Here is a 474,115-nt window from a genome sequence, read left to right as displayed (position 1 = left end):
TTTACGGCGTTCAACAATAAGTCCAAGAAAGGGATATTTTATCTAATTTATTTATTGAAAATACAAGAATCGTGCATTTACTGGAATACTACGCCGTAACAGCAATGAGCCGTGACGGCATTTTCGCTGATCACTGTGTTCTGCAATATAACTATACGCAGGAAGAATGCATCGACAATCGAGTTGAATTATTTAATTATTTGAGCGTTTATAAATGAATTACGCGGCGTTTAAACCAAATGCGGAATTAAAGTTCCTACGGGCCATGACAGATGGCGATAGCGGCGCCAAGTCCGCAAGTTAGTCCCAAATATCCGCCGATAAGGCATACCTTAGGCGTCTACCTAGCTGTCCACTCAGACAGCTTCTCCTGCGCTAAGTATTGGAACGCAGCCTTAGTGTCACTTGCTTTCAACATAGTTTGCAAGCTCACAACACAATTCAATTCTCTCTGCTTTTGGCGCCGTCGTGCATCTTGTGGTTTTGTCGGTTTTAAAGATTTCTCACGACTCGATCGTTTCTTTAGTGAAAATATGCATGTTTGCGCTAAAATTCAAGAAGCGTTGTGCAGTAAGATAGATTTCACTAAAATTTAAGCTTTAACTAGAGTTGTTACGCTACGCGAACAATGGCGAACGAGAGTAGGTATTTTATTTTATTCAGTAGGTATTATACGCGGAATGAGTTCCTGAGAACCAGTTAAGCAGAAAATGGCATTAGGGCTAATGCCGTTAAAATTGTCCGTCCGTGTGACAGGGGTATAACACGCCTTGGTGCACAGGCGTGGTTCATATTACGTAATTGCTATTAAAATGTCTGCACAATGTCTGCCATGGGAACGACCGCTCCGCAGGATGCTTGAGCTAAGGCAAGGGTTAAGAAGTCACTAAAGCGACATCCGAAAACTCAATTGGTCGAAACTTTTGAACTACATGTTGAACTCCATCATCATCTCTGTTCGTCTGTGTTCATCATCTCTCATCTGTTTGTACTTTCTGTATGTAAACGTACTGGGGTAGCCAGTTCGACTTCGTCGAAACTCGTATCCCAGTTTTTTTCTTTACCACATCGCCATCACCATCACCAAAGCGACATCCTACGAGTGTATAGTTCCGAACGTTCCGAATGTGCAGGCTCAGAAAAATGAAGCTAAGGGAAACCTCAACTGAAATGTGCAAAAAGAAAAAAAAAAACAAACGCGAGAAGGTCCATAAGACAGAAAAATAATCGTGATTTGGTCGACGTCCAAGTTGTTCAAGCCACGTGTAGCGCAAACAACTAAGGGATGAGGGAGACTAAAGGAGACACAGCGAGCGGATGCTGGCCGGTGTGGCGTGATGTTTTCGAGGGCTCTAAATTGCGCTTTCCCATTTCCTTTCGCTCCCGTTCCTTTCCGTTTGTTCGTGAGCCTTTCGAACAAGTCGAGATTATCTGCGCGCTGTTCTCGGGAAGACCAAATGTGACCGTAATTCCGAGCTACCTGCAAAAACACATCGTTCCTATAGACGCGATTAATCTTTGTTGGGATCGAAGCCAAAGTATTGCGCCTGACATCTGACTCCCTAGGGGTGCCATTGGAAACCGCACCTTCTAAAACCAATCGCTGGCAAGGCGAAACTGTTCCTTTCTTCTTTTTCAATTCTAGAGAAACATACTTCGATAAAGGTGTCCGCTTTCTGAATTCGTTTTCTTTATTCAATCACGACGAATACCCTTAGCAAGAGGGAGTCTCCATATTACTGCTGGCCCGGGGCGCATACTAACCCCATGTCCCCCACTCCTTCCTGCTGTCCTCTTTCCGTCTATCATAGTCTGTACACCGCTCACAGCCACAGTTGCTTCGCGGCGCTAATACGGAGTAAAGAAAAAAACAAAAAACACGGACTCCACATTACTGTCACATTGCAGACAAACAGCAATTTGGCTCGCATTGGGAGCGTTGTAGAAAGCCTTTATCATATCTAGTTAATGTAGGTCCACATCTGGTCCAGATCCGCACATACTTAACTCGATTGCACGAAGACATACACGAATATATTGGTCGCGCAGTTACGCAAGTGAAATGTGATTTCTCGTGCGAAACTATGCGAAGTTTGAATGCACTACAGCCGTTTTTCAATTTGCGTTTCAAAATTGAATCCTTCATCTTGAATTTCGAGTAGAGCGGGAAATCAATGCGAACATGTGCAATCTAAATTTTGTTCTCCTATAGCCAAGATGTGTTCGCGCTTCTAGGGATATCGAGCGCTTGTGTGTGTCAAATGGCACGGCGTGTCTCCGAGCGGTTTGGGAATTTGCATGCAGCTCGAGCACGGAACGAAAATTAATTTCGTATAAGAAATTGTGGCACTGAGGAAATATTGAGGTTGTTATTGTTGTACCTAAAGAAGGGAAATGGTTCCAGAAAGAGCAAAACAAGGGGAGAGAAAATTCGGGCACAAGATCCTCCCCCCTCAACAGCTCTGTTCGTTAAACGTGAATGGAATACGTAGTCGAACATTTTAGCGGGATAAATTAGTGCGGGGTTGCTAACGAATGCGAATGTTTAATGCGTGCACTTGCGTCGTATGCATGTGTCGCTTTGTGTTCTTGCATGTAGATTCAATGAGAGCCTGCTGGTGTAATGAAATCTCGTCCTACATAGGGAGTTGTCCGAGGTAGGGAGGTGTCCGACTTCGGAGGTTTTACTATTTAGGCCTAAGTGAAGTATTTTGCTTGTATTTATATTTAAATACATCAAAAATGTATTTATGCCCGTCCCTGGGCTTCGTGAGGGAAAGTCACCTCATAAGAGTGTTTTAACGACGAAGGGGGAAATTTCGGTACCAACTGAACAATTGTTTGCATGTGAAAATGTGAACACTGCACTGCCCTGTACAGCGCTTCGCTGTGTGTTATGAGTGTTTTTTTTTTCTTTATTGAAATATTTGATTTTTCTTTTTAGAGTCGTTGTTGCCGGCAGATTAGCCCCTTTTTCTTCGTCAACAACACATCACGTCACTGAAGAGTAGCATGAATCCGACGGCGACAGTGAGAAACACAATGTAGTAATTGTTGAAGACACTCGAATCGCATCAAGAGTTATTCTGCACATAAAAATAGCGTTGATCCGGGTAACGTCATTTGCAAGTATTCAAAGAATAATAATAATAATGTATAGTACATTTACGGGTAAGTACTCAAAGAAGCTAGGTGCCCATACAATAACTTCACGCAAAGGACAATGGACAGTTTCCGAACGAACACATACTTGATTGACAACCGCTGGCTTCTCCGTTCTCGCGTATCGTTTATCCGAGCCTCTCGCTGTCCAAAAATTCTCTCTGGAGACGTCCTGTGCGGAATGGTCGAGGTCGACTCTTACCGCGCAATGAAACGGGCATGTTCATGAATGGCCCTCCCTCAATACGCTATTTTGTTTATGCAAAAGGACAGATAAAGATTTGTAGTACTTCAATAGTTTTTCTGCACACTTACAAATCGCAGATACACTTCCACGTTTTTCTTTCTTTTCCAGTCCAACTCAAGTATGCCCGAGTAAATTTTCTTCTGAAGGTACTCTTTTTCCTTCCAAACATGAGTGACGGCTTGGAAAAAAAAAAAGATCGCAACATTAGTAGGGAGTTACCCTACGAAAACTATACGATAAGGGAAGAAGCTGTCAAATCAAATATTAGCAGTGTGATGTCCGTCACCTGAAATGAATAAGGCGGATGGCTTATCATATTTTGGAATCTGTTTCCATGCCACGTTTTCTGAACTACAAAAACTCGCTAATATGGCGCTTTCCGTCACTATCGTTACACGATACACGATAGAGGTTGTGATCACGATAATCATAAAACAATATTTAAGGACACACGTTTTTATGTTTGCATAAATATCGCAAGCTTCGAACACTGTACTAGTGCTGATTGTATCGACGATACCAAAGAGGTACTCAAAGGGAACTGTGCTCTCGTATCCATCTTTTGCCACGAAAAATACCGTCTAGCGGGGGAGAAGAGAGAGGAGCAGGGACTCGGGCAAGGAAAATGCAGAGAGAGAAAAATATGAGAGAGAGAATAGGAGGGGGTGAAAGAGAAGCCCATGACGAGAGAAAGCGCCCATTCAACAGCTCTCGACAGAAACACATTGTTTGTTTAGTTTGGACCGTCCGCGTTGCAACGTAGACGGAGAGCAAGACTTTGATCCTTTCGAAATTCATTCGACTGAATTTGCCAAAACTTCTCCATGAGAAAGCCCTCTGCAGACAGAGGAGGATTGGCTACTCCCTGGCCTGGGGTTGTCGTGAAGTCCTGCTTCACCGCAGAATCGCTTTGATATTGATCTTACCTTCTTTGTCAAGAGAACAGAGAAAAAAAGAGAAAAAACGCATACCCTGCGATGGACTGATTGAGCATAGCTCAAATGTCGCTCTGGTTTCTCTGATGTTCATATTTCATCATCGTCTTGACGCAGTATGACACCCGTTCTTGTTGCGCCATTCAACCGCGAACGAATCCATCCATCAATGAAACCGCTTCTGTGGTAAACCGGTAAAACATTGCCAGTACTGCCTCTCAACCCGCAGCCGGCACAAGCAACAAATACGGGCCAGGTGGCAACGTAACGTCCATCGAGGCGCAGCGCAATTCGAAGCTTCGAAGCATCACGTTTCCAAAGCCCACACCATAAGCGGCGTGACTCCCTGCATTTACGCTGCCATTTCCCGCGGGCCCATTCAAACAAACTTCTAAAGCATAACCCACCCAGATAGAGCATGTAAAACTCCTAGTTCAAAGGCGGCAACGCACAATTTAACGCAATACCTAGCATCTAAAAGGTACCGTCGAACCGGTGTCGAAAATATTCGAAACACACCCTTCATTTTTCCTGTAACACATTTTTCTCAATCCCACGAAACGCGATGGTGTTGAACAAGAAAACGGCGCATCAGAACATCTTTGTCGTCGATTAGACGTGAGATATTTGGCTGGTGCTGCCCACTTGATGCGTCGCGCTCCCTTCAAACCCCTTAGCACGCTTCCGCTCGATTTACAAGTTTAATCACGAAGCGCATAGCTGCTCTACTCTGGCGTCAGTGAGCAATCAAACAGACGATGCGCTATTTACCTTAACGGCTGGCAGAACAAAGAAGAGCCCTTCTCGAAACTTTGTAATTAGAAGGTTTCGTTCTCTCTCACTTTTGCTGCTTGTGTATCTTCTCCCTCACCCCTCCATCTCAGACAACCCTGAAGCTTCTCTGGTTGGAAGGAAGGTGGAAGGAAATGTGAGACGGAGTGTGGCTGTATATGCACATGGCGTGTCAGCGGAATCGACTCAGTCTTCTGGAACCGGAAACGCAGCGTGAGCAGGAACTCTACACTTCGCGTGTTGCAACACTTTGCTCTACTTTGTGCAAGAAGATTCAATATGCACAAGACTAAAGTAGGAAAGGGAATGTTTGGGGCTAGTCTCGCCATTGCAGAAAAAAAAAAAAAAAGAGAGATGATTCGCTAAAATCCACCTTTTTGATGCCACGACGGTAGACTTCAGAGCGGGGACGAAACATGTTCGATACAAGCTATATGGGTCATGAAGAACACAGTTTTCTGGTGGAAATAAGTTTCCTTTTCATTTTATTTTTTATTTCTTCTTCTCTCTACGTAGGTGTACTGGGGTAGCCAGTCCGATTTAGTCGTGACTGTCCTCCCCATCACTGCGCGGATTTGAAGGGGGACCAGGACATATCTCATGTGTTCTGCGGCTTCTGTCCTGAGGCAACTCCCTTCCTATATCTCATATGAGCTTGCTGAGCTCAAGATCGCGGGTTCGAACCCGGCCGAGGACGGCAGCAATGTGGGGGAGGTAAACATTGCTTCCGGCACCGTCTGTCGGAGATTTCCGGCGCACGTCAAAAGAACCCCAGGTGGTCGAAATTATCCGCAGTCCTACTCTGCGGCACGTGCACCATGTCGCCACAATATAGCAAGCGAGCTGGTGGTGACGATCCATGACTTGATAACCCGAGACAAGGTAGAGGACGTATTGTGTTGTCTGTTATCCTCTTCTACGTTGCCTCGGGTTATCAAGTCATGGATCTTTCCAACGAATACGTCTTCGCACAAAACAATGGCGGGTTATTGGTGCTTCTATGGCATGAATAAGAATATGAAAGAACCAGCATGGTTAAAGGAGGTGACTGATTGATTTCTTGATTGTATAAACAATATGAAGATGTGGTTAAAGGAGGTGCGAAACCCTCTCCATATGTTTTTCGTTGTTGGCCACATTGGGTCGCACCAGAAAAAAAGAAAAAAAAAGAAACGTTCTTGCACAAAAACTATACGGTCCTTAACTCGGTACCCTTTATTGTAACTTTTAGCAATGTGTAACCTTTATATAGACGTAGATTTCAACATATCGTAGAGGTTACACGTCCGGTACCTCTATTTAGAGGTTAAACACGACTTGGAACTTTATCAGGGTATTTCTACGGAAAGTTTACATAGTTACATTTTTGCTGGACATGGACAGTCTAGAAACACGCAGTACAGTCCATCTCTTCAACACGGTTCAGCGGTTCAACACAGTGTTCAACAGTTCAACAGTGTGTACGTGTGTGTTACGTCCGTTATTTGCTTAGTCCTTTGCCATCCTTGTGTTTTAGTTCTTCGTGTGCTTGTGATTAACCATAGCCGCGTCACTGATGTGTCATTGTGACATATCAGAGAGGAATAGGAATGTTTTCGGGTACTGGAGAGGGAGTTGCAACAACGTGAGAACTGTAACAGGTATGCCTCCTAGAAACTGAATGTCGTTCACCACAGCTGAAGTGTTGGCACTGTGACGTCCTCGTGCTCTTGCCTCAGCTGTAGTGCCAGGATTGCCAATTAAATAATACATATGTTCCAGTTGCAATTATTTCTTCTTTCATTTGTTGTGCATGTGAATCTGTACATGTAGTGATCACTCTCTTTTCGCCACTGGATGCCTTTAGATGAATTACGTATGTTATAGCTATATGTTGCGAATGACAGTATGCGTTCTGCACACATTTGTTCTGTAGCGTCTGTGAAGAGGCGGGCGTCTTAGAGACTGCGAAACTGTAACTTTTACGTCGGTGTGGCGGTTAGGAGAGAGTAACCTCTATTTATAGGTAATCTGTAACGTTTATAGAGGGCATTGCCTATAGGTTACAGGGTAACTTCTGAAATAGAGGGTAAAAATTTTGAAATTTTTACCCTTGTGGGAAAACTACCACCCCTGCCCAACTGGGCACAGGGCTCCCACTCTCGGGGCCTTCCGCATCCGTTTGCAGGTAGTACGAAACAACCATTCAAATAGCAGAGAAACAACAATTTATTACCATACTTGCATACTCTGCGATGCCAACGATCCGTGACCAGATCGAGGATCCCCCGGGAAGTGTCACAATCCAAACACGCCCGCCTTTTTAAGGGTATCGATGACAGTCTTCAACGCCCCCTACTACTACACGTGTACGATATCAACGGACGATAAGCGGCTGCACCGGCCGCGAGATAAGCCACTATCTCCAAACCCCACACTCCCCCGACCAAAAAACTCGACGTGCCGTCACGGCACTGAAAAACAAGAGATCCCAAGGCGCGATCACACACGAACCAGCTCAGTTCTCATATTTTCAGAGAAGGTCGTCCATGTCATCGTCGGGAATGTCGATTAGGACGTCATTTCCTCTTGGCGGCTCTGCAGGTTGCTGCTCTGCAGGTTGCTGCTCCATGTCCCGTAACAGTTCCGGTCTGTGTCTTTGGATGATCGCAAGGGCAGCTACCACATCGGCATTTCGAACCCTCGAAGCCCGGGCGGCCTCTGTCCTGGCGCGGTGGAGGAACGTGGAGGTAGGGGCCTCCTGCGACGAGAACTTGCTGGATTCCGAGTTTGCTGGGTAGACTAAAATGGAAAAGGAAAGGTAATATAGGAAAGTGACCAGAAGGAATCTCCTGGCGAAGAGGCGTTGTTGGACCCTCTAATCACTATGAAGTCGCGGTCGTGTGAATGACAGCGAACTGAATGCCAGGACGAGTCAGGGGCACTAGGTCCTAGTGACCGACGTTTCGGCGGCCACCTACACGGCCTGTAAGGTCGCATACTGTAGGCAGTACTGTATCGGTCGTGAGTCCGTCTGCATGTCGGCGCTCAACCGAAATTAATCCCCGTCGAACACGTGCAACGCGGTTCTAACGCCTGATCCGGCGTAGGCGGGGATGGTATTCGAGTTCAGCTAAGAGGTCGCCTTGTATAGCACGAACCTCCTACGGCATCCTTCCCGGCTGGTGAAGTGACGGGCTCGAAAATTGGGCGAACGCGTGAGTGGCACTGACGGATAGCCGATGCGACCTTCCGCGCTTCAGTCGCAGAGGAAACAACCCTACTGAACGGCCGAAGTGAAGCCCGAACGAATTCTACATGGCTCTCGTCGCAAAGCTGAGTACGCTTATGCAGCTCCTTTCGGAAACGGCGTTCGTAATCCGGCAGGAGAAATTCGTTCATGAACCGTGCTGGGAGTCATGGAATGACGTGTAACTCGGCTGCAGCCGATGCCCGCGAACGGCCTCTCTGAGCGTGCCGCCAGCGCAGCTGACGCGGCGTCAGGTAGCAGTAGCGCGTGCACTGCGGACGTTAACCTGTGCGGAGTCGTGGATGAGACGCCATCGATACGTCGGACTGCCGCGCGAGCCCTGCGGGTACTACTGCGACCAAGTCAGGCGTCCTACTAGAGGAGGGCCGGGGAACTGCGAGTGCCTCAGTCTTGCTCCAGAGTCGCAGCCACGTAGCAGCTTACAACTGACCGGGAGCGACGAGCTGGTCACGGAGAACAAACATAAAACAATTAGCAACGCCGAAAACAACTTGCCGGCCCAAACCGCCAACATACGTGGCACATGACATACGGGAACCCTCCACCGAACGGACTCGGGCCCCACGTTGGGCGCCATTGTGGGAAAACTACCGCCCCTGCCCAACTGGGCACAGGGCTCCCACTCTCGGGGCCTTCCGCATCCGTTCGCCTCGCCGGAGGTGGTACGAAACAACCATTCAAATAGCAGAGAAACAACAATTTATTACCATACTTGCATACTCTGCGATGCCAACGATCCGTGACCAGCTCGAGGATCCCCCGGGAAGTGTCACAATCCAAACACGCCCGCCTTTTTAAGGGTACCGATGACAGTCTTCAACGCCCCCTACTACTACACGTGTACGATATCAACGGACGATAAGCGGCTGCACCGGCCGCGAGATAAGCCACTGTCTCCAAACCCCACACCCTTTACTAGAAGGTACCACATTTAGAGTGTGTAGCTGCCCTGCAGCGCGCGCGCGATCTTTGATCTGCGCACCCATGAGGAACCCCTCAGCTCCTTCAAAGAGCCCGTAAGTGAATGAGTGAAGTGAACGTCACGAGGTCATGGGACAAATGCGAGCGCCGATAGGGTGACACCCTTACGGCATCTCACTACGTAGCTCCTATGTCACGCTGCGCTCCTTCCGTCACGCGAGCAGATGGAGCTGTGGTGTCTCTACGCCGCCCCGCACGTTTTTTTTCTTCTTGTTCTTACCGACTTTTTATGTAAATGGAATTCCGCAGTGATAAACAGCGTTCGGAGCAAATATTTTGCATGGCCGATCGTGGTTGACTGCTTAACAGTTCAAGCAGAGTTCTGCGCTAAAACAACCACAACAAAACAACAACTTAACAACAAAAACAACACAAAAAGGAAAGGGAGTCGATCATCCGTTGCGTCGTTCATGATTTATGAGCGAAAGAACCTGCAATTTATGCTCTCCCACTGCCTCTCGTTCTCAAGAAGTTCGACTATGCTGAGGAGCTCTCTCATTGGCCTCCGCAAGCGATCTGTCCAATCATCGCGGGGGATCGTTTAAGGGGACCAATCCGAGGCCTCTCCGCATTGTCCGGCTTTCGAGAAGGAAAGGGAGAGGGAAAGCGTACATTGCATTTTTATAGGAAGGGAGCTGCCTCAGGACAGAAGCCGCCGATATTTCGAACAGAGACTGTTCTTCTTCTGTGCCCAGAAGAAGAACAGTCTCTGTTCGAAATATCGTCGGCTTCTGTCCTGAGGCAACTCCCTTCCTACGTCCAGAAGAAGAACAGTCTCTGTTCGAAATATCGGCGGCTTCTGTCCTGAGGCAACTCACTTCCTACATTCTACCGGTTCGCTGGATTTCTACCCATCTACATCGCATTTTTATGATTTTTTGCATTTTTTTATTTTCATAAACTGTGAACGACGTAACGGATGACTCCCGTTCCTTTTGCGTTGTTGTCAAGGTAACGGCATCTTTCATTCTGCGAGGAGAATTTTTGCATTTTAGTGCCCATTTAGAGGAGAATGATTCTGTCCTCCCACTACCCTTCTCCGAACCATACTTAGTGTTTCCGTTTGTTCGCAAGCTAGTTTCAAAACCCGAAGGCGACACACAGCTCTAGTAAGCCATCTCCGTCTCGCACTCATTTCGGCCTACCTTTCTGGATCTACCTCCTGTCTGCTGTAGCAGATCTTTCGCAGTGCGAACAAAAAATCGGAAGAACAAGATCTGTACTGTTTCCGCTTCTTGTTGCTGCTATACCAAGATTATTCTCCAACATCAATGTAATTCTGCCATGTCAGCCACTCACGGAACTATCGAACGTTCACTTTGAAGTAGGCGTGTCTCCTACTTCAGCGTTGTTTTCTGAAGAGAAAAGGGAAGCGAAAGGAACCGTTCTCTTGCACAAAGATCTCTAATACACCAACTGTGTTAGCTGAAAGGAAGAAGAAAACAAAAAAGACGTAGGCGTTGCAGTCATCGGATTACTTACCTCTTCTTCCCTCGAAATGGGAGTATGTGGGGCGTATTTGCCGGCCAGTCGGTCGGTCGGTCTGCCTCACCGGTCTGCGGGATTTTTCTCAAGCAAAGACAAACCCTGCAAGAGGCAACTCTCTTCTTGTTGGCACGTCCTCATCGATCCAAACGTCGAACAAGTTCTATCAGGGAGATCGCTTGTTTCCCCTGTCTCCTTTCTTAGCATGGACGCCATCCATCTCCGGCCATTCTCTGCCAGTCGTATAGGACGCTGACTTCTCTCGCGTAAATTATTTTTATAGGGAGCTACCGGCCTCCGACAAGTCTCTGGGCAGAGGTTCTCTCTTCGTGACAGCAAAATGCTGTCAGGGCGTATGTCAGAGTGTATCGAAACCACGTCATTTCTGCTTTCGAGTGACACTGCGTAGTGCAGAGGTGTATGACATGCACATCGTCAGCCTGAAAATCTAGAGCGAAGTGTTTCAGGTGTCCTACAAAAGAACCCTAGGTTGAACGCTGCGATGTCATTCCGTATTGGGCATTGCTCTCATACCACTTCCAGATGTTTCCTATAGGTGAAGACCACGCAGTCCACCTTGTTTTTCGCATTGTGTGGTCTTCTTTGAGAGAATAACCGCGACCTCTGGGAGAAATTTATATTGTATGGTGCAGGCAGAAAATTTTTATGCCTAGCATGCCCTTGTGGAAGGAACTTTTACCCCTGCACATCCTATTGGATGAAGATATTTTCTTTGTCTTTTGCCTAACATAAGGATCTTTTAAGTTTTAACGCACCACCGATGCCCATCGCCCAATGACAAATTCCGCGTCTGTCTAAACCGTGGAATAACAGTGACAATTAAATTATCTGAACTTTTCGTAAATCTGTACTTTTTCCAAAAGCTGTGATAAGCACGAATACGTAACGTCGTAAACTCTATAGATCGTGCTATTATATGCAACATCAGTTGCAAAATCGGATAGTTCAAAACAGAGACGTCGCTAGTATTCTCAAGGTCGTCTATTTTATTGCGGAGAATTGTGCATACTGAGGAACATTGTGAAAGAAGAAGCAAAATATGTACTATGTTCCCAACCGCAGATGACTTTCCTGCAGAGCGGAGCAAGATAACTTTTCCACCTTAGATGCCCAACCAAGTATGAACGGACACAAATACTAGCCTGAAGGTTTGTTCGGTTCCTGCACCTGGGGCGCGCTTCAAGACACTCCCGTTTGACAGAGGAGCATTGAATTATGCGAATTAGTATACTTCGTGATGGTCACTACCTGTGCTATTTTGTGGAGGTACGTACAAATGCGTAGCAGGAATATAAGAATATCCCTGTTACGCGGGTACCTTCAACTGTAGTTGCATAATCTTTTTGACTAGCTGGCAGCACTTAACAGACGAAAACAGTGCAATGCCTACTAATGTTTTTTGTTGTTGTAATATTATTGTTTCTGTGTAGGGCAGAGCGTTCTGCTGGATGGTAAATTGCTGACATATTTTAAAGTGCAACACGCAATTCACGGACAAAGTCACCACAAGAGTGCAGGGTCTATGTTGTCTGGCTCTATGTTTTTGTACGTGTATATATTGGCTGTACTCAACAAATATGTCTTTATATATTGTTTACCAAGCTCTGTTTGCGTGGTAGTTTTTGCGCGTCTTTCAACAACCATCCTGCTGCTGCAAACACGGATTCGAGATTGTGGCCGCCTTCTTGTCAGATTACAGGCTCAAATCGAATCGCCGGCTTCATTGTCTGACCCCACCTGACATTGAGTTTGAAGTGGATTCAATGACACCTTTGATTTCAACAGCAGATAGTATTGGAGTTCCAACCTCGAAAACGAGGACGGTTTCGTACTTTCGCACAACAACCACTACTGTCACTGAGGTGCATGTTACGGTTTTGCTTGAGTAAGTGTATTTAGTGCAGATTATATTTATGTAAATTTCCAAATATCGGTTATTTCGAGTGCACTACTGTTCGTAACAACTCTGCCGCATTGAACTCAACTTGACGCATCTCCAATATGTGCATCAAAAAATACATCCAGCCTCCGGTTACGTTGACGCGCTTGAGGAATCACGAGCATGTGTCATATGCAGATAGAAGTAGAGGAAGGGAATCTTCCTTTCTGGCATAAAAGAAATGGAATGATGCCATAGCTCAAAGGGGCCTAAAACCCAAAGGGTATAATGCTGGGTCGGGGAGAAAGCAGACCAAGAGCCGCATTGAAGAGAAGAAAAACATAGAAATAAGAGCGTATCACAAAGCCGTCTCCTCCACAGTGCTGAGGAGAAGCCCCGCTCTTTGAAGTGCGGATCCCTGAAATATGCCCGGGACGCCAAAAACGTCTTTTCTCAACTGTCGCCTTTCACCCCCTGCATGTCCCGAGACAACACTTCCTACACGGGTGGGGGAAGGGTGGGGGGGTGGGGAGGTTCAGAGGAGAAAAGAAATCTTCCCCCTTCATAAAAAAATTAAAGTGGTGCAAAAGTGAAGCGCAGTGAACTTTTTCAGGTCCAAGATTTAAGAAAAACGACACATGTGAATATGTGAAGACGTCGAAATCTCTAGCACGGTTTGTAAGTTTTGTCTTGGAAAATCAGTAAGCGAGAAGCTAGTCTTTGCTCGAAAACTCGTGTCTTCATAGGAAAATCAATGGAACTTCCCAGAATCAGAGAAAACACTCCCCAATGGTACCACTGTTCCAGCAGTTGCACTGGGAACTCATTCGCAAGTATTTAGAATGGGACTACGCCGACCAATGGACCATTTCCGACAACGCGTTGCACATGCCCAGCCCTTGCGGCCGCCATCTTTGAGTGGAAAACATCACTGTGGACCCACCTGCGGGCGACTGTCATGTTCATTGGGGGGATATAATCGGTTTCAAGGTTACGCGGACGTTTGAGGTCTACATTTGACAACCCTTTGTACTGGTAATGAGTACAATGCGCTTTCACTCTTTCCGCATTCTTCTTCCAATCTTCGCTCGCTACTTTCCCACGCAACGTGCCAGTCCGAAAAGCGTCACCATGTTTGTTGGGGGGAAAGACACCACGTTCGACATTCCGCCGCCAGGGGCGACGCGAATATGGAAATGGTCCATTGGGCATCAGCAGTCATGTTTTCCACAGTTAAACTATTTCTCGGGAGTACTTCCTTTCAGCACGCAACACTGCCATTCGACCCCTTCACGCGTAAGGTTGTGGTATGTTACCCGCATATTGCAACCTTTCGGGGTTGAAACGTGTTACGACATGTCTCGTGGAGCGATATATTTCATACGGCAAACAGCAAGCGTGTCGAACGTGCTACCAGGCTTGGGGTGAAAACTTTTCGGACATGCAAAGTGCAGAGTTTGTAAACACATCCTTGTTATCCTTGTTTTTCTTTCATTTCCAATTCCAATTCCTTGTTATCGCTTCCACGATTGCTATCCGTCTGCCAGTTTACTGCCCAGGCAAATTAACAATAGTTGTTCGCCGCGTTGATTCTTCGGCGACGTCACGTGATGAAAAGAAAGAGGAAAACGAAAGCTTCAAAATATCCAGAAAATCATAATAGTCAGTCGGAAAGAGATATGACCGCCTGGTGCATAAGATAATAATTGGTGTCTCTTAACTGTTCGGAGTGTCACGCGGTCGAGGACACGCAACATATTCTTATGTCGTGCGTGTGGTACCCTGTCACTGGGAGTCACCTTCGGTCCTCGCTTATGGCACTGCATAGCCGTCTTTTATCGTATTTTGACGGTTTGGGGCGCTTGGCCCATACCTCATAAGCGGCGTGTCGTTGATGCCTTGATATTCTGTCTTCAAGATATTAGGGCGGACACTGGATTTTCATTATTTGAGCACTTGGGTTCTCTTTTCTTTGAGTGCCTTCTTGTCAGTTTTTTGGCAGTCACAAACATCTTTTTACACGCAAATTTCTTATTCCTTTTGACTGATTACCTTTCATTTGCGTGCAGCACGCACCTATACATTTTGTGGAATAACCGACGTCCATGTTAATGGAGCCTACACCTCCACTTCAAATTCCAGATCTCAGTATAGTCCTGTCTGTTACACTCTACCTCCTTCATGCTTGACACGACATTTACCGCAATACACCTTTCCCTGTTTACAAACAAATGACGTCAGATGGTACAACAACGCCGCCAACTTGGTAGACTGAAACTACTATAGCAAAAAATCAATAACTTACAAGAAGGGTACGTTTAAATATAGTTTTTCATTATTGTATAGTTTTTATGGAAGTCCTTACATATTATTAGTTGTATTGCCTTGTTTGCTCCACTCTACGGGTAGCCCTACGTTTTCTAGCAAGACGGCATCAGCCTGGCTCATATTTACTCTTTTCTCTTTTCTTTCTATTAAACATATACCCCTCCCCCTATCTTTTCGGTAGCTCTTTCTCAAGATGGCCACCGGACTCTTCCATGTTCAAGAGCCTGAGGAATACGCGTTTCAATAAAGCTAGCGCGAGCTAAGTCATACTTGGCATTGGACGGACGATACGGTTAACGTCAGCCGAACACATGTGGATCAGGAAGTGCGTGAATAACTATAGAATTGCAGAAAAAAATAACGAAATATAATGGGCGACACTTCCTTCTGCTCGCCTCACAATTGTTTCGTGTGAGAATAATATCCTTTATTCACTCTTGTAACTTTCTCTATTCCACCCGCAGTTGTAGGTATGTTGTTGAATTTTAAATACTTTCTTTGGTATGATCAAATCAAAGTCGGTGCATTGTTTTGCGCTATAATCCTACCTCAGGGTCTGGGAACGTTGACATTTTTTTCCGGAACATTTTTTTCGTGGACATTTTTTCCGGGGACGTTTTTTCCAGGGATGTTTTTTCCGGGGACATTTTTTCCTACACCCGCGGTGACGTTCTTCGGTAGAGGTCTATTGCTTTGGGCCGTGTGCAGGCCGACCGTCGAGTTCGTCGTGACCTGTCCGTTCCTATAAATGACTGTACTCACACTTCGACGCTACCATAGCTGTTCTTCCATCGCGATATTGATGAGAGATGATATTCAAAACGTCTAGGCATCTTTTTTATCGTTCTACGACTGACAAGGAGTGGTGCCCCAATGACACTTTATTCGGGACCCACTGGCAATGACATTTTTCCGACGTCAAGTCGTGTCGTTGTAGCACAGCATGATGGCATTAGCATGACAATAGCTTGACACGAATAAAATATACGGAGCTTCGAAGCAATAACAAAAAAAAAAAAAGAAGAAAAGGAAAGAGTGAGACGAAAGGTTCCTCTATCGTAGCCCGTATTCGGTTTTGATGGCTCGTATTTATTAACTTCGCTGGCGTCCTGTCATGCGGAGTGACAGTCGTCCCACCGCAACAACGTTCGTTTTGCATTTCGGATATGGCTCTACGCGCCAATGCTTGCCGGTAGCGCTGCGCCTGTGGCCAGAGTGGCAGAGCGGCCTGCGGAAGAACGCGCCGTGCCGGCATCCTATGCTCGTTAATTACTCAGTGCAGGTGGAACATTGCGTTGTCTACATATATAAAGCTCTGGTTAGAGCTCTGGCGCCCCCGCACGTGTAATATCTCACTTGCTATGTGTTCTGTCACGTATGTGTGCGCGTGTGTACGTCTCATCTCCTTCATCTCCATCCCACTGTATCTTAAACAAAAAACAAGATACAAAAACAAAAGTGGAACACTTTGTTTTGAGATGATGAATGTGGAGTTATCTCATATCTTAACCCTCATTCCCTGTGATAGGAAATCAAAGCAAGGTCTTGTTGAAACAATTATTCTTCTTCTCTTCATATTTATTTTATTTTCTTGCTATTCAGGCAGCCCCCGTCCGATTTCCACAACTCTTATGCGCATGCCTGAAGGACTAGAGCACAGGAGCGGAAACGTATCTGCATTATATTTGGTAGGGGTACCATTATGGCGTTGTTTTCCGAATTTGTAGCGACACTAGCATTGCGCTACTTTTGAGTGGAGTAGCGGTACTCCGTTATTTAGTTCAGTAGCGGGTAGAACAGTGGTCGAAACGCGGCTTCCCAGACCACGTTGTGGCGCGCAGAACTAAAGCGTCTGGGATCGCAGTAACCGCCGCTTCCGTGTTGTGCGTCTGGGGGAGCAGCGCCTCAACTGACAACAAAGACATTTTGGTTGCTTTGAACAAGGGATTCGAACGCTTCGCATTCTAACATCGCACAACGATGCTCGATCGCTTCGAAATTTACCATCATTGCATCTCCCTCAGAGCTTTATACATGGTGCTTTGTTTATTCGTTACAGAATTTTTATTAAAAACTAGAAGTGCAAAATAGACGCCATTTCAGCAGGTGGGTTATACGGCAAGGGAGACATCCTGTACAGGATGTTTCTCTATTAATAATTAATAACTGGCCTAATATTGTTCCAATATTGGGCCGGCATTGCCAATGTTGGTCCAATATTGGGCCAAGATGTTGTGCTGCTTGGGGTAGGACAACGTATGCAACTACTGGACGACTTATTAGCTAAAATTCATTAATTTCATTTCATTTCATTTCATTTATTTCTGTGTGTGTCACACACAAAACAAGGGGGTACGCCAAAAAGCAGCAGAAGCCGCTTGACTTATTAATTAGATCTTCTTCTGGGAAATGCGGTATAGCAGAATTGGAGACAATTCACATCCATCGTCCTTAAACACCCTGAGAAGCGAACGTACTTCGAGATATAAATTGCCAAATTTCGCTATGCAACTGAGCCGAACCAGAACTACGCAGTACTCGGCCGCAGAAAGAGCGACAGGCAATCCGGGTGAGGGGGCACGTACTTTGGAGCGATGGAGCTGATTGGAGTAGGCGCTAATCTGGGACCGACTCTCCGATCCAGATAAGGTGAAGGGCGCGTCGTTGCTGCGCTCGAAAAGCGCGTAGTTTCGGCTCATTTGCATATCGAAATTTGACATTTGATATCTCAAAGTACGTTCGCTTCACAGGGTGTTTCATAAGGAAGGAGGACTTGAACAATGACTGCCTCCAATTCTGCCACCTCGCATTTCCCCGTGAACATCTAATTAATAAGTTAATTAATGAATTTTAGCTAATTAGTCGTCTAGTAGGTCTAGTAGTTGCAAACGCTGTCCTGCAGGATGTTCGCCTAGTCGTATAACTGACCTGCTAAAACGGCATCTATTTCGCTCTGCTAGTTTTTTTTATATAAAAATTCTGTAACGAATAAAAAGAACACCCTGTATATAGATAACGCAATGCACACTTTTGCAGGCCGCTACCACTAGTTTACGGGAAATGTAGACGCGTTACATTACGTATTTAGAGCTCTTCAGAAACTGCTTTGCTGCGCACCTAATTATCTAGACCACAATACACATATCATACACATGGTATCTGATGTTATTATACTATAAAATATTACCGAAGGAGAAAAGGACAAGAGATGTGACTACAGGTAATGCTGTCCGGAGGCAATTGCAGATTTGGTGCACTCCGGCCCTTTTGCTCTCTTACTATACAGCATTACAAAGAATGGAGTATATATACGGCAGAATCTGTCAGCCGTTTGTTAGCTTTTATGCACCGGACTATCGGAGCGTCTTCAAAGCTATTTCTCTGTCTGCAGTGGACGTGCGACACGTGCGAGAAGGATTGAATTAGTGTCACGAAATGAGCCTATTTCGTGACTCTAGACTCAACTGTGTCGGGTGCGCAACGCAGGCTAATTCAAAACAGAAGAGTTTTCTTTCTTTCCTTTCTGTAGGGTATTCATGTGCTGTTCAAAGTCGACACGCAGAGAAATGCATGGCTGAAAGACAAAGGGAGCCTATAGCTATACGAAGTGCCGACAGGAAAGCTTTTTGTTCAACGGATACAAGAACCCACACCAAAACTGCCCGTTGACTATTTCGTCTAGCGGGTTTCCCTCTAAACTATGCCCCTTAGTAGATGGTCGAACGCTGCTAATTAGTCAATTCGAGTTTCTTCGGTTAAGAGGCGGAGTTTCACACGCTACATGGTGCATTACTAAATTCTAGCATTACGAATCACATGGCTGTATGTGCTGTTGCCGTTACCGTATGCATTACACAAATGATTAGAATCCCTGATTATGAAAGAAGCTCAAAGGAGCATGGAAGATGTCGAAAAAAAATCAGGTGAAGTAGAAATTAGGGTTACTAGTCCTGGGACAAGCATATTTGCGCAAAACGTATGAATGCAGCGCGCGATCCTGCTGCGCAAGAGAGCTTTCAGTCTCGCAGGTCAGAAAAACTCCGGTTGTCACGCGACGACGTCACGTCAGCCGCCCAATAGTGAGGTGCGCGCCCTTTTTGTTTTCTTCCTCTTTGCGGTTGATTTGGCGCCGCTCGTTCCGCGTCTGAAACAAAACAGAGCAGTCGACTGCTCGCTTTGCTCTAGCGTCGTTCTCGGCAGACGATTCTCGGCAACCGAGCAGGGCTTTCGGCTTATCTGACGTCACAACACACTACATGTAAGCCACTCCAAACCACTCTTGTAAATTTCTCAGGAAATACGCGCTTCTCAAAGGTAATATTTTGCTTGACAGTTCCTGAAGGTACACTCTTAAATTCTGAACACCCTTCTCGGTGGAAATTGGATGTAATTTGGGTGTAAATCGTTTTGCACACCACTGTTAGACCCTTCTGGGCAAAACGAAGTTTGTATGGGGGGGTGTTATATGGGTGTAACAGTTACAGAGGCCGATTTTGAGGGTGTATCTGTGACTACTAGTGTAAAAAGGGTGTAACTGAGAGCAAAGGGTTGTCGTAGAATGTCGTAGTCGTCAAAATGTCGTCTAAAAAATGTCGTACAATATGAATGCCGTGTACGCTGAGTCTTAACTTTCCCTCATACCAATACCAGTAAGAAACACAGACGTTATCTTGATGGTTAGTTGATAATCCAAGCCATTCCAATCATCCTTTCCTCATTTCCTTTTTTATTCTTCAATGAACATATCCCCCCCCCCCATTCCAATCTTCAGTGTTTTTTTTTGTGTGTGTGTGCTTTTTTTTTTTGTATGTAACCAAATTAAACTTAGACATCTCACCCTTCCTTCTGACTCGACCTTTTGACTGGAAGGCGAGAAGCGCTATCGAATTTGCAGACGATCGCAAGACAAGCAATGTATATAGTGTCTGTTTTCTCTTGGAAAGGAAATGCCTTTCTAAGTGAATTTTTGGTTTGCCATCCCAATTATGTGATGTTTAAAATTGAACACTAAATTTAAGCGCGTATATATTTATCCGTATATCAGGCCATATATTGGTCCAATATGGCTCTAGTTCAGAACTGCTATATTGGGAGAATATTTGTCCACAATGCATCACAATTTTATGTTATGCATTTACTTTGGCTGATATGCATGTACACTCACTATGGAAACACAGCTGCACACGTTACGCGATTGTTTAAGGGTGTTGATTTACACCGAAAATGGAATCATTTATGCTATCACTCAGTTATACTCTAGATGGTGTGGAATTAGCACCTCTCCTGGAGGGTTTACGTCCTTCTTAAGGTGTTGATTTACATCAAAAGAGTAATCAGTTGGGGTGTCATCCAATTACGCTGAAGAAGGTGTATAAAATAAAATAGTGTATAGTAGTATGTTCATATCACGCAGTATAAAAAGATATGTTCGAGGAGCCTTTCACGCATAAGTGAAGTATGGACAGAACAGGACACAAGGATTCTACACAACATTACTATTCCCGAACGTCAAAGACACGGAGATTCGCAGTGTACCCCTACGCATATCCCAACCCCCGACGTCCGAATTGGGTTCTAAGGCGATAACGCTTACCAGGGTTTCGGAATTAGGTGGCCGATGCCATTCCAATTCCATTCCGAGGAATGGAGATATGTTCTAATTCCGTTCTTTTCAATTGCTCGGAATGCAAAGCTATGGGCCATTCCCATTCCTGGAATGGCTTGGCAGCGCGCATTCCATTCCTCCAATTCAGGAAGACTAAACAAGTTAATATGAATGAAACAAGTAAGAAGTCTGATATTTGCCAGCCGAGCAGTGCAGGGGTGGGTTACGTCATCTGGAACAAAAATGCACAGAGGCAACGTGTATGGGTTCCTAACATCATAATGATACTGATGCATCTGAAATTGTGCTAAGTAAACTTTCTTGAATATTTATTACAAAATATTGAGCTGATCACGGTCACGAGTGTCACATGTTCCTTTTCAAAAACATTAGTTGCTGGAACGAAGTATCTGACAAGCGATTTGGCTGCACTCTCATAATCAGGGATGGTGTGGAAAATACCTGTTCCACGTCTGCTGATGTTACCCTGACAGCAAACACTGCTTTGACGATTCTGGACAAGAGTGGTGCGTGATCTTAGGTTCAAGGGGATAAGGACACAGAGTTGAACCCAAAACTTTCACAGGGTCGCCCAGGCCATTCCATTCCGGTGAAAAAGCGGAATGATTCCATTTCCACTCCAGTAATAGTTTCGTTACTGCCATTCCATTCCCATTCCATTCCGGGCTCTATAAAGTAGGAATGATTCCGGAATCATTCCAACTCCGGAGTGGCAACTCCTGAACCATGACGCTTACCTAGTCTCAATGTTGCATCATGCTTCCCGGCAGATCCATCTGACACTCTTGTGATGGTACACTGCACGTCTGCCCCTTACAGTTAGGGCTTGCCGCCTGTCTATTCGTCGCCGGTGTGCTCCCAGTGCCCAAGTGTTCAGATCTGTAGCTGCCTCATACAACAGTCACATGCAGTCCATCGACCCCTCGGTTGCCTTCTTCATTGCGTGTCACTGCAGTCGCCGCGAGCAATCGCTTCTGCACCGCCTCCGTCTCAACGTTGCCGGAACTCCGTTGCTGCTATACAAAATGGGCCAATCAGCTCCCTCTTATGTTCCAGCTGTGGCGAGGTGGCCGATATTCCTCATTATCTTCTGTGCTGCAAGAAGCACCTTCCCCAACGGTAAGCCCTCCGTCGTCGTCTAATGCAGCTTGGGTGCAGCACGATGTCCATCGCAACCCTCCTTGGGTCCCGTCCCTCGGCCTACGCAGTGGGCCGTCACCATAACCCTGCTCCTCTTCCTGCAAGATTCGGGCTTTCGCTTTTCTCGCGCCATGTCGTTCCTGTGCTGCACTGACTGTTTATCTTTTTCTTTTTCTTTTGATTTTTTTTAAAATAGCAAGCCGGCATTAGCCTGGCTGACATTTCCTCTTTCTTTCTATTAAACGTATACCCCCTACATGCATCTGTGGGATTACATGCTGCACGTGCCTCCGACACAAGGTGCTGCTAGCAATGTTTGCCTCACCCACGTTGCTACGGCCCTCCGCCGAGATCGAACCTGCGATCTTGAGCTCGGCAAGCCTGCACGGTACCGACTGAGCGATCGAGGACTTTTTGCCTTTAATACTTATGGGACAACAATGTATAAAAACCAACCGAGCGACTGATGCCGGCTATGTATGGTTCAAAGGAAACCCTGAATTTTCTGTGGTTTGCTCACAAACCACAATGAGGGCAAAGAAAAGAAAATGAACGTAAAAATTCTACACTGTGTAATACACTGCCTTCGGCAGTTGGTTGAAAGCTGGCTCTTACCACATTCCCCAGTCGTATTCCCGTGCAGCTTTTTCCAATTTTCTCTCCGCTCTCTTCATTTCTATGCTAATATTATTCTCCTTAAAGACGGGAGAGGGAACCGGTACACGATGACGGCGATCCGGAGCGAGGTTTCGTAAAGCGGTCCAATAAATTTTGTATCCCAACCCAGAAGTGATTGTCCGGGTACGATCTTGCATAAATTTGTGCTCGAAGGATTTGACTTTCATTCTGGTCTTCTTTCTTTTCGTCGCCAATCTCTAATGAGATCCTCTAAGAGAGAGACAGAGAAGGGTTTGCCTTAATCTTCATTCGCCTACGGGCCTATGTTTGCTTCATTTCCCATTTTCTGCTTGGCGCCCTCCGAGTCCTACCCGCTTCCCCCTAAAGTGGAAGGGAGCGCCGCAAAGCCCCCGGTACCGTTCATCCATTACTTAGGATGGAAGCCCCGACACGGCCGCGTCATTGAAACGGCTCCTATAAGGGAAACTTTAATGTGGGGCGCATGCAGCGGAAAATTACCGCTCCTCGCAATATGCATCAAACTTCTTTCAATTGAAAGTAAAGAGAGATATCTCAAAGGTGATGACACGAGGCATCAGGGACGCCGTGAAGGATGAAGGTGACGGCAACCTGTCGCTGAAAATCACTGCGTCTCAACAAACTTCTGACGAATAATAACGCCTAATAAGGAATAGTAACCTCTGATGGCTTTTGTTCTAAAATTATCTCCTACGTAGTGAATATCAAGTGAGCATGAGCGAGGTGAAGTCTGCAAACATAGCGACTAGATCACTTGCATAACTGCGAAATAACGTACTTTCTTTATACATGCATGCTTAGCGGTATTTTTTTCTCATTGCAAACCCAATCCAATAGGTGTTAGTGTCTTTCCACAATTGCATATAATAGGATTGTATAAGGAACGGTTGTGTACTCTAAGAATGTTTAAATAAGTTTCTACAAACACCCCAATGTTGAGCGATACATTATCATCGCTATACGTTTGAGATTAGCGACATGTAGTGCCAATTTCACAGCAAGCTATAGCAGAGAGCAAGAGCATATGTCGGTGGTTAACTGGTAGATCATAGATCTCCACCTTTTTTACAGCAATAGCTGTATCAGGAAGGTCTTGCGGCGTTGATGATGATGATTGTGGCGAGCGTAGCAAACACGAAATGACGCCACTGCGTCATAAAGTCACAACATCACGTGGTATGGTGGATGCCACCAATCACATCACACACATACACAACAACACACCACATCCAGCACAGCCATTGGCCGGCGCGGTAGACAATCTCAGCGCAGGGAGAGGAAAATAAATCTGTGCTGTGCGCTTGTCGATATGAGTAAGTTTTAGTATACCGTACGATATCGCCTTTGTGTACGTAAGGGATAGCGTTAGTGGTTCTGCGCGCACGCAGAACAGAGCTTTGCGCAATGCACAGAACCACCACGCTATCCCTTAGGCAACGTACCCACATGCGGCAAAAGCGCGCGTATGCGGAGCGGAAAATTCTTGTCGCGGTGCGGGAGAAGCCACCTCCGCGTCCCGCGTTTCCTCGATGGCGCAGTGCGCGATTTTTAGCGGCATGCCGAGCATCTTCGTCCAATCAGGTGGTCAACGGAGATTGCTTCATGCTTTTGTCTTCTTCCGGCCATCCATGCACGCAGTCTACAGCACGTGGACAGCGTCGTCAGCGTCGATATCTTGTGAGCCGCAGGCGGTAACGGCTGCTGGGCGACAAACACTCTTTCTTGCCGCCCAGCGGCAGCTCGCAGGCGGTTTCCGCACATTCCGGTTTCCGTTTTATGTACCGCATGTGGGTACGGGCCTTACGTTCGCAGAGGCGACAGCGTACGACATACTAAAACTCACTATTATCGACTCCGTGCGGTGCCACGCGCGCTGTGAGGACGCCAAACGGTGTGGTCATCACCGACATTTACATATCGCCTTGAACCTCGCAAGCGAGCGTCACAAAGTTTATGCTACAGAAATTTCACGCAGTATGTCGCGAGAACGTGCCTATTGTAATCACAGGATATCTTAACGTTGACATCAGTGGACGAAAGAACGACAGGTTTCGCAGCTTTCTCGCTTCCCAATCGGGCCTGTGTGTCTTGTGACCTAGTCCTCGGCAAGAACATTCCCACGGAGTTTCAGTGCCTGGCATTCCCGGCACACTTTACTGACGATAAAGATGTTCTGTGGCTCTTTGAATAAAGCAAGTATGAAAACAGTTGTCTATGTGTTTGTGGTGAACATAATCGTGAAAATATTTCGCTGGGATGCGCGAAGGTGATGGTGATGCTATCCAATGCGCGAAGGTGATGGTGATGCTATCCTACCACCATAATCATATTCATCGTCATCGGTGGTCGAGCCACCTAAGACCACGATCAGACGACTTTATCATGCTGGTAGCACCACGTAACCATACAACCGAACACACCACAACAGACCACACCACAACATATTTAGCGTGTGTTGTGTTGTGTTGAGTTTACGCCTAGTTTTCTTCAAGTTAAAGCTAATGTCTACCGTGCCAGGTTCAAATCAGCTAGCATGCTACATTCTTCCTGCTTCCGGAAGAATGTAGCACGTAGCAAACCCCCGCTGTATACGCAATAAGGGGATCAGTCGATTTATCCTTTTTTACGTGTTATTTTCTGCAACAGCAACTCACTACCCGGGGAAGTATGCATCGTAATTTCTTGATCTCCTACAAGAGAGTAAGAAACGGGAAATGTTTGGTGTGTCAATGGGACAGAGTATTATATCGCACGTATTTTCTACAGAGCGCTTGTAGCTGAAACCTGAATGACTTCAGTGGTTGGCTGCTGCAATACGTATGTAAACTACCACTTACACAGAAACACATAGAAAGGTAGAACATCCGGTGAACCGGTGAAGAAACGTTAAAGGTGCCATAAGGCAGCAGACAGATCACATAACATTCACATCGCCATCAGCTGGCAGCATAGTTTAGCAGCTTGTAGCTTGTAAACTCAGCACAAGAAGTTATACATGTGGCAGGGAAAATAAAATTAAATAATTTTTAGTTTGCTGGTAAAATTGTGATAAAACGGCTCGGGGCGACGTCTGGTGGGAAATAATCCCCAATTTGTCAAGCAACAGTGATCTATGTCCCCGACTCGCTTGCTGCTCCTGACGGTAGCTGACACGTAGCCGACTTCTTTGGTTTTAGACTTTTAGACACAGTGTTATGCGCGTACAATGTAGTTTTACGCCATACTTGACTAGGAATGCGCAGATGGTAGCGACTTTGACAGTGTTGCCCGTAATTTTCCATTTTGATTTTCTAAAAAACTATTAGCGCAATTGTGACGATAATTGTGATGTAAGAGCACGGAGGGGTCATGCTATCGGATAGATAAATTTTATTAGATTGCAGTTCTACTGCTTTGCGTACTGCAAAGCAGTAGAACTGCACTCGCATAAAATTTAATGAAAGAGCAAGGCTCAGGACGAGAGCCATGCTTCCGAAACGGAAACTGTTCTTCTTCTAGGCACCGTCTCGTCAATGGCATAGTGTTTAAAGGGTTAGAGAGTATACGTGTTAAAGGGCTCTCGGGTATTATAGGTCAAAAGCATGTGTGATGGATGACGAGAAAAATACAACTGGACTTTTAGATCAACGTCAGTCGTAGAAGCTAAGTTGGATTTTTGTCATCCACGCATGCTGTTGACCTGTAATACAAATGAATTAATTAACACGTCATCCCTAATTCCCTTTAAATACAATGCTAATGATGAAGGCGGTACTCAGAAGACCAATCTCTGCGCGAAATATCGGATACTCTCCTCGTGAGGCTGTTTCCATAACATTACGGACGCGTGGGTGTTTTTCGCACTCGTACAAATATTTATTATTATATTAATATTATGGGGGTCGTCTAAGAAGTTATTTTCGAATGTGTTTATTGAGCTGCAACAATGAGCCAGATCCTCGCTCCTCGTTGCTGCTAGAGGAGCAATGAAGACACAGGTGACCTAGCACCACGATTGTTGAGTCATTTGTCTTGTGCAAAGTGTTTTTTTTTTTCTATGCCGAAACCCTGCGTGCGCGGTGTTATATTAAAAAACAAAAAAAAAACGGGGGGATTTTGTTTCTTTTCTGGTGAGTCGCACATCCTGTGTCGATGCTAGTAGCACATGCATGTAATGTGGATGCGTACATGCATGCTGCAAATTTTTTATGCGCATGAGCCAAGAAACACTACCTCATCAAGTGTTTACATGAAGTTTTGTTGTGTCGACGTTTTGGACGATGTGCTTGGACATTATTGCACACTTAGATTCAATTGTCCCGAATATGGCCAAGTGATCGAATAAAAATAATGAAAAGCAATAATAACGTGAAGCAGAGTGATTATTTGGAATGCTTTGCACAATATTCGTCTGCAGCTTCAGTGAACCGTTTCTCTCGTGATATGCGCGCGACGTATTCGTGGGGAACATGATGGAAAGTAACTTTCGGAGGCTGGACCAGACAAACAGACGGACACGAACAAGCCCTTAAGATGACTAAGGTCACGATGTGCTGTATGTATTTTGTGTGTGCATGAGAAAACATATAGGCGAGAATGTAAAGAGAGTGAGCACGGTGTCCCGTTCGTTGAATGAGACCCCTTTTGCAAGTCGTCGGCAAGCCGTGCCAGCGAAGCGTAGCGGTTAGCGCAATCGAAAGGTCCGTGGTTCGATTTCCGCCGCTCTCTGGTGTTTTCAACGACTGATATTTCACTCTTCATTATTCGTGGTAGTACGAGACTTATAAATCAGACACAATGTAGCACATTTCGGACTTGACTCCCCTTGTTCACTGACACTCTGAAATCAGACAGAACAAAATATGCAGAGGGGAATGGACATATCTCCCGAAAAGACGGTCTTCCTACCCTTCACACGGAAAAAGATGAACAACTTCCAATTGCAGCTCTCGACACAGCCAGTCCAGCGGGTTTCACATCATCGCTTTCTGGGAGTTATAATCGACGCACAATTAACATGGGCCGCCCATACCAAGTATCTGAAGGGCAGAGCCGACGCTCGGATTAACATACTACGGCATCTCACGGGGCCCCGGTGGGGAATGTCAACGTCGTCACTACTCACTGTGCACAGAGCCCTCATCCAGCAAATGGCAGCGTATCACCTTCCAGTTCTGAACAACATTTGCGCTACGTCGGAGAATATACTGCAAGGCGTCTTAGCAAGGAGTTTGAAGGTCTGCCTTGGGGTACCAAGTGCCACCTCTAACACACTGACCATAGCAGAGGCCAAAGAACCTCCATTCCAGGCACTAAGGGTGCGTGAAACGGTTCGGCATTACCTTCGCCTGTGCACTCAGCATGATCACCATCCCCTGGTGCGGAAGCTGCTTCGCCGAAACTCTTCTTTCTTAAAAGCACTCTCTCCATATAGACGTACATTGCCAACAGCACGGCCGCAACAAGCGGACCCACACCCTCCATGGACGCTACAGACACCTCCTATCTGTACCACCGTGCCTGGGATCAACCAGGGAAAGTCAAGCTTCCCGCCTTTCGCCATGAGACAGTACTGCCTCGAATTGATGGAAAGGCACAAAGGCCGTGTAGCCATCTTCACCGACGGGTCCACGACTCTATCCGGGTCTGCCTCCGCATTTGTAATACCAGAGCACAAGAGGGAAGGCATAGCACGACTGTCTCACAGGACCTCATCGACGGCAGCGGAGCTGGTAGCCGTACAGCTAGCCATGAGTTACCTTGCCACGCTCGAGCTGCCTGCGCAATGGATAGTGTACTGCGACTCTAAAGCCGGCCTTCAAGCTATCTCATCGTTCTTGGAAAAAGGCCGTACGGCTTCAACAGTACGAGACCTCCTGTTAGGGTATCGCAAGTGCACAGACATCGGTCACGACGTCATTCTTCAGTGGATACCTGGCCATATTGGCATAAGTGGTAACGAGAAGGCGGACGAAATGGCGAACATCGCACACCTGTCATCGACAGAATATCTTGTCACGTTTTCAAAGCAGGACATCAAATCTTTCTTAAAATCTATGACTGATGACATCCGCAGGACAAAATGGCACCAAACCGACAGTGGTCCGTCACTGCTGCGCACGCTGGACCCGGAGCTGAATTTTACGATACCTTCAAAAACGCCCAGACAGATAGAAACTCTCCTGCATCGTCTACGCCTGAATGTGCCCTATGGTCGCCAGTTTCTTCATAAAGTGGGCAAGGTGGACTCGCCCAACTGTCTACTGTGCGGGACAGTGGAAAACACTGAACATATCATCATGCATTGTCCAAAACATGCTGCACAAAGAGGCATCTTGAGGCTGACCCTTGGCCATCTCGACAGCAGGGACTTCAGCATAGAGAAAGTCTTAGGCGTATGGGACGCTAACCACAGGGACGCGGCCTTCAATGCTCTTGTCAATTTCATTGTGAAATGTGGACTAGAAACTCTATACTAGACGGAGCGTGGACATTACGGCGGATGTGAACGGCGCGCTCTGTCCTGCGTTGTCGCGGTCGAGACGCTCACCCCGGTGAGCTTTTGCGGTGCGCTCGCACATTCTGTGGTGCAATCGTACCGTTTCCTTTCTTTTTTCTTTTCTGCTTTGGGGTGTACCGTCTTTCTTTTTTTGGGGGTAGCAGAATTCGCTTGCGCGAATTCAACCTCCCCTTGTTATTTTACCAACCACCACCACCAAAATATGCTCCTGTAAAGCGTACTTCACCACGTATATGGCCTATATGAGGGGAAGCCAACATTGCGTAACTGCCGCTGTGACGGTCATGTCGCGAAGCACCAGGTTACTTTGGAGAAAACCTCTATTTGAAACACGTGAACAAACAGTTGTATTGATGCCTATTATTTTCCAAATATTATGTCATCAAGCCTCGGGAACATCCGATATATACATCGCATTATGTCTTTCACAAATTTCGCACTACAATAGGGTATTTTCTAGAGTAGCATGGGAGACTGCAAAGCTGTTTGCGAAGTATACACAAAGACGACAAGACAATGTATGTAGGTATGTAAGACGACGAAACACGTTAGAATGAAAGTACTGGTATTGGGCAAAGAGTCCGCTGTAAATGTCGACGGCAACGAAAACGCTCTCAAAGGGCGACTTTTCCCACTTCAAAAGTAGATGTCATAAAAATGGAACACGGAAAGGAGGAAAGCAAACGCAGCAGAGTTAATGGCGTTTGTAGGAAAAGTTTACTTAATGTCATTATTGATTGTGGGTGTCGGCTGAGATGATTTATGCAGTGTTCGATACTCCTATTGAAGTTCCAGACCGTAGGGTTTTGGTCATGTTTATTTAAATATCTTTACTTTTCATCATCGAAAACTATTGTTTCGAGACAAAGTGCATACGAAGAGAGGGACGAGTGGTTTTTTCTTTACTCAGTTTACTGACGAACTTGACTATTGTTGATAAATATATCAACATTCGTTAAGCCAAATGGTTAAAGTAGCAGATGATTGTACACTAAGGCTTGAATATGGCAATGCTAAGTGCTCGCGGCATGTGCGGTTCTTTACTTCAGGTTCACAAGTTCTAACCGCTCGAGAAAGCCTACCCTTAAGCATGTATATAGGAGACCGTGTGTGCACATTACACCTTCTCCTTAACTACTACGAGCCTCTTCGAGGTCCCGTTTGCAACTATCTACGGTACGTAAGCTAAGTGTTGTAACTACTTGTGTAACTACTACACGCACTAAACACTGCCCGATCAGTATCAAATCAATCAAAATCTGTCAGGAAAAAGTCGGTTTACCAACGAGCGCGTGCACACGTACGTTCACAATGTCATCAGGGAGTTCCAGGAAATCATAAACGCCCTCCTATTCCGACTCCGTATCGCTGTCAGTCAATCTGATATCAGCAAGGTGATGTCAGCCACTCCAAAGGAATGAGGCCATTGGTTTATCATGTTTTCGAAAACGTTATCTGAAAACTTCTACGTTGTCCTAAAAAATCCCTAATGTGTGCGGTGATTCTTGCCGTCATATTTGCTGCCGATAGGAAATCAGGTCAATACGCTAAATCTGTCGTGTTTCTCCACGGTCGCTTGCTATGCAGCACATAGGTGGATGTGTAGATCTAGTCCTTCATAGTGTCATATAGGTCGAGCTCTGTCTTCTACTTCGAGTGCGGTACAACCACCGATCCTACTTACATCACACCCTCATCTTTTCCCCATGGTCGTCCCATCCCCACGTACAGTCGTGACGATGCCCACAGCTGTGAGGCAAATCAAAGGAAGCTGCCTCCGACATCACCACCAACACCACAACCTCCACTACCACCACCGCCACCCTCTAGGTCATACTTGCGTCTGTGTGTTTTTCTCTCTGAGGACTGAGAAAGTTGAAGTTCCCTTTCATTATAACTGTCTTCCCATCATAGGTAGAAGCTTAGAGGCTCGGGACCCCGGAAAGCATTCACGAATGGATGATCCGTGTAACACAGACGGTGCGTCTTTATATGACAGAATGAAAAGGAGGGACGCCCCCTGAAAGTGGCAAGATATCCAGTAGAATACAGGGCCGCTTGCAAGAGGTAACCGTGGATGAAAGAAATGTGCGAGTATCTGCCAACGTAAAACATTGGTACGCAGCCTTGTACAGATTGCCAAGTTTTTCAGGTGACGGACGGCTATGACCAGAGGTGGGCAAATGCCCTCACGATCTTTGCCCTCACCTCAATTTTCGTCACAGATATTTTTCCTCACCTCACCTCACCTCATTTTTGGGGGGACTTCGTTCCTCACCTCACCTCAACCTCATTTTAAAATTATTTTCCTCACCTCACCTCACCTCAATTTGTTTCTGAAAAATGTTCCTCAACTCACCCCACCTCAACATTTTCCAGAACACTTTTACCTCACCTCATTTTTTTCTGAAAAATTTTCCTCACCTCACCTCACCTCAACCTTCTTTCTGAAATATCTTCCTTACCTCATCTCACCTCAACCTTCTTCCTAAAATATATTCATCTACTTGTTATAATTTTTGCATCGTCGAGCTCACCTTAGCCAGTTTCTGTAAAACGTTTTCACTTCACAATTGCTCTTTCAATTAGGAGTGCCGTTGCTCCTAGCCACAGTTGCTTCGCGGCGCTAACACGGAATCAAAAAAGTATTAGGAGCGGGTAGGTGTATACGTTGCAGTTCGCTTTTTACTGCTTCGTTGGTTGACTCCTGACAACAAGTTACAAGTACCCACAGCTGAGATTCATTGCCTTGCTTGGTTCGTCCTTCTTGCAACAAGTATCCACTACATGTGCGATCAGTAAAAATTGGACGTAGGGTACATGGGTAGAGAAGTTGCACAAACCGAGCAATTTTGAGTTGTTTTTCATACTGGCAAGGCAGGAATGGCTTTTATCGAGTATCTCTCGAGCGAGAATGATAATGGAGCTGCAGAAGTCGTTTTCGGGATGGTATTCGAATTACTTGTACATTTTGCATTTTTGTCTGTTATGACTTTATATTATCGATGTATATTGTTTAAATAGCAGACGTATTCATTTGTAGCCGGAATTCGCGGACCTTTTCTTCATGACCCTTGTTTTGAAGCAATCAGGTAGACGTGCTGTACGGATTACTACTGACTTATGTGTTGACTTACTAACTAAATTACTTTATGTCGACACAGACCTCTTGTGCCTTTCCACCTAACTTCACTGCCTTACTAGAAGCTCACTATTTCAACTTGTGGCAATACGGAATATATGCCATTATTTGCGCTTATTGCACTTAAAGCGCGTGTTGTTGCCTCCATTTCTTACGTCAGTCTCTGATAAGGTCATTGGTTGTCATGTACTATCGTTCCAAATAATACGTGAACGACATCTGCTTACAGACTGACTAGTTTGGCTTTGTTGAAATCTAAACACTCGAAGCACACGGAACTATACTGACTTGTTCATGTGTCTCCCATATGTATGTGACTCAACTGACTTGTTTGATTGTGTTGAAATCTGAGCTAAATACATAAAGCACACATAAGCTATATTCCCTTGTACGTGCATCTGACCTGAAACGTCTATCATGTATCTGACTCAACTGAAAGTCTGAAACTAACGCGCTTACAGCGAACACATTTTAGTGTAGAGAGCCGATGCTCACAGTAACATTTCTGCTACATTGGTACTAGAAAAAGCTGGCTCTCGGTGCCCTTTTAAGAGATCGCGCTATTGAAAATAGCCGCTCCACATCTCTTCAACCTCCCTCTCAAAAATTTTTCGTCACCTCACCTCACCTGACCTCAATCTCAATTGCGGAAAATTTTCCTCACTCACCTCATCTCAAAGTCATTGTCAAAAAAATTTCCTCACATCACCTCACCTCAATGTGCGTGAGGTGAGGGTGATGTGAGGGTGAGGGCACCCTCACCCTCATTTGCCCTCGTGAGGATGCCCACCTCTGGCTATGACTGGCCATAATGCATTGTGGGTTAAGATCGTGAAAGCCAAAGGGGGGATGAGCTGACAACAGACGACTTCAGCGTAGACTAATGCGAACTTCCTTGGTTTTCTCTCTGTCAGCGTGTAAACATGACATCACCCAAATGTGTTGACGCCGTTCTCCATGAATGTTATACACGGTAGTTATACCTGTAAACGTATACCCATGCCTGCGCACCGTACCCGCCAACTACTCAATGCAGGTGGAAAATTCCTGTGTCCGCGTGGAACTCTAATTGGTACGTTTAATCGTTATAAAGTTCAAACCGATTCCACATCGCAATCTCAAGTTACAACCAAAAACTGCGAATCCCTATGAGAAAACAATCAAGATGGAAGCCATGTTGGGTAAACTTTTGTAGATAGCTACCCTGTATACCGGGTGTTTCAGTTAAATCCCCGGGCTAAATAATTCGCGAAGGGGTGCACCAATCGACGAACTTTCTTTTTTACAAGTATCTGTCTGAAACCACCTACAAGTTGCGCACCGTGTGAATGAGGGGGAGGCGCTCATTATTCAAAAATTCAAATGAGTTTCGTAAAAAAAAACATCACTTCTAAAGCAGGGCTCTGTCGGCATTCAAATGGGTACTACCCCTTTTGGGACCTTCAGTGGACACCTTTTAGAGAAAAATCTGCCACCGAAGCGGGTCATTTTGTTGCAGTAATTAATTGGTTTCGGTTTACATGTTTTTGTCGCGGCTGGCCGCAGTGAAGCGCAAAAGGACGCTCTTCCAGTCCATTATCCACCAATGAATTATGTCCTTACACCAATGAATTACGTCCTTTTGCGCTTCACCGCGACCAGCCGGGACAAAATATGTAAACCGAAAACAATTAATTACAGCAACAAATGACCCGCTTCGGTTGCAGATATTTCTCTAAAAGGTGTCCACTGAAGGTCCAAAAGGGGTAGTACCCATTTTAATGCCGACAGCATTCTAGAAGTGATGTTGTTTTTTTTACGAAACTCATTTGAATTTTTATTTAAATAATGGGCGCCTCCCACTCACTCACACGGTGCGCAGCTTGTAGGAGGTATCGGACAGATACTTGTAAAAAAGAAAGTTCGTCGATTGGTGCACCCGTTCGCGAATTAGTTAGCCCGGGATTTAACTGAAACACCCGATATAGCCCTGTGCGAATGGTAATTTGGAAACCGAAGCGAATATAAAGCGATTAGTTATGTAACCGAACCGAATACGAAGCAGATAGTTGTACAACCAAACCGAATACACATACAGCGTACATACGAATATCAACATATGTACAACATGCATATGCGATATACTGCGATCAGAATATGAAGTACAGCTCGATTTTTTTTAATGTCCTCTTGTGCCGTTTTCGGCTTTACGTGTGCCTCTTTCCAATATATTCGGCTTGTAAGAAACATCGATTCGATTCGAAATTTGCATATATATAATTGCATATTGCAGTGATCACGACCTAGTTATTTGTCATTTTTTGGGTTTGTGCTCTTCGCCCACGGCAGGTGTTACTAAACGCTATCGTGATTTTTGCCGAGCAAGTGATACCGACATTCTCGACGCCCTTGAGTCGTCGTTTGATAAGTTCTCTCAGCTTAACGAGATAGATAAGATTCCGGCCGACACCCTCTGGTCTTTTTTCTGTCGTGTTGTTGCTGATTGTATCGAAAAGTTTGTGCCCATGCGTGCTGTCAAACGGAAAAGCCACAATCCCTGGATCACGCGGGGAATACTGCATCTCAAACGCAAAATCAATAGTATAGACAGATTTCACCCACGTCTTTGAGGCCTACTTCCTTCATTACGGCGCAAGCTACGTTGCCTGGTACACGGGTGTCGTACCGTTTTTATGACGTAACGATGCATAACTTCCTCAGCGTGAATCCAAGACGATTTTGGCTTCACCTAACTAAAAAAGACACAAAGATTACATCAATCAATCGTGATGGGGCAACTATTATAGATGATGCGAACATCGCACGTGAATAATAGCTCTTTTTCCTCAGTGTTTACTGTTGATAACTCCGTTCTTCCGCCACTCGCATGTAACCAGTGCCACATTGCTGATCTAGAGATCACAAGAGAAGGCATAGTCGATTCCCTTCTGAAACTCGACACTAAAAAATCATAAGGTCCAGACGGCATACCTAATGCCTTCCTGCACAGGTATGCGTAGTGGTGTTCCAAGTTTTTGTACATAATATATTCTCACAGCTTGCAATCTGGAACTGTCCCGAACGACTGGAAACTTGCAAAGGTTGTGCCCATATTCAAGTCAGGAGACCAAACCTGCTTGAGTAACTACAGACCTGTCTCACTGCTAAGTTCATGCAGCAAAGTCCTGGAACACTTTGTTTTTAAGCATATTGTGACTTCCTTGGAAAATGCTTCATTTTTGACTAATGTTCAACATGGTTTCCGGAGGGGATACTCCACGGTGACGCAACTGGCTCATACCTTTCATGAATTCGCCTCAGCAATAGACAATGATGGCCAAGTTGACGTTGTGTTCTTGGACTTTAAAAAAGCATGCGATAGAGTGTCTCATCGCAAAGTGCTGTTTAAACTGAGATATATATTGGATAACGGTTGTCTAGTCAGGTGGCTTGATCCTTCTTACCTCACTAACCGCAAACAGTTTGTAAGTATTGGCCATGAGGTATCCTCGTATTTGCCTGTTCTTTCTGGAGTGCCACAGGGTTCTGTGCTGGGGCCAATACTCTTTCTAATCTTCATCAATGATTTATGCGTAGAATATCCAGGTGTACAGTGTAGATGTTTTACCGATGACTGTGTTTTATTCACAAGAGTGTCTGATAGTGCTGGTCAGAACTGTATCCAAGCTGCTCTCGATTCTGTTTCTAAATGGTGCGACTCGTGGCAGATGAATTTAAACGTTGGAAAATGTGTACAAATGTACGAAACAGTCACTAATTTTGTCTTCCTATGTTAGATAGCATTCCACTCACACAAAGATTACCAAACATAAATATCTGGGCGTCATGCTCTCGTCAAACCTTAGTTGGACAGCGCATATTGATCATATTGTTGCCAAAGCGTCACGCAAGATCTGGTTCCTGAAAAGAAATATGTGTCATTGTACTTCTGCGACTACACTGACAGCATACAAAACTTATACGTCCACTTCTAGAATATGCCGACATTTTGTGGGACCCATTTACGCAAGTCCTAATTGACTGTCTGGAATCTGTCCAGAAAAAATCCTTGCGTTTTGTATATAATTCGTACGGGAGAGATACCTCGGTCACATCGTTGTATGAAGCATCAGACATGTTACCTTTAGCCTGCCGCAGACAAGTAAGGCGTCTTCATTTTTTTCATAGTATTGTACATGGTAAAAGCGGTCTTAAATTCGACGACTATCTTAAATTCAACGAGGGTCGTACCACCAGGCAGAAACAAGCTAACCTTATCAGTGAGTTTCGTGATTGTTCTGTTTTTCCTCGCACTACTCGGGAATGGAACAAGCTACCACCACACCTGACGTGCATTCCTGGCTCCGCCGCTTTTTCTAAGGCAGTTATTGGCCAACTAAGCATGTTGAATTAGGCAATCACTTGTTTTCTTGTGCTATTTTCGTTATGTTAGGCTCTGTCTGAGCCAAATTGATGCTGTGTCCCTGTGTTGCTCATTGTGCTCTCTCCGCCTTGGCCCTCAACTGATGGCCGGCAGTATTATCCAAATAAATAAAGAAATAAATATTCAATTCGGAATTCGAATCGGATACATAATTATCCGCGTTGGTATTCGAAAAATTTGAATATTCGCGCAGCCCGAATTTTATGCTGAGCACTGGCTAAGCCTCCTTCGTACATCCAGAATGCCATATCGCATTGCCCAAAGAAAACTTGATCCCGCGTTGTTTTCATTTCGCTCTTCAAGCAGCTTGCATCACCAGCGTTTAACATTTTATAATGAAACATTTTGTAGGGAGCTTTGTCATCTCCTCGAATGTTGCTTTTGCCAATCTGTACTCGTTGTTGTCAAGCTGATAGCAGCCAGGGAAGGAATATGAACGCGTGCGATTGCATGCCCTATCTTTTATTCCGTTGCCTTTCGCTGCCAGCCAGGCATAAATAACGCTGTTCGACAATGATTCATGATTTCCCCGGTGACAGGAACAGGGGAGTACTGCATCCAAGCTCACATCTCAGATCCTGAGCAACGATTCAAGCTGAAACGAATGCTGCTTCTGTTACAGTGGTGCACAATTGTTTCCTCTGTGGTGTTATGTCTTTTGTTTTCTCTCGCAGTATCGTTGCCTCCATCCGCCTTAGAAATATGCTTTCCTGAAACAGAAAGAGAATGGAGAGATTGTTTTGTTACAGTCATGTTAGCAGAGTACATGAGTGATGTTACCAAGCAACTCAAACCCCCGCTTTCAACTGCCTGCCCCGCTATCTAATTTCATATCGCTCGTCTGACCTACTACGACATATAATTATAGATTATGTTCAGGACATCGCGTCAGGCTAAAACCAAATAGAGCCCTGAATTTTTGTTCGAGATATTTATGCCTTCACGCGCGAGACAATTTGAAGGAAGTTTAGGGTCACACTACGCAACTTTCATCACCGATAAATCTTTTCTTACTCGCGTGTTGTAATGCCTGATGATCACTCGAATAAATAAGGAATTCGTTATCGATACAGGAACACACCAAAAGCTGTGACAAAAATGTATAAGGACAACAGCACGAAGTGACGATGAGGGAGGAAACCCGCAGGAGGAAAGAAGACCTGGCTTAACCTGAGCTCGAAATAAATTGGCGAATTAGCCACATGTAAAATGCTGCAAAAACAGTGCGGTAGCATTGCAGCAGGATTTACTGTGCGGGGAGGTTCCCCTCAGGATTTTCTGTGAGTGAAAGATCACTAGTAGCGCGGAGCGGAGATAGACTGCGCCACGTATACCACGCTGGAGCAGACTGTGCGCGGCGCAGCAAGACGCGGAGCGTCGGCTCGTGGTCCACCCTGCGTACTTACAGGCGGGCTCATTTCCAGCGTGGTACCATACCAGTGGAATATGAGTTCAAAAATGGCTGGTAGAGGATAAGCAGAGCTGATTATGTGTGCTGCGCTTTACTACCAAAGGTGGTCGTGGAACGACCAAGAAAACAGAAGAGAGAACATGCCAAGGCGCAGCGTACAAGAAACATGCAAGAGAGACTCCAGGGGAACGAGAGTGACGTCTTGTTTCGTTGAGTGCCTGTCGAGAAAGGCAAGTGAGAAGGACGTGCCCATCCTGTTGCTGCACAACGAAAGCGAAGAACAGGCAATTCCGTGCTGTATGCGGCAGCGGATCTCCAGTTTCAATGGCAATTCGTGGGCGATCCATTTGGAACACAGTGTTCAGTATGTGACCGTTTGTGCTTCGCTAAGGATGTTAAGAAGGTGCGAGTTGAGTGAGTGTCTTTGATCAGTGAAGCATTTAAGTTTTTTTTTTTTTTTTGTATCATCGAGTTAATTTCTTTGGAGCAGTTCTATCGGAGCAGTTCAGCGAGTTAGCAGCAATGCTATCGCGTTATGCCTCGTTGCATCAGACAGAATGTATTTTTTTAAAACATGCAGAACGTTGAAAGGCTAAGCTCGCTAAAGCTAGCCCTACCCAAACTTAATTCACTTTTATAACATCGTTGCCCCGCATTCTGTGTATTTCTGCGTGATTTCGGAACCGCGCTCTTTCCGTGACTCCATTGCGGTTTCCGCATTCTGCTATGAGAAGAACAAGGGGCAGATCGATGAATGATGACACTCTGATTACTTCTAATCGGCCCTTGCAGACGAAATGACGCGGCCTACGTCGTTTGCATTTTCTATTTCGCGAGACGTTGTGTCAAGATTTATAATATAATATGTCGAATGAAATGACAGCGATGGTGTTGCGACCTGTGCAGCCGGTTCGCCTCCCATAACGAAGGCAAAATCAGTTTTCCAAGATGCTTCTATTTTTCCTGTGGACACCAAAGAATAAAAATGTGTTCGTTGCGTTGGGGGATTGTATTGGAAGGATGCGATGGCGTATTCCTAGACTCAATAATGACGGCAGCAAGTGCTGCAATCAACAAAACAACCTCAGAAAATACGTTCCATATTTGTGGTAGTGGCATACTGGTCAAGCAATCACGGCGACCATGTGCAGGAATTGAGCTTAATAATAATTGGGAATCGATTTACACGCAACGTTAATAAGCCCATATTTTGACCTTTTTCTTTTTTTATCAGCATTAAACATATCACCCCCCCCCCCCGATATCTAAGTGGCGACAGGCTGCACCTACTGCAGCCTGTATATTGATATTGTATATTGATATTGATTGATTGATTGTATATTGAGGATTGATGATTGATCCTGTATATTGATATATACAGGGTGTCCGGTGAGAAAGTGTCATTAAATTTCTAAAAACAGGTTTAAAGTAGCAGAGAAGTCATTTTTAACACCCAGTTTTCTTCCTACAAAACTGTTAAGTTTGCAAGGAAAATACCATGCCAATGATGAGGACGGTGCCCAGAAGAAGAACAGTCTCTGTTCGAAATATCGGCGGCTTCTGTCCTGAGGCAACTCCCTTCCTACATTCTACTGGTTCGCTGGATTTCTACCCATCTATGTTAAGTTTGCCAGTACGATGCACCACGCGAAGTAATTTACACCACAGAGTCATAATTATCGCAGAAACTGAATTTAAAGTACGCCGCAAAAAGCGACCGTGCGCAACGGTGGTGAAGAGCAGTACCAGTCTGTGATCTGCCTGGAACCTCGCGCTGACGCTATAAGAAGAACGCTCGCTGATTGGCCTAGAGAAATGTTGTCTGCTACTCCGCTGTCGTCTGCTACTCGGCTGTTCGGGGTTCTGATAAAGCCCTTCTCCTTCGATCCCCAATTCACCGGGAAAACTGGCAAAACAGGTTTACGGCGGCAAAGGGACAATGCGCTGACCCCCACTGACCGGCAAACCAGAACGAGTCTCCTTATGCCGTCATCGGTGACGTGCCATCATACCTTCATCCTCGTTATAGCTGGAGTGGCGACTTAAGGGTGAAGGCGCGGAGCTATGTTTATGTGAGTTTTTTTCTGGGAAACAAATTGCACACATCAAAACCTTTCGCGCTATTCGGTATAATGACACACACACTTTCATCAGATGTGTTAATCTGCATTTCTTTTCGATGGCCCTCTGTACTCCTTTAACTTAAGAAAATTATTATACTACTTGGAATACACACACACAGACTTTTGCCACACATTCATGCCGTTTGCATTCGTGTCACACATTAATTAAGCTAATTTTGCTAATTGAACTCGAAAACTAGTCAAGCAAAGGTAACGTTTTTCTTGATGAATTCAGAAAACAATGGCCATAGCACACTATTCCAAGCGAAATCACTGTTTTTTTTCAGAAGATTTGTACAAAAATTTGACAGCCGCAAAACCGTTCCCGTGCGAGGTGCGCTTGCTGATATTTACATTTGCGGAACTTTTCGTTCCATCCAAATACCCTCCTTATCGGAACTGCCCTTACCTTGGGTTGCATTTTCTGTTTTCTTTCAAGCTTTGTCCAGGACGCAAGAGGCGACAGTGTGCTCTTTCACTCTCTCACATTGTGGGTGAAGGAAAGACTGGTCACCGAAGATGCGCAATGAACAAAATAAAGAAAAAAAAATAGTGTTCCTTCACGAATTTTTTGCGGACGATCTACCGAACGGATCTTTGTTCTGAAAACGGCTACGATATCAGGTCACCGAAAGGAACCGATGTTCTCATTGGGACAACTTCGTAGCTTTTATAATTAAAAAGTTAATTAACGATTTTTAGGTAATTAGCCATTTCACTGTTGAGCAACATATGGCCAAGAACGTTCGCCGGTCCAGCGATGATAGAAGTGAAAACAGCATGTCCCTAGCCCTTATAGTTTTTTTAGAAAAAATCTGTCTCGAAAAAAAAAAAAACCTGTATAGGGCAACATAGCCGAAAGACATGAGGCGTAAGTTGCGCTATGAGCCGCAGTTCTTCCGGTAATGATGCCTTAGCACGAGGCCAAATATTACCTTGTTGAATACGCAATAACTTTTACTGAAATGTGATGTTGCTGGATGTTTTTAGTGCAATAACTGGCTTGAAATCGCGAGCGAGAGACAGTCCAGCAGAAGCCTATTACCGTGTCCTATTCTACGTGTTGTTTTCATTGATATCGCTGTTTTATAACTTTCTTTTCGACTGCCGTAATGCAGAAGACTCCAAGTATTTTCCCGCTTGCCACACTTGCTTCGGTTTCGTTGACAGTAGAGTGCTGCGGGTGCGGTGTCCTCGAGATCTGGATGCATATTTCTACCTCATTTACCCATCTTGTTTCAATATACCGAGCCAATCGATCGTATCCAACACCGCGAGCTGAATCTTGCAAAAGAAAAACGAGAAGGAGACGACGCCCTTCGAAGCGACGTTCCAAAATAATTTTATCGAATCGCGGCGGACTCTGTCACGAGCGAGCGCACCACTAACAAACCAGGTGTCAAAAAATGCTCGGAATTTCCGGTTTCCTCGAGCTTGGAGGCACGCCACGAGGACCTTCTAAATTGGGAGCTGTGCCACTGATGCAATTTGTAAAGCTGTCACCAGCAAATGTTGTCAAAGTTCAGAAGACGGCCGGATGCTCCATTCCAAGGACTATGGTTCGGGGAGTCCTTGAAATACAGGGGGTGCTCGCAAAGGCACGATACATTTGGAAGCAAACTTGGGACACCGGAAACGATAATATTAAAGGAAACCCGAAACTGCAGCGGAAGAAGGGGAAAAAGCGAATGAAATGAACAAAGCTAGATCTTTCCATTACCAATAAGCGAAAGAAAAATAGAAAACGAAAGTGAAGCTCATATTGGAAACAAGGAAATTAATAGGGTAGGATTCCGTTACTTCGATTTTCCAGTGCCCCTGGAAGGCGCTGCTTCGAAGTATAGAAAAAAAAATGCTGAAAGAAAAACTTTGGTGTGTTTCGCGTGGGCGCGAATAAGATTGGAGTCAATAAAGAGAAAAGCGCACAGGTTTTCTCTCGTAACGGACAACGGCGTGCTGGCCTGGAGATCATTACACACGCCTGTACAAGCTGCTAAATTCTTAAATTATAATGTCTGTCTTTCTGCGAAAGCTTCCTAACATGTCTGAACTGTCCAAATAAAAATATTACTACTAAAGTGATCGAACGAACAACTGGCCGCCAGGTGGTGTCACTTTAATAACACGACAAGTGCTTCCCATCTGCTGAGCTGCGACTTACACTAGTTGCGAGCTCCTTCCCCCGTTATTTTTTCTTTCTCCTTTTCCCCTCTGTGTGTTCGCATTCTTTTTCTTAATTTGTTTTTTATCCGGCTCTGTGTAGGTGTACTGGGGTAGGCCTGCCCGACTTTGTCGCGACTTACGTCCCAATTTTTTTCTTCTCTATCATCCTCATCATCATCGCTGTTATAGATTGCCATTTTATTTGCACTTAGAGCAGCGTGGAGAGCACCTCGAACATATACAGGGTGTTTTACCTAGCGTGTTATTAATTCCTGTAAAAAAAAAAAAAAAAGTAAAAACGTCTGGTTCAAAAAGGTGCGGTATTTATCTTCTGGGAACTTCTGCCACAGGGACTTGCATCGGTTTTAATTCGCTTTTCTTCTTCTTTTTTTTTTCACGGGAAGTTTAGTTTTCAGAACTGAACTCGAAATTTTGCCAAGTGAAAGCAACGTTTTTTTTTCTCTTTTTTTTTTATGCCAGAAATAGACAGCCCATGTAGGAACACAAGAGACACATTTTCCAGGTCGTGTACCCACAAGTACGGCTATGGGAACACATGTTGCTTGCCAGCAAATAATTTAACGGTCCTCCCCTTCTGCTCCACCCTTGTCCTCTCCCCCGAGCAACGTGCCGCCAGAGCCGTTTATGTTTCGGCTCTGCGTGCCGCCAGGCTAGGCAGCCAGACAGCTTGTCTACCCAACGTTATCATCCCCCAACCCACCATGTAGGAAAAACACCCCAACTCATTCTGGCTAACCTTTTCAGTGACTTTCATCTTTCATCGTTAATTTCTTAGGCAAATTGAGGCTTTGTATGTATTTGTCCCTTCTATGTTGTTCCAGCCTCAGAACATCAGTTCTTTCATGTTCAACACGTTCCCCGTTCCACTGGCAACAGCTGAAAAAAAAATCGAAAATCGTCGTTCTGAGACGCGCAAAGTGCCGGTATTGTACTTTTTGTGCTAATATCGCAGCGTTTGTAACACAGATATGTACTCCACCTGGCATATTTTTTTCGAGCCCTTCCATGACCCTTTAAAGATAAACTCAACAATAGTCCTGTCCCCTTAACACGACGACCCAACTTAAGTTTTTATTTATTTTTTGTCTGTAGTTTGTTTATTGATTTTTTTTTCTTTTTCTTTTTTTGTTTATACTACACCGTGATAATGGAAGGCCGAAGCCATAATAATTTGCCGAGGTTGTCTAGGCTCCTCAAAGACGTGAACTGCGTATCATGTCATTTCGGGCAATATCCGGAGTAAAACTGAAATGCTGTATAGGAAACATGCATCAAGTGTAACACGTCAGACACCAGCGTCTAGGAACAACCAGGGTACACTCCTGCGCAGCCGAGTCCCTGCGCAGTCCATGTAGCCCTATGTGCTGGGAGCATAGGCAGCGCCTTGCGAAACCTTTGTTGCAGTTGCATTTTTCCTGAAAGCATTCTAGGTTAGTTAAGAATGGCGTAGCCCTGGGCTGTTTAAAGGCTGCGTGTAGTAGCTCCTGTCCACTCTTGATTAGGGGCAGGCTCAACAATCAAATCAACAGACTTCTTTCTGCGGGTTTCCCTATGATGGCTTTGGACACCATTATGAGAATGATGCTCAAAGAGAGGATTTGGGGAGTGCATAGGCGGGGTAATGTGGAAACTGAGACCACACGCCCTCAAAAGATGGCTGTTATACCGTACGTACACGGGGCCTCCCATAGGGTGAAAAAAACTAGCAGCTAAGCATGTAATCAAAGTTGGCGCCCCTGATATGGAGAGTGAACTGCTCTCGAGAGAGGGCGGGATGTTCTATGCACCATGTTCATAGATTTCGGCCCTGTGCCACAGGTGTAGTTTACAGTTATCGCGCGGTAGTTCCTACATCGGCCATGGTCGATGTATCTCATCGTCATCATTTATTGTTGTTGTTGTATAAACAATAGACCCAGAGAGCACCAAAGGTCCTTAGAGGCTAGCTTGCCGGTCACTCTCAAAGAACATGTTTCGCTGTGTGGCTGCTACCCTCTCTTGGAAAATTGTCAGCTGTTGTATAAATCAAATGATACGATCAGGAAGGAAGTTGTTGAAGCATCTGTTATCACAAGAACAGATAACTGCATCAGCAACGTGTCCATTGCCTTGACTGGAAAGGGCATGTGTGTACTAGTTCATTCCTGTTTGAATGTACAAGATGCGCGGTCTGTAAGAGTGGGCGTTGCTTTGGAATTAAACGTCAGTTGGAAGTGAGTGCGTCCTCAGTGTCGTGTTGTCCTGTCTTCGTTGCACTCGTTATCATGTCCTGTGGAACCCCGTGAGTCAACACGACTTGCAGGGTGGCCCCATCTTGTGTGCGAACAGATACAGATCTCTGCCGTAGAAAGTCAGCAAGCCAACAAAAGTTTAGTGCGTACCCTGGCCTGCATCAACACATGCAACACCTGGGCATGACTGACGGTGAGTCAAGCGGTAACCGCATACGACGAATTCTCGGCGGAAAAACGGCCACCGTCACCGTTTTTCCGGCGAGCTGGCGGGAGCAATGGGAACTTCACCGATTTCTCGACGACAGCGACGGCCAGAAAAATTCGTCGAAGAGCGGAAGCGGCCGCTCGACGGCAGCCAATAGGACCGCTCCACGCGCTGTCGTTCCACGAGCGGATGTGCCGGACCAGTGGCGGGCATTTCGAATGCCCGTATGGGTAACTTGGGAAGTGGGAAGCATGCTGTCGCTCGCCCGCTGCTGACTGAGGGCGCCTTCGTAGCGCTCGCTTCGCGAGTATGCTTTGACCGGACGAATTTCTTTTGTGTGCCACTATAACTTTTCTATATGTAGGAAAATATTCATCAATTAATTTGCAGTGAAAATTTAACACGGAGTAACGAAACGCCCGCCAGGGCGCCACCATCCGCCGCAGTGGAAATCTGTGCATGCGGTTCATCCCGCCGTTTTTCCGTCGAGGTGTCGCGCCGGTGGATTAGTTGGCCGTTTTTCCGTCGAGAAATCGTCGTATGCGGTTACCGCTTTACGCACTCTTCACGTCGAAAAGTATCGCCATTACGATTTTCTTCTGAACCTTCGCATGCTCGACAGTGATGACAAGGTGAGTTACGAAATCCATTGAGCTTCAGAGCCAACGAAAGCCAGACATCTCGTTTGGGATTATGTCGTTCCAACCACCATTCGAATTGATGGAGCACCATGCGTTCCAGAACTTTGCCGAGGTCAGAGTTGTGCCTAACTCGTTACAAGTAACTCGTTACTTGGTAACGGTTACTTTTTTTGGTAACGAAGTAACGATTCAGTTACTTTTTAAAAAATGGTAATAGTAACGGAATCAGTTACAAAAATTGGTAACTGGCTACTGACGTTACTCGTTCCTTTTCTTGAGCGCGAGGGAGCACATTTCGGCACTCCGTGTGGCGCAATGCGTGCAGATTTGACCTGCGTGACGTGTGACTCAAAGTATTATTGCAGTCCCTCACTGGATGTGTTGTTGTCCTTTCTCTTATTTCCGTAATCTCCGACCATCACTCCTTCCCAAGAATGGCCACCAATTGTGCTATGGCTAGAAAAAACGCATTTCGACTTCTAGCCTTTTCTGGTCTTTGCTAAGCTTCAGAGCGCTCTAAATTATGACGCAGCCCCTCGTCTGTTTTTGGGAACCGTTGGTGATCGGTGGCCGAAAACCAGTGTTTTTTCTTGTGTTTTCGTAATCTCCGATCCCCCCCACACACACACTTCGGAAATAAGGGAGAAGGTCTAGGCAAACTGATATAGATTCATGGTAACGGGCCGAGAGACACGGAACACGAAAGACGGACGACAAATTTCGAGTATCAGCGTCTTCTGAAGTGCAATTCCTCATTACTAAAGAGTTGAAGGCAAGTGACGGCATGTTTGTTGGCTCCTTTAACTATGCTGCGGTAACGTAAAAGTAACTCGTTACCTGTGAGTAACGAGAACTCGTTACTTTTGTAAGTTGGTAACGAGTAACGTATTTAGTTACTTTTTTCTGAAGTAACGGGTAACGGTATTTAGTTCCTTTTTTTCGGTAACGGGCACAAGTCTGGCCGAGGTAGCTTGTCAGGCTGACATGGAGAGAAGATGCAAGGTCCGAGGGGGTGCTTCCCAGGCATCGACGTTCCCATGATTTCCAGCTTTTGGGTTGGGGTGTTCCATATGGGGGAGGGGGGGCGACACCCATATCTGCTGTTATGGGGGCTGTTTTTACATTTCTGGCAGGTGTTTTCGGTGTGTTGAAAGATTTCAGGGGCGTATTAGGGGGTATGGGATGCTGGAAAATCGCTGTTCCCAGAATGGGGACGCTGGTTGGGATGCTGGGATTGGTATGGGATGCTGATTGGTTGAACGTAAGGGTACCGGCGTCACTGATCCACAGGATTGATCCTCACCTCACATATCGAATACCATCAAAGACGGCCAGACCGCTGCAATCCTTACTCCACCGATTTCGGCTGAACGTTCCCCACGGCCACGCGTTTCCACACCGTATCAGGATAGCTCCATCACCAGACTCCGTCCAATGCGGAGTGCCAGACGACACTGAACACATACGGCTCACCACCCCAAAGGGGTGGTGAGCCGTATGTTTTCAGGAGGAGCATGGTTTGAATACAGACGGTGGTTGGTCAATCGAAACCCCTTTGGGGTGGTGACTCCTTCAGACAGCGGGCCACACTCCAAACTCTGGTGGCACTGTGAAAAGGCGAGCGGGTCGAGCAAAACGACTCGATCGACGCCATGGCTGTCGATCGAGAGCCTTCTGCTCAACTGTGGCCGCACTCCGGGCAGCTACGATGTCTTCTAGCAACCCCTGCCGTCTTGCCTTCCGTTCAGCCCTTCTCCTAGATGCTAGAAGATGTTAAACACGAGGACTTGTACCCATCTGACCAGGCGTGATCTATCCATTAAATGCTCGTTACGGTATAACGACAAGTTGAAGACCGGGGACCTGGTTTGGTACTGCATGTACAGCAGGCGACCAGAAGGAGTGTTGTCGCTTACCGTAGTCACCGGAATGGAATCGTAGGGAGGGCGTATTCGCCCCTATGGATTGCGATTATTTTAATTGCTCTGGTTCAAAAAAAGTTATACAAACTGAGGCGTTTGGTGTTCGATGCTGCACATGTTAGGAATTAGGAGTATCGGGACAATTTATCTGTGATATATCATAGTTTTCTATCGGAATGACCTCTCCTTCGATTTCTTTGCGAAGTCACACGAGATATCAACTTCGGTTTGACACAGTGGAGATCACAATCTGTGTGTGGGTATACGAAAAGAGGAAGCTGTAATAACACTAGGCCATTCGGCAACGTCACTCGAGTTGACAGAGAACAATTTGAATTGAATCTCTATAAATCTGTCACCCGAAACAGTGCACAAAGAAGTCACATCGTTGAAGGAAATGAACTTGTTCATGTTCTCCGGTGTATGGCTACTTCTGGTCTGTGGACCACAATAATTATTGCACCGGGCCTCGTCCAATCAGCTATCTATCATACTTCTGTGGCGTACAAAAAAATGAAACGTCAAGAAATAAAAAGTTCCAGAGTCCTGCAAGAATGTGGGAAAATATTCCTTAAGACCACAATATCTGTCGCATACAAACGAGCACGAAATTAGGAAGTTACGCAGGTTGAAAACTCGAAAGGGAGTCCATTTCAGCTCAAGAAAGTCATTTGACAGAAGACAAGGTTGCAACAGGACATTCCCGCAGAGAATACAGACCCTTTGGAGGAAATTGACAAAACATATTCGAAGCACGTTCTTTGGCCTTTGTGAGTTCCCTTCAGTCCTCATTAGCTATGATGACTCGCTTCGAGGAAATCGTGATTGCCTCGCTACGTTATATACGTAGGAGGAAGACACAAGGATTTTCCGGCACGATTGGCCCGTGGTCAGGAACCTTGTGATGTTTTTGAAACGCGTTTCCGGATATCCCCGTTTAATACTCATAAGGCTGCTGCTGTCGCCAAGCATCAAGTTACAGTATGACCGTAATGAATGATTCCTCATTGTGTATTCCCTTGATGATTCCATAATACGAACCGCAGCCCTATAATTAGGAATGGTTCACATATTAACCTTGAACTTGATTGAACTGAGCAAAAAAATTTTCTGGGCCAAGAATGTTGAGTTGAATTGGCAAGTCAAATTTCAGGCAGGTCTCATTTTAACTTCGCGATAACATTTCTTTGCGGATGAGGAAGCACACGAAAAGACGACACGAACGAACAAATCGTGTCGTCTTTTCGTGTGCTTCGTCATCATCAAGGAAATGTTACCGCCAACTGCAAAATCATGGTACCGTGATGTTACACGTAAGGTTTGCCTGCCCAGTGTGGTGACATGCTGCACTTGCCGCAGTGTAGGACTGCGGATAATTTGGACCGCCTGGGGTTCTTTTGGCGTGCGCCAACTGCAAGTTGGTCGTTTGGTAAAAACAGAAAAATATGGAGATGTTGACCCAACACTACATTGGGCCGGCTATACTCCAGTACGCTTATGATAGCGAGGTCTGTCTACCAAGGAGTCTAAAAGGATGTTTGTTCCACAAAAGTCCTAAGGAAGGATATCACAGGGTGTGAAACATGTCGATGTGCTGATGATTTGTCACCGAGTACCTTCTTGAGGTCAAGAGGGCCGTTGTCGGGACGACCAAGGCATCTCGGAGAACTTCCCGACTTGCAGCGTATCGCTCACAGCTAAGCAGTATGTGTTCAGTGTCGTCTGACACTCCGCATTGGACGCAGTCTGGTGATGGAGCTATCCCGATACGATGTAGAAACGGGCGTCCGTCGGGAATCAGCTCATATCGGTGGAGTAACGATTCCAATGGTATGGGCGTCGTTTATGGTATTCGATCTATCCTGTGAAGCAGTGACATCGGTGCCCTCACGTTCAACCAACCACGTTTTATCAGTCGGGTTTGCAGAAGACCAAGAACACGTTTCCAGTCGGAGCCGGAGAACTAGACTTTCTGTGTGGACGCGCGCTGGTGAGCGTTCAGTGCGTTCAGCGTACAGACGATCAGCTACTTCGTTGCCGCGCCCACGTGACCTGGTATCCACTGTAGCCGGATGTCGTGGCCTTCGTCTATAGGGCTTCGGTGTGCGCGGCGCTGATGTCTTGGAGCACAAGTGAAAGGCTGCTGGTTTCCTTCGCTGTACAAAGTGCGGTTAAGCCACTTTTAGAGTCACTCAGGACAACCCAGGAGTCCATGGCTGGCACAGTAGCGACATACTTAAGGGCGTGTAGAATTCTATATAATTCTGCTGCGGTGGCCGATGTCGGATGGGACAAAGGAACGGAGTGTTGAATGCCACAGCTTGTAATGTAGAAAGCGAAGGTTGACCCATTTGGGGTTGTTGACGCGCAGTAAATATCTGTTTGACTTCTAGGGAAAGTTATCGCACGACTTGAGGAGCAGCAGTTTTGTTATTAGTTAGGCCTGGTATGTCGACGCACACAATTGGTTGTCTCTAGTACTACTTCTCTGGTCGGTATTGCTCCGGCACTTGCATTCAACTCCACTGTTCGATGTTCATTTGTCATTTGCATGTGCGGTAGAACAGTGGTTCTCTTTACAGTGAATAATCTGCGTCGTGAAGGAAGGGGTAGCGGCCTCTTTCAGACTTTGATGAAATTCCGACCACCAGTCATAGCGAAGGACGATTTGCAATATAAAATCTGAACCCGCAACAAACGAAATCAACTTCAAACAAGCATTGCATTAAAAGCGACACTGATTCGTTCTAAGACATTTCTGCCGCCTAAGTGTTTCTTGCATGCTCGTTGCTTTATGAATTTCGCGCAAGCTCAATGATGGCGATTAGATTTAATGATTTCACATTAAAGGACCATCCATTTACGCTAATGCTACGCTGGGTTGTATCTTTACCGTGTGAACAGTGAAGAACAATCGTCGCGTAGATGCACACAGCACGTAAGACAGCAGCGCACTGAAACAAACACGTGTACTCCGATTCCCAGTCGTAATTCAGCTAATCGGAATCGGATTCTAATTATGATTCGACACACTTCATTACCTTCTCATGAGCAACTACATAACAGTTGTAACGCACAATATCATTTCGTTCGGGTCGGAATATCCCAGCCTTGACCGTAAGATGGCAGAAGGGAGGACCTCTTGCGGGTTTACGTAGTATCTGCGGGCGTCTTCGCATTTTGCTGCCTTTTTTTCTCCCCACCCCCTTCCCCTTCTTTCTTGGGGAGCCGTTATTAACTGGTTCTCTTTTATCGTCGCTTGTTTATCTTTGGATGTTCTTTATCAGACGTTACTTGGTGGGCACTTACAGCCGATCCCTCACCGTGATGAAAGAGGTGTCGGACGCGGACAATTAGGTACTTCTTTTTGTCTCTCGTTGTCCCTTCCGCCCTTCGACCGTTCTTGTCTTTGGGATAATGACGGCTGTCCGCACACATGACTAAGTGTCGGAGCATTAGGACCCCCCGCCGGTAATATTCGCCATTCTCGGGAAGATGCCGTCGCTGCTGGTATGAGTTTTTCTTTCGTAAAAAAAAAAAAAAACGTTCTACGTTTGTGTGTTTGCACGCTGTCTGTGGAGAACGAAGACAGGTAAGTGATATGAAGTGGACGACGGACACTGAACAGAGCTGGTCATAGCAAGTGCCGCGCCTTTTACACCTTTTAGGAGTCTCTACTGGCGATTTTGTTTGTGCGTTTCTCTTCAGTGCCGACAAGAATTTCTGGTTCGCAAAATAGACTACCCGTAGACTAGTATGGTTATTGAGAGAGCTTGGAAACAATTTTCTTAAACTGTTTTTTTTTCTTTTAAATCCGCATCAACACCGCGAAGCAACTACGGCTATGAGCTGTGTACAAACGTGGACAGATGCTGAGGGGACGACAGGAATGAGTGAGATACAGAGTCTACTGCACGTCCGTGGCTGACTTCAGAAGGAACTGTGCCGACATGTGTGTCGAAATTTTACCGGAAAGCCCCGTGAAACACAACACAACCGCTGCTCAACAGCTGCTCTTGAACACACTTGGTGGATGTTAAAGCGACAGTTGCGTGCAGAAACTTGCCTTGGGAAATATCTCCGTTCGATTGCCCGTAGCTTCAAATGCAAGCCTGCGAACTATTTCTCGAAAAAAAAAAATCGGTATTGTATTGAACAAATGAAATTTCAGTTGTTCATACAGTATTTCGAATGCAAAAGTCTGCTGGCGACAACGGCCATCAGTGACGTTAGGGAGAGTCCCCGCTGATTGGCTGTTGGAAATATCGCGTCTGGAGACCGGACAGATGCCGACGGCTATTATTTGTTACCCGCCTAAGCGTGGCCGACTACAGCAAGCAGCTCCATCATCATCACCACCACCACCACCACCGGCTAGTATTGCCGTCAGCTTCTGTGATGCTTTTCGAACTTTGAATCGTGTTCTTCGGTTTTCGTAAGCAGCATCAGTTTGTCAGAATGCTGTGTGGTAATCGCTACCGTGTGCCCAACTGCAAGAGGGGCCCTGCCATTTTGTTTTATCGTCTTCGGGACGATGATAGGAGGCGAAAGGGGCAAACTACGATTGCCAGCCATCAATCGCATGGGACAAAACTGAAAACATTTGTCTCGCGTGTGTTTGACGCACTTCTCGGACGACACGTTCCTTGTAATGCATGATTAACAATGTTGTATTTTCACGCGTTAGGGATGCAACGCGGCACGGTTGTCATGGCAACGAAGCACGGCGAACCAAAATCTGTTGGTACCAATTCTTCGCGTAATAGCTTAACGTTTGGCATTTAGCATGTATTCGAAATTGAGATCGTTGAGGAGACGTTTGTGTATCTATGTCCCTTTTGCATTAACTCTCACAAGGAGACGGAGTTCTGACGCAATCGCACACGCTTTTAACGTTAGACAGGGCAGACAAGTTCTGCTATTGAGGGTACTCATGTTCTCCTGCAGTCGCGTTTCAATGCGAGACACTGAATTGAACATCAAACAAAGAAAGGATTTCTTGTCTGCCCGGGGAACGTGATTGTTGGCAATTTTCGCGGATTAAGGAGCACTGGCCGTCCATTCCAAGATAACCTAAGTACTTGTCGGTGACAGTTAGTGATCAGTACACCTTACCGACTGCATTTAATAATAGCAGGAACAATAGATTTCAGAACAAGAGGCAACAAAACCGTAAAGTTTTAGCACGAAATATTATTACGGAATATAGACCTCACCTCAATACCTACGGCCAACTCTTCGCGGTTGCCGTCACGCCTGAACCGTGGCCCCACTGAACTCTTAAAATGGATGTGGATGCGGAGCTGCCTGGCGGCTCTTAAAAAGGAGGGGGTGACGCTTCCGTCTTGCCATTGTTAGCCTCACTCATATGGTCAGCGTCACAACTGTAGCCAGCATGAGACTGTAGATGCTGAATTGATGACGGTCCAAAATTAAGTTGTAGAACAAGTCCAGTGCGCAAGTAAACTTAAAGTCATACATTAACGTGGAAAGTTGGGGTAGTTGGTATTCTGACATGGTGGTGGAAAAGCATCAGCAAGGGGGGAGACGCACGCCACGGAGACACAGGCAGAGTACAGGACCACAGCCGTCTTGTGCGTTGTTCTTCCTGTCCGTGTTTCCCCTTGCCGCTGCTTTTATACCAATACGAGTAAGTCATAATCTTTGTGCAAGTCCGGTTTCCTGTAGGAAGCAGACTATAGGTTGCGAGTTTTGGAGAATCTTTCATGTAATCTCAGAAGATTTACCTATTCGAGAGCCTGAGCCCTCAGTACTCTTACGTCACAACTTTTGTCCTAATTGCACTAATAGTTTTCTTAATTAAAAATGAAAAGTGTGCTTGTACGGGCAACTCTGTATCCAAGCGGTTACCAATTGCGCATTGCTCGCCAGGTACAGCGGAAAGCTGTATTGCAGGCGGACAACACTGGGTCTAAAACGAAAGAAGGGGTGCGTCCGAATAGTGATGCGTCGCACATGCCGTCATAGTGTGCGTCACATGTGCGCCTTCCAGCCAAAGTATTCGGACGAGCACAGCTACGCTCGCCATCTGGTGCTGATTGTCACCTGCAACATATATTTAATAAAAAAGACTCCAGACGGCGCATTGCATGAGGTGCTGCAAAATCGGCCGTAGTATAGACGACAATAGTGTAGTAGTGTAGACGACAATAATTTCTCGGAGTTCAGCGTGGACATCGAGGCAGTTATGGCGTTTTCATTTGTCTTGCTGTTTACCTACATGCGCAGCGAAAGTGAGGTAGACATTCCAGACAATGTGTGTAGAAGTCGTGCACGACAACTGACGGAAGGACGAAAAGTAAGCAGAGCGTAGTAACGTTCCCAAAAGGAGCACTCCGGAAGAGAAGAGACGGCGAGAACTCTAATTCTGACAACAGTAGCGTGATATAGTACTGGGATCGGCTTGCTGCACATTTATCCTGCCCAAGGCACCCTGCAATCGTGCATGACACCCATCATGCAACCTCGTGAGCAACGGTTGTGTTCTGACAACTCGACAATCCTGCTCGAGGAGCATTTGTGTGTAGTTTTATTAATCTATACGCAAATAAATCATAAAACCGTTAAACAAGTTCGGTCTGCTCCGTAAAACGTCGTGTTTCGTTTAACATTCCTACTTCAATACTTGTTGGGGACTGGCAGCGACGACGATTCCCGGGTTGCTTATCACTGATCACCTCATCTTATGGGTCTTCCTCCCGATTTTCCAGACCTTCCAGCCTATCTTCCTGCGTTTCTCATTCCCGTGGAGAGGTGCGAAAACTCGTGTCGCTTTAAAATTAACTAAAGAGCGAATGATCAAATGTTTAGTGCTAACACGTACCTCATATGAGAGAATAAACTCACAAGCGTAATTGTTCCGCTCTGTTTCGCCTTCGCGGTATGCCCATTTATCGTGCTATGCCGCCATTTTTGCAAACGAAAAGCCGCCAGTCGCCGAAAACTGTCGTCTGCTTAGCTGTTCGACGAACGCCTCCTCCCCCGAAACACGGCAGACGCGGGAAACGCGAAACGCACTCCGCGAAGTCTGCATCGGAGGAGATTTCCCAAAGTGCGCCTTCTGTGACGTATATGTGCGCCTGTGGAGAATTCGGATGGCGCACCATTATGGTGGCACTTCCGGTGTGCGGTATGCGGTGACGTATCTCAGACTATTCGGACGCACCTAAGTTGGCTACGTGTCGGCTACATAGCCATCAGGACCCGTAAACCACTTGGGAACATAGACCACTGTTGCTTGACGAATTGGGGATTATTTGCTACCAGACGTCGCCCCGAGTCGTTCTGCCTCAAATTTGCTAGCATATTCTCCATGTCACATTTGTAACTTGTTGCGCTGGGTTTACAAGCAACACGTCGTTAAACTTACGCCGTCAACATAAACTGCCTGACTGCTGCTTAGGTAGTGATGGTGACGGAACTGCTTGCCGTACTGGGCCACGCTCAGGCGGGCAACATCACGACTATCGCGGGGGGGAGGGATCATGCGTCCTGGGCCGACTTCACAGGGGACTGTGTCGACGTTTGTCTTAAACGACTGAGGAAAACCCAAGAAGAACACCCAGACAGCACAGCCGACATTCGAATCCGAGTCACCTCCTTATTCTTCTACCAATGAGATGATGGCCGTGAGCCACTAAGGGAGATTGGCCAGGACAAAAGGCTTAGCTTAACTTCACCGCATAACACACTTGTGACGAAGACGAAGTTGGCGCGATTGGGCTCGCCGGTAGAAAATATATATAAACAGTCAAACCTCGATTTATGAACAGCGAATGTTTCTCGAAAACGCGTTCACAAAACAATGGAATTCAGAGATCGAGGTCTTAAATGACTAGAGGAATACAGCTCGCTTCTCAGCAAACTGTTCATAAAGCGAGGGCATTCACAGATCGAACGTTCATAAAACGAAGGCTTTACAGCTACATAAGGTCTGGCCTTACATCTGATAACTACCACATAGACGTAGTTACGCCCCTCTTGTCCTGGCCAATCTCCCTTAGTGGCTCACGGCCACCTTTTGATTGATACAAGAAGTTGGCCCCGACACGTAGCCAAGAAGAAGAAGAAAACAAGGAAGCCGAGAGCGTCTTCTCTCTCTTCTTCAGTCGGATCACGGCCTGGTCGCTTTTTGTCTCATGTAAGGTCCAGCCACGTTACAACTTGGCGCCCGAACTACGGGCCTTCCATGCACGGGAGACGATCGCTGGCACCTCTGCTTTTCCGACCGCTTCCGCCTGTACGCCGTCATCACCAGCGCAGTTCCACCATGGCGGAACATTCCACAGCAGAACGTTCCATGGCGGACTTCGCTGAGATGGATGACGACAGCAAGGTTTAGGCGTTCTGTTCTGCGATAGCTGAGACGGATGCCGTGAAGAAGCAAGTTCACGACTTGCAATCACAGCTCTCCGCTGTTCAGGATTCGCTAGAACATCCGCAGACCACGGACCCGAGCATCAAGTACGATACCTCATGACCTCAGGTTACACATGAGCTGGTATGCAGTCTCTTTGCACTTGTCATTGCTCGTCTGAATCACTTAGAGATCAGGGGGCTTAATCGCTTCATCGTCGTTACGGTCGTTACAAGCTAACGAGTGGCGGGAAATTCAAAAAGGTGGGCACGTGACACATTGCGCGTGACGTGTACCACGGCCTTCACGTATCGCGCGAAGAGCTACGTGCACATGTTTTATCACGTGCCCACTTTTTTAAATTTCCCGCCCGCATTTTTGAATTTCCCGCCACTCGTTAGCTTGTAACGACCGTAACGACGATGAAGCGATTAAGCCCCCTGGTCACGTCAGTCATCGAGCTTATCATCGCATTCTTCAGAGACTTTAGATGTTGAAACCGACACGAAACTCAAAAAGAGGAAAAGGGGGAAGCCGAAGCCATTGGAACAGGCCACGTCTCGTGAACATCTTGCAGGTGTTACATCAGCAACGAGGAATGTGTCATCCGTAGCCACCAATGCAGTGCCTCAGTTAATGCGGAGAGTTGGGCGAGTTGGTACATACTCAAAGCGATACAGCGCAACAACGAGGACAAGAAGTTCGCTTCTTGTCCTCGTAGTTGCGTGTATCGCTTTCAGTGCCTCAGCTTGGCAACGATGTCCTTGGCTGGATCCACCAAACCGACTTCTGGTTTTGGACTCACTCGTTTCGTTCACTCAGATGTCGCCATTCCTCTAATTGTGTCGAAACTGCCACAAAAGGACTTCGCCTGAGTTCGGCACCACGTGAATGCCTCACAAATTTCATTGTGGGAGTACGTGAAGGCAGACTTTCGAAAGCAATACGGCCTTAATGACAAGTTTCAAGCAAAACAGCTGATGTTAGCCGCGGTTCAGAAGGTTGAAGAAAGCTGCGCTGACTTTGCCTTTCGGAAGCTTGACCATGTGGACGATTGTGAGTGACCGACATCCGAAAAGGACAAGTGCGAAGTACTCATCGAGTCCTTACTTCCAAGTGTCAGGAAACACTTCCTTGACAAGGAATTTACTTCGCTGGACAAATTGTTGGACTCATTCCTAAGGTACGACAGATTGCTTGCGTCGCACAAGTCAAAGAAAGAAGACAATCCAAAGGACAAGGAGGAATCTGTCTTCTACCTGTCACCTTCTTCCGTTCCTCGCAGTCCCGCGCAACGGATTCAAAACCATTCGACTGCGTTCACCGGCCCGAGTCAAAAGCAGAAAGTGCCTACCACGCCCGTGCAGTTGCCACAGCCCAACACACGTCAGACCCGACGAACATCTCACTCTCCTAGGACAAGTCGCAACTCACTGAATCATCGAGATGTCCAACGTGTGTGCTTCAACTGCAACGACACATGCCACTTCGCTTCCCGTTGTCCACTTCCTCTGTCCCAAGAATTTTTGGAGTGGCAGAAAAGATTTCTGGCGTCTTCACAGTCCCAGATTTCGGGAAACTGATCATTGATGCCTCCGATACCTGCACAGAAACATCAGAAGTAAACCGCGTAAAATGCACCCCTGCAGGTACTTGAAAGGTCATCGATATCAAATTGAATGGATGTTCACAACTAGCGCTTCTGGACTATGGTGTATCGAGGTCTCTCATGAATGATGGCGTCGCCGCACTGTTAGGACGTTGCATCGCGCCGTCGTCCGTGAGACTGCACGGAGCCAACGGTCAACCTCTTGTTATACACGGCCAAGCCAGCGTGGAAGTCTCAGTCGATGGACAAACGTCCCAACATTCGTTCATCTTGTTCCTCACCTAGAAGCGGACAAGGTTCTCGTGGGAAACGACTTCCTTGAGACATCACAAGCTGCCATTGACTGGGCGGGAATAGCTTCAAAGTAACAGCCACGAAACCCACTGAACGGGTCCAGCTTTCGACGCAAGTGGTCGTACCTCCCCGCTCTCGCAAGGCAGTCAAGGTGAAAATCTCGCAACACGAACGTGCCGTCCTGGTCACAGGCATTAAACTTTATACCGAACGATATGGACTGCACGTGGAGCCCGCGATGGTTGAGCCACATCCCTCCCTTTCGGTATTATTGATCAATCCATCGTTAGAACCTCTGATGGCACTAGCCTACGCGACCATAGCGCTCGCTGAACAAGTGTTGGATATTGAGGATGTGCTTCTGAGCGACTCTGAAGTTGATCAAGTGTTACAGAGCACAACGGACGAAGACTCGCCAACTAGTACGCCTCATTCCTCTCCTTCATCGAACAGGACTGTCATCATAGACGGTATCTCTTCAACGTTGGAGCTGATCTCACCAGCACGCAGCAAGAAACTGTGCGAGATTTTCTCGGTAAGCATCTTTCGTCTTTTGCAAGAACTTCTACTAACGTTCGACATTGTCAAGTTCAGACTCATGCAATCCCAACGCAGGACACAACGTCCATAGCGCAACGGCCAAGACGACTGTCAGCGGCTCAGAGGGATCTGGTCAAAGCCATGATTAAGGATCTGATTGACGCTGGTTTAGTTCGACCGTCACGCAGCGCCTGGGCATCTCCATTGTCAAGAAAAAGGATGACACTACACGCATGTCTGTAGACCACCGAAGACTGAATGCCTTCACACAAGATCCATCCGTGTATCAATTTCCCCTCATCGAAGGTGCTTTACAAGCCCTAACTGGCAGCGAGTACTTCTCAGTCATGAACCTCGCATCTGGATATCACCAAATTCTGACAGAAGACGTTGAGAAGACTGCCTTCGTAACGCCTTGGGGACTCTACGAATATTTGGGATGCCCTTCGGGTTGAAAGGAGCTATCAACGAGCCGTCGATATAGTTATCGATGACGCGAAGTTTAACTGCGCTCTTGTGTACATGGACGACTGCGTAGTCTACAGCAGAACCTTCGAGGAACACATGGAGCATCTCGTGACCATTTCCCAACGATTCCAAGATGCGGACTTGAAGTTCAAGCCCACGAAATGCTTCTTTTTCTATGGCCAAATTGTCTAACTGGGACATGTCGTCACTGGACATGGTGTTTCCCCAGACCCTGGGAAAGGTCGCAGCGGTTCAGCGGTTTCTGACGCCGAGAAACGTCAAAGAACTGCAATAATTTCTCGGGCTTTCTGCATACTTCCGGAAGTTCATTCCAAGCTACAGTGTCCTCTCTGCGACTCTACGTGAACTTATGAAGAAGGACGTGACTTTCATCTGGACGGTCGCTCACTCTTCAGCATTCTTGGAACTCAAAGATGCTCTCTGCAGCAAGCCGACTCTCAAACTGTTATCGGATGACCCATCCTTCGATATACAAGTCCACACCGATGCTTCCTGGCTAGGACTAGGTGGTGTGCTTCTGCAAGAGGATGAGGACAAAAACCTTCGCCCAGTGGTATTTAGTCATGCCCTTAAAGGTGCAGAAGTCAATTACGCATCGACAAAGTTGGAGGCGCTGGCTGTAAAGTGGTCTGTCGAAGAGCTACGCCCATACCTCATCGGCAAGAAATTCCATGTCGTCACGGATCATCATGCCTTGTGCTGGCTCTTGAAGCATAAACAAGGCAGACAGCGGTTACTACGATGGTCACTTTCACTCTAGGAATTCGACTATGACGTCATATATAAGACTGGGCACTTGCACTATGCACCGGATTGTTTGTCCAGGATTCCACCGGAAAACGCAGAATCAAACGTACTGCAAGTTACAGACGCCATTACGTCATTTGAAGCCTTCTCCCAAGAGCAACAGACCGACCCCGTCTGCAAAGGCATTCTCGATCTACTAAATGCACGTTGTGGTACCCGGAAGCAGGAACGAAGAGCCGTTAAGAAGTTCGTAGTACTCGATAGCGTCCTCTACAAAGCCCACAAGGGCCCCGCTCATCAACGCTTTCTCACCTGCTTCCCACGAACCAGAGTTGACTACGTGCTTCGGGAATTCCACGGGGGGAAGTATGATGCGCACGTGGGAATCAGAAGCACTTACGAAGCTATCTGCACCAAGTACCACTGCCCTAGCATATTCGCCGATGTCAAGAAATTCGTCCAGCATCGCGACCTGTGCCACAAGTTACTTAAGCTGTCAACGTTCTCTTCAAGTCTTCTACAGCCAATACCCGTCCATGCACCATATCACACGGTGGGTCTGGATATCATAGGTGCATTTCCATCTTCGCGGCGCTACAAATGCGTGATTGTCGCCATAGACTACCTCACTAAGTTCGTACAAGCCAAACCCGTGAGAAATATTGAAGCCGAAACAATCCAGCATTTTATAGAGAAGAGGCCTGTATTGAAGCGCGGCTGTGTGACAGTGCTTATCACCTACCGTAGAACTCAAATGATGTCAAAGTCGACAGAGCTATTCCTTCGACACCGCGGGATTAAGCACAGCCCGACGACGGCGTATCATCCTGCAGCTAACGGACTGTGCGAAATGACCCTGATGACAGCGGAGGGAAAAAAATGAATCGACTTCTTCCTTAACCCCTACCTTAACCGCCAGTAACTCGCCGAACTCAAGGACGCAGCCAATTATACGAGCCTGGTCCACGAGCGACTAGCCTGCGCCCGGAAACTGGCGGCGGATAACATCAAACTAGTCCAGGAAAACCAAAAACATTACTTCGACCATGGTCGCAAAGATATCGTCCTCGTTCATCTCTCATTCTCTCTCTCCTTCAGCCTGATCTAGGCCTGGTCGCTTCTTGTCTGGTGTAACGTCCAGCCAGGTTACAATGCTCCTAGCGAATTATCGTCCAGAACGACATCGTTCTATTCAGTGGTTTGTTGGAAACGGGAAATGTACACCTTTTGTGACATATTGCAGTTATGTCTGACATCTAATGTTTCACGTGTAATGGGGTAGTGTAAACTGCTCTCCAGCGGTGAATCATCCCATGTCATAGTCACGATTTTTTTGTTGTTGTTGCTGTCATGTTAATTGTCATTAGGTGGGTTGTGGTGGTGATGATGCTAGATGAGTTCATGATTAAAAGCGCTAAAATCTGAACAAGGACGAAACACGGACGGCACGCACAGAGCTGTCATTGAAAGACATACGCCTCGTGTTTCCCACAAGTCAAGAGCGAAAACGGTATCATTCTGTGCAGTGGTTGACCCTCCGCGCGTTACGTGTGGTAGTTTTGCTTTCAGGACTGCACCTAAGTTTCCGCCATACTACTTGCGTACCAGAGCAGACACCTACAGGAAGACATGTTTCGTGACTGTATCAACCTTAAATCAAAGTAGTGCCAAGTCACGTAACTTTCATATTTCTTTGCTGACACCCAGGCCCATTGAATGCACGCGTTCTTAATCTTACAATGGATATTCTTTTTCACTATAAGTGGACACTTTAGGCTATGCCCTGACACTTCGACCAGTTTTATAGCAGCAATTTAGCTCCACAAAACCGCGGCTTCGATCAACGTATCTCCTAACGTAAGAATTTCATGTAATTCAATCTTATTTATTTAAAGGTCCGCGAGCCCCTGCCAGTTCACCATAACCGTAAAAAACGCCGCCGCCGCCATCGTCGTCGTCATGTGCCTTTTGTTTTGACACACAAAATCATCAGTAGTAGTCAGTTTGTGATATGCAAACCATTTAGATGAATACTACAGAGTCCTGCGTGCAAAATACCCCTGACCCAGCGCCAGCAGTGATGGTCATCTTCGAGTTGCTTACAGTGATATAATATTTGGGGATCAATAGAGTGAGATGCTCGTGCTTTACCTCTCTCCACCCCTCTCTCTCTCTCACTCGCTGACGTTATACTAGCTACTTTTTATGCAAAAGCGTATAGCCGAACCTATTTGGTTTTAATCGACACACGTATTTTTACTTTATCCGTCTGATGGAAGAAGAAGCTCTCGTCACGATGCCGAATGCGTATGGCAATCTAATAGACATGCATTGTATACTATAGAATGTAGACTCGGACGAGCAGTTAACAGAGGATCACGAAATAGCACCGTAACAACAACACCGTGATTACAACGATACTTTGGGTAACTACGGAATATTCCCCACACTTCTCCCAAAACCATTTTTGTTATGCGATAATTCGGTATTTCGTAACACTAGAACGGTAACCCTAGTACCGTTCCAGGATAATGATATTCGTTTCAACTCCCTACCGCCTTATTTCTTTTCCTCCCTTCAGCGCTCTTCATCGGAGAACAGAGAGTAATTGAGCTCCATTACGCAATTAAAGACAGAATGGGATCGGTTCCGCCACCAACGCAATTTTTCAAGATTAGGAATTACTTCTTTTGGACTCGATGATCGTGTCTGAAGAAATTAATGGCCAAGTGTCAGCGATGGAAGCGACCGTTAAAAGATGGACGCTGTCGATGCCGGGCTTCATTCTGTCCAGCGTGGTGATGGGGCTTGCAATAGGAGGACTCTTCTCTGACAGAAGAGATTGAAGGTGCGCAGTTTCATAACGCGCATCGCTGGTTTTCGGGATAGGAAGGTCTTATTCCAACTCATCTGGCTGAGGTCATTTAAATTTCTCTTTCTCTCTAGCAGATGAAGAGCAGCAGAATGGAAACCTATTTACCTACTTCCACGCAGAACCGTGAAAATAATGGAGGGCGACATTGCGGATTAGATGTAAATGCGAAGGACTTCCTTTGTGGGGTGCGGCGGGGCAGTCCCGCAAAATCCTGTCAATGCATACGTACTTCCGTCTTGCCGTTGCTTTTACGTACTACATTACAAGGTCGTAAGCGGATGAAAATTACAGAGAAAGGATGTAATGTGCGTCTGTCTGTGAAACAAAGCAGCCGAGGAAGTATGAAAGTAGGTACCGGTGGCCAAAGTGAATTTTCTTTGTCTTCACCCTACTTAGGGCTGCAGCTGAACGCGACTGCAAAGCTCAACAACCGTGGAAATTCGGGCCAGTTGGTGACGCATATCTGAACTAGCAATTAGGGTAACAGGACGCGAACAGGACAAGCACAGATAGAACGGCGAGTACCCAGGCGAGCTGGTGGTGACGGAGATTCATACTGAAAATGCTGAGACTAAGGGGAGGATGACGTTCAATAATAATAATAATAATAATAAAAAGAAGTGCAAGGCGGTAAGTTTCACTCCTGAAATAAAAAAGGAAAGGAAATTAAGATAGTCCTACGGAAGAGGTCTCGTGCGACCTTGTGCCTAGGGCAGTCCATAACGATGTTCGACAGATCACCGTGGATGAAACAAGGCTCGCAGCGGGGGGATGGAGCGAGGCCAATCTTGTAACGGAAGGCAGGTGTTAGTACAACCTTGCATCTCGGTCTGTGAAACAGGGTGCCTGGTTGCGGCTGAGGTCCTTGACGGGGCCGGGTTGTGCGAAATGATGCAATTCTGGAAATGCAGCAACGCGGATTTCACGAACGAACTCTGAAAACTGTTTCTTCTTGTGTTCCTGGTTGTGGGGTGTAGGGATCTCCAGGGAAAGATTATGCCAGCTGTTGGCAATGCGGTCCGCTTCCTCGTTGCCCGAGATTCCCTAGTGTAAAGGAATCCACTGGACGCCCACAGCAAAACCGTCGCACTGACGCCGCCTTCGTAATTTTTGTTTTTCTAAGTGATCTGAAGTAGCCGGCTCTCGTAATGAGTGCCCCTTTCTCCATATTTTCCTTCTCTCTTTCAACTCAAGTCATCAACTTTGAGACCAGTGTTCGAACGCTTTTAGTTGCGTTGCCCAGCCTTGGGGCGTCGCAAAAGTGTGCATTCTAATATTTAGGTAGCTGCTGGCTCTAACGGGACGTGCATATGCAGATACGCAGTTCATTTCCTGTTTATCACAATAAAAAGAACTTGCTGAATTAGATCGCATAGCCCCGCAGGCGTTTGCGCGGTTTTTGTGCAGCCACCAACCTGGTGGAAACTATCACTTTACGTACTTGCTTTAACCTCCAACTGAATTGGAGTAGCCATGCCCCTTCACGGGCGCCACAATTCCAGTTTTATATTTTTGCTTGCATCAAACCAAACCAGACAGATTTTGTGCACAACAACGGCACGTTCCTCCCTGGCAATCATGGAAAGCTTCAACCTAGTAAATAGTGAATTTGATTCGATTCAATAGTAAATTCGATTACGCAGCTATAATACACCGCAGAGCGGAACTATTTTGCATGGTAACTCCTGGTAGACGCAGGAGGGCAAATCTTAGTGCTAGTTCGTTTTCATTGACGAACGTAAAAGCGCAGTGCTAGGACAAGGACAGACAGAGATTGAAACAGCGCTCGTCCCGTTTCAACATCTGTCTGTCCTTGTCCTTGCTTTTACGTTCATCCCGGTGGACAGCTTGACAGATGACGCAGGGTTTCGACCCGTTAAAGGTACTGTAAAGCAGTTAAGCATGATATGCCGGTGATGTGTCTAGAGACTTTGTTGTTTCTAAATACCATATGCATAACCACACGACCGACAACGCGCTATAAATATTTTTAATTTGCCATGAAAGATGTGGCATAGTGGAGCGGTGCGACGCCTGGTGTCAAACAACACCCTGTACAGCGGGCAACACTGAAAATTGGTATTACACAATATGACATCGGAACTTCGTTATTTTAGTAACCATATTATTAGTTTTCCTGTTTACCTATGCATTCTGAAACCTCATGTTAACAGTTTAACCTGTTAACCCCTGTTTTGGCGAAGTAACCCAGTGCTGGCCGCTCTTCGATGAGGGCTCTCCCTACTTCTCTGCTGCGCCTGCGCGCTCCTTTTGTTCGCGGCCTCTTTTGAACGAACAAACTCTCTCTGTGAACCTCTGCGAACAAACAAGTCCCGACGCTGTCTGGCTTCTTGAACGTCTGACACATTTTTTTTTTAACGGCTCAGCAATTCATTTCAATTCGCTTATCCGTTTATCCTCAGATGTGGATCGTTGTAGCCCGCCATAATCGTTGTGTGGATTGCAGAGGCGGATTTTATGGTGGATTGTGGCGGATTGTTATGTCGGGCCCAGTGTTATACGCATGCAATGTGGTTGCCGCCGTACGTGTCAGAAGTACGGATTCATTTCGAATACCTAGTACAGTGTTGCCCGTAATCTTTCATTGTAATTTTCTAATTAATTGTACCGTCGATTGGAATGAAACCTGCACAGTTTTTGTCCTGGTGGCTTGGACTATCGAATAGCCACACTAAATGACATTTGATCGGTGCTGCTTTACAGTACCTTTAAATGTCACGTCATTGCTCCTTTAAAGAGAAACCTGAATAAATTCTACACAGACATGCTTCTGAAATAGCAGAATTGGGTCTCACGTCATGTAATCTACCACATGTCCCTCATTAAAGTATCACGATTATGTGTGGCCGCACGTTATTTTAGCCGCACGATATTTCTATTCCGTGTCTATTCCGTGTTCAGCCGCACGGTATTTCTGCGTAGTTGCCCGCACGAGCGTAATACAAAAATGTTGATTGTGCGTGTTTAGTATAGGCACTGCTATAATATAAGACACGACGTTGCAAGTTAAAAATCATAGCTGTACTAACACTAGGCTTGTGATAAACCATTAGGTGACCAGGTGGTGATTCTTTCAGCAGCAACTCACAACCGCCACTACGCCGACTCCGGTGTTTAATTAAAGGAGCTTAGTTAATTACGTTGCCGCGAGTAGGCCGCGATATCTTTACTGACAGATCTTTGCGACGCGCCCTGTAGTGCTTGGGAAACAGAAACCCAAACGCAGAATTGCGTGCAGCACGCTCCTATGATGCCAAGAATGAAACAAGATACAGAGAGAAGTTCATCGAAGTCACGATAGAAGCCACACTTATATTAACTTCAAAATACACACAAAAGATACTAGAGGGGTCACCTTACAACCGCACTGGTTGTACTGCGTTGGACTATTGAATGAAACGAAAAACACGGCTCCCGAAGGCACATTTAGCCCAGACGTCAGTCTTCACTTTCTGGTATTCTCAAGGGCATAGTGAGTTATTTGAAGCAGGCTTCATATGTGTGTACGTTTTACATACCGCACATTATCGTAATGCATTGTAGCATACCAGGGATACTGAAGATTATTATAAAAATAATAAGTCAGTTTTTGAGTATAGTCATCGCGATCCAGAGCTCCATGTAAAAAATAATCAACATAAATTACGAGACCATCAGCCTCAAGGTATATAGTCACATGTGACAGATGCCAAGTTACGCGTTCCTTGCAAAACATTAACGCTAAAAGGTGTGGAGCATGCTGGTCCAAAATGGACATGATGGAACGCAAAGAACACACGGACGGACACGGAAAGCGTTCAAGAACAATGTTCGTGTCCGTCAATGTCTTCTACGCGTTCCATCATGTCCATGGCGAAATGTTGTTTTATATCATGTCTGCCAAATATATTTAAAATAGCAGGATGACGTACTTACAAGTAATCGTTTTTATATTTTCCCTCTTTGACTATGCGTAGCTTGGAGTTGCCGTGAGCAAAACTCTGCGGCTTCTTAATTTAAGAAGTAATCATACACCACCTAGAAGAGTGCTCCACTAAGCCAGTTTCGTTGTATCTTGGTGCAGGTTCGATGTTCAAAGAGGAAGAGAAGTGAGGTCTGCCTGCTCAGACTATAGGCTGCAAGTTGAAAGTAGGCAAGTGCAAGTAGTGCAAGTAGTTGAAAGTGCAAGTATAGGCTGAAAGGGGGAAGAAATAAGGGGGGAGTAAAAGAGAAAGGATGGAGAGAGAAATGAAAGAGAGAGAGTAAGAAATTAAAAAGAAACAAAAAATTAAAAAAGTAGAGAGAAAGAAATTAGTAAGAGGGGAGGGGTCGTTGTATGTCCATTGCATCCAAATGACATAATAACTCTTTCCACTTAGTGATAGCTTGAACAAAAGAAGAAAATGTGGATAGCTGTATCTTTTCTTCTTTCTACACTTTCACGGTCGAATCGGCAGGAGAGAAATCGAAGAGGAATGACATGTAAAAAAAAAAAAAAAATGTTACGCAGAGAGGTTGACTTCGAAGAATTGACCTGCTACTCTGCATTCATTCGTTGTGAAACAGAAGAAGGATAAGAATGAAGAGGTGTGAGGTAACCAATGCGTGGGACTTATTCTGTCAATAAATGATCACAATAATCCTAGTAAATATTGCAAGACCCTAACAGGAGGTTTTCAGAGAGGTCAGCCAAACAATATAACAAGACTACAGGAGAGGACAGGCGATGAATAGTTATTGGTACCAATAAATTATCCACGGCGAGACATTTTTTGGCAAAATACCATATGCAGGAGGCAGCGTCACGGGAAGCCATTTTTATTGCAAAATAAAAATATCATAGTAGTCATTGTAACTAGTCACAGTAGTCAGAGCAACTGACCTATACATAGTCTTGGGAAATTCCTAACACAACCGGGACAAAATAAGACTGTCTCTCACTCCATTGACTGAAACGCGTTGCAACCTACCCGTGATATATTATCCTTCACCAACAATATTATCTAAAATCCAGAAAGATAGAAGGGATTTCAATTTTTTCCCGAAGTTATGAGTCGCGTCATGGCAAGAAGACGTGCTGCACTGGCAATAATTCGTTTATAAAAGACTTCTGCATATTGAATGAAACTTTGGCTGTTTTATTTTTCAGTGCAATTCTTTCGTGGGGTTAGGATGGCACCTTGCAAATTAAGTTTACATACAACAGAATGATAATCTGGTGGTCGTGCATGGTTAGTCAGTTACGATGCAAATACAGTGGAAGTCCGCCTAAAGGTATAGGAATCGTTGCTGCTTGCAAAGTCATGTTAGCCTGGTCTCTTGTCTTCAGTGTGTCAAGCGAGTTCACCTGAGAACCGCGTGTATAACGCTATGCAATAATACGATGCCTCCTGCACCGAAACCGAAATTTACCGTGCAATGTTTCCCGTTGGGCCGCACTGGTGACGCGAAGTTGCGAGTGTGAGTGAGTTGTGACAAGTGACTGGTGAGGGAAGTACGCTCCTAACCGACTCAGTGGCCCCGTGGAAGTGGAACTAAGGAGCAGATCACCTCCACTCACAGCGCGCCCGAGCTGCCATCGCGGCGTGGGGGTGCGGGCACGTGGTACCCTTTCATATTTCACAAGCCTTCTTTTGAAAGCGAATCTACGAGCTTCTACGTGTAATGTGGACCCCCCCCCCAAGAAAAAAAAAAGGGGGGCACCCAGTTTAAGCTACAGAATACGTTCGAGATGAGATGGTATCCCGCTACATGATTCCGAATCGACAGTGATGGAAAAACCCGGAGGGCCGGAGCTTCTCAACACGTGTTCTTACTCCACGACTGCGTCGATAAAATACCGCCTCCTCTAGTATGGCTTCGCTAAATCAAGTAGCGTAGAGGGTCGGAATTGTGGAGCAATGTTTATCAATAGGTTACCAGGCCCAGTCTGAGCAAGAATCATGGATGTGCTTTCTTTTAATGCGTTCGCATTAGAAGGCTCATGTCGAAGGAAAGACGGCGGTGTCGGTGTGCGGACGTCATGAGAAACGAGAAGGAAAGACGAGAAAAGACGAGGAAAAAGAGACTAGCACAGGAGCAGCTTGAACGAAAACAAGGAAGGCAGCGGGAAACGGCACGCGGGTTATGCGAGTTATCAAGGGCTTCTGCTACGAAGAGAAGGGAGGAAAGAAAAGAAGGAATCAAAAAGAAGCGAAAGAGAAAGGAGGAAAGAAAAGAAGGAACAAAAAAAGGAGCAAAAGAGAAAGGAGGAAGCACAAGAACGAACCAAAGGCTTATGCTAACGCATTTCCAAAGAATCCACCAATGGATCTTCCTAAAGTTTTTTCTTATTCTTTTTTTGAACGATCCGAGGGTCGCGCATTGTGACACCCTGCGGAGACAATCCTTCCAACAATTCCGCAACGTTACATAGGAACTTTTCGAGGTTGCACCCTTCTAAGAGTAATTTCACTTAACGGTAACCTCAGAAGCAGTTTCACGAAGCAGTATTACAGCTTCGGTCTGCCTATGTTCTGCATCAGTCTTGTAACTTTAGGTCATATCCAGTGTAACATTTGCGCTATTAAACACCAAACAATCAAATATGTCCACGATGTCAAGAATTCTTCGTGTGGCACATTTCACGCATGTTAAAGTCTGGAAGCCCATGTAGGCTAAATGCTGTAGCACTCAATACATCCTATTGTGAGTCAGACAATACACACGCAACAGCGCATGCGTTATGTGTTTGTGACCAATACGGTCTGCACTAGTTTCCCGTGCTCTGCTCCGTTTACCATACTGCTATCGAACAATGCTCAGAGAAAATGATCATCCACCGTCTGCTTTTCCTCGTAAATGATCCCCTTAAACATGAGAAACAATGCAACCAAGCAAAGCAGATAAGAACACTGAGTATAAAGCGTCGACGTAATGAGCTCGAGGAACAGCACAATCTCTTCCCAGATATTTCATGTCAAATGAGAATATAAATCCCAAAGTGTACGTACTATTTCGGAGGCCCAGAAATATTTTTCGTTGTCCAGACAGCTCGGAGGCCAGGAAGGACTATACGGTCGATATTCGGAAGTCGTTGACATTCTGTCGAGCTCTTTACTCTGGAGTGTCGCCGCTTGCACAAGTAACATAAAGGCAAGCGTCCAGAACACATATAGCAACGAGGGTTGGGGAATATCAAAAGGCGGGTCGCATATCCGGGCTCCGAAAACACTTTCCCAGATGGACCCCCATAAGCCATGCTGCGTCGTCTCGCGTAGTATTTCTCTTCAAGGGTAGAGCTCTAAAGCGTCGCTATTAGTTACGTTTCTTATCTATGATATCGTTAATTGGTGTTTTATGCAGCTGTATAAAAGGCGGGATATGTTTATTGAAAAAAGAAAGAGGACAAGGGGGAAAGTAAGTTCCAATAGGGATGGAACAATAAACATTCCTAACCAGACTTTTGTGTGAAGCGCTATTCTGTGACAAGGTTGTGAAATGACACGTAAATATAAAATATATTTGGGATATGCAATATAATGACACATGTTCGGAAAACGTAGTACTTTGGAACTAAAGTAGATCTATCAGTGTGAGCAAACATTCCGCCATCGAGGTCTTTCTTTTCTTACTTGTATTTTCTGTTTTTCCCGTAACGCTGGCAGCCGTATTCCTGAACCGCGCAAGGCAAACGAAGAAGGGCACTTCTGTTCACGGGTTAAAACACAGTAGCGAGCTATGTATTTTGCACATGTGTCCAGCCATAACACTGTGGCGTCGCAGCACACTCAAAAATTATGTGGCACTTCCCGTTTGCATTCCACAAAATGCTTCCGTGTTTATACTCGAACCTGACTGTCTGAAGTAAATTTTGTTACGCAGTCAATTTTATGTCGCACTCAAATCTTAGTCGTTGAAAATCCTTAATTTTCGTTGTACTAAACATCGAGTTTCTGCCGAACTGTTCTGGAGCAGTGAACGAGACGAAACATTTTTGTACCTTCGTGATGATAACAGATGTGCAACGGAGTGAATATATGTATTAGTTACGGCCAGCAGTTGTGGATAGCTTCTACGTAATATGTGGTGGGAAGTGCATGTATGAGTGTCTGTCGTCAAGTCTTAGCGCGCCTAGACTTTTAATAAATCTTCCTACAACAGCAGTGTAAAACTTGACCCGCATGGAACATTTGCGACTCGGTTGCGTCGGCGCAGTTTAAGTTTCGCGCAGATTTTCGCCGAAGATCCAGTATTTGTCGAGGGAGTAACTGAAGCGACCGCATCACGCGATGGCACCCTGACGCCACTCACCATCCGCTCAGAGAAGAGGAGACGTGGGCCAATAGGAAGAGTTATGATGAAAGAAGGAAGTCACTGAAAAGGTTAGCCAGCTGTTGGACTCGAACCCACATCTTCTGGATTGCAGTGCTCTACCAATTGAGCTAAGCTAACACACCTCCCCTTGAGGCTTCTCTGTTGTCCTTTTTTCTGTGTTCCAGCCTCAGAACATCAATTTCCATCAGGAAGAGTATAGTTGCGGATGTGGTGCTTCCTCCATGTAAGTTAGTGCAGTTTGTGATTTTGCCGTAGCATCGGTACGCTCACTCAGTGCTTTGTTCTTCAACCGGCAAAATTCACATGAACGGCAGCTACACACATATACATATGCATGGGATGATGATATGATGGGCCACTCGCCACCGCTAAGGCGGTTCGCTGCCAACTATTGCTTTTGCGGAAGGGTGCAAAAGTCTGCGCGAAAAAGTGTCAATTTAGGTGTCCTGTAAAAATGTGCACTCAGTACCTTAGCTTCCAGGATAATGTAGGAACCGTATTATCCTGCTTGTGTCGAGCAATAATTTTGTTTCGACTCTGAATTTATTTGCGTAAGTATAAAACTTTCTATGCATCTGAACTGTTTTGGAAATTAACATACCCCAATCGTGACCAAGCAAGCGCTGCCTTCGCCTTCTACTATGGTGGTGCAGTCGGAAGGGTGGCAGGGGAAGATGACGTACTTAATATCATCTCATTGTTCGTCCCTTCACCGTAATCTATCTGACTTACTCCATCGCATGCTATCGCTTCTGGAAAGCTGCAAAAAGCAGCCAAATCTGTTATGAGATGCACTGAATGGGGAGAACCCCTTTCCCACATCCCTGCTTTTGTTCCAGCTCTCGTCTGTATTGACCAGAGGGGACCGTTTGTGCTTCCTTGTGTGTGTCTGTGTCTGTCTTTGGGTCATTGCCGCCGTGCTGTTGTGGAGGATATCAACCAAGAGCCGGATCCAGCCCTGCTGCTGCGAGTCCCACTCGTAATCATGTCGGCAGCGTCGTTGAAATGGCTTATGAATCCTACTGCTTTTTTTTTTCTTTTATGTCGTTGCCTATATGAATGGAGCTCCTTGATTTTGCTCTGTGCGCTTTTATTGACTGTGGAACGGATGTGTCGGAATGTCCGTAGTTCATGGTGGTCACCGCGAACGTTACGTAAGATTGTTTAGGTATTTTGGTAGTATACGCATGCCTCCAAATAAGTACTGTCCAAAGGCGTTCGAGTCGCTGACGTACGGAACTAAAGTGCAGTTCGCTTACTCATTTTGCGGCTATGTCTGTAGTAGTGAACTATTGTGTTACAGAATTAATAGTCCTTGAGGGTCAGTGACCTTCAAGGTGCTCCGTATATAGCTTCTTGAATGAGTTTCCGACGTTAGAGGTAGCGGCGGGGATACACTGTTCCTTCGAGTTGGGGTTTTGGTCTGCCAGTAGTCCGTACAGCTTACTGATGCCTACGCCTTGCATCGCAGTTTGCTGGGCAGCACATTACCCCGTGCCCCTCCGATCCTCTTTCTCCATATTGTGTCTACACATGTGATGATGATACAATGAACATTGTGTCTACGTAGTAAACCTTTTGTAGTTTTAGACTGACATTTTATATATAATATTTCTCTGCTTTTAATAAACATCGTGCCTTAGTTTCAACTGAGCTGAGTTGAGTTGATAAGAAAACAAAAAAATTGAGAAATAGGGAGTCATTACGAGAGCCGGCTACTCCAGATTACTTAGGAAAACACAAATGGCTATCTACAATAAAACAAATGAGTGACAAAGACTCTCACACACACTGTCCACACACGTTGTCCACACACACTGTCTGTCACACTGTTTCCACACACTGTCTGTCTGCGCAAAATCGCACAAACGCCTGCATGGCGTGAAACTGACTGTCGGGTGTCCAAGGGCCCAGAACCTTAACAACATCAAATGGTCTGCCATCCATCCAGCCGAGCTAAGGAAGCTCGTAGAGATTCTCGGTACTGCTGATACCGTGAACAGGATAATGTGATATGTTCAGTGTCCTCAACAGCACGTTGAGGCGGAGCCGGTGGTAAAGTGACGCAAACGGCCTAGGGAACGATGTCGGGAAAGTAGAGGCAAGCTCCTGGTCAACACTCAACTAGTCTCATCTTAGTCACAGTGTTATGACACTTGTCGTCGAGGCGCCATGAAAACTCCAATCATCGTCTTATCATCATCTCCACAGTGTGGGCACTCGGCTTGGGGGTGCGGCCGATCTTGAGGACGTGCGCCAATGCATAGTCACTGATGAGGTGCGAAGCAAAAGGAAAAGTCTCGGTCATGGAGCAGCCATCCATTGCACAGATGTAGATCCACCTCTTCTACTCTTGTCAGGCTGTAGCCCGCGCACATGTCTTCCGGTTTAATATAAGCAACAGAAGTTGCTTGGGGGAACCTTGCCTTTGCGCTGGGTTGTCGTGCCTGTCTTGCCATCAGTACATCAGCTTCTTGTGTTGCCTGCAATTACCATGGGAGCGTGATCGGGATGTCGGCTTCTCACACAGTCTTGAAGAAACTCTGGGTTCAAACATAAACACCAGCATCATGGCTTTCCGTTGTCTGCCATTTCTGCGAACATTCGCAAGTAAATGATGGCAAACTTCCTAACGAAGTTGGCTCCAACGGCGATGATTATAAGGGACAACTGACAGGGAGGCATTTCCAAATGAAACGAGACATACTACATTCCTGCTTCGGCATTAAAAAAACATTTAGTCGAATTGGAGGGCACTGGTGAATCAATACAATGAAGAACGTAGGCGACCAGACGAAAGACGCGCTGATTTTAGATATACCCTTTGGTGAATAGCGCAGGACACGAGCAGCCGTAGTCTACAAAAGGTACGAGAAAAGATGAGTTTGAGAAAGTCCACAAAAGAAAAGCAACAAGACTGCATGTGCGTATATGCGTTGAAGTAATCATACTAACGATTTCTTAGAGAACCTGTGATAATTTTGTAAATGACAAAGTACATTTCACTTTTGTGGCCGCTTGTCATGAAAACGTTCAACAGGAGCGGCAGACACCGCAGCTGATGCGCGGGGGTGGCCCCAGAATCTTGCAAAAGGTATACGGTCGGTGATCAATTACTTGCTGCATTTCGATTCTCAGTGCCCCACGATCGTGCTGGCAACGAACACACCCCACATGCATGTGTTGCAAGGCGTACCGCTCGCTACATGTGGAGCAAGGGTGCGACGTTGCAAGACCAGTATGCGGTTTCAGTATGGGAGGATTCATCTCCGACAATAGTCAGCAAAGAGACACGGACGGCAGCTCGGACAAATGCAGATGTTCCGTCTTCCTCTATCGTTAGTGTCTGCGTGTCATCCTCCCCGCCACTCGTGTTTCTTTGCAGCCTACCATAGGCAAGTAGGCCAGCTCTCTGCGCAGCTCCCCAGTTTCCCATGGGGTGACCTCATTGGTTCCTCTCCCGAGTAAGGGTGTACCATTTCAAGGTTGAGGCGCACGTAGTTTCTTCTGTGGACCCATGCCGGTCTACTAATTCCCCCTTATTGCTGCCATGTGAGTGGACAGACACTTCATCGCGTGGGTCCTCCAAACTTTACCGCCTCCTCTACGCAGAGACGAACTGACGCAGCGTAGTGTCGAATATGAAAAAGTATCAACTACCCCGATTCATTACACTAGATCGGTGAAAGATGGCTACAAACGGACGTGGCAGCCGGCGGGAATGCTAGCAATCAGCTGCTTTGGACTAATACTTCGATTATATTGTCGATGTAATCATAATCATCTCACAATTCATTCCGATAACATTGGAGCAGAGGTCAGCCTCGATGGCGAATAACAGTTCCACGTCGTCATCATCATTACGTGTGTGTCTGCCAGGTCTTGCAATTCATAATGGTCAGTGGTCGCTGTGGAGTTTCGTGCAGTGCAGGAAATATACGTGTATTTTCCTGGAGTTGACGGGCGCACTGTGTTATGTACGGCCGATTCGTTCTATACACCGCTGTTCTCTCGGGTGCGCAGTGTATTATGCAGACGAGTCCGAAGAATTCGCGGTAATTCTCTTGGTCACGCTTCCCTGCCTCGCACTGTGCGTAAAACACAACTCACTCGAAGCCAACGTTGCAAATCAGTGGAAACAGCGCCTTCTTCTAAGATTGGGAAAACACGACTCGGGCGTATACCGAGGGAGAGCCCCATTTATATTTGGAAATGAGGCAGGAATTTCACAGGGCCTGGAATTTTCGCTGGATGCCCGTTGCGGGGAGCCTAGCGCGGGGAAGAGCAAAAACAAAATAATGGTCGCTCGCAGAATGGGGGAAGGGATATCATTTAACGGGGGCCGCTTTATTTCTGATTACGGGGATTCCTCCACAGGCATTTCATTAAGCGAAAGTGGGCGGCCAGAAATGGAGCAGGTGTCTGTACTAAAGGCAGCTCCCTCTCCATTTACAAAGCGAGTCTCTCTCGTGCTATTCTCTGGTTTTGCTCCGATATCATTGCTCCAACTTGGTGAGAAACACCCCTCGCGGGATTCTTAGCAGGAAATGACGCTGGGAAGATGATTTCCGCAGAAAACCTTTCTCTTGTCCACTTGTATATTTCGCTTCGCGAAAATTAGGCGGAAGTTCGACGCGGTAGTAAAGAAATCTGTAACGAATTCGGGGAGAATCTTCTGAGTTGCCTTTTGCAGTCGAGAGCGTTTTCAATACTGCCGTGCACGATACCTTTTAGCACTACAAATACGCAACGTGTTGCATTTGTGTGCAAAGCGGTTAAGTATAGAAAGTGCTTGATGCGCTGTGATGAAACGCTCGTACATGAGAGTACTTTATGCTATATATATATATGTCGAAATTAAAAGTAACACTTCGTTGTCTCTCGCACGTACTTCAAATGCTGATCATGAGAAAATTATGGGCAGGATAGCCGCGACAAACCAAAGAATAATTTTATCCGATATTTCTGCGTATGTTATCTTTTGATCACGTGGTCTACCTCCTGTGAGGTACCATATATGTACAGTGGCCCACTGCGAAGTGCAGCGACAAGGCAAAGTTGGTCGCAACATCATGTTTTCAACTTTTGCTGCAGGCGCCCGCTGTGGTCCAAAATGCGGCCGTTCAACACGCCTTTGTGATGGCAGATGCGAGAGGCTGGACATGCCCAGTGACTTATAGGCTGTCAGCTATGAATACGGTAGGTGCGTGGGTATTCTGTGTCTGGGATGGGTATTGTGACGGTCGCAGTTCTGCGACCACTGCTGCTGGCATGCAGCATTCCAGTTCGACCCCCTTCCCCCAACCAAGAGGAACTAGAAGACGAAGCCGCGTTCACACGGGGACAGCGGGACGTCTATATAACGTGAATGTATAACACACTCAGAGAAAAATCTATACCTTTAGAGGTATAGATCGCCTGCTCAATAACTTAGCCCTTCTTAGGTATTATTTTATACCCTGCTTACAGGTATAAAAAAATAGTCCTCAACAAAGGGCTATATGTCATACCTTTAGGGGTACAGCTCTATACCCCTGTGCGAGTCTGCACGAGTACCATCATGGTATTAAATCATAGGCATAGACATTTTTAGAGTAGGGAACTAGAACTATCACCTTTGGAGGGAAGACAAGTTTTTGACATACACACACGTACTACAAACACACGCAAACGCATATGGTTGTTAAGTAGAAAGCAAAGCTCGTGCACATTACTCCCCATGTAAAAAAAAACACACGCAAAGATGGAGTTAAAAACTAAAGAAAATTTCAAGGAGCAAGATCGCTCTGCGCAGTCATCAAGTCACGATATATCACGATGACAGAGCAACAAATACTGATGTACCGATGGCGACTTGACAACGTGTGGAGCAGTTTTCTTCTGGTACGCAACTCTAAGGGTGAGGACATCTAGATTCAACATTCCGGCAATGTAGACATCATACAGCCATAAACTAACCATGTGGATTCAGATAGTACTGTACTAATGTCTGTGTTTCTTAATCAAACATCCATTTAACTCAGCTGGTACCGTCACCAAAAACAAAATACTAATGATGTGATACAGCACGTTGCGGAAGTAAAGGTATAAAAATGCCGTAAAGGTATAAAGAAACAGAAGGTATAGCAGCTTCATCTATACCGTGAAATGCATAGCCTCGTGATCTATTCCTGGTACAGGATATAAACGCGTGTTGGTGAGGTATAAATATGGTACGTTAGCATTCCTTTATACCTCTTTCATACCCTTGAGAAGCCTTGGAGGTATAAATAGGAGATTTGTTCCTCTTCTATACCATCCAAAGGTATATATCTGAAGCAGAAGGTATAAAAGGGGTATAAGAACACATTATTATACCTTATTTATACCTTTTTTTCTAACAGTGCAGAGACACTGAAAACGAGAGGGACGAGTTAGTTTAAATAAACGCTGCTCATCAGCAAGATTCCCCATTGAAAATGCCGTCTGTTCCTCTCCATGAGCGACGTCCCAGGTCGGGCTCCTCCGTGGACTTCGATTGCCCTAGAAGCAACCCTTTTCTTGCATTTCCGCTCATACTAGGAAATCCTAGGTTTGTTTGAGCTTGAATCGCTGGAACCCTTAGACTAAGTCTCAAGACCCTTAGTCTCAACTCTAGCGGCAGTTCATTAGAAACTGGAAAACTTTTTTTTTTCTCTCACACTGCAGAGAGAGAAACATCTTGTGCACCTGGTCAACAACCTCAACATGCGCCATGATTCTGCGGTGAAATTCGTGAATCATCATACTGTAAAACCCTTTTATTTTGCGAGCCCATAATGTTGGCGAATTTCGCGAATCGAGAAAATTCGCACGCGAAAATTTCAAAACACAGAAGGAGGACCTCGAGGAGCTGGAGGAGCCCGTAAAATTTAGTGGTCGCGAATACATCCCTGTTACTCGATCCGCGAAAATTTGGGGCCCCGAAATTGAAGGGCTTTACAGTAATTTCCTTTGTGGGTGATAGGATGACTGACGGACAGCACGCAGGGACGGACAATGTTGGGACCGGGTTACCCAGAAGATTCATCAGGCTACTAATTTGGGAAGGCATCAGCAAGTGATAAGCTGACCATTTTTGTCTCTCTTAAATTTTCTGCTCGAAAGGATAGGGACGTGGCATACTTCCCAGAAGTTAAACATGGGGATGCCATGAAAGAACGCAGTTGACGAAGAGTCAGCGAGTGCCGCTGGCGGGACCCGAACTCACACCTCTCTGATTGCCGGTCAGGTTTGCTACCAATTACACCAAGCCGACATCACGCTACGTATGATGCAAAAATTGTTCCAGTTTTCTCATGAGATGTACTTAATTTCTATAATTATGTTATATTCTATTTCTTTTTTCTATTTTCCTTCATTTACTATTGTTGTTCTATAATTTTGACTAGCCACTTAATCTAATCACTAAAAGTTAATTACCGCAGCGTTCGAATCGCTTAAAGTGCCTCTATCGATAAATGTTTGCGTTATTTCGTATTATAAATCACGTATTATAAAGCTTCGAACGCCCGATTCGAAATCAGAAGACCCAGGTTTCATTCTTGGCGTCAGCATCTTTTCCTTGAGTTGCTTAATTGGTTCATTTCTGGACGTTCGATGCTTTCGTGTGTGTGTCGTCCATATTTGTTGGCCTGCCTCGGCTAATTCTCGTCGCTTACGTATGAATTGGTTTTGCGAGATTTCTTCGTCATCGGCGAGAGACTGTTTCTCGTTTTTGAGTCCAGTCGAGTGGGCTACCGACACGATCCTGTTTGATAATATAATTTATTTGATGAGTCGAGCGACGAATGCTAAATTTCTTGGCGCCGGGAATGCATGGCGGAGACGCATAAGCTCGATACATATACCTTGTAAGAATGCTGCTCCGGAAATTTCTGTCCAGGTGCAGGTTGCACAGCAAACTCCCTTAGTGTGCCCTCTTCGTTCTCAATCTTTAACAGTGTGTGTATCATCGCAAAATAAAAGGTATCAAGAAAGATATAGTTCCGGTTTACACATCAAATGTTTGTTACGATGCTTCTATATTACATTATGCCCTCGCAGTAATGGTGTCGTTTATCTTCATAATTTTTATCTCACAATTTATGAAGATCTGAGCAATTCCTGTTACTCACTGGCAAATGGGGTTTGTTATCCAACTCGTCATTATACTTGAAAGCATACTCATTCCATCACGAAATTGAGTCTCCAGTTGACTAACGATGGATCGTAAAGCGCCGGAGAGCGCCTTGTGTTCACCAGCTACCAGAATGCTTCACCAGATGGCGACGGGACCCTTCCTCTTGCCGAAAGCCGCAATGCTCACGGGAGCGTGGAACCCCGAAAATGATGGAGAACACTTGCTGCAAAATTAAAATCCCAGCGGGGCTGTTGCCTGGTGCCTCTGTATCCTGCTCTTTCGACTGAATCACGTGTTTCAATTCATCATCCCATTTTGTTCCTTGCTGCGCGCTGTCTCTCTGACGCATAACGTTTTGCGTTGACATCCAAGATGGATTTGTGCGCCACACGCGTTGACTATACTCTGGGTAATGAAGAAGACCATCTTCAGTGACGTTTATGCATTGGCGAACCTTCGTCGCTTCTTTGGGCGTGGCTTTGGCGTGCGCTATGATACTGAATACTGCATAGAAGATACTTGGAAGTCTGTTATATAACATTCTGAATACTGGGAGTTACGTTTCTCCTCGGGGTGGGCCTGGCGATGATGAGATATTCGGAGGCCCAAATCCCGGATTGTACCGACACCTTGCTTGAAGAACGGACTCGCAGGCGAAGTCAACAGACAAACAACTATTTACATTTATTTACAACATATGATGGCACGTCTTCAACCGACAATCAACCGCAATGATCAAGAAGCGTCGCCTTTTAACGGAAAGGCCACACCTCCTTCACCAATCAGAGAAATCGAAACTGACGTCAAGGTTTGCACGTGAACATAGGGGGGGGGGATATGTTTATTAGACGAAAAGGGAAAAAAAACGGGGAAAGGTCAGCCAAACGGGACGTCGGCTTGCTATTCCAGAAATAAGAAATAATAATAAATAAATAAAAAGAAAAGAGAATAATTAAAGAAAGAAAGAAAGAAATAAGAAGGAATAAGAAATAAATAAATAAAGAAAGAAAATAAAGAAATAAGAAATAAAGAAGTAAGAAAAAGAAATAAATAAAGAAAGAAAATTAAGAAATAAGAAATAAAGAAGTAAGAAAAAGAAATAAATAAAGAAAGAAAATTAAGAAATAAGAAATAAAGAAAAGGAAAAAGAAGTAAGAAAAAGAAATAAATAAATAAAGAAAGAAAATTACGAAATAAGAAATAAAGAAAAAGAAGTAGGAAAAAACGAAAAACTACCAGATGATGAAAGAAGGATGAGGTAGATTAAAGACAAAGATGACAAAAAAGATGACTAACAAACGGTGAAGGAATGATGAGATGAATCACAGAAGATGACTTTAAAAAGAAAGCATGAGGTTAATGCGTTGAAGGTGAGAGTGGGGCACAGAAGAAGAATGAGATTTCACGACTGAGTTCACAGGCTGTTCATCAGACCTGAGTCTCTCAAGAAAGTCAGCACTGCTTTGGTCACAGACTGCTGTGTGTGATCTCGTACTGGGCCGAGCAGAGTGGCCAGAGAAAAGTCCGTGCACCGCAGCTCGAGTAGGCGTCGTCTCAGCGTGGCTCGAGAGGTGTCGAATCTGTGACAGTCGAGGAGAAGGTGTGGCACATCAGCTTCAACAGCGCAAGTGGGGCATTTGGGCGACTGGAGAAGACCCATTTTACAGAGGAGTAGAGGTGTCCTGGCGACATTAAGGCGTAGTCGGTGTAGAATGGACGCTTCTTGACGCGAGCAGTGGTGTGTGGCAACGAAATCCATCGACGGGTCGATAGATCGGAGATGGTCGTTCAGTCGGACAGCGTCCTCTTGAAACTGCCGAGTGCCGTTATAACGGAGTCGCTGTGTCTGTAACCGACACGATGAGGCTGAAAGTGGTAGGAGACAGTTACTGGAGGTGCCGTCCCCATGTGCCCGACGTGCTAAGGCGTCTGCGCGGGTGTTTCCGTGCAGGCCGGTGTGACTGGGTACCCATTGGAAACACAGGCTATGACCAAAGGATAGAAGTCGGTTGTATATTGCGACTATCATGGTATCTAGGCCGCCGATTGTTCTGGAACAATAATTTGCTAGAACTTCTAGCGCCACCTTACTGTCCGTGAACACAACCCAAGCGCCAGGTGGTGATACCGCTATGTGGTTCAACGCTGTTAGTATTGCGAAGAGCTCGGACTCTGTAGATGACGTTTCGTAGGGGAGCTTGTGCGCCACTTCAAGGTTTTCATTTGGCATATAAAAGGCTGCAGTAGATCCGCCTTGAGACACTGATCCGTCAGTGTACACAGGGAGTCGTTGAGAGTACGCTAAGTTAAGGTGCTCCAGTGTAAGTTGGTGAGCAACAACGGGAGGTACAGCGTTTTTCTTCAGAAGACCAGGAATGTGATCACATACAGGAGGCCTGCGAAGAGTCCACATCGGCGGGGCATAGGAAAGCACTGATGGCGTGGTGGGGAGGTGCACTTTCAGGCGGTCAACAGCAATACCAATGCTGGAGTCCGGACAGTCAATATCAATGAGCCGAAGATGATGGTAAGGATGCTGTGTGAGGTACCGTGCATATATCCGGAGAGTTTCCACGTCTCGTAGGACGCCTGCTGGAGTTTCGCGTGCCTCTGCCAGGACAGAATAGGTCTCTGTCGTTCTGGGAACTCCCAAACAGACACGGAGGCTTCGGGCCTGAATATTGAGAAGCTCACGCTCTCCGGATATGCTGAGGCCGTGTAGAACAGGCAGGCTGTACCGCAATGTGCCCAGAATCAACGCTGTGTGCACGTGACGGAGGTCAGCGCATGAAGGGCCCCACGACGATCCAGCAATGCAACGTAAAGCATTTACAAAACCGCTGGTCTTGGTGGCTATTGTTTTCACATGCCGGGACCACGTCATGCCTCTGTCTGTGTGAACATAGGCTGATATGGAAAACTTTCACTTTCAAACTTAGCTTTCTCCGAAGTGGGTAACAAAGGCATACTGGTCCGACTGACCCGCTTTCCACGACTCCCAGCCGGACGTTCCGATGGTTTGAAGGAGGCGCTGGCTCCGGACGACCTAGAAAGTACCGTAATCCTCATTGAGGGGTCCAAAAGCCGATGCTGTTCTTCTAACGTGTCCTTCACGTAGGCAGCCAACAGACACCCATTGAAAGTTAATTAACAGCAAAATTATGTGTTTGCTCGGCTACATGCCTAACACTGGGTATTTAGATTATCACACATTGGCTAAATTGCTATTGAATACGAGACCATGCTTAGTAAGAAAGGCAAGAAGGTATGAGAGACCGAGGTCAGCAGTTCCGAAGGAGCTCAGCTGTATTTTGTTCTTCGTTTCAGCGCAACTTTATTACAGAGACAAATCGGAATTCTCTACTTCATTATGAAATATAGTCATTGTAGGATTGGATAATGTCTACTTATTTAACATTTCTAAGAGCTTATGTCCTCAAGACGCGGATCCAGGACAATTGCTCACCGGATAATTGCTCACCGGACAGTTGCTCACCGGACAATTGCTCACCAAAAAACTGCTGAGGCCGGTCAATTGCTCACCACAGAACCGCTGAAGCCGGATAATTGCTCACCGCTCTTTCATCGCACTTATATGCAATCTTATTTCGCGTTTTTATGTGATGTGATTTTATTTCTTGTTTATGGCGCTCATATACTTGACTTTCTTATGTTAGCTGAACTTGGGTTGCCTCGAAATAAAGTGATCGAAATCCCCATTGCAACATAAACTACTGTAAACAAATGTTATCTGACTATACATTGCCCAGTCGGCTGTACGCCGAAATAAATCTTTTAAAATAAAACATTAAAAAATCCACGCTTAAAATTCCACCCTACGAAATCCATTTTCTGAAATAAACCGTTTAAAAATACACGTCCTCAAAATAAACGCTGTTAAAATAAATCATGGTTAGGCTTAGGAAGGTAATGCTCCGTATCATAGTAGTGATAGCCGTATGGGCGACACGATGTTCTTTTCGGCGAAACATGCTATTATGATGTTTCTTACTCATGTTTGTATTGCTATCAATTACATAACCACTTAGGATTTCGAAATATTCAGCTTAAAAGTGATGACGACGACGCGCGTATGAATACAGGACACGCACACTTGATCATACCTGGGTAGTAATAGCATTACTGTAATGAAATTACAGTAATGAAGTACTTTTTCTAGGAATTTGTAATGTAACCCATTACTTTTGACATTAGGTAATTTGTAATGTAATTTAATTACATTTGGGCTGGAATTTTAATGACATTACTCATTACTTTTTACAAAAGAATCGAGTGTGTGTTCTGTGTTGGCACTTGGCAGAAAGAGAGTTGGGGGACTGGCAAGTGAAAAGAATTCCAACGGCACTATGAACGGTGACGCACTCAATCGGCACGTGGAGGCAGGGCACGCCTTAGGCAGGGCACTCACAAACAAACGTTGTTAGGTCAACGGTTTGTAGCCCTCAAGAATCATTGTTTGTGGGCCCCATCCTCCTGACAATCTTCCTATTGTCGTGATACATTGTGTTTCCTTCGTCTCTACATTGTGGAACGATACGTCATACGTGGCACACTAGCATGACATAGAAGAGACAAATAGAAGAGTACAAGCTAACTGTTGATACATTGTAAGCATACATTTTTTTCCTTGAATTTCGGGGAAGGCAAGTTTCGTCAACTTGTGTGTCCCTTGTGCCTTCCACAAAGTCGAGAGCATGTATGCCAATAATGGTAAAGTAATTACTTTGTAATGTCATTACTTTTTCGTAGTAATTGTAATGTAATTTTAATATGTTTCAATTGCAGTAATGAGTAATTTAATTGAATTAAACTCTAACTGGAGTAATGTAATTTAATTACATTTTAGAAGTAATTTACCCAGGTATGCCATTGATCCTTGAGCCAGCTGAGCGCTGTGGACAGACTGCGCGGCGACGGTCATTCGCACTGGCAAAAGAAAGGCCAAGAAAGCGCGCATGCACACGAAAAAGAGAAATGCAAAGTCAGAAAACATACAAAAGAATGGCCAAACTCTCCTGAGAAGTCGGCTGTATATTAGACTATATTACACCGTTGTCGCGCGTTACTTGCACTGCTAAAACAGAACTTCACTGAATAATACGCTCCCGGGCATCCGTCATTCCGAATGATATCAGCCCCTCGCCCCCCTATTAAGCTGACAAAACTTGTCGCGGATCACATACAGACAGACAACCTACTTCCGGTGTACCGAAATCCTCGTTCACAGTTATAGCCCTGGCTAGCCCCCAGCGCGAGGAGGGTACTATTTTCCGCGGCGGACGTAGAACCGTCAGCTGTCCACCAATCAGGGACGATGGATGTTAAAAGATTTATTTCGAAGCGTTTATTCTTCAAAGTTTATTTTTCTGAGTTTATTTCGACAGCGTGGATTTTCTCATGATTTATATTGAAGAGTTTATTTTGCAAATTTGATATTTAAGAGATTTATTTTCAAACGTTTTATTTTTACATGATTTATTTCGGCGTCATCCCGTCGCGCGCGGGAAACTGTCAACAGCGAACTTAGACTAACCTGGACATAGCAATGCAAACAATGAACTTGGACTAACCTAATACGTGCTGTTCAGTCGTGTCCGCCCTGCTAAGCCAATCGGGCGCTAAAATGTGGCTCCCGTTCGCTAAACCGACTTCGACATAGACAATAGTGACATAGACATAGAAAATTCGTGAATTTGAGTGGTTAAATGGAGATGTTCTTAAATCTTCCCCGGCTTGTGTCTTGAAAGATCCTGGTGACGCAGGCATGGGCGTACCGAGAAGGGAGCAAGGTCACTTGTGAAAATTTTGCACCCTTTATTCATAGGTCATGATTTTTTTCCTAATAATATGAACCTGTGAACACCCGCACAGTCCGCAGCGTCCGCCCCAGGGAAGGAGGTGATGCACGCTTTGCCCCCTGGAAGCACTTTGCTGTCCACCCCTTGGAAAAAAATCCTATAGGAACGCCCCATGGACGCAGGTCCTGACAAAGACGCTTCAGGCGTACCTGCAAGTGGACGACCTCTCGCCTTGGCCTCTTCACTGGTGGATTTCCTAGATCTATTTGAAGCAACTTAGACAGCTAAAAAAGAAGTACAACTAACACAAAAAAGTCAAGCGCCATAAACGCCAAATAAAATCACAAAATAAGTGTGGTGAGAGAGGCGGTGAGTAATTGTCCGGCTTCAACGGTTCTGTGGTGAGCAATTGTCCGGCCTCAGCAGTTTTTTGGTGAGCAATTGTCCGGTGAGCAGTTGTCCGGTGAGCAATTGTCCAATGAGCAATTGTCCGCGCCCCACAAGACGCACCTGTGACGCTTGAGGGCGCATTTCATCGATGACTCCAGTATCCAGAATAGTCTGCGAACAGCAGATTAAGTAACAAGTGGCAGGGCAAAATATGCCGCAGCCTTCATCCATAATTAAAGCAACAGACAATCTTTTTCATAAGCTTCATGCACTGCATTACTTATCGAAAACGGTTTAATGAAAAAAAAAAACATTTCAAATAGTCCTAATTTTCAGTTTCCAGAACTGGGTGAATAATAAAAATTAATCTGACGTTTCCTCGGCGCAGAGACACACCACCAATTAGTGCACAATGGTCAATACTTAACTACGCCTTATATGAAAGCCAAATGGTTTTCTTTCTTCTGTTTGATAACGCGGTGACCCATTTCGTAAGCTCATTACGACTTTGCACCTTTGTAAGGCTTCGTGTACGAATTCCTTTCCACAAACCGACACTCATCTGCCATATCTCTGTAGGCTAATTGTGTGGCTCATTCCTTATCCAACACCTTCTCCAACACCTCCTCCAACATGGCGCCCTCTGCTGTTGTGTATTACAACTTTGCTACAGTACCCTCCCACTGGCTACCCTACGGGGTCCCGTTCGCCGGCCTACGCAGTGGCCCGTCACCACTCCCCCCCCCCCCCACCCGCTTTTTCCAAGCTCCGTGAACACTCTGTGACTGTGATTTATCTGTTTCTCTCTTTTTTGGGGGGGGGGGGAGGGGGGATAGCAAGCCAACCTCTCTATGGCCGACCTCTCCCTTTCATTTAAGGAACTTTCGTACCCCCCCCCCCCCCCCATCATTCCTATTCACGATTTATTCCTCGTCACAGTATCTGAACTGTGTAGATGCTGAACAAAAATCTTCGGTACTCACGAGTGCGGAGTTCGTTTTGTTTGAAGACGGTATACGGAGTCAACGGAATATGTGAGGCTACACACCGGGAGCGTCTTCTGCATCAGCCTGTCTTCTGACGTTCCCATGTGTGCCTGCTTTTATGGTGTATTTGCCACAGTCTATACAAGAAACGTCCGCACGATCTTTCGTTCCTTTGTAATATTACGTTGGTTCGAAAAGTCATTAATTAAAAGCAGTGTTCTACGTTCATGCTGTCACCGAGACCGAGGCTCAATTACTTCTGCCAGACGCCAATTCTCACCGCGCTCTCGACGCAAGGAGTAATTTTTCAGCGCACTGAAAGGAATTCGAAACTTCGACAAGGATCTATTGAATGACAATGGGACAAAGAGACGCTAATTTCGAAAGGCTCACCGAATAACATGCAAAGCGTATTCTAATAAATTGAAAGCAGTTCATTTATCATTTTGTACATAACAGCCCCCTTTGAGTATTCACGCGCACTGTTCTTGGATAGCTTTGCCACCATTCTTTACATTGCATAGTGATGGCACATACACTCGAGACCTTCCGCTAACATAAAGACGCTCTTCAGACGACGAGGACAAGTAAAAAGAATGAAAGTAAGAAGAGCTGAAAGAGACCATATCGTATGCCTTCTTTGGGCAACGGACAGTATTAAATGTGCGTGGACGGCTAACTTCTGCATTCAAGCGCGCAGGGGCACCACAGTGTGCCTTGAGTTCGTCACGCTCATCTATGCACAACTAGAGCCCTTAGCAACATCGATGCGCATATTTTGCTGTGGCAAGTTCACTTCTTTTTTCGTCTCTTGTTTCATGCTCCCCGTGGATGTACCTTCAAACTTTTGACGCGTAACATTCAAGAGTTACACAAAGATGCAGCTTTTGTTACGACGTAGCTAATTACGCCATTTACTGACAGGTACTCCTGACGCATATACAGGCGTGTTCTCGCTCAGCTTAGGTATTGATAATTAAATTACCTAAGCAAAGCTTCCAGAATGCGAGAATGAAGGGGGGAATATGTTTGCTAAGAAAAAAGAAAGGAAAGGTCAGCCAGACGGAGGTCGGCTTGTTATTCAAAAAAAAAAAGAAAAATGGGGGACGAAGAAAAAGAAGAAAAGAAAAGGAGAAGAAAAAAGGAGAATGACCTTGCTGGTGAGCTTACGATTGTATAATAGGGAACACAGAAAGGGGGAGACGTGCTTGCGTAGTTGCTTTCCGGGTGGATTCAGAGTTACGTGAGACAGGGCAAGTGGTAGTGGTGATGGTGGTAGATTAGCTTACCGTTATTCGCCTCACTCGTGTGCGTAGCGTCACCACTGTAGCCGAGAAAATATAAGAAAAGACATTCGTTTATGAGAATGAAATAAACGTGGACTATTAGCATCCGAGAGCCTGTAAACATTCCGTGGTGACACTGCAGGGAGGATGTACTCCGTTTGCAATTGTGACGTATCCCGGTATACGGGGCTAACGGGGCTGACGGTACACGACCAAAACAAATCGATGGACTCAGCACAAGGTAAGGGAAAACTCCGAACAGCAACAGTGCAAATAAATGAGTTTAGGAGAACTCGTCACAAGCCCGGTCGTCACAGGCCAACTGGTCATAGGGGAACTCGTCAAGGAGGCCAACTCGTCACAGGGCATCTCGTACGAGGAACTGCCGTCACGCCGGAATAATCGTCACAGTGAACCTGCCACCTGCTCACCGCACCGTACTCCCCAACGTGTGAAATACGTAAAAGGATCTTTTGACCTAACCTTGGTCAGTCTCGACGGGTGCATATTCTACACGAACTGACCCACTCCCCAACGTGTGAAATACGTAAAAGGCTCTTGACCTAACCTTCGTCAGTCTTGACGGGTGCATATTCTACACGAACTGACCCACTCCCCAACGTGTGAAATACGTAAAAGGCTCTCCTGATCTAACCTTAGTCAGTCTCTCAACTTTTGTCCGCGCCCCAGCAGTGGAGCCCCACGCTGAGTTTTCGTCACTTCCATGCTCTCCGTGCCCTTAGCAAAGACGTGCAATTTGTACGGTCAGCGGTCTTCGGAATCCGGGTTCACGGAAGTGCGGGTCGGGCACTGGACTAATCCCTTTCGTAAAACACGGTGAAACGCATTCCCTTTGGAACGGGGTCAACCTTGCAACCAGTGTTCCGGTGACGAACCCCCCCCCCCCCTTGACAAGTGCTCCGGTGACAAAAGGACCTCGTACCAGCGGGCCGGTGTAACCAATTACCCTGTGACGAGTCTTCCGGTGACGAGTGGACCGGTTCCCACGGCAGTGGCAGTCTTCCGGCGCAGAGCTTTGCGAACTGTCTCACAGGAGGATTCCGAAGATGCCGTCTTTTGTTGGGCGTCCGCTTATATAGCAGGTGGTGTCTTTGTCCCGTGGTCCACTTTCGCGTCTGGCCTTGAGACTTCCAGGAAAGAGACCTTCACTGTCCCTTTCAACTGCTGGGAAAGTTCCCCAAAATAGTTTTCCGACGATTCCGGCGATCAGCACGACAAAATGGCCGTCACACAATGGGTGCTGCCAATGAAATTTGCCCGAGAAGCTGGAGACTTCCGTTGCCTCGAGCTTAGCGCGGATGAGCCGCAAAATATTTGTCACTGATGGCCAAGCCGAAGGATAAATAGTTAAACACAGGAATAAAAGGAAAGAAAGTCACCTCTATGAATAAATGTACTGAATGATTAACAAAGTGTTTTATTGTAACATCTGGTAGATCGAACCATCGTAACTACGGACGGAATGAGCGAGCAAGCGTGTCAACAACACCACACTTTTTGTCTTATTTTATGTTCCGCGGACGAATGTCCCCTCCATAACTTGCGAGGTAAGTAGTTCTCTGAATTTATATTGTTATCACAGACTGGCACCAGTCGAGGCATAAGAGGTCAGCACTTTACGCGCAATATCCAGCGCATAACAAACTAAGTAACACAGAACACACAACAGCCATTGTCACAGCAAAGGGAACGGAAGCACTGCCTCCCATAGGTCTAACAGACCTGCACTGCAACGGACTCAAATCTCTTGCCTTTCCGGTTGAGTCCAACGCCACCAAGCACAGCTGGTAATCTACAGACGATCCTAACCCATCTATGCTGTATTCTCGATGACGGTAAGAAATGTTCTGCTCTACGGCTATGTGATTTGATGGCACTTCACTGACCACAGCCTTGAAGCCCGAGACGTCTTCTTTCGTGGCGACGTACCATGCGAAGCGTATACGATGTGACGCCGGAGAGTCGACGACCCGGAACCTGAGGTCTGTCGGCACGACGTCTTCAAAGACAGGGCTTTCCTTGGAACGACACTGAAGGTTGTCCGGGTTGACGTCGAGGAAGTGCTCGTTCTCGAGATTGGCAGGAGCATGGCAGATGACACCCTGCCATTCGGTAGCGTTGACACGATACGTCAACCATTGGCGGAGATATTTCATGCTGCAGTCGCAGGTGATAGGGTTTCCTGGAGAAGAAAAGCAAATAATCTTGCGAAAATATAACAATATTGAAACTGTTAACATGTTCAGTGTATCGTCGGTCGCCCTTGTAATATGGGCACTTGATTAAAAAAGTAATTAGTAAAAATTAGTAGAAATAAAAGAAAGAAATTTGGCCCGACGAAATCATCCGTTTTGGCAAAATGTCGGCACGCAGTTTACGATTCTGAAGCTAATACCGCCTTTACTATTTCTAAGTATGTTAGACAATTACGCAGGGCGTTTTTTTTTTTTTTTTTATGGGAGCAGCATAGACGACCGTTTTTGCGATTGCGTTATACGGCTAGGCGGACATTCTCTCGAAAAGAGTATGTAATTACTAGACGACTCATTACCTAGAATTTATCAGCTCTTTAAATGGGGACTTTCGAGAAAAAGCCAGACAACAGAATAGGCAATAATCCTCTTGTAAATGCATTCTTTCTTTCTTTTTCTTTATCCTCAAACGAGCATGTTCGTTTACATGTCCATCGCCGAATTTTGCTGCGCAAATGAGCCGAAACCGAAACCGTGCTCCTCAGGAGCGCATGACCTTCGCCGTTGAAGGCTCACCTGGTGATGGTGGTGGGACTGCTTGCCCTATAGTCGACCTCGCTTAGACGGGCAACGTCACCACTATCACAGGGAGGACCGTGCTTTCTGGGCCGACTTCACAGGGAACTGTACCGACATTTGTCTTAAAGCGTCTGAGGAAAACCCAGGGAAAACACCCGGACAACACAGCCGGCGCCCGGACTCGAATCCGGGTCATCTCCCAGTCTGTGGAATAGCATCACTATTACCACTAGCGGATGACCTGGCCTGCAGATCAGCAACTACTCCAATCATCCCCATCGCTCCATAGCATGTGGCCCTCTCATTACGTGGAATGAGCGCTGTCCTCCATGCGTTCCTGATCCTCGCGATTTCGGCTCAGTTGCAACGTGAAATTCGGCGATGGATTCCAATGGATTCCACGTAGTGCTCGTTTCAGGATTTAAAAAAAGAAGGAAGAAACAGAAACGCATATAACGAGGATGGTCTTCCACTCTGCTATCTCACTTTTCCGCGAAAGCCCTTAATTAAGGAGCTAATTAGTGAGTTATGGGTAATTAGTCGTCTAGTAGTTATATATCCTCTTCGAGAGAATGTCCGCCTGTTCGTACAACCCACCTGCAAAGGCGGTATGAGAGCAGTGCTCCCATAAGTTTTTTTTTTTTTTTTCAAGGTCTGGTGCAGTTAAAAAGAAACAACCTGAATAATGTTACAAAGTTGCAGCGCCCTCCAAAGGCACTGGTCGACTTGAACGCGAAGCGCAGAAATGTTATGGCGAATTCTGCAAATAGAACTGCTATCTTGTGCCATGGCACGCGGCAGCAGTGGCGCGTCGTCCACGGGCCGCCACAGTATAGCATCTCCTTTTCCGTGTACCCGTTCTGTTACCTGCATCCTCAAGCTCAAGGAAATACTACCATCAACTCTGTTACACTAGCTCACTTGTACTTCATTACTTTGTTCATCGAATTCCACAGGGCGTTTTCGTGCAGTGCCGGTGTGGGTTCAGCGTAGAAACGAGTGTGGTAACATGCATACTCAAGCCAGTGTAAGCTCTTCTGCTCTACAACGACCAGTGGAACTCAACATAAAATGTTGCGTACTGGCAATTTTGTTTTTATCAACAGGTTGACGCGATACGTTCCATTTGTTGTGCTGTCACTGACCCTAACCCCGAACGCCAACCAAGACTCACCTTCGTAATATATCTTCAGCCCGTTCTTTATTCTGTCCATGAACGCTTCCTCGAAGTTCTCGAAATTGTTGTACCTCAGGTCTACATGCACCAGGTTTTCCGACTCCAGGAATCCTTTTAAGTCGGCCACAGTTATTTTGTTGTGACTCACATCGACCCACTCTAGAGTGTCCGGCATAACGAGAGCATCATTCGACAGATGCCGCAGGTCATTATCTGACATGTCCAGGTGCTTCAGACTTGACAAGTTCTTGAGTACACCGGAATACATCTCGTTTATTAAATTATGACTCAAGTCCAAATGCTCCACTTTGCCCATTCCATCGTCAAATGACGTAGTTAGGACGGATAAGAAGTTGTGACTGAGATCTATGAATCTCAGCTTGTAGGGAATGTAGGGGGATTTTGGGAACGTCTTGTCTGTTACGAACGCCACTTGGTTATACGAGGCGTTGATGACTTCTAACGAAAGCAAGTCGTCGAGCAGTCCGTGCGTCTTGTTTTCTAGTTTATTAAGCGTATTGTGAGAAAGATCTAATGTGCGCAGGGAAACTAAGCCTTTGAAAGCTTCTGGAGGAATAGAAGAAATGTTGTTGTAGCTCATATTCAGTCTGAGCAATTGCAGCATTCCTTCAAAAGCGTTCGCGCTGATATTATTAATTTGATTGTGCTGGAGTTGCAGTTCGAACACCACCGGAAGCCTTCCAAAAGCCTTCTTCGGCAGCGTCGTGATATTGTTGTGCGGAAAGTTCAGGTATTGCAGCGACGTCATATCTTGCAAAGCTTCCCATGGAATCTCTGAAATGCTGTTGTTCCCCAGAGAGAGAGTTTGTAGGGTAAGAAGGTTTGCGAATGACCCTTTTTGAAGTCTGGTGAGGTTGTTGTGATCGAGGTAAAGTCGCAGCATGGAGTTCATCGAAGCAAATGTATTCGGACCGAAATGCTGAAGTTCATTGTGTTCCAGGTGGAGCTCATTGAGGGCGATTGGCAAACTGAACATTTTTCTAATACGATTATTGTTGGCCCTTATCGATCGTACACTCACCAGAGCCGACAGGCCACCGTAACTCACTTCACTGATGTTATTGTGACTGATATCCAGATCTAGTAAAGTGTGCACTGTGCCAAACATATTGTATCCCACCTTTCGAATTGCGTTATGACTGAGATTGATGTGTCTAATTCCACCTAGTTTTTCGAACACACTCCCTGTAACCTCCGTTATGTTGTTGTAGCTGAGGTCAAGCGTGTGTAGCTCATACAACTTCTTTTTTGTGAACGCTTTCCGGTTAATCTCCGCAATACTGTTGAAGCTGATATTGAGGACCTTGATTCCTGTAACGTTTGCTATGGGCACCATGTTGAGGTCGCTGACATTGTTATGGTTTAGAAGCAGTGCAGTCACGTCGGATAGGTAAAATGCCTCATTTGGCATTCCAGATATGCTGTTGTAAGATAAATCGAACACCGTCACGTTGGAGAGTTCCTGGAACGCCATTTCTCCGATGTAGCTTATGTTGTTATGGCTGAGATCGATGTGGACTTGGTACATCTTCAGGAAACCAGCGCTTGCTATCCTGGTAATCTTGTTGTAGCTCAAATCGAGTTTCTCCAGCCATTGAAACTCTTTAAATTGTTCGTAACCGATGTCTTCTAGTTGGTTGTAAGCCAAGTCGAGCGTTCGCAGGTGCTTTGCTGACACGAATGCCTTTTTGTCGACCGTCTTGATCTTGTTTCCCCTGAAGTAGATGTCACGCAAGTATCGAACTCCTTTTACCATGTTTATGTCGACCGCAGTGAGCTCATTGTTAGACATGTTCATTACTCTCAAAATGGCGTTAGTGACGAACATTGCCCTCGGAAAAGACGCAATTCTGTTGTTTGAAATGTTTAGGAACCACATGTTGGTCAGTTGATTGAAGTCCGTTCTCTGAAATGTGGTGAAGTTATTGTAGGAAATATCCAGATATTTCGTTCGTCGTACGGTACGGAAAGTATTCCTTTCGAACTTTTCAAGGTTGTTATGATGAAGGTGAAGTGTGTCGAGCCTGTTCAGACCCGTGAAAGCAGCGGCGTGAATTTTGAAAATGCGGTTATGATCTAAGCGCAGTTCCAGGAGAATATTTAAAGCTCGGAAAGCGTTTGCGGGTACGACCTCGATTCTGTTATGTGCGAGATTTAATGACGTCATATTTCCGAACCTGTTGATCAATTCAACCGGTACTTCAGTCAGATGATTATCCTCGAAGCTAAGCGCTTTTAAAGATTCGACGAAGTTGTCCATGACGTTGGGTGAGATGGTACTGAGACTACCGTGGTTGACAGTAAGGTTGATGACCTTAATGTTTTGAAACACATCACCAAAGAGGTTCCTCATGGATGCGCGGGTGATGGTGAGGTTCGCGATGACATGTTCGACGTTATTTAGACCTCTAGACATCATAGCGAGGTTGACGCCATCACAGAGAACATGCTGCCCGCTGTCCTCGCTCCTTGTGCACTTGCAAGGGTATAACTGTGTTTGGCTTTTCGGGCAAGTCACTGCCGCCCCTGCGATGGATGTTGCCAGTCCAAGAAGGACGATAAGCGTCAGCCCCATGTCCGCTGCTACGTCGGAGGACCTGTGTGATGAGAGGAGAAAATACGCAATATCAGGAACAGCACTACTTAAACGATAGTCTTTGTCATTATTTGAGTTACATTATACTACAGAATTGTACATTTTACTGCGGAGTAATCGAGTGGAATGTTTCCAGAATGCCTGTGGTCGCGTTACAGCTTATGAGAAAAAGCCCTTACTTGTATGCATTGGTAAAAGATAAACAAAAACAAACTACTTGGTGTTCAGCTTAAGCAGCTTTCGTATTATCAACTAGATGGCACTGGTCTCGTAAAAGGGCGTGGAAATCATTGTCAAACAACTGACCTTCGATCTATGCTACGCGGTCACCGTTAATTGCTTCGATGAGCTAACACTACCATTTCAAATAAACATTATGTTCTGCTGATTCGTTTTTCCAGTTCGCGCTCTTTAGCTCTCGAAGTCTAGCTCTCGTAGTCTCCTCTTTGAACATCGTACCACCAGCAACCCCCCCCCCCCCCCCCCACCGAGTGATGGCTATCCCGAGCAGTCAGCATTTGACGTCTCTACAACAGACACCAGTGAATACCCCCCCCGCCCCATTTACTTTACTTACCAGCATATATCAGTATGATTCTGTTGTCATTTGTTTTTGTTAAAGGAAAATTCATTAATACTATAACATCAACTGGCTCGTTTTGATTTTGTTTGTTAGTGTTTCCTGAGTGAGAGGGGGGTCACGTTGGGTAGACGAGCGGTCTGCCTGCCTGTTTCCTGAGGTCATGCATAATTTTATTAGTAGTATCTTTCCGTTTCTCTCTCCCTCTCTATCCGCGCACTTCGGTATTTCAATCTTTTACAATCCGAAGAAAAGGTTATGTCGCACGGAAATTCAGTGCAGTCCAAAAGTACTAAAATCGTGTCAGAGGGACGTCACCTCACGGCACAACTGCCGTAAAAAAAAAAAAAAAAAGAACTGTTTCGTTTTCTGCAAAGGTGGCATCAGTGAAAATTGCAAGTGCTGCGAGAGCTACACGGAGAAAAGTGGCCCTCGTCATTAGCGGTCGTGTATTTTCTCTGCGTGTTTGCTCAAGGCTGACTGGATTCCTACCGACCTCGCTCGCCCTGAGCGTGGAGGCAGAAAACTTGATCGCTATCGTGAGGGAAGGATAAGTGGACAGCTACGCAACCAGTTCCACAATTGGCGTTGCCACGTTCAATATGTTAGCTCGACCCTTTCAGGCGTATCAGATGCCTGGTAACGTTCGGGCGAATCCTCTGCCGCCCAGGGATTCATGATGTCTTCATGCTTGCATTTCGCATTTAAGCTGCGGAAAGTAATCGAGCTGATGCCTAACGGAACAAATGTATTATTGAGGGACACAACTCTGAAGGGCGGCTGCACAACGGGAGGGGTTCTGCAACACGACACGTGTTTTGCAATGAAGCGCGCGACCAGAGATAAACAATCCAGCGCATGGAGTATTAGGTGCGCTGATGAAAGGTTACGGAGCTATTTTGTGTGTGTGTGTGGGGGGGGGGGGGGGGGAGGCGCTGTTACTTGGAGAAGTCCCTACACTTATTAGGGAGTTTTAGTTTACCGCTACCGGAAGCCCAGTAGACGACGTACCGCGTCTACCGCACCTAATATACACAGATAAGATTCTGAATCACGCACGCTGTCTTTGGTTCCGGAACTTACAGTAACATAACGGTGACGTTGCCAACGGTCAGGGCCAGCTATAGGGGGGGGGGGGGGGTAAGGCGACCGCCTTAGGCCCCGCGCACGAAGCCCTCAACTTTTTTTTTTTAATATCAAGTATGCACTTCATCGTGTGAAACAGGCTCCGCGATATGTCTTTTGCCTCAGGCCCCGCACACCCCTAGCACCGGCCCTGCCAACGGTATCACCTAATCACTTGAACTGCCGTCTCCATCACCATCATCCTTCATTCTCTACAATTAGCCCTGGGGCAGCGCCCCAGGGCTAATATAATAATAAACCAGCGGCATGGCCGGCCGGGTTATGACGTACCCCCCTTCGTTGGTGGAGGTCTTGCTGAAGACTGGGAGGTGGTGGGTTCGAATCCTACCACCGGCTGTGCTGTCTGAGGTGTCCCTGGGCTTTCCGAAGACTTTCCAGACGACTGTCAGCACAGTTCGCCCTGAAGTCACCCCAGGACGCGTGCTAACCCCCTGTCCCCCACTCCTTCCTGCTGTCCTCTCTCCATCTGTCCACATCAGTACGCCGCTCATAGCCACAGTTGCTTCGCGGCGCTAACACGGAATCAAAAATAATAATAATTTGGAGTAGATTTGCACGTAAGGAGAATAATTGATTGAGTAGTAAAAGAAAAATTGAGATAAGCTCTATCGTTTCCGCTACTTGCCGCGACTTCGTAATACCAATCGCGGACAACGATACCTGTCGTTCTGAAGCGCCAGACTTCCTTCACAAGAGACGTCAATGGCGCAACCCCAGGCGACTCCTCATGTAATTGCTGTCCGACGTGTGGGATCAACAGACCTTCATATAAACCGTCTGCCGGCTTCTCAAACAGCAGCGTCGGCTTAGGCGCAACGCAAATGAGATTTCGTGTAGCCTACACCGTCGCCTTCCTTATTAAGCTCAGCACACGCAGGGAAAGAAGTGCGTTACCTTCGGTGTCTGTATCAGCCGGGTTGGAAGCCGAGAGCTGTTATCGGGTTTTCCATTTTTATCTTTATTTTCTTCTCTGTTTCTTGCACTGCAGGCATGTACCAGATTCATATCCCGTTAACGAACTGAAGAAAGTTTAGAGTATATATGTATCGTGCTCTTTTCTCGAGTTATGGAGTAGCGTGTTCGTCCGAGTTTTATCCATCATTTCATCATCGCTTGGGATGTGGGCTATCGACCGAGATATCATTGAGCATGATGGCCAAGGCAGCACCAGCAACCTGCGCTGTGTGCACTGACGAACTACCTCAAGGACATACGTGCCAAAATAATCTAATAAATCTAATAAATCATTCAGTGCTTTCACACGCCAAGCGTCCTGGAACAGCGGGTCGCACCAGTGCGACCTACGTTTCCATTTTTTCTTTCTATTGCTATTTCTATCATTGAGCATGACGGTGTACTCAGACATACGGGTGTACAGAAATGTATTTAAAGTAAAATTCTAAGTACTGAAAGGAGAACGTATTTAAGATAGAGTACAAATACTTGGAAAACAAAGTAAAAAGAGTAGAGTAGTATAGACTCTAAAAAGTACTTAAGATACGTTAAGATATTTAAGTATTGGTTCGTTATCGTCGCATATAAGAGTTGCATTCCACAGTATTCGTCCGTGAATCTTCCTCTCTTTCCTTGAAAAATAATCTGCTTGGCCAGTTGTTCTCCTTTTCCACAATGTATCGAAAACAAGAAGAAACACACAATGGAAGCATGGGTGTCACTGTGGTGAGCAATGGTATATGTACCTTGCTGTGAAACTGTGTGCTCTTTCATTCATTCTTATTGGAAATAGCACGAGTAGAAACGAAGATGGGTTGGCCACAAGCTGGGAGGCCAACAACGGCAAGCTGCAACACCAGCGGACCGCCACAGGTTCGACATTGTAGAGGTGAGAGTGAATTTAATTTCTCCGGATGCAAGAACACACAAGATTTACTATAAAACAGTGATTCAACTGGTGATGTCCTTAAGAATGGCAATGCGTGTTCGCTTCAGTACTATTTTCACCCAGATTTTTGTGAGGTCACTGAGATACACAGTAAGTAATTGATGAACTGACGCTCGTGGCTGTAATACAAGAAATACCTGATTACATAACTTCTTCAACTAAAGTATCCCCCTCCCACCTGATTACATAACTTCTTCAACTAAAGTATCCCCCTCCCCACTTCATCGTCAGAATATAGGGCAATTGTTGTTGTTGTTCAACTAAAGTAAAGAAAAGCAACCCACAATATTGGATACGTAAACCGTATGCGCTTAATTACTGTGTAACTGTCCTGTCAATATGGTATATATGACCCACGATCCCGTAAACATAGAACTTTCCCAAAGCAATGTTGCGATATGGTGTCGAATGTTATCCAACAATAAATATGTGGAAATATGCGACAACTGGACTTCATGTGGTCAAGAAGGAAAAAAAAGACGGATTTCTCCCCAAAGCAATCAGTGAGAATTTCCTGACATAGTTGCGCACCATGATCAACAACAAAACAAAAACAATCAGGTGAGATAGAGCTGTGACAAAAGCAAAATCAGTCATCACTTATTATTATATTAGGGCTCGGAATTCTGAGCCGTGTTTAAAGTCCCTGGATTTCGGAATTTCTAGTTGTGGTTCCGGGGGATTACTGGACGGGATCGGAATTTCTGTGCGACTGTCCCGACAAGGTCGTGTACGACTGTATCTATCCACATGCTCACCCACGTTATTGCACACAGCAATACAGTGCGCGTTTTCTACCTGCGTTGATGCGTTTTGCTCTCCTCTCTTTTTCTTCCTCGTTAGTAGACGTTATATTCCTGACATACCTTTCCTCCCTTTCTTTTTTTTGTTTTGTTTTTTTCAATAAACATATCCCCCTGTGCTCTTGTCTGGGGTAGTCGCGTCTAGTTTTCTGGAAGGGCTGCCTCTGTTTTTCCTTCTAACTTCCAAATCAACATATTGATGAAGATAAAAAGAACAAAAAACTGGAAGAAGATATGGGATGTTAATATTTTCTGTAGAGATCGGAAGAATCCTTGTGGAAGAGTCCTTGGCGGACGAATCGGATCGGAATCTTTTGTGATTTCGGAAGAGTTTTAATGCTACTTGATGGCTGACCTCGACTATGGTCAGTTGGGTCGGTAGCTAACGTATTTGGTATGTGTCGTAGATGACGATTTCGGGTTGCAACGATTATTTTTGCGCATAAAGGTCTCCTGAAAACAAAGGACTTGGCATGAAAATGTCCCGGGATCACGGGATCGGAAGCGTAGACAATATACGGATTTTTCAATTATCAGAGGTAGAACCTGCGATATTGGTATTCGCTGATAATTTTCAACCTCGTTTTGTTGTTCGGCATCGGTGGATCAGTTTGTACTTGGTAGCGTGTCCGCCTACTCCCCTACTCCGCGTGTCATCCCCATATCATCGTCATCATGTATCTCTCTCTCTCTCTCTCTCTCTCTCTCTCTCTACTGAACCCAACGCTGTGGGTTCGAACCATGCCAAGTACGCAAGCAACTTGGTGGCAGGGTATACAAGTTGCTTAGACACGCCGTGTTCTGCAAGGGACGTTAAATACGGCGCGCCTAGAGTCACTAAGTAAGCTTCACTTCAGAGTATCGACACTGAGGTCCAAGGGAGAGCAGGAGTGCCATCTTGTTTCCGCACCACACCGGTACCATCCCCAGTTGAGGGTCAAAGGCACCTGACATAATGCTCGCTGTTGGATAGAAAAAGGTCTATGATTGTTGTGCGATAATCCATGTATTGTCCACCAGAGCGTCCCGAGGATGTCATGGTGAGCTCGCGCTGCATTGCCCCGTAAAATGCGCCTGAAGTGCGCGTGCGTGTGGCTACCGTGGCACGGAAACAAGATGGCGCATGCTCGCTCTTGGAACTCAGTGTCGATACTCTGAAGCGAAGCTCATTTAGTGACTCTAGGCGCGCCGTATTCTGGGTTTTCAGCGCACGTCATCGAAGCCTCAGGTGGGCAAAACTAATCCACAAACCGATTACTGTGGCGCCGCTCATGATCACAGCGTCTCGCGACGTAAACTCACGAACTATGACCATGATTGCAAACAACTCTGGAAAAAGAGGCTATTATGGTGTTTGGTTCACGTTGCTTACGAAGTCCTAACAGCATTCCTCACATTTGCGAGTAGCTCGCCAAATACAAACATGTCACGCATAGTCGAAGGGGAAATAATTAAGCAATGAAGGAATTTTTCATTCCGTCCGTGCGGTCGACGTAGACACTACCGATATGTCCTTCCTGTCTTTGCAAGGAGAAAAAAGAAGCAATAGACTGTTCTTAGACAACTATATTTGCGGCTTCTTGCACATCTTTAACGGGATCCAATTAAGGAGCATCGGGAAATATTCGCGAATATGTCGGTTCATGCGCCACGTAACACGGATTAGCACCGCTTTCGATCTATAGTATGCTAACAACAACAATAATAACACACAGACGACACTAATATATTTGTTGATGCCAAGACAAAGGTCTATTTCGTGAGGCGAACCTGGTTCTTGGTAAACTATCACTATGGTTATCGTTGAATAAACTGGTACGTAACTTTACAAGATCTAACTATGTTGTATTTCATCCCACTCAGAAATCCTTAAACTTACATAACTTAAACGTCTACTTTTCGTCGCATGTGCTCACCCCGGCCACGTCCGTAATATTTTTAGGTGTCAAGCTAAATGAACATCTTAGTTGGCACAAACACGTTACAGCTATTCGGAAGAAAATGCTACTAGGCTTACACGCTCTGTCTAGAATTAGAACACTACTTCGTCTTCATATTCTTAAAATTTACTATTCATTAATCCACTCGCATCTAAATTACGCACTTAAAGCCTATGGACTTACTTATCGAAGTGTCCTCCAACCGCTTTTACTAATACAAAAAACGTGCACTACGCATAATATTGAAGATACAACCAAGGGAGTCGATTACATTTGCATTTAGTCTCTTCTCCGTTCACCGCTTAATATACACATCAAACTTTCCTCACATAGTTCATTTTGTATGTTTTTCTTCTTCATATCACCTTCGCAGACATGACATTTACATTAGGCTGCCCGCACCACGCACAAATCTTGAAATGCATGAGCTAAGCTATGTTGGACCAAAGATCTGGAACTCTTTGCCTATAGATCTAAGAAAAATAAATAGAATGTTTTCATTTAAACAGAACTTACGGTTAATGCTTCTGGCAGAGCTATAACATCTTTGGATTTTTTTGTCTTGTTCATATCGTTATTGTTTATGATTATCGTTATACATGGTGTTCATTAAGCGCAGCAGTTTTATGTTGCAATGTGTATGGGTGCTGTAATTATTATTTCTCCTTTTTGTCTCTTTTTCCAGCTATGTGATGTGGTAGCCTCTTTGTTTTGTTTTTTTCAGACTCACAAGAAGTGTTTCATTTGTGTTTTTGTATTGTGTATAGTCGGGACTGCCTAACAGGCCTTGCCTAGCAGTTCCATATTTAAGAGCGTTAGTGTATTGTGTTAATAAAAAGTTTGAATTTGACGATGACAGTGCCGTAAGCTGTTTCACCACTGGCGATCAGACCCTACCCTACTACATGTGAGACATTGCATGAATGATATGAGGATGACGTGGAATGAGTTAAGTACGAGTGGTTCCGGAACGGTGTCCACAACAAAAAAAAGAAAAAAAATAAGCTAAAATGAGGAAATCTATAATATGCTAGTAGTTCTAGTACACTGCCTGAAATAGTGGCACCGTATTCGCACACACACACACCCTTCTCCCCAGACTCAAGATGGACCACTGATGTGACATGAGCTGGCAACGGAACACTGCCTCCAACCTCCTGCGCGAATATACAATTCCCACGGATCACCTTCGAGGCAGTTCTGCCAAAAAGTATTCCCACACGACAGCGATGAGTTTTACAATACGTCACTCGCATTAATCCTGGTTACCCGAACATCAGCTATGAACACACAGGTAATCTGTGAACAAGAAATATATGAACAGGTGATGAACAAGGCGGTTTGCCGCTAAATTTGTGGCTCACTACCCCAGGACACACTGGTCAGTACTATATGATATGAAATAAAGTGGTGATGGGTGAGTAATAATCACTGTCCTTCGCACGACAAAGTTGCGTCCGCAGCGTAACATCCATAGCACTAACCTGCAGTCACCGCATGAGTGCCTCATGACCAGGTAATATCATTGCACAAGGCATAACAGTCACAATTGAGTTGAGTCTAGCTAAACCGTGTAAAAGGAGGACCAGTGTCCCGTGGAAAGTCCAGGTGTGACAACAGAACTTGGTATGCGGCTTCGACCAATCAACAACAATCGTTCCGTTGAAATCCCGAAACGACTTTCAGGTGTTGCAATCGCACAACGGATATAGCATCATTGGCCTCGGTTCACCTTGCACCCCAAAGAGGAAAACTAAATTACATCTTACCTTCCTGGGCGAGCTTGCTGTGCCGTACTGGGCTCATTGCGGTGCACTTCGAAAAAGTTTGGCTATTATTGAAAAGAAAGCGAGTTTTTGGTTCGTTGGGAACCCTCCACCTCCTCGTTGAGGATTGTCTTGGAAAGTACGTGTTTCGAATGCGCCCACGGTGGCGGCGTCCCCCTCAGCAGCCACGCCTACCGTCGTCTTTCCCCCGCATGCAGGGCGGCCGAAGCCCCCGGTCACGTCCGCGAAATAACCGCTGCTTCCACACTTCGTTCCGCGTGGCCAGTGTTTGCCTACGTCAGTTATGTGACGGCTAATGAGGATGCTTCTTATGCGGCATTCGTACAAAGGGTAGCCCGCGAATGTGCAGACTCGCATTTTAATCCCTACAAAGCGACGCTACTCTTTGCCAGAGTGAACGGTGGACGACTGTCAGCTGTAAGAAGTAGCCGGTGTAGCCAAATGTTACGCGATAAATTCTGTATACCAGAACGTTGAGTAAGCTTTCGTGGCTACAGAAAATCCTCGTGGAATCCTGCATAAAATAACAGTATATGCTGTGGCTACAATTGACTGCTTAGATTACATTGATTTAGCATCAAACTTTCTCTACCGTAGCGAGGGAGAAGTATATGTTTATTTTCTTTAAAGGTACCGGTACCGGTAATTTTGTAAAAGGTCTCTTACAGAAACGCTGTGCTGACAGTGCAAACACTGCTTAATACCGCGGCCATTCGAAGGTTTGAGTACTGAGGTTAAGTTTGTTTACGGAGATTTATTAAACGTCATGAACATACAGACCTTGTTGCCGTCACTGATCTCGTTGCTCAGTGCTCGTTGTCGTTCTTCGTTCATGTGGTGTGACCCGCGTGACATCGCCCTTGTATTTTGCGCAGAATACTTTTACGCAAGATTCATGCACACAAAAAATAACACACCCTGCGGTTCCAACTGGACAGTTCAGTTGCGGAGCACGTTTTACATGTCTTAGTGTGTGTACATGTCGCACGCAACCACAATCACCGAATTTACGAGTAAGTATACATATTCCAGCAAGCATGCATTGACCGCAGCTGTGCGCCACTCAAATGCGCCGAGAGAGATATGTTAGCGTTCGCACACCATTTGTGCGCGATTCACGTACATGGAGGTTCGACGAAGAAAGTTACTGTTGTCTCCACGATGTCGAAGAACGGTGCAATATAGTCGAAGGTACGAAATATGAAAGCCATATCACGCTCCCTCAACATTATCTCGTAGAGTATTTCGAAAGGGTATTGAAGGACCATGGCCATGCGAAAGGAGCGACCAAAAACTTTTTGTAAAGGTCACTTCTCGTCAATCTTCCCATGAAGGTCACCAATCGTTGTCCACATTTCGAAGTACAATTAAAGTTTTCGCCCTGAAGCCCATAGTCACGTGCTGTAACAATTTCGCTGCTCTATTTCCTCTTAGCGAAATGTTCTCCTCGATTCCTTTTTGCTAACAACAACAACGATTAACTTCTGACCGATGAAGTGGGGAGGTTTTCCTTCTTTCTAAGAAGGTAAGATATGTTCTCTATTCCTGTTGTCACGGCAAAACGTCGTATAGCATCCGGTGCCAACGTACCAAGAACGGCACCTGCGGACGAAAATTCCGAAAGAAAAATTATTCACTTGACAAGTCCATACATCACCCGGTATGCACGAAATTAAAGAAAAGGGAGCGCTTTACAGGCAGTGCGAAAATGTGACGAAGTGGACTAGAAGTTGCTAAACAACTTTCGCAGTCACCGTTTGTTATATAGCTCGGGGTAAATGACACGACGCTGCTCAAGAGGTGTGTGTCTCTTTTGCACATTATGCGCAAATTGCGTCGCCCAGCTTGTGTCAGCGTTTCGTCACGGCTGCGATAATCGGTCTTGCCTATGACTGGAAATCAGGGAACGAGGAATAAATAGATCACAGACAGTATCTCATGATAATGTCGGAATGTGGGGACGTGAGAGCTCTGCTTCTGAAGAACTGCATCCACCGTTTCGAAGCGTCCTTGGTGAAGCCTCTTATAGGAAAATACACAAAGTACAAAACAAAAAAATAATACGTTCGTATTATTGTAGAAATAGTAAAAATAATACATATGGTAATGATGGTATGGCAATAATGGTAAAATAATGCACAGAGTACAAAACATAAAACTAATACCTTGGTATTATTTTTCTGTTTTGTACTCTGTGTATTTTCACGGTCTCTCAAGTACTGGAGCAGACAGACCGGACCCCGTCGGCACTAACATATCCTCTTTTCCTTAATCTTCTTTTCAATCTAATCTAACCTACGTCATTTTTCAAGTATTTTGTTTGTTTGTTTTTGTACAAAAACTTTGTTTTGTACGTTTGTACTACTGGAGTACTTTTGCGCCCGAAGACCCACAAAACGTTACGAAGTCCGCAGGATCATTGCCCTAAATATACACGCCAAGGTCTGCGTCACCTTTGGGACTTCCTGTCATCAACAGGCCTCTCCACCCTGCTTTGATTACCGGACCCCTTATCATATCCATCATCATCTCTCATCACGTACAAGTGGCACTGGGGCAGCGCCCAGCCTGCTGGCCGGCATCAGCCCCATCTCATCATCGTATCTCTATTTTTGTGTGTGTGTGTGTGTGTGCCCTAAATATGTCATACCTTGCCGTATGATTATCTTTTCGTCCAAGTAGTGATTGTCGCACACATTACTAACCTCAGTTACTGTACTCTTTGGTACCCCTGTCTCCCACTCTGTCCTGCTGACCTCTCTCCATCTGTCCACCTCTGTATGCCGCTCATAGCCACAGTTGCTTCGCGGCGCTAACACGGAATAATAAAAAAACTACTCTTTGGAAGGGGCGATTCTCATTTCCGGGCTTCTAAGGTCGAGTAAACTTGCACTGAAGGACAGTCTGTTTGAAAGATTCTCATGCTTAAAATGTGACCAGAAGAAACTAAGCGATATCGGATGAATGATTTCGCGAATGGTTTGGTTCACCTGATCATTTCAGTATCACATACTGACCAATGCGCCCTGAGGTATAGTGGACGACAAATTAAGCGGCACATTTCTTGGATTGAATTGGAAAAAGAAACGTATGGAGAGGTTAGTCCCGACCCAGTCAGAACTGGCTACTCCAAAACGTGTTTGTGGGTGAAAAAAAAAGAGCTAGAAAAAAGAGAACAAACAAACAAACGAACGAACAAAAACAGGAAAGGGGTAGAGTGGGTGTAGCAGGATAAAGCATAAAGGAAAACGAGGGAAAGGAAAGGGGGAGACGGTAGGCACCGAGAAACACTCACTGCACAATGTCAGATACGGTGCGAACACAGTGTCACAGGTGTTGGCGCATTTCTTATTAATCGTCACTTCATCGATTTGTTGTTAGTGCCATAGCAGTAAATATTTATGCTTCTTATTCATTAATAATACGTGTGCTCCACTTGAGAACCGAAGCATTATTATTACTCGTATTTACTGGCATTAAAATACAAAATATGGGTACGACTTTCTACGCCTGGTCCAGAACAGTAATTCAATTGTTTAAACTAATCAGCGTTACCTCACCAAGTATTCAGAATACAATGGGCAGAGGTTAGTCTTAATAGCTGACACGTGCAGCACCCTCAATGCCTGCACTCATTCTATCTGTTCTTGACGTCTACCAGCCTGCTGGACTTCCGCTGATCTCAGAACTTTTGGCATGAACGCGGAGATGTGTCTTCACAGCATTCGACCCGGGGGAGGGGGGGTATATGTTTATTAACAAAGAAAAAGAGAGGAAAGGTTAGCCAGGCACAGAGCCGACTTGCTATTCCAAAAATAAAAAAAAAACGGGAAAACGAAAGAAAGAAGAAAAGAGGCACTAGAACAACGTCACATGCAGTTCGCGAGTCCTGAGACTCGGTGAAAACCGAGGAGAGTGGGCCGGATGAACTACTATTCCCATCAGTTACGACGCACCCGCGTGTGTCACGTGTGTGTGTGTGTTTGTATGCCTCATCTTATTTCATTATCATCCCACTCATATATTATCCCACATGCACTGAGGTATGGTACCGAAATTGTTGCGGTGAAACACCTCATCTCATCGTCATCCACGTAGTTGTTGATAGCTGGCAACAGTCTCATGTCACCATCACCCATGTGAAATATGGGCATTAACGTGTATACATTATATGTATATTGCATAAGTAACGCATGTTATTGTTTACATACCGATGATCTACCCATAGGCCCAAATTGAGAACAAACGTTTCATCGGGAAAGGAACATATGTGCACTTCCATGAAAATAATAATATTAGCTCATGGTAAAGGGCTCAAGGGGTCATCGACTTAAACAGTCTGTGCTAGTAACACTCGTAAAGAAGATAGTCCTGCCTAATATGGCACGCACCAGGGACGTGTAACAAGAGTGTACGTGGAATGTACTGCGTCGGTTTATGAACAGTTCCGGAATAATCACAAGCCCTCTCCTCCGGCGACATAGGAAATGCGACTTTTTCATTGTTATATAAGTGTTAAGAGCGGTCAGCCAATACTCGGCTTGCTACTCTTCATACACACACACACGCATGTTTGTGAATTATTACAGGAATATATGCGTCTCTTGATCCGGCGCCCACAAAAGAGTACGTTCCTGCACTCTACGACATTTTTCTCAGTTCGCTGAATGTTTGTGCGAGGATTTATATGATCGCGTTGCGTGATGGCAAGCCGCGTAAATGTTATTAAAATCATTTAGAGAACAGTGCTTAAAATGACTGCTTACAAAGAGCGACATTCAAAACTTTGCACTATAGATTCCGTTTCGTGAAAATGAACAATGCTAGTCTCCCGGTTATTCTAGACGCGGTTTACATTTAAGGGCGGGGTTAGAAAAGGCTGTGGCATCGTTTGTCAAACTTTTTCTTCCCTGAAAAACAGGTCGGTAGTTAGCATTTTTCCTCTCGTGACACCCTATTATTAATGATGTGGACGTGTATCGAATGGCGATAACAGAGTAACTGGCAAGGGAGACTATAAACGATCATTCTCATGCCCTGCCTGTGTGAAAGCTAATTTGCGTGGACGACCTTGTTTCTTTTTCACGCTTCAGTATTGTGTATGTGTCTGCCGCGAACTGAGGTTCAGAATGTAAGACAGTATACGCCATCTTTGTATGCGTCGTTTGCGATGGAAAAATGTCTCGTTAAATGCTTTCTGTTCACGAAGAAGGCCTTGAATATTACGTTCGTCAGGTTCTAGGTAGTCTCACCTGCTGTATAGGTACTAGTCACTACTAATCGCTTTATGTTCAATATACGCGCCGTTTATAAACATACCCATGTAGCGTCTTCTACACGAGGTTATAAGAAAGTGAAAACTATGTACCGTACTCCCAAGAAAATTTGCGAGGCCAATCGTTCGGGATATCCGAAGGAGAGTGGTCGGTAATCGTTCTCGCTTTGCACTAACGCGGCGCGACTCTACTGCGTTTGACGTTTCGACGCCTGACAGAATGTATCAACGCTAAAACAGAAATAGTAACATGTCTGAATTCTAAGGCTGACCTGTCTCTGCTCATACAAGGCAAGCAAGCAAGCCTGAACGGTCTTCTGAGTTGTTCAAATGTGATTGACGTCGTATTACAAACATGCATTTTATTCACTGTGCATCATTATGACCTATCAATTCACGAGCCCCGTTTTATGTATGCAGTGATATTAGTTGAAGGACAGACAGTCACGGAACTGGCGACATTAGCGCCCAGTATGCTCAACTGTACTATGCCACTTGTACACAATGCTCACCCCCTTGTCGCTCTTTCTCCTGTCAGCACGTACGAGCTGGGTATTCAGAGTCAGAGAAAGCGACGGCGTAAAAGCTATTTCACATTATTCTATTACGACCACGAAGTTAAACGGTGAAGGCAGTGCGCGAATTTCTGTGCTCAGCAGTCATAGCTCGGTCTTTCGGATACTTCCCAAGTACTTACGGAATTTTTCACTTGACGCACTTGTAGTCTTGTGGCATCCTCGCACGCGAACACTCGAAGACCTGCAGTTCCTCTCGACACATATAGCACTGGCTTGCAAACCAAGGCGAGACACACTATCACGAGAACGCTGAGCAGACCACAACACTCGCACCCCTTACGAAGTATTAGAAACAAACATATCCACGCTGCTTTCTTCCGCGATGACGAGCCTCTATGTCACGAACGCAAAAGACGGACAATTTTTTTCTGTGAAATACACCAGTGCTATTGAAACTTCACGTAATGTTGTATTACACATCACCGCGGGATGCCGTCGTAGACGGAAGTGACGGTCTGACCTAAATCCAACGTTTCTTTGAGAGAGTGCATGTGGGTCACGAGTTGCTCCTCCGTTTCGTACTGCACGGACGATGGTATACTACCTGTTCCTCCCTCTCTCAAACTAGATGAGAGCGAGGCGAAAAGAGAGAGTGCATGGAGCTCACTGAATGGAGCTTTACCATACTTTAGTGGTTTCACTCGACGAGGGTTGACAGTCCGGCGCGTGCCCACGCATTCAACTCGCACTGTTATGGCTGGGACTCCCACAGCGTGCTACATGCAATGGGCTCTTAAAAAGAAGGCTGCTATTCACGAAAATATGCACCCTTCCTCGTCGCATCTGTGAATCTTTCCCTAGTACGCACCGGAACTGGTGTATTTCCCGCAAATTATTTGAATTTGCTCGACTTATCTTCGGTCAAACTTGCAACATTCGGGATCTCTTTTGTTGCCTACCAGCGCCAATACTATTTCCATAAGGGTATTTGTTGTTCTCGTGCTAGTTAGCTGAGATATGAACGAGTGCCAGACGTACTGAAAAAGCAGACGTACTGTTTTCTCCGCTTCGAGAACCCCAAATTAGCATTATCAAAACTGGAAGCAAAGAGGTATTTTCGAAGGAAAGTGCAACCTATTTGCGTGTACTTCAATTAACAAAATAGGAAATACAATACACAATAGTTACAATAGAATAATAATACGATAACAATAGTTACGGGTAATGACTCGTGAGGCTTTGCTTTGGACTGCTTCTATATATTTTTTTAATTAAATATTTTCATGGCGGGGTTCCAAGTTATGAATGCATGTTCCAAGTGAGGGCGGACTAAAGTCGTATAAGAGAGAGTCCTTGTTTCAAGGATGCAGTCTACGCCTTTGTTGTGTCGATTGCGTTTTCTCGATAACCCATTTCCTGCATCGATCATTAGTATTTTTCTACTTGTGGTTCATTTGTTTCTTCCGCACCTGACAGAGCGTGTTGTTGCCCGCTGGAGGGGCGACAAGGTGTTCCACATAGAACACACATAGAATATGAGAGAACTGATGTTGACTGAGAATGGAACAACATAGAAAGGACAAATACATACAAGGCCTGGGACATAGAATGTCCCAGGGTAGTACAATGTTCGATTATATTTAATATCAAACTTTAGTTTCAAAAGTGATTATATTTAAAAGTTATGGGAAGAGCAAAGAACTTGTTGTTTATTCTGAGGGCAGATTTTGAAGACAACACACTAAGCTCCTGAAGAATGGAAGGGTAACAAACACCTAAACTTGCTTTTGTAAGTTGGTCAACAATGATGCAGAATCCCTTCCCAAGGTCAAAACGCTAACGAAGTTGGTGGGTGTGAAAGAGAAATAAACGGCCGCGGATATAGACCCTGAAGCGGGAATGCTTCTGAGTCAACCCCCCCCCCCCCCTTTTCAAGGCTCTCTTGTCGTATGAGCGTCACATGAGAGCGATAAGTTAAAATTATACGGGTACATAGGAATCATTGTACTTTAAGCTATATGAAATGTTCGTGGGCGAAACATTCTGTCTACGTTAATTAAGCTTAGCTGATACCGGGCGTCGAATCACATGAGACATGTAAGTACGCGAGTAAGCAATGTAATGCGGGTATGTATGCCTTGCCTTCTTCCCAGTCATCATCTTGTAATAAAGTTCTACTTGTAGTTGTTACCTTCTTTGACGATTGCCGCGGGTTGTTCTGTGCCATGGGATTTCGTGGTGTTTTACGCAACAACAGCAATAGATGATGACGATGAGATGGGGTGTTTCACCGCGGTGGTGCGGTACCCTACCCCATTGCACATGGAACATTATATGAAGATGATGAAGGAAGGATGAAAATACGAGAAGGAAAGCGTCGGGAGCAATCCAGTGGACGACAGATATAGTCCATGAACAGGTGAAGAACCCCCTCTCTTGTGCGTCTAGCCCCGCGTTGGTCACACTTCACCGCACAGAAATGATGTTGTCCTTCGTACCACCTTTGGTGAATCCCTCGAAAAATAAAAAGAAACCGCAGTGGAAAAATAATAGGGGTCTCTTTAAATCAATATGTTAATACTTTGGGGAATATGCGATGTATTTAGCAGAAGTAGACACAAGCATGATCAATCTCGTGACAGTAAATAGATGGAAAAGCTTGAGGTCAGGGATTGCGGATATTTCGAACACAATCACTGTTCTCGCACAACAACAGTCTTTTAAAAATTGTTCTGTTGCACAAGATGACGTTAATGTTAACGACATCAACTTTGTTGGTGCAGGTTGTAGTGCCGTTGACTAATGCTGCATTTTGTTTATTGGATAAATTTATATAGTATCCCGTCTCTAGATACATTGAACAACGATAAGCGTGAACGACGAGGATAGGTAGCGCAAAAATAACGAAGTGTTTCGTTACTTTTATTTGGTAGCGGTAGCTGTAACGCTTTACATTCATATTCACTTGGTGCCGTATGCCTAACAATGTGTGCGTCTCCTGTCATGCGTGTGTGTGTGTGTGTGTGTGTGTGTGTGTGTGTGTGTGTGTGTGTGTGTGTGTGTGTGTGTGTGTGTGTGTGTGTGCTCCATCCCTGAGTTGTCATCATCATCACATAATGTTGCTGTTGTTTCATTTTCGAATTTGTAGCGCGTGCTAGTATTGCGCTACTTTTGAGTAGCGGGTACAATGTTGTGTAGCAGATGCTTATGACCTACTGGTGCGTCGCAACGTACCGTTCGTTAGGAGGCTATCACGATTTAAACGAGAGTTTCTGCAGTGCTCGTCGCACTATTGCCACGAATCATCTTCGAGAAATTTCCAGAGCAGGCACGAAACGGTACATCTCATCCCGGCGTGCGCTGAAGAGGAAGCAAGAAGATTCCAGACACATCGCCTGCTCTCTGGCAAACGCAAGTGCAGTTTCTAGACTTTTCGGCGCGACGCTTAAATGCTTGTGCGCTCCAGGCTGGAGCATTCATTCTTTGGACTCAGTTGTGTTCAGAGAGCTATCACTCTTGTGTTTTTGCTAACAAGTAGTTTAATAAACCGTTTGCTGTTTATTCGATGACTCGCCGGCCTATTTCGCTTCGTGACATTTCTGGTGGAGGTACGGGGCATCCCTTGTTCCACGGCCTGGAAGACCAACTGCGACAAAGCAGAAGACAGTTTGGCCTGCCTGCAGAATTCGGTCCATTAGAACCCCCTAAACGCAAGAAGAAGATGGCTGCGGAGACCAGCACCCAAGTGGCGCAACCTGTTGCCACGCCCATAGCCCCTGGACGGCCGCCGAAGACATTCAGCGGAGAGTATTACGACGACGTGGACGATTGGGTCGACCACTACGAGCGGATCGCCAAGTTCAACAACTGGAGTGACGACCAGAAGCTCGTCAACGTCTACTTCTCCCTGGAAGGCACCGCGAAGACATGGTTCGAGAACCGGGAGACTTCGCTCACGTCCTGGGTCGTCTTCAAAAGGAAACTCCGCGAGGCGTTCGCTTTGCAACAACGGGCTGAACGCGCTGAACATCTGCTCCAGAGACGGATCCAGCTGCCAAACGAAAGCGTTACTGGCTTCGTCGAAGATGTGCATCCGAGGAGAAGAAGGTTCAGCGACTCATGAGGGGCGTAAAAGAAGAAATTTTTCTCGCCCTGTCCCGGAATCGCCCCGCCACGACAGATGCTTTTCTGGACGAAGCCGTCCGCATTGAGAAGACCCTGCTCTACCGTCGACCAACGACACCAGGGCTACGATCGAGGCTTTCTCCACGACCGCTGGCCTCGACGTCGGATCGCTCAGACAGCTGATTCGAGAGGTGGTACGCGAAGAAGTAGAAGTGAGGTGTCCAGAGAAGGCCCCAGACCCTTTATCTTCGATCGGCGCGATCATCAAGGACGAGGTTCAGCAGGCAATCCAGACGTCGTCAACCGCCAACTCCAACGCCAAAGTACGGAGACCAACCTACGCCGCCGCTCTCAGACAGGCGCCACATACTCGTCCGCCGTACTATGGAAACCGTTGGACGCCTCCTCGGTCTGCCCAACCTACTCCGAGCGCCCCGCCACACTCTCAGCCGTTTCGCAAAAGGGACGTTTGGCGGACTCCCGACTTCAGGCCGCTCTGCTACCACTGCGGAGAGACCAACCATGTCTATCGTCGATGTCCCTACCGACGCCTTGGCCGTCCCGGTTTTTCACCCGACGCCCCCCGCACCCAGCGCGGTAGTCGCCCAGCCGCAATTGAAGACTATCTACGGCAGCAGAATGCTTCTGCTGGCTCACGACGCGACCTGTCCCCGAGCACCGCAGCAGGTCGCCAGGAACAGCACGTTCACAGTACACCGGCAAGACGACCTGTGTGGCGCAGCCCTAACCGGGAAAACTGAAGACTGAAGCTCCGGGAGGTGAAGCTGCGGACCGACGACAAGTTACAATTCCTCCAACTCGACGAACAGCAACGCACGACGCTCGAAAAATTACCAATAACCTGAAAATATTCATCGACGGCCATGAGATGATTGCGTTAATCGATACCGGAGCCGACGACTCCGTTATAAGTGGTATACGCTGGCTAAGAAGCTTCGCAAGGTACAAACGAAGTGGGATGAGCCTGACATCAGGACTGCTGGTGGACACGTCGTAACACCGACTGGCCGATGCACTGCAGTCATACAAGTGCGTGACATCCAGTACGTCGTCAGCTTCGCCGTTCTGCCGAAATGCCCACGGGATGTAATACTCGGAATGGACTTTCTAGTCGAAAATGAAGCAGTCATCGACTTCACCAATGGAGTTATCTCTTTCAAAACGCCGGAAACTGCGGAAGACAAGTGGTGGGCACGAATAACTCCGGAGAAGCGCGCAAACACGGACGTAACCGCCGTGACGAGTCAGCACGTCAACCTGCCTCCCTTGTCGTCAGTCCTTGTGACCGCTACGTGCGACAGAGAACCAACTGGCTGTTTGTTGGCTGAAGGCAACACGCAACTTCTCCTCGAACGAGGAATTGGGATAGCACGAGGAATTGTGCCCGTAAGAAACGGAACAGTCGAACTCCTGGTCACAAATTTTCGCCCGAAGGCACAACACCTCGCAAACGGAACGAAGATAGCCGTCATCGTAGACCAATACACCACCACGGATGTTTGCCTGATGGACGCTTCTCGCATCGCGGTCACAGCGGAACACGAGGCCGGACATTTCCGTGTCTTCCCATTTCGCCTATTCCCATTTTGCCTAATGCTTCTTAGCAGATTATCTCGCCATCCCTTAGCAGGTTCGCCGACCTCGAACTGCAGGGGGTCCCATTTGGCCTAATGTATGCTGCAGACAGTCCCACTTCGCCTACTAATCCGTGTTACGTAAGAAAGAAGGCGGTCCTCTGGCATGCTGCCAAAAGTCAATTTCGGATATTCATATAACTTTACATGCAACCTTGTTGGCTTCACTGAAGCATGAGGTCTGTATTTATAATTCATATTACACTAGGGTTTCTTCCCTCATCTGTTGGTTCACAAATATAGACTGTGCAAGAGTGAAAACATAGTTTTTATTTACATTTTTTTTAAATTAAAAGGGCAGCTTTGTTTTCTGCACTTCAAAATTCTTCCAAATTTGCAGCTGTATTCAATATGCATTAGATGTCCCACGGCATCGAGGTACGACATCATGTCCCGTTCGCCATTCTGAATTATCGACTGCTCAATGGCATTCTTAAGTACCATCACAACTTTTTATTAATTCCAACGCCCTACGCCGGCTTTTTCAACTGACCCTAAGTGATTTGGGAGAAATTCACAGCACACCCTGGAGGACACTAGAATTTGTACGACACCGACCAGAAAAGGAATTCCTGTCGGAAAATATTTCCGTGTATAACTCCCACCGTTAGATAATGCGCAGGCCCTCTTCAGAGCACCTTTTTACCGAATAACGCGCGCGTTATACACCGGAAAATACGGTAGTTAGGTTGAACGTGGGTTAAGGCGTCTCGCTCGGTAGTGTCGTGCTAACTGGGAGGCGGTGGGTTCGAATCCTACAACCGGTTGTGCTGTCTGAGGTTTTCCCTGGGTTTTCCGAAGACTTTCGAGACGAATACCGGCACAGTTCCCCCTGAAGTCTGCCCAAGACGCATATTAACCCCCTATCCCCCCGCTCCTTCCTGCTGTCCTCTCTCCATCTGTCCTCATCTGTACGTCGCTCATAGCCACCTCTCATCTCCACATAGCCACATCTCGCTCATAGCCACCTCGCCGTCGCTCATAGCTTCGCGGCGCTAACACGAGAGTAAAAAAAAAAAAGTTAAATTAAACACGACTATAGTGACACCAGTTTCCATATTTAACATCGCTCAGGTGACACTGAACATGGCTCGAAGCCTTGTTTCATTCGTCATGCTGTCCATCAGGAGTCACTATGTAAAATGTTTGTAAAATGTTTTTGTTATATTTGTACATTATATTTACACCTTATATTTGCAAATGTAAAGGGTCTTTGCTTCGGACGACGTAAGGTAGTTGTCCGACGAGCACATTCATTTCTTGCACACGTGATCATCGGGTCGGAGCGTGTAAGTAACGCCCACTTGCCGACAGTCCCGTTTTGCCTAATGAGATTGCACGGCAGTCCCATTTCGCCTAACGGCTGTTACCCCTCCCGCCTCTTTAATCCGATAATCCGGGTTAGGCAAAATGGGAATAGGCGAAATGGGCCGGCGAGTCGTCGAATAAACAGCAAACGGTTTATTAAACTACTTGTTAGAAAAAACACAAGAGTGATCGCTCTCTGAACACAACTGAGTCCAAAGAATGAATGCTCCACCCTGGAGCGCACAAGCATTTAAGCGTCGCGCCGAGAAGTCTAGAAACTGCACGTGCGTTTGCCATAGAGCAGGCGATGTGTCTGGCATACTGGAATCTTCTTGCTTCTCCTTCAGCACGCGCCGAGATGAGATATACCGTTTCCTGCCTGCCCTGGAAGTTTCTCGAAGATGATTCGTGGAAATATACTGAGTTGGACCAAGATGCCTCAAATGTTTGATTGGGTCAGTGACAGAGCCTGCCCCATACTTTTGTAATATTCCAATATGCTTGATTGCCATGCCTGTGGTTATGGACAGGGATGGTAACTCCACTGAAGATATGTGCCAATACTTGGCGGTCCCTCCGCCTGTTTTTCTTTGCTCCTTCCATTGTGTGCGGTTCTATCTTCTTGTCTGGGATGCATATCTTATCCTGCGCTGTACGTGGTGGTGATGTGATGGTGAAGTTGGCCTCACTTGTGTTAGATAACGTCACGATTGCAGCCGAGATGAGATGAAGTAAGGGTTTATGCTAAGGATTTATTCACATGACGTAAGTCAGAGGCGGAGAGTTTTCATTTTCCCAGGGGGGGCAAGGGCGCACCGCGAAATAAGTACTCTGGCGGGGGTGGGGTGGGGGGATATGTTTATTAAGAAAAAAAAAGAAAGGTAAGGCAGATGGATGTCGGCGTGTTATTAAAAAAAAGTGAAAGGGGGAAGACAAAAAAGGAAAAGAAAAAAGAAAGCAAAAGAAAACAAAAAGAAGGAAATAAAAGAAAAATGAAGAACACAAAACTAATCACACACCCTGGCGAGATCTTATGATGTATGCAGAACTGGTATAGAAATAAGAGGAAGGAAGAACAGAAAAAAAAAAAAGAAAAACAGAGAGAACGTAAACAGTGAACATGTGCACAACTGAAGGGTTACGCCTTTGAAAACTGAGTGCAAAAGAAACAAAATGCATTGAATCCTCGGTGTTTGACCCGAAATGCGCGCAATATTATCGATATGGTCAATGATGGACCAGCAGGAGCTGAACCAGCTCCCAACGGATATGCGTTCCGAAGATTCTACCGTTGCACCTCACTGGCAGCTGCAGGTACCTTTTCGACTGCTTTCGTTTCATTGATCTGATTGCTTTGGGCGAAATTCAGGCAATGTGTTGTGTCATCCTCTGTGTTTCTTCGCCTCACCTTCTACTGTGATAATGAGTATGGTGGGCGGATACATATTTTACAAATTGCAAGATGCATTTTTGGGGTTGGTGCCTCTTCGCTCTTTTGACCCGGGCGCTTCGAGCCCCAAAGGTTGGTGTCAGTCTCTTAGCGGGACTTCCCGGGGGAGGCGGCGCCCCCCTAGTTCATGTTCCGGGGGGGCAAGGGCCCCCGCGCCCCCCCGCAGTCGGCGCCTATGACGTACGTCATCCGTCGGAGCGCGCCACTTCCGCTAGCAGATTTGTGCCGCCATAATGTACGTCTTCAGGTTTTGACTGAACAGGCCTTCACCCACATCGCGTTCACCGTACATTTGGTGTTTCAAAGCTATTGTACTGTGTGAATATTATGTGTATCATAATCCTGGTAATTTCCATATTTTCAACGTTAATAGCCCTCTAAATAGCGTAAAGGCAGAGAACGAAATCCGGAACCAAACTTCGAAGGACCTACGTCGTGGCGACGATTTCGCTTTTCGAAGCTAGTGCCCTCTGGAGGAATGACGTCAGTGAATAAACTCTATAGTATGGCATGTTATCCATCTGACAGCGTGACTCTAATTTTCTAACGCGTGCCGTGTGTAACGCTTCCCCCTGAGACCCCATGCCAGTAAGCGATGGTCATGTATAGTGTGCTGCCCCTCAAGAGGACCTTTACTCCAAAAAGGCCGCTATGGTGGGGATAGGTGCTTCACCTCCCACTTCTGGCATCATTGTGAAAGTTATCACATATAAAACAGGTTTTCACGTTCTTTTGGAACTAAAATTTTACCATGCACATGGGATTTGTAATAAATCTAAAGACAGGCAGTGTGAGAGCCTCAGTATAAGCAACGTGTCTTTGGTCTTATGTGTGGTACAGTACATAGAGGACGACTGCTGTAAAGTAGGAACATACTTTATTTTTTATGCATGGTGAACTTTGTTATCAGACATAGACACAGCAAAGTGCACTTGGATGTGTACAGACTCGTAGTAGGCATACTGATTCACCGCTGAGAGAGAGAGCGCGTAGTAACTCTGTCCTCATTCCTCAACAACTGCGATTGCGTGCCAATTTAGGAGGGCGACACGAGTTTGCATACATTGTCAGCAGGGGTACCACAGGGGAGCGTACTCAGTCCTTTACTTTTCAATGCTGTCATGGCTGCCCTGCCTCGTCTCTTGCCCAAAGGGGTATTTGTTAGTCTCTACGCAGATTACATCTGTATATGGTCATCGGGAAAGCAATGGCCTGCTTTACAGCGTCGCCTTCAGACTTCACTTGATCGCGTAGTGCACTTCCTGCTGGAGAGAGGCATGGACTTGTCTTCAGAAAAGACTGTAATGCTGCCTTTTACGCGTCGCCATCTTAAAAGATTTCAGCTACAAATTGGTCATCATCAGGTACGTCGTGTACCACATCACCGCTTTCTCGGCGTTACTCTCGACCGGAGTTTGTCATGGGTAGCGGAGGTGCGCTGTCTAAAAGCAAGAGCTGAGAGTCGTCCCCTCGAGCGCCTGGCGATGCCATATGGCATCGCTATACCGTCCATAGAAAAGGTCACTGGTTTCGGTTTCGAATTTGGCGTAAATGATCAAACCAACTGTCATCGGCATCACTAAAGACACGTTTTAGAAGGGAGCGCGCAATTTTCGTTTGTCGTCTGGCGTGGACGCCACAGCTTCTCTCAATAAAATACCGTCATGCCACCGAAAAGAAAAGCTGCACGTCGTCCCACGTAAGTTCACTTATTGTAGACTTCTTGAAATGCGGCGTGATAGTTATCTGAAAAACGGATGCAAGTGATGTTGGGGAACATCACTGCAAGGCTCTGGATTTGTTTGTGGTTTTTTTATGTACGTCTATTACGCTGCGAACATCATTGATGCCGTTTGGCATCTCTAGACTTTCACAGGGTCATTACCATTCATCAGTTGATTCTAGTCGATTTTCTCGTAGCTGAGAGCCCTGCGCATTTCCATTTCAATAGAAGACTTCTAGAAGTATGTTTTCTTTCGCTTTTGCATCAGGATCAAGGATGCCACCTGTTATTTTGCAGAGCACTGTCACTGAATGACGCGCTTGACCTCTTGCAAAACAACAACGAAGACGTTCAAGCTATCTATATCGAGCCTCCTGATGCAAATGTGAATTCAGATGAGGACTCGGCTGAAGAAGACGAAGGAGGCCTGTTGGACAACCTCAGTGGGCGACAGCTGCGGGCTGGTGCAGAAGTTGTGCTGTCAGACCGCTCGCGTATCGGAGGTACCGCTGATGACGAGATCTCTGCGGACAAGGCCACAGGCCATTCCCCTGCAACCGGTGGAGGGCGCAAGTCACGCCGCAAGGCGCAGCGACAGACTACATGGTCAAACAAAGACCTGCCGTCCAGTGGAACTATTTTTCCAGCACCAGATTATTCAGCGCTACGGGGCAAAAGCGCGCTAGATGTTTTCGAAACGTTTTTTGACGACCAGATAGTTTCCTTCCTAGCCCAACAAACACGACAGTACGCGCTGTTCAAAAATGAATCAGACCCTCAAATCACCGAGGATGAAATCAAAGTGTTTATTGCCATCCTCATCCTGAGTGGCTATAACACTGTGCCGGGAAAACGTCGCTACTGGGAGTCCAGAGAGGATGTGCGAAATGAGATGGTGTACGGTGCTATCCGACGTGACAGATTTCTTCAGATTATGAAGTACATCCACTGTGCTGACAACACAGACCTAGACAGCAGGGATAAGATGGCAAAATTGCGGCCTCTCATGGAGCTGCTGCAAAAGAAATTTGCAGAACATCTTAGGCCTGAACAGTGCATGGACTACGACGAGTGCATGATCGCCTACTACGGACGACATGGATGTAAGCAATTCATAAGGGGGAAACCAATACGGTTTGGCTACAAAGTTTGGTGTTTGAACACTCCAGACGGCTATTTGGTAGATTTCGATGTCTATCAAGGAAAGAATCCACATGCAAAGCCTGAGTATGAGGAGCAGTTTGGTAAAGCTGCTTCTCCACTGGTGCAGATGCTTGACAGGCTCCCTAAAGATATACAAGATCTGCCACTGAGATTGTATTTTGATAATTTGTTTACTGGCGTAAACCTTATGATTTGCTTGAAGTCGCGGGGCTATGGAGCAACTGGGACCGTTCGTGAAAATCGTGTGCCAAAAGGTTGCCCACTAACTTGCTGCGGAGAAATGAAAAAGAAGACACGCGGAACATATGAGTTTGTGCAAAGCGAGGAAGACGGTGTGCTAATTACACGGTGGGTGGATAACTCTGTGGTTACTGGGATGTCGACATGCCACGGAGTACAGCCTGTGGAAAAAGCGTCACGCTATTCTCAGTCCGAAAAGAAAAGAATATCTGTCCCACGACCAGCTCTCTTCGCGGAGTACAATAAGTTCATGGGAGGGACGGATCGCATGGATGAAAATGTTTCGTTGTACCGAATTGCAGTCCGTGGAAAGAAGTGGTGGTGGCCCATCTTCACGTGGCTCGTAGACGTCGTCGTCCATAACGCCTGGCTTGTCCTTCGAAAGTCCGGGACTGACATCAGGCAATTAGAGTTTCGCCGACAAATAGTCTTGACGTACCTGACACGGTACAAGACCGCACCGAAGGGACCGGGCCGCACACGGATTTCGAAAGAAAGTTCCTCGGGAAGCAGGGTGTCAGACAGCATCCGCTACGATAGGCTCGACCATCTTGTGCTTTCGACTCCAGAAAAAAGGAGGCTGCGTTGTGCGGAAGAAAATTGCACCAGTCAAGTTCGCACGAAATGCGCTAAGTGTAACGTAGGTCTCTGCATTGACTGCTTTGTGCCGTTCCACACAGCACCCCGATGACATGGTTCTCAATAAGTGTGTCCTGATACTCAATAAAGCATAATTTTGTTTTTATTTGAGATGTACTGGGCGAACAAGCACTTCATTCTTGAGTAATCTGCTTGGATTTGGAGCTACATAGATCTTGCTCACATGGCGGCCTGGCGATGCCATATGGCATCGCGATATATCTCATTTGTGGAAACAGTAACCTTGAAAATCATTTTTCGTGGGTGTCCAGGGGCTCATGGCAACAAGGCGTGTTGACATCAAACACAAATAAGAAAGAAAAAAATAATTCAGGCTTTCGAGGGTTAATGTTCTTCGTTACTTATGCGGTTCCCGGTGGGGCACATCTCCTCGGGCAATGCTCAGCGTTCACCGATCTCTTATAAGTCAGATGGTTGCGCATCACATCCCCTTGCTACACAACCTCCCTGTTACCACAGAGAAGGTGTTAGAGTCTATCCTAGCAAAGGGCGTCAAGCTCTGTCTTGGCCTTCCTCGAGCAACGTCAAACGCTTTAGCCATGGCAGAAGCACGGGAACCACCTGTATCAGCTCTCAGGATGCAAGAAACGTTCCGCCACTACGTGCGGTTGGCAACGCGTCACCATCGCCATCCTCAGCTTCGAGCCATTATGAGTCGTCATCACTCTTCTTTTACCCAAGCTATCCAGACACAACGTGGTCTTATTCCGAAGCACAAGCCACATGCATTACCAGATATCCCAACATGGGTCCTGCAGCCTCCTGACGTAAGAACTAGTGTGCCTGGACTCCCGGGAAAGAAGGATATACCAACGCATGTTCTTCGTCAGTTCAGTCTTGAGCTACTAAACAGCTCCGCAGGCAGGATGCAGATTTTCACGGATGCCTCTACGACATCATCCGGCTCCTCGTGTGCATTTGTTATCCCGGAGGCGAATATTGAGAGAGCGGTGCGGCTGTCTCACGTCACCTCTGCAACGGCCGCTGAACTTTATGGAGTCCTCTTGGCAATAAGTTTCATCAACTCACAATCTTCAGCTGCTCGCTGGACCATCTATAGCGACTCAAAATGTGCGTTACAGACCCTAGCTACCATGTTTACTACGGGATCTCTGGCGACACCAGCACAAGATGTCTTACACGCACACCATGCAGCAGTTTTAAAAGGTCATGACATCCAAATGCAGTGGATCCCTAGCCACTGTGGCATTGCAGGTAACGAGGCTGTGGACGCTGCTGCACGCCGGGCTCTTCAACTAAGGCGCGCCCAGGTGTTGCCCATTTATTTCACCAAGGGTGACGCGGGGCGAATGCTGAACGAGTTAAAACAAAGAATGTGCAATACCTCCTGGTTAACAGGATCGGCTCGGGATTCGCTTCTGTATAAGGTCGACCCAGGGTTACGCTTTCGAGTACCACCTTCCTTTACGCGACAAACGACAACTGTACTACATAGGCTACGGCTCAATGTACCGTACAGCGCACGTCTCCTCTTCAAAATCGGAAAGCGAGACTCTCCGAACTGTAGTGAGTGTGGCGTTGTAGAGGATGTAGAACACATCCTTCTCAGGTGTCAGAAGTACGTCGATGCTCGAAGGGCATTAGAGACAAGCCTCTCTCGTTTGGACTCCCGAGCCTTCGACATCACGAAACTATTAGGTCCTCCTTCGTCCGACAAGGCGCTAAGGGCAGTTGAAGACTTTTTGCATGCAACCGGGCTTATGGACATCCTATGACACGGTGAATGTGTGATGTGTCCTGTGTGTGCCCCCGGTGATTCCGCCACTTTACTCTAACTTGGGCGCAGCTCTTGAACTTTTGACCTGCATGTTGAACTCAATTATCATCTCTGTTCGTCTCTGGACATCATCCTTTTGCGTTTTCATCATCTCATCATCAGATTGAACTTTCTGTATTAAGTGTACTGGGGTAGCCAGTTTGACTTCGTCGAAACTTACATCCCCATTTTTTTCTTTGTTCACATCACATCACATCACAGGAGGGAAGAGAATACGTCTAGGAGCTGGAGCTTTTCATCACGTTAAGCTGTCGTAAAAACATTTTCGACGTTAAACAGATCTGTCTTGCATGCAACGACAACAGTAAGTTTATTTTTCGTACATTTTATGCACGCGCTTTGCATGCAACTTTGTTTTGCGTGGACGATGATCGTATATCTATGATTGTTTGCAGGTTGTCTCCTCAGTGTAATTGTACAAACAATCTACACGTGCTAATGCCACCGAGAGACGTCCCATAGAATTTCGTTCACCAGTTTTCATAATTTTCGTGAACATGAGTGCAAAAATTTCTTCTATGCGCTGTTTTATACCTTACATCGCTATACGCACACTGCACTGCGTTTTCATCACCCATGCAACTAATTTCACTAACGAAGCTTGTTTGGTGCGCTGTTGATTGCCTCGATTGACCTGATGTCCAAACAAAGTCGCTCAGACATTCATTGCCTTGTTCCCGTTTTTTTGCCTGTACCTTGCAATATCCGGCTGCAGCAGAACGGACTAATCTTGTCGCTCCTTCCTGTAGTGCTTTTCTTCGAGGTGGTCTTCTGTGGTTCATGAATCCGTCTAATGAAGACCTTATTGCAATAACAACTAATGTTTACTGGTCCATGGCCAGTGGCTAAAGCAGAAGGCATGTTTCTTGCATCCTAATTGGGCTCATTGAGGTGGAAAAAAGAGGAGAAAAATTAAAGAGGGAAGAACACGCTTTCACTGAATGTGTGTTTTAGTATTAGCTACTGACGACAAAATAAATAACAGGGAACGAAGCGCTCAGAAAAAAAAAAGGGGGGGGGGTTTAATAAAGACTAGCTTTCGTGCTGAGCCCGTACTTGATCAGGTGGAGAGTTACAAGCATACATTGACATATACTATACTTGACAAGTGGGGAAAATGAATGAGACGTTTCTACGTAGGTGGGGACAAACCCCCAAAATTGATGGACATTGTATGCCATTTGAAAAAGTTCCAGGGAGCAGCGCGCGCCCTGGCTAGGGCGTGCCGGGAAATACGAACGTGGAAATTAGAGTCTAGTGGAAATCATAAGGGAAGAGGCTGGAAGAAAAAGCTGGGAGAGGGAGAGCGATGGGGTAGAGCAAGCAGCAAGGGAGCTGTATGGAAGCGAGATCTCCTCCCAGCGACTACACCGTCGAGGTCTGGGGGGCGCCATGATCGAGATTGTGGATGGTCGCAGCGTTTCCACGTGTGAAGGCCAGGCGCATTTGGCGCACTGGTATCCAGTCCAATCCAAGTCGTGCTTCTTTCCGCTGGGCTCCGTGTACCATGCCGTGTGCGAAGCCGGTTTGTTTTGTCTGCTCTCATCGTATGTGCTTGGATTGCGTCTTATTCCGTAAGGAACGAGTATCATACTGTTTAAACTTTGTGCAGCGACATTCGCGAACGGCGCACGGAACCCGTAGTTTACTTCACTTGCCCATCGCTCGAGCTTGCCTATCATGGAGTTTATCCACCACCTAGCCTGCATCTACACCCTTCTATCTAGAACCCGCAAGAGACACAGTTCGTAACACGCTAGGCCTACCATAACTATCATGGTGGCTCGCTTGTTGAGATGCCCCTCTTCGCTGGCTTGGTTGCTAGTTATTATAATAGTTCTATAGTGTAAAACGACAGTGACGGTGCATACACCAAAAGTGCGACGACTACGCCGATTGGAGACGATAGGAAAAGCGTGTCATATACACATGTTTTCCCCGACAACTCCGACAAGTAATATATACTTGAGTTGAACCAGACTTTCCCATTATCTCCGTGTGCAAAAGCGCCCGCGACCGTTGTCAACGTAAGTATTGTTTTATAAGCTCGATTAAGTTTTTAAAAATATTTTTTTCACTGATGCGTTCCCAGTTTTCCGTAGCAACAGCCCACGGCATCATCATCCCATTTATGTGTGTGTGTGGTAGGCACACTTTCTCTCCTGCAGAGTATCACACGTAGAACGCGGTACAAAACTTAAGGTTACATTAGAATTTAAATCTTAAATTTTACGCACATGAAGCATTTGGCATTGTAACGGAGATGCACACATGAGAGGGCACTATAAAAGAAACAATTATTGTAGTGTTCGTGAAGTATAATCGTAATGAGACAGACGTCGTTTCCTTTTGAGGAAACTGATACGCTTGTATCACAAAGAAACGATCCTGTTCCCCTGTTTTCTGCTAAGATGGTCATCTTTCAAGCGGAGACTGGGATGTACCCGGCTTCGAACACCGCCCAGGCACACGCCTGGGTGTCTTTCCTGGACTTTCCTCGGACACTGTAAGACAAATGTCGGCACCAGGAATTCCCCCCCCCCCCTCTGCATTTTTGCAACCCCCCCCCTCCCTGAAATTTCTCCGGGGACCCCACCCAGCTCGGCCACCAACACGTTCTGGCAGTGAGACCGATGCAGCGAATTACATCCTGTACTGTCGAACTTATGCTAAAGGACTACAGTCATGCAGGTGATCGTACCATGTATTTCTCCATAATCATTTGAAAGTGACTGTTCATGCATATCTTGCACGCATATACAAGCAAAAATGCGTGCGGGCACGCAAACTGAATGTCGATCACCAAGAACCATTTGCGCCCAACTCAATCAAGCAAGGTATTCTGTTTTTTTCGTCTAAGGTTTTCACCTTTGGTTGCTAAGTGTTCATTCAGCTTCGTGAGACAAAGTGCTAGTCTTGTTTCTTTGTCGGTCGTGCGATTATGCATCTTAATGTTGAAATGCCGTTCATAATGAATGTATATTCTAATGTACTGTGTTCTAACGTAATCACATGTACAAATGAAACGGGAAAGCTGTGCAGATATGTCACCATTGTGCCACGATTCTTTCCGTGTCTAAGAAAAATTCCGTAACTGGAAATTTCACCAAGCATACCCCCCCCCCCCCAGCGGTGAATTTCTGGAGAAATCACTGGTCGGTACAGTTCCCTATGAAGTCTGCCCAGGGCGCGCAATCCGCCCCCCCCCTCCCCACAATCATCATGTCGTCATATCGGCAGTGAGACAGCAATAAAACGCCAACAACCAGGGGAAAAAAAACGAAAGAAAAAAAGAAACAGTGATGTGTGGTTAACCCATCTGTATTCTAGCTTTTTGTTGGCAGTGTTATGATTAATTGGTGTCATGGCAAACGGTCTAAAATGTGGTCTGCGGTGGGATGAATGGAATTAAAACTAAGCTATACAATGTGTCGAAACCATTGTTCCTCGCATAATAGCGATGCGAGGCAATGTCCAAGGAACCCTTTTTTCCAAAGCTAGCATGAGCAACGAAAACGTGTTCTACGAGTCTTCGTCTTGCAACTGTAACTTAGCTACTTTTTAAAACAAGTTTTCCGATGACTGGATAGAAGGCCCAGCCACACAATGAGAGAAAAGTTACAGAACACAACGCATTCTAGAAAGCTAGGAAGTGATTTCTCTTAACTAGGTGGAACTGCGCGCCATCTCACTCGGAGTTCACCAATCTCAGGAATGTTTGAAGAATTCCTGGTGGAAGCGCCATCTATCGATGCTCGGAGGAAGACCTACGCTTGATATTTCTGTCGCAGCTCACAAGCCGGCGACTCTTGTGATGCTAAAAGTTCTGGCGCCGCAGCATGACGTAACTTTTTCTTTTTTTATATTCCGTGTTAGCGCCGCGAAGCAACTGTGGCTATGAGTGACGTACAGATGTGGACAGATGGAGAGAGGACAGCAAGAAGGAGTGGGGGACAGGGGGAAAATGACGTAACGTTTACGCAGGTAAGGCTCGTAATTACACGTATTCCAAAAGCCTAATGCGCATTAGAAAGGAGGAAGTACCAGACATTCCGCGTGCATTCGGATGTTAGCGACTCAAAAGTATTTAACGAGGCACGAAATTCTGGGACCCTTCTTTCATACCTGTTTCGTGTTTTTGGTTGCAGAGAAAATATATGAATGAAATGAAAATAAAGGCCGTCTGAATACCAAAATGAATGTCGCCCGGTGGTTTTATCTAGGCAAAGCAATATTCTGGGTTGTGCCAATCTTTTCATCCCTTAAGGCTTCGAGAATACGCGAAGAATAGATATCAGTCTGTATTTGCTATGGGAATTAACCTACTTTATACGTATTTATGAAACTTCGTGATGGAGTGCGTGAAAAATCGGAAGATGATCCCTCTAATAGTAGGGGGGGGGGGTAGTAGAAGAAGCAACGGACGCAACCAGGTGGCCGATCCTGGGATAAACCAATCAAGAAGCGTTGGTGCCCAATTCAGAAAACGCGCAAAATGCGATTAGTGTGCAATTCCATGAGTGCCTTAATCGGTGACGTACTGCAGCAGACAGTTAAATCACCAAATCAATAACGTCATCACGAACGTTGTCTCATTCAACGCCCAAGTAAGAGAAAGTTGACCATGTATTTTCGGGAAACAACCTGGGTCATGTACTAACTGGTCCGTGTACTGTTATCACACTGCAATCGCAGCACTTCAAAATCACCCATTATAGAGTACCGTGGTTTGTCAGCCAATTCACAGTCAAATCTATGTTGATTGAAACGGGAGGGGATGGCGATATGGTGATTCAATGGAAACACCAACGACATGAGACAATTGAGGGAGGTGTGTTAGCTTAGCTCATTTGGAAGAGCCCTGGACCGGTAATCCAGAAGATGTGCGTTGGAGTCTTAGAGCTGGGTAACCTTTTCAGTGACTTTCATCTTTCATCACCAACGACATGTTTGTCACTCAGTCCAACCGGAAAGAGAGTTATAACAAGATAAGGTGTGACGCTATGGTGCGTCCTCTCACCGAGTCTCTGTCAGCATCGAAGCGGAAATACTCGAAACTAGATAGTTGAAGCTCACGTTTCCGATTTGTTACAAGCTTCGCATTGAAGGCAACGAAGGGCAACCGTTATTAACGTGCCAAGATGTGCAAATGTGGGCGTTAGCGTATTTTGTTCGCGCTTGTTTCTTGTCTGACGTCAACAGCTGCTGAACCGTCATCTTTCCTGGGAAGTATCCTCCCTTCACATGTTCATGTTAATTTCCATGGTTGCGTTTTTCTCGTTTTCCCTAGCAGCGGTTTCCACGGTAATGTCTTTACAGCGGAACGCTTCATAGTTCTTGGAGAAACAATATCAGTACTACCTATACACGATTAGAAGAAAAGGAATATAAGAGGCGTAAAAACATAAATCCGGGGAGATAGCTAATGTAACGCATTTGTACCTCATCATCACCGTCTATAACCCGTTTAAACCATGCGTAAGGCATATAACACCTAGGCTGTATCTCCGACGGTAGCTGTGTGTATATGAAGGGACGTCTGTATTATGTTTGTTTTCAGCGTTTTCTATAGCATGTATGCGCCTATTGTACGTATGGGCTATGCGTTGCGCCTGTGCAATCTATTGCTCCGCATTAATTTGTGGTAGAGACTGTATTATCTTAGTTAAACAGTAGTATAATTGAAAAACATATTTCTGAATACAGTAATCAATCAACGGGGAAGTGATTTGTGGCAGCGTATTACCTTGTTTGTGTAATAACAAAAATTTATACATCATCACTTGTGACGTCACCTCTCACGGGTGAAGGCATCTCCACAATTTGTGCAGCTGGTGTGTATCGAATCAGTATTTGCTGGAGAGCAGCGTCTGTTCTCCAGCAAATGCTCTACGTGGCGAGTAATCTGCTCTTGCACCTTCCCCCCCCCCCCCCCCGGTTGATATCCATGCGTTGTGAATATGGGTTTGTGTATGTGTGTATGTGTCCAAATATTTTCTTATATTTATAATCTAATATCTAATATTTTCTTTCATCCCTGGCGTGGTGATTGCTATTATTTTTTATTCGATAGCATTATTGGGCTACCCCCTCACAAATTGCTGTGGTCCGCGCCGAAAACTCACTTCGGACGTCAGATGGCGCCACGGCAACCGTGGGCGCAGAGCCGTTTATTAGTAGAGTTTGGCCACTGGGAGAAGCCTGTCTCAAAGTGCGCCATTTGACGTCACACGATGGGCGCTGTCAAGGCCAGTGGCACCATTTTGGATCAGAGCTATCGCCTTGAAACCTGCCGCTTTGGTCTTTTGCCGCCCAGAGATGGGGGCTCGCCGTGACGTCAGACCCGTCATCGCTCCGCCTACCTGGCCGTAATGAAAGGCGAGCCACGGCCACACGTGGAGATTTCAAGGTTGTGCCTCCGCTCCAAAATGGCGGAGTGAAAGGGGCGGGGAGATTAAGAAGTAGCTCTGCTTCAAAATGGCGACACTGGCATTCGCGCCACTCGTCGCACGGCGTCAATGACGCGCTTTAAAGCAGGCTCCTCCCAATGGCTCAAACTCTCCTAATAAACGGCTCTGCGTGGGCGCAGAACCGTTTATGGCAGGGTATTCGATGCAACTCTTCCCCTTCTCCCGTATGCAGTTCTGGGTGCGGATGGTCGCTTGAGACCACGCTGGGGTCTGCCTACTGGCACCCCATATAGTTTCAGATCATGCGAGTGCGCGACTGTGAGACGAGGATAGCACCAGGCGTATTTGCTCCCGCGTGTGGTCAACTTGGGGATACGTGGGTCCCTCAGTCCTCTTGTCTTTGACATCCTGCAAGTTTATAAGAAGGCAGCCGTTGCAGGGCACACTGTTGCTTTGCAGCGGATCCCCGGACATGTCGGCATCAGCGGTAATGAAGAAGCAGACCGAGCCGCCTTAAGCGTCCATCAGCACGCAGCTTTTTCCCCGATAATGATGTCGTCGGGCGATCGAAGACACCACCTTTCGACACTCACGGGCTCCCAAGATGCAGGCTCAGTGGCAACGCGACATAGGTCACTCTCTTCTCTCGGATGTAGACTCCACGCTTTCTCTCGTACTTCCTCCGCGACTACCGCGCCCCTTTAATGCACTCTTCCACCGCATGAGGCTCAACGTTACCTTTACATCTGCCTTTCAACACCGTCTCGGCTCCACCTCGTCTTTCCTGTGCCCCACTTGTGGAGTGCACGGCGACCTCTGCCACGTCATCCTGGCTTGTGGGCAATATCACCACGAGCATGCACTGATGGAAGTTGCTATGCAACATATTGACAAGTGGCCGTTCAACCTCACGAAGATCCCCGGACCGCGGTCGAGCCTGCCCACAAGATGCAATGCCTTCGTTTTCTTGCGGAGTACTTGTGCTCAACTGGTCTCGTAACAGCTTTCTGAAAGTGCTTCCTCCACAATCATCTCTTCATCCGTTCCCAATGCGCGATAGGGCAGTGCACCGCCTCAGCGGCGGTGAATCGCCCACCTCATCCTCATCCAATGTATGTGTGTGTGCCTGCGCTAGGTGAGGTTATCACGAGGCAGCTGCGGGCATTGGAATGCTACGTTATATTACATCTTTCAAGCGAGACTGCCAAGGCGGGAGAGCGACGTTTTGCTTCGTCGTGGCGTGGGTCTGCCGACATAAACAAGCAGTCGTTCTCGGTTCTCGGACTTCCGAAGTTGGCAGCCGTTGTCTACGCGTTGCAGTAAATACAGTTAGGCCTGTCGTCATCCCCACAGGTTTGATGCGAATGTTTCAGACCGTTAAGATCAATGAATTACACGAAAAAAAAAAAAAAAAAAGAAACGTCTGATTTATGCATCATTCGCTCGAGGTGCCTGCCACCGGCAACGGCACGACAATAGTCTTTGAGTTGGATTGTGAATTTGATGCGCTGAAAGATGATGAAAGATGAAAGTCACTGAAAAGGTTAGCCAGCTGTAGGACACGAATTGGAATGATTCCTACGGGGAAGAGGTGGTACCTCAGAGCACAAGCTCGCCGAGAATTATTTGGGGCTCTGGCTTTCTTTCTTTTTAATGAATGGCCTGCTTCCTGGAGATGTGGATTACAGTTTTGAAGCCAGTGCAAGGAAGCTTCCCAGGCCGCAGGATCGTGGTGAATATTGTTCTTCACTGTACACCGGCAATACACACTATTCCCACTGTGGTCATGTCAGCATTTCTTCATTTGTAATAAGATGTTTGGTGTTGGCTAGTGGATATGCGAATCTTGCAGCACTGTATCTGGAGTTTTGTTTACCGAATTGTGTTTGTGTTTCGGGCACAAGTCCTGCCCATGTCACGCGCACTTCCAATGTGTCACACAAGACATTCTGCCATATCTGGAGTATCTTTCCACAAGTGAGTGTCATTATTCACTAACATTCCCTAACACCTTTATTGGAGACATAGAAATAATCAAATCATTATTTCTATTCATAGGCGACGGGAATTGTTGAGGTGCCATAGGTCTTACTTCTGTCAATATTGCAGGTTTCCCCACCATGACCCCATACTTTTGATACAGTGGCTTGAAAGCGTATGTGAGCAGTCTTTTCACCATTCGCAGACTCAAAGGATATGTTCCAAACACTTCGAGCCCTCATGCTTTTACTTTAGCCACAACAAGAAATGTCTGAAGCCAGGTGCTATCCCCACTATTTTCTCCTGGAAAAAGGACAGCAGCACGGTAGTATATAAATTCCATTTTGTGATGCAAAGAGTTCAATACACACTTTCAGGCTATTGGCAGCGTTTGCAACTGGTCGGGGGTCCATGATGTTTATCCTACACTTGTCCATGAAATATGCAGGAATGACACTTGAACATGATGTGGTACATTACAATTTATTTCACATGCAAAAAGTGGTATGGCCTTTGATAACAAGACAGATGAAAACAATCTTGGAGCAAGAATGAGGTCGTGTACACACACGATGCCTGTCAAGAAAATAATTACTTACATTTGTTTTCTTACTTACTTACATGATTACATCTTGTCACGTCTGGCAGGAGTAGGCAGTAATAATCAAGATTTGTATTATAGTACAAGTAAGTAACAGTTCCAGAAAAGTGCTAATGTCAGAGATATGCAATAGCTATGACTGAGGTGTAACTAACTTGTAAGCTCAAAATCAATACCTCAATTTCGAGCATTATACAGTGAATGCTCTTTCAGCCAAACGTCACATTAGCTGAAACTTACGGTCAACTCAAACGTGCACAGGGATATTCACTCTGTTGTAAAGTGCAGTCCACTAGTCCAATTACTGCTTAGCTTAAACAAGAAGTGCTGGCGATACCTCCTTCGGAAGGTGATGAAGCGCTTTCACCTGTCTGCGAGGCACGGTGCCACATTCATGTCATTCCAGAGCATATGGCTGCAGTGTCCACAGCCTGTGAAATTAGGATTTAAAAAATTGTGAAAAAGAGCAAGAAACAGATTTGAAAACACAGTCTGTACATGCATATACGTGCAGTGAAATTCCTTCAAGTCAAGACGAATTGAACAGACGTCTGTTTTGGTTAATCACATTGTCATGAACAATATAGCATAACTCTACCATAAAGTCCACTACATAGATCAAGAACGTCTGATGGACCACTACAGCTCTGAGCCCGAACATATCTCACTGGTGAAAGTGATCAGGAAGCGGTTCCTGCTGTTGAAGCTGCACGAACTGTCCCGCAAGATAATAGAGATATCCCAGAAGGCCTACGTCATGAGCAAGCTGACAAAACAAGTGCTCTTCATGAACGAGTGAGGCGGAGGTCACTACAAGACCAATAAACGAGTTCAACCAGTCATGTTCGTTACACGTGCAAATTCTCCTCTACTATGTAGGCGCCAAGCGCCCTACGTTTACTCAGAACTTATGCTACAACTATGACAGTACCTATCATCTTTAAGGCCTCCCATTTTCCTGTGTCTGTGTGTCTGCTTAGTGAAGAACGCCGAGCTCAGTGGAGGCCACATATCAACCCAAATCACCGTTCATGCGTCTTTCAATATGACAGAGTAGCTTACAATATTTAAACTTCTTGCACAGACCAAGTCATGACACGCACGGCAACACGCACTGAAAATTTGAGTATTGGCGTTTCATCTCCGTAAGAAACTACGCAGCGTACGTGTTTATAGGCATTACTTGTCATGCTAGCACAACCTGCGGTTGAAACGAGGCCTGACATAAAATGCTAGCATGACGTTGCAGCGTAGAATATTTGGAGAGGCACATTCAAGAGGCAGAAAAACGAATACGTACAGGCGTCGCCACTCTTAAAGGGACCGAAAAGTGAAAAATAACCCCCATATTTTTGTCCACTGTCGTGCACAACATCATTGTTTGATAACACACAGAAAGCATTACTTCCCAATTCGGCATATTTTTTACGTATAAATATTTTGAACATTGCCGGAACATGGACGGTGCTGCCAACAAATGGCGAAAAGAGAAACTTGGGTTTCGGCGGTTTCCGGTCCAGGGCTCCCAGGGATTGGTCAATCCTTACCACGTGAGAGCTTATTTTATAGAGAACAAAGTTGACGCACAGGATCTTACAGCTAAACGACATTTTAAAAATGACGCTCACTTCCATAGTTTATACGTTAATAAAGCATTCAGCTACTTCGCCGCTACCGGCTACGATCCACCGCGCCATCTGCAAGGCCGTCTGTGTTATCGCATTTATTGTTTACGTCGTGGGTGGTCATGTTGGTCTCGCGAAATAGTAAGTGGAAGTGGTTCGTGGCTGCTGTGTCACGTATTTAGGATACCTACATCTGCCTGGTGTAGTTTTGGTGTTCGGAGATGCTAAAATCATGTTCGTTCATCTTCGTTTTCTGCCACAAGAGGAGTGAGCGCGAGAACGAATGTGGTTCGAAACACTCGGCTATTAGACACAGCAGTCGTGTCGTGTGTGCGGAGCTTATTTTGCTGCCGATGACTACGAAGAAGATGCCGTAGTCGGCGAATTGCGAAGGCGTCCGAAGCAAACTGCCGTTCAGTAACCAGTGATTTTGCTTCACCGAAGTGACGAGTTCAACACAACTCTTAGGTATGTACAGACGTCACACATGTATAAATTATAATATAACGATGTCGTATACCATTTAACTTTTGTTATCCTACTTGTCCCGTACTCAATATTGTCAACATCAACAAATTTAATTTCAGGGGCCTTCCAGTGTTGAAGTGGCGCCAGACTACTACGTATTGCGTGATCCAGGCACTCAAGTTGACATGACAGAAATAGCTGAAAGCAGGTATGCAAAGTCCAGATATGGAAGCAGTAGATTTGTTAGGTGTTGCAGACTTTGTGACATTTATGGAGTCTTTGGACAGGTGCAGAACATCACCGTCACAGTCATCGACGTCAACAGTAGGAGAAGAAACCGATGAGAACTGCTAGCTTGTTTGAATGGTAGAAGAATACTTCCTGTGTGAAGAGGTGTAGTTATATGACTAAGGAACGCAAATTAATTTTCTAGAGATGCATCCTCTACACTTGAATGACCATTGAAACAGTGAAAGTTCATTGTCTTTTAAGCCCCACTACTGGAATTGTTCAGTGTGTGTCACTGCTGTAGTGAGCCATGCAAGGTTACCACATCATATTGGTCCTAAATTTGTAGGATCTACTGTGTAGTCACTGTTGGATCTGCAGCATTATTGTCCCTGTAATCTTTTCACCAACAGAGAATACAAAACTGCACAAATGGTAAAATATAACTAGCTTTTTGAATTCGAAAGGGAAAGACGACACTGTTTATACTTCTCTTGTTTATTTTGTTGCAGGTTTTACAACTCTATCAAGTATGTCAAAACATCAGAGGGCAGGAAGTCCTACTCTGTTTCCTAAATCCCTGGACAATAAAAAAGAGAGATATAGTTTGAGTTGTGACAAAATGTTGCTTCTACTCTTATATTATATTTCAATTAAATGTTATGATGCATTTGTAGTGTACACTGAAGCCAGTTTCAATTTGCATGGCTGTCAAAAGTACTTTACAAAAGTACATCTCAATTACAGTAACAGAGAACTTATGCTATAAATTATTTAGCCATTTTGGAGTACTATGCACACCAATGGTGTATGATTAACTTTGAACCGAGATCAAGGGTTAATAATACTTGAAGTCAGCCCTCAAGTCCTTCTTTACAAATGTTAGTTGGTGACGTGATAATGAATCAGTTACTCCGTTTACCAAAACAGAGCTAATTAAGTGTTAAATCCCAATCGTGGTTTAAATATTAATTGACATTTGGAAACGTAGTCACTAAGAAGTATACTAAAAGGTTATGAACACAGTTCAGCTGAATGACACTAATGAAAATTATCTTTCTTACTCCTCACATATACAATTGAGACTTGAGTATCACCTACAAATACATCTATGCCCACAGGTTACTTAACCCTCCAGGAACAAACTAGTAATTATAATATGCTGTGACAGCAAAAAAAAAAGCAATGAGAAAAGTCAGCGCACTGATGGGAAAGCATCCCTAATAGCATGCATGACGCAGATCGAGATCCAGTGGAGTACTTTCTATTGTATTTTCTCGGAGCACCACATATCCATCTTGTGAGTGGCCGACAGGTGGTATAACGGAATTTCCTGCAGAAATAAGGGTTTTCCGTCCAGTTTGCCGTTCAAGTAGCGCGTAAAGACCACACGGCGCTGCCTTGTATGTTGCCATGCTCTTCGGTTTCTGGGATGTATGTAAATGACACTTGCAGTACTTCGGTGTCAAGGCACAGTATTTCGAAATATACGGTAGTTCTGATGCAATTGTCTGTCTGCTTTTCACACGCATTCTCTACCTCTCGGCAGCAAAAACCGTAGTATCCGTCGGTTTGCATTTCACACATGAACACCTGCACGACGAAAAAACAGCGCTTGTTGCGGCTTACACAAGTGCTTCTCCCTGATACATGGGAATTTCACAAAGCAGTCCATGTTCACGGCACGGTGAGCTACTGCTGAGGACGAATGTGACTCCGATTAATCTCTGGACGAGGAATCTTCTGCTGCGAAGAACACACTTTCCAGCACGTTAACGCACGAACCGCAGTTCTGTGTGAGCGGCAGTTCTCGAATGCAGAATTCCAGCGCACTTACGTTCAAGAGGCTCGACATTCTCGACGTAGAAATTGGTCACAAATGCCCACTGCCATTTTCGTTTTCGTCGGATTAGTGCCCGGAAGTGCGCGTATTACATGCGTCCTCGACAGATGGCGCGGGGTCATGCAATTGTTGACAGACTGCCCGGTTTCCTACTAGGTCCCTGGACATGCAATTATGGAAAATTCGATTACAGAAAAACTAAAGAGATTTCAGCGGAGTTCTTTCATATTTGAACTTTTGAAGGTTCAAGCTTTTCGCTGAACATAAAGTTTCGATAGGTTTATATTCACTTTTCGGTCCCTTTAAAAGCACATTGCCCCAATACTGAACAGGTGCTGTACAGATGCGAGCGAGTGTTCTGCAGAAGCTATAGAATTTACTGTCGCTTTTCTCCTTATCGTGTCGTTAACTTCATAAAGAACTATGAATATTTTGCGTGCTCCCTCTCGCTACGGCTTTCCGCATCGATTTTCCTTGCATTTGGGAGGCCCTCTCTCTGGATTTGCTAGAAGGCCCCCTTTCCCATTGTACTAGTTAATTCTGAAATAACGGACAACAACGTCCTGTCTGATAGAGGCTTCAACGGTTTACCCGCATACCCTTTAAGACAACACATCACCTCATGCACGCTCTAAAACCCGAGGCGCTGGACGCTAACCCTTCCCAAGAGTAAGGCAGCGTTCACACGGTGCAACTTTTTCCAGCAACTATGAGCAACTTTGGAGTTGCTGTCAGCCGGCAACCTCCAGCAACTCGAGTTGCTCAGAGTTGCTGCGAATCGCACGCCGACCGAAAACTTGAGAAGTTGCCCGTGCACCGGCCAATCAGCGAGGGGAGCATTGACACGTGACTCCCGATGGCGTTGTGGATTTCGTTCATGGATTCATGGGTTCAAATCCTGCAGGTGCAGCTGAGAAATAACTTTTTCTTGTTTTACGAACTTCACGGAAACATATCAGTTGCCATTTCTGGAAGGTAATAATGATCTACTGGGGCAATAAAACTGACTGAAATTTGATAAACATCAGCTAAAGAAAAGGTTCCACCAGTTCGATTCGAACCCACATTCTCCGGTCACCATAAGGTTGCTTGTGGGCGGAGCTACCGAGTTGCTGCATGTGAACGCGGACTCGAAATTGCTCGAAAGACGTTGGTTTGAGTTGCTTCGAGTTGCTGGGGAAAGTTGCCCCGTGTGAACGCCGGCTAAGGCAGCGAAATAAACCCGAGACAAGGAGTACAGTCCTGCACCAGCTACAGTCAGCACCATTTCGCTTTTGTCCACGTTAAGGCATATACTGGGCTTTGAAAGTATTTGCAAGATCCTTTGTTACTCTCAGAGGTATTTAGGACACGTAACTTAAATACTTCATTCAAGTTACTGTACAAGTCTGTCTGTACGGTATAGACCGTCGTATTCGTGTCGTTGCTGGTCCTCCTGGATAGTAGTCCATGCTCCATCGGAAAGGTTCTTGGGTGCTGGCCTGGAAATCAACTTATGCCTACCATGCGCGCCCTTGCGCAATTCCTCGTTGCGACGGAACTCTTTCACACTATGTGACGTTTTGTATCTCTCTCTCTCTCTCCTCCTACGCTGCGCATGAACTCCCCTGCACTATTGCCTCTGGCGCCATGTGCCAGTGGTCCAATTGTGTCCTTTTTTGCTTCCATTTTGTGCCTGAGTTTGTGGTGATGCTCACATCTGTTCCATTTGTTTGGTAGATTTGTGGCCTTTCTTCTTTTAATGCGTCAGCATTAGAAGCGGCGTTTCGAGGAAAAGTGTCGGTGTCGATCCGTTCCGTGGTCAAAACGTGTAGAGGAACATACGCCGCGTGAGAGAGGAGGGGGGCAGTGGAGAGTTGTGAGTAACCGTGTGTTCACACGAGCGTGTTTTCTGACGAAGCAGCGACTGAAGGAGCGAGAGGGGTAAATGATAAGACGCTGAGGCTACGCCCTTTTGGAATGCCTACACAGATAGTGTTCCAATGTGCTGTCAGCTCAGATGTTGGGGAAGCCGGGGATAACGTTCGCGCTGGGGTTGAACGTTGCAGCATTAATGTTATGTGCACGGCGCTTGGTACACAATGGACGAAAGAAAGCGAAAATTGGTGGCACTTGCTTTTCTCATTGCCGATAGTGAATGCTGCCACGAAAAGAAGCGGCTAAAGAAGCTATGGACAAATGAATGGGTGCTGAGGAAAGAGTACGGTCTGCAAAATAGCCTTCTACGGGAGCTACGACACGAGGACCCATTTGTCTACCGCAAGATTTTGAGAATCGATGCGGCCACTTTTAAATACGCTCTGCTCCGCATAGCAAAGCGGAGAAGGAGAGTATAGAGGCCAATATGCGGGACAGTATACTAGCCAGTGATCGTCTTTCCGTAACCCGTCTGCAACAGGTTCATTCGAATTATGTGCGCTTAAACATGCCTCTAAATGCATAAAACGTTCGTAAATAAGAGTGAGCGGGAAAGAGTGTAGGAGAGAGTACTGTGAAAGCTGTGCGTCGTGTTTTTTTTACCGTGACTCCGCAGCAGTCTGACGGTGTTGAGTATGGTGCAAAGCAGAGACGGCTGTGGTAAAGGTCGCACCTTTCGAACACAGTAGAAACAGCTTCACCGCATAGCAGGTTCTGCGCCAATCATTGCCGTGAATGATAGAGCTCTCACTTCTGATTGGAGGATAGAGTGGGGCGTACACCTTTTTGTGTCAATTGTGTGTGTGTGTAGTGGTTCTTCTGCCGCACGTTCCGCTAAAGCAAGAAGCCCTTGTCCTCTTCCTGCATAAGGGAGGTCTCGCTCAACGGCCCATCTAATACTTTGCTCTCCCCGACGAACTCATGCACCCTCAACGCATCTCCACCGTTCATCCTCTATCCTCCATCCGTCTTGCATTTTTTTCGGCTAGCTTGACTAGCTTTGGTAGCTTCCAATTCCTGCGTTTCATTGGCCCCATTGTTTTAGGCGTTGGACAGGCCATGTTTTTGTGTCTACTACTCATTCCCAGTAAAACGTTCATCGCGTATACTGGTGGCATAGCGAGGCAGAGTTCACACCCACTCAAACAACCCTTATGATCTTTCCCGATATTTTTTTTTTTTTTTTGTGGGGGGGCACGTTCCCGTCCCATACATACATATAAAATTATGGAACAAAACGAAATTCACGAATTGGCACTTTTTGCATATTGCGTTATATAGGCTATATAGGCTATAGGCTATAGGCTATAGGTTATATAGGCGTTATAGGCGAAATTCACGAATTGGCACTTTTTGCATATTGCGTTATATAGGCTATATAGGCTATAGGCTATAGGTTATATAGGCGTTATAGGCAGCTTTACGACACTCCTGCGGCGCCTACGACTCAACGTCGCCTTCACCCCTGCGTTCCGTGCTAAGCTGGGTTACAGTAACACGGCGCTGTGCCTAGCTTGCCGCACCCCAGCTACGATCCCCCATATCATCGAGGACTGTGAGCGGTACACGTGTGAACGCCGGGTACTTCGACGCCAACTTGAACTCCTCGACCATAGACCATTCAGCTTGTCCAAAGTACTTGGCCCATGGAGCTCCCCTGAACATCAGTGCCGGGCTCTTCGCTCCCTTTTCGTTTTCATGCAGGCCACTGGACTCCTTGAAGAGCTCTAAACAGAACTCCGACCTGTCGTTGCTTCATTCTCACCATAATTCATCCTCTCATATTAACCACTGTGAAATGGGGTAGTGCCCTGTGGCTACCACGGGGAAACATCCCATGTCATCATCACTTCTTCATTTATTGTTGTTGTTGTTGTTATATAGGAAGTTCCCCTAGTGAATAGTTATGAAATATGTCATGACAAAGCGAGACGCTATCACGTAAGTGTTGCATTTTCAGCACTAGAGCTTTATCCAGGGGCAAAGCACGTTACTCTAAAGCGCTGTGGCAGTTCCCAACCTGTGTGGCCGCGATGAATGTGAAACACGTAAGAATAGTGAAACCGCGGAAAACTGGCTCCCTTTATTACAACTGATCGTTCTCGTTGATGCTTGTCAGAACACAATGTATGTACACAGTAGCCCCGGCGAATGCACTGCATGACGTGATGATGACCCCCGGGTGCTACCATGTAGGCTTGTGTAATCACAGCCCTAAAATATTACACAATTACATGGTTAATTTATGATGCCAGACAACTATGAATATGCGTGACCCCAGTGTGGCCGGCTTGGAGATTAAATTTTGCCCCCCTTTGTCTTACCCGGCGTGCGGCATACTGCTCACACATTCCTCGTTTTTCAACGAAACTGCTAGCGTCCTGAGCCGATACCTTTTGGTTTGGAACGCGAATGCTGCCAACTCGTTACTATTAATTAACAGCAACTGATACAACGACTGCGCCGTGAATATGGGGACCCAAAAAGTGTTTTGATGTACACATCTACCGTGGCTTCGACATCGGTTGTCTCTTTTCCATTTCAAGAGCGATCTTTTCCCACATGGCAGGTTTCCTCGGTACATTTCGGTTTTGCTCATCGGCAAGCTTCCACAAGATCGGGTGTTGCTCTACCTGGTGTATTAGATCAAAAATAATAGAGCTTGGAACATTGGCAACAGAGGGCGGCTTTTCTTTTTCGCTCCGTCCTCCTCCTGCGCATCAGTCGTCAGATTCTGTGCCGCGCGAACAAACTATCCGTGTGGTTCTTTCTGACGAACGGAGCTGCTGAGCGCAGTGATGTTGCACAAGGCTCTTTGATATCTCGCCAAACATACAATAAAAACGTGCGCGCTTCATAGATTCTGCTGCGCGATAAGCTCCGCCCGCGACCGCATGGTTGGATGGTTGCGTGATTATGCTGATACCTCCTTCTCCTCCTTCAGTCGCTGCGCAGTCAGAAAAGGCGCTCGTGTGAATACACGGTTGGTCACGGGGAAACACCCCAAGCAGCACAATGTACTGAAAGTCGAGTGCAATAGGGGTGGACGGTATGTGTCTTATCAATGTTCTTTAGTTTCACGAGTCTGTTCAAGGCCTTCCACCTACCCGTCCACCCCTATTGCACAATACTTTCAGTACAATGTGCTACTTGGGAGCTATCTTAGCGGTGCGCCAGATACGCGGGCGAGTCTCAACTTGCGGGTGCGCAAGGCGCGTATGGGCTGAATTCAAGTACATAATGGAGTGTGAGCCGAGTACAAGTGCAGGGCCAAGTAGGCGCCAAAAGAAAACGGATTCTTAGCGAAGGCGACGAGCTGCCGAAACCGAGGAGCAACGTCAGGCAGCGGATACCGCTGCTCTTCCCCGAAAGCAAGCGAACGAGACGAAGGAAGAGCGAAAGCAGCGTTTCAAAATACGCCGCCGGCGTGGAAGAAAGCTTGCGCCGCTGCTGTGGCTGTGTAGATAGTAACAGTTAGTGATAGTTAGGGGTGGATAGTGGTGGTGGTTGGGTCGGCTGAATGCTAACACATTTCCGCCACATTAATTACATTAATCGTCCTTCATTTTTCCCCACCCTCGCTTTCCATAATTGATTTTTATGTAGCCCTAATAACCCGTCCTGGAATATAGCCAGTCCTGAGTGTTTTGGGGACTAAACTCTCCACATTTTACTTTTTCCACTCCATCAGTCAAAATCAATAACGTTTTTCTCGGTAATCATATCACGCCTGTGTGTTTGTGTAGGCGTCGTCTGTTTCAGTGACTGCACGGTTAGCCCTCACAGGTTTAACGTAGCTCCAGTTTCTCTATTACTTCCACACAGGGATGGGCAGTATTTAAATACATTGTAATTAAAATACTATTTAAAACATAAATACATGTATTTATATTTTGTATTTAAATACAGACTTGAAAAATGTATTTATAATTATATTTAAATACCAATTTTCGGGTATTTATTCTTGTAAATACTTTATAAATACTCTTAAATACAGAATATACTGACTCATATCTTAAAGTTGCCCTGCATTTGACCTTTCGGGAAGAAGGGCGAGTCTGGGGCGCAATTATGCCGGGTTTGCGCTAGCATGCGCATGCGACAAACCATTTTAGATGGCGAGTTTTTCACTGTTGCGGACAACGGTCGTGACTACCCTATTGCATTGTTCTACGAAGCATCTTCGTCAAATTTAATACAAGCATTTGTTCATCGGCACCTGTGGAGATGCTGTTCTCCTTTGCGAATCTGATTGTACGGCCGAACAGAAGATGCCTAAAAGAAGCAGTCTTCGAGAAATTTCTAATATTAAAATCGCCATGATAATCTAACAAATAAATGTTATTCTTCATCGCTGATTTGTCCTTATGATCATAATTATTTCTATGATTCCAGATGACATCTTCCTCACAGTATTTATGGTAGTAGTTACGGTATTTAAATACAGTATTTATATATATATATATATTTATATATATTTATATACAGGGTGTTTCAAAAAACGTGTCATTCGGACTTTATAAAAAAACGGGGCGACGGAAAAATACGGGGTAAACGGCATTTGTGTGGCAACTGAATTTGCCACCTTGAAAAAATATTTTCATTTGATTTTAATTAAAATTAATTGAATTTCTTTAATTGAACTCCAAAATTTCCCAAGTCAACCTAACGTTTTTTTTACAGAATTTGAGAGCCCGTAGCGAACTTAGTCAGATCCGCCAAGAAATCCGCTCGATATTGCAAATGGAACTGCCCAAAAAAAGTCCCGAAGTTGAGGCTTCAGAGTTTCGGGTATTCAACAGCGCACCAAATCAGTCGGAAAAATGCGCGGAGGGCAGGACAGGCTCCTGCCCCCGTGAAGCTAGAACAGTTTATCGCCGGACTGGCGTGCAGCACAAGACGCGCAGATAACAAGGCAGGTGACATTCCACCATACGTTGATAAGCGGCAAACAAAAATGATTCCGCCTCTTTTTTCCCTCCCTGTGTTTTTTCGACCTTCTATCTTTCATAGGGCAGGAGCATGTCCTGCCCTCCGCGCATTTTTCCGACTGATTTGGTGCGCTGTTGAATACCCGAAACTCTGAAGCCTCAACTTCGGGACTTTTTTTGGGCAGTTCCATTTGCAATATCGAGCGGATTTCTTGGTGGATCTGACTAAGTTCGCTACGGGCTCTCTAATTCTGTAAAAAAAACATTAGGTTGACTTGGGAAATTTTGGAGTTCAATTAAAGAAATTTAATTTATTTTAATTAAAACCAGAAGAAAATATTTTTTCAAGGTGGCAAATTCAGTTGCCACACAAATGCCGTTTACCCCGTATTTTTCCGTCGCCCCGTTTTTTTATAAACTCCGAATGACACCTTTTTTGAAACACCCTGTATATATTTATATTTTGTATTTAAATACTCATGTTGAAAACTATTTATGAAGAGTATTTAAATACCCCTGTCAACAAAGTATTTTGTATTTATATTTAAATACTCAAAAAATGTATTTATGCCCATCCCTGCTTCCACACGAGTACACAACATATCGCATGCCTCAAAGCACGAATACGCGGAAGAGCGAGAAGCATGTCTAGGAGAATATGTAAGGCGAGTGCATATGGGTGTACATACCTTTCCATCATGTAGAGCTTTGTAAGCGACTATCTCGTAGCGGAGCAAAGACTGGTAACTAAACAAGTGTGCCTGCGATGCCGCTGACGCTCATCGCCTCTTTCATCAACCACCTTTCATTCAACGCTCTTTCCAGGTGCGTCATGCGTTGCCAAAGCGTATCTCTGACTGCACATGACGGGACGAAGAAGAGATCACGCGGTGTAGTCTGAGTAATTTCGCTTAGTTCGGTTTGCCTGCCTACTGGCGCCGACAACCGACAACGCAGGGAAAGGACAAAATACACGAGTTTTCACTCATTCTCGTATGCAATGGAACAGTCTAAAAGCCTGGAACAGCCTCGGAGCTGAACGCTATTTATCCAAACAGGTACGTAATTCGCGATTTTACGACCTCGGATAGTCGCGCTGACAATACCTTTCGCCGAATCTCCTTTTCCTTCTGCCTAGACAAGAAGGGGAGCTTACAAAACCAAGGAAAGTACGGTTACGGAAACGGAAATGCATACCACATTCCTCCATGACCCGCAACGGCAGTGGAAATGAAAATAATCGATTCGGATAGTACTATTATGTAACGACAGGAGTGATTCTTTTTGTTTGTTTTACTGAGATTCAATTCTCTGCAATACATACTTTCGATACCACGCGGCAGAATGGGAAACACAATGTGGGATCTGACTGAAGCACCCCTCACTCGCTCGTCTTATTCCGTTATGGATACAAATACATGCAAAGGAGATCCAACGGATACGCTCCAACACACAGCATTATGAAACACGCCGATTTTTTCCTTTTACCTTGGCACGACTGTGTTGCTTTGTCAGACAGTACTGTGCTGTCCGTCTGCGGGTGCAACACCGGAAGGTGGTCTGTGGTGTCTCCGTGGTCCTGCGTGCTCCATCGTCGGGTTCTTCACCTGTTCATGGACTTCCTGTCGTCCACGCGATTGCTCCAGACGCTTTAATTCTTTCTCGTATTTTCATCCTTCCTTCATCATCTTCATATAATGTTCCACGTGCAATGGGGTATAGGGTACAGCACCACCGCCGTGAAACATCCCATCTCATTGTCATCATCTATTATTGTTGTTGTTGTCTCCGTGGTATGGTCTTGTGTCTGACTCCTGAAAGTGAAGCCCTACAATGACGTGCGACCCTGTTTTTCCTCCGAAGCCTTGCGGTCGGGCTGTGACAACGCTAAGCAGAAAGCACAAACACACATTTCAGAAACACCTAATATATGCCGAAAGTGATTAATCGTGCAGCGAGGTCAGGACAAAGCCAATGTGGAAGCCCTTGGGCATCCCCATCTGCACTGGTTTTTAGATGAGTCAGAGCACAATCATTTCAGTTTATTTTGCGTATTCGAATTCATCTATTATTATCATGTATACGTAGCTACCAGCTCCCGTGGCATAGTGGTTAGCATGATCGGTTTCCACGCCGAGACTGGGAGGTGACACGGGTTCGAATCCTGTCACCGCGGCTGTGCTGTCTGAGGTTTTCCCTGGGTTTTTCGAAGACTTTCCAGACGAATGTCGGCTCAGTTCCCCATGAAGTCGGCCCAGGACGCACACTAACTCCTCCTGGCTAACTCCTTCCTGCTGTCCTCTCTTCATCTGTCCACGTCTGTACGCCGCTCATAGCCACAGTTTGTTCGCGGCGCTAACACGGAATTTAAAAAAATATATACGTAAGCCCGCCTTTATGATTTTTTTCTATGAAATTCAGCTCTGTCACTCCTACACCATATTGTAGGGAATTAACGGAGCTTGTGCTACGCTAGTTGGAACCAACATAGGGAACGACTTCCCACTGTACACTATTCACGTACACTGTGGTACAGGACACGAGGCAACACGTTGCCAACTGTCATGAAGCACTGATTTTAGAAAGATAGAGAATGCGAGGATGATTCAACTGAAAACCGCATCGAGTAAACGTGTGAATACGTATGTATGTGAATAAATGATATCGCACACATAGCAAAGCGGCATGATAGCGTGTTACGGTGCTCTCTGAAGTACGGCGGGGCTGAAGCACCAGTAGTAGACCACCACCCTGCCCTGACCAAAGATGTCGATATAATTAAAGGTGGTCGCTCGTTTTGAAGTGTGCTCGAAGACGTTCTATCGTCCAGACGACGTAACATTCTCCCATTAGATTTCTCGCCTGTGAAATCGCTTCATATTTACCATCAGATGGCAAGCGGTACGGTTCGTCATACATGTTTCAGAGGCAAGTGTACAACTGGTCTAACAAGTACAAGAATGCACGTAGTACGGCGGACGCCTCCCGTCCAATCGTCCAGGCGAATTACTCCGGAGGCAGGTGTTGCTGCTGAGGAGATCATTGGTGCGAACATGCGTGTCACTGTGACAGAAATTGCCTGAATGAGCATTGCGCTCAGTGTACAATATCATCCACGAGACGCTCAAGTATCAGAAGGTATCCGCAAGCTGGCTTTCCCACCAGCTGACATCCGATCTGCGAGAACGGCTAGTTGACGCTTATCAGGAATTACTGCAGCGTTACGAAACCGAAGTAGAGGGCTTTTTGAATGGTACCGTCACTGGAGATTAGTCCTGGGTCCACCATTATCAGACAGAGACAAAGAGATCAGGCAAAGAATGGCGGCGCACCACGTCACCGAAACCGGAAAAATCTCTGACACGACTATGTCGGCCCGAAAAGTGATGCTCGCTTTGTTCTGGGATTGTCAGGGCTCTATTCCTGAGTACTACACAGAGAGAAGCTGCACAATGGCCAACGAGACCTATTGTGAGCTGCTAGGTGTTCACCTGAAACCTGAAATTCGCCAGAAGTGCCAAGGGTTGCTAACCAGTGTTGTTTAGCCTTGTTTAGCTTCAGCGGAATAGGCAACATACCGTTGTGACGCAGACAAAAGTAGTGAGCAGTAGCGTAGACAAAAAAAAAAAAAAAAAAAAAAAGAAGAAGAAGGGATGGATCGCCCTCTTTTCCTTCTCCCAAATGCACTACCAATTGTACGGTTTCGGGAGGGGTTTCGACCCCCCCCCCCCGGCTACACCACTGGTAGTGAGTTTTAGTATAACGTACGCTGTCGTCTTTGCGTACGTAAGCGATAGCGCGGTGACGAAGCTCTGTTTTTGTTTTGCACGTGTGCAGAACCACCAACGATATCTCTTAAGCACGCAAAGGCGATAGCGTACGATGCACTAAAACTCTCTACCGTGTCGGGAAACTGACCTGCTGTCCAACGGAAACCGCGCAACGTCAACCCGTATAATTTCTTAACATCTCGGAAAAGGATTGTTCTATCCATGTGCTGTAAATCACCCTGGAGTAAAGTGTCAATCGTTAAGTAGGGCCTGCATCTCCATATTTCTTCCTACCATCGCCATCATCATAAGCATCATCATCAGCACCAGCGGGGTCAAGAAGACTAAGGAAAATATTTTCCTCTACGCGCCGACTATCATCCACCAACTGAGAAAAGACCTCCAATTGCGAAAGAATAGCAGTGAGAGAAAGGATTGTCAAAAGTCCTCTAATGCGAAGAAAAGTTTCTCTTTTGAACCCCACAGTAGCCGAAAAACGGGTTGTTAAAACTCTCAAAATGCACGCGTGGATGATTGTACATTTTACGCACTCTTTTCAAAGTTACGGCCTGGGCTTCTTTTCAGCGCGAAAGCAGCGAAGAAGGTCCCTGGGAATTCGGGCCTTTCGAGTCTTCAGATTGTGCACCATTCCATGCATAAAGATCCTCATTTTCGGGACGGCCCACTGCTTTTCCGAGTATTAATAGAAGTTCGTGTCGGGCACAGTCGCAAGCACTCATGCGCTCGCAAAAGAAGGCGGCTTGCAAAAGAAGACGGCGCTCTCTCAAACGCTGCGCTTAAATGTCACAATGCTGGTCACGATCTTGAGCGTTCCTTCACTTCGTGTTCAAGTCAGCGTGTACAAGCACAATAGCGGAATGTGACTTCCATAACTGAATCGAAATTATTATTTTCGCTTACATCGTATGGAATAAATTAAGAAAATGGGGAACTGTGACATATCCCGTGGCGCAGGCGCTCCTCTCGTGCGTATCACGATGCATCATTAATTTGAAACGAACGTTAAGACAGGGAATTTTTTATGGTGCTTCTTAATATGAAAACGAAAGTACTGAATGTGCATAATTCATTAATTGTTACATGGTCAATTACGTGCAACTATACGGAATAAACATGGTGCAGAGAGTATATTACTGAAAGCTTTCAAGCGCCGGTGAAGGCTGTGCTTTTTTTTTCTCTCTCTTGGGGTGTCAAGTTCCCGTGTTTACAGTCTGCATTTATAGTATTCATATTGTGCCTCCTCTTCCTTCTTGTTCAGAATATTTTATTAACATAATTATCTAATCTCTTCCTTCTTGCTCGTCTTCTTTTCTGTTTTTAATTGCGTGAATTCACATTATACTGAATCCACTCTTTTTGTAAATATTTATTTCGCTTTATTTCTTCTTTAGTGAAGCATTGGCTTCTTTCTTCGAACTATAATTTTCCCTCCGATAGGCAGGTGTTTTTCCTCTTTTTGTAGGCACAACGAACAATTGAAGAAATACACACAACCACACATAGCCTTAACTTCATTCTCATATCTCACATCTAATGTTTCGCGCGTAATGGGGTAGTGTACTGCTCTCCAGTGGTGAATCACCCCATGTCATAGTCAGGATTTATTTGTTGTTGTTGTTGTTGTTGATGGAATAGTACACTTGCTGAAATAGTATAATAGTATTATAGTTGGGGTGGAAAACCTAACCATGACCTACAAGAACGTAGTCCTGATATATTTTATATCATATATCACAAAAGGTGAAATTAACATAAATGTAGGGGAACGATCTCATTTACCCCTCTGTACTGAAATGTCCATTCGTAATTTTGCGTCTTCAAATTTGCGTTAAAAGATGCAGAGTCAGCAAGAAAATTTCCTTTATTTTCTCTGCTTTTCGTTTTCTATTTTTTTTATGCAACACCTCTGCTTATTGAGTTTTAGTGAAGTAATCTACGTTCTTTTAATTACGGGGACTTACAGGCTCAGGAAGAGTGCGTAGTTCTAGACTTTTGATGGAACCTACCTTTCGTCGGCACAGCTTTTTCAATAATTAATCGTGGGCAACTTCGCTTGGGCAGAAAACTTTTGTGCTTGTATTTCTCCTCTCCCGTCATTAAGGAGAATTGCGGTTCGATCTTTCTGTGCTTATAATTGCTCCACAATTCGATAATAGCCAAGCAGAGTGCAGGCCGTAGCAGTGGAGTAGACGACGTTCTACTAAAGAAGCATTTTACACATTCACATGCACTATTTGATGCTTACAGAGGTTTAGTTGAAACAATGGTATGGGCCAAAATATGTTCAATTTTTCTGGCATAATCTTTTGACGCGTATATTTACCACGCATCATTCTCATGGAAGACACGCATTTAAGACATGGAAGACGTGTATTACACTTGTGTAAGTAAGGTGTGTTGGCAGTCGCTGACAATGGTTGTTACGACAATGCCGTCATACAAACGAGTGTATCGTGGGATGTGTGAACGGTGGCAGACCCATCACCAGCTTCGTCAGCGACGATTCGTCACGAGGACAGAGGTGACGTGGGCTCGTGAGAAGAACAGAGCGGGGCAGTGGATGTCTGGGCTCGGAACGAGAAGTTCTGCTCGTTGGCCTTTGGGACGCTTGGTCTATGAAAGTGTCCCCCATCCCGGACCCTCTTTTCTCTACTTAAGGACAGTAAATACACCGTGAAGCTCGCTTTCAGGCAATTCTTCGTCAACGCGTTCACCGTATAGGCGTAAACGCGCGCGTTTTACGAACATGCTCCGATTTGGTCTCATATGTGAACTTCTCTAAACAACGACATTTTACCAATTTAAGGCCGGCAGCATGGTGCGCTTTTCTTGCGTGAACGCTGAGTTTTCACGCCTAGCGCGAAATTTTGTTCGTCGCAGCTCCTCGCAGCGCGTGATTCACTGCATCAGAGCAGGTTTGATATTTCACGCAGCAGTCAGTTCACGGGCGTCCATAGCAACCAATCACGGCGCAGCAAGTCACTTGTTCCGGTCCAGTATCCTACTTCCTTTTTAGCAATGGCCGCTCTCCAAAAAAAAAAGAAAGAAGAAAAGAAAGAAATAATAATACTAATGAAACGAAAAAGCTGCAGAGGGACATCTCCAAGTACAACAATTTTCGCTGGTGAGGGTCCATTTTACCAAATGCAAATCATTTACAAAGAACGCACACAAAAACAACCATTTCAGGACGGAACAGAAAGGATAGCCTGTATTGGCATCGGAGCGGAAGACCAGCCACACAGACTGGCTCCCTCTAACGTTTCACACGGACTAAACTAAGGCTACGTAGATGCCAACTCTAGAGCAATATGATCTCTAGATTAATATGTGTGCTGGACGTCACCATGCAACGAACGAAGACTCGCGGAAAGCTGCGAACGTGACAACGGCACACTGTACTTGGCCACCTAAAAGTGGCCACGGAACAGAAAGGATAGCCAACACCTCGTAAAGCACATACGCCAAACCCGTTGTGAACGCTGCAGCGGGATTTGCGCCCCATGCGGTTTGACAGGCGTATTTTTTCACGGTGCGTGGCAATGCAGAGTTTTACGCAGTATGATATTCACAGAAACACGCACCATGCACGGGCTGGTCTTTACTGTGTTCCCTTCGGAAAGATATTGATGCATCTGGGCGGAATATTTCTGCACGCACCACAAAGTTCACCGCTAGAAAACGTTCGTTTACACTCTTCGCCAAACACGATAGTTGAAAGTGCGCAACTTAAAACCTATCGCATAATAAGCACGGGCAGCGAGCGTATAGAATTAGCAGCTGACGCGAATATAAGCGCCACAGCTAAGGAAGCATGTTCCACTCGCCACACCTGGTAAATCGCAAAAACGTCACATGAAAGCAAGAGCCTGATGAACCAAATGTTTTCCCGCCAGGTCGTCAGAAACCAGGGTGATGATAAAAGTTTGACGTTTTTAAAGTCATTTACACAAACACGTTTAGAACTATAACTTGCGCAAGCTACCAAAAACGGATACAGTCAATGCAAAGCAAAATTGAAATCCCGCTTTCCTTCTATACGTTGTCGGATTTATAAGATTTATTTACAAATTTATAGGCAGACTAGCAATACTAGCTACCATCGATAAAGCATTTCTGTTGCTCATGGTGTACTACATGAATATAGTCAAGGTAGGAAATCAATCAACGAAGGTATCATCACACACCGCGCCATTACCACGAAGGAAACGCTCCGCCGCATTCTCACCGCCCGGACGCGTCCAAATTGCTTTCGACGTCGTACCTCTATTGTTTCTCTGTGTTTGTGCAAGATAGATACACGTTGTGGACGATATTTTGCTTTAGCCAGACACCAAGGAGACAAGGGATCAGGAGCAGCAGAAAGCTCACTTCCTACATGGAAGACGATCGAACGCCAACCCCATCACGCAAAAAAAAGTCAGGCTGCAAAACCACAATAAGATACCGTACAAAATGATACAAAGAGACATTGAAGTATCAAGACACAAACACGAAAAGAAAAATGTAGAACAAGAACACGATACACAAAAGGTAAGGGGGGAAAATCTTCGACGTTTCTTTCGCCTTCGTGTGCGTAATCTTGATAAATGAGCAGTGTCTTTCTCTCCGCCCTTTGGCTGCTAAGAAGTTCTCTTTCCATGTTGCCTTCTTATCTTAACGGTGAATATATATGTATATATATAACTCGAAGGGTATCTGCGAAGGGAGCATTTTTATTAGGAAAGCCGCGCGTATGTATATTATGTCTTGAGGCGGTGACTTCGCCTTCAGAGAAATTTGAAAATGATGATAGATGAGGCTTTTGCTCATGGCTGTGGACAGGTGGATGGACAGGTCCATCACTGATGTTTCAAAGGCCCAGGGAGACACTCGACATCAGCTGAAAAAAAAAAAAAAAAGGAAAAGCCGTAATAGAATAGAGCGACGTAAAATGAAGTAAGCAAGATAAAAGTGCGACGAGATAAACGAGGAATAATGGCCGCTGTCGGCGACGCTTGGAGTCTTCTCTTGAGTTTCGAAAAAGGACGTCGACGACAAAAATTTCGCTATGGTATGTGAGAGTGACGCGCAATAATGCTTTTCGGCTTATCTCGAAGTATAGGAATTGCAATGAGCAGTCTTGGTACCGCATGGCTGCTTCCTTTCGACTTACTGCACTTTGTGTAAGGTAGCTGAGAATGTGCCTTAAAGAGACGAACGGGACCGGTTGGTACATGAAAACAGCAAAGACGACGAAGGAAACATAGAGACAGACCGGGAACGTCGAGATGTGTCTTATGTGGCATCGTCACGCATGTAGTTGCTGTTGCTTTAAGAGGTTCCCCACAACCACCGGCTTGTTCTGCATGACGTAGCGCCTCTGTTATTAGGTTTTTCGTGGTTAGGATATCGTGATTCATTGCGGTCCTCGCGGATCCAGCTTCCTTTGCTGCATACACACCTGGGAGGAGAGGACAGTTACTGCTAGTGAACTTGTTGGCTGATCGTAGCAGTAGCGTAGCCAGATTCTACGAGAGGGATTCTACGAGAACTGTACATGGGGGAGGGGGGGGGGGAGAGGAGACACCACGACATTGTCGTTGTTGTTGTTTATGGTATCATCTTTCGTATAATTACATGCAGTAGAATAATAATATAATGCTTTGACTTTCATGGTGCAGGCCAGGACGGCGCGGGAGCATGTTGTTATTGACGTCTTATTATTATGCAGGAAGAAAAGAAGAAATGAAGATGAGAGTCGCAAGTATTGACGTTTATGTAGACTGCAGAAGGTATTCGGTAGTGTCCATTCAAACCAGTCAACCAAGAAAAAAAGCAGTCGACGGTTAGGCACTGGCGACGCTGTAAATGTTTCTATTCTATTCCACGTTCGACTCGACACTTTACTGTACTAATATAGATGGCATATAGGTTTGTAGACGATACTCATTTTGTACTTAAAATACTGAAGCTGAGCGGTACATAATGGTTGTGTGCGAAATGCGTTACACGTCCATAAACGATACTTCAATTAAATGGACCGTTTCCATGTACGCGTCCCTCCTGGCGGCGAAATGACGAAGTAATACCTCGTGGACTGAGCTGGCATTTTTTGAGGCTATAGCAGGATAACATTTGTTTAGAATGGTTAGCCTGCTGCTGTGGAAGCACACAACACGTGATGCGCCTCCAAAAAAACGCACGAACTTGTTAAAGTAGCACAGAAGTCATTTTTAACACCCAGTTTTCTTCTTATAAAACTGTTAAGTTTGCCAGTAAGATGCACCATGCGAAGTAATTTACAGAGTCATAATTATCGCAGAAACTGAATTTAAAATATGCCGCAAAAAGCGACCGTGCGCAACGGTGGTGAAGAGCAGTACCAGCCAGGGATCGGAACCGGTATTTTTTTCGGTCCGGTTCGGGTTCGGGTTCAGGCATATTGGTTCGGTTCGGGTTTAACTCCGCTGAACCGAAATTAACAGCTTGAACCGGTTCAGGTATATCGGTTCGGTTCGGGTTCGGCTCAGGGAGAACCCCCACACCCCCCCACACACACCTCACCCCCACACACGCACCTCACATACACAGACAAAAAAATCTGTCAGCTGTCGGGGCAATTACAGGGATTGGAACAGTTACTTTTCTCGGCCTCGGTTTAACCGGTCCACGGGCAGTAATTTTGCTACATGCAAGCAAGCTTACGCTCACCGTACACGGTTGTAAGAGAAAGGTGTGAGATAACCGTTTCAGGTGTGCAAAAAAAAAGGTCGGTCAGTAGTACAATTATTTCACCTCTGAACCAATTCCCGAACCGGTAACCGTATCAATTTTTTCGGTTCAGTTCCGGTTCGGCTCAGGACAAGCAAAAAAATTGTTCGGGTTCGGTTCGGTTCGGGTTCGTCAGAAAATAACGTTTTTTCTGGTTTTCGGTTCGGGTTCAGTTCCGGTTCCGATCCCTGGTACCAGCCTGTGATCTGCCTGGAACCTCGCGCTGACGCTATAAGGAGAACGCTCGCTGATTGGCCTAGAAAAATGTTGTCTGCTACTCCGCTGTCGTCTGCTACTCGGCTGTTCGGGGTTCTGATAAAGCCTTTCTCCTTGCTCGGTAATGCTTCGGGCGCTCCTTGTATCCCCAATTCTCCGGGAAAGCTGGCAAAACAGGTTTACGGCGGCAAAGGAACAATGCGCTGACCCCCACTGATCGGCAAACCAGAACGAGTCTCCTTATGCCGTCATCGGTGACGTTCCATCATACCTCCTCATCCTCGTTATAGCTGGAGTGGCGAGTTACGGGTGAAGGCGCGGAGCTATGTTTATGTGAGTTTTTTTCTGGGAAACAAATTGCACACATCAAAACCTTTCGCGCTATTCGGTATAATGACACACACACTTTCATCAGATGTCTTAATCTGAATTTTTTTTTTTTTGATGGCCCTCTGTAATCCTTTAAGGCATATTCATAACGTGCCATTTTTCATGCCAACGATCATGGCGACCACAGGGGTGGCATCCAGTGTATTGCTCCGTAGACGAAAGCGTGCTGGGCGAACGCAATGCATCCTGGACAGGTCCTGGTCGCACGTCACATCAAACGTCAAGGCACACGTGACATCAAAGATGGTGGCGCCCGTGATCGGCGGCCAAACCGTTTGTAAACAATGCGGTTGTTGTTCCTGCGCGACGTCTTGGATGTTTTCCGATCACGGTAATTATTTTTATCCGATAATCTCGCAGTAAAACGCGTAGTTTTGCACATAAGGCCTCGTACTGTTGACGACCTTCCAAAGATGTGATTACGACCGCGCGTTAAAACTCACTGAGCCGATTCGATGTACTTAAACTAAGGAGTAATGGGCTACCATGTTGCGGAAGAAGCACCGCATAGTTTGCGCTGGCAAAATACGTTCATCACTTGGCATTATGACTATGGAAATATGTAGGTAAGCGGGAAAACGACATGTAAACAAAGAAACAAAGTCATATGACCTCAAAATGACGTTTTATATGACGTACGATCACGACAAGATGGCAGTTTTGCCAAAAGCGCCCGCTTGAGGGTAGTTACAACAATGGCGGGTTTGTGTCACCCCTGTGATGGCGACGTTCGTACAGTTTGACGCAACAGCTTACAGGCATGGCGAGGAGCTTCAAAGTACGTGCGCTAATACCGGCAGACAGAAAGAGGTTGGCTACGGAGAGCGTGACACGTAAGTTGTTCGTCGGCATCCACATGGAATCATGTCTCTTCATGCGCCCAACGGTGCGACTCCAAAGCTCCCGGTTCTTTCGGTGATGTTTTTCCGTTGGGAAGCGGAAGAATCGTACACCGACATTATGCCTTGAATGTCGGCAGTCGACGACGAAACACATTACAAGGAATCGTGAGAAAAGGCTTCACCAAGTCGCATCACAGCCTACAGCATATTTTCATGCCAACAAACATGGCGGCCGCCGGCAGAAGTGGCTGGGTATGCGCATGCGTGTACCCAGAAATGGTCCAATTCACATTTACACATTTAAAAAAAAGAACTAAGTACGTTACTAAAAGCAACCAAAACGAGTTATCGCTATCCGTAGGTAACGCGTTACTTTTGCGTCACAATTATATTTAACGGAGCCAAGTCAGTTCGGAGGGCATCAGTGGTGACGTTGCCCACCTCTGCAAGGCCGACAACGGCGAGCCCTTTCACCAGCGCCACCACCACCACCACGGAGCCAAGTTGTAAAATCGACATGCGCTTTGTTTTGATAGTCAAAACAAAGCGCATGTAGATTTTACAACTTGCTGTACTTGCTCCAGACGAGGGCCGTCGGGTCTCGCAGCCAGTCGCTGTTCCAGAGTGCTGACTCCCTTATTCAACCGAAAAATAGTCTCCAAAGCTAACTGACAGGCTGTGTCTTCGCCTCGTTGTAGGGTTGGAATACAGAATTGAACTCTGATCACGTTCCGTGGCACGTGGAGACGAACGTGGGGCCCGAGCAGGACAGATAGACGCCAGCGGATCGGGCAATGACCGATGACCCCACATGCACGGATGCGACCAACACGGCTTTAAGTGGTTCCCGTTCCAGCGCCATGGTGAAACGTAGTCGTAGTTATGAGTAAGGTCTATTCACCGCTCAATCAATTGGCGGGCGCTGCAGATTACCTTTTAGTATTTATAGTAGTTACTTAGTCTTGACTCTTTGACGTCGTCGTCATCTCGCGCCCCATCCGGTTCGTCTACTTTCACGTGGCATGTCCCTGACGCCAGTTCCCGCAGCGGGAACGACATTTGCAACGAGGCGAAGACACAGCCTGTCAGTTAGCTTTGGAGACTATTTCTCGGTTGAATAAGGGAGTCAGCACTCTGGAACAGCGAATGGCTGCGAGACATGACGGCCTCGTCTGGAGCAAGAAAAGCCATCTGTGCACTCCCTCCGTGCACATGACGGAAGCTCTGATGGTATACCGGTGCAACACACGAGGTCATCTGTGGATTCATGACACCCATCGTACAGCGCATGAATAGGCTCGGTCCGGTCGCCAAAGCTCACAGCAGCATCCGGACCTTCCTTCAGAAAATGCCGTACCTCCGTCGATGTTGCTGACTCAATCGCAAAGTGAAAACACGAAAGCTGGCACCGATGATATCGTCGTTCGCAGATCTTTCCTCAACTGCGGTAGAAGCTGTAACGGCATTCTCGAAAGACGTTCTTACTAGGATCCAACAAACGGAATACTGGATGAAAGTGTTCGGCGGCATTATATTATCACCTTGCCAAGCACGCGGAAACAGCGTAGCTGATGTTCTCGAGAGGTCAGCGTCAAGGCGAGTTCTGTGTGGACTAGTAGCTCGAGCGCTTGTATGAATGTGGGTCTGCAGGAAGCGAACAGAAGAAATGCGACGTCATTCTCGCTTCCGTATCTAGCCAGACCAAACATCGCTATGCCGATCGAAGGTTTACATGACTCGACGAGTTGCTGAACTCGATTCTCCTGTACTACAGGACAAGTACGGTCTCAGATACGTCGAAGCACTATGTACAGACTTCATTCACGGCTTCTGTCTGTCTAATTCAGATACGTATACGGCCAGCTCCCCACAGTGACAGGACATATGTCTAAACCCGACACAGTGTCCAAACCTGACATTACCCCTTCAAAGAAGAACCCTATTCTCGGCGGAAGCATCGCTCCTTTTTACCCATCTTGAAAGCGTCCTCTCCAAGCAAACAACTCAACGTCCTCAATATATGCTTGGACAGCAAAAAGATTGAAACTTATTGTGAACAGTATCGGAACTGTATGCAATACATTTGAGGGCAATTGTCGACATCCCAACAGATCATCGCAAAAAGCTTCTGTATATCTTTTTTTTTTTTTCGTACCAATCTTTATCGGTTTCAAATACATTTCTTTTGTTGGCTTAGCAATGTCACAGTTCAGCCAAAGTCTCCTCTATGCTATGGCAGCACACTATAGTTCGACTGAGCAACACAATAATTCAATAGCAGTCATTACTTTAAACGTCTGCTCTATAACGGCACCTGTACACAAGGAACAGAAGGTAACGCAATATGAGCACGATAAATGAAGGGAAGGGAAAAAGCGATTTACTGCTGCCTTTTCCAATCAATCTGTCGAGATATTGAACCAAGCAACAGCACCGGCGAAACGGCGCAGCTCAATAGATGGACAGAAACAAACAGGCAAAGTGAGGACTCTCGGGGCCTCATTGTTCGCTATTTTCACCGACGGCCATGCAATAAAGGCTGGTTGCGTGAGCGGTGAGCTTGGCACAATATGGGACAACGTGACCGCGTTCCACTATTGAGGAGTAGTGAAGTGGCATCGGATCGGATAACGTTCTTCTGCTGAGCGAAAGAAGCTTTCAGGCATATAGTATGCACGTGTCCGGTGCAGGCCTAGTGTAATTCTTTATCAGCATCTGAGACAACAACGACGACGAATACGTACGTGTAGGAGCGATGAGCGAGGAGACGAGACAAAGGCCTTTTTGTGCTACTGGATATCCTTTACCTGAAGGGACATAAGACACATGTACAAAGGCGACGTTTCAGCATATGCTACGTTTCTTTGATGTCATGATGCGTTGATATATTTTCTCCTGTATACCTGGCGCGCGAACTATCATTGCTTTGTATGCGTAATGTATGTGTGGGAGTGTGTATGCCTCATCTTTTTGATCGCCATCCCACTCATATATTAACCCACATGCACTGAGGTATGGTACCGCAATTGTTGCGGTGAATCACCTCATCCCATCATCATTTATGTAGTAGTAGTAGTTCTTGTTGCATGGAACAATTTGTTTCTGCTTTAGAATATATTTAGTAACCTGTTCGAAAAATTGTCCTAATGTCCTCAGGTTTGGTGTTTTATACATGTATAACACTAGTTATAGCAAAACACACATGCGCACCATACATACTGCTACTCTCAATTAACAGAAGTTTAATGATAAAACATGAAGAAGAACGTCGTTAAACGCGAGCAAAACAAAGTTAAAAAAAATTAAGGATATAGGGAGTGGTAGGCTAAAACGATAAGGAAGATGGGCTCACTAATTTTGTGATTCATCTAATCAGTCAACAATACAAAACAACGTAAAATAGATTAGGCACGTCTGCCTCCTTATAGGAAAGGTTGTCCAGGCAAACTCTCACTTGCTGCCTTCCTTCGTCTCAAATAATCTCTATCTGTAGATGGCAAATCTAGCGAATACCTCCTTATGCACTTATCTAATCCATGTCCAGCGATCAGAAATGTTTCATAAAAAAAGTTAGCCCTTACTTCCGCGTGCTACAACCGTGGTGAGCATTCACAACTCGAAAACAGCGCTGGAAAGTGTCGTGACACGGCTCTGTTTCTTACGACAGGACATGTCCTCTGATCCTGGCACCTAGGCACCTGTCTGTTTGGCCTGCATAAACTCGGCCACAGGTTAGAGGAACGGCATACACCACACTTCGTCAGCACACTACATACGGTATTTTTCGTGCTGGTTCTCGCACAGTTTCGTAGCAGAGCTGATCGCCTGAGCACATGTACACGACTTCTCTATTGCGGACCTAAGTGCGCCCGGAGCAATTTCTCTTACACACTTTGTATGTGCGGAACCATAAGGGGTACACGTTTCCTGGTCCTAGTGTTAAAAGAACTAGCAGGTATGTTGCTCCGTCTTGGTCGATTTCAGATCCAAGTACTCTAGGGAACCTTGGTCTAGTTGTTCGCATGCGAACGTACTCTTCTTGCCTGTGACCTGAATACCTGCACGATGTAGTCTTCGCTTAGCTAGCTAGGGCCTGATTGATTCCTGAAATGGTTGTTAGACCACGAGACTGTCATCGACTTAGCGGAAGTAGCATACCTACCATGGCATACCACAAGAGCCTAGAAATAATTCACGAGGAACCGGCGACACACAGGATCCTATGGGAGTTCCATCTCTCTTTCGTTTTATTTCTTTTTTTGAGTCACAAGTGGCCACCCTCAATAATCACCGTCGATGCTAGGTAGGTAGCCAACAGTTCCATGAAAGTAAATAACACCTGCATCGTCAATGAGGGACCTGCGTCTTCAATGAGAGAGGGAAGTCTTGTGGAAATGGGCAGAACATGTATTTAACGTCGATTGAGAAGAAATTTGTCTTGTTGAAGAAGTCCTGCATTTGATCTTTACGCAGGTATTTAATCTCTGGGAGGGAATTGTTCATGGCGAAATAATCCTTGCAGTGGTCAGCCTTTATTTGACGCTGCAGATCAACACGAGATTCTACCAGGTATCACGCTCCGACCAGTACTTAAAATGGCCCATCCTCTCTGCGGGTCTTCGCTGTATAAAACACTTGCAAGTGCTGCTTTGGAGACATCCTTATACTTCTTGCTGGTTCCTCCAAGTTGTCATCCTTACACGTGCTAAGAACGTTTTCGGGTGCCGCCTCTGTTGATAAGAGTGTTATTTGACCGTAAGTTCCAGCTCACGGCCTGCTAGCTTTCCTCATTGTATAGATTGGACGGAATAATAACAAATTTTCCTTTCTTGTCAGATGTTTCCAACTTCGTCTGCGTCGCTTCGCAGAATTTCACAACTAATTTTATCCCGAAGGAGATCCAGCGTGATCCAGGGAAATTTCTTGCTGCCTGCGCTTTTTAATCAATGCTTGTATCGTGGAATCTAGGGAGTGCAGCTTTGGATACCCTTCTGACGATTCCTAGAGTCTCGGGGTGACTATTAGTAGGCTGGATGCTAGCCTTGGGCCCTTCCGCCACAGGAGGCTATTCACCATAGTGGGTATCTTCATATGACCAACATTGACAACCCGCAGAAGAGCAGAAGGCGTAATTCGACTCTTGCCATTTTGTTACATGTAATGTCTCCTAGCTTGTTTGTCCGACACGCTTCCAACAGGTGCTTCGTCATAACATCGTTCTGTCGGAACCTCGCCTATAGGCGTTCCTGAGGTTCACAGTGCGGCATCACAGCATGAGCGCAGATAGTCCCGATAACGCCTGGTGGAGCGCCAGCACCCACCGCAGAAAATCTTTCTGCCTTCGACAGACGGTCCTGCCTTCGACTGCCTGCCGTCGACGGTCCTGCCTTCGAGAGCATGCTGTTACGCCACCGAGGTCACTTGGAACTCTATGGAACGATAGAACTTGAGAGGGGGAGGTCAGGTCATCCGGACCCCCCCCCCTAGATCTGCCCCTGGATGTACCTTTCTTTTGGTACCACGAACCCAAAGATGAGCCTAAGCTCGTCCAGGAAATCCAAAGCATAGGCCGTCGTCCAAGACTTGCAAGCCGTTGACATAATATGTTTATACACAAGGCAACCTTTTGTATCACGGTTGCTCACGACAAGAGTAAAGAAACCCCATTTGCACTGAAAAATGCCGAAAAAGAATGAAATGAAATACGAACAATGAAAAAACGGCTAGGAAGCAAGCGAGCTGGTGTGTTTGTGTGTGTGCTTCGTGTTTATGTCTGTCCTTTCGTGTTCCCTAGTCTCGGGGTTTTACATTATGCATGAAATACGCGATTGAACGCAAAACAAATTACCTTTGCAATGACAAATGCGCGTTGCAGATGACCATACCTTGGACTTAATTTTTGTTGTCCGAACCATGCTGGAATTCTTGGAACGGTAGGGTCAGGGTGTCCACAACTGGAAATAAACTGAAAGGCTCTATTGAAGACATAGAGTAGGCTTAAGAAGCGACGCACAAGCTAACGTTTAATGCAGGACTGAGCAGAGTTTCGCAAGCTGTACAGAGTGTCGCAAAGTGTGCGCTAAATGCGCAAACTGCAGCATCGTTATTAGCGTGTTAGTGCTGCAATTGCCTGGAACAGCCCATTATAATGCCACGCCTCGCCAAGTTTCTCCTAGAATATTCCTTGAATTAGTTAAACTTTGCACTAAAGAGAGCGTAAAGAACAAGTTATATCGAAGGGAACGGAACTTTAATTAAGGGCCTTTCTCTTCCCGGTCTTTTCATCATCATCCCGGACCGGCCTTGGTGCTTTCATTTCAACGAGCCCCTTACGACGCGACCTGTTCGCGCACACGAGAAATACTAACTTTGTCATATCCTTTGGACCGATAGAGATATATTAACATTGTGTGTACAATTCCAGCCTGTTCGGCTTTGGGCTCGTGCTTTGTTCCGGGTAATGTTCGTCGAATAGTAGGTTACTGACTGCAAGAAGCGCGAGAAATAATTCTTGCTACTTGCTTTTGTGTGGAGTGTTTCTATTCTTACAAACCCTAAAATATTCTCTTTCAAACGACGGGATGTTGCACGCTGACATTTCAACTCACGTTAAACAACCTTCGGACGGGCCAAATTATGATCCACAGACTCTGACGTCGATCGTCACCATGAGAGGGGAGCGCGGCTACGGTTGACAGTACCCGCACAAGTAAGATCCGCGACCGCACCCGCGCTTGTTGAAATAAGTGTATCCGCATCCGCATCTCCGCGTTTTGTGTGGGTGTGTTTTTAGCATACGCGCACATTCGCGGTCAGAAAATTTGTAGGAAAAAATCTACGCAACGAATATGTGTTACAAACGTCTTTGCTTTTCTGAATGCAAACACTCTCAGGGACATTATGTCATCAGCAGTTGTCCCACAATACCAGTTAAAGGAACAGCAGCGGCAATGGATGGCACACTCCGACGCCCTTTTGGATGCACTGCGTCCTCTCAGTTATGGCTCCCCTAGGGGACGTCGGCAGAGGAATACTTACGAGGGTGCGCTGAAAGCCTATTGGTCTCAAGAAAAAACGCGGCCTAGGGTCATAAACGTTTATTACAATTCGATATATTCACCTCGAAGTTCAACGCACTTTCCACACCGTCCATGAACTATCTTATAACCATTGAAAGAAAAAAAAACGAACAAAAAAAACGTTCGACGTCTGCTTTCCAAAATATGCTTCGGCTCCTGCTATCACCTCAGCGAATCTCTTTCCTTTCAAACCTTTTTTCAGGTTTGGAAACAAAAAAATAGCACGATGATGTAAGATCCGGCGAGTGCGGCGGATGTCCAATACATTCAAATCTCAAGTCCTTCAGCACCTGCATTGTCTTGTCTGCTTTGTGAGCCGGTGTATTGTCCTGCAAGAGGAGAACGCCTTTTCGTAGGTTCCTGCGCCGTTTCCCTTTGAAAGACTCCTTCAACCGGCAGAGCAAGCTACAGTAGGATGCTGCATTCCCTGTTTCACCCTTCTGGATATAGTTACCATAGTTATATATAGTGATAGTTCTAGTATAGCATAGTTCGGGTTATAGTCATCAAAACACCCCTCTTGTTCTTGAAAACCGTGGTCATGACCTTTTCCCGTGATCGCGATTCTTGAATTCCGTGGACTGCTGTTTTGTCTCTGACTTATAGTGAAGCAACCATGTAACCATGTTTATTATTTTTTATTTTTTATCAGGCCAACCGACAACGGCGAATCCAAATTTAGAAGTTTATTACAGAACCAATGCGTTCTCTGGATATACCTCTAAGGTCTCCGCAGTTATTTTACCCGAGATTCGCCGATCTAATAAACTGGCGTTCTGACGCACACAATCTTCTGTTGCTCATCTCATAGAGCCAACAATACAAAATGGCGTTCTGATGTTCGTCGGCATTGTGGCATGTGTGGCGAAGATCAGAACCTGTAACAACATGCTAGTCAATCAGATGGCAACATCTCCTCGAGTTTGAGGACTGGACGTTCCGGGCTGAACTTTGCGGAGTCTGTCAGCGTGCATTTCTCTTGCTTTCTTCTCCGTTCCTGTGTTGTAAGTTGCTCCTCAAAATCAAGGAGATATTGCCATCTGATTGTAAAGACCAGATGGCAATATCGCAAGTTTGAGGAGCAACACACGAGCTTGCTCGCCTCTTGTTCGTGTGTTCTATGCTAGTCGATGTTTTTGACCATGCCGGTCAAACTTTGTTGTTTGTATGGACAACAGGGTCGAGTCACCCGGGATCATATTATCTATGGGTTGCACCTGCACCCCTCGTGCCCACGTCGCCAGCTGGTGCCTCGGTTAAGGCACTCAGGACTGATTCCTCCAGCGCTATCTCTGAACGTTCGAGCGCTACTCTGCTCGATGTGGACCAGGTGCCTGGCATGGAAGAACCCTCGTCGGAAGGTGGAAGCTCTGTAACTCAGTGGACTACGGTAGTGCCTCGGCGAAGCCGCAGGCACAGTCATAGCTCTTAATCGCGACACATCTTTGCCACGATGTCACCCCTGACGACGCCCAACCCTGTTCCGCCCTACCGACTGATCTGCATTCTTCACGTTATGGTCACTGCTTCCCCCTTCACCAACCTGCCACCTGCCTCCTGTTGGGTGTTCTCTGCAGCTGTGGCTTTATTATCTGCACTGGCTTTGACTTAACCCATCTTATGCATGACTCCCCCGCCTGCTATGGCAACCAGCAGCGGACTCCGCTGCATAGCAGTCTCGTATCCGTCTGGCTGCGACGACGTGCAAGATGCCTATACGATATATGCTGAGACTAGAGCTGTCCTACGGGACGCAGGGATGGAAATCTGAAAATGGGTAGCAACTCCACCGCACTTCAAGAGAAATTTCTCGCAGACGAAACTGCCTGCGATGACGTCGGTTGTACAAACCCAGTGCTTCGTATCTTGGGTGTACCATGGGACAGAGAGGTGGACGTCATCCTGGCACCAGTCACCGCAGTTCACGAATTCGCACAGAAAAATGAGCCCACGAAGCGCACGGTGCTCAGGACGTTTTCTAGACTGTACGATCCTTTGGGTTTGCTCCTTCCCTTTACGGTCACCGTCAGGCTTTTGTTTCAAGCAATGTGGAAGGAAGCAGTTCCTTGGGAACAAACCCATGGAGACCCCGACACACCAAGCTTGGCACGAATGGGTACACGGCCTTCCCGCGCTCTCCACAATGCAAGCACAGAGATCTCCCTTCAATCCAGCCGGCACCGTCCCAGACCTTCACATCTTTGCAGACGCAAGCCCGCGGGCCTACGGAGCGGTTGCGTACGTACGCACCTACAAGGCTCCCGGGGGTGTCAGCTCCCACCTTCTCATCGCCAAAGGACGCATTGCACCATTGAAGACGGTCACTCTTCCCCGTTTAGAGCTCCTTGTCTGCCTTCTCGCCGCTAGACTGTTCAAGAGCATCTGTGACGTCATACCTGCCCTGCAGTCACGGGTCACGTTGTGGACGGACTCTCAAATTGCACTGCACTGGATAAAGAATGGGAAGATGACTCAGTCGCAGAATCCTCAGTTTGTCGAGGGGCGCTCACGAGAGGTTCGCCAGCTTACGGACCCGGCTCGATGGTGTCACTGCGACGCGAAAAGCAACCCGGCTGACTTGCTCACGAGGGGAATCACCGCGACTGAGCTGCTCCACAGCAAGCTGTTGTGAACCGGTCCACCCTGGTTGTTCGGCAACGTGGATGGTCTCGTCGCGGTCCGAAACGCATTTCCCCCTTCCTGGATCGAGGAGACCTGTTGTATCATTGCTGTTCAGCATCGGGACCCCCTCCTTCAACTCGAAGATCACAGCTCCCTTAACCGCCTGCTCCGTGTGACGGCATATGTGCACAGGTACATCAACTACACCCGGAGACCCCCGTTAAAACACAGTGGCTCACTCTCAGCGGAAGAGCTACATTCAGCAGAGCTACTCTGGGTCCGTTGGACTCAGTTGGAATCTTTCCCCACTGAAATCGATGACGGACAGACGAGACGCCCCATCTCTTCTTCATCGGCCGTTTTGCTATTGAACCCGTATATCGATGAGAATTCGATACTCCGCGTCGGTGGTCGTCTGAGGTACGCTGACGAAAGCGACAGCGTACGGCATCCCATCCTTCTGCCGTCCAGACACCGATTCACAGAGCTGCTCGTGCTCGACACGCACTGTCGTCTATACCACACAGGAGTTCAAGACACACTCTGTGAAATTCGCCGGAAGTATTAGATTGTAAGGGGTCGACAGACGGTTCGTCGCGCTCTTCATACGTGTCTACAATGCAAACGACGACGACTGGATCCGGAAACAGCACCTGTCGCTCCTCTCCCGCGGGAAAGGATCACACCCACGACTCCCTTCAACGTAGTAGGGGTGGATTTTGCTGGACCGCTCTATGCATTTGAAAATAACGAACAGCGGAAGGCGTGCATCGCCCTTTTCTCATGTGGCGTTACCCGCGCAATCCACCTCGAATTGGCGACCGGGATGTCCACTCAACACTTCCTCGGCGCATTTAGGTGTTTTGCATTCAGACGCGGTGTCCCGTCACTGATCATGTCCGACAACGCTCGTACCTTCCATCAGACGTCACGGATTCTCTCCACCGTTTCCTCAGAGGACGTGCAAGGCTTTGCCGCCAGGAATCGCATTCAATGGAGGTTTATTGTCGAGAGAGCACCCTGGTGGGGCGGATGGTGGGAGAGGATGGACAGATGCGTGAAGGACTCCCTCAGGCGTTGCTTAGGAAGGCGCCATTTGACATTCGAAGAGCTTACAACGCCCTTATGCGAGGTAGAATTCATAGTGAATTGTCGGCCGCTGACGTATGTGGATTCCGATCCCGCCGCCCTGCACCCTTTGCCTCCAGCAGACTTCCTCGTAGGGAAACGCTTGACTGCCACCCCAACACCGGGCAAAGTTGCACAGCCGTTGGACGCAGGGAGACTCGAGCACTACCTGAAAACACAGGTAGTCTTCGCCAGCAGTTCAGGAGCAGGTGGAGTAAGGAATACCTCTTCCAGCTGAGATCCGCGCACATGGCGAGACGTGACACGGAGAGTCAACTGAGGGTCGCGGATGGGATGTGGTCGTCATCAACGAAAGAGGACCACCGCTGCTGTGGAAGCTCGGCCGCGTAACTCAGACCATTCCCGGACGCGGTGGTGTTGTTCGTGCCTGTGCAGTCATGCTGGCCAACAAGACCGTTCTTCACCGTCCCGTGCAGTTGCTGCACCGCTTGGAAGGGGATATCGCACCACCAGTGGCCCGGGAGGATGTAGAGAAAAGAGGAGGAGGACAGGGCTCTTAGGCTAGGCGGTTGGACGAAGACGAGGAGCACAAGAGGAAATAAAGGTGTTTTCAGTTTTGCAGAGGTCATCAGAACTGTCGGTCACGAATTCTTGGGTCCGATTCGAAACAGTACCAATTACTTGTCGTTTTTCTAATTGCAAAATATTGGGCATGCTACGTTAGTACTAGGGTTTTTTGCTGCTTTCCAGTTACCTCAACTGGTGACTTCAAGCTTACGTAACACAATAATATAAGAGGGCATGAAGCAGGCGAACTGGTGTCGTGAGATTGTGTCCCCCAGTCTTAGGGATGTATTACACAGTATAGGAAACCTGGTTCAACAATAAATTTGTTAAACGACAAACACTCATCTGATGTGCAGTGACGATGTGCAGAATACTCTTACACAATACGCTACAGCTGCGTGTTGAAGGCATTGTGGTTGGCAATGCTAAATGTTCAGATTTACGACGTGCTCAACATTGAAGACAGAATACGTGACGTGCTCATAAATAAATTCTTGCATGAAACATAATCTTAGGCAAACAAGAAGTCCTTCGACGGAAGGAAATACAGCTATCTGTAGAACAATAAATGCAGAGTAAATCAAAATCACCTGAAGGCGCGAAGCTGCTTTGAATAATAATAGAAATAATGACGAAGAACACGAGTTGAAACAAAGTAAAACAAAACATTAGACCACCCAGTCTTTTACGATAATTTGTGCAAACAAAACGAGCAACATAGGGGACATCTTCCAAATATCACAGTCGCACATCACAACGCACTTCCTTCCAACACGTAAACATGACTGCAACTGACGTAAATATAACTGCAACGCCAAGCAACCACCAGACACGTTCCATTGGTGACGACGATAGATTAAATACACGTTGCGGTGAATCGCTAGAGGACCACGTAACTCGTCAGCAAAACTCTCAAAGCCACGGAGGTACTTGAGTTCCTTGTTGTGAACGGCCGCAGAGCAGAGGACGAATATATTCGATGAAAAAGTACAGCTCACATGTCATACTTGCCAGTTCAACTGTAGCAAACGATTCACACGCAAAAAGCTGTTCATTATAGCGTGCTATCCGAACGCCTCCAACAAAGAAAGCGTAATGCTTCAACTTCAAACCTCAGACGCGACCAGAGACCTTGTGACCTTCTATGTGCGACAGGACGGCGCCAGCTACAGCGAGCTCGCAGCATTACTTGCCATTGCGCAACACCGGTGAGGTAACGGGAAACAGAAGTGCGGTCCGTGAAGTTACAGCATCGCCGGGAGAATGTGCGCGGGAGAGGAGGAACGCGGAAGAGACATTTCGAGCGCGCGCTCCTCACAGAGTGGAGCGATTTCGTCCGGAAAAATTTGTGGCATATTAATTTCTCGGCGGGAATAACAGTTTCCAGAGAAAAAAATATGGGGGTTCGGGAAATTTCACAGTCCCTTTAAGGGGCTTTCGACACCAGTGGGCCAGCGGCACCCAGTTCAAGCCCTCGCAATTGCCACCGCTCGCTCGGAACGCCGGGTTGCGAATGGCTATTGTGCCATCCTCACCAGAGGGACCGGGACCGCCATACCACTGTCAGCGGATTCGTCGGCTCGTGCTATCGCGGTTGTCCTGGGGCGGACTACTGGCCACTTGTCGGTGCGTAGCGCAGCGTCGTCTCCATAGTAACGCGTGCTGCACGTGACCCGCTTCGTCGTCAGAAGGAAGAAGTGACCTTACTCGCAGCCTGCCACCATCGCGGGGTGTGTGGCGTTCGTAGCCATTGGGCGAGGAGGTCAGCCGACGCAAAACGCTGCGATGTTCGTCGTTGAAAATGGCGCTTGTGTACGCGTTTCTAGAGGACCAAGGAGCCGCTTCAGTGAAGTCAACGAGGATGTCTACACGTCGTTGTCGGAAGAGCAGTTTGTTTATTTCTTCCGAATGTCCAAAGCCTCGCGTATATACATACAGGATGTATGTGGAAACATTAACATGACATCGAGTGTTTCCCATCTAGGGAATGTTATACACCCGTACGTATGCGTGTTATGTAGTTTTGTTGCTGATGTTTCATCGCGTGTACTGCGTGGTATATTTGTCTGTAAATACGTAAGTACTGTGGGAGCCTATTCCCACTCTCGGAGGCAAAGCCCGTCCATTCGATCCCAGTGGAAGGCGAAACACAAATGCAAACACAAGATATACATATTACAGTCTCTTCCTTGTCCGCTTGCACGTCCACACTGACTACCGAAACCCTCCATCGTCCTCCTTTTTACCCCGAGTCCTCCACCTCTTCGTCGTCCCCCAACGTCCCAACTTCTTCCTCCACTTCGCCCCACAGTGCGTATGCCTGTTATGTTTGTAATGTACCTCTGTTATTATCCTACTGTATATGTATTATATATATATATATATATATCTGTACATAATTATTTGTGCGTTTGTCTGTATTGTATCCACTGTGAGTTATGTGTATTGTGTGCGCCAACACCATGGCCTTAGCGGCCCTTTTGGGCACTAATAAAAATTATTATTATTATTATTGAGTTCGTGTATTTGTAACCCACCATTGAGAAATTAACTTCGTCTTGCACAAACATGACATTTCTTTATTTATGAAATATTTGGACACTGCAATAAAAAAATCTAGCAATACTTGCGTTATTCATTTGTATGCCTTTTCTCCAGAAGCTTGTGCGCAAAATATTGTGACATTGGATACCGTGCCTGCGGGAATGAGCCAGCACATATTTTATTGTCCGCATACTTGGCATAGGCGATCAATGCTTCCTGCGGTCCGCCGTTGTTGTTCCACCACCAGTCTCCTTCGTTCTTCAAGGAGTTGGTGCGATATTGATGGTGCACCTGCCTCCTCCTCCGTCGACACCTGCCTCCGCTCAGCACATTTTGAGCTTGGCTGCTCGTTGTAGCCGGCAACTCTCTGGATGCCTCAGCAGCTTGTGTCGTCCGGAGCTGTTACCCGAATCACTGCTTAGTTTAGTTGTAGAACTAAAAAGGAGGAGGAGATCACTCGACAAGCTCAGCAAGCACACCGTAAGTCCACCAAATAACTTTATCCTCGTCAGTATAGCAACCTTCCACGCGGCGTATAGTGCACAGATCACCGTTGTCGTCTTCTACCAATGAGATGTCAAATAAAATACGAAATTAGTTCTCAACACATGTGTAGAATGAAAAGAAAAAGAGACAGCTCCGAGCGCCGAAGGATTCCCTTCGAGCCGGCGACGGCAGCAGACGATACCGCACTGCATTCGCATTGGCTGATTCGTGTCTTACGTGCTCATCTAGCGAATGTGCAAGAAGGTTTCTTTCCACGCGGTAACAAAATTTATATTTGTTAGAGGTAAGTTAATGTCGTCAAATTTAGGCTTTTTGCTTGACAGACTTGCGTCTGCCTCCGAGAGTAGCGGCATTGCTCCTCGCGCCGGCAGGCTCGCCCACCCAGCGGACGACGGTGGCCTTACTGACCACTTCAGGTCGTGCGTCGCAGCGCGCGCTTGCCCGACGGTGGGCGTTGCCACGTTAGACCGACGCACCGATGCAATGGCCTGTAATCCGCCCCTGGGCTCTTCGCAGGAGCCTTTCTGGACGCTCCCTTCTCCTCCCATGAATTAGACACTGCGCTTCGGATATCCCCCTCTCATACTTCTCATGGGCCTGATAGCATTACCTACAAAGCACTCCAGAATCCCCCCCCCCCCCCCAGTGTGCCCGCAGCGCACCGTTGATGACCGTTGCTTGCGAAATGGAGTAGTCCCACAGATTGGAAGCGTGCTATGGCGGTGCCTCTCTTGAAGCCTGGCAAATCCCCGTACGCTCTGGACGCTTTTCGCCCAGTCGCTCTTACCAGTTGTGTCGGGAAAGTTATGGAGCTGTACGCCCGGCTGAAGTGGTACTTCGAAACCACACAATTCTACCCTGAGGTAATGGCCGGATTCCGCCAAGGAAGATCAGCTATCGATAATGTGATAGCTCTCGTTTCCTCTGTGCAACAAGCGAAGTCGGAGGGGCTCCTGAGTGCTGCCCTCTTTCTTGACGTCGCAAAAGCCTACGACAGTGCTCTTCACAGCGTCGTAGTTGCATCGCTTCAGGAAGCCGGGCTGGGTGGTTGCACACTATCATGGCTACGCGATTTTCTTTTGGACAGATCCTTATTTGTCCGTACGCGAGAGGGCGATAGCACCACGTTCCCTGTGCCCAGTGGGGTTCCGCAGGGCAGTGCTCTAAACCTCCTATTGTTCAATGTCATCATGGCGTCAGCATGAGCCATATACGCGGATGATATTTGCATATGGACTTCTGCTGTGCGGCGGGATACCATACAACACCGCTTACAATCTGCTCTAGACGCTACTGTGTCATATCTCGCTGTTCGAGGATCAAGACTGCCGTTTGTTCCCTGGTGCAAGTACCTTGCCGTCATCATTGATCGGGGTTTAACATGGTCTCGACAGATTACTGCCCTCTGTGCCACCACAGGCCCTTATATTAACGTGCTGCGCCGCCTCTGTGGGTCCTCTTTGGGTCCTTCCTGCACTGACCTCCTCCAAGTACACAACTCTCTCATTATGGGCACTTTACGCTACTGCTTGTCTGTGTTGCACGGTATTTCCCCCTTCAAGGAACGGCAACTGCTTAATCTTCAAGCTCGTAGCATGCGCACTTGCTTGGGAGTCCCGAAGACCACGGAAATTTTCTCTGCTACCGCCGAAGCGCGGGTTCCTTCCAAACGTATCATCCGGGACACGGCAACCCTCCAAACTTACACACGCTGTCTTGTACGGCACCCATGTCACCACCTTCGTGATGTTACGCAGGATTGTCCTGCTTCTGCGTACGGCCAAGCTGTTCTGCGCCTACAAGAACAAATCCCACCATCGCATACCTTGGTCTCCCATACGAAGCCGCTGTGGACCTTAAGTCTGCCCCTGTGCACATATCCGTTCCTGATTATCACAACTTGGAGTTTATTACAGAAAATGTACCTGACTAGAACATAGCGTGTTCACCCGAACAGCGCTCACCAACATTGCTCACGCGCCCAGATCGTTCTCTTCACTGCCCATGACCATGGGTCTGGACCCTACCACTTCCCCCGACCTAGTTATAAAGTCACATGCATAAATGGACAGTCGCTTATGATAGCACAAAGTCTTTAAATTGCTGAGGTGCTCTCCGTTGATGTCGGGGACGTTCGTGGTTTCCAGTTGCTTGGGTGGAAGAACTAGGGCAGGAATCCTGACGTTGTACGTTGTCATCGTCCAGCATTTGTGCTTGCTCTTGTCGGTTAGATGCTAGGTCACGATCGGTGGGCTGGGTCCTGCTATTCCAGTTTTGTTCAGCGGACTGCGACTGTTGTTCGTCGCTGTGATCGTCCCCTTCGTGTGGAAACAGGAGAAGACTAGCAGAAGTTATGCCGTCAGGCTCGGGTGCACCTCGCTCTCCCGGCGTGTCGAGTCGAGCTTTGATATGCTCGACATGGCGTCGATGAACCTTTCCATCGCTGGTGCTAACCGCAAAAGAGCACCGGCCCGTGTGTTGTTGAATGACGGCCGACGTCCACCGACGATCACTGTCGAATGTACGGATGTATACGGCTTGTCCAACCTTGTAACGAGATTCAAGCGAGGCTAGATCACTGTGCTGTGAGGTGGCGTACTCCTCTTCTGGATGAAGGAGATCCAGTGGAGTCGTGAGACGACGGCCAAACAGGAGCTCCGCCGGTGTCTTATGTGTCGTCGCCGACACAGTCGTGTGCTGTTTAAAAAGGAAGCGGGCAAGACGGCAGTCTAGGCTGCCTGTCAGCTTCTTCAAAGCTCGTTTTGTTTCGCCAACCATCCGTTCGGCTTGACCGTTGGTGGCTGGATGAAAAGGTGCACGTGTTCGATGCTTGACTCCGTTTCGATGGTAGAACTGGGCCATCTCGGCAGATACAAGGTTCGGTGCGTTGTCGGAAACAACAACCCGAGGTACGCCAAACGTTGAGAACAATTTGCGCAACTCGCCCACGATGCTGGCGGAAGTTGTGCTTTTCATTCTTCTCACCTCCAGCCACTTCGGGAACGCATCTACTACTACTAGGTAGTAGTACCCGTCTAGTGTACCCGCGAAATCTATGTGCAGTGTGTGCCAAGGTAACTGGGCGTGCTTGAGTTGGGAATCTATCACAGCAGAAGCAGACCTCGCGTACGTTTGGCATTTGTGACACGTCTTCGCTGTCAGCTCAATGTCGCGATCCAGTCCGGGCCACCAGAAATAGCTTCTAGCCGTACTTTTCATTGCTGAGGCTCCCGGGTGGTTCGCGTGCAGTGTTAGGGTCCAGACCCATGGCAGTGAAGAGGACGATCTGGGCGCGTGAGCAATGTTGGTTGAGCGCTGTTCGGGTGAACACGCTATGTTCTAGTCAGGTACATTTTCTGTAATAAACTCCAAGTTGTGATACCGGCGCCGAGAAACCTACGCAGCCGCCTCTCCCGCCATGAGGTCCAGTTGGAACCAGGTACAAACTCTCCAAGCCTTGCTGAATGCATGCTTGAATCGGCTGCGTAGGTTTCTCATCGCCAGTATCACAACTTGGAGTTTATTACAGAAAATGTACCTGACTAGAACATAGCGTGTTCACCCGAACAGCGCAAAACCAACATTGCTGACTCGCCCAGATCGTTCTCTTCACTGCCCATGACCATGGGTCTGGACCCTAACACTGGTCTTCTGAAGAAGAGCTATGTCCCAGCTGCAGTGGCATGCCAACTAACGCTGCAACACCTCCACTACGTGCGCTCAAACCGAATGGAGGTTTTCACTGAATGCTCGGTGGCGTCCGATGGATCATCATCTGCATTTTACATTCCGGAGGAGGCATACAAGCGCGGTTTCAAGCTGCTGCCCGCGCTGTCATCAACCGAAGCAGAAGCCTTTGTTATCTTATCTGCTCTGCGGTACATCTCTTCGATGACACCAAGAGCGTCGACTATTCTTTTGGATAGTAAGTCAGCTTTAGAGTCCCTGTCGTCGTATTCGCCCAAAGTTGTCAACGACATCTACACGGAGATCCTTTGCCTGCACGCCATACTGTCGTCTCTAGGTCACAGTGAGTGGTTCCAGTGGATTCCGGGCCACGTTGGTATCTCGGGGAATGCCCTTGCCGATTCTACGGCCAGGAGTGCTCCTGCAACCGGGTCTCCCACTTCTGTCCTGCTTACGCCGTCTGACTGCAGGCTAGCCATTCACCGCTACTGCAGAAATAGCTCTCAGGCCTTTTTTTAAGACGCTGCCAGGACGAACCCTTTTCTGCGCTCGATTGACCCTACGATGACCTACACACTAGTAGGCCGCTACCCCAGGGAGGAAGAGTCATTGCTCAACGGGCTTCGACTGAATGTGGCGCGTACTCCACTGCTCCTGTTTAAGATAGGCCACCTTTCGTCACCCAAGTGCCCCACCTGTCATGTCGAAGGAGACACACCGCACTTGCTGCTCCACTGCACGCGTTACCGCCAACATGGTCTTATCCTACGGTCGCGCATCGCTCGTCTGAAGATTCCGGACTTTTCCCTAGCTACGCTGTTAGGCCCCACACAATATAGTGGTTAAACATTTCTGATGACAGTTGTGTGATTCGATTCTTCGATTCGATTCCAAAATCTGAATGCAATTGTGTGCCGCGTGTTACGATGATTAGAATTGTAGACTCCGCCTGCGCGTCATGCTTGCAAAATCCATCACTTGCATCGCGTCATTTGAGAATAGATTCCTTTCAACATATATTGATAATTGTCCAACCGTTTGAGAAAATATATACACTGTGCAATTTAATTCATAAAATAAGCTTTCGTAAAATATTAGTGATCCTCTTTTGTAAACAAAGATTGATGTAACACGCCTCTAAATTTCAATTAGCGATTCTTCTTTTACAATTCTATCCTTCGGATGTCGATGTTGTATAGAGTGTGGTCATGTAAAATCTGATTGCCAGCGCTGATTCCATGCGAGGATCCTTGTACATAGTGTGGAATAAACGTCCCCTTAGCAATCTTCAATCTATCCATACTAATAAGCTGTTTTCGTTGCATTGTGTAGAATACATTATATTGATGACGAATATTACATTTATTATTTCAGTTATACACTTGCTTATTTCGATAAATTACAGTTCTATTCCAAACTCTGAAGTTCTCGTTTGTTGTCTTGATTGATGAATCCTGAAGACATCAAATAGTTTTATTATTCTGGTTATTGGGCGCTTGAATCCAGCGTTGATTAACGCAGGCGATATGTTGTTGCCCTGTTTGTATTGCTTCAACAACTTGCACTTTGTTGCGATGAACTTGCACAGTCTCTTATTGATGTTTCCTTTCTTTGTATGAAGATTCTTGAATGGCGTACAAGAGAGTATTAGATGAAAATCGTCTGGTGGTCCACCACAATTGATATGTTTGTTGAGTTTCAATAAGTGATGATACATCAGACCTTGCACGACAATATTGAACTTCTGTTCATTCGACATCATTGCAAGAACCGGTAGAAGAAAGTAAATGTGTAAAGGCTCTAGTGGAACATATCACGTGATAGGATTTTTTATGTATTTTCCATTTCAACCGTCTAGTGTAATTTCAACAAATCCGCAATGAACCGCGCGATATAGACTGCTTGTATGTGATAATTTGATCTGATTGTTTTCTTGATTAATGCAATGCCCATTGCAATGATTACAATTACATTTGGTCTAGTGTATTTCAATTCTTCGTTAGAAAACCACAAAAACTCCACCATCAATCCCAGTGGTCCTTCCAATGTTGATGTGCAAATATTTTTATAACTATTGTAGATTCGGCATACAAGTTCTGGCACCTTGAATTCCATAATTTGCACCATATCTCCGGATACGACCATGTCTAGGTCGTATTGACATGCAGCGATCATTGAATCGTTTCGAAGCTGCTCCTTTTCGAAGCAGTTTTTATCACATCTTCCCATGACTTATGGTAACGAGTACAAAATCCGTCCATCCCTTCAATGTAGAGCAATTGTCTGTTCTGTTTTGTAGTGTGCCTCTACACTTAATTAAATCATATCGGTGCTCATTTTATTTATTAAAAATTTATTATCGTGTTTAGAATGTTATTAATATCCACCTGTCGTGAGAATTATGAAAGTCAATTTACAAAAAACGTGATGAGTAAGAAAAACGCGAGCTGTAAACGCGCTAGAACCCTCAATACCCGGCTTGAGTTGTTGGAGTCAGTTTATGACTTTCACCTTTCACTTTCACCAAGACCATTGTAGGATCCTCCAACTCCGTGCAGGCGTAACCTTGGCGAAAGTGTATGGGAGCTCAGCTTCCCTCTCTCATATCTTTTTTTTTTTGCTACTGGGTTCTGAATGAAAAGGACGTGTTCCTGTGATGTATCGCACTGCTTGTTCAGAAAGTGTGTGCCTAAATTAATTACTGCTTTGAGTTTGCTTCAGATGATCGCTCGATTGATATTAATAATAATATTCTACTAGTTGGGGAAGTTTTTTGAAGTCGTGAGCGTTGATTTTTGCTGTAGCAAACTTTGACATTAATTTGCATTTCAGATGAGTTGTTAGTTTGTGGTCTTTTGCGTGTAGAAATTACTAGTGCAGAGTTATCATAAAATGATGTAATTAAATTTGAATAAATTTGACTTTCTCTCTTTGCTTGAGATATTCACTGGATTGATATTTTGTGAGTTGAGAATAATGTATGCATAATAGTTGTGTCTGATTTGAAATACATTAAAATGCAACGTTTCTCGTTTTGATTGAGTATTGTATGCGCCGATAATATTTCTCGTTTGCTTAGATAATGTTTCTCGAAAACCAGTTTGCAGTGACATAAAAGTCTATTCTTAGATATCTTTTTTGCGTGCTATTGTTTTTTTTTTGTTGTTGTTGGTAGAATTGTTATTGTGCTCTTGAGAATCGAATAATTCCAATATCTGTTTGCGATAGTTGATCAATAAAAAATTTCGCCTCTGTACACCGGTCCTAAGAATATTTCCCTTTGGAGGAAAGAATGTGAAAAAGAGAGAGGGTTTCCCCACCCCATAGATTGACAAAGGATGTGCGGTTTCTTTGCTTTTGGGCTGTATAGAGAGAGAGAGTGATCCCCACTGGGCTCAAGTAGCAAAGATTGGCTGTACTGTGTAAAGCTTGGCTGTACTGCGTGTGTTGGATACCTCTGCCAAGGTAATGTTTATAGTGCCTGAGTAGGAAAATTGTATATTGTTCGACAAGATTAGCTCGCAATGATGATTTTATGATAGTTCAAAAGATAGATTACTTCCATTTCAATTTATTAAATTTGTAATGATTGATCGTTTGTTTCAATATTATTTTTCTGTGTTGTTTACACGTTGGCAGATGCGCCGTTTAGAGTGTTTCCCTGCTATTCAGTGTTAAGTGCGTGCATGTTTCTCGTTTTAGATTGTTTTTAATTGTTTATCCTTTGTGTACCTCTTGTTTACGTGTTGGATGGTGCATTATTTTGGCTCTCTATTAGCTGTTGATCATGTTTCTCATTATTTCCTTGCATGTGTGCTATTCACGTCACAATAAATTGCATAATTGTGTCATGTTGGAATATTCGACTTAGCTTTCCATATTCTTTATTACATGTATTGCATTCCTTCTGTTTTCTTTTTTGGATGAATTTTTCTCTCAAGTTAGCTTTCCCAAAGATAGATTATTTCCACTTCAATTTATTAAATTTGTAATGTTTCATGTTTGATAGTTCGTTTTGATATTATTTTCCTGCATGTCTCTGTTGTTTACACGTTGGCAGATGCGCCGTTTAGAGTGTTTCTCTGCTATTCAGTGTTAAGTCCGTGCATGTTTCTCGTTTTGATAGATTGTTTTTCAATTATTTATCCTTTTTGTACCTCTTGCTTACGTGTTGGATGGTGCATTGTTTTGGTTCTCTATTAGCTGTTGATCGTATTTCTCATTATTTCCTTGCATGTGTGCTATTCACGTCATAATAAATTGCATAATTGTGTCGTGTTGGAATATTCAATTTAGCTTCCCATATTCTTTATTACATGTATTGCGTTCCTTCTGTTTTCTTTTTGGATGAATTTTTCTCTCAACTTAGCTTCCCATATTCTTTATTATGTGTATTGTGTTTCTTCCATTTCATGTTTTTGGCTGGGTTTTTCACCTTCACGCAGAGTTACAACATAATTCCTGCCACTATTTGGCTTTACTATACTTACATGTAAACCATCCACCGCACAGCTGTTGTAGTGGGAAAAAATTATGAAAGAAGTCGGCCCAGGGCGAAAATCGCGAATGAAGTCGGCCCAGGTGTGATGGTATCATCGCCTGGCTGGGATGACAGTGTGCATGTCCCTATTTACATGTAAACCACTCATGCGCCGCCTGAAAAAATTGCGAACGAAGTCGGCCCAGTTGAAAAAATACAGAACGATAAGGGCACGCGCAGCTCTCCGGCTCGCTGGTAGGCACTCGGACACCCCCTCACCCACCTACTTGCATGTAAACCACTCACGCACCGCTTGAAAAAAATTGCGAACGAAGTCGGCCCAGGGTGAAAAATCGCCAAAGAAGTTGGCCCGGTGTTGTCAGTGTGCATGCCCCTACTTGCATGTAATGTGCCCACGCGCCACCTGAAAAAATATAAAAAATGCGAACGAAGTCGGCCCAGGCTGAAAAATAGCCAAAGAAGTCGGCCCAGGTCGAAAAATGCACAACCAGAAATGTACGCTCAGCTCTTCGGCCCGCTGGTAACACATGGATAGCCCCTTACCTGCGCGCCACCCACCGCGCACTGGAAAAAAATAAAAAAAGCGCTAGAGAAGTCGGCCCAGCTATTGTTCTTAAAGTTACATACATCTATCAGAACTTTGTAATTACTCCACTATGGTGCTCACGTATAATAATGTGAGACTTTTTATAATAAAACTTGTAATTTTGGTTGTAATCATATTGCTTAAAAATATCTTATTTGATTAAATGTGCTATACCATTTTAGTTCTGCTTAATTGAAAACGCGTGAGTACCACTAATAAAAAATATTGTGTATGATGTGTGATACCCCTTCAATGCTATTGCATCATACCTGTAATAAGTATAAGCTTTGTTTCGTGTATTGTATTGTGTTTCTTCTGCTTCAGGTTTTTGGCTAGGTTTTTCTCCTTCACACAGAGTCATAACATAATTCCTGACACTACTGACTTTAATAAATATATTTTCACTTGTACTTTTGTGTATGGCTATCTTTTGCATGTAAACCGCCTACTGCACACCTGTTGTAGCAGGAAAAAAATTGTGATTGAAGTCGGCACAGATTGAAAAATGACGAAAGAAGTCGGCCCAGGCTGGAAAATGTGAGCAGGTAAGCGCGCACGCAGCCCTCAGGCCACGCTCCGCCCACTGGTAAGAGCCTCCACCCCACCCAAGTGCCGCCCGTCGGTCGCGGCAAAAAATACGCGCAGGACTCAAGGCAGGGCCCAAGGGTCCAGGTTGCTGAGTGGACCCCCCGCTCCTACGACCAGACTGAATACTACTGTTGTTAGCAGTTGGGGTAGCAACTAATAGGGGTCTAGAGGTCGCAGGTTCAATCCCGGCAGAGGATGCCGGCAACTTGGTGGCAGCGTCAAGACTGTCTTCCGTATAGGACGTTAAATACGGTGTGCGTCTGCTGAGATTTCGGTGAACGTTGAAGAACCCTCAGGTGGTCAAAATCAACCCGTAGATCGACCACCATGACGTCCCTCTTGCTCATAGTTGTCTCGCGACTTAAAGCCACGAATGATCGTAATCACTAATAGGGTCTCGATGCCTACATTTGCTTACATGTCTGCATAGGCCGTGGCAGTTACAGACGGTCACTGATTTTCGCTGAACGTATGAAAACGATCCCGGCGGACAATTATCGTAAGTTTTCTCTAAATGCCGGGAACGAGAAAAATATGTATAAGACGTAATAAGAAACGATAAACGCTATCGTTGCCTTGGCGGCATGTGTGTTCACTGTGCTTGTGAGATGTTTTCTTTTACCACGAAGAAATGAAGCATAGGGCGAACATTTTCCCCCTTGATACGATCATCATAAAGCTTGACATGGAGGCAAAAATTATGCACTTCATGGAGTTCTCTATGCGGTAATGTTACGAGCTGACCAAGGGAAACGTAATGCAGAAGGTAGATGGGCCATTCCACGCCAAATGATCCAAACATGCCGCTCGAGCATCACCGATATTTTGTTACAAAATTGTGCATGTACAGGACTTCGAAAAAAGTAGTTTCGAAAGTATATATGCTCAAAATACAGGGTGTCCCAACTAAATGCGAACATATTTCTTAAAAATATAGATATCACTTTTTCTGAGGTGAAATCAATTGCAATACAGCATATGCCGAGGGGCACTCCTTATGAGGTCATTAGCAAACTCCTAAGGCAATGTCCTAATTAACTTTCAATAATTAACTCTTTAATTATAAGAGCTACGAAGTTGTCCCAATGAGAACATCTGATCCCTACGGTCACCTGATACCGAAGCCCTTTTCAGAACAAAATTCCTTTCAATAGATGGTCCGCAAAAAATTGGTGAAGGAACACCATTTTTTTCTTTATTTTGTTCATTTCGCATCTTCGGAGACGCGTCTTTCCTCCAGGCCCAATGCGAGAGGGTGAAGGAGCACAGTGCCGCCTCATGCGTCGAAGATGAGCTTTAACTTGCGGAAACAAAACAAACAGAAATGTATCGGGTGACTCTATCGGAACTGTCCTTATCTTGGGTTGCATTTTCTGTGTTCGTTTAAGCTTTTTCCAGTACGCGAGAGGCGATAGTGTGGTCTTTCACCCTGTCGCACTGGGGCTGAAGGAAATACGCGTCTCCGACGATGCGCAATGAACAAAATAAAGAAAAAAAAAGGTGTTCCTTCACCAATTTTTTTGCGGACGATCTATTGAACGGATTTTTGTCCTGAAACGGCTCCAGTATCAGGTGACCGAAGGGATCAGATGTTCTCATTGGGTCAACTTCGTAGCTCTTATAATCAAAAAGTTAATTATTGAAAGTTAATTAGGATATTGCCTTAGGAGTTTGCTAATGCTCTCCTAAGGAGTGCCCCTCAGCATATGCTATATTGCAATTGATTTCACCTAAGAAAGTGATATATATATTTTTAAAAATATGTTCGCATTTAGGTGGGACACCCTGTATGCTTTCTTCAACATTTGAAAGTGCTCGAAAGGTAATGCCGAGTGGGAAAAGTGTACCTTACATTTTGCGCGATTAATTGGTCCGTGCTTAATTCTGCAATCTTCTAAATGTGATTTTTATGCCATTGGAAGATGCGACACTTTACGTTGTACAAGTACACCTCATGCAAAACAGGTTTCCCCCTCACCCGCTAGTGGGACGCGCAAAGGACGCGCTTTTCACTATGTTTGTCATTTTTTACCGCCTTCCTTTTAGCATTCACCGCTAAAACAAACACGGTACCACGCTGTATGATGTTTCAGGCGTACACAAATAAAGTATCCTGTTTCTCTAGAAGTAGTGTAGTAGAAATGAACTGACTTGCAAGAAACTAACAGGAACGAGGAACTCGACGACACATGCCTAGAATGCGGTCCTGAAATACAGATTCCATATCCATACCCAGATTCCATATCGAACGGATTTTGGAGGGGGATTTGAACGGGGGAGTAGATTGTTAGAAGCAATGGAGACTGCTCACATGTGCCTCCTAAACAACCAACTTATATGCGATCACCAATGTCACTCGATGTCATTGATCTTTCCTGGTGCTCAGCAGACATAATTCGCTACATGTCGTGCGCTACCGATGTCGACACCCGAGGTGGTGACCACTTTCCCATTTATATTTCGCACGAAAGACCGCCTCTGTCACCCACTACTGGACTGATCCCTTTCACGAACTGGGCACTCTTTCGTGCTGGCCTCCGAACATCTGTCCACACCGGCATGTCCTCAGAGGCCCTCTCGCAAGGCATTCGTTCCGCCATGCAGGACGCGGTAGTCCTGTCTAAACGGGTCAAAGGTCACGTCGGTCATTCTCCAGCAATTAACCTCAGAGCATTACGTCGCCGAGCCAAGAGAACGGCTCGCCGAACTGGGCAACTTCCTGACATTCTGGCGTACCGCCGGATGAAAGCTAAAGTAACACGAGAACTTAAGAAAGAGGACGGCGTAAGCTTTGTCAACACCTTTCACCATTTGACCCCACCACAAAGATCTGGAGGACAATTAGAGCACTGAAGGATGAGCCCCCACAAACGAATTCTCTCTCCGCATTGGCTATCGTTAAGGGTGTAAACGAAACCACGCTCGCGACAGATTTCTCCGTCGTCCTAACGACACCAGCAGCTCCCTCAACGTCTGCAGTATACACAACAGTTTCGTCCAGAGCCTGCATACAGAAACCCATTAAGACTGGCCCCATCCACCGGAGGTTATGGACCGCGGCTTTACTCTCATTGAGCTGAAGACTGCGTTGAAACTTGTGAATGTGCGATCGTCCCCAGGACCAGATAAAATCACTTACGCCGCACTGCGAAACCTTGACAAGCCGTCACTCCAAGCTTCCACTTCATGTTTATAATACGTCTTGGCGACAGGAATCCGTACCATCTACTTGGAAGGAGGCTTTAGGTGTTCCAATCCTGAAACCAGGCAAACCCCCAAATGCCCTATCCTGCTTTCGCTCCGTGAGCCTGACAAGCTGTATGGGGTGGTGTGGGAGTGGGGGGGGGGGGGGGGGAATATGTTTATTACGAAAAAAAAAAGGCCAGCAAAAAGGAAAGGTCAGCTGTATGGGAAAACAGATGGAGAGAATGGTTTTGCATCGCCTCGACTGGTGGCTCGAAAAACAAGGTGCGTTCCCTCAGGAAATGGCTGGATTTCGCCGCCACCGAAGTTCGATGGATCCCGTTCTCGATCTGGTCTCTACAGTAGAACATCCTCGGGCTCATCGGCGGATCGTTGTATCGGTCTTCCTGGACATCAAGCGCGCCTATGATACCGTCTCGCACATCTGTGTGCTCCATTGGTTGCGGTCTTATGGAGTCTCTGGTCCACTTTTCAGCTGGCTTCACGATTTCCTTACGGACCGCACTGTCGCTGTCCGCACATCCCACGGCTAAAGCCCCAAGCACCCTGTTCATCAAGGCGTACCCCAAGACGGCATTCTCAGTCCTACACTTTTTAATGTGGTAATGGCCGGACTAAAATCGATAGTTCCACGCAAGGTACTATCGCGCAGGGAAAGCGCGCATTCTCCGTGTATGCCGATGACGCTGCCCTTTGGACAGTAGGCAACTCACGACCAGCCCTTCAGCGCCGTTTGCAACAAGCCTTAAACAGCTTTCATGTCTACCTTACGCGACTTGGAATGGACCTTTCGCCCGAAAAGTGCGTCGAGCTCCCTTTCACCCACAAGGCTATGCATAATTTCCCTCTTTGGGTTGGTGCACGGAAGCTCGAGCCTGTGCGTTCCCATCGCTGCCTTGGTGTGGTCCTGAACTCCCACCTGCGCTGGACTCGCCACATCAAGCACCTTGAAACCAAAGTGCAGCGATGGCTTCCTGCCATTCAACATCTTTCTGGCTTCGGCTGGGGCTGTGATCAACACTCCCTCTTAGCCGTTCACGCGGCCTTGGTGAGGGCGAGTGTGCTTTACAGCCTTCCAGTCTTGCATAGGGTTTCTACAACATCGTTAAATACCCTTCGGGCCCTGTTCGCCCGAAGCCTTCGTCGCTGCCTTGGCGTTCCCAAAATGGCTGAAACACGGCAAGTCCTAGCTTAAGCTGGAGAACTCCCGGTGGAGGCCCTCCGTGAGCGGGAAACGGCTTGACACTTCCTACGTTTGCATGCGCACGTTCCCCGTCACCCACTCCTCAGGAAAATTCGATACCGTCCTGAAAGTGATTTCCATCGCGTGGCGCAGAGGACGCACCACGGTCTCACCGGATTCACACCTGGGACTGTCACACCGCCGAACGCCCCCTGGTCTATGCCTGTACCACCCACCTTTGCACGTCTTCCTGACCTCCATGTCCGCCGAGCTCAGGTTCCCCCTCAAGCCCTTCGAGCTCATTTTTATGCTCTCGTAGACGCGCAGTTTTCCACCTCTACCGCCGCTTACACCGATGGCGCATCTGGAAATGGCAAGTCCGCGTCAGCGTTTGTCATCCCCGACGAAGGCGTAGTTCAAGGACGTCGCGTTTGGCATTGTACATCATCCACAGCTGCGGAACTCTACGCCATACTTTTACGCACATCGTTCCTCCCCCCCCCCCCCCCCCACTGAATTGGGAGGTCTTTACTGACTCAACATCTGCGCTGCAAGCAATTGAAAATTCTGGCATACGAGCATACTTCGAAGCCTTGTGACTCCTCTGGCTACCCGACAACGGACCGCTGACATACTACCCCCCGCCATGCTGAGCAGAGTTGACCCAGCGCTCGCTTTGCGCATGCCAGCACATATCTCTCGTCAAGACGCCGCATTAGTTCATCGAATGCGGCTCGACGAGGCCTTCACAGCACAGTGGCGCTACCGCTTGAGACAAGTTAACCCTCCCCACTGCAGTCACTGCGGTGCTGTTGAAGATCTCGAGCACATTCTTCTCCATTGCCCACACTACCAACCTTCCCGCTCCGTACTCTCCGCCTCCCTCAACGAGCTAGACTTCCGCCCCCTCTCCCTCACTAAATTGCTTGGCCCCTGGCCGCATCCAGCTCACCAACGCTCTGCCCTCAAGGCTCTCTTCGCCTTTTTGGACGCCACAGGACTTCGATCCTCATTATAACGGGGCCCATTACTTCATTCCCCGCTTCACCTCCAGTAATGGGGTAGAGTATCGCCCCCGGCGATGAAACTCCCCACCCGTCATCCTGAAATAAAGTTGTTGTTGTTTTCCATATCACTGCTCATTATGAAGTTCGACAAGCACTGATAACGCCGCGTCTCTCTTCTTGGGATCCCATACACCAAGCACCTTGACTATATCGAAGGTTCTAATGGCCAAGCTGGCGCAGGACGTGAAAACGAAAGTTGTGCAGATTTGGCAATTTTATCGAAATGGCGGTCCAGATAAAAGTAGCAGCAATGTGCGATTTGATTGTAGAACGCTTCCACTATGTCCTCCTAAGAAACTAGAAAACTGCTATTTGATATGCGCAAGAAAATGTTCTTTTCTGTTTGTTTGCTTCGAGACCTGTTTTGGCACGTAAAGAATACATTATGTCCACGATTAAAGCCTGGTATGTGTCCCGCATAAGAGGTCACAGTATATCACATTCATGCAATCAACCACCAGCGCCGGGCTTTCTTGAATTTTGTTTATTTCTTTTTCGTTCTTTTGTAGAGTTGTCAAAGTTCACTTTGCACTGCAAATGTGCGACTAGTTCACGGCAAGTTTTCGCTTTGTATACAGGAAACACCAGAACGGACGAGCCTCAACCATCTCACGTATTATTGGATGCTTGGATGCGTTTTCTTAATAAAAACGATGTTCCTTTCGCCGCAACTGTTGTTTCATTGGTTCGAAGTGGCGAAACTTCATTTTGCAAGGCACAGCAATGAAATGTTCGTGTCTGTCAGCCAGAATCCTCCATTCACGAGTTGCATCCTCCTTCGAAAACCATAAGTCATCAATATTAAGGCTTTTCCTAGCCGATACATATAGAGGTCTCTTGATGTTAGGACTTGACCCTCCACCATTCACTTCAGGGTTGCCTTCGCTGCGAGCCGTTTAACGGTTCCACCGACTCCCTCACATGGTCCTTTGCCATGAGATGTTGCATCCTTGCAGGCGTCGATACCGAAGTCGTCCTCGTGGTTGCACAAATCACAGAAGCTTGTCTTATTTTTGTAGTAGGCAGCACATCCATGCATGAACTCAAAATACAGTATTTTAAATACCGTTTTCGGTATTTTGGTACTCTACTCAATACTTTTTGCGACAAGTATTTTTAAAGTATTTAGAATACCCTTTTCAGTATTTACTACTCTGGGTGGAAGTACTTTCCTTCTTCATCAAGCCATATCCAGCACACTTTCCCGTCGTGTCCAGATTTTCAGCTCACTGGAACTTTACCTCCTTTTGCATTTCTTTCTTTTTGTGTGTGTGTGTGTGGGAGGGGGGGTGGATTCGTGCATCTGACATTTATCCTCCTGTACAATAGGCCGGCTCCACGCTTGACCTTACTCGACAATAGCCCGACCTCTTCGTAAGAAAGGTACAAGAAAATCCCGGCATTTATTTCCTTGGTCACCAAAGCAATAAACACGCGCCAGAAGTTGAAATACCCTAGCTGACATACAGGAGGGATTACGAAGTTCTGGGTCAGAGCATATCGCCAAAGTTTACTTGAGTTCACCAAAGTAGTACTTTAAAGAGGTAGGCTTAGGTACTTAGCGTATTTAGTACTCTACTCAAATTACTTTGTTTTTGTTTTTTTTTAATAGGGTGTACGTCGCGAGACAACTGAGATCATGAGTGACGCCACAGCGGTCGGTCTGTGGCTTGCTTTTGCCCACCTGAGGGTTCTTCCACGTGCGATGAAAGCTGACCACACGGCATCCCGTATATAACGTCCCTCGCGGAAGACGGCGTGTCTAAGTAACTTGTACCCTGCCACCAAATTGCTAGCGTCCTCGGCCGGGTTCGAACCCGCGATCTCGGGATCAGAAGGCAAACCCGCTACCGACTGACTCACCGAGGCCGGTACTTTCAGTTTTTAGTATTTTGTACTCTATTTTAAATACTTTTACGCGGAGTATTTAGTGTATCAGTTTAAATACTTTTGCACAGTATTTTGTACATGTCTGGCGTGAACTAATGCACATCGGAGGGGGGGGGGGGATATATGTATATATACAGTGTGCGTCACGTAATACTGACCAGAATTTTATACAAAACCTATGAGAGCAAAATAGATGTCGTTTTTGCGGTTGAGTTCTACGACTAGTCGGACATCCTCTCGAAGAAAGTCTGCAACTACAAGATGACTAATTACCTAAAAGTCATTCATTTACTTTTTAATCAGGGGATTTTGGGCAAAAGCGATGTAGCAGAACGGGAGATATTCCTCGTTTAAAGTCATTCCATGTTTAAAAAACCCCTAAACGCGCACATGTGTTGAAATATCCATCGCTGAATTTCGCTATGCAAATGGCCCGAAACAAGAACTACGCACTTTTCGAGCGCAGAAATGAAGCGACCTTCGCCTTATCTGGGTCGCAGAGCGGTCTATCTGGCTAACAGATTATCTCATACACCAATCAGCTCCATCGCTCCAAAGCGCGTGGCCCTCCCACGTGGAATGCCTGTCGCTCTTTCTTTGCCTCGCTTTTCGAAAAGTGCGTAATTCTTGTTTCGGCTCATTTGCATAGCGAAATTCAGCGATGGATATTTCAACACAAGTGCGCGTTTAAGGGTGTTTCTAACATGGAATGTCTTTCAACAAGGAATATCTTCCATCTATTAACTCGCTTTTGCGCGAAATCCCCTAATTAAGGAGTTAAGTAATGAATTTTTGGGTAATTGGTGATCTTACATACTTTCTTCGAAAGAATGTTCGCCTGGCCATATAACTCAATTGCAAAAACTGCATCTATTTTGCTCTGCTAGTTTTTATAAAAATTCTGTAACGAATAAAAAAAACACCTTGTATGTTCTCGCGCAGTCAAATAGTAGTTTTCTAGTTTCCTGAGAGGACATAGTGGAAGCAAGTGTCGCTAGCGCAAGAGGTACTGCTCAGAGAAAACTGTATACTTTTTTGTGTAGACCTGAAACACTTCATGTGACTCTGTTTTTTGTTTTTGTCTTGTTTTGTTTGTTTGTTTTTACCGGTGAGTTCTAAGGGGCAAAAATGTCAAATATAGGGAAAATCGCGTCCTTTGCGCGTCCTATTAGAGGGTGAGGGGGAAACATGTTTTGCATGAGGTGTATAGTATAGAGTGTCACATCTTCTAAAGACATAAAAGTCACAATTAGAAGGTTATGCAATTGAGCACGGACCAATTAATCGCGAAAATATAAGGTACACATTCGAGCACTTTCAAATATTGAAGGAAAAAAAAAAAAAAACACTTCGAACAGAGACCTTCGAAACAACTCTTCCCCCGAAGCCCTGTACCTGTAAAATTTTGTAAAGAAATATCGGTAATGGTCGAGCGGCATGTTTGGATCATTTAGCGTGGAATGGCTTAGTTACATTTTTTTTAGGAGCGGGTCTATCAACATTTTATCTGGTTGCGTGAGCCGGGCTTGATATCACTCGCAAGAGCCGCACATGTCACTGCGACACAAACATCTATTTCTCCCCTATTTCTTGCCTTTTCCTTCGAATAAACCTATATTGCTCCTTATGCGTTCTTTCCTTCGTACATTGTTATCGTAGGAAGCGAACCTTCAGTCCCCTTAATGTAAACGAAAATATTCGAATACCACGGCGACTATTACCATTGTCGGAAATCAGCACGGAAACGACATTGTCTGACGTATCAAAAAGTTTAGACCACCCAACCGTGCAAGTCAGTCTTGTAAGAAATGACGGATAGAATATGCATGCCAATTTCGATTCCTTTGAAGTATGGAGATACGAGTTGATAGATGCAATTCCCATGTGTGTGACATAGAGCCATTATTCATTCCGTCTTTGAAACCCCCATATGGTGTTTGTATCATTCTGTCTTGGGCGTAATATTCCTCCAAGTTGCTGGAGATGAATTATTACTCCAAAGCAGAAGCGGCATTTTCAATGCTGCTTTCTGCCTCGTGGTTTAACTTGCGCGGGAACCCTACATTCCAAGATAATGTTGTCTGGATCGAACTCATATAGCGCGTGAATGTAAAAGCATAAGCCTCTCATAATTCATAATTCGTTTCATAGGAATTTCCATTGCAGTGGAACGAGGCGTTAAATGTGCCAGCGCAAGTTTCTCGGTTAGGTTTTAGCTCGTGTACACACTCTTTCTGCATGTCGCAGCTCTGTTGAAAATTCTGCTAGCGTTTTTATTTAACATGTCATATTAGATTTCTCCAGTTAAGTGAGGACAGAATGAATAATACGAACATCGCGCATAACCAGCACAGCTCGGTCATGGCGTTTTGCAAGGGGCCTATCTCTGTGGGCGGAATATATACGTGATAGAGAAGTTGCGTCCTGAATGTCCATCTAGACATTGCATGTATATTTTCTTTGAGTCTTCAGCATTTTGGAGTACCTTACGGGTCATGAAAAAAGTAGACCTTACCTCTTTCATGTATACTCCCCATAGAATCCCCTCACCCCGAAATATTTTTCTGGTTACCTTATAAAAATATGAAATGATTTTCTAAAGGCTCTCTATAGAGTCAACATTTCATTCTCGATACAGACGTTTTTGACTTTTTAACGAACACATTATGAGTTTTGTTAGAATTCTTTCGGAATATTGGCCGCCGTAATTCTTTTGAAACTCTAATGAGCCTTTTACGTGCGAGTCTCTAATGGTATCCTTACGATTCACTATAAAGTCGTCTCATGCGGCAACCGTGCTGTCGAAAATATATCGTGCAGCAGCTCTCTGGATAAATGTTCATCGCTAAGTGAAAAGAAAGCCACAAAAAGGCGAACGTAGGGTACTTAAACTCTTTTATTTCAGCTCCCTTGACAGAAGGGAAGACAGGCTGCTCTTCACTTGTGTACTACACACTGATGGAAATTTCAAATATGTGTAGCCTGAATAAGAATATCCAAATAAAGTAATAGAGTGTACACTTTCGGCGAGTTGGTTTTACATATCAAATGTGGTGCGCTTCGTTCATAAAGCTGACATGTACATCCTACCAACATAAGCAAGAAAATTCACGGAGTAAGCATACACCTAGATAGGAGCCATGCAGGTAGTACTTCAAGCACATACTTTGATAAACATGCCAAGGTTGGATTTAAAAGAAAACGCTCATCTAGGCTTTATGTTTGTCGGGAGCTGTTCAATTCGCAACAACATTGATAAAAAGCCAGAGCAAATATATGATGTGGCGAAAACCTACTGGAACTAAATACCATGAACCACATTTGTGTATGCAGCATAAATATTAACTAAAATTTCTGGACATATTACTGGCACACCCTGTACACTGGACAAAAAGATATTCAGCTTGGATGGCATGTCACTATTGGCCAGAGGCATGGGTACTGATTCCATGGAGTATGCACCACAAAGAAAGTATAGAAATATGTTGACAGTAGATGGTCAGTGTGTTGCAGATTTTAGCACTTTTATCAGCACCAGAATGTTTAGAAATGTCCACTCATGACTATGAACATAAAGAAAATATAATACCCAACACTGCCTCATGGCGGACCGGGTCTAAGCCTTCCTTGTCAGGCACATTCTTGTGAGTATTGCTAGGTTGCCCGTAAAGGGACCTTCCCTGCAGCTCTTCGCGTGCGAAGACAGAGCGCAGCAGTGCCCTTACATATTTCGTTGCAGACGCATTGCGCATCTTTTGTAGTCTGTCTAGGGTGGTCTGGTCGACGAGGACGCCGCTCCCAATATCCACCTGCAATTGGAAGGAATACTTGGGAGATGAAAAATGAAAGATTGAAGTCACTGAAATGTCCTTGAGGCTTTATATGTATTTGTCCTTTCTATGTGTTCCAGCCTCAGAACATCAATTGTCTCAGATACTTGGGAGCATGCGTACTTCTATCACGCAAAAGGCTAGAAAGTGTAAGTCTGTCAATTAGAAAAGTCAACAAAAATGAAGCCTTCTATGATACATTGGGTGGTGCCACCACATACACAAAGGCATGAATTTATATAAATAATTGTTGCTGAACTTATGCACCCAAATGAAGGCATTCGGTTGCGCTCAGTAGGTAGCATACTCCTACGCTGATCCCAAACATGTGTACGTATAGCTCTGGGTGAGAAATGGGCCTTATGTGAGCCTTCCTATTTCTGTATGGTCATCACGATGCCTTTCTGTTTGGAGTTGTCAAAATCTGTGATAACCGTATGTATTTGGAATTGATATGATTCATTACACCTGATATGCTTTATTTTTCCGTGTTCTCGTCTGGTATTGTTGACTGGGCGCGGAAAAGGGAATACAGATAAGGTGAAGTGGGCCAATGTAAACGTGCATGGCTAATTATGCACTAATTATTATTCATACTAGTGACGTCATCTCTGACGTCATTTATTTACAATCGTAGTAGTCCGCGCAACGGATGGATGGCGCTGACCGTCTCAATCATGGCGTCATTTTGAAGGCACAGGGGCCTATGGGAGTTGCGCTACCTGTTTAAATATAGTACCTTGGTCCGTCTGCTGTCTGCACTGGTTTCGCTGTCCGTCTGCTCGCTGCCTAGCCTACTGCAACGCTAGAACGCCAGGTATTCTCTGCCAAGAAACACATTTTCGTTTAGCAGTATTGAATATGCATGCTTTTCGGCACATTACTGGACACGGTTTTTTGGACAGTTGTTTGATTTAGTCGTAGAATTTGTGACATTGAGGGTATTTTTTTGAACGACGGATTTCACGAACTTACGTCAGTGTGGTTGTCGCTGTCCTCTTTTGTGTTCGTTCTTCGTCTTTTGTCCTCGCACTGTGTGGTTTACCGCTTTTATAAGCCACCAACCCGCCCAAGTTTTAACCCTTTTTCACTTGATGTCACAAAGCTGTCACTTTATGCTCTAGCAACAGTGACATCGGAGGGAAACTCCGACGCCGTCTGTTAGTTCTTCGTCGTATGGAGTTGGTGCCAGCGAAAACTGGCGGTGGAACGCGTACTGCAGTCTGCTGCGCGAACTTCGTCGCAAAAAATTCGCTCAGTGGAGATGCGTCGTTTCCTCGTGTAGCGTTGTAGGTCATGTGGACGCGCTCAACGATAGGTAGGGCAGTGCACGCAGGACAGCATTGTGTTGGTGACGCAGGGCTTATTCAAAAGCAAAGGGTTAACAGCGACACTCGGCTGCAATTGACGCACGAGGAACGTAAAGGAACAGGGGAGTCTTCTTGGCATATTGAAGGATAACGTGGGGTCCACTGCATGGAGGAATCACCACTGTGTGGTATCATGACGCCACAGTTGAGCTGCCGTGGATAACATGTGAGATGGGGTCGTCTATCACATCTTGAAGGTATTTTGATAGAGCTTGTACGTAGTATATCACAAGAAGAACAACAAAAAGTTCTTCCTTCGAATTATAAGGGTCGTTCAAGGTTGACCGCTACTTTTATTTCTTTAAACGCAATGAAACATTCGAGAAGCACCAACCTAAGTCGCAGCCTTTCAAAGTATTCACCGTGCGCATTAGAACCTTCTGCCATTAGTGTGGAGCTCTTTGATCCCTTTGGCGTGGGAAGAAGTGGACTGCCGTCGTAGCCACTACAGGACATCTTTCTGGAAGACTTCATCTGTGTGGAACGTCCTTCCTCCAAGGTGCTAAGGGAACCAAACAAATGGTTATCGCTTGGGGCTAAATCTGGGCTGTAAGGGGCATGGGGCAAAGCTACCCAACACATGTCGGCCAGAGTTGCTACCGTCAAATTCCCCGGGTCAGGCCGGGCATTGCCATGAGGAATCACCCTTCCGGCCAACATCCCAGGCGTTTGCTTGCGAATTGTGTTTCGCACGGCACTTTTATCAATGTAGACTAGTAGTGGGCATTAACCGTGACCTCGTGCTCCAAGAAGTCCACATGAATGACACCCACCATGTCCCAGAAAATGGTTCCCATTGACGTCCCAGCAGACGGCAGCAAATTGCTTTTCTCTGGAGGTGAGGAAGCCTTATGTCGCCATTCCATATGCTGCTTCTTTTTGTCTCTGTGGTGAAGTGATGCATCCAGGTTTAATCATATGTGACGACTGATTGCAAATATTCGTCCCCGTCGAATTGAAATCGGTTCAGCAGCTGCTCAGAGACTCGCATGCGCGCTCCCTTCTGGTCACAAGTGCGATGTCCGGGTGTGGGTGTTGTCAATAGTCTCCTCACTTCCGACACTAATATTACGCTGAGCTGCAATGTTCCGAACTATTACTCACCGGTTCTCGAGGATGACTTGCTCAACGCTTGCGATGTTCACTGGCGTGACTGCAGTCGGACGAACGTGTTCATGTGGTTCATTCGTTCACGATATCCAGTCTGTCGCCAGACTGTCTGCACCATTCGTACACTCTTGCCCTTGACATAGTTTGTTCCCCATACTGTGCATATAATCTTTGCAAAATCTCAGCCGGTTTGACGTTCTCCTCCACATACAACTTTATTATACATCACTGTTACACAGCTACAGACACACTGTTCGACGCCATGATAGGTGCCGCTGCTGCACGTGCCGCTGACCCGAGAAGGAGTGCACTTCGCCCTTCGATAGTTTTATTCAATTACATTTATTCACTTATTTTTCTTGAGCAAAAGTATCGATCAACCTTGAACGACCCTTGTAGTACATCCTATACACAATAGTATTCTGTAAGCGTTTCCAGTCCTCTCCGCTTTTTGCGCAGTCCTTATTTCCTTCTTTAGTTCAGAGAAACGCTTTTGCCTTCCCTGCATACCGATCAAGAGATGTCTTGTGAGGGTTCGAATCGCTATGACTAATAGTTAGTGGAACGTCGGAACGGATACCGAAACACAAGACACAACTCGTTTTTCTCCATCACGTCTCGCAAGGAAATCCGCTTCCGCCATTCACTCTGACGTGGGTGGGTGCGATGCTGGGGACGTCAGATTCAATTCTAGGCGAATGTCAACGTTTTACGACGGCCTGGGAAATTCGACGGCGCCACGCCTGAGTTACTTCACTTGTGTACTGACAGACGTCGTAACCATTCCGTGCATTTGGTTGCTTGTTCAAGAAATGTGGGATCCGGTTGTCTAGATAGTGTTTCTGTACACCCTTTGCCGCCGATTGTTTGGCATCCCGTTTGACGAAGACGTTGTCTACAATAATTACGCCGAAGTGTTATTTTTAAGGTTGCGGCATCGGATCCAGCTGAGGATGCCAACAACTTGGTCACATAATACAATTTATTTAGATACGTCTTCCGCGAAAGACGTTAAATATCGTGGGCCGTGTGCTGTGATTTCGGCGAACGTTGGAGTAACTGGAGGTAGCTAAAATTGATGGACCATTTCCGGGTGCACCTACAGCCACGAGCAGGCACCTGCTGGCGACCGCCACATAAATTAATGGGGGAAGTCGCCATTCCACGGGGAAATCGTCATTCCTCCATAGAAACGAACCCAGTATTATATCGGCGCCGCACGACTTAGCTACATACGCACGTTGAGTCTCTTGTGGATAACTGCAAGTGCACTTTCATTCTTCCTGCATGCCTTTTCTTGCTACACTGCCACAGGACGTGCTATCTCGTATGACCATTGCCACACTCTAAGAAGAAAAGGTAGGATTTCCTACCCAAGCTGGTAGAACGACTGTACTTCTACCGTTTCGAGCCAATCTACGCGCGGCTTCTCCTCCTCGGGTATAAGCGGCGGCGTCCCTTTCCCTTGCTCCTCTCCCTCACGTTTGTTCTTAGAAAAAAAAAAAAAACGGGTAGAATTTCCTACCCATGCTGGTAGAACGACAGTTTCTACTCTGTAGTTTGTTTCCACTCTGCATGCAGTTATACCCAATGTGTTTGAGTAGAAATGTGGTTGCAATACAGCTCTACCGACATGGGTAGAAAATCCTGCCTTCTTTTCTTAGAGTGCATGACCCGGGGGAAAAGACGGTGTCACAAGTCCAGTCGGTCCCCGAGCTAATTCAAAGAAATGTATGTAAGCATTTCACTCCGAACTACTCTCCGGTTTAAGACGTTTCGTTCGAAATCATTGCATTTCCGAAGCTATCTGTATTTTGCCGCGAGAGCTTGCAGCGCGGGCATATCCGCAGGGGAGTAGAAAACGAGTATCTCATCCGGTGGCGCGATGACAGCCAACGGGGGCCACTAAGCTGCCTGGCCGATAGATTGACCAAGGGGTATGTGGAAACGCCCTCGTGACGTCACAGTTTTTTGTTTTTTGTTTTTCGAATGACGTCGCGCATACGTCTCTATGAGCGGGAATTTGAAATCCCGTGGGTTCTAGTGCACTGCCATGCTAAATTGTACCGTACAACTTCAGGCAAAGTAATACAGAAACTTGGTAAAGGAGGAAACGCACTACCCTCTCCAACGAAAATGTACGATCTGATGCGTCCACAGCTCCTTAAAGCAGCATGGAAAGACTCGAAAACAAAATACATGTCGGAGTAGAAATTAAGATTACAAGCAATGGGTAGGGGCGCGGGGTATGCTTACTTAAAAAAATGTCCTAGTGGGCGCGCAATCCTGGTGCGCACGAGAGCTTTTAATCTCGCGTGTCAATAAAAAGTACTCCACCGACCTGACTGCGAGGAGTATCTCTGCGGGATCCTCACCTCTGCGTGGATTCTCGTGCACCGATTTTCTCATGAAATTCGTACGTTCCAAACGAACTATTTTGCGTGATATTTCTTGAAGCTAGTGTGTTCATATCACGCGGTAAAAAAAAAAAAAAGAATGTTCGAAGTGCCTTCTGTGGCCCTTTAAAGGGAGAATCCGCATAAGGTCCCTTCCGAGATTTTCGAATATTCGTCACCTTTAGCCATCAACGACCATGCCTGTAAAATATCTCCTTCGAAAACTGAGTCAAACTTGATAAAAATGATTTTCTTCTATGACGCGCTCGGTGACATGGTAGTGCGAGCCACGAGCGCTTTTCTGCAAGCAACACCGAGCATGATGTAAGTCGCGAGATATCCCGCGCCGTCCGCCTTGCTTTGCTGTGTGTTTTGGCAGTTTTGACGAAGGAAATTTTCCGTAGCAATTGTGTTCGTTACGTCGCACACTGATCTTACACCCACCACGATGGCCGGTAAGACATGCTGTATAATCAGTTGTGGCAACAGGTCGTATACAACAACAGACGTAGCATATTTCCAGTTTCCGACGGCCAAACAACGTCGTTTGGAGTGGGAAACGGCGCTGCGCAAAATCAAGTGGAAGAAGACCAGCTCGAGAACGATATGTTCTCATCATTTTGAGCCAGAAATGTTTGACACGAAAAGACGGCTCATGCGGGAACTCGGAGTGGCACCTGCGGGCACCTGCGGGATGCACCGACCGCATGTGCACCTGCAACATGTTTCATATTACGCGTGCACCCGTGGCACTTATACAGGGTATCCCAGAAAACGTGTCATTGAATTATAATAAAAAAACTACGCCACCTAGAATCATGCGGTCAACAGCATTTGTTCTTATTAGTTTTTGCCACCTCCTAATGTGAATGTCATTACTCCAAGTTTAATTATGTAAATATTTGCGAACTGAACTCGGAAATTTGCCAAGTAAAGGTCACTTTTTTACCCCACCAATATGAAGAGCGTGCCGAATACACTCAAATTCATGATAATTCACAGTGATATTCACGAGCTATTCCATCGGAAAAAATAGCCGAATATCATGCTTTTCGGAGCACCGGACAATAGCGCGCGATGACGTTTTGAGCGCAATCGCTCTGAGTGCGACGAAAGGAGGTTCCGAAGCCAACCCACAGAGTGATAGTAGAAAAAGTAACAATTCCTAAAATTGGGAGAGGGAAAGCAAAATCCCAGCGAAAGTCGGACATGATAAGCCGTGCCTGTTTTATCTCTTTCTGCGATGTCGGGGAGGGCTGGGTTTCCAACCTCCTTTCGTCGGACTGACAAAGATTGCGCTGAAAAATTCATCGTGCACTATTCTGTGCGACATCCGTAGAGTATGATGTTCGGCTATTTTCTCCGATGGGATAGCTCCTGAATATCCCTGTCAATTATCATTAATTTGACTAAATTAGACACGCTCTTCACATTGGCGGGGTTACAAAGTTACCTTTACTAGGCAAATTTCCGACTTAAGCTCGCAAAAATTTACATAATTAAACTTACGTTACACGACATTCATATGAGGAGGTGGCAAAAACCCAGTAAGAACAAATGCCATTGACCGCATGACTCTAGTTGGTGTAGTTTTTTTATTATAATTCAATGACACGTTTTCTGGGACACCCTGTATAAGAATGTGCGACAACCTATTAGAAACTCATCATTAGTTACTCCGAGTTCGACAGTCTTCAGTGTATGGGTCCGAGGCTTCGGTTTCAAGCGACGCGCGCACTGGTACAGGGTCCGTCGAATACGGCGAGTCGTTGTGGTTTATGGTGGCGGTCAAGTCATTCTCCTCATTAGAATACACGTCTGAATCGGGCTGAAGTCCCGTGGAGTTCCATTCTGATGCGGAGTCGGTTTCCATGACTGCACGTTGAGCGTAACTTGCTTCCTGGCGTCTTCAATGCAATACAACACATGGGAATCACGGCAGACGAATCTCGCGACTGACGTCACGGCGTGGCGCTCCTCGATTCCGATGCCACCGCCTGCTCTCATAGCTTCAGTTTCGCTTTATCGTTTTCGCTGTTTATAAATTATACGCGCACATTTATACGAAACGGAGGCTGCTGTCAGCATCTGGGGGGTGGTCTCTGCTGAAATCAACTTTCACTTAATTTTGGGCACAACCGTTGCGGACCCTCCCTTTAAGGTATAGTCGACTCCCGTTTATCCGCACTTCGGTAGTTCGGCACCCGCGCTCTCCAGAAAAAAAAAAAAAAAAAAAAAGAAGAAGAAAGCATGGGGACATATTTCAGTCCGTGCAAGTTGCCTTCATTTAACCGGGCTTCACTTTTTTCGGATCCCGACAAGACTGTAGAGGAGATGGTGTCCCTCTACATGGGTCCTGACCGGCGATGATGGAATGTCCCAGCGGGCAGATGGTCGTGGCCTCACGCTAGGACGGCGCCGGTAGAATTGGCTGCCAGGCGCAGTGGCACGCGGCAACAGAGACACGTCTTCATCGTCACGAAGACTTCCGAAGCGCGCAGAGCGCGCAGAGCGCGCTTCGGAAGTCGGAAATCTTCGCGCTTTTCATAGTGCTTTTTTTAGCTTTTCATTCATAAATCACTTTTCATCCAGACATTCACGGTGGTCGGATCGTTCTTCATTTAGTCTGCTGGTTCGCTTCAAGACTTTCCAGGAAAAGCTGTAGAAAACACCCAACAACCCCATACAACAACTTATCCGGATAGATGAATGGATGAATAACGGGACCCTTGGCGGGGCTTTTTCTAACGAAGGTCGAGCAAGAAGTGCTCAACTGCCGTGTTTCGTGTTGGGTCAGAGGCAGCTATGTGGGATCTACATTTCGTTAAGCAGGGGCGACAACTTTCCCCCTTTCCCCATCGTACCCATGTACCACATTAACCAGTTCAGTCATTTGACGCCGTTAGGAAAGGTGATTCTGTTGCTTTCGTTTTCGCAAAATTACTCCACTTGTCAGACAGGGCGTCGGAGAATAGCAACCAACACGGGAAACAAACGTTTCGCATGCAAGAAGAAGAAAGAGAGCTCATACATAAAGAATCCGGATATCCAGATGTGAGGAACCCAGTGCTATGACTCTTGAAGATGCAGGAAGTGAACAGTCAACGACATTGACAATTTTGAGCAGAAGAATAATGTTTCTCAAGTTAACTTCATAGGCAGGAGTTTACAGGATCGAAATTGCTAAATTATTTTGATGCAAATAAGCCGAGATAAGCACAGGGTTCGCCCTGTAAACAAAAAACAAAAAAGAAGAAGCTCAAGCGCAGTTTCGAACTCTTAATTCTCCTGGGGCCCGATCTTCGACTTCGTTCGACATGTCGTCGACTTGTCGTTATCCCATAACGCGCGTTAAGTGCATTACTTCGGTCTGTGATTCGCCACGAGCTCTTGCGGGAGTCTACCACATCGTCTTTTAAATATAACGATAACGATCGCTATGTGGAATATCGGGGCCCTCATTCTCGTTTTATTGTCCCACGTAGCTCCCGGACCCTGACCAGTCTGCATTCGAGGCAATTGATGATCTGAGGCTGGAACGCAGAAGAAAGGACAACACAACACACAAGCCTCAAGCGTCTAAGAACAATGAAAGAATCGTGTTCAACAGATGCCGCCTGCGTCGCCCCGTCGTATGAATGTGTGCGTGGGTGAGAAAACATGTAAGAGTAAAAGTGGAATGAGTGAGTGAGTGGATGTGTTTGTCCCTTCTAATGACGCACCCCTGAAAATCGTTGGTGGTGTGTGTTAGCTTTCCTCAGTTTGTAGAGCCCGTAGAGCCCGGTAGAGCCCGCTTGGTAATTGTCATGGTGGCTCTAAATGACCGGTCCTTTGCCGGATGGACAATGTATAAAAACTGATGTGCTTTTTGATGTGCTTTACGTACCCTACTCGAGTCTTAAAAATCTGCTTTTCCTTGGGGGGGGGGGGGGGGATATGTTTATGCTTACTTTGCTGCCCAAGGCCAAAATAGCGAGTGAAGTCAGATAAAGCGCGTGCTCATCCACACGTGATGGTCTCCTGTGAAGCGTGCTTTCGCTGCAGTGACACCATGTATGCAGAAGAAGCAACCCAGCAATATGTCTCTTCCGCTCTCTTCCTTCCGCTTTTCCTGGTGCGTCGCAACTGCCCGAGGTTCAAGCGCTTCTGGCACTGGAGGCATTATCTTCGCATCAGCATGACGGAATTGTATAAAAAAGCCCTGGCCATGCAGTGGAATCCTCGAAGCCTGCGTAACAAGCTCCCAGATTTTAAATTACATCTCCAACAGTACAAGTTCCCTTTCATAGCTATATGCGAACACGGCATGGATTGTACACATCGTGTTAGTGGATACACAATCTATCGCTCTCATCATTCCCCTGAGAGTAGAGCAGCGCTATACGTTCGCAATGACCTCGTTGCTGCACCCATCGGCTCAGTTTGTCATCGCTCTTATGATTACGTCACATGCAGGATCCGCCTTGGCCCCATGCTGTTAACGGTCGTCAGTATCTATATCCGTCCCGCGGTACAGGTCCCGTGGAGTGACCTCGAACGCTTACTTGGTTCTCTGGAAGCCCCGGCGCTTGTGCTAGGGGACTTCAATGCACATCACTCGGCCTGGGGAAGCCGAAGGACGGACAGTAGGGGAAGGAGGTTGTTAGAGGCAATGGAGAATAATAACATGTGCCTGCTGAACAACCGCGAGCCCACTTACATGCGATCCCCAATGTCACTTGATGTATTGGACCTCTCGTGGTCCTCAACCGACATAATTCGCCACTTGTCGTGCGCTACGGACGTCGACACTAGAGGTAGCGATCATTTTCCTCTATATATTTCGCACGACAGACTGCCCCTCTCAGCCACTGCTGGACTGATTTCTTTCACAAACTGGAGACGTTTTCGTGCGGGCCTCAGAACATCTGTGCACACCGGTATGTCCCCAGAGGCTCTCTCACAAGCAATTACCCGCGGTATTCAGGACGCGGTGGTCATGTCTAAAAGGGTAACAGGCCATATCGGCCATTCCCCCGCTATTAATCACCTTAGAGCATTACGTCGCCGAGCAGAAAGAACGGCTCGTCGGACAGGGCAACTTACGGACATTGTGAAATACCGCCGGATGAAAGCTAAAGTAACACGAGAACTTAAAAACGAGGACAGGAAGCGTTGGCGTAAGTTTTGCCACCACCTTTCACCGTTCGATCCGGCCACGAAGATCTGGCGGACAATCCGATCTCTGAAGGAGGCGCCCCCTCAAAAGAATCCTCTCGCGGCCTTGGCTATCGTTCAGAGTGTAGACGAGAACACGCTTGCGACGGACTTCTGTGTGGTACTAACGACTCCGGCGGCTGCCTCGACCACGCCCCTACACCGCAGTTTTGTCCACAGTTTGACGGCTGAACTTCACCACGACTGGCCCCGTCCCCCGGAAGTTATAGACCGCGACTTCACACTAATCGAGCTAAAGGCAGCGTTGAAGCTTGTGAACGCCAGCTCGTCCCCTGGGCCCGATAAAATCACCTATGCCGCCCTACGAAACCTTGACGGGCGGTCACTCCAAGCTCTCCTTCATGTCTATAATACGTCTTGGCAACAAGGATCTTTACCACATACATGGAAGGAGGCCTTGGTTGTTCCCATCCTGAAACCAGGCAAGCCTCCAAATGCCCTATCCTCCTTTCGCCCGGTGAGCCTGACAAGCTGTGTGGGGAAACTGATGGAGAGAATGGTTTTGCATCGCCTCGACTGGTGGCTCGAAAAACGACGTGCGTTCCCTCACGAAATGGCTGGATTTCGTCGCCACCGAAGCTCAATGGATCCAGTTCTCGACCTAGTCTCTACAGTTCAACATGCTCGAGCCCATCGACGGATCGTCCGATCGGTCTTCCTCGACATCAAGCGCGCCTATGATACCGTCTCGCACATTTGTGTGCTGCATGCCTTGCGCTAGTTTGGAGTATCCGGTCGGCTCTTCATCTGGCTCCAAGACTTCCTTACGGACAGAACTGTCGCTGTCCGTACGTCCCAAGGCCAAAGCCCTCAGCATCCTGTTCCCCAAGGAGTCCCCCAAGGAAGCATTCTCAGCCCGACACTCTTTAACGTGGTGATGGCCGGCCTACAATCAGTAATTCCTCGCAAAGTGTCGTTCTCCGTGTATGCAGATGACGTCGCCCTTTGGACAGTAGGAAAATCACGCCCGGCTCTCCAGCGCCGCCTGCAGCTCGCTTTAAACAATATCCATACGTACCTGACGCACCTCGGGATGGACCTTTCACCCGAAAAGTGTGTCGAGCTCCCTTTCACGCGTAAAGCTATGGCCAATTTCCCACTTTGGCTTGGTTTAAAGAAGCTAGAACCAGTACGCTTTCACCGCTTCCTTGGCGTGGTAATCGACTCGGACTTGCGCTGGGCTCGGCACATTAAACACCTTGAAACTAAAGTGCAGCGATGGCTCCCCGCAATCCAACATCTTTCTGGCCCAGGATGGGGCTGTGATCAGCGTTCCCTGCTCGCGGTTCACGCGGCATTGGTGAGGGCAACTGTGCTTTACAGCCTTCCTATTCTGCACAGGATATCAACAACTTCATTAAATACGCTTCGGTCCCTGTTTGCTCGAAGCCTTCCTCGATGCCTCGGAGTTCCAAGAATGGCTGAAACACAAGTACTGGCTGAAGCTGGTGAGCTCCCGATTGAAGTTCTCCGTGAACGGGAAACGGCTCGGCACTACCTCCGTTTGCGTGCCCGCATTCCCCGCCACCCGCTACTCAGGAAAATTCGATACCGCCCTGGAAGCGACTTCTATCGAGTAGCGCAGAGGACACGTCAGACTCTCACTGGCTTCATAACTAAGGACACTATACCGCCGGAAGCCCCCTGGTCTCTACCGGTACCGCCCACTTTTGTACGCCTCCCAAACCTTCTGCAAAGAAGAGATCAGGTCCCCCCTCAAGTCCTCCGAGCCCATTTTCATGCTCTGGTAGACGAGAAGTTTTCTACGTTTACGGCAGCATATACTGATGGCGCATCCCGAAACAACAAGTCCGCCTCAGCCTTCGTCATTCCATCCGAAGGCGTCGTGCACGGAAGAGCCTTTCACATCCAACCTCCTCCACAGCTGCGGAACTCTATGCCATCCTTTTCTTTCTACAACACATCGCTGATTTTCCACCCCGGGAATGGGCAGTCTTTAAAGACTCCAAATCTGCACTTCAAGCAATTGAAACTTCCGGCATAGAGGCCCATCCGCACCCCTAGTCACGGACGTGTTAATGACTTACCACACTATCTACGCCGCAGGCCACAGGCTAGTTCTCCAGTGGGTTCCAGCCCATTGTGGTGTCGTGGGGAACGAGCAGGCCGACAGCGCCGCAGAAGCAGCACTCTCGTCTCGGAACCGGACCCGTATTGTTCTGCTCAGAGGAGACCGCCGTTCAATTCTGCGACGTCTAGTGACACCCCTGGCTTCCCGCCAACGGACAACCGACATTCTTCCCCCCTCTATGTTGAACAGAGTTGATCCCACGCTCGCTTTCCGCATGCCACGAAACACATCTCGTCAGGATGCTGCATTAATCCACCGCATGCGCCTCGATGTGGCCTTTACAGCTCAGTGGCGTTACCGCTTGAGACAAATTGATTCTCCCACCTGCTGCCACTGTGGTGCTCTTGAGGATCTGGAGCACATTCTTCTTCATTGCCCTCACTACGAACCTTCCCGAACCACACTCTCCGAGTCTCTTCGTCAGCTGGACTCTCGCCCTTTCTCCCTACCGAAATTGCTTGGTCCCTGGCCCAATCCAGCCCAGCAACGCTCTGCGCTCAAAGCTCTTCTGACATTTCTGGACACCATCGGACTTCGATCGTTATTGTAAAGGGGCTCGTTATTTTATTCCCACCATTCCACCAAGCACTGGGGTAGAGTATCGCCTGTTGCGATGAAACTCCCCACTCTCCAAGGCCGAAAATAAAGTTGTTGTTGTTGTTCCGCTCTCTTAGCGAGCAAGCGTATTGTCGCTGTGTTCTCGTAACGGAGCGTGATGATAGTGAATCGAGTCCTTCAGGTTTGCTCAAGTACACCTGGGGAACACAATAATACGTTACAATTTAATATGAAGTAAACTGGAGAAGAGCGCGTAAAACGGCAACGACTACATGATGAAGCCGCTTTCTAAACTACCTCATCTACTTTAGCAATTACAAGCCCATCCTATGCATCAGCAATTCAAACACCTCGGAAGCGCAAGTCACGCAGCAACAAACGAATGCCATACATCCCATTTGCGGTAAATCCTACTAAACGCAAGAGCACTTCGCTCTCCAAATAGCGCTACCACGAGCATGCAAACAACAAACAAACCGAATCCTAAATAGCGTATACATTAGGGTAGAACGCGTTTTGCATCTGAGATTTTGTCTGAGTTACCAAAAATGCCATACCTCTGCCTCTGCAATAGAAAAAAAAAAAAAAAAAAAGACACGCTTTTTTTTTCCTTTTTGCTTGTGAACGCATAATGTCTGTTGCTTGACATGGCGAAATATACGTAGATCTTTTTTAGAGGCAGCGCTAGACTGAATCGCGAGCTTTCATGTGCATGTCTCTTAGCCAACCACTTAGGAAGACGTTTAACTTTATATGCCTTGAGTTCGCTCCGATGGGAAATTAAATTGCATAGTTTGATATCGCAGTAATACTTTGACTACGACCCGAGCCAAAACTGCCGTACGGTTCATTTGTATCAAAATGTACAATGCAAGGTTACGTTCCCAGAGTTTTATTACAGCAAGAGCACGGTTAGAGGAATGTCACGAAAAAATGTATAGGCGAATATCTCCTAGTTTATGTTCTAAACTTAGACTATTGGCCCCCCATCTGATGTGTGTTTTCGGCGCATGTTCCAGAAATGTCAAGTGGACAAAAAATCCGCAGGTAGACCACTGTGGCATCGTTCATGTTCATAGTTCATGATAGACAAGCTGAGCGATGGGAGTTCAGTTAGTGATGGGAGCGATGGGATCATGGAGCTCATCCACCAGCTAGCCTGCATCGACGCCATTCTATTCATGTTCATAGGTTTCTTGCAAAGTAAAACCACGAGTTATCATTCGCATGTAATCTGTAAATAACTCCAATATATCTCAAAAACTTGCTTTGGTTCTTGCAGCAATAAATGTGGGCGCCTCAGTTTGTAATGTTTTCCAAGTGTACCGAAGTGTGTTACTTATTGCTATACGTGCAGCATTTCATAAGCATATACACCTAACATATACCCATAAAAAAAATCAGGAGTAGTCAAATGGAGTGCCCAGTTTTTGTCGCCATTCGGACGTGAAAGAAAAGAGCAATTATAAATGCTTTCACGAGTCATGTTGCTCCACTGTTTTGGAAGCGCACGTACGTTGATAAACAGATGTCTGCTTGTCGTTCCAGGTCGACGGAAAATGTTTACATGGACTCTCTTAAGTTTCGTAACTCCAAGTCATTTCTGGTTAGTTTTACCTCGCGATGCAATATCCCGAATTATTGTATTTAGTACCAATGTACCTTAACTTTAAGCTTAGTAGTTGTTTAGAAACGCCTGATTATTGTGACAACTGTATTTTTGCAGGAAATACACCTTTTAGATAGATATATAGATACCGAAAAGAAGGAAACCGCATACTACTTTCTACACTTTTTTTATACATATTTTGCATCGTTACCGTTAATTATCATGCAGCACCCAGCTATAAGTGTTATGGAGCAGCTAGCAGTCATGTTGATGGAGTCTACCATCCAAGCACTTTTTCCAAGGAAATAGGTAAAAGAGTATCAGCTTGATGCCAGTTTCAGGCCCGAAAGGAGGCCGTTTGATGTATCTAACCTCTTAACAAATATACTAAAGGTACCATAAGAAGAAGGAATTAAGCACGACATACTGGTATTGGTATCATTAGTAAGGTGAATTAATGCCAGAATAGGTATTGCTGGACGTGTTGCATCACCCCTTAGTATGGCTATTGGTGCCTTCATCAAATTTTTCAACTGCAGCTCAATCTGTAAGAAACTGCCTCCAACTCTGCACTGCTCTACTCTGTGTGTAAAATGTAATAGACAGGGATGGGCCAAATGAATCCGCAAACCCTCAAATCCTAGGCAGGGATTCGAAGTTCGGTTATTCGAATTCCAATGCCCAAAACGGCGAATCGTATCTCTCGAATCCGCGAACGACTTTTGATTCTTTCTCAGTTTTGAGGAAATAATTCAGACTCGGGACTTTATGTACTTGCTGTAGTCGATGTGAACTATTATTGAATTGCTTTTCATTATACAAAGGTATCAAATTCTGCTTCAAAACACGTTTCAGTAGAAGTGTTTCCTTTTTTTCTTTCCTATCATTTTAAGGCTTCGGTCCCACTCCTCTTGCGAAAACTGCCATGTTTGCCAAGGGATTGCGCCGCTCCTATTTGTCTGACGTTGGAAGTATTGATATCCTAGGGAAGTATTTTTTCCATACAAATGTGCTACAGCGCCCTTTTCTTTATACATCGCTCAGCTGTTCTTCTATAAAGCGAGGAACATGACTATATTCTCATTTTTTGCTCATCTTTGCCAAGATTTTACGCGAAGAAAAAAGAAAATAGCACTATGTAGTTTTTTTGCAGCGTTGTGTCCTGAGATACACAAAGTGTGCCACAGCCCCGTATTATTGATATTTGTCGTAGGTAATTTATAACACTCCTAAGAAAATCTGAAAAATAGGATTTTTCAACTTGTCATTTCGGATCGTTCTAGTGCTTGTTTGAAAGCAAAATCCGCACTGAAGAGAGACAATTATGCACAGAACAAATCCTGAAATTTTCACCGTAATCGGAGTGTATCAAGGGGAGCCCGAATGCCTAAAAGCTACCCACTCACCGCCCAGCGAAACCGAAACCGATGAGCTGTGACAAGCGAGATTTACTGCGTAAGTTGGTAACCATGGTTTGTAAGTCCCAGCCTTCCCCGAGAGATGTCGCAGGCAAATACCGAAAGAAGACGTTTTCTGCTACAGCTGTTTCTGCACTTTTCGTTGTCTTCCTGCTTCTTTTTTTCTTTTTCTGTCATGAACTTTCTGTGAATTATGCCGTTCATTTTCTTCATTCTTTTTTTTAATGTAGTGTATTGGTTTCATTGAATTGAACTCGGGAACTTGTCGTCAGTCACTGTAACCGACCGTCTGCGAACTTTTTTTTCCTTTTCAACCGTATTTATCTTCCTCGTGTTTTTTATTATTTTTTTAGACAAAATGCGAATGGCAGATACAAAAGCACGTAAACTCGCGAACTGAAATTTCGTAAGCTCAATCAACGTAGCAAACAATGCGCTTTGTGCCTTTCGCTCTCCACAAAATCTGCTGTGCACTTTCGGTTTCGGTAAAGAAAAGTTGGATTAGCTTGTCCATATTATCAGCATATTTACTGGAATTAAGATGAATTAAATATGTAACGGCAGATTACGGCAAAGGTTCACACTAAGAAGACTGCCTACCATACACATTTTCCCGCCTTATATTTTGGAGTGGTATCAGGGTGTGTTGCTCGCCAATCACAGAATCACATTATAATTGTTCTTATTCCTATCTTGTGTTTGTATCTTGTTCGTAAAAGGTCTCTATTCGATGTCCGCATCCTCTAAGTTAATCCGCGCATAGTTTGTCTAGATACAACCAACCCGATAATGTTCCTGGGTCTAGCCACTTAGATGGTTGTCATAATACATTTCAGGGAGATAACATTTCATTATTAAAGATGAATGGCGAAGTTGCAAAATTTACGTGTACCTGAGAAGGCGCTTGCTGCATTTCTATTTTACTGGTCTGTCAAATCGGTTTCTAATACGAAAAGCAAATAGGAGTGTCCTCTTTAGCATAACCGGGTTGTGCCTAGAATAAGTAATCAATTTTGTACAAGAATCAGTAGTCAGTTTTGTACATACTAGGACTCGAACTATAGGCTAAATTTTCGTTTATTTTCATCTCATTCTCACACACATTAGCAAAGCATGCTAAGAACAGTGCAAATTCCACTGGTGGTTGACACCCGGAAAACACAATCTGGTGTTTCCTTCAGGTCCCTGGTTGACCATGTGTATTGCAAAACGCGACAAGATGCGTCTTGCTGCCCCTGTGTATTGTATGTGAATGTAACGTAGAGTAGTCATACTGAGGTTGGGGATCGTAGGCAGAGCCTAGCGACGGGTGTGCGAGTAGCGAGGGTAGCCGCCCCGGGCGCCCTCGGGGGCGCCGAACGGCAGGCCCTGGCAGGTTGGTTGGACAGGATAAAGCGGGAACGAAGGAAATTTGAATTTACGATCTCGGCAGTGCAAATAAGCGTTTTCATTTCTTTGTTTACAGGGCTTCTGACGGCCGTTGGAGAAGGGGGAGGGGGGGCGCTTCAGATTTACCCTGCCCTGGCCGCAACCTTGCCTCGCTATGGCTCTGATCGTGGGGAATTCCTCTTTGTGTCGTTTGCAAGGTGATTGCCCTGCGGATCGTCTAAGAAATCTTTGGGTACTGTAACCCTAAAAGAAGGCATGCATACCCATAAGAAGAGAGAAAACAGCTCAGATTGGTTAACGTTCGTTGTGGAAGTCGTTTCCGTTGATATAGGGAAACCAATTGTGCATGGATGGTACGGGTAAAAAATGATTGGATTCCTGAGCAACAGCACACGTAAGCAAAAGCCGAGCTAAAAATATAGTACTCATTTGTAACATCATTCCTTTGTTATATTATGGAGGGTGTTTCACCTAAGGTGATAAAAACTTATAACTGGCTACGTACTCGCCGGAGGATTGTCACACTTCCGGCAATTGCCTTCTGGAAAATTTTGCCACCATTGAGGAATACTTTGGACAATTTTTAATTGCGGAAAATTTGTTTTTCAATTGAACTTTGGAAATTGCGAAGCGAACCTCACTTTTTTACAGAAATATGAAGTCCTCCAGGGGATAACCACAGGCCCGCAAAAAAAAAAAAAAAAAAGATTAGTACAAATTCGGCTTTAGCCCCGCCTGCTTGATTGTCACAAAGAAAAGCCCACGGTATTTGAGGAGAGAGTGGGAAGTGTTCCCGCCTTTTGTTTTAATTACCTTCCTTTGCGCCGCGTTGACCTTGTTGTTGGTGACAACCGTCTTATCACAAAGAAAACAACCGTCTTTATCACAAAGGCCAAAACAAATGAATGCGGGGACACTTTCTCGTCTAGGCTTAGATTTCGCGTACGTTTCTCTGCTAAAATCAAGCAGGCGGAGCTACAGCGTAATTTTTACAAATTTTTTTTCGACAATTTCTGTTGCGATACTGTGCAAAGTCTTTGTTGGGTCTGCGGTTATCCGTCAGGTCAAAAAAGTCAGGTTCGCTTGGCAATTTTCAAAGTTCAATTGAAGAAAAATAAATTTCCCGCAACTAAAAATTGTCGAAAGCCTTCTGTCTTCTGGTCTTTCGCATTGCATGATCTCGAAAAAGCTTCCGTAAAACTCCGTCGCGTCTAAAATGTCATACCAACCCCGCACTGCGTTGTTAGTCAACGACATTTCTTTGTGGGATATACTTACACTAGCACAACTACGTGGGGGCTTGAGTGTCTGCCCCCACTTCCCCTCGGAACTTTATCATGCGGGGGCAAGATCCCCTCCAAGCAGTCTATCCAGCTGACACTCAGGACGAACGTTTCGCGGGATATCCTAAGGATCGCGTGTTCAATGTGTAGACAATCTCTCGCTCGTCTAGATGCTCAAAACACACGACTGCTCTGGAGCATCTTTACTTGGCGACTGCTGCTCCTCCTTCGAAGATGTACAAGATATTGGATATACATACATAGGTACATATGTTCACACAAACAGTCCGGGTGCCTCTGCTGAGTCATAAATCGGCGTTCGATGAAACGGCGTTGGGTAAAATGTCCCAGTCGAAATGACGAAATGAAAACCCCGTCACATTTCCCTGTGCCGTTTCACTAATGTATCAATTTCGCCGTGTGACGTTTTCCCGGTCCCACTTCCTCCGTACGCTGTATTCCAAAGAGAAAAATAATAGAATTACTAAAATGCTACTGTATTGTCGTACTGTAGTGTCGACTATATTTGGTTGGCTGGTTGGTTATGTGTATCAAGCGAAAAACAACATCAAAGCAACAAAGCACAACGAACCATTGCGCATCATGTGCCGCCATGCTTTTCACCGTGTCTGAGTTTTCGATTTTTCTATTAGCGAAAAAAAAAGAAAGAAAGAGAGGAAATGGGGGAAACCTATTTTCCCCTTTTTTACTCGCGCCTTTCTACATTCACAACTGCAGATTCGCGGAAACCCACCCAGGAACGTTTCCTAAGCGTTTTTGACGAGCGGTCGTTGCTCAAAACAAATGAGAACAGCATGAAAAGTCTACTCAGCAGCGATCATATCGAAATCAGTTGAGCCCTGGGGATATCGGCTGCGTTCCAATACCTCGCGCCCGCGAAGCCGCCTGACTAGGCAGCTGAGTAGACCCCTTTGCTTGTCACTATTGCAACAGGCTTGCCTACTAAAGATGAAATTCACTGAAAAGGTTAGCCAGCTGTCGGACTCGAACCCACATCCTCTGGATGTGGGTGACCAGTGACTTTCATTTTGCATCTTTAATTTCTTAGGCAAATTGAGGCTTTGTATGTGTTTGTCCCTTCTATGTTTTTCCAACCTCAGAACATCAGTTCTTTCAAGTTCTTTCATCAGTTCTTTCAGTTCTTTCAGGCTTGCCTAGCCTAGGTGCGTGTGGCGCCATCTCGTTGCTCACACAAGAAATGCGTACGGCGCAAGCGCAGCAGGACTCCAATGCGCTAAGTTTGTAGGACATCGTGCATAAACTGTCACCTTCACAACTAAACATGTGTTGCAACTCTCTACGCAGTTTTAAAAAACATACCACTATGTGCAACTTTACATTTAAAGCCAGCAGAAACAGCGGGCACGCTGGTACCGTCAACGCGCGTCTCCATCCCGGCTGTCAGATGGTCAGGCGTATAACTAGACTGCATCGATGCGCACTAGGCGGTAGCCGACTGAATAGCGGACTTTGCGAGATTTGGAACGATACTTAACATGGCGGCACTTTCGGTTAGACCGCTAGGCAGTCGACTAACCGGGGTATTGGAACGCAGTCATCGTCTGCGCCATGGTCTGCGAACGGAGTGCGGAAGTGACGACAGCGCTCTGCGGGCGCCGCCGAGAAAGGTGCTTTCTCGGCGGCGCATCGTGGTGGACGAACACAAACACGACAGACACGGACGGCGTTCAACTAGCAACCGAGGTTTATTTGACACAAATCCTCCCTACCGCTACCCGGGGGCGTCTTTCGCGGCAAAGGTGACGTCTTCCTTTGATGAGTCCCAACCAACATGCTCTTTACCTTCTACGTAGTGCTCCACGGCGCAGCGTGTAGATCTTAAATGACCAGTGTGTAACCAGTGTAACAGTCCGTTACGCGAGACCTGGAAATAGACCACCTCACGGGAGATTGGCATCCACTGTGCTGCTGCAACCGGGTCAACGTGACACATGGCCACAGGAGGAACGACCGAGGAAAAACAACGAGAATGCGCACGCCTTGACATTTCTTCCGTTGTTATACCTCATGTCTCATTGTAAGAGAGAATCACAGGGGAACGCAACAAAGCTGTTGTTCAGAGCTTGGCTCTTGAGTGTCTCTTTGCTTGTATTTCTGACATTCTTGCAAGGTTTCCACAGAGTAACATATTGGCTTTGGATCGAAACAACTGTTGTGGACAGAACTAAAAATCGTAGCATCCTATTTTTTCCCCTAGTAAGCAACGCGTGCGTGTACAATGAACGCTTGCGGCATTTCGTACAACAGCTGTTTCGTTGCAATCTTTTCGCTACGCGACGGACAAGCAGCCCTGCTGTCAAATGACATATAGAACTGTATTCGTTATTATTATAATACTTATCACAATGAAACTGCAATTATCACAATAGGCTCGAATCGTAACAATTGCGCACTTCGCTGCGCATGACGAATCAACTTCGGTCTTCCTGTGCCACTGACAACTTATATGACAGCGAAGTCTGTTAGGGGCGGAAAGCAGGCTGTTACAAAACAATGGTCAGTGCTAGGCGTGAATACTATTGCCCAGAGAGAAAAGAATATAAGTCAATCCCCTTCCCCAGAGCACGTGCGTCTTTGTCTCGTCCCTTTTTCTTTCAAACTAGTTTCTTTGTTTTCTACATGTGGGGGAACTGAAGGAAGAACCGGAGCATGGAAGGAGGGAGCACCACGGTAAATGTTTATTATGTAGGCAAGGGGAAGGAGTTCTGTTGCATCCATTTTGCTACGAGGAATTTTTCTCGCACGGATAACTATCTTGCAATGCAAATGCAATTTCTTGAATTGAACTCTGAAGTCTGTAGACGGATCCTCCGTTTACTCGCAAGTACAACGATCGCCTCACAGCAAACTGTGGGCAATCAGCGCCGCGAAATGCGGTGGAGACGACTGAAACTACTAGTGACAACTAGTGAAATTGACGACATTTCGTGGCGAAAGATCACACCTCTCGTCATCTGACAAAGCGGTAACACGAATCGCAGTTCGCAGCAAAATAGAGAAAAAGAAAAGTTATCTAACCTATGATGGCACTTGGTCACGGCAGCTACTATGCGGAATACGGACAGGTTACATAGCGTATAATCGCCGACTTCCCTATTTTACTTCGGTTATGCCATTCCTTTGATTCTTATCATTTTGTGTGCGCACTGTGAGTTGAACCTCTAGTTTCAACAGGAGTGGTAATTTCATAATTCATTTCAAGAAATCCTGTTTCTGCAAGCTGGATTGAGATATATCTCAAATATATTATATTTTGCACAGTCTTCGTCACACGCTACGCGCGTGGCAGCTACCCCCGTGCTACTCAAAACACGAAAGCACGAAAATCAACTCGTCGTCTTGCACAACAGTTTCAAAAGACTTTTAGGGGACAAGCGTCCCTTCTACACACTCATAAACACCGGGTACAATTGCATAGAGGGGAGACCCAAGGTCAAGGGGTCCAGTCGCGAGCTGTCCCACGCGTAACTGTTTCTCCCTAAAACGGGGTCATCCACGGAAACCGCGACGGTGGCGCCCCGCCGTAGGAAATCCGTAAATAAATTGAAGATGGCTACCGTGAAATGTTCGAGATTCGTAAGGTGGATTAAGGAAAATTCTGGATTCGTGCCATCTCTAGTAATAGAGCTGATTCGTGCACGTGACGTTTCGCTCCATCCGTGTATTCAGCCACGCATTAGACCATCTCTTCCCAAAGACCGTTACAATCGACCAGCAAAAAAAGAAAAAAAGAAGTTCGCTCTCCTCTCAACATCATTTCTAACCCTAATCCGTACACTTACATCAAGAAACTAATACATTAACGAAGACTCATTTCCGCCATAGCTGTCCCAGTTTCCGCTATTCCTAATGTCCCACATCCGGGGAAAAGATTCGGACAAGTTTTCTGTGTTGCAACTGTCTCCCCTCTGTTGGCTCGATATCGACCCGGGCCCTAACCGGCGACGTCACGAAAGGGGGAAAGGAGGATGGACGGAAAGGACAGTGGGCGAGGAGTGGAGGAGAAAGAACCTGGCTTAAATCCAGAATCGGTGCGTTCATCCAGAGAGGCAGGAGGTTGGCGCCCGGTCTCGATTTGGTGGCTCTTATCGTCCGCGTGATGCAGGCGCTTTGGGTGTCGCTCGTGCTGTCTGCGGCGTCTCTTCTTGCGCCATGTGCTTCAATAGCTGTGGACGTGTCAACACTTCCTACAGGTAGGATTTTCGTCTCTGACGTGCTTGCGGGTTTGTAGAATGCTTGCGTGTGACGTTAACGCTCATAGATGGGGCTGACAACCGTATTTGCGTTTCGTGACAGATGATCTATAGCATGACGATATAGGCTTGGATGTACAAGCCCTGGGGTTAATAGGTACGGTGAATGGAAATGCAGTTCGCTTCATGATAAGCTTTACGTTGAGTCCCGAAACTTACTTTCCATTTCTTCCTTTCCGTCCGTTACGCACAACTGTCCCGTAACGAAATACTCCATAAAGAGAACGATAGCAACGTTGTGATGTGGTGAGGTGGTTAGAGGGCTTCGTTTCCACAGAAGGGAGGTGAAGAAATCAAAGTGAATCACGTCGCACTTGTTTTGTCGCCGCGGTGCAATTTCGTAGTACGCATGCGTATCACTATAAATGGTTCTTGGCCTGAACTTGCTAAGAAGCCCTTGAAACTTGTTCTGTACGCGAACCACTCGACTGAGAGACAGGCTCATCCGATGCACGATGAAGAAGTGTCAGACAGATGATCGATAGAAGACGCTAAATGCAGACGAGATTGCTAGCCGTACCCAGAGACCCGGGATGTTCCCGCGATTGCACACCACCGAGTACGTGGATGAAGCACGACTAAGACCTTTATTCGGCGGTCTTGGTCACCGAGGCGTGCGTGATTGATGGTAGGCTGCTATTTCGTTCATCCTGTACTGCTTACTCTCCTCGCATCGACGTCTCTTTATACACTCTGTCACATTTTTGCGACGTATCGGTGAATAGATCACTTACCGATCACTCTCTGAACAGGGACGCGATATTTGTAGGAAGGGCACCTTTTCCCCACGGACCTTGTTCGGACTAAAATGCACGAGGAGAAGAGAGGTTTCAGTAGACATCCATGTAAGCTGTTTCGTCTCCCGTATCCGGTGGTATTACATCTGCTCATAATGTGACATGGATGCTATACGGCTTTTAGGCGTGTAATTGTCCGTTAATTCAGTACACCCAAGTGTCTCATAGGAATTCAATATTTTCGGATTTCTGTATTACTATTCACGCGCTGAAATCGAAAAGCTTATGGCATCGCAACATCGGGGGGGCGCAAGGTAGCGAAGTTTGGGGACCACTGTTGTATGCTAAGCGGCGAAGCCTTCGTCTTCTGGCGGAGTACTTGTGCTCCACCGGTCTGGCGACGGCTCTTTGAAAGCCCCATCATCATCCCTTCATCCTCCCCCAACGCGAAATAGGGCAGTGTACCGCCTCAGCGGCGGTGAATCGCCCAGCCCATTACCATCCAATGTATGTGTGTGTGTGTGTATGTAAGCGGCGAAGTCGTTGCTGTAAAAGCATAAACGACTTGCTCTTGCGCAATCAAAATAAAAAGCTGAACTATCATTATTTGAAGTCATAAACTCGTTGGCAACCACGAGCATCATCGCATGTGTAACATTATGCGTTCAGACAGCGCACGATGTCTTCCGCATTCGAATTGCCCGCCAATGGGAGACGCCTGCGGTTCATCTCTGTTTCGTAGATATCCCCTCAACAATTATTGTCGCCTTTGTCATACCTGATGCAGTCAGTTAGATTATTTATCGTTTCAAAGAACATAACGTAGCGTGCACTCGTACGCAGTGCCACAAAAATGTCGTTTGATTACGTCTTCTCCCCGGTGAAGTGAATTTATTTACTTTGCCGACAACGTTTTTGCAAAGCTCCTTCCAGTGAGGCTCCGCTTCAGCTCCGAGCAGCACTTTAGAGGGCTGGAAAGACACTCACGACCCTCAAGAGTTGTGCCTAAGTGTACTTTCTTCTATAGATTCTCACATGGTGTCACTTGTAGTGCGTTCTTAGGCGCCATTTGCGGACGGTTTAGAAACTAGTTTATGCCTTTCGTGAAGTGTGGAATAACGCCTGATAAACGACGTGCTTCAGACCGTAACTTTCTGCTTAGACCTCGTATACGCGCAATTTACATTATCTGGTGCGAACGGATTCTCAATAGCATCTAAAGACGTTAGCCTTGCATAACAGTCACCATTTGTTTGAAGTATGTTCGCACTCTGTGCGTTTCTAACAGCCGTTTTTTTTTTTAATTATTTCTTTGATGAGAGCAGCGGATGTAGTTTCTGGGATGGTCGTTTAAGCGCGCTCGCACGAGGGCACTGTCTTCGAAGGTGCACGCTTAAACGGGTAAGGTACCGGGCTGTTTGGTGTGACATTACATTAAAATCGGTAAAACCCCAATGCGGGGTAACTAAAGGAGACGGACTCTCCGTTTTGATCCGTCTCTTTTAGTTCCCCCGCACCGGGGTTCTATCAGTTTCGAAGTTGCAGACTTGCCAAAGCGCGTGTTTTGATGTGTGGTGCTCTACTGCTTAGAACTTGAGGCATCCGTGCGGACTTGATATTCACATGTGCGTCATGCTGTCATCCTAGTGTGCACTCTGCGCTGAAGTTGGCTTCCAGAATACTTCGACATAAGGCAGAAGAAGTACGGTTTACAGGCAAACCGTGGGTTCCAGTGGTCGCTTTGTGCGTGTGTGATACCCGTTTCGTTATGCATCCTTTCACATTTTTACCACGTATCGATGAGTTCGACGTTTCAACCAAATTCAACCTTTGCAAATTTTGAGCCCGTGGTAGACATGGTTCTGTTGATAGCCGAACGAAAAAGCGAGACGAAGAAGGGAAATTGTATACAGTTTCACTTCTTTTTCGTCTCGATTTTTACGTCAACGGTGACGAGCACGTGTTTGTATATATCTGGAAGTGGGCCGGGCCGAGAACTTTTCAGCACGCGCTCGTATGGTCGCATTTGTTAAGGTATTTGTAGGTATGCAAATCGATCGTTATCCGAGCACGCGGACGAGCAAGAGATGCACTGGATTCCCTAGAATTCAACGCAACAGTGTACCCTCCTGCCACTCCTCTCACATCAATATTCCGTGACCTCATGCCAGACCCGACAACACTCTGCAGACTGCATGTGATACAGCGCACGTTAGCTTTTCACACATAGATTCTCATAACATTTGAGACGCACTGCCGATGTTTGGTGCGGCCGTCTCGAATTTTAATCGAAGTGACAGGCACAGGTCAACACGCTTATGAATCAACGATGCGACAAATGTTACAAAAGACATCGCGGTAGTTTTTCAACAGCAGCTATGAACTGTTTGTCTGCGTTCATTCGTGGATCGTCTCTCGGCCCTTCGGAAGCCCGTCAGGGAATGGTTCTCATTCGAGCCATCGCCATTAAACGGAGCGCACTTACCGAGTCTTTTGAATTATTAAGCGATATATAGCCCTCGATCTAAATATAGCGCACTAAGTCAAGGTACAGGGGATCCCACACGCGTGAGGCCAGCAAGAGCGAGCGAAAAACCGATACCGCAACCAATATTGTGTGTAGTTCGTTCTCCGAGCTTTTCAACCCGCGCATTCTGTTAACAGCTTCACTTGAATTTATCGCGAAGCATATCCAGAAGGATACGGAGATATTTAGCAGGCACAGACTATCCAAATCCAATTGCAACTAAAACCTCTAAAACAACAAGGACGAGACAACATAGGTAGCGCATGCATATCCAAATGCATAGATTAAAACAAAATAAATTTCGTCACCATTTACCGTCGTGGTAGTGCGATCAATGATAGCCGACGTCACAATGGGTGGAAGTCGCACTGCGATTGGACGAAAATGATAACAATTACGTTTTTTTTTTTTGCGCCACCTGGTGAGCTTTGTGATCACTATACGACATTCAGAGTTTTAAGAAAAGATCTTCCCGGAAACAGCACCGCAAAGGGTACATTCCGAGTTGCTCGCCGTGTGAAAGGGACCTATTTCGTGCAACTTCGGTGGTGGCGGTGGCATGTTGCCCGCCTAAACGTGGCCGACTACGGCAAGCAGTTCCATCATCACCACCACCGCTGTGGTGACACGTTGCTCGGGAGTATCGTGCGTCTTGGGCCGACTTCACAGGGAACTGTGCCCAAATTTTGGTGTAGCTGGTATCGGCTTAGCATGATCCACAGCGGGGAAAAAATTTGAACAAGGGCACAATAAGACAGAGAGAGGAGTACACCGTTGACAGCACAGCGGGTACCGTGATACGAGCCCGGTTCACCACCCAGTCTCGTGATAGAGTGGTATAATCTCAGACACAAAGCTACGGGACCTCGTTAACATCACCAGAGAGCAGTGATGGCCAGTAGTTAACTACATGTAGTTAAACTACCTGATTGTAGTTAAAAAGTAGTTATCAACTACTTGTAGAAATGTAGTGGCAACTACTAGTTAAACTACTATTTCGAGTAGTTAACTACAGTAGTTAGGTTACTGCAGGCGCCAACTCCGATTTTGCCGCATGCTTTACAGCACGATTGTTCTTCCGACTTTTACCTTGAGCTACTTGTTTTATGAGCAGGGAAGTGCAGAGCAATTTTGCCGTGCATGTTTACTAAATCTTCAGTTTTAATGCTTGTCTAGTGAAGCCGCATTTGCTGTGAAATAATTCTGCAACTTAGTTTATCGCGTAGGCACAGAAAGAATCCCGTCGCAAGCTTTGTATTTGACGATCGTAGCGGCCTGCGTAATACCTTTGGTGTGCACATAACCGCATAGGATGGCTACGTGATCGATCATCGTGGCTAAGCGAAAATATTTTACGGTCCACAGTGGAGCAGTCGGCACCCACCACAATATTTGTGCGTGGCGCATTGATCTGTGACCAAAGAGCCTGAGTGTAAATCTCGTACATGGTCCGTCGTATGTTGTACGTACCTTTATAGCGGAAGCTTCCACTCCATAGAAAATATTTCCGCAGCAAGCTCTTTCGTCAGCGCATAATATACAAGAGACAGGCAGTGGATTTTATGACAGTATATGAATTAAGCGACGTAGTCACAAGACTATATTTTAAATATCATTATCACTGCCTGTAATTCATATTTAGGTGTCCAAGAACAGTACAAGGAATTGTTGTTGATGGACAACATTAAGTAGTTATAGATGTAGTTAAAATACATTGCAGTAGTTAAAGAAGTAGGTTTAACTACTCCCCTGAAAAGTAGTTGAACTACTAGCTAAACTACTCTATCGCGAAGTAGTTAGTACACTCTAAATCTGGTCACCCATAGTAAGGGTTAAAAATTGATCATTTTTTAACCCTTACATCAGGGGTTATGGTCTAACCCTATTGTACGGGTTATGTAGGCGTGGCCTGCACATAAGGGTGACACTCAAGGCCGCAGTTTTTTCGCCTTATGGGTTACGAATCGTAACCCTTCCCGTAGGCGCTGTACCCCGCTTTATGGGTTACCAGTCCTCTGCAGCGCTCTTCCCCTCACAACAGTGTAGCCTGTTGATGAAGCCCGTTCGCTGAGTGCATCGCCGTGGGCCCCAGCTCATGTACTTCTAGAGAAGTGGCAGTGTACAGGCATGGAAATAAAATTGTGTTTGTGATAAAATAAACGCATGCACACTTGTACATGAAATCCGAGTATGGAACACATAGATTTATTATGGCTAAATGACAAATTACAAAAGTATTTCACAACTACTCAGAGTCGGGAAACATTAGTTTGCTTCGTTAAGCCAGCTGTCTGTCAATGCGGATGTGAGTACTGACAACATGACGGATCTGAATTACTGACAACAAATCTGCTCCTGGGAATCATTTACGAAATGCTGACAAGTACATGCAAGATATTGCATGAGACTTCACTCTGCGGCTTGCGTTATCCTGGTGGCGTACCGTACCTTGTACTCCCAATCATTCTAGAACAGTCGAACAGTTGTACACAGAGGCTGACTGCCGGTGAAATTCGATCCCGGTGTACTCAGGTCATCACTGTTTCTGCATCTTGAAAAGACACATGCATGAACAAGTCTTAGCTTGCGTCAGTATATGGCCACTAACTACTGTAGAAGTAGTTAGTGGCCATCACTGCCAGAGAGACTCTATTTGGGAAATAGTGAGGAAACTGTCTTATTACACAGCAAAAGTAGGCATGAGTTAGACTAGTGTTATAACTTTGCTGCGCCTTCGCAACCTACAATGAGTGTGATTCTTCTCCTGTATGCCTTCATCGCTTCTTTCACTTGTAACGAAAACAAAATGCAGAATGGAATGAAACACGACTTACTCAAGACCGTAACTGACACAACCGTAACAGAAGCGCCACATAGGCCTCTGAATGAAGGTGTCAGACTGTTGATTCAGGAATGATGATGTCCTCCACCCTTATTTCGCCAAAAGATACTCGGAAGCACGCAGCCTAGTCTGCTTCCTTGAGAGGGGCGGGCCGTGCGCACAGACACTAATGACTCTCCGTTTACTGTCACCATACTCGTTGCACAAAAGACTTCTTACTAATTCCGACTCGTTCTACCAACCAACTTTCGACATGTATTCCTTCTTCTTATCTCATCTCGTATCTAGTCATGGCGCTGCCCACACGAGTCAGGGCAACAACGACAAGCCGTCGCTACAACCACCACCGATTCAGGAATGCCCCACTTTCCTACTATTAGAGATATGAGACATTCTCATTCCAGGCGAGTGCTTTTCATTCAGGCAGGCAAATTGCGATAGCGGTGTATCATAATTTTCTGCCAGCAATTAATGCTAGCGCAGCGCCTTTGTGAGCACTATCCAATTATCATTCAGAAGATGGCCTCGCGCCTCAAATGGATTGCGTTTTGTCTTTTGTTGGACGTCGCTTGCAGCGCCACAACACGCCAAAGTCACTTGTCCCTCTCACGCTACACATGATGTGGACCAGCAGAGGCGAACAAGTGTAACAAAGAAGACGCCTTGGCGAATGCACTTAGAGATAATTAGGGCATAATTTTTGTATGTAATCTCTTGTTTGGGCTCTCTGTTGCAACTACTCGTATCTTTTAGGAGAGTGTTGCTTACCTAACTGCTCGTTGTGATCCACGACCTGTTCACGCAAGGAACATACTTTAGTTAACGCGGATAAGGCGGATGATACGATTTCGCAGTAGAACACAAGCACTCACATAAAATGTAGATACGACGATGAGCCGAAGCTCTTCAATCCTGTCACACTTCTCACTGCCTCCATTCCAGTCTGATGAGAGAGTGCAATGGAAACATCTGCATCTGATCAATAAAAAGCGCAAATACAAAATATTGATCTGCATGCGATCTGAACAAAAGTTCACTCCCCGTCTAACTGGTATTTCGAGAAACCTGCGCTAGAATGCGAAAGCAAAGCCTAACGTTGGGAGCCGCCGATATTTGGAACAGGGACTGTTTCATTCTCGAATCTGCCTTCACTCGTTCAACTTTTGAACAAACCACACGGCAACATCTTCTTAGATTGATCGATCAACTGGAGAATGACCGCCCGGGTGGGTCGTTCGTAGGCGGACCCGCCAGGCGGATCACATATGGACAAACATACTACTTTATGTGCATTTCATTCTATTACATGTATCACCCTTACGATACCCTAATCACGAAAAGTGGAGAGAACATTGTGAGGAACTTGGGCCGTTATACGTCGATCTCTTTTTTCCTTTTCTTTTTTTTTTTTTTTTGAGGGGGGGGGGGGGTTCAACAGTGTGCGATATAATCATGCCCTCGGTTCTCGGCATGAATCCGGAAAAGCCATATTTCTGCGACGATGTCTTGAAAAGCCTATAGGTGTTCCCCTGTGGACACAGCACTGAGGCGAAACGAGTCAGTTGTGGTATGACATTTTTATTTTCATTCTTTTTATTCCTTGTTAGCGCCGCGTAGCAACTGTGGCTATGAGCGGCATACAGATGACATTTTTAGTACACGCAAACAACAACAACTACATGAATGATGATGGGATGAGGTGATTCACCGCAACAATTGCGGTACCATACCTCAGTGCGTGTGGGTTAATATATGAGTGGGATGATGATGAAAAAGGTGAAGTATACACACTCGCACACACGCGCGGGTGCGTCGTAACTGATGGGGATAGTAGTTCATCCGGTCGGCCACCGGAGATGTAGTACACACAAACGGCGAAAACGAAAGCTGCGTTGAACGAGCCCTTTTCTAAGTTGGTATGCGCAATGCAGAAGCGTGGATCTTTCGCGCATAATTAGTGAGCTGAAACCATTACAGAAGGCAGAAGCTTCAACAAAGAACGTCCTTCAACAAAAGGCGAGTGAAAATTGCAACTCTTTTGGTATTTTTTCCTTGTGTATCATATACCCCATGTGTGTCATGAAGTACTGTGACTACAGTGCGGATTAGCTCTAATCCGACGAAGCCTCCAGAATAGAGAGCCTCCATGCGCATTCTCAGCATCCTTCTTCGTTCTTCGCAGTGTGCTTTATCACGTCGACATGATGGAAGCGGCCTCCATTTTCACTCACAGTGGGTAAAATGGTAATTGGAGTGGAGTTACACGTAGGGTGAGTCACACTCACAGTGGTGCTTCGCAGGTGATGTCTGGTCGTGTTTCCAGTTTCTGTCATGTTTGCCGTTCGTCACAAGGTCCCAATGGATCACTGGTACTCGCGAAGCTGCACTCACGCCCACGCGCCGCCCAGCGAGCTCTGCGTTCCCAATTAAAGAACGGTGATTGATGTAAAAGCACCAGCAGTGTGCAACACCATCCCTATTGACTTCAGGTCATAAGAAATGCTACCATTATACCATGCTTGCTACTTCCTAGTGGTAATCGTGTATCGCTACAGTGGAATCCTGGTCGCTGGGGTATTTGTGGGAATGAAGAAGCGCATAGAGCTGCGGCAGTTGCATTTCTGTCTGGAACGACGGTGACTGTCCTAAATGGGATTATCCTCTCTAAAAGGGATGGGAGAATGTGCCTGTCACATACGATAAAGCCCCCGTCATATCAGCAGTGGTGTAAGGATGTTCCCTCCAGGAGCCATGTCCCAGCTGTTGTGGCATACAACATCTCTACTTCCTGCACTCTAATCGAAGGGAAATTTACACTGACGGCTCAGTGGCATCCGATGGATCATCATCTGCATTTTACATTCCTGCGGAGGCAGACGAGCGCCGTTTCAAGCTGCTGCCCGCGCTGTCATCAACCGAAGCAGAAGCCTTTGCTATCTTATCTGCTCTGCGGTACATCTCTTCGTCGACACCAAGAGCGTGGACTATTCTTTCGGATAGTAAGTCAGCCTTGGAGGCCCTGACATCGTATTCGCCCAAAGTTATCAACGACATCTACACGGAGATTCTTTGCCTGCACGCCACACTGTCGTCTCTAGGTCGCAGTGTGTGGTTCCAGTGGATTTCGGGCCACGTTGGTATATCGGGGAATGGCCTCGCCGATTCTGCGGCCAGGTGTGCTCGTGCAGCTGGGTATGTCACTTCTGTCCTGCTTACCCCGTCTGCCTGCCGGCTAGCCATTCACCGATACTGCAGAAATAGCTCTCAGGCCTTTTTTCAAGACGCTGCCAGGACGAATCCTTTTCTGCGCTCGATTGACTCTACGATGGCCCACACACTGGTAGGCCGCTACCCCAGGGAGGAAGAGTCCTTGGTTCACAGGCTTCGATTGAATGTGGCGCGGACTCCACTGCTCCTCTTTAAGATGGACCACCTTTCGTCCCCGAACTGCTCCACCTGTCATGTTGAAGGCGACATCCCGCACTTGCTGCTCCACTGCACCTGTTACCACCAACATCGTCTTCTCCTACGGTCGCGCATCGCTCGCCTGACGGTTTCGGACTTATCCCTATAGCTACGCTGCTAGGCCCCACACAATATAGTCAGGTGACAAAGGTACTTGTTCAGTTTCTGCGGATCTGTGGCTTTCTGGGTGAACTGTGACCAGTTTCATGTTTGTTTTCCTTTTTGTTTGTTTGTTTTTCTTCTTGTTTGTCTTTCTTTTTCCTTTTTCGTTCTTTCCTGGGAATAGCAAGCCGCCGTAGCGGTGGCTAACCTTTCCCTCCTATTGTTTTATATAGGCCTAATAAATATATCCCCCCCTCCAGGACTATTATGTATGTAGTAGAACCTCAGCTGTCCGTCAGTTTACCAAATTTACTGCCAAGACACTTTCTATCTGTGACGCACAAGCTTCTTCTCGGAGTAGCCTTTACCCCACTTTTTCAGCACAGGCTTGGCCGCGACGACACGGTGGTCTGCTCTGACTGTGCTGTGTTGGCAGATATCGAGCATGCGATCATGGACTGTGATCTGTATCATCATGTAGGAGAGGTTCTACTAGACCTGTTGGAAAACAGTACTGGCGCGTTCACGTTGGCGTCAGTGCTAAATCCTTGGCCTAATATTATGCGGGAGCACCTCGATATTCCCAGTCGCGAAATCCCCGATCTCGAAATCCACTTCTCAAAACAAGGAAGATCAAGGAGAATGCTCGATTGCTTCGTAAGATGATATGCCGTATTTTAAAAACACGACATCTCTATTTAACCACTCAAATTCATGTGTTTTCGATGTCTCTCCATCTCATCGTCACCATTTATTGTTGTTGTTGTTGTCAAGTCGTATTAGCAAACGAAAGCCACATTTTAGCAGCCGTCAGGCTTAGCAGGGTGGACACGAGGGAGCGCAGCATGTCGGTTAGTTTATTGATGATGATTGAAAGAAAATAATGGGGATTGTAGCCCTCATCACGAGGGTCGGCTACCCCAGATCACCTAGGGAAAGGAATGCCAGACACATCCACCCATACCCACTGGAGATGTCGCGAAGCGGCGACGAACGCCACAGTCAGCTTCATAGCCTGTCTAACAGCTTGTTGTCTCTTAAAAACTGTGTAACTGCTCGCAAAGCTGGCAGTTGAGTGCTCGTTGGCCATGGGCCCAGGACCTTCTGCACTCCGGAGGGTCGATTGTCAACCCGGCCTAACGCGGCTACAAGTCTGTCACGACAATCCGAGTATCTTGGGCACATAACTATAATATGTTCGACGTCTTCGATAGAGCCACAGACTGGACAATTAGGAGAGTCCGCCTTCCCAAGCCTGTACAGGAGTCTTGCACTGTATGGTACATTGCGCCGGAGCCTGTGAAACAATGACGTAAGCTGCCTTGGCATGGATGTTGGAAAAACCAGGGCTAGTTCGGGGTCAACCCGGTGCAGGAGAGAAGATCCAGCCCCGTCACAAAACCATTGATCTTTTGACAGCTTATGGCTGACAGCAGAGACTTTAAGGCACTCGTGGCGTCCGCTTTCGTGAAGTAAACACTGCGGAATGTACTATTTCCATGTGCTTTCCCGGCGTTGTGATCGGCCGCATCATGTCCGGTGATCCCACAGTGGCCAGGTATCCACCGGAAAATCACGTCATGGCCAGCGGTCACTGTTTTTGGTGCGCTACTAGTATGTCATTAAGTACAGGAGCTGAGAGGTGGTGTGTACCCGGTGTCATAAGGGCCTCTAAAGCGGCTTTAGAATCACAAAAAATAACCCATTTTCCCTGGGAAGGCGCGCACGAGATATGCGCTATGGCTAGAAGAAGAGCGTGTAGCTCTGCTGCTGTCGATGAAGTTCGATGCGATAGTCGAGCACTGCGCGCAGTATTCGACGCTGGTACAACGAAGGCAGAGGCGGATCCTGTAGGTATTGTGGAGCCATTCGCATATACCGCCGTGCGATCATCCAGACGTTGGATCAGTTCCAAGCTCAGCTGTCGCTGCATGCAAGGAGGTGAGGACTTCTTCGACGAAAGGCCTGGAACTTCTCTATTGACTCTAAGAGGGACAACACCCCACCAGGGCAAAGGCGATGCTGGAATGCGTTTATATGATGGTGAGATGCCTTGGTATGGCAGAATGGCCTGGTGAAAAGTGGAATTATCTCTCTTCTGCAACTGGAAGCTGACCGATGAACCCCCAAGCACACTTTTAGGCTATGGTTAGTTTATTATTAGGCTAGTCCAGGTTCGGTGTTTGCATTCTTATATCCAAGTTAGTCTCAGTTCGCCTTTGGCAGATTCCCGCGCGCGACTGTGCATTTTATATATTTTATTTATACGTAGTTATTTATAGCTACTTATACATTATACAGTAGTTTATTTTGCAACAGGGATTTCGATCACCTTATTTCAACGTACACCCCATATTGTGACTTTTATACTTTGCGCAGTGACTTTTGTGTTTTTGCTATGGAAGTTACGTATTGGACCATTATTCACTCATCACCTCTTCATTTCATATCATATACTTACAAATGAGCCCTGTAATAGTGAGCCACATAATTATTGACAAGTTTCGTCGTTCACCTTGTTCATTTATTTGTTGCTCTTGTTATACCTGTTTTTAGAACTTCCGGTTTACGGTATATACTGAAAAGCGCCGGTAGACTTACGTCGGTAAATTTTGTCGCACGGAGTATAATTTTCACGAGTTTTCATGAAACGACTCGACAAATGCTGACATCGTAGCGCGGTGCAGACATCGCCTCGCTTGTCATGGTTGCACCAGATCAGGGCTGGGCATGTATTACAATACTTTGTATTATAATAGTATTACTGTAACACATTTTGTATTTGTATTACGTATTATAATGCAGGTTTCAGAAAAATATCTGTATTACGTATTATAATACGCAAAAACGCGTATTACAAGTATTATATAGTCCAGTAATACTTCTCGAATTTTCACGTGTTTGTTCACCCCCTATGCGCTATCAGCACGGTGATAATCCAGTCAGTCGGGTCAGCACACCCTACGTTTTAGGTCATCCGCTCTTTGAACACCTACTCCTCTGGGGATTAGTCAGTGTCCCCTCTCTAGTAAAAAATTACCAGGGAAGAAAACAACAATCAGAAGTGTTTCTAGCTTGTCTCCAATGTTAATGTACGAACCAGGGCCGACTTCTACCTCTGGTACATGGGCGGCAAATTTTCGCCCCCTCCCACGCTGGGAGGGGAGCCAGCTCAGGAGGGACAGTTGCCCTAAACCCTGGCTTGTCTTAAAAGAGACAGGACTTAGACGCCTTGTGGCATATTCAATATGCAATTATCAGGGGGGGGCGTTTCTTTGTCGGGGCGCGTAGTGGGGGAGGGGAGAGAGGGAAATCCAATGTTTAAACTGACCTTTTTGGGGGGCGGAGATCGCCCCCCCCCCTGGATCCACCACTGACTCAAACACTGAATTTTTGAGAAAATGTTATTAAGGCCAAATAATCAGTAATGCATCTATTGTTTCATATAACAGGCACTGTAACTTGTGAAATAAATGTTGTGTACGTCATGGGCTTTTCAAAAAGTTATGTATTCCTTTATTACCACAATGTATTATAATCCAGTATTAGTATTATGTATTATAATACACATTGTCAAAAAGTATTTGTATTAGTATTATAATGCTTGTTTTTGTGGAGTATTATGTACTAGTATTATAATAAGAAAAAAAAGTATTACTGCCCACCCCTGCACCAGATAACATTGCGGGAGAGAGAGGGGCGAAAGGAGGAGCGACATTGTTACGGACGGGACATTCTCCTCCGCTGCACAACGCAACAAATGCCGGCGGTGCCGTCCTTGTTCCCAACCTGTGAACGACAAGCCAGAAGGAGAACGTGCCCTTCCCCGCTAACGTTCTCAACGTCCTCACGTGTTGCACCAACGTAATTACGAGCCTCTGCCGAGTAGGAGACTGGTGCTGGTAATTGCTAGGCGCTAATCCTTCTCCTAAGCCGGATTAGCTGTAGCTTCGGCATGCGTGGACAGGCTGAACGGGCGCTTCTATAAGTTGGATAACGAATGCGCGAGAAGTTATCAGGATTACACCAACCGGTTCCGTCTAGAGCAGTTATAACTATTCCATACCGAGATAACCCGGACCAGAGGAAGGTCGTTATGAGAGAATCGGCAAACTGTAATCGCTGCCACCGCATAGCGTCCATCACTAGCGACGTGTAAGTCCTGTCTGTTTCAGTTCGTGCGCATAATTGAAGTGGAAAGCGTATGTATTGAGCTTATACATGGACTACGCAACGCAGTTCCACCTAATTCCTCTTGTACCAGTAGTGCCTAAAACACTGTCCACAGGTAACTGTATAGCTCATCGGCTTAATAAACGCTGCTCACGAAAAGAACCGAGAATAGACGTTTCCGAAGCAGAGAATTCTGTAAAGGATATCATTAGGAACGGTATGAGAAGAGTAGACGGAGCTGGGGAGGTGGCAAAATGTTATATATGCAGGCAATTTAATTAAATTCTGCAGGAACATCGTGAGCTCTTCGGTTCGGGTCCTTAATCAAGGGTGACGGCAGCTTAATTGGCCAATCACGTCGCGTCGTCTCAGAGGCCAGGTGGGTCAGAATCGATGCATGCATACCCTCAGCCACCGTTTGCCTACAGCGTAGGGCTCCCTGATTTTCCTCCGTCCTCCACCGGCCTGTATTCGGTTCAGCGGTGTTGCAATGATTTGGTCTATCCCTTATATAGTGTACATGTCCCGCTCCGACCAAGCTTCCTTTGATTGCAGTTGCGCTATGATCCAAAGTAGGGTAAATAAAGTTATTGAATGACACTTCGTCAATGAAAGCGAGTCGCACTAAAACGCCAGAAAGAACACCTGAGATCGCACAGACCTCGTTTTCTTCGTTTGGATGAAATTATTATGTTCAGGGCACAATGGAAAGAAGCGGAAAGAACAACAAAATTACTGTACTACTGGAAATATAAGTGTATCGGAACTTCGTAACAGACACGTTTGTGGCAGACCCCTTATAATATAAAAGGAAAAAAAAAAAGAAGGAAGATATTCAGTCAGTTGTGAAGTACACCATTTTTAAGGACAATGTTTAAAATGCTGAATCGTTCCAGATTCGAGAATTAAGTGCGAGAAAGCTTTTCGCACCTCGAAGATGGCCTACCAATAAAGCTCGTGAAATAGGGCGTTGTCTTCTGGGTTAGAGCCATGAGCTCGGTACTCTCATACCCTTTGGAAGATTCGACGCATGATAGACAGCAGACGTCAATTTAGCAGCAGAGATATGGTGTAGAGCAGAGAGCAAAGCAGCAGCCGCAACGCTTCGGAAATGAGGCCGCTATGTGTTAGGAACTCGGAGCGCAGTTTCTTTCTCAATTTTATTTTTTATTTATTTTTTATTTTTTTTGCGTCGTGCAAGTTTTCTCTAACTAATTATATGAAGCACTTCCGCTATAGAGCCTTTTGTACGAAATTTTAAATTTGAAAGTCCTCGCAACGTTGTAGATTATTCCAAGTCTTCGATATTGTGTTCGATTAAAACATTAGTTTATCTAATTAGCCCATAGTTAATCAGAAAATTATGCGATATCTCATCACATCGTTGTGCACGTATAGCTGCTGTTGTTACGCGATATGTTTATTGTGCGCGTTCAAGTATAAGAATTCTTATGGAACAATTTGAAAACAGCATGATTTTTAGTTCCTTATGTTTACAGCGACCGATCGAAGCGCGGCAAACGAGATACGGCAACACAACCCATACACCGTCAGCCGTTTATGTTCTGTATGCCAAAGTGATGACATTTTATGCAATCGACGACTTACATTCTTGAAAATGTATGCAGCTTCTGTGTAACTACGCGCACACAGAATACATAAATCTAACCAAATAGCACTTCCAGCGCATTCCAGCTGGGGGATGGGTTTCGTAACGGAGAATAATACATCGCCAAATAATACATCGCCATCGTGAGCAGGGGGAAACACGAGGACATTTTGTGCTTTTCCTCATGGGATCGTTTCTATCCGCAATGTGAGCTCGTCGCTGTGTATCGTAGATCAATATTGCCTCGTGTAGTCGATGCATCTACTAAACCTACGTGCGTCGGTTTTCAATGGCTGTGAGGCTACGTCTAACCGCTACACAGGTTTCCAACGGGAACACTTTGTCGTGATGCATGTCCATCGTTCTGCATAGCGACCAGTTTCGATATGCAGGAAAGGACATTACGTACTGCTCAGCGCATTGTTCTCCCGATAGCAATCCCCGTAGTATGCATTTGCTATAATCATACCAGGTCCGGGCTGCAACAATAACCAAACTTCCCTTTCGATTCCGCCTTTTCCCTATTTTCTTTTTTTCGACCCGGACAACGCAACAAAACTGTGTTAAGCTATCTCGTTTGACCTGTTGCCCGGACTCACCTTTGCACAAATAGGCGTACTTTTGAGGATAAGATGTTGCAACCAACAAGACGAACGCGTAGAACAACAACAACAATAATAAATGAAGTGATGATGACATGGGATGTATTCCCCGTGCTAGCCACAGGACCCTACCCCCCACTTCACAGCGGTTAATATGAGAGGATGAATTATAGTGAACGCGAAGGCGACGGCAGGTCGGAGTTCTGTTTAGAGCTCTTCGAGGAGTCCAGTGGCTTGCACGAAAGCAAAAACGGAGCGAAGAGCCCGGTGCTGATGCGCAGGGGAGCTCCATGGGCCAAGTACTTTGGACAAGCTGAATGGTCCATGGTCTAGGAACTCAAGTTGGCGTCGAAACACCCGGCGTTCACACGTGTACTGGCAACAGTCCTCGATGATATGGAGGATCGTAGCTTGGGTGTGGCAAGCTGGGCACAGCGCCGTGTTACTGTAAACCAGCTTAACCCGGAACACAGGGGTGAAGGCGACGTTGAGTCGTGGACGCCGCAGAAGTGACGTAAAGCTGCGACGGAAGCCACCTGGCATCTTAAATGATAATGGCGGGTCCACTGCATGGAGTAGTGACCATTGAGCGATGTCATGGAGCCATTACTGGTGGGCCATGGGTGACACCAACGCAGACAAGTAGAATCTTCTATCTCCGTTGGAGAGGATAATGGACACGGCTCTGGAGATACGGTGGGTCGCAGCCGCCGCCAAATCTTCCTCCTCGTTGCCCTGAATGCCAGTGTGGCCGAGGATCCACTGTAGGGTCAACCGATGTCCCTGTTCGTCAAGAACCTTGAGCGCCGTCAGGATACTAACTACCACCGGGGCCAAAGAGCCGCGGGTGCCCATGCTTCCTACACAGCGCATAGAAAAGGAATGTCATCTGTTAGAAAAGCTGTAAAATAGTTGGTTAGCTAGCTACTAACGTAAATTAATATGATCTTTTGTACGAATTTCGGAACTCGTGGGTGTCCAGATGTGCATGATGCATGGATACTATCTGAAGCACGATGACATGGAAACATTTAAGCTTATTTCACAATGCACTTTACATACACAATGCACTAGACATATATATATATATATATAACATATAATTGCAATCTAACAAACTTCTGCGATTAAGGCAACTATGCGCGACGCCTCAGTTGCAACTGCAATGAACTAACCGTGCCACAAAATTTCCAACGTCTCTTGCCTGAATTCGAACCTGCAGCCCAGGTACTGCATCCATAATAGTGTCCTGTGCAGGTACACTGCCGCACGCAGCAATGAAGTCCAATCGGCATATCAGCATTTTACGCTTGAACATTTCGGACGTACTACGTTAGAAAATTGGAACTAAAACGAGTTTCCTTACTCGAACTTTCATTATAGCATGCACGCAAACATTATGTTAATGGTCACACGTGCCATGTATGCGAAATTGAGCCGGTTCAAACCACCTGCCTACAAACACATTCGCTTCCAATATAGCATCGCATTTTTCATCCCCGATCATTCAAATTCGGCATCCATTTCTCGGCAATGCTACGAGCACGCGCCATTGAACATTTTCTCCCGAGACGCACATTCCCTTTTTATTTATTTATTTTCTGTCATCGCTCCTTGTTTGTCTAGAGAGAAATTCTTGGCAGCAGAGGACATAAATCGAATGAAAACAAAACGCACCAAGAGAAGTCACCGCGCCGACAAAGGGCCCTGTCCAACTTTTGTCCCGGGTGCTTGATGGATCCACGGAGAATGTATACACACGATATGGAAGTTGCACGAAGCAAATAAAAGGGGAGGTGCAATTGTACGCCGAATATTATGCAGGCGAAACGCGAAGCGGATAAATAAATATTGGGCGAAAAAAAAACAAAAAAAAAACTTAGAGAGTTGCTGGTGTATGGGAAGAAGCTAGACAAGAAAGAAAGTGGTGTTCCGCTTGAATAAGCGCCAGTCCGTGTGTTGGCTTGCCTAGAAGTGAAAGGAACATGGGAAGAAAGGCGCCTAGCCTCCTGCATATTGTTGCCCAATATCCCTTCTCCACAGTTTCTTTCGTTGCATGTAGGATGAGATTCAAGCGTACGTGTGTTTGTCATCGTTGTTGTTGTGGCCCAGAAAAATGAGAGGCACTCATTTTTCCAGTAAATGCCAACAAAAGGAAGGGTTCCGGCGTTTACTGTACCTCCCAACAAAACACGAATGCTGATTAAAAGGTTAGTGGTGACGAATTTCTCAGTGTACTCCTGTGCGCGTATCCACACCGCAGAGTCGCAGAACCTTAAACTCCAAAAACCAGAACTTCACCACATAACGCGAACAATGCCTTCTACTGCAGAGAACGATCCCGCAATCACTCATAATTTGAAGAGAAAAACGGTCCAACCCCAAGCAGCACAATGTGCTGAAAGTCGAGTGCAATAGGGGTGGACGGGTAGGTGGAAGGCCTTGAACAGACTCGTGAAACCAAAGAACGTTGATAAGACACATACCGTCCACCCCTATTGCACTCGACTTTCAGTAGATTGTGCTGCTTGGGACTGATTTGTTAAAGAGAGCAGGCGTATGACCTTTTTGTGACAATGCATTTGCCTTAATAGTTACGGGAAAGAGTTTGTCGTGCTCTCTCCTAAAATCGTGAGTGATAAGAGTGTCATTTTGTGCAGTGTTGTCCTGGAACATGTTCTGTGGGGAGTTATGTTTTTGGAGCCTCGTGGCAAGGCGCGCTTCCTTTTGGAAACAGGCTTTGCGCGAAGACGCCTTTGGCACTGCGTTTTAAGTGAGCGACCACTGCTCGTGTTTTATATCGAATGCCCCTATCACACTCACTATCACCCTTTGCTGTCTTGGGAGGCTAAATTTGTTCAGTGTAGAGATAACTCGTTGCAGCACCGTGCGCAGCTCCAATAGGAGCGTTCCGATACTCGCTGCATAAAGTTATCTCTACACTGAACGAACTTAGCCTCCTTGCTTTCCATTACCACCATGTTCTTCGATGTCCTTTATCTTCACCTATTCTTCCCTGCTACAGCGGTGAGGCTGCCTCAGACTTGTGCGTAACGCGTTACTAGTAATTGCGTTACTTGTAATCAATTACTTTCTTGAGCATTTTTTCGAGTAATCAGTTACGTTACTGTCAAAGTAATTTTTCGAGTAATCAATTAGTTTTCTGAGTAATCGATTACTCAGTAATTGATTACTTTTCCGGCAGAGATTAACTTATCTTTGAGGTGCTCTGCCTGAAGTCAAGCCCCTCGTACCGTCAGCCTTTGTTGGGCCGTTCTACTATAGCAAGCGAAGGTCATTGTAGTGATGTTCTGAAATTTATGACTCACTCTCCTTAATCTCTTCCTACACCAGTGTGGTGGTACCTGAAGCTTTGGAGGTTGAGGGAGTCATGGGGAAGTTCCACGCAATGCTCTTCCACAACCGGGTCAACGTCTTCCCGAGCGATAAATACAGTATACGTACAGCTTGGGACAAAAGTTTACGGAACACCAGGGTGTCGCGTTTCTCTATTGGACGACAATCTCACAGGAAAGTGCAGCGGACACAGATACTGAGATGTGAATAAAATAGCCCGTTCCTCATTCGATCTCTTCCTGATAGCAACAGGGGGGCCACTCCGTTGAAGAAATATGCAAGTGCCATGTTCCGTAAACCTTTGTCTCAAGCTGTACAGATCCTACACGTTTTTGTTTTTCGTGTTACTTCAGCTGTGAAGCTGTTGAACCTTTTCTTTTTTCTCTCTCTCTCTTTTTTGATGCACACAGAGACGGGTATATTTTGCGTGAATGCAAAGTAACGACCGGAGTAACGCGTTACTTTTCTACTCATTACTCAATTACATTTGGAGTCGAGTAATTGGTAACGGTAATCAATTACTTTATCCGTAGAAGTAACGGTAACGGTAATCAATTACTTTTTTCGAGTAACGAGCACAAGTCTGGGCTGCCTACACGAGTGAGGCCAACACCGACAAGCCGTCCTACCGCTTAATCGCTGCGCGAGCGAAACGAACCGACATAAGGTATCGTTAGCTTACCGAAACGAAAAATGATAACGAAGAAAGATGAAAGTCACTGAAAAGGTTAGCCAGCTGTAGGGATCGAACCCACATCTTCTGGATTGCCGGTCCAGGGCTCTACCAATTGAGCTAAGCTAACACGCCTCTCCAGCGACTTTCGGGGTGCGTCATCTGAAGGGACGACAAACCAGCCACTCACTCTCACTCTCACAGCTGGCTAACCTTTTCAGTGACTTTCATCTTTCATCGTTGATTTCTTAGGCAATTTGAGGCTTTGTGTGTATCTGTCCCCTCTATGTTGTTCCAGCCTCAGAACATCAGTTTATCTCATGATAACGAAGTTGCACGTATAACGAGGAAACGAGGCTGTCACAGCGGGCCAGTCTTGGGTAGTAACTAAGTTACTTTGAACTTGTAACCGTAACTAGCTACATTTAGGGGTAACTAGTTATACTAACTACAAGTTACATTTCCAGAGGAGTAGCTTTTAACTGTAACTAGTTACTATTTCTGTGAAAGTGACTGCAAAGTGTAACTAGTTACTTAAATAAATGTCGTTCCTTTTTTTTATTTACTCTACCTTCCCCTATTTCCCCCTAACAGTGTCTTCCTTGCTTTTATCCGTACTCGGTATGTGCCCCGTGCCTTTGGCTCTTGACCAAGTGGGGAATTCCAGCTTTGCGAACAGAAATTAGTTGAAGTTAGTGACCCTCAACGGTAGGAGTGCGTCATATGTGAGTAACAGTGTCACTGCCCTAGAATGGGTGTCCTGGCTCCTTTGGATCCGCTCCTTGCAGTAGAGTTTCTCCAGCAGCTGGAGCGCCCCCTACCAGCCACATGTTAACATTTGGGTAGTAACTTCGGGGCGGCTCTCCTACTTTCCTTCGGTTAGACTTGTCTCGCTAAATAGTATCCACTAAAGTGAAGCTTATTACAATCGCTCAGTACAGCGCACCTTTATTTAGTGGCTCTACGGTAGACAAAGTTACACTGCACGTTCGTAATTTTTTGTAATGAAACATGTATGAGACGCGACAAGTTTGCCAGGCATGACTCTGGCAAGGCAGACCTCGCCGAAATAGAGGAGGACTCGAATACTCTCAATTTCTCCCGTAGGTTTGACATTTTTACGGTTTTCTTTGTTTCTTTTTGTTTTTGTTTTTTGCGGTCGGTCTTATTTTTTTCTGGTTTCTGACAGATGGGTTGGTGTTCTCTTTCGGTACATTCTTTGTAAAATTCGATGGTGAGGTGAAATTGCGGTGCTACACGGTCATCCTTAGGAAGCGCCCGTAATAAATAATCGTGAGTTTTAGCATACCGTACACTGTCGCCTTTGCGTACGTAATGGGTAGCGTCTTAGTTCTGCGCAATGCGCAAAGCCCTGTTTATGTCTTGCGCGTGCGAAGAACCACCAACCTGTCCCTTACGTGCGCAAACGAGACAGCGTACGTTATACTAAAACTCAATATTAAGTGCGCAGCAAAATACGCGGAAATCCACTCCTCTCATTACAGGGCTCTTTAACCGACAAACTAAAAAGACCTTACGTAATATTAAGCTAAAGGTGTCGTCTTGTCTACTGTTTTATGAAAGAAGGTCTAAAAATTGCGGTGTAGTTCTGCATTTTCGAAATTTGATTTCGAACGGTTCTGCGGAGTGTACTATTAAAGTTGTGCAGTGGGCTCTCACAGACATAATTTCGTTGATGCCAGACAGCCACCAGGCCAACGAAACGCCAGCTCAGTATCCATGGCAATTTTAATCGAAATTTGTTATCGATTGATTGATTTTTAAAAGAAAAAAATTGAGAAAATTTGCTATCACCTGTACGGTTTGTGAATAGTTTATGCAAACCCAGTGACCAACGTAGCTGTGACATACCTCTCCGCGTGTTTTAACTCTACATATCCATTCCCCCTCCCTCCGTAACCATAACGATATCATAACTGTTCAACCATAACATAACAATTCAACAAACCGACAACTATTGAGATTACATCTGTGCGGAAATAGAATTCCGCAAAAGTCGGCGATTTTGGCATGGTTCCAAGCCAGCACACCTTGCGACAATGCACCAGGACATCTTCAGCACTAGTCGAGTGATGTGCATTCAGAGGTTCTTGACCCTTTGACAGCGCTACTTTATCAAAAAATTTGTCCAGGAAGTTCATGGGCCAGAAACCGTGTCATAACAACAATCAGCAACTTTAGCTATTTCTAGGCCAAGTAGACCAGGAACAGCCGCAACGCAGTCAAATCGTGTAGTCAAAGCAAGCGAGGATACGCACCCTTCACTACCCAACATTTTGCACAGCGCCAGTAGGGGGCATGCGACACTGGCTCCACCTGCATGGTGCAAGGAGCGGATATGGACAAGGGAATGATTATGCACAAAGAGAAACTTTCCGGTCAGCTCACTTGTGCTCACTTGTGCTCAGTGCAATGGCTAATCCTGCTCCAGTTGCTGCTATCACAAAGCTTCTGTGGCCGCTCAATGAAGCAACCTTCGAGTTTTTATCATAGAAGGACGAGAATAATATAATTGTAAGGTGCAAGCTATGGAATAAGACGCACTCGGCAAAGAGGACGGCAATTTCAGACCTGAAAAAGCATCATGAGGCGAGTTCCTTGTTCTTGTGTATGTCTTTCTCTCTACACGCTACAAAACGCGTGTCACAGTGCTCTTCTTTTTCACCGCGATGCGCCAGGTCGCATGCACATGTCGTATTTCTCCGTGTGGAGTAACCGCGTTTTAACTTATACTGCTTCTGGTTCAATGGAAGAGAACTTTCATCGCACTTCAGTAAATGCAAATAAATGTATGTTTTTAACAATTGTATCACCCTCTCACGGTCATTTTTATAAAAAGTAACTGTAATGTAACTAAGTTACTTTCTCTCAGTAACTGTAATTGTAACTAGTCGACCAAGAAAGTAACTATAGCTCTAACTTAGTTACTATTTTGATAGATAAACTGTAACTGTAACTCAGTTACTTTTTAGAAGTAACTTACCCAAGACTGCAGCGGGCCTAGCGGGCCCGTGATTTGCTAAAGCAAACTACATACCGTGATCGGTATTATACGAGAGGGTAACCCAGGTGAAAAGACGTTAACGTTGCATGCGCCCACAGAGAACAAGAAAATGGCGGAAGGTTTCTTTGCTTGGAAGATAACGGAAGCAGCGAATTGTGAACCACGCAGCCGTAACCGTCGAGGTGGATTCCAGTTAAATGAAATAGATTTTAGGAAGTTATTCCGCCTGTCAAAAAGAGCAGCCCACCTACTACAATGTTAGAAAATTTTATACCTTTTAGGGTATAAACGGCTTGTCCCAGGGCGCATACCATTTGAGGTATAAACGCTTCGAGGTAAAGTAATTTTATACCTCCCTGAAGGTATATTGTTTGCACCTAATGGTATAAACATATATCCCCTTGAATGTGTATTTTCAAACCCGGGGTCTAATCTTAAGAAGCTGGTATATTCGATTTGTTTCAGCGCTTTATATAAGATTGGCACTTTCATGATCTAGCTGGTAACAAAATTATAACAAAATAATATTGAGCGACAAGTGCTTTAATAACATCAACTACCGCGAGAAGGAAAGGGAGAAAGAAAATGCCTGGAGACGCACGCACACAAACGTACCCACAAACTCATATTCACAATGTGCAGGTGTAAAACGTAGAGGGGAGCTCGTGCAGATTACTCGCCACGCAGGAAGACGTGGGGCGGTTTAATGAAGAACAGATACTGGTATAATACACGGCTTCGGAAAATGTGGGGCCGCTTTCGCCGGCACGGTTTTCACGGCACCTCCAACAACATTCAGCCTGGCTGCTAAGTCTTCCCAGTCTCTGTCCCGATGATGACAAGTATATGTGAACGAAAATGCTTCTCGGAATAAATTACGGATGTAGTTCTGTATCGGGATCACTGGCTTTTTTTAAAGAATAAGAATAAAAACAAAAATCAAAACTCTTTTACGTGAAAGAGGAGTTAATTAGTAACGAAATTAAACAGGAATGACCCTCGTATATTGCGTGAAACGTAACAATTTAATTTTATCGCCCGTTTCTGGAAGGCGATCCGCCATCTTTACTGAGGACCTTCTGCGATCTAACCCGAGGCACAGTCTCGACGCCCGCACCGCAGAGTGCGTGCCTGGGGGGAACCGCCCCCCAGACCCCCCTCTCAATTTGTATAACCTAACCTAGACTAACCTGACTAAATTGGGGGGGAGATTTAGCCCAATTCAACGACCCTACCTCTTGCAAGATGGCAAGTTTCGACTCCGTTGGGCTTAGCATTCCCGTGTTTCTCCTGCGCTAAAAGTGAATCAGATGGGGCTGTTGAAATTAATGCATATAGAAAAAGTTCTAGTCCATAGAATTTTATAATTCTTATATTTTTAGATTCAGTATATGACCTTCTTCCCCTTCTCTGCAATATTTACCTTCCTAACTCCCTAACTAATTTTTAAAAACGAGTGGTCCCGATACGGAACTACACCCTAAATTACCGTTGGTTTGCATGCATCGGGCCATCGTATTGCTGGGCAGTTGTTCGTGCACTGCGAGAACCACGCGACGACGGCATGTTTGCTGCCTTCCAAAGAATAGTAGAAAAACTGAAGAAGTGAAGTGACGGAAATGACGTTGACGCGCTCGCGCCCCAGGCGTAGTCAGCTAATATCACGTGCATGACCGTAACGACACCGACAGCATAACGGCATTGGTTGACGAAGAAATGCGATTGCGCCAAGGGGATATCGTCGTTACGGTTGTTCTATTCGGTAGCCTCCTGCTTCGCTTGCCGTGTTAGGGACGGAGAAGAGGGTGAGAAGGACCGCGCACATCGCTCGGGTTCTGTATACCTTCCCCCATTTCGGTATGCAGCCGAGTGTGTTCGGTCGAAGTTGTGGTCAGAGATTACGCCACTGTCCCGTTGACGAAGCGAGCACGAAATATGCCCCGTGAAACCCGTCTCGCGCTAATTTTAACGATCGCTCGTTAGCTCGTAAGGTGGACTTGCGATTAAGCCAGCTCTGTTATTGGAGTACAGAGACACGCGTGTGGTACAGAAAGAACGACGAAACGAGCTGCACAATCCCGGAACCTGCGTCATGGCCGAGCGGCTAAAAGCATCCGCTCGTTGGTGGTACCAAGGTCGTTTTTTTTTTGATTGCGTGTTAGCGCCGCGAAGCAACTGTGGCTATGAGCGGCGTAACAGATGTGGACAGACGGAGAGAGGACAGCAGGAAGGAGTGGGGAGAGGGCGATTAGTATGCGTCCTGAGCCGACTTCAGGGGGAAATGTGCCGACATTCGTCTAGAAAGTCTTCGTAAAACCCAGGAAAAACCTCAGACAGCACAGCCGGAGGTAGGATTCGAACCCACCACCTCCACGTCTTCAGCACGAGCTTGGTCACCATCAACGAGCGGACGCCTTAGTCCACTCGGTCATGCCGCTGGAGGTACCAAGGTCGTGCTGAAGACTTGGAGATGGTGGGTTCGAATCCTATCAACCGGCTGTGCTGTCTGAAGCTTTCCCTGGGTGTTCCGGCAGTCTTTCCAGACGAATGTCGGCACCATTCCCCTTGAAGTCGGTCCAGGACGCATACTAACCCCCCTGTCCCCCACTCGTTCCTGCTGCCCACTATCCAACTGTCGCGGACATTTGTCCCCCCTTCGTGAACGATATTACGTACTTCAAGGAGGATTGGCGCAGGCGCAGTAACTTCCTTTGTCCCTCGCCCTACCAGGGCCGTACTTGCAATACCAATGTCAGCGTGGGTAGCATGGTTATGTCGAACAGGGTAGCTGCTATCATAATCGAGTGCCCATCCAGATTGTGTGTGGCAGTGCGAACGGGGAATCCCGGTCTAGTTGTGCTCCCCGTGGTTCGTCATGATTGCCGCTTGAATTAGTTTGGCCACGGTCTCTCAATACTCTCTCTGGTCAGGAAACTCCGGCGGAATACAATAGAGGGACTATTTAGGGTCCGGAGGTGTCGCGCGGGGGTGCTAGTATTGGTCGGGGGGCGCCGTCCTCCGTTAGCAGACGAGGGAGCCGTAGGGCTACACGTGTTCAGTCGGCAACTGGAATCCGACAGCATCGACAGTTCCTTTGCCTCTTCGTTGTTTCATAATTGCGTACCAGCATGCCTAAAACATGCCGTGTAACTGGTTGCGACGCAGGGAAACAGATTTTTCGTTTTCCATCGGACCCCGTTGAAAGAGAACGGTGGAAACGGGCAATTCCACGTGTGGAGACCGAAAGCTTCAAGTTCGACTCCCCGAACACGAGGGTGTGCGCCGCGTACGCCATTTCGACGCCACGTACATAATTTGCTGTTAAATGTACAAAGCTGTGCTGCGATTATCCAAGATCACCCGCCTAGTGTGGTGTTCCGGTATTAATCTTCGGATATAGCAGGCTTGGAAATTTCAGGGGGGGGGGGGGACAAGTCAACAGAGATTATACAGTTTTGGGCGTTCCTTGCTGCTTTTTGAAATACAACATATAAACGAAAATAAAAAGGGATGAAGCACAATGTAATTCTTCATTTTTACATGACTGTAACCTGGAGCAACATAATCTTTATGTAACAAATTAAGCAAACGCAAACTGTAAAAATGAAAAGTATGTCGGTCGCAATGTCATAATGTGTGCGTGTCTTTGCATAGAAGCATTGGTACTTTTTTAACATTTCACGTCTCTCAACAATTAATTTTCTTCAACAAATAAACTTTTTTTGGTAAAATGCCAGACTGGGACTTATGATGCTGCATCCCGCTAAAAGCGCTAAAATGATGGTAAAAAGAGGAAGACACACATATTGCGCTATCAGTTTTCGTCTTCTTACTGTCATTTTAGCGCTTTTAGTAGGGTGCATTTTTGATGCATTTTTTGTGATTTTTTGTGTGGAGTCCAAGTTTGAGTGCTTGATGGGAAAGTACTCGAAAAAAACACATTAAGCACAGTACAAAGTACATGACGTGAAATGTACTTAAAGTAAAGTACTTGAAGAAGTGCAGTCTCTTGCACGAAAGTTCTTGTTCGAATAAATATTAGTTGCTCCTAACCGTTTTTCATGTTAAACTAAAAGTACTGAGAAATATAATTGATGTACTACGTGAGCACTTGGTACTTCTCCGTCACTAGCTAGGGGAAACGTGTGTCGCACGTTCGATCTTGAGTTGCTGCAGATTAAGCCCCAGGGTCTTTCTTTCGGGGGTATAAAAGGGCCGAAATAAAAGAAATAAAAAATAAGGTAGAATAATGAAAATAAATATAAATTACATTTTAGCATTTACATCCTGTACAGTAACTGGTACGCGGCTGCGCATGACATCTTTCCTCACACATCTTTATCGGTTAACTGCTTATGTTTGGGACGTAACCGATCAAGGGACTTATTTTATGTTGACCTGTACAATGCTAGTCCTCCTATCTCTCGTTTACAAGGTCAGCATAACATACATGACATTTGCTTCTTTTTTGTAATTTGCAGAGACGGTGACGTTGTGTCTGACATATATGCTATGTAAAAAAAGAAAAAATATTGTTTGCGTGTACATATTATGTACGGCTATTTAGGCCTTGGCTGCTGGCGGGAACGGTTTAAAAAAAATCAAGACAGTGTCCGCGGTTTTGCAAAGTCCTCTGTTTAACAGACATGCGGCGGGTTGTAGCGCACCATGATACACCGTATACATGGCCAAACACACGGTCAAACACTGCCAGGCACCTTCACAAAAGCGGGAGCGCCAAGGCAGCGGCAATGTGAACAGAGTCGAGGAGTGCTCCCCTAATCTACCAGAGCGCCATCGCGCGGCTGCGGCGCGCCCTAAGGAGTTTTTCGCCGGAGTTTCCTGAGCAGAGAGAGTATTGAGAGACCGTGGTTTTTGGCTTTTATTAGACAAGTTAGCATTACCTAGCTTTGGAGCCGTTTCAAGCACACCGCATGCAACTAAAGTTTTCTTAAGACGTTCCTTGAGAGGCACCGGATGAACAAGAAAAACATTCAGCATCCTTTGAGCAGGTTGATGCGAAGTTTTGTTCTTTGCTTCGTTTCTTCATCATTGAAACCGGTGCGCTCATTGCTAGTCCTTGCGCCCAAATGGTAGTACTTCTCAAAAAGAAAAACGAAGAAGGCTAGCGAAGTCCAACTACCACTGATAACCCGGTAAAGTTGGTCATAAACGTTCTTTATCCATCGACAGTATTTTGATCTTCCAGTTGGCACCTTCTATCTGCCCATCACTTCACTTGCTGTTGTATTGGTGGCAGCGCACGCATGGCCCTGTAAATACATAAGCGTCTTGCCAATGTTCTGCGCAAAGCCCTTGTCCTGGCCAGGGTGACGTTGAGTTAACGAACATCAGTTTAGAAGAAAATAGCATCTGAACCGCAGCAAAGATTTCGAAAACAACGTCCTGTTGGAAAGGCAACGCGACACAAATTACATTGACGTTCAAGATGTTTACGCTGCGCTATTTTCTACAAGAAACTTGCTTCCAAATTTCGCATCCCGTTTCTTTCGTTTTCTAGCAGAAATATTCTTTTGTGGCCCTTCGTTTACTTGTCCCGACTGTCTCGCATCTTTGTAAAAGGGTGAGAAGGGGTTCCTTTTTCCTTCCCACGAAGTCTCCCTTTGTGAATCGCGCACGGGATAAATGAGTTTCCTTCCTCCAGTGAGGTTTTCTTTCGCTCTGTGCCTCTGTAAAATACTCATTTCTCAGCTCTGTGTATGGCTCCGTGTGGCTCCGTGAACGCAATTGAAAAAGAAAAAGAAGAAAAAAAAAACAACAACAAGAAATGCCCGACAGAGTATTTTAGGGTTGTTTTCTACGACTTGTTCATTTCTCTTTTTTTCTGTGTGCTTTATAAATGTCCTTGTATGAGGAGCCTCAGTCTAGAACATTATTAGATACTTTGCGCTCTCTCGCAGTCGGTGCACGGTTTCGGAAACGTTAGGAGTTCATGGACGATGTGCAATGAATGAATGGACTATGTTTCTGTGGCGTCTGTTTGCAAGAAGATAGGAAGGCGGAAATGGAAGAAAAATTTTGAAATTTGATCACGGTAAGCGTACCGTTTCCGGACCAAAAGAAGCAGCAGTGCTTTCATCATGAAATTCAATTTAGAGTCTTGCAGTTCGAATGATTTCGAAGTGTGTACTGAATGAGAAATGAAGATTTCTTTGTTGCTTGACTTCAAGAGGGGCAAAACTCTGCACGAAGCGGTTGTCCTGCTCGTCTTCATATTTTTAAATAAAACATGGGGGCAGATAGGTCACACAAATGAAAACGTCTATCTGCATTGAAAGTTTCTAATAAGCTACCTGCTACTGTATCTGGCTTACTGGATGACAAGCTCCCGCGGACGCAGAAAACAAAACATGGATTATGTAATTCTAATACGAATATACTATGGCATACGTACGTGAATGCATGCGTGGATATGTGTGACAAATTAACTGACAGTATATGTACATTTCTTGTTCTGAGTGAGTATGACATACAATTGACTGCCGATCGGGGACAAGGGAACAAAAAAGGAGAGTGAGGGTCTCAACCCATTCTGCGTTCGGAAAGATCGTTCCATGTTCCCCACTCGCCTGAAGACTGGGAAGTCAACCACATTAGAATCATGTACGTGCTGCACTGTCTGAGTGATTTTCCTGATTTTTTTTTCTAAAAATCTTCAAGATGGCCCGTAAAGCGAGGCCAGAACAGTCGATTTTCCTTATCTCCACGCTGGAGCGTGGTTGACAGATCCCTCGAGGACACATGTCGCTAGTGACAGAAGAGGCAATGGGAGTACATTTACACGTAACGTGTGTCAGCCTATAGTGTGGCGACACGCTGCACGTGCCGCAGGGTAGGAGTGCGGATAATTTCGACCACCTGGGGTTCTTTTTACGTAACAGAGGAGCGTTTTGAAGTAGAAAGGGCAAAAGCGAGAAACTGCTCCCTCCGCAGACATCTGCTACCACAAAGCCAAAACACATAATTGCATTAGCCCGCGCACGATTATCAACGAAACCTTAGCAACATTTTCAGGAAATTTAGGAACGAAAATTTAGGAACAAAGAAACATTGAGCCCTATTCAGGTATCATTCCATAATGATTTTTCTCTCGTGCATTCTTTATGCTGTCATCACGTCATCATCGCCACCACCCCTTGGTGGTCAGCTGTGAGCTGGAGGAGCCAGCCCCGTACTCGTGGATCCGCAACCTCCATATTATTTTTAATTCAAATCCATATTCAAATAATTCCCTCGAGAATGAGGTAACGGAATTCGAGAATACAATGCAAACTCTCGCTTAAAGACTGTACACTATGCGCAAAAATGTGTGTGTTTATGCGGGCGGAATGTTTTTGAATCCGCACGCCACTTTTATCGAATCGATAGCAGAAACCGCGCACAATCAACACCCTGGCGCTGGTGTTGTTTATTTACATTTATATAATTTGATCTACTGGTTCCGCTCCCCCGCTCCCTTCCTTTCTCCTTTCTAACCCACTTATGCATGCGTGCCTAACGCAATAAAAGCACGGACGAGCAATTAAGCTAATACTTTCCTAGCTCTATTCGATTTGCAGCCCAAGCATAACTTAAGCACAGCCTCCATATGCCCAAAGAAGAAAAAAGAAGGAAACAAAGAATGCGCAGTCAATAACACAACGGTCTTCGCTATATCGTGCTTCAATCTTGCATGTATATTTCTTTGTCGATGAATGAACGCAGACAGCTTGTGTTCGTATCGTTCAACAACTGTTTCCTTTTCCAAACAACCAGGTGAATGTTCCTCTCATATTTCTCGGCAATGCTAAAGAGAGGGAACACGGGCGTGTTCCTGTCAGTGGCAGGGAAGCGCTCTCGCGGTGTCTCCCTCGCTGCTTTGCCTGTCGTCGATGTCTTTGAAGTCTGAGGGTTCTTGAGAGGATCGCTAAGGAAACGTGCATGTTCGTTTTCCTTCATCTTTGTTCGTCGTACTCGAAGGTGTATTTCGAGGGAGAGTGTTTACATTTGCTAAACGGAGCGAAATAATGGGAAATAAATTGGGCTGCGCCCGCAGAAACGTAAGATTGTATAGGTGGCCTCGTTATTCCCAGTGTGTTTCACGAGGCGTGGTAATTATGTTGTGATTTAATCGAACGTTCGTTCTCTTTGCGGCCACTTTTCCAGGTCGATGTGGTCGTGTGCGAAAGTTATATTTCTGTCAAGTGCCGCTCCGATGCAGATCTTGCGTGCGCGTGCGAGCGTATTGTCACGGTTCATGGTTGGGTAACAAATTTAATCAGATCTCTTCTAAGTACTAGGCAAAATTAGGCACAGTAAAAGAAATATAGTATAAGTTTGATAGAAGAAGCAGGCACTCTGAAGGTGTTTCCTTTGTGTGTAAAGTATGTGATTAGTTATTTGTGTTCGACCCGAAGTCTCGGGTCATGAACCGGCTATATTTTGAATAAAGATTGTCTGTGTACTGTTCTTCTACTGTGTTCTGTGTAATTCGTCTTGAGGGGAAACTTGAAGAGCTGTAAAATTGATTTGAGCAGTCGCACAGATCCTTCATTTTATGATTTTTGTAAGATTTGGAGAAACCTACGTCATTCAGAATAAAAGATCACGATGTTTTAGTCATCGGCGACGAGTTGTGAAATGCTACTGGCTGGGGTTTCCTATAATTGATTGTACAAACAACCCACATTCGAAACTTAAGAGTACAGCTGCATTAGGTGAAAGAACCGCAGTTCATATTTCTCTTCATCCGAAACTGATCGGAAACTGCTTGAAGCCTTGTGCCTTGTGTGCTCTTTGCCTGGCTAACCTTTCCTCTTCTTTTTTTAAATAAACGTACCCGCCCCTTGTGCACGTTCTTTGTCTATGGTGAACTATACTTTGTGCACCACGTTCAGTGCACTTCTTCGTCCTTCACTATACAGGGTGGTCCACCAACCATGATAGAAATTCATAGTAAAAAAACTCAATGAAAAATAATCCAAATAATCCTAAAATCCGTGGAAATGTGCCCTTGGCTCCGCCTCTTTTTTGACGGCTCGTAGTTTGAGCGCAAAGCTGCGAAGAAAGGAGGTTACATTGACACGCCACACGAGGGGGAAAGGGGTACAAGCCTTACCCACGGAACAAACACGCGCGGTGAGTGCGGTGAGTGCGGGTTTCTTCGCAGCTTCGCGCTCAAACTACGAGCCGTCAAAAAAGAGGCGGAGCCAAGGGCTCATTTCCACTGATTTTCTGCGAATTTATTTCGGGAATTGCCATTGCATTACGAGTGGGATTATATGCCATACTAAGTAAAATGACCACGGGGAACCAATTTCCGCAAAGAAAACGTTACCGTTGCCTTGGGAAATTTTGGAGTTCAATTCAAGAAATTAACTTTCCGTCAATTGAAATGAAATAAAAGTGTTACCAATATGTGGCAAAAGTTATTGGCAGAAAAAAAAATCCCTTGACCGCATGTCTCTCCGGGGACTACGTTTTTTACTATGAATTTCTATCATGGTTGGTGGACCACCCTGTATAGCGCGCCTTGACTCGGGTGTTGAAAATATTTCGCGCCGGTGGCTGCACCGATGTCTCTGTTTCTTTTAGTTTACAAACAGAACAAAACAGTAATATTTTCTCCAGTGATTTAGCAGTGTAGCAGTTGGCAAAGCCTTCTGTTCCGCTTTTCCTGGAAGGGCTCTAACTCGTGTCAACTCAGCTTTAGCGAAATTGAACCTGAAATTGAATGTTTACAACGACCACCTGTCGTGCTTCAGCCAATCCACTGATTGAGGCTTTCCCCCATCGAAAACGTTCAATTTATTCACCCTTCCATAGGCGCTTACCTGGCGCAGCGGCACCTTCTCTTTTTGGTGCGTGAAAGTACTCGAAAGCCGCACTAGTCAGCGCTTTGAAATTGGATGACGCCAAGTGATGTGCACAATTGGCAATTTTTTTTCTCGTCTCAACTCATTAGTCGGAATGTGGCAGAATGATACGCCGCACGACGGGGTGCATTTCCAAGTGCTTGCGAAGCTGATTGCAATGTCCGCGGTTACGAGGAAGAATGTCTTGTATTCCACATTCCACACTTTTTTCTCTGTACTGCTCTCCCTTTCCACATTCCAAAGACAGAAGGCGGTATGGAACGCTTTGTCATACGTAAACGAAATTCTCGCAGAAATGCGCACGTCCCACTTCCTCGGTGTAACGCTATAATCTGCGCAGTGGTTGTCTCCGAGCCTGTTATGTTGTCCAGTTCTGCTTTAAGATTCCTTCTTGTTTGAAACTGAAATGCATAACTAGCTATAACGCTTTTACGGAGAACGTCTTAATGTACACCTCGCTGTCTTTTCAATCTTACCCATCTGCGTTCCGAGAGAGGGGGAGCGTTCGCAGGATGGACTAAACTGCCGGAAAAAAAAAAATGACGACATTCGTCACGGCTTCGAAAAAAAAAAGAAGTGTTACGATTGGAAAATCAAGGACGTGCCTTTGTTATTTTTTTTTTCTCATATTATTTGCTTTCTCTGTTTTGTTTGGTAAGTTGGACCTCCTTGAGTAGTCTGCTTTTGATTATGTGCAGCCGAATTCCGTCGTCTTCTCTACGTTTGTTTTCCTTTTTAGCGTCGAATTCGTTCCTTGGCAGGGTTTTTGTCTGCTCCAGAGCATACCGAACCGTACGGTACCCCCACGTCCAATTACTGGTGTCCTTTTCATCCACCTCTCACTTAATCCTCTTCGGACCTCGGACATATTCTCTGTCCGAATAGGAGTCAAGCTTACGTCCGTTGGGTTCCAAGGCAAACGCCTTGGGCTATACGAACGTACTGGCTGCGCATAACGCACGCGGGGTAATATTTCACGGTTCTGCATTTCGTTGGTGTACGTTCTTTATCCAGGAAAACTATTACTTGGTGAGCTTGACGCCAACGTTCAACCTTACGTCGGAGAGCTGGGAACCAATATGGAACGACCAAATGGTGTAAGAATGAGTGTAGAAACGATGTTCAATGATTGAAAACGTTGCCGGGTGTGCTAAAGGTGTGTCAGAACAACGAGAGGACTGCAGTAAACTGCACTCGATAGCTTTCGACTTCGTGGCTACTCTCCCGTAACCGTTACCAAAATTTCGCGCGGTTTCAATGTCGAGGGAGAAAAAAATTTTAAAATCATAAAATTCGTTCATGAAATTCGTGAAATCTGGGTCCCCACGAAACGTACTCCACACATCACAGTGTCTTAAACTGTCTGTGAAATTTTCTTAGTCTCCATGAAACTTTAACTCAGGTTACCTAATTGAAGGAATTAAGTGCTTGCACGTCCCGTGGCCGCAAATGATCATAGCAGGCGACGTTAGCCGTCTCGTCACCACACTTTCTCGATCGTATAAAATTGCATATATGTTCCAGTTATTGATAGAATTAAATTTGCGTGGCTCAAACTACGATGTCGTTAGACTGGGCCATCCATCGACACCGCCATCATCATTTGCGAATCTATTGCGGTAGATACATGAGCTATGTTCGGCAGAAACTTTGTGCAATCCTTGTTCTTAGCTAGGCCTTGTGAAGCCTAGGTGCGATACTCAGTAGGTCTACATAGTGACTTCCAATCGCTCTAGAGCAGCAGAGTTTTACACACGCAGCACCTTGTGCACGCTTTACAACCACAATTCAGAAATATCTGTCAGCTGTACCCAGCTGGGATTTATCCATGTTTATTTTGCTTAAAAGTCATTTTGTTTTCATGCCTTATCAAACAGCTGTAAACGAAACTGAACGTATTCTACATGTGACGTAGGAGGAGAATACCAAGTGCAGAGAATGAAGTCGTCCCCGTATGAGTGATTTTTCGGTTGTAATGTCAATGAGTTGCTTTCAGACGCTCGCAAAGTCTGAACGTTTATACAGAAATCGCAACTATAAAGAAAGCAACAACAACAAAAAAATTTTATCCAACACGCTCGGCACAGAACCAGCACTTTTCTATACTACTTTTACCCGTTTCTCTTGTAAGCAAACCGAAAGCAAGCGACATGGAAACATGCTGCACTGGGACCCCATCAAGGACAGTAGCTAGATTGCATCATCTCTCAGCCTCTCGTCTCTCCTCGTTTGAAGGAAGGTGATGTGATCTGCTCCTCCCAGGCTACGCCTTTGGGGATATTGAGGATATTGAGGATTAGGGACTCGCGCCTTACCTAGTGGTGCCATCTTTTTCTTTTTCCAAGATGGCCACCGTCATCTGTTGATAGCCCCAACTCAACTATCTTTTCTACTTATTCGAGCTTCATTCCCGTTAGCTTTTTTTTTTATCCTGGTAATGTGGCGTTGTCCCTCGGGATTTGAGATTTCTTGCAACTCGATGGGGAGCAGCCAGGGTGCATTACTACACAAGCACGCGGGGAAGAAAGAGGACAGGTGAAATGAAGTGTTGCAGGGATTGCGTAGTTTGACGGAATGTCCGACATCACCTGTGTTGGTACTCTCGGTGCCTTGGAAAAGCATCAACATTTCGGAACAGGCTCTGTCTGTGCTTCTAAGGCTTTCAATGCAGAGAAACATGTGTCTCTAAAGCGAATGCATGGGAGACATTTGAGCTCACGCACAAGATCTCTAGGAAACTCTTGCTATCGAAGATTCCGGTATCTTTTTTCTTTTCTTTTTTCTCACCTTCTTGCTCAAAACGCGGCACGTTGTATGGGAATACATGTACAATACCAGGTGCGTCTTGAAGATTGCTGCAGGTGAAAAAGTGTGGACAGGTGAAAGAACTGAGAAGTTTTCAGATGGTAGATCAGTAAGACTAGATGGGTAAGTAACTAACTTATTTGATTGGCCTCTTACATTTCATACACTTCCGCATTCCCACTAGTGTGCATAGATTTGGGGTTAACCCGGCATGATCGATAAGTATTTATGTGTTCAAGATTTTCGCAGAATTGGCAAACTAAACAAAGTCACCTTCCTACTCTTCGAAATAAATACTTGGTTTCTGCGAGGTTACAGTTTTAAGTTCCTTCTCCCGCTACACCACTGGCAATCCGTATTTATAACGATGCTCTTAGTATTTTGTCTTCAAGTGCATATTTCAAAGTGCAACAACCAAGTCAAAGTGTGTGCAATTTTTCTTACTTTCAATACGCTGTACCCAACATTATAGCAAGATGCTATTCTTCACGTTCACTTGTTAGCAGATTTAAAGACAACATTTCACTACATCGTTTGCGACTACCTCGCTTCAAACTGCGTAATTTGATGACGGGAATAAGAATACAAGTGACGAGGTATTAACCCTCAAGGCCATTAAGAGTTCGCATCGTCAAGAGTTCACCTCGTGTGCTTTGTAAAAGACGGCGCAACTTTAAGGAAAAACTGCACGGGAGTGTTACATCCATGATGTCGTCCATGATATGCATTGTGTAAGGAAGATCGCATGTCAGCATATTAACATATGCACACGTGAATACAGTGTCATCATCACGACAGGAAGGAAGTGAACCAAGGGTCGTTAAGGTGTTAATGATTGCTGTGGCGCTTCGACGACAGAGCCCATTCAATGCAAATGACATGCAAAGTACCATTCGAGAAGTTGCAAATTTGTCTGCCTCTTGAGTAGAATCAATATTTATGTTCCGCGCAACGAACTTAGACGTAGCGGCGTCGCTGTCCCAGTCGTCGTCGTTATCACGCTAGGGAAATGAGAAGCATTGATGAGAATCTTGTAAGATGGATTCGTGCGAAGAAGAATACATAGCATATACGTATATGCACGAGCACTGGATCGAGTCTGGCTTTTGTTTTCTTTGCCACTTTCCGCTCGTGCTTGTTGTAAAATGTATTTGATTTGGTCTGATTTACGTGTGACTACCTTCCGCATAGTAGAGGAGATAATTCGTAAGACTCACTTTTTAATTTCACATCGTGGTTCACATGCTACGACCAAGGTAACATTTTGCTGCACTTCTTAGGTGATGTGATACAGTATATTTTTACAGCACGAACAACAATTTACGGTGGGGGAGGGGGGGCTGTGTTTAATTCTCATCACGCAAACTTGATTTGCGGAGGATTGACGTAATTCATATGCTTATCGCGTGACGTATTTCTCACATTTTCCTGATTAGTAATACGTTATTCTTTCTTTCACGTAGCTCTGTGAGAAACAAGTCGGACATAAAAGGCAGCCTAGGTGACCCGAACGTAACGGCAGTCTTGTGCTCGTACGCCACCTCATTATTCGAAAGAAGCTTCTCTACAATACTCGTAGCCTAATGAAACATCTCCTGCAGTCAACAACAGAAAAAAGCGGCCCCTGCATTAAATAAGAGCCGCTGTAGCCGCCCATTAGGACAGACTTCGCTCTCGAATGGATCTGTGTGCACACAATCCATTCTGCTCTAACTCATTTATTTCCAGTTGCCTGTTCCAATCTCCGCTTTTCTGTCTCCCCCCCCCCCCTTTCTTTGTCCATTATGCGGTATCCCGTTTAAGGACGTTTCTTTTAATGGCTGTCCGCGGTGAGCACAGGTTTGAGCGGTGGCTTCAGGATCTCTTCGTAATAGGCCGCTGTGGCTGAATTCCATTTGGTCCATTTTCAGGGGGTCTATTGAGTGTATCGTTCTCGTGCCATTTTCCCTTTCGCCCAATTTCCAGTTGCCTGTTCCCATCTCCGCTTTTCTATCTTTCGCCCAATTAGGACGGTTCCTGTTTAGACGCCCTGCTAGGATCTTCTGTTGTAAATATCGCTCTCGACGACGTTACGTAACCACCGTCGGAGCTGCCGAACGGGCAATTCAATTTGTCTCTCGCGGATCATGTACTTCCTCCCCTCCCCCCCTCCCCCCTCCCGTATATACGTCTACTATAAAAGTAATCTCTGGGTAAACGTGTGCCTGTGGGGTCTAAAATCGATATTTCGCACTGATAGCGTAATTCAAAACGCAACTCGAAGTGAAATGGGCTCCACGGGACCACTGAGTAAATGATAGTAAATAAATGTAAGTAAATGATATAAGCAAATTGAAAACGCACTTGCGTGCGCGAAAAGCAAACATAGGTGAAACTTTTACTCTCCTTCTGACACAACAGTTGAAGAATCAGGAACAATCTCTTTTGGGTTTCAGAAAGTGAAGCTCATTTTTCCTAATCGAAATTGGACTTAACGATGAACCGGGTGACAAAGAACTTTGCAATGTGGCAAGCTTAAGCCAGGGATCGATTTTCTTTCTGCATGACCTTCTCTTGTTCGGCCGCTGGGTGTGATTCGGCGCATTCTATGCTGCTTATGTTACTATAGTATCGCAGATATCTCAAATGTCTCGCCAATGTACAATTATTGCGCTAAATTTAAGAACTGAATATATAGCAGTCAGGAGGTGTGCCTTCATTATTACAATCGTTTCGAAGAATACAAGCAGTTATAATATATGTGACAGCTTCGTATTCATCAGACATGTACAAGATACTCAAAAATGTATTTAAGATAAGATAATAAATACTGACGTTAGAATGTAATTAAGATAAGAGTATAAATACATGAAAATTAAAGTAATTAAGATAAAGTACGAAATACTTGAAAAAGTATTTGAAATACAATTAAGATACTATTTATCCTTGAACGCAAAACGTCACTGGTCAATGCGGCAAGTCGCCGCTTTGTGACATGAATCACCTAAAGCCCGCATACTACGCAAGCCGCCCCTGCGTGATAGGAGTCATCTAAACACAAGTCCCAAAAAGATGACAAAAAGATACCACATAACACCACTAAGCACATGTGACCCAGAACAAAGCAAACTTCTACAGGTCCCTGCCCGGCGAGGTCAGAATTCGGCGTTACCGCGTCAGGGCACACATGATAGAACCCTCACACGCCGAGGATTAGTACACACGGGGCAAGATCTCTAAATGGGGACTTCCAAGACGGGCCAATGTCCGAGTCAAGTCCGAGGAAATTGTCACAGAACAAGCAAGATAAAGGAAAGACGAGACACAGAAAGTTTGAGAGGGAGATCCAAAATATGCAACTAGAGTATTGAGTTGAAAATACCATAAAATGGATCTTAAATAGAGTACAAATACACAAAACCGAAAGTATTGAGTAGAGTACCAAAATACCGAAAATTGTATTTAAAATACAGTATTTTAAATACAATACTCCAATTACGTACTAGTCTGGTATTCATTCATAGAAATGGCGGAAATCGGAAAGTTTCTCATACAAATATAAGTTACCGATGACTCTGTGGCGGCGCTCGAATCACTACGTCATCCCCCCCACCTCCCTGCAGCGAAAGTACTGAGCAAGATGACAAGAACACTTGTGAGCGGCTGCCAAGCTCTTGCAATTTTCGATCTCGCACATGTACGTACTGCACGTACCAGATCGAGCATGGTACGGTAACGTCTATCATTCAGAAGTTTGCACTGAGGACGACCCGTAGTTGCATGTGGAGTATAACGCGCTACTTCAAAAGAAAACCTCGTACCCGAACTCGTTCTCCTCCTTCTGTAGATTGATCGACGTATAGGGTCGTTTTAAAAGTCCGCACGAAGTTTTCCGCCAAGTCTTTTGATTTGGGATGATATGGCGGTGTGAGTTACGTGTTGGGATTCTGCCTCGACTCTAGATAGTTTTCGAATACTTCGCATGTAAATGGCAGTTCGTTGTAAGTAACCAAAACTTCGGGTAGACCATTCTACGCGAATACCTGGGAGAACGCGTCCACGGTTTTTGCGGCGGTCGTCTTGAGCATAGGTGTAACATCTGGCCATTTGCTCCATGAGTCGATAACGATGCGGTAGCGTATACCATTGAGTTCAGCGAAGTCCGCGTGAAGACAGACCCAGGGCTTGTCCGGAGGCTCCCATTGATGGACAGGAACTGGGAACTGGGAGCAGCGACAGCAGCACACGGGTCACAGTGTTTCACGTTCTCCTCAATAGCCTTGTACAAACCAGGCCACCAGATGTCCGACCGCTCTATCATCTTCATCTGGAGTCCGTCCGTGGAGTCAACTGTGCAGGCACACTCGTGGGCCAACCGCGCGAAATGAAATCTGCCACCTTTGCAAAACAGGGATCCGTGGCTGTAGCCTCTGCGATGTCTTCAGCAGTGATCGGCAAGACGGACATACGATCATCATGATCAGCATCAGTTCCCTCACAAGCCACGGTGCATATGTCTTGCTGTACGGGCTGGCTGAATTCTATGTCCGGGCCTTCAGAAAGGCTATCCGCATTGGCTATTTCCTTGATGGCTTTGAACTGGATGTCGTTGACGTAGCTCATCAACACCAGTGCCCATAGCAGCAAGATGCTGGATGTTGTGACTCTTCAAACCACCCCAGGTGCGACAGAATTGTATAATGCCGACTAGTACTGCCGGTAAAACATGACACACGGCACCAGCTTGAACTGCTAACAGGCAACTCCTCTCTTCTGTGAATTGGAGAAAAAATAAAATGCCTGTGACGAAAGCTTTGGAGCACTACCCAAGTTCATGAAACAAAATCGTGTCTGGGCGCACATTAATTACCCACTGTCATAAAATGCTTAGAGAGGCTTAGCGCCGCAGAAATACGTGTCAGAGCTTTAAACGAATCTCAGAAACACGTTTTACGCATTTATTTTCAGGGCGGAAAAGAGACGCGATATTTACGTTCGGAAGTCGGAAGGAGTCCTAGGCAGAGAAAAGGAAATCGTTCGCTTCGTCTTCAGCGGCTTCTCTTTTGAATAAAACATTAGTAGATTGCTTAGGAAGGGCCACTCGAACGTTAAATCGAATGCTGCGCTGATCACGTCAGGTATTTGGAAGCCTATTGTAAGGTGGCATAGAGTTCAATATAAACTCGAAAAAAATAAAGTTCGTAAATCAGTGTTTTTATCAATACCTGTGCTATGTTGCAACCGATATCAGTCCCAACCAGGGTGTCGAACCGCAAGGTTTTCCGTTCCCCGGTTTTCGTTTTAGTTCAAAGAAACAACGGTTCAGATCCGGTTCAGCTCCCGAGCAAAAATATAGGCTGCGTTCCAATATTCAGCGCAGGAGAAGCTGTCTGAGTGGACAGCTAGGTAGACGCCTAAGGTAGACGCCTTATCGGCGGATATTTGGGACAAACTTGCGGACTTGGCGCCGCTATCGCCATCTGTCATGGCCCGTAGGAACTTTAATGCCGCATTTGGTTTAAACGCCGTGTAATTCATTTATAAACGCTCAAATAATTAAATAATTCAACTCAATTGTCGATGCATTCTTCCTGCGTATCGTTATATTGCAGAACACAGTGATCAGCGAAAATGCCGTCACGGCTCATTGCTGTTACGGCGTAGTATTCCAGTAAATGCGCGATTCTTGTATTTTCAATAAATAAATTAGATAAAATATCTCTTTTTTTTACTTATTCTTGAACGCCGTAAACGCACCAGACCTAAGAGTATCGATGTCGTCGACAAGCGTATTAATTTTCACGGCTGCTATATCAGCGACGACCACTCAGACGCATAGCTAGTGTGCATCGATGCAGACTAGGGGAAAGACGCCTGGATAGCAGTCTAGGCGGGAATTGGAACAAACCTTAACATGGCGGCACTTCCGGTTAGACCGCTAGGCAGTCGACTAACCGGGGTATTGGAACGCAGCCATAATGGTTCGAAACCGGTTGCAAGCAGTACAGTTTCACACGGTGTAAGGAGAATTGATTACAGCGAAAATAATCCCGTTATTCTTTCCAACAGAGAGATAAATAAAGCGAGAGGTTACAAGGTCCTACCATGCGACTTATAGACAAAAACAAGGGGCCCGTTGTGCGCTCTGGCACATTTTTGTAATGTGAGGTTTCTGGAGCTTCTTAGTTCCTACCCAAACACCGATGGATGCCATGTATTGTGCACTTGAGGTCTTGCGTTACGTACCCTTGAGAGCCAAATAATTCACGTTTTCATTTGAACCGAAAATTTCCCTCCGGAGCATAAAATATTGTTTTGGTTTTCGTTCCGTTCCGGCTTTTTTTTTTTCGCTTTTCGGTACGCTCCGAAACCGTGGTTCCAACACGCGCGATGTCACATACGGGATACCTAATTTTGGGTTTTCGTAAAATGCAAGACAGCAGCTGTCATAATTTCATTTTTCCATCCTTCATGAGATCCGCCTTTAGGTCATTCCATCAGCACCAAGAAGAATTCGCGATGTTGCGGAATTTCCCAAACAGTCGCCTATTCACGGCCAATTACGTCCTGAATTCTGATTCCGGAGGGTTCAATCGCACATGAAAGGACATGAAACATTGTGAAAGTCTGTTACATGTTCCACGCGTGTTTCAAAGAGGAAATGAACGAAATAAACTAAATGAAAATGAAATTATTGATTGAAAAAAGAAAAATATGAAGATGTGAAGTGAAATGAATTTTCTGCTACCTTTTGAAGTGCTTTTTGCAAATGAAACTCCATCGAACATAATGCTACATTTTTACCCTTGTGCGTGCCATCTTTCTCTCTTGCGGATTCCTCATCTTCATCATCATCTCTCACTACCTACAAATGGCACAGGGGCAGCGCCCAGCCTGCTGGCCGGCATCAGCCCCATCTCATCATCGTATCTTTATGTGCGTGTGTGTGTTTTCTCTTGCGGGTGTTGCATGCGAAAACATTTCTTGCGTTTCACATAAAGTGAAATATTATCTCGTATGTCTCAGTTTATTCAGCTTCCATCTCATTTATTACTCACGAACACAAAGAAACTCAATACATATACTGAGGTACAGAAGAAGAAAAACAGCGACCTCGCGCCCCACATTTGGCATATACACGAATTGCGTCACACGTTCACAGCGGAGGACAGCTCAATTGTTGTGCTTGTACATTACTTGAAATGTGCTCTCGACCGACTGGACAACCGCAACTTCGACCTAGTAAGAGTGCTGGGTCCTTGGCCACCTGACAAGAGGGATGCTGCTTTGTCAGCGCTTGTGACATTTATTCAGAGCAGTGTGTTGGAGTCAGTCTATTAGGACCATGTGATTCTGATTCATTGTACACTACGTTAACCGGTGATTTTGGCCTTTGGCCGATAGTTATCGCGAAAGTGTGGGTGGGTGGTCTTATTTTTTCACCTTTGGGGGGGGGGGGGGTCTGTTTATGGGAGTAACCGAATTTGTCGTGCGACGAATTCAACCTCTCCCTAGTATTTTTCTTCATCAACATCAACATTGCTTGAACTTCATTCTCATATGTCACATCTAATGTTTCGCGTGTAATGAGGTGGTGTACTGCTCTCCAGCGGTGAATCACCCAATATGATAGTAGCGATTTATTTCTTGGTGGTGGTGTTTACGTTCACGGAACTTTTGTCTTTTTGTTTTAAAGGCGTTCTACTTCAAAGAAAACGATCCTAAGTAAAGCGCTGGTTCGTTCGCTCTAAAAAAGAAACGTATAGCGAGGTCGACCTCACAGTACATTGGACTGATTACTACAAGGATGTTTGTTCCACGGGAGTTCTAACGAAGGAAATCACAGAGTGGAACACAGCTTACAAATAGACGGATGACCAGAGTACTCACAGAGTACTTTATGATAATAATATTTGTGACTAGATTTACACATACCTTGGTACATTGCGTCACTTTCATAGACACATACAATAGTACATTCTTAATGTCAAGAGGACCGTTGTCCTGTCTGTCCAATGTACTCCGTAGCACGACTTGGTGTGTATTACTCGCAGCCTAGCAGTATGTGCTCGGTGTTATTCTGTATTGGCATCAGTGTGGAAGACAAGCCACATGGGCTGGCTTCTTCAAACGTCTCAACCGGGTTTATAACAACACAGTCTGAATGCCAACCCTTGACCAGAACCTATATATGCTCAGACATTGATGCATAGTGCTGGACAAAAGTTTACGGAACACGATCCGGCGCATTCTAACACGCTAGCAGCAAATGGGACCGTACGGACTCAAGACACGTGCCTAGGTAACCCAGTCACCTGTTTGCAAGTCCGTACAGTGTCATTCGGTGTCACTCTGAGGAAGGAATGCGCCGGAGCGTGTTCCGTAAACTTATGTCCAGACATGTACAAGATACTCAAAAATGTATTTAAGATAAGATAATAAATAATAACGTTAGAATGTAACTAAGATAGAATATAAATACACGAAAATTAATGTAATTAAGATAGAGTACAAAATACTTCAAAAAGTATTTGAAATACAATTAGGATACTATTTATCCTTGAACACAAAAAGTCACCGGTCACTGGTCAATGCGGCAGGCCGCCGCTACGTGACATGAATCATCTAAACACAAGTCCCAAAAAGATGACAAAGAGATACCACATAACTGCACTAAGTATATGTGACGCAGAACAAAGCAAACTTCTAACAGGACTCTGCTCGGCGAGGTCAGAATTCGGCATCATCATGTCAGGGCACACTCACACATACTAGAACCCTGACTGGCCAAGGATTAGTACACACGGGGCAAGGTCTCTAAATGGGAACTTCCAAGAAGAGCCAATGTCCGGGTCAAGTCCAAGGGACTCAGGAAACTTCCACTAAACAAACAAGATAATGGAAAGACGAGACACTGAAAGTCTGATATCCAAAATATCTAATTAGAGTATTGAGTAGAAAATACCATAAAATGTATTTTAAATAGAGTACAAATACTGAAAACAAAAAGTATTGAGTAGAGTACCAAAATACCGCAAATTGTATTTAAAATACAGTATTTTAAATAAAATACTCCAAATACGTACAAGTCTGCTTATGTCCAGCACTGTACGTGCTAGTTGTCTGCGTGCAACAGTCCATACCTTTGGAGAGCTGCAAGCGGGGTAATGGGTATGTTAAGAAGTTAATGTAAAACTTACCATGTTCCACTCGCAAGATGGCAGTGGATATCACCCGCCACCGCTCGCACTGGACCGCGCCAAAGAGGGGATCTCTCTCAGTAAAGAACCCTGCGGATGCCGGCGTCAACAAGTTAATTCACCTATAGCTGTTTACAAATAACGCATTGCACGCTTTCTGGCTAGGGAGCTATCCCGATTCCCGATATGGTTAGGAACACATGGTTAAGAGAACGCTCGCTCGAAATCGGTGGGATAATGATTCCAGTGCCTACGGCTTCCTTTGAAGATATTATATATGGGGATTATGGGGATCTATCCTATGGAGCAGTGACGTGCGTTCCCTTACGTTCAAGCAATCGCTATTTATCAGTCGGGTTCGCAGAAGACCTAGAACATATTACACGTCGGAGTCGGTAAAATAGATTTTCTGTGTGGGCACACGCTGGCAAGCGTAAAGTGCCAGACGGTCAGCTACTGTGTATATGTTCTTATTTCTTCGTTGTGGTCGTAGGACGAGAACTAGCTGTTGTGTACGATACATTTTAGGTTTGGTGCGATTCGAAGTCGTACTGTAGACCTAGTGAGTAACAGCTAAATCTTTTCGTATGCCACGATGCGAGAAACCTTGTGCCAAAATAGTTCACTTATCTGAGCTCTCTACATGGCCCAGAATGGTGTCGATGTCGATGAATGACGCATTGTAAATATTATCACCGTTTATGGCGCGCATATTGAAGCATTTGATTCTACTAATAACTGGAACATATGTACATTATTATTTTCTCGTAAGAAAGAGTGATGACGACTTATTCCATCATCATTTCGTCACTCCACACTTATTCCTTGCTCTCCCATGTAAGTCCTTTCTCGGTGCTAGGTTCACAACGCAAGTGTTTGCTTCTCCCTATATGCGCCTACTTTCGCTTCACTCGTGCTGAACGCTTTGCGTACATATTGATACGGACAGCGCAGCGTGAAGATGGATATGATGATTTAATGGCACTATCTTAATCTATCGTCGTCGTTGTCGTTCATTACATTACCCCCTCCCCTGAAGCAGAAAATGAACAGCCATCTCTTAGGGACCCCCTGAATTAATACCTCGCGCTAACGTTTGCTTTTATTTTTCGTCAAGAGCAGGATACCCAGGTGCCGAGATATAAATACATCCTCGTTCCACGTTGAGTTCGAGGCAGAAGTAAAAAAAGACGTAAGTCTCAAATCTACGCTAAACTAACAGATAGAAACGCACGGAAGGAAACTTTGGAAGGAACACACACATACACACACATAAATGGGATGATGATGTGGTGGGTCATTCACGGCCGTTATGCCGGTACACTGCCCCATTGCGCTTGTGGTAGGGACCAGAAAGGGATGACGATGGAAAGGTGACCTTTTGGAGGGAAACACGGAAGGCAACAGTGGAAATTCTGGCGAATTGGTGACATACATATATATATATATATATATATATATATATATAGACTACAAGTAATGAAGAGACTTGGGAGGCCGTATAAGGGTTAAAAACACTTGCTACTTTTATTACATTAATAATTAAAGGGGCGCTAGGAATAAATTTACAGTTAGGGGTCGACGTTTCGGCAGTCAGCGCTGCCTTCAACAGAACTAAACTTGGAAATAGGTGACAAGGGCTTATATACAAGGGAAAGGGGGAAAATGAGAGGGGAACAGTGCACGTGGAGCGGGGTTGGTGATGTTGCAGGAGCGTTGTTGCTAATGGTCCATTGAGCACTTGCAGGAGCGTTGGCTGTCTTCCAGGAGAGTACTCCTTGGTCGTCTGATAAACCTGAAAAGATAAGAGAGATACGGCAGAAAGAACGAAAGAGGGTCGGGGGACTTGGTCTAGGAGCTAAGGCTGCGAACTGTAGACAATACGCCGGGGTCTTCGTTTATCGTGGACTGGAATTTGTGGATTAGGAATGATTCACGTTGTTGCCTGCTACGGTCTGAGGGGAAACCAGATTGTAAGATGTACACGTGGATGTCTTTGAATGAGTGGCCGGTTTGATTGAAATGACGCGACACAGGGAGATTTGGTTTCTTTGTAATATCGGACCTGTGATTATTAAAACGAATTCGGAATGATGTTGTAGTTTGGCCGATATATTGTGCTTTGCATGCGTTGCATTCCAATAGATATACTACGTTGGATGAGTTGCAGTCAGAAGTAGTTTTGATTTTTACTTGGAAGTTGCTGTTTGTGCTTTGTACCCTGTCTGCAGTCTGCATTACAATACAAATTTGGCATCTTCGTCCGTTGCATGGGTGGCAGCCTTCGGTTGTAGGAGGTGGCTTATTGACTTTTGCGTTGACTAAGTGGTCTTGAAGATTTCTTGCACGACGATATGCTATGCGTGGCGGTTCTGGGAATATTTCTCCAAGGCGCTGCGACTGTGTTAAAATTGGGTGATGACGTTTCAGTATGTTTTTAAGGTTAGGGATCGCGCCATTGAAGGTGACTGTAAGATTAACCCGCTTGGGGCGTTCGGGGCGTGTTGAGTTTTTTAGAAGTTCACTGCGATTAGAACGGCGGGCTCTACATATCGCGTCCTTCACGAGATCCTGGGGGAAGTTTCGGCTGACCAGCGTGTTTTGAAGATCGTTAAGGTTTGCGTCCAGCTCGTCCTCTTGGGAACAAATGCGCCGGTAGCGGAGGGCCTGACTATACGGGATGGCCAATTTTGTATGTCGGGGATGGCAGCTGTGAAATGATAGGTACTGTTGGGAGTCAGTCGGTTTTCGGTACAGATTTGTTACGAGGGTGCCATTGGATATGCCTATATGGACATCTAGAAAATCTATGCTCTCTCTAGAATAAGCGTGAGTGAATTGTATTGTGGGGTGCATGTTACCGAAGTTTTCAATGAAAGACAGAAGCGAGTCTTCAGAATGTGGCCACAGCATGAATATGTCGTCCAAAAAGCGCTTAAAAATTAGGGGTTTAAGTTGACAGGTGCTAAGGAACCGTCCTTCTAGATCACCCATAAAGATATTCGCGTAATTTGGGGCCATTTTCGTGCCCATGGCTGTGCCGTTAATTTGAATGTAATGCCTGTTGTCAAATTCAAAATTATTACATGTGAGTATTAGAGAAATTAGTGTTTCTACGACAGCAGAGTCGTACGGTTTTTCGGAAAATTTTTCATATGCTACGACAGTGGCATAGATGCCGTCATCATGAGGAATATTGGTGTACAATGAGGTAACATCGAGTGTTACAAGCAGGGAACCGGTCGGGACTTCGATATCCGAAATTATTTGGAGGAAATGGTTCGTATCCTTTATGTATGACGGGAATTTTGGGGGGATGTCTTTGAGGAGGTGGTCAACGAACGTGGAGATTTTTTCGGTTGATGTGCCATTCGAAGATACTATGGGGCGACCGGGATTTCCTGGCTTATGAATTTTAGGGAGCATGTAAAATCGGCCTGGTTTGGGGTCGTGTGGCAGAAGGTACTCGAATAGGTTATCGTCGATTTTCTTACTGACCTTCAATCCCTTTAAGGTTTTTGTGATCTTGGTGCTGATGTCATTGGTGGGATCATTTTCTAGGGGCCTGTAGAATGTTTGGCAACCGAGCTGCCGCATTCCTTCTGCGATATAGGTTTCCTTGTCCATGATTACTAGGGCACCACCTTTGTCTGCTTTTTTGATTACTATATCACTGCGCTGCTTTAAGGCTGAGATACTGTCATGCTCCGCTTTAGTAAGGTTAGGTTTCACTGCACCGCGGTCAGAATTTTGATAGGCTCGCAGGATATCCCTTTGAACAGCTTTGATGTACATATCTAAAGCTTTTTCTCGGTTCGAATCAGGAGTGAAATTTGACGGGGCTCCGAATTGGTTTCGCGATGAGCTGGCTTTGTCATGAAAATATTCTTTGAGACGCAACTGTCTTGCGAAGTTATCTAAATCCAAATGAAGCTGATATTCGTTGTACAGATCACCGTTTGGACAGAAGGACAGCCCCCGATTAAGAAGCGAGAGTTCGTGGTCAGTGAGGGTTGCGGATGATAAATTCACGACATTATTTTTTACGTGACTTGCAGCGGGAGCAATGGGTGTCGGTTGGGGGTCGGGTGCTGTATCTACGGGATTTGCAGTGGGAGGCGCAGTCACTGCGGTGTCATTCGGCAGGGGTATATCATCGCGGGCTAACTTCTTCTGTTTCCTTACGGTTAAGTGATTCTTTTTCTTTTGAATGAAATGGTCCAACTCCTTTCGGTGATGATCCGAAATTTGTGATGTACTAGTAGCTACTGCGAGCTCCTCACTTAGATCATTTACTGTACTGCGACAATGGGATAGTAGAATTTCGGTAAGGTTCAGACTGGCCTGTTCAAGGACCTTCTCCCAAAGTACGTGCTCTTCTGCGTGTAGTTGGAATGTGGGCCTGACCTTAATTTGTAGACCTTTGGGGAATGACTTGTTCTCATTGTAAGTTTCTAGCATGTCGAGGTGCGATTCGAATCTCGTAAGCTTGTCTGCCAATTTTCTAAGTTTAAAAAATTCGGGGGTGCTGGAAGCGGATGCGAGCTGGGGGTAAACTGAAGTGGACTCACCGGCGGTTAGTCAGTCCGTCCGTCCTCCGTTCCTTCGTGCAGCTGGTGTCCTAGCCTCCAGCATGTCCGCCTCCTTCAGCGTTGGCCACCACGGGTCCGGGACTGCAGGTGACCTGTGCTCCTTGTTCAGTCGTCGGACGAATCCCGGCAACAGGAACTGGAGGCGCTGGGCAATCTCCTCCACACCACGGAAGCTCGGGTGCAGTCCGTCCGCGGCCAGCACATGTGTAGGGGGCAGTCGCTGGAAGCCGTGGTCCACGTAGAAAAGATCCGGGCTGCGGCGGCAGAGGTCCCTCAGCATCTTGTTGAAGCGAAAGGCCCTCCCGTTGCACAGGAACTCCAGTCTCCTGTCAAGCAAAGGACGACGGCGATTCTGCGCTCGGGGAAGGATCAACGAACAGATTACTTTGTCGATGCTGCCTCTTGATCGGATGTGCCGGATCAGGTCTCGGTAACGGAGAAAGGCCTGCTGGGGGTCAGAGCCAGGCATATCGTTCGTGCCACAATGCAGAACGACAATGCGCACACTGGCCGGCAGCAGGTCAATCTCCGCCGCGAAGTCCATATATATATATATATATATTTACTTTCGTGTAAGCGCCGCGAAGCAACTGTGGCTATGAGCGGCGTACAGATGAGGACAGGTGGAGAGAGGACAGCAGGAAGGAGTGGTGAACAGGAGGGTTAGTATGCGTCCTGGGCCGACTTCAGGGGGAACTGTGCCGAGACATATAATTGAACAACCGAAGAGTGTATACAGGCAACGCCACCTAGATACAGAAGGCCTGCTTATTGCCTCCTCTCCCTCCTCCGCTTCGTGGACATATATGGTCAGAATTCGTCTGCTACTGCAATTCGCCGTTCTGAGAATTCAAGAACCCGAAAATGATTCCAGCTTCCTTGGAACCTGTAGACCCGAATATTTAGACAAAAAGTGCGAGACGCTTTCCGGAAGATCCGTTTTGAGAAAGGTTGGGGCCGTTTTGCGCCTTATTTCCAAATTTTCTCATTTAGTAAGCGGGGACGTTCAATCACCATTCGCAGACGACGGTGGGTTGTCTTCATGGCCACTACCGGTGAAAGCACGTTCGTGATAGGCTGCTACCGTTGAAAACATGATCCTGATTGGACGACTATTAGTTGTTACGTCACATCGACGAGTAAACAGGCTTTATTCTCTAAATAGGTTGTTGATACAGGCGAGACGAGGTCTCGTTCGCGTTTTTTCTCCTGTATGCGCTCTTTGGTTGTTGAATTCATTGAAGACACGTAATTAATTTTGTGATGGATGGGTCGTTCATCTTCCGCATTCATGACCAGGACTGAAGACCATGTGGCGTGATAAGAGATTCCCAGTCGGTTGCTCGAATGATCCCTATATTCTTGGAAGGAAATGAACGCGACGATTGCTGGCGCCATACCAAAATGGGGCTTCTGAGTTTTCAATTTAGAAAAAAAGGGAACTGCAGCCGTTATGTGCCACTACGTTGTAAGTCCAAAAATGAATAGAACGAATGAAAAGTGAAATGGATAACAGAGTAAAACAACAAGATCAACATCAACAGGATTGCTTCATGTCACACTTTTTGTACTCCGCCTTGCATTCATTTACAGTTGCTCAGAATGTCAACCCCTTGCTCTTACAGAACGCCATTAACGCTTTTTCCCCCCTTTGGGAGGTGGGGGGTGGTTCTGTTTATGGCAGTAGCCAATCTTATCGTGTGACGACTTCAAACTCTCCCTGTTATTTTTTTCGCCGACGTTCTTCTTCCTTTGTAGAATTCCCTGTCCCGTTTATCCTCTCATTTGCTTCCTGATCTTTTTGTTTTCAGCATCCCCAGTGAATAAACAAGTGCTGATAACATGGAGCATTCTGTGCGTCTAACGTCCGCCTACAGGTGTCTTTCAGCGTCAGTTCTGAAAGCGTGCAGCATGATAAGCCACCAACAAGCCCATACCGGCCTTTAACGCGCTAGACTGCTTCAGGTATATGTTCACTCGTTGGTGTCTGTTGCAACTTTGAATTCAAGAGAAAATGGTGAATTCAGTCTGTAATACTCGAAAATGTAGTACCTGTAGTGCTGCTTGGTGGTGAAAAGATTGTTTGATTTAATTTTTCGTGCCTCGCCCAAATACCGCTTACAAAAGTGAGAAAGAAAGTAATATTGATTGAACGCGAAATAGAATTCGATGTGGATAGGTAGGCTTCGTTGGCTCACAGATACCGGGCTTTATTGCGGAGTGGCTTCCAGCCTGTTTTGCGGCATGAAAGGTGTAAGATGAACGAAAAATCATGTAAAAACAACCAGACGGATGTAGACCTGTATTTTCCTACGAGCATCAGGATGGAGGAACTAAAAGAAACATTGTGGAAAATCAATGCAGAAGGCCTTATTCATACAGCTAACCTCCTCCCAAACTGGGGAGCATGTGTGTACTTGACTACTCTGTGTATGTAACTGCAGACTAATATTGTTTTAAGCATGTATTCAGTGAAAGAGTACGGCTAGCTGCCTTGAGCGCACGTAGTAGGAAAACAAGTGAGAAAAAGACGACAGCGAGAAAAATGGTGAAGTGGTTGAGGAGAGGGGAAACCAGCAGAATACCGGCAGCAGATTTATCTGTCAGAGGCAGGCGAGCCTCAGCCGGATGACAGCGGCATCTCATCTCTCTTTATGTATGGAGGATCGATTTTACTGGCACCGGACTGCAGTCCCACCTATTGTTTGCAGTCTTGAGGTGGAAGACATCAGCTGCGTTTGATGTATGCTCTCTTGTTTGTTTACCGCCCAAGTCTCGTGCGAATGATTTCGTTCGGAACGTCGGTAGAAACACCTGAATAAGAGCCATACCGGCTTCACGCAAGCTGCCTTTACTCAGAAGGGCAAACACAATACTACTAAGTGAGATGCTGCATGGCAGTATAGATGTGGCAGGCTGACCAGAGTTGTCCTTGTTTTCTTTTCTCTTCTTTCTTTTTCTTTTTTTTGTGTGTGGGGGTAGTGTGTCTACAAATGAGCTGTACAACGAATCACAACAAATAAATGGCGACGATGACATGGGGTGTTTCACCCTTGAAGTAGAGGTTCCCCAATACAACAACAACAACAAATAAGTTAATGACAATGAATGGGGAAATTCGCCACTTGAGGTCCCAATACAACTTTTCAAACATCTGTAAATAAGTAGTGTTTTCTTGGTTTGAATAGAAGACTTACTGTATTCAGGCCTGCACTCTGCCTTTATTTATCGTCCACATGTTAGGGGCCCGAAGGCAATACATGGAGGAGGTTGAGCACATGATGAGGAAGTATAAACGAGAAGAAAGAGAATACCTTAAACCAACCAACGTCTGCAAAAATATTGAACTAAATACTATATACGGTTACACAAATTACTAGCGCAACTATACACTTCGAATACCAGAATGCACATTACTACCTCCCCGTCTTGCGGACACGTAAGCACAGATGTTGGAGTGAGTTTCGGTATTCGCGCTGCCGACTTTCTACGCGTCTGTTACACTGTCTGAGCACCGTAAAACTTTGAATGCAGGTTCACGTCGCTGCGAATAAACTCTTTTATATTTATTTGGCATAACCTGTGGTCAAGATCCCATGTCATCATCACTTCTTCTTCATTTATTGTTGTTGTGGTCAAGATGAACACTGAAGAGCGCGGCATTTCGGTGTGGAATATTTTACGGAAGAGGCAGAGATCGAAGATTCTACTACACAAGGTTACTGGAGGTAGTCAAATGAGTTGCTTCATCGCGATAACACTGGTAACAGTGCCGAAGTCGCTTGTGATAAAGAGTACAGCGCGGTTCTGGACACCCTCGATCAAATTACGTGCCGGCCTCGGTGGCTCAGTCGATTGCGCGTCCACCTACTGATCCTAAGATTGCGGGTTCAAACCCGGCCGAGGACGGTGGCAACTTGGTGGAAGGGTACAAGTGGCTCAGACACGCCGTCTTCCGCGAGGGACGTTAAATGTGGTGTGCCGTGTGTCGAGATTTCGGGGCACGTTAAAGAACCCTCTGGAGGGCAAAATTGATCCACAGACCCGACCACTGTGCCGTCGCTCATGATCACAGTTGTTTCGCGATGTGAAGCCCCGAATTATTATCAAATTACAGAGGGGTACCAGAGCGAGGTCTCAGATATAGGCGCCACGTTCAAGTTTTGGTCTACTGGGGGCTAACCGTGCGGCTTTGCAAAAAAAAAAAAATGACAAAGTGGCTTTTCAGAATGGGCTTATTGCTTAAAAAATTGTCTTGGCCTTGATATTGTTTTCCCTGCTACGCATTTCTACCAAGGTCGTCTTCCTAACGCCTGTTGTATGGGCGTGGGATTACGAGGTTACAAATTGTTTTAATGACGACCATGGTCGCCGGATATAAAGTGTTGTAATGGTTATCTGGTATTACAAACAAAACGGGATGTTTAGTTTTATTGTCCTTTAAAAGTTCCAAGTTATTATTCTCGAGCGAAAGAGATGAACGAAATCCTGCATCCCCGAAAAAATAACAAGAGAGACAAAGTGTTGTCTCTGTATTTTGTTTGTCTCTGTGTTGTTTGACTCTCTTCATTATTAAAGTAGTTACCGGAAGAAGTTTTTTTTTTCTCCGTTGGGAACGTGTTTATTGGCAAACAAAGCGGATTCTCCTTTCAGACTCTTTTTTATAGTGCCTCCTCAGAGTCCAGGAATAGAAAGCGCTCAGCACCTGGAAGCCGCCATCTCAAATTCTCTCTTTTGTGAGAACAAGTAAAAATATTGGTACCCTATAGTAAGTTGGCCGGCTAGTGAAGAGTTTTACAGGTGTCATGACTGAACTTGTCCTTCATGAGCTTCTGTGCACATGTGTTTGTTCTCGTAGCGCGGACGAATGGGTAGCAACAACCTGAGTCGCAGAGAAGTCTTCTTCTAGGTCATATGGTACGATACTTAGCAGAGACAGAAAACAGTACATTGTTTTGGTTGTATCCATCCATCCAACATTGAAAAGTGTTAGCCAGTTCTTAAATACCGACGATGTTATCTGCCTCTAACAAATTGTCAAGGTTTTGATCGGGCAATGTACTGCTCTAGAAGACATACGGCTCAGGGCCCGTGCCTTGCTCCGTGCAACTATATACAAAAAAGACCGTGTGGAGCAATCTAGAAGGTACCTGACCGACAGATTAGGCCGGAAACACGGAGCATACTCACTTTGATTATTTGGAGTTACATACATGAAGTGTGGGTATTTGTTGTTGTTTGACGAGACAATTATGTAGCCAAGAACAGCAAGAAAAATATATTGAGGCCTATAATAACTGAGCGCTTCAAATACGCAGGCAAAGCCATTCTCGCGTGTAAGCAAGAAGAAACAATTTTAAGATATTTATTCTTGTTTTGTTTTTGATTTTATAAAAATCACCGGGAAAACGTCCTACGTGTGTAGCTATTTGAGGCATCAGATTACAATAACCAAGCATTAATCTTCAAGCATTACATCAGGGCAATTTACTCCAGTGCAATGGAAACGCTCTGCGGAATAGATCTTGAATGCTTTGTCCAGTGTTTTTCATTCGCACAGGTTTCTTGCAGAATTAAACATTAGTTTTGCACACATGCGTTACTTAAAGCACTATTTTTTTTCTCTAACTGTTTAAGCCAATAAAATTTTAATACCTTAGTATTAATATTTAAAAAATAACACTAGGTTAGTTGTACGTGTGTAGTGCACACCATGTAAGACAGAGCAGGGTTATCCATACCGGTGCGGAGGTTAGTTTCATCTTTCATCGAAGGTTAATTGCACGGCATGGGACAGTATGCGCCCTTCGGAGGGACAAGCATTCTCGGAGTCCCCGTCGGTCTGATTTGCAGCCAGAGAGCGCTCGAGCTGTCGAGAGCATAATATGAAGGCATCCTAAACTGCGGTACAGTCGCCAAATTACTGTGTGGCCAAAACACTAAGACGTTCACAGCGAGGCGTCACGATCTGTTGGCCGTAAATATTCAAATGAAGATGGTAATTTGGGCGGGTGGAGATGTCAACATTTGACTGGGGCCGGCTGGCGCACTTCCGCACCCCTCTGGCACGGCTCCACCGGTTGTTGACGCTAAAATGGTTACGCTGGATCTGGACATTTAAGGGTGCGGCACAGCGTGCGAGGCAAATCGACCCAGAGTTAACACGGCTGCCAACGGCCAACGTCTCCATTTTTTCTTCTCTGCCTCTCTCCCTCTCAACATGTCTGAGGGGCTCGGGACCTCGCAGTTCATTTATATTTGAACCGTGTCCTCTGTCATTTTCCTGTCCGTGTCAAACTGCCGATTTAAAAAAAAAAAGATAGCACGTAGCAGTGTCGTCTGAAGGGATCGCGAAGTAAAGCGCGAGTGCTGTTGGCGTCCCTAGCATCTTGATGTAAAACAGACAAGTACAATATACTGTAAAAATGTACTTAAAATACAATACTGTAAACTGAAGGGAAAACGTAGTTAAACTACAGCACAAATACTTTAAAAATAAAGTAATTTATTTATATATTAATAATCATATTTATTTAATCTTAGACGTTATTGGCTCGTTGTATGGGAGTTTTATTCCACAGTGTTCGTCAGTCGACCTTCATCTCTTTCTCTGCAAAATCTGCTACTACTGGATCAATGAGTTGTTGTCCTCTCCCACAATGTATTGGAAAGAAGAAGAAAAACACCATGGAAGCAAAGGTAGTTTTACGTAGAGCTACACTAGCTTGTTGTGAAACTGAACATGGTATGACGACAATGCAAACGTATCACAGTATTGAGTTGAAAATACACACACTATTTGAGTGTGGTATACAATATACCTATAAATACACGTGGTGGAGGTCGGGGGGGGGAGGGGGTGTTGCGCAACGACGGTGTCGACCTTGTGTGTCTCTTAGGTGAGTCGAGTGAGGCGACTGGAGGCCGAAACAAGAACACGCGACGAAACATGTTCGAAAGACACTATTGCATAGCATTGTCGTTTTTCCGTGTCTTTTAGTATGACGCAACAACGAGCACGACAAAAAATCTTGTGTTTGGTAACTGTCTTGTCTTGTCTGTGTAGCGACATCGTGACATGGGCTTAACAACTTGTATTGAACGAAACATAATAGCGGACTATGGGGAATGGGTAAAGTGCAACATGTCATCTCCTGGCACGCAATCACGCATTTTTCTACGCGTTACATAAATTTTATTTTCGTAAACGGAATACATATTAATAATTGGATACATATTCTAAGCACGCTTTCACATTCACAGTTCTTCTCAATGCTTTCTCATTCCCGGACAGAAAGAGCGTTCTGCGAATCGGCTTCCTAATTTCGAACGTCACCTTCAGTTCCATTAAAGCAGATTTTTTTTCTATTTATTCCTAATTATGAAGCGGATCGAGGAGCGACGGTGTAATTTCCGCTCATATGCCGTACAAAAATAGAGCAACAATAATCAGCAAAAATACTTTCATCGTCCCTCATACTTTTGTAGGCGGAAGTCATTTCCAGAAACGACGGTGCTCTGAGGCAATAACCTCGTCACAGTTATTTTGCTCTTGTAGAAGAGCTAGCCATCATTAAGTTCTTGCTCAACACTGTGCGAAGCCGGTACTGGAAGTAATATTAACTAGCGCACTCATGGAAAAATAGAAGTGAAGTTAATTACGAAAATTCCTGTCCGACTTCATTCATTAGCGCATGTCACTGAGTTTCATTAGTTTTGATGAGTTTCCTTAGAAGTGGACTAGTCCACTCGACCACACTGGGACTTCATTGTAAGTAGTGAAAATATGCGTGCAGTGTTCTTACACACAGGTGACATAAGTACAGTCAATCCAAAGCACGTAACACTTCATGCCTATGGCACCAAAATATATCCTAGTGCACACTTATTATGACAGCGAAATGTTTGTTCCGCAGAGATAACGAAATCGCAAACCACACGAGCGGAGGAAATGGAATGGCGCGCGCCGAAGGTTTGCTTCCCGCACTGAACTGTAGCCATGCAGGCAAAGCACGCTTTACAGACGTCGAACGAATTCCCAACCCAGCAATTTGGTGCTGGTTGTGAGCTTGCTTTTCCAGCACTGTGGAGCAACTGTGGCTGTGACCGGTGCACAGGAACGGACAAATTGACATATGATAGTCGGTAGGCATAGGGTATACTGTGTTGAACTTGCCTGAATTTACGTATATTTTTTTTTCTTTTTTCTTCTCGTTATTTTAAAATGAGAATGGAAGGCACTTCGAACATATATCTTTTTACTGCGTCGTATGAGCATCCTACCTTCAGGAACAGTCGTCAAACGCAAAATATTTCATTTGGAAAGTTCAAATTTACTGAGAAAATTGATTTGCAAGAGAGCGCGCGGCGGCGACGACACGCCCAACGGCTCCTCGCGTCACGTGACGTAAGGTGGCAGAGCGTTTTTCATTGGTCACGGAGAATCATCTGCTAGCCAGAGCGACCGGGCGAGACGCGGGGCGGATGGCGCTGCAAAAAAAAGAAATAAAGCAAAAAGAAGTCGCTCGCCACAGTATTGGTGCGGCACATTACGTTGCGGACTCGCAGCCGAGGGGAGCAAGTTTTCTGACCCGCGAGATTGAAAACTCTCTTGCGCTCCAGGATTACGCGCTACACTCGCAATTTTTGTGTGTATTTGTGTCACAGGGCTTGTAATCCTGATGCGTAGTTCTCCCGACATATTTGGCAACACCCGGGAAACTCACAGAAGAGCTCAGAAGGTATAGCTTGTGATAAGGTTCATGCTCAGGCCAGTTGGTTTGACCTTGAATTCACCGCCCGAGGAGTGAGTACTGTATTCACTCAGTTAACGTTGCTCGTGCAGCTTTTTTGGGAAGCAACTTTTCTACGAAAGCTATGTCTACGTTTAAAGTCAATATAACACGATTTAACCCCGAATGCATCGATCGAAACGTCCGCTTTCCGCCTAAACGAGGGAATAGTATTCTAGGCCTCGTACATTGCCTTACCTTCCCGGAGAAAACTCGGTTGCGTTGGCTGTCTGAAACTAACTTCCGCATTAGTACTTCAAATAACGTGCCTTTCGGCTTAATCTTCTATTTCCTCGCGCGAACTACATACGTTCTTTACAACGACCTAACTTCATTAATATTCTCTGAAATCCCAATCTGAGAGCATTTAGAGTGCAGAACTCTAGCGGCAGAAGGCACAAACTCACCGAATTACGACTATTGATTCAGGCAATGGACGCGGAGAATATGAACTTCACGTTTGAAAGGATGAACGTCGCACGAGTGTCCCTGGGGACACTAAAGGACGGGCCTTGTCGAAGTTACCGCCTGGCCATCCTAAAACGCGTCCCATTGCGCGATTCCATTTCGAATGTAGAGCCTATTTACGTGTGCAGAGGAAATCGATAAGCTTTTCGGATTTCTGATGCGTCTCCCGTGCGGGACTAAAAGTGTTGGCGCTTCACACGTTGAAGCGAAAGCACTAAGTTAATGAACTGCGAAGTGAAGACTGAATGCAGAAGCGCAGAGAATGTTAGCTTGCCTCTGAAAGGGCCGGTTGCAACACGGTTAATTAGCCACACGCTTCCTTATTTTCATCCCAGGTAAAACAAAGCTTCTGTAAGGGTGTGCATTTTGATGGCTGTTCGGTCCAACGTTGCTTGTTATTTATTAACGCTGTTTTCAGCTGACGTTGGCGCCCGTGCGTAATGAATTTTCACCGTCTCCCAGCTTTTGCGTATAACCTATGCCCGTTCTCCATATCCGTGAACTGTGTTCCTACCTGCGGCGCTTTTAGAAGGCGATAGAAATCGAAAACTTGAACAAGCGCTACTGAAAGCTTCTTGCGGAAAATTTAACCTCACATTATGGGTACAAATTTCATGGGTGCACTCGAAATGGATACAGTCAAGACTTGTGGGTACACTTGATTAGTCGATAAAAGAATGTATGGTCGAGACTCTCTGTTGCTCGCCACTAAGGAACTCATTTTTCACAGAACCTTGGGAAGACTGGAGGTTCCCAAACTCTGTCATTTTTTAACTTCTACACTCATTATGCTGCCATAACATCGTCATCCCCACCGACATTTGGTGGTCTGTGCTATTAACCGCATTCTAGCGGTACAAGTGTACTGGAGTAGCCGGTTCTATTTGGTGAGCCACAATCTTCACATTATTTTTATTAAAATTCAATGCAAACCAATCCCAATCTCTGCAAGCAACAAATTGGATCACAAATCGCGTGTCGTTCGCGTTGAGGGGCACGTAGCGAAAGGAGACTCGTACAGAATCCCACCATCATACAGATCGCTGACATCACCTTTGTTGCTATTCCTTGGAATCTTATCCGTTAAGCAATCCAATCTAGGCAGGCAGACCGCTCGAATCCCCACGTCACCCCCCCCCCCTCCCTCCCCCCGTTACAGTCTCAGGCGAAGCACCATTAAGACACCGCGTATTTAATGGGCGTCAATTCGAAAGGTCGTACTAAAAGCGTCCCGAATTGGTGAAAAGGTTATTACTCACGGTAACCCCCCTGGATTCGTTGATTCATTTATGTTGTTGACAACGCAAAAGAGATAAGCTTTTGACTCTGGACTATTCGTTAGGGGGGGGGGTATATTTATTGAAAAAAGAAAAGCGGGGAAGGTTAGTCAGGCGTAGGCCGACTTGCTATTCCTTCAAGAAAAAAGAAAAGGAAAAAGAAATACACACACACATAGAAGGGGCCTTAGAGGCTGGTCGAGAGGCCGGGGGCACGAAGAAAGCTCAAGAGGGTAGTCGTAACCGCCCCTTGGTTGTGCAGGACCAGGCCGAGCAGGGTGGCCAAAGTGACGTTAGGGTAGTCAAGTTGTCGCAGGTGACGTTGGAGGATGAGTCTTTGTGAGAGGTACCGGTTGCAGGATAATAGGTATTGCTCAATGTCGGCTTCCACACAACAAGTTGTGCAATTGGGGGAGTTCGTCTGGCTCATTTTGGCGCATTCGTCTGATTCTTCAGCTCTATTGCAACGGCAGCCAATAGTAAAGTCCTGCAGGGGGTCAATGAGACGTACGAAACGATGATATGAGGTAGAGTCCGCTCGGAACTGCCGGGTGCGGACACAGCGCCACCGGCGAATGTGCAGGGAACAGGCAGAGGTCGTTAGGGGTAGAGGGGTAGCAGGGAGAGCTCTGGTATAGATGCTGCGTGTCTTGCCATTGTGTATGCACGGGTGTTACCAAGAAGGCCTACGTGTCCCGGGATCCATTGAAGCGTCACAGAATGGTCAGTAGCCGCGAGTTGTGTCAGAGCTTGCAGTACGAGCGCGTGGAGAGTGCATATTGTGCTGGGGCGAAAAGAGAGCAGAAGATCCAGTGAAGCCTTGCTGTCAGTCAGAAAAACCTACTGTGCTGCCGGCAGACCGAGCACGTGCTGTAGAGCCGACAGGATGCCGAGGAGTTCTGCTTTCATAGAGGACATTGGGTAAGGGAGGGCAAAGGCTTGCTGAAAGTCACTATCAGGAATATAAATGCAGCGCCCGAGCTGTCTGTCGTGACTGAGCCGTCCGTGTACACCTGGCGATGGTTCTGATACGTGGAGTGCAGAAAATCGAGAGCGAGTTAGAGGGCTACAGGTGCGGGAGTGTCACGCTTGCGCTGAAGACCGGGGATGGAGGAGCAGATATCAGGACGTGCAAAGGTCCACATTGCTGACGCATAAGAGGGAGCGGGTGAAGAGGAAGGGAGATGATTCTTCAGGCGGGCGATGGCCTTGTCGAAAGCTGAGTCAGGGCAGTCGTCGTCAATATGGCGAAGATAGTGGTGAGGGTGACGGGTGAGATAGCGAGTATATACTCGCAGGTTATCAGCATCCAGTAGAAGGGGAACAAGCGTCTCCCGTGCTTCAGCAAGAGTACAGTAAGTCTCTGATGTTCGTGGTACTCCCAGACAAATGCGAAGGCCGCGGGCCTGGGTGTTAAGCAGCTCGCGCTCCTGTGTTTGGCTGGGGGCATGCAAGACAGGGAGGCTGTAACGCAGTGTCCCCAACACGAGGGCCTGGTGGACGCGATGAAGATCAGAGCGTGACGGGCCCCAGGACGCACCAGCGATACGTCTGAGGACGTGAACTGAGGCAGCCGCCTTTGTGGTAATCATCTTCACATGGACCACGTTAGGTCGCGATCAAGTATTAGACCTAGGTATCGGCACGACGTGGTAAAAGTCAAAGGGGAGCCGTCAAGGTAGAGCGGATACCTGCTGAAGCATTTGCGCGAGAACGCCATTGCAATAGTCTTCGCCGTGGAGACTGTTAGGCCACGGGAGGCACGGTAGGTGGTAATCACATATAGAAAGTGTTGCAGTCGGCGATGGATCGTATCTCGGCGGGTTCCAGAAGTCCAGATACAGATGTCGTCGGCGTATATCGTGATGGATGTATGAGCAGGGAGCAACGGGGTAAGGGAGGCCATGATAAGATTAAAGAGGAGGGGGCCGAGGACACTGCCCTGCGGGACCCCACGGGTCACGCGGTGCTTTGTGGTGTCACCATCAGCGGTGCGCACGAAGAGATAGTGGCCTGATAAAAAGTATCCACCGCAGAGGGCAGCCGCCAACTTGAGCCGCAGCAAGAGCGTCAAGTATACCAGCATGATAAACGCTGTTGGGGGCTTTCTGTACATCGAGGAACACAGCGGCAGTCAATAATCCCTTGGCTTTGGCTTGTTGTACCTGGCTGACTAGGGTGACGACACAGTCCAGCGCTGAGCGACCCCGGCGAAACCCGCCATCACTTCCGGGAAATACTCAGCAGTCTCAAGGAACCAACTTAGACTTGTAAAAATAATGCGTTCAAGTGTCTTCCCTATACAGCTGGTCAGGGCAATGGGGCGGAAAGAGTCGATGTTTTGCGGCGATTGTCCCGGTTTGAGGATAGGAACCACAATTGCCGTCTTCCAATCCTCAGGAACTTGTCCGGCGCACCAACTCTCATTGAGAAGTCAGGTGGTGCAAGCGACCGGACAGGGGAAGATGCCAAAGAGGCCTATAAGTAACTTGATCTGCCCCAGATGAGGTGTGCTGAGGAGCGGCTGCAAGTGCAGTTTCGAGTTCAGCGAGGGTGAAGGGAGTGTCCACGATCGGATGTCTTGGCGCGTGAATTGGGACTGCAGGCGTCGCTGAGCTGGGGGTGCTGCAAAATCCTCTGCAATTTGTAGCTGAGACTGTGATGTACAGAGAGACAGGGAGCGGAACGGATTCCGCTGAGATGCAGGGGAAGAGAGGCCTCGTAGTACTCCCCATATCCAGGAGACTGGCGTACGAGGGGATAAAAAGGACGTGAACCTGCGCCAGTGGTCCCGGGCAAGGTGACGTAGCTGGCACCCAATAGCTTTCTGAAGCCGCCGAGCTTCGAGGCGGTCAGGAGCGTGACCGGTGCGTCGGGCACGGCGTTCCGCGCGACGACGAATTGCACGAAGCCGCTCGTACTTAGCATCGACTGCAGAGAAACACACCGGGACAAGGAAGCAGGTAGTAGCAGCCTGCGCAGCACCTGCCACAGTACGGGGGAAATCCTGCTGGTTTCCCAGTGCATTGTTTGACGAAGCCGACTCCAGTGTGGTCTGAAAAAGCTGCCAATTGGTTTTGCTTGATGGAACGTGATGTAGCAGGCTGACGCGATCGTCCGATGCCGATTCGAACGGGCAAATGGACGCTTCTAAGGGTGTCGGCACCTACACCCCATGTGAAGGGAAGAGCCACTGATGTTGACACAGCGGTAAGATCAAGACACAACGGCCTCGGTGGCTCAGTCGGTAGCGTGTTCGCCTTCTGATCCCGAGATCGCGGGTTCGAACCCGGCTAAGGACGCCAGCAACTTGGTGGCAGAGTACAAGTTGCTTAGACACGCCGTCTTCCGCGAGGGACGTTAAATAACGGGGTGCCGTGTGATGAGCTTTCATCGCACGTTAAAGAACTCTCAGGTGGGCAAAAGCAATCCACAGACTGACCGCTGTGGCGTTGTTCATGATCTCAGTTGTCTCGCGACGTAAACACCCAATTTTTATTATTAAGATCAAGACATGAGGAGAGGTACGTGGCCTGAAGAACAGTAGTGGAATCGTCGTTTAAGATACTTAGAGTCCTGTCGGCGAAGAGGTCCAGAAGGCGCTGTCCTCTTGTATCGGTGCGCGTGCTACCCCAGCCGGCATTATACGCGTTCAAATCACCACAAAGCACAAGCGGCGACGGGAGGCTGGCAATAAGCGTGCCCAATTCAGCCATGTCGTAGGGAACACCAGGGGGCAAATAAAAGGAGACAACCGTGAGATCAAGGGAGCCCAGACGAATGGAGCAGGCCACACAGTCACCAATCCTCTGCTTGCCCGGCACTGTTCGGCGGACTACGGGAATGTCAGGCGGGACAAAAAGCGCGACACAACTTGTCCGCCCTCGAGGTTCAGAAAGGAAGGTGAGGTAGTTTGAGAGCCGAAAACCTTCTGTGATACCACATTCGGAGACGCAGAGCAAGGAGAATTTGTGCCGCCATACGAATTGGCGAAAATCAAGCGTCTTCGACTGGAGACTTGGAGCATTCCATTCAAAGATTGTCGTGTGGCGATAAGGGGCTGTTGGAGGAAGCGTCGGATTATTAACCATTCACAGGTGGAGAGGGAAAATGGCACAGGAGAGGCTCAAGCGCTAAGACTGCTTGAACAGCCGGCAGATCACCCGAAACAGGGGGCAGTGAACATCATAGCGATTACTGCGCCAAAGGTGTGATCCTTTTTCTCCGGTCGAGCCTGGGACGGCTTAGATGATCGTGGGGGACTGTCTTGAGACGCCGGTTTTCCCGCTGGCTGGAGAGTCTTGACAGTAGATGCAAAGGTCTTTAACAAGCTCGGAGGATAGTGCGTCGGCTGCTCGGTGCTACCAGAGAGACGTGGGAAGTGGGTTTGTCCAGGGGGAGGACGCCACGAAGGTAAGGTTGCTGGACTTGAGTCACTATTCAGGACACGTCGTCGGTGCGCAACGACTGCGGCCTTGGCAACTCTACAAGGTCGCGGTATACTGTCCATCACAGTTGGCGCACTTCGGCTCTCGTCGGACCAGACATTGCTTGAAATCATGCGGGCCTGAACATACTTTACATCATTGGGAGCCTCGGCAGTCCCTGTCATAATGACCGTATTTCTGTCAGTTAAAACACTGGACCGGGGGTCAACATACTCCGAGATAGGATAGTAAGTGAAGCCAAGTTGTAGCTTGGCAGGGAGCACGCGCCCAGGCTCAAAAGTGAGAACAACACTTGACTTAACGATGACGTTGGCAGAGCGTCGTTCGTTAGGCTCTACTAGAAAAAGACTAGACGAAGCTGCACTGTAGTACTGGACGCTCTACTGCAAAGTGATAACCCATGCAGGGGGCGAAAACCGTGCTCTACACCTGCGAATGTCCCACATTCCCTTACGATTCCCGATACGATTGTCGTTAAGTGTTAGTCGCCGTTAGGAACCTAGTACCCGCAGTATCGTGGTTGACATTGGATTCACGTTTCTCTCCAATTCGTCGTATTGCAATACAGTACAAACGTGATGGCACCAGTGCGTCTTCGTGTGTGTGAACATTCATCATCATTCACCATCTTGTCCCCTCAAGTAATTGGATAGGGTGCTGCCTCAGCGGCGAAACATCCCACTTCATTACTTCAGTAACTTCATTACTTATTTGTTGTTGTTCGTGTGTGGGGGGGGGGGGGTCATTAGTACACTAAATTCACTGGATTGAGGAAAGTAACGCCATCATTTCCCTTTCCCGCCTCGACCTTGGAGCAACAATAGCGGCCGCAGCATGTGTTGATATGCTACTGCCGCCATTGTTGCTACAAGGTCGCGGCGGCAAAGATCAGGGGATGGCGGTACTCTCCCCAATCCAGTGACTTTATAGTACACTAGTGCAATCGTTCATGTGCAACTAGAGCTTATGTTTGTGCTGACCCATCGTGGATGAAACCCTTCGGTAGATTCCTCCAGCGCTGAGCATCCTATATCAGCCGACATCTTTCCCGATTATAAAATCCACCATTTCCAACGGCTGAGCGTCAAACCCACCTTCCTGTTGACCCATGTATCTTGCTGATCTCAAACACATGGCGGGGCTAACACCACCTGGCTTCCATTCTCCCTCTGTGTGGTATTTCTCATAGCGACGCAAGATGAAAAGCTCCTCCTTATCTCCTGCACTTCGTACAAATTGTCTCTGCCTCGTGTTTAACATTATATTTTATTTCCCTCTCTCTCTCTCTTTCTCTTTGTTCAGCCTTCGCCCTTAATTAGGTATAGTGCTCTTTTTGTCTCCCTGAGGTTCTCGCCTTCTCGCAATCCACCGTAGTTTGTATTTGACATCGACACTCTGTTTTCTTTTTTTCGGGGGTCAGGTTGTCGAAGCCTTCGCTTTCTTGTCTTTCTTTTTGTCGAAACGTGTGAGCACTAAGTTGTTACAGCAAACGAGGAGTCACCTCTCCTTGGGTCACCTCTCCTTGGGCCCCCGAATTTTTGTGTGATCTCGTGTAGTAAATATTGCTTTGTCAGAGAAAAGCTTTGAAAACGTCGTGCGTAGCTGCCATTGGAACTGAACTGTTACAGAGGTTTGAAGCACGAATCACACGAAAACCTGCGAGATATTTCAGCTACGTTGCACAATTTGGCATTACATTCAAAGAAGTGAGCGCAAGTAATCGCTATGACCAGAAGCTGCCAGCAGGGTGTCGGAGCGAACCGAAAACCGGAACCGAAAACCGAAAAAAACCGCTATTTTGGTGCGAACCGGAACGGAATCGAAACCGTATACGTTTTTTTCGCTCAGGAGGGAAACCGAAAAATATATTTAACGGTTTTCGGTCCAGAAAAAAAAAAAAAAGAAACTCCGCCGGTTTGGGCTACGGATAGGCGAATGAAACAGACGTCGTGTGCTCTGAAGTCATGTCATGGGAACCATACGAGGGTTACGGTTGCGGTGGAACGTACGTCGGTATACTATGACCGTTAGGCTCTCTTTGTAATGGTTTATCGTTCACGCACGCACACAGACTTAGAGGTACATGTGACTCTCTACCAATGTGCCATACTGTTCGTTCTAATTGGATCCCCGCAAACTCTCCTCAACTAAACAGCGACCCAAGGGGGCTGCATAACGGCTTCTTTATCGGTAATGTCGTGCAACTCGTCCCTTGTTTCAGAGCAGCTAAGTTGAATACATTTACGTATACGCGAGGGCAAGCCCGTGCGAAGTGGCAACTCTTTTGTGGACAGGACACGAATAAAATAAAACGGAGCCGTCGAGCGCGTTTGTGAGTGAAGGTGTTCCTCGATTTACGTCGTACTCGTGCGATGGTGCTTGCTGACTAGACTGTAGCAACAGACATTCGGATGGGACGCGATCGCTCCAACCCATCAAGAAAGTACTTTACGTATGACATCACGACAAACAAGTCCGTTTGTAGCATGTGCTTCAAGTAAGGAGACAGGCTATTTCAACAGACAGTAACCTACAGGAACCAGGAGCTACCAATTTCACAGCTGTCTATTAATATTAAATACCATGTATGCGGAATAAACGGGTTTACATTTTGTAACATTGATTTTTTTTTTTTGTGGGGATAAATATTCCCAGCAGAAGCGAAACCGGTTAAAAACCGGTATGAACCGTTATTTTTTTGCTCCGGAGCAGAACCGGTACCGGATCGTTTATGATGTAACCGGAACGAAAACCGGAGCGAAAAACGTTTCGGTTCGACACCCTGGCTGCCAGTAACCATCACACGTGTTTGTTTGTTTGTTGAGGGGAGGGGGTACATTCTGATTTCTTTATGTGTTCTATACTTGATTGGTCATTTCAAAATACTTCTTTCCCCTGAACGTGAACACTTGAGAGTTAGGCCCGCTGCAAACCTGAAAATTACGTGTTATCGGAGGAGTTATACTTACAAATGTACACAACAATAGGTGAAGCAACATATATCTTGCTTTATTTCTTTAAACTTATTAATATCGAGCCTGTGGTTTATCCGAAATCAGAGTGTGTTCGCTTCAATATCAATCCGCAAAACTTTCGCGATTCGCAATATGTGGCTTCAAACATCTCGCAATATCTTCAGGACTGACCTTACAGTTTGAGAGTTTAGGACGGCGTGTACGGCAATACCGATGCCGGGTGAACACGCGTCGTTTTCGCAGGAGAAAAGTTCATATACCCGGGAAGCAATATCGAAAAGCTTGTTACAAGCACTTATTGCTTCGAGGGTGTGCAATGTTGCAGTCGTGTAGTGGATGGCCAATTTCTTCTTTCATTGTCCATCTTGTTCGAGCTGAATCAGAAACGAAATCGCAATCTTTCCCTATTGGTGCGAACAATATTGGCACAACTATGCTCTACAGAAGACGCATTCTTTCCTGACAAGTGCGCCGTTGTTGCGCTGAACCCGCGTAGAATAGCCTCAGAATAGCAGAAACAGGGTTCTTTATGGTGAAGGTGGCGACGGCATCCTGTGAATATCAAATACTCCTCAGTAATTTCATCGAGCGTGTGTCTTCGTGCTTCATCGCGCGTGAATGAATATATGTGTCAACTTCCCATATGAGTGAACACTGCTGCCTGGTAGCTTTCCTGCATTTCATAACATGGACTACGTCGTCGTGCTCCCCTCTACATATTTGCGTTCGCACCAGTATGCGCAAAGGACCAACGGAACCTGCTGCTTGCAGTCGGCTGACGAAATTTGGTACATTGTTCCTAAATGACCACGGATCCCGCATATTTCACCGCTATTGGTTCCATTCGATCGTTGTTAACACCTCGTCATTTTAATGTAACCTTCACAGAATATTTGGTATTCCGAGGGTAATTTATTCCTCTGTTGACTTTCTCTATTTTGAATTTAGCGCTTCTAGCTGCCCTTATGTGACAGTAACAATCTTTTTAAAAAGTCCTATACTGACAGACGCCATTGGGAACTTCTCGTTGAGAGATGCTACTCATGAAAGCGCAAATTGTTCCGACTGGCAAACCCGTTGAATATAGGATCGGTATTCGTCTATCGTGTCACGATCGCGCACTTCAACAATATCACGTACGAACGTGTATCACGTGCGCAGGAGCATTATTTCATCATTTTTTCTGATGGTCTCGCCGAGCTTCGGCTCGCTCGTGCTGTTTTTCTCTCTTTTCTTTCATCGAATAAATCTACGTTCGTTCCTAACCTCCTGTCCCCTCTCAGTTGCTACCTTGCGTTTATTTTTTATGTGATTTGCCATAACTTATAAAACCTTCCTTATAAAACTTCCTGCTTACTGCTTCCTTATAAAACCGAAGTCACATCGTTTTCTCATACTTTTTACCCAAGACACATAACACTTTCGCTAATTATGAACAGCTGTGGAACTCCCCAACACGCGTTTCTCGATGCTGCATTACCTCCGTTTCACGATGGAACTGTCTTCCGTGCGGTCGATTGCAACAAGTTCGAGGCTTCCGACATATCATTCATAACGTTACAGCGTACTCTCTACACCGTTCGCATCAATTCAGGATTTTACTCATACGTACATTGCTTTTGGGCTCTTGCAAACAAAACACAGTAAATACTGCTGCTCTGGTATACATTTTCAATGTATAAACCAGAGCAACATTGTTATGGTTGTTTGTGTTGCGTTGTTATCGTTGCTTGTGGTGTACGCTCGGAAAGGTAACAATTCACGAACGTTAAAGGGCTGCCACACTTCGCCCGGTGTTATGCCGGATAACTACAAATGATTCGTGTCAATAGTGAACCTGCATTCAAGTTTTTCAGTAAGTTGAATAATAGCCACGTAGAAAATTGGGGCATCACGAATATCGAAATAAATCAGTTCATGTCGAACATAGAGAACCAAGTACGTTTTTGTATGCGTATGTAAATACTAATTATGTTACAATACACGAAATAAATCGAAACTCATTTGGCTCCGTCGTCACGGCAGGCATGTCTTTGCCAGTGGGGTCAGTGGAGAGGTCACGTGCTTGTAATTACCAACGGGAATGGCGGTAGCTCCCGCGCCTATGACGTCAGAGGTTGTCGCGTGCGTGTGTGCGATGGTCTGTACCTCGCCAACTACGACGCATGGAATAATAACTATTCTTTCCTCAGTACTCTTGCCTACAGTACAATGCGTGCATCATGTAATGAATCACGTGTATCGAAGTGTCACGGAACCCTTTAAACGTTAACAAATAAAGAAATCCTTGTTCATTGAAACATCGTGCAAGGCGTTATTTTCCTCTTAACAATTCGAGCAAATCATATCAAATCAAATCCAGTGTCTCATGTTATCATGTTTCCAATTGAAGGCACTAAAACCTGAGTGCGTTCTTAATGCGAGTATGTAAGCATGAGCGTTCAATCAAGCCGACCCAAGTCGCTATACCCAGGTCTAAATATTGCGCTTGAAATCCTCAGGAGACCTCACGTCCATGCCGCAGTACTCGTTTCAGAATACAATAAGCCGACGCAACGTTATTGGTTAAGTTTATGTTTACCAGTCAACACAGAAAGTTGCAGAATGACACGTTCCTTTACCACAGTCTTCCACCGCATGGGACTTAATGTGGCTTTTACATCGGCTTTTAAACAGCTCCTCGGTGTCAGCGCGTCCAGCCTCTGTTTCATGTGTCGTGTGCTCGGTGACCTCAACCACATCCTCCTGGTCTGCGGACAGTACGCTCGCAAGCGCGCCCTCATGGAAACTGCTCTGCAACGCGTCGATCAACGCCAGTTCGACTTATCGGGCCATGGTCGGACTCCTCACATCAGATGCAAGGCCTACGAGTTGTTGCTGAGTTCCTCTCCAGCACCAAGGACTAATGGATGAACCCTAATAGGACACCTTTCGATCATCGTCACTTCCTCATCCCTTCCACACGAGCAATGGGGCAGTGTGCCGCCATAACGTCCGTGAATGATTCACCATACCATCATCCCATTTATGTGTGTGTGTGTGTGTATGTGTGTGTGTGTGTGTGCAGAAGTGTTGCACTATAATGTTGCTGTGTTGCAGCTATGTTTCACAACCAAGCGCAACGTTACCACATCATTTTCTCAATGTTGAAACAATGCTGCGGAGGTTATGTTGTGGAAACATTGTTAGTTTGCGTCTGGGGGGGGGGCAACAATCTTTCCAATGCCACTGTGACGGAACTTTGCAGCAAGGTTGCTGATACAATGTTGCGGGGACAATGTTCAGGTGGGCGTATACGTGTGCGTTGCAGAGTTTATTGCGTCAAATAAATCTTCCCTTTACAATGTTCAGGCAGTGTCACAGGAACATTGCTGACGCTCGATATGAAAAAGACAGAGTAATCAGAAAGGAGCAAAATGACTCAGACAAACAGGTCGGCGGCGTTTATTGCTTTCGTGTTTTCAGTGGTGATGCACTGCACATGTATAAAATGTTGAATTCTAGACTGTACTATATGAGGGTGTGATTCCCGGTGAATGTTGTTCCTGGAATGTTGGTGCAATGTGTCAGTGCAGTGTTCCTGCAATGTTGTTCCTATAATGTTGCTGCAATACAACACGGGCGGACATTAGCAATATCACATCAACATGACACGGAAACATTGCTGCAATGTTGCTTGAACAAATTTTCTTGACTGGAGTATTTCTACGCAGTATACGTACCTTGTACGTACAAGTTATTGGTGTGCTTTCGTTACACAGGAAATCCCTATGTATGTATGCAGCATTACATCGTGTGTTCTTTCCTCATCTCTCGAGAACGTGGCTTAGGTGACGGCTTTCAAGGAAAGGTTGTTTCGCTGCATCATGCATAAATGATAGTCTAGTAAGGCACGCCTGCACTGCTCAGCAGAAGGAACCACGGTGCTCTTACAGGAAATACCTAGATTACGCAAAAACAAATTTAGTTGTGTGCGGTAGCGGAACTTCCTGGTACATTCCATGTGATCTTTCTTGACACGTTTGCCTCTGATAGAGAGCTTAGTAACGCTTATTCGAGGCGCCAACCGGAAGAGCAAATCAATTCAAGAACGGTAAAGATCCTACCTCCGTAACTTGGCCGGTGGTTTATGATCAGAATAGCAGACCGTAAGTACAATGCATATTTCAGAAGCCCCGAGGCTAGCACGATATGACCACTGGTTCAACGAGACCCTGGATCAGAGTTGACAAGTATGTAATCAAAACCGGTTGTAAAAACACCAAGCTTGCCGACCTTTCTCGTGTGATTTTGGTTTTAAACCTTCTGTAGCAAACTTACAGGGACTTATCCCTAAAACGTCGATGAGTGTAGTCCGGCACTTATGCCAGCAAAAAAGGACAGCAACTCGTTCGTCGTCTCTTTCGTGGACCAACTGCCCAACGTAGCCTTTATTTACAATATATATACGTGTCCGTAATGACTTTCCTCATTACAGCCCTTCTGTACATCAAAGAGGTGTCCCGACAGGTAGGGACGTCGTCATATTGGGGAGGGTTGAATACGCAAGGTCACGGGACCAGTCTTCCCTTTGGTACACCGCGACAGTGCGTCTCGTCACGTACACCAAATTCTTAAATTACTTTGCGGTTGGCCTTCGCTACACCTTCGCTCCTTTCTTTTTCTTCTTTTTTTTCCACATTTTTGTTGTTTTGCAGGACTTTCTATTTCGAATGCTGGACGAGAGGATTACTACGCCTTGCACGTTTGCGTATTCTTATTAACTATGTATCCGCACAGTTGCCTTGCAACGTGAGATTGAAGAAGTGAGAAGTGCTCATGGAGAAAAATTCATTTAATTGCTTACGCTTAAGCTTATCTTTCTTCAGTATTTACCTATTCACTGACGTAAACAGGAAAATAATGTCTTCAGGAAAAACCGAGCACAAGAACGCACCCCTTTCTGAAAATAATAATGAAATTAAATAACTTGAGGACTGTAATAAACATAAATGTCTGTTACCGCAAAAACATTTTCAGCCTCAATACGGAAGCAACAATGTGTTAATTCCAGCCCTATATGTGTGTCGTCTTATTGATTGATTTGCAAAAGAAAAAAAAAAGGAGATATTAGTCCCGAGCCACTCGGGACTGGTTACTCCATGGCGCGTTATTCAGAAAAGAAGAAAGGGAAACTACACATATCTATACACTTTGAAACGGAATAGATGAAAACATCACCACAAAACTTGGCACCAAAAGCCACAGTGTAGGAGAGTTCACGTGTGAAATCTCAATGCACAAAAAACACAGAGCGTTATAGAGTGTTAAAGAGGTACGTAGAGAGATTTACGAGCCAGCACCCAAGAACCTTTTCGGTGGAGTATGGCCGATTATCCAGGCGGGCCAGCGATGACACAAGGGTACAACGGTGTGCAATGTACCTCGGGCAGTCTTGAAGTATATGATTCACGTCTTCAGTTACATCCCAAACCGCAGATCAAGAATGACCAAGCAATGCCCTTGTAGAAAGTTCCCAGCAGGCACCACAGAGGTATCGCAGGGCATTCAGCCGAGACTCAGCTCTACCTCTCAGATAACGATCCTCCAGGACAGATTGAGGTCAAGAACCACACCAAGAAACTTATGGTGCGTAACACGCCGCACGACATGCCCATGCACTCATATGAAGCTGAAAGTTCTTCAAGTGACTACAAGTGAACGGCAAAAAAAAAAAAAAACGAAAAAAAAAACCGAGGTATTCTCACGAGAGAGGTTCATGCCTCTGTTTTCCAGGAAAGCGGCAACAACATAAAGGTCACACTGCAAGCGACGCTGAAGCGCTGGCCGCTGCTTGCCGGATGTCCATATGCATATATGATCAGCATACAAGCTGATGTTGACGCCCCATTGCAAGAGAGATGGTAGAGCAGCCAGAGCGACATTGAAGAGGAGTGGACAGAGGACACCGCCCTGTGGGACACCTGCTGTTGGGCTGTGATGAAACGTTTCACCATCCGAAGTCATCACAAAGACAGCTCTACGACGTAGGTAGTTGGCTATCCACCTGAGAGCTCGCCAGGTAGCGTTTCGGGAGAAAAGCCCATGGAGCACATGACCGTAGCCTGTATGTCATAGGCTCGCTTAATATCAAGAAAAGCCGCCACGGTTAGTAGACCTTCCGATCTAGCATGTTCCGCGTGGGTTACCACATTCAAGACAGTCCATTGTAAAACTAGCTCTCCTGAAACCTGCCTGCGCCGGCTGTAGGAGCGTCCGGGACTCCAGGAACCAGTCAAGGTGGTTCAAAATTCGTATTTCCATTACTTTGTCCATGCAGCTGGTGAGGCTAATGGGACGAAAGAAGCCAGCTGTCTTGGTGACTTCCCTGGCTTCAAAACTGGGATAACACGAGCCGCTTTCCATACGTCAGGCACGATACCAGTTCTCCAGGACTCATTAAGGAAGCACAGCAGTTTTTTTTTTGTTTTTACAGCCCATAAGGAGGCTATGGCCTATACGTAATCCCGTCAGCCCCACATGAGGATCCTTTCCTAGAGTGGAAGATTGCTGACTGCAACTCGTTGATGGTAAACTCAAGATCCATTACAGGGTCACAAGCCATGCAGCCGAAATCAACACCACTAAGAGCATCAACAACTGATTGGTTGTGGGCGTCAGTCGAAGAGGCAGCAGAACTCTCACCAGCTGTAATTTCTGAGACCTTCCAATGAAGCGCGTCCTGAAGGGAGTTTCTTGCTCAACAGGGCAACTAAGAGTCTTAACAATCTGCCATAATCTTCCGGTATGTGTATAAGGGGAAAGCGTGGAGCAGAATGACTTCCAGCTTTTGCGACCCAGGCGCTGGAGGTGTTTTCGGATGACACTACGAAGCTTACATACTTCCTGATACTCCTGATGGATTCCAGAACGACGGAACCGGCGTTCTGCTCGGCGTCGTATTGGTCTTAGGTGTTCAAACAGGACGTCAACATTTGAATGCGTTGCTGGGATGGGGACCTGCTTGGTTGCTGCAGACAGGCTGGACGGCAGAGCACGGTTAGTATCGTCCAGACTTGTCGCAGAGCGAAATAAATCTTCAGCTGTCGTGTTAAAAACCTTCCAGTTAGTAACTTTCTTAGTGTGTCGTCTGTATTTTGTCCTCTTCTTTTTTTAGCGCTTTTACCTAGAATTAATAGATTACCGAAAGTCCCAAACGGATGTTTTAATTAACAATCTGTACATATGCTTTGCCGGTTCCGTTTTTTTTTTTTTTTTTTTCATCTTTCACTGTAACCAACATGTCGAAACATAGAAGATGCAACCATTATACACGTAGTTGATGAAAGCTGGTGAAACCAATTCCGCAGCCGCAGAAGCTAACCCCCGCCACAGTATATCTATCGTTATTATACCTGCATTTCCACTCGCACAACGCACAGCCGGAGGATAGCAGGAAAAAGAAAGAAAGAAAGTAAATCGTACTGCGGCATAATACAACGGGAACAAGAAACTCGCAAAAGGAACATCGCCCCCTCATATATTCTACACGCTTCTCCATTGAGAGAAACGAAACGGTAGCTGGCATAAATTTCGCATGACACCCCGCACCGCATATGCATGTGTCAAAACGTGCGCTGCAGCGCCATTATATCGTGCCTCTCGCCAGCGGCCTGAAACCTAAAGTCAGCGAAGCCGTGATGAACGAGGATCTCGCATTGTTCTTTCTACTTGGTCGATTTTAGGGCAGCCACGTAGTCATACACGCCTCGGGGAAAAAAGAACGAGATATACATTTGCATGCCAGGGTGTTCCCACAGGGATCCTTTGTTTCCCTGCTTCCGCCGAGGCGGGAGAATAAAAGTCGTTCCTTATAATGATACGGAGGAGTTCTTTTCTTCGCAGTGGCTGCATGCATTACGCGATCCGCCCTCAGGTTAAAGCCGAGTCCTCGAATAAGACGTCCAATGTAGAAGGACTTGGCGAGGTAAAAGAAAATTGTATGTGGTTAGCGATATCAAATTCACCTTTTTCCGTGCCGCGTGTCCTTACGTGATGCTTTGAGTGCTCTGCTGGTCCGCGAGAAAAATAGGCGGGCGAATGGTAAAGGAAATTTATGTTCCTCGCGAGAAACGGGAGTGTATCTCCGTTCTTTTGTTGCGTTTCGGAATGGCGAAGAAAGATTCGCGAAAGCAGCGAGCGGAAACAAACCTGACGACGGTTGGATGATAGATTCTCGCCTGTCTTTTGTCTGTGCGACGGATGCCAGTCTTATTTCTTTTCACGGTGCCACACGTCGGTATGTAGTAGAAAAATCTCGGCCGCTCTTGCTTCGAAGCTGTCTCGCGTTGCTCTACTCCCTCTACGTTTTCTTTTCTTCTTCGTAGCTCTAGACAAATTTGTTGATTCTTCGCAGCCTGTACAACAGCTGTCGTGCGAGCGAGTGGTCCTTTTCCTTCACCTTCGCTCGTTTCAAGAACAACTTTGATATGTCGGTATAGGAGCAGGGGATTTGAAAGTTGGGATACAGATCACAAACAATATCGCAACTTATTCTGTGTACATGTAGTTTTCTCTTACAATATCTTCGATGCACCTAAAGAAAAGGACGTGCTTTATGCTTCTCTCCATCGCGTTCTACACATATGACGGGGCATTTCGTTTAGGTTTGTGAAAACAGATGCCCACGTCGTAGGCTTGTTCCACATGCATCCAGCTCTGGATCTTTAAATTTTTGTTTATAATTCGAGACCCGCTGCTAAGTTGCCACGAAAATACCAGTACGAACTAAAGCTTGTCTTCAGGAACCTATCGAGTTGATGCCATTGCAATCCAAGAGTCTCACAGAGCATTCCTCTAAAATATTGATTTCCCTATGCGAAGCGGAAATATCCTACAATTAGTTTATAAGAAAAAAAAACTTACACACACTGGTTTGACGTAACAATGAAACAAAATGTAATATGACGTTTTTTGTCTCATGATGTCCCCTGGCTTTTGGACTCTGTTCAATTAGTGGTTTTGAGGAGTATGACGTCATGCGGTACGCAATCCACCAATGGATCTGGGGGGGGGGGGGATCTGTTTATTATTTTTTTTAAAAGGAGGGGAAAATGGGTCTGGCAACATTGTGTCTGGCAACGTCACGGGTTGCCCCAAATCAAAATACGATAGACTTGCTATGAGAAGGAGTATTTCGATACGAACACAATGGTGTAGATTACTTTCGGGTCACAACTGGGAGACGACTAGCGAGGTTCCCAAAACGTACCATATTTTACAAAGGAGGCAACGTTGCGATTTTTTATCTCCTCGAAGGCAAATCTTCAGAACTTAGGATGCAATGCTGCACACCCCCGATAATATGTTAACAAAAAATCAGCTGAATATGTCAAAGAGTTATGAAGATACGTGGCGTCAAACTTCGTAGGAAGCGCAGTGGTCGAAATGCCCACATAAACACCGCAAGTGCGTGTGTTTGCCCTCATTGACACGTTGGTCATAACTTGCAAGGGGATACCACGGGCCAGGGTACGCCTCCCCGGCAGGGTGGTCTGTACGTGCCTAACGCAGCATATTGTAACTCACGTAATCCAATGCTGCGATCTCGTTTACTGTACATAGTGTGAAATAAAGGAGTCTGTTCTCGAAGCTCGAAGTGTGAAGACGTGTTGTCTCGACTCTGCGTCCCTCGGCCAGAGCGAGCCCTGGGCATAAGTGCCCTACGACGACAACGAAGCTTCGTATTTCTTTTTATACGCACGAATTACGCGTACGACGGTTGCGAAGCTTACACATCTGAATGATAATTCCTTAAAAAATAACCACCAATTAGTTTCAACTACTTTCGGCGCCAATATGCCTCATAGCGACAAGGCTTTACTATATGTTTGAAAGAAAAAAATTGGGGAGGTCGACCTGACCACTCTGCCTGATTCGGCGTGAAATCACCCTATAGTGAGTTAATTAAGTTATGGGTTAATATAGAATACTGTTCAGCGGGCCACAGCAAGAGAAGAGAGTGGTAAGCGTGCTGTTCTAAGCGGCACTTGGTCTCCAGCGAAACACGTCCTTTCCTTCCTTTTTTCCCCCAGTAACTGGGGTTCTGAGGGGAATGTGAACGACCTCGAATACTTTCCGGAGAGTGCATTTTTTCATACAAAAGGGAAGAAAGCGCCCTATATGTGCAATGTCCCATATGATCATCATCACCATCATCTTCATCATATTTGTTGTTGCACATGTGCCTTATAACCACGTGTTTTCTATGCGGAGCTGCTTCAGTGCGTGTATTGGGCTTCTGTTACAGCTTTTCATGCCCTTTCCTACGCGTTTTTGTATACAGTATACAGCGCAAGAGAATGAGAAATACGAAAAGAAACTTAAAATAAATGTGGTCCCGAATTTACCTCATTACTTGCCTTACACTTCCCATGTGTAAGCCTTTATTGACGAATGTTTTCTCTGTTCTTACAGGTGAGTAACGCTCCTCGGCCAGAAACGGTGGGGAGAATCTCGTATCCTGCGCCCGGTCGCGCGATTTCGTTTTCTCAAGGGAATCATAACCATGAATTCATCGTGATATTTCACGGTAAGCCATTTCAGCAGGTTTTACGGGATGGTACTTAGAAGCCAAGCTGTTTTATTTCGATAAAGGTTAAAGATCTTGCGCCGAGCTTGACGAACAGAGTCATAAAACTGCATCGTTCGTGATGTTTCCTCAGTGGGCGAATTACTCCACTTTGTTGTTTCTCTTGAAAGAAGCGTTTGAAAGTCGGCTCAGCACTAAATTGGTGCTCTTACGCTATTTCTTGTAATTTGTAGAATATTCAAGAAGGGCCGGAAGCACCATCGTTAGCATCATCTATTTGTTTCCACGTCCCTTGCTGAAGGCCCCATAATTACAAATGTTTCTTCTTCATTTTTTTGTACATGTACCGACTATACAGACTTTTTCACTTTGTAATATCACATTTAATTATATATAGTATGTACGTAATCTATACCATGTCTTCACCGCTATTCATTCATTTATTGTTGCTGTTGGTGCTATTAAGTACATAGCTGAAATAGGTGATGATGCACACTGTGGCTTCCAAATATAAGTTTCACAGAGAGTATAGTAGTTTAAAGATGGGGCCACGTTTCACACACAGTCTCCAACCATTGTAGTTGAATGCAAAGCTACTATAACCCACTTCCTGTGAATTACCCAAAAGTAGGGGTTATGTACAGCTGTACAGGCAAACCCATCCTTGGTGAGCCGAATGTCGGCGCTGAACCTCGATTACATTGGAGAGCTCAGAAGTGTGGACTAACGAAATGATGTCGGTATGAGTGTACAGCCGATCTCCAACGACTTGAAAACTTTGCCAGATCTACCAAAACAATGAGTTGACTACAATAAACTTGACACAGCACAACCTGGGAAACAACTACACAAAACGACAGGACAGGACGAGCTGTTGTGTCGTCCTGTCCTGTCGTTTTGTGTAGTTGTTTCGCAGTCGTCCCAGTTGTCGTTTTGTGTGGTTAGCTCCCACGTTTTGCTATGCTTTCTATATAGCCCAGCTTCGTGTTTTAGTAGACTATACAGCAAATTGTGTTCAGTGCTCTTGGACTTCGTGCGACTCATACACCAGAAATTCCACGCAAATTCTAGCGCCTGTACATGTCTGTCATCGCTACCAACATTCTACTGGGTCGTCATTTCGCGAGAGAAAAATAACGATCGCGAAATTTGCGCAGATTAGGTCATAGACGTTATGTCTGTGGAACTTTCACGTGGCGTAGTCATTTGAATTTATGCTCGCGGTGCCAAGAAATGGTAATAGCAGACGACAATGGCCGTCGCCACTACATTTTCTCGATCATACGAGCATACGAAGATGCACATATGTTCCAGTTACTGCTACAAATATGCCCGTCATGAACTGTGACGTTTTTACATCGCGCCATGCATCGACATCGGCAGTATTCTGCACCATGTAGCGAGCTGCGAGCACCATTATGGTAGATAATAAAGCTCTGCTCGGCACGAGCTTTCTGCGGAGGACCTAGGAATGATACTGAGTAGGTCTAGACGCTGACTTCGAATCGCATCAGAGCTCCCAGGTATCATACACACAGCAGCTGGTTCACAGCTTACAAGCACAATCCAGAAACAAGAACAATGTAATAGCTGCGCGGCCCGGCGCTTTATCCAGGCACTTTTTGTGTTGAAACCGAACCTGTTCCTAGCTGTAAACGCACCCCAATGTATGTGTTCTTGGCGTGGTGCAATTGGAGGGTGCGAAATGTTCAGCAGTGTAGCATGTAGCCGCACAAGTGTAAGCAGACTCACCATACGCGTAGAGGTATTCGCTATTATTAAAATTATTATTATTGATCAATAAATTCCTCCTGTGGCAAGAGCAATGGCGGAGTTGAAGTATGAAGTGGGAAAAGTTAATTCTCGGAGGCCGTAAAGAAATAAGCTCGTTCCTTAGCATCTTTAATAAAGGGCGCCCCAATAATACGGTGCCCCCACAGTTGATTGAGCTCGATCTTGCGAGAGTGACAGGCCGTGATGTCGTCCGTGCTTGAGCGTACATGGCCGGTTTTACGGCTCTGCGTTCGCTCCTTATTTCCCTACGCTCTTCCAGCCTTTGAAGCTGCTTATGATCGATTATTTAAGTATGCGACGAATAGCTGGGGTGCCAGATTTGCAATGGGTACCCTCTTCTCAAGAGACACCTCCTTTTGATCGTGTATAACCCTTCCTACCAACCACAAATGTGTTGCATCTTGAACGAACATTGATAAAGGGGTACCAACAACCATAGATCGAGAAGTTACCCGTCAAAAATAACTCGTTACGAGTTAAGTTACCGTGTGAAAAATGTAGCTAAGTTAATAACGAAGTTCTTCAGCCTGAAATGTAACTCACAGTTACTGAGTTACTTTAAAAAAAGAACAAGTTACTTCCAAGTTAGTTCAGACACAAAATAGCACTACACAGGTGCAGTGCGCGTGAGCAGTTGAGTTCGAACTTGAGTTGCCTGCTGAGGAGTGCAACACGCTTACATCGTTTTCGTTTATGTCTAGTAATTCGAACGCTTTGCATCTTAGTACCTGTGGGCGCACAATGGTTCAGCTTCATTTCAATGGTAGCGGTTCTTACTTCCTGAATAGAGTACTGTCATTGATTGAATATCACGTTTTATGGCATAAAATGCCACGAAAGAACAGGAGAGAAAGCAATAAAATATGTGGACGTGAGTGAAAAGCGAATTAAGAGTAACTTGGAACTTAGCTTAAGTTACTTTAGCAAAGCTACCTGAAAAAGAAACGAGTTGCTCTGAAAGTTACCACGGCGCAAAAGTACCGAGATAAGTTACAAGTTATGAAAAAAATGAATTTTGTTACAGTAACGAGTTACATCGAACTCTGCCAACAACTAACCTGGGGGCTTAATCGCTTCATCGTCGTTACGGTCGTTACAAAATAAGGAGTGGTGGGAAATTCAAAAAGGCGGGCGGAAAATTTAAAAAGGTGGGCATGTGATTAAGCACGTGCACGGCGCTCTTCGCGCGATACGTGAGGGCCGTGGTACACGTCACGCGAAACGTGTCACGTGCCCACGTTTTTGAATTTCCCGCCACTCATTAGCTTGTAACGACGGTAACGACGATGAAGTGATTAAGCCCCCTGGTCTATGTATACCTGGTACCGTAGAATGGTATCACGCATTAGATTCTTGATGTGTGATTTGTTAACACTGAAATACGTGAAAAGCGTGCTCTGAAGTTGCCACTGTCTTTTGGTTGGCTGTGCTAATAAAATTAGGAAGGCAACCTGCTAAGTCGAAGCACGCTATTCTAGCTGTAAGACACTAACGAAGAGGTGTACCATGTAGTTGGTTCATGCTATCTAACAGCGGGTTTCCCCGTGTAACAGAGTTGGGGCGAAGGAGGGGTAATTGGTGCTATGCGTTTTCTCGTAACTTATGCGGCGCCCTCGCCGTTCCGCTTGTTGTGAATATCAAACGTTAATGTATCTCAATTTATTATTTCTCTCTCTCTCTTTAATACATTTCCCCGGAGCTGGAAAATAGCGACGTGATTCTCATCAAATGGGTGGCAGTCATGTCGTGTAGAACATGTCTTGCGCAACTGAGAACATGAAGGAATCAGATCGGCAAGGTTTCAAGAGCGACAACATTTCGAACGGACATTTTCCCGACATTCATTAACAGAACTGAGGAACACCTGGCTTCACCTGGCTTCCCGTCTTCTTCCCATGAGCACAATACATTTCAACCAGTTCTCTTCAAATATTCCAACGCTCCTTTCCATAAAAGTAATTATTATTGCTTTCGCCTCATTCAAAGCAAAATTCCGCTCATAATGTATTGCACTCTTATCGCTTTCCAGACACAGTTACGACTGCAATAAAGCCGTGAGATGATGCAAACGATGTAGCGGGAAATATATACAGATCACACACTCGATATTGACGGTACAAAATGCAAAACAGGTCTCATAACTTCGAGGTTGCAGCAGGCTACCGGACAGCAGCACGCTATACTACTGACGTTCGCAATCTCTATGCACCCCACGACAGTTACGATCGACAACTACGACGAACGGCTTCGCCAGCAAAACGAAAGCTACAAGAAAGTCTGAAGGAACAGTATAGTGTTGGAAGCCTTACGCATTTTATTTACCCAGGAAAGTGGGTTAATGGTTGTTCACAGCCAAGATGGAGGTTTTATTGATCCCACGCAACGTGATTGTGGGATGGATTCTTGGACGCTCTAGACTGTGGTTGGGCGGTAATTGATTCCCGCCAGCTCTGATTTGGATAATGAATGGCGCCAAAATAGAGACCTTCCTGCCACAAGAAGCCATCGGGATTTTGTGTGTCGCCATTGTTCCGCACGAGTCAAATTGCCGCGCATATTTCGGTCTATTACGCGATGAAGATATCGATATTGTTGGAGCTAAAGGAGAGGAACTGCTGAGTTACTTAAACTACAGACGACCGAAATATGCATGCTGGAACAAAGGTAAAAGCTGCCAGTATATACACATACTTGCTCTCTACAAACGAAATATTCATTTAAAATACGCGTTAATAAAAGGCGCTTCTGAAATTTATTCTTATTGTGGATCAGTGACACAATTATTCTTCTTAAAAGACCTCCTAGAGTGTTCTTTTTTTTTTCCTTTCGCTTGGCTGAAGAAATGGACTGATATTTTTAGCCTACAGAGAAGCGAAGCAATCGGGTCACCATTAAGACGAAGAATGCGTTTATTCGTGCACGGTCAATAGGCTCATGTCCTCGTTACAGCACTTCACCTTATGAAGGTCTAACCTCCTGCGTGAGTTAATGTAAAGATTAGGTACGCTAACGTGGACGTGATGATCAGGGCTAAGACGGATATTTATAATGTAGGTTATGTTCGCTGCTCTGCCACACTGGCAGGTTCGGGGGTCTGGGAGTTACCGTTGGAGCAGACGCCATCTCAACTCCGCACTCGAACGTGCAACGTGAAGGTGTGGGAGTCGAGTATGTGGCGGCTTGTGGACGACGACGATGTGGACTTGTTGCCACGCGCTCCCGCGCTGACTCCTCAGTTCTATGGGCAACGCTCTGGAGTGAATCCACGGGTTGAGACATCCGGCCCTCCGAGACATTCCGTTATCGCTGGCTCTGCAGGAGTCATGTAGGGGAACGCCATCTCCTCTACATTTGGTAACCCGGACATCGAACACCACAGTTCGGTAGACAATTCAGCCATTCACCATCCGAAATTTCACGACAACCATCAAGCATCAAGATTCACACACGCGCTCAGGAAGCAGACGACGGCGCTGGGGCCCACATCGTGAGTCACCGTGCATGCCTTTCCACCGGGGACTCATAATGGGAGGTTACGCTAGCTTCTTCCGACCTGGCACTCTTTCGTTTCAACGCCCCGTACCGGTCGCGGTACGCTGTGGTCCCGCACTGTTCTTCAGGCCTCCACCTACTTTGTGACGACGCTCCGCTACATCGCATCACCAGCGACACTTCGATGAGCAACGCGCTCTGCTGCCGGTCTCGGTACGTCGCTCTCCTTTCGCCCTGACGGCACACATATGCGTCAGCTCGGCTCGCTCGCATTCAGGGAGACGCCCGCGGTCATCGCTGCCCCCAGCGTCCTGCCGTCACCTGACACGATGCGACATTTCCATTGGCGCAGCAGCACGATGTGCAGCACACAACATCGCCAACAAACGTCGACACTCGCTATCTTGCTGCTGCCGCGTCCACTGCCGGAAACCTAAGCCGTACGCCCAGCCGTCCATCATCCTCGTGTCGTCGTCATTCTTCCCTTCAGGGTACCGTCGCGTACCTCAACCTCTAGCACACCGCGTCTGAGGGGGGGGGGGGGTGATGTGGCGGCCCCTAGACGACGACGATGTGGCCTTGCTGCCACGCGCTCCCGCGCTCGCTTGTCGGTTCTATCGGCAGCGTCCTGGAGTGAAGCCACGGGTTCAGAAGCTCCCTAGTACATCCGGCCCTCCGGGACATTCCGTAATCGCCGACCAGGACTCATGTAGGGGAACACCATCTCCTCTACAGGGTGGTCATCGGGACTGGGAGGCTTACTTGATAGCCGTCTTTGTCGTCTATATGATCATTGTCTCATCGTCAGTTCGTCAGGGCTCTTGAGTCAATGCCCAGATTGTCATCCTCGTTGAGCAAATGGTGCGGGTTAGATAGGGCGATGATAACTCGCAGTGAGCTACGAAACACATCTCCGCACCTCCACTAAATGAAATACCCCTGTGACCACGAAATACCCGAAATACCCGAATGACCGCAATGCCGGAGAAATTCCCCGGTGACCACGAGGATGAAGAACATATTTATTCCTGCCATGGCAATAGGCGCGTGTTCCCGTGGTCGTTACCACACCCATCGCTTACGACGTTGGTGGCATCGAAGCGCGGAACATTGTTAGCAAGCAACCGAAATTCTCACGAGACTTGGAAAACTAAATGGTTTGAAGCTAAGCTCCATATCTACTCCGCTGTTCTCATACAAGCATAGAAAGCAAATGGCTTTGAAGTTAAGCTACATATCTCCACTGTTCTCATACTAGCAGAGAAGGCAGCTCTCGTTCCGTGAAGCACTGAAGATCGACAGGTGACTATGCAGCTGAATAAGCTACGAAAGCTGGCCCTACAAAATGGGTGTCCCCCGTTTCTAACCGACGGATGTCACCAGTTGCTGACTGCCACCCTACAGGACAACGTGACAGAGCTGGTGTGGTCGCTTATGTCAGCCGTAACATGACCGGAGCGGAAGAGCGCTACTCGTCAGTCACGAAGGTCAGTCACTTGCCAGTACCCCAACAACACAACGTGGTTCTATGGATATCTGATGTATATCCTAAACCGGATATTTGGATATCCCGTGGCTAATGCGTTTCGTCCGTAACATGTACGCTCAGAGGTCCAAGTGAGAGAAACTAGGAGTGCGCAGTGACGTCTGCCGGATATCTAGAGGGTCGATGAACGGACATGCAGGGATGTTTTATGGACATTGCTATTCTAGCTGTTCTGGGCGTTTATGTAGAAGTTATTTATTTATTTATGTGAGTACCTCAAGTGCCTCAAGGGCATTGCATAGAAGTTAGGAGAAGGGAGCAAATGTTTCTTAAGGCGTGAAGTATTTATACAGGGACAAGGCGGAATTAAAATAAGTTACAACATTATCGGTTTTATATGTGTACAACTACAGTACAGTACAGTCAGTTCGCAAACTTACAGATAAAAAAAGCAGGGAAACCGGTAATGACGTACACAACTTGCACCTATCACAGCAACACGATAACATTTAACAGTAATGTAGATCGACGTAGTTATCGATCTAGAATGTACGTCAGAACATGTCATTGCCATAGCAGTTCAAGAATGATTTGCGTTGTCTTGGAGTCATTATTTCCATGGGGTTTTCAGTTAACAAGCAAAAAAAAAAAATCTGTATATACGTAACAATTGCACACAGAACAGGAGATGCACACACTGAACATAACTTGCTGTACATATGCAATAGTTTATCAACTCCCCTGCGACGAATCCAGCGATATGATGCTTGTTCCTCGTGCAGAATATGCTACTTCTGACTTGGCATGTCCACTCCCTATCCATGGGACCCGCGGAAGTGACAAAGTTAGACGCTGTTCAGGCTGTCGGTGTTACATTGATCTAACTTTATGTTGAGATCACAACCCAAGCAACAAAACTACAACAACAAAATCATAATTACAGAACGAATCTCTTACCTTTTCAGAAGCTCAAGAAGTGTGCTCGGCCCACATTCTGACACTTCTAGCTCGCATTTTTTTTAAGTTTTAAGTTCAAGGACCTCTCATCCTTTGGGTTAGGCTCATCCTTTGCGGCAACCGTCAATCTTCATCGCTGCTTACCCTCATCTGATCTGTCACACAGCTATTGCCGTGACGTTGCCCACGATTTTGATGTCAATAAAGGCAAACTCTTATCATCATCGTCACCACCGCCACCGAACAAAACCCGTGGCCTTCCGACTACTTGTGTATCACGGTCCAGTGTCGATGGGCATTGGAAGAAATTAGGCCCGTAGGGCTGTGAATTACCTGCAACACAAAAGGTTGCCTTCATACTGCCTTAATATGCACTTCATAAGATATGCTCCGTACGTGTTCGAGGCTTTAGGAAGAACAAACAATCCCGGAAACCTCATCCGTCTCCATGACTCCATAGAACGTATTAATCTCCATCCCGTAGCAGAGGTGGGCAAATGCCCTCACGATCTTTGCCCTCACCTCGATTTTCATCCCGGATGTTTTTCCTCACCTCACCTCACCTCATTTTTGGGGGATTTCGTTCCTCACCTCACCTCAACGTCTTTTTAAAATTATTTTCCTGACCTCACCTCACCTCATTTTTTGGGGGATTTTGTTCCTCACCTCACCTCAACTTCCTTTTAAAATTATTTTCCTCACCTCACCTCACCTCAACCTGCTTTCTGAAGTATCTTCCTCACCTCACCTTACCTCAACCCTCTTTCTAATATATCCACTTGGTATAATTTTTGCCGTTTTCACTTCACAATTGCTCTTTCAATTAGGAGTGGCGTCGCTCATAGCCACAGTTGCTTGACGGCGCTAACACGGAAATAAAAAGTATTAGCAGCGGGTAGGTGCATAAGTTGTAGTTGGCTTCTTACGTTGGTTGATTCGTTTCGTTTATTTATTCCTGACAACAAGTTACAAGTACCCACAACTAAGATTCATTACCTTGCTTGGCTCGTCCTTCTTGCAACAAGTATCCACTACATGTACGATCAGCTAAAATTGGACGTAGAGCATGATGGGTAGAGAAGTTGCACAAACCGAGCAATTTCGAGTTGTTTGTTTTTCATACTGGCAAGGCAGGAATGGCCTGTATCGAGTATCTCTCGAGCGAGAATGATAATGGGGCTGCGGAAGTCGTTTTCGGGTTGGCATGCAGCTATACTCCGAATTACTTGTACATATATTTTTCTATTATGACTTTATATTATCGATCAATATTATTTAAATAGCACTATCGTTCCAAATAATACGTGAAAGACATCTGCTTACAGACTGACTAGTTTGGCTTTGTTGAAATCTAAACACATAATGCACACGGAACTATATTGACTTGTTCATGTGTCTCACATGTGACTCAACTGACTTTGATTGTATTGAAATCTAAGCTAAATACATAAAGCACACATAAGCTATATTCACTTGTACGTGCATCTGACCTGAAACGTCTATCATGAATCTGACTCAACTGAAAGTCCGAAACTAACGGGCTTACAGCGAACACATTTTAGTGTAGAGCGCCTATGCTCACAGTACAAAAACATTTCTGCTACATTGGCAATAGGAAAAGCTAGCTCTCGGTACCCCTTTAAGAGATCGCTTAATTGAAAATAGTCGCTCCACATCTCCTCAACCTCCCTCTCAAAATTTTTTCGTCACCTCACCTCACCTCAATCTCAATTTCGGAAAATTTTCCTCACTCACCTCACCTCAACGTCCTTGTCAAAAAATTCTCCTCACCTCACCTCACCTCAACCTCCTTCTCAAAAATTTTCCTCACCTCACCTCAATATCCCTCTTGAGACATTTTCTTCACCTCACCTCACCTCAATCTCTCTTTTGAGAAGTTTTCCTCAACTCACCTCGCCTCAATTTCCCTTTTAGAAGTCATTCCTCACCTCACCTCACCTCAACGTGCGTGATGTAAGGGTGATGTGAGGGTGAGGGCATCCTCACCCTCATTTGCCCTCGTGAGGATGCCCACCTCTGTCCCGTAGGCGTTTTTCAAAATCTTCGTGTCGCAAATACACAGCACACTCGACTCTGAACACTGGTACTCACATAGCGCAACAACGTCCGAGTAATGAGATGGAATATGTAATCTTAAAACCGCGCTCGCCAACCGGCTCGGAAGAGGGCAAATCCCTTCGCTAAGCATCTAAGTGGAATCCCAATCGGAAGGACGAAGGGATCATAGGAATGGGCTCGGAAGACACCAATTAAATTCTGCTGAGCTTCCGTCTCAGGAAGGAGAATTCCCCTGGAAAGAGGCTTACCTTGACGGTCCGCACGGAAACGAGACATATCGCCTTTCAAAGACACTGCTGAACCGAAAGACGGCTTCAGGCAATAACAGTGCCGGAAAGGGATCTCAACTCTCGCGATAAAAGAAAAGTTTTTCTGGGCAACCCAGAAATGCCGCTTGAAGGATGAGAGACTTTTCCGGAATTGAGCTGTGAGAGAAGCGGTTGTTTCTGGAACAAACGGCTCCGGTCTTCGAGGCGAGCAGTAACTATACGTCAACTCGAAAGAGGATCCCAATGCGCACCCGCTTTCCCTTTCAGACACGGCTGCTATATAAGTGTCGCGAGATTTAAATTAGAAAAGACGACCTCGACTTACGCCCAGGTTTTCCACCCATTTGTCAACGCAAAACGACCCAGGGTGATATGTCTTGGTAAACGCAGGTGTTTACTAGAGCGTTACATCGGAAGTCTGCTGTACGATGATAAGGGGGATGTGTAAAAGAAGTTGGAGGAATGTGGCACAAAAAGAATAGGCGGTTCTTTTTCTTTCTTTCTTTTTTTTTATCAGTAAGATATATATATATATATATGCTCCAAGTAAGGTTGCTGAAGTGCTGTTAGATTGAGATCCATGGAAAAGTCGGCCACCTCGTATTCGGACTGGTATTAATTTGTGCTAAAGTTAAAGATATAGATAGATTGATATAGGATAGGAAAATATAGTGAAGCTTTGAACATTCAGCATCCATTAGTTATTGTGCAAGATTTGAAGCTGCATGTTAGAAGAAGAGGTACTATTTCGCTTCGTTAGGTGAACGGCCTATCTGCTCAGGCGTTCGAAAAAAGTTTGCTGACACATTCTGGTTTCATGATGAGTAAGCGTCGAAAACGAATGACACAAGACGACTCACAACTGCTTTACATGGCACTTCAGTACCGAATCGTCATCCACCATCGATGCATAAGGATAGATGAGCCGGAGGGCACTGCGCAATGGACCTTTTTCACAACGCTTCTGCGCATGCTCTGCGACCCTGACTGCGCCGAAGACAGTTCCCTACATATTCAATAGATGGCGCCAAGATGGCGCCGGCTGTGCTTTGGCGCGCGCCGGACGTGTTTCGGTGGACAGCCGCTAGGATACGGCGCGAATATGAAAACGGTCCATAGGTGCAGATGTGTCATGACCTGGAGTCGGTGTCGATTTCTTCAGAGTCGTAAGAGCATGACAAAACAAAAATTCAGAGTCACAATAAGCGAGGCGTGGCACAGGACGCACATTAAGCCTTTCATGACAGCCGCTTTGACGCGTGATAGTGTAGGGTACATAACTCCAGTTATGAAACAACCCACGTCATCACCGTCATATTTTCTGTTGTTGTTGTTCTTGTTGCTACTGGCCTCGGTGGATCATTTGGTAGCGTGTCCGCCTACTGATCCCGACGTTGCGGGTTCGACCAACGACCGAATACGCTACCAACTCGGTGGCAGGGTACAAGTTTCTTAAACCTCGTCCATGGGTTTTCCCAGCACTTCCCCCCCCCCCCAAGACCTTACACCGCGCTCCCATAATATTTCCCAAAAGAGGACAAATACATCCATTACGTCATTGTTGTCTCGCGATGCAAAGTCACGCGTTATAATTATCATTTGTTCTTGTTGGTGTTGCTGCTAACTGATGGCCAAATGTGAAATGGTGGTGCTCTTGTTACGGACAGAAATACTTTAATTAACGACTCACTCCTTAAGGCGGTGCATCACCCCTCGCGCGCCTATGGGAATCCCCATACAACTCGTCTAGCGTCGTTAGTAACTGGTCGATTTGCACCGAGTTTTTTTTTCAATGAAAGAGTGAACGAATATCAAGTACATAATGTTTTTGAATTTTTGATATGTGGCTCAGAAAATTTTGTGCCGGCGTCGAAAGACTCGGAGCCTACCATCTTTGAAGTTCTCGGTCGCTCACAAAATAACTAGAGCGAAAATCACAAATCTAAAATCATTAAGTACTAGAAAAATATGTCAAGAACGAACACCAGCAAAAAGATTTCATCTATGTTAAGGCGTTGACCTGGCACATGAGTTTTCGTCGGGTATGGTCAGCCGTGTATTTTACCGTCTCGGAATAGGAATAGGAATAGAGTTCCCGATTACGGAAGGAAGTACGCCAGGCCAGAAGAATTGTAATCAGTGTGCCGTGTGCCTTTTGCTAATCGAGACAAGGTCATGTGATGTCGGCAGCCACGACGAGGACGAAAAAGAAAGCTAGAGAGGATTTCTGGAAGTTCCTGTAAGGATATGCAAGATGACACTCACAATGACAATTTGCTATGAAATGCTCTCACTCCGAGATCCAGACTGACAGAACCACGAGCTGAAGGTCACTTCCAGACGAATGGGACATCAGAGACCCAGTTCACGGCATGCTGATCTGTGCTTGGGCGAAGTCTGGGGCCATGGTTAGTGACGACCAGGATGAGCACAACAGACCCAAATTATATACACGACCAAACTGGATACCTCCATTCGCACTTTACGTTCCAAGCAGCTGTATGGTCCACGCACACACATTTTTTGCTCTACCCCGCTTTTCTTCTTCCCCTCTTTCGCCTTTTTCCTCCTTCTCCACTGATGTCCAAGGATATGGGAAACGTTATGCAGCCTCTTTGCAGTTTTATTTGATTTCCGTTAACTGTGCAAGTAAATGAAGCGTTTTGCACCACTACAACGTGGTCTGAAATTTGTAAGCTCAGGGTGACAGGAAATAACGAAAACAGGTTGCGGCTTCGTTTCGCAATTTTCGCGTAATGTCGGTAGGCTATAACATGTCGACACCAACGTGTTTCAACCGCGTCGTGTCCAACATAGGTTTTTTGTGTTACGAGGAATTTCATTTATTACATGCGCAAGCATTGCAGAAATCACACGAGACGACTGGTGACTAACCCTTCGCCCGACAACAACACAGCACGGAACAGCAACAGATCAACGAAGAAGTTCAGGAGACAGCTGGACAGCCTATGCGCATTCAAAAGCCGCGCCACTAATTGTTCTGTTCGCCACGAATGTTCGCCAGTAATGTCCTGCTGTGCACGATATGCGTGTTTACAGTATTGGACTTGGCATGGGTGAGCACGAGCGGTCATATGTTTGCACTAGAGTCACTAAATAAGCTACGCGCTAATAAGCATAATAATAAGTGACTCTAGTTTGCACAAGATTTCGCTTAACCCGTCGCGCGCCAAGAGAAAACAAAAGTAACGCAAAAAGAAGACGTTACATCAGCGGTACCGCATTTCCAAGCAAGCGCCAAAATGTTGTGAAGCTGTGACTGCGCGAACCATTTCGCTCGCTGCGCCACCCCTCGATTGTAGACGACGAAGTGCCGGCTGTGATGCGCCAAATCTATGAGGAATTTTTGTTCACAGCGTTCTCGTAAACGTCGCTAAATTTCTGCACGAAACAGGTACAGGTGTGTTCCTCTCGAGTTTATCTAGGGAATGACCCATTTCTGAAGGCCTGAAGCAATCCACTGATTTTTGGAGAATTAAAGTTTGTGAAATTTTCAGTGCATGATAGTCTATGGCAGAAAATAAAAAAAAATCAGAAGAAAATCAAAATCGCTTCTCCCGGCAAGCACGGCCGCGATATCCTGGCCAACAACAACAACAACAACAACAATAAATGAGAGAGAAGTGATGATGACATGGGATGTTTCCCCGTGGTAGTCACAGGGCCCTACCCCACTTCACAGAGGTGAGAGGATGAATTATGGCGGTGGGCCAAAATGATGTCATTCCCTACAGTAACAGTGTAGGCATTGATTGCAGTCAACAAATTCGACAACATTAATGCAGTTTTCCCGATCCTCGCGTATGAAAATAACCGGTTTGTCCTTTGCTAGCACGTTCTGCACGCTGGCGTGTATTACATCACGTCCTTGGAGTACCTGAGGAACCCAAAACAAAATAATTTTCCGGAGGTGCCGCCATCCCTCGCCGACAGCGTACGTAACTAGATCGCATGAGTCCGCCTTAAGCATGAAAGGCGGGGATAAAGGGTGCTCAACACGAGAGAAAAAGTGGAGCACTCTGAATATCTGAATCTCATTTACCTCCACAGGCGGCACTCTGGAGCTTTGAATCTCATTTACCTCCACCTGAGCCGGTGCTGCCTCCCAAATTACACTGTCATTGTGCGACACAATCGCCAATACTAATACGATCGACACATTATACACGTTGACAGCTGCACCTTAGTGTCGCTGCACCTCGCCGTATCTATTATGCATTGCATCAGTGATTGGCTCTAGTCGACAACATTTGCTCGTCCGTAATTATCGCGCTCAGTTGGCAGCCTTTACTAATTCAAGCAGGTATCGTTAGCGAGCCCCATTACTGCGAGGAAGATCGTTTTGGTAACGACAATACCTGAGTGCGTGCCGTAATCTCCTGGCTGCAGGCTCTTAGTCTGCAGCCTTCTTCATAATGATATTCTCCGCCGCTTCCTTCTCCTGGGAGTGCGCTCCTCTAAGGTCTTATCTAGTCAAGCCATTCGTTCCCTTTCGGGAGAGCCGTTGATCCTACCGCTCATTTATTAGCTTCCATTGTCGCATCACAGAGTCTCTTAAGCGAACCTTTCCGTTGCCATGACTCCTTGGAGACCACCCATATGATAAAGCATGCGCTCCGCTTGTAGCTAAGAAAGACGCAGAGCAATCTCGAGAATGGACTTTTCGTTCGTCCTTCGCCTGCGCTTATGAGTCTTTGAGGGCATTGGCGTGATGTTATAATCTTGAAAAATAAGGTATCTTATATGATAGAGTGAAGCCTATTCATCCTGAATCACCTCAATGACAACAATGGCCAACAGAATTCTCTACTGAGCCCTGCATACCTCCAACAGTATTGAGTTGTCGGAAATACTCGTCTCCCGACTTAGCGCATATATGCGTGTATTGTACTGCGGTATTGTGAACAAAAAAATATGGGCAGCTGTTATCGATGCCCAGTGAACCTAAACAACCTATGCGTTTTAGGCTCAACCTTTCTGGATGACTGCTTATAGGATACGTTGTTTATGTTAATTCGCGCAACGCAACGCGCACACGTTGCAGTGAAGGAAACGAACTATATGCAGTGTCTCCGCCAACACTAAATGAGTTTGTTCGCCGTACCAATGAATTGGGTTACTGGATATCGCAATTTTCCTTTTTATTCGCTCGTTGCAATATTGGAGCTCAGATACACATGACAGTGCAATAATGTGGACTAGTGGACTAAATTAAGTGACTGTTGACGTAAACGCTTTTGTGATTAAATTGCAAGTCACCGGTCATTATTGGAGTGGAATACTGTTCCCACACACAAAAACAAAAGAGAAACAGAAAATGCGTTTGACTGTTCTGTTAGTCGAATTTCAATCACTCGTGAAACAGTCGAAATATCAAAACGCAATTTCGAACACATCTGGAGCGTGTATGGTGTTCGCTTGCGACAGCGGGGTCTTGCGGGCTGAGTGGCTCATTGTTGCTAATTTACATCGGTATCGTGGCTACAATTTTGTTTTTAATTATTAATCATATAACGAACAGACCTGGTAAATGTTGCTTAGTTACCCTCATCACGCAGAGAAGCTAATTTTTGGAACTTTCATATCCTGGCTGAAGTTCTGTTGTGCTTCAATCCGCTTTCATATAACCTTTCACACTCATTCAATACGACGACTGCAGTGCATTACACAAACTACAACACACGAACTGCATGATCTTCCGGTAATCGGTACCGACCGTCTCATGAAATTGTTGCGTGATTGACAGTTCAGTGTGTGGTGCGAGTAAATGGTTACAAACGTTACTGGAGATGACGTTTGTGTTTTCATTAGCACTTCAAACTTAAATTCACTGTGTAATGAACATTTCAACAGACCTTGCTGGGTAAACATGCCTCGTAGCTCGATAATCCAAAGATAGACTGTCTTCTGCCCTTCGGAAATAAGTACTTTTGTATGTGAGCTATCGTGGTGTGTATGGCTTAGGTGCAAAGTGCCTTGATGATCCGTCTAATCTGGCTTGGGGCATCGCCTCACCGAACGTCATAGCATTTGTCAGCATTTGTTCGTAGATCGAGGAGCTACTTCAAGCACATTCCATTCGTTATCTAAGAATGCCTTTTTAGGACCGAAACTTCATTTTTCTCTAGCAAGACTTGGCGGGTATCCGTAATCTGAACCTAATTGTGAACCAAACAACGACAGCAACTTTATTGGGAGATGATGAATGGGAAGTTCCATCGCCAGGGCTAATACTCTACCCCATTGCTGGCGGTGATGCGGGGAATGAAATAATAAGCCCCTTCACAATAAGGATAGAAGTCCTATGGCGCCCAAAAAGCTGAAAAGAGCTTTGGGGACAAAGCGTTGGTGGGCTGGATTTGACCAGGGACCAAACAATTTTGAGGGAAGGGGGAGGGGAGGGGGGGAATCCAGCTGTTTCAGAGACCCGGAGAGTGCAGTTTGGAAAGGTTGGTAGTGTTGGCAATCGTGGAAGAAGGAAACACAGGAGGCGGCCGTTTCGAACAGATTTCCGTGGGACACCTCTGGCGGTCACTCGTGTGGAAACCGCCATTACTTCCTGTTCACCACGTGATCCTATCTAAAGTTTCGGTTTGTCGCCCGTGCTGCTTTCCGTGCTTTTATTCTTTTCCAAAGTCGTTTACTCACTATCTCAAAACAGAACTTCACCGCATAACACATTGAAGGCAGCTCATTGCACAAAGTAATACCGTCATCACTCCTGATTTGTAGAAAGCGCGGGGCGCATGCCTTTTTGTGAGAATTAACGTAGTTGCGTAAGTGTCACAAGGAGATGTACTAACGTACGTTTGAACAAATCAGTGTCAGAGGGAACGATGCCATTCGAGATGATGGTTGGTATCAATGTCGAGGTAGTAAGGAGACTGTGAGCAGGAACGGAGTTTATTCCCCACCAGGCGTGTTGTACAAGCGAACCATCGAACTCTGTCACGCGCATCCCGCGATGCCACTGTGGCTGACACGGAGCTCAACAAACCAGTATATAACACTCCCCCCATTTTAGTATAAACATGACACGCTTCCACCTTTTAGTACAAAACAAAGTCTCTGAAGCGGGTTGGAAGTTTCGGTTGTCGGGTTGTGCGAACTCTACCAGTGGGCTCGGCAATGCTGTCGGCAGTCTGTCTGCCGTCTTCCGCTGTCGGTTCGGTGGTGGTCTCAGAGACTGATGCAGCCGGCAGAGGGATGATGTGTGCAGCCGTCATATCCTCAGCGCTGCATTGCGTTGATACAGCCTCAAAGTCTCGCAGATGGTCAGTATGTCTTCGGCGTAGCTTGCCATCCTTTGTACGGAGAAGGTATGAGCGAGGTCCTACACGTCGCAGCACTACTGCTTGCACCCAATGGGGTTTGCCCTGAAAATTTCGCATTATCACTCGCTGGTTGACGGTGAACATCTTTGCGTCCTTTAGGGGTTGTTCGTGGTCTCCCGAGTTGTTGCTTGTTGGGTGAATAGCGTGGGGCGCTGTTTTCAGCTCGCGGCCGAACATTAATTCTGCTGGCGATCTTGCCGTCGTGGTGTGAGGCGTGGTGTGCTGTCGAAAAAGGAATCGAGCGAAACGGCACACGATACTGCCCTTGGTGAGCTTCCTGAGCGCCAACTTCGTCTCCACCACCATCCCTTCAGCTTGTCCATTTGTGTCAGGATGGAAGGGCGCTGAGGTGATGTGACGCATCCCATTCTTTTGACAGAAGACAGTCATTTCCTGCGAAGTGAACGCTGTACCGTTGTCTGTCACCAGTAGTCGTGGTATTCCAAAGGTAGCAAAAAATGGGCCGCAAGGCCTCGATAAGTGCTGTCATCGTTGTGGAGGTAATTGTCCGTACTTCCAACCATTTAGACAAAGCGTCTATAACAATCAAGTATGTAGACCCGTCCACAGTACCAGCAAAGTCCATATGCACAGTGTCTCGTGGAATTTGACTACGTTGCCAAAAACCAGTCTATAACAGTTGGCTAGCATCGTGTTATGCGGTGAAGTTCGCATCTCATCCTGGCTAGAGTCGTGACGCGGCCCACATGAATGAAGCCAACAACAGCAAACCGGGATCGTCACAACCACCACCACCACCATCATCATCATTATAATCATCATCATCTGTTATAAGAGTATACTGTGCAATTCAGAAGGAGCATAAAGGGTTTGGGACACTTCGTCTCAAGTTATTCAGGATAAATGTAAAATGCAATGTATTGGGATCGATGTGAACCTGCATATCCAAGTTTTACAGCAAAGGGGGCATAGATGCGCAGAAAACTAGCACCACTAATATCGAAACTCATGAGAGGTCATGTGCTCACGACTACCAATGGGAATGGACAGAGCTCTAAGTACGTGTATTCAAGCTGTGCCGACAGGTATTACTACAGGCCTGAAAGCTTCATGGTCCTCCCGTTGAAAACTAGTGCCGAACTTAGTTTACTTGGTTTCCGCAATGGCGCTCGCTCTCTGGCCCTGAATGGTGGCGATGTCGTTGGATACCAATAAGTGTAAAATGCAATAATATATTCAACAGTAATCACTTGGTGATTTATAGCGCACATTAAAAACAATGAATTATAGAAATAATTAGAACATATGTGAATGTCCATACGAGTACACACTAACAAAAATTTGATGACGACAGTTAGCGTCGTCTGCTATGATCATCCGCTGTCGCAGAACACGGATATCATTTAACTTACTTCGAATTAACATTCTTCCTCAAATTTCCCCGCAAGTGATCCCGGGTTTCGGCACCAGATGTGGAGTAAAGCCAAGAAGCCACAGAGGTGACAGAAGAGATATCCGTTTAATGCAACGAACTGAAGTAGAATGAAAAATCCTCGCTCAAACACGATCACGAGGAGGACGTGTAGTGACGTCACGGTGTCATTTTCCTCAACAACGCTTATTCGAAGTCACAACGGCAACGAATTAGGCATTGGTGACGTACAGAGTGTTTGAAACCACTTTGAGGAGAAGTAGCAGTATGCAATTGCCAGGGTGGAGAGAGGTGCACTACAACTTTTCCCGCAGCGGGTCGTGCTCTGCTTAACGGACATTTGGGTCACGTATGCAGCGGCATTGTGGCGAGTTGGTGAACTAAGCGCGGCACAACCTTTAGTGAAGAGCTTTCGGGCCTGTAGTAACACATGTCGGCAGAAGAGTATAAGTGAAGGCGGGAGGACCTCGATATTCCCAGTCACGAAATCCCCGATCTCGAAATTCACTTTCTCGAAACAAGGCAAATCAAGGGGAATGCTCGATTGCTTCGTAAGATGATATGTCGCGTTTTAAAAACACGACATCACTGTTTAACCACTCAAATTCACGTGTCTTCGACGTCTGTCCATGTCGTACTAGCGAACGAAAGCCACCTTTTAGCAGCCGTTAGACTTAGTAGGGCCGACACGACGAAGCGCAGCATGTTGGTTAGTTTATTATTAGGTTAGTCCAAGTTCGGTGTCTGCATTTTTATGTCCAGGTTAGTCTCAGTTCGCTATTGGCTGCTCCCCCGCGCGAGACTGTGTGTTTTATAATCAGATAACATTTATTCACAGTAGTTTATTTTGCAACGGGGATTTCGATCGCTTTATTTCGAGGAACACCCGTGAAGGTAGACAACAAGAAACTGACGTAAAATGCTCTCGCACTAAATATGACACTTCTTTGGCTGACGCCTTTTCGGCTGAGTCACCCAACGACGGCACCTAAGAGGGTGCAAAATATTGCAGACACTATAAACTCTCAGGAAACGCCACTTTCACACGATAATTCACCCGAAAGAAAGGAGGGCGCAAAGGCTCACAAACGACTGTACACCACTAAAGCGACGCTCCCAACCTACCATCTAGGCAAACGACACAGGAAACCCATAAAGCATAGTGGAGCGCGATTTAAAAAGCTCGAAAGGATGGATATGAACGCTTCAGAATCGCGAGCCTAAAATTGTGCTATTATTCTAAAGGAAACCTACGGATTTCGTGATGGGAGGAAGTGCACTCTGTAATCTTCCCGATGCCTTCCTACTTATTCCCTTCGCAGGAGGGTAGGTTTTCGAAAGGAAGAAGATCGAAGGCCTTTTTTGCTTCCATCGTGCCCTGTTACACTCTCAGTTTCTGCAACCTTTTGTTGCTCGCCTATGCCTAGCCCGTTTTAGTACGACGTTTTTTGTTTTGTTTTTTCTCCCCTTCCTTATAGCAGAGGCGCAGTTCTGCAATCTTTTCGTCCGGCCAGCTGTGTCGGTCTATCTTCGTGTGACTACTGCCACCAGGTTTCGCTCGTATGGTGCTTGTATCAGTAAGTCAGCGCCGTGCCGTCGCTCCGGAGCGAGCGATATTGCTATCCCCTTCAGTTTGATTGCGCTATTGACATACGTTTCAGCTACGAAGGTTATAAATTGAAGCCTTGTGCTCGTCTATGTGCGCGCGTATGCCTGTCCCGTTGGATTCTATGAAGACCCTCGTCTACTCGGGATTGTTATTTGTCGGCGCTCGGGTTTTGCGTGTATGAAACAGCTTCTGAAAACGCGAACACTTCTGCGCTTCTCTTGTCCTTGTAGAGGACTCTTCCGCGAAGAAATTGATGTTGGTGATGTTGAAAAAAAAATTGAACTCTATATGAGATTGGATCATCCAGTTAAAAAAAGCTTAACGCCTTACTCCAACAGTCTTCCGCTGTTTACATAAGCAACCACAAGAGTAGTTTCTCGTGTTCTATGGAAAGTCAGGTTAGCTGAATTTAAAGAGGTCTCAACTGCAAAAATTTCTTGTCGCCGTACATTGTGTGCATTCTTTCGATTGCAAGCAGATCAACCGTTTATAAAAAGAATGTTTATCTATATCGAGAACGTGACCGCTGGGCCATTTTCCTGAACAGCGCATTATAACCTTTGCCGAATCACAAATGTCATGGCATTTCTCGTCTAAGGGAAAGCATTCAAGCCGGTCCAGATAGCCTTGCTCAATTTCTGAACGGGAGTGCGCTATATAAAGACCAATTATCTGTCCCGAAGCAGAAGCTAGCCCAGCAAATAATATTATATTTAATGGGTATACACGCCCCCGTCACTGTTGTACATGGAACCGTACTTACGCAAATATTTCGGCGCTTCACGGGCCGTTGTCGCTGTGTTTCCTGGCGCCCTGTTCAGAGGCCCTTTTTTTCTTTCTTTCTTTTTTTATGTCGTTTTTATTTTCTTTTGTGCTATCGCTCCGAAATAATAGCGTCCTGCGTATCATCCCCAACACGTCGGTGCAATCGTGGATGGTTATTTATGTTTGCTCATAGCAGCCAGCTCGGGTTGTATGCTTTCACTCTTGTCGTCTCGGCTGCAGTAGACGAGCGTATCGATATGTCGCTTGAGCACTGTAATCAGTTTCAGTATGGCTTTTTATTTGTAGTATTTTAACAAAAAGGAAGCGAACTTACTACATATTGTACGGACGGCATACAACATGCTGGTTTTCAGTATTTTTGCGCGCCTACGCGTACACAGTGGCTGCATGATCCACTGGTGGCATCACCATGCATTCATCCAAAATCGAATACAATATCCGTGCACCGCTCAGTGCTGCGCTACATGCGCTATATGCAATGCTCACCACAGTGATTTATCGTGTCGTAGTTACCACGAATAAAGTGGATGAGCTATACGTATGCCAAAGGACATATACGTGATCATAGAAATAAGCGAGAACTGTATCTGTTGTCTGTATCTGTACTATGCCTGTCGAGCTATAAACACGGATGATCAATATCACTGAAGTGCACTTCATCCAGCGGTATACATACAGTGGGCGCGACTGGCTACACATGAATGGTTCCCGCGGTCCTAGTATAGAGTTAAGCTAGAGTTCATTCTTACATACCACCGTTACTTACGACGGCCTTACTTGCGCCATCCCAACAGCCTACTACCACCATCGACGACATCTCCGTCATTTCTTGACGCCTTTCTCCATCATTTTCAGCAACTTCAGACTGTGCATTACTCCAGAGCAGATATTCCTTAGGACGCTGGCTCACAATCCAACAGTTTCAAGTTAGCACACTGGTGTTTGAGTAGTTCTCAAAAGACCCTAAGTTAGCAGTTATACAACGACTTTCGTTCTGACTTCCTTTGTGCCGCGTAACGGGTAGGACACGTCTACTGCTTGTCGCAAGACATAAGGTCACAAATTATCGGTTATGAAATATCTATTAGGATCCTCCGATCTGCATTACTCCACAGCGCTATACATCATTTTCAGTTTTACGTTATGTTTGACGTAACCTCAAACTCCACAATACGAAAGTAAATAGTCCAGATGCGTCGACTACTTAGCAATCCATAAGATACCAAGGGCTGTCGCACTGATGTTTCCTTTAGTGTGTACCGACCTCGTGTTGCATTTTCTTCGAGCACTGGAACGCAGCATTTTGCTGAAGAAACGCTACGTTCAAACCCCACAGCGGTTCAGTGTGGGACACACGCGTAGGCCTTTGTGTTCCTTTTGGCGAATGGAATGCTATCCTTTTAGTTGGACAATGTAGCGGGTGAAGGCGGACCTGTACTTATCTCAAATTCTCCAATCTTTACTCTATCTTTCGCGATAAACCTCGTCTTACAAATACTTTTAGAAGTCATTATTTTGTATCTGAACTTAAGTACTTTTTGGCAGTAACTTGTACGCATTTCTTAGTTATTCTCTTTCATTTATGTATTTTTATTTTTTATTTTATTTTATTTTTTTTTTTTTCGGAGACAGAAAGGTCGACAAAAAGAACTTCATATGTTTTGGTTGGACGCAATATGCCACTTACATGTGCATGCATTTCAGCTTAGACATTCCAGGGCACCTCCGCGGCGTAGCCTATACGCTGTGCAAGTGCGTCTCTGCGGATGAGAGGAGGCAGTGAGAGGGAAGAGGGAGGGCGCCGCCTTAGCCAATAGGGCTTCCCGAGTGGAGTAACCGGGAGAGGAGATGTGCCCAGAACGCTCGGTTACTTGCAGAGCGTAGGAAGCGTGCGGCGCCTTTGGTTTAGGCGTAGCGAGCGAGGACAGCTATAAATGTTAATAATTGAATAATTGATTAAAGCGATATATGTAGTTTGAGGTGGCTTGGTCGCCTACGTTCGATTAGTGTGGCTCTTCCTCCTCCTCCTCTCAGCGAAGCATATTGGGTACCCGCGCAAGCGACACTACCAGGCGGGATGTTCGCGGATGAGAGCATGCGCCAAGAAAATGTCGTGGGAAAACATCGCGGGAGTATCCGTCTTGATCTTCGCTTTACTTGTACTTGTTAGACAGTACATTTCGTAAATTTTAACTTGTTGGTATGTTAAAAGTAACGAGTTGCATACTTCTATGAGTGTATAGTGTTGTACTCAAATATTTATTTTTCAATGCTGGATATTTAGTACTCTACTCGGTTCTTTTTGTTGTTTTTGTTTTCTGCCTTGTACTTAGTAACTTAAATACGTTTCTGAATGTCTTGTACAAGTTTGCTTGCAGCCTACACCGCAAAGCAAGGGTGAACAGGCAACGTCCTGTTTACGTGGTATGGACACCTTCACGATGCACCAGTTGACAGCAGTAATAATTGTGGGTAACTTACAAGTACCAATTGATCGGGCTTCGCTCGATCAAGTTAACCTGTACTTATCTACGTCGAAGAAATTAAGAGAAGCATAAAAAAAATTGGGTGTTCCAAAAACCAGCTCATAGTCAATGAAATAGAGCGGTGTAACTCATAGAAAGGTACTGTTCTGGGACTGGAGCACGGAACACACTACAAACGATGAACACAACACAAGCCTCAAGGAGCCTAAGAACGTGATAGAATGAAATATAGCAATCATCGAAGAGTCGTCGAACCTCCGCAGTTGTCGAAGCTCCGTCAATTCACCAGATCCCGCTGCCTCGTCCTCTGCTGCATGAATGTGTGACATCCACTGTACACTGCTGGAGAAAAGTTTATGGAACACGCTCCGGCGAATTCCTTCTTCAGAGTGACACGTTAGCAGCGAATGAGACCGTAACGGACTTGCAAACAGGTAGCTAGGTTACCTACGCACATGTCTGAAAGTCCGTACCGTCCCATTCGCTGCTAGAGTGTCACTCCGAGGAAGGGATGCGCCGGAACGCGTTCTGTAAACTTTTGTCCAGCACTGTACAAATGTCCCACGGCATGTGCACGATATTAGGCATGATTGTACGTGGAGTCTGGCATCAAGTTTCAGCAGGGTGAAGTGCGTCTTGTTCCTGGGACATTTCCCGTAAAGATGATGGGAGACGTCGCTGCGTCTATGAACATCGTAACATGAATAATGAGGTATTGTCGCCAACATTTGATGACGTTCAGGACTGTAACTGTTGTATATGTGTTAGGCGTTTGCACCATTGTTGTCCCACGTCATGGGGCCCTACCTGCACCGACCTTAAGCTCGTCCACACCTCCCTGGTGACCGGAACACTGATGTACAGCCTCCCAGTCCGCCACGCCGTAAGCAAAGCCAATGAACGCGAGCTCCTCAACATCCAGGCACGCAGCCTGCGCGTCTGCCTGGTTGTTCCCAAAACGTCAGAGACATACCTGGTCCTAGCAGAGGGCAAGGAGTCTCCAGCGCACATTCTGCGCGACCTGGAAACCCTTCGCGCCTACTCACGATACCTTACTCGTCATCCCGCCCACCACTTGCGGGAAATCGACCATGACTGCCCTGCGTCGGCATTCGGTGCCGCTGTCCGGCGACTGAAGGTGTCGGTCCCATCAACTGCGTCTATTTCGCCTTAAACCCCACCAATGTGGTCCATGGTCACACCCAATGTGTACACACGTATCCTTGGCATCACGAGCAAAAACGACCATCCCCCGCCTGTCCTGTGCTACCTCGTGCTGGAGCACCTGGACGCCCTACACAGCCAGCGACTGCAAATATATACCGACGGCTCGGTCTCCGCGGGCGTCTCCACAGCAGCACTGTTCCTCCCTTCCGAAAACATCGAATAAGCCTTCAAGCTTCCCCACGAAACGTCGTCCACCGAAGCGGAGCTTGTAGCCATTCACGAAGCACTGAAGCTTGTATCGTCTCGACCACCTGGAAGCTGGACAGTCCTCACAGACAGCAAGTCGGCGCTGGAGCCACTGTCTCCGCCTCTCTCGCAAGTTGTTTCTGACATCCGCTCACTGATCCTGACTGTGCACAACCTCCTCGTCACCTCCGGCCACTCCGTGTGGTTGCAGTGGGTGCCAAGCCACATTGGCTTGCAAGGAAACACACGTGCCGACGCAGCAGCGAGGCGCGCTCATGGCGCAGCTGTGTGCAACACTGTCATCCCGTTATCACCCTCCGCCTGCCACATACACATCCGCCGGCGCGTTTCCTTCGACACCCGCCTTGTCATGGAAAACACTGTCGCAGACAACAGACACAGGGCACAGAGACCTCTCTTTGGCCACCCTACTGGGCCCTGTAGGCTAGTGTGTTCCGGCCTCAGAACATGCCTTCCCTCATGTTCAACAAACAACATCACCAGACTACAGCGCTCGGTCGTGATCGAATCCAAAACTTTGCGATCTGTAAGCGGACATGCATTACCATTAACTCATTTCTTGTTGAAAGAAGGAACTCGGAAATAAGTTTCATACCACTCTCGTTAAATACAATACGCTTTCCAGCGGCACCCATGCAGCGGAGCCGGATTATGGTCTTAAACAATCCCAATTTTCTTTTTCTCATTAACGCTTCTTTTTTATTCCTCTCTCTCCTTCTTTTTTGAGACTTGATGAGAGCTCACTGTATAAGCGAATTTTCCTGGGCATCCTTCTTTTACCCTTCACTTTTGTACTGTTTTTGCTAGCGAAACTCGTTTCCAAATACCTGTCTTTTTTTTTTTTTTTTCGCGTCGTGACGCGTCATTTTTGGAAGGTTATTTAAAAGTGCTCCCCAGAGCGGTAATATTGGTGGTAATCCCACGGATAGAGCATGCTTTTATGGCACGCCATGAAACAAGGGGAAGGCAATGAAGTTTCATTGATCGAATCAGGAAATCCCTGTCTTTTGTCCAAGCTACGACGAAGAGCCCGGCGGAAAGGAGCAATTTGGCGCAGTTAGGCCTGATTGCCGCCGTGAGAGGAAATACAGTTAGCCCATTATTTTGCTCTAGTCAAGGTGTCTGGTAATCTTCTACGTATTGTTGAGCTACTAGCCGCTGACCGTGTATTTATTCCCTAGATTCCCATACCAGGGATAGAACTCGTCAGTCAATCTTTGTGCGTGTATTCCTTGTTTCGGGTCGCTCGGGGGGAGATACGACGCTTCAAAAAATTTCATGACACACACACACACATAAATGGGATGATGATGTGGCGGGTCATGACTGACATATTGAGGCTCCTATTTTATGTATTCTTCGGCTAATAAGAGGACACGGGCGATTAGTCGAAAATATGCAAATTCGCGAACAGGCATATATTTTTTCTAATCGAACACTTTCTTATGCACCCTAAAAAATTGTGCTCTTGAGTCGAATAGTCTTCGCAGTTTCTGCATTCATGAAGGTAAGGGAAAATGAAAATATATATCTTCCCGCTGGGAAACGAAAAGTGTGCACGCATTGAAGGGTCGTCTCGAATGGGCTCCGACTTGCTTCACTTACCAAGCATGAATTAATTGCGCGAAAATAATATCTCATATACTGGGATTTAAACCTTCTATGGATGCGGCACGAAGAGTACCGTATAGTAAGTAGAAACCCTTTGGTTTTGTCTTTAAGAATTTAGACGAATACAAAAACGTGGCAGCTTCTCTGTCATGGAATCGGCGGTAGGACCGCCGATTCCATTCATTACTTATAAACCGAACATTGACTACGTGTAACGAATGACCCTCTAGTTCTTTGGTTTGTACATGACTATGTTGAAGTGTCTGGCGACCACCATGGAGATTGTAGAAAACTCTTGGCGATCTAGGGCTGGAAACATACCATGTAGATTGAGCCACGCATCCCGTGAGCTGTGACATGACAGAGCATCTGGCCAATTACATTAGCACCCGTGTGGATTTTTAGAAGGAGAAGCGCTCCAGACATAATGAGTGCCACATGCACGGAACCCCTTATGTAGCTCTTTGCCAAAGCATTTGTCTTCAAAATCAAAAGACCTTTGTTGAAAAATGTTCAAAATCAAGGGACCTTTGTCGAAAATTGTTCAAAATCAAAAAGCTTCGAGTGTTTCTCAATGTTTTGATGCCCAGTGATTGATGTTCTTGGAAACTGTTCATGTTATACTTTATTGACAAGGGTCGTTCAAGGTTGACCGAGACTTTTATTTCTTTAAATACAATGAAAAATTCGGGGAGCCACAAACTACGTCAGTACTTCAAAGTATTCACCGTGCGGATCTAGACACCGTTGCCATCGCTGTGGCAACTCTTTGATGCCTTTGGCGTAGAAAGAAATGGGCTCCTATCGTTGCCACTGCAGGACATCTTTTATGAAATGTCGCTCATGTGTGCGAAACGTCTGTTGTAGGAAAATTTAATACGACGTGGAACGGTCAGTACATGGACAGCGCCTCAAAACAATATTTACAATTTATGAGCCATGAGGCTATGAGGGGCGATATACACATTGCTACGCTTCATGATACAAAAGGGATATGCACTATTTACATTCGATGGAGCATGAGACGAGTGATGGGAGAGATGAGTGATTGGAGGGGTACTGTTCACGGACACCTCACGGAGGGGCACCTCGGACAGATACGGAGCCCCCTTGCACCAAAAGCGAAGGGTGGAACCGCCACCGCTGCAGAAACTCGTCGCCGCCGAGTGCAAAGAGTTCTTGTTGCAAGCTATTCGTCACGAGAATACGCAGTTGACGTACCAGCAAGAAAACGGGGATGTTCCGCCGCCGTTGAGCGACAGCCTTGCAACGGGCCTTCCACAACACTGCAGCGCCACACGCAGTGAATAGCACACTCAGCCTGTTCGGGCGCCTTTGATCACACTGCACGGGACAAAGGACATTCGTGCAATGTCTAACCAAGTGCCAGAAGATGCGGGAAATGCGGCACTCGTATAGCACGTGGTAGTTTGTTTGTTTGCGAAACGTCTTCCCTCCAAGATGCTCTTTAAGGGGCCTATACAAGCCGTAGTCGCTTGGGGCTAAATCTAAGCTGTAAAAAAAAGGGGCATAGGGCAAAACCTCCCAGCACATTTCGGCCAGGGGTGCTGCCGTCAAATTTGCTGTGTGAGGCAGGGCATTGTCATGAAGCAGGATGATCCTTCCGACAACATCCCAGGCCTTTTCTTGCGAGTTGCGTTTCGTACGGCACCCTTTTTCGACGTGGACTAGTACTGCGCATTAATCGTGACCCCTTGCTCTAAGAAGTCCACATGGAGGACACCCCGCAATGTCCCAGAATGTTCCCATGGACTACCCAGCAGACGGATGCATCTTGCTTTTCTTTGGCACCGGGGAAGCCTTTCGCCGCCACCCCGTGCTGCTTCTTTTTATCTCTTGTAGTGAAATGACGCATCCAGGTTCCATCACATACGATAATTGATTACAAAAATCTGTCCCCATTGAATTGTGACCGGTTCAGCAGCTGCTCAGAGACTGCCATGCGCGCTGCCTTCTGGTCACAAGTGAGATGTCGGGGAACCCATCTTGCACAGACTTTGCGGAGCAGTAGCCCGTGAATGATTGTCGCCACACTGCCGACACTAATATTACGCTGGGCTGCAATATCGCGAACTGTTACTCGCCGATTCTCGAGGATGGCTTGCTCAACACCTGCAGTGTTCATTGGCGTGACTGCTGTCGGACAAACGTGTCCACGTGGTTCCGTCGTTCACCATATCCCGTCTATCGCCAAACTGTCTACACCATTCGTGCACTTTTCCCCTTGACATCATTTGTTCCTCATACTGTGCCTGTAATCTTTGCAAAATCTCAGCTGGTTTGACGTTCTCCTTCACAAGTAACTTGATTATGCATCGCTGTTCCACAGCAACACAGACACTGTGCTCTCTGCCACGATAGCTCCAGCTGACCTGAGAAACAACAACAACAGATAAATCGTGACAACGAGATGGGGTGCTGACCCGAGAAGAATTGCACTCGTCCTCCGAAAGTTATATTCAATTACATTTATTCACTGTTTTTGCTCGAGCAAAGGCCTCGGTCAACCTCGAACGAGCCTTGTACATTTCAACTGACTGAATGGAAGGAACTCGGGAAAAAATATGAAGGCGCCTGCACTGCAAGATAAGTAGCGTAAAAATGCGCGTTGCATTAAATGTAAAGACAATGTTTAATGGCGTATGCACTCAAATAACGATAATAATCTCTTTGAGTGGAGGGATATTAGGGACGAAATCCATTATATGACACAGCATTTGGTGTCGTTGACAGCCAGGAAAGGAGTAGTAAAACATATTTCAATTTAGTTTGAGCTTCGGACGAACAGCTATAAAAATTGCCTAATTTATTAGAGTGAGGGTCTGCTGGTTATAAGGAGAGTTCGAGGTAACTCGTTACTGTAACTAAGTTCCTTTTTTTTTGTAACTTGTAACTTAACTCGGTACTTTTGCGCCGTGGTAACTTTCAGAGGAACTCGTTCCTTTTTCAGGTAACTTTGCCAAAGTAACTGAAGTTAAGTTCCAAGTTGCCTTTAACTTGCTTTTCACTCACGTCCACATATTTTGCAGTTGAAGTTGGACGGACTAAACTTATACTTTCTTGCTTTCTCTCCGGTTCCTTCATGGCATTTTTTGCCATAAAACGTGATATTCAATCAATGACAGTATTTTATTCAGGAAGTAAGAACCACTGCCATTGAAATCAAGCTCAACCATTGTGCGCCCACAGGGAGTAAGATGCAAAGCGTTTCAATAGACCTCTACCAGAGAAACGTCATAATGACATTGGTAGACAGACTGAAACCGAAACAAATCGGAAGGAGAGGGCTGGGTTCCACGAACGGGCACTTGTTCGCTGCCTCCCATTGAAAGAAAAGCAGGACCGAGGGTCGCGTCCCTTTAAGGGACCATATCGTAATCCCCTCAAGACCGTGGCTTTCGGGCGCGACCTTGTTCACCTCTAGCCTCGAGCGTAGTTCAATTCTACCAAATTTGTGGCGCTGTCGAACATTATGACGTCATTTCTTTACAAACAGGGAGAGGTCTATTGTTGGACATAAACGAAAATGATCTAAGCGTGTTGCACTCCTCCGCAGGCAACTGAAGGTCTAACTCAACTGCTCACGCGCGCTGCACCTGCGTAATGCTATTTTGTGTCCGAAGTAACTTGGAAGTACCTCGTTCTTTTTTTAAGTAACTGAGTAATTGCGAGTTACATTTCAGGCTGAAGAACTTCATTATTAACTTAGTTACATTTTGTACACGGTAACTTAACTTGTAACGAGTTCTTTTTGACTGGTAACTTCTCAATCTATGGTTATAAGCAATTTAAAGATGTAAAGTCGCTATCCCTACATATACATACCATGAACGAGAATCTGTAGGATTCTGTACAAATTACTGAATTACACTTATTATATTTATGCATCGCAAACATCATGTATCGAAACGCAACTTCAGTGAGCTTGTATTCAGCTTACGTTACTGAATACATGTGCCGTCCATTTAGATTGCTCTTTATTTAGTTCGGGGAGGCAACACGAAGAACTTAAGGGGGTGAATGCTGACCTTGTATTGAACTTGAGATGGGACAATACGTTTAAATTTCATCAGAGGCACAATACGTGTGTCTACTTAATGATGGCCTTGGCAGCGAATGGAGCATGCGCTCGTTGCGTTGCTGGAAGCCCTGCCAAGACTATTGAGAATGAATTTGAGAGTCGTACTTAACTTCTGTGCAAGCGGGCCCTGCGACGCTTAGACCATTCACCTTCCTTCGAGATCTTGAACATGCCATGCTGTTCATGGAAGAGGGGGAATCCAATACTAATACTCTGTTCTTAGTTGCGCCACTGACACACGTGTCTCCCACTTTGCGACAATTTGCGTCAATGTTGAGTTCAACTGGACCATGCTTTGCTTGTACAAGATACACACAAAAAGTATTTAAGTTCAGTTAAGTTAGATATAACGGGGCAAAAAAAGTAACTTAGTAGAGTACTAAATACTCAATGTTAAAAAGTATTTAAGATAGAGTATTAAATACTCTTAATAGCAACTCGTTACTTTCAAGATACTTTGACGTCACAGTTCGAATTTGCTATCAAAGAAATTCAAAGAGCGTGAAGCTGAACATGGCAGACTAAAAAGCTTTATTAGCTCGCAGGAACAACTGCTTTTTAAAATTACTATTCAATAGTTTATATATATAATCACCCCCAATACTGAAACAGACGCTCTACAGAAACGACACCCTACTGTCATTTTTCTCCTTATCGTTGCTTTAACCTCATAAAGAGTTATTAATATTTTGCGAGCCCTGTCTCGTTACGGTTATGGGCACAGGTCTTCTATCCTGCTTGATACCATGGGTACTCGCATGCCCTTCAGGACAACACATCGCCTCATGCATGCTCCCAAACCCGAGGCACTGCACTTTACCCCTTTCCTAGAGGGTGAAAGTGAGTCTTTCGCTCGACCTCCGTGTCGCGCACAGAGAAATATCTTCAAAGTAACTTGGAAAATGAATAGAAGTTATTGAAAAAAGTATATAAGTTAGATGACTAAATGCTCATCTTTGAAAGTATTTGCAAGATACCGAAAGTTACTTGCAAAAGTATTTTAGGTGCGACTTAAATGCTCTACTCAGGTTGCTGTACAAGTCTAAACTGGATGAGCTGGTCGTGGCTGGGTCATCTTTCAAAGAATCCCTTCTATGCCTTAACGATTTTTCACAGCAACACACGAAATCACCATGCACATTTTCACTGCTTCCATGAATAATCGCCGGTGTTGTCCTTTCCTTCATAAAAGGTCACCGCACAATGACTGATACTGTTAGTTGCTGTCTTTTTTTTTTTTTTTTATCGCGAGCAGGCATCGTGCTGGCTGACCTTTCCTCTTTTCTCTTCTTTCTCTAAATAAACACATCCCCCCCAACGCAGTGCCACACAACATCGAAACGAGTGCAGACTGCTATATGACTATGACATGGAAGTTTGGTACGATATCGATACGGATGCTGAACCATCAGCGGGTGCTTACGCTCTCCTATACACTGAAAAATTCAGTAGCGCTTAGTAACACTAGTAGTGTTCACCCCTCGAAATTACCTAACAAACCTTCTAATCAAGAGCCACTTGGTGACCACATGTAAGGAATAATTCAGGTGTTTCTCGGCCAGTACATCGCAATCATTTCGAATTCAGTAAGCATGGAGCTCCTTTTCCGGGAACTTTCTCATGCCGCTGGCATTTCCCCGTTCGGACACCCTATCCTCGAGTACATACGCACTTCGAGGCATACACTATTTAACTGTATCTTCCTTCACCATGTTGAACATGAATGTCGTTTCCTCTAATAAGATGTTTAGTTGCGCCCTTTGTGTGTGTATGTGCATGTTGTGAGGGATTATTTATAGGGGGGGAGGATATGTTTATTGAAAAAAAAGAAAGGGAGGAAAGGTTAGTCAGGAATTGCATGGCGGTATAATAATGGTGTACATACACAGATGTGCAAATATAAAAGTAATGCATTGAAAGGTCACCATCACGCCATAGCCTACTGACAGGAAAACACGTTAGTAATTCTTTTAACCGAGTTTTATATTTTTGAGACGCACGTGATATCTGAAGCCGTGGTGCAATATTATTAAGAAAATATGTTAAAGTCTGATAACTGAGTTTCTGTTCTTTGAACGCGCGTTGTGCTTGTGGAGATAAAAAATGCCTTTGCTCTCTCAAGAAATACATAATTGATTATCAGAGGAGCTAAAATGGCTCTTGTCTTTATCAAACACATATATATGTACTTTGTTTGTTTTTACCGGAGCACTTCGCGACAATATTTCTTATCTTTTTTCTGTGTGATGCTCGCGGATAATTCCAGTTTCTTTTTGAAGCTGTGTCCTGTACAGCGTATTCTCCTATATTCTTTACATGCGGTAATTTTTATAAGAAAGCTATGAGAGCTACCTAGATGTGGTTTTCACAGGTGGACTATGCGCCCATGCGGACATCGTAACTACTGGATGACTAAATTCTCTTACCTAAATTGCATTAATCATGTTAGTAATTAGACGTTTTCGATTAAATACCAAATAACAGAATTGGATGAAAGATGAAAGTCACTGAAAAGGTTAGCTAGCTGTAGGACTCGAACCCACATCTTCTGGATTGCCGATCCAGGGCTCTACCAATTGAGCTAAGCTAACACGCCTTCTCAGCGACTTCCAGGGTGCGTCATCTGAAGGGACAAACCAGCCTCTCTCTCTTCAGCCACTCTCACTCGAACATCAGTTCGTTCATGTACAACAGAATTGGAGCCAGTCACTTTTAAATATGCTGAAACAAGCAGGTACTTTGAGATATAAATAGCTCAATTTTGCTACGCAAATTAGCCGAAACCGAAGCCACGCGCTCTCGAACGCAGAAAAGGCGATGGGCGTTCGCGTCGGAGGGCGGGGGGGGGGGGGGATATGTTTATTAAGCAAAAAATAGGGAGGGAGGGAGGGTCACGTATCTTGTAGCGCTGGAGCTGGTTGGAGTAGTCGCTGATCCGATGGCCAGATGACCAAATGCCTTCCGGACCAGATAAGTCGAATGCCGTGCCGTTTATGCGCTCGGGAAGTGCTTAGTCCTGGTTTCGGCTCATTTGGATAGCAATCTTTGGCGATTTAGATATCAACAACAACAACAACAATAAATGAATAAAGGAAAAGTGATGATAACATGGGAAGCTTTTTTTTGTAATTGAAATTCAAATTATTTAGTTTTCAGTTTAGTGCACTGTGTGTCTCTGAAGCGAAAGGCGTCAGCCTGACGAGGCTCCAGAGCTTCCCCGAGTTTCCTCGAGTACTCGACGTGAGCTTCCCCGCAGTGTATTTATATATCAAGGTACATGCTCGTTTCAAGATTTAGAAAAAGAAAGACGGTGGATTCAAATGATGGTAGCTTCCAAATCTGCTGTCTCACATGTTCATTCGTTCATTTCATTTTATTCGCATTACGATAACGTAATACAGGAAGCGTAAAAATGCAACAGAAATGCTGCTTGACGAGGGCGCACCACCTACACGAAAACGTCTTCCAGCAAACATCTAATTAAAAAGTTAATTAATGAATACCGGGTAATTAGTCGTTCAGTAGTTCCATGCGCTTTCCCACAAGATGTCCGCCTGACTGCATTACACGCCTGCAAAAATGGCGTCAGTGCTGCTCTCACGGCTTTAAAAAAATTGTAAAGGATAAAAAAGCTGTATATAGATTATATGTATTACGAGAAGACTCGAAGATTCGTAGCCAATCCAGCAAGTAGCTACAACTTACGACTCGTTACAGCAACTATAGCTTCGTGCGACAGGCAAGTGCCTATGCGTCTCCCTATTTTTGTTGCTCAATCCAAATGAATCCAAGTGCTTGTGCGCATGTCATACATGACGCATAGCATGTCAAAGAAACTGCATTAGAAGGTGAAGCCCCGCAGCAGGGTCAGTTCAGAACGTAAGCATGTTCGTTTTTTACTCGTCCATTGAACATAGGTAGTAGTTGGTCTCCGAAACACGGTATTTGCTGTCCACGCGTTGAAACTCACATGTACCACTAACGAATAGAGAAAAAAAAAAACGATGACGAAGAAGAAGACCAACAAGCACCTAAGAGAGATAAAGTGCATTAGTGCTTTACTTGGGCTTAGAGTTCGACATTAGTAGTAGTAGTACTCGAAGCTCAGCCCTTCGTTCTTCCGTAACGCTCCATAAATGCACCGCTTCCCCGTGATACATCAGGTGCTCTCGCCGCTAAGCCCGATCGCAAAGTTTATTTAAAATCCCGGCCTACCCAAAATGGTTTGTACGTGCAGTAGCGGGACGTTTGGAGCGGGCACGTAAGGTCCGTCAGCCTATTTATGTCGCGACATGTTGCACCTTCCGCAGTGTCGGACTGCAGATAATTTCGACGACCTGGAAACAGATTGAAACGGGCCAACTTAAGCAAAAAAGAAACGCTAACGAACGTTGAGCATCCGGCCTCAGGTCAATCTGAGGCTGGTCCGTGGATGATAGCATCACCAGTTTGCGGATAGTTGAAGAAATTGATCCCTTCAGAACGGTTGGGCACCAAGCTTTGCCCACCACTAAAACAACATTATTATTTCGAATACGAGATGTGATGTGATATGATAGGAAAAAAAAAGGTGGTGTAAGTCACGACAAAGTCAGACTGGCTACCCTAGGCCACTTAGCCGCAGTTAGTTGAAATAAATAAAAAAAACGGGAGACAATCCAGTAGGTGGGGGGCGGGAGACAAACATCCCGAACTAGTGGGAACACTTGTCATGAAAGAGGGACCAGGAAGTGTCACAAAATGTCAATCAGATGCGTCTCTTCAAGGAAACGTAGGAGCGCTTTCAATGCACCCGCTTGATGATTGAATGGCTGAGGACCCAGGAGCTTTCCAAGGTCAAATGGCTGGGCGTTCAGGCGAGCCAGACTTCTCGCAGCCGACAGTCGCAGGACACTATAGTGTCCTGCGACTGTCGGCATACTTGGAGCACCTGAGGAGGATGTGCTCTGTGTCCTCGACAACATCGCACTCGCTGCAGTTTGGAGATGATGACTAGGCAAGTTTGTAGAGCAACCGACCGCTGTACGGGACATTCAGCCGTAGCCTAAGCTGGATACACGCTGCTTGTCGAGGAAACGACGGAGATACCTGGAAGCGTAGCTCGGGGTCGACCCTGTACAACAGCGAAGATCGAGCAGATCGAATACGAGATACAAATGCTATTATATTAACTGAGGCATATGAACATCAAGTTTACGGAAGTCTGATGTCGGTTCAAGCGTTAGTTCACGTTGTTTCACTGTCAAAAAAGTTCCGTAGTTTTACTCACAAGTGACTGCTAACTCTGTTACCGGCATATGTGCCGTAACCTAGTTATTGCAAAAAAATCGTTTGGAGTGCTCACTGCACAGCTCCCATAAGGGAAAATAACGACACTTACATTAAAGCGATATTAAAGGATAACAGAAGCGAAAATATATATTGCAAAGCTCTGTACCTGATATTGCGGTCTGTACCAAAAAAAAAAAAAAAAAAAGGAAATTCGATACGTATATTCGGTGAAATGCCGTCATAATCGCGATATAAAATTCGGCCGCGGAGTGCTCGGAGTCCCTAGTGAGCGTCACCGCGTCGCCGTAGCAGACCACGGAAGTGACGCACATTGTTCCTCCTGTTGGAGTTCCTGTCGTTCATTTCGCTTTTGTTTTGCGATCCGAGGTTTATTTCCGTGACAAAAAATTTTGAGCATGCTGGTAAAATGTCTCCTTGCTGACCTACAGCGTGTTGCCGACATCCTTTCAGCAACGGGAGGTCAGGGTCTCTGCCGTCCACCGTCGTCAGTTGCGCAAGGAGTGACTGCTTGGACGGCGCCAGAGAACGCCCCTCCGGCGTCCTCCAAATGACGTTTCTTCCGTTGCGGGCGCCGTTCCGGGCTCCCGCCAGGTAGTGGGAACGCGCCTTAACACCGTTCATTTGGCAGCCGCCCACAGGAGCTCAAGTAATATCCGACATCACGCGCTCCTCAGCTGCTCCCGAAATGCTTTGCGACAGCGGGCGATCGTGTCGCGCGAGCAGCCCAGCGGGTTCGTAATCGTCAAAAATATGCCCATCCGTACACCTTACTCACAAAATACTGGTGGCACCATAAATCTACGTAAAGTTTATACTAACCAGTTTACACTACGTATAGAGCACTACGTAGTTTAGAGTTTATTGGTTTGCACTAAAGTTTACACATCGTTTGGTCCTTTTCTTGCAATCACCAAATTTCATTTCTGTTGTCCTTTAAACAGCGACAGCCCAGTCCGGAACTGTGCTGTAAAATTACGGCCTTAACAACATCAAGGCCTTAAGTGCATCACTCTATGATACAGAACGGTTTTCCTGCCAGTATAGCGACACGCCGCTCAATGAGGTGGTATCATCCGTCCTGTGTCGCCTTCACAGTAAACTTGCTCACACTTGTCTGACAGAGTCTGGGGAAACTCTCGAGAAACCACCCAGAAGCAGGCTCCTTCGACCAATAAAAAGCAAGTGACACGCGGGGTAAACCACTCGCTCGCAGACGACACCGCTTCATTAAATCCTTACTCGAAACCTTTCCTTGACTTCCTTCCTTTGGGTTCATGAGTGACTGTGCTTCGCTGACCTGCCTCAAAGAACAGCAACACAAGCATGCTCTTAGTTGAGTGCTCGACTCGCATCTTACGTGACCTGCATTGTAAGGGAAGCTAAGCCGTGGTGGGCGGACGCTGAGCCGTGAAAGGAAATAACTCACAGTATAAAGTTACCGAATTCCTAGCACGGCCAAGAAGCATCTGCAGTGGCTTGACGGGTGTACTCGAGTGGAAAAAAAGACATACACAAAAATATATGTTTGTGTCTGATGTGTAACGAAAAGAAACTGTAGCTTTTAGCCCACTACTACTTTCAGACTTTGCTGATTGTGTTCCTTGTCTTTTAATATTTTATGCACCCAAACTCTGCGCACTTCAAAACGTTAGAGTTGTAGCTTTCAATAGAGCTGACAGGGCGTCGGTTCTCGTCCTGCATGTTTCGTCGTTCCAACGGTGTGGCTCGCTAAATCGAATTGGATTACACCGTGAAATTGCAGTGCAAGAGGGCGTGCAGTACTTCATTCTCTAACTTTTCTATTCTTGTTTGTCTGTTGTTGTTTATAATCCCCGCCAAGAAACTGTCATTCCATACGATTTATTCACGATTTCATCATTGCAAGACGCCTTTGCTCGAAGCATCATCTTGCAAGAGGAGGGCACAGGAAAAACATTTTCGCTCAACGTTGGCTCGGGTAGGGTGAGCAAGAAGGTATAGATTTTTTTTTCTTGTATTCCATTGCCGTTATTCACAGACACATTATGCTGTAGTTGCCAGCATGAGTTCCCAGCGTTAAGAGAAAGGAGAATATAGTGTCGAGTTCACAACACTATGCATTAGATAATGAGTGGGGGCGACAATACTGTTGCAACAACTGTGGTTCGGACCGATAATAAGGCTGAAATACTTAGTTCGTATACCGGTTTTGCAACCTAGTGAGCGAGATAAAATAACCAAATGCAATGTGACATACACTCAACTGCACTCTTTCAGAAATACAACTCATATAGACGGCTGGCTTACTAAACACATGCAACGACAACAACTACATGATGATGGGATGAGGTGATTCACCGCAACAATTGCGGTACCATACCTCAGTGCATGTGGGTTAATATATGACTGGGATGACGATGAAACAGATGAGGCATACACACTCGCACGCACACACATGGCACACGCAAATGCGACACATGCATGTACATGTAGTCCTCTACGATAAACAAAACAGTGTACGTCATGTTCATTGCCCTATTGTTTGCACGTCACAGTTCGGCAGTATCGTCGTTACCAGCGTATAAAGCGTATAAAGCATGAACGGAGAATTAAAGAAAGGAGCAGAATTTGCAGTAGAGGACAGCGCATACTGATTGGTGAACACCGATATTCCTACTTACGCCTTCCCTACCGTTACATGCACTCGCATCGCCACGATCCGCATCGGATATTATCCATTTCCGACGTCTATCGCGTTATGCTCATGGTGGCCTCACTCGATTTCCTGAATACCTCCGCAAAAGCAGGAACCAACAGCGCTGGTGACGCCGTTGAGCCGCTAGCCAGCCGTTGCCCCTGCGAAGTCTAGCGATTGCCATCGTAGTAAATACGTACACCCACATAGATATATAGATATAGATACACGTTATGTATATATATATGTTTTTCTCTTTCTCGCTTCGCCCATTTGCCGGCGCATTACGGCCCGGGCTTCGCGCAGCAATCTCATCTCGCCATTCGTCACGCAAAGCGAAACTCAGCGTGCCAGAAGGCCACGGCTGCATGTCGAACATTTCTCTCTCTTTCTTTTCTTTCTTTTTTAGTCGTCGTCTTCTGCTAGCTCCCTCACGCTCGGGCGGCCACAAACACTGCTCAGCCACTACTTTATGTAACGGACTCTCGGTTGCAGCAGGAAGAAGCGCCCAGCACGTCACCGGCGTTCAGACGTCCAATTGCTCGCTGGAAAATATGACGCCTAACGATGTTCTCCATTTATCACTGGAAAGCTGGCTTTCTTGATCATGCGGAAATAGTGAGTTCCTCGCAAGTCGGTGCGTGCTGCTTGCGAAGAGGGAAAGGTTAAATGTGAGCTTGCCGAGTGTCGAGAATACGCTCTGAGGAAAACGGGCGACTGCAGGGACGACATGAGTGGTGTGATCCCTTTCAACAGCCTGACAGATCGCGATAAGGCTCAAATTTAACGTGTCCTGTATATATAAGCAGGATGCTGCGAATATTGACGCGAATTCTGGCGAATTTTGGATTCAATTAAACGTATAAAGCTTTAAAAACGTATTACCAGAACACGAACGTCAGGTGTTAAAATCTCGTGTTCTAGAACTCTGAGGTATAACTCGTATCTTCTGACAACCCAGATGTAAATACGCAGGAGAACAGGAATGCTCTAGACGAGTATCTAGGCCAAGACCAGTCTAATTCAAGTCATCTAGACTCATTTTACGTTTTTTCTTTGCCACTGCATGGAGATCACCTGACAGAACGTTGCCTGTTGTCAGGTTCACATAATAAATGTGCCGTCAAGAAGAAAGGGATGTACACTGGTGTACACATTGCATGCATGCTTGGCTGTGATTTATATTTCGGACAAGCTGTCCTCGACAGGGATGTCAGTAGCTTGTGTGCAGTTATTCGTATATCCCTTTTACATTGCAGTCAAGTGGATTACCTCGACAGTATTTACCACTGACGTTCACGTGAAAACAGAACGATTGGCAATAGTAGGACCCGTGGACAGGTTGAGTATTCATTCAGGTTATGCATTCAGCCTTATCGGCATCCTGCCTCTGCGGAAGCCTACTCATTGCATTTGCCGCGCATTAGTGTTTTCCCGAGGTGTGTATGCAAGCAAACCTGAAGGGCACGCTTGACTATTATGGCCCGGTGTGTATGTAAGCAAGCCTGAACGGCCCGCTTGACTATTATGGCCATTCAGTGTGCCTGCGGAACAACATTACGTCTGCCCGCTAAGAGCCAGGGAGGGATGCAGGCATTGCTTGGTTGCTTCTCCTGCGTACAGTACGCGAGTGCAGTGAAAGCACGCTTTACAGGGTTAGCCCACGGACGGACGGACTGCGCACGCGCTTTTGTGTGTGTGTGTGGGAAAAAAGAAGGGAAAGGTTAGCCATGATGTAGGCTTGCTATTCGCAAAAGCAATAACAAACAAACAAAAAAATAAGATGCAGAAACAGCGACACAGAAAATTAAGAAATACAGAAAAAGACAACTCCTTCACTCATTGTTGCGCAGACAGTCATGTAGGAGGTATCAGAGAGTACCCAAGAGTTTAGCTTCCCGAAGGAATCGTGTCAGCGCAGACGTGACTTGGGCGTGCTCAATAGGGCCAAGTAGCACCGGGAGGAAAAGCCATCGGTAGCCTAGACGAGCGAGACGGCGCCGTAGACTGGACCGGTGACCTTCGTACTGCTGGCGGGCAAATAGGATGAGTTCATCTCGTCCTGTGTTCGTCCTGTGTTTTTCCCCTCAAACTCAAGGCAATCTTAATATCAATAGGATGTGTTGCAAGTCTGCTTCTACATGACAGTTGGGGCAAAGAGGTGATGGAAGTTGGCTCATCTTAAACAGGAGGAGTGGAGTCGCGCTTTGTCTCACCTCACTGCCTATTTGTAGAATGCATCCAAGAGCAAGAACATCACGAAACTGCCTTGAATGTCGTATCAGGGAAACCTACGGAGGGCCTTACACCGGAATGAACGAAGCAGGTTGCTAGACCACAACGACGTATCAGCGAAGTTCCATTCGACCGTCAGGCAATCTTCTCACCTAGCAAACTTTATGTTATTTTGATGAAAGGAATGATATTATGATATACTGCTAGTAAATAAAATAATTGTGTTACTTTCATTACCTCGAGAAACAATGTTTAAAACGGACTCATTCGCGTTACCTCCTTCGTCGAAGGTGTAGTAAGGTACCGCACAGCTTGTGTACCCTCGAAGTTAGTACGGGTGCTCAGCTCAACATATGCATTTCTGTACACTTGCACGCTGCAACGCGTTCCACGTTTCTGCGTCTGAATTGAAGCAGCTTTCAGCGCAAGGCCCCCGAAAGAAGCGAAAGTTTTATCCATTACAATAATTCCTCTTCTTCTTCTCTTCTTTTCCTACGTCTCCTACAAATTTGAAAATTGTTTCTCTCCTCTCAGAATTTATTCATACGCAACCAGATACGTATTTCAAAACCACTTTCTTTGCCTGTGTCTTATTTCGAATTCTGAACGCTCGAGAAAACAACTTGAAACAATATCCACCACGGGTCTGCAATTTCCCATTTCGTATCGGGCTCGTTCAGTTTCCTTTCCGCTTCCTAGTCTCTGTTAGATGCTGCTTTTTTTTTCTTCTTCTTCTTCTTCTTTCGTTTAAGTCTGCGAAGAAAGCTCAGTCGAGCAATGCCTCTAAAACGAACCTCGTATACGAATTTCGTTTCTCTGAATTCGTTGTGCTTCAAAAGTAGGAGTCTCAGCCTAAATGTCTGCGTCGCCAAGGATGACGGATGTCTCGAATTTGCGCGCCGTTTCAGAATTCTCACACAAACTTATGACGCACAAAGCGCATATATCCGTACAGAGCGATGGAAGCTCATTCGTAATACGTGCGCGTCATTTTTAATCATTTTACTCCTCTGCGTTATATTTTTGCCTCCTTGAGCCAGGGTTGTTGTCGACCTCATTTTTCGTATAACATTTAGCAAATTATACGAGCAATCGTTATTCATTTGCTATGTAGACATCTGAGTGCAGCTTTTGCGCGTTAAAACACTACAAAAAAAAAAACTGCACGGAACATTCCCGTACCCAATAATTTAGTTATTTATGCAAGTGCACTGTGAGCTCCGTGCAGGCGGTGACCCACGTGACAATCCTACAGTTGTTTCTGTAGTTCACGTAACTATACCTAATATCGCTTTTTGCGCCCACGTCTGTAGCAACGTAGAACGATAAGCTATATCCGTCAAGTAGAGAATTACGTCATGGTGCAACACGCATAATCGGTGTGTTCGAACGTGCAAAGAAAAATAACCAAGTTCCGACACTTTTTGATATGTTCACCGCACCAAGGCCTGTTGGGGGAAATTTTTTTATTACTTGAAGCGTGATATTGGCGTTAATTACCATATTTAACTTTGAAACTTGCACTTACGAAGAAAATGGAAACAGAGTGTATGTGTCAAAGTCTGCAATTCATTACGTCCCTGCAAGTCGAAACCTTGAATTTGTGAAGTTTAAAAGAAAGGAAATAAAGCTGAAAGTATATCGGGGATATTTGCTATGCTTCGTGCTAAAATTAATTAAGCATGTCAGACGGTACCTGACTAGTTGTAATTTCAAACAAGCAGAATCCCTCGTTATCATCTTCACTGGCGGAAGGAAGGCGCTTCCCTTGTTTCATCTTGCATGACCACAAAAAAGAAAAGAAACAGACAAGAAACGACAAAAATTTATGTGAGATATGTCGAGGTCGCCGCGAGTTTGTGCTTATCGATAACGGTACCCGTGCATATTAACTCACATCCAATGACGCGTTGAACAGCTTAGTCGAAGTTGCTTACAGTACGTGAAAGTTATTTAATTTCCTCGTACTGTAAGTCGTAAAGTTGCTGCTTACAAGTTATCCCATTATCCCGCGGGTGCAACGTTAAGTTGATAAGTTAATAATCATTTCTTATAACTGGAATCCTGAACTTGTCAAAATCCAGGAACAGCTTTTCTTTGCGGTGAATGAATGTATCCGCAGGCGCCTCATCGCTATCCATTGAGACGATTACACGTGCTAATAGATATGATGATGATGATCATGATAACAATAATTAGCAGAAGAGAGAATATGCTGTTATAGTGCAACGTAGGAAGTTGCAGGACTGTGTTTGCTTTTCAGTTTCCCTTAGCTCCTCGGCGGATTAAGAAAGTACAGGTACCTTCCGTTGGCCGAAGATGCGATACTCTTGAATTTTGCGGTGGCTTTTTTTTTTTTTTTACCTCATAAATCTACGAACTGCGAGGACTTCGGCGTGAAATGTATTACCATTATGCTAGTCCCCGCTCTGTTTCTTATGTCACTAATATGAAATCTTACTGTCATATAAGGTTGACCAGGATAACCGAAATATTAGTGCTGGCGTTATCATCTTCCCTCCTTACACGATCGCACGATATCCCACTCCTCTATCCCTACGTCTGTCAATAACGCGCGCACAAAGCATCGCTATCGAGCATGTCGTGGGAGAAGTGGTTTCCTCTTGACAGACCGTTGGAAGTCTTCATGGAGGCGCCGACGTCCCACGGGACTCGAACGACGTCTGTAAACACATAGACGCGAATGTTTGCGGTCACTTAGGGAACCTTGCTTCCAAAGAAAATACGGGCCCGTCACTTCCCATCTTCGTACGCGTATGTGTCAAGAGCCCTGTTTCCAGCTTCCTCTTATGTTGTCACTTAGAGTGTTGTGACCAACCGCTTTGTTTTCTCAGAGGAACACCTTCCGCAGTTCGATCTGGCTGCGCTTGTGTATAGCAGTGGCTGTAACCGCATGTTCGTAAATCGGCAACCATGAACTCGTAAGCTCACTACTTTATTTTTGTTGAGAGGTACCGTACCTGTCAATACCATACCGTGCAATACAGTACCGTCAATACAATACCGTTCCGTGCATGAGATACTAGAGAGACCGGGACCAGCTCCCGTGGCATAGTGGTTAGGATGATCGCTTTCCACGCCGCGAGTGGGAGGTGACACGGGTTCGAATCCTGTCACCGGCTGTGCTGTCTGAGGTTTTCCCTGGGTTTTCTGAAGACTTTCCAGACGAATGTCGGCACAGTTCCCCTGAAGTCGGCCCAGGACGCATACTAACCCCCCTGTCCCCCACTCCTTCCTGCTGTCCTCTCTCAATCTGTCCACGTCTGTACGCCGCTCATAGCCACAGTTGCTTCGCGGCGCTAACACGGAATAAAAAAAAATACCGTTACCGGGAGCCCAGCTGCTGGCTACCGCGTCTACCGTACCCAATCAACAGATAAGATCCTGCGTCACGCACGCTGTCATTGGTTGCGGTAGGTACGGGAATTTGACGGTGACGTTACCAACGGTATACTAAAACTCGCTAACACTGCCCCGCTCGTAATATGCGAAAACTTCAAAATATCAGCTAGTGCGAGAATTCCGGTATTAAAAAGGTTCATCAGAGCCAGCTCAGAACCATCAGCCTCCAGCTCCTTTTCCTTTTCTTTATTTCTTTTTGTTTTGTGGAATACCAAGCCGACACACCGTTTGGCTGACCTTTCCTCCCTTTCTGTTTCTTTGTTCTAATAAACATATCCCACCTCCCCCAACAATCGCACTCTCGCGACCGCCACCAGCCCCCCAAGTAGGCTGGTGCCTTCCTCTCGGGCTCCTCTGGTACCGAGGTGGCACCACGTCGGTAACAGAGGCGGTCTGAAGATTTGAGAAGGTTGTTTTCGATTGGGCATTTCAACACATCTTGATGCAACAACAACAGCTAAATGCGTGTGACGATGGGATGCAACAACAACAATAATTACATTATGAATCATGACATGAAAAATGTGCATCATATACGACACTCTAGCATCATGCAGGCACTTTAGACGCATATCTACAACAACAAAAACAAATAAATTAATGATAATGAATGGGGAAATTCGCCACATAAGGTGCGGCCCACTACCCCAAGGCACAATGGGCAGGATGAGATGTGTCCTGATGATGAGGTGATGAACTATGCTAAATAGGGTCGATAGTCAGTGGAGTCAGTAAGACATCAGAACGGTAGACAAAACCACAGCACACAAACACACACACACACACCACAGGTACGCAGGCACATCATAGGGTAGAGAGGAGACCAGTGTCCCGGAGAAAAATCTTGAAATACTCAAGAGCTTGGCGATGGTCGATCTGGTTAGACCAAGGGCCGAGAATTGTTGCCAATGTGGATGGTGCGGCCGTGATCGACTGCAGGCGACACTGTAGGAAGGGGGGGGGGAGCTGCTCTTTGGGAGGTGTAAAGATGGCAGTCGAGGAGCACATGCTTGGTATCCGCCAAAACAGCACAGCGAGAGCAGAGCATGGAGTCGGAGCGGCCGATCAGATGCTTGAAATGGGGGGTGAATGCAACCCCAAGACGAAGCCTGTGTATCAGCGACGCAAAATGGCGAGGCACACGAGAAGGCATGGTGAAGCCAAAGCCAGGGTCCACTTCACGCATCAGAACTCTCGATGGAACATCCCGAGACCATTGCACATGTGCGAGAGACCTCACCACATCATTTAGCAAGGTTCGCCTGTCGCCTTTGGAGAGGGTAATCCGCACGCTTGATCGGGAATGATACGCAGCTGCTGCAGCCTCGTCATTGCCGCGGATGCCGCAGTGTGCAGGAACCCACTGGAAGTACAAGTGACCGCTCGAACATGGAAATATACGTGCCAACACGGTGGAAAGTAACTAGCTTTTTCGATGACTGCCACAATGCTACAGTATACATGCAGTTCGATCCACAACAGTAGTGTTTTTCTTTTATTCCGTGTTAGCGCTGCGAAGCAACTGTGGCTATGAGCGGCGTACAGACGTAGTACAGACAGATCGAGAGAGGACAGCAGGAAGGAGTGGATGACAGGGGGGTTAGTATGCGTCCTCGGCCGACTTCAGGGGGAACTGTGCCGGCATTCGTCTGGAAAATCTTCGGAAAACCCAGGGAAAACCTCAGACAGCACAGCCGGTGACAGGATTCGAACCCGTGTCACCTCCCAGTCTCGGCGTGGAAAGCGATCATCTGAACCACTATGCTACGGGAGCTGGTACAACAGTAGTGTTGAATGATGCGCAACAATGGGCAGTTATATATATATATAGTTATTTGTTACGTGCAAATCAATGCGTGTATGGTACAGAAAACCGATGTAAGCCATTGCTCAAATATAATTATGCGAGTTGTCTCGGACATTATTTCTCAGCCCTGTGTTTGCTAACGTAGAATTTCTCTACACTTATAGCCAGCTCATGGTATCAGTTGGCCATCTCATTGAGGCTGTCCTTAAAGGAAAATCTACTTAATAATACAAACCAACCGTTGTTGGTGCTGTCACGGGCTATGGTTACACGCAACCCCACATTCTATTGGTGGAATAATTTTGCGTATTCATGGTTTCCTTGACGTGCACTGAAGGCCGAGCACACAGCACCCTATGCCACTTGCGGAAGATGGTGGACCCGAGAGAATTACACTGGGCCTTCAATTCCTGACAAGCCCTCTCCTTCATCTTCATGCGAGCGCACTAGTACATGAACTGGTGGTGATGATAATGGATAGAAGAAACAAAATGGGGAGGTGACTGTACATAAACTGTGATTTGATGTGATGTGATAAAGAAAAAAATGGGGATGTGAGTTTCCACGAAGTCGAACTGGCTACCCCAGTACATTTACACACAGAAAATACAAACAGATGATGAGATGATAAAAAAACAAAGAGATGATACCCAGAGAAGAACAGAGATGATAATGGAGTGTACATAAACTACTCGCGTATAGTCGTGATGCTCCTGTTTAATTTATGAACATTCTTAATTAGACTAAACTTTTTTTTTCATCCGCCTATTTCGTACGACTGCCGTTCGTCATGACTCGTAAGATAACTACCATCGTTTTTTTTTTCGCTCATTATTTCTTTCTTTACTCATTTTACTTCTTTCTACCCTCAGCGAAGTTCTAGCGCGTTCAAGCTCGCAAGATCTCAAGCATATATCGCGGCTATCTCAGGTGTTCAAAACTGTTTGACTTAAATAAGTACAATCTGTTCGCTCGCTTGCAGGAAGCTTGAATCCTCCAAACCACGAAGAAATGCCGCCTCGTGCATTAGAAGAAAAGACAATTGCGTACCACCCATTACTATTAGTATGATGATTACTGTTATTATACAATACCTCGCCTACTGAATACAGTGTACGCTAAATAAACAAAGCCTACTTACCACATTCCTTCCTCTGTGATGATTGGCGTTGGATAAATATGGAGCGGAAAGGCAGAAACAGGATTGTATTACCTTCTGCATGAGTCTCGTTAAACGATAATGGCACGCGAACAGCACTATAAGTCGCGCCGGTACACAGTTAGAGGTTCTTTGGTAACCGTGAGCATATTGCCATTTCCATTTACGAGTCAGGCTTTTCGTAACGTGGCAACAACAAAAAAAGATGTTGATGTCGGCGAAAAAAAAAGTGAGATTGAATTCATCACACCACGAATTCTGCTACTTCCATTAATTAAACAGACGAGGCGATTAATGTTGAATTCCAATGGTAGATTCGGAGCGCCTCCGGAGCAAGTTTTGTTGCTCCGCCGAGAGCAAGTCTGTTCGAATGGCAGATTGAGAACAGTTCTGGAGTCTTCCAATGGGAGCTTCGGAACGGCATTCGAGCCAAGGTCGCTCCAGGGAGCAACCCAGACTGCTCCGCGCCAAAATAGGCAGATTCAACCGGAACTCTACGTGACGTGTCACTTGTCGCTCGTGCTTCCTATTTCCTGTCTCTATTTCGCCAACATGGCTGCTTTGCAACCCGTCTTCGCCGTGACTAGTATTTCGCGTCGTACATTGGCGATTTTGTTTCATGAAGGAAGCGAGAATCAGACATTACCAGGGCAACGTTAGGAGATTAGGAGGACCTTGACGTTGCAAAACATGGCGTTATAATGGAACATGAGCATCATCTTCTTCTTCTTCCTCGGTCTCTGGCCGCCATCTACCAAGGGAGGTTACCCAGCGCTAACTCCAAGTTGTGCGGAAGTGTTCCAGTCGCAGATTCGGATCACTTGCTCTAGGCCAGATCAAGCCGCTTCACTGCGGAGCCTGCCACTTGCTCCGACTCTGCCATTGGAATTCAACATTAAGACCATTTCATAATCGGCAACCCCTATGATGAGCTCGTCCGCACGATCCGCACGGGCGCTACACATCGGCACGCGACATCTACATCGTGATTGGACAATGGAAATTTGAATTTTGAACGCGCACAATCGGACATACGACTACCGTAGCAGACGACAGCAACAGCTCCTATGAAAACGCGCAGAATGATGAGGATAATCAACTATAGAAAGAAGCATCTCTCGTGGATCATCCACCACTTGTACAAAAATACAAAGGTACGCTGAAGTACAAAGTATTGTAGAAATTAAGCAAACAATAACCGGGCCGATGAGTAGTGCCACCGCTAGCTTCCAAATGCGGCGCAGGGAAGGAGCGCCTATGTCATGGTCGTTATAATCTACTAGGTCGTTATTAAAACAGACACAGACCAAATCAGAGGTTAGAGTAATTTACAGTGAGGCACACGGTCCTACAAGTAGACTGTCTCCAATGTACAACTCTGTATAGAACTTGCAAGCGCTAAATAGCATCCCTCTTGTCAGGTGGCCAAGGACCCAGCACTTTTACGAGGTAAAGTTCCGGTTGTCCAGTCGGTCGAGAGCAGCAGATTTCATAGTGGTGCTTTGAGATGCATATCTGGAACAGTGCACGAGAATGTGCTCAGTGTCTTCCACGGTTGCACGAAGTGTCAGGGTTCGCTGAATCAGATCAGAAAGAGGTTTATGAGAACCGCGTTGCTTCATGGGCTACGAGCCCGTGTCATGAACGGAAGCGCCATCGAATAATTAAAAAAGCTATTATTTCGGGTTTGCAGATACCGCGATCGACGACCATCCGGCTACGTTTTCAAAAGGATATTTCGCGCAGTACTTCACGTAAAGGGTATAAGTCGTCCTCGACCATGAATTTCTTGTGGGACATGTCGCTCATTCCCGGAACCTGTGGCCTCTGGTTGTTGACAGCCACCGCTATATAGTCGGGAAAATGAACCTGTTTCAGCTACAATGAGCCGCGCGTCCGTCAAACGTCTACCTCCACAACTCAACCCGCTACGCTCTGGTTGGCTGATGAGGATAGGGAGTCAGAATGGGGAAGCATCTGTGGTTCGCAAAATCTCTCTATTCTATGGTATTTAAAGGAGTACTGAGGTGACCCCCAAATATTTTTTTGGTTTTTGGTGCAGAGTGTTCTCCAACGAATAAAATGAGTTCCTGCGAAAGAATGATGAGCGTAGGTGACCTACAGAGCGAGCGCGAGGGCTTTGTTCCGCACACCTTTGAAAAATCATTATCCTCGTGAAAAGAGCGCAACGCAGAACGCGAGCACGAGAGGTAGTCGTGACGTATGCTACTCCCCTCACGTGACCAGTGACGCACAGCGGCACAGCTTAAGCGTGTATAAGCGGCGCGTGAGCTGCGAAGAAAAAACAAAGAAACAAGTCACGGAGCCTTCACCATGTCACGATCGAGAGCATCGTGTTGGCCGTCCGCGGCTGCTTTCTCCGACTGTTTTTATTTGTAAACTCGATTGCGCAGCTACAACGCACCGCACAGTCAAAATATATTGCGGTGGTGACTCCTGGTGGAGAGCCTGACAGACGTGGCAGGACTTCGAGCGATGTTAAAGGGGCACTAAAGAGCTCGCCGAACATTTCCCAATTACGACGCCCCGTGAAAGAACGTGGTTGAGAATATCCAAACATGTCACTCCTTTGCTTGCAGCGAGCGTATTTACCAATAAACGATGGCATTCAAAGAGCATAATCCGCGTGCATCTCTCCCTCCTTCTCGGAGAGCACCTACGTCACACGTCTCGCAGGTGTAGCAAAGCTGCATTCCAGTCACTAGAGACGGGGGAGATTTCGGACCCATAGCCAATGACTGGCCCCGCTGCGACAACCGGCGGTGCGCGGGGAGAACCGGTTGTAGGGACATCGCTGTGACCTCGCGGAGCAATATAGTGCTGAAGATATAATGCGCACATGAAATGGAACATTGCGGACCTCTGGTACAGTTTGAACTGGCTATCTTGTGCATTTCAAATGAAGGGATGTTTAGAGTTTATCTCACTTCCCGATATTGCAACAAACCAATGTATAAGGGTCTCGTATTTTGACTGGGTAATGGGGCGTGGCGTCAAAATGACGTGTGGCTATTGTCGGCAGGGCATCGCAGGGCAGTGCATGAGCTGGAAAGAATGCAGTTAATATTGTGTCGGCTTAGAGCCATTATTTACTTTTTGGTGCCAATAATTTGTGGAAAACATTCACCGCCGGTAACGTAGGACAACGCATTAACAAAAAGTGCACCTTGTATATCTGTTTAGTGTCCCTTTAAATGTCACCTCATTGCTTCTTTTACCGGCCTCGGTGGCTCAGTCGGTAGCGTGTTCGCCTTCTGATCCCGAGATCGCGGGTTCGAACCCGGCCGAGGACGCTAGCAACTTGGTGGCAGGGTACAAGTTGCTTAGACACGCCGTCTTCCGCGAGGGACGTTAAATACGGGGTGCCGTGTGATGAGCTTTCATCGCACGTTAAAGAACCCTCAGGTGGGCAAAAGCAATCCACAGACCGAGCTGTGGCGTCGCTCATGATCGCAGTTGTCTCGCGACGTAAACCTCCAATTATATATATATATATATCATTGCTTCTTTAAGGGGCGTCCGCTTCTGTTTCTTCTTTTAGGGGATTCCGGAATACGTTAGTTGCGAAACATGCAACCGAGTATGTAGTCTGTCACAACATGGTTCAGTAGCATTAGAAACACATACAAAAGATGAAGTATCGAGGAACACCGGTTCCTTATTTGCCTGGCCCAAGACTATCCACAGCAGCTATGCATGAAGTACCACACGTCTATACGTGGTCTGAACAACGAATGCGACGCCACAAACTGTTCGACAATGCCATTTAAGTGACTGCAGAAGGATCTTGCACACCATAAAATATACCAGCACTTTAGGCAACTTAAAAAAAAAAAAAGGCCCGAGATGTGAGCTCCGCCTCTTGCCCACTTTTCTCGCCTTACTTGGTCTTTTAGAGCGGCATCGTCTCTGGCGTCACATTGATGGGGGTTCGGAGACCTCCCTTCCTGCCGCTTTTCAGCTTCACTTACGTGAGAAATAAATCGATTTCACAAAGGCCTCCGCTTATTCTTTAGTATTTCTTTATATCTTACCGAAGCTTTCCGAAATCAGGATCGAAAACGTGGCCCTTGTTTCCTGGTATCTTTTTCTCCTTTTCGACTCCTTCCGACTGCCTGGACGGGAAAGCGATAAGAAACTTATATTCGGCCGCGAGGTTTTAGGCCCTATAGAAAAAGAGGCCTTTGTTCGAGAATGGGGGAGGATGACTTATTCCCCACAATCACTTCTTTTGCGCTGTCTTTCAACCAAATAGATAGCTGTACAACTGCAGGTAATCTTCGCAGACCACAAGATAGGAAGAAAGATAAAACCTGTAGAATACGTCTGAGGGGAAAGGGGGTAAAGAAAAAGTAATCCTCACACGAAAATTGCTTTTTCCTTACCCTTTGAGGTTGGGGAGACGAGGACTGATCGAATAAAAAAGAGTTATAAGTGACGTGATTTTATGGAGGACACACGCACAGACTCATCATCGCACACCTTCATTGCATGCTCGGATACTTCAAATACTAACAGTCGGTCTGATTTGGAGCACGAAAAAAATAAGAGCCCCTTTCTCACAGACGTAATGAATATCCTTTCACGTAATTAGAAATCTGCACGGTTGCATTCTCTCGCTGACAACGTCAACAAGCTCTCGGAAAATGTAGACGAAGGCTTGCGTTCCTGTCAGCCGCAAACACAGAGTAGACAGGATAGAGTAGATTCCTTCAATATCACGGTCCACAAAAGCCGTACGAGTTGGGAGCATCTAGCAAAACCTTGCCCTCCCTTATCAGCAAACTGTTCCTCGCCGATTCCCCCAGTGCCCTATTTGATTTTGCAGCGCAATAAGCTTCCTTTTGATCTCTCGGTTCCGCTCTGGGCTCTCTGTTTGCATTCGCTTCCCTCATGAATCGAATCTCAACTGGCGCTGTGCTGCCCCACTCGGGATCAGGTCTCGGTCTAATGAAAAACCGTTTCAGAGCGCACGAATCAATGCGTCCCACTGCCATCTAATGATTTCCCCTCCGCTGCCTGACAAATGTCGCTGCAGATTCGATGCGTGCAGCAAGCGCGCGATGATTCCTGGCATTACGCTGCTGAATATAGAGAAGGCAAGTTCGCCGAGAAGCGTCCATCATGCGCCGCTTATCGCCCTTGCAGCGGGAACTTTTCTTGCTCTTTGTTAATTACGCGAATAATAAGTTTGCAAATGGAGTTAACTTCGCTGGCGGAAGCGAAAAGGGTGTTTCTAATAGGGTTGACCTCTCAACTGCAGATGGAACGGTGATAAATTCGATGGTCTCCGCATTTCTTTCTCTTTTTATTTTCTATTTATTTATTTTTTATTGCTTTATTCTTTTCTAACGCGTAGATAGAGGCTGCAAATGATGCGTGGGGAACTTCCTGGAAAAGTCGTTACGTTTCGCGATCACCAGTAAATGCTGTTCAAAAACGGAGATATTTCGGATGGCCTCCGGTTCGCTTCTTGATACTTCGACTTGCTTTAGATTGTGAATGATGCACTGATAAAGATACACAAAAATAGAAGGCATTCTTTTTCGAGTTCTCTAAATATCAGTTTTCTCTTCCTATGCGTTCATTTTCTGTACAGAAGAAACGTATACTTCTGTCTCACGTTTCAGGACGGCTATATAGTTGCGCATTGGAAAGGCATTCTTTGCCACCAAGCATTCTAATTCGCCTTCATTCTCAAAAGAAGTGTAGCCCTACATACTCTGGGTAAAACAATTCGATTCCTTTTGCTTTCAAAATAAGAGTTCTTCACCATTTACTTCACATGGTTCAGAAGAGTTACCACGTCTTGAACATTTCCATCAGTATGTCGAGCGGAAAAGTAACGCCCAACATGGGGTTAAAGTAAGTTCGCTGTAGAGCTTGTGTGTCCCAGCGCACCGGGTGTATGAATTGACCTACCACGACCTACTGTGGAGATTAGGAGCGGTCATACTCGTGCAGAATAAATTACACTGTATCCCTTTACCGCTTTCTTGCGATCTCAGCGCTTAGAAGAGCCTCATATTAAAATTGAGGAGATACGGCGCATGATCTTTGAATACGTGCACTTCTATGCAAATTTATAGGAAGACAAACATAAAGGCGTCACGGTTGCCTGGGTACCAGTCGAAAAGATCGTATTGTGAATTTCCATTACGCTGCAGGGTGAAAAGTACCCCTCATGATAGAAATATTCAGGCACACACACAGAAGCATATATGAGATGATGGTGTTGGTTTGTTGTCCACATTCAAGACTAGCCTCTTTCCCGTAGCAACAGCCATACTATTGTTTTCGTAACCTATAATTGCCATATCCTACGTCTTATTTGTCATAAATTGGAGAGTCGTAATAGAATTTGGAAGGAACATGTCTTTCCTATCTTTTTTTATACTGATGTGCCCTGTAAGCAGCTTAGGAGGGCATGAACGGTCGTGTGTTATGTCCTAAGTGAGTCCCAATATGTAGATGCATGTACTAGCAATGTAGCAGACTGTACGAGTGTATAACTATACTTGTGACAATTATAAATATCGCCTTCAGCGATGCAACAGCGGCCTACAGCTGAGCACACATCGTCGGAGCAGTGTTGCCTTTCGTGAACATTACTAGTCGATAATATGAAGTGGAAACAATCAATGATCTCGGCTAGTACTGTAGCTGATGAAAAAAATTGACCATGCCACATTAGGGATGTAAAGAAAATATTCTACAGAGCTGTTCACGCCCTGTTCATGCCCGTTACCAGTAGCCGTCTTTCGCGAGACGCGGTTTGTGTTCGCGAGAAACGTCACATAGAAGATTTCATAATTCAGAGCTTATACGCTGAGACACTGGAAGGGGTGAGGGAGATGTTGCAATGAACGTCTTTAGAAGAAAGTAAGACCGCTTAGTAGAAAATAAAATCATCTAGGGTAGTGTTATTTCAATACGTTAGGAGTGTTATCTCCCAGCTGTTCAGCGTGTGGGAGAAAGCTGAAGCGATTCGCCGATATTGGCGGACACAGCAGACAGCGACATCTACTCCAGGAGTTGAGGGTAAGGAATTCAACGGCATTATAGCTATCTTGCCCGTATCATATTGTAGCAAACCTAACAAAACTCGGTATTCAACAGCTTGCTAACATGCCAGACAAATTTCACGATCCATATCGATGGAGCTCGTACAGGGCACGAAATTATGAATTTGCCGCGAGGTGCGACACATGGAAGGCAGCAAAGTTAAGTAATATATTATCTGTGCTCATCTTCTTCTTCAATAACTGTGTCATTCCAAGTCACATGATCATTATCATAGCGCATATGCGCGATTGCTCTTACAGCGGGCTTATGTGAAGGCTTTAAGAGCATCATTATCCTTATCTTGAGGAACATTAGAACGTGGCCAACAGAGACAGAGGTGGACAAGTCAAGGTCCGATCCACTTCTCTGTCGTCCACGTCGTGACGTTCCTCAAACGTACGGAAATGCTTCGTTCAACACTGTTATTAGAGTCACAGTCATATTAATCATTTCAGTGACTCCAAGTATGTGTAATGATAACAGGAACCGTGTGATCAAGTAAATATGGTAGCAGGGGGTGACCGAGCTATCATTAATCAACGGTACTAGGATTCAGTCCCGATCGTTACATTATTGTGCTCTCAAAACTCTCACATCGAAGCCAAAACGTAAATAGGAAAAAATATCTATTATTTTTATAAATGAAACGCATGTCGCACTAAACACTTATTCGTATACACATATAACATCGCAGTATCGATATCGACAATACTGTCCCACAGCACGTGATGTACAGGGTGTGCTGCACACATCTGCGCTCGTACAGGGAGATACCTGCTTACCGGACGAACTTCCGGTGCGAACGCATGAATGCGATCAAAACAAACAAAATAAAAAAATTGGTAACCAAACGTTACGTAACAAAAAATATAACCACGCAAACTCTGCTATCCCTGCATTTTGAACGGGGTATGGCGGTCTCCGCACAGTTGTATGCAGCCACCAGTACGGGAGGTACCGGTGCAGGAACCGAAATGAAGCCCCACGGGGATGTTAATTTATGTTATTTATCGTACTGTTAAAAGCGCTAAAAACGACGAGCACAGACGAAACACAGCAACGTGCCAACTCCGTCCTACTCCAACTCCAACAACAACGAGCGCCTATACTGTCAACACTTTAACGGACCATACACTAATGGTGCAAAACTATCATAAATTGACTGTCGGTACTATCCGTAGTTTCTTCAAAAGAATCGATAGTGTCGAAAAACTATCGATAGTCGACTCTCATTATGTGTTTATTGTCGTTTACAGTCGTTATGTGTGTCTCATTATAGTGTTGAAAAATTATCAATAGTTTTACGATAATCGACTATCGATAGTACCGTTCTTTTGTTTTTCTTTACTATGGATAGCTAGATCTGGTTCTCACTATCGACGCTTTCGTTCCCGTCTTCGTTTTCGCACTGGCACAGTGACAACGAAAACAGAATCACTTGCGATACAAGTTCTTTCCGTTTAGCTGTTTTGTATAGGTGATGCACTGCAAGCAGCGAAAGAAGATGTTCATCATAATCATCGCACTTATGAGACTGCGATGTCGCAATAAATCCAAATCAGAGAGCATCACGTGACCTTGTGGTTGGTTTGAGCGGCATCAGAAGCTCAAGGTCAGCGTCTGAGGGAAAGCTGCTCTGAAATGCATTGTAAAACTTGTAGGAGTGAGGCCTTTTCTTTTTCTATGTTTATCTGCTCCCCGGTGGTTTTCCTGATAGCAGACTATCGATAGCACTATCGATGTTTTTTTTTGTTTTTGTTTTCTTACTATCGACAGTCGACTGCCGATAGTACTCTCGGTAATCTATCGAAAGTCGACTATTGATAGTGCTATCGATAGTTCGATTCTCGTATGACTGTCGATGATATCGATAGTACTATCGATAGTTTTGCATCACTACCATACACACAAGATGATTTTAACAATGCAGCAGGTTGCAACCATAATGTACCAACAAGCCCAAATGGAAGGTTTAGTGAACTGTTATTTTGGTTTCTACGCCGTTAGCGCCCCTTGCGGCACCCACGCACAGCTCTTCGGACACGGCCATGTTGGCATCGGTATAGCCCATTCGACCTGCACGAACAGCAAAGTTTGCGTGGCAGTATTTTTTGTTACGCACAGTTTGGTTACCACGATTTTTCTATCGCGTTTTATCGCATAAATGCATCGTCGTGCGCCACCGGAAGATCGTCCATTAAGCAGGTAACTCGCTAGGGCGCAAATGTGGGGCTTTGCACACACCCTGTACAACCGCTAAAAATGCGCCAATCTTTCACACAGTGACAGCAACGTGATCAATAATTCATTAACGTCCCTTTTCGTCGACTTCACCACGCGGGTGACTGCCTCTTATTTACTCCTCACTCCTGGGCCGCTTACAACGGAAACTATTTCATATCAACGTACAAACGACAAAAAAAAAACGGTAAATCAATAGACAGAACGAGAAAAATGTGCCTCTAAAAATTTAATATCGTGCATGAGCCGCAGCTACCGTTTATCGCCACTAACGCAGAAGCCGCTGGCATCCTATTGTGCCCCAGGCACTGTCGCGGGATCCTTTTTACGAGAGGTAGGTACATGCCGCTGTTGTCGTCTGCTCCAACGACGCAGAAAGTTTCTCTTCTGCTTTCTGCACGTACCTTTCTTCTTCTTTTCGGTTTTGTTTTGTTTTTATCTTTGCTTTAAGATACGTGGTGCCCGTCGCGACAGTGTTGCCAGCGGTATGAAGATCGCGGATCATTTTATGATAGCAAGACCTCGGGGGAACAGAATACGTGCAGAATGCGTCGAATAGAGAAACTGCTCGTGAAGCCATTTATTCATCCCGAACTCTCTTTCCTGCACTGACTCGTCACGGATTGAATCTGTCCAGAAGAAATTTCTACACATTGTACATAGCGTATTTGCAAGAAAAAGCCCTCACTTTAGAATGTATGTCTATAGAGAGATAATGTCATTTCTTAACCTCCAACCACTCTCAACGCGACGCCGTTTTCATGATATTATGCTCTGTTATAAGATCTTGCACAGTTTTCTCGATACATCATCTTTATTACATCAGCTTCATATCGCCGTACCTGTCAATGTAACCCGACACACGAATATATTGTACTTATCCCACCATATGCCTGCAAATCCGATAGTACGTATTCAACAAATGACAAACGCCAATTCACCCATCTGTTGATATCTTAAACTCCCATTCAAACGTTTTTTAAAACTCTCCTCTTGCGCTCACTCAGTAACACGTGAAGTTGTACAGTTTTTCCCCCTTTTAGTGCTATGTACTGTATATCTCCAAGTCTGTACTGTATGTATATATGTGAATATCTTCCTGTTACGTTCCTCTTCCTGAATATGTTATGTTATGTTTCGCCTAATCTGTATATGTAAGTATATATGTATATGTGTGTGTATATATTTGTAAATACTGCATTGTCTGCGTGCGCCAACACCAAGGCTTCGGCTGTTCTTGGGCACATTAATAAGGGTATGCTATACAGGGTGTCCACGCTAAGTGTGAACAGATTTTTAAAAATATATATAACACTTTTTCCAAGATGAAATCAATTGCAATATAGCATATGCTAAAGGGCACTCCCTAGCAGGGCATTAGCAAAGTCCAAAGGCAATGTCTTAATTAACTTTCATTAATTAACTTTTTAATTATAAAAGCTACAAAGTTGTCCCAATGTGAACATCTGTTCTTTTCGGTCACCTGATATCGTAGCCGTTTTCAGAACAAAAATCCATTCGATAGATCGCCCGCAAAAAATTCGTGAAGGAACGCCATTTTCTTTCTTTATTTTGTTCATTGCGCTTCTTAGAAGACGCGTCTTTCTTTCACCCCCAATGTGAGAGGGAGAAAGAGCACACTATCGCCTCTCCCGTCCTGGAAAAAGATTAAAAGGAAACAGAAAATGCAACCCAAGATATTATTCGTAAACCCTATTCGTAAACCGACACGCGAAGGGCGTAACCAGTGTCACCAATATAGCGGGCGGATGGAACATTATTTTAGCTGCGTTTAATGCCAGCTGCACCATCCATGTTCCACCTTCTCCAAATATTACGCCGGGAAAAAAGGTCTTACGAACACCGTATTCTTCGGAGTGAACCTGGACGCAATACCTGTTGAATCGCCACAAAATTACTGAGTCGCCACAAAATTCATTGAGAGTTGATTTACACGTAAGGTGAGTCAGCAGGTTTGTGTGGCGACATGCTGCACGTGACGCAGGGTAGGACTGCGGATAATTTCGACCACCTGGGGTTCTTCTTGACGTGCGCGGGCAGTGCGCCGTAAATCTCCGACACAGGTGCTGGAAGCAATGTTTACCTCCCCCACATTGCTACCGTCCTCGGTCGGGATCGAACCCGAGTGAGTCGCCACAATTATTTCGTGTGGTCACGTTCTCTATATTCCGTTCTGAGTCCGTCCCTTCATTCCACTTCTATCAAGGCGGCAAGTCAAAACTAGGAGAGGACTTCGTTCATTCACAACGCCCTGGAAAGCAGTATTATCGGTGCGAGCGGGCAAAGTGTCGCTATTTGTTCATTCCGTCTTACTTAGTTTCGCGAGCTTTTTTTAGAGCTACGACAAAAAAAAAAAATTAAAAGAAACATGAGAACGCAACAAGAATAGATGATGATCGATGAGGTGGGTGTTTCATAAGAATATAACACAATAATGTAACAAGTACACAAGTACCTTATTGCAAACGGCTGCATGCAGTGTGACAACTTTGACACTCTGCTCTAAAATCGACATTTAAAAATACGCAACTAATATCAATTACTGCAATAATTGACAGCAAACCAAAAACGCACTGGCTTGCACAAGAGGATTTCTAACATTATCCAACGGGTTTCATTCACGTACAATATACTTTATTTATTTATTTATTTATTTTAATTTTATTATTTTACTTTTATTATTTTTTGAGCCCGGCTTAAACCTCAAGTTAGGAAGGCGTCTCTCTTTCGGAAGGAGACTCTTTCAGTGGCTACCTACGAAGCGCAAGCCCAACGTGAATCGTGTTTGCGTATAGAGGAGGTTGGAATGCATATAGGCTAGCTGAGTAGAAGGGGGGGGGGGGTGCAGATATGTTTAATAGAAAGAAGACAAAAGAAATTAAAGAGAAAATGTCAGCCAGGCTGATGCCGGCTTGCTATACCGAAAAAAAGTAAAACTCAAAACAAACGTTAAAAAAATAAGAAAAAGAGAAAAAGAAACAAGGAAAACAGGAAGGAAAAACAGTGAGTGAAGCACAGGCACGGCATTGCGCGAGAAAAGCCGGTCAGAGGGCGGACGCAAGGCACGAACCTTGCAGAAAGCGGAGCAGGGCTTTGGTGACGGCCCACTGGTTAGGCCGAGGGACGGGACCAAGGAAGGTAGCCATAGACATTGTGATGAACCCACATTAGACGGCAACGCAGGGCTTGCCATTGGGGGGGGGGGGGGGGATGTTTATTAAAGATAAAGGAAAGCGGGAAAGGTGCTGTTGCTAGTACCAAAGATAATGAGGAATAGAAGGCGGTGAAAATGGAGAGGGAGTTGTATGCGTGATAAATACGTTTATCTTTCGTACAAGTACAAGACCAGTACAAGATGGTGCGCAATTTGAAGTTTTAGTCGCGTAGCCCCTCAGGAAAAGGGTTATCCGATAGCAAATTCCGGAAACACTCTCATCGACATTTACGGAAATTCACAGTTCAAAGAAACATGTACGTCAGCCTTTCGCCGTCTCTTTTCCATAATCCTTTAGACCCTACATATTTGGAACAGCCGAAGAGGAATTTTATTGCGCCAGCCGCGCTTTGAAAGAATTCTATGCACGTTTCAGGGATTTATGCCTCCACAATTTTTCAACTCGTGACTCGCCTTTTCCCTGAGATGTCATGACGTGAAACTATGCCTAATAACTGCGCCACTGTCGTCTGTTCGACCGTTAAGAATACCGTTGGCAGGAATTTCCGATCGTTTCTTCGCAGCTTCCCGCTTCATTGCGCATATTTGACCGTCGAGGAAGAACGAAGGATTTGTGGCGTTGATGAAAGAAGCGCGGAATGTAGATTCAATTTAAAGAAACGTGAGAATTATACGACCGTTCATGCATGCCATATGCATCATTTGCTGGCCTTTTGTGCGCCACTCTACATGCATTTCTGATGCGAAATTTCACGAATGTATTTTTAAATTGACCTTTTTCACATACGCGTCGTATCCCAGCGGGTCTTCAGCGAACCACTTTCGGAGCGTGCCAAACAAATCCATGTGAGTAGCACAAAGGACTAAAACCAGTCCGGAGTGTGACCGACGAGCTCGCGCCGTTCGTGCGGTCTCCCCACTGGTCTCCACTTCTGTCGTCCCTATATTGCGCCATCTAATGCAGACGGAGAGAACCCTCTCCAGCGCCTGAAGGTCATGCGCATGCGCATAAGTCGTTGTGAAATAGGTCCATTGACTTTCTTATCACCGTTGCTCCAGTTACGGGAAATTACCAATCTCGATAGTGATTGCTATCGAATTTATTCTAGACAAACATCAGCACAAAATTGTACAAAAATTGTACATTCGTACAAAAATGTATCCAGAAAGTGTATGCGACCTTATTTCTCAATAATGGTGTTTTGTCCTAAGCCATTGCTATTGCATTTTCCTATCAATATCTTTAATAGGTGATTCACGGGGGCGGTATATTTATTAGAACAAAGAAAAAAGGGGGGAAAGGTCAGCCAAACGGCATGTCGACTTGCTATTCCGAAAAAACAGAACGAAAAGAAATTAAAAGAAAAATAACTGAAAGTAAAATAAAAAGGAAAGAATTGGGAAATAAAGGATAAACTAACAATAGGTGAAAGCAAGATGAGATAGATTAAAGACAAAGATGACTTTAAAAAAAGGATGAGGGTAATGCCTACGAGGGTGAGGGTGGGGCACTGAAGAATCAGTTGGCACGACTTGAGTTCACAGGCTGTTCATGAGACCTGCGTCGCTGAGGGACGTCAAAACTGCTTTTATGACTCACCTCGTAAAAATCTAATGAAGTCATGCACTTCTATCTGTGATATACGCTGGTGCTAACAATTTGTTTCTAGGCTCCTCGGAGCTCCACTGTGTCCGAGACGTGCGCAATATTCCAGCTGCATCCTCGGCTTGGCTATATCCTAACGAGTGTTTCAAAGTCATGCTCCCAGTGTGATATCGATCCAGTCATGATACAGTTAATGGTCTAAAAGTTCTGACAAGGGAGCTGCGGGTCCGTCGTTTCCCGACAGCTTGTACATGCAACTCAAAATTTGAGAGAAAAGGTCGTATCTCACACGTTTCCAATACACTAGAATAGGCATTAATATCAACACGTGAACAGCTGTCCTTGCGAGCACTTGTTCGTCCTACACTCTAAAAACGGGGGAGGGGGGATGCCCAAATAGCTTGCCGGTTGTTGGCCGCACACGAGTGGGCATCGTCACGACTATATATATAAGAAAAGGAGAGTGAGCGAGTAAGTAAGAAAAAAAAAGCAGAAAGGTGAAGGATTCAAGGTGAGGTATGCGCAGGATAAATGATACTGATGAGACTGAAGTGTATTGTGGATGAGAGGTGCACTAAAAACAGAGGGGGTAATGACTGAATCGGCTCGCCGTTGTTGGCCACAGAGAAGTGGGCATCGTCACGGCCAAAATATATATAAAAGAACGGATGGATGATTAAGGGTGGAGATGCGTAGAGGGTGCGTGAGTCCGTCGGGGAGCGCGAAAGGAACAGAACAGAGGAGGGGGGGTAATGGCAGGATCGGCTCGCCGTTGTTGGCCACACTGAAGTGGGCGTCGTCACGACGATAGCAAAAAAAAAAAAAAAGAAGGACGGACGGATGGAGGATGAAGGGTGGAGATGCGTAGACAGAACAGATGGTGGTGGTGGTGACGAACCGGCTTGCCGTTGTTGGCCTCACGTATGTGGGCTGCGTCACGACTGTAGCCAGGATGAGATGATATGGTGTGATAACAGATGAAGGAATGATGACGGCCGAAATTTAAGATTTAGGGCTGTCACTGCAGAGTTGCCGAGAAGTCCGAGCAGTACTTGAGCGAGGCCAGATTTCTGGAGAAAGTAGACGAGGCTGCGAATTTTGGAGTGTCTTTCCGTGAAAGAGCCTTTGGGATGTAGGACATCATCCACCGTACCAGAACAGAACCTCACCGCATAGCACGCTCCTAGCCAATCATCATCCTAAATGACAACGTTCTCTCCCTTCACTTGATGAAAACGGGGAGCGTACGCCATTTTTGTGGCAATTATCACTGCACAGTGCCACAAAGGTGGGGGGGGGGGGGGGGTTTGCTTGCCGTGGCCAAACACACACACAGATAAAGAGACGATGATGAGATGGGGCCGTTGCCACAAAAATGGCGTACGGCCCCGTTTTCAGTAAATCATCGGAAAGAACGATGTCACTCAGGATTATGACTGGCTAGGAGCGTTCTGTATGTGGTGAAGTTCATTTTTAAGAGTGTACCTGAAGGTAAGAAATTCGATGACAAAATAATAATCACTGCAGCAAAGCAAACTTCACTGATAAAGAACTTTCATGTAATTCAAATTTCGCTTTCGCACAACGCTATCACATTTATGGTTCTTGACGGATGAGTTTGTTAAGTTAAAAGGAAGATCCAAAACGAGGGCGTTCCCATTCTATACCTCTTTCTCAGTTTTTCTCTTTCCTTTTTCGTGACTCTGATGAGGAAAGTTTCCGAGGCAAAAACTTTGTTTGAACGCGGTCAATTTGTGGTGTCTTGTTTCCGCTGCAGGTATCAAAGCGAGACGACAAAATGAGGTTTCCACTCAACCTACCTAGTTTGGAATTGAGATGGTAGGTGCGGGGCGGGGACATTTCAGCCTTCGCCAGAGGAAGAAAGATGAGGCGAGATCCAAAGCAATTGCCTCGCCGCCAGAGACCGACGAGAAATCGAAGAGGAACAGAAGGGGGAGACGAAAAACCAGCGACTGATCGAATCACCAATTCTTAAAACCTGCCATCCCAAATGAAAAATCGATGCTAATTCGAGCAGGCACATCGGGGCTTTTTGTCTTCGCTCTTGGTAACATATTTCGAAAGCATATAAGCATAAAAATATTAGTTTTTCTTTTTTTTCCTATATTAGGCTGCTGATTGCAGCCTATGAATGTACAGGGTCACATTCAGGCTTGTACAACATACTCAAAAAAGGTATTTAAGTTAAGTTACTGAGTACCACGCAAAAATGTGACTGAGTACTCAACCATGAAAAGTATTCGACTAGAATATTAAATACTCAAAAAAGTAACTCGTACTATCAAGTTACAATTTGTGAATTTTTTGTCAAGCAAATGCAGATAAAATGAAGATAGAGACAGATTCTGGTTTGGATACCCTTGTTTTCCCGCGATATCTTCTTGGCGCATACTCTCCTCCTCGCTCTCCTCCCCGGACATCGCGCCCGATAATGTGACTCGTGCGAATATGCTCGATGTTGCGCTGGTGGTAGTGGTGGTATGATGTTCTAAGGAAAAGGGAGTGAGGTCTGCCTGCTCAAACAAGGCGGCAAGTTTCACTCCTTTGTGAAAGGGGAAGGGGAGAAGGGGGGATGTTGTGCTCAGAGGAAGGGCCCTTGTAAGCGAGCAAGCCACCTCAGACTTTAGGTTGCCACCTGTCCGGATTTCACCCGAATAGTTCGGCAATTCAAGACTTGCGTTTGGTGTCCGGGTGAAGGTGTAATCCGGACGTAAAATGTTCGGAAATTGGCGAAGCCGGAGGGAAAACTTAAAACTTGGGTTTTTCGTTTGTGTCATCGTCGCCAAAGATTGAGCGATAACTAAAATGAGCAATCAAAGCTACGTTGAGCCACATGAAGATACTAGACAAGGCTCTCATCTATTGTTAGAACTCTCCGTACCCAGCGCTCAGTCCACTTCATCTAATCCAAGACAGGGCAAAAGAAAAAAGGAGGGAGGTGTGGCAGGGCCCAACAGTAACGGCTCCACATAGAACCCATAGTTTGAGAGAATTCACATAGCACTGGACGTAATGCAAATTGAATTGACTAGACCAATAAGAATGTGACGTTATACATTACAGCCAGCCGATCAAGGGCCTTCCTGCTTGTGTCGCCTTTTCAATATATATATTGTTTTAATCAACGGTGCCTTTCAGTTAACATTTGTAACCACCATCGCTAATAGGCTCCAGAATGCAAGGTGCAAGGTGCAGAAGGCACATCGGTCCTCTCTCGTGACTTTGAAAGACAATCATAACAGGCCCCCATAGCTCCCCCTCTTCGCGGCTCTAAAAAAATGTTTGCACGTCATAAACACATGGTATTACTCCGTCAGGCATCATAGTTGATACCCATTGGCCGAAGGACATTGCGCGCTCCGCTCTTGGTTGGCAAAGTTTCAAAAGAGCATTCTTTCGCGGCATGGAGGAAGGAAACACAGGAGCGGCCCTTCCAAGTTTTTGCCATGGGGACGGGCGTGCCAGCCTCGCATTGCACTCTGGGATGCTCCTGTCTACCATGTGACCGCTCACCTGACCCCAAGAGCATGCGCAGGCCAGCTCCCTAAGCAGACGATGGGTACGGAAGTCGTAATTGCAGCTCAGACGCTCAGGTATCTGCCTTGTGATCATGGAGGTAATAAACTAAGGAGAGGGCTAAAAGATCGGAAGGCCGTGGGACCCCTCTAGCGGTCGCTCCTGGCAATACCACGCCCATCTAGTTGCCCGGTCACGTGATCCCCACATGTTTCGGCGTTATGGCGGTCTGCGCGGAGGCTTTGAAGTTTAGCAAACTTCATCTTCAGCAAACGCCTTACCTTCAAGGAGTCCATTCGCACAATACTTTGAAGGTTATGGGTTGTTTCAACATTTGGCGCGTGATAAATCGCAGCAAAATAGCAAAACAGAAGAGAAGCCAGGCAATGTCACGATGACGTACGTATATCTTCTAGCAATTTAGTGATCCATTGCTTCCACACTGAGATGATCTATCTTGTGTTTCAACGGGTGTGATAACTTCGAACTCCAAATATGTTATGAAAGCGGAAACAAGTTATTCGGCCGCAGCTCGTCTCTGTATTCAGGTAAGATACGCCGCGGACATGGAGGACGCCATGTTTTATGTATACGTCTATGTATACGTGTATTATGTGTATGTATGTACGTCTTGCCGTGACGTTTATGGGTCACGTGTGTGGGCAACTAACCACAATGCCATGCGCGGGTCACAGCACGCTCGCTTGCATTGGGAGAGGCGCTTAGGGCATCTCCTTAGTTTCTTACCTCCATGCTTGTGATGAGCGCCGCGCGTCCAGTTTTATTTGTGTGTGTTCGGAGGTTTACTCTTGGTGTGCCCTTCTACTACAAGACCGGTCACGGTCTGCAGGACAAGCAGGCAGTACTAGAAACATCATTCGTGGCAGTGACGTTCGTGTGACGACGTGGCCACGTTTTGTGTTTGTTGCTGAAGTGGTAAAGCATGCCAGTAATCAAACTTATACAACAATGAAGGAAATCAGATGAATCTGCAGCTGTAGCACAGCACCAGCTTGCAAACGAACGATTCAAGATGACTCTCTCACAGACAGGGATACGAAACAAACCGATCAAGTACGTACTTACGAATGAAACGTTATGCCGTGACAGAGCTGCTTTCTGTTGAACAACAGCCGCAAGCGCGGTAAGAACACGTTAACAAAATGTTGTTTCCGCAATGGTGTTCACATTTTAAGAGTAAATGACTTTGGAAAAGCATAAAAGCACGGAAAACAGCGCGAGCAACAAAGCATTGCTAAACCGAAACTTTAGAGAGGATCACGTGGTGGACAGGAAGTAATGGCGGTTTTGACAGGGGCGACCGCCAGAGGGGTCCCACGGCAATCTGTTCGAAACGGCCGCTCCTGCCTCCATGTTTCGCGGGCTGCCTGTCTGGCGGACAGTTACGAGAGGAGAAGGGAGAGAAGTCGAGAAGTGGCAGCGGCGTCTCGACGATGTCAGTTGACAGCACCGTATGACTATGACCGCATTGTTCAAAGAGAAGTGGAGAAGTCGCAGATTTGTTAGTGTGTCAAAGTGACTCAGCGCGTTTTGTGGTGTTTCCCGACGCAAGTATCCTACGTACGAAGTCTCTCGAGTTCAGAACGGGAATGCAGTGGTGAGCTGACGCCTGAGGAACACAGGAACACCTGTGAGCGCCGTCGCATTTCCAAATTCAGTCACAACGGTCACAACGGAGACAGGATTCGGTGTCCATGCGACAAGCATTTCCCGCTCCGTTGAAACCTTCACACTACTGCGACCAACGAAAGGAGATGGTTACCGTGAAATCGCATGCACTCGTGTGAGCGTCGCTCGCTTCTAGGCAGTGTTGCCAACATTTTTTCGGCGCTCCCTCCAAGTCAACCCCAAAACTCTCTAGAATCTGGACAAAAACCTCCGTTTCTAAAAATGTCGTGTATTTTCAGTGAAACAATTAGATATTGATGATATACTGACATATTCACTTGCAAGGAACATATCACAGGTTTTGTATACGCAGGCATGTCCTTTACCGAGCATCGCCCCGACTCGAGTTGAGGTGAGAGTAGTGAGAAAATAAAACTAAAGAGTGGAGATCGAGTCTAAAAGTCTGGTAGAATGCACTGCTTTGCAATGCTATGCTTTGGGAAACCTCTTCAGGCCAGTCCTTGAATTCATCAAGTTTAAGTCACGCGTACTCCTTCGAGAACTTCTGTCGGTATATGGTGACTTCTTCTCTGGATTGGAAGGCTTCCCCATTATTGTGAGGATGGATATTGTGCCCCAGAAGCAAACAGACACGCGAAAAATCGAAAGAGCTTCACAGAGTATGCAAACCCAACACGCGTCCGCCGTCACGGAGAGGAGCGGACGCTTGGCCGGAGCAGACGCCAGCACACGAAGCACGAAGAAACCCCGAGTAAGCCGCATAAGGTGTGCAACACGCTACTTTCTAAAACATCAGGCGTTCTGAAACTTCTGCAGTTTGTCATCTGACATTCGTTGATCCTGTTTCGGGGTCGTATTAGCAAAACTTTTATGGGTACATGACGAAAGTTGAAATTCCTCTGAAATCCCTCCGAAGTGCAACCGAAACCTCCAGATTTCCCTCCTCCCTCCAAATTAAAATTCTTCCCGCTAGGCTCCGGCACAAACCCTCCAGATTTGGAGGGAAATCCTCCAACTTGGCAACACTGCTTCTAGGAGTAGACTGTGTGTGTTTTGCGTGTTCGAACTTGGTCAACGAACGCAACGATTTGGACTCTACGCACGGTGAATATTTGTGTCAGACTATTGAGTCAGTACGATGTTTCAAATAAATGTGTATTTTGTCCAAAATTTGCCTAGTTGTTCTGGCATACGGGATAACGCTCGGTATCGTTATTTTATTCCCCCCATTCCACCAAGCACTGGGGTAGAGTATCGCCTGTTGCGATGAAACTCCCCACTCTCCAAGGCCGAAAATAAAGTTGTTGTTGTTGGGATAACGAGCGTCGGGCATGAAATCCAGTAAAAGTAAAAGCCTATGGTGGCCAGTACCGGGCCGAAAGGCGAGCCAAACTGAGAGACTCCTGATTGGCCGAATGGTAGGCATCATAGTTCATTTTCATTGGTTGCATGCTCAGTGTTGCCTGAATTATCTCAAACTATGGGCTCTATGGGGAGCTGTGGGAGCCTGATAATAATACAGCTTATACATAAGTGCGCGCCATCTGTGTACGCAAGTGAGGACTAACGTTTGCGCGCCATGTTTGAGTATAGCTGTCGTCAGTTTCGGTTTTCGGCGTCTGCAGTCTCTGTGCAGAGGGTGCACGACAATGCCTCATTACTGTGCTGTGCCACTGTGTACACAAAAAGGAAACATTGGCCATGACAATGAGAAGGTAAGGTTAGGATTTGCTTATATTTTGCTTCAGTGAAGAGACATGTGCGTGATCGCGCGCGAGTGTTGTGATTCAACAGCCGAGATTCTTCTTCTTCTACTGTTCCTGGGTATACAGACACTTTGAACCGCACGCGACGTGGTGCCATTCACTTTCCGCCGCAGAATCATTTCAGAATCATGTTAATCAGTGGTATGACACGTCAGCTTATCAGTCGCCGCTTGCTGTGATGTTGTTTCAGCGCACTAGTGTGGTGCACACAAAGTCAATGCGTCTATCAGCGCACTAGTGTGGTGCACAAAAAGTCAATGCGTCTATCAGCTACAAGTTCGGACAGTGCTTTACATTTTTGCAGGAAACTGTCAATCTCTTCATCGTGCTTTGCTAGAGTGCTCTTCCCTGAGAAAGAAAAAAATAATGGGTTCACAAAAACATGAGAGAAAGGAGCAGGCACGTTGTTGATGGTATCAAGTTTGCATGGATCCGTTGTCAGTCCCTTTTGTCCTGTTCTGTCTTAGGTATCCTTCCACAGTTTCCCAATAGTGAAAGCACTGCAAGACAAGTGGGTCGTCGCTATAAAGAGGAAGCCTCCCTACAATACTGTGACAGCTAAAGTCTGCTCTTTGCATTTCAAGGAAAGTGACTTTGTGAAGAATGTTGCAAGTGGACGAAGAATGCTTCACAGCAATGCTGTGCCAAGTATTTTCAAATTCAAAAAAGTGACGAAAGAACGGAAAGCCCCAAAAGAGCGAAGGGCACTCATACCAAAGTCTGCTTGGCCAAATGCTCAGAACATTCAAGACAGACGTCCAGCCGAATGCCATGATTTTGCCACAAGTGAAGAGCAGTGTGAAACTAGTGAAAATGATACGATACTAACAGCCGTGCCAGAAACACAGTCACCTTCCAAAACAGAAGAAGAGATGAGGATGCAGAAAAAAGATGAATTGATAGAGAGTCTCCAAAAATCCTTGCAAGTGGCAAATGCAGAAATAGCCCGACTAGAAAGGGAGCTCCTGCTACTGAAGGAAAAACACAGGAAGCTGGAGGAGAAACACCTTCCATTTTCTGTTGAACGTTTCAAGGGCTCTGACGACGATATCCAATTTTATACTGGCCTCCCTTCCTATGCTATGTTCAAAAACTTTCTCACATATCTTGACCCGGGTGAGCGTGGTTGCAACATCCAATATGGAACGTCTAGCGACAGCATTTCACCCCTTGGAAGGCCTCATGCACTTTCGATGGACAATGAGCTGTTCCTGACCCTAGTCAGACTACGGGTTGGCTTGTTCCAGCAGGACCTAGCACACAGGTTTAGTGTCACCCAAGCAACGATAAGCAGGATACTTTCAGCATGGATCAATCATCTGTACCTAAAGCTCAGTGCACTCCCACAGTGGCCATCTCGCGAAATCATTCAGAAAAACATGCCAGTGGCCTTCAAAGAAGAGTTCCCAAGCACAAGAGTGATAATAGATGCGACAGAAATAAAATGCCAAGTGCCCAGCTCATTTGTGTTACAATCAGAGACATACTCGACGTACAAGTCGTCAAACACCTTGAAGTCTCTTATTGGAGTGTCACCGGATGGCTACCTGACATTTGTGTCTTCCCTCTACACCGGAAGTATCTCCGACAAGGAACTAGTGAAGAAAAGTGGACTTTTATCTCTAAAATTTGAAGAAGGAGACTCCATCATGGCTGATAAAGGGTTTAGAATACAGGATCTCCTCAATCCCCTGAAAATTGGACTCAACATTCCACCATTCACAACGCAGGGCAAGCTAACAAAGGAAGAGGTTCTGGAGACGCAGAAAATCGCTTCCTTGAGGATACACGTGGAACGCAGGATCCAGCGAATAAAGACCTATCATATATTTGACAGTGGAGTGCCCATCACGCTTTGTCCCCTTGTGAATCAAATGTGGACTGTATGTGCATTATTAAGCAACTACCAAAGCCCCATTATGAAAACTTACGACTAGTGGTAGCCAGGGGAGTTCCGTCTGTGAACGTTCCTTTGTGTTTACTGTGATATTTTCCATTGACAGTGACGACTGTCAGAGGTACCTGAATGTTCCTTACTGTTGCTGTGATATTTTTGTTGTAATGTAGTCAAAGTGTTGTACATAAGAAGGTGGGGAAGTTGCAAAAAAACAAAAGACAATGAGTGGGCAGTGCAATGTATAATCTGTAGCATATTTACAATAATAAATCAGACTCTGCATTGTTAAAGTGTAGTTTCCATTTTATGCAAGTGATACTGAAAGGGGCGTATCTGACAGCGATAGATAAAAGTTGTTCAGAATCCTGAATCTCACTTATACAATAAAAGTACAGTCGCATTTTGACAAGGTTATGGTGATGCTTCAAGGTAAGGCAGAGCACAGTCAAAATAGAACCTAGTCAGTACCTTTATCATCTCATCACAAAATGAGGGGCAGAAGTCAACTTTAGCAACAATGATCCACGATGGTGAATACACCACACAATGGCCCCACCTAGCTCCTGAGCAAAACATCTGGCCCATCATTTGATAATAGTATTCATGGTGCTCTTTTAGATGTGGCTTGCCATCCCTCACTTCAATGCAAAAGTCCTTATCTTGAAGTGCATCTTCTAATGATGTTGCCCTTTTCGACCATGGGCACTTCACCTCCAACACACCGTGAGCTGGGGTCTGCTCGGGATCGTACACAATCCGATCAGGCGTTGAGCCCAGCCAGGGAAAGTCCGGTCGAACCATGAAACCACATGCAAAGACGTGGACGTGGTGGCGGATGTGACGAAGTACTTCGATGTACCTCAGGACAGCATTATGCTCATTAGAGGTACCATAACGCACAGACGCTGCACTGAACTGCTTTGGGCGAAGTAAGTTTCGCAATGCCACCTCTGTCCACGGCTTCTGGCGCTTGCACACGTGGCCAAATCTGGAAGATGACAGACGATTCCTCCTTTCCTTCTCCCACAGTGTGCTCCTGGCTTGTTTTCTGGTGTCCTGTTCAAGTTGTTGGGCATTGGCAGCTGATATCCGTATCTCCTGCAACAAGGATCACTCTTAAAAGGAAGCATGTACAGAAGCACAGTTTCCTAGTTGCCACATCAATAACTGCATGGGATGTTTGTACAAAAACTAGCAGACACATAGTGTATGGGGCCGGTTGGTACATATCCTTTGGCCAGGCGACAACAGAGGAAAGAACGAGACAGCGACGACGCAAACTTGTCGTCAAACATGGCGTCGTCGCTGTCTCGTTCTTTCCTCTGTTGTCGCCTGGCCAAAGGAAGGATGTTTGTACAAGCCTGCTTTGAGACACCTGCTGAAAAATTCAAAACAGAGAGCTTCGGTTTTATTATAGAGGTTGCACAAGGCTTTGCGGAAAAGACAAATAAACCTACCATGAGCACAGAAGAATTGCTGTTCTCTGGCAAAGACCATTCCGGACAATCTTGAAACAGGGTGAATCCGTGAGCTCTGCAGGTAGATATGTCCTGGCCTTGACTCAGAGCGACAAAACTTTTGAAGTCAAAAGGTAGACAGCTGAGCTGCACAGCCATCACGGAGTTCTCAAGAGCTGGGCCATATTTGGTGTCCACATACGTAGAATGTGCAGCACTTTCGAGTGTGTCACTGAGTGTACCTCCTACCATGCCCTTTACGCTCTCAGCAAATTGGAGTACGGAACTTCTTTTCTCGTCTACCGTCTCTTCCTTCTTTCGGACGTCGCTCAGCTTGCAGTGGAGAGGTTCTTCAGGACGGTCTTCTCCAAGCCTCCTCCAGTTCACCTGCATGACATTCTCGGGTGCAAGTACTGCTCTTGGTCGTCCCCACTGCTGAGGGAGCTCAGTACAAGCAAGCTCGTCCGGGATATGCTTGTAGCCAAGAGCTAGAAGTCTGGCCACCGTCTTCAACACTGCGACAGTATGACAACAGTGCCCAGAAGAGCCTGCTGTGCAAGCGCATGCAGAGCTCTCCACCCATGGTGCCTCGGACAAGGTCACGGTAACTCTGTATGGAGTGCCAGTCTTCTTTTGGCTCCTGAAGCATCCAGCCGTAATCTGATGAAGCCTCCTCCCCGACCTGCATTTAGAACTCCATGATCGAAGAAGCCAGAGGTTGGGCAGATACAAAACAAATACACAAGAAGGGGACTCACAACCATTTATGCTATCCTGCATTTAGAACATTATCGTTGTTTACTTGCTTGCCATCAAGACAAAGAGCATAACGTCGTATGTGCGCCACTCAGTAGTCATAACCCACTGATGTCATGTTAGCAGCGTTCCACGCATGTTGACACTATGTTCGACTATTGGTACTATACATCAGTGATAGTTGTCAAAAACGTCTTGATTTTAAGCGCCGGCGAGCGCTTCGGTACGACGGGCGAGCACGGGACTCCTAAGTTTATATCAATACATGACGCTCTGCTGCAAAATGAAGGCAAATGATTGGTACTCACTGGTCGAGAAACGATCGCGTTTTCATAGTACGTAGTTCGACGAAAGACTCAGTCATAAAGTTGTAACTTCGTCGACTGTGCTTTTCCGAAGTTGTCTGTCCAGAATAGAACACATTCACAAAGTTGTCGTCAAAGTACGGCAACCTTATCAGCTCCGTTGTCCATTCTTCTTGCTGGTCTGACATCGTAGAGAACCTGCGCTGCCTACACTTTCAAGACGTGAAGTTTTTCTAATACAGGAGAGACGGAAACCGTAGCATAAATAGCACAGAGCAAACCTAGAACAGCGGAGTCAATACTCAAACATGGCGCCCGAGACAGGAGGCGGCACGAGATGGCAGCACTTATGAATAAGCTGTATTCACCAACATGCCTTTCAAGTCAACACATTGTCCCACGTATCTACTAGAGCTAATGCGCCGCCTACTTCTACAGGCTATATGCAGCGGAAGGACGGGGTACCCCGGAATATCTGGGGTGAAATGTACATATGCACATGTAAGTGGCACAGAGCCCAAGTAAAACAGACGAAATTAATTGTTTCTCGACCCTTCTGTCTCCCGGAAAAAATAAATGAAGTGGAGTATCTTAGGAATAACTTAATAAATGAATATAAGTTACTCCTAAAAGTTTTACTTACTTACTTTTACTTTAAAAACATACTTTTGAAAATATTTGTAAGATACCAAGTTACTCCCAAAAGATAAAGTAACTTGAGTAGAGTATTTAATTTATCACGAGTCTGGCTCACATTTTGTGCATGTTGTATATTTGGTATTGATGCATTTGTAGCTTGCGTGAAGCAGCCGTATGGAGGAAGCGTTCCTCCATACGGTTGTTTCACGCAAGCTACAAATACATCAGGAAGGAACGTAAACTCGTTGGCTCCTGACAGGGTATGGTTGGTGAAGTAATAACATTGTTAATATTCAAATTGCTTTGCATTTTGTGGCCTTTCGAGTCGACCTAGATTATAGGTATAACTCCAAGCATTCCAGACGAGACGTGTGTTTATGTGTGTGTCTGTATTTGAGTGTTTCAGACGTCCAGTTTATCATACTTTCAATATATCAAACTCTCCGATATATTTCAAACGTCCAGTACTTCGAGTTGCCTACAGTTACAGACTTTCAGCATTCCAAACGCACAGCAATAGGGGGGGGGGTATATGTTTATTCACACAAAAGGAGATGTCAGCCAGGCAAGTGCCTGCTTGCTACTCCTTAAAAAAACAGGTGCGGGAGAAGCCGCGATGGCAACGATGTGCTGTGGGTGGTGAGGCTTGCCGCCTGTGCTTCAGAGGGTGGTCATCATTTCGGTGGCCTTGAGGTACTCGAAGAGTGCCTTGGTAACATCCCGTTGCCCAGGGTGCGGGACAGGCCCGAGGAGTGTAGCGAGCGAGATGGGTTGGTGGCCCAAGGCTTGGAGGCTTCGGGCGAGGGCGGCACGGGGCGCCGAGAACGTCGGGCACTTTAGCAGGAGGTGGGCTACGTCGGCGATGGCGCCGCAGGCATCGCAGTTTGCGTTGGCGCGTCTGCCCATCTTGTGCAGGAGTGACGGAGTGTGAAGGAGGGTTTCCTCGGCCCTGGTAAGGTGTTGGGTGGGGTAAAGTTGCATCGCGGGGTCGATGACTCGAAGAAAGATGTTGCATCGAATAGCGTCTGCAATGAAGTGGCGGGTTTCAGAGGCAGACCATCGACGAGTTTGAAGGCGAGGCAAGCTGATGCCGTGAGCGGGAGGTTTGCGATGGGGCTGTTACAGCTATGCGCGCGCCTTGCAGCAGCGTCGGCACGGGTATTCTCAGGGCCTATGTAGCTGGTACCCACTGGACCCAGACGGTATGACCGGAGGCGAGAACAGAGTTGTATGACGAGATAGACATTGCGTGGAGGTCGTCGATCGTCTGGAATCCGTGTGAGCTGATAACCTCTAACGCTGCCTTACTATCCGTATAGATGGACCAGTTTCCCTGTGGCGAGATAGAAATGTGCTCAAGCGCCGCGTACACGGCAAAGAGTTCAGCCTCCGTGGATGACGTCTCGTTTGCAAGTTTAAAGATGCGCTCGATGTCCTCGTGGGGCACATAAAATGATGCGCTCGCTCTGTCAGGTACGACCGACCCGTCGGTGTAAACAGCTAGCGGCTGGTCATGCTGGAGAGGTGCTCCAGGGCAAGCTGACGTGCGACAACGGAAGGCGTGTCATTCTTTCGCCCAAGGCCGGGGATAGTGGAGTACACGAAGGGCCGGTCGAGGGCCCACAAAGGAGGGGCAAAGGACACGGTACAAGAAGGCTGGGGCACAACCACCCGCAGCCAGTCGACAGCGCCACCAAAGGCAGAGTCGGGGTAGTAACTTCCTATGAGCCGGAGATAGTGGAATGGGTGCTGCGTTAGGATCCGCTTGTAGACTAGAAGGGTCTCCCTGTCACGCAGGATGTTTGCAGGTGGTTCACGTGCCTCCGCAAGGACTGAGTATGTTTCGGTCGTCTTAGGCAGGCCCAGACACACTCGAAGGCTGCGGGCCTCGATATTGAGGAGCACACGCTCGTCAGTCCTACTCAGGCCGTGCAACACCGGGAGGCTGTAGCGCAGCAGGAACACGAGGGAGTGGTGTACTCGGCGCAGGTCGTCACAAGACGGACCCCACGACAGTCCAGAGACCCGTCGTAGGACGTTCGCAAAGTTGGACGTCTTTGCCGAGAGTGCCTTGATGTGGTGGGACCGTGACAGGCGTTTGTCAATGATGACGCCGAGATATTTGCAGTGCGGCACGAATTGGAGAGGGGTTCCAGAGACATGAAGAGGGTAGCGGACGAATGATCACCCGATAAACGCCATACCGACTGTCTTGCTCTGGGAGACACGTAGTCCCCTATCGGCCAGGTATAACACGATGGTGTTCAGGGCGTCTTGTTGGCGATGTTGAATGGCGTCACGCCACATGGCGGAGGTCCATATGCGAATGTCGTCAGCGTAAAGTGTAACGTTGGTATGTTCAGACAAGTGCGTCGGGAGTGAAGCCATCATGAGGTTGAATAGGAGCGGACTTAACACACTGCCTTGCGGTACGCCGCGATGGACAGGGAACGGGGCTGTGTCACCTTGCGTGGTGCGCACAAATGGAGTCCGATCCGACAGGAAGTGCCGGATCCACGCCGTCATGCGGGCCCCGACACCCGACTCGTGCAGCGTTGCGACAACCGCGCTGTAGAGGACGCTGTCCTAGGCTTTCATGACGTCCAGGAAAGCAGCGGCTGTGAGTTGGCCTTCAGACTGTGCTTGTTGAACGCTAGACACGACATCAACCACGTTGTCGATGGACGATCTTCCCTGCCGAAAGCGCGCCATGGCTTCGGGGAAGTACCTCGTGGTTTCAAAGTACCAGGTCAACTGTACGTGAATCATGCGCTCCATGATCTTCGCCAGACAGCTAGTATGATCTTCGATATCCTTGTGCCAGAAAACTCCAAACTCCAAACACAGCTAGTAAGGGCTATCGGCCGAAAGGAGTCTAGATCGGGAGGTGATTTTCCGGGTTTCAGGATGGGCACAACAACCGCCACATTCCACTCCTGGGGCACAGCGCCAGCGCACCAAGACTCGTTGAGTATCCGTAAAAGCAGCTGTCGTCCACACAGCGGGAGGTTGTGGAGAGCCTTGTAGGCGACAAGGTCTGCCCCGGGGGATGTGTGCATTGGTGAGCGACGCAAAGCCGATTTCAGTTCCATTAGCGAGAACGGTTGACCCAGAGAGGGCTCAGGTGATGGTTCCGGAACAACCGGGATGTCACGGGCTGACGCTGAGTACTCCTCTGCAAGCTGTAATTCGGTGCGTCCTGTGGCCACGGAGAGTAATCGAAGCGGGTCTCTCTGGGTAACAGGTTCGGCTAGTCCTCTGAGTATCATCCATATTCGGGACAGAGGTGTTCGCGGAGATAGGGAGGAAGCAAAGTTGCTCCAGTGATTTCTGGCCAATTTACAGATGTGTCTATGGACGGCCTTTTGTGTCCGTCGCGCTTGCAGCATATGGGCCAAGAGATGCGTGCGACGGGCCCGCCTCTCTGCTCTTTGGTGACGTGCCTTGGTGTCCCGCGCAGCGCTGAGACGTGGATGGTGGTCGCCAACGCCGGAGAAATACCTATCGATGTCTCCGCCAAAGAGAAACCATCCGATACTATTTACGGTTGCTCGCTCACCACCGGCGCCACCCTCGGGTTCAAAAGCTACGTAGGCGGAAGAACAGTAAACTCTCGCTATGTGTTACAGCAGCATCTGGCAACATCCCTGGCTTTACTGTTGCCTCGACCGCCCCTTCAGTGGCGCCATGGTCACTGCCGTACCCATCCCTCTTGACACACATCCCTGGCCTCTTAGGGCCGAAGAGTCATATCCCCGTTCCGGTTCTCAAGAACTCTACTTTAGAAATGATGGGTACAAAGAACAGAGGCCGCACGGCTGTGTTCACAGATGGTTCGTCTACGTCGGATGGCTCCTCCGCTGCCTTTGTCATACCGGACGAGTCAATACCATGTGGGTTACGCCTGTCGCATCACACTTCGTCGATCTCTTCGGACCTGTATGCCATCTTGCTATCTCTAAAGTCTGTCTTGAACTACCCTCATCGCTCCTGGGTGATATACACTAACTCAAAATCAGCCCTGCAATGTGTAGGAAGCCTGGGCATCCGCGGCTCTTTGGCCCCGCTGGTAGTGAGTATCCTGACGGCGCTCAAGGTTCTTGGGGAACAGGGACACCGGTTAACCCTACAGTGGGTCCCCGGCCACACTGGCATTCAGGGCAACGAGGAGGCAGATTTGGCGGCTCACAGTCTCACACTGAAATCTGCACAGCATATCAAAAGTGAAGGTTTATTCTGACCGCTTATTTGTTCGTTCCCTTCATGCTGGTACATTTTCAAATGGTCTGCATTCTATAACACAGGCTTCATTTTCTTTATTGAGCACCTGATACTTCCTTCCTTTCAAACTTGTATGTACAAGTTCGGTTCGCTTCTGTTTCACCGCAGCAACGAATACGATCTTATTTTATTCTTCATCTCGCTGGGTTCTTGTTATGGGTTCTTCGGAATATTGGAGTCTGTGCAATGTGAACTGCGTGCTGCTGGCGATTATTACGGATATTTACTTCCGCCCTCTCGTGCATTTTTTTTATAAAGACGCTCGCCGCCGGATCGCTCCCACGGCCACGCTTCTGTTGGTTCGTGCGTGGAAAATCGAGTTCTGGAACAATATGGGGAAGGGACACCCGGTTATTGAACGGATAATGGGTGGCGTAATGCAATTTATACCGTCAACTCTACAGTCATCGCTTATTTTCAAATCTGAGGTACGAATGTTCTGTCCAGCGTGCCTGCTAGATTGTGAAATGTGTACGCGTCTTATATATATATATATATATTTCTTTTTTTTTCCTTTTTTTTTTTAGTCTTTGGGTTCATACCAGTACACTGTTCACTAACCTGATCACTTGTTCCGTAGGTTTCCCCTTTTGCGTGTCTTACATAAGGTTCTCATCTCTTTTCAGACTACAATAGACAGGAGAACTATGCTGACATGGTAAGCCTATCACGAAGGTTTTATTATTACTATTGTTCTCGGGCTCATGAGTGTGAAAAGACAGCCCATGCGTTCGCCGAAAGAATGTCGCGTACAATAACCTGCAAAAATATATGGGTCAGGCATTACGAGTCCACGAATATGCAGGAGCTATATTACAGTCACAAATACTATACGCTGTGCTCAAGAGAATATTTCTGCAGCGAGTCACAGGATACTTCGATCATAGGAACAACGGAACAAAGTATGTGACGGGTTGGTTGGTTTTAATGAAGGTGAAAAGAAAAGAGAAACGGTTTGCCATGTGCTGAGATTTCGCCGCATGTTAAAGGACCCATAAAGAATCCCGTTTGGTGTAACGCACCAAAAAATTACACGTAGACTTGAAATCCAGGCTGGAGAGGGCGCATAGTGCAAGTCACGTGCAGAGAACATTGATAGTTTCAGTGCCAGGCGGCAGAGGCAGCAGTCAGACGGTTGGGGCATTATGGGGACGGCCGCCCACCTGAGTTCAGGCTGCAGAGGCCTCGGCCCCAGTTTCGTGCATGGTCTTGGGGCAGGGTGCCTCGTATTCCGTTTTAAAAAGTACATTTTACATGGTGTGTACGTTCACTCGAATAATATTTGTTGCTGCAGGTAACGTACTTTCTTGTTTTAGATAAGAGAAATCAGTTGCTTCGTATCAGTATGTCACTGAGCCGTCACTGCCCCTCTGGCTAGCAAATACGTACTCCAACCCTAAAGATGTTATACACGTTATTCACGTAGAGAAAGCCTAATTCACAGAAATGCTGATTGTGAAAGTTGTGGAACATATATGGAACTCTTCGGCACTAAGTGTGACATACGTTGCTGTATAACGTCACTTTCCTCTCTACAGAAAGCTGATGATACTGCATGCAGAAAACGACGAAGTATTGACGATGCCCGCCACCAGGCAGCAACTGCCTTAATTTCAGTGCTCTGTTTCAGTGCTCCCCAAACTCTGCGCCATCTATCAAAATTATAAAGAATTGCCCCCCCCCCCCATTTTTTTTATTATTGTAATTTTATTTGGCAGTTCCGTCAGAGTGAATCCGCTGGGCTAGAAACCGTTGCATAAAGAAATAAAAAAGCACATGCCAGCAGGAATGAGAGTTCCTAATGACTGGTGGCAATGGCACAGTTTGGCAAAAGGAGGGCGGAGTTTGGACACAGCAACTCTCAGTTCCGGTTCGATGTCGAGCTGCGACGTGTACTTTGTTTTCATCCAGCCAAGTTCGCACAAGTATACAGGGTGTCCCAGAAAACGTATCATTGAATTATAATAAAAAAACTGCACCACCTAGAGTCATGCGGTCAATGGCATTTGTTCTTACTGGGTTTTTGCCACCTCCTCATGTGAATGTCGTGTAACGTAAGTTTAATTATGCAAATTTTTGCGAGCTTAAGTCGGAGATTTGCCTAGTAAAGATCACTTTTTTACCCCACTAATGTGAAGAGCGTGTCTCATTCAGTGAAATTCATGATAATTCACAGTGATATTCACGAGCTATCCCATCGGAAAAAATAGCCGAATATCATGCTTTTCGGAGCACCGGACCATAGCGCGCGATGACTTTTTGAGCGCAATCGCTCTCAGTGCGACGAAAGGAGGTTCCGAAGCCAGCCCACAGAGTGATAGTAGAAAAAGTAAGTTCCTAAAATTGGGAGAGGGAAAGCATTACACCAGGGAAAGTAGTACGTGATAAGCCGTGCCTGTTTTATCTCTTTCGGCGATGTCGGGGAGGGCTGGGTTTCCAACCTCCTTTCGTCGGACTGACAAAGATTGCGCTGAAAAATTCATCGTGCGCTATTCTGTGCGACCTCCGTAGAGCATGAAGTTCGGCTGTTTTTTCCGATGGGATAGCTCCTGAACATCCCTGTCAATTATCATTAATTTCACTAAATTGCACACGCTCTTCACATTGGTGGGGTAAAAAAGTGACCTTTACTGGGCAAATTTCCGACTTAAGCTCGCAAAAATTTACATAATTAAACTTACGTTACACGACATTCACATGAGGAGGTGGCAAAAACCCAGTAAGAACAAATGCCATTGAACGCATGACTCTAGGTGATGTAGTTTTTTTTATTATAATTCAATTACACGTTTTCTGGGACACCCTGTATGTCGTGGCAAAGGTGGTGAAGACGTATGCTCGTGGCTTTAGTACCTCAAGAGCACGTGCTTTCCTCCCAACCCTGCCCAAAGTTCGGGAAGTGACTTCAGCGGAAACTGTTGCTGTCCCCCGCTGAACCTATCGCGAAGTTTGGGAAGCACTGGCGTAAATGTTATTGCATCAGACGCAGAGGCTTCTCTTTCAACATGGAAAGGTCCTGCGGAAATATGCCCGAATATGCGCGAAATATGCGCCGAAATAGACGGCAGCGTGAGAAGTTGGAATCCTCACCGAAAGTTCATATTCAAATCATAGCTGTTCGAATGATAGAGTGAATGAAAGAGTGCATAAAAGTAGAATGAAAAGAGTAGTATGAAAGGGTACGTTGCGGAGCCATTGCAGTTCGTGGACCACTAGGTTGAATTACGCTCCATTTTAGTCCACTGTCACTGAAATTTAGTCCCCAACACTGCAAGCAGTTCTTAAGCTTCGCATAAATTTTCAGGAAAAGACTGATAGCTGTGGTAAAGCATCTAGTCCTCAAAAGCGTTTAAGTTACTCGTTTTCCTCTCAGAGCGCAACGACAAGTTTCACATCGTTTCACTCTTGTTGACCTACCCAAACCCACATGCAGTGATACATATGTCTACATGTAACGATCTTTCGGGGTTTTTTTCTTTTCCTTTGTGTATGAGGGGGGGGGGGGACGTGCGGTTTCCATCTGAGTTGGCTCACTATAGTGTGTTTCGTGGAGGGTTAAGCGCAACATATCCTAGGTGAGTCACCCCAAATCATAGTCACGATTTCTCTGTTGTTGTTGTAGTTATCCTAGGTGAATTAGATGATGATGGTGAATTAGAAATACTTCACAGACTCGGGGTGGGGGGATATGTTTATTGAACAAAAGAAAAGGAGGAAAGGTTAGTCAGGCGTAGGCCGACTTGCTATTCCTTTAAAAAAAAAGAAGGAAGCAAAAGCAAAACAAAAACCACACACACACACAAGGGGTCTTAGAAGCTGGCCGAGAGGCCGGAGGCATCAAGAAAGCTCAAGAGCGCAGTCGAAACCGACCCCTGGTTGTGCGGGACTGGGCCGAGCAGAGTGGCCATACATGATGATGATGATGATGATGATGAGATGGAACGAGCCCAAATTCGTCAGCGCATTCCAGATACAAGGTTAGACCGAACCACAAATGAAGTATCGCTCACTTTATTAGAGACGCGTCAGCGGTACGTCCACCGCCTGAGGCAGTCGGCCGGCTGCGGTTGACGTAAGCGCCTACCTTTTATGCTTCCTTCCGGTCTTACGCACTTCCGCTTCTGCTGGCAATTACCGCTGCTCCAGGCGACTCGCTCTTCCGAACGAATGCTAGCGGAAGCATTCAACAACCTTCCGCGTCCTCCGGCTCCCGTGCCGCAGCCCCCAAAAAATACGACAGTAATCAGATGCAGATGGTCTAGTCATTCGTGCGCAAAACAAAAGATGACTGTGCGGCAACAAGATCAAGAGCAAGCGATCAGGCGCGAAAACAGGGAAGGAAAATTGCATAGAGTTCCAGGACGCACGGTATGTGACAGCAGACATTGAATTATGCCGCTGAGACTAGATATTTAGAAGCTGCATTTGGAGGCACCTTATAATCTAGTAACACATCGATGGAGAGTCAGGGAAGTACGAAAAGAAAGCACGGTTTCTCGGGTTCTTGAATTCGTGTAACAAGCTGAATTTCGGAAGGTTAGAAATGGAATTCATTAAATTGATCGTGAAATCCTGCAATATATTTAGCACCGCTAAACATTCTTCGAACGTTTCTTCTTGGTGGTTACTAGTTATGTTATAACTTTGTATATTGTTGTGCTTGTATAGTATAGGAAGTTTCTATCGAAGAGTACTGTCAGTTTATCTATTTTGCATCCTTTGGTACTCCTGACAGCAGACAGACTGTTGTTCGATAGCTCTGCACCTCAACCAGTGTTGTACGCAACACCGTTACAAGTAACGCTGCTATATAGTAATCGATAAATTTTTCGGTATCGGAGTGCAGATCGCGATACTTTTTTAAATCTGTATCGGAAAAGTATTTCCGTTACAAATTTATGGTAACGCGATCTCCGTATCGTTACCGATACCGATACTTTTGCAGTGCCCCACCCTTTCTTCACCGACCATATTTCTTACTCATATTCATTGCCACTGGTCCGTCTAGCGCTCGACAACAAACCTGTGGACACGCGTACGTGCTCTGTACGGGAATTATACCAAACACATGATCACTTTTTTTCTTCGAATCTGGGGGAAATAACTACGATGATGGTGATGTGATAAAGAAAAAAATGGGGAGAAATAACCACTGCTCACATATACTGTGGTATTGTTAACTTCTGATAGGTTTCCTTGGTCATTGGACTCCACGGCATATGTGGGCCTGACACTAACGTAATTGTCATATTGGCCTCTGTCAGCTCCCGGAGTAACCACGGCCTGGTAGAATGCCAGAAGAAGATTTTGAGAACCAGCTATTGATAACGTCAAGTGTCCGAGCAACATATGTTGTCTTTTTACTGCGAAACTGCCTTCTCACAATTTGCTATTATACAAATGGGGTGTTCACGTAAGCGAGATTTCTATGTTGCATCATCTTCGTACGTCCAACGATAGCGGTGCTCCGTCACTTAAAAAGAACTATCGATATCGGTATTTCGATACTTTTTACTCAGATAACGAGTATCAGTGACGGGTACAACACTGACCTCAACAGATGGAACGATACAGCGGAGATGGACGGCGTATTGATAATTCTATGACTGATCTGTATTGATATGCTATCGATACGCCATATTTCGCCGGATATCTACGTTGTACATTGTACAATTGCATTGTATATGCGAACGTTGTACATTGTACAACTACATTGTACATGTATGAGGACAATACACTGAAGTAAAATCATCTACATGTTTGCGTATGGGTATGCATAGGAAACAAACGCATTTTACTGGGAGTATATTCTTTAATCTTGATCACTCTTCCGAAAGAAAAGCCTTCACTCCCTCAACTAACTGTCATCTTAAACTTTTGCGTGGATAATGCCAGCGAAGTGGAGGAGGAACTACCTGTGTATTTCGTAAGTGAATGACACCCATCAGGGTTTCGCGAGTGACGTGCAATACAGTGTGTCGTATGCTTGGGGTGTCTCGCGGCGTAAAAACATGAATTATCAACGCTCCAACTCACACACACGAAGAAAAAAAAAAAGAAGTAGAAAGAGGAAACACAAATGGACAAGATTCTCGGATATGGAGATGCATCCACTGATGATTTGGCTCACGATAGTAACACACGTAAATGCCAACAACGAAACTGGATGGGCTTTAATTCGGTGGATAATTTTTTTGGTCCTCTATGGAAATGTAGCTGAGCTAGATTGTTCGTGACAGAGCATCTTACATACACTCCTATATTGTGTTCAGGGCGTTCAGAGAAGAAGCGCATGACAAAGCTGAGGGATATAAATAACCGATCACGGTTGGGACGGCGTGTAAGGGATGATATGTCGTCACGCTAATGTACGAGAAGAAGAAAACGAAACCAGAGATGGAGCATCGCAATAGGATGACAGTCAGCGCACCGACAGAACAACCGAAGCGACACATTTCCGGGAGTACGCTTCCGTGTGCAACAGCGCCAAGCAGCGTCCTCCCTCGAAGAGCAATAATAATTGTCAGGCTTCTAACGACACCATCGACAGACGGTCTGCACTACGTCTCTCCTTCAGCAACGAAACGAGGCTTTGAGGAACAGCTGGAATGTCGTTATTTTCGGTAAAAAGCAGGAAGCTTGTGTATTCGCCAATCTTGTTAAATAGTTATTTCAATGGTGTCGCGTACCTTCTCAATGGAAAGAAATGGTGGTGCGCACCTTTGGAGAGGTCCAAGTGGATTTTGGCGTAGTTGAATTCCCTGACGTTATTTGTGTCAATGAGTTGATGAGCTGAGTCAACGGCGTAGCCAGAAAAATATTTCCGGAGGTGTTCTGTGGGGACTTTAAAATTGGAGAGGAGGATTTTCCCTCGTTACCCCCTTTCTGGTTACGCCAGTGTGTTGAGTTGACTGTTCTGAAGCAGCTGAAGAACCTCTCGCAGACCAAGTTGCTTGGCGTTCGAACATGTTTGAGAGCGTTCGGACAGAATTGGTGGTACAGCCGTTAGACATTGAAGCCGTGTTCTTCAGATTTTCTGGTTCTCCATGCTATCCGACTCGCAACTGCTAACGCAAAACGTTACGTGAAATTTTTTAAGTGTCAGCCAAAAAAAAGGAAAAAACGATCGGAAAGACGTAACTTTTGCGTCAACATTTCCATCTCTACATGGACAGCTGCCACTGTAGTAATGAGCTTAGTTGGCGGACGAACCTGTGCCTCGCGGGATCTCAGTATGTCACATTTTTCAAATTAAGAGCTGCGTATGGGTCAGTACCTTAGCCACGTCAGTTACAAAAATAGAATTGCTCTCGCAAACGCGAAGAGCGGCACTCTATCAAATCATTAAAAGAGAACTTCACACGGACTGCCTCTGAATTCCTCTGAATTAGGAATTAGTCTGCACCAGTGAGAGTTTTTCTCCCTCTCCGCTTTCTTTGTTGATTGTTCTTTTCCTACTTTTTCTTTCAGGCTCACCTTGCGTTTGACTGGGCTTCCTTATGTTATTTTCCATTTTCCACCTTTCGAATAACCATATCCCCCACACACACGCGCACGCACGCATCTACCACCCCGTGCCTGTACCGCGGCCTTGCAACAGGTTACGTTTGCGGTTGGGTACTATGCAGCCTTGCGTGCTCACAGTTGTGGTGAGATGGGTGAGCTCTCGAACTACGTTGCTCACTTTTTTCTTCTCATCGGGTAACTGGGCTGTAGCACAGCAACAGACGTTATCCCGGATCTAGCCTACGTAAAGTCTGCTTGAGAGCCTTCGTCGAAGCTGAACGCACACAAGTAAACACATCACGCGTGAAAGACGTTGTGGAATAAAGCCAAGGAGCCACAGAGGTGACAGAAGAGATGTCCGTTTAATGCAATAAACTGAAGTGGAATGAAAACCCGAACTCAAGCGCGACCACGAAGATGATGCGTAGTGACGTCATTGTGTCATCTTCCTCAACACACTCCCCCGCAAAACAATTCCGAAGCTCACGCAGTGTCGCCTTCCAGCCTGTAAAGCAGCTGAATTGGTCGAGTTAACATCCTCCCATCCGCCAACCTTACACGGCATGACCGTACTCTGCCATCTGCGCTGACGAATACTTGTTAGACTCGACCCAGAGGCCATGCTACTCGGGATACATTTTCCTTAGCGAGGAGTACGATATGTCCAACCTTGATGCAAGTCGAAGGGCATGGCGGACAGACATTCGCCGATCGCAAGCACAAAATGTATTCCCTGGTCCATTTCGCCCAAAGAACAGCGGTTAGGTTTTCTTGGTATAGGCCCAGCGTCTTCGCAGATTACCCGACGTCGAGTTGTCCGCATCCAACGGGCGGGGTGCTGGAAGGGCTGTGAGCCTTTTCCCCACCAAGAAGGGAGCAGGTGAAAGCGCTTCGGAGTCGCTTGGATCTTCAGAGATGTAGGTGAGGGGTCTCGAATTGATGACAGCTTCCACCTGAGTGACAACCGTAGTTAAATCCTCGAACCTGAACCTCAGCGTGCTCTTTCCCAAAACCTTGCGGAGCGAGGTCTTGACGCTGCGGATCAACCTTTCCCAAAACCCTCCCCACCAGGCAGCACGCTCCGCAATGAACCACCAAGTGACTCGGTTCGATGTACGGAGCCCGGTAACTTGAGAGTCCTGGGACAGCCGTGGCCAGGGTGAGGTCTCGGCGGACACGTTTAAATGTGAGGAAGTTGTCAGAATAGATCTTCAGCGGAATGCCACGTCTCGCGATGAATCTTTTGAACGCTTGCATGAAATCCTTGGTCGACATTGACTTCGTGAGCTCAAGGTGAATGGCCCTCGTGACGGCGCGTGTAAAAATGAGTATGTAGGACTTCGTGAGTGCTCCACCAGTGGATGACTTGTAATAAAGTGGTCCTGCATAATCCGTGCCAATTACCTCAAATGGAGGTGAGGGAGATACCCGATCGCGCGGCAAAGGGGCCATTGGCTCAGTACAGACGCGAGCCTTGGCGCGTTTACAAACAAGACACTGACGGAGAACTCTTTTGACGACCTGTCGACCTCTAATGACCCAATATTCTCCTCGGCTCGGCTCGAGTTCGGCTAGAGTCTCTTGAACCCCTGTGTGGAGAAGCCTTGTATGCATGCTCATCACTAGCAAAGCGGTGACTGGGTGATCCGTAGGGATGATTATGGGGTGCTTAAGTGAATCTGCGTATCCTCCATACCGCAGGCGGCCCTTCATGCGCAGTATACCATGCTCGTCATGGAAGACGGACGTATTCTGAAGAGACTTATGCTCGGTAGGTTGATGGCCGAAAGACTGCTGCTGTGCCACCACTATCCAGTATCTCCTTCCAGCTTCTACTTCTGTGGTAGCTCTCGTTCTTTTGGTTTGCTGATTACGAGAGTTGTCTAAGAACCTCTGCACGCACACTGTAAATTTCAGAACACCTTTCTTGGTGTGTTTGATGTGTAATAAGGGTGTAACATTGCATATACTCCCCTATTACACCTTCTATGGAAAAAACAGTCACCAGAAGTGGTGTTAATGGGGTGTTAGTGTTTCGAAACACCCTCTTTCCAACGTGTTATCACATTTTGGTGTAAATATGGTGTAAATGAACAACATATATACTAATGAGACACTTATTTGGGGGACATCCACAGTGGGTGAAACATGTGTTCCAGTTTGACATTTTCTCAAGAAAAGGCAATGAATGGATATGTGGCGAATAACGAATTACCTTCTTGTGCTGTCAGTACCTAATATTTACGACATGACTTCATCATTAACTAATACCATAAAGTAAAAAATACTTGTCCTGCCCAATGTTTTTGTGGACATTATGTCAGATGTCAGCCCAATACAGTGTGGCAAGCAAGTGCAGCGCATATTCAGCAAAAAAGAATTAGGATAAAGGATTGGCAGAGCAAAAAGTTGTGTATTCAGAGAACAGAGGAAGAGAGCATTTGCATAACGAATACAAGGGTACATATTGCACTAACAAACAGGAAACAATGAAGAACTGTACGTTCAAGTGAACAAAATTTGCACTAATATCGGTATTTATTTAGTTTATTTTTATTATATTTTACGATATTTTGTTTTATTTTATTTATTTACATGTATTCATCTGTATCATCCGTATCATTTATGTATCTGTATCAGTTTGACTTACAGTAGTTGCTGGAATTAGATTGCTGGGATTCCAAACCCCGGCCATGGCATCTTCAGACATTCCTCAGACACGTTCGCGGAATTCATTTCGCCGTGTCTCATATACGACACATGGTGCACTCCATTTACACCATTTCCAGAAGGGTGTACAGATTCCACTGGGCGTAGGATTACACCAAAAAGGGAGTCAGTTATGATACCGTTGAAATACACCAATTTGGGTGTAAGGAATACACCTTTTCTGAGGGGTGTAACTTTTCCAAAGGGTGTTGATATACACCGAAAAGGGGGTCAGTTATGATACCGCTGAATTACACCAAAAAGGGTGTTTTGAAATTTAGTGTGCACGCCGTGACTCGCAGCAGCCTAGAAAATGGACTGTAGTTGAGTACCTCCAAAGGGGGGCTCTTCACGGCAGTGTGACCGAGGCTAACAAGTACAGGTCTTGCTTCGTGGTGTACCTCAGGCGAAACTTCGGATGGCTTGTGCCAATCGGGAGGCCACGCATTCCTGTCACACAACCACTCCGGTCCGTTCCACCAGCAAGGATTATCCACGATGTGAAGACAAGACGTTCCCCTTGTAAGAAGATCAGCGGGATTGTCCCGTCCCGGACCGTGTCTCCATTGATCAGGAGACGCAACTGACTGAATCTCTGAGACTCTATGCGACACAAACGGGGCTTCCATGCAGTGGGTGCCCCATAAATCCAGTGCAGAGTAATCTCTGAGTCTGTCCAAAAGAGTGTTCTTGCCTCACGAAGCGATACGGCGTTCGTCACGAAGCTGAAAGGACGCGTGGCTAAGACTGCGCCCATCAATTCGAGCCGTGGCAATGAAGTTGTCTTTGTCGGGGCTACTCCAGTCTTCGCGAGCACAAGTGTTGCTTCCGCATGCCCGGTGCTGTTGCACAATACGAGGTAGATGACCGCGCCATACGCTTGCGTGCTGGCGTCGCAAAAGAAATGCAATGTCTTTGCCGCCGTAGAGAAAGCCAGCGTAGCAATGAATCTCCGCGGAATCCTGATACGAGAAAGTGCATGCGCTTCATTGCACCACTTGTACCAAACATGCAGCAACTCGTCCGGGAGCTTTTCATCCCATGACAGCTTGGCGAACCACAGACGCTGAAGCAGTATCTTAGCGGTGATGACATAGGGAGCGAGGTACCCTAAGGGGTCGTATACACGAGATACCGCTTGCAGAACGTAACGCTTGGTATCAGAACGTTTCTCGGGGAACTCGAAAAATGACTTCAACGAGTACAGTACCTCGTCGGAATCAGTGTCCCAGGAAAGACCGAGGACTTTCTTCATGATTGCGCTCTTCCCAGGCGGGACACGATCAGCTTCAAACCTGACTTGCAGAGTAGAATCATTGGTTGACCACTTAACTAATTTCATGCCGCCTTCTTGCAAAATGGCTTTAGCTTCACAGTAGAGAGATGCAGCGTGTTCAACAGTATCCGCCCCGACAACAAGTTCATCGACGTAGAATTTACTGAGCAACGGGGCCGTTTCAGGGTGAATGCAAGTGCTGTCTGAGTGTTGCCACCAAGAGGAATGGGCTAGACCTTACGCCGAAGGGAACACGAGTCATTCGCTAGGTCTCTAATGGAGGTAAAGGCTCTTTCACGTGGGGAGTTGAGGCCTACCAGAAAAAATCTTAGAGTCACGGTCGTGCTTATCCAATACAATTTGTAGAAACGCCTTCTCCACGTCCGCTATAAGGGCTACCGGGTAAGTACGGAAGCGCAAGAGTAGCTCCGGCACATCCGGGCTCAAATTAGGTCCAGAACGGAGAGCTTCATTAAGCGAAACGCAACCAGATGCCTTCGATGAAGCATCGAAGACGATGCGGACTTTGGTGGTTTCCCGGTCTCTTCTAATTACCGCGTGATGTGGCATGTAGTAGACCGGTCCCAAATTGACAGGGTCTGTAACGCGCTCTGCATGACCATTATTCAAATACTCCCGTATAGTCTGATCGTACTCCTGTTGCAGTGACTGTTGCGTCCCGCAACAACTTCTTTGTGATGGCCTGGAGGCGCTGCACTGCTAGGGCCTTGTTGTCACCCAGCGAATGCAGTTTCTCTTCATCCCATGCAGATGTACTACGTACCGACCATCTTCGGACGCTGCCGAGGAACGAAATCGCTGGAGCACGGTGAAGTCATCTGGGATAGACTCTTCGCGGTGGACAATGCCCATAGGCTCTAGTTCCCAGAAAGCGCGCATCTGGGAGTCAATATCGCCGACAGTGTCTCCAGATTGTACCCCAATCTGCATTACTCCAATAGAACAGTCTTGCTTGGAGGCGTTCGCAGACAGGCCTTGTAGCGTCCACCCGAAAAACGTTTCAACAGCTACCAGCTGTTCTGATAACCGAACGGAAGCGCCGGTGACGATCTTCCAGCAAAAATCACTGCCGATTAGCAGCGAAACGTCACAGCTGGCTTTCGTGGGCTCGTCAGCAATGTCAAGACCCATGGCTTTCAGCTGCCTTGACAGATCTTCATTAAGGGCTGGTAGCTTGTTCGAACATATTTGCTCGTATCCAAGTGCCTCGATCGTAACTGCAGGGCCCCGGTCAGGAGAAGCGAATTTGCTACACAGTACTACTTGTACGCAACGGTATGTAGTACGGGAGGGAGCGACATTTCCAAGGGTGCGAATATGCAAGTCCTCAGTACGCAACGCAGTGCATCCAATCTTGGCCGAGATATTCATGCGGATAAAACTGCGCTCCGCTCACTGCCGCCATCGAGCAGAACTCGCACCAGGCGTCGTTGGCTATTCTCGTCCTGTACCCATACCTTTGCTGTTTGCAAAATAATTTCCCGTTCAGGCTGCACTTTGGGAGCATGTGGGGCAAAGGACATGGTCATGACGATGTCCTGAACCACTGCAGCGCTCGACGACGGAGCAGGAGATGTCGTGACGATGTCTGGAGTAACAGCGACGAAGCGGAAAGTCCATCCAGACACAACTGTGTGAGGTGCCATCTATTGCAATTTTGGCAACGAAGTCGGTAGCAGACGCGACAATCCTTCGACAAATGTGACCGCTTGCCACACAGAAAGCAACGTCCTTCCCGACGCAATAGGCTCCTCTTGTCCGCTGCGCTCAGTGGGGCTGTCCAAGCTTCTAGCGAATGCTCCTTAGACTTGCAGAGTACACACACCGCTTCCGTCGCGCTGGCTTCTAAAGAAGAAGCAGAAGGGTAAAGGGGTGTCTTGCGGCGATCAGCAGTATCCTCCTTAGATGAAGCTGTCGGCCTGCGGACCCGTTCTCGAAACTCGATTTCCCTTTCAAGGAAATCCAAAAGTGATGACAGATCATTGGCTGTCGATGTGGCTGCCGAGGCGGTTGCAGAGTCGGTTCTGTTCACACGATAGTATTACAACTCAAGTGGTGGGGGTATCTTCCGAAGAATTATCCGGAAAATGGTAATCGAATATTGGCTTCGTGATACACCCAGATTCCGAATTCGAACCGTAACAGCCTCATGGAACTTCCTCAAACTTCTGACATCATCAATACACTTCACAGGAGGCAAGTCGAGCAAAGAATCTAAGTGGTCGCTCACCAAAAGCTCAGTCTTGCCAAACTGTGTCTTGAGGATATCGACGGCCGTAACGTAGTTCTCGTCCCTGAGTGATAGTCCCTCTATCGCTCGAGCAGCTGGTCCGGTGACGAGTAAGAGCAAATATTTGAACTTGTTGACGTTAGAAAGTCTGGGGTTCTCATGAATACTGACACGAAACTGATCCCAGAAACCTTGCCAGTGAGACAGCTCACCAGAAAAGGAGTCAATCCGCAACTTCGGCAATTTGACGCCGTCTGCAGGAGGGTCCACGCCTTGAGATGGAGCAGACGAAGGCTGTGGAGCGCCGCCGACCTGAGCGGATGCGAGTCTCGTCACACCGAGCGCGGTGTTGAGAGCTTCACGGACTTGAACCGAGATAGTTGAGAGTTTTAGTACATCGTACGCTATCACTTTGGGGTACGTAATCGATAGCGTTGATGGTTCTGCGCACGCCCATAAGAGAAAGAGAGCTTCGCGCAGCGCGCAGAACCACCAACGCTATCTGTTACGTACGCTATCGCCTTTGCGTACGATGTACTAAAACTCTCTAGTGATATTAGATTCCGAGTACTGATCGCGGGCCTCGCAATCTGCTTCCAAGGATGCTTCGTCGATAAGGGCCTGGATCTCTTGGTTGAGCTGTGTCAAGGTTGATGCTTTTGTTTCGAGAAACGTAAGCTTTGCAGTACGCTGAGCAGGATCGTGGGGCGATGTAGCTAAGAGAGTTTTCAGATCGTTGATCATACGCGTCACAGTCGCTCGGCTGGAAGCTCGCATCTTCTTCTGTCGTTCAACGTTATCCATGGCAACCTATGGCAGTCAGTAATCCTTGAACAAAATCACTTCCCGGGTTTCGGCACCAGATGTGGAATAAAGCCAAGGAGCCACAGAGGTGACAGAAGAGATGTCCGTTCAATGCAACAAACTGAAGTGGAATGAAACCCCGAGCTCAAGCGCGACCACGAGGATGATGCGTAGTGACGTCATTGTGTCATCTTCCTCAACAGACTTCCTCAATGTGTACAGTGTACTATATATAAAAGTTTACCCAACATGGCTTAAATATTGATTGTTTTCCCATAGGGATCTGGAGGTTTTTGTTTGAAGTTTTGCATCGCGATGTTGAATCGGTTTGAAATTTACCACAACGAAACGTACCAATATAATTGGAGTTGCACGTGAATACAGCAACTTTCCACCTGCATTGAGTAATGGGTGAGTAAGGCACACCCGCATAGGTAAACATTTATAAGTAGCTATACCCTGCATATTCCGTTATTTCATGGTGCACGCATATAGCCGTCACAACTTAGGCAAGGTCCTAATCAATGTGATTACAAGAGCGGTTGTCATGGTAAGATTGAGGCTGATATAGCTCGAGAAACTTTGCGCAACTTGGCTGTTTTCCCGAAGCGTATGGCACTAATTGCGGATCGATATTGCTTTACCTTTGCAGGTATCTCCTGTTCAATTTTCCTGCGTCTCTTTGAACTGTCTGTTTACATTAGTCTGCACCATAACGGCTTCGTTACAACACGATCTCCTTGAATTGGTATCTCTCGAATAAACCACTCGTCGGTGAACATACGTATTAAGGAGTTTGAAAACGGGGTACCCAACCGCTTTGAAACCCCATAGAAACGTGCAGTCGTCACTGCGTTGGGTTCTGGACATGCGCAGTCACGACCTCTTACTTTGGGCTCCCAAAGTGCTTGAGTGAGTATTGTAGAACTGTCGATTAGCTAGGAAATCTTTACAGCACCGCGTGAACACCAGCCGTGCTCATTTTGTATTTGCTTGGTCACATTCAGTCGATAGTTATTAAATCTAATGCACGGCCGCGTGGCCAGCGATGACTTTTGCCAATGGCCTAGTACGTCAGTTGGCAGTAGTATCGCGGTCCCTTTGAATGCTGTTTTTTTTTTTTACTTCATTCAACTGGAAAGGAGAGGCGAGAGTAGCGGATCACTTCCAGCAATAAAGTGACACCGTTGTAACAACAACAAATACACTGATGATGATGAATGGGGAAATTCGCCGCCTGGGTTGTGGCCCTCTACCCCAATGCCGACCGGTCTCCATGAAATGTAAAATGACAATGAGGAGAGACAATGACAAAGGGGAGACTGGAGAGACGGTAGCAAGGCCGCACATCAGGATTAAAGAATATAAAGGATACCGGTGTCTTGCAGAAATATCCAGGAAAATCTGCAGGGCACGACGGTGTTGCAGGATGTCGGTCCAGGGCCCAAGGACTGTCGTCGAAGTGAACGGAGCGTCAGTGATTGACTTCAGTCGGTTGCGCAACCTTTCTCGTTGAACCCTGAAGACGACACAGCCCACGATCACGTGCTGGATATCTGATAGCACGGCACACCTGGAGCATAACATGCTGTCAGAGCGACCAAGCCTGTATTTAAAGAGTGGGGTGAAGGCGACACCGAGATGAAACCTGTGTGTAATGGTCGAAAACTTCCGAGGCAGCCGATTGGGCAAGTTTAGGGATAAATCGGGATCCACTTCTCTCATGAGGGTCCTTGACGGGACATCTTGACACCATTGTAGATGGGAGAGGGGCTTTACCATATCGGAAAGGTAGCTTCTTCTATCCCATTTGGAGAGGATAATAGATATTGTTTATCGGGACCAAGGATGGGCAGTATTTAAATACATTGTAATTAAAACACTATTTAAAATATAAATACATGTATTTATATTTTGTATTTAGATACAGACTTGAAGAATGTATTCATAATTATATTTCAATACCAATTCTTAGGTATTTATTCTTGTAAATACTTTATAAATACTCCTAAATACAGTGTATACTGACTTGCATTTGACCTTTCGGGAAGAAGGGTGAGTTTGGGGCGCAGTTATGGCGTGCTTACGCTAGCATGCGCATGCGACAAACCATTTTAGAGGCAAGTTTCTCACTGTTGTTGCGGACAGCGGTCGCAACTACCCAATTACCGTATTGTACAAAGCATCCTAGTCAAATTTAATACAAGCATCTGTTCATCGGCACCTGTGGAGATGTTGAGTTGCAAACTGAGAGTTGCACTGCGCACGGGCGAGTGAGTGAGGATGAGTAAAGTGTTTATCTTATTTGTCAATCAACAGCAACAACAACAATAGAGTAATGAAGGGAAAGTGATGCATATGAGATGCGCAGCTGGTCGCAGGACCCTACACCACTTCGAAGAGGTTAATGTGAGAGGTTAAAGGGCTATGAGGTTAATATGTCAATCAACTTAGCATACAAGCATGAATTTTAGCATAAGCCTATATCCCGTCCGCTATAGACCTGTGTGTTAGGCATTTATTGTTGCGCTAATTCTTGGCGTGTTTATCGGCACTTGTATTTTTAGGCAATCTAACCTTTTTCCACGTTACCTTGACGTGAAAGAAATAAATGCCCAGGTTATGTTACTTACAAGAGCGTCGTACTAATTCTACGAGACGTCTTCCCAAATGAACAGATGAAGCCTGTATAAGATTGGTTCAAATACATGGTATTTCTGCACATTTGGGAAAGAAGGGAACCGCGCTGGTCAGTTTCAGTTGAGTTTAGTTGTGTGTGTTTTTGTTCTTTCTTTTTCTTTCCTTTCCTTTTTCTCTTCCTCCTCTTCTTTTCCGTTTCTTCTTTTCCTTTTTCTTTTACTTTCCTTTCCTTTTCTTCTTTTTTTGGAATAGCAAGATGACCTCTGTCTGGCTTACCTTTCCTTTCTTTTTTTCTTAATAAACATCCCCCCCCCCCCCCCCGCACCTCATCGGCATTTACACCTCTGTCGGACGGGCACACATACTGCCTTTAAGGCAACGGCATTAAGAAAAGGCCGTAGCTGAAATATGGCCTTAAACCCTGGGAGGCTGCCAGACGATATCCGTGAAGGCGTTTTGCCTGTGATATCCACACCGATAAACACATCTGCGAACGCTGAATGAAATGTAGTTAAATCACATTTGTTCTCACTGTGAGCACCGGGAAACAATGTTTGGTTTGCACTTAGCAAATTTGAAAAACAGAAAACGATATTTGTTTTGAAGCAATTTGGATGCTTTGTTGTGCTCGCACAGTTTTGGATGGAGACGACACTGAGTACAGTGGTTCGAGGGTATCACTACGAACTGACTAGATATAATGAGAAGCAAAGTGCAAATATTCAGCAGAAAAGCTCAAGCCGCTGAGGACGAAAAAAGTCCAGTACCGTTCATATGCACCAATGTCTCCGTCACCTTCCTGTCATCAAGAGGCCTCTCCACCCTGCCTTGATCACCTAAATCCTCATCTCCATCATCATCTCTCACTATCTACAAATGGCACTGGGGCAGCGCCCAGCCTGCTGGCCGGCATCAGCCCCATCTCATCGTCGTCTCTTTGCCTGTGTGTGTATGTATGTGGATGCCCCAGCATCTTTTCAAAATGGGTCAATCCAGCACTCCCCTCTGCGCTATATGGCTGTTGCGTGGTGGCTGGTATTCCCCACTGTATCCCGGCAACAACTTCTGCACCGTGACGTCCTCAATCGTCGTGTATCCCAGCTTGGCTACAGCACTCTGGCATTGGCTACCTTACTGGATCCCGTTCCTCAGACGACCCAGTGGGCCGTCACCACTGCGCTCTACCGCTTTCTCCATGCTTCGAACCATGCCAACGCCTTGTGATCGTGTGACCGTGTGTGTGATTCTTTTAGTTTTTCGTTTCTTCTTGTTTAGTTCATTCTTCTTTCTTTGTTTGTTTTTGGAATAGCAAGCCGACGTCTGTCTGGCTTTTCCTTACCTGTGTGGTACAATTCGCCAAGTTTTCTTGGGTTGTGAGGGACAATCCACAGATGCTCGGTCGAATGTGTTTTTTCCTGTAGACCGACGGGGTGAAAACAGTAGGGCGGGCCTCGGGTAGGGTGGGGTGAAAACAATAGGCCTCGAAAGCCTACTCACAGCCTTTCAGGGTGCGTTTAATGTCATATATCGAAAGGATGCTCAGATCTGAAGACTCCGACGGCCGAAATGACAGAGAAAAGTGTTGCCATTTTATAGGTTAGCATCTTTTAGCATCCTTCTAGATAGCTCAGAATTTGGGCCTAAATTATAAAGGAATGCTGTGACCAGGTCAACAGACCATGTTGATGTATGCCGGGGTCATTGGAACGAGTCGATGCAGGTGGTGGTGATGGTGATGGTGAAAGGGCTCGCCGTTGTCGGCCTCAGAGTGGTGGGCAACGTCACGACCGATGCCCTGGGGAATGTGCGTCCTGGGCCGACTTCTAAGGGAACTGTGCCGATATGTGTCTGAAACCGTCTGAGGAAAACCCAGGAAAAACCCCAGACAGCACAGCCGGCACCGGAATTCGCATTTACGTCGCATGTATATTGAACTAGGGGATATCATGAGCTGACCACACCGGTGCGATCATGGTAAATGTCGCTGAGGCCTCGGATAATTTCCAGAGACATCTCCCAACCAAACAAAAAGTTAGTAATGCGTATCATACTAGCTTGGTCCAGTCTTCTGTTAAAGCGCTTCACCTCCTATTGAGTAAGGGTCTGGTTTTCATTTGTATTATTGGGGAACCTGATAGTTTGTATAGTCCGGGAAGGAGGGGAGGAGGTAACATTGGGTAGACGAGCGGTCTACATGCCTAGACTGGCGGCACGTAGCTCGGGAGTAGTGAGAACTGGGAGGAACGGGATGTCCGTTAACTTGTGTGCTGGCAAGCAGCATGATCTTACAGCAGTCCTCGAGGGTCGACGACCTTGAAAAAGTTCACCACAGCTCTCTGGAAGAGCTTCCGACGGTGGAGGTTGCCACAAGGATAGACTATCTCCTCGAGCTAGGGGGGGGGATGAAAAAAAGGAAGGAAGGAAAGGTTAGTCACGCGTAGGCCGGCTTGCTATTCCTTCAAGAAAAAAAGGAAAGACAGAAAGAAAAGAAAACACAGGGGTTAAGCGAGCTAGGGGTCAGCTGTGCCGGTGTGCTGCACTGCTTGCTGAAGCCGACGGCTTTGGTCCGATGTGGCTGGGCAGTCTACTATATAACGTGTCCCTCCGTTTCAGTTTCTTCACAGTGAGGGCATCCAGGGCCCTGTGTACGGCCGGGCTTGAATATGTGGGGGCATTTGTAGGCACTGCGGAATCGAATGCGAAGGAGGAGGTAGGCCTTTGGCCTTAGAGTGGCCACCGGTTGCACAGAGCAGATCAGTCTCTCGGTTGCTTGTCAGGCTGTAGCCTCCACACATGCCCCTGATTGAATTAATAATAATTCGTGGCTTTACGTCGCGAGACAACAGAGATCCCTGATTGAATTCGAGCTCAATGGTTAGCGTGCTGGCCATGTCACGTCGAGACTGGGAGGTGCCCGGGTTCGAATCCCGGTGCCGGCTGTACTGCCTGGGTTTCTTCCTGGGTTTTCATCAGACGCTTTCAGACATATACATTACAGGCATAGACAGACATATACATTTCGGCACAGTTCCCTTAGAAGTCGGCCCAGGACGCACATTCCCCCCAGAGCATTAGTCGTCACGTTGCCCACCTGTGTGAGGTCGACAACGGCGAGCTCTTTCAGCGGTACCACTACCACCTGGTCTTGGTCTTCTATTTCTTTTCTGGCGTCTACCCCTGAGAGTTGGGACGGTGTACCAGTTATACGGGACCCGAGATGGCACCTCAAAAGCACAGGTCCAGAATGTGAACTTGTGTGACCTGGATTTCCTCGAGGAAGGACTCCCGTTTCCCTACTGAAACCACGCCCAGTTTGCGAGATCCAAGTTTAATTTGGGCACTCTGAGGCAAGCCAGACTCCGTAGCTAATTCATTTTCTCTGGCCTGTCTCCTGCGTTCGTTTCTGCTGTCCAAGGTTAATGACTGTAGACAAAGTTCCGAATAAGTTTGGGGCACTGGTGTTATCATGGGCCTGAAGTTGCACCCAACCAGCTAGGGACAGGGTCACTCCCTGCTGGTGACCGATTAAAGACTGGTTCGCAGTCCACTACAGGGGGTAGCCATGTTCCTATTCCTAAGTGCTAGGAATGCACAACGAGGATGGGCTTGCTCACCAGACTGACGAAGAGAACATAACTGGTCAGGATATGGCAAAGAAAGTTGCAGTGAAACGAATAGGCGAATGCGAAATTACTGGTACAGTGCTGGACAAAAGTTTACGGAACGCGCGAGCGGCGTATTTTCTCTGGGCAGAGACACCCTAGCGGCGAGCGGAAGCGGGCGAGTCCACGCGTTCAGAGGGAAGAAAGAGTGCGCTTGTGGCGACCCACCGTGCTAGTAGTGGTAACTTTGCTTTTGAGTGTAACGAACGCCAAAATGGCTTCGTTTTCGGTGTGCTGCACCGAGCGCGAGTGGAAATCCCCCCGCTATCGGAGAGATAACAGGGCGCTAAAATGAATTGAGGTGACAACGGGCTGCAGGGCCTAGCTTTTTTCTTTTTTTACGCCTCAGCGTAATGCAGCTGACATGGCCTGCGCAAAGCCCGGACTTTAACATCATCGAAAACGTCTGGGGCAGCCTGAAGAATAGGATGAGCAAGAGACGGACGCCTACAAGGAGCAAGGACGCGCTCTGGTAATTTATAGAAGCAGAGTGGTCCTTGCTACGTGAAGACGTGGACCTTGTCCGTCGGCTATACGCTTCCCTTCCTGTGCCTATGGCCCCAGTTATTGCTGCGAAAGGGGGCCGACAAAGTATTGAGACAGTATCGCCTCTGAACATCAGTTCTCCCATGATCGTCTCCCCCTGCCTCTTTGTGTGTGTGTGTGTGTGTGTGTGTGTGTTCAAGGGTATACGCTCTTTTCTTCTGTTTTTGTCTAATAAAAAAGAAAAAAGCTAGGCACTGCGAGCCCGTTGTCACCTCAATTCATCTTAGCGCCCTGTTATCTATCCGATAGCGGCGAGACTTCCTTCCCGCGATAGCCACTCGCGCTCGGTGCAGTAGACCGAAAACGAAACCATTTTGGCGTTCGTTACACTCAAAAGCAAAGTTACCACTACTACCACGGTGGGTCGCCACAAGCGCACTCTTCCATCCCTCTGAACGGGTGGACTCGCCCGCTTCCGCTCGCCGCTAGGGTGTCTCTGCCCAGAGAAAATACGCCGCTTGCGCGTTCCGTAGACTTTTGTCCAGAACTGTACTTATCGAAATACAAATATTGGCGCCGAGAAATTTGGGAGTTGCCCCCTGGTGTTCACTGAATGAACCGTGTCGTGGGGATGTTCCCGGGCAGTATCCGCACATTTCGTTGCGTATCAAGGCATTGCACGTGTACGAGGCTGTCCAGCGTTGATATTTCCTGATGCATAACGAAAACGACATATGTGTTCCAAGTAAGTCGCATTTTCAGAGGCGGCACAGTGGCGCCCCTATGAGGGCCGTGCCATAGTGGTAAATAAACACATAAACGTGAAGCTGACACACCGCTACCGCTTTGACGAATTCCTATACTTCGATTCATCATGTGGGTCTTCCTGTTCGTCCATGCATTACGCATTCAGGAGGGTTTCACTTACGTGACTTATGTGGTACGTGATGCTCGTAACATTCATATGTCTAGGATACACCAGACTTGTACGTATCTTGAGTACGTACTCAAAATACAGTATTTTAAATACTTTTTCCGGTATTTTGGTACTTTACTCAATACTTTTTGTGACAAGTATTTTTAATGTATTTAAAATACTTTTTTCGGTATTTGCTACTCAGTACTCAAAGTACTTTCCTTCCTGGTCAAGCCATATCCAGCACACTTACCTCCGTGCCGAGATTTTCAGCTCACTGGAATTTAAGCCCGTTTTCTTCTTTCTTTTTTCGGGAATTCGCGAATCGAATCTGTCATATCCTCTTGTACAATAGGCTGGTCCCACCTTGCTTGTCAATAGCCGACTTCGTCAGAAAGCCGTTCCTATTCATATTGCCAGGTGAATCACCAGGGGATTACGTACAAGAGAATCCCAGCATTTATTTCCTTGGTCACCAAACCAATAAACACGTGCCACAGGTTGAAAGACCCGAACGGATATACAGGACGGATTACGAATTGGTTCAGAACATATCAACAAAGTTTACTTGGGTTCATCAAAGTTCACCAAACATTGACACCAAGACGTTGCAAATGAAAGATATGCTTCAGCATGGCTGATGAAGTTTATTCCTTTCATTTGTCCACGTTCAGAATACGCGTTTCACTTACAGCTAATACTAAAGTGCTTTAAAGAGTATCTTAAATACTTCTTAGAGTATTTAGTACTCTACTCAAATTACTTTCAGTTTTGAGTATTTTGTACTCTATTTTAAATACTTTTTACGTAGAGTATTTAGTATCTTATTTTAAATACTTTTGCGCAGTATTTTGTACAAGTCTGGGATACACATAGGCTGTGGGTAATAAGATAACCTGAAGAGTACTTTCGGGGTTGTTATCATACATTTACTAAAGGCATCAAAAACCGATTTATACAGTGAAGAACGATTATGTGGAACTATCTTCTGGTTTTTGCTACATCTGTACGGCTCGTTATAGGTGGTGCTGGTGAAAGGGCTCGCCGTGGATTGGTTATAGTCACATTTAGCCATAGTTTAGCCCTGACCAATCTCCCTTCGTGTATGACGACCAGGGGCGGAGGAAGAAGAAGCTATGCGGCACCCATCGTGGAGTAGAATATGCCTTCTGGTGATGAAACACCCCAATCTAAAGTATAGTTGTTGTTCCACCCCCATCACAGAGAGATCGACTCAGGGTCTGAGAATTTAAGAAATGAACAGAATCTCTATGCATGCAATGAAGAGATTGTCTATGAGGCATTCAGCCGCCATTTACCGGAACATTTTAAACTTGTGTGAGACACACCGAATTCAAACTCGATCTCTTCGAAATTTCAGTGAAAATATTGAACGCAAGTTGTTCGGAATTTTTTGCACAAAATTCGGTATGTCCTCACAAATCATTTCGAGCCAAGAACGTCCGTAACGGATTTACAGAAAAACAGGGAATGTTAATGGCCGTGGGTGCTAAGTCTGCAGTGCTGCCATTTGCCCATGATTTCCTTGTTTCTTTTTCTAGTTGGCGATATAGCGCACACACATACACACAAGTGCGAAGAGCATAACAGCAGAGTCGCCGGAACTGCTTTACTAGCACTGTATGCGCAATATTGTCCTACAGTAGAATAACAAATGATTGAAGCTCGATCCAGCCGCCTCGTTATCCCAATTGTCCATGATCTCGAAGGTCTTTGCACGTTACCAAATGCATCCTGACCAGTAAAGACCTTTCCAACGTATGTTGGCTTCCCCTTGAACGGCGAGATCATTAAGCCCGAAATCCGACACCCCGTGATTTGTCTCCAAGGAGGTTCTGCGTCACTACCTGACAAAGGCTGTCTTCATTAGAGTGCTGCCCTGACACCATGGTAGCGGAGAGAGACCTGTACAGTAAATTTCGGCAGGGTGGATCGTCAGACAGGCCTTATATATGACGCTGAGTGTGGTCAATACCTCAATTCCACGATAATGAGCTTCTCAAACGAAGTTACACCCGCACTGTCGCAGGAGGTAAATCTAAGGAAAGGCGCCTCACAAACCAGAAGGTTTGTGCATACGACTTCGCTATAGCTTCGAATTAGCTTCGAAGTACAGGAATGGTGGGCTTAATGAACACGGCGTGGTTTCCGTGTGCCGGGGATATTCATTTGTGCATACGCCCATTGATTAGACTACAGTAAATCTGATGCTTATATTTAGTCGTGACGTTCAGCAACGAATGTGTACATTCGTTGCTGAGTGCGTTCTTACCTGCCATTAATGAAGCGCTTTTTTTTTCTTTATGTGCCTCTACTACAGCGATATGTAGCTGTAGAAGAGACGGAAAAAGAAAAAAAAAAACGCCCCAGGAATGGCAGGTAAGAACGCACTGAAAGCATCCTGAGGGGAGAGGGTCTATATATTTTGGCTTAGGTTTTTCTCCCAACACCTAACGTAATGTAACCTAATTGCAGAAGCACTCGTCTGCCCTTAGCAATCCTCCCTTGGTACTTAAATTTGTAACTACTGATCCCAAACTACTGATCCTGAAAGACCAAATGTCTTACGCCTTCGTTTAAAAAGAAAAAGAAACCAGTGATGGTCATCCGTAGAAAATTTGAAAGCAGATGCACGTACAGAAGTGTCAGCTTGAGAATCGAAAGTTGCATTATTTGATACAGAACGGGCCTCTTCCTTCAAAGCAGCTGCCACATTGGCATAGGTTGCTTTGACAAACCCACAAACCTTTCCTTTTTTCTTTCTTTGTTGGGAATAGCAAGCCGCAGGCTAATCTTTCCCTCTTTTTTTTTTAATAATAAACTTGTCCCCTCCTACAAACCTTGATGACCACGATGAGTGCGGACGTGAGGCTTACAATGGACGGTGTTAGCGCCTTTATACGAGGTAATCTTCGTTGATCTGCGACTACCTTCGTATCTACACAAATTATTCGTGACAAAAATGTGACTCTTACGGGCACTTAAGGAAACAGATTTCGAGAAGCACATTGATTATCATTGCCGTGTTCCCTTACCTCTAGCGTGGGAGGCTCTATTTTTACATGGAAATGATTACGACGGATGAAACATCGATTTGAAGAATTCCGTGCTCAGCAAAAACCTAATTGCAAAGCTATTTAAGGCAGCACGGAGATTACGCATCGTCATGATGGGAGTGGCATGCCTGTCAACTAATGAAAAATGACTTTTGCTGCGAAGTGTTTCACTCTGGCAACGTAGCAACGAGTAGCAACGACTGCCCATGAGTCCCCGACGGCCGTGTCCATTGTACTGTCGGGAGGTGACAGAAGTACCCTATTAACTGTGTGGTTTCAAACCTTGGCTCTGCAGCAATGGCGCCGGGACATCACGGCTCAATCTCTCCTGTATAGAGCCAAATTTGTCGTTTTCGTTCCCTGCCCGTTTATTACGCCATTTTACCTCCCTCCTGCGGAGACTCCGCCTCAATGTGGCTTTCGCCCCACAATTCACGTTCATGATCAGATGCTGTGACACAAGCCTCTGTTCCACCTGCGGTGTCGTAGAGAACACCCAGCACATTCTCATGGAATGTGCACTCTACTGGCCTCGGTGGCTCAGTCGGTAGCGTGTTCGCCTTCTGATCCCGAGATCGCGGGTTCGAACCCGGCCGAGGACGCCAGCAACTTGGTGGCAGGGTACAAGTTGCTTAGACACGCCGTCTTCCGCGAGGGACGTTAAATACGGGGTGCCGTGTGATGAGCTTTCATCGCACGTTAAAGAACCCTCAGGTGGGCAAAAGCAATCCACAGACCGACCGCTGTGGCGTCGCTCATGATCTCAGTTGTCTCGCGACGTAAACACCCAATTATTATTATTATTATTATAAGCACTCTAGTGCCCGCAAAGGCTGATGCTGTGTGACTAGCTAGCCCGTATCAGCAAGAGACCGCTCAACTTAGCTGCACTCATTGGCCCCTATTCTGTGCTCCATCGTCGGGTTCTTCACCTGTTCATGGACTTCCTGGCGTCCACTGGATTGCTCCAGACGCTTTAATTCATTCTCGTATTTTCATCCTTCCTTCATCATCTTCGTATAGTGTTCCACGTGCAATGGGGTAGGGTACCGCACCACCGCGGTGGAACACCCCATCTCATCGTCATCATCTATTGTTGTGTTGACTCTGGTTTCGTCTTTTTCGAACAAACTAAACAGCAGCAACCTTACACATGCAGATCGGTAAAGCCCACTCACTGATCCCTATACCACGTGAACTGCGCACACAGCGCTCCCCTCGGTGGAGAGGAATGCAGCCTCTTTGTTTTCATAGATGTTTCTTCCAATTGGTCAACAACAGAGCGACGATAATATGGCAATACCTAGCTACTGCAATTCTTAAGCAAATTCTCTAGAGGAGCCGAGAAGCAAGATAATGTTGAGATACTCGGTCACACCCAAGGACACCTTTTTTCACTCACAGTAGTACCATGATGAAAGCATTATTTCGTGTTTCTCATAAAAGCTTTATTCACGATGCAATAGCAAGCCGCTCGGTCTAGCTTGCCTCAATCTTAGGCCCTTGCTCTAACATTCTTCAAAATCAGTGACTTTTGCATGAGTGCGCACATGTTATCTATGGGGCTTCACCATACAACACCACGTGTGGTTGACTGCATGAACTGATAGCCCCGAGAGTTACGGCGCCTGTGTACATGTAGTATCTCACTTGCTATGTGTTGTGTAAGGTGGGGCAGACTTGTACGTATCTTGAGTACGTGCTCAAAACACATTATTTTAAATACTGTTTCCGGTGTTTTGGTACACTACTCAATGCTTTTTGCGACAGGTATTTTTAAAGTATTTAAAATACTTTTTTCAGTATTTCCTACTCAGTGCTCAAAATACTTTTCTTCCTCGTCAAGCCGTATCCGGCACACTTCCCCATCGTGACCAGATTTTCACCTCACTGGAACTTCCTCCTTTTTATTCTTTTTTGGAGGGGGGTGGAGGTAGGGTTGCCACCAGGCCGGTATTACACCGGCACGGCCGGTTATTTGGGCGCTCTGCCGGTTGCCGGTAGGAAGGTGATACCGGCAGCCTTTTGCCGGTATTTGTGGCTCAAGACCTTTCATAAGGGCTTTTAGGGGATGTTCTCTTCAACATTCCACTACCGTTTGAATAAATATGGAACACAGACCCAGCTCCGCAGTCACCAGTCGTTTTCTTAGTTATTAATTCTTATTATTATTCGTTGTTATTACTATTATCATTGTTATTTCTAGCATCAATGCTACAGCACCACACAGGAACATATGTTTCCTCGTATTATCTTGAGCGAGCACGCTCTCTCTCTCTATTCGTGTGCTCGTCCACCCCTCATCCACTTTCCCTTTTCCACGGGCCTTTCCTCCTTTCCCTCTATTCCACCTCCTCTCCCTCAGCCGGTATTTTTCACTACGAAAGGTGGCAACCCTAGGTGAGGGGGATTCGGGCATCTGTCATTTATCCTCCTGTACAATAAATGCTGGTCATACGCTTGGCCTTGCTTGTCATTAGTCCGACCCCTTCGTCAGAAAACGGTTCCTATTCATATTGCCAGGTGAATCCCCAGAGGATTAGGCACAAGAGAATCTCGGCATGCGTGTAAATTGGTTGTGCTTCATATGCACCAAATGCTCATAACCTCCAAACGCTCAAAACCTCCAAACGCCCATATGCCCCGAAAAAGTTGGTGGTTTTGAGCGTTTGGTGGAAATGAGCAGGAGGGAAGAACCTGCTCATAAGCACCAAACGTCCAGAACATCCGAATGCTCATGCACCGAAAGACGGGCGACCACAAAGGCCGGTTCTTTCTCTCCCGCATTTGGAACAATGTCATAGGGGAGAAAGGTGGAATGAATGGCGACTACCAAGGCCGCTTAATGTAGCTATTTTTTCATTGCCGCTCAATGTGTCAGTTTGAAGATTATATAACAGCTTGGTCCTGCTTGTATGTAGCCAGCACGAATAGAATTGCTTCCTGATCTTGTCGCGTTGTCTGTACTCCGCAAAATAAAGCGAGGAACAGAAAGAACTGACGCAATTTGTACAATACAAGCGGTGCAGTAAATGGAACCGCTTTTATGTTCCTCATTAAATGGCGTGCAGCATTTATTGTTCATTAAGATTAATGTTAATTTAAAGAAGCATGCCTTCCAATTTCAAAGAAATGAGGAGTGCGAACGATAGCACTTGATTGGCTATGATCCGGTTCATCAGGTGTCCACAACGACGCTCCTGTATTTTTGGGCGCACGGAAAACCGCGCGGGACCATTTCTTCCGCCACGCAACCAGGGACCAATTTTTCCGGGACCAACTTTTCCCGGACTATTTTTTTACGAAACTCAATCCAACGTGTTCTACACATCCTCGCTTCTATAGTTCTTCAACCTTCCGTCTGGAAGATGACTGGCTACAACAACAACAACAAAATCAGAGAACACTGATTGCCCGCTCCGTATGCTCGAGTCAAAAGTTACAGAAAAAGAGGTGCGGATGACACAGTGCACATGCAGTTTTGAACTCCCTTCGAACAAACGTCTTTCGATCAAACGGCCTTCGACCAAGTGGCGTTCGATCAAATGCCTTCGATCAAACGGCATTCGACCAAACGGCGTTCGACCAAATGGGCAGACACCACGGCGGACGTGTTTGTCACGTTCAGACACCCATTGACTCACGATAACCCCATTCAAACCCACACATTCAGCCAAATTCGAACTCTATAAACTTCCAAACCGACACATTAAAGGGGCACTAAACAGCTCCAGGAATATTCTCCAGTTATTATGCTCTATGAAAGAACGTGGCTCACGATATCCAATTATGAAATTCATTTACTTCTAGCGAGCGCCTTAACCACGAAACAATGCCATTCAAAGAGCATAATCCGCGTGAGTCTCTCCTTCCTACTCGGAGAGCACCTACGTCACACGTCTCGCACGTGTAGCACAGCTGCATTCCAGTCACTTGAGATGGGGGAGATTTCGGACTCCTAGCCAATGACGGGCCTCGTTGACACAAACAGCAGCGTGCGGGAAGAACCGGTTGTGAGAACAGCGCTGTGACCTCGCGGAGCAATACAGCGCTGAAAACATAGTGCGCACATGAAATGGAATATTGTGGGCTTTTGGTACCTTTTGATCTGGCTACCTTGAGTCTGACAAGTGTAAATATGTTTAGAATTGACCTCGCTACCCAATATTAAAACAAAATCAGTGTATAGGCGCTCCGCATTTTGAATGGTTGATGGTGCGCGACGTCAAAATGACGTGTGGCTATTGTCGCCAGGGCATCGCAGGGCGGGGCATGAGCGCGAAAGAGTGCAGTGAATATTCGGTTGGTTTGGAGCCATTATTTACTTTTTGCGACAAAATTTTTTGCTAAACGTCACTGTAGGAAACGAATCACACTGCATTACAAAAAAGTGCACCTTGCATACCTGTTTATTGCCCCTTTAACTTGATAGTCTCCATTCATTCCTCGTTTCTTACCCTATGACCTTGTTCCAAATGCGGGAAAGGAAGACCCGGCCTTTGTGGTCACCCGCCTTTCGGTGCATATGAGCATTTTTTTCCGTGCATATGGGCGTTTGGAGGTTTTGAGCGTTTGGACGTTATGCGCATTTGGTGCTTATGAGCTACTACCTATATATTTCCTTGGTCACCAAAGTAATGAACACGCGTCAGAAGCTGAAAGCCCCGAGCTGACATACATTAGGGATTACGAAGTTTTGGATCAGAACACATCACCACAGTTTACTTGAGTTCACCGAACTTCACCAAACATTATTCGACACCAGGACCTTGCAAAGAAAAGATACGCTTAAATATGGCAGATGAAGTTTATTCCTTTCATTTGTATGGGCACGTTCAGAATACGCGTTTCACTTACTGCCAATACTAAAGTACTTCAAAGAGTATCTTAAATACTTCTCAGAGTATGTAGTACTCTACTCGAATTACTTTCAGTTTTCATTAGCGTGTATAGTCTATTGCAAATACTTTTTACGCGGAGTATTTAGCACCTTATGCTAAATACTTTTGCGCAGTATTTTTTACATGTCTGGTGTGAAGGGGGGAGGGGGGGTCATCGCAATTTTCGCGGTGAAACACCTCACCCTATCGTCATGCCTGTATATGTTGCTGTTGTTGATTCGCAATTTGTTCACGCTCCCGTGCATATCCACGGATCATCCTTGTCCATGCAGGTCGTTGATAGGCATGCAGGCAAGATTCGGTACGACATCCTTGCCGACGTGATTAGGACTTAAACCCGTGTTGTGTTCAGCCCAAGAACGATACGGAATGCAGTCCGCACCCTATGAGAGTCACTCCGTCACAGAAATGATACTGCGGCGCCACCGCGTGCCTCCTATGGGGCTCCTATAGTTTCGGCGTCGCAGACTACATGCCGCGACGTGGAATGCCATTGCACCAGTATACGTGCGCACTAGCCACTGCAGCCAAGAGGTATACGCGGATGGCGGAACTTAAACGTGTTGACTTATTCTCAACTTTTTTTTTTTCTGAACGGGATCAATAGGCTTCAGTTGCAGGTGCAATTCATACTCAAGTAGGATCCTAAACGCGCAAAAAAGCAAAAAATCAAAAGCGAGACCGTGGGGGACCGTGGCGAGACTGAGAAAAAAGCTTTTTTTTTTTTCGGTTCCCGTTGAGCCCCTGCTTGTTCTTTAGTACTTGAACAATAAATGAATGATTCTAATCATTTTCCTAATAAATACCACACCACATCACATCAAGACGCTTCCTACAGTTATTTGCCATTGTGCTGTGCCCAAACCGAGCCATTCTTTCCAAACTTATGCGATTACATCACGGCGGAACGCTCCAAATTATAGACATGTGTGCCTTCATCCCATGTATACGTCAGTCATTCAACTATCCCTGGAGAAATTTGTACAAATCCCCAAAAGGGAGGACAACATCCCGAAGTAATTTCAAAGACAGCCCCCATCCTTCCCGTTTTATTTAGACTGCCTGAGAAGCCCATGAGTAATGCGGTTGGCAGGCCGGAGAGCGACGTCGATAAGGTAATTAAACAGCGTGCTTTATTTGCGCTAAGCGTCACAAGCTGACGCCTGGTGGCTTAAGAGGCACAGCGTGATCTCTCGAGGATGAGACATGCTTCGGCGTGTTGCCTTGCGCCGTTTATTATTAACGCGAGAAAGCTGCTCAAACACGCGTAAACATTGCTCTGTCGTAAACAATATGAAAACTTTGGGACTTGGAATTGTGTTTGTTGTTTCATCGCAGTTTAAACGGCGTTGAAAAATGGCGGAGACTGGAAAGGTTTTAATGAAGACACGCGACATAGTTGCTGTATGTTGTCGCTTTTTGTTTATTCTTCAAAAGAACTGGCAGTACAACAAGATGGCTAAGAAGCAAGCGAGCTGGTGAAGTTGATGCATAATGTAAAACCCCGAGACTAGGGAACATGAAGGAACAGACACAACAAACTCGGGCAGTGTTGGTGTAATTTTCTTTGTGCTGTGAACAGTCCTTTTCCCCTGGGAGTATTCTAATTCCAATGAAGTGAGAACACAGTCAAACTTCGGCGGAAAAGCGCCTCTAGCGGGAGGAGTCGGAAACACGGTTGGTGGCTCGCGCGACGCGCAGTGTCCTGCACATTTGGTCAAACGCCATGTGATTGGAGACATCTGATCGAATTCCGTTTGGTCGAAAGGCAACCAGTGTCATCTCCTTTCTTTATTTTTTCTTTGCTTTTTTTCTTTGCTTTGAAGAGGGGAGACCACGGGTTATTTGCATATATTTGTCTTTCACGAACAGCACAGTTGAATAGAACAGTGTGGAACAATCCGGCGTACCAGTAGGACACATCCTGAAGAAAATGGCCTCATGTTGAGCACAGCCAATAATCCGTGCTTCCTCTGGGCACCCTTCTCATTGCTGACGGCATATTTAAAGGGAACGATATGGAATGGGATAGCCATATATGCGCGAAAGCCACTTAAAGTCTGTGGATCCTCAGAGGGAAATTTCGCCATGGTTCAACGAAAGATATTGAATCGTCGGGCATATAAAACCTTCGTTCTACCTTGTTTAGAGTATGCATCTGCACTGTGGGTCCCTACACATGCACGCTATCAACAAAGAAGAAAAGAAAAGACAGTACAAGGATCTGCTCCCCGGCTTATATTGTCTAGGTTACGAAGGACTTCTTCGCTAACATGTATGTTGGAAGAGGAAATTTAGATTCACTTGAACATAGGCACAAAGTAAATAAACGAAAACTCTTCTTTCTCCTATACAATGGTCAGTTAAATACAATCATTAATAATACGTTGCTAAAATTTGTCCACATTCGATGCGAATAAATGATCGAAAAATGTCATAGAATTATTTTGATCTATTTATAAAAATGTTTATTATTTGACATCAATTATTATTTGACAAAGTGTTGGGGATTATGGGGGGAAAATCATATAAGGCATGTTTAGTCACTATGTGTCAGAGCAGAAAAACCTATCAAGTGGTCGAACGGGCTAGGGTGAACAATCCAGGCTCTTGAACCGCTTTTTGGACGTGAAAAAGTGGGTTAGCATGCGGAATGTGTTTATGGGCAAGTGGATTACACACGGCGGATGTTCCTTCAGACAACGGCAAAGAAACGTGGAACAAGGTCCATGAGGGCCTAGTATACTTTTACAAGGCAGCAGTCGTACCAGACACATTAAACATCTCTAAGGTTTCTGTACACAGAATGGGTAGGGTGTGTGCCCTTTCAGCGGTACAAGAATGGCTTTTATGTGGTTGACGAACAAAAACAACCCATGAAGCTGAAGATAAGAAGGCTAAAATAAGGCAGCTAAGAGCTACATGCACTTGTGCAACCAACGGCAGCGCATCGTTTGGTTGCATTTTTCGCACGGAATACGTGAACCAAGGGCCCCCCCGGCCGCGCTATTCTGACCACCGAGAGCCACCAAAGATGATGGCGGCGGCGCGGCGCAGCTCGCGCATGCGTCGCACGTCCAACTGGAAAAGGTCCATTGGTCGCCGTAAGCTTGAAAAGAGAATCGCGCGTCAGGACAAAAGCGACTAGCCTAAAGCCAGAATTTTAGCGCCAGTAGTTTACAAACCTATTCCATCCCCTTCTGGGAGGTTTTCTACCAGTATCAACATGTCGATAACTCAATATGCTGCTTATTCCAGAGAAGCACGTTGCAGCCACATATAGCATTCTCACAGTGATAAGCATGACGTTTTAGGCAACTAATAATTTATGTCCTTTTTAAGACGTGTGTACATTAATATAGGACAGGATGACCTAAGCCTTTTAACATGTTAGCCTAAGCCTTCTAGCCTTTTAGACACCCTTTTCAATGGCAGGCAGTGACAATGTCTCTGTTAAACAACGTACGTAGAAGTAGGAAGGAATAACTGAAAAAAAGCGGGAAAAGAAATACTTGGGGTACAAAAAAGTAAGGAAATATATATCTTAGTCACAAACACGCACACCTGACAACACATCGAAAACTGGATATAATTCATGCGATCGTTGTCTGTACAATAGCTATATCCTAAGTATTTTTTATAAAGTGAGTGTCTAGTTGTGGCATTGTAAGCAGTTGCTACATAGTATATTGACTTTTTTGCATGGTCCGTGTAACTGCTGTCAAAATAACTCTAGACATCAAAGTGATTTTAAAAATATATTCTACTCGCGATCGAGCTTGCAAATGAAGATTTTCACTTCCAAAACCACTGATTTAACGCAAAACGAACCTCTCATCAGCTTTGTGCGCATTGAGGCGCAACGCCAGTTCATCAAAGAACCCTAGCGTCAGTTTCCCCTCGGTATAAGGCTACGTACAAAGCGCAGAACGTGGTGCTCGGGAGAGAACGCATTCAGACCCATACTTCAGATGCGAGCCGGCGTCTATGCAATATATCAAGTCAGCGGGACATGTGGAGCTGACACAGATTATGTGACCCACAACGAATCTCATGGCCTACTCTATGGCGTCAGCAAAAGGAAAGCACGGGCCACAGAATGTCTTCTGCAATGAATTACGCATACGGCCATTTCATTAAAAGGATCAGGACGCTCCTGTGGTTCCCCTTATGAAAGGCCTCGTATGCAGAATGTACTCCGTGAGTATGCATATGCCTCGGCTTTTCGGGCCTTCCTAAAAAGAGTCTCCGTTCTGACATCTATGTTAGAAGCCGCTGCCACAGACTCCTTTCTTGCGCAGCCGCCAACGGACACCGCTTCGACCTTTTAGCATTAGCTGAACCAGATTCCACCGTAACAACCAGCTGCACTGATTTCAGAAAAGAAAATCAGTGATTATAAACCTAACAGCGTAATTATACAAACTTGCAGTACTGAACGGGCGAGAACTTTTCAAATGGTGCGGAAATATCGCCAGTACGGCTGTTTTATTTTTATTCCGTGTTAGCGCCGCGAAGCAACTATGGCTATGAGTGGCGTACAGACATGGACAGTTGGAGAAAGGACAGCAGAAAAGGGGGGGGGTTGGTGTGCGTCCTGGGCCGAATCCAGGGAGAACTGTGCCGACATTCGTCTCGAAGGTCTACATGAAAACTCAGGGAAAAAGCTCAGAGAGCACAGCCGGTGGTAGGATTCGAACCGATCATCTCCCAGTCAGTACTGCTGTTGACGAAAAGTCGGCTCCCGGTGCCGCTAGTCGAACTTATACGCCTCTCTGATTGTCAGTCATGCGTGAAACCGGTCAGGCCATTACACTAAGACGACATTTTTTTAACATCATTATGTAAGTTTTATTGTTGTGCTACGCATAAGAATATGGCATGATGAATGATAAATTATTTCATTATGCAATACGCTTCACAGAATAGAGTGACCCATAAAATATCCATGCACGTATCAAAATTTTAAGCTTCATGTTAACGGGTGTACGCTGAAATAAATCATTGAAAATAAAATATTAGAAGATCCACGCTTAAAAATACACTCGTGAAAATCCACCTTCTGAAATAAATCGCTGAAAAACCCACGCCCACAAAATAAACACTGCCAAAATAAATCATAGTTAGGCTTTGCGAGGGAAAGTGTCGAATGTTAACTCAAGGGCGACCCAACGTTCTTCTTCTTCTTCGTCCCACGTTGTTTTCAATGCAACGCGCAACTGGAACGTTTTTTTTTATTTTTTCTGAATATTTCTACCATTATTAATGATGTGTCTTCTATACTAAGAGCTGGAAAAATTTAAATATCCAGCTTAAAAGTGCAGGAGACGACGTGCGTATGAATATAGAGATAACAAGGGCCCGATCTCGGAATCCACGGTCTCGAAAATAAGAAAATGCTCGACTGCTTCGCAAGATGATATGCGTGAATCCGATATCACTAATTAACCGCTCAGCTTCACTAAATTTCGATGTCTGTGAAAGTCGTTCTAGTGAATGAACTGACCAATATGCTCTTCCGACGTGTCCGCCCTACTAAGCCAAACGGCCGCAATGTGACTTTCATTCGCTAAAACGGCTGTCACAGACAGGTAGTTAATTAGTGATATCGAATTTTTAAACACGGCACATCATCTTGCAAAGCAGTCGGACCGTTTTTCCTTTTTTTTTTTTTTCGGTTTCGAGACCATGAATGTCGAGAATGTGAATTTCGCAATCGTGAATATCGAGGTCCTCCCAACGACAGCCATACTATTTTTCGAGGCAGTGGTGGTGCTGGTGAAGGGGCTCGCCGTTGTCGACCTCACAGACGTGAGCAACGTCACGACTGGCGCCCTAGGAGAATGTGCGTCCTGGGCCGACTTCTAAGGGAACTGTGCCGACATATGTCTGAAAGCGTCCGAGGAAAAACCAGGAAAAACCTCGGACAGCACAGCCGGCAGCGGGATTCGAACCCGGGTACCTCCCAATCTCGACGTGACATGGCCAGCACGCTAACCACTGAGCCACGGGAGGCGGACGCAGGGTGCTTCGGCCATCCACCAATCAGAGAGGGTTTATTTTGACAGATTTATTGAAGAGTCGATTTCGTGTAGTGTATTTGTACGAGTTGATTTTGCCACCGTGGATATTGATAGAGTTTATACTTGAAATTTATTTTCAAAAGTGGATTTTTACATGACTTATTTTTCAATGTTTTATTCTTCAATTATGTATTTCGGCGTCACCCCCCCAAAAACACCAGAATAGGCGCGGTAATCTGGTACGCTCTTTGGCTTTGTTGGCATTTCAGAATGCACCATCCAGGAAAGCTTGCTCGTTTAAAGGCTACGGTACCGTACAAGCTTTGACTTCTGGTACGCGAATGCTGAGGCGGCCTAAAACCACGCTATATTAAGCAGTACTTGTAGTTCTCCGCCCTCGATGATCTTCAAGGGCAAAAAGAGGCCAAGTCTTTTGATGAAATATACACGAACCCTTTCTAGAAAACCAGGGCGCTGAAGGAAACTAAAAAAAAGGAACGAAAGGCACAAACAAGCAAAAACGAAAAGCAAAATGCAGCATTCAGCATGAGCCTGAAAGGCGTACTCGCACCTCTAAAAAAGGTTGTTATGACGTCTAAAAATGTTGCAAAATGCCAGGACTCGCCAGAGTCGATAAAAAGGCAGGCAACCTCGAAAATGTCGCATTTAGGAGTTTATAGGCATTTAGGCAAATGCCTAAAATTCAGGGCGCTAATTCATGACGGAAGGAATCGAGAACATTAGTGCAGTCCACGAGGCTTCCCCGCAAAAGATTTATCACGCTTGGCCACATATGTGCGCTGTTTGGTCACATGACGTGAAAACTAGAAAGTAGCGCTGGAAGTTCCGATGTCGGATTGTAGCTCAGAATCGCCGTGTTCAAGCAATACTACTGAGACTTACTCTTGTTATGTGTTTGCTCCGTGACTACCTTGAGCTCAGTCTCTTTTCGCCAGGTGAGCAGGACTCTTGCGTCAGTGGGTCTAATCAGTGCATATGCGTGTGGAACCTCGTTTTCTAACAACGGATTCAGACAATGTAAATAATCACAAACCAAATTTTTTAGTCGAATGTGTAGGTATGTGTACATACGAATGATAGATTGTACATATTTTTAGCAGTTTGACATACTTGTAAGGATACTTTGCACATTCCACTCCTACATTGGAAAACCTCCCCACTTCATCATCAGAATATATCTGTTGTTGTTGCACGTAAAACATTTACGTTGTTATAGTGAAAAGCAAAGTGTAATTTGACAGTTACTTGTGTAATTAGATAATTATGTTAATAAAATATTCTTAACGGAAAGTACCATTCGCTGGAATACGGGCTATGAGACGACGGCGGCTCCTTTTGCGTCGTGGGACTTACAATCACATAATACCGACAGGCGTATAGTATCTACAGGCAACTCGGACACAGGCTGACGGGAAGGAAGTGCGTTGCACGAGACAGAAGTCGATGTCTTTCTTGAAGGTGCCGTGGAAGACGTCCCAGAAGACAAAAACGACAGTTTTAATTTTTCCATTCTTGAAATTGTTCACATTGTCCCAGGGTACCCAGAAACTTCTGTGGGTTCCCGGACGGACGCCGAAACGCGTAGCACCAGGCTGAGCTTCTAACGTAGTACGGTACATTGCGGGCAGGAATTGTGAATCTAGAAGAGCGTGATCCCACGCAGATAACCAGTCAGCATAACAAGATTTCGTTCAGAAAGACACGGACACCAGTCGTACAGTCCCTCTAGCCACATTCTCTCACATTTTCTTCCATGCATTCCACTGACCTGTAACTGTAGTCTACAGGTGCCTAGAGGTCAATGGTGCACGCTGACATTCAAACGAACACATCGAGGAAGGGTTTTCTTCTTTTTTTATATAGTAACGTAAATTGCAGAGGCTGAATCAACATTTAGAACAAACACAACAATTAAGCCTCCCCAACGCCTTAGCTCCTTTTCCAAGTCCTTAAAATCATCGCTCGGGCATCGGAGAGGCTTAAATGTTGTGTTTGTCGTAATTGTTGATTCAGCCTTCACAGCTTAAGTTACAGTGCAGGAATGTACTCGTTATAAGGGCGGATTTAAAGCGACTACCATATGTGCTGAGCCAGAGCTACAACAAAGATTCGATTTCCAACTTAAAAAGGACACAAGGTAAAACCAAACACAGGGCCTGAAGCTATATTGATCAAATTCTCGTTAAGGACCTGCACAGCGCCGGGACCACGGATCATATCATCAGGAGGATCCATCAAGAACACCGGGTCTTGTTTTCATATCTATATTGGTGTGTAGTTATATATTCTTTCTTCTCATAATGGATGTCTGACAAAACATCTTAAGGTACGCAGGCTGACGTTCTCTTCGGTCCAACTTTTTTTTGCATTATCATAGTTCCTCCCTCTTTCTTCTTCTTTTTTTTTTTCTTATGTGATCTTCGCCGACTCTCCCGCTTTATTGCGTTCCTCCTTAAGCCCAGGGAAATAGATAAGCCGGGGGCCGTAATAACATTAACACGCTCCTGACAGTCCGGGAAAATCGGATAATCTTCCACCATTAGGTTCGCAGGAATGGGCTGGTGAGCTCCAACAATGGCCGTCTTGTTGGCCAAAGTGAGCAGGAACGCAAGTCTTTAAAAAAAAGTGCGTGCAAGGACCGTCTGTGTACTGTTCAAATGCAAGCGTAACTGCATCTTTCTTTAATGATATAATGAAGGTATAAAATATGGATGGATGACGCGAAGTATATCGCCGGTGGGTATACCGTTGAGTGAAAGTAATCTGCCTACACTGTGCCCCGAGCTGATTTTATTGTTGGCTGTGGATTTTGTAAACCGAGTAGTGACGGAGACTCCCCTCATTTCTGCCAAATCGACGCCGCCCAGCGGTGAAACACTCAACTACCCGATCCAGGTTCACACGGCCGACCCCGCTTTCACTTGTGAAGAGGTTACTGCTTTCCGCGTGGGTCGCTGAGCTTCACCTGTATTTTGGTGTTCAAATCATGGATCACGTAAACAGTGCAGACAACGACCAACAAACTAAACTGAACGACTTCTGTTCTGTGCCACAATGACACTCTGTGCGCCGAAAGGACAGCAGTTTATTTTTCCGCGTTTTCTTCTTTCCACACATGGAATGCCGCCCACTTTGACGCATCGTCGGAAGAGGTGGATTGGGCGACTCAAAATCGGCAAACCTATTACATCAGCAATGCTTGTGTGGCAGAACTCTTGGAACGGTACAGCCTACATATCTGATGAACTTTTTTTTTGTAACTTTTGGTTTTGTAACTGTGCATTTGAATCGAATCAGCGCGTCAAATCACTTGGCAAAGAATGCAGAAACAATGCGACGTTAGGTTTCCCAAATATATGCGCACCAGTGACACACAAGGTGTCGCAACATGACCCTGTAAATTCTAAACTACATTCGTACCCGCGCTACACACTTAGAAGATTTTACCTGTAAGAGAGCAGAAGCACAGCTGTCGTGTACTTGCATGTCTCTGACATGCGCAGGACACTCGGTGCTTGCTATTTCCGCCTCGCAACCGGTAAACGTGAAATTCACCTTCACGAAGTGTGGTTGACCAAAGACGCCGGAACTTCGGAAATAATACGCGACAACCATATAGCCTTCTCTTTGGACAACTCGGTTACGCCTGCCAGAAGTACATGAGCAGCGCTTAATATTCGTTCGCCTTCAACGCATCGAGAACCAACATCAAAAATCTCAAAATCGAAACCAAACGACAATCTGGATATGCTCGCCATGTTGAAGTTTAGATGCGTCACCCACAGATCATGCAAAACGCGAAGAGTATGGGCGACGCCAACCGCTTCTTCTGTATGTGCGAGGTAGAAACCCAAGCAGCAAAATGTACTGAAAGTCGGGTGCAAGAGGTGTGGACGGGTAGGTGGAAGGCCTTGAACAGACTCGTGAAACTAAGGAACATCGATAAGACACATACCGTCCACCCCTATTCATAATACGAATAGAATATTACTAAAGCCACAGCTTCTTCCCAGACTTAAAGAAAACGATTACATGCGTACTATCGTCAGAGTGCCGAAGATTGCAGCGTAAAATACTGCCTACACATTTTGTTGTGCCATATCTGAAATGTTGTCTGTTATCTTTGTTATTTGAAGCGTCAAATTGACCGCATTGTAAGAGAACATTTCCCGCAGCAAAAGATTGCGATTTTGAAGCGCACGCCGAACGAAACCGAAACATGCACGATGTGTTACGAAATATTATGTTTGTCGCAAGAAAAGTACGTGCGAAGTATTTGTTACAGTACCTTACTTCTTTGGGGTGCAGGCATTCCCAGGAAACTCATCTTGGTTGTCTTTTAAGCCAGATGGTATAAGTTTTGCTTTGCTCCAATAGAGCGCAATTTCGGACCGGAAGTTCGAAGACCCAGCATGCGTAGCGCCACTTCTCAACTTGAAAACCACCCATTGCACTCGACTTTCAGTACATTGTGCTGCTGGGGAAAGCACTGTGCCTGTCTGACCTTTGCTCCTTTCTTTTTTTCTTCTTCTTCAATAAACATATCCCCCCCCCCCCCCCCATTGTGCGAAAAGATGTATAGCGCGTTGGTTAAGTAACACGATGATGATCCCCTTATTATGCTCCGTAAAATACACTGTAACCGTTTTCACAGACTGAATTAAAACCGGAGCCCGGAACACGGACAAGAACACACAGACGACACTTGCTCCACTATCAACAGATTTTTTAATGGCAGCAATCCTTAAATAGGCGTTGCCGAGGGGAAGGGGAAAACCAAACAAGTCACTTTTCATGTCCTACATCTGCCTTCTAGATACTTAAATTCTTCACGTGTCAGTGCCACAGACGGTTCGCTGACACAATTAGCTTTGCCCAGTCAGCGAACCGTCTGTGGCACTGACACGTGAAGAATTTAAGTATCTAGAAGGCAGATGTAGGACATGAAAAGTGACTTGTTCGGTTTTCCCCTTCCCCTCGGCAACCCCTATTTAAGGATTGCTGCCATTAAAAAATCTGTTGATAGTGGAGCAAGTGTCGTCTCCGTTCCGGCGAAGTTCCTTCCTCTTATTCTCTCGCCTCTACACTTCATAGGAACAGTGCTGGATAAAAGTTTACGGAACACGCTCCGGCGCATTCCTCCCTCAGAGTGACACGCTAGCAACGAATGGTACCATATGGACTTGCAAACAGGTAACTGGGTTACCTAGGCACATGTCTGTAAGTCCGTGCGGTCGCATTCGTTGATAGTGTGACACCCTGCGGAAGGAATGCGCCGAAGCGTGTTCCGTAAACTTTTGTCCAGCAAGAACCATGCAGTTCACAGCAGATCAATCTTTACTGTACCGGAAAGCGCTGGGAAATGGCCTACAACATACCATTGAACCCTATTGCAAAAGACTATCGCCAATTTCGAAAGAAAAGTAAGAGGAGAAAGTGGTCACGTGGTAGATAGGAGTATCCCAAAGTCCCATGCGCAGGCCGGCACGCTGCTCCCCATTGAAAAGAGGGCGAGATGCCGCTCCAATGTTTCCTTCCTCCATGCTTTGGACCACACGCCAACTTGTTTCCCTGGTCGCTAGTGGTCTGCGTTGCTTGTGGATGTCACTGTGAGCTATTAAAATTTATGTCGCCCTCACACTGCGACGCTGAATCAAAGGAAGCAGCACAGGCAACAATGCAAAGTGTAGCTGTCGTGTAGCGCACATTTTTTTCTTTTTTTTTACACCTCGAGTCACAAAAATGTATAGGGATGTCGTGAACTTTTTGGAGGTGAGGCTGTAGGAGGTGCACGGACTCACCACTTTTTGGTTTATCAATTTGTCCGCTCTATAAATTCGGCAAGATTCCGAGCGATTCAGGGAGCTGGTGCGCGGCAGTCGAGTGGGAAGGTATAGGCGTTCTTACCGTCTGGCGAACCGGTTACCGCATCAGATTTTTTCAGTTCAGTTCCGGTTCGTTCAAGGGGAGAGAGAAAATGTTTACGATTCGGTTCGGGTTCGGTTCGGCAAAAAATAACGTTTTTTTGCGGTTTCCGGTTACGGTTCAGTTCCGGTTTCGACCCCTGGTCAAAAGTGGGCTGATACTTCAGAGACAAGTCCTTGAGCTTAATTCCAAGTGTGCTTAAACTATAGGGATGTGCCAACCGAATCCGCGAATTCACGAATCCTAGGCAGGGATTCGAGATTCGCGAATCCGAATCCCAGTGCCCAAAACGGTGAATCGAATCTTTCGAATCCACCAACCACGCTTGTTTGTTTCTTTTTCAAATTGGCGCCTCCGGAGTCCGCCGAAAGCCTCATCGGCCGACAGGTGTTTTCTTCTGTGTTTCTTCACAGAACTCTGGACTGAAAGAGTTCAGGCAGGAACTGTTACATTACAAGTTTCAAAGTAATCTGGTTTTCCATTTTATCGTTGCTTACTTTTATGGAAATAATTCAGACTCGAGAATTTATGCATTTCTTGTAGTCGATGAACAACGTGTTAAATAAATTTCGTTTAAGAAGAACTATATAAGTATATTTTCTCCTGAAACTGAAGCATTATTTAATTTGTTTTTCATTAAACAAACGCATCATATTCTGCTTCAAAACACCTTTCACTAGAAGTGTGTGTTTTTTTTTCTGGCTTTTTAAACTCCTTTTAAAGAAAGGATTCGAAAGATTCCAGATTCGTAAGATTCGTGGATTCGTAGAACCTTCCTTGGATTCACATTCGGACTCGGATTCGATAAATTTTGGATTCGCCCCATCTCTAGTTTAAACTCTCAAGCAGACAGCACGTTGCTCGAAAAGCAACAAAGGCAATGGCATTGAGTGGAATCCGCACGGAATCCGCACGGAATTGCATCTACTAAAATCAGCAATAATTATCAGTGAAGAGCGGGTAGAGAGGTACCAGGTACAGCTTGGGACAAAAGTTTACGGATATCTCCATTGGAGTGACAACGTAGAGGCAAACAGGAGCGTATACACATACTGAGAAGTGTAAAGAATAGTTGGTTGCCCGTTTCCTATTCGATCTCTTCCTGATAGCTACTAGGGGGTCGCTCCGATGGAGAAATACGCCACTGCCGTGTTCCATAAACTTTTGTCCCAAGCTGTACCACTAATGACCATGAATTGAAGAAGGTGGACATTTCTGGCAACACAGGTGTGTTGTTTTCCATTTTTGGTTTCCCTTGTATTCTGTAACTCGGACACCTCCCTAAGTAGGACACATATTTGTTAGTAGTAGTAGTAGTAGTAGTAGGACACATTAGGACACCTCGGGGTGTCCAAGATAGGGAGGTTCTTCTGTATGCATTAGCACGTATCTACGACATCGAAGACATAATGAAGATGTGGGAGCTCGACCGGAGCCAGAGAAAGAGACAACCGGAACGGCCAGTGCGGCAGCAGAAAAGAAGTGTTTATTCGGAGCACGGGCTCCAGAAGCGTGAGCGTGCTGTAGTCAGCACTTCATTGTCTCTTGGATCACTACAAACTACCCTCCCCCTCGGGGGACTGGAAGGATTGTCCGAAGCAAGGGAGCCCAGGAAACGGACTTTTTAGGGCGCGGGGCGGGGGACACCGGGCCCGATGGAAGAGGCGTGTCGAAGGCCTGCACGGAGGGCGCGTCGATGAAGGCTGGCTTGGTGCGGTCTATGGACACCGTTTCCGGCTTGCCGTTGAGGTCGATGACGAGGGTCTTCGTGCCATGACGGAGCACTTTGTGCGGGCCGGAATATGGGGCCTGAAGAGCCCGTCGAAGCCTGTCCACGCGGAGGAAAATGTGGGAGGCTTCAGATAGAGCCTTGGGAAGGTATCCCGGCGACGGCGGGGGAGGGCGGGTAGCCGTAGGATGAAGGCGGGAGAGTGTAGATTGGAGACGGCGCACGTAGTCAGAGGGGGCATCGGGCGGCAGGGGGGAGACTTGAAACACGTCAGCAGGTAGGCGGATGGTAGTGCCGTATACCAATTCCGCGGAGGAACACTGGATGTCAGTCTTCAAGGCCGCGCGAATGCCGAGGAGGACCAGCGGCAGATTCTCGGTCCAGTGCTGGGGCGCGCCGCGGGCCACCAGGGCTTGCTTGAGATGCCGATGCAAACGCTCCACCAAGCCGTTGGAGGCAGGGTGGTACGCGGTGGTGCGGAGGCGCGTGGTACCAAGGAGCTTGGTGAATGCTGTAAATAGGCGGCTCTCGAATTGGGGACCGCGATCAGTGACGACTTCCGTTGGCACGCCGAAACGGGCGATCCAGGAGGAAAGAAACGTGGAAGCGACCGTTTCGGCCGTTGAATCCGCCATGGGGGTTGCCTCTGGCCAACGGGTGAAGCGGTCCACGCATGTGAGAATGTATCGTTGGCCATGAGAGTGAGGGAGGGGGCCCTCGATGTCGATGTGCACGGTAGCAAAGCGGCGTGACGGGGGGAGGAACGTGCCAATCGGAGACTTTGTGTGGCGCTGGCACTTTGACAGCTGGCAAGGAGTGCAAGCGCGGACCCATCTTCTGACGTCCTGGCGCACTCCCGGCCATACGTAGCGATCCGTGATCAGCGTAATGGTGGCGCGTACGCCGGGGTGTGCGAGGCCGTGGATGCTATTGAATATGGGTTTCCGGAGGGCGTCAGGGACAAGAGGGCGAGGGGATGCACCGGAGATGTCGCAGAGCACGGGCGTCGGAGTTAAAGGGTACGAGATATCTTGGAGCTTGAGACCGGTAGACGCGGTGCGAAGCCGTTGCAGTTCGGGATCCCGTGCCTGGGCGGTAGCCAAGTCCGCGATTGAGAGTGGGCTGGAGGAAAGGGTGGAGATGCGGCTGAGGGCGTCAGCCACTACATTCGCGGAGCCAGCGATGTGACGAATGTCGGTTGTGAACTCCGCTATGTAGGAAAGGTGACGGATTTCCCGCGGAGAGTAGTTGCGGCCGGCCGACGCCATGGCGCCGACTAGAGGCTTGTCATCCGTCCAGAGTGTGAAGGACCGCCCCTCGAGAAAATGGCGGAAATAGCGAACGGCTGAGTAAGCTGCCAGGAGCTCCTTGCTGAATGCGCTATATCGTGACTCTGCTGATGATAGCTTCCGTGAGAAAAATGCAATGGGCTGTGGGCAGGAGTCAACCTCTTGCTGGAGTGCGGCGCCGACAGCCTGGGCGGAGGCATCCACAAGCAGGGAGAGCGGGGCATTGGGGCGGGGGTGGGCTAAGAGGGTGGCGTCGGCAAGGGCTTGCTTGACGGCCGTGAAAGCGGTGTCGTGCACGCCGGTCCACGGCAGAGATTGGCGGGGGCTCTTAGGGGATTTCAGGAGGTCTTCGAGGGGGGAGAGAAGTGCTGCACAGGCGGGGACGAAACGGCGGTAGTAGTTGACGAGGCCGAGAAATCTTCGCAACTGGCGCACGGAGGATGGAACTGGATAGTCCATGATGGGCTGGATCTTTTGAGGGAGGGGAGCTATCCCGTCAGCAGATACGTGATGTCCAAGGAATTCTAGAGATGTCTTTCCGAACTCACATTTCTGTAGGTTGATAACGATGCCATGAGCATCGAGGCGGGAGAAAACCTGGCGGAGGTGGTCGTGGTGCTCCTGTTCGGTCGCACTGGCAACCAGCAGATCGTCCATATAAGCGAACGTGAAAGGCAGTCCGCGGAGAACAGAGTCAATGAATCGTTGAAACGTTTGGGCTGCATTGCGCAGCCCAAAGGGCATGCGCAAGAACTCCAAAGGGTGTTATAATAAGGGAACTCCAATAATCCAAAGGGTGTTATAATGGCGGTTTTGGGGACGTATTCGGGGGCTACAGGGATCTGATGATATGCTTTTGTTAAATCAATCTTGCTGAAAAACTTCATGCCGGCGAGGTGGAAAGAAAAGTCTTGAATATGGGGCAAGGGGTAGCGGTCGGGCTTGGTGATGACGTTGAGAGCCCTGTAGTCTCCGCAGGGACGCCAGTCCCCGGTTTTTTTGGGGACCATATGAAGAGGCGTTGCCCAGTCACTAGAGGAGGTGCGGACGATTCCAATGGCGAGCATGTGCTCAAATTCACTGCGGGCTACCTTCATTTGATCAGGAGAGAGTCGTCGGGGCTTGAAATGCACCGGCGGACCTGAGGTGGAAATGTAGTGGAGGACGGAGTGATTGACGGGCTTAGTCCAGTCTGGTGGTAAGCACAGTGAAGGAAATTCGCCAAGCAGGGTGGCGTAAGGAGATTGTAGCGCCGCAAGGGTGGTTGTGGCGAGCTGTGGTGTGGGAGACGAGGCGATGCCCGCAACGCGGAGCTTGGTGCCGTGGTCAAGAAGAACGTGGTGCCGGAGGTCGACAAGCAGGCCGAAATGTTCACGAAAATCGGCTCCGATAATGGCTTGATCGGTGGCCGCCACTTTGAAAATCCACGGGAAAGTACGGCGGAGGCCGATGTCAAGCGTGAGGGATCGCTCCCCGAATACGGGAATGCCGGTGTTGTTTACAGCAACGAGGTGATACGTAGGTGATCTGCGCTTTTCCGAAGAAGTTGCCGGTAGTATGCTGACCTGAGCCCCGGTGTCGACAAGAAAGCGTTTCCGGGAAATCAAGTCCAACACGTAAAAGAGGCGGCAGGGAGATTGGTGGGACGCGGACGCCGCCTCTAGCGGTCCCCAGGCTGGTTTCCCGGCCACGTGCATGGTGGGGTGCAGTTACGAGCGTGTGCCCCGAACGACCAATGGTACCAGCAAAAGGTGGTCGGGTTCGGAGGGACTGGCGAAGGTGTCGGATGCCTGCGGCGACTGTTGTCCGTACGAGGCGAGCGGGAGCGTGGGCGCCTTCCGTCGCGGCGAGAGAAGGGGGGGCGGTGGGACGCAGCGGGGGCGGGCTGGAACTGGCGCAAAGAAGCCACTGCCTCCGCCAAGGACTGAATGTCTGCCCTCAAGGGTGAAAGTTCAGAGGCAGGGATGGTCTGGGAAACGGCGGGGACGCTAGATTCCGCTGGATGGTGCTGGGAGGCAGAGTGGTGTGAGGCGATGGCGCAAACAGGCGGCGGTGCCACCTCCATGATCTTGTCGGCGTGTAGAGAGAGTTCCGAAAGCGAAAGGTTGGTGGCCGTGGCAAGAATCATCTGTACGGTGGTAGGGAGTCGCTGGAGGAACAATTCCTTGAGTAAGCGTTCATCGAAGGACGAGGCCCGGTCGCCTAGCAAGCCTTGAAGATGTCGTAGGAACTGCGATCTTTAGAAAAAATCTTCCCGGAAACAACACCGCAGGAACTGCGATGGGCGGCGCTCGCCCAGGTCTTCAGCAGACAGCAATTGTTGGTATCTGCGTCGTTCGGAGGCCATAGTACATTCAATAAGAGCAGATTTGAGGGTGTCGTACGGTGTTTCGCCCATTGGGGCCATCAGGACGTCCGCGACGTCGGAAGCGACTTCGGGCGGAAGGACGGATACGACGTGCCTGAATTTCGTAGGCTGTGTGGAGATCCCGGCGAGCTGAAATTGGCATTCTGCCTGCAAGAACCACACTGAGGGATTGGCGGGCCAGAATGCAGGGAGTCGGACCGCGACGGAATTGACGTGCGGCGCCGGGGCTGGCGCGTCGATGCCACCCTGGGAGGTCATGGAGACGTTCGGTACGTTCGTTTCACCAGATGTGGGAGCTCGACCGGAGCCAGAGAAAGAGACAACCGGAACGGCCAGTGCGGCAGCAGAAAAGAAGTGTTTATTCGGAGCACGGGCTCCAGAAGCGTGAGCGTGCTGTAGTCAGCACTTGTCTCTTGGATCACTACAAAAGCAAGACTTGCGTTGTCAACTGATATTTTGGGACACCTTTCCATCATCATCCCTTCCTCATCCCTTCCACAAGCAATGGAGCAGTGTACCGACGGCGGTGAATGACCCATCACATCATCATCCCGTTTGTGTTTGTTTGTTTGTTTGTGTGTGTGTGTGTGTGTGAGAGAGAGATATTTTGTAATACTTTCAAAATTTTGTAAAATATCCTCCTTGAAGTACAATGTTAAGCGATCAGATTTAATGTGCATGGCACATACCTTTAAAGGTGTTAAACAGTTAAAAGTAAAATATCAATTTTGTTTTGCTTAGGAAAAATTTACATTGAGCGATATGCGTTGTAGTACTAAGAAGCATGATCAAACTGAAGTGTTAAACTTGTCATTAAAAGTTCACTTATTTTTTATGTTTTATTTATAATTCTTCTTCTATAACTTATTGTCATTAAATATTGTTCTTCACGAAAACATGCTTACACGGCAATATGCCATCATCTTTACACATGATGGCTAAAAGACTGATCACGTGAGAAAGCACGCGACGAAACCGGTCCCTTCGGCTGCGTTAAGTACGCGCCCCGGATGTTTCAGATTCTAGTCACTTAACGCGCCACTCGCGCACCTGGGACTGTGAGACTCCGAGCCGCTTTTCATGCTCCCGTTTAATTTGCGTGCATGCCTGCATGGAAGATGGAAGCAGACGACAAAAGCCCGGGTGCTTGAGATTTTCAGTGACGTATTTCCTGTTGAGCGGCGGCAGCACGCCCCCGAAATATGGGCTCGGAAGCAAGATACGAACTTTCTATGTTACCCAATGCTCAGATTTCAGTAAACTGTAGTGTTTTTATAACTGTTCTCACGCTTTTTTATTAGTGGACAACTTCCACACGGCTATCGGCGGTTATTCGCGGGAAATGCAGTTCTTTAATGCAGACACCTTCATGCCATGCAGTCATCTTCACAGTAAATAGCTCCTATGGTGTCTTGCAAATTCCCATCTTTTCGTTTCATTCACTGTTACAAGGAAATGTCTTCACAACCGCCGTCCTCTCTTCCAACGCTGCTATACGCTCTGCAAGTAACCGAGCGTTCTGCGCATATCTCCTCTCCCGGTTACTCCACTCGGGAAGTCCCATTGGCTAAGGCGGCGCCCTCCTCTTCCCTCTCACTGCCTCCTCTCATGCGCAGAGGCGCACTTGCACAGCGTATAGGTTGAAACTAAGCCAACGTGTCCTCCGTCTGTGCACTGCATGAGCAGACAACAGGAATAGGCCTCACCGAGCGAGCAGTGTAGCGCTCCGAAGTTGCTTTTCGCTGTTTATTTGCTGCTCCGGGTATAAGTCATACTCCCGATTTGAGTGCGCCAAAAGAGGGGGCCTTTGTAATCGACTGCACGGGAACACTACGCACGAGCGAGAGCCCCGTTCATGAAGAAAAATGCGAACAGCTAAAATCTGAAATACTCGTAGTATTACGTTTTGGTCCATCGATCGCTTCCCACACTTAAAAAAAAATGGAGTAGATTTGGAGTAGCTTACCTAGGTACTTCGTTATTCCCACGATCACTCCATAACGAAAGAGGTTTCTCAGAGAAATGAATTTCCACCGGCCCCATTGTTTCCAGCATGCTCTCCAATTTAAATGCGCTTGTTAGGAAATCTCCAATTAGTGCGGCTCCGCGCGCGTTCTATCTCCCCACATGCCATATGCTCTGTTGAGCGCTCGCGTTGCGGCGCTGTTTTATTATCTGCTGGTTCATCATTACGTGTGTACCTTGTCCGCTGATAGAGAAGCAGGGCACAAGAACGAATATAATCGGGCAGCCCGAGTCCACGGGTTTACTTACGGATTCTTTTGTGATTCACATTGTACACAAAACAAGCATTAAAACATTTTTCAGATCCCTTCTCATGCTAGGAGGTGTGCCACACACCTGAGCTTACTTTCACAATGGATGCCTTCGACGGCTTCTCCACAGACAACAGCTCAAACTCAAGAGAAAAAAAAACTATTTTGATCTTGTCCCGTACATTTTATCTTCGCTTTACCGCTACGCTCTAGCGTTGACAGAAACTGTATGACAAATACCACACTGACTTTTTCTCGAATACAATATTGTAAAAGGACCATGAAATTATATTTGACAAGCCTTCGATCATTTTCAATTTGTTCCTCTGTACTAAAGCATTCACCTTGTGAAATACGAAGTTGAAAATCGTTCAAATAGCAAATATATTCGATATCAACCACTGCCGCGAAGGGTGGCTCCTACGACCCGCCTGCGAGGCGAACATACCGTGACGTCAGACACAGGTAATGTTGCCGATTGGAGGACGGTGTTTTGCGAGCAAATTGCGAAATTTGCAGGCATGCTTGCAAACTTCGTTATGAAATATATTTCAATTGACCTGTAGCTAGATCGTACCTAATCGTTGACACAGAAGCCTTACCGGAAATGTAATGTAGCCGTTGAAATTCGGCATGGGTACCGGAGCACGTTTTCCTCTCTGAACTTCTTGGTCAGGAAATCTCTATGTCGGCGGCCCTTTTGGGAGCTTCTTTGTGTGGAACGATTCCTAGACGCTGTGTGCGTCGCATAATATGTTCCTCCATCGCTGACGATTTGCGCTTCGCCATATTTCTACTGATTTCAATGGCGGATATACGGCAGCGTAGTTTGTTCTCCAAACCAAAACCATGCCCACACGCGGGCCCGCAGAGTGTGAGGCTCCCGGTCGTCTACAATTGGCTGAGAGGACTGGATGTTGATGACGTAAGCCCGCTTCGAAGGGATGTATCCGACGGTCATACCACACTTTTCTTGCGTGGTAACTGCGTCCCCGGTGTACTGAAGTCGATGTGTTTATAATAGTGAGTGATCGTGAGAACCGTTTCCGGCAGAGTACTCGGAATTCCCGAAAATTATTTCATGACCCCTTTAAGTGTCCAAATTCCGCACATTTGTGAACTTAGTTTTCCCTTGTATCTCTATTTCTTTTTCTTTTTACATATTCGTCACTAACCAGCTCTATAGCTACCAAATCTTACCTCCCTACACGCAGGCAGAGAGTAAGCAAAATAATTTTGTAGAGGCCTTCTAAATCTCCCGACAAAATTTGTGTATCCGAAATGCATTTTACCGTACTCCATGCTCGATTCGGTCGCGCACGTACCCCTCAGATATGGTCGTGCCCCACATCAGCAGTGGTGTCAGGATGTTCCCTCCACAACCATAATGAGTGCAGTGGACACTGGACATGCAGTTGTCTTCCAGTTTACCAAATCTCCTGCCGGGACACTTTGTATCTGTGACACACAGACTTGTACAACAACAATAAATGATGACGATGAGATGGGGTGTTTCACCGCGGTGGTACGTATCTTGAGTACGTACTCAAAATACGGTATACTTTTTGCGGCATCTTGGTGGAAAACCTCCCCACTTCATCGTCAGGATATAATTGTTGTTGTTGTTGTTGGTTCTGTACTCAATACTTTTCGCGACAAGTATTTTTAAAGTATTCAAAATACTTTTCTTCAGTATTTGCCACTCAGTACTCAAAATACTTTCCTTTTTCGTCAAGCCGTATCCAGCACACTCCCCCCCCCCCCCCCCGCCGTGCCCAGATTTTCAGCTCACTGGAACTTAACCCCCTTCTTTCTTTTTCTTTTTTTGAATTCGCGTGTCCGTCATTTATCCGATTGTATCTCATTACGGCCGAAGTCTCATTACGGCCAATGTCTCAATACGGCCGAAAGTCTCAATACGGCCGATAATCCTTTAATCCCCAAGTGTCTCATTACGGCCAAAGTCTCAATACGGCCGAAGGCAGTCTCATTACGGCCGAAGATGTCTCATAACGGCCAAATGTCAAAATGTGTATTGTAACCTGCATTGATATGCAATGTCGCAGCCAGGTATGAATATATATTCAGCAGGGTATAAGCCATGCACTGTGCCCTTAGGGCCCTTATCATATTTATATACACATATTGCGAGACAAACGGTATGTTATCATACCACAGCACAATGCAACATATTGTGTAATGTGTACTCCCACAAGGTAGTGTAGGCTGTGAAGCAGGCTACTATGTGGAGTTAGCTACTTGTAGAGAGCTAGATGAATATTGGCTTTGTTGTGACGCTTTTGGAGCCATCCTACAGTCATTGGCCATGACAGAGCACCTATCTCAGTCGATGTCAGTTTATTTCCATTCGCCTTACAATGATACAATTCTTGCTTCTGGAATGAGTAAACCTGCAAGAAGCGATGAGCAACCATGAATAGGCTAGAATATTAAAAAAAAACAACAACAAGCATTTGTCTCTACATGGCTCGTTTTAATGTGCACAAGCTGCACACGTGTTGATACGTGTCTGCTATTTCATACAAGGTTAACATAAATATTCATTTAGACAAAAGAATGACAAGCCTTAAAAATGTGACTTCCAGGTAAACACAGAGCATGACCATGATATGAATATAGGTTCAGTAGTTCATTCCCTTAATGGAAACATGTGAATATCAAATAGTAATACATTACAATTCATGAAATGATGCATGCATAACTTTCCATTTCTGGTTTCTTTTTTATAAAAGTAGTGCACGAATTAACATTCGTGCACTACTACAAAATTTCTCACTTCACAACAGAACCTTATGATGATCTTAACAGCTCACCTCTTCGCCAGGACTCCCTGGGCAGCAACATCCTATTAGCCATGTTGTTGTTTTTCTTTTTCGGAATCCTTCGTGCAGCCACATACCATGCCTGGAATGGAAAACCAGCTATAAATAACAATGTATTTGAATGACTTCCTCTTGAAGTATTTATTCTAATCAGATATGCTTTGTGCCTACTATGGTGCGCGAAGGCACATAAGAACAACATTTGCAGACGTTCGACGTAAGCAGTTCTTGGAGATCAATTCAAGTACGCCGACTTGCGCTTTTATTTTTGAAGAAATACGACGACAAATTTTAACAAATGAAATATGGCTCACAATGATACGAGTAAATGCTGCTGTACGGTGATGCATTATCGGTATCTTATCGTCTTCGAATAAATTTGTTGTTCCTAAACGCGCAACCAACTAGAAACGGCGCAAACCTACGAACGGATACCGAGTTACATCTATTACAGGCACTTCAGCTGTTTTGATTAATTTAAATTACTCTTATGAGAATCCAACTATGTGTGGACAGCACACTACTAAGACAGGCAATCTACGAAAACATTACTCACCAGAATTCCTGCTTGACTTGGTCTTGGTCAACACTGCGCGATATACGTTGGGGCTGTGGCGGTTCATTCAACTCGATTTTTACCGGAACAACAGGCGCTGCTCGAAAGACAACGACGGAAAATAGAGAGCCGCTATAAAGTCCGCTAATTTGCACATTACAGCACTACAAAGCGATATATGAACACATCGTAAACAGCAACCACTCGCTCACACACACAAGAAACGAGGTACCCAACGTTGCTAGACACCATCCGAACTCCGAAGTGAGAGTAGCAAAACAACAAGATATCAAAACACGAAAGGAAGAGTATTGATCCCCCCTCCTTCTATAGCATGCAAAACGTGATTTGCGCTGAGATGAACATATATGTTCATGACGCGAGTAATTTTCACTTTTCACTGATCCAAAGGAGGTCACGTGGGATTGCTCGACGCTTGCGAAATCAACAATGAAAATGGCGAAACGAAACTTGTGAATCGTGCATTTGCTCTTCATGGTAGCTGCCAAAAAATCGAATCAAACTTATGGGACACTGGATTACAGGTATGTTGGCATCTTTTTCATTCCTGCATATCATTACACTATACGTGAATACATGGTGTCATGTCATGGGTGTCATGTCTCACGATGCTGGGGAAGTAGTTGCATGGGGAAGTGTGCATGGTTCTAGACTTTTAATTCTTGATCGCGTAATCGAAATATCGGCACCTCTCGCATTGTGGCTTGCATGTGACCAACCAAGTGCTGTTCCCTTACTAGCGCTTCCTACAAACGACAAAACGAAACATGTCGGAATGTATATTTTTGATTACTCATATGTAACAAGAAAATGTATCGTTTTCAGGTTGCTGCCACTACTCCATGTGCCCGCAATTGTCTTGCGTGTATGATTACACTAACGGCGTCGCCCACCACGGCGGAAGTGTTTTGCGTACACGCGTTTCAGCATGAAGCCTGCAGATAACATCTGATGTTTACCCTTCGGATATTCTGAATTTACATATTGTCGCTTAGAGGAATTCCGAATGCCCAGAGTGACACACACTTTTAACATTGTGACATCAGTGCAGTGGCATAAGCTCTAATGTAGTGCCCCACGAAAATGAACAAGGGGTGGTGGTTTATCCAGAATCCCAAGCACGAGAAGGGTGTTGGAAAAAATTGTTGGAATAGTTACGTCATTACAGCTTAACATATCATTACAGACGTATCTGAAGCTGAAATCGCAAGGGCACCCCCTGTAGGGGGTGCACAGGCAAAAAAGTTAGGGGGGGTCTGGATAAAGCACTGACGAGGGGGACTCCTCCACCCCATGTCAAGCCTCATAAAACACCTCCTGAAATAGTTTCCTGGCTATGCAGCTGCATTATTATGACGTAATTGTCATTGTTGTCCATAATTCTTGAATATGTTTTGAATATATGAAAAAAAAAGTCTGCTTGACAGCATATGTCTTATAGTCATCATCAAACAAGAGCATGTCATTTTGTTCAGTGGCTTATGTACTTTTTTGTAAATTTCAGGTGGACGTAAATTGTAGAAGGCAGCTAGTGGGGGAGAAGATCATGGTCATAGGTCATGTGACTCCTGGAGCTCCCAGTGAGCTCCCTTGTGGAGTACTTTTCAGAACACACACACATACAGTTTGCTCACAGAACCAACGAATAGGATGTTGCTTGAATACTGAGAGAAAATGGCGTAACACATACAAATATCGTGTGACACATATGACAATAAAAACATTTTTCACGAGGGATGCATGAAACACTGTCGCAATATTGTGTGCATGAACCATTGTGTGTGACACAAGCCGTGGGGGCACACCGCCTCGGACACATTTTGGGAAGCATAAAACACAGTATATACAGAGCTACTATGGTGGATGCTTCTTTTTTCTTTTTGGCCGTTATGAGACATCTTCGGCCGTAATGAGACCACCTTCGGCCGTATTGAGACTTTGGCCGTAACGAGACACTTGGGGATTAAAGGATTTTCGGCCGTAATGAGGCTTTCGGCCGTAATGAGACTTCGGCCGTAATGAGACTCGGGCCGTAATGAGATGTTACCCAATAGGCTGGTCCCACGCTTGGCCTTGCTTCTCAATAACCCGACCCCTTCGTCAGAAAACGGTTCCTATACCAATTGCAAGGCGAATCCCCAGTAGATTAGGTACAAGGTATGGGGATTCCCGGCAGGTTGTTATCAAGGACACCACGGAGTTATCTCGAGCAACGGACGCGGAGGTTATCAGCGTTGCAGTGTTGTATCAGAGATTAGCCGCTCGCAATCGGAGTGTGGGGGGAGGGGGGGAGGCTGCACACGTGCCAGAGTGAGGGCGCTGGAGTGGTGCGATTGACGGGTTCAAAAGACTGGAGAAGAAAGCGCCGTATGATTTTCGGGAGAAGCTGGTCACGGAACGAAGCGGAAGCAGCCTGTGGTTTGCATCGAAGCCCGGGTTGTAAAATAAACCATTCTCTTGTTCTTTACGATGTTGTTTGTACTGGTTCCGGGACATTTGATCGAACGTCGTTTGGTCGAAAGCCGTTTGAGCGAACGCGGGACCTTTGGTCGAAAGCCATTTGATCGAACACCGTTTGATCGAAAAGGCAGCGGTCGCTTTATCGATTATTTTGATTCGATTGGAGCGTTGATGAAACAAAAAAAGAAGAAAACAACAAAAGAAAGCTTCAACATCAACAACTTTATTACGAGATGATGACTGGGGAAGAAAGCTCAGTTCTAAATGCTGTTATCCTACGGAATATTTCACTCTGCGTAATCCTCTTGCCCATAAACACATTCCTCATCCTAGTCCACTCTTTCGCATCCAGAAGGCGATCCGATGGCCTGGGTTGTTCACCCTATCCCGTTCGACAACTAGAGAGGTTTTTCCTCTCTGACAGATAGTGACTAAACATGGCGTACATACCTTTCACCCCTACTCCCCCAACACTTTGTCAAACCATAATTGATGTCAATTGTCAAATATTCAACATTTTTGACAAATAAATAAATGAAATAAATAAATGATATTTTCTGAATGATTTATTCACGTCGAACGTGGAAAAATTTTAACAATGTATTATTAATGTTTGTAGTTAACTGACCATTGGTTTGGAGAAAGAACAGTTTTAGTTTATTTACTACATCACCATTACTTATTTATCGTGGTTTAGTTTATTTACTTTGCGCCTATGTGGAAGTGAATCTAGATTTGGTTCTTCCAACATACATATAACTGAAGAAGTCCTTCGAAACCAAGACAATATAAGCCGGGGAGCAAATCTTTGTACATTGTCTTTTTTTTCTTTTTTTTCATGGCGTGGATGTGTAGGTAGGTTGAACAAAGGTTTTATATGGTTGTTAATATAATATCTTTATTTTATACTATGGCGAAATTTCCTTCTTAGCATTCACAGACTTCGAATGCCTTTCGCGCACATATCACTATCCCATCTCGGATCGTTCCCTTTAAATTTGTCGCCAGCAATGAAAAGTGTGCCCAGAAGAAGCACAGACTATTCGCTGCTCCCAACTTCTTCTGGCCATTTTCCTTCAATATGTGTCCTACTGGTTGGCGGCATACTTCCGCATTGTTCTATTCAATTCAATTCAGTTTAATGCAATATTATTTTCCTTTTGGATGGGAGAGAGCAAAAAGCCAGAAGGCTGTGCTGTTCGTGGATGACCAAGGTTTGTAAATAACCAGTGGTCTACCCTCTTTAGCTGAAAAACAAGCAAGAAACAAACAACCAAACAAAAAGCAGAGGACACTGATTGCCTGCTCCGTATGCTGGAGTCAAAAGTTACAGAAAAAGAAGTGCTAAGGACATGCTGCGAGCTTTGAACTCCCTTCGAACAAACGTATTTCGAATAAACGGTGTCGATCAACCGGCTTTCGATCAAACGGCTTTCGACCAAGCGGCGTTCGATCAAACGCCTTCGATCAAACGGCGTTCGACCAAATGGGTGGACACCGTTTGTTCGTGCTCCGGGAGGGTGAACGGGTCGGGGACGACCCCGGGACTGGGACTACCGTCCTTTAAGGGATTGAAGGTAGAGAATTTCCCACAAAGGGAATCCCGGCATTTATTTCGTTGGTCACTGTTAGTTTCATTTTTTCATTTCACTACGGTATACTATGCTGCTCATAGTTCATAATTTTCCCCTTGCTAATATGGCCTCGGGCATCCGTAGTCGGACCCGCGTTTTGGATGTATCAATGCGATTCGGGAAATACACTGACGGAGGTCAATGCGTCGCCTCCTTTGTAAGGAAGTCCTTGGAGAAAGGACCAGAGGTGTATGCGTCTGTAACTGTACCTTTTGTTTGAGCTAGACGTATATTTGTGTCACTTCAGTCTAGAAGGTTCAAGGGTTGAAAGGATGTAAACGGTCGCTCTGGGGAAGATGACCTCTGCACTGTTGGAGTTTCCTTGAGAACATATGTTTGCTGAGCCATAGCTTCTTTGTAGTTTCAGAAGCGACCACTAGTGGAGTGTATTATCCTTTTGTGAACTTTGTTTCATTGCTAAGAGTTTTAGTGATGTTAATGAGGCAAACACACGCACACACATAAATGAGATGATGATGTGGTGGGTAATGAGGGAAAGTGAAATATTATGGATGGAATTTTGTGAGCTGTACTAATGTTGGAATGATCAAATCAGGGTTTGGGGAAAGTGTGAAAATCGTTGTGATTTGTTGTATAATTTTAAGGCGGTACCCTGATGTGAGTGAGCCTGGAAATGGGATCTTCGGTTTGGTCTTCAGATCTTGAGAGATCTGGAGGTTCGTCAAAGTCCAGGGAGAAATGGTCAGTCTCGACCTTCGGTAATATACTTAGTATCATGTACATAGTGTAATTAAATCTCTCGTTGTTGTTATTCCTGAGCTGTCCTTCGCTCATTCCGAGTACGGACTTGCGTCATCCCATCACCATTGTTTCACGACAACTTCCCTTCGGACTTGTATCTTCAACGGTGGAACTGTGAGGGCAGAGGTTGACTGTCACCAAAGCAATAAACACGTGCCAGCAGTTGAAAGACCCGAGCTGACATACAGGAAGGAATACGAAGTTTTGGGTCAGAACATATCACCAAAGTTTACTTGAGTTCACCAAAGTACACCAAACATTATTTGACACCAACACCTTGGAAATAAAAGATATGCTTAAGTATGGCGGATGAAGTTCATTCCTTTCATTTGTATGGTCACGTTCATAATACGCGTTCCACTTACTGCTAATACTAAAGCACTTTAAAGAGTATTTTAAATATACTAAATATAATACTTCTTAGAGTACTTAGTACTCTACTCAAATGACTTTGTTTTGAGCATTCTGTACTCTATTTTAAATACTTTTGACGTGGGATATTTAGTATCTTATTTTAAATACTTTTGCGCAGCATTTTGTACATGTCTGGCTGACACACAAGCTTTGTCTCGGAGTAGCCTCCATCTCAGGGGTGAAAGGTGCAGATGAACCAAATACAGATTCAACAATACGGCCTACAGAATCGCCAAGACATACGCTTACATGGGTGCTACGTACAATGCAGGACAAATACACTACCTAACAACTGTGGGCATTGATGTGCTGAATTAGCTGACAGAAAGGTTCATCGATGAACAGAACGGTAGAAGGCAAGCGAGCTGGTGGATACGTGAAACGGGCAGGGACGGTCGCATCCGGACACCCATCTATGAAACCGCTTCCACTATGTTCGGCAATCGGCCGACAATCTTCCCCGCTAATCTTTTCGTCCGAAAACTGCATAGATATTAAATAAACGAATTTTAAAGATCAGCACTGCATCCGCGGCCGCAGAAGCTCACTCCTTGAGCAGAGGAGTGGAACGCGGCGCTCAGAGGAGGAAATGTGCCGTCCTGGCTCCCCATTTTCAAGGACGCGCCCTCATTGGTCCGACAGAGCGGGGCGTAACGACGCGCAGCGCGATCCGCCGCCGGTGAGTTCATAGTTCGACGACACTCGACGAAGCGCGGCGCGGCGGCAACACGCGACTACGTCAGCAGCCGTCGGGGGAGTAGAGCAATGCTCTACGTCTGGGAGTGGCCAGCGAGCTGTGCACGGCGTCGGCTCCAGTGAACTCGCATTTCCCAACATGGTGTCTCCCATTGACCTTTTGATCGGAGCTGCCTATCCGTGCCTATAGAACACGTGTACAGTATGTACAGTACATCATGTACTATAGAGACAAGCAAAAGAAGAACAGCTGGGAAGACGTGCGACTTTATCATAATAATAATAATAATAATAATAATAATAATAATAATAATAATGTTTATTCATACACGAAAAGGAGGCAAGCAAAAAGCCAGATAAGTGGCTTGACTCCCTACAGTGCGACAGCTATGTATACACTGATTTCACTTGCATTAGCACAAAAAAAAAAACATATTTTATATACTTTCTTCTTCGATTCAGTGTCTATGTTTGGAGGTACCAACCGTATCACAGTAGTACAAACATAACAGTGCGAACGATGGGAACACGCATAGTCTTTAGTCAGATTCCAGCACGCGGGTACAGTTGCCAGATATGGCTGCTTTCCCACTACGAAATGTGAAACTCCCGGGTAATGTTTTCGTTGCGCTGCGCCGAATCGCGTCAGACTATGATCCCGGTAGGATGAATAAGCGTGGCGTAGCGAACGCTGGCTATCGGCGCGGAACGCGAAGGCGAAGACTGCGAAGGACTCTAAACTAGCCTTCAGGGTGTGACGTTTTCTCGTTTTCCCTGAAAGGGAATTCCGTAATACCGGCGTCCGTTCTTCTCATGGATTCCGTCGAATAACAGAACTACGCCACTATTTCGAGTGGGATTTTCGATACCGTGGTCAGTGGTACAGGAGGAATAAAATGATCTTATAGTTTCGAAATCGAATGGAACGAATGCGACCGTCCCTTTAAGCCTGAGAACTTGGACGACACACACAGAAACGAAGTGGTCACTTCCTTTTTGTGTGCGTCATCCAAGTTCTCCTCACACTCAAGGAAACGTTACTCGTTTCACAGAAAGGTTCAATACGTAACTCCGAAGAACGACGACCACCACAACAACTTTATTTCCATCGCCAGAACAACAACATGAGCGCGTGTCACTGCACAATGGTAACGCCCCCTCTAGCAAAATTGGAATGTCCTCATTTCCTTATTACAGTGAGGAAATTTAAGAGTTCATGTAAAACTGATGCAAGCTGCTCTGTGGCGGAGAATAAAAACAAAAGGCGGCATGATTCATGTCATGGCCTTTGGCAGAACCATGCTCCATGGCATGAGTCATGCCATCGGTCCATCTGGCAGGACCTAGATGTAGCGAGGATGCTGCGAACTCGCTGCGCATTCACTCTAGAAGAATAGAAAAGAGTCTCTCGATTCTAAACACTTTCTGATCTCCTAAGCACTCGTTTGCGACCACTCAACATAATTATTACTCATGGGGGCACGTTGAGCGCACATGCTGATGTTACATGTAAGGCGTACATGACACACAATCGGACACAATCGGACTTCAATCCTTATTGTGAAGGGGCCCATTATTTCATTCCCCACATCACCACCAGCAATGGGGTAGAGTATCGCCTCTGGCGATGAAACTCCCCATTCATCATCTTAAAATAAAGTTGTTGTTGTTGTTCAGGATACATTTAGCAATGGAACGCTAATGGGAACACCCAGAAAGAAACAAGATGAACACTCGGCATATGCAGTTTATCAGAAGAGGTCAGTCCAGGAAAAAAAAAAACTGCAACAATATAAATGCGTCTTCCTCCGTGTGAAATTCTCCATTATGGAATTATAGAACCAAAAATCCTATATAACCCAGTAATTGAATCGTCAAACAAGAATTTCGTTTGATGAATATATTTCGTTTGCTGGTGCTTCCTCTTTAAGAAGTACACACAGGCTCAACATTGTAGAGTACTCATTTCGGGTAGACGGTTTTAAGGGGTTTTTTTTTTGTTTTGTTTTTTACTTTGCATTAACGAGTGGAATGCTATGAATGACATTGTCTGCGCGATGCCTTCGGGTCAATTTTGTTTTTATTTACTCTTATAATAGCTTCGAGTGAGGCTGCAGTATGTCCAAATAAATAAACTGCAAACCAGGTGAATATGTCTGCAAATATCTCTATATTTGAGACGGTGTACTAAAGTTTGTGCACTTCGAACAGTGCGAACAAATCTTTGACAGCCTATATTGAAAGCATAAAAGCGTTCTTTGTCCATCAAATCGACTACATTCACCATGGCATCCCAAGGGAATAAGTGTTTGAAGAATTATCTCTTCAAAGAACGCTTTCAACTTTCCAACGCTTGTGTGAAGTAGAGTCAAGTACCAAACGAACAAATAGAATATCCATACTATTCTAATGAGATCGTGCGCACGTAATGGTATCCTTTGTTTGGTAACGCGTCGGTACCTTGTAGTGGAAAGTGGTGTAGGTGTTACTTCATATCCTGAAGAAGAGTCATCTTCCGAGAGACTTCGCCGTGAACGTCTGAAAAGATAGTTTAGGATCCTAATCTGTTTGAACCTTTACATTTTCGTTTGTAATGTGAACGTTTTTTGTCATTGCATCATCCAAAACTTTCCACGGTGCAAATATCATGGGGATGAGTAGAGCTAACCTTAAACACCTCGTCCTTATCTTTAGGATCAAAATGCGATGTAGAAAATGACTATCCAAACCAAGCCCCACAAAGAGAACAGCGATGGCTTTCGACCATTCGTACAGCGTCTCTTCTGAGAAGTTTTGGATGTCCCCACATGCTTCACATATCTCGTGAAGCATTCATAGGGACTGAAGTTGTGAGATGTAATCTGGAACAATATACCAACCTTAAGCTCGTCTTCGATAAGAGGTCCAAGCCCAAAAAGAATAGAGTAAGGTGAAAATCATGTGGAACCTTGTCTCGAACTGCTTACAAAATGTTCTGTATATAATATATTGGTCCCCATTTCGAAAGATTCTCGAAGCAATATTTCATGATGTCGACACAGTTCCCCCTGAAGTCGGCCCAGGACGCATACGCCCCTGTCCCCCCTCCTTCCTGCTGTCCTCTCTCGAACAGGGTCAAAAATTGGGCTGTTCGGTGGTTCATACTTTAAAATTGTTAAAAACCGTCGTGCCGGGGAACAAACAAAATGACGACACAAACACACAGCACAGACTGACGAACAGGAGTTTATTGACAATGACCTGCTCCTTAAACAACCTGAGCTAGCAACCATGAAGAAGACCGAGAGACACGGACACAGAAAGGGGGGGGGGGGGTGACGACACACGTAGGTTCCCGTAGTGTCCGTGTCTCTCGGTCTTCTTCATGGATCTATACCAGCTAGCCTGCACCCTTTCCCTTGTTTCTTTTGAGCTAGCAACGCCCTCTTCCGCAAGGTTACTCGGTCAGGTCGTCACCCTGTGCTGTGTGTTTGTGTCGTCCTTGTGTTTGTTCCCCGGCACGGGGTTTTATAATTTTTAAAGTCTTCCTCAGCAGGGGTGGTCGAAATTATCCGCAGCCCTACACTGCGGCACGTGCAACATGTAGCCACACGAGTATGGGCGGACTCACCTTATGTGTAAATCTACTGCTAATTATTATTATTATTTAGTTTGGACATCATGGAACGAACTGGTTAACAAAGTTTCAGTACATGACGATACGGGGAAAATATGAAGAACGAATAACGACATGAGTGCGCGGTGCGGTCTCATATACTGTAGCGGCGCCACTGCACATTGAACACCGATGATAATGGCGATGAGGCTGAACATAGAGATTGTCGCTAACAAGCCGCTAAGCTAAGAAAAGCTGAAAGAGCCCGGGAGAGCTTGCTTGGTTGCTTCTCCTGCCTAATACGTTAATGCAGAGAATACAGGCTCCACAGACGATCGCCACGAACGGACGGACGGACGGACAGACACACGCTCCGCCTGAATTTACTCCCCGTGTGTTTCATGAGCACCCTAAAAATAGAGATAAGTGAATATAGAAAATAGAAATAAATAATGAAAATAGAAATAAATGAATAAATAAATTTGTAGACTGTATTCTGCAGTAACATACGAAACGTGACCCAAGACGTAGATAACTTCTTAAGGTGAGGTGTGGTGTGGGTGTGGTAGAATATACACATCAAGATCAGACCTTCCTTTCTTTTTCTTTTTATTTAACATAGAAACATAGAAGAATACACGACCACCCTCACAATAACGGATCAGTCGTTCTCTGTGAAGAGGCCCTCTGTTATGCACCCACTATGCCAGACGCTAGCAACCCAGAGCGTCACAATGCTGCCGAATTCTGCGGTAATATTTTGAAGTCTGAATTTTTCTACGATATCTGTCAATAACGGAACATGAAATATGCTTAATATGGGATCGCTACAGTAAAAACACGTTGAGAACATAGAAAATATTCAGAAATTAGCATTACGCTTTGTCTATGACTAGTATGGTAGATTCACCTCAAGGACTATACCGTTACATAAAGTCAACTTCTATAGTTACAGCAGTGTCGCGAACAGGCAAACATTCGTGTATTGTCTAACAAATTTGTCGCTCTAAATATGCGTCAGAGTTACGCTTGAGAGTATCCAGACACACTCGTGGACATGCACTAACGCGCATATTTGATCCTTATTACGCGGTCTAGATATTCCTTCTTTCCTCGCAAACCATTGAAGAACGGAACAAGTTACTGTCTCAAGCATTTGACTCAGACGATGCCTGCGCAAAGTTATTGAACGGTTTCTATAGTTGATAGCTAATCTGGGCAGCACCTTTCGCACACATCCGTTATGTGTGCTGCTATAAACACGCTTTTTAAAATGTCTGTCCCTGCATGAACTCCTGCTTTTGTCCCTATTTTAAAAATATATAAAAAAAAGGCCACGAGCCACGCGACTGAATCGCTTTTTGTGAAACGACAAAGTGCACACACATAGTGAGTGACTGACGCCTGTTGAGCAGCTTCCGTGCTTCTTTCTGCTTCCCTGGCTTTTTCGTTTGAACAATTTTTAGGAAAGATGTGCTAATCGATTTTACAAATTATGAAAAAGACAATAAAGTCTTGGTAAGCTTGGTATGCTGTTCTAAAAGCGTGAGCAACGATGCGCGACTAAGCATACGGCACAGACGATTGTATCCATGCACTACAGGTTTACACATCAGGTGGTCCAAATTACCCGCAGCCCTACCCTGCGACACGTGCGGCATGTAGGTTTACAGATCTTAATTAGGAGATAGTCTGGAGCTCTTGACTCATTTTGAGGTTAGAGTTGTGTTTGACTGTAAGTTGTCTGTAGATCGATTCCAAACGCAAAAATTTCACCCAGCAGGACTTCGTCGTTTTTGCCATAAATAAGAAAACTAAATGGCATGTTCATATCCGGTCTCAGTTTCGCGATGACATAAGCATGGGCTACAGCACCAAAGCTGAAGTTGCAAGGGTTGGCGACCGAGACAAGGGCGAGTGAGCGCTGGTAACCGGCAAGTTTTGTCTCGAATTGGTGCCTTTTGTTGGAATGGCGAAACAGAAACCGAAACTTTGGAATAGTGCCGTAACGGATGCGGAAGCGCCTTTCGAGGATTCAATCACAAATACTACGCTGCTAATTCAGTTGAAATACAATGCTCGGTGATTGTGAGCGTGAAAATAAAATGTGCCAGCGTCTCTTTCGTCTTGGTCCGGACTATCGCTTTAAGCGCTCTCTCCTCGTGAGGAGAGTGAAGTACACGCAGTGAAGCTTTCAATTGTTTATTGACACAGGCTCTCGTGCAAGACCTGCACTTCATCAGGTGAAAGTGTTCTCACCTGATGAAGTACAGGTTTTGCACGAAAGCGTGTGTCAATAAACAGTTGAAAGCTTCACTGCGTGTACTTCATTGTGCTTGTGTGTCTTGGACGCTGACTGCCCCTTGGACTTACCTCTGCTATCTTGTGAGGAGATTAAGAATGTGATGTCGAGTATCCCCTTCCGTTGAACGACCTATCTACTGTGTATGGAAGTGTTATGCGTCGTACGGAAAATGACTGAGTTGCAACGAAAGACGAAAACGTCAAGTTTTATTGAACTGTTCGTTTCTGTCAGTGTTGCCACCAGCAATAACCCATCGATAATATCTCTACAGTGGCGCCATCTGTCTGTATTACTTATCAACGCATAAAATGCTGTTCTTTTTTTTTTTCTCTTTCACTTTTTTTTCTTTTTGTAACTATAAGAAGAAGAGAATAAACAAAACATAAGTCGGCACATTTAGTCTTGAAATTTTCTTGGGACTTTAACGTCCCGTCCTGAACGTGTAACCATCCATTGCCCTGTAATATTAGGCGTTACGGAGCCCTCAGCTGGACGTGCCGGGTCAGTTCCGACTAGAGCCCTGCACGGGCCGACTTTTCCGGGCCCGACCCGGCCCGGGCGCATCGAAAAATGGCCCGACCCGACCCGGGCCCGGACCTTCATATTTTTATGCGGCCCGACCCGGCCCTACCCAGTGACTAGAGCCCGGCCCAGCCCGGGATCTAAGTAAATAGAGCCCGGCCCGGCCCGGCCCCGTGATCCGGCGAGTAGATCCCGGCATAGTATTTCAAATATGCACAGGAATGACGCAAGCGCATGATGATATGAACTAATGCATCTCCATTGTGTGGAATTAGCTGCGTGGCCCGGCCGGGCCTGACTCTCGGAAACATATTTGTCGGCCCGGGCCGCGGTGGTGGCGTATCTTAACGGTCCGGGCGCGGCCCGGCCCGCGGTGCTAGCGTATTTTGTCGGCCCGGGCTCGGCCCGGCCCGGAGCACACCGCCAATAACAAGCCCGGCTCGGCCCGCGTGTGATTCAGTTTGTTGCAGCAAAAACAGGTTTTTCCATATGCCGGACATTTGCGCGGCTGGTGTGATTGCCCACATCTTGAACATTTTTTCCGGTCGTCCTCGAGGAGGAGGAGGAGGGAGGAGTGTCGTTGGGAGGAACCCGAGAGGTCTGCCTGCCTGATTAGGCGGCATGTTTCTCGGGAAGGGAAAGGTGGTGGAGAGGAGGAGAGGAAAGGGTGAAGTGGAAGACCGAGCGGAATCCGCTCGGGGGGAGGATAGCTGCGTCCATGGGCCGACTTCAGGGGAACTGTGCCGGCATACGCCTATTACACATCTGAGGGAAACCCAGGAAAAACCCCAGACGGCACAGCCGGCCCGCGGATTCGAACCGCGGACCTCCCAGTCTCCAAGCGCACGCGTTACCGCTGCGCCACCGGAGCTGGTCCGGTCGTCCTCCTGCTTTCCTTCACGAGCATTTTGTTGACGCTGATGGTACTCCATTTTGCATGTTGCTACGACTCTTGGTCTCGTTGGTAGCTCCGTTGGTATTGTTTCTCTTCTCTCGCGACACGTTTACGGTTCCAGTCTCTTTCATAGCGTCTGAGTGGGCTTTTGACAATTCTACTGCTTCCCCCAGCTCAATAACAGATCTTAATGTTATGTTAGCTTCACGGGGCAAACGTCCGCGGAGAACGGCATCTCGGATCCCTATTGTGAGACGATCATTCACCATTCGTGTACGAGTCGCCAAATTCGCACTCCTCTGCCTCCAACTTTACCTCTCCTACAAACTGATCAAACGACTGACCTTGCCGTTGTCGTAGATTGTTAAAGACGAAGGTTACATGCGTCACATTCTTGTACGGTTTGAAGTGGTTGTCGAACGCCGTAAACACCTGTTCTAGGCTTCGGAAACTCCCTGCTTGCGTTGCTGTGAAGGTTACCCAAAGAACACACTGTCATCCCAGGGATATCTTAGAGCATCATGCATGGACAGAGGTGACATCCCGAGGAAGGTCAAATCTGATCTGATCCTCAAATCGTCCTCATCGTGTGAATGTGGCACTATATGGTACACTCAGAGTGTCTTCAGACCTTCATTAAGGACAATTTTAGGACAGTGTGATGACACATCAGGGACGAAATCGAGTTTCGCTTTGTTGTACCTAATTTGTTTCTTCCACATCCTCCAAACAGGATAAATGGTAGGAAAGCACACAAAGTTCTGATAACTTCTGTTTTACTAATTCCATTCATCTTGGTAAGTCCAGCGGTTCGTTTCTCGTACTTTCCATAATGGACAATGAGCGCGGCGAGGGACGGTCTCGTACAGCCGGGGCGATTCCAAAACTTAGCCGAAACTATCTTCACGAGTGCTGTAGACGTACAACCGTCAAAGTTTCATTGCGATTAACCAAGTCGTTTTCAAGGAATTTGTCGAAACGTGCCGTCATAGCAGACGACGAAACCTGCGCTCCACTCTCATGCAACGTCACACATGACGTCGGCCTGTGGGTACGTCGCCGTTCCCATGGCGATTGGAACTTGTAGAAGGACCTTTGCTCTGGAAATGGGGACACTCAGACATATATCTCCGCGAGCGGATATGTAGCCGTCCATTGACTGTACAATCGGGTACGTGGAAGCTAAGTCACGTGTTTCCTTTCTGCGAGTATTTAATGCGGTATTTAAATAAACACGCACTCCTTCTTCATGTACATTGTCAGCGACACTTCATTTCGAAATATGATCAGTGTAACGATGAAAGATGAAGGCAAATTGAGGCTTGTATGTATTTGTCCCTTCTATGTTGTTCCAGCCTCAGAACATCAGTTCTCTCATGATCAGTGTGCAACGGGGAGTGTAATGGAAGCGCGCGTAATATATTTTTGGGCGGAGCTGTAATGCGACCGCGCGCGCCGACGGCCGGCAACTTCAGATTTGTGATGGGGTTGTTCTGCGACTTTGAACTTGTCTCTGAGGACTAAAACAGTTGTTCTAAACCACCATGTGGGCCACTTCTTAGAATGTGCGGTTTTCGCCTGAGAACTGAAAGAAAATATACGAGGTTGCCGCGCTCCCCAGTCACTTCTGAAAGTCGTCTGCTCACGCAGGTGCACTAGCGCGCGCAAAAGCAGACGATTTCTGTATCCCATCACGGACTTTCCCGCAGGGCGGCGTAGCCTTTCTTATTGTTGCCAACACAGCTCGCGGCATGCTCTGCAATCTTTATCAATTTAATTCGGTTATTTAATAAGCGTGACGTGCTTTGTCGTGTAAATTTGCAGTATTCCACTTTCAACAAAGGGCAACCGAATGGTACACTTTAGGAGAAGGGCAGGAGGACCGTCCCTTTAAAAGAATATAGAGTGAAATATAAAAGATGCAGAAAAAGATATTGCCAGGAGCACTAAGTCCAAGAAACCCAGGGTCCCTTCCGAAGAGCAAACAAATTCTATTTATTGTTTGCTACGCGGCCCTCCGTAAATTCTGGAGTCCTTCTCGCTTCCGACACAAAACGAAGGGTGAGCTGTCCAAGTTTCCTTCGATTAAGCAAACAAACAATACTCAAAGCGAGGAATTGCTTGAACTATTAACTCTGCATCAATGCAAAGTCTATGCTTCTTACTGCTTTTCGTTTAGACTGTCGGGTAGGACCTTTGAAAGTCAAAAGCAGTGCGACAGAATCGCGCGTTTTTGCCTTTCCACGAAAAATGCTCGATGTATCATGGGGTAACTTCGCCAATAATGCATGCGGTTACCGTGATACAGGGAGCATCCCAGTGAAGACTACTGAGCTCGCACATTTTCTGTGGTGGGTAGCTCATCTTGGACTACCCAAAATCCCAGAGCAAGAGGGTGAGCACACCCCTCCCTCTCCTGTGCCACCATCATCTCTCCTATCCCTCTTTCACCCTCCCCTCTTTTCCCTCCCCTGGGTGCACCGAGCCGCCACTTAGGAGCAGGCTGACCGCACTTTCCCCCTATATCACGCCCCCGCTCGATGTATCATAAAGAGTTATGTTTTTTGTTGTTGTTTTTTTAGGCAGAGAATTTTAAGCAGGACCGCCCTTTACTTCAAACATATGTCAGTCAGGCCCTAGGATCTGCCCAAAAAACAAAACAAATCTGTTTGGGGAGTCTGAGCAGGTAAACTAAACAAAGTAATATTTCTCGTCCCTCTACTACCCATAGGGACGGGCACAGGACGTACCTGAATGACTCTTCACGGACAGTCAGCGTGTATCATCCTCAGGACGTTCTGGGGATAGGTCCGTGTGCTGGTGGGAGGTCTACATTGCATCCTTTTACGATGCATCAGAGGACTCCCAAAACGGACGCTCCCGAAACGCTTGGGAGGATCAGGGTTGTGCATCCGTAAGCAGTTTCGAAAAACAAACGACGCTTGTCTGCAACAGGAACAGACAAAATGCTGTGGTATATGGTAGAAGAAAAACCCCGGGACACAGGAACACGAAACACAAGACAACAAGTTCTCGAGCACTGCAAAAGTTTATTCTGATCCAAGACCTTTTACTGATTTTGACCTTTTGATGACTTTCATATGATTCCATCATATATAACCAGCTACCCTGCGTCTTATGTCTTCTTCATGTGCTGTGGTATAAGTCTTTTGCAGTTATTGGAACCCTGTTTCTTTTCTTTTTGCCCAGATATCCAACATTCCTGCCGCAAACTGGCGAGGCTACCCACAGCTTTTCACGCAGAAAACGTCCTCTCTTCTGAGTGAAGCTCTCCAGATGTTGCACCGCGCGAAAGACATCAAGGAACGCAGGTGGTTGGAAGCCTACATCCAACGGCTGGCCGCATTAGCAGACGAGCTAGAACAGAGCACGACGTTCGTCAAGACTCCAACAGCATCTTCTTCAGCACATACTTCCCAGCAGACCGTACCTACGACAGGACAGATCAGTCCGCCTCCCTCTGGGAGCAGGGAGAGGAGACGCTCGACAACAACCACAGAAAGTTCGGTGAACCAGAGGTACTTTGGCATCGGTAAGCCGAGAGCTGTAACGCTTCCCAGCTTCCCGAGACAAAACCTGTTGCAACGGGACCTCAGACGCGAGTCACAACGAAGAGAAGCGACGGTTACCACGGAATCACACAGCTTTGATCCAAGTGGCGTGGCTGTTCCTCTTGGACCTACTGCTCCCTTAGATGCGGGCAATGAAGATAAGGATGGGGTAAGATGATGCAGTTCTTATAGTAAGGTTGTAAGAAGGCTTCCACTATAGTTTTGCTCATGGTGAGCCTAACAAAACCACTGCATCTCTAAAAGTTCTGTAGAAGTTCCATGTTGCATTCAAACGATTGCTTCTATAAGCCCTCTTATGCGGAGTTCTGAGATTTGAACCTCTTCTGATCTGAACACTTTCCAAATGTAATAATTTTTAATGTGTGACAGTGGACTTGCAGTGTACCACGCGAACATCAGAGATTAACCGCAGCTTATAGAAGTAAGACGTCGTTTGCTACAGAATGACACTCAGTCTCGTTCTCTCTAGGTTCGGGGTCTGCCCCGAACTTCAATCGCCGTCCGTCTTCAATGGCTACTCACAAAATGGACTTGCGTCGACAGGCTCATTTCGCCGTGTTAACCAGTACAATGCTAGTGTTCGGTGCTCGGACAAAGAGCCGATTGTTGTTTGCAAACACCTGTTGCAGTTTTGATATCGAATGTGTTTTATTCTAGATGGGCAGGGTGACCGCCAAAAATCGCGAGTCAAAAACCGCGACAGACAAAATCGCGAGTCAACAACCGCGATTTTCAAAAACCGCGATTAGCAAAAACTGCGACAGGTAAAAACCGCGAGGGTCAAAAACAGCGGCAAGCAAAAAGGCGACGTCCAAAGATATCGACAGGCAAAACCGCGATAGGCAGAAACCGCGATGGCCAAAACCCGCGAGCAAACCTGCATAGAATTGAAGAGGATACTTTTTGAGCACGCCGGTGCTGACTGGCAGTGTTTCAGACATTTGACAAGACTTGAAATACGTTGGTCTCCGCCGGACGCCGAAATTACTCGTACAAATACGGACATGGAAGAGCTAGAGAATGGCATACACTCATTCCCTACCCGCGTCAGCTATCACGTTCACTCTGCCGGAAATATAACCAATTACTGAGTAATCGATTACTCGAAAAATTACTAAAAAATGTAATTGATTACAAGTAACGCGTTACGCACAAGTGTGAAGTATACAGATTGAGCACATCGAAAGCTGCAGTTTAAAGTAGCACAGAAGTCATTTTTAATACCCTGCTTTCTTCCTATAAAACTATTAATTAGGCCAGTAAGATGAGCCATGAGAAGTAATTCACGCCACAGTATCATAATTATCGCAGAAATTGAATTTAAAGTACGCCACAAAAAGGGACCGGTGTGCGCAACTGTGGTGGAGAGCAGTACCAGCCTGTGATTTGCCTGTGACGTCGCGCTGACGCCTAAGCTGTCGTCTGCTACTCGGCTGTCCGGGGCTCTGAAAAAGCCTTTCTCCTGGCTCGGTCAGGATTCGGCCTCCCCATCTATTCTATCCCCAATTCTCCTGGGAAACTGGCTTACGGCGGCAAAGGGACAGGGCGCTGACCCCCACTGACCAGCGAACAAGAACGCGTGGACCCTGTAACGTCATGTTTATGTGAGTTTTTCTTTTTCTTTTTTTCTGGGAAACAAAAACTGTATACATCAAAACCTTTCGTGCTGCCAGGCAAATTGACACACACACTTTCATCAAATGTCTGAATCTGAAATTTTTAGGATGGCCCACTGTACTCCTTTAAGGCTTTTATTCCCGGAATGGAAGTTAGCCTACTTTTCATATCCTCATGGCCTCCTTTCATCCTCCCTTCTAAAGGAGAGTGAGTAAGGTTTTTAGCTGTCGCGTTTGTAGTCGCGGTCTTCGGCTGTCGCGTTTTTTGCCTGCCGCTGTTTTCCCCTACTCGCGGTTTTTGGTGTCGCGATATTTGTGTGTCGCTAATGCTTCCTATCGCGATTTTTGTCTATCGCGAGTTTTGGATCTCGCGGTTTTTGACTCGCGGTTTTTGCTGTCGCGGTTTTTGACTCGCGATTTTGACCCAGAACCGATGGGCAGATCTCTAATGCGGGAACATGTAAGATAGTACAAATTACCTGATAATAATATTCTTTCTCTCCACTAATTCTTTCTCCAGATTGAGCCCCTTATGTACCCACGCACAAGAAACATGACTTGAGTGTCTAGCAAAATAGCTCATGCGAGCAACGTATATGATACACCACTGCCACGGCTATTCCTGCACACCTCTTTTGTCCCGTGCATTTCGCAACCATACACTCGACGCTGTAATTTCTTCAAAGACCCACGCAATGAAGAGCGCCTGAAAAGTCCCTTCCGGCCTCTTTCGTCTCTCTGTCAACGCCCTCTAAGGGACCCATGAGCTATGTGGACATTAAATCCCCATTAGCAATTGAGAAATCCTAATGGCACAGAGCAATGTCGTGTCTACAGAGCACACTTTCTGCAGGAGCCCTGAAAGCGACATTTGCTCTAAACGTGCCTCCATTTTCTCTCCCCGCAGGCTCCTTCAGCTGCTCAGAAACTTATTCAGCAAATCTTGCAACGGGTAAGAATAACTTTGCGTATTTATTCCCACTTTCGACAACTTGAAAACCTTTTGCTCTTTCGCTAGTCCCTATTCACCGCTGTCTCTGGACGGTGCACGGCTATTCAAAGTGCTCTTTGTCACCGCTGCTCCATTTGAGAACCTCTCCCTCTTTCTCTCAATCTATCTCTCATGTCACGAATGTGGATCTCAAGGAGACTGAAGTAGCAATGTGGAGCAGGGCATCTGGTTTGTCGATACTGGCCTCCTCGTAGTTAATTGCAGTTACCTATCCGTATTGTTCTATTTTTTTATGATAATACAAAAGTTCGCTGCCAGGCAACATGGAGCGTCAAGCGTTTCTATGTTACGGTTGATAACTGTAACTTGCATCATATACGCCTATTGTGTTTGAAAACGGCCAGAGCCGTTCGTCGATGTTTTCTATTTCATTTAGTTTATTTTGTGCATACAGATCCGAAAAATTCCCATAAAAGTCAGCAAAAGATACGTCTACTTCGTATGACAGCGACGGGCATCCGCTCAAAAAGTGTCCTAGCTATCATGCAGTAACGTTAGGACTAGCGACGACACGGCCCGAATGAATTCGTTGTAATGGCATGTCGACAACCCAGATTCGAAACCCTCTCTACTTATCAGGGCGGGCATCTTCGCGACGAGGATTTTTGCAGTCCTATAGCATGTTATACTATCCGTTTCTCGTCTGTGCTAGTGACGACCAACATTAGCCAAGTTTTGAAAAGATTAACATGCAGAAGTTGGATGAAGCGTAAGATAATTTCTTGATGGTCAACTATATGTCAACGAACCCATTACTAGAGGCGGCTTGTCTGATCCGCCACTACTTTTAATGCATCAGTGTATGCTGTTTTGTGGGGATTGTAACACATACAAGATTCTAACGGTTATAGCTTGTGCAATTATGTTTTTTTCTCTCTCTCTCTCTCTCTCTCTCTCTCTTTGTTGATTTCAGGCCCGTAAGCTCATTGGCCTTGGTGTAACGGACGGCGAAATATTCAGGGCTCTCCAGAAACACAAAAGTAAGCATTTACGAATTACATTTTTCATGCTTCGTTGGTCGGATTTGATTCGTCCTTTACACAAATTCTACAAAGATCACGACAAAGTAGCAGTAAATTCAGATACCACGTGACTCCTTTGCAGGTAAGCAGATTAGAATGACAATGGTTTATGAAGCTTGTTCCTTCTATTTGGCATCAGCATGCGATTTCTGGATAAAAGGAGGCAAAACCATTCATAGCCTGTCCGTTCTTGGTAATGCAATGCGGCTAACGAGCTTTCCGGTTGAGTGCTTTAAAGATTTGTATACCCTTGTAAATGTCGTATATGTAAAAGGTAAAATGTATATTGTAAAAGGTGTATATGTAAAGTGTATACCCTTGACTCTGAAGGGGTAAAAATGAAAGTTAACGCATTACTCCGTTGTGCAATTAGTGCTTGAACATTTTGACCTATGGGTAATACCGTGCACGAGTAGTACCTGCAGTATCTGAAATATGACACTGTGGCGTGGCAGAGGGAAACTCCCGCATGGCTTTTACTGAACTGAACTGAACTGAATTCCGCCGCGTGCACTCTTCGGCGGCGTCCTACAGCGCAATGGAAATAACCCATGTGAGTGTTTTCTTTCTCACACAATCAACACGTGATGACCACGTTAAACTGTCACCTACCTAGGAATTTGACGGAACAAGCCCTTCGATACTTTGTGTAAATAATTATCATACTACTACTAATACTATCATACTAGTACTAATAATAATTCGTCGCAGTTGACAGCTTTCAATTTTCTGTCGGTGACGAAGCATCGTAGAACAAGATCTGTTCAAACTAGGTTTCAGTTTGCCACAAGCCAAGCGAGAAGTTTTCCAGATGCCTTTTTTTAATGATCAGTGTCCGTCGTAACGGTAAATAATTAATATCCGTAACACTAAAATTTGCTTACCCAAAATGGGATGGTGAGTTCCAACAATTACTTTCGTTAAATCTGCAAGAATGGTTAGTGTCATATCCTCGTGTTGGTCCCTCTTTTTTACCACCTATGAGAGGTCCACAGTAGCAGTTCTCATGATGGTGGTTCTTGTATCTTGCACTGTCAAAGCAGTCTAGATGCAGCAAGCCAGCTTAATGTCTACTCTCATTCTGTCGTCACGTCGACACACATAGAGTTGCGATAACGTCTGCTTTAGCCAACCGCTGGAGACACTCTGTTCACTTGTCCTCTCCGTTCGTTTATCCCACTCTACATCGGCCACCGCAGCAGAATTGTATGCAATTCTCAGTGCCGTTCGGTATGCCTCTACTGTACCAGCTATTGACCCTGGGCTATCCTCGCTGATTCTGAAAGTGGCTGAACCGCACTTCGAACAGCGAAAGGAACCGGCAGCATTTTACTTGTGGTACTTACCGCTTAGACCAACGCTCTCGACAAAAGGCACGGCATCCGGCTACAGTGGATACCGGGACACGCAAGTATTTGCAGCAACGAGGTAGCCGACCGTCTGGCACTGGACGCTCACCAGCGCGCACCCGCACAGAAAACCTACTTCGCCTGTTCCTATGTGAAACATGTGCTACGTCTTCTGCGAACCCAACTGATAACATGCGATTGCTTGAACGTGAGGGAACCGACGTCACTACTCCATGGAATAGGGCCTAACTTCACATATCAAATACCACAAGGACACCCAGACAACTGGAGCAGTGGCGTCGCTAGGGTACGCGTCACCCGGTGCGGGAGCTCTTTGTGTCACCCCCCTGCCCCCATTAACAGATACCAGGATTTCTCTACCAGGCGATTCACGATAAATAAACATATTACACCACACGCAGAAAAAAAAATGTGCCTCGCAGAAGGTTCCTCATGTTGTTTTTGGCGTCATCGTGCCACAGAGAACGGAAGGAAGCGGCAGTATTGGTGCGGACCGCACCCCCCGCACCCCCCTTGTGACGCCACTGAACTGGAGTTCCACTGATTTCGGCTGAATGTTCCTTTCGGCCACGCGTCCCTACACCGTATCGAGGATATGTGTGCACTCAATGCAGAGTTCCCGAGAACACCGAGCACTTATACTACTCAGCTGCGAGCGATTCGCAGCAGGTCGTGATGTGCTACGGAATGCATTAGACAAGCACGGCAACGACGCTCTAGACACCAAGGACGTACTCGGGGACTTATCAGCCGTGTATCGGCAAATTCTGTTTCGCTTTCCGATTTCCTTAATTAGGACTCTCGTGGAATAGACCTCGTTTCAGAAATCTGGTAGTGACGCCTTGCCACCCTAGGCGTGCTGGAGTAGCCAGCCGAATGTGCACTTGGGTCAACCTCTCTATATTTTTCGTTTTGAAGCCAACCAAACAACCTGCCTTCACTTTCCAGTACCAATCATGGCTAGCAGCTCGTGGTCAACAACACAATTTTGCTTTAAACTAAGTCTTCGATGCCAGCGAGTCTCCGTAACAAAATACTTAAGCGCCATTTCATAATCTGTAGTTGCTGTACCTCTACGACACAGATAACATCACTTTCCTGTAAGTTGCAACGTGATCAATAATGAGAGAAGGGTTATATTTTTGTCGTGTCTATCACAAGTTGGTACTAACACCGTAATGCATAAGCAATTCCACGTAGGGCTTTGTTTTAGACACTAGGTGTGCTAAAGGACAGTATTAAAGTAACTAATGTAACTGACAAACATTGTAACGTAGGCATCACGTAAAACAGAGGAAAAGGAATAATATATAATAATATGCCATCTAAAGAATGCCATGCAAGCTGGCCTAAATTCTGAGCTCCTGGGCCGAATGCTGTTTGTTTACACAGCTCAGGACTCTCAACGGTCTGCAAATTCTTGGTGCGGCGCGCCGCGTCAGCAGACGACGTAAAGACCGTTATGGTGTAGCATACAGGGTAGGCAGAGAGCATGACTCGCTTAATTTAGGTGGTGCCTGTTACATTCAGGAAAGGCGCCGATTAGAGCCCGCGTCCAAGCTACAGTCAGGATAATTAGCAGCACAAACGAGGAAACGTAGCTCCGATGAAGGTACGCCGAACAAGTGCTCGAGCACGCGAGCACCGTCTTTTTTCATTCATGATAACACAGGTTTACAAAACAGTGGCGCTAAATTCCAATATGTGACACTCCTCCCCCCTTTAGCACAAAGTAGTCAAAAATTTTCCCCACATTACACAACCAAATTCATACATCGGTGGTTAAGTTTTCCCAAAGTTCTCCAAAACAATCACAGTTCACTGGCCATATCTGTCTACAGGCCTCTTAAGTCGGGTTGACCGGCGAAGCGGCTGGGCTGTCGGTACTGCTGGTGCGGTCACAACCGCAGGAGGTGCTGTTGGCAATGGGGCTGTCGATGCCGCAAACGCGTCCTGTGCGGGTGCTGCCGGTGAGACAACCTGCGGAGCTCCGTGCACGCCGTCGGTCTGTTGGGGTCCCTGAGTGGTGGCTTCAGCAGGAACTCCTGACGATGTTGAGACGTCTGGTTGAGTCCTTGGCCGAATATGATCCCTATGCCTGTGCCACAGGGCCCCGTCCTGGGTTTAAACCTGCATTGAAGAAGCGCTTCTGGGCTCAACCACCGAGGCAGGAACCCAAGTTGGACGTCTCTGAAGTTACGGGCAAACACGCTGTCCGGTAACTTGCGTAACGTTAGCTTGCCTCTGTCGTGATGCACCTTCTGCTTCAACTGACGAAGAAGAACGTTACTTCGCAACGAAGGTCGGAGGACGTCCAGCGACGTCTTCAGTTTGCGTCCAAAAAGCAGTTCCGCAGGTGTACGACCAGTCACATCGTGCGGTGTGTTCCTGTAGGCAAACAACGTTCTGGCCAGTTGAGTTTTAAAATCGCCGACGGTAGTTTTTTTCAATTTACTCTTCACCACCTGTACAACACGTTCTGCTGCCCCGTTGGAAGCCGGGTGATAGGGTGGTATCAGGACACGACGGATACCATTCCGCTTCAAGAAAATACGAAATTCCTCACTTGGGAAAGCAGACCCATTGTCCGACATAACGATGTCTGGAAGTCCGTGTGTTGCAAAAGCGGCTCTAAGGCAGTCGATGGCTGCTGCCGCCGAAGGTGTGGTCACCGGAAAAACTTCGATCCACTTCGTTAAGGCATCAACCAAAACCAGGAAATAGCGGCCTTTGAAAGGTCCGCCAAAACCTACGTGCAACCTCGGCAAAGGCTTCTCGGGAAACGGCCACGGGTTCATTTCCACTTGTTGGGTGGAACGTTGCTGTTCCTGGCATAAGCTGCAGTTCCGTACCTTGTTTGCGATGTCCCCGTCGATAGTTTTCCACCCTACATGGCTCCTCGCCACAGACTTCATTTTTGCGATTCCAGGATGACTCTCATGTAGAATCTTGAGCACCGCTTCTCGTAGAGATTTCGGAATGACGAGTCGGTTGCCCCAAAGGACACAGTCTTCCTGGACGCTGAGCTCGTTTTGGCGTGCTACGAACGGTTCCCATTCAGGATCAGTCGGAAGTGGCGATCCTGTCCATATTGCTTCGAGAACCCTGGACAAGACTGGATCGTTCCTAGTTGCTCTTGCGACAGCCGCCGGAGACAAAGTCGATGGATACACATCAGCTAGCATGAAGACATCTCCAGGCCTTTCCACTGCAATATTCGACGTAGGAAGTGGTAAACGGCCTAGGGCATCCGCATGCCCGATGCTCTTCCCTGCCCGGTAGACAAGGTGGTAGCGGTAAGAAGACAACAAAACAGCCCAGCGGACGAGCCTTGGTGATGCATGAACGGGAACTGGCTTATGAGATCCCAGTAACCCAAGGAGTGGCTTATGGTAAGTTACAGCTTCAAAGTTCCGTCCCCAGAGGTACTGGTAAAACTTAGTTACTCCAAAAACTAGTGCTAAAGCCTCCTTGTCCAATTGGCTGTAGTTCCTTTCAGCTGATGACAAAGTTCGCGATGCAAACGCGATTGGTCTCTCACCGGTTTCGTCACTATGAGCCACGACCGCCCCCACACCGTAGGGTGAAGCATCGCAAGACAGTACTACTGGCTTTGCAGCGTCGTAGTGTACCAAAACTTCAGCAGATATCAGCAGTTTCTTGCTTTCTTGAAACGCCTTTTCTTGCAAGTCAGTCCAACGCCATCTAACTGTTGGACTCAACAAAGAGTTCAGAGGCTCCAAAACAGTTGACAAGTTGGGAATGAACTTCCTGTAAAAATTCAGGAGTCCCAGATAACTCTGCAGCTCTTTTACATTGTCCGGTCTTGGGGCCTTTGTAACTGCTTCGACGTTTCGCAAGCTAGGCCGAAGACCTTCAGCGCTAATCACGTGTCCTAAATACTCCACCTTTGACTGCGTAAATTTGCATTTTTCTAGACGCAGGCGTAGCCCCGCCTTTTGCAAACGTTGCAGAACAAGGGTTAGATTCTTCAAATGATCTTGATGGTCGGTGCCCGTCACCAGAATGTCATCAAGATACACTACGACATGCTTTAAATCTCGGAGTAGGTTTTCCATTTCACGCTGGAATATCGCTGGTGCAGACGACAGTCCAAATGGAAGTCTCGTGTACCGAAATAGCCCTTTCTGGGTACTAATGGTGACATACTTCCGTGACTCAGTGTCAAGTTCGATTTGCTGATAGGCATCCTTGAGGTCAAGTTTAGTAAACTTGCTGCCTCCAGTCATTTTCGCAAAAAGTTCTTCAACGCGTGGTATGGGATACTTCTCCACATGGATATCAGGATTAATCGTTACCTTAAAATCCCCGCAGATACGGATTTGTCCGTTGTTCTTCACCACCGGAACAACTGGCGTAGCCCATTCCGCGGACCGCACAGGTTCCAGGATCCCTTCACGCACCAGCCGTTGAAGTTCCTCCGCGACACGGTCTTGTAAGGCAAATGGTACAAGCCTTGGCTTGAAAAACATCGGCCTCGCTCCAGCTTGTACAGTAATGCTTGCAGACGCTCCTTTGAACGTCCCTAATTCCCCTGAAAAGACGTCAGGAAAATTCTTTACAACGTCGTCCGCGCTTGCCTGTGCAGTGATTGCTTGCACTTTGAAAGGCTTTATCTCAAGTCCTGCCATCCAGTTGCGACCGAGAAGCGTTGGGGTATCCTCTCTCATGACGAAGGGGGGCAGGTTACACTCTTTGCTCTAGTACTTTACGTCAACATGAACCTCGCCCAAGACTGAAGAGAGCTGTCCAGAGTAACTTCTCAGAAGAACTGGTGATGGCCCATAGGGAAGCTCTGGAAACATCTTGTTAAACCTAGTGACGCTGATGACAGACACACTTGCCCCAGTGTCCAATTCCATTCTCAGCGGCTTGCCTTCGACAAGCAAATCAGCGACAAACGGGTTGGTCGAGCTCGAGGAGCGCGTGCACCACATGTCGTAAACATACTAAGCCCTAAGCGCATTCTTTTCACTTGCACTGGACTGCACTACCATGGACTACATGCAAGACGGGTTTTCGAGAGCTGCACTTTCCAGCTGAAAGGAACTTTACTAATAATGTCTTTCTTTTCAACACGAAAGTGCAGCACGCAAATAACCCAGTTCAGATCTGGTGCAGGTGGTGCAAGCGAAAAGAATGCACCTACTGCTCTTCGTCTTCAGACTCCGAGTTTGTTTACTTGTTTAGTTTTCCTCCTGTGGCCCTTAGCCTTTTGGTCAGAGGAATTACCCGAGGCTTTCTTCGAAAGACAGACACTGCCGTACAGAGGCTGCTGTACGGGCTTCCAAATTCGCTCGTCGCCAATAATGTTACCTTCAGGAAAGGCGCCGATTAGAGCCCGCATCCAAGCTACAGTCAGGATAATTAGCAGCACAAACGAGGAAACGTAGCTCCGATGAAGGTACGCCGAACAAGTGCTCGAGCACGCGAGCACCGTCTGCTTTTATTCATGATAACACAGGTTTACAAAACAGTGGCGCTAAATTCCAATATGTGACAGTGCCGTCGCTGGACGAGATGTTTTCCGCGATTTGCCGCGTTTCGATACTGCCCTCCAGAAGATGGACAATGTGGCGAAAAAGAAAATAGGTTACAGATCTCCCGTAATCGAAATTGTTTTCAAGACGTATCGGGAGTTCAAAAACTCACACGCAGTATAACTGTTTCGTAATTTCCTCTTGATCTACAGTGCATTGGCGATCCATTGGGACGCACTAGACTCAGAGCAGCACCAACAGAGACGCAGCTACGAAGAGATCAAGTGATTTTGTCGTATCGTTTACTGTTCAAGCTCTGGCTCCTTCCCAAAACCAGCAAACTTCATGTTTATCTGTCAGCCCACTGCTTTGTGCGATCTTGTGTTGAACTTCCAAAGAGCAGCGGAACCCATCTGTCGCGACGCTCTTGTGTCGGACAGAATTTCAACTTCGTTCGCATATGCGCAAACACGCACCTCGCGTAAACAGGAAAAAAAAAGCTTTAAAAGGAAACTGTTCGCCCTTCTACTTCCCTTGACAATTTTAACTGTTAGATTCAACGGTTCGCTTCTTTATCCTTCCTTCCCGGATCGTTGCTGATTCTTCAAGACGCACAAAAGAGCAGCTCTTAACAGCTCCAACTCTTCCGTGGCAGCGCTCTCATCATGGACGCTTGACTGGAGAGCCTCATCGATCAAATCACGCAGCGTGTTTGATGGGGCCCTTCATTATAGTTAACAGCCGCCTCCGATAACTCGCAACAGAATGGAACAGAGCTTCAGTGTTAGTAACTACGAGTTAAGTCTTCCATTATTTGGTGTAACTTACTTACAATAAGTTGTTTAAATTACAGATTGCTTCAGCCACACATGGGCATTCTGTGGCATGCTCCAAGCGGATGTGCAACTGGGGGGGGACTTTCACAAGTTCACGACGCGTGATGAATATCATTATGTCATTACAAGGGACGCCTGCGGATTAAGTTGCACGACGCATTCCATGGTTGATAAAACCGTATTGGCACGATTTTAAAAGGTCTATTCCATTCAGCGACGGTGTGCTGTGTGGGTGTCTAAGAAAGTTAACTGTGAAAGCAATGACAGAAGAACGTTTCTCCTTTTTACTAGCCGTGTTTGCGAGATGGCACGTCGTTCAGAGAAGGTAGCATGCCAGAAATCTTTGTTTTTTCTCTCTCTCTCTCTTTAATTAGAGTCTTTCGGGCAAACGGGAGACAGCCGAGTGAGAAATAAACCGCTGAAAGCCATTCCACTTCTTAAAAAATTCGGCGATGTCAACGAGCGTGCGCGTTTCACCATTTTTCAAAAATAGAATTACTTTCAAGGAGCATTCTCTCTCACGCTGCTATCTCACTTTTGCTCGTTAACCCCTCATTAAAGAGTTAATTAATGAAGTTTAACTAATTCGCCATCTAGTAGCTACATCCTGTCTTCGGGAGGATGTCCGCCTGACTGTGCACCAAAGGCATCTGAGAAATCTGTAGCGAAGAAATGTCGGCAAAGAAATATGTAGCAAATAAAAAAACAGCCTGGTTCGCTTGATTTTCTACCCTTTCTAGTAGCGTGTGATTTATAAATGACTGCAAAAAGTTTATTGAATAATTTGGGGCTTTACGTCGCGAGACAGTTGCGAGGCTGCCAAAAACTACAAGCGCTCAGCGTAAAAGGATTACGCAAGCGAGCTGGTGCAAACATGACGTTGGCAGCATATCCATGAGGTCGGGGAGTTCATCCCTTTTTCTTCATGCACCCCAAACTCAGGTTGTCTACTTCAATAAAAATTCTGGCGTCAGCTGTGTGTGGCTGAGTGGGGACGCATTAAACAACAACAAATAAGTAATGATGACGTAGTGGGTTGTTGGACGCATTGAAGGTTGTACACAAAGTTTGTATTTCAGTGTGATGACCACTGCTTTGTGGTCGTTGGAATGGTTAGCAAGATGAGTGATGTCTTGAAAGAAGTGGGTGTTTTCAATGACAAAGTCTATGTGTCTGGTGGTCGGTTAGCGGACATCGGTGCGTATTTTGAGATCTAGTTGATGGAACATGTCTTCTATAGGAACGCCGTGTTTTTGCACCCTGAAACGTCCACGTTGAAGTCCGACGAGGAGGAGCTTGTTAGTGCGGTGGGGTGTGAGTACGCAGAATATATAGCAGCGCATCCGTTCCGTTGTGGCGCGAGGCGAGAAGAAACACACGGCTATCACTAGTCCACTGGGCATCTGCACTGCACAAACCTCTCCGATGTCATCTTCACAGACGGGCACTTCGAGTGGTGTAGCGGTCACACCGGCGGGTAAATGGCGACTCCGGCAGCGCGGTTGTTGTAGTTGCGGCGCGCCCCGGTGCAGTACTTGAAGTCATCAGAATTCCAGCGCTACACCGGGAAAAAACACAGCGCGACAACGACAACCACGGGAGGAACATACGACACACACGGGCGCTTACTCCAACTAAACTTTGCTGCACTGAAGGGTGCGCAGCTACAGGAAAGAAACAGGAAAGAGCAAAAAAGGAAAAGCAGGTAGATAAGAACAACCAAAACAACTTAAAAATTTTACTAGACAATCTAGTCCTTCGCCTGTTCAAGTAACCGCCTCTCACCCGAGGCAAGCGAGATAGATGTATCGCTGATACAGAGAGAACCTTTCTTTCCGATAAAGAAGGCCTCCAAAAGTTCACGGGCAAACTTATCTCTGCTCCTGCCCAGAATCCTAAGTGATTTAAAATCGGGGGTATATTTGCATTTTTTACAGTGAGTGGGTAGGTGCAATTTGTCCATACTTTTTAACGATCTTTCGTGCTCCCTAGCTCTATCATTGATGCATCTACTTGTCTGTCCGATGTAAACTCTACCACAGGGGAGGGGAATTTCGTACACGACACTTACGCGACATTCCACGTAAGGCGACATATGTTTTTTACCACAGCTCTTCATATCAACTGCAGGACCGTTGACCTTCCGGCAAAGAGCTCCCAGTTTCCAAGGGGCCGAGAACACCAAAGGAACACCGAACTTGTTGGCCACCTTCTTCATGTTGTGGGTTACCCTATGTATATAGGGTACAACTACAGGTCTGAAGGAATTCCGTTCTAAAGCCAGTTTGCCCCATGGTGTTCTACCCTTGAACTTCTGCAACAAGGCCTCCGCGACAGCCAAAAGAACCTGGTCAGGAAAACCCGCAGAACACAACCTTCCCAGCTGATCATTAAAGCTGTCCAGCATAAGATGGGGCCATGACCTGCTCAGCGCTGACTTCAAGCATAACGATGCTATAGCCCTCTTGACAGTCTTAGAGTGCGCAGAATCAAATGGCAAGATGTCTTTTTTGGCCCTTGGCCTGTAGCGCCAGCACACTGTTTTGCGCTCCCACATGATTTGAATGTCCAGAAACTGCAGGTTTTGAACCACACGTAAAGGAAAGTCCCATCCCATAACTCCAAACACCCCCACAATATCCGCAGCGGCTTGACTATATTGGAGATCACCTTGGTTTTTCAGAACGATTAAAAAGTCATCAACATACCTAAAAAACTTAAAAACAGCGCTTTTGTCAAAGACCACACTAAGTTTACGGTCCATCTTTGCTAAAAATATATTGCACAGCAGGCGCGACACAAGACCCAATACAAATACCTTGGCGCCCTATATAGTAATGCTCGTCAAAAGAAAAAAAAAATGTGGGGCCTAGATAAAACTGCAAAAGTGAACGGAACGCTTCCAAACTAACGCCTGCCGTATTTTGGAATGAGACAACACCATTCACTTCAATACATTCTCTAACAGATGCAAAGAGCTCTCTATGGGGCACAGTCACAGAGTAGAACAGATCTACGACGTCTATAGGGAAGACGTACCCCACCTGCGGCTGTTCCTTCAAGAACCCAATAACGTCTGAGGAGCTCTTGGCCGCAAATGGGTCTTTAACATCCAGTAGATTTAATTGTTTCAATAAAAAGCGACTAACACAATGCTGCCACGCCCCCCTTTCACTAACAATCGTACGAAAGGGAACATCCGGTTTGTGTGTCTTAGCTGTAAAGAATACACTAAGGGTACTCCGCTTACAGTTGTCAATAGCCTTTGCGACGCTGGGAAGCTCTAAGGTCTTGCACAGGTCAACCGCCTTACTCTTAATGCGGAGCTCGCTGCTGGACACGCTGCGGAAATTCTTTTGCAAAACTGCTGTTGCCTTTTCGCTGTAGAGCCCCGAAGGTACCACTACAAATCCCCCTTCCTTGTCAGCCTGAAGCAGACACAGCCCCTTCTCTCGGCAAAATTCAATGACCCTCTTCTCTGAGGGATCAACTCTTAAGTTAAAAAATAATACGACCTATCTCTGAGCAGTGTAAAATGTGCGTGAATACCCAAGAGCCAATAGTACAAGTGAGCTGGAGTAATGGAGCCGCGATCTTCATATTATTTTCATTCATTTTTATTTTTCATTTATTTTTTTCTTTACTTTTTTCTTCATTTATTTTTAATTAAAACTCACTCAAATTCACTACACTCAAATTGAACACTGACTAGGAAATTCTATGTCAATGTTCCCGTTGTGTTATGCCGCTTGCAGTTGCACTTCCATGATAAGGCAAGCCTGAGCGAATTTATCCACCAGCTAGCCTGCATTTACGCCATTCTGTCAGTTGCACTTCATAATGTCTTCGCATGTATCTAAACTTGCTGCGCTCTTACACTATATTTCCCGACATCTTGAACGCAGATGAGGAGGCTGTACCAGAAACAAACACTGCATCTACTCGCGCCACCCTGGCTCCAACCGCACAAGTAGATGTCTCTGAAGCGACCTCTGCTGTTCGGGATGATACATCTGGAGAACCAGACGATCTAGTTCGGCAACTGGAGCGCGAGAAAGTTCATCTGGATCGATGGCCTGACAGCTGGTCGAGTCGGGCTCCCCGTGGTCGGCGGCGGGAGACCCTGCCTGGGATTCTGGACATTGATCGAGCCCCAGCATCTTCTCCGAGGATCCCCTGAGGCTGTTACCGTTATGACTCATCGATTGGCAGGATTATGATTATCCAAATTGTCACCACTGCATGATGAAATAATGTCAAAGGACGAATGCCGCAACAACAAATCCGAATCATGCACGTCCAATACATACGTGCCGTTCACTCAATTGTAGCGATTCCGAAGGAGTTTCAAACAACAAGGGTTAAATTGAATTTTTTCAAAAGTGAATTCATTATTTAAAATTCGCGCAGAGACACAAGCATGATAGTATCGCTGTGATGTTTGCTGTAGAACTTCAAAAATACAATTCTGAACGACAACACAACGTGATATTTCTTTCGAAAGAAGGAGAAGAGAAAAACTGCCAGTGCTGCAGGTAAGTGACAAGGTAAGGTGCACTGCGGAATGCACACACAGTGCGGCTCCAATTGAAATTCATTCCTAATAAGTATTTCATTCAGCACATCAGTACGCACTGTACACCTTCATCGAGTTTGTGTCAAAAGGCTAGTCAGTTTTCTACATAGAACAAATCTAGATGTCTTCATTGCAGTCTGGATTTCAGAGACTAAAATGAATGAAAATATCTTAGTAAACTAGTGACTATTTCATGTCGTGGGTGCCTGTCAACTGCAGCTTCAAAGAAAACGTGGAAAAAGTATACATACAGCAAGGTTACGACGGGTTGATGAAAAAAGAATTGATCGGAAATCATCGGAAATGGAACCATCGTTTAAGGCGTAGCTGTGATACTCCAATCTTCCTGATACTCTTCCTGATAGTAGTGATCCGTTTTGTGGGCTCATACTAAACGTGTACAAAGTAAACCATCTGCAGATGTAGGTATGTCGATATGTGAACAGCAAGTTTGCTTTTCGGTCTCGTCGGAAAATCCATATGTCGTTGTTTTATATTGTACAGTTTGGTATACTGTTGACATAGCATTTGTATTATAGCGTTATTCAGTCGTACGGTAGCAGCCTTACCGTTCGTCATCTGTTCGTGGTTGAGATGAATTTACTCTCAGCCAGCATCTAACGTGAAAATAAAGCTGTACCACTGCTACTAGTATTAATTACTCTTGTATAGACAAGGAACCCTCTTCTTCGAGTAAAGAAGGCAGTTGACGGACAAACAGCAGCCTTGTCAGTGCCGTGTGCTGCTTCTGGGTCAAATTTTCATTCGAAAAATCTGTACGACTCTACAAAATAGCGTTGAAGCAGGACACTGCTTGTTACAACTGTTTCACCGCCGTTCAGTTATTTATCGGCAATGCAATGCACGCACGTACGCAACGAGCAAGATGGGACAACAATGTGGCAATGCGACAATGAAAACTACCATGACGGGAAAAGTCACGTCTACGTCCACGGCTGCAAGAAAGTTGCGTTGTCCTCTTCGGGATACGATTACGCAGTTGCGGTCCACAAAATGTGGCTACATCTACGTAGCCCTACGCACACGTGTGTACTTCATACTAAGGTCGGTTTGGTCTATTTTATCGGTCAGTTGCCCTAGTGGGCAACAGACTGACTGTGGGCGAGAAGGCACGGGTGTCATTAAGCGTCCATGAATGGAACGATGGTCACCTCTCAGCTGTGCATTACTCGTCCGTCTGCTAGAAGATAGAACTGCTTCTGCGGCGCGGTCACCGTGCTTATTCCCCACGGTGGCTCAGAACAGACTGGACAATTAGCCGGTGACCTGCATTGTACACCTCGCGGCGGACGATCCTCATATGTCTGTGTTCGAGAACAGCTGTTCTGTTGTTCTTCTCTGCAAAATATTTCTGTTTCTGCGACTTGTTTCTGCTCTAATTACTTCTACACCGTCTTTAACGCTGCTGAGGGGGACTCCACCGAGTGCCCTACTTGCTCTTGGGGTGGTGGCGATGGACGCCTCAGTGGTGATGCCCGTCCCAGGTGTTGCTTCTGCTCCTTCGACGGGTCCTCCTGATCCATCGCAGTCACGGTGTAAGCGCTTTCGAGACGATCCCGACGACGATGACCCCCACGAGTTTTCATCGGATGTCACCTTGATCGTTGAACAAGAGATGTCAAATGGGACACAAAAGGAGAACTTTGACTCGGATACAAGTCCGTTCCAGGTTGTTACTTACAAGAGAAGTCGGCCGACTGGCATTCCTATTGTCTTCAGGCGGGTAAAGCCAAGTGAACCCTAACCGCATCGCAAGTGACGTGATGACTGCTACCCAAGAGAAGATTCTTTCGCATCGCATTACAAAGGATGGAGATCTCGTTATCAGCGTACCTTCAGAAGGGGCAGCGAATAACATCCTGAAGTTAAAATGTGTAGCAGGTATTGATGTTTATACGTGTGTACCGGCGTCGTATCTTAAGTCAATGGGGAGAATCCACAACATCACGAGACTGTACTCTGAGAGAGATCTTCTAGAATATTTACAGCCCTATGGAGCGTCATCCTCACTTTTGCCTCTGGACAGTCTCTGCCGACTGAGGTTAGTTTGGGCTTCACGACGCACCCAGTAACGGAGTACATTGCACCTCCAATTCAGTGTTACAACTGCCAGAAGTTCGGTCACTATGTGCGTGACTGTCGCAGTTACCAGAGATGTAAAATATGTGCAGGCCCTCATGATTTTAAAGCATGCACATCGCGGCGTGAGCCAAAATGTGCCAACTGTGGTGGGAGCCATGTGGCTTCGTATGGCGCGTGCAAGGTCGCAAGAGCTGCAGCTGCGGTTCACGTCCGCAAGGTGTCACCGGGCGACCTCAATGTCAAGACAGCCGCTTGTCCGAACCCGAGCTACGTCAAAGTGACGCCGCCTAGCGCCTCCCCGCCTTCGCGTGCGGAATCAACTTCGCAAGGGACTATGCAAAGAGCGCCAAAGTCTCGGCGACCCACACCAAAAAAAGTATTTTGCTGAAGTGGTTGCTCCGGAAAAAGCTGTTCTCAACAGTGTTCGTGGAACATCGTCTTCAGCTCGAGCCCAACCGGATTTGCCACGATCCGTGCCACATGGTGGATGTCCTAGCCATAGAGACACACAAGGAAACAGTAATCGGAAGGACAGTGACATTCTCACGGCCATTTTGCCTCTTATCTTAGCTGCCCTACGTTCAATACTCAAGTCGTTACCTTCTTTTACTGAGCTTCCAGAAGTGCAAGCGTTACTCACGCTGGAGCCCCTTCTGAGTCGTTACTAACAAGCGTGCCCCTCGGATAACAGCGATGGCCACTAGCTATTCCAGGACTTGCATTTTCTAGTAGAACTGTAATGGGCTTCAAAACAAGTTAAGCGACTTTCGAAACTTCGTCTATCGTCACCAGATTCCTCTCATCGCTCTTTGTGAAGCCCGAGTGCCGCCTTCTTTCAGACTTTCAAATTATGTTATATACCGCTCAGAGAGACGCACAGGGCTTAGTCGGGCGATGCTGTGCGTCAGAAAAGACATTCCAAGTGCACTCCTTGGTGGGTCATCGGATGATGATTTTGAATATGTCGTGTGTAGCGTGCGTCTGCGCTCTAGACGCATGACTGTTGCTAGTGTATACATAGCTCCGTCGGTACACATTGAAGATCACCTGTTCACGGATTTTTTTCGGCTTCTCCATAATCATTTCATCGTGTGTGGTGATTTCAACGCCCATGGTACTGCATGGGGAAGCTCGCATGATGATGTATACGGGGCTGGCTGTTACAGCAATGCTTGGAGGATTTTGACGCCATCGTTTTAAATGATAGTTCTCCGACTTTTTTTCGTGGGCCCCTGTACTCCAGTGAGTGGGGAGTGACCACATGCCGCTGCTTGTCTGCCACTCTGGGCTGCGAGGCCCTCGTAAGACCAAGAAAGTTACTAACTGGAAGGTTTTTAACACGACAGCTGAAGATTTATTTCGCTCTGCGACAAGTCTGGACGATATTAACTGTGCTCTGGCGTCCAGCATGTCTACCGCAATCAAGCAGGTCCCCATCCCAGCAACGCATTCAAATGTCGATATCGCATTTGAACACCTAAGAACAATACGACGCCGAGCAGAGCGCCGGTTCCGTCGTTCTGGAAGTCAACAGGATTACCAGGAAGTTTGTAGGCTTCGTAGCGTCATCCGAAAACACCTCCAGCGCCTGGGTCGCACAAGCTGGAAGTCATTCTGTTCCACGCTTTCCCCCTATACACCTACCGGAAGAATATGGCAGACTGTTAAGACTCTTAGTTGCCCTGTTGAGCAAGAGGCTCCCTTCAGAGCTCTCGCGCTTCATTTGAAGATCTCAGAAATTACAGCTGGTGAAGAGTTCTTCTGCCTCCTCACACGACCATCTTGTGCCTCTACGACTGACGCCCACAAGCAATCGGTTGTTGATGCTCTTAGTGGTGTTGATTTCGGCTGCATGACTTGTGACCCTGTCATGGACCTGGAGTTTACCATCAACGAGTTGCAGTCTGCAATCTCCCACTCTAGGAAAGGATCCTCACCTGGGCCCGACGGGATTACGTATCAGGCCATAGCCTCCTTAGGGGATGCGTCGCTTGAAAAACTGCTGTGCTTCATTAATGACTCCTGGAGAACTGGTGTCGTTCCTGACGTATGGAAAGCGGCTCGAGTTATCCCAGTTTTAAAGCCAGGAAAGTCACCAAGGGAGCTGGCTTCATTTCGTCCCATTAGCCTCACAAGCTGCTTGGGCAAGGTAATGGAAAGGCTAATATTGGACCGCCTTGACTGGTTTCTGGAGTCCCGGACGCTCCTACACCCGGCGCAGGCAGGTTTCAGGAGAGCTCGTTGTACGATGGATTGTGTCTTGAATGTGGTAACCCATGTGGAACGGTCTAGATCGGAAGGTCTACTAACCGTGAGGAAAACGAAGTGCTCGCGCCAAGCGGACGTGTGTCTATCGAGCTACGGAATTTTCTGCAACGATTCATACGAAAGGCAAGCTTTGCACCTCAATCCATCACACCGAGTCACACCTCGGGCCCCTTCGCTCGGGCTTCGGGCTCGGGTCGCTACAGCAGCAATGGACGGCCAACACTCCCAGCATACAACATCAATAGAGCCGCATGACAGAAGTGCTGCTCATCCTAGGCACTCTGAACCCCCCACAAAACTGCCTCGTGATGAAAATGATGAGTTCGAGAGGCAGAATCCTAATCACGAGGCCCCGAACCTGGATTCTGACGATACAGTAGTGAACTTTGAAATCGACGACGACCCAACACCGTTCCAGGTGGTTTCATACAAGAAGAACCGTCTCATGGGCATTCCTGTGGTCTTTAAACCAAAAGACCCAGCCCAGTCGTTCTGGGATGTGGACCCCAATACGATTACAAAAGACATCATGAAAGGAACTCAGGAGAAAATCATTTCTCACAGAATTAATAAAGATGGAAGCTTAGTTATTAATGTCGCAACTGAAGCATCAGCCACAAGCTTGCTCCAAATCGACAAAGTCGCCACAGTCGCAGTCGAAACGTTTGTGCCATCATCATATCTTCAGACTATGGGGAGAATATGTAAAGTCCCCATGCAGTACTCCGAAGAGCGACTAAAAGCTTATTTGAGCTCTTACGGCATCATAACCGTGAAGCGAGAAGTCGTATTCATCCGAGCTGACGACGGCACATCAGCCCTCTGGAAAAAGACAGCGTAATCCTTACGTTCCAACCAGGACAAGCCCTTCCAGCGGAAGTAAGGCTGGGTTTCACCAGTTATGCGGTAAATGAATACGTGGCACCCCCAACCCAATGTTTCCGCTGCCAACGTTTTGGACACATTGCTCGGCACTGCAGGAATGGAGAACGGTGCAAGATCTGTTCGGGGCCGCATGATTATAGGGTATGCTCTGCGAGGCGAGAGCCGAAGTGCGCAAATTGCGGTCTCGCACATTCAGCAACCTACGGTGCATGCCGAATAGCTAAAGCGGCTGCCGCAGCACAGGTGCAAAGAGTGACTCTCGGTCGCTCTAACACTAGTAAATTGGCACCACCGAACCCAGAATTCGTGAGGGCCGTCGAGCAAGAGGTTCTCCAGCCCGCTACCTCGAAGCCACCAAAGCAAAACTTAACGAAGAAGAAAGTATCAGCAAAGTCCAAGGGATCTAACACATACGCCAATGTAGCTGCCTCTAAATCTCACGTAAGCTTGAAACATCTCGAGGAGTCCTTCCCTGAGCCCTCCGATAGGAAGACGACTTCAGCGTACAGTACCAGGTCGAAAGAGTCCTTACATCAGGCTCCTAGACAAACCGCAAAAGATAACTGTAGCAGATCGTCATCAGAAGTACTAGATACCATCGTGCCCTTGCTGTTTGCTGTCTTACGCGCAATTCTACAAGACCACCCGACCTCCGGGGATCTTCCAGAGGTACAAGCCATACTAGCAATGGAGGCAGTCCGACACCAGGATCACCTGCGTCGACGGCTGAATGAACCTTCACATGACTAAAGCAATCAAGTCTGCTACTATCTTTCAATCGAATTGTAACAGTCTACAGCAGAAAATGGCAGATTTTCGTAACTTCATTTTCCGTCATCGTTTCCCAATATTGGCCTTGAGTGAACCTAGAGTCGATGACGCCTTTAAACTGTCAGGCTACGAGGTGCACTTCTCCCGTCGACCCAATGGTCAGAGTAGAGCCATGTTGTGCGTGAGAAAGGACATACCGTGTGCCCTCATACGGGTGTCGACAAATGAAAATTTCGAATACGTCACGTGCCGCGTTCGACTCAAGAGCACCTACATTACTGTGACCAGTGCGTATGTAGCGTCGAACGTAAGAGTTACCGAGGAACAGGTCAGAGGCCTACTTGCTGGCGTTCCTGCACCGGTCATTGTCTGGGGGGTATGAACGCCCACAGTGTACTCTGGGGCAGCCAGCATACTGACGCTCGTGGGCGAATATTTGAAAGTGTAGTGACTGACCTTGACCTCACTGTTCTCAACGACGGGTCATCAACGTTTTTTCGCGGCCTGCGTTGCCACAGCTGTATAGATGTCACCCTGTGCTCCACTGAAATTGCTCAGCGTATTGAGTGGGGCACGCATACTGACTCATTGGGGAGTGACCATATGCCTGTGCTTATTGAGCACCGTCCTTCAGGGTCACTGAAAAAACGGCGACGCGTGAATGTAACGGACTGGTCGCATTATAAATTCCAATCAGCTCGTGACATCGCCCGCGCAGCTACAGATACAGCTGAAGATTTTGTAGCTGCGGTGAAAAAAACCGCGGAATCTGCATCGAAAGCTATTACGGTTCCCGATACCTACACACGCGTAGATGCGGAATACGAAAGGCTTCGTGCGATTCGACGCAGAGCGGAAAGGAGATTCCGACGATCCGGAAACCCAGACGACTATCGAGAATCGTGCCGGTTGCAGCGTATAATACGGCGTCACCTACAAAGATTATCTCGGCAACAGTGGCGGTCTTTCTGTTCCACACTTTCGCCATTCACACCCACGACGCGTGTATGGCAGGTAGTCCGGTCGCTTGGGACAGCAAACTCGCAATCTTACCCTTTCAGGGCTCTGGCTATTCATCACGATACTGATGAGAGGTCTACCGCAAATGAATTTTGCAAACTGTTTACTAGGCCATCTGTATCATCCACGACAACTGCATATCATGTATCAGTGGGAAATGCCAAACGGAGTACTGTTTTGACCGATAACGCGCGGTGTGCGGCCCTGGATGCTGATTTCAGCCTAGCAGAACTTGACGCCGCTTCAAGTTCAAGAAGATGCAAATCGTCGCCAGGTTCTGACGGCGTTACCTACAAGCATATAGGTAGCTTACACATCAACGCTCAGAAGACTTTATTAAGTCTAATCAATAAGAGCTGGAATGAGGGCAAACTTCCTGCGATATATAAAATCTCCAGAGTAGTGCCCTTGCTGAAACCGGGGAAATCTCCCAGGGATATGGCATCCTTCAGGCCAATTAGCTTGTCGAGCTGCGTGTGCAAGGTAATGGAAAAGATGGTGTTAAGTCGAGTGGAATGGATCATCGAGACACAAAATCTGCTTCCAGAATGCATGTCTGGCTTCCGTAAGGGCAGGTGCACTATGGTCAGCGTACTAGACCTGGTGACCTTCGTAGAACATGAACGCGCGCAAGGTCGCACGACAGCGGCAGCATTTTTAGACGTCAAAAGGGCGTACGACACGGTCAGTTACAGCCACGTCCTATATGATCTGTATAGCCTAGGAATACAAGGTCGGTCTCTACGGTGGATCGCAGACTACCTTGAAGGGAGGTCAGTGTATGTGCAAACCGGTCTGCCTCACAAGCGGGGTGCCACAGGGCGGCGTGTTGAGTCCCCTGCTGTTCAATGTGGTCATGGCGAACCTACCACAACGGTTGCCGAAGAACGTGCACATTAGTATGTACGCCGACGACATCTGTATATGGTGCTCTGGTGTGCAGATGCCCGCATTGCGGCAGCGCCTTCAAAATGCCTTAGATTGTACGGTCTCCTTCTTAACGGAGAGGGGCATGGACATATCAGTCGAGAAAACCGTATTTCTTCCCTTCAGTCGAAAGAAAATGAAGACTTTTCAACTGAAGCTTGACGGCCAGCCAATAAGGACAGTGTCTCATCACCGGTTCTTGGGAGTAATAATCGACTCGCAGCTCTCGTGGGCTGCGCACATTAAACATCTCAAGGAAAGAACTGACACACGTATCAACATCCTACGGCGCCTCAGCGCCTCCCGCTGGGGAATGTCGACTGCGTCTCTTCTCGTCATACATAAAGCACTCATTCGGCAGATGATGGCCTACCATTTGCCCGTACTGCATGTAATAAGCGACACGTCAGAGAGGACACTGCAAAGTGTATTATCGAAAAGCTTAAAAGTCTGCCTCGGTGTACCTTGCGCAACTTCAAATGTCCTAACTACAGTAGAAGCCAGAGAACTTCCATTAAATGTACTGAGGACGCAGGAAACAGTGCGACACTACGTTCGTCTCTGCACGCGGCATCACAAACACCCCCTTGCAAGGAAGGTGGCACGTCGAAATTCGCAATTCATCAACGTGATCGCTCCATATCGCAGTGCTTTACCAAAAGCACAGTTGACATTAACGGCGGTCGATCCTCCGTGGACACTGCAACTTCCTCGTATCGCGCTGACTGTTCCTGGTGTATATCACCAAAAGGCTTCACTACCATATCCAGTGTTGAAACAGTACTGTCTGACTCTGATGGAGAGCCATCGTGCTAGGACCGCAATATTCACAGACGCGTCGACGTCAACGTCTGGGTCTTCATCAGCGTTTGTTGTGCCACAGCATAGTAGAGGAGGAATGGCAAGGCTTTCCCACAGAACATCGTCGACAGCAGCGGAATTGGTAGCCATGCAGCTTGCAATGCAGTATGTGGCCGCACGCCAGGAGCCCGCGCAATGGGTCATATACTGCGATTCAAAGGCCGGCCTCCAAGCCATAACATCATTCTTGGGAAGTGGCTGTATGGCGCCAATAGTACGGGACATTCTCATCGCATACAAGAAAGCAGTAGATACTGGCCACGACATACTGCTTCAGTGGATTCCTGGACATGTTGGCATACGGGGTAATGAAGCTGCAGACGAGATGGCGGATATAGCGCACCTATCGTCAACGGAACACACGGTGACATATTCCACGTCAGATGTGAAGCACATGTTAAAATTGCTGACAGAAGACATTTGCAGAAGACGATGGTTACAAGTGGACAGGCGGCCATCCTTGCTTTTTCAGATTGACCCGGAGCTGAAATTCCGTGTTCCGTCCAGCATACCGCGACCTATACAATCAGTTTTGCATCGGTTTCGCCTTAACGTTCCGTATGGTCAACAGTTTCTCCATAAAGTCGGTAGGGCTAGTTCAGCAAACTGTCCAGTGTGTGCATCTGTGGAAAACACGGAACACATCGTTATGCACTGCACAAGATATGCATCCCAAAGGGCTACATTGAAGGTTGCTCTAGACCGCTTGGACAATAGAACATTCGGTATAGTCAAGGTGCTGGGTGTATGGGAACCCGGGAAGAGAGATGCGGCGTTGTCAGCGCTTGCCAACTTCATAGTGAGCAGTGAGATGGTATCTGTATTTTAGGACCGCATTCTAGGCATGTGTCGTCGAGTTCCCCGTTCCTGTGAGTTTCTTAGCTCACTTCAGCTCACTTCTAGGGGATGTAGCTACGCATATGCACGTACAGTTCGGTGACTCGGAGGGGTGATGTCTTTCTATTTTTACCTTTTCATCTTTGCAGTTTTCTTTCTCCTTTCATTCATTTCATTTCCTCTGAGGGAGTAGCAGAATTCGTCTATGACGAATTCAATATCTTCCGTTTTTTTTCTATAATCAACTCTACTAACCGTGGCGGCATTCCTTGATATTAAGCGACTCTATGACACTACAAGCCACGGCCATGTACTCCATGAGCTTTTCTCCCTGAGCTTTACTGGGCGAGCTCTCAGGTGGGGGGTTAATGTTTATTCACACAAAAGGAGATGTCAGCCAGGCAAGTCCGGGCTTGCTATTCCGGTGGATAGCCAACTATCTACGTGGTAGAACTGTCTTTGTGATGACTTCGGATGGTGAAACGTCTCATCACAGCACAACAGTAGGTGTCCCACAGGGCGGGGTCCTCAGCCCACTCCTCTTCAATGTCGTGATGGCTGCTGTACCAGCTCTCTTGCGACGGGGCGTCAACATCAGCTTGTATGCTGACGATATATGCTGACGATATATGCTTTCCTGGAGAACAGAGGCATGGACCTCTCTCATGAGAAGACTGTTTTTTTGCCTTTCACTCGCCGTCATTTGAAGAACTTTCAGCTTCATATAGGTGGAATGTCGTGCGGCGTGTTACACACCATAAGTTTCTTGGTGTGGCTCTTGACGCTGTCTGTCCTGGAAAGCGGAGGTTCGTTGTCTGAGAGGTAGAGCTGAGTCTCGGCTGAGTGTCCTGCGATACCTCTGTGGTGCCCGCTGGGGGCTTTCTACAAGGGCATTGCTTGATCTACACCGGTCCCTCATACGACAAATGTTGATGTACCATCTTCCAGTGTTTCATAACCTTTGTCCTTCATCCGAACAAGTGTTGGAAACCGTCCTTGCAAAGAGCATGAAACAGTGCTTTGGTGTCCACAAATCAACGCCAACTGCCCCTGTCATGGCTGAAGCCAAGGAGCCTTCGCTGATCTCCATGCGGACTGTACAATCTCTTGGGCACTACACGAGGCTCTCCACTCGCCACTACCGTCACATATTAGTGCGCGACATTCTTCGGCGACCAGCATCCGGATACTGCCAAGCTGTTTTAGCTCACCGCAGCCTCATTCCAAAGCATAAAAAACTGGTTCTACCCGCAGTCCCACCATGGGCCGTTCAGGCACTACCTGCGCATGTCAATGTCCCTGGCTTGACTTCCAGAAAATCGGCTACAACAATTGTTCTTTGCCAACTCACTCTGAGCCTGCTTCATCGCGATGAAGGCAGAATTAAAATCTTTACTGATGGCTCATCGACACAGACCCGCTCTACCTGTGCATTCGTAATCCCTGAGCTGTCGATTGAACGAAGCGCTAGGCTGTCGCACCCGACGTCGGCTGCTGCGGCAGAGCTGCATTCCATTCTTATGGCGCTTTCCTTCATTGTGTCCCGTCAACCACCCATGCACTGGACCATATACAGTGACTCTAAAACCGCCCTCCAAGCTCTGCAGTGCACCATGGGCTCGAGCTCCCTCCCTCCACTGGTGTGTGACGTCCTCAGTGAGTATTCGTGTGCTGTCACACAGACACATAACATCACCTTGCAGTGGATCCCAGTTCATTGTGGCGTCCCTGGGAATGAGGCTGCCGACCTGCTTGCGAGACGGGCTCATGTGGCACGTGGCGTACCGACGCATCCTACGTATTTCACCCAAACGGACGCGAAGCAAGCAATTGGTACTCTTATGAGACGTCTGTGTAGTGAACACTGACGCAGAAGTGTCCCTTGTACGTCGTTCCTGCGCAAGGTGGACCCAGATCTCCGTTTTTATATGCCGTCAGCGCTTCCTCGACACATCACGTCGCTCATCTACAGGGTTCGCCTCAACGTGCCATACAGTGGACGACTTTTGTTTAAGCTCGGCATGGTCCCGTCCCCCAACTGCGGTCTGTGTGATGTAGTTGAGGACATGGATCATATACTCCAAGACTGCCCCAGGTACAGTGTACGCCGTTGTACCCTTGTGTCGTCCCTGTCCCGCCTGGATAATCGGCCATACTCCACCGAAAAGGTTCTTGATTGCTGGCCAGCAAATCAGCTCATACCTGCCATGCGCGCCCTTGTGCAATTTCTCGTCTCGACGGACCTCTCTGACACATTGTGACGCTCTTTGTTTTTTTGCATTGAGATTTCGCTTTTGGTGCCAAGCTAGGTGGTGATGTTCTCATTTATTCTGTTTCCATTCCGTTTCAAAGCGTCGAGTTTTGTGTAGTTTCCCTTTCTTTTCTTAAGCTGCTGGAGTAGCCAGTCCCGAGTGGCTCGAGACTAACATCTCCATTTTTTCTTTTAAAAATCAATCAATCAATCAATCGATCAATGAGCTGTCCATAACCGTATTGAAGAAAGAAGAGAAGAACACAAAGTTCCGCTGCTATTAATAAGGTTTGGTGCGGAAGGTGTCGTCCTTGCTCTACTTGCTCGGATGGTACGACAAATGCCGACGCAGACTTGAGTTTCTAGAAGCGCCACCCCTGCTGCTTGCAGAAGCAGAGAATTTCTCTTCTACCAGGGCATAAAAATGACCTGGAATGACGTGATGGGAAAGTATGGTCTTTTCGTTCTCGAAGGTCCGGGAAACTCACGAAAACAGGCGCGAACGATAGAGACCACGGGACCTCCGGCTCGTTATGTAAATTGGTGAAAGGAGGAGAATGTGACACCATCGCCCATTCGTACTTGCAAGTCACCTAGATCCAGTTGGGTGAAGGTTTTATTTTGAATGTTTGCTATCCAAACTGCATTATAAAGTTAAGATTCGTACTTTTCCACATGGACATAAGAGACGCACAGAAATTTCCAGTAAAAAAGAGAGAGAATCGTTCTATACACTCTATTCCCATACCGTCTTTCCCAGACACTCTTGTGATGGCGGCATGCGTCTGAGAAATTCTGCTATCTGATACAAGATTCCGCGACAGTGGCTGCTCTTGTCTCTCTCGTGATCATGGTGTAGTACATGTCTTTGCTATCTTGTGGTGCTGGCTGGTACGTACGCATGATCTAGGGTGCCTGAATATTAGCTCCCTGTGTGCGTGGCGGAGCACCATGCCTGGGTGTTATTTCCACTTTCACCAATTTCTTCAAACCACCTCTGTTATGTTTACTTAGCTATTAAGTGTAATTTGTAGCTAAGCGTTAGGTGCACAGCTCTGTCAGCAAACAACTTTATTTTGGCTTTGGAGAGTGGGGAGCTTCATCGCCACAGGCGATACTCTACCCCATTGCTGAGTCTGTCAGCTGGGCTCTGTCAGCGCAGCTTGGGATGCACTTTGAAGACAAAATGGCAGGTATCTTAGCAGACGACCCTTCATCCTATCCTTGCGTCTACTAGAGCAGTGCTTGCAGCACCTGCAGCGCCAGCAGTAGTTTCGTGGATGATTACAACGTGAGTATGCAGCCAAACTAGATCGTGGGACCTTGTAGCACACGACGGCTAGCGAGGTCATTCTCCAATTCTTCTCATGCGAAAACCATCGGCTATATTATGTTGCGTGCGGTTAGGAATTCGATTATTGTCTAAAACATTGCTAACAATCGGCCTAAGTGATGTTGGCAGTCACGGCGTATCATATGTTTCTCAGCGATGTGTACGCTACTGCATATAGAATCCCGAATACTGCAAATAGAGTACTGGCGTATTGTATTGCAATATCAGGCATAGCATGATGTGAAGTGGTAGTGTGCTCGACCGAAAAGAAAACACGTAACAGGGCCGTCCTGAACAGTCGTTTATTGCCTAATGCACGCGCTTTTCGACCTCCTCGTCGTCGTCTGCCACAGGCCACCCCCACCCTCCACCCCACCCTACAGTCTGGTGCGAAGCCAGCGGTGAATTTCAGGAAACGTTTGCGGGAATGAACCGAGTGTGTGTCAAGGAAGCTATGGTATGGTCGGATATATAGCAGGGATCGAGATGCACAGGAGAAACGTAGGCTTCGAGACATGCCGGCTGTCTCCATATTTGGAGATATCCGTTCGTCGAGTTTCGACTTGAACTGTTATGGTCTTGTCGTCGCGGGCAGTGACTTTGTGTGGTCCTGCGTATGTCGGAGTAAGAGGTGGCCTGACGTTGTCAACTCGGACGAAGACTTGAGACTTACGTTCCAAGTCTGGATGGGCAAAGATCTTCATAAGTGTTGGTCGACGTTGGGGGACAGGTCGAAGGGTGCGGATGTGGTCTTGTAGACGACGAAGGGCGTCATCTACGACGACAGGGGTGAGGAGGAACCGTCAGAAAATGTCTCGGCAGGCGCAAGCGAGAGTCGAGAATGAGTTCGGCAACAACAACAATTATATTCTGACGATGAAGTGGGGAGGTTTTTCATTGTAGAAGTGGAAGCTACTCCATACCTAGGGGGTCTAATATGAGGGATGACGATGATGAGAGTTAGGCAGAAATGCATCTGATGGGTTGTTTCAGTGACGATTGCGGGCCAAAGAGAACACAGGTAATTGGTCAGGCCAATCCAATGCAGTACCGCGCGCGCAGAGCGCTGTCTCAGCTGTCGGTGGAAGCGTTTTACCATATTATTAGCCTCATGGTGATGTGTGCTTGTTTGCATGTGCTTCGCTCCAATGGCGTGAAGGAGAGCGCCGAAGGAGCGGGAGGTTTGCCGTCCTCCATCGGTAGTAACGACTGCGGGACATCCAAACGCGCACCCGAGTGAAGTAGGCATGGGCAACTGTATCGGCAGTAGCGTCGGGAACAGGAACTGCTTCTGCCCAGCGCGCAAAACTGTTGACAGCTGTGAGGATGAAGTGTAGGCTATGTACGATGAGTAGTGGGCCAACTAAACCCAGATGGATGTGATGAAACCAGCATTCGGGAAGGGGAAACTCTCGAGCTGGTGTCCGGGTGTGTCGACTGACCCTTGTGCGCTGACAAGCAAGACAGGACCGAGTGCAGGTGCGGATATCCTCATTCATTACCGGCCAAATGTAGCGTGCTACGATAGCCTTCTGCGTCGCGCGGATGTCTGCGTGGGCGAGGTTCGTGTAAAAAAAAATGTTCCAAAAGCCGGGATTCATCATGAGTATAAAGAGGGGTATACACCGACTAGAGGACTTCCACGCTATTTTAAACAGCATTGAACCTTCTACTCAGTTCACCCGTGATATTGAACAAGACAGCACGTACCCTACCGTTCTTGGATGTAATGGCCCACCGAGACCAGGCTGGAACAATCATGACCAGTGTATTTCGGAAACCTTGTGACACGGGCAATCTCCTCAATTTCAGTTCCCACCACCCAAAAGAACACAAACGGACTGTTGTAAAGAGTTTATTCGATCGGGGCATTTAGTTCGCGCGGCGCTTTCCGAGCGCCCAGAATTTGCAAGCTAGCACTTTTTTTCGTGCGGTCTCGAAACTATCGAGCAGCGGGTTGCCCAACTATATCCGGTGTCGTCAAATCCGCACTGCAACGGTGACGTGTGCCCTCATTGGCCCGCACGTCGAAGTTCACGTAATTTAGCAGACGACGGAACCCGAACACGGGCGACCGCGATGCCCCTAGCTTGATCCAAGTGTACGAACTCTGCCCTGCTTCAAAAGGGATGACGCGAGCCTGATCCTGATCCTAAAACCGCTAGATTCCTGCCACTCATGTTCGGGTGGCAACTGTCACGTGATCCAGCTCGGGAGCCGACCTAGCAATTTCCGAGCGCTAGGCCATGTTGCCATAAAATGACCACCCGAATTCGCCATAAGTAGGACAGTCGAAACATTATTTCCCTGTATTTCTTCTAAGCGCCGCGAAGGTGGCTCTCTTCCCGATTCGGCGATGGAAGTCGCGTTCCAGTTAAGTCTGCCTCGAGCTGCGCTTCCTGCAGCTCACCAGAGAGGGTCACGTGACCCTAGCCATCACGTGGGTCTCTGGGTGCTGTTCATCCGGTGCTCCAAAATGTTATGTAACGTGATGTACGCGGCCCGCTGACTTCTACAACTTTTTTTGTTTCCGTGCTTAATAATTCTCCTTTGAGATCTAGCATCTGGATCTCGGCGAGATGTAATAGATATGATTGATATAAAAATGAGAGCTGACGCACGGAATCTATATTAAAGAAGCCTGAGCTTGGGTGGGTAGAAATGACACGACACTCGGTGTGTACAAATGAGATCGCGTTCAAGAAGTGATACGAACAGAGATATATTTCGAAAATGAATTTTATTCGTATGCACGTTGCTCACGGGAGAATCCTATCTTCGGAATCTCATGGAGGTCCGCGTCATGAGGTACGGAAAAAGAACATGATGGGAATGGTACGTCCTCTGGCTGGGACATTTAGCGGGACGGCGGAAAACACACAAACCTCAAGCGCCTTCTGAGGAGATTGACAGTGCAGACGATATGTCGGTTTCATGCGTACGTACTGCTTGCAAGCTTTTTCTAGGGGTTGTTTCAGACGGTTAATAGAGTGTTTCCTGAACGTCTGAACTGTATTAACAGAAAGCATTAAATAAAAGTAAAGGAGGAGGTCCTTTTTGTAACCTTTTTCGGGACTTGCGCCGTGGGCGCTTTGTTACTATTCCTTTTCCACTATCATGACCTACACAGTGCCTGGACTCCAGTCACTCATATGGAAAGTATCTCTCTATTCGGATCGGATGACTTCTTGAACGCGATCGACATCAATAATACCTTTCCTTGGCAAACTTCACTTCTGAGTCAGGTGCAGGAAGTGCATGGATTCCCGCACACCCAAGAACCGCTCACCCTTCCTCCTCTCCCTGACAAACTGCGAGAAGCGTGTTCTTTCAACTATCCCGCTTTCGGTGGTTCTGGGCGCTCGGATGAAAAAAGTCTTTGGGGGATATGGGTCACTGCCACCCCCGTGCCCAGATCAACCGAAAGCCCGGAACCTCCAAACATTTCTTCGGATGAAATCAGCTTTTGGTTGATTTGGGACATCGGTGGTAACGGACATTTGGAGGATATGGGGCCTAACCCAGTGGGACAGCTGAAACACTATTTGCCTTTATTTCTCGTAAGAGCCACTAGGGTTGCTCTCTCCTCGACTTTGGCTCCGCCAGTCGAAGTGGCGTTCCCGTTAACTCTGCTTCAAGCTGTACATTGGATTCCAGCAGGGATGGGCATAAATACACTTTTTTGAGTATTTAAATATAAATACAAAATACTTTCTTCAAAGTGGTATTTACATACTCTTCATAAATACTTTTCAACATGAGTATTTAAATACAAAGTACATATAAATACAGTATTTAAATACCGCAACTACTACGATAAATCCAGTCAGGAAAATGTCATCTGGAATCACAGAAATAGCGATGACCATAACGACGGTGTCCGCCCATTTGGTCGAACGCCGTCTGATCGAAGGCGTTTGATCGAACGCCGCTTGGTCGAAAGCCGTTTGATCGAAAGCCGGTTGATCGACGCCGTTTGTTCGAAAGACGTTTGTTCGAAGGGAATTCAAAGCTGCATGCACTGTGTTGTCCGCACCACTTTTTCTGTAACTTTTGACTCGAGCATACGGAGCAGGCAATCAGTGTCCTCTGCTTTCTTAATTTCTTCCTTTTTTTTTTTTTTTTTTTGCTTTTTGCAGCCGAAGAGGGAGACCACTGGTTAGTTGCAGGCGTTTGCCATTTACGAATCAGTAGGACACATATTGAAGAAAGCTGCCCCAGGTTGAGAGCAGCCGATAGTCTATCCTTGTTCTGGGCACCCTTCTTATTGCTGGCGACATATTTAAAGGGAACGGTCTGAAACGGGATAGTCATATGTGCAAAGCCACTCGAAGTCTGTGGGTGCTAAGAACGAAATTTCGCCATGGTACAACGAGAGATATTAAATTAGCATCATGTAAAACCATAGTTCGACCTTAGAGTATGCATCTGCAGCCTCGAATCACTACACATGCACGATATCCGAAGAAATGGAGAAAGTACAAAGATCTGCTGCCCTGTAATCTTGTCTAAGTTTCGAAGGACTTCTTCGGTTACATGTCTGTTGCAAGAACTAAATTTAGGTTCACTTGCACACAGACTTATACATATCTTGAGTACGTACTCAAAATACAGTATTTTAAATACTTTTTCCGGTATTTTGGTACTTTATTCAATACTTTTTGTGACAAGTATTTTTAATGTATTTAAAATACTTTTTTCGGGATTTGCTGCTCAGTACTCAAAATACTTTCCTTCCTGGTCAAGCCATATCCAGCACACTTCCCGCCGTGCCGAGATTTTCAGCTCACTGGAATTTAACCCCCTTTTTCTTCTTTCTTTTTCGGGAATTTGCGAATCTGTCATATCCTCTTGTACAATAGGCTGGTCCCACCTTGCTTGTCAATAGCCAACTTCGTCAGAAAGCCGTTCCTATTCATATTGCCAGGTGAATCACCAGGGGATTAGGTACAAGAGAATCCCAGCATTTATTTCCTTGGTCACCAACCAATAAACACGTGCCACAGGTTGAAAGACCCGAACGGACATACAGGACGGATTACGAATTGGTTCAGAACATATCAACAAAGTTTACTTGGGTTCATCAAAGTTCACCAAACATTGACACCAAGACGTTGCAAATGAAAGACGCGCTTCAGCATGGCTGATGAAGTTTATTCCTTTCATTTGTCCACGTTCAGAATACGCGTTTCACTTACAGCTAATACTAAAGTGCTTTAAAGGGACTATGAAACGATTTTTTTCTTCGTTTCGTTCGAAAGAAGACATTTTTCTGAGTCTAGAATCGAAATTTTACCTTCGTCGCGCGAGCGGTTTTCTCGGGAGCGAATTTAAACGGAGCGGCGAAGGGAGGACAGCTGGCGCCGCGCCGTGGCGAGCTACCGAGCGGAGACACAGCGGGCAACTTGACGGGACCACGGCCGGCTCAGCAACACGTCATCGTGACGTGTTGCCGAGCCGAGGAATCACGCCAGGAGCATGCGCCGTAGGATCCCGCGTATGCGTTCGTCGGGAGTGGAAATCTCCATGACAGCAGCTTTCGCGCGACCGTCGCATCCTGTGGTTTTCGCCGACATGCCGAGACGATGTTGGATAGTTGGTTGCCCCAATTTGCGTCAATATTCGCCTGGTATCCAATGTTTCATGCTTATCAGTGCCGAGACGGACAGCTTTTGACGCCACAAAGCAATCGGACCGCCGGAGTGGAAAGACGATGCGGTGCCATCGACTAGCTGCTCGTGTTTGTAGCGGACATTTGCATGATCGAATTTACGAAGCGTACGCTGAACCTCTTCAACGTACTGGATAACGAGCTTAGTGTCGTCTGAATCAAGGTGTAGCACAATCACAATACCTGTCCACACTTGGGAAAGAACATCTACCTAAACGGCGCAAAGGTGGGAGTTATTATTCGTTATTGGAGCTAACAAAGGTCTCTCAACGGTAAATGTTCAGATTTACGACGAGTTCAACATTAAATACAGAATACGTGACGTGCTCATAAATGAACTTCTTGCATGAAACATAATCTGCCACCTGTAGAACAATAAATGCAGAGTAAATCAAAATCGCCTAAAGGCGCGAAGCTCCTTTCAATAATAACAGTAATGATGTAAATGTAATGAGTTGAAACAAAGTAAAACAAAACATTAGACCATTAGGTCACCCAGTCTTTTACGATAATTCGTGCAAACAAATCGAGCAACAAAGGGGGCATCTTCCAAATATCAGTCTCACTTCACAACGCACTTCCTTTGTTGTCAGATTGCTAACATGTAAACATAACTGCAACTGACGTAAATATAACTGCAACGCCAAGCAACCACCAGACACTTTCCATAGGTGACGGCGATACAACCAATACATGTTGCGGTGAATCGCTAGAGGCCCACGTAACTCATCAGCAAAACTCTCAAAGCCACGGAGGTGCGTGAGTTCCTTGTTGGGAACGGCCGCAGATCAGACGACGAATACATTCGACGAACAAAGTACAGCTCACATGTCATACTTGCCAGTTCAACTGTAGCAAACGATTCACATGCGAAAAGCTGTTCATTATAGCGTGTTATCCGAACGCCTCCAACCAAGAAAACGTAATGCTTCAACTTCAACCCTCAGACGCGACCACAGACCTTGTGACCTTGTATGTGCGACTGGACGGCGGCAGCAGCGGCAGCCACAGCGCGAGCTCACGGCATTACTTGCCATTGTGCAACACCGGTGACGTCACGGGGAACCGAAGTGCGGTCCGTACAGTTACACCATCGACAGGGAAATATGCGCGGGAGAGGAGGAACGCGGAAGAGACATTTCCAGCGCGCGCTCCTCGCAGAGTGGAGCGATTTCGTCCGGAAAAATTTGTGGCATATTAGTTTCTCTGCGGGAAGAACAGTTTCCAGCGAAAAAAAGTATGGGGGTTCGGGAAATTTCATAGTCCCTTTAAAGAGTATCTTAAATACTTCTTAGGGTATTTAGTACTCTACTCAAATTACTTTCAGTTTTGAGTATTTTGTACTCTGTTTTAAATACTTTTTACGTAGAGTATTTAGTATCTTATTTTAAATACTTTTGCGCAGTATTTTGTACAAGTCTGCTTGCACATAGGCGAGAAGTAAATAAACTGAAACTACTCTTTCTCCTATACAGTGGTCAGTTGATTACAAACAATAATCCACTGTTAAAATTTGTTCACATTCGACGGGAATAAATCATCAAAAATGTCATTTACTTATTTTTTAATTCATTTGCCAAAATGTTTAATACTTGACATCTATTATTATTTCACAAATGGTTGGGGGATTGACAAGTACAGCATGTTTACTCACT

The 474,115-nt window shown here is 46.2% G+C and overlaps 6 protein-coding genes across 9 annotated transcripts; 3 read left to right on the top strand and 3 right to left on the bottom strand.

The window, feature by feature from the left end:
- Positions 1–88,570: 88,570 nt before the first annotated feature.
- LOC135385916 (toll-like receptor 7) lies at positions 88,571–108,253 on the bottom strand. Of its 2 annotated transcripts, none has more exons than XM_064615539.1 (3): positions 107,873–108,253; positions 91,122–93,742; positions 88,571–89,358 (listed from the first exon to the last, which is right to left on the bottom strand). In XM_064615539.1, the coding sequence occupies exons 2-3, from the start codon at positions 93,718–93,720 to the stop codon at positions 88,793–88,795; spliced, it is 3,165 nt and encodes a 1,054-aa protein (XP_064471609.1). In that variant the 5' UTR covers positions 93,721–93,742; positions 107,873–108,253; the 3' UTR covers positions 88,571–88,792. The 2 variants fall into 2 exon arrangements, with proteins under 2 accessions (XP_064471609.1, XP_064471610.1); XM_064615540.1 differs by lacking the exon at positions 107,873–108,253 and adding an exon at positions 101,883–102,102.
- Positions 108,254–112,937: 4,684 nt separating this feature from the next.
- LOC135384931 (piggyBac transposable element-derived protein 3-like) lies at positions 112,938–120,049 on the top strand. The gene is made up of 2 exons (XM_064614113.1): positions 112,938–113,110; positions 118,252–120,049. Exons 1-2 carry the CDS (start codon positions 112,938–112,940, stop codon positions 120,047–120,049), a joined length of 1,971 nt encoding a protein of 656 aa, XP_064470183.1.
- A 42,921-nt stretch (positions 120,050–162,970) lies between these two features.
- On the top strand, positions 162,971–163,522 carry LOC135384930 (uncharacterized). The gene has a single exon (XM_064614112.1). It carries the CDS (start codon positions 162,971–162,973, stop codon positions 163,520–163,522), a length of 552 nt encoding a protein of 183 aa, XP_064470182.1.
- A 6,773-nt stretch (positions 163,523–170,295) lies between these two features.
- On the bottom strand, positions 170,296–171,438 carry LOC135384929 (uncharacterized protein K02A2.6-like). Its single transcript, XM_064614111.1, has one exon. It carries the CDS (start codon positions 171,436–171,438, stop codon positions 170,296–170,298), a length of 1,143 nt encoding a protein of 380 aa, XP_064470181.1.
- Positions 171,439–211,262: 39,824 nt separating this feature from the next.
- Positions 211,263–454,179, top strand: LOC135383929 (uncharacterized). 3 transcript variants are annotated; one of them, XM_064613212.1, is made up of 6 exons: positions 211,263–211,432; positions 368,072–368,103; positions 437,218–437,748; positions 440,124–440,168; positions 441,142–441,208; positions 452,863–454,179. In XM_064613212.1, the coding sequence occupies exons 1-6, from the start codon at positions 211,339–211,341 to the stop codon at positions 453,135–453,137; spliced, it is 1,044 nt and encodes a 347-aa protein (XP_064469282.1). In that variant the 5' UTR covers positions 211,263–211,338; the 3' UTR covers positions 453,138–454,179. The 3 variants fall into 3 exon arrangements, with proteins under 3 accessions (XP_064469282.1, XP_064469284.1, XP_064469283.1); XM_064613214.1 differs by lacking the exon at positions 211,263–211,432 and adding an exon at positions 289,477–289,585; XM_064613213.1 differs by lacking the exon at positions 211,263–211,432 and adding an exon at positions 349,777–349,847.
- Positions 360,419–362,877, bottom strand: LOC135386434 (uncharacterized). Its single transcript, XM_064616342.1, has 3 exons — positions 362,529–362,877; positions 361,465–362,146; positions 360,419–361,105 (listed from the first exon to the last, which is right to left on the bottom strand). Exons 1-3 carry the CDS (start codon positions 362,711–362,713, stop codon positions 360,419–360,421), a joined length of 1,554 nt encoding a protein of 517 aa, XP_064472412.1. The 5' UTR covers positions 362,714–362,877.
- Positions 454,180–474,115: the final 19,936 nt, after the last annotated feature.

The sequence above is a fragment of the Ornithodoros turicata genome, chromosome 2 (genome assembly GCF_037126465.1).
Source record: "Ornithodoros turicata isolate Travis chromosome 2, ASM3712646v1, whole genome shotgun sequence".
NCBI lineage: Eukaryota > Metazoa > Arthropoda > Arachnida > Ixodida > Argasidae > Ornithodoros > Ornithodoros turicata.
Note: the sequence above shows the minus strand (reverse complement) of the source record. Positions and strands in the feature narration are given on the sequence as shown.

Bases quoted from the DNA above. Each gene is read 5' to 3' on its own strand.
- LOC135385916 (XM_064615539.1), bottom strand. From the start codon at position 93,720: ATGGGGCTGACGCTTATCGTCCTTCTTGGACTGGCAACATCCATCGCA. The intron at 89,359-91,121 runs GTGAGTCTTGGT...TTTCTTCTCCAG, and splicing joins GCTGAAGATATATTACGAAG to GAAACCCTATCACCTGCGAC.
- LOC135384931 (XM_064614113.1), top strand. From the start codon at position 112,938: ATGGACTTTCTAGTCGAAAATGAAGCAGTCATCGACTTCACCAATGGA. The intron at 113,111-118,251 runs GTCAGTCCTTGT...GTTATTTTGCAG, and splicing joins GTCAACCTGCCTCCCTTGTC to AGCACTGTCACTGAATGACG.
- LOC135384930 (XM_064614112.1), top strand. From the start codon at position 162,971: ATGGAGACCCCGACACACCAAGCTTGGCACGAATGGGTACACGGCCTT.
- LOC135384929 (XM_064614111.1), bottom strand. From the start codon at position 171,438: ATGAAAAGTACGGCTAGAAGCTATTTCTGGTGGCCCGGACTGGATCGC.
- LOC135383929 (XM_064613212.1), top strand. From the start codon at position 211,339: ATGCAGGCGCTTTGGGTGTCGCTCGTGCTGTCTGCGGCGTCTCTTCTT. The intron at 368,104-437,217 runs GTAAGCCTATCA...CTTTTTGCCCAG, and splicing joins AGGAGAACTATGCTGACATG to ATATCCAACATTCCTGCCGC. The intron at 440,169-441,141 runs GTAAGAATAACT...TGTTGATTTCAG, and splicing joins TTCAGCAAATCTTGCAACGG to GCCCGTAAGCTCATTGGCCT.
- LOC135386434 (XM_064616342.1), bottom strand. From the start codon at position 362,713: ATGTCAGACCAGCAAGAAGAATGGACAACGGAGCTGATAAGGTTGCCG. The intron at 362,147-362,528 runs GTGAGTACCAAT...TTCTAAATGCAG, and splicing joins ACGCGATCGTTTCTCGACCA to GTCGGGGAGGAGGCTTCATC. The intron at 361,106-361,464 runs GTAGGTTTATTT...TCCTTGTTGCAG, and splicing joins GCAATTCTTCTGTGCTCATG to GAGATACGGATATCAGCTGC.